Genomic DNA, 576,716 nt, shown 5'->3' on the forward strand with positions numbered 1-576,716 from the left:
TGTATTGTCAGAAACCTGATTTAGATTACATGCCTACAGGTGTATGATATTTACCCCTTATGAATTTCATTAAGGGTGGATGAGTGAATGGTTATGGTATTTGCTTTTAGCAATATTCCAGCAATATCACGGCGGGGAACACCAGAAATGGACTTCACACATTGTACCCATGTGGGGAATGGAATCCGGGTCTTCAGCGTGACGAGCGAACACTTTTAACCAATAACTAATAATTAAGAGGGTATGTACGAAGAGGAACCCTGCGTTATCTGACACCTTTTTGTGTTCTATGCACGTCGGTAGGTGTTGACATGGAACCACATTATGCAATCTAAACAATGTAAGAAGAGTACAGTAGACTACGGTTATAACGAACTCAAAGGGACCACTAATTTTAGTTCGCAATAACCGTAGTTCGTTATAGGCATATATACAGCATATATACAACAAACATCTGGGACTAAGAAATAAGTTCGTTATATCAGTCAGTTCGTTATAAGAGTGTTCGTTATAAACGTAGTCTACTGTATTTACATAATATGACACTTTCTCTGTAGATGTGTATCTTTTTAAAGATTAGTGTGTATACTACAACAACATCACACATCAATCCGCAGTAAAGACATGTTTAACGCCAGAAATTATAAATTAACTGCACATAGACTGAACGAGCTAAACCCAGACAAACGAAGCTCTTGTAACCGTCATCTTGACTGTATGTTTATCTATTTAGCCATTTTATATATCATCATTGTGCCACCGTTGGTAGGCTTGTTGAGACACATAAATGAATGTGAATCTGACAGTGAGATTAAACAGCCAGCTCACGACGCTGTCTTTCTGAAACACTGGGCTTAACATTGTCCACATATTCGAAACCGATCGCAGAGACGCAACCGACTTGTTGGCGACAAAGCAAAATCGTACACATCTACATGTTCATCGCTTTGGGGTTTTCGCCTACGTTAAACTCACGCTGTGACATAACTGTGATACGAAAACAGCGTTTAGCTCACTTACTCTCATTAAGTTGAGAAGGTCGCTTGTGAGATCATCAAAGTGACCCTTGTTGCTCTTCGTAAACATACACTGTTTTCACCGACAGGGTGGGGATACAGGTAGTTTTGTCGTCTCGGGCAGTGTACAGAACTGCCCTCCTTAGTCAATCTGTGATTCTTTGATCAGAGGTTTTCATCCCAGATCCTCCTAGAATCATTGGTTTGCCACCACCATACCTGTGCTCGTGGTTCTGCATGACTTGGGCCCTTCCTGCACATTAATTAAGCTGACACAATTGTTAAACTTAACTCCCTCACTTATCCACAATGTTGCATGTGTCCATGTGGTCACAAAGCAAGGTGTTCGTGATTTACATAATTCATTCCAGATCCTTCCTGGTGACAGTGCATCAGTAGTGTAGATGTTCCTCCATGATGATCATAGTTTTCGTGCATGTGTTCCTCATATCTCATTTTCCTACTCTGCTGTTCCCTAGATTACCTATGTGCATATCCATATTTGCTCACAGAGACTGTAGAGCTTTTGATATGACGAAAGCTCTCGTCGGAAACCATTTCGATTATTACTTACTCGCTGTTGAGAACGTTTTGGACAGACAAGAAAAGGACGTCTACGAAACTGGGATAAATCTCTCCGCCATCGACGTCATTGGCAAAAGTGTATTCAATGTGAAACGGGATAATGTTGAAAAACAAATAATTTTAATGTCTTCAGATCAAGTTTCTTTGTTTAAGGCTAACAATTTATCATTCAACCCTCGAGTAAACATTTTAGGAGTGATTCATTCCTTAATTTAATGAAAAGAAGATATTCATTTTGAGATGAAGTAAAATATTGCATAGAACTGATGTTCTCATTTATCATGTGCATTTGTGGAACTATTACTCAGTATTTTTGATAGTTTAGCATTATATGTTTTTAATGTTATTGTTATGTGTTTAATCATTACGGTAGATATGAACAAAATGGCTTTATAGTTTAAGGGAGGTAACTCCTTCGTGTATATCACTTTAATACCATTGGGACCAACTCATCAGGGCAGGTTGTATTCTATCATTAAGAGGCGCCATCTGGTGTCATGGGCGTTTGACTGTTAACAACCCTTCCGAGGTGAACATTGTCCATCCTTACCGTCCACTAATGTTGGAATTACCATGGCAATGGTAGTAGATAAAATGTTCCACGCAGTTTGTAACTTGTAATTACTTTACATTTAACTGTCGTAATGCATTGCTTCATATACATTTGATACAATTATGTACAACTTATGTGCCCTTCATTGACCCTTAAAGATACAAAGCCATTGTCACCTCAGATAAAAGATCAACCTCAATATTTCTTCACTCGCACATGAGAAGCGTTTAAGTAACTGCTGATGCCAGCCTTATTTCTTCATTGTAACCATCGGGGCGGTCGGGTAGCCTAGTGGTTAAAGCGTTCGCTCGCCACGCCGAAGACCCGGGTTCGATTCCGGGTGCAATGTGTGAAGCCCATTTCTGGTGTCCCCCGCCGTGATATTGCTGGAATATTGCTAAAAGCGGCGTAAAACAATATTCACTCACTCATTGTACCCATTACTAAGTCCTTACGTATCCACAGTGATCTACGCAATAAAATAACCAACCAGTAACGTATTTGTGTGCTTATATCAACGACAAAGAATAAAAGAAACAAGGCGGCCAGGAAGGTGGAAGGAAAACTATTATATGTTACATACTAACATTCAAAACATTAAAGCCAGAGAGGAATTAGGAATTTTAAACTATACATTTATATACCGCAGGTATCCAGGTATAGTATCTGCTCAAATGCGGTTTTATTTGTGCCCCGACCCGTGGATCCGTTTGATCCAAGTTATCATTCTCGACTCCGTGGGGAGTATACAACCCAAGCTGCCCAGGGGCGGTAGAAGGTTTTAACATCCACCTCACATATCGGGTACCCGTTCTTTGGTGGGTGAACAGAAGCACATTTGAACTGAGTCACTTGCTCAGGGTGACACCACACGTGTTTACACCATCTGGCCATCTACCATCGGACGAGTGGGTTCTTTTGAGTGCACAGGGTGTATGTACTGTACACTGAGGGTAGTGACAGCACTGTAAAGACCTGTAAACATTGTTGGTCCAAAGACTGAATTACAATCCGGTCACAAGCGGGATACGATCTCAGCACCTGGCGCTTGCTAGCATGGTACTTTTGACCGCTTGCCCACTCCGCTATTATCTTCCCAAAACAGATTCCTTTAGGCGTAAAAAGGCAAAACGTAATGAAAAGTGCAGAGGTGGATCACAAAAAGTCAGCGATGACGCCAGGAGTTGTATCGGTAGCTCATACCACTCACACAACGTGCAGTAAATGTTTGTTGCTTAGCTCGGCGCCCACAAATACACCTTCCATACTACTGCTGCCTGTAAAGGACCAGGGACACATAGCGCATGGCTGTTTATATTGAAACTGATATGTTAACTTTAAGATACTTCTGTGTTCAAGTGCAGAGATTCGGCTGGATGGCAGTCTTTCAACAAAAACGCCCAATATAAAATACGAAACTTAACTAACAGACACAAGATATTACATACCACCCATGGAAACTTCTAGAGTTTATTTTCTTCCGTCAACTTGTTACATAATGCTGCCAATATCATAGAGTATTCGCGGCTGTGAGGAGTACATTTGGATTTGGATTGGTCGGAATCTACCCTCCCTTCTTGGTTGGTTGTGGGAAATTGTGTATCACTTTACCACGGATATGAACATATTGTGCAGAGCTGAGGATGACAATATTACAAGAAGCGACGTTAATGATTGTATTCCAGGTGACAGTCGTAGACTTCAACCATGCCAATCATCACAGTGTCTCCCAGCGCTGGGAGTACAAAATATTAGACGTCAGCGGAAGACGATTTCCTTTTGTATTTGATGACCTTGTCTCGAATATTCAAAATTTGAAACTTTGATTATGACTTCATGCTATGTGGTGAGGTGAAATGGGGTTTAACGTCGCGTCCAAGATTATTGCACTTATATAGCGACGTGCATGCACGTGTATGTGTGTGTGTGGCTGCTTGTACTAGTCCGGACTGATGCCGATTTATAGTGCTAGCTCACTGAGATACCATGCCGCAGTTTAACATGAATACCCCACTCAGACACAGTATACTGACTCCGAGCCGACCAGTCCTTGTTTTAGCCCCTTAATGCCGAGCGCCAGACAGGGTAACAACAAGTACAATCTTTTAACGTCTTTTTGTATGACGCGGCCCGGGATCGAACCCTGGACCTTCCGCTCTCCGGGCGGACGCTCTACCACAAGACCACTCATGCTATGTGGTCACATGAGATCGGGTAGGTGATAAGTTCCAGTGTCCAATGTCGCTGCCTGTTCATAGTATATAAATTTCAACATATTATGAAACAAATAAGAAGTCATGGCAGCCTCTGCCAAGCCTTACAAGAGGGATCATTTCAATTTTCCAGTCGTAAATTTCTCCTTAACGTTTAGCAGTAGCACCAGCTCAAGGTAAAGGGTCTTAATTTTACAGTTGCTATTGTACCCCAGAGCATGTCCATTTGATTCAAATATCACGGAAAGACATTTTGCTTACAGGTAAGCCTTTAAATCAAGGTTACGTCATCAGAGTCCATGTTAATAATTGCGTCAAAACCGCTTCCATAATCATCCCAGACATTTTATGTCAGGCACTTAAAGGCACTTATTATATATGAGGATGAACGGGTGGTCAAGTAGTCAAAGGTGCCGCAATTCGATGTGCCTATGGCACGACAGAAACGTATGATGATGGGATCGAATCCCGGTTTGCCCTGATTATGTTTCCATGTTTGTCAGCAGCATATCCGTGCTTGTGGGCTTTACTAAAGTGGTAAACATCTGAGACCTACATCACCTCGGGCTTTCCTCCCACAATAAGCTGCCACGCCGTGATATAACTGGAATATTGTTCAAGGGGACGTTAAAACTCACTCACAGAAACACATTGGAACTTTGAGATCATCAGCATGCTGTTGAATGGTATTGTTGAGACGATACCACTCAGGAAGGAATCTCTCCACCTGGAACAGGCATCGCAGGACAAACTGGACCATTTCCCATCACCAAGAGTCCTCAGTTCACACCTTCTATTTGAAAACCTACCAAGGGAGATACTAGACAGGAAGACGAAAATTGTGTACCTTGTACGGGACCCGAGAGACGCCTTGTCATCCTGGTATACATGCATTAAGGAGATTAATCTTTCATATAACGAGTAATGGGATATGACGTTACTGGAGTGGTTAGAACTGAGTACCAGTGGTAAATGTGTTTGCATAACACAATAACACATTGTATACTCTAAAAAATAACCTGACCAGCTAGGGACCTTATGGTTGACAAATCACATTTTGACAATTCATTATATGTTAAAACTACGGTATCTTCGGAGGACTAGAATACAATTCACAAGCTCGAATTCATATTTTGTTACTGACCTACATTCCATCCAACATATGGACTCATTATCCGACTGATAACTGTTTTAGAAATAATTGCAGTTTTTGGACATAATGTCTGATGAATTGAAAGTAGACTTGTGTGCTGAAAGATGTTTTTAAATAATGGTTTTTTACATTACAAACTAACGAAAGAAAAAATAGATACTTTTGTTCAGTCCGCAAACATGGCGATCTTTTCTGGAGTAAGCTGACGTCAAACGTCTTTATGACGTCATAGCACACTTGTATCCTCGTATCCATAAGGCCCCTTTTCTCTCGGTGGGTCACATATACTCTACAAAATAGTGGATAATCGGAAATAACTTGAAATGTCAAAATTTGTGAGTCATTTTAGTTTCGAGTAAAAGTTGTTTAAAAATAATGTACGAATTGGGAACACATTACAACTGGTAGTGAAGTATGACAGTAGATGTTGTGACCGCCAACGACCCTGAAGGGCGATAAGGGCAATATGGGAAAATGAAAGTTGGCGTTTTAGGATCAGTAGTGCGTAATATCGCCACGATTTGTCAAACTGTCATTCACTCGACGAGGTATAGTGCGTATGAGTCTCCCAACGGCGCTTTGAGGGAGTCTGTCCCATTGATCTTGCAGCGCCTGGTCAAGTTCAACCAACGTGGTCGCTGGCCGATGTCGATGTCGTGGTCGCTGAGCACGGTGAGCACGGGCGTTGTCGTCCTGAAATACAACAGGTCGACCTACACGCCTTTCAAACGGGACAACAAAGGATGTCAGTATGTTGTCCCGATAGTACTATGCAGAGACTATTCCTTGCTATTAATATGGAGTTGGGTTCGCCCAGTCATAGTTATTCCATGCCACACCATAAATGATCCTCCGCCGAATCTGCCATGTGGTTAAAATTGGCTTGATGTTCATTTCGACATGGCCAGACACGACCACACCTATCTAGGAAGTACAAAGTGAGTCGGGACTCGGGCACTTTAATAGCGACGATTACCCCAGTTTCGAAGTGGCGTACATCGGTGACGTCTGTTGGCAATGTGACGATTTATAATGAGCGGTACAACAATTGTCCGTCGACCATGGATATGAGATGGATGTAGATGGTTTCTAATCGTCTGTCCAGTAACTCGTATTCCTGTTGCCTTTTGAAAGTGTGCATCAGTTTGATTCGCCGTTTGAGCTCGATTTCGTGGAGCCTGGTTTAGGATCAATAGATCCTGTACTCTTGTCGTTTATCCGGGACTCCCTGAAATGGTCGATCGTTAGTATTGTTGGTCTGTTGGTCCCTTTTCTATAGTCTATGAATCACAGACCGAAACATTGAACGTACTGCACGCTGTCATCTGCCAGTTTCCAGCATGCCAATCGAATGTACACGCTCCATTGTAAACGCCACATCGCTTGTTCATGCATAAACAATGACTTAAATCAAGTAAATCACAACTGTGTAATATGCAGAATCAATAAGATTTACAGAAATAATTGTCCACAGAGATTCATGCTTGAAAGTGTTAAAATTATGAATGACACCCACGCACGTGTATGACGCTACCGTGTGAGGCACATGCAAACTTATGGATGTGGTTTGGTGTTCAAGACGAAAGTTCTTGTGTAGGATGTTTGACGTCAACACTTATCTTTGTTCTAATAGTTGGTATTAATATTTATACTTCATGAGCCCTACTTTTTAAAGACTTTATATAAAAATATATTGTAATATAGTGTGACATTTAAAGGGCCAAATAGATGTTATGTTAGGCTTTGGGAGGCATTAGAGATCATCTCAACTCTGACAGTGCATGCATAATAATAAACCCCACAAATAGTAAAGGGCGCATACATAATTGATTATATATGGTAAAAATAGTACTTGACAGTACCTTTGTAACCATTTTGAACTGTGACTGATAAAAGAATTCCTGCACGTTTCACTATTCGTACTTAAAGATTTTCACAGAGGAGACGATGCTATATCTTTGGATCGGGGCCTGTAAAATGAATTAACGAAAGTTGTAATTATGGTATTTATTTACATTTTACTGCAGTGTCGTGTTTTTCCTGTTTAGTGGAATAGGCAGCTAGTTTGAGAATATCGCGAGCTGGGGCTCGCCAGGGATACCCCGATCATCGTGTACTCCTTGTGTTGTATGAAGAGCTGAGGCAGGTATGTTACAAGACCAAGCACACACACATGCACGACTCGGGTCATCTGTGATGGCAGTATTGATCACGATAAAATTTATGCGCATGAATTAAGAAATGTCCAGAAGACTTTATTATGATGCAGCAGTCGGAAATTGTTACTTACATTAATATTGTTACATTGAACTCATAAACTGTGCAGGTCATGCACTTCAGGTAGTTTTTAGGACTCAAACAGTTATACAGATAATGACTCATTTTTATGTTGGTAATAGATGTGTGTGTGTGGGGGGGGGGGGGGGGGGGGGGGGGGGGGGGGGGACAGAGGTATAATTAACATTTCCAATACATTCTGGACGGTTACGAGCATTAGGATATCAAGGATGCTATATTGTTATTAGGACTTATCATTGATAAACTGAACCAGGTTCATGAATCCATGTGATCTTGACCAGAAACTTTCCGAATGAAAGGATCAGAAGGATTTTAAATATCTATTGGCCGTTTGGTCCGACCCAAACTCTCGAAACAATGAGGTTACAATGAATTATGTATTGTGGCCCATCAATCCGACCAATCTGATTCATGGTGCTTCACTCTAAGCTGTCTGTGTGATATCAGCATTGCGTTCCTGAAGCAGTATCAAATAGTGATGACACCACGTGTTCGCGAAATTAATTTTAACGTCTGCCTGTTAATCCCCCATATTTGTCTGGGTTTTCTTAGCAATCATCGGGAACTGGAGGACGGTGTCCACTGTTACTCTGAGTGAATGGTTTGACGAGCTGTTTGAGGAAAATATGTTTGGTACTCTCACATTGAGGGAAAGATGTTTGGTACTCTCACATTGTGGAAAAGATGTTTGGTTCTCTCACAGCGGGACGTCATGAATCAATTTCCGTGAAAGGTCTTCTTGAATGACCACTATCACTATACTTCATAACGACACTACAAATACTTAATGTCTAACGTTCCCCTGAAGCCCATTTCTGGTGTCCCCCGCCGTGATATTGCTGGAATATTGCTAAAAGCGGCGTAAAACCATACTCACTCACTCACTCCCCTCCACGGGCCTGACTATGCCTATATTAGCCACAAATCCCTTTCCACAATCATGACAAATCTCTTCTTATAGTCGAGTCCGTTGAACGATTGCGACTATATAATGAGCATGTGTTGGCGACAAGGTTACACCGTAACGTGATATGTATATGAAACACGCATATGCCTGGTATGTGATAGCGTGACGTTAAGGTTCGATACACAGCCTGTAACAAAAGGTTAACACAAGAGGTAGACACACTCAGAGTTTGTGTGTTTGTTGTTTAACGCCATGCTAAACATCCTAGCTACATGAGGGCGGTCGGTAAATAATCGAGTCTGGAACCAGACCCAGTGATTGACATCATGAGCATCGATCCACGCAATTTGGATACGATAAGTATCGACCAAGTCAGCGAGCATGACCACCCGATCCCGTTAGTCGCCTCTTACGACAAGCAGAGTCGCCTGTTTCGGCACGAATGGGTTGCTGAAGACCTATTCTAACCCGGATCGTCATGATCCACTCAGAGTGGGGCAGATATGGTAACATACACAAACGCTTATAACGACTCTGCACTGAGTTGATATACGAATAGAGACAAAAACAGATGACACTTCAAATGAGGTGAGGTGAGGTGAAATTGGGTTTAACGTCGCGTCCAAGATTATTGCACTTATATAGCGACGTGCATGCACGTGTATGTGTGTGTGTGGCTGCTTGTACTAGTCCGGACTAATGCCGATTTATAGTGCTAGCTCACTGAGATACCATGCCGCAGTTTAACATGAATACCCCACTCAGACACAGTATACTGACTCCGAGCCGACCAGTCCTTGTTTTAGCCCCTATATGCCGAGCGCCAGACAGGGTAACAACAAGTACAATCTTTTAACGTCTTTTTGTATGACGCGGCCCGGGATCGAACTCCGGACCTTCCGCTCTCCGGGCGGACGCTCTACCACAAGACCACGGAGGCGGTCGACACTTCAAATGATTTTAATAGTCATTAGTTGATTTGATATTCAACAGCAACGGGGTAATTCGTGAGATAAATGAGATCAAACACAACGGGCGGTGGGGCCTGCTTCGATTCCTCCCACATGGGTAAATGTGTGAAGTCCTTTTCTAACTGCCATGTGCCCACCATGTTATTGCTGAAAGCGGCGTAAAACCACATTCACTCATTCTTTAAACAGCACTGAGTGTATACCGCGCCGCAGTATTGTCGGAATTTGCCCAAAACGGCATGGAACCAGTGGAGTGAGTCTTTGTAGTGATATCATATATTGTATAATCCTTTAAATGTGCACACTAATATAATGGATGACAAACAAATCTGTTATGATATATGTGTAATATTTTGAAAGTGAAACTGTATTTAAGGTTTATAAAAAGCAACAAAAAATAATTTTCTTTTGTATCCCGCCGATAAGCTGATAAAACAAACTGTTTTCTAAACAAGGACCGGTTGAAATTGAAATAAATCAAAGATGGGGAAAAAGGAACTGAATTGCTTTTTTCCCACCTACTGACAAGTGTTTCTTGTTAGGGGTCCGTAAAGAAAGTCACTTAAAATAAAAGAGCGGCCTGAGTACGAAAAATACATTCAAATATAAAATTTAGAAAAAACAAAAACACACACACACAAAACACACAGAATAATTGAGTGATCAAGAAATAATCTGCATGTAGTTACATGTGACACTACACCGTGGTAAAGCTAAAGTTCATGTATACAGGCCGACTGATTTTAAGGAGTAGGCCTCCAAAACAAACCGTCATTCAATTAAACCAGTTGGCAAACTGACTGAAGTACTCGTATACAGTTATGATACATAGTAAACATATGCACGTACAATAGTACATACCGCTCTTTCAAATACCTTATTCAACACACACAGAATCAATAATACAGAACGTTAAACTGTTCGCAGCGTGGGACGTTGGGGTTGCTAGTGGTTGAAACATTCGCTCGTCACGACGCACATTGGTACAATGGGGGCAATGTGTGAAGCTCATTTCTGGTGTCCCTTGCTGTGATATTACTGGAATGATGCTAAAGGCAAATACCATAATCACCCACCCTTTTTGACATTCATAAGGGGTACATATCATACACTTATAGCCATGTAATCTGAATCAGTTTGGTTTCAAGTTTCTGTGACATTTCTGGTGTCCCTTGCTGTGATATTGCTGGAATGTTGCTTAAAGCGGCGCAAAACCATATTGTCAGAAGCGGGTCGTTTAAAGCGCCGGAATGTGTAGAGTTTGGCGTGTTTGAGTTCGTCCCTTGGACGCTCAAGAAACCTATGGTCGTGGATTAGAATCCAGATTAGAATCCAGAATCCTGATTGATTCTAGGTTTGTCAGCACAATTCCTGTGCTCGTGGGTTTCACCAAAGTGGTAAATGTCTAAGACCTGCATTACTTCAGGCTTTCCATGATATAGCTGAAACGCTGTCAAAAGCGCGACAACTGGCTCGTCCGCTCTATCATAAATAGGACGAGTAACGACAGGATATCGCTGTGTCATGCACTACGTGTATACTGATACATATCGTGACTCACAACACAAGGAAGGCAAAAACCCGTTGTTGTTAGTCAGCTTTGAAAGTTATCAGATAACATCTAAACACCCCTTGATCAACGACGACATAGAGGATCATTCAGGGTACCACACACGAACCAGCAGAAGTGGCGGTTGCTATTCATTAATATGTTTTGCTTATGTAGTGCATATCTGTGTACCCATACGTTTTCTACATGCAAGTACATATTTGTTGCAGACAACATGAGGCTTATATCCAAATGGGTTAATGGTCATACCAATTGAACAAAACAATATATTCCTTTCACCTGCGTCTCGTTTCATGTTATTAAAGTGATCACTCCCACGTGAACATGGTGAGTTTTCACGCCGCTTTAAGCAATATTCCAGCAATGTCATGGGCAGGGGACATCAGGAATGGGCTAGACACAATGTACCATCAGAATCGAACCCGGACCTTCGACGTGACAAGCAAACACTTTTACCCCTACCGCACCTACCAAACTAACGAGGAGCAAACAAACCACAGTAATTCGAAGATCAAATTAAGTCACTGAGTGCAACACTACTAATATACAAAAATAAGTTGGCGAAATGGCCTCACTGGCAGCAATTAACACATGAGTAGCCAATACACAGCTGCATATGTTCCTTTTTAGTTCCATTAAAACACATGTAGCTGATTCGAGTCCCACTGTGTACGTAACTGACCATGGCCTCATGCACACTGGTAAGGGGTGGGTGGCTATCCTATTTTACAAGTGTTTAAAATTGCAAAACACATGCAACATTGACCTCCCATAGGAGTTTGACCCCTCTAAATTGGCACGGGGTCATCAGGTGCACATGAACACCAAAAACGAGACTGTCAACTTCAGACATCATTGCTTTCCAGTCGACGTGACCTTGTTTCTTATAATATTTTCAGTTAGTTATTGCAGCACCCCTCTAACAAGTACAAAGTTGAAAGAATGATTATACAAAATAATAACAAAGTTACAGTCCATCTTGCCACGTTTAAAGAACGATGTGCGATGAACTATTCCTGTATGTAATATTAAACCAGGTTACACCTCAACTCAAGCATGGCGATTTCCAACAAAGCTATAATCATAACACATTTCTGCAAAAAGCAGAGTCCATTGTACGATCCCGACTATATCACGAGCATGTGTTTATGAATCATTATCAAATATTAATGATACTAGGTATCCGGCTCAACCCCTGGTATCCAGCGCAAACACATGCAAAGGCAAGTCAAGTGTTCATCTGAACAGGTAAAATTCGGAAATAACATCGGACTTCACATTTCTCACTGATGTGTCAAGTTTGGGAATGTCCTCCACATGTTCACCATACAAATTTATGAAAGTTTTACTTAACTTTACTCATAAAACCAAATGTAAATCCTTTCCACACCCCTTCGTCTTAAGACATGACAATGCTCTTATGTAGAGAATAATGTCATTGGTGGCATCAACATCTATCAACTCTTCAAGGCAACAGTTGCCTTATATAATGTCCTGATATCTTGCAGCATCTTGTTCTATCTGTGTAGTAGTGGTGGTCTTTGGCAATATTACATATTGATGTCATACTGCTTGAGGAGTTTCACTAGGGCAGATTGGCTGTACAGTTGAGCTGTCTCCAATGGAGTTCGAGCATCCTCTCCCTTTATGTGGACGCCATACCGGGGTAATAAAGAACGTACAATGTCTTCACTTCCTCCTTGACAAGCAAGATGGAGCAGAGAGTTCTCTGAAGCATCAACCTGCTGATCAACGTTGGCTCCAAGATCTATGAGAACCTGAAACACTCTGTACTCTCCAGATGCTGCTGCTACCATTAATGGTGTCCACCCATGCTGACCTTTGTCCTCAAGTCCTGTGGACGTCAGGTTTAAGATTCCTTCAATGAGTTTATGACTCCCAAAACGGCAAGCAATATGCAGAATGGAATCACCATCTTTGTTCTTTCCAGTTGCATCAGCTTTTCTGTCGACAAGGTATTGGAATAAATCAGTGTTATTGTGTCTCACTGCGATCATCAAAGGGGTGCCTTGGTCACTCTCGGAATTGACATTAAACTGATGCGTGTCGATCAGATTCTTGACAATTGCCAGATTACCTCCCTTACAAGCAAGGTGTAGAAGGTTCATTCCATACTTGTCAACGTGGCTTTTATCTGGCTTCTGGAGCTCCATAAGTAAATAGAAGACGCCCTGATGACCGCCGTCTGCTGCGACCATCATTGGTGTCCAGTTGAAGTCTTCCTTAATGTTGATGTCGACATTGTATTCAGGCTTCAGTAAGACCCTTACTACTTTTTCATAGCCTCGAGTGCATGCCAGATGTAGCGCAGTCTGTGAAAACACCCCTCGTATGTTTGGATTGGCCCCGGATGACAGCAGCGCATCTACTATTTTGTGAAGGCCATTGTCAGCTGCTTGCATGAGAACTGTTCTGCCAACACAATAATCCAGATCAGTCTGATCCATTGCAGACTCTTTAAACTGTAACAGGATGAGACAAGCAGCTTCACTTTTGTCTGTGCAAACACAGAAAGCCAGACTCTCGTGTAGAATGTCTTCTTTTATGTTCGTGTTATTTAGAAGGTACTTGACACTATCTTCATTGTTTGATAAAGCGCACCAGTATAACAAATTTCCACCATGATATTTGTCATGGGCGCTCAAGCATTTTATATTCTTACGAATAATCTCCTTCAATAACTGCATCCTGGTATTCACCAAGAGCTTTGAACAGTCTCTTATTCGTTCATCATGAAAGGCTTGGATAATCTGGCCATGGTCATCTGGAACATAGATTACATACAGTTAGAGTGATTACCTATGTATGCGTGAGGCAGCGATGATAATGTACACTAGATCCGTTACATGTCAGGAATGCTTACTCCACTACAGTGACTGTGAGGGGTGAACATATTAAACCAAACACAAGTTCAATACAAAAGTGAGGTACACCAAGTCTCTTGTATCCTGATGCAGGAGTGGGTAGGTGAGTCGCTTGGTTTGCGGAGGCATGTACTGCTTTGAGCCATGATTAATGTATATCTGGGCATGCCATCTATTTGTGGAGGGAAAGATAGCGAAGATGTTTACAATATTTCTAAGACACATACAGTTTATACGTATAAGTTTTCTGATTTTATTTTTTATCTTTTTTTTGGCAAATTGAAAGATTTGTTGTGGACATGATAAGCAGTGATTGATATGCTTGGATAATAGAAAGCTAAGGAAGCAAGCAATTAATATACATTCCACCATGAATTTGGAAATTACTCGATTCTGATTAGAGACTGTTAAATCACAATAAACCCCCTCTGATTTAAACACCGCGGAAGCTTATATTAATAGAATAGTACTTTTTTTCAGTTATTGTCGGTTGGCGTATTTAAAAAAATTATACCTACAATAATGCAGAGTTACGGTTACTACAAAATTCTAAGGATGTGTGGCAATACATTTCGCGCAGGAAATACGATAGAAATCAACAAAGAGAATGTATTTTAAATTCTGGCAACAACAGAAAGCTTGGAATTTGGCGCTCTTCTATTTACGACTGTGTCACAATGAGCGAAATGACGTCATAATGGTGACGTTCGGTGTAGAACGAAATCTTTGCAAACTTGCTTAGTTTTCTTTAGGGGTGCCCACCTCATGATAGCTTTCCAAGTTGCCAAGCTTATCTGCTGTCAATGCTTGCCACATGTTCGAGGGACGTATTATGGCATAAACAAACTGCTTGAGCACATACAGCGCCATGTTTTGTATAAAGGCTGTTGTCGGTGAATCCGTAATTAACATCGACAACCCACTCAAAACACTGGACTCAACCCATGCCGCTTCACTCAAAATATTTGCTAACACCAAAGAGTTTGTGTTTTATTTAATCATGGAAGAATGGGGACAAACATATTGTGGTTTCAATGTAGAGCTAGGCTACCTGTAGATTTTACCGTGCTTTATTGAATTTGGAACCGAACGCGCAGGTGTCTTTGCTTGACATATTTATCTGATTGTGATGCTAAATAAACTTTTGCACGTGTTAATAAGGTAAGGTGGTGGTGAAATGGGGTTTAACGTCGCGTCCAAGATTATTGCACTTATATAGCGACGTGCGTGTACGTGTGTGTGTTTGTGTGGCTGCTTGTACTAGTTCGGACTGATGCCGATTTATAGTGCTAGCTCACTGAGATACCATGCTGCAGTTTAACATGAATACCCCACTCAGACACAGTATACTGACTCCGAGCCGACCAGTCCTTGTTTTAGCCCCTTAATGCCGAGCGCCAGACAGGGTAACAACAAGTACCATCTTTTAACGTCTTTTGGTATGACGCGGCCGGGGATCGAACCCCGGACCTTCCGACCACTAGACCACGGAGGCGGTCACGTGTTATTAAGCAACTAGTAGGTGACCATTCGGAAAAATTCCACTTCTGAAAACATACATGCAGTATTGGTCAACATATGTGGCATTATAAACGTATGGGGCTATGCCTTAACATTGTGTATCAATTGTACCTTTAGTAGTCCTAGTCTTCATGTCCACTATATTCAACGTGGGCTCCTTTGGCAGGACGTCTATTTGCAATGGCTCTTGAGGTGCTTGTTCACCTGAACTGCTTGCTTCAGTGAATGCTTTCTCTATTTCTTCACTTCTCTTTAAAGACTTGCAATTTCCGTCAGAGAAAAATATTCTGACATGGGCACGAACACTTCCTTTGCTGCAAAAGACAATAATGAGGACGTATGACAGTTAAATGGTGTATTTGAGTCTTTTAACGGTCATAGTTTTCCTTGCAGATTCGTCTCTTAAGTGGCTTATAGGTATAGTTGGTTAGTACTGTTTCAGTAACATGTACGTCGACGGTTGATACAATGCCTCAGTATATTGTTAAATTTTGTGTCACTAACGTGGCTATATCCCCCGCCCCTGTTGCAGAATTTATGACATAATTAAATCTAAACAAACCCTAACCTTTTTTAACCGAGGTGGAACTTGTCATGGAAATTGTAAAAAAAAGATGAGTTTGGAACCTAAGTCCATCTTGTTGCCATGGAAACGTAAAAAATAAAAATTTCAAAAATTTCTCAATCGCAAAAGGCACCAGTTCAGCATGTACCTGACAGACCTGCAAAGTTTGATGAAAAAATATTGAACGGTTTATGAGTTATGCTCCGGAAACGAAACGTTACGGACGGACGGAGCCCGTTTCTATATCCCCCGCCAACTTCGTTGGGCGGGGGATAATTAGATATCTTAATGATAGGAGTATTAAAATATTAAAAGGGTGTGCAATATATATAGAAGTAAATAGGGAGGCTCTAATTTTTCAAATTAATATCCCTCATAGCTACACGCAGATATCAAGAAACGAAGTACATGTAAGGCGACTGCATCAACAAGACGAGGAAGCCCGCAGTCAACTTCACCTTTGTTATGTCTTATTCATATAGAAATAAAAGCAACAAAATCCTTTCCATAATCATAAGAAACCCATATTGCAAGTCATGATCACTCATGGCCTGCAAAGCAAGTTAATAACCTTATACAATTGTCATATGTTAGAAGGGTTTGTTAAAAGCTGCTGCTTTGACTGCCTGTCAAGTGAATACACTCAAACATTGTGTCTTTATTATATCTTTACTTAACCGTGCGTAAACTGTACATTGACGTCAAACACAGAATGCAGCCACTCTATACAGTCATGTAATATAATAGGTTGTACACAAAAGAGAGGTGTCACCTGAAATACTCTATCCGGCATCCTTTGTATACTTTTCCTAGTTTGCTGTCACTGCGAAACACCTTCTCAATCTAAACAGAAGAATAAATAACTTGCAACAGACACACATCACTGAGGAACTGTCGGGAAGGGCACTTTATTCGATCCACTTTCATCAATTTCCACGAATATCTGGTATGACTAAACATTCTAAAGATATGGTTATCAGTCCAAAAAACAGCTTATCAAAATAGTTTAAACTTGATGCTTGACGGTTATAGGTGAATATGCTGAAATGTCAACTTACCTCTTTTGACAAAAGTGAAGTATACTGTTTGAAGTTCACGCTAAATCTGTCTAATAGGTCGGAGGTCCATTCTCTGGACTTCACCCAGAACACTGTGAGTTCGGGGTCAACTGAAAAGTAAGAATTACTCTGACAATGAAATACACGGGTTACACTGAATTTGAAATGTAACATTTACTCTGAATATGAAATGCAAGAGTTACACTGAATTGGAAATGAAAAAGATTACACTGACTGTAAAATGTAATAATGACATTAAATTTGAAATGTGAGTATCACACTGAATATAACATTTACAGCGGGTGACGTTTTTTGATTATTACACATTTCCATTTCTTTTACAGTTTATGACTGCTACATGGAAGTGAGCGAGTTGGTTCTAAAGCTTCTTTGAACACTATTTCAGCTATATCGCAGGATGTCAGTTTGATATGGGAACAACATTAATCCCGACGTGGTGTGCGTTTAAGACGTTTACCACTTTTGTGAATTCCACGAGCATGAAAGAATCTAAGATTCGATACCAGAAAAAGATTGTGAACAGCTAATATTGCGGGGCCTTTGATGACTGGAGCTCCCGTTTCCTCAATAATATGTTTTAAAGTATTGTTATTGGATTAAAAACTGGTTAAGGGCAGAGCGCTAAAAAACAAAGTTCTAGCAATATGCCAGTCACATACGGGCAGGGTACACCAAGACCTTAGGCTTACTAAGAAAGCGAAATTGACCCCACATCTTCCACGTGACGAACCAGCACGGTAACTGCTCGGCTATCCACACACACACATAAAACAGACATAATAGTTTCTGGCTTGTTATAAAAGACGATATCATGCAACTCGGCACCACAAACACAATGCGCGTATTTTGTCACCATGATAGTATAACAGAGGCATCTACAAGAGCAGCTTTGTTCAAAGGACAATATCATTGTAATGCATTTTCGCACCCGTAAATGTTATTTCGTAAAATAGATCAGCCAAATGTCCAAACAGAATTTGGGGCAGTGTGGTAGCCTAGTTGTTAAAGTGTTCGCTCATCACTTCGAAGGCCTGGTCCTCCACATAGGATCCTTTGAAGCCTATTTCTGGTGATCTCCACTCAGTGACTTAAACAAAATGAATTTGGTAGACACAACACTCCATATTTAGGTTAATACCGGATTGTGTTAATAATACGACTGTGTACTCCTACCTTGTAATGGATTGATCACCATGTGCCTCTCGAGGGTGTTAAACCTTGCCTCAAGAAGCCTTATATTCCTTTCAGAAATGTCCTCAGCTATCACCTGTCGAATGCCTTCTTTCAGTTGTACATCATGTATGTCTTCATTGTCGATTACTTGTGAGACAGCTGTTTGGGTGCTGTTGACAATAAATATCATAGATACAATTGGGAATGTGTCAATCATTCTTATAAACCTACTGGTTGTTTGTGTAACTCGATATGGAGTTTTTTGAAATTGTGGTAACACCTCGCATGAGGGCTTACACTCATTATAACATGTAAACAAATATAAAATCAAATGACAAATGTTTTCTTTATATTCCCGAGGATCGAACTCGCAACCTTCATATCTGTAGCCCAGTGAGTGTGAAGCAGCACTGCTTTTTAGAATGTCCTTTTCAAGATCCGTACGCCAGCAACAGGCTGAACAATGAATGAGCGTCAGTCAAAGCAAAACGTATTATAGTCTCATCCTACGAGACGCACGTGCATATTTCGTGCCATTGCGAGACGCACGTGCAGATTTCGCACCGTTGCGAAACCCACGTGCTGAGGTCACGGGTTATACATTTGAGAGTTTTTATTACAGTTATTTCATTAAAAACGTTGTCTATGAGATGAGTCGGTTTATAAGTTGGACAAACAATGTCTCCTCGAGACTACGGCCCCCTCGGGACGTTCCCGAATGTGAGGGTTTACAATCTCTAGTAATCGCTCGGAGACATGGTTTCTCCTGCACATAAAATATGTATACATGCAAGTAAATCTAAATCATACATACAGTACCTTTCAGTCTGCTCACAAGCCCTATTAACACAGAGCAGTGTTGGGTGAATCTTTTCCCACCGTCTGGCAATTTCAACAACAAGCAGCCTCCGGTCATTGTCATCAAGATCCGTAGTCACACATCCCTCTTTGTTTAAGTGACGATTCAGTTCATTGAAGTGCCTTCTTGGTAGAACCCAAAGCTCTTTCTCTGTCCGTTGGTCTGTGATTTTTCCCTGAAGAAACTGTCCGACGTCTAACTCCGTCACAGCCATACATGCAAGCGCTGCTCGTTGTACATGCAAGCATTTTCTCTCGCCCATGACCAGAGAATGTGGATTGCAAAATCTGGAACCATCTTTGATAATGTCCTTAATGGCATTCTGGAATGGTCGATCATTCTCGAGCGTATTAATGTCAAGGACGCCATCAATGATACTCACGTGTTCGTCTGTGAATAAACGAATTTTGTGGGTTACATTTTGAGTTAGCTGCAAGGCATAACGGCTGATTTGCTCATAAGAAACCGTGCTTGGCTTATGAACCAAACATAGGATTAAGGCTGGTCTTCCCACGGTGACTATAAACACATCCCACAAGATACCATCTGGGTGTGGACAGGAAGGTCTTTCGACGTCCATCATAGCTGCCAAGGATTTGCTGACCAAAACAATGCCATCTTTGGACACAGTTTCTATCCTTTTGTACAAACGTTGTTTGATGTAAGATGTGCTTGTTTCATCATGTGGAACAACCACGATGCAATCTGAAATTGAAACACGACAAGTTGTATTCATAACTAGGCATGGTAGTAGGAGTAAGGGCACCGGTTTATCAGCACCAAACACATCACTGTAACCAAATGTGAGTGAGTATGATTTTACGCCCTTTTTTAGCAATATTCCAGCAATATCACGGCGGGGGACACCAGAAATGGGCTTCACACATTGTACCCACCAAACCCATTAACTACGGACCCGTGAAGATCCGGGATAGAATAGGTCTTCAGCAACCAATGCTTGCCGTAAAAGGTGACTATGCTTGTCGTAAAGGCGACTAACGGGATCGGGTGGTCAGGTTCGCTGACTTGGTTGCTGCATGTCATTGATCCCAATTGCGTGGATCGATGCTCATGATATTAATCACTGGGTTGTCTGGTCCAGACTCGATTATTTACAGACCGCCGTCATACAGCTGGAATATTGCTGAGTGCGGCGTTAAACAACAAACCAACCAACCAACCATTAACTACGGCACGGGTGGCCATAATGAACTCACTGTTCAGAGTTGCGCCTTCCAGAAGAATATGATTGTGGGTTCGAGTCTCAGATTCGACCTGATTATGTTTCTAGGTTTGCTAGCACCATAACCGTGTAGGTTTTCCCTCTCATATCACGCTGACACTCGTTCAATACTTTAACGCCAGAGTACAATAGTCCCGCCATCTGGCAAAGCAGATTGCACTGGCGTAAAAAGCGAACCAGTGAATCCAGCCTCAGCATCTGCCACTCACACAATTTGCACAACACGTTGAGTGTTAATTGTTGCCTAATACAACATCTAGACAACAGCCACTCAACTATCAAATCTCAACTTCACTCACAACCTGATTCACTCATCCGGACATAAATTAGAAAAAAAACCTTAATAAACTAGGGAAGGGGATTGAATGTCAACTTCTTCATTATGAAGAACACAACGTTTCGGAGTATATGCTCACTCCTTCATCAAGTGAATTAATACCATGAAACAGGGAGCATATATGTGTACATGTAAGGACGACAAAATTAAAAAGATAACAAAAGGTAGAAACTAACAAGGGAAACCAACAGATGATAGGCGCTGATAGGTGATAAGCAATAGACAATGGAAGCCAACAGATGATAGGCGCTGATAGGTGATTAGCAATAGACAATGGAAGCCAACAGATGATAGGCGCTGATAGGTGATTAGCAATAGACAATGGAAGCCAAAAGATGATAGGTGCTGATAGGTGATTAGCAATAGACATTGCGTCATGGCATTCATTCACCTGATGAAGGAGTAAGCATGTACTTCGAAACGTCACGTTTCTTATAACAAAGAAGTTGACATCCATAAATTCACGTCCTGTATCACTTCTAAATGCCTTTCAAAGACCTTAATACATTTGTGCAATCAATAGATAATTCAGACAGCAAAAGTAAGGTAGGGCTGATTGAATCCATGGTTACACGCAATATTGATTACTGTTCCACTGTTGCTTTGCATTATGGATGATGCGTGTCATTAGTGAAAGTAAGAAGTGCTAATACTTGCATGACATGTATCAGCTGTATTTAAATATTGATCACTGATTGATTGTGGCTACATGCACAGTTCGACCCGTCCCGTGAAGATCCGGAATAGAATAGGTCTTCAGCAACCTATGCCTGCCGTAAAAGGTGACTATGCTTGTCGTGACAGGCGACTAACGGGATCGGGTGGTCAGGTTCGCTGACTTGGTTGATGCATGTCATCGTATCCCATCTGAGCGGATCCATGCTCATGATGTCAATCGCTGGATTGTCTGTCCAGACTCGATTATTTACAAGCCGCCGTGATATAGCTGGGATATTGCTGAGTGCAGCGCTAAACAGGAAATATACAAATAAAACAAAACTATGCATATTTCAGGGAAATAATCGTTATGTGTTGAACTCAAAAGAGTACCAAACCCGTCCTACCTTTCTGAATAAGTTCGTCTTCAAGTTCTTGAAACGCAAACCCAATCTGTTTCAGTTTTGGCGGGAAGGGAAAGGAGCTTGGTAAAACAGTCACCTCGTGTATCTCCCTAGCTAGAAATGAGGGAACAATGGAACTACATTGTACACGAACAGTTGGACGAACAACTACAGTAAACTACGTTTAATACGAACATGCTTATAACGAACTGACCGGTATAAGGAATTTGTTTTAAGTCCCGATCATTTGTTGTATAAATGCTGTATATAGGCTTATAACGAACTTCGGTTATTACGAACTTCAAGTTCGTTATAACCGTAGTTTAATGTACTTTGAACATATATATATATATATATATATATATATATATATATATATATATATATATATATTAGTTCGTAATAACCGTAGTGTGTTATAAGCATATATCGGTCAGTTCATTATAAGCGTGTTAATCATAAACGTGGTTTACTGTAGTTATGAAATAGTTTTTGTCACGTTATGTTTTGTCTTCTTTATGTTCCTTCCACATGTAAAGAAAAATTTTGCTACTTCTCTTAAACTGTATCTATATATGTAGTTCAACAACACGTAAACCAAAGATGCTTACCACGTCTCCGTCTCTGTATCCACACCAGGAGAAGGTAGGCCAGGAGCGGAAGAAGAAATCCAATCATCGTCCCAATTTTACTTTAACTGAAAATGAATTTAAAGAGGCGCTGCATTGACGAAGAACACAACAACAGTAGACAGACAAAGAGTCACATACACAGACACACTGACACTCAAACACAGATATACTCAGACACACTGACAGACAAAGAGGCACATACACAGACACACACATACAGATACACTCAGAGACACTGACATACAAAGAGTCACATACACAGACACACTGACACTCAAACACAGATATACTCAGAGACACTGACATACAAAGAGTCAATTACACAGACACACTGACACTCAAACACAGATATACTCAGAGACACTGACAGACAAAGAGGCACATACACAGACACACTGACACTCAAACACAGATATACTGAGAGACACTGACAGACAAAGAGGCACATACACAGACACACTGACACTCAAACACAGATATATTCAGAGACCCTGACAGACAAAGAGGCACATACACAGACACACTGACACTTAAACACAGATATACTCAGAGACACTGACAGACAAAGAGTCACATACACAGACACACTGACACTCAAACACAGATATACTCAGAGACACTGACATACAAAGAGTCAATTACACAGACACACTGACACTCAAACACAGATATACTCAGAGACACTGACATACAAAGAGTCAATTACACAGACACACTGACACTCAAACACAGATATATTTAGAGACCCTGACAGACAAAGAGGCACATACACAGACACACTGACACTCAAACACAGATATACTCAGAGACCCTGACAGACAAAGAGGCACATACACAGACACACTGACACTCAAACACAGATATACTCAGAGACCCTGACAGACAAAGAGGCACATACACAGACACACTGACACTCAAACACAGATATACTCAGAGACACTGACATACAAAGAGTCAATTACACAGACACACTGACACTCAAACACAGATATACTCAGAGACTCTGACAGACAAAGAGGCACATACACAGACACACTGACACTCAAACACAGATATACTCAGAGACACTGACATACAAAGAGTCAATTACACAGACACACTGACACTCAAACACAGATATACTCAGAGACCCTGACAGACAAAGAGGCACATACACAGACACACTGACACTCAAACACAGATACACTCAGAGACACTGACAGACAAAGAGGCACATACACAGACACACTGACACTTAAACACAGATATACTCAGAGACACTGACAGACAAAGAGGCACATACACAGACACACACATACAGATACACTCAGAGACACTGACATACAAAGAGGCACATACACAGACACACACATACAGATACAAACTTTTGCTGTCACAAAGTTTAATGTGGTTCAAGGAAGGGCAGCACACCTCATGTATCACTCCCAAATCCCATTCATGACGCGTGGGAGATAATTGCGTGACCTGTCACGCAGACACAGACAGAGAGATGGACACAGGCACACAGAGAGACACACTCAGAGACACTGACGGAAAAAGAGACACAAACACAGACACACACATGGAGAGACACACTCAGAGACACACTCAGAGACACACTCAGACACACTGACAGAAAAAGAGACACATACACAGTCACACTCGTTCAGATACACTCAGAGACACTGACAGACAAAGAGGCACATACAAAGACATACACGTTGTTAGACACACTCAGAGACACATTCCGACACACTAACAGAAAAAAGAGACAATTACACAGACACACACATACAGATACACTCAGAGACACTTAGACACACACTCAGACACACTGACAGAAAAAGAGACACATACACAGACACACACATTCCGATACACTCAGAGACACTGACAGACAAAGAGGCACATACACAGACACACACATACAGATACACTCAGATACACGCACAGACACACAGACACACACACTCTCATACACTGACAGAAAATAAGATGAATACACACACTCACAGACACACAGACACACAGACATGCACACACATTTCCAAATACAAACACACTAACTCAAACCTCATATGATCGAAGACTTTGAGGACATCGAAAAACGTAATCTTATCTGTACAATAAAGGTTTGTTGTTTTTCATTGATATAGATCGTGTTGAATGTCGCTTCACTGTATACACTCATATACATTCACCTCTATAATGATATTACGCAGCTTTGAAAATAAATGGAAAGTCCAATAAAGCAAATCTGTAGCAGTCTTTGTAAAATTCGACTGAGATATGTATAGTGACAAACAAATAAAGGGCTGAATCAAATCCGCTTCCGGAACGAGGTTCAACCGGACAATACCCACACTAGATGATATAATACAGGTTACATATACAGAAATATGAATCATACCGACATCCAGGTCGGATGTATGTACGTACATTTGACCACGGGGAATTACCCTCCATATCCAATGTGACCACTCTAACGCTACGGCATGTTGTGCTACACATTCAAACTGCCAGCAGTTTCAAATCACATTACTGTTTGCAGAGACTTCTCGGTTCAGTACATGAACACAATTGGGAAACCCGTGTTTAAAATTCAAAAGGGTGTGTAACGTAATGACTCACCCGAAGGAAAAAAGGTATGTCGTTATAACAATGAGAATCGGGTAACTACTTGAGTGAGCATGTATGTCAGTAAAAAAAGTAGTATTGCCTGGTAGAGATGTGACAGCATATAACCCTATCGAATACGTACATTAAACACTGTGTAACATGTAAACAGGATTGTAGCATTGGTATAAGCTACTCGAACAGGAGTGATGGAAGAAATTATGTCCTGACTGAAACAAAGTCACTATTGTGGTGACCATTCACAAGGATATAAACTATAGTACAGTAAACTACGTTTATTACGAACACGCTTATAACGAACTGACGGATATGACGAACTGTTTTTTTTGTCTTAGCCATTTGCTGTGTATATGCTGTATATATGCATATACCGAACAACGGTTATAGCGAACTCAAAGGGACCACTAATTTTAGTTCGTTATAACCGGAGTTTACTGTATATTTTTACCGTCCGTGTCTTTGTTTCGGGGGATAATCCAGGCTGGTTATTATCTTGCACTGACTGGTTTCAGGTGAACGAGATGATCCTTGATAGTGAGTCTCTCAGCATGAATGTGGAATACCTCCTTTGAATCTGTGTTGTACAAGCTTACAGTCTCTCAGCATGAATGTGGAATACCTCCTTTGAATCTGTGTTGTATAAGCTTACAGTCTCTCAGCATGAATGTGGAATACCTCCTTTGAATCTGTGTTGTACAAGCTTACAGTCTCTCAGCATGAATGTGGAATACCTCCTTTGAATCTGTGTTGTACAAGCTTACCGTCTCTGCATAAATTTGTCATACCACTCTTGAAATGGTATTCTTTCAACGCCAGTGTTTGTGAGTTCATATGCTTCTGGCCCATGTATGTCATAAAACGCACATCCACGGACTGGTCTCACTGCCACTTCAATGATGTACACATTCTGTTGTTCCTGCAAGGTGTGCAACGTACACTTAATTATCGGTGTGTCGTTGCTTTGGGGGCACAGTTTGATTGTGGTAATCTTATCATCGAGCTCCTTCTGGATAAGCGGCTTGCAGGCAGGCACGATGTCTATACCTGTCTTTTGAATGTCTTTAGAGACGTAGTGTGAGTAGGTCTTATCAGTTTCTTCGGTGCCAACAAAGTAGGACCCACCGTTTGGATTCTTGGACAATGAAGTAATGTACTCCCTTAACCGTAGACCTTCCCACATGTAAGTTACAAAACCATTGACATTCTCAAAATAAATATTTTTGAATTCACTCTTGACGTATTTACACTGAACAGACCGTCCCTCACCAGACAGAGCGTCTATTCCTTGTAAACATGCGGTGCCATCTTGTATGAATCGGTCTTCTTTCAATAGATGATACAATGTCAGAGGGGAGGGCTGGGTTATTTCGTGGTCTGTTGCCACTTTAGTCTTGAAATCCGACGTAGAGAGTTGTGACGATCCCCGTACCACAATGACGAGAAACTCATGCGATTGTGCTTCACCTTTTTGTAATAAATCACTCAGCCAAAGAAATGTAAATGTATCAATAAACAGGGAACCTTCATCCACGAGATCATTGAGAGGCTTATCAAACAGTTCATGGAAGTAGTGCAGGCTCCTGTCTGTGGGCGCAATGTCACCAATGTGGACAAACAATGCTCCACCACCAGAATTACGAAGAGCTGAAACCTTTTTGCAAAACTCACTCGTAATCTCACTTCTTCTACTTCTGAATTCGTTTTTATCTCTTTTAGGACAAGGCTTGCTGACCAACACGATGGGAATGTCAATGCTCAAACGAATCTTTTCCTTCAGGCTGGTTGATGAAGAGTACTTTTCACAAAGGTCACAGACTGCAAACAATCAGTGAGATTACATACTAGTATCATACGTGTCTATTAAGAGTGTGTGAGTGAGCGAGTGTTGTTTTACGCCGCTTTTAACAATATTCCAGTAATATCACGGCGGGGATGGGTGGGTGATTGGGGGGGGGGGGGGGGGGGGGGGGGGGCAGAAATGGGCTTCACAAAGTGTACCCATGTGGGTGATCAAACCTGGGTCTTCGGCGTGACGAACGAACGTTTTAACTACTAGGTTACCCCACCGCCCCTATTAAGAATTTGTTTCAAAAAATAATTCATTTTGATGGTACACGATAAGTAAAGGGTATCTTTTACCATGGATACTGTACATGTCCTTATACAACAATTATGAAACATGATATTAGCAAGTTATTATGTTACGTTTCGGGGCAATCATTCCTAATTTTATCTAAACTTCAATAAAAATAATTGGTCTTACCAGATGTCATCCTTGGGCCATTAACATTTCAAATTGATGAAGCATCTTCATCAGTCCTGCTCACAGTCGGCACCAACACCAGATGCAACCTGGAAATAAACGGTAAAGATGATTGTTGAACATACACGTCGCTCATCAACACGATATTAGCACCTGGTGTTCATATCACAGCGGGGCGGTCGGGTAGCCTAGTGGTTAAAGCGTTCGCTCGTCACGCCGAAGACCCGGGTTCGATTCCCGACATGGATACAATGTGTGAAGTCCATTTCTGGTGTCCCCTGCCGTGATTTTGCTGGAATATTGCTAAAAGCGGCGTAAAACCATACTCACTCACTCATATCACAGCATGTCTCCTTACAAAATATGCAATTTGTTTCATATCATAAACCTAAACATGTACAACTACAAATGCACCGTTGTACAACCTCCGCCAACTTGTGTCGCTACACCTACAGCATATGACGCCTACCTTTGCTGAAGGCCTCCAGGTAATGTTCACCGTTGATGTTAAATGAGAGTGTGTGTACATGCGTGTAACTGACCTACTTTGCCCATTGATTGTAACCCGAACTACACAACACTCAGAGCTTATGCACAGTGACGATCAATCCGAGTGAACATGACAAACAAGCATATGATTGATTAAGTTATGTCCTGTTGAGAGGCCCGCTTTGCTCGTTGTGATCGACAGCAAGCACTATCCTAGCTACGTCCTGCCACTCTGGAAATAATGAAGGGTGGATCGGGAAACAGTGGTAATGCACCGGGCATTTGTTACAGCTAATATTTTGCTGTCCAAATTTCAAGACACCCAGCTTAGAAACCCGAGACTATATTATTTCTTTTTTGGGTGTTCTAAAGTAAAGCCCTCAAGAGATACTATACAATCAGCTAGGTCACGAGCATTGATTTCAAATACGTAATACTTACTCTGGTCATTGTCTCCAGGGGATATCAGCGAGGTGAATTGTTGATATACTTCGAAAACCCACTGACTGACTGACTGACTGACTGACTGACTCACTCACTCACTCGATCACTCACTCACTCAACCAACCAACAAACCACTCACTCACTCACTCACTCACTCACTCTAATATTTTAAAGCTATTTGACAAAAATATTTTTAGATTGCAAATATAAGCGACAAACCCTTTCCTTATTCATAAGAAATATCTGAGTTGATTGTGGGATTCCGACTTGTGCTTCCGAATCCTAAGCATGTGCTTATGATTCACTGTCAAATAATGATGATATCAGGTGTTCGCGGTGATGCGTCAAACTTGGAAACGACCTCCACATGTCTACGATAATGGTTTTGGACTGTTGGAAATTTGAGGTCATCCCTCTTGTCATTCAGTGGTGTGGAGAGTGTTATGTTGCTATGAATCGTTGTGTATTGATCTAAACATGAAACGGTCCCACAGGTAGCCTTTATTTCTAGTTCAGGTGGGTAAATCAGTCGAAGGTAATTGACTATTTGATGGTTATTGAACGATATCGGATCATCAATATACCTGAAGCTTAAGTTAGACTTCTTGGCCAAATAACCCTTTAATATTACACTGCCCCTGCGATAGCATTGTCATGATCAAATCCTTAGGAATTACTACGTCCCATAAGTGTCCTACGTGTTGTGTGTATTACTATGTACTTTGCCTCACTATGTGCATTACTCCGTCATACATGTATGTGTTTATTACTACATCCTATGTGTACAACTACGTCCTTTGTGTGTCACTACGTCCTATGTCTATTAATAATCATATATCTACAACTACGCCCTTTGTGTATCACTACGTCCTACGTGTATTACTACGTCCTACGTGTACAACTACGTCCTATGTGTATCACTACGTCCTATGTGTATCACTACGTCCTGTGTGTATCACTATGTCCTATGTCTATTAATACATCATATGTGTACAACTACGCCCTATGTGTATCACTACGTCCTACGTGTATTACTACGTCCTGTGTACAACTACGTCCTGTGTGTATTACTACGTCCTACGTGTACAACTACGTCCTATGTGTATCACTACGTCCTGTGTGTATCACTATGTCCTATGTCTATTAATACATCATATGTGTACAACTACGCCCTATGTGTACAACTACGTCCTATGTATATCACTACGTCCTGTGTGTATCACTACATCCTATGTGTACTACTACGTCCTGTGTGTATCACTACGTCCTATGTGTATTTCTACGTCCTGTGTGTATCACTACATCCTATGTGTATCACTACGTCCTGTGTGTATCACTACATCCTATGTGTATTACTACGTCCTGTGTGTATCACTACGTCCTATGTCTATTAATACATCATATGTCTACAACTACGCCCTATGTGTATCACTACTTCCTACGTGTATTACTACGTCCTGTGTACAACTACGTCCTGTGTGTATTACTACGTCCTATGTGTATCACTACGTCCTATGTGTATTACTTCGTCCTATGTTTATCACTACGTCCTATGTGTATTACTACGTCCTATGTGTATCACTACGTCCTATGTGTATTAATACGTCCTATGTGTATCACTTCGTCCTATGTGTATTACTACGTCCTATGTGTACTACTACGTCCTATGTGTATTACTACGTCCTATGTGTATTACTACGTCCTATGTGTATCACTACGTCCTATATGTATTACTACGTCCTATGTGTATTACTGCGTCCTATGTGTACTACTACGTCCTATGTGTATTACTACGTCCTATATGTATTACTACGTTCTATGTGTATTACTACGTCCTATGTGTATTACAACGTTCTATGTGTATTACTACGTCCTATGTGTATTACTACGTCCTATGTGTATTACTACGTTCTATGTGTATTACTACGTCCTATGTGTATTACTACGTCCTATGTGTATTACTACGTCATGTGTGTACAACTACGTCCTATATGTATCACTACGTCCTATGGGTATTACTACGTCCTATGTGTATTACTACGTCCTATGTCAATTAATACATCATATGTCTACAACTACGCCCTATGTGTATCACTACGTCCTACGTGTATCACTACGTCCTGTGTGTATTACTACGTCCTGTGTACAACTACGTCCTATGTGTATCACTACGTCCTATGTGTATCACTACGTCCTGTGTGTATTACTACATGAACGTCATATATGTATCACTACGTCCTATGTGTATCACTACGTCCTATGTGTATCACTACGTCCTGTGTGTATTACTACATGAACGTCCTATATGAATAACTACGTCCTATGTGTATTACTACGTCCTATGTGTATCACTACGTCCTGTGTGTATTACTACGTCCTATGTGTATTACTACGTCCTATGTCAATAAATACATCATATGTCTACAACTACGCCCTATGTGTATCACTACGTCCTACGTGTATTACTACGTCCTGTGTACAACTACGTCCTATGTGTATCACTACGTCCTATGTGTATCACTACGTCCTATGTGTATCACTACGTCCTATGTGTATCACTACGTCCTACGTGTATTACTACGTCCTGTGTACAACTACGTCCTATGTGTATCACTACGTCCTATGTGTATCACTACGTCCTATGTGTATCACTACGTCCTACGTGTATTACTACGTCCTGTGTACAACTACGTCCTATGTGTATCACTACGTCCTATGTGTATCACTACGTCCTGTGTGTATCTCTACGTCCTATATCTATTAATACATCATATGTGTACAACTACGCCCTATGTGTACAACTAAGTCCTATCTGTTTCACTACGTCCTATGTGTATCACTACATCCTATGTGTACAACTACGTCATGTGTGTGTCACTACGTCATATGTCTATTAATACATCATATGTCTACAACTACGCCATATGTGTATCACTACGTCCTATGTGTATTACTACGTCCTATGTGTATCACTACATCCTACGTGTATTACTACGTCCTATGTGTACAACTACGTCCTATGTGTATTACTACGTCCTATGTGTATCACTACGTCCTGTGTGTATTACTATGTCCTATGTGTATTACTTCGTCCTACGTTTATCACTACGTCCTATGTGTATTACAACGTCCTGTGTACAACTACGTCCTATGTGTATTACTTCGTCCTATGTTTATCACTACGTCCTATGTGTATTACTACGTCATATGTGTATTACTACATCCTATGTGTATAACTATGTCCTATGTGTATTACTACATCCTATGTGTATTACTACGTCCTATGTGTATCACTACGTCCTATGTGTACAACTACGTCCTATGTGTATTACTACTTCATATGTGTATTACTACATCCTATGTGTATTACTACGTCCTATGTGTATAACTATGTCCTATATGTATTAGTACAACCTATGTGTATTACTACGTCCTATGTTTATCCCTACGTCCTATGTGTATTACTACGTCCTATGTGTATTATTACGTCCTATGTTTATCACTACGTCCTATGTGTATTACTACGTCCTATGTGTATTACTACGTCCTATGTGTATTACTACGTCCTATGTGTATCACTACGTCCTATGTGTATTACTACGTCCTATGTGTATCACTACGTCCTATGTGTACAACTACGTCCTATGTGTATTACTACGTCCTATGTGCATTACTACGTCCTATGTGTATTACTACGTCCTATGTGTATAACTACGTCCTATTTACTACGTCCTATGTGTATTACTACGTCCTATGTGTATAACTACGTCCTATGTGTATTACTACGTCCTATGTGTACAACTACGTCCTATGTGTATTACTACGTCCTATGTGTATTACTACGTCCTATGTGTATTACTACGTCCTATGTGTATTACTACGTCCTATGTGTATTACTACGTCCTATGTGTATTACTACGTCCTATGTGTATTACTACGTCCTATGTGTATCACTACGTCCTATGTGTATTACTACGTCCTATGTGTATTACTACATCCTATGTGTATTACTACGTCCTATGTTTATCACTACGTCCTATGTGTATTACTACATCCTATGTGTATTACTACGTCCTATGTTTATCACTACGTCCTATGTGTATTACTACGTCCTATGTTTATCACTACGTCCTATGTGTATTACTACGTCCTATGTGTACAACTACGTCCTATGTGTATTACTACGTCCTATGTGTATCACTACGTCCTATGTGTATCACTACGTCCTATGTGTATTACTACGTCCTATGTGTATTACTACGTCCTATGTGTATTACTACGTCCTACGTGTATTACTACGTCCTGTGTACAACTACGTCCTATGTGTATCACTACGTCCTATGTGTATCACTACGTCCTGTGTGTATCACTACGTCCTATATCTATTAATACATCATATGTGTACAACTACGCCCTATGTGTACAACTACGTCCTATCTGTTTCACTACGTCCTATGTGTATCACTACATCCTATGTGTACAACTACGTCATGTGTGTGTCACTACGTCATATGTCTATTAATACATCATATGTCTACAACTACGCCATATGTGTATCACTACGTCCTATGTGTATTACTACGTCCTATGTGTATCACTACATCCTACGTGTATTACTACGTCCTATGTGTACAACTACGTCCTATGTGTATTACTACGTCCTATGTGTATCACTACGTCCTGTGTGTATCACTATGTCCTATGTGTATTACTTCGTCCTACGTTTATCACTACGTCCTATGTGTATTACAACGTCCTGTGTACAACTACGTCCTATGTGTATTACTTCGTCCTATGTTTATCACTACGTCCTATGTGTATTACTACGTCATATGTGTATTACTACGTCCTATGTGTATAACTATGTCCTATGTGTATTACTACATCCTATGTGTATTACTACGTCCTATGTGTACAACTACGTCCTATGTGTATTACTACGTCCTATGTGTATTACTACGTCCTATGTGTATTACTACGTCCTATGTGTATAACTATGTCCTATATGTATTAGTACATCCTATGTGTATTACTACGTCCTATGTTTATCCCTAAGTCCTATGTGTATTACTACGTCCTATGTGTATTATTACGTCCTATGTTTATCACTACGTCCTATCTGTATTACTACGTCCTATGTGTATTACTACGTCCTATGTGTATTACTACGTCCTATGTGTATCACTACGTCCTATGTGTATTAATACGTCCTATGTGTATCACTACGTCCTATGTGTACAACTACGTCCTATGTGTATTACTACGTCCTATGTGCATTACTACGTCCTATGTGTATTACTACGTCCTATGTGTATAACTACGTCCTATTTACTACGTCCTATGTGTATTACTACGTCCTATGTGTATAACTATGTCCTATGTGTATTACTACGTCCTATGTGTACAACTACGTCCTATGTGTATTACTACGTCCTATGTGTATTACTACGTCCTATGTGTATTACTACGTCCTATGTGTATTACTACGTCCTATGTGTATTACTACGTCCTATGTGTATCACTACGTCCTATGTGTATTACTACGTCCTATGTGTATTACTACATCCTATGTGTATTACTACGTCCTATGTTTATCACTACGTCCTATGTGTATTACTACGTCCTATGTTTATCACTACGTCCTATGTGTATTACTACGTCCTATGTGTACAACTACGTCCTATGTGTATTACTACGTCCTATGTGTATCACTACGTCCTATGTGTATCACTACGTCCTATGTGTATTACTACGTCCTATGTGTATTACTACGTCCTATGTGTATTACTACGTCCTACGTGTATTACTACGTCCTGTGTACAACTACGTCCTATGTGTATCACTACGTCCTATGTGTATCACTACGTCCTGTGTGTATCACTACGTCCTATATCTATTAATACATCATATGTGTACAACTACGTCCTATGTGTACAACTACGTCCTATCTGTTTCACTACGTCCTATGTGTATCACTACATCCTATGTGTACAACTACGTCATGTGTGTGTCACTACGTCATATGTCTATTAATACATCATATGTCTACAACTACACCATATGTGTATCACTACGTCCTATGTGTATTACTACGTCCTATGTGCATTACTACGTCCTATGTGTATTACTACGTCCTATGTGTATAACTACGTCCTATTTACTACGTCCTATGTGTATTACTACGTCCTATGTGTATAACTATGTCCTATGTGTATTACTACGTCCTATGTGTACAACTACGTCCTATGTGTATTACTACGTCCTATGTGTATTACTACGTCCTATGTGTATTACTACGTCCTATGTGTATTACTACGTCCTATGTGTATCACTACGTCCTATGTGTATTACTACGTCCTATGTGTATTACTACATCCTATGTGTATTACTACGTCCTATGTTTATCACTACGTCCTATGTGTATTACTACGTCCTATGTTTATCACTACGTCCTATGTGTATTACTACGTCCTATGTGTACAACTACGTCCTATGTGTATTACTACGTCCTATGTGTATCACTACGTCCTATGTGTATCACTACGTCCTATGTGTATTACTACGTCCTATGTGTATTACTACGTCCTATGTGTATTACTACGTCCTACGTGTATTACTACGTCCTGTGTACAACTACGTCCTATGTGTATCACTACGTCCTATGTGTATCACTACGTCCTGTGTGTATCACTACGTCCTATATCTATTAATACATCATATGTGTACAACTACGTCCTATGTGTACAACTACGTCCTATCTGTTTCACTACGTCCTATGTGTATCACTACATCCTATGTGTACAACTACGTCATGTGTGTGTCACTACGTCATATGTCTATTAATACATCATATGTCTACAACTACACCATATGTGTATCACTACGTCCTATGTGTATTACTACGTCCTATGTGTATCACTACATCCTACGTGTATTACTACGTCCTATGTGTACAACTACGTCCTATGTGTATTACTACGTCCTATGTGTATCACTACGTCCTGTGTGTATCACTATGTCCTATGTGTATTACTTCGTCCTACGTTTATCATTACGTCCTATGTGTATTACAACGTCCTGTGTACAACAATGTCCTATGTGTATTACTTCGTCCTATGTTTATCACTACGTCCTATGTGTATTACTACGTCATATGTGTATTACTACGTCCTATGTGTATAACTATGTCCTATGTGTATTACTACATCCTATGTGTATTACTACGTCCTATGTGTATCACTACGTCCTATGTGTACAACTACGTCCTATGTGTATTACTACGTCCTATGTGTATTACTACGTCCTATGTGTATTACTACGTCCTATGTGTATAACTATGTCCTATATGTATTAGTACATCCTATGTGTATTACTACGTCCTATGTTTATCCCTAAGTCCTATGTGTATTACTACGTCCTATGTGTATTATTACGTCCTATGTTTATCACTACGTCCTATCTGTATTACTACGTCCTATGTGTATTACTACGTCCTATGTGTATTACTACGTCCTATGTGTATCACTACGTCCTATGTGTATTAATACGTCCTATGTGTATCACTACGTCCTATGTGTACAACTACGTCCTATGTGTATTACTACGTCCTATGTGCATTACTACGTCCTATGTGTATTACTACGTCCTATGTGTATAACTACGTCCTATTTACTACGTCCTATGTGTATTACTACGTCCTATGTGTATAACTATGTCCTATGTGTATTACTACGTCCTATGTGTACAACTACGTCCTATGTGTATTACTACGTCCTATGTGTATTACTACGTCCTATGTGTATTACTACGTCCTATGTGTATTACTACGTCCTATGTGTATTACTACGTCCTATGTGTATCACTACGTCCTATGTGTATTACTACGTCCTATGTGTATTACTACATCCTATGTGTATTACTACGTCCTATGTTTATCACTACGTCCTATGTGTATTACTACGTCCTATGTTTATCACTACGTCCTATGTGTATTACTACGTCCTATGTGTACAACTACGTCCTATGTGTATTACTACGTCCTATGTGTATCACTACGTCCTATGTGTATCACTACGTCCTATGTGTATTACTACGTCCTATGTGTATTACTACGTCCTATGTGTATTACTACGTCCTACGTGTATTACTACGTCCTGTGTACAACTACGTCCTATGTGTATCACTACGTCCTATGTGTATCACTACGTCCTGTGTGTATCACTACGTCCTATATCTATTAATACATCATATGTGTACAACTACGTCCTATGTGTACAACTACGTCCTATCTGTTTCACTACGTCCTATGTGTATCACTACATCCTATGTGTACAACTACGTCATGTGTGTGTCACTACGTCATATGTCTATTAATACATCATATGTCTACAACTACACCATATGTGTATCACTACGTCCTATGTGTATTACTACGTCCTATGTGCATTACTACGTCCTATGTGTATTACTACGTCCTATGTGTATAACTACGTCCTATTTACTACGTCCTATGTGTATTACTACGTCCTATGTGTATAACTATGTCCTATGTGTATTACTACGTCCTATGTGTACAACTACGTCCTATGTGTATTACTACGTCCTATGTGTATTACTACGTCCTATGTGTATTACTACGTCCTATGTGTATTACTACGTCCTATGTGTATTACTACGTCCTATGTGTATCACTACGTCCTATGTGTATTACTACGTCCTATGTGTATTACTACATCCTATGTGTATTACTACGTCCTATGTTTATCACTACGTCCTATGTGTATTACTACGTCCTATGTTTATCACTACGTCCTATGTGTATTACTACGTCCTATGTGTACAACTACGTCCTATGTGTATTACTACGTCCTATGTGTATCACTACGTCCTATGTGTATCACTACGTCCTATGTGTATAACTACGTCCTATGTGTATTACTACGTCCTATGTGTATTACTACGTCCTACGTGTATTACTACGTCCTGTGTACAACTACGTCCTATGTGTATCACTACGTCCTATGTGTATCACTACGTCCTGTGTGTATCACTACGTCCTATATCTATTAATACATCATATGTGTACAACTACGTCCTATGTGTACAACTACGTCCTATCTGTTTCACTACGTCCTATGTGTATCACTACATCCTATGTGTACAACTACGTCATGTGTGTGTCACTACGTCATATGTCTATTAATACATCATATGTCTACAACTACACCATATGTGTATCACTACGTCCTATGTGTATTACTACGTCCTATGTGTATCACTACATCCTACGTGTATTACTACGTCCTATGTGTACAACTACGTCCTATGTGTATTACTACGTCCTATGTGTATCACTACGTCCTGTGTGTATCACTATGTCCTATGTGTATTACTTCGTCCTACGTTTATCATTACGTCCTATGTGTATTACAACGTCCTGTGTACAACTACGTCCTATGTGTATTACTTCGTCCTATGTTTATCACTACGTCCTATGTGTATTACTACGTCATATGTGTATTACTACGTTCTATGTGTATAACTATGTCCTATGTGTATTACTACATCCTATGTGTATTACTACGTCCTATGTGTATCACTACGTCCTATGTGTACAACTACGTCCTATGTGTATTACTACGTCCTATGTGTATTACTACGTCCTATGTGTATTACTACGTCCTATGTGTATAACTATGTCCTATATGTATTAGTACATCCTATGTGTATTACTACGTCCTATGTTTATCCCTACGTCCTATGTGTATTACTACGTCCTATGTGTATTATTACGTCCTATGTTTATCACTACGTCCTATCTGTATTACTACGTCCTATGTGTATTACTACGTCCTATGTGTATTACTACGTCCTATGTGTATCACTACGTCCTATGTGTATTAATACGTCCTATGTGTATCACTACGTCCTATGTGTACAACTACGTCCTATGTGTATTACTACGTCCTATGTGCATTACTACGTCCTATGTGTATTACTACGTCCTATGTGTATAACTACGTCCTATTTACTACGTCCTATGTGTATTACTACGTCCTATGTGTATAACTATGTCCTATGTGTATTACTACGTCCTATGTGTACAACTACGTCCTATGTGTATTACTACGTCCTACGTGTATTACTACGTCCTATGTGTATTACTACGTCCTATGTGTATTACTACGTCCTATGTGTATTACTACGTCCTATGTGTATCACTACGTCCTATGTGTATTACTACGTCCTATGTGTATTACTACATCCTATGTGTATTACTACGTCCTATGTTTATCCCTACGTCCTATGTGTATTACTACGTCCTATGTTTATCACTACGTCCTATGTGTATTACTACGTCCTATGTGTACAACTACGTCCTATGTGTATTACTACGTCCTATGTGTATCACTACGTCCTATGTGTATCACTACGTCCTATGTGTATTACTACGTCCTATGTGTATTACTACGTCCTATGTGTATTACTACGTCCTATGTGTATTACTACGTCCTATGTGTATCACTACGTCCTATGTGTATTACTACGTCCTATGTGTATTACTACATCCTATGTGTATTACTACGTCCTATATGTATTACTACGTCCTATGTGTATTACTACGTCCTATGTGTATCACTACGTCCTATGTTTATCACTACGTCCTATGTGTATTACTACGTCCTATGTGTATCACTACGTCCTATGTGTATTACTACGTCCTATGTGTATCACTACGTCCTATGTTTATCACTACGTCCTATGTGTATTACTACGTCCTATGTGTATTACTACGTCCTATGTGTATTACTACGTCCTATGTGTATTACTACGTCCTATGTGTATCACTACGTCCTATGTGTATCACTACATCCTATGTATATCACTTCGTCCTATGTGTATCACTACGTCCTATGTTTATCACTACGTCCTATGTGTATTACTACGTCCTATGTGTATCACTACGTCCTATGTGTATTACTACGTCCTATGTTTATCCCTACGTCCTATGTGTATTACTACGTCCTATGTGTATCACTACGTCCTATGTGTATTACTACGTCCTATGTTTATCCCTACGTCCTATGTGTATTACTACGTCCTATGTTTATCACTACGTCCTATGTGTATTACTACGTCCTATGTGTATCACTACGTCCTATGTGTATTACTACGTCCTATGTTTATCCCTACGTCCTATGTGTATTACTACGTCCTATGTGTATCACTACGTCCTATGTGTATTACTACGTCCTATGTTTATCCCTACGTCCTATGTGTATTACTACGTCCTATGTGTATCACTACGTCCTATGTGTATTACTACATCCTATGTGTATTACTACGTCCTATGTTTATCCCTACGTCCTATGTGTATTACTACGTCCTATGTGTATCACTTCGTCCTATGTGTATCACTACGTCCTATGTGTATTACAACGTCCTGTGTGTATTACTACGTCCTATGTGTATCACTTCGTCCAATGTGTATCACTACGCCCTATGTGTATTACTACGTCCTATGTGTATCACTACGTCCTATGTGTATCACTACGTCCTATGTGTACAACTACGTCCTATGTGTATCACTACGTCCTATGTGTATCACTACGGCCTATGTGTACAACTACGTCCTATGTGTACAACTACGTTCTATATGTATCACTACGTCCTATGAATATTACTACGTCCTATGTGTATTACTACGTCCTATGTGTATCACTACGTCCTATGTGTATTACTACGTCCTATGTGTATTACTACGTCCTATGTGTATTACTACGTCCTATGTGTATCACTACGTCCTATGTGTATTACTGCGTCCTATGTATATTACTACATCCTATGTGTACAACTACGTCCTATGTGTATTACTGCGTCCTATGTGTATTACTGCGTCCTATGTATATCACTACATCCTATGTGTACAATTACCTCCTATGTGTATCACTACGTCCTATGTGTATTACTACGTCCTATGTTTATCCCTACGTCCTATGTGTATTACTACGTCCTATGTGTATCACTACGTCCTATGTGTATTACTACATCCTATGTGTATTACTACGTCCTATGTTTATCCCTACGTCCTATGTGTATTACTACGTCCTATGTGTATCACTACGTCCTATCTGTATTACTACGTCCTATGTTTATCCCTACGTCCTATGTGTATTACTACGTCCTATGTGTATTACTTCGTCCTATGTGTATCACTACGTCCTATGTGTATCACTTCGTCCTATGTGTATCACTACGTCCTATGTGTATTACAACGTCCTGTGTGTATTACTACGTCCTATGTGTATCACTTCGTCCAATGTGTATCACTACGCCCTATGTGTATTACTACGTCCTATGTGTATCACTACGTCCTATGTGTATCACTACGTCCTATGTGTACAACTACGTCCTATGTGTATCACTACGTCCTATGTGTATCACTACGGCCTATGTGTACAACTACGTCCTATGTGTACAACTACGTTCTATATGTATCACTACGTCCTATGAATATTACTACGTCCTATGTGTATTACTACGTCCTATGTGTATCACTACGTCCTATGTGTATTACTACGTCCTATGTGTATTACTACGTCCTATGTGTATTACTACGTCCTATGTGTATCACTACGTCCTATGTGTATTACTGCGTCCTATGTATATTACTACATCCTATGTGTACAACTACGTCCTATGTGTATTACTGCGTCCTATGTGTATTACTGCGTCCTATGTATATCACTACATCCTATGTGTACAATTACCTCCTATGTGTATTACTGCGTCCTATGTATATTACTACATACTATGTGTATCACTACGTCCTATGTGTATTACTGCGTCCTATGTGTATTACTGCGTCCTATGTGTATCACTACGTCCTATGTGTATAACTGCGTGCTATGTGTATTACTGCGTCCTATGTATATTACTACATCCTATGTGTACAACTCCGTCATATGTGTACAACTACGTCCTATGTGTATTACTGCGTCCTATGTGTATTACTGCGTCCTATGTGTACAACTACGTCCTATGTGTATTACTGCGTCCTATGTGTATTACTGCGTCCTATGTGTACTACTACATCCTATGTGTACAACTACCTCCTATGTGTATTACTGCGTCCTATGTATATTACTACATCCTATGTGTACAACTACGTCCTATGTGTACAACTACGTCGTATGTGTATTACTGCGTCCTATGTGTATTACTGCGTCGTATGTGTACTACTACGTCCTATGTTTATCACTACGTCATATGTGTATCACTACGTCCTATGTGTATCACTACGTCCTGTGGGTATCACTACCTCATATGTGTACAACTACCTCCTATGTGTATACTACGTCCTATGTGTATCACTACGTCCTATGTGTATCACTACATCCTATGTGTACAACTACCTCCTATGTGTATTACTGCGTCCTATGTATATTACTACATACTATGTGTATCACTTCGTCCTATGTGTATAACTACGTCCTATGTGTATTTCCTCGTCCTATGTGTATCACTACGTCCTATGTGTATTACTACGTCCTATGTGTATCACTTCGTCCTGTGTATTACTACGCCCTATGTGTATTACTACGTCCTATGTGTATCACTTCGTCCTATGTGTATCACTACGTCCTGTGTGTATTACAACGTCCTGTGTGTATTACTACGTCCTATGTGTATTACTACGTCCTATGTGTATTACTACGCCCTATGTGTATTACTACGTCCTATATGTATCACTACGTCCTATGTGTATCACTACGTCCTATGTGTATTACTACGTCCTGTGTGTATTACTACGTCCTATTTGTATCACTACGTCCTATGTGTATCACTTCGTCCTATGTGTATCACTACGTCCTATGTGTATCACTACGTCCTATGTGTATTACTACGTCCTATGTGTATTACTACGTCCTATGTGTATCACTACGTCCGATGTGTACAACTACGTCCTATGTGTATTACTACGTCCTATGTGTATTACTACGTCCTATGTGTATCACTTCGTCCTATGTGTATCACTACGTCCTATGTGTATTACTAAGTCCTATGTGTATCACTACGTCCTATGTGTATTACTACGCCCTATGTGTATCACTACGTCCTATGTGTATTACTACGTCCTATGTGTATCACTACGTCCTATGTGTATTACTACGTCCTATGTGTATCACTTCGTCCTATGTGTATTACTACGTCCTATGTGTATTACTACGTCCTATGTGTATTACTACGTCCTATGTGTATCACTACGTCCTATGTGTATCACTACGTCCTATGTGTATTACTACGTCCTACGTGTACTACTAAGTCCTATGTAGGAACATGTCTGCTCAGATTTGCAAGGAACTCTTGAACGACAACATCTTTGTTATCTCCTGGGTGGTTGTGGACGTCACGATAGGTGGTGATGATGTTGTGCGCAGTGTTCATTGTCGCCGGACAGTCCTTCCTGCAGCAACGCCAATGTATGGTGGTGTTTCTTCTGTTCTTAATTCGGAATCTGTGTCCGTTGAAAACTAAATTCATGGGGTAATTGCTGCCCATTAAACCACAGAATCCCTACAGAATCCCCACAGAACTGTCAGCCGAATTGCTTATGCTCTGTAGTAAGACGTTTTGAAGCATTTCAGCACAACCTGATTTATAAATCCATAATACATACATACTGTACTATGAACTCTGTAAGATGTCATATGGAGCAAACATGCTGATGAAACCGTTATTTTGTGTGATGAGTAAATGTGGTACAATAACATAAAATAACGTTTGACTTTTGAATTTCACCATCTAATCCAGTAAAGCATACACACATATTCGACCTCACTTGGAGCGAGGTAAGTTCATGAAATACATTTTCCACATAATTGACTTAACTCGATGCAAAATTGATGATGGCAACGGCGTTGTGCTTGTTTATTTCATGGACATTATTCTGGCTTAGAATGCAACTTCTACTATGTAACTTTATATATTCTCTGTATATTCTTGATGTTATACTTATAAGAACGGTTCCTTCACTGGATACACGTCAGTTGTATGTACGCCATGATTGCTAGTACTAAGTCGGTTACCTTCAGTGTGTCGTGATCTGCAAAAAGTCAAAATACTGATATGCAAGGTCAACGTCCTAAGAATGGCGTGTGTCACTCACTCACTCACTCACTCACTCACTCACTCACTCACTCACTCACTCACCCACCCACCCACCCACTCACTCACTCACTCACTCACTCACCCACCCACTCACTCACTCACTCACCCACCAACTCACTCACTCACTCACTCACTCACTCACTCACTCACTCACTCAGCTCTTTTCTGCAAATAAAGAATGTTTAACTCCTTATCGCTGTTATGGACACGTTGTGTAAGGGTGTGTTGAAAGTTAGCTTTAAATAGTTGCAATGGTATGCACACACACTTGTTATAAAATGACACACCTATGTACTTGTGGCTAGAGGTGATAATGTCACACGTGACAATATGTAGTTTCATTGGGTACTCATTCGCTAAGTGCCATATAATATTTTTCGCCAGACCTATAGTCTGGAAGTTAATTTAAGATACCGACGTTTACTACGTTATCTGAAAAACTATTGCACCTACTCCAGTCAAAGTTGGTATGAGATTATTAAACAGTCATACATAACTGGATATTACATTTAAAGACAATCGGTCCTTGAATAAATATATATGTCTATTTAGCTATCACTATATTTCATCAACTACCAGACGTGTTCGTCACTGGTGGAACGAGCATTCATTGTATCAGCCATCAGGGACATATGACACGGTTGAACCAATCAACTCAACTCGAAAGGTTGCACGGGAATCACGCACGCACGAATACGATGTTCGCGTTGGACGTCTCAAGCAGTTATTTAATCATATTTATCCAATTATTTTGGCATTCTTTTTCAGGTAAGTGTTATTGACTTGAATGTATCATTCCTTGCCACATTATTATATTTCATTCATCATGTTATTAGGTGTGATATATCAAACGTAATTATGCATTTAGACAAATCATTGCTCTATGGTTTCGGCCCAATAGTTTTTTCAGAAAGTGTACTTATCGTCGGTACCTTAAATTAACTTCGAGACTATATATGGCTTCACGTCACGCCAACGAACGTATTCTACAAACGTTATCGACTCTTATCATCGTCGCATCAGCAACAGAGCCCAAATGTTGAATTCAACAAAACGTTTGATACATGATAACAGTTTGTGTAAACTCTTCCTTACAGGAAAGTAATAATATTTAGGATATTTATAATATTTATAAACAGACATTATATTATCGTCTAAGCGACACAATTTATTTTATTGTCCAGTTTTATATCTAGTCAGACAGAAAACACGGCCACGCCTGTCAAACGTCATACGTATGCTCACGTGTACATTGCACACTTACGTGTTCTTGTTCTACTTCATGCATCCCAACATGTCTAGCCACGATGATGGGGCACGGGTGGCCCAATCGTCTAAGGCGCCGCGATTCGCTGTGCAGAGTTGCGTCCCTTGGGCACGCCAGAAACCTATGATTGTGGGTTCGAATCCCGGTTCACCCCGATTATGTTTCTAGGTTTGTCAGCACCATACCCGCGCTCGTGGGTTTCACCGAAGTGGTAAACGTCTGAGACCTGCATCACTTCCGGCTTTCCTCCCACATTAAGCTGACACGCCGTGATATAACTGGAATACTGTGAAAAGCGGCGTTAAACCCAACTCACTCACTCACTCACTAGCCACGATGAGCGTTACTCCAGTTAAGCGACGACGCCATACTTATGTGTCATATATCATTTGTACTGAATCAACAACGAAAGAAATGTTTGGGCCGACACATTATAACCTCCCTCCACTTTGTTGCAGTGAGTGAGTGAGTGAGTATGGTTGAATGCCGCTTTTAGCAATATTCCAGCAACATGACGGCCTTTACCACTGGGCTCCCCCACTGCCCTCTACTGTATTGCCAACATCTTTCTTAAACTTTTTTTCGTTACCTATAAAAAGCAGAATCTCTGCACTTCTTCACAGCATACGTAATTCAAAATTAACATCGTTTTCAGTAAATGCGCTATCGTATCACTCCATCGTCCAGCTGTTTATAGGACTACCGTTTGTTTGTTTATTGTTTTACGCCACACGCAGCAATATTCCATCTATTTGACCACGGTCTGTGAAAAAAATAATAATAAAATCAGACAATCCAGTGATTGTTATCCTGAGCATCGATCTACGCAATTTGGATACAATGACATGCATCAATCAAGTCAGCGAGCCTGACCATCCGATCCCGTTAGTCGCCTCTTGCGACAAGCAATGTAACCTGTTACAGCAAGCATGGGTTGCTGAAGACCTATCCTAACCCGGATCTTCACGGATCGTCAGGACTACAACACACACACACACACACACACACACACACACACACACACACACACACACACACACACACACACAGACACACACACAGACACACACACACACACACACACACACACACACACACACACACACACACACACACACACACACACACACACACACATCCTTATTTTAGAATACTGTATGAGTGACGGTGCTACCGGTAGGTATAGGGTCGTGCATGATTGCTCTTTTCGCGAACACATGATATAATTTTCATTAATCCTTCATGTGTATTCACCGCTATTTTACATCCACTGGCATCTGCTTCGTCGGGTTATCGAGGATGTTTTTTCTCTTGCGTTGACGTTAATGTTTACAAAATATCCCGTTTGAGCTGACGCCGTGTACGACAATGTTCCACTCGTAATGTAAGTGATTCATGTAGTTCAAACAAGTGTCGTTGATGGAAGGATTGCCATAGAACTGAGCTGAATTGGCTTTGTTAGGTTAACGTAAGCAGAACACGACACTGGACAGCCCCATACAAATAGTGTTCTAAATATGTTTGTATAAAATACATTCAAAATGAAAAAAGGGTTTTGTGTCAGTTCTACTTCAACTTCTGGTTTAACTGATAACACTCTCGTATTGCAGAAGTCCGTGTTGGCCACAAGGGTGTCGTGTCATGACCATGCGGTTAACTATTGCACTTTCCTTTCCACGTGTTTGTGTCGATGTGGGCAGGATATGCTAATCTTTTCGCTAACAGTTGTATCGTCACTATTTGATAGTGATTCATAAACTCATGATCATAATATAGTCGGAATCGTACAATGATTTTGCTTTTAGCAGAGATTTCTTTCGATTATGAAACTTGTTTTTTTAAGCTTTAATGAGACGTTGCAGTCAGTTTGAATCCGTTCGTTGGAATTTGGAACATCACAGGGTAACGGGTAAACAGTATGACGGTCGAAGCTTGGTCCTCACTCCCTGAAGGTTCATACTCAAATGAACTCCACAAAGTGAATGCCAATGTATATATTGTTATATCACCAGTGTATGCCTCGAAGGATGTATACACGATCATTTAGTACAGGTAACTTCACGTTATACTGACAACCAGACAACAACCCCGTTGTATCGCAAAAAAAACCAGTTCCTCTTCAAATGGAGAGGTCACATGTGTGTATGTTTGCTAATATTACTCTCCAATATCATCTTTTCTAGATTGGTTACAACAAATATATTAAAATATATCATTAAATGAGTAAGGTATGTTAAGAATTACCTCAGTAAGTCAGTATGTGACAATGCGCGATAACACATTTACATCAGGTGCAGGACGTCAAAATGACCGACATTATCAAAGTGACAGGATATTTCCGAAGTTGTTAACGAACCTTGGGAGGGGCACGGGTGGCCCTGTCGTCGAAGGCGCCGCGTTTCGCTGTGCAGAGTTGCGTCCCCTGGGCACGCCAGAAAGCTATGATTGTGGGTTCGAATCTTGATTCACCCCGATTATGTTTCTAGGTTTGTCGGCACCATACCCATGCTTTGGGTTTCACCGAAGTGGTAAATGTCTGAGACCTGCATCACTTCGGGCTTTCCTGCCACATAAGCTGACACGCCGTGATATAACTGGAATAATGTTAAAAGCGGCGTTAGACCAAACTCATGCAGTCTCTCAGAGTGTTCCCAATGTATGCAAAAACGTTGAGTTCAAGATTAATGGGTCTTTATTATCAGAAACAACGCTTATGTGTTTACTCGTGTTTGAGAATTCCCTGGAGTTGGCCAAGGAGTGTGAAAGTAGACCTTCGGTGTATACGTCATTTCAAAAATACCCTCTCGTGAAAAACTTATGGATGTCAAATGTCAAATGAAAGTACTTATTATTTATTTCTCCGGAACCGGAGACTGTATGGATGTGACATACTCATATCATGTTTTTTGGTTGTTACGAAAACACATGCATTTAAAGAGTTCGCGTCCTGCCGACTTTACCAATCATTTCTAAAACTTGATGGAAGTCGATTTATCATGAAACTTTGTGAAACTAAAGGGATGATCTATATCATGCCCTTGTCCCATTCATTTGATTCAGTATTTACATTGAACAACTACATGTATGAGTAGCAATAGATTTATTGTAATTTTACCTGTGAACAAAGAATTTGGAAAGATGGCTGGACCATTAATATTATCATTACTTGGAAATATCCTAATATGTTAAGAAGTGATTTAATATTACTGTTACCTGAACTCGATGAAATTAAGTCAGAGCGATAAACAAACTTTAAAGTGTGTGGATAAACTCTGACAATTTAATTGCAGTTATTAAAATATAAAACGTCTACGCTCTAGAATAACCAGTCTCGAGTATCCGACGAAACAGATTCCAGATTCGTCGTAAAGCTGCAATATTGCAGAGTGCCAGTTAAGCAGTCAACAAACAAAGCACATTGCACGTGGGTTCCAATTTTTGAAGAGCAATAGTCAATCCTCAATAATAGTAGTAAGTTGATGGTGTACAGAAATCTAAAAGCATCTTTTGGTTATGAACTATATCTCAATATTTTACCACGGGGTCTACGGAAATATGTAACAATGATTAGAATATCGAGTCACAAGTTTAAAATTGAAGTTGGACGATATTACAACATTATCAAAGCTCTTAGATACTGTGATTATTGTCAAGCAAGAAGTGTTAACGTACTTGAAGATGAGTATCATTTTCTATTGATGTGTCCCAAATATAAAGATAACAGAGTAAAATATAAATACATATTATTGGGAAAGGCCATCTGAATTAAATCTAGTTAGCCTGCTACAAACAAGTTGTACAACACAACTGTTATACAATTCTAAAATATATTAAGTCTTGTTTACAGTTAATATGAAATCGTGTCCTACCTGCATTGTGAATATATATTTTTTGTTGTATCTGCTTGACGAGGGGCAGAAGCCCAAGTCATTTCATGAATAAATATATGTTCTGTTTTGTTCTGTTCTGAAATCCAGAGTGATAAAGATATGTATGTGTTACTGGACATTGTTACAGTGGAGATATACGCATGTGCAACTTATCATGAAACGCGAGCACATGTTCAGGATGGACAAAGGGAAGCAACTCTTCATTTGCTATGATTCACCCGACATCGCATTGCTCCATTACAAAATAGAAATCTATGATAAATATTTTATTTTATTAACAAAATTCACAGAAATGAATCAAGATAACTACTGAAGTGGGTTGGTGCAAAGTGCCAATTTTTTGCTTTCGGTCCTAATTATGTCACTTCTGGGCAAAAGAAATAATTCCGAGTTTTTTTGCTGTTGAAAATTAAAAGGACTGTTCTTTAATTTAATTCTGTGTTTTTTCTCGTAAAAAACGTATGGAAGTCAAATGTCAAATAAAAGTGCTTATTTTGTATTTCTCCGTAATCGCAGAATGTATGGATGTGACATACTCATATATCAACCATCATGTGTTTAAGTTGTTACGAAAACACATGCATTTAGTTCGCGTCCTGGCGACTTTACTAATTATTTTTGAAACTTGATGGAAGTCGATTTATCATGAAACTTTGTGAAACTAAAGGGATGATCTATATCATGCCTTTGTCCTATTCATTTGGTTCAGTATTTACATTGAACAACTACATGTATGAGTAGCAATAGATTTATGTCAGAATTAACTTGAACTCAGTACCATTTTAATTTTACTTGTGAGCAAAGAATTTGGAAAGATGGCTGGACCATTAATATTATCATTACTTGGAAATATCCTAATATGTTAAGAAGTGATTTAATATTACTGTTACCTGAACTCGATGAAATTAAGCCAGAGCGATAAACAAACTATAAAGTGTGTGGATAAACTCTGACAATTTGATTGCAATTATTAAAATATACAACGTCTACGCCAGATATTAACAAGTCTCAAGTATCCGACGAAACAGATTCCATTCCAGGTAAACTAACTTTAAATATTATGTGGATAGATCACTACGAAAAACATGTCCAGTCACAAGTAGGTGTTTGCCCCCATTTGGGAGATTTATATACCGGATTTTTTGTGAAGGCAGGTTCAATGAACTTCATACAACCTGTGCGTTTCTCTTTTTTGAAGAGTGTATATCACAGATTTCTATTGTGCAATGGCGCAATGCGATGTAGGGTGAACCATAGCAAATGAAGAGTTGCTTCCCTTTGTCCATCCTGAACATGTGCTCGCGTTTTATGATGTTGGCCTGATATTCGACAAACGGTGCATCAAAACGCAGCCATTGTCGATTTGCAATGTCTTAAAAGGCATTGTTTTCACACTTATTCAAAAAATGTCATGGCGGAAAGCAGTAAAGCAAAATGCACGTGCAAGTTATGGTTACTCGTGGTAGTGGCTATAAAAAAACAAGCATAAGCCACTAATTTATCATTCAATTGTCAACTTTTAAGTTCGAAAATGTCGCGACTCCGCACATCAATCGCAGTCTTCTGTTTCACGCTACTTCAAAGTCCACCACAGCACCATTTGCCGCCTTTGTGACCGATACACACAGTTCAGTCCCACTACAGACCGTCCGAGAATCGGCCGACCACCACTGCACAGGATCGCTACGTTTGATTGTTCCACCTACGTCATCGCAATGCCACAGCTAAGGAGACTGCAGGACGCATCCCTGCTTTGAGGAGGAAATCGGACCAGACTGTCAGGAACCATCTTCGCGAGGCTGGAATCTGACCAATAGGACCAGTTATTGTCCCTGTTTTGCAATAGATACATCGACAGCGACGCTTGAGTTAGTGCCATACCATACAGCCTTTTTTGGCCCACATTGTGTACGTGAATTCGACAATTTCGATAGCCGCAGTATCATGGTGTGGGGGGCTATATCCTACACCACGAGATCTGACTTGGTTGCGGTTCAGGGAAATTTGACAGCAAATCGCTACATGAATCAAATTCTTCAACCTCACATTCATCCAATCATTGACCGCCAGAGGGTCCAATAGGCCAACGCGCCGCCGCACACAACTCGTGTCACGTTATACTACCTTCATAATGCCAACATCAACGCCTTGCCCTGGCCGTCGAGATCTCCAGATCTCAACCCAATCGAACACCTCTGGGATGAACTCGATCAATTTGTACGTCAACGTCAAAACACGCTGCAGACACTCTCACAACTGGCCAACACGTTGCAAGGACAGAATTCATACACTTATCCAGTCAGTGTCGAGGAGATGCAGAGCCGTAATTGCTGCCCGTGGCGGTAAGACGAGATACTGAGTTCAGCGTTCATGTTGGCCTTATGTGACATGACAATGAAGAGTTTTCGATGCCTTTGTACAACGACAACATGTGACTATCGAGCTCCAAATTTTAATATTTGTATCTACGATATTAAATTAAATATATCGATTAAACATCTACCTGTGCGTTTCTTTTATTGATCATGAAGAGTGTATATTTTATTTTATTAACAAAATTCACAGAAATGAATCAAGATAACTGCGGATTTCGGTTAGTGCAAAGTGCCAATTGTTTTCCTTTCGGTCCTAATTAAGTTACTTTTAAACTAATGGGCAAAAGGAATTATTCCGAGTTCTTTTTTAAGTCTTTGAAAATTAAATTCTGTGTAATTTAACATAACTCATGTCTCCAACAGTTTGTAAAATGTAATCTGTAGTTGGGTGATTTTGGGTAAAAAAATGGTTAAATGAAAAAGTGAAATTGAAACCATAAAACCCCATCCTTGAAACGTTGTAAATTTGGGCCCCAAAAAGCAGTCGATATTCAAAGATAAAATGTCTAAGATGCCCAACAGTAGTTGTGTATTATGTGATTGCTTTAAAAGTTTAAATCAATTTACTGACTAACGTGCTGACTCGGCACCAGTATAGTTTTATATTGGAAAAACTATCCAATCATCCACACCAAATGAAACTGTTAATAATAATAATGAAAATGATTATCTCACTACATCCTCTCCAATAATGACATCATCAACGTCAGCATATGTTGTTATATCTGTAATCAAACAATAGATACTCAATGTTTATAATCTACAGATGACATTTGTTGTCTCTCTGTCTGTGTCCAAATATTGTGTCATTAATATTTTGCATCTGCTCCTTTTTCAAGATAAAATGTGGCTTTTATTCTTCACCCTATGCAGCAAGGGTCTATGATAGTTATTGTATTGATATTATCTAAGGATGTCCTGTCCGACAGGTCACAGCAGCATCTGTAGATTCATTTTAAGAGTCTTTTGATGTGTATTGAACTGGTTTTAAGTAAAACATGGGAGAGAAAATATTCGTGGTGAAGGGGCAGCTTGTATTTCTGCAAATACATACAAACACATACATTTTCGCCAGCAAGAGGTGTAATGATTGTTCGCGCCTTCACGTACAATAAATGCAATAAAGCTGGTTTAAGTCAACGCGTGAAAGGCGTGAGACTGTTCCCACGATGAGCCTTAATGCACTCCAACATAACAGTACACAATAGACTGTCTTCGTATCGTATAGCCATGATGCCGGGTCATTGTATTCCAAACCTATTCACAAGCAGGTTTGACTTATTTCCAAAGTGTCCGGGTCAAGGATGCAGGTCAGCCATATTGTTGTCTGGTCACATCTGATCGACTGCCGGGTCATTACATCCGAATATGGGTATTGTGACATTTAGAAGAATTTCTGATAATGGTGGGAAAAGGGTAATATTTCCCTACGATAACATCCCTCCTTGATTGTTCAAAGTAAGCATTTTCCTTCATAGTAAGCCTGGGAATGCACATTGTCAGGGTAATGTCCCATGAACTGACGTAATTCATTTCTTTTTCCATTATCATTTTCATCAAATCCGTTGGAAAGTATATTAAGTATATATATTAAGTAAGTATATTAGGCCCTGTATTATCCCACGTTCAGTCTAATCCGACCAAAATGTCCTTTATATCCTTTAAATCCCCTTATACATGTATTATCATATAGTAATCAAACATTCTATCCGACACTGTTTTGAGTGGTCCGGCTCACTCAGTGAACACCGACCTAAACATAGTAAGAAAACTACAAATTTATGTGTTAAACAAAAGAAAACCTTTATAAACGTAATAGTGAAACAAATATGTCCAATACACCTTGTGCAGGTCCATAATAGTAAGCAGGTTAGATTTCTGCAGTTTCATGTCTCAAAAATAAGAGAGTCCCTTGGTTTCTTCTTTTGATATTGTATTAAGATAATTTAACAACGTTGTTTTCTGTACAATGTTTTCATGTCAGAGACTTGATGTTAGTCTGTAAACGTCCAAACTGTTTTGAGTGGTTCCGTTCACTCTGTGAACACCGACCTAAACACGTACAACTTTATGGATAATAACTTCTGGTTTATTGCCATTACATGTAGAGACGTTTCGATGTAGATTCTTACACCGTTATCGAGCTGGAACAATAAACTAGAAGTTTGCAAATAAGTAAGAACAACGTACAACTTTATGGAAAATAACTTCTGGTTTATTGCCATTACATGTAGCGACGTTTCGATGTAGATTCTTACACCGTTATCGAGCTGGAACAATAAACTAGAAGTTTGACTGGCATACTAGAAGTTTGCAAATAAGTAAGAACAACGTACAACTTTATGGAAAATGACGTCTGGTTTATTGCCATTACATGTAGAGACGTTTCGATGTAGATTCTTACACCGTTATCGAGCTGGAACAATAAACTAGAAGTTGGCAAATAAGTAAGAACAACGTACAACTTTATGGAAAATAACTTCTGGTTTATTGCCATTACATGTAGCGACGTTTCGATGTAGATTCTTACACCGTTATCGAGCTGGAGGTGAGGTGAAATTGGGTTTAACGTCGCGTCCAAGTTTATTGCACTTATATAGCGACGTGCATGCACGTGTGTGTGTGGCTGCTTGTACTTGTCCGGACTGATGCCGATTTTAGTGCTAGCCCACTGAGATACCATGCTGCAGTTTAACATGAATACCCCACTCAGACACAGTATACTGACTCCGAGCCGACCAGTCCTTGTTTTAGCCCCTTAATGCCGAGCGCCAGACAGGGTAACAACAAGTACCATCTTTTAACGTCTTTTGGTATGACGCGGCCGGGGATCGAACCCCGAACCTTCCGCTCTCCGGGCGGACGCTCTACCTCTAGACCACGGATGCGGTCTTATCGAGCTGGAACAATAAACTAGAAGTTGTTATCCATAAAATTGTACGTTTTCTAACTTAATGACCAACATATGCCTGTTTGACTGGCATACTAGAATTTGGCAAACAAGTAAGAACAACGTACAACTTTATGGAAAATAACTTTTGGTTTATTGCATAGCGATTTTTACATCGACACGTCGCTATATAAACCAGAAGTTGTTATACAGAAGGGTGTACGTTTTTCTAACTTCTGGAATGCCAATCTCACAGCAACATCAACACATGTCGTATTGCTTTTAGCGACATGTTTACTTGGAGTTTAGTACATGTATTTAGTATACAACCTTCATTCAACTCTAAACAAGGATTAACACAATAAAAAACCCAATTAACTTTACCATGTGCCGCGTAGCATAATAACAGGGAAGATCCGGGTTAGAAATGGTCTTCAACAACTCATGCTGGTCGTGCGAGACGGATAACGGGATTGGGTGGTCAGGGTCACTGACTTTGTTGTTGCATGTCATCGTATCCCAATTGCGTTGATCGATGCCAATGATGTCAATCACTGGATTATCTGCTCGATTATTTACAGACCACCACCACATAGATGGAATATTGCTGAGTGCGGTGTTAAAGAACAGACAAACAAACAAAACCTTTGTAAACGTCTTTGTCTGTCGCCAGAGTGCGACGTTAAACAAACAAACAAACAAACAAACAACGAACAAACTGAGTGCTTAATGTGGTTTGTTGCCTCTGGAACCTGGCCCCGTTCCACAAAGCGATCTTAGCGCTAAGACGATCGTAACTCCCATACTTTAACATAGACTTACGTCAGTCGTAGCGCTAAGATGGCTTTGTGGAACGGGCCCCTGGCCACCATATCTCCCTGTGGCCTGTCATACATATAGAGTGTCTAGCTTAGTGGTACCGGTGCCTTGTCGTATTGACCATTTGTTTATTGTCTTTATCCTTTGAGATTACATGGAACCACAATCTCTGTCAGTACTATTCAAGAACTATAACTAAAACATCTGGCTCTATCCATACGGGGAACCAATCCTGGGTATTTGGTGTGATGAGTGAACCTATCACACGCTACACATAACCGGGATTGTTTTACTGCTAAGATGTCATACTCTTTAGCCGAACACAGTACTCATTTATCATCCAAAACTGGCTCCCACAGGAGATATCGCTTCGATTAGATCAAGCGATATGTACACTGTAGATATCGCTGCAATGAAATGACATCACAATGCTTTGCAGACCATTGTGACGTCACTGGTTACCATGACGTCACAATCAAATGACATCACTAATGGCTCTGCTACTGAAGCTGTTAGCAGTACTTTTTACACTGAAGACACTTCTAATTACTGTCTACAAATTGAAAAAGTTGGAAGAATGATGTTGGATGATGAATAAAATCTCACCCTCGTGTCTTTTGATATCAAATATATCAACACTCGTTGATAAAAGTGGCAAAAATCCTCGGCAAGGCTCGGAATTTTTCCACTTTTATCAACGTTAACTCGTGTTGATATATTTGATATCAAAAGACACTCGGGTGAGATTCTCTATATCTATACGGGTTTATATACGGGTCTATACAACTCTCGTCCAAGACTGTCTGATATATAACAAGGCACAGAGATATACTTGTAGCACAACCTATATTCTGAAGTCTATAAAAATCGTAGGGGTATTCGTTGTCACCTGCGGAGATGTCCTTCTCAGGACACGAAGTGACGAGTAGAGTTACCTCCCTTACACCAGCCCACAAAAGCGTTTTTAGATGAATGCCATGCCAAGACAACCTCTTTGTGAATTATCACATCGAATAATATTTTGATATATGATTTCGCAATTGAAATGAGTTTAATATACTTCTGAAAAAAATGTTATTGACATTAAGTGGCACACTGAGGCAACTTTGAACAAATTAAAACAATAGTGTTATATTAACCTCCAAATATTTCGACTTACATTTCGATATGTAGTAGAAAAACCACGACTACATAAATAGTAAATAGTGGATCCCTAGCTACGACTACATCTTAATGTGGATTGTCATGGTGTTGTCATGTTTTGTCATGGTGTTTCCATGGTATTGTCATTGTGTTACCATGGTTTTGTCATGATTTTGTCATGGTGTTGCCATGGTGTTGTCATGATGTTGCCATTGTTTCGTTAATGTTTGGCATGGTGTTGTCATGGTTTTGTCATTGTTTTGTTAAGTTTTGTCATTGTTTTGCCATGGTGCTGTCATGGTGTTGCCATGTTTTTGTTAATTTGTGACCTTTTGTTTCCATGGTTTTGTCATGGTGTTGCCGTGGTTTTGTCATGGTGTTGCCGTGGTTTTGTCATGGTGTTGCCGTGGTTTTGTCATGGTGTTGCCATGGTTTTGTCATGGTGTTGCCATGGTATTATCGTGGTGTTGCCATGGTTTGTTATGTTTTTTCATGGTGTTGCCACGTTTTTGTCATGGCGTTGTCATGGTGTAGTCAAGGTGCTATCATGGTGTTGTCAGTGTGGCCGCGGTTAAGTGGCTGCCTTCACTTCTGTATAAACACCGAAATAGAACACCCGAAGAGTACATTAGAACTGAAAACCTGTTTCACAAATCTATACCACCAGTCACACACACACAGTCAGTCGGTGGGTTGGTCTAATGCCTTGACTACCCAGAGGCCTTGAACGTATCGGGTCAGCTACCACGCCTCATACCGGCCCCCCGTCCCGACCCACGTCCCTGAAACAGGTTATATGCGTCTGAGGGAAGAGAATTCTTCATTATTTAACGTCAGCAATTATTCTGTAATAGGCCGTGATGCGCACAGTTGTGAAACTGGTTAGATATCTACACCGGCCTAGACAACCCCCATTTTGGGGTGAACCGTGCCCTAAATAACTGGTGTTGTGGAACGAAGACCGCATTTATCCTGCCGGGGTGTTAACCCGGTGAAGTTACTGATACCGATGCTAAGTGATTTCTGGGAGCACTCAGCTGGTCATCTTTGTAGCCTGGGAGGTTTGACAGAGCATTAGACGTAGGCGTGGCGTGATCGCTTTGAGTGTGTTCTGCTGATAGAGCGGACATAGATCATGTTCAGCTTTAGTGGTATTTTCAGAAGCAGTACTTTAAATATTCATCGAGGCATATCGAGCCGGATTATTCACCGAGTTTTAATCATGTTTCGCTCTGATCTTCTCGTCATATCCTACCCGACATGTCTCCTTTTGCAGTGTTGCATTAGACGTTGTACACATCTCCCCTTGAGGCAGTGTTGCAGAAGACGTTGTACACATCTCCCCTTGTGGCAGTGTTGCAGAAGACGTTGTACACATCTCCCCTTTGTGACAGTTTTGCAGAAGACGTTGTACACATCTCCCCTTGTGACAGTGTTGCATTAGACGTTGAAGACATCTCCCCTTGTGACAGTGTTGCAGAAGACGTTGTACACATCTCCCCTTGTGGCAGTGTTGCAGAAGACGTTGTACACATCTCCCCTTTGTGACAGTTTTGCAGAAGACGTTGTACACATCTCCCCTTGTGACAGTGTTGCATTAGACGTTGAAGACATCTCCCCTTGTGACAGTGTTGCAGAAGACGTTGTACAAATCTCCCCTTGTGACAGTGTTGCAGAAGACTTTGTACATATCTCCCCTTGTGACAGTGTTGCAGAAGACGTTGTACACATCTCCCCTTGTGGCAGTGTTGCAGTAGACGTTGTGTTGTAGTAGACGTTGTACACAACTCCCCTTGTGACAGTGTTGCAGTAGACGTTGTGTTGCAGTAGACGTTGTACACATCCCCCCTTGTGACAGTGTTGCAGAAGACGTTGTACAAATCTCCCCTTGTGACAGTGTTGCAGAAGACTTTGTACACATTTCCCCTTGTGACAGTGTTGCAGAAGACGTTGTACACATCTCCCCTTGTGGCAGTGTTGCATTAGACGTTGTGTTGCAGTAAACGTTGTACACAACTCCCCTTGTGACAGTGTTGCAGTAGACGTTGTGTTGCAGAAGACGTTGTACACATCTCCCCTTGTGGCAGTGTTGCAGAAGACGTTGTACACATCTCCCCTTGTGGCAGTGTTGCAGAAGACGTTGTACACATCTCCCCTTGTGACAGTGTTGCAGAAGACGTTGTACACATCTCCCCTTGTGACAGTGTTGCAGAAGACGTTGTACACATCTCCCCTTGTGACAGTGTTGCAGAAGACGTTGTACACATCTCCCCTTGTGACAGTGTTGCAGAAGACGTTGTACACATCTCCCCTTGTGACAGTGTTGCAGAAGACGTTGTACACAACTCCCCTTGTGGCAGTGTTGCAGAAGACGTTGTACACATCTCCCCTTGTGACAGTGTTGCAGAAGACGTTGTACATATCCCCCCTTGTGACAGTGTTGCAGAAGACGTTGTGCCGTCTCCCCTTGTGGCAGTGTTGCAGAAGACGTTGTACACATCCCCCCTTGTGACAGTGTTGCAGAAGACGCTGTGCCGTCTCCCCTTGTGGCAGTGTTGCAGAAGACGTTGTACATATCTCCCCTTGTGACAGTGTTGCAGAAGACGTTGTACACATCCTCCCTTGTGACAGTGTTGCAGAAGACGTTGTGCCGTCTCCCCTTGTGACAGTGTTGCAGAAGACGTTGGACACATCTCCCCTTGTGGCAGTGTTGCAGAAGACGTTGTACACATCTCCCTTTGTGACAGTGTTGCAGAAGACGTTGTACACATCTCCCCTTGTGACAGTGTTGCAGAAGACGTTGTACACATCTCCCCTTGTGACAGTTAAAGACGATTACATGCAGCTGTTGTCACAAACATCACAATGAAAGCTATTGTGTCAGCCCCGAAACCTGCATTCATGCACCGCATTATCATGCTACAATACCCACCTTTAAACACTCACAGACGCACTAACGTAACCCCCAATAAAACTTAAAAGAGATGTGGAGGTTGGCCTCTGTTTTGCACCACTTACACACATATATCATCCTTATTTGAAATGTATTTCTCACCAAACATACATATCACAACCGGGTATACCTGCTGGAATTTGACCACCAACGCGCAAGGCACGTTAACGGGTAACATCCCCTTGCTCTGCATGCGCAACACACCACCATGGAGGATGTTCATATTAGAGGATAATGTTGTGGTCATGAAATTGTCTCTTACACATCACCCGTGTTAACATTGCAAAAAAAAATTATTTCCGTGACAAAGAGTCTGTTCAAGAATAAGTACGTGTTTTAGCCTACAAATTGTAACAAGTAATTCACATTCTTTATCGAGCCTCCCAGGCCCAGAACACAGCGGATAGTAAAGTGGATTCTGGTCATACTCTAAGGACCAAGTCACGTATTGCAGTCATAGAACGTATTAATGTTTGCAGGTTGTGTGATAGGTAAACATAGGTAAAGAAAACACTATAGGTAATATCAAAGCAGGTCTTTCAGTCAACGTTACAATTGCTCGCTGGCTATTTCGCTACACACAGGAATGCGCCCATAGCATCCACAGGCATTGTATTTCAAACAAATGCTGTAACATAACGCTACACTTAGATAAATGTGCCTCCCGCTTAATCTCACGCAGAAGGACTATACAATGTATGGCAATCATTGTGAACACTGTAACAATGCAAAGAAGACTATAATTTTGCGAATGCATAGTAATTTGATCCGCCTGCAAAGAGGAAGCTTCTCTGCAATGGAGTCTTGAAGTGGGTGATAGCGTGTAGGACTGAACCTATGTATTAAGCCTGACGAGCTAGAGATTGAACCACAGGCTTCTGGACCACCCGTGTAATGATATGACTTGATGGCTGTTATACGTGACTACATTGCATAATGATTGTCGTTTGTATCAGCGGAGAGCTTGTAATTGCGCGTTTACAAATCATTGCATTTTCATGGACTGAAAGGGGTACAAAACTGGGTGTAACTTTTCTAGGTTCGATTTCCCTCTATCAATAACGGATCACATGAAGGCATTGTCTCTACACACAAATCTCTTTTTAACTGCGTCTAAACGTGGACTCATTGTACTCCAGACCATGACGGATGTTCACGCCAAGGAATCCAGACCTCTACTCTACATGACTTCAACCGTTCTGAAATAGCGAGTAATGGCGCTATCTAACGCCATCGAGCTTCCTTCCACATAATGCTTCGACATAGTTGGTCTCTCAGCGTGGAAGCAGTTATTTAATATTGCAAAGTTCGGTTGCTTATCCCAGTAGTTTCGGCTCGTGTAGTGTTTAGATACAATTATAAAACACAGCGGGGTTAATATGTCCTTCAGAACGTGTTTCCCCATTATCATGTGTCACTCGGTATGTGGCAACTACAGCCAAAATAGGTCACGTTTATGTCCTTCGTGAAACCTTGACGTTGTCACGTCGTCGTTATTGAGGTCAACATCAACCAACATCATTTCCAACATCCCCAACATCTTTAGTATCTCTTCCTGGCTCACAAAGGTAAAGATTTTATCATCTCTTCTCCGTAATTACAATACCAGCATAGTGACGGTTGGTCAGTAGTTCATTACATATGTATAAGTGTCCGCCATTCTAATGTCGGGGCGGTCGGGTAGCCTTGTGGTTAAAGCCTTCGCTCGTCACGCCGAAGACCCGGGCTCGATTCCCGACATGGGTACAATGTGTGAAGCCCATTTCTTGTGTCCCCCGCCGTGATATTGCTGGGATATTGCTTAAAGCGGCGTAAAACCATACTCACTAACTCTACTACTACTACTACTACTACTACTACTACTACTACTTATAATAATAATAATAATAATAATAATAATAATAACTCACTCATTCATTCTTATGTAATTGACAGCATATGCACATGTTATCACTACTCACACAACACCAACATCTACCCCTGTCGTTGTCAACGACATCTACCCATGAGGTCACCGCCTGTCCCTGTCGTTGTCAGGCACAGCGACTTGACAGCGTGATTTGATGGCGTGACTTCGTACCCCGAGGCTCTAGATCGTTGCTCACATTATTAATCACTGGATTTTCTTGTCCAGATTCCATTGTTTACAAGACGTAGTCACATAGTTAAACAACACACACACACACACACACACACACACACACACACACACACACACACACACACACACACACACACACACACACACACACACACACACACACACACACACACACACACACACACACACACACACACATACACACACACACACACGCCTTTAAACAAATTCCTTAATTCTTATGCATTTCAAGTGTGTGACTGTTAGCCCGGTCTTAGGAGACCTTTATGTGTAAATGCCGACGGGGCCGTTTCACGGTTGAGCAGGTTTAAACAAACATGGCACTGTTCTTGTAAAAAACGTTAGCATCTGAAATGTCATATGAGTTCCATGTCAATGATTTCTAAGTTTTCTGAAGAGAGAGTCTGTCAAGTAACAAGCTATGTACGTGTAGAAATATGTAACCTGCGTAAATATCCATTCTCACAAATTAAAAACAACAAATACAGAAAATAAGTTGTATGAACAATGTCAATAACTAGTTGTAAATTCTGCATAGGTCCACGATCAACCGTCACACAGGCACCTGTTTGGAAGATATACAAATCATATCCAAATTTCACAATCTTTGTAGATTTAGATATTTTATGTTCCACAATCCTGAAAGTGACCCTAATGTTGCAGATGGCACATGTGCGACTTGCCCTGTCTCTATCTTGATACCCAAAGTTTTACATATTAATTTGATGTTTCACTTCGAAATAAAGGGTGCGCTCTGAGATGTCTACTGGATACGTTCGTTATATAGGGAGATTACAACAGGGCGCAAGAACCAGCTCTTCTGAAATTCATATAACGCTTCCGTTCTCTTCATGGGTATCGTGCGTTATATTTTAATTCCAGTGAGTGTACTTTATGGTTAATGCGCTTACGGTAGTTCGTGTTATAAAATGATTAAGGTAATATGTTGACATGGTGGCTAAAGGAACCATTTGTTCAGAAACGTGGAGTCACAAGGTCAATAAAAGCTGCTTCAACAAAGAGCCCTAAGCTACTGGTAGAGTATTTACCTTGTGTATCCGCTTTGACAAGAACTTATTTGACCGTATTGGGGTTACTTCATTAATAACTGCGCTTATCACGGTCTCAAGAGTTCCAGGAACAGCCTGGGGACCGTCATTAAGGTAGAACGAGGGTAACGAACGGTATGAAATTAATTTGTAAATATTACATTTCCAATATAGGACAAACATTTCAAAATGTGACCAAAACATGTTTGAAGCAATAACCTATTTTGACTTGTACCAAATGTTCTCGTGTTTTTTTCCGGCGAACAATTGGCTTGCCTTTGCATGTGTTTGTGACGGGTACCACCGGTGGGGCATGACACAGTCACATTTTCGGGAACACCTGGTGTCCTCACTGTTGATAATGAGGCATATGCTCATCATATAGTTGGAATTGTACAAACTGCATTAAGTACATATTTCTTATTAATATGAAATTCTTTTTTTCCTTTAAGTTTCCCATCATGATCCGTGAAGATCCGGGGTTGAATAGGTCTTCAGCAACCCATGATTGCCGTGAAAGGCGACTATGCTTCTCGTAAGTGGTGACTAACGGGATCGGATGGCCAGGCTCGCTGACTTGGTTGATGCATGTCATTGTATCCAAATAACGGGGATCGATGCTCATGATGTTAATCACCGGATTGTCTGGTCCAGACTGGATACTTTACAGACCGCCGTCATATAGCTGGAACATTGCTGAGTGCGACCTTAAACAACAAACAAACAAAATATACCCAACAAAATGCCTTGAACATATAAGAAACGTTTGTATAGATTATAAGCTCCCGCGTGTTTGTAATAACTATTTATTTATGACGGTTAACAGTTGATGGCATATTCTGTTGACGGCCGCCCCCTTACTTGTCACGAGTGCTGACCCGCTGTTCAAACAGTCGACTTAAAGAAGTGGTTTGTTTGTTTGTCCACCTACGCCATTTTCCAGATCACGTTCGGTTATGTCATTTTGAAGTACAAGGATAGTTTGAGTAAACCTTCCAACACTGCCGACGGACATATCAATGACAAGTCACACTTGATTTACATTCTATACAGTTAAGAGCCAAAAAATGTCGGTTTGTCGTCTCCAGTTCGTTTAACTAAAATAAAAATAGAAAAGGTTTGATTTCGGCTGAGGGCAATGACAATAACACGGTTCTCAACATCGTAATAGCCTTTATTTCAAAACCGGTTTTATGCGCATCAATACTTTATGAAATGTGAAATAATTATAGTATTTATTATTATTCTTTCAACATAGCTTTGTTTGGTACTATGTGGAAATAGAGGCATGAATCTTGCCAGACAGCTTATTGAAATATGGGTGCACACACCTCTCGGCGTATTAGGAGGACCATGCGACTATTGCTCAAATCGTGTTGTTTGACGAGGGTTTCAGCATTCAAAGCCCTAGTACAGCTATCAAAAGGTTTTATGGAAGACATGTCGGGGGACATTTCCCCTGTGACGGACAAGATCAGTGATCAAAATAATTCTCCATGTAATTCCCCATTTTGATTGGTACAACATGAACATTTACTTGCCTTTGCATGTGTTTGTGACAGCTGCCACCGGTGGGGCAGGATATGCTCACCTTTTGTCGAAAACCTGTGTCATCACTATTTGAAAGTGATTTAGAAACACATGCCAACAGTCCACTGGACTTTGTATATGATTATGAAAAATGGTTTTGTTTCTTTTTTGAAGTGACGCACTGACACCAACATCGTGTAGCATGTATAGCAAGGACGATGAAGATGTTCCTCCATTATCGTGCAGACAGAGAATACAGTGTACAGTTAGGTATTCGTGTGTTGGCTATAAAACGACTGTTTCAGGGAGTGTTCACTGTGGAAGGGGGTTCAATGAACATGACAGAACATTACAGAACATAAATTCCTCATCGTATACTGGGAATCATGACTGCAACATACATTGAATGAATGAGGGACTGAGTTAATATTTAACGCCACATCGGCAGTATTCGGCCGTATCGTGACGAGAAGTTATATATTAATGATACAAATAATTAGTCTAAATAAAAACAAAACTGTCAACGATGGGGTGTACAATAACAAGAATATCACAGATTCGATTTAAAACTAGTTGAGAATATTTAAAAGCAGTGAGCATTAGTGAACAACACAATATAAAAATGAATGAGAGACCGAGGATGGTGTTACTCCTCTTTTAGCGTTATTCCAGCAATACCACAGCTAGAGACACAATAAAGGATAGTGTGGATAATACTTTGTCACTCTGGATCTTTATGCATAGAGCCTAATATAGATGAAGCGGCTTCATAGGTCCTGATTTTCTAGCACTGGAGGGTAAATCCATGAAAGGGAACTGGCTATTTGACTAATATTTAACTATGAGATCATAGATATACCCGATGCTCAAGTTAAACTTTAATTAAATACACCCTTTAAATATCATCATGATACAAGACACATCATCGTTTGTGATAAGCATAACACTCCTACAGCGATGAACACCTATATTAGCTGGGGGCTTCCCACGTCCAAAAACGCCCATGGGCTTCAAGAATTTGTTCACATTGAAATACCTAGCTGCTGCATATTTTTGATGAATGACCCTGCTATTACATACATTCATATGAAAGTACATGATATGAAAGATCAAGTCTGAGATTTCGCACAAATTGCCCCTAGCATATGTCGTCTAAGTTTCGCTTGGCTGACGTCTTTATATTGAATTAAAACGAATCATTGCGATCTCCCCAGCAACTTAAACCGGTAAAGATGTGACACACAGTTTACTTCTTCTGTAAAATGTTTGCACCGCCTTCGGGAAAAGCGATCATTTGTCCTGATTATTCGTTTTATGAAGAGAAGAATAAAGCGACAAAACCCTTTCCATATCCCTTTCATTTCAAAACGTTTCATGGTAGACATGTGGAGGACCAAAACGTTTCATGGTAGACATGTGGAGGACCAAAACGTTTCATGGTAGACATGTGGAGGACCAAAACGTTTCATGGTAGACATGTGTTGGACCAAAACGTTTCATGGTAGACATGTGGAGGACCAAAACGTTTCATGGTAGACATATGTTGGACCAAAACGTTTCATGGTAGACATGTGGAGGACCAAAACGTTTCATGGTAGACATGTGGAGGACCAAAACGTTTCATGGTAGACATGTGGAGGACCAAAACGTTTCATGGTAGACATGTGGAGGACCAAAACGTTTCATGGTAGACATGTTGATGACCAAAACGTTTCATGGTAGACATGTGGAGGACCAAAACGTTTCATGGTAGACATGTGGATGACCAAAACGTTTCATGGTAGACATGTGGAGGACCAAAACGTTTCATGGTAGACATGTGGAGGACCAAAACGTTTCATGGTAGACATGTTGATGACCAAAACGTTTCATGGTAGACATGTGGAGGACCAAAACGTTTCATGGTAGACATGTGGATGACCAAAACGTTTCATGGTAGACATGTGGAGGACCAAAACGTTTTATGGTAGACATGTGGAGGACCAAAACGTTTCATGGTACACATGTGGAGGACCAAAACGTTTCATGGTACACATGTGGAGGACCAAAACGTTCATGGTAGACATGTGGAGGACCAAAACGTTTCATGGTACACATGTGGAAGACATCAAACATTTGACTGATCAGTGACCACAGTTATGTCCGATCAATTTCCTTTTTTGACTTGTACCATATCTCCCCGTGTTTTTGTGCGGTTGAACAATTAACTTGCCTTTGCATGTGTTTTTGACAGGTGTCCCGGTGGTGCATAGTGATTCATAAACACATGTTCATGGTTCAGTCTGAATCCAGCAGTGGACCCTGTTTTTAACAGAGATTTCTTGTCACTATGGCCATGTTTTTGTCGCTTGTATTATTCTGTTGCCAGACCCTTCAAACAGTTTATCGTACTTTTATCGGGGGTATACGTCTTGTAAAGCCCCTGCCAAAAAAGAAATATCTGTATCCCCTTGCATTGATTTCAGCGGCAGTAGCCTATTTATGACAATAATATATGTTTCTTGTCCTCTATCCCCTCCACCCATCTATTCATTTAGTGCTGCGTTCTAGCCATCTAGCAATCTAGCCATCTAGCTTGTAGGGTTATCAATGACTACAAGGTTGGGTAGCCTTGTGGTTAAAGCGTTGGCTCGTCACGTCGAAGGCCCGGGTTCGATTCCCAACATGGGTTCAATGTGTGAAGCACATTATCCGGTGTCCCCGCCGTGATATTGCTGTAATATTGCTAAAAGCGGCGTAACACCACAGTCACTCACTTACCAGCAAGACCCTGAGATTTGTACCAGTCATTAAGACAGCCATGGCAGATAGAGCATAATCTGCTGCCGCACTTGCTCTGTGAACACTATCCTCAGTGAGCTCAGACTAGTTTTCCAGGTCTCAGGTGCGGCCTAAAGAGAGTTAAAACAGTTTAAAACAGATTCTTCTTCTAAAGAGTTTCCCACTGTAATGATCTTTTCTATTTACTTGACACTTCATCAAGCGCCAGTGAGCAGTTTGGCGCCCTATAAACTGTATTATTCTTAGCGAAGAGGGGGCACGGGTGGCCCTGTCGTCTAAGACGCCGCGATTCGCAGAACAGAGTTGCGTCCCTTGGGCACGCCAGAAACCTATGATTGTCGGTTCGAATCCCGGTTCGCCCCAATTTTGTTTCTAGGTTTTTCAGCACCGTGCTCGTGGGTTTCACCGATGTGGTAAACGACTGAGACCTGCATTACTTCGGGCTTTCATCCAAATTAAGATGACACGCCATAATATAACTGGAATAATGTTAAAAACGGCGTTAAACCAAACTCACTCACTTACTCAGAGTGATAAATGGATCGAGCAACGTCATCATGTCACTTAAGATACTGTGTGTGATGGCATCCACTGACAATGTATTGGATATTATCATTACATCCGTTGCACATTCTACATTGTATTTTTACGGTTTAGAGTGGTGAGTGACTGGTCCTGAGCAGCAAACAGAAAAAAGCCCTCTGTTGCGCTTTTCAGGCCAGTCGACTTCACCCTAGCGATGAACATCTGCAGGGTTACGTTTCTTCTCACATAGCCCCGATGAACCGAAACACGATGCAGTGGTCTGTGCCGATTTGATATGATTTTTCGTTTGGTTGACACTCATCTCTGTCCCACGTCTGCAGAACAGAACCATCAATAGAATCAACATTATCAACACTCACATTGAGATTTTGTCCTACATTCTTGGCTCGTGACTGTGGAATGCTTTCATCGTGAGTCCTCACATGGTTCACAAGTGGATCATCACACAAATAAATGTGGGCAAGAGTGCACAATAAAATTCTGTCACGAAGAGCCTCCACGTTCATTATTAGCATTATTATTATGATGATTATTATTATGGTTATGATTATGATGATGATGATGACGATTATTATTATTATTAGTAGTAGTAGTAGTAGGGTGAGTGTGTATGGATTTACGCCGCTTTTAGCAATATTCCAGCAATATCACGGCGGGGGACACCAGAAATGGGCTTCACACATTGTACCCATGGCGGGAATCGAACCCGGTTCTTCGGCGTGACGAGCAAACGGTTTAACCACTAGGCTACCCGACCGCCCCAGTAGTAGTAGAAGTAGTAGTAGTAGTGGGAGAATGTGGAGACTTCCCAACACTGCTGCCTTCTGCATTACCATAATTGTCAGAGGGCTGTATTCCTGGTAGCAACCTCGGGTACTCTCCCAATGTCAGTCAACAGATTGTGAAGTAACAAACCTAAGGCACCGAGAACAATAGGGAGTCGGACAACTTGGTGCTTTGGGTGCAAGCGTGACATTTCGAAAGCTAGGTCCTAAAATTTGCCATGTTTGTCCTGAATCTTGTCAATAATATTAGCGTCAAAAGGGACAGAAAAGTCAGTGATAATATTATTATTGTCGTCGTCGTTGTTGTTGTTGTTGTTGATTCCGGTCACAACGATATGCGCGTATTGCGGGGCCACACAGGGCCAGTATCATCCTTCGCCCCGTCCGGGGGGCATTCCATGTACGTCTGATCGAATTCCGCCAACATGCAGCCTTGAACGATACCTCCCAACAACAGATTTCAGCGGGCTTTCATTCATGACGTTACAGGTGCTCAATCAATCTAAGTAGGGGGCCATCGCTTCATCATACTCCGTCTCATTATTGGATGTATGACCTGAAGCGCTTGTAGCTGAGAGATACGGCGTCTTGACCGTTTCAACTAGTGTAAACTGATCTCAGTTGATCTTCATTGGTGCATTATTGTTAGTATTGAATAAAGCAATCTGTAAGTAGTTATCTCTGTATGTTTGAGTATGTTTTATGAACCACGAATCTGACCATCGCTCAATTACTAACATGTTAGAATGGTGTAAGAGAGGATTGCTTCATGGCTGGAATATTGCCAATGGGATTTCAATTAATTTCAATCAGCTGCAAATCTGCAAATTAAATCAAAGTCGCTCACTTTTAATGCATTTGCTAGTGCCTTAATGGAATTGTTATGATGTTTATTTTTTATAAACCTTGAACATGCATATTTTCTGTAAGCCAAACGATCTGTTTTGGACACGGATTATACGCCGGATGAGCTGTCTGTGATGGGTACTGGTAACAAGCTTGAACATATATCTGTGATGGACATAGGTAACAAGCTTGAACATCTATCTGTGATGGACACAGGTAACAAGCTTGAACATATATCTGTGATGGACACAGGTAACAAGCTTGAACATATATCTGTGATGGACACAGGTAACAAGCTTGAACATATGTCTGAAATGGACACAGGAAACAAGCTTGAACATATATCTGTGATGGACATAGGTAATAACCTTGAACATCTATCTGTGATGGACATAGGTAATACGCTTGGACATCTATCTGTGATGGACATAGGTAACAAGCTTGAACATCTATCTGTGAAGGACATAGGTAATGAGCTTGAACATATATCTGTGATGGACACAGGTAATAAGCTTGAACATCTATCTGTGATGGACACAGGTAACAAGCTTGAACATATGTCTGAAATGGACACAGGAAACAAGCTTGAACATATATCTGTGATGGACATAGGTAATAACCTTGAACATCTATCTGTGATGGACATAGGTAATACGCTTGGACATCTATCTGTGATGGACATAGGTAACAAGCTTGAACATCTATCTGTTATGGACACAGGTCATAAGCTTGAACATCTATCTGTGATGGACATAGGTAATAAGCTTGAACATCTATCTGTGATGGACACAGGTAACAAGCTTGAACATATGTCTGAAATGGACACAGGAAACAAGCTTGAACATATATCTGTGATGGACATAGGTAATAAGCTTGAGCATCTATCTGTGATGGATACTTGTAACAAGCTTGAACATATATCTGTGATGGACACAGGTAACAAGCTTGAACATCTATCTGTGATGGACATAGGTAACAAGCTTGAACATATATCTGTGATGGACACAGGTAACAAGCTTGAACATATATCTGTGATGGACACAGGTAACAAGCTTGAACATCTATCTGTGATGGACACAGGTAACAAACTTGAACATCTATCTGTGATGGATACTGGTAACAAGCTTGAACATCTATCTGTGATGGACATAGGTAACAAGCTTGAACATATATCTGTGATGGACACAGGTAACAAGCTTGAACATTAATCTGTGATGGACACAGGTAACAAGCTTCAACATATATCTGTGATGGACACAGGTAAAAAGCTTAAACATCTATCTGTGATGGACACAGGCTCAAGCTTGAACATCTATCTGTGATGGATACTGGTAACAAGCTTGAACATCTATCTGTGATGGACATAGGTAACAAGCTTGAACATATATCTGTGATGGACACAGGTAACAAGCTTGAACATCTATCTGTGATGGATACTGGTAACAAGCTTGAACATATATCTGTGATGGATACTGGTAACAAGCTTGAACATATATCTGTGATGGACACAGGTAACAAACATGAACATCTATCTGTGATGGACACAGGTAACAAACTTGAACATCTATCTGTGATGGACACAGGTAACAAGCTTGAACATATATCTGTGATGGACACAGGTAACAAGCTTGAACATATATCTTTGATGGACACAGATGACAAGCTTGAACATATATCTGTGATGATAGTGTATCATGTACTGTACCAAGGGAAACGGTTAAAGCAACTGCCCATATTACTCAGTATTCACTGTAAGCAGATGATGCGCCCTCCAGTCTCGTTACAGCGAGCATGGTTATAATCAATACTTAAAATATGGCGAAAAGTACTCAAGCTTCTCTCAATAATTTATTCATCTCTAAAATTTGCATTCGAGGTTTTTTCTGACCACAACTACACAATAGAGAAAAACCCAATTACATTCCTGCCATGCCCTCAGTATTCGGATAACCGTTCCGATTTCAAACTACGCCATTAAAATAATTTCCTATTCATTACCTGAAGTATGGCGAGAGGCCAACTATACACACATGACCTGACCTTATACCTCAAGGATCTTTTTACTCAAGAACTTTAAGAAACCAACAGAGCGATACATCCCCGAACGCCGCAGAGAGAGACAATTCTAAGCTGTGCAACCTTACCCGTCGGTTTCTTGGAGAATACACTTACACAACACTGAAGGACAACGCCAAAAGGAAGAAGATAAATGCGTTGACTATTGTTTTGTTTACAGGGTCGATTGTTAACTTTTATTCTCAGATTAAATGGAGAATACCATTGTACCCTAATGATTTATTTGTAACAAATCCTTAGATTGTGTAGGGTGTCAGTGTTTAATGCTGGTTTGAGTCATCGAGGACCAGGACATGTTCCGTAGTACTCAACACGCATAACGCCCATGGTGTTTTACCTGTAAGAACAAAAACCTCAATACGGATCTAAAATCTTATTTTTTAAAACTTGTTCAGGCTGAACTAAATATGTGAAATGGTGTTTGGCGTGGCGTCACACAGCAACGCACATTGCTTGTACTATTCCGGACTAATGCCGATTCTATAGTGCTGTGCCAACTGAGATACCATGTCGCAGTTTAACGTGAATACCCAACTCAGACACAGTATACGGTCCTTGTTTAGCCTCCTTATGCCGAGGACCAGGCAGAGTAACAACAAGTACCATCTTTGAACGTCTTTTGGTATGATGCGACCAGGGATCGAACCACGGACCTTTCGTTCTCCGGGCCGACGCTCCGGAGACGGTGGAAATAAATATATACTCAAATAGGATACCTAGAATAATAAGGTGAATAAATTATACATACCACGTATATGTTTGGATGCTAGAGGTCTCAGTACTTAATGTCTGTCTGGAACTGAAATGGCTTTCGTAAGAAACCGACCATTTCTATTATATATATTTCGTTATTGTTTTAAACCGATATTTTACAAAAACTGCTTTCATCTTTAGATGATTGTTTTTTACCTCAAGGTGTTGAAAAATAATTCTTGTCCAATTCTAGATCAAATTATTTAAGGAATCAAAAAAAGCAAAAAAACCTGTTTAAAATTATTAGATATAAAAAAGTCAAGGAGCAACGACCACTTTTTGAAGATGGATCTTATGTGATAGGTATTACCTAATGTATGTAACTAAATGAGATCAAGACAAACCCTGTTTAGGCTTGCATTTCGTTAGAAGTTAAATACACCTTTCAAAATACCATTGGATGAGACATGACATTCTATACCCAACTCACTCACCCTACACAAACCTCAACGTTTGAACTCATGGCCAAGATGTGTGTCACTGGGCTAAATATAAAGTGCTCCGAAATCAACAAGATAAAAACCTGGTGCGAAGGAGGAGCAGCTTCTTCACCCACGGGGGTGGGGGTGAGGGTAGAGGTGGGGGGTAGGTGGGTGGGTGGGGCATGGGGGTTGGGGGGATTAAGGGCGTGACACACCCACTCACCGTGGCAGGTTTGGGTGTACATGCTAAAGTTCACGCAACTATTTTCTATGCCTCAGTGGGTCGCCTCGAGCGAGTGAGCTAACATCTTGTCAAACAAGTTAGGTTTAAATTACTTGTTTCAAGGTGAAGGCTTTCCTGGCCCTACCTACCCAACATGAAAAGTCACTTTATGGTGAATTGCATACCGGTTGAAAAAAAAGGAATATTTTGATAGATTAGTTTGATATACTCTGTGCAGGCTGTAGGCAATGTAAAACTCGAGTAGGGATGCAACGGCCAGGTTAGGCCTATCTGTAGGATGGGAGAATGTCTTCACTGTTGTATATTACCGCGTGAAGGTAACCAGTAAAGCGGAACCAAGACTTATTTTCATTATTCCGAACATCTAGTGGCGTCATATTAGTTACAGAATAGGTTTTCCGCTTCAAACAAATGCAATTTTCACAATTTTCTCTTTGAAATCATTCCATACTCGACACCACCAAGTTCAGTATTGTACAGGGCACATAGCAAAATAGATTGCGGAATAATGAATCATGGGGTCATCAAATACACGGGTACTTTATATCGCTATTCGTTCACCTCAACTACTGTTTCGTGTATCTGGAAGGATACAAATGTAATATTTGCATATTAATTTGAAGTCCCTGTCATTTTTGTGTGTGAAAATGTTTTCCCTTGCTCCAACTACTCCTTGCCTCCCTCCTCAACACAAAATCCTTAACTCCACCTGACGCAAAAAACCAAACCCCACCCCGCAGGCAAAATCCCGAAAGCCAACCACGCCACAAATTCCCAAATCCCACCTCACCACAAAATCCTAGACCCCACCTCACCACAAAATCCTAGACCCCACCTCACCACAAAATCCTAGACCCCACCTCACCACAAAATCTTAAATCCCACCTCACCACAATTCCCGTACCCCGCCTCACCACAAACTCCCAAACCCAGCCTCACCACAAAATCCTAAACCGCACCTCGCCACAAAATCCCCAAACCCACCTCACCACAAAATCTTAAACCCCACCTCGCCACAAACTCCCAAACCCCGCCGCACCACAAAATCCCAAACCCCGCCTCACCACAAAATACAACACTACACCACAACATTCCACACCCCAATTATACATACCCCACCCACCACGCAATCCCAGACCATATCCGTAACAACAGACGCATTCTGTACAAAGTTCGGAGGAACCTCTGCAGTGACAGTTCACACTGCATGGCCGCGAATCGACCTCAGCAGAACTTTTCAAGCAAATTTGCATCTGGTTTATTCGTATGTATTTATCAGGGTTACGTAGCAGATTCCACTGCATGTTTCTTTACACAGCGGGGGCTTTTGGAAGCTGTTACTGCCGACAATAGCAGAGCGCTCTCGTCAAACCCGTTTTCATTGTAAACCCTGAACAATGGTCGTCCCTGCTTATTGTAGTGTCTCCTGTGCAGGTCATGGCGGGCGGTGTCCCCTACCTCCTACTGCAGGTAGATGGGTTGACGTTATTGATCAGTATATTTTGCTTCTGGGGGTTTTGTTTTTCGTTTAACAAAAATATAAATTTAAAAAAATCAACCACATAACAAATGTCATACTTGGGATAACACTTTCTCAGTAAAGGTACAGATTCTTGTACTTTTTGGGTTGAGTCCCGTCCGGGATCCCAACCCACACCTCCAGGGTGAGGTACCTAATCGATATCACGCCAAGTCAGCGATCAAACCCACTCAGCCACCGAGGCTTTCACGAAAATGAATGTCCAACTGGTAGTCTGGCTCACGTCATTTGACTGCCAGTTGTCGGATTTTCATTTGGCATTTTGTGATCAAAATCACCCATGTTTGAATTTATAAGGATAAATGACGGGTACATCTCACGGTGATGAGTGCCGTTACAAAAATGATCAATGTCCCTGCTTGTTACAGTGAGTGCCGAAAAGAATTATACTATCCATCTTACAATAACCTGCATACCCTAAGTTGATATTTAAGTGGATACACAGACTACAAACTGATGCTCTGTATCCTTCATCCTTCTCAACATGAAACCCTCCTGACAGGTATCAGAACTTTCCGTCACCTCATGCACTGTTTCATGTATCTGGAAGGATACAAATGTAATATTTGCATATTAATTTGAAGTCCCTGTCATTTTTGTGTGTGAAAATGTTTTCCCTAGCTCCAACTACTCCTTGCCTCCCTCCTCAACACAAAATCCTTAACTCCACCTAACGCAAAAAAACAAACTCCACCTCGAAGGCAAAATCCCGAAAGCCAACCACGCCACAAACTCCCAAATCCCACCTCACCACAAAATCCTAGACCCAATCTCACTACAAAATCCCAAACCCCCCATACCACAAAATCCTAAACCCCAACTCGCCACAACCCCCCTAACCCCGCCTCACTGCAAAATCCCAAACCCCACCTCGACACAAAATCCCAAACCCCGCCTCACCACAAAATCTTAAACCCCACCTCACCACAAAATCTGAAACCCCACCTCACCACAAATTCCCAAACCCCGCCTCACCACAAACCCCCAAACCCCGCCTCACCACAAACCCCCAAACCCCGCCTAACCGCAAAATCCCAAACCCCGCCTCACCACAAAATCCCAAACTCCGCCTCACCACAAAATCCCAAACCCCACCTCACCACAAAATCCCAAACTCACATCGCCACAAAATACTACACTACACCACAACATTCCACACCCCAATTATACATACCCCACCCACCACGCCATGCCAGACCGTATCCGTTACAACGAACGCAGTCTGTACACAGTTAGGAATGACGTCTGCAGTGATAGTCTACACTGCATGGCCGCGAATCCGCCTCAACAGAACTTTTCAAGCCGATTTGCTTGAGTTATCAGAGTTATCAAAGTTATCAGAACTTTCGTGAAGAGTACTTCTCATATTTATATGCACGAGTAACATATATTAACATACATTAACACTTACACCATGAGGTATCATAAAGGTGGCCCAGTCATATAAGACGCCGCAGTTCGCAGTTGCGTCCCTTGGCTACGCCAGAAACCCGTGATCGTGAGTTTGAATCCCGGTTCGCCCCGATTATGTTTCTAGCTTTGTCAAACAATACCCGCGCTCGTGGGTTTCACCGAAGTGGTAAACGTCTGAGACCTGCATCACTTCGGGCTTTCCTCCCACATCAAGCTGACACCCATGATATAACTGGAATACTGTTAAAGCGGCGTTAGAAGCCAACTCTCTCACTAACCATACGGGGCGGTCGGGTAGCCTAGTGGTTAAAGCGTTAGCTCGTCACGCCGAAGACCCGGGTTCGATTCCCGACATGGGTACAATGTGTGAAGCCCATTTCTGGTGTCCCCCGCCGTGATATTGCTGGAATATTGCTAAAAGCGGCGTAAAACCTCACTCACTCACTCACTAACCATACTCTATATAATCTACAGCGAAAATGTACAAATCATTTAATGTATGATACCCTTCATAAAACGCATTTTGACCTGACAAAATATGTCGTTCTAGTAAATGACTTGTAGGTCACCTTTCCCGGTTATTATAACGTTGTTTGTTTACAGAAATAGGCTTGTGTAAATCGAGTAAATCGCTCACCAATATTTCCCCACTACTGTCAACAAGGCTGCTTTCCGTTTTCCTTTCACTGTATATTTGCGTTGGCTGGTTTTCTTTGAAATGGACGTGAGTGAAAGAGACTCTGAACGCAAATAGTCGTGTTTTATCAAGTATTATTACTTTCATGTAGGGCCTGACATTACATATGCGGACTGACGCCTGCCTCTTCAACAACGTTCACTGCGAATAACGGGTTGGAGGCGTGTGTATATATGCCGACAATAAAATACCCTCAAGTAAATGGTTTTTTTGCAGGCTTGTCTTGACAAACAGAGACGTGAATACGCAGCGCCCATGGTATATGTATTATTACTACTGGAGAAGCGCTTCCTCTTAGCCTTGTAGGTAAGTAGGGTTCGGGCTTCAAGCGAGTCTCTTTCAATTTTGTTAACAGTTGACATCTACTGAAAGTTTGCGGTGTGTAAACAATTTTCGACGTACAGTAATCAAAAGTTGAATGCAAATTCGTGACAGGTTGATGCTTTTGCAGAATGGAATTCAACGTACGTAACCAAATTTTTGGATTGACAACGTCTACACTTACACTTACTAAATAAAAAACGTCAACGCCAGAAAGTAACCAGTCTCGAATATCCCACGAAACCACGATTTCATTTGGGCGTAAAATACAAAATTGCGGTGAAAATGATATGAATGGATCACTGAAAATCAGTGATGACACCAGGTGTTCACGAAAAGGATAAATATGTCCTGCCCTACCCGAAGGACCGATCACACATAATTTGCATGAAAATGCATTTGCCGCCTGAGACCGTAAAAGAGTACCTTGCCATGCGACTAATGGGATCGGGTGGTCAGGCTCGCTGACTTGTTTGATGCATGTCATTGTATCCCAGTTTGCGAAGATCGATGCTCATGATGTCAATACTAGATTATCTGTCCAGATTTAGCAGTTTTAGTGTCTCTGTTTTAACATTTCTTTTGTAGCTGACTCAGCATAATTGATAAACGTGTCTATGTGTGGATAATACAGATCGAATGAAGATAAAGATCGATTATTACATACCTCGGCTTTACGAAAATAATTTACTTTTATTCACTATTGTATAATATTATGTTATCGTATATATTCTGCAGTGACAGAAATACCGTTAACCTAAGATCCATCTACCCATACATCTGTATAAACAAGACTCCGTGGTCAAGTGAATAGAGAGTCTGTAACTCGATCCGCAGGCCGCGTCATACCAAAAGACATCAGAACTGTACTTTCTAATCGGCGCTCGATATTAGGGGATAAAAAAAGGACTGCTCAGTTGGAAGTCAGTATTCTTTGAACGCACGCACGCACGCACGCTATAAAACTTGCATTTATCCGTACGAATACCAGCTTTCAAGGACACGTGCATTTACGTCCCTACATCAGATCAATAATCTAAACGCGACGTCTTTGTTTGTTTGTTTGTTTGTTTGTTTTTATTTGACCCTATTTCACTTCACACACACCTCTATCCAATCACACACAGTTCCTTGCTTTGTGATCATCAATCCATCAAATATCTTATTCGTTCGTAATAACGATACATACCAATGTGAAAAAGGCACTAAGAAGTGTTTTGTAAATACAGTAAACTACGGTTATAACGAACTCGAAGGGACCACTAATTTTAGTTCGTTATAACCGTATTTCGTTATTATAAGGGTAACGCTATTTTTCAGGGCATTATCATTTGCAGAAGCCCGAGGTCTTCCATTAACTGCCCGACGAAGGAGGGCAGTTGAAAAGACCGAGGGCTTCTGCAAATGATAATGCCCTGAAAAAGAGCGTTACCGTTATTATCACTAAAATGGATGGAATTTGTTATTAAGTAAAAAGAAACAACAACATCGGTTTTGAAACATTTACTGAAATCAACACGAATGTCACTGACCACATTTTACAAATATGGAAACGTCAAAGAACAAACCAGATGACGTCACTATAATACGTGACGTCATTTTCTCTACCCTATGACGTCACCTAACAACGGGCTTGATAATTGCCCGTCGTCAAGCAATATGAGGGCATTATCAAGTTACAGTGGCCCGCTCATTTCTGATAACGTGCGGGCGGTTTAATGATAATTCTATCCATTTTAGCTACAAAAGCATATATACAGCATTTATACAACAAATGTTCGGGGTTAAAAAATAAGTTCGTTATATCGGTCATTTCGTTATAATCGTTTTTGTTATAGACGTAGTTCACTGTAATGTTTACACGAAAGCACGAGTTCTATTGTCTCAATATTGTCGTAAGGGTAACGCTATTGTTCAGGACATTATCATTTGCAGAAGCCCGAGGTCTTCGATTAGCTGCCCGACGAAGGAGGTCAGTTGAAAAGCCCAAGGGCTTCTGCAAATGTCAATGCCCTGAAAAATAGCGTTACCGTTATTATAGCTAAAATGGATGGAATTTGTTATCAAATAAAAAGAAACATCAATATCGGTTTTGAAACATTTACTGCAATCAACACGAATGTCACTGACCCACTTTTACAAATATGGAAACGGCATAGAGCAAACCAGATGACGTCACGATTTAAGGTGACGTCACCTATCCCTATAGAATGACGTCACTTAACAACGGGCGTGATGATGGCCCGTCGTCAAGCAATATGACGGCATTATCAAATTACAGTGGCCCGCTCATTTTTGATAACATGCGGGCTGTTTAATGATAATTCTATGCATTTTAGCTATTATTATATAAGGTAAACATTCAACCCCCAAACCTTAGAAAAGTATCACAAAGTCGACCTTTAAATTGATGGTTGTAACTATAAAACAATGGAGACGGAAAGCCGAAGTGTTGGCGAAAACAAGCTGGAAATCAAAAGGGCGATGACAGTGACAGGATATGTCGGGATAGCTTCGCTGTCGTTGTCGCCAATTAACCAATAGACATCTTCAATGGGTTAGTATGTTCGGGCAGTTTTCTGATCAAACACGAGTTCATCGTCTGATACTGTTCTTAACCAATTCAAATGATCTATGAGGACATGTGACAAAAACAGGCCAGGCCCGAACACTTTAAAATGATACTTTAACATTAGGAGAGAAGAGCGCGGTTTGCAGCCGATCGAGTCGAACCCCGATCGTTCTAAGTTCTCCCCACTTAGTGACGAGCCTGGCCGATCTGATCCTGTCGCGCATTGATAGATGGACTGAGAATAAGTAAAACTAAGGTGAGTATAAAGCTGGTGTTGCGTTTCTTTATTATGCGAGTATAATGCTGATGGAAACAATTCGGAGTAAGCATCGGCAGACCAATCACTCCTTGACTGAGATGACCCGATGCTGACGTCAATGCGTTTAGGTAACTGTAGTTTTGACAAAATATATGTCGTTTTAGACGATGATATACATAACCTGTATGAATATAAGCAAAAAAAGCGACAAAACCATTTCTATATTCATAAGAAATATCTGCTAAAATCCCGACAGTACGACTCCGACTTCATGAGCATGTGTTTATGAATCACTGTCATTTTCACTATCGTCAAGTGTTGTCGTCACATTGTAGTTTATATATCATTGTAAATTCACATCTGGACTGAACCCTCGTCAACTACGGATAACTCGCATACAGCTCCAGTACTTCGAGTTAACGTAGTTTGTAGTCGACCGAGCAGCGCGGCATGTACTCAATGACATCAGACATCTATCAAAACGCAGCAATACGTGTATGGTCAGAACTTGAGGAACAGAGAGTCGTTTATATTGGCAGTGTACGGATCGCGACCAGACACCACAGCTTTGTTCCTACCGTCCACGAGAACCCAATAATTACATTAAAGCTACAAACAATCGGAGGGTATTCAATTGCAGAGCTATTGTGTCCCCACATATCCCCTTTTGTGTTATTCTAGCGGCTTCTACTCAATACCGGTTTTCTTCAGAAACCCCCATTCGGGCGTATTACCTATAGCGCCATAACCGACTGCGTGGAATTTCGGCTTTTGTTGCGACGGTCAATGCTATATAGAACAGGTTCTCGCTCTGCTCATAGTGCCACACTGATAAATGAAAGGTATGTGAACTATATATACATTAGCGGTGTTGCGCTTTATTAACGCCATGTATAACCGTACAGGTGTATTCATCAGAATAAACCGTGCTTGTGGCGGCGTATCGGTGAAGGCGGATCTATTTGTGTGTCCTTTATCTAAGTCTTGATGGTATTATTAATACCTGATCACCAAAAATAATTTGTCAACATGCAGATAATTTTATTTGTTTGTTTGTTTGTTGTTTAACGCCGCACTCTGCAATATTCCAGCTCTATGACGGCGGTCTGTAAATAATCGAGTCTGGACCAGACAATCCAGTGATTGACATCATCAGCATCGATCCATGAAATTGGGATCAATGACATGCATCAACAAAGTCAGCGAGCCTGACCATCCGATCCCGTAAGTCGCCTCTTACGACAAGCATAGTTGCCTTTTACGGCAAGCATGGGTTGCTGAAGGCCTATTCTACTCCGGATCTTTATGGGTCAGTTAATTAAAAAGTTAATGATTACAAGTTAGCGCTAGTTAAATCTTGACGTCGTGGGCACCGAATATTTATTACTAGTATTCTGAGACAAGCAGGGAGCTTATATAAAAAAATAAATTGATGAGGGTTCTGCTGCAGCAATAACAGTACATCGTTTTAAACAATATGTCTAGTTACTGGAGTTCGAGTTAACGAGGTTATACTGTATTACACAGAGATCTGATAATGCTCGTCCGGATTCACTCAAAATGCAAAAATACTTACAGTAAACTACGTTTATAACGAACACGCTTATAACGAACTGACACATATAACGAACTGGTTTTTTTTGTCCCGGACATTTGCTGTTTATAAGCTGTATATATGCCTATAACGAACTACGGTTATAACGATCTAGTAGTCCCTTTGAGTTCGTTATAACCGTAGTTTACTGTACTTATAACACACTTCTTGTAAAAGCGTGTCTGAACGCCATGAAGAATAAGCTTAAAAAACGTTACAAAATCTCAAAGGATTTGCCTTATCAGATGACATATGTTTCTGATTATACAGCCAGGCGATAGTAACGGCAATATCTGGCTTACAATGATTCTCACCAAGATATACAAGTGATAAGGCTACTTATCTCTGTTATCAAACATGTAGGGCACTACCCCTCTATAGTGCTGAACCTCTACACAACGGACAAGGATGATGTGACCATTCCATAAATGAACATTTATTATATTATCTTAAATGTATCTTAATAATCCCCTTCAACTTCATCGATAATAACCATCATTACATAGATAAATTGAGTAAAAATGACACGTATGGAGTCAGTGAATGCCGATAAGGACGCATAACGGTTTCGCTTCGGTGATGCTGATACTATTATTAGTTCGTTTAAAACAACCTGCGCTTGAATAGTCACCCCCCGGGTTAAATGAAACCTACTGAGGTTTAAGAGTTTCCTTGATAATTACAGAACACGTTTCGAATGTTGTTGGGATCTAGTCCCAGCTCACCCCCGTATAGTAATTCTACCTTGTACACCCCCAGGGGGTATATTCGGTTCCGGCTGAGTGGTCCGATTGTCCTTGGCAGGACTCCCTGGATGCTCACAGAAGCTTTTGACTCAGTGAATGGGAATTTGTATGTGTTTTTACGCGATGTTTTGAGTACAATGTATTGGCTTGCCTGAAGTTGATTTAGTCATCCTTTTGGATCCATGCATGTCAGCCTATCTGTCAGCGTTTACAGTCGATCAGCGCCGTACAAACCTTGGGATAGGGTTACCAAAGGAGTGAGTGAAATTGGATTTACCCCGCTTTTACCATTGTGCCAGCCATGTCATAGTGAAGGAAATCAATGAAGGAGTGGAATGGAACCTGGTCTTCAGCATGACGAGTTAATGTTTCATCAACCACGGTACCCACCCGGCTCCCTCCCGGCACCCACTCGCCAACCATCCGGCATCCTTTTGGCACTAACCAGGCACCCACCCGGCACCCACCCGACACCCACCCGGCACCCGACCGGCACCCAGCACCCGACCGGCATCCACCCGACACCCACCCGGCACCCAGCACCCGACCGGCACCCACCCGACACCCACCCGGCACCCATCCGTCATCCAACTGGCACCCACCCGGCACTCACCCGACACTCACCCGGCACCCACCCGGCATCCACCCGGCACCCACCCGACACCCGGCATCCATCCGTCATCCAACCGGCACCCACCCAGCACCCGACCGGCACCCACCCGACACCCACCCGGCACCCAGCACCCATCCGTCATCCAACCGGCACCCACCCGGCACTCACCCGACACTCACCCGGCACCCACCCGGCACTCACCCGGCACCCACCCGGCTCTCACCCGATACTCACCCGGCACCCACCCGGCACCCACCCGGCATCCCCACCCGGCATCCCCACCCGGCACCCGGCATCCACCCGTCATCCAACCGGCACCCACCCGGCACCAACCCGTCATCCACCCGGCACCCGAGACGCACCCGTCATCCACCCGGCACCCTGGACCCACCGGCTCCAAAGTGATTACAATTACATTGACTGTACAGCGTTAATTGTAGGTCGATTATCATGAATTGTTCCTACAAAGTCATCCAAGCTAATTTGACTCATATTACTCAACAGGCAGCCACATTAATATGATTCGAATTTGGTTTTGTGCGAGACGGGCAAAGATCCTTTTGCAGCATAAAACAACATCAAGATGCTCTTGTCGTTCTTGACAAGTAGTGCTCTCAGTGGTTAACAGAATGACCATGCGATGAAGCCGTATGTCTTTGCAACAATGCTAATAACCTGTCATCAAATACAGCTACTTTATCACTGACAATCATAAGCACTTGGAGAAATGGCGGCTTGGTAGTCAATGAATACAAGAACAATACCTATCATACATATTTATACAGTTTTTTATGTGCCAGGCCTCTATTACCCAAGAGGAACAGGAGGCCTTCGCGAGAGGGTCGATAGGTGAAGGTCACATGGGTCTCACCGGTAATTCACTGCAGTGGACAATGAAAGTTGTGAATGGGTCCACCCCCTACGGATCCATCATCAATTCCAGATCAGTAAAATGACCAATTGCCATCTCACAAAGCATGCGCATCCAGACAGGCCTTGACGGGCGCCAAGCAATAAATGATCGCGGGGAACACAACATTAATCCTGGATTTCCGCGTCCGAGCGGCCTATTAGAAGTGAAGTCCGGGGCTGCCTTACCTGATCATCGTTATCCTTAGATGATAGTAATGTCTCGATGCTGTCGTATTTTGAACTAATCGAAATGAGGGCATTATGATGATTTTGAATGGTGAATCTTATGATGCTGGATGAATTTCAACAATTTTCCGTCCAACTCCTGTGAGGGTGGTCGGTCGTGTTCTGTCTTGGGCATCGGGTCTGTTCAGGGACCGACCTTTTGTTGGGGGTTGAGGTGGGTGTGTGGGTGTGATAGAAAATTATCCTCGAAAAATAATTATGCTATAGGCTGTTGAATGAACAAGAAATTGTCTACCACAACAATTAGATTGCAAGGTGATTTTCTTAAACACGCATGTTTGGCAAATCTAAAAGTGTAATTTCTCGAATGTGGGACAATTGTCGTTGTACTACCCAATAAATTCAAATCTGCTCCTGTTATCCACAGAAAAGTCCGTACAAGAACAAGAGACGAATTTCAACATCTATCTTTAAAAAAAAGACTATAAACAGCCTGTCCGAGAGCAAGGCGCCCTATGAAGGGTGTGACCATAGCGGCTTACCGTAGGCGGCAAGATGTGGCGTGCGGGTGGGCTAGGTAACACCAGAGACGGGCCAATGGCGTAACACCATGTTTAGAAACGAATCAAGGTTTTTACCTCCGCTTCATAAATGACATAAAACGTAAGTAATTCTTGACCATGATCGGTATGGGGGCGGTTATGTCATGACGCAGGGGCGGTGTCACACAAGACAGATTACTGATTTGATTAATGTGAATGGACATTTGACTGGCCAGCGATATATTGACGAAATATTGCGTCCTGTTGTTGATCTATTCGCAGGACCTTTTGGCAGAGATTTTGAACTCAGAAATGGCAATGGCACGCCACATCTGCCAAGGTCGTCACCGACTTTTCCCGACGAGACATTGGACCGCTCCTCTAAGTCCTCTGACGTGTCCCCATTAGATCTAGAACATCTGTGGCATGTTCTCGAGCGAAGAGGGTTGCCAAGTCGTCCAAGGCGCCGCGATTCGCCGTGCAGAGTTGCGTCCTCTGGCCACGCCACAACCTTATGATTGTGGGTTCGAATCCCGGTTCACCCCGATTATGTTTCTAGCTTTGTCAGCACCATACCCGTGCTCGTGGTTTCACCGAAGTGGTAAACGTCTGAGACCTGCATCACTTCCGGCTTTCCTCCCACATTAAGCTGACACGCCGTGATATTACTGGAATACTGTTAAAAGCGGCGTTAAACCCAACTCACTCACTCACTCACTCTCGAGCGGAGGGTGTACGCCAGAGCCCCAGCACCGCCAACGTGCCCGATAGCGGGCAATACCAAGGGCGACAGGAAGGTGCCCAGCATGGTGGACACACCAGATAGTGATCCACCCGCCCGCAATGAATTTTACAGACATTTTTCGTCAATACACCTTCACTATCAATCATCAGCTCCCCTATTTCTTGTCGGTAGTATACACAGCATAAGCTATATAATCATAATGTGTCTCGACAAACAACTAGTAGAAATGTGATTATATGTCATTTTCCTTTGCTATTAAACCCAAGAAAGGGTTTGTCCCCGTTATTCTGATCGTTGACATGTCAACACGACCCGTAGCTCACAATAGCAGGAGACATAGAACGCCGAACAAACAGACAAACAATACATTGTCCTTCGCTGTTTTTATGGGATAGGCCGGGTCTTTACGTTGGTCACGTGACAGGGAATTGTAAAGGTATTCATACTCGCATCCCCATCATAGAGCAGGAACAGAATGAACAAATATGAAGTGACTTATTCAAGAACGAATCATAACGATGGTATGGGAACACCCGAACTTGCCCTTCTCCAGGCCGGCACACGTCATGGGTGAGTTCCAACGTCACAATAGACGTTGGAATGCAATCATTCGACGTTCAGCAAGTACGTCTTAAGTGATTTGCAGTGCCAGCAGCTTGAATGAGCAAGCAGTCGTACGCTAACTTGCATTGTATCCTAGGTGAGGTGAGGTGAAATGGGGTTTAACGTCGCGTCCAAGATTATTGAACTTATATAGCGACGCGCATGCACGTGTGTGTGCTTGTGTGGCTGCTTGTACTAGTCCCGACTGATGCCGATTTATAGTGCTAGTACACCGAGATACCATGCCGCAGTTTAACGTGAATACCCCACTCAGACACATTATAATTACTCCGAGCCGACCAGTCCTTGTTTTAGCCCCTTAATGCCGAGCGCCAGACAGGTAACAACAAGTACCATCTTTTAACGTCTTTTGGTATGACGCGGTCGGGGATCGAATCCCGGACCTTCCGCCCTCCGGGCGGACGTTCTACCACTAGACCACGGAGGCGGTCTTGTATCCTAGCAAATAAAGTAGTAGCGAGTTCGAGATGCTATGGATGCTGAAGCCTATGGAAGAGCATGGCCTCCGTTTGGTCATCAGGTAAAGACGGCTATCAGAACGTAACTGGAGCTGAAAATGAATTTCAGTGCACATGTAGACTCCTCAGGGAGCTGGGAATGAATTTCAGGGCACATATATACTCCCCGGGGAGATAGAAATGAATTTCAGGGCACATATATACTCCCCAGGGAGCTGAGAATGAATTTCAGCGCAGATATATACTCCCCAGGGAGATGAGAATGAATTATTTTGTAACACGTGAGAGGATAGTCTGTCTTGACACACTTCTACGACTTCAGATCTGGAAATGGTCTTTTCTCCACAGTTTGGCGATATGATGAAACCAGGACGTGTTTGAAGCTTCACGTATACACCTGCTTAGGTTTATGCCAGTAGATGATCTTTGTTTTCGTTGGAAGTCTGTGAAAATAATATTTTCCCTGAAAGGTTTCGAACTATCCGAGATTATTCATCGAACATTGATGTATGCTTTTGATGTGTGCAAGTATTTTGATTAAGATGTAAGGCGTGAATGAGTCAACCTTCCCATGTCCAAAAAGGCTTCATAATCCTGTAAAATGTCTTGATTTTTTTTGGCTCTTTCGATAGTAATATAAAACGCACGGGTTATTTGCAAAATAGTGTTGACAGGTTTCTTTCTTAATTTTCCTCAATCTATGCACACAAACTTTATTTGCTTAACAATCCCTCTACGGGTAAAATGCAGACACTTGTCCCCGCTAAGCGTGACGGGTTTGACTTGTGCCTACTTATGTGTTTGAAGTAGTGTGTGCAAAGACGAATTCGTGTTTTAAAACTCCGGCATGTAAACATGGTTTCAATGTCTGGAGCTGAGAGAGAAGGGCTCGCTTTGCCCCTGGACTTCGTCAAATGTGCATTCACTTTCTTTAGTTCAGAACGCTGGTTGAGGATAGCACCAGGAAGCTACGCCGTCAATGGCGCTTCACAGCATGATTTCTAACAGAACGTTCAAGACATCCAGCGAACAATCATCGTTTATGTTAGACCTGTGTCACCAGATTATTATTTTAATTAAATCCGCCCAACACCTCCACAGAAATCGTCGGTCCTCAAGATAAAGTTGCTTGACAACGGTATACGGATCTATACCGAAACGTCCCCTGTACATAAACAAAGAAGTTGTTATCCATAAATTGTATCTACTTTGTCATCCGCCTAGTTCTGCATAATACCTATCAATATGATTCGGTCCTAACGATGCTACTCTACATTACATCCTGCTTGAGAACATACTGACGAGAGAATATACTCCAATAATTGTTTTGAAGATGGTTTTCTGGTTTCACGGAACTGTCGTATGTATTCAGACCTGCGTTGTAACTTTATATGTTGTTTACCAATAAATACCATTGCACTCAACGTTTGCTTAGGCTCATTTTGTGATCATATGAGTGAGTGAGTGAGTAGGTATGGTTTTACGCCGCAGCAATATCACGGCGGGGGACACCAGACATTGGCTTTACACAATGTACCCATGTCGGGAATCGAACCCATGACAAGCGAACACTTTAACCACTAGGCTACCCGACCGCCCTTTTGATCATATCAAAAATCATCCCGTACACAATGAGTTGGTAAACTCGAGAAGATGAAAGAACCGAAAAATGCTGTCATTGGCATGATGTGCACGAGGTGCATGAAAGCATGTGTTCGGTGTATCGTGACAGAATCAGTGCACATCACAGAGCACAACATTTGCTACTAATTAAGGATTGCAAGAATTGAATGCACTTACGTCCCGTCAACGTCAAAGACGTCGTTTGACGACCGACGAATTAGGCAGATGCATTGGTATGTTTGAAACTGGGTCTATTCAGCGTCACGTTGCAAACGTCTTTGGTGTAGAACCAAAGTGTGATCATCGGGGCATGGAATCGATATCAGACGTTTGTATAAGCTACCCAGAGACATGCATGTGGTCGACAACAAAGCGGAAAAAAACAGGTTTCTCCTGATTGCAGCAAGACTTCATCACTTTGTGACTGCCATGACACTCAGAAATGACCTGCAGAACGCAAGTCGCGTTAACGTTTACTCAGACAGTGCGTAATCGTTTCCGTGAGGCTGATCTCCGGTCACAGAGAGCATTGCATTAGCATCCCACTGACCAGAAATCACAGGCAGGCTCGTTTGGAATTGGCTGAAGATCACGTCATTTGGACAGACCTGCACTGTACTTTTCACTGTTGAATCGAGATACTGCCAAGCCCGAGTGTAGCGTTAACAAGAAAAGATTTCATGATTCCAACGTAGCCGGACATGATCCATGTGGAAGGGGCTCAAACATGATTCAGGCGGGGATCAGTAGAGCTTGAAGAACCGATCACCATGTCCTACAGCGGGCGCGAGGACAGGTGTGCGCTCCAGGGATGACATTCTGGATGTGTATGTTAAATCGTATGCTGGTGCACGCTGACTGGACGTCATCCTCATGGACGATAACGCACGACCTGATCATGCAAGGGTAGTTGATGCCTACATAGAGCAGGAGACCATTGTCCACATGGAGTGGCCTGCACCAGTCATCAACCCTGTCGAACACATGTAGAACGAGCTGCAGATAGCCCTCTCACGACGCCCTGTCCTTTCGGCAACTCTACAGGAACACGGCAATGCTCTTACTGAAGAGTGGAACAATCTTCCCCCGGCAACCATCGAGACACTAATTGGGAGCATGAGACAACGGTGCCAGGCTGTGATCGGATAACGCTGATAACGGACGCGCTACTTAGAGAGTTGTTTAATTTACAAATGCATTTGTTTTAGTTATTTTTTAAAAAATTTCAATTTTAGTCAGATGCTCTCAATTTGACATGTGATCTGACTGATAATTGGTCACATGTTTTTGTTGGCATTGTATGACACATGTCAACGGATGTTTGTTCATTGGATGTCCTCAGGCATGGTGTCTTAGCCTTTGTCAACAAATGCACACAATTTGACGTATTACCTTTTAAAGTGGTGATACTTCACAAACTTTGAGTAGTATATTTTAATGACGAGCATGGTGTTTGTAAACTTTTATTTGTGTGCAGACATTTTATAAGTGCATTCATTGTTATACATAAGATTAGGGTTCATATGTGTCTGGCTGTCTGTCTGTCTTTATTCAAAACCTCGCTCACTCTTTCACAGACGCACTCAAAGGATCGCTCATTAAGAGATCCACGAACTCGACCAATGTCCCACTCACTTATTCGCTGGTTGATTGTGTCTTACTCGGTGTTATGGGTCGTTGCTCGTGCTATCAACCACTGGACTTCCTTGATAGAGATGTAACAGCGCAATAAACCAACATTCACAATAACACCCACCCAAAGCACTCACTCACTCACCAAAGCACTCACTCTCCATGACCAAATCACACACCCACCACCCACCAACCAGCTAAACAATGCAATTGGTGTCATCCCACGACAGTGTCTGATCCAGCGCTTTTCTTCATGTATTTGCTGGTGTAGTAATGTTTGTGTTGTATTGGACTCGTCTCAGCTTCCACAGCGTGTTGTAGTCATGGAGACGGACTAAATTGTATTTACAGTGAGCCAAAATATAAGGTATTGTACGTCTATCGGCATTTACCGTAGGCCTTCCGAACTGAATACACATAAACTGACAAACAAAAGAAACTTAACCATAGGTTTAAATCACTCTGGTTTAAAAACCATAAAAGACAGATGCATGAAGTAATTTGTATTGATAACATCAAAATCTCAACGAAATCAACATTGTAAATGACAGGCATACAGCCTCCGATATTGGCATGACAGTTGCCCGAATTGAGGTGGGGTAGCAAAGACAAGCGTTCAAAGGGCAAAGGGCACACACATCTAGAGACCCGTAAAGATCCGGGGTAGAATAGGTCTTCAGCAACCGTAAAAGGCGACTATGCTTGTCGTAAGAGGCGACTAACGGGATCGGGTGGTCAGGTAGAAAATCGAATCTGGACCAGGCAATCCAGTGATTAATATCATGAGCATCGATCCACGCAATTGGGATACGATGGCATGCATAAATCAAGTCAGCGAGCCTGACCACCCGATCCCGTTAGTCGCCTCTTACGACATGCATGTCTTGTGCACAGAACGCGTCTCATGGCGTAATCTATACGTACCGCTGAAATAGATAATAGGACTTCAGGTGTATTCGGAAAACCTAATGACCTGGTATCATTAGATAAGAATATACACTGTGCTGTCTGGTATGTTTACAGGCCGTCGTCGCAAGGCAGTACTGCTGTGAGGTGTTAGGTGTGAGGTGTGAGGTGTGATGTGTGATGTGTTAGGTGTGAGGTGTTAGGTGTGAGGTGTGAGGTGTTAGGTGTTAGGTGTGAGGTGTTAGGTGTTAGGTGTGAGGTGTTAGGTGTTAGGTGTGAGGTGTTAGGTGTTAGGTGTGAGGTGTTAGGTGTGAGGTGTGAGGTGTTAGGTGTTAGGTGTGAGGTGTTAGGTGTTAGGTGTGAGGTGTTAGGTGTGAGGTGTGAGGTGTGAGGTGTGATGTGTGAGGTGTGAGGTGTGAGGTGTGAGGTGTTAGGTGTTAGGTGTGAGGTGTTAGGTGTTAGGTGTGAGGTGTTAGGTGTTAGGTGTGAGGTGTTAGGTGTGGCGTATGAGGTGTTAGGTGTGAGGTGTTAGGTGTTAGGTGTTAGGTGTTAGGTGTGAGGTGTTAGGTGTTAGGTATGAGGTGTTAGGTGTGAGGTGTTAGATGTGAGGCGTGAGGTGTGAGGTGTGAGGTGTTAGGTGTGAGGTGTGAGGTGTGAGGTGTTAGGTGTTAGGTGTGAGGTGTGAGGTGTGAGGTGTTAGGTGTGAGGTGTGAGGTGTTAGGTGTGAGGTGTTAGGTATGAGGTGTTAGGTGTGAGGTGTGAGGTGTGAGGTGTGAGGTGTTAGGTGTGAGGTTTGAGGTGTGAGGTGTGAGGTGTTAGGTGTTAGGTGTTAGGTGTTAGGTGTGAGGTGTTAGCTGTGGCGTGTGAGGTGTTAGGTGTGAGGTGTTAGCTGTGGCGTGTGAGGTGTTAGGTGTGAGGTGTTAGCTGTGGCGTGTTAGGTGTTAGGTGTGAGGTGTTAAGTGTTAAGTGTTAGGTGTTAGGTGTGAGGTGTGAGGTGTTAGGTGTGAGGTGTTAGGTGTTAGGTGTTAGGTGTTAAGTGTGAGGTGTGAGGTGTTAGATGTGAGGTGTTAGGTGTTAGGTGTGAGGTGTTAGGTGTTAGGTGTTAGGTGTTAGGTGTGAGGTGTGAGGTGTAAGGTGTGAGGTTTGAGGTGTGAGGTGTTAGGTGTTAGGTATGAGGTGTTAGATGTGAGGTGTTAGGTGTGAGGTGTGAGGTGTGAGGTGTTAGGTGTGAGGTGTGAGGTGTGAGGTGTTAGGTGTGAGGTGTGAGGTGTGAGGTGTGAGGTGTGAGGTTTGAGGTGTGAGGTGTTAGGTATGAGGTGTTAGGTATGAGGTGTTAGATGTGAGGTGTTAGGTGTGAGGTGTGAGGTGATAGGTGTGAGGTGTGAGGTGTGAGGTGTGAGGTGTGAGGTGTGAGGTTTGAGGTGTGAGGTGTTAGGTATGAGGTGTTAGGTATGAGGTGTTAGATGTGAGGTGTTAGGTGTGAGGTGTGAGGTGATAGGTGTGAGGTGTGAGGTGTGAGGTTTGAGGTGTGAGGTGTTAGGTGTTAGGTATGAGGTGTTAGGTGTTAGGTGTGAGGTGTTAGGTGTGAGGTGTGAGGTGTTAGGTGTGAGGTGTTAGGTATGAGGTGTTAGGTGTTAGGTGTGAGGTGTTAGGTGTGAGGTGTGAGGTGTGAGGTGTTAGGTGTGAGGTGTGAGGTGTGAGGTGTTAGGTGTGAGGTGTGAGGTGTGACGTGTGACGTGTGAGGTGTGACGTGTGACGTGTGACGTGTGAGGTGTTAGGTGTGAGGTGTGAGGTGTTAGGTGTGAGGTGTGAGGTGTGAGGTGTGAGGTGTTAGGTGTCCAGATTAGATAGTGTTCAGCTACAGCTGCAAAACCAGATATATGTTTTCTATTTATAACTATGAGCCTGAATTCATTTAAGAAAAACTCCTTGTAACAACGTTATTTTGTGGCTTGCAATTTCTATTGTTTGTCAAATTTCTGAATTATAAAGAAATGATTTATTGTGATGTAATGAAGGACACTTCCCTCTCAAAAATAACGACGTCAAATATATGACGTCATCAAGTTGCGACCGCCTATTCGAATCTCCAGAAATGACGTCACGATAGAAGAATGTATATCTTGAAATATAAGATGGCTACACGATAAATCGCAAAGAACAATGAAGAACAAAGCGTGTCATGTCTAGAGATTTGAACATGCGCTCGCAACTTGATGACTTTGTAAATAGGACGACGTTATTTTTGAGAGAGAAGTGTCTATTGAGTTGATTCCAAAAGATGTAGCTAGGCAACACAGATAAAGCCAGTTGCCGAACGAACGCACCTAAAAGTCGGAGACATATGACAATCGGTATTGGGAGAAAAGGTGCAGATAATCGACGCGAAAATTGTGAGAATTCCAAACTTAACCCCCCTGTACATAAAATGTACTTGTCCGACATTGTCGAGGGCGGTTTGTATTCAGGGAGTCATCATTATTTACATACGGGTTAATGTTTTTAAAGCTTGTACAATTTATAGACATCCTTAAAAGGCTGTACCAAATGTTGATATCTCATATAAGAACGAAACAACACGTGGTCGTTGTTGATCGTATAATAAAACACTGCAGGGAGAATAAACCACTCAGTGTTTTATCGTACGATAAACAACTCCAACTTGTCGTTTATTTCTTAAATAAACCACGCTTCGTTCTTAATTGTACTTTGAGATTTATCGGGTAGCTATCTTATATCAGCTAATAGTGAGTGAGTGAGTATGGTTTTACGCCTCTCTTTGCAGTGTTCCAGCAATATTACAGCGGGGGACACCAGAAATGATCTTCACTCATTGTACCCATGTCTGGAATCGAACCCCGGTCTTCGGTGTGCCGAGCGAACGCTTTAACCACTAGGCTACCCGCCCGCCCAACTGAGTGAATGGTTTGGGTTTAACGTCGCTTTGAACAGTCTTTTCTGTTATACCACGATGTTGCAAGAAACATAATCAGGGCGAAACGGGATTCGAACACACAACCACAGGTATATTGCTCAGCTAATAGAAGCAACAAGGGAGTCGAGTAGACTGTTGTGCTGTTATCCTGACAACAGCATATCCTGTTTTCCTGACAACAGCATAAAGTATATGTTAAACCTATTGTATACCAGTGCCTGTCAGAAACTAATCATGCATAATGATAATAGGAATAACTTGTTATAATTGTTCCATAATCCTGCCCAGTGAAAACACCAGCTGCCTGCCTACAACTTGCATATTCGCCTGATTAGAGGGCGGTGTCTTTCAGAAACTATATGAAGCTATTATCCACATGGTTGGATTCTGAAAGTTGTAAGCTGCTACGTAATAATATATATTGCCGTTGCATAACTATTTGTATGTTTGTGACGTGTGTTATAACATCGTTTTTGTGCTGAACGCGAATGTGATGAACTGTATGGAGAAACGGGTGGACATGGTCAAATTGAGCGGAGATGCTTATATACTCACGCGAATACCATGCATGTGGTTCCTATATGAGAAATTACTCACATTCAAGAGATTCAACACTTTACTGCTAGTTTTATCATTAAGTGGTACACATTGGAAACATCTCTTCTTAACGTACATATTTCTCCATATGTTCCTATATGAGCAATTACTCATATTCAAGAGATTCAACACTTTACTGCTAGTTTTATCATTAAGTGGTACACATTGGAAACATCTCTTCTTAACGTTCATATTTCTCCATATGTTCCTATATGAGCAATTACTCATATTCAAGAGATTCAACACTTTACTGCTAGTTTTATCATTAAGTGGTACACATTGGAAACATCTCTTCTTAACGTTCATATTTATCCATATGTTCCTATATGAGCAATTACTCATATTCAAGAGATTCAACACTTTACTGCTAGTTTTATCATTAAGTGGTACACATTGGAAACATCTTTTCTTAACGTACATTTTTCTCCATATGTTCCTATATGAGAAATTACTCTTATTCAAGAGATTCAACACTTTACTGCTAGTTTTATCATTAAGTGGTACACATTGGAAACATCTCTTCTTAACGTACATATTTCTCCATATGTTCCTATATGAGCAATTACTCATATTCAAGAGATTCAACACTTTACTGCTAGTTTTATCATTAAGTGGTACACATTGGAAACATCTCTTCTTAACGTTCATATTTCTCCATATGTTCCTATATGAGCAATTACTAATATTCAAGAGATTCAACACTTTACTGCTAGTTTTATCATTAAGTGGTACACATTGGAAACATCTTTTCTTAACGTACATTTTTCTCCATATGTTCCTATATGAGAAATTACTCTTATTCAAGAGATTCAACACTTTACTGCTAGTTTTATCATTAAGTGGTACACATTGGAAACATCTCTTCTTAACGTACATACTTCTCTATATGTTCCTATGGTTCGGGTTTAATTTGACGGCGAGTATTACATATTCGGAATCGAACAATGGACTCCAATGATTATTCAAAGGGGTTTTATTGCTTTTATTCTTAAAGTGTCGTGATTTCTTTGTTTTTTGTTCAACGCTTCACTCAGCACTATTCCACATATATGGTCAGGCTGTGTAAATCGAGTTTGGACCAGACAATCCAGAGATTAACATGATGAACATCGATCTGCGAGACTGGGATACAGTACAATGCATTGTTATGATGGAGGCTGGGAGGGACAATGATGCACGTGTCCCTCATGGGCCAGGAGTTACACCATATTGATAAACGTGCATGACCTGCGTTACTATAGTTGCGCCAAATGCATCCATAATCACAAGAAATCTCTACTAATTACGATTCCGACTATATCGTAGCCATGCGTTTATGAAGCACTATTAAATAGTGATGATAACAGGCGTTCGCGAGAGAATCCAGCCCCACCGGTGGCACCGTCACAAACACATGCAAAGGCAAGAAAACTGTTCAATTGAAAAAACGGAAACATATAGTACAAGTCAAACCAAGGCATTGCCTCAGACATAATTTTGGTCAAAATAATGTGCGGAGCAGCGTTAAACCCAACGCAGTCTATAAGATCCTGACATACAGGCGTGTATGGGAAACGTACAGTATCTATTTTCGGAGGATGACGGTTACCACTATCATCTACTTGTATATCAAATGATACAGTTAACACATTCCACCAACCCACGTAGTTCACTTCTCCATGAAAGTAAATCCCCGTTTTCTGTGGTAGTTTCATGTTTAAGTCTTTTTCATCCGCACTGATAGAAATAGTTTGTAAAGTTTAACACAAAACCTACCACCATGAATTAACACAAAAACATAGCACTATGAATTAACACAAAAACATAGCACTTTGAATTAACACAAAAACATAGCACTTTGAATTAACACAAAAACATAGCACTTTGAATTAACACAAAAACATAGCACCATGAATTAACACAAAAACATAGCACCATGAATTAACACAAAAACATAGCACCATGAATTAACACAAAAACATAGCACTTTGAATAAACACAAAAACATAGCACCATGAATTCACACAAAAATATACCAACATGAATTAACACAAAAACATACAACCATGAATTAACACAAAAACAAAGCACCATGAATTAACACAAAAACATAGCACCATGAATTAACACCAAAAAAACATAGCACTATGAATTAACACAAAAAACATAGCACTATGAATTAACACAAAAAATATAGCACCATGAATTAACACAAAAACATAGCACCATGAATTAACACAAAAACATAGCACCATGAATTTACACAAAAACATAGCACCATGAATTAACACAAAAACATAGCACCATGAATTAACACAAATACATACCACCATGAATTAACACAAAAACATACCACCATGAATTAACACAAAACATACAACCATGAATTAACTCAAAAACAAACCAACAAGAATTAACATGATTCACAACCACCAAATGGATCTGGATAACTGAACTCTGAAACGAAAAACAATTAACTACCTCATTCAAGCTCTGTCGCTTCAGTTTGATTGCAAATTAAAGCTGTAACATGCTTTTCCGATATTCGTCTCGTCTCAATCTGGTCGGTCAGTTCAACCAGCCCTGGAGGTAAGGTGAAATGGGGTTTAATGTCGCGTCCAAGATTCTTTCACTTATATAGCGACGTGCATGCACGTGTACGTGTGTGTGTGTGGCTGCTTGTATTAGTCCGGACTGATGCCGATTTATAGTGCTAGCACACTGAGATACCATGCCGCAGTTTAACATGAATACCCCACTCAGACACAGTATACTGACTCCGAGCCGACCAGTCCTTGTTTTAGCCCCTTAATGCCGAGCGCCAGAAAGGTAACAACAAGTACCATCTTTTAACGTCTTTTGGTATGACGCGGCTGGGGATCGAACCCCGGGCCTTCTGCTCTCCGGGCGGACACTCTACCACTAGACCACGGAGGCGGTCCCAACCAGCACTGGAAGGACTCCATATGTAATCGCTACTCTTGCCCTTGGCTCTCACATCACACAACACGATGTGCCATGACACAGGTGTAAATGCTGAAAGTGCTTCAACTGTATTTTATGCTGAATATAAAACATTGTTTTTAATGTGAAGTTTACACGATACACATTTATAGAAAACAGCAAGCGGCTGGTCACGTGACCGCGAAACATGTTTAAACTTCTTCTTAGAGATACTATTTTTTCGTCGATCTAGCTGGTTTCGGTATGGTTGTGAGTGTAAGGTGAGGTGAAATTGGGTTAAACGTCGCGTCCAAGATTATTGCACTTACATAGCGACGTGCATGCACGTGTATGTGTGTGTGTGGCTGCTTGTACTAGTCCGGACTGATGCCGATTTATAGTGCTAGCTCACTGAGATACCATGCCGCAGTTTAACATGAATACCCCACTCAGACACAGTATACTGACTCCGAGCCGACCAGTCCTTGTTTTAGCCCCTTAATGCCGAGCGCCAGACAGGGTAACAACAAGTACAATCTTTTAACGTCTTTTTGTATGACGCGGCCCGGGATCGAACCCTGGACCTTCCGCTCTCCGGGCGGACGCTCTACCACAAGACCACGGAGGCGGTCGTTGTGAGTGTAAACATGAAGTCACACGTACCAAATTAATTACTGTACATCCTTGGGGGTATTGTGATAACTCAAACTCCGATGTTCATACGATTTGGTCCCTACTCTGTGAAGAGGGTTCCTACTCCAATGAAGTCATACAGATTGACTGATACCTAAAAATACAAAAGAACTGTGCTCTAAACCAGGCTTACATCAAGGCCCAAGAATACCATGATTGTAGTAACATTGCGCAACACGTCCTGACACGAGTATTGCCCAAGGTATTACGTAGGTTCCGGGAAAGATCGAGTAGGACCGAGTGGCCCTTCATGTGTGTAATTAAGCGCACTATTATTCTCACAATCTAGATGTAGCATGAACAATTATATAAACTTAGGACTAGGATGAATGTTTGGTCAAAACTTTTTGTGACAAAATATGAATATACTGTTCTGCAAAACTAATCGCATACAAAGAACGGCATTTACATGTAAGCCGAAAGATCCAGTAGCTTTATGATATCAGTGGACTGTAGGGGTTTATCAAACTAACCATACCCACCGAGAAGTACATGCAACATCGTTGAGACTACGTGAATAAAAGCGACAAAACACTTTCCATATCATAAGAGGTTATGTGAATAAAAGCAACAAAACCCTTACCATATCATAAGACGAAACGTGAATAATAGCGACTAAACCCTTTCCATATCATAAGTGGTTATGTGAATAATAGCGACTAAACCCTTTCCATATTATAAGAGGTTACATGAATAATAACGACTAAACCCTTACCATATCATACGAGTTTACGTAAATAATAGCGACTAAACCCTTACCATATCATAGGAGGTTATGTGAATAATAGCGACTAAACCCTTTCCATATTATAAGAGTTTACGTAAATAATAGCGACTAAACCCTTACCATATTATAAGAGGTTACATGAATAATAACGACTAAACCCTTACCATATCATAAGACGAAACGTGAATAATAGCGACTAAACCCTTTCCATATCATAAGTGGTTATGTGAATAATAGCGACTAAACCCTTTCCATATTATTAGAGGTTACATGAATAATAACGACTAAACCCTTACCATATCATAAGACGAAACGTGAATAATAGCGACTAAACCCTTACCATATCATACGAGTTTACGTAATAATAGCGACTATACCCTTACCATATCATAAGAGGTTATGTGAATAATAGCGACTAAACCCTTTCCATATTATAAGAGGTTACATGAATAATAACGACTAAACCCTTACCATATCATAAGAGGTTACGTAAATAATAGCGACTAAACCGTTACCATATCATAAGACGTTACGTGAATAATAACGACTAAACCCTTACCATATCATAAGACGTTACGTAAATAATAGCGACTAAAACCTTACCATATCACAAGACGTTACTTGAATAATAGCGACTAAACCCTTTCCATATCATAAGAGATTACGTAAATAATGGCGACTAAGCCCTTACCATATCATAAGAGATTATGTGAATAAAAGCAATAAAACCCTTACCATTATATCATAAGACGTTACGTGAATAATAGCGACTAAACCCTTACCATATCATAAGAGGTTACGTGAATAATAGCGACTAAACCCTTACCATATCATAAGACGTTACGTGAATAATAGCGACTAAACCCTTACCAAATCATAAGACGTTACGTGAATAATAGTGACTAAGCCCTTACCATATCATAAGAGGTTATGTGAATAAAAGCGACAAAACCCTTACCATTATATCATAAGACGAAACGTGAATAATAGCGACTAAACTCTTTCCATATCATAAGAGATTACGTAAATAATGCAACTAAGCCCTTACCATATCATAAGAGATTATGTAAATAAAAGCAACAAAACCCTTACCATATCATAAGACGTTACGTAAATAATAGCGACTAAACCCTTACCAAATCATAAGATGTTACGTGAATAATAGCGACTAAGCCCTTACCATATCATAAGAGGTTATGTGAATAAAAGCGACAAATCCCTTACCATATCATAAGAGGTTACGTGAATAATAGCGACTAAACCCTTTCCATTTTATAAGAGGTTACATGAATAATAACGACTAAACTCTTACCATATCATAAGAGGTTACGTAAATAAAAGCAACAAAACCCTTACCATTATATCATAAGACGTTACATGAATAATAGCGACTAAACCCTTACCATTTCATAAGAGGTTACGTGAGTTATAGCGACTAAACTCTTTCCATATCATAAGTGATTACGTAGTAATGGCGACTAAGCCCTTACCATATCATAAGACGTTACGTGAATAATAGCGACTAAACCCTTACCACATCATAAGAGATTACGTAAATAATGGCGACTAAGCCCTTACCATATCATAAGAGATTTTTTTTGGGGGGGGGAGACTAGAGGGGCAGGGTAACTCTTAAGGGAAGTGAAGGTTTTCTTGAGATGGCCAACTTGAGATGATCACTTTTCTAGAACACCTGGTGTCATCACTATTTGATAGTGATTCATAAACACCTGGTGTCATCACTATTTGATAGTGATTCATAAACACCTGGTGTCATCACTATTTGATAGTGATTCATAAACACCTGGTGTCATCACTATTTGATAGTGATTCATAAACACCTTGTGTCATCACTATTTGATAGTGATTCATAAACACCTTGTGTCATCACTATTTGATAGCGCTTCATAAACACCTGGTGTCATCACTATTTGATAGTGATTCATAAACACCTGGTGTCATCACTATTTAAGAGTGCTTCATAAACACCTGGCGTCATCACTATTTGATAGTGATTCATAAACACATGCTCACGATATAGTCGGAATCGCACAATCGACTCTGCTTGTGGCAGAGATTTCTTATGAATATGAAAACTTTTGTCGCTTTTACGAAACAACAAACAAAGTGTATCCCAATGGGTGAGAAAGAGTTCAATAGCCACACAACGATTCCACACAAGGGTATAATGTGCAAACCACATTCTTTGTGAAATATTTGCAGATGGGATTTTGAAATATCGAAGCAGTATTCTATATTGAAAGTGGGTGAGTAAGTGAGTTGGGTTTAACGCCGCTTTTAACAGTATTCCAGTTATATCACGGCGTGTCGGCTTAACGAGGGAGCAAAGCCCGAAGTGATGCAAATCTTAGACGTTTACCACTTCGGTGAAACCCACGAGCACGGGAATGGTGCTGACAGACCTAGAAACATAATCGGGGCGAACCGGGATTCGAACCCACAATCATAGGTTTCTGGCGTGCCCAAAGGACGCAACTCCGTTATTTAAAGTGAAATTCTATTACAATGTCTGTCCGGCAAGGTCACATGAGCATGCAAGATGGAGACGGTATATCTGTTTCATAAAGACATCATTATACAATAATGTGCACTGCTGTCAACACCCTAATTTACATCTGTGTATAGTATATATATACGTCTCTGAGAACATCTTTGATTTCAAATAAAATATATAAAACATCCGTACAAAAAGAGATGCTTTGCAGCGTCCAGCGAATGTACAAACAATTCCAAAACCTTATACAATGAGAGCTTATAGTGAACAGACAAGAGATGTACACACAAAGATGAACTTATCTCAATGTTCAAACTAGAAAGTTTTTCTTTGCACAAATCATATCACGCGAGTGATGCAGAGGTTTGGCACAGTTTTCCTGATCTTGTCAGCAGGAGGCTTCTATTATTTGAGAACGACAAATATGCATTCATATATTAAATAACCCGCCACCAGGTCATTACAAGCTGCGAGGGTGATATGATTAAAAGTACAAAACCCTTTCTATTTATTCAATAAGACATGCCTACTAGGCAGAGCCCGTTGTACAATTCCGACTATATCATGAGCATGTGTTTAGGTGAGTGAGTGAGTATGGTTTTACGCCGCTTTTAGCACTATTTCAGCAATATCACGGCGGGGGACACCAGAAATGGGCTTCACTCATTGTACCCAGCATGTGTTTAGGAATCACCAATAGTGTTGACACCTGGTGGTGATAGTGACGCTACCAGGTGTTCGTGCATAATTTCGTCTGTCGAACATACCCTGAAACAAATATATCCAATGAAGCCCATGCAAGTCTATGAAATTTGCGCAAGTCTAGAAGTCTGCAGTGCACGTGCATTTAAAAATGAAGTGAGTCTCTGGGGTCCTTTTGTCCTTTTTATAACTATAATTTAACATCTGATTTCCTCTGTAAATTATGTTCACCTCAGAGACTAGATGTTAGTCTATACATTGATGTACATGTATATTGTTTTTGACATGGTCCACACCAATATCACGACGTCTTAACATGTATCAGACATGAGTGACTGAGTATCGTTTTACGCCGCTTTTAGCAATATTCCATCAATATCACGGCGGGGACATCAGAAATGGGCTTCACACATTGTACGCATGACGGGATTCGAACCCGGGTATTCGGCGTGACAAGCGAACGCTTTAACCACAAGGCTACCCGACCGCCCCTTCAAACCTGAAATCGTAACATCGATACACAGGCGCATCAAAGTGAATCTTTCCCTTGCAATGGAATTATTCATCTCCATGTTATTATGCGTTTAAGTCAGGTTTACTGTGGCAGTTGCATGTTACGCGACGTTGGAATAATCTAGGAATATATTATTATCCCGTTCAATACTGCCTTCATTCGGAAATCGAAACAAAACATCCATCGTCACGCCGTAGACCCGGGTTCGAAGCCCCACGTGGGTACATTATGTGAGGCCCATTTCTGGTGTCCCCCGCCGTAACATTGCTGGAATATTGCTAAAAGCGTGGTGAAGCCATTTTCATTCATTCATATTATTGCATGTTCGCTAGGGTAGATGAGTTTGATTCCTCTGAAAACTCTTAACGTTTCTGGACTAATCACTGCTGGAACCTTAGAAACTTATAAATGCATACATATAAAGTTGGTTGGTTGGTTGGTTGGTTTGTTGTTTAACGCCGCACTCAGCAATATTCAGCTATATGACGGCGGTCTGTAAATAATCGAGTCTGGACCAGATCTAGACAATCCAGTGATTGATATCATGAGCATCGATCCACGCAATTGGGATCGATGACCGTGCATCAACCAAGTCAGCGAGCCTGACCACCCGATCCCGTTAGTCGCCTTTTACGACAAGCATAGTCGCCTTTTACGGCAAGCATGGGTTGCTGAAGACCTATTCTACCCCGGAATCTTTACGGATCCATACATGTACAAAACAAAACCCTTTCCATATCCACTAGAAATCTCGGCATAAAACTATTCCGACTATAGAATGAGCATGTGTTAATGAGTCAAATAGTAATGATACCAGGTATTCGCGAAAAGGTGAGCGTATCCTGCCCCACCGGTGGCACCCGTCACAAACACACGTAAAGGCAAGTCAATTGTTCACCTGAAGAAACATAGGAACATATGGTAAAAGTCAAAACAGGGAATTGCATCGGACATAATTTTTGTCACTGATGAGTCAAAGTTTGAAACACCAAAGGTTTCAGCTGCTGGAGTATTGCTCGACATGAAGGGGAAATTGACTTTTGGAAAGTTGAAGTCATCCCTCTTGTCATACAGCCTTGTGACGAGTGTTTTGTCACTCTGAATCGTTATGTATAGATCAAAGCACGGCCAAACATGTTACAGGTTGCATGTTTCCCGTTACTCACTAAAGGCAGAAGGCGAACACTATTCAACTAACTACATCTAACTTCTTTGAGTGGCATTTAGAAGTTGGAATGGTAACTAAGACAAAATTGTTATGGATGAGCAACTTCTTTATTACAATTGGGCGACGTTTCGGTGCTGATTCTAACACCGTTATCAAGCAAATGATAACGGTGTTAGAATCTGCACCGAAACGTCGCCCAATTGTAATAAATAAGGTTGCTCATCCATAACAATTTTGTCTTAGTAACTACATCTACGCAAATCCCGCAGTAGCCTGTGTATCCAACGTACAAATATATGTTTGTTAAACTCGTTCATTCCGTTGACACGTATGCTTTACCACTTCATATGTAATATATTTTGAGTCACAAGACAGACATATATCGATAAAAACAATTAATTAACATAAATATGTTTAAACAGCAACCTTATCTTTGTTGCTGGGGCACTAAACCATTAAATCTACAACCTAAAAGAGGATATCATATTGTACACAGTGCTAAAAAGAGGAATTTAGTTTTAAAAGAAAACTGGCGTCTAAAACATATATCTTACGGTAAACTCAACATTTTAATGCATTTGGGGTTGCTATCATTTAATATTTCAGCAAGTAAATCTCAAGTGGCTGTAACATCGATTCTTTATTAAATTACATCTGATTTCCTGATAAAAACTGGAATCTTAAAGAAAAATAATTTATGTCCCTCGCATTTGCACTTCAGTGACTGAAATGAATAGCTTCTATTCTCATTCATCTACCGGTCTAATCTATTTGAAAAATGTATTGTATTTCTGTAACAAAAGAGACGGATAGATTAGCGACAACCTTACGTCATGGCCTTTGGAAAGTTATGACTTCTAAACAGCTGATTACATTAACACCTTTTCTTTGAAAGGCTCTGTCGAACCGGTTCCCCGGGGGGCAGAGCCCGAGGGTAGGGTAAGAGGTGCCGGGGGTTGCTGATAATTATTGATTGTCTGCGGCTCAGTTGGTGCTACCATACATGTCTTTGTTTGTAAGCAGTGTAAAGTACATGTTCATGCCTAATGTTACTGTGTACTGAAGGGATCTTTGAAACCGGTTTTGGAGCTTAATCGGCATATTTACATTTCTCAATTAAGTTTATGTTGTCTATAATTCCACTAAAATTTAAACTTTAAACTTTAATGGAATGCCAAACAGTTCGATTGGTACAACTTTAAAAAATGCGTTATACTAGACAGTATATGCGAATTGACTTCATTATTACGTTCTATTTTTTTCATTCCGGCCATTTTCTGAATTTATGCTGTACATATGCTTTTAACAAAGTATCAAACTAAATTGATTGGTCCCTTTGAGTTCGTTATAACCGCAATGTACTGTATAACATAATATAGTTTGTTACGAGTCTTAAGAAGGCGATAAGGTAAACATGACTGGTTATATATATCACCATAATTGTTTTGGTACGTAATGGTATGTCCCCTTAGTATTTATTGCATGATCATATGACTTGTATACTGACCATAGTAAACAAAAACGCGCACACACGCACACTTTATATTCACAATATACATATATTTATTAGTATTATTTTTAATATCCATGAACTTTTATGAGTTAACAAAAATATATATGACCTACAATTTGTTTAAGCAAGAAGTTGAATAAAGTTCAAATGGTGGACAGATTGAGCGTGGACATTACAAATAAATATATTTATATCGAAAGGTAATTTACGGTTTAAACGATGTATAGTGATACTTTAGATCTTACACAATAACGTTCAAAGCAGCTCCCCTCATAAAACCTGTATTACGAGACACGTCATTCCAGCAAAAGTCAAAGAACACAAACGTGTAAACAATTTTCGGATAACGCCAATTAACAATTGATTTAATGAAAACAGAGACCTAATGTGGGTCGAAACTCCCACGGTAGAGCCCACGGGGTGTAGCCACCTCGCCCTGACCTATCAGAACACGAGGATGCAAGAATAAGCTATTCAGCTTTACTCGGGATGTTCCGGAAGGTTGAACTCATTGTTGTCAAAACTTGTTATACTTGTTTGCCAGCAAGTATAAGAGCGACCTGGGGTGTGCTGGGTTTGTGTGGTTCTTACAAGCCGGGTGCGCAAGGCTGAGGAGTACTTAGACACAGCAAGCATATCTAGGAGAAGGTTTCATTTCGGAGATAGCTGTCATTGAGGGTAAGTTTATCAACCCATATGCATTTGGAATATGTACAGGGCAACTATTTGATTCAACTGATGGTTACTATTACTTTCATACATTTCTTTAAAACGATTTCCTTTACTTATGTGAAATACCAAAGGAGTATGTTCCTGAAAGTACAACTTTATCATTAGTGTTTTTGTGAAAGAGGATTGTTCATATTTTCAAAAAATATTTACAACTCAATTCACGGTGCTTAGTATCATGCTCTACACAGCGGCAAATGTATCTCATTTTGAAGCATTTTTTTACATTGATTCGTAAGGAACATATTAAACAACATCGGCATTACAAACAACTAGATGTATTCTAGGACCTGATATATGGAAAACTCGTATTAAAATGTAAATATTATAGATCCTATTATGTTAGGCATTTGAAGAACATTATTACTCTCTGAATACACATTGCGAAAGTTTACTATGGTAAATGTTCAATGTATATGGCCTCTGTTTGACAAATACGTGGTTACAGGATTATAAAGAGTTAATATCACTACAGTTATTAGGCGATCATTACCCATCATTACTGCCGACAAAGACTGTATTCTGGAGCATGGTATCTAATATTTAATAATCATCTATTTGATTCTTAATCGAATCTTATACCAGCAAGTCGTGTTCTACAGAACGCTAAGACATAAGCCCACCTAATAACTGCATGGCAGTCAGATAAGCTATACCATTTATACCAGGCCACTCAAGAGAGCGCTCACAGGCGCGGCCAGGATATAAATATCTGCTTCTGAACATAGTCTTTTAAAACATACATGTGTTTTACAAATATCGTATACACCACCAAATTCAATGTTACACAACGGACGTAAACTGCTTCCAAATTATAGAAACGTCGGATCGAAAGCGTAATCGATATTAACAGTAATGTGTGTAGAGTGCTCATTTGGAAATGTCCTACGTGGTTGTTCCACGTAAACCATGAAACAAACTACATTTTTCTTTGCATTTATGACGCCGTAATATAACTGGAATAATGTTAAAACCGGCGTTAAACCCAACTGACACATTCTTTGCATTTATTAAGTAAATCAAGTGTGCATATGCGTAGTGTTTAATATTTTGTCTGTGTGGCGTCGCCATTGAGACAACGCCCTAGGGTGACGTCACGCTTCGGGTACTGCAATCAGGTCACATGATACCTATCGTATCAACCGGTGATATCAATCATGCGCCAGTGCCTTTGTAGTTACGGGTGTGACTTCATTTTAAGTTCAAACATCCATAGCAAATGTAAGGTATTCATGAACGCGAAATATGAGTAGCAAACTGACTGTGTTGTGTGTGGTGGAGTGTTTACACGCATTCATGACATATTTATGACTGCATGTATTTGAATCTTCCGTCACTGTTGTGATTGTTTTGTATGGTGCATGACATATATATCAGTGAAGATGCAGAAATATGCATTTATGAATAATGTTTGAATTTTGATCACGTACTCATATGTCAAGAAATTAAGGTTTTTCCGTATCTGTTTATCTGACGTATCAATTCCCCGTATCGAGATCAGATGCAGGTAGTTATTGATTAAAACACACGATATTTTATCGTTTTAGGTACGCAACGCTAATATCTTGCATGTAACGTTATATAAAATATATCACAAACCGACATGAAATATCATAGTTGTATTATTTACGTTAAATGAAGCTTGAAACATTTGTTTCTTATTGTTTAACGCCGCAGTGACATTCCAGCCATATGTCGACAGCCCGTACATAATAGAGTCTGGACCAGACAATCCAGTGATCGATTATGCGAGCAACGATCTATTCTCTTCACAGAAGTTCACTTTAATAAATGTCGAATACGAATGTCCAGTTATAATAATAACACAGATAAAAAAGCCGAAATAAAAATGGAACCGGGAACGTTTCATATGTGAAATAGTGTAAACAGCGATTTTCAAATGAAGGCCTGCTGGATAAGAACTAATAATAAACGTCTTATATTTTGGGGTCGATTTCTTTCCACGACGGAAAACTTGTCAAACCACTTTAGCGAATTCCACCGTAGGTATAGATTGTACTAGAGGCGTGCAATTTAAGCACTTAATGACCCATGGTATCTCTGCATTGTGCACACTCTACACGGGGCGGATCTGTCTCCTACTGAAGTCGCACTACCACGCCACGCAGGTGCGTCATTCTCAACAGCTCCCCACACCCGTCCGTGTCATTGAGAGACGAGTTACCCCTGCCCTTTCGTCCCTGGTTGAGAGCTATAGCCTTTCAGGTAGACGTCTAACTCAACCCCACAGATTCTCACATTCACATAACTTCTGATGGAAAGGAGGAAGGGTCCACCCACCCCACCCAGACAGAAATAAAACTGTCTATGTACATAGTTGGTGACTCGTAAACACATTCTTAAGATCGGATTCGTACACGGTACTCATCTCCGAGATCTGTTATGATATTGAAATGTGTTTTGTTGCTTCTATTTACGTGTGGCCTTGGCAATCGTTTTCTGTATTACAGTCATGGTGCTTTTTACTATTCCCTCTACAGGCGTACGTACAGACAACAGATTCACCTGGACAGTTCTCATTACTCTTAATCAGTGACAATGACACAATTAGGCAGTCTTGATTGACGACCATATTGCCGATAATAGGACAACATATAGACTTAAAGAATCAACCCAACCTAACCCACCTGTTCGCGTTGACGTCAATACCCCGCCCCCCCCCCCCCCCTCATAAAAAATGCATATACATATTAATACATGAATGGAAATAATATGTCACTGTTTCTAAGATTCACGTGTGCACATCGGAACACGATTTTCTCCGTCTCAATGTATTCTTCAGACAGAATGTAAATGTATATGTTTATATTTCAGCTTCTCGGTGTACTATTGTACCAAAGATAAACTTAAACATTCCAAGTTTACAAAATTCATATTTCCATCAAACGAAGGATGTTTTATTTGTGTGATAAAAGTTCTTATGGAACAACATTAGCAACGTTAACATATTCGCATAGCGTCTTAGGACTTCTTATAAGTGCATTATGTTATGAATGTTTACTGTGTCGTGGGTTCCAACAATGTCACTGAAAGTAGTCTTACGTGACATTTAAACTTCACATTCTGAAGAACTGGTATGTTTTCATACGAAACTCCTTCTTTCAGGTTTCGATTAACTAGAGATGATGATGGGCCACGCCACGCTGTGGGCAGTGGTGCTTGCTACCACGTGTCTCATAACTGCCACAGACAGCCAGCTGACAGGTTCGTAGACTTTGTTTGTTTGTTTGTTGTTTAACGCCGCACTCAGCACTATTCCAGCTATACGACGGCGGGCTGTAAATAAATGAGTCTGGACCAGGTAATCCTGTGATTGATATCATGAGCATCGTTCCGCAATTGGGATACGATGACATGCATCTACCAAGTCAGCGAGCCTGACCACGAGATCCCGTAAGTTGCCTCTTACGTCCAGCATGGGTTTTTGCTGAAGACAAAATCCGTAAACGTATATAGCTTACTCTAGGTTTGCAACCACATTAAGCCGACGCCCAATGATATTACATCATTATAATCTTTTCCAAAATATTGTCCATCTTGACCATGTGTAAGAATCAATTCCCAGTCCTGTTTATTGAAATAAATGTAATGGCAAACGTAACTTAATATAGCCCTTGTTTCTTTTCCAGGATGTGTGGGTGATGTCGTTTTAGTTGTGGACACGTCAGCAAGTGTTGGCGCCCAAAACTTCAACAACATGAAGAACGGCATTGAACTTTTCATCAACGACAGCTTCACAAACTATCCAAATGTTCGAGTTGGCTACGTCATGTATGGCACATCGGTAACACAGTCAGTAGGTCTCAATGGTCAAGCTAACCAGGCGAGTTTACTCAACCAACTACGCAGCGCCACATACCCTGTAAATGCTCAGGAGAACACACACCTTGGCATCAACCAGGCCGCAAGCATCCTGAACACCCAAGCTCGAAGTGGGTCACCAAAGATCATGATTGTCATAACAGACAGTCTCTCTGACAATCAGGCAGCCACCATCACTGCTGCCAACAATGCAAGGGCCGCAGGCATCACTATATATGTTATTGGAATAGAAGCCTCTGTGACCGGCAGTGCCAGTTTGCTTGATAATTTCCGCCAGGAGCTCCAACAGATTGCCTCAGCTCCAAGCATTGTAACCCGGATTTCTGACTACAGTCTTCTTACAAATTCGCTGGGAAACTTGCCAAACGCCATATGCGCAGGTGAATATTTTTACTTACGAAAGGGCATGATAGTATTGTGATATACTAATGAGGGTAAATTATTGTTTAGCTTATTTCACTGTCAAAAGAGTTGGACCTGAACACTTTAACAATCTCGAATGTTCTAATCTGAAAAAAACATTCAATCGAGCAAACACTATACACATGTTACTTTTGTTTCAGTTCAAATCATCAGCAACATGGTAAGCCAGACAGTGTTCACAAGTCAAACCATCATCCTCTCAGTGTCCTTGAATCAGAACGGCATCACCGGTGGAGTCTGGGCGAAAAATGGAGGGGCTCTCCCCAATGACGGCCGCATTTCTGTTTCCGTGGATAACCAGTTTCAGCGTCTAACAATTGTCAATGCCCAACAGAGCGACGCAGCAACATACTCTTTCGCCATTGCTGGACAGTCGAGGTCTGCAACTGTCAGTGTTACAGGTGAGACCCCACGCATGTGGGTGGAATCCTATCACACCGCCCAATTCATGACCATGGACATATCCTTTAAACAGTAAATTATTTACCCTAAGGAATGGCATAACTGTAGCTGTTCGATGAAACTCTTTACCAATCAAATCAAACATTCTGATAATGACTTTGGTTCTTTGGTTTTCTCAACTTCTTTCATACTGTTTCACTTTACAAACGAAGATGTTTCGTTTTGACTTCATTTAAGCCGTTATGTTTTCCCATTACATCTAGACGGTTCAGACGAGTCAATTGTGATTTGCTGTTTTAGCTGGAATCATCCAATGGACCGTACGTCAGACCAGGACTATTGGTAGTACTGTAACCCTTACGGTGAATTTATTAAACGGCAATTGTAACCAAGGAACATGGACACAGAATTTCGTTACATTTGCCCTCGGAGGAAGGAGAAGCTACAGCACAAGCAATAACTGCCGTACACACACCCTGACTATCACCAACGTCCAACTATCTGACCAGGGAACATACCGATTCACCTATAATACACAACAGGTTTCGTCTGAGCTCACTGTTTCAAGTAAGTGGTAACGGTTATTTAACATGATTTGATTAACTATGAACATCGACACGGTATTGGTATACATATTTACAGGGAAAGGAATGAGTAGAAAATATATGGAAGCGACACGTGCATATTGATGCTATCACAAGGCATGAACGTAATTATTCTGTCTGACTTTCATCAAAGTATCCAAGCAGCGAGTGTTTTTATTTTACGCCGCTTGTAGCAATATCACAGCCCAAAGCACGGCGAGGTGATCAAGGAAGAACTGCACACATCTTACCCTTAAAAGGAATCCAGCCAGGTTCCCAAGGATAACAAAAGCCGTGTCTTTCATTTCTTAGCTAAACCCCAAGCCCTCATGTTTTTTCTAAGACGATTACATGTCCTTACAGCGAGTTCTGCACCGGTCAATGGTGGATTCAACGAGTGGACAGCATGGAGCCAGCCCCAATGCAGTGTAACATGCGGCACTGGAGCTACAAAAACTGTCTTCAGATCTAGGACATGTGACAACCCTGAACCACTGAATGGTGGAGCTAACTGCACTGGTCAGTTCACAGAGTCAGCGCTGACCAACTGTGGCTTGGTTGGATGTCCAGGTAGGTCCACTGACATAATGTCAGCAAACCGAAGTGCAAGAAAACACTCTATACTCCAATAATAATAATAATAATCCACTTACATGGCGCTGCTCAAAACGCTTAGACATTATTACCCCGGTCAGTATATCAGTGTGCACTCAACAATTATTCTCAACTCGATGGGGAGTATACAACCCAAGCTGCCTGTGAGTGCTAGAGGGTTAACAACATATCATCTAATCCTGCCGGGTACCCATTCACTACCGGATGAACAAAGTCACTTGCCTGAGAATTGGCAGGAATTCGGTCTTTAGAACTAAGTGTCCCGGTCACATTTGGCACAAGTCTGGTCGGAAAAGGCCATGAATCGCCCCATATCGCTCTTATATAGGTGCTGTCAGCACATCGTAAAACTATCCCTTCCTAAAACTTCATCCATGGTCATGGTTACACAAGGGCAGATAACTATAAATCATCCTGACCTCTGCCGACAACCGCTGTTGAAATCTAGCCGCGGCAACCTCTCGATATTTTACTAGCACTTCAATCATTTTCTGCCCCCGATAATCACTACAACCATATTGACAACAATTGCTGCTACCGCATGACACTTTTTATGACAGAAAATTACAACATGCATTTAATTCAGTTTGCTTCTTTCGGCCCACACGAATCCGTAACAGTAACGTTAACGCAATTATCTTTGCTTGCAGTAAATGGTGGCGTGACGCAGTGGACAACTTGGAACTCGGCATCAGTGACGTGCCCTCAGACTTGTGGAACAACATCACAGAAAATTACAGAGAGGCGCCGTACTTGTACCAACCCTACACCTGTGAACGGAGGAACATTTTGTAGCGAGACGCTGCTGGAAACACGAACCGAGTCTTGCGGATTAACAAACGCCTGTCCAAGTAAGGAAGCAACCAATGTATACGAACCAGTGTTACTAAAGGAATTGCCTACGATTATAAATACATAAATGCAACGAAGTACCTGGAATGGCGGTGCCTTTTTAAATGCTGTCACCAAAGATATTCTAGGTCATGCTCGTGCTTGTTAGTATCTAGGTAGAGGACCCCGGTTACAATCTCTGTTGACCCTGATAACTATCTTGGGAGAATACCTCGGTTACAGTCTCTGTTGACTCTGATAACTATCTAGGTGGAATACCCCGGTTACAGTCTCTGTTGACTCTGATAACTATCTAGGTAGAATACCCTGGTTACAGTCTCTGTTGACTCTGATAACTATCTAGGTGGAATACCCTGGTTACAGTCTCTGTTGACTCTGATAACTATCTTCGTAGAATACCCCCGTTACAGTCCGGGCCAGTGGCTCTGGCGTCTTCATAGTACTGTCAAATAATACGTGCATTTGTGATGCGCTGTTTTCCCTCCAATATGTGGTTGCTCAAAGCACACCCCCGTCAATGGATTAGTGTGCACTTATTCTTAGCTCCACGGGGAGTATAAAGTGGTGCCAGAGAATTATCATACTATCTGCCCTTGCTTATATGGTTTTCGCACGAAGCGTGTTCACACGTGAACAAGCATTACACGAACGTCAGGTAATCTTTCACGTTTTCTTTACTATTTGAACTGATTTTATCAATCTATTATTGACATTTTTCAGCTGTTGTCAATGGCGGTGTGTCTGAGTGGGGCGTTTGGACCAACCCAACTTGTAGTGTGACCTGTGGCACCTCTGCCACCAAAGTGATCCAGAGGTTCAGGACCTGCACCAACCCACCTCCTTCACCTGGAGGTGCTAACTGTGTCGAAAACTTGGTGGAGAGTGCGGAGGTCAACTGTGCTTTGACTGGTTGTCCAGGTAAATCCTCCTCCTATAAACTCACCATGTTTAAATACATACTGTGTACATTTGAATAGTGTTGCACAGTTTCAATGTTCTTTAAATGAGTTAATTCTACCCCCATTGAAAGCTTTGTAACCAGCGAATGACTATGTGTCCATGTACATTGTGCAATGTTATTATGTTTGACATCTTATTTCAGTTAACGGAGGACTTTCCCAGTGGGGCGAATGGAACAGTGCCACAGCGCCTTGCCCGTTTACGTGTGGCTTTACCGCCACTAAAATAGTCAACAGATTCCGTCAGTGTAACAACCCCATCCCCGTCTTTGGTGGCCTGACTTGTCCGGAAAGCCTCATTGAGAGCAAGACCGTCACCTGTGGACTCCAAAACTGTGCAAGTAAGGAGACAGTCCCTGTTGTTGAAAACTAGAAAAATAAACATGCAGACATTTGTAAATGGAGAAATATGATAAATTGTATAATTAAACTTATAATCATAAATTTATTTCGTGTATTGTAACATGGTACTATTTTGTGTTTTGTACCTCCGTTTTAATAGAATCGTCACATCAAAAACTGAATATTGTTCATTAAGATGACACTATTTTGCACAAGGCACATTTACTTAAAGCTGTTTTGGTGTGTTGTAGCTGCAGTGAATGGTGGAGTTGGACAATGGGCATCATGGAACACAGCATCGGTGGCCTGCCCAGTCACTTGCGGGGTCTCTGCAGTGAAGACGATCACCAGAACAAGACAATGCAATAATCCTCCTCCAAGCAATGGTGGCAGACAATGTCTGGAGAATTTGTCTGAGAGCACTCAAGTAAACTGTGGCCTTATCGGGTGCCCAGGTAAATTGGTGATACTTGAAATCAACTTCTTAACAAAGTTATAGCATATATCATTGAATTGAAAGTGTATGTGAAATGGGGGAGACTGATGCTTAGGATAACCGTTGCCCTTTATACAGTTTTGAGAATAGCCATTTATTATTATTATTATTATTATTATTATTATTATTATCATCATCATTATCAGAATGTAAATATTAGAGGAATACAAATGCTGCGGCTCCACATCCTGCCTGTTGTTCCCGTGAGTGAGTGGGTTGGGTTTAAGGTTTTGAACAATACATCAGGAGTATGACAGTGTCAGCTTAATGTGGGATGAAATCTAAAAAGGTGCAAATCATATACTCAAATTTTGTAAAAACGACGGGCTCGCATTTTGATATATTGAAGGACACTAGTAATGGAAGGTATGATTTCGTATTGTTCATGATAATATTAATGCATCAAACTGATTCAAGTTAACAATCAATTTTGAAGGGTTGAGTAGTTTATTCATCCATAATTTACCGATGTATTTTTCAAACCCTATCATCTACGTTACTTCCAGTCGATGGCGGAGTCTCTCAGTGGGAGTCCTGGAATACCAACAGTGTGCAGTGCCCAGTTACATGTGGTGTGACTGCGACTAAGACTATTGAACGTATAAGACGGTGTAACAACCCTCCTCCCTCTAATGGTGGCGCATCCTGCACACAGGGCCTTGTACAGACGTCCACGGTATCCTGTAATACACCAGCATGTGCAGGTAAATAATTCAATAAATGTTTCCTATCTGAAGATAAGATAATACAGATAAGGTAGTGTGTAGTTTCATGGCTTTCAACTGAAGGATTTAAAATGTGTAGATCGTTGTTATGTTTTTTGGCTTATTTTTTGAATAGGAGAATCACATATTTTTTACACTTGAGATTAAGCTGGTCAGTTTGAGTGTCTATGTTTTTTATGTAATAACTGGCTGAATATCAGTCAATACTTGAGTACCCTCACAACACGTTGTCTATGTTGTTATTAGTTGTTGTAAACGGCGGAGTATCTCTGTGGGGAGCCTGGAGCGATACAGCCTGTTCTGTCACATGCGGAGAAGCTACTAAAGTCATCAGAAGAACAAGAACGTGTACTAATCCACTTCCATCAAACGGAGGACAGTTTTGTGTGGAAAATCTTTCTCAATCAGCACAAGTTTCCTGTGGTCTAGTCGGATGTCCAGGTACGTAGAACATTGCTCCCCACATGGGTTCTGTGGGTAAAGGCGTCCCCGCGTCCCCGCCCTGTTATTGCTGGAATATTGCTGTAAGCGCCGTAAAACAATACTCAGTGACTCCTACACAAGGTTTCACTTGATTTTTACTTGATTTGTATTATTACGCTTATTATTTGATAGTCAGCTCCACAAGTAATACTGAAAACAAGTTCTCATGTGTTTTCTTAATAATAAATAAATTCAATTTATTTCGTTTAGTGTTGTATGTTTAGTTCAGCCAAGATACTTCTTTATTCTAATCATCACCAAACACTTGTATTTACACGTGGAGATCAAAGACTTCAGGTTTGTGATAATGTCAAATGTAAAGATTTGTGTTGTGACAAAGAATGATAATGTGGATGTATTCTGATTTCAGTGAATGGAGGGGTAGGCCAGTGGGGTCAGTGGAGCTCGGCGACCTGCACCGTTTCGTGTGGGTCTACGGCCACCTACCAGGCTACAAGAACAAGGCCATGCAACAACCCCATCCCAGCAAATGGAGGAAGCTTTTGTACCCAACCTATTTCTGAAACCACCTTCCTATCATGTGGCCTTCCTGCTTGTCCAGGTAGGAATAATGGAAATCTACTTACTTTTGTCCATTTAGAATAGAAATGTGTGTATATATTCCCTTGCTGACACATATTGATGACGAAATAAATGTCCTGTTAATACAATGACAAAACTCACTATTCTGTCCCTTTGTCATGGACTGTGTGTATTGAAAGATGTGAATAGAATATGCTGATTAACGTCAAATAACACGAATATATGCGATGTACATGTCAACTGCTGGAAGGGATAAACGTAATCACAAGTTCAATTCGTTTTTTATGCTGCCTAGCGGGACTAGCCTGTATTGTGAACATACACAACAGCCTTTGTATTAGGTCATGACAAATGTGTTCAGTAATCAACAGTTGAATGAACGATGACATTGTGTTTTCAGTTGCTGTCGATGGAGGTGTATCGCAATGGAGCCAGTTTTCTAACCCAAGCTGTTCTGTGACATGTGGATCTACTGCTACCAAGTTTATAACCAGAAACAGACTGTGTAACAACCCACCACCCAGCAACGGGGGCAGAGATTGCTTAACAATAGGCCTCCCACTCACCCAAACTAATGAAGTTAACTGTGGACTCGTTGACTGTCCAGGTAAAACTTGCACCTACATAACATCCTTTTAAGATTCATCAATGCTGTGTTGATAGATGTCTCTTTTAACAGCTCTCAGATGGACGAAAATGAGTCCACTTGACATTCATCTCATAGATAATACCGATGGGCATATGTTCTGTGTGATACATTTGCTGTCTGTTTCAGTGGCTGGTGGTGTGTCTCAGTGGGGACAGTGGTCGATCCCTGCCTGTACCGTCACCTGTGGTGTGTCAGCTGTCAGAGTAATCACCAGAACCAGAACCTGTACCAACCCACCACCGAGCAATGGCGGAGCCTTCTGTACCGAGTCCTTAAGCAATACAGCATTGCGAAGTTGTGGCCTTGGAGCTTGTCCCGGTAAGATAGCATTTCTGTTATAATTGTGCTCAGCCATCTCTTTTTAAACGATGGAATGTGTGTTGCAGTTCTAGTTTGTTGTGTGTCTCTAACCCAATGTGAATGTGGTAGTGTTTAAACATTTGACTCCCAAACACACTGCTGATAATACGTGTCTTCTTCAACTGACTAACAATGGGGATAGTGAATACATTCTTTGTCATCCTCCGATTCTATCTTTCTTCAGTGCCAGTGAATGGAGGACTCTCTCAGTGGACACAGTGGAGTATTGTGCCTTGTACCCGAACATGCGGGTCATTCAACACACTGGCCACACGTGTACGGCAATGTAACAGTCCCGCTCCAAGTAATGGCGGAGCGGATTGTGTAGGAGACACATTCCAGACACAAACTAGGTCTTGTGGACTGCCAATTTGCCCAGGTCAGTTTCAGATTTACTTCATAGATAAGCTACAACACGCTGCATAACGTTCATACACTTGCTTTCTGGAACGTGGGTTGAAAAAGTTCTTAAAATACGATGTCGAATTGGTTCATATTGTTGTTGGATTACAATATATAAATTTTAAAGAGCCATGTAATTATATATGCTTAGAAAAGAATTATATACTATAACACAGTCGACAGTGGTATTAACGTTGGATTGTAGAACTATTTCCATACATATGGTTTTGTTTCAGTTGATGGTGGGTTGACCCAGTGGACTCAGTGGTCAGGTCTAACGTGTACAAGAACGTGTGGAGTTTCCGAAACTGGAACTGTAGTCAGAAGCAGGTCCTGCACCAACCCAGCCCCTCAGAATGGCGGAAACAACTGTACCGGATCAACGTTTGAAGCACAAAACAGGAATTGTGGATTTTCGGCGTGTCCAAGTAAGTCTGACATGTATACACACCTTCCAACACAGCATGGTATTCTGTTTCATGAATTTCCATGCACTGTACATGTGTCGCCATCATTTGTGATGTTTTGCTTTCTTTTTTTTCTAATACATCTTGCGATCAGCACTGATATATTCAAACAATAACAACCTGGGTACACGTGCACATATGTGCTGTTTTTTTTGTCTGTGCCTTATGTAATAGAGTTGATGATTAGACATATGGAAACACATAACAGCAAGATGGCAGAAATATGACGCTCATGTTGTCTGTGCAAAGCTTGTTTGTATTGCTAACATATCATGACCTACAACTCGCGAGCAGTCGATGGAGGTTTGGCCTTGTGGACACAAAGGGATGTTCCATCCAGCTCCAGAACCTGTGACTCAACAGCCACATTAGTTGCAACAACACCCACTCCATGTACAAATCTAAGTCCCCAGTTTGGTGGTAGAAATTGAGGTATTTCAGAGTGCACTTTGGAATTGTGGACTAGCGCTTTGCTCAAGAAATTATTTCACAACGATGTCTGCTGATTTACTAAACCGTATAATGATAACAAACTTACATTACCAAACCTGAACTTGATAATCTATCGATTGATTAAAATAACATAAGAATCGTCTTTTACTCATTTAAACAAATAGACGAACATGATCCTTTCAAAACGAGGATTATCTCTATGTATACAGCTGTCAGTACACGTGTGGTAGTATATCTACTTGGTGCCTTTATCTATTTTAAGTATTTCAATCAACCATGCAGGCATAACTTATCCATAAATATCTTGAGAAATAAAGATCATACTTGTGTTGTATGTTATGGAAGTATTGGGCGAATGTATGGGTAGATCATGTCTGCACCAACATCTCATGTAATTTCATTACGGCATAGATCATGATCTGAATGTAAATGAGTACTTTGTAGTTGTATGTGTATTATGGGTCATGCTGTTCATTCTTGGCTGTTCATTTCAGCTGTAACAACAAATGTGGCGTAAAGCAGTTCTCACTAATTTACTTAGATCCATGTCAAATAGTTTTGTATCATTTGAAAATATATGTTTCGTTCCTCAGTTTAACTGTTGAAATACGTTTGATGTTTGAAACAAGATAATTAAAAAGGAAATTCCCAAAACATACATCTACTCTCTAATCTACTCTCTGACAAAGGCCCTAAACATTGTTACTGTTTCTCCCAGTTAACGGAGGCTTGACACAGTGGACTCAATGGAACGTTCCAAATTGTCCACAAACCTGTGGTTCAACTGCAACCCTCACTGCAACAAGAACAAGATCATGTTCAAACCCTGTCCCTCAATTCGGTGGTAGAGACTGCACAGGTCTAGGGAACGTGTTCGAGAACCAAGTCAGGAGCTGTGGATTATCGGCCTGTCCAAGTAATTAATCTCTGCTTTATTTCAGATGAAAATAACAAACTATAACCATTGTCGTATTTTCAGACAGAAATGATTTGCTATTTGCTAATTGTTTAGTAAAAAACCCCATTATCCCCATTTCATTCAAGTAAACATATCAAGCCATATTTCATTTAGCAAATATTTCGTATTATTATGAAAATGGTTTTGCTGCTTTTATTTCAATAACTTCAATAGCGAAACAAAAATGATTTTAGAAATATAATGACGCCTCTAGGAGGAACATTTGGTAACATGAGCCTTTGATCCTCTTAACCAGCGGATGGCGGATTATCTTTCTGGACACAATGGAGCATCCCATCTTGCTCTGTCACCTGTGGAACGACAGCTTCCCGAGTTGTTACTCGAACAAGGAGCTGCACCAATCCTCCCCCTAGTGATGGGGGTAGAGACTGTACTGGTCTCGGAGCCACATTTGACAGCGAAACGAGAAACTGTGGTCTAAGCCCATGTCCAAGTAATTATAAACTTTCATTGTCTTGCTCATTCCTTAAAAAGTTCTACATAATGGATGTAGTTTACAGACATTAAAATATGTGGCACACAGATAAAGATCTAAACTTAGCTGTAAACACACTGTTACTTAAAGTACCCTGCAATTCACGTTCACAAAGCTTTATGTGTGCTATGTCTGTTGTTGCCATTAATATGTATTTGTATGTGTGTTGTAATGCAGATGTTCATTCTCTGGCGTGGAGGCTTTTCATGTAGACACATGACATCCTTGCCAAAGGGCATGGTGGTTTTGGTCATTGTAAGATTTGCTGACACTAACACTCAATTTTAATTTTGGTGCAGGTGAAACACGTCCGTGTGATCTTAAAACAATATATTAGTATTTGCACACACTTTCTTTGTTTAACAATGATAAAAACTATTACTGTTACTGAAGCCATTTTGGACAAGAGAATTACTTACTTACAATACTCTATCATTTTACTACTCTCTCACTTTATTGACCCGTGAAGATTCGGGGTAGAATATGTCTTCAGCAACCCATGCTTGCCGTAAAAGGCGACTATGCTTGTCGTAAGAAGCGACTATTGGGATCGGGTGGTCAGGCTCGCTGACTTTGCTGATGCATGTCATCGTATCCCAATTGCGTGGATCGATGCTCATGATATCAAACACTGGATTCCCTAGTCGATTATTTACAAACCGCCGTCATATAGCTAGAACATTGCCGAGTGCGGCGTTAAATGAGAAACAAAACACTCTCATTATATTTCTAACATTTTCACAAACAATTGTTTAATTGACAAACAGTTGACGGAGGATTGACTCAGTGGTCTCAATGGAACACTCCAAGTTGATGAGATAATTACAAAGTAAATGACCAAAACATGTACCTAGACGATGACCCTATTTCTAACATTTGCTCCAACAATTTTCTACCCAGTTAACGGAGGCTTGACACAGTGGTCTCAATGGAACGTTCCAAATTGTCCACGAACCTGTGGTTCAACTGCAACCCTCACTGCAACGAGAACACGATCATGTACAAATCCTGTCCCTCAGTCCGGTGGTAGAGATTGTACAGGTCTAGGGAACGTGTTCGAGAACCAAGTCAGGAACTGTGGATTATCGGCCTGTCCAAGTAATTAGCTTCTGCTGAAGAGCATCCTCAAAAGCAAACAGCAAATTATAACCATTGTTGTATTTTTCAGACAAAAATAATTTGTTATTGATATTGCATTTGTAAAGCATTTAAAGGAAAATCTCATTACATTTTAAGTGGCCATATTCTAAGTTACTTTGTGGTCGGGCTTGAACAACGGACTGCTTTAGCAGGGATTCCTTATGATTACGGAAATACGTTTTTGTTTATATTTCAATAACTTCGAATGGATTTCAAAAGCGAACCAAAAATGATTTTAGAAATATAATTTCATTAATACTTAACATATTCACGCAATGTGGAAATGATGACGCTTTTGGGAAGAACATTTATTAACATGAGCCTTGGATCTTCTTAAACAGCGGATGGCGGATTATCACTGTGGACACAATGGAGCGTACCATCTTGCTCTGTCACCTGTGGAACGACAGCTTCCCGAGTTGTTACTCGAACAAGGAGCTGCACCAACCCTCCCCCTAGTGATGGGGGTAGAGACTGTACTGGTCTCGGAGCCACATTTGACAGCGAAACGAGAAACTGTGGTCTAAGCCCATGTCCAAGTAATTATAAACTTCCATTGTCGTCTCATTCCTGCATTGACAAGCGGTGCATGCTACGTAATGCGTAAAGAAGTGTTTCCATTGCCATAGCGGCAAACACTGGAAGAAGTAATTCTGTTTGAAATCAAAACTGCACTTGACATAACCTGCATTTCACGTTCACTAAGCTTCATGTGTACCTTGTTTTATGATGCTATCGTTGTGTATTGTGTGTTTAGATGTGTTTTGTAACATATGTGTTCATTGTCACCACTCATGCACTCATTCTGTTCTGTGGGGATGTAATGTAGACAATATTTGCCAGATAAGTGAATGAATGTTCTTATCAACACAAAATTAATATATTCTTATACTGTCAAATCGCTTTATAGCTGAGGTAAATCCTACGAATGTTTTGAAAACTATTAGGTTCACAGATGCCCCAGTGTCACAATCGAAAACCTATTTGTTGAGAATTTTTATAAGAAAATTCCTCTGTCAAGGAAATGGATCATTTTACTAATGTCTTACTTTGTTTCTAATATTTGCACAAACAACCTTCTCACTCACGTACAGTTAACGGAGGATTGACACAGTGGGCTCAATGGAACGTTCCAAATTGTCCACAAACCTGTGGTTCAACTGCAACCCGCACTGTAACGAGAACACGATCATGTACAAACCCTGTCCCTCAGTTCGGTGGTAGAGACTGCACAGGTCTAGGGACCGTGTTCGAGAACCAAGTCAGGAACTGTGGATTGTCGTCCTGCCCAAGTAATTAGCTTCTGTTGAAACACCATTCCATTAGAAAATAACAAATACCAAAACAATCAGTTTCAGTAAACATACCTGAACTTAACTAAAATGAATTTCTTTCCATGATTATAACATTAAATTTAAAAATAAGATATCTGAATATTGTAAATATACAAAAATAACGTATGCATCAGTGACCACAAGTGATGAAATGCAGTACTCATGGTGTAAATCTAGTAAATAAGAAATGTGATCTCATTGTATAGCGGATGGCGGATTATCCCTGTGGACACAATGGAGCGTCCCATCTTGTTCTGTTACCTGTGGAGTGACTGCTACCCGTGTTGTTACTCGAACCAGGAGCTGCACCAACCCTCCCCCTAGTGATGGGGGTAGAGACTGTACTGGTCTCGGAGTCACATTTGACAGCGAAACGAGAAACTGCAATTTCAGTCCCTGTCCAAGTAATGGCTGCCATATATCTTATATTTTTACTCAGCTGTTTAATGCATGGTTTTATTTAGCAAGAAATAGTTATGCTTAGATATTACATAAACTGAATATTTTGTATATGGTGACATCATCTCACAGTAGTTCGTTCTGAATCCACAGACGATGGGAGCGTTTTGATCACAGTGGGGTATCCCATTCTGTTCATCTCTATACGGGAGAACAACATCTCGCACAACGATATTTCGATCAAGCAGTAACCCGCCTCCAACCAACGGAGGCAGGAACTGCACTTAGAACCTCGTGGACACCCACATCCGATACTGTGGACTAACTCCATGTCCATCTAACTTTGAACTATAACTAAGTGACAGCAAGTGATAGCAGAAAACCGACAGTACAGTCGGTGTGGTGCAGCACATAGATGGACAATTAGGCAATGCATACATGGGGTGGGTGCTTCATACAAGGGTTATATCAGGCACTGTAGCCGACGATACACCAGGATGGATCCTTCTCATGTATGAATGCTTCTACAGGCAATTAATGCTGTGTTTTTCACAGTTGTGTAATTGAGGTTGTTTGAATTAGGCATTCTGGCACATATCCACCGAAACAAATTGAGTGGAAAAATACTTTTCTCAATAACTAGTAACAATATTGTCATATTGTCGCTAAAATATAAGGATGTCTTGTCAAAAGGTGCTGCTGGTAAACATGCGTTTTCGCCAGAAGATAATGGGAAAAATGGGTCATAATTTGATAGACAAACTGATGATCTTTCCAAATATAACATACAGTAGAATATACATGTACGTAGTTTGTTTGTAGTTTGCTTTGATGCTTACAGAGTAGTTTGCATTGTGTAGTATCTACTGACTAACATGTTGTCCTTCACTGTCTGTTTGTGTTTGCAATGTTCTGACACCCTGTTGCACCCTATACTCACAGTCGATGGTGGCGTCACGCCATGGTCACAGTGGACGCTGTCAACGTGCTCTGCAACGTGTGGCGGGGACGCCAACCGTGTGGCGACACGTTTCCGCACCTGCACTGATCCTCGTCCCAGTGACGGTGGTAAAGACTGCACGGAAGTCCTGTCAGAAACAACGTCTAGAACGTGCGGATTTGGTCCATGTCCAAGTACTTAGTTACGCATGGGAATTAGACGTGAACATGTAGTGGACAATACCTTTGCCTAGACGTGCCTGAGACGTGTATTGCATGCAGTTCTCATTAACATTATTTTTACCCACAGATGCTGTCGTATTGAAAATATGTTTATGCATGGACCAGACACATGTATTTGCAGATGCTTATGTACATCATTTTATTATTTTTAAACATGTTTTATTGTCCAAAAAGACAAAGGGATTGGGAAGTGCAGCACTTATTACCGCCTTCTCCCTCCTTAGATCATTTCAGCGACCCATTCATATAATGTTCGTCGCCATTCAGCATTTGACCCAAGGAAACCTTTACGGCCACATTTGTCAAAGGAATTGATGTGAACATATACATCGTTGTACATTACAATAATGCATGCATTAATATTTGCATGGTATCCAATATTAACGCCCTACATGAAACGATGTTTTAAGATGATCTTAATAAAACTAACACTGTCTTTGTTTTCTAGAAACAAAAGTATACTTTGCTGTCTTAGATACTTATTATATTGCTATATGTGTGATCTAGTGTGACATGTAGCCTTAAAGTTAGCAACATATAAACAACATTGATAGATAGCTATAGAGAAAAAAACTATAATTTGTGTAATTTATAAAGTGATTGTATACTTAATATAATATGATATTTCACATTATGCCATTACAAAATGCAGTATAATATTAAATGCTACTCATTTTCAGTCTTACTATTACTTTTTAAGGACTGAAAAATATAACATTCCTGTATCGTAATATTTTGAGCAAATATGGTGAGGCGAGTGATCAGCTATCATAAAAACAATACTTTCTCCACCAGTGGAAATGACCATGATAACTCATGTTTATCGAAAACCTTTCATGAACTAGTTTTGTTTGTTTGGCTGTTGAGTATTGCAGGTAGTGGGTTGTTTATTAAGCTCTGGAAGCTTACAGTGCAGTTCCTGTTTATTATAGACGATTGTAGCAAGAACGCATGTGTTATACTAATCATGTGTCCTGAATGTTTCAGTTGATGGTGGAGTGACACAATGGGCACAGTGGAGCGACCCCGGCTGTTCTGTTACTTGTGGAACCTCTGCAACTAAGACATTGACAAGAACGAGAACTTGTACAAATCCTACTCCACAGTTCGGGGGAAGGGTTTGTACAGAGCTCCTTAGTGAAAACACCGTACGAAATTGTGGTCTTCAGTCCTGCGCAGGTAAGAGTCTTGTTATGTCTGTGTGCCTAAGTATGTGTATGTGTTTCTGCCTCCAGAGAAGGCCACCGGAATATGTGTTAATTGCAGGCTGGGATTATAGCATTGTTTTCTGAAACATTACTTAGGTAACACGCCTAGGTAAGAAACATGGTTGCCACCAAATATGTCTAGAAGGCTAGCTGATATGTGATAATATAGTATTGTGGAAGTTTAAGACCGGTAACATATATGTTTTACTCTGTAGTGAATGGTGGCATATCCCAGTGGACATCGTGGGTCGTGCCTCAGTGCTTCTTGACCTGTGGAACCACCATCACTGTAACCGCTACGAGACAACGATTCTGCAACAACCCACCACCACGTAACGGAGGCTTTAACTGCACAGAATCGCGTGTCGACAGCCAAGTACGCAGCTGCGGTCTTTCAACTTGTCCAAGTACGTATTGTTTGAGTGGATTAGCCCTGAAAAGATTATAAAAGACGAAGGGTTAGAATTAGTATTCACTAACCCATACTTGTCGTGAGAGGCGACGAACGGGGTCGAGCGGTCAGACTCGCTGACTTGGTCAATGCATGTCATCGTATCTCAGTTGCGTAGGTCGATGCTCATGATGTCAGCCACTACATTCTCTGGTCCACACAGACTTTATATAGCTGGAACATTGCTGAGAGCGGCGTTTGAAAATGAAACCCTCAAAACAAAAAAAACATTGATTTTATGAAGGGTCACCGAGCTTACTCTACAGACATAAGATGTGATGAACAGAGAAAGGTCATCTTACACTATTAATATATGTGTAGACATATGCATACATCGTATACCGAACATAAAAAGTTAGAGATCATGAATAATTTGGGGACATATTATTTTAGGTAATTGTGTTCTCTGCCTTACCTACAAATATATCCCCGAAATTTTCATGATCCCTAAGCAAGTTTGTTTAGTATTTACGTTGTACGTCGGATTTCAAGGAAATCAGAGTCATTGTATTTCCCGTCTGCACCCAGTTGGTTGTTTCTATGTGTTAACCCCCCTTTGTTCACATTACCTTCCTTTCTTTCATTCTTATTCATCATGATAACCTCCATGTCACAGATGATGGCGGAATCAGTCAATGGACACAGTGGTCACTGACACCTTGCGGCGTCACATGTGGAATCAACGTGCAGAGAACAGCCTCAAGACAAAGATTCTGTAACAACCCATTCCCTTCGTTTGGTGGTCGAAATTGTTCTGAGAGTCGTTTTCAGAGTGAAACCCGCAACTGTGGCTTGAACCCATGTCCTAGTATGTACCCCTTGTTTCTCCTAAAAGATCATATTTTCATCGTTATCATGTTGCAAAAGGTGTTCATTTTAAAGTGTAAACATTATCCTATAAATACAGTTTATCTAAATCGTGTTTAGGATCTGATCTTTTAAGGATTGATAGTGAATGTGTTTGTGTTTATTGGGGTATGAATCCAGAAACTGATGTGCAAACTGTAGGAATCAGCGTAGCGAATGCTTACGAAAGTTGGAATATGCGGGTTAATCAGAAATGAAACCCGACGGCATGAAATTTGTTTAATCAAGGCCTGCGGACAAAAAATAGGCGAGCGAGCCTTCCGTCTCAGAGGGTAGTTTGGACAATGAATATGCACGAATTTCGCTAAAGGTGCATGACGATACACGTAAGCCGAAAAAGGAATTTCCTCGACTGTAATATTGGGTAATATAAGTAGTCCGTCCGCTTCGGTGAGAGTGGCTTAATATTTTACGTTCATTGGAAAATGAATGCAATAACACGTCACCAATTCAGCTAATCAGGATGCAGGAATTACAATGAACACAACGAAAATTTAATTATTTAAGACATAAACATTGCCAGTGTTTGTTTGTAAAGGATAAAAGTAATCATTTGTTGATTCTTTGCAGTCGATGGTGGCGTTAGTCAATGGACGAGCTGGACTGTCCCGCCCTGTGGCGTGACGTGTGGCTCCGCTGCCACGACGACCATCACAAGAGTGCGATTCTGTAACAACCCATTCCCCCAAAACGGCGGCAGAAATTGTACCCAGTCTCGTACAGAATCTTTAGTCAGAAACTGCGGTCTTCCAACTTGTGCAGGTACTATTATACACACTTTTGTTTAAGGATACATTATTCCTTTATTGTTTGGGTATGAAAGGTCAGGTCCATTTGTATACCTAATGTATGTGTGTTGCCGTTAATCAGAGTATCAGCATTATGTCTGAGAGATAAGTTGAAAACACATTTGAGGTTCGATGTTTACGAAATCACTTACACATTCTACTCTGTTGTTTAAAGTCTCTCATTCTTGTTTCTATTATGTATGGTTATCAGTATTGTATATATTTTAAAAATATTCCGTATCTAGTTGATGGTGGTTTCAACCAATGGAGCCAGTGGAGCCTTGGAGTGTGTCCTGCTACTTGTGGAGCCGGTTTCACGCGAAGCGCCACACGAGTCAGATTCTGCAACAGCCCGACACCTAGCGACGGAGGACGAAACTGCACTGGAGCCTTTACAGAAACGACAACTCGCAGCTGTTTTCTCACGCCCTGTCCAAGTATGTTCTTGATTATCTCCCTTTCTTGATTCACGGAAGTATGAATACGTCATCCCCTTTGGAACCAAATTTTACTTAATTCTGTTTCAGAACCATCTTCTGTCAAACGCAAACTGGTTTTATTATCCTGATATTAAATTTGATATTTATTAAACGTGAGACCACAGTGATCACAGATAGATTCAATGTAGACATCTGTTGACACTATTTTTACATTTTAGTTGATGGAGGTCTCACCCAATGGAGTCAGTGGTCAGTTCCCACTTGCCCTTTTACATGCGGTGCAAGTATCACTCGCACAGCATCAAGAACAAGGAGCTGCACGAACCCTATACCACAGAATGGCGGTCGAAATTGCACCGGCAATCGATTTGAGACTGAAACCAGATCATGCAATCTCCCCTCCTGTCCAGGTGAGTGTGCATCACATGGCCTTGTGAATTATCGAAAGTTTTAACTTTAAAACGTCAACGCAATGGATTATCCACCGAAACAGATTCCACTGGTTAAAAGTCAAGATTCTATCAATGGAATCAAATCAGTGATAACACCCGGCATCCGTGACATGACGTCCTAAGGACTTGAAGACATTGTTTTTAGACCAGTAAAATGTTAAGACAAATGAGAGGTTCGTGGATATTATGTGGAACAAAACAATATCATTTGGTACATTTAAAGACAATTTATCTTTGGCAATGTATATCTCATATTACAATCAAGCAAAATGAATCGTGTTTTGTGCAGTTGATGGTGACGTGACGGAATGGATTCAATGGACGGGAGCAGCCTGTGTATTAACTTGTGGAACCTCGGCCACGCGTCAGGTTACCAGAACAAGGACATGCACGAACCCACGTCCAACTAATGGAGGTCAAGGATGTTCAGAGATTCTGTTCCAGAGCACAACTCGCAGTTGCGGTCATCCTGAGTGTCCAGGTAATGATTGGATGTTTGTTTTGTTTTTTTGTTTGTTAACGCCGCACTCAGCAATATTCCAGCTATATGACGGCGGGCTGTAAACAATCGAGTCTGGACCAGACAATCCAGTGATTGACATCATGAGCATCGATCCACGCAATTGGGATACGATGACATGCACGTTTTTACACCGCAATTTCAAAGAACTTTGACTTCTTGAACGAGTCTAGCGGTAATATCTGCAGCAGAAAACTTAACATTATATGACATGGAAAAGTGCCCCATCTCTATAAATGCAATATACTTTTTCATTTGTTTGTACGTTTTATAAATTTAATCTTACGTTCTTATCATATTACCTTTTCAGTTGACGGTGGCTTGTCCCAATGGACTCAGTGGAACGATCCTCCATGTGCCGTTACCTGTGGACCCTCTGCCTCCAAAGTCGTCAGTCGTACCCGTCTCTGCAATAGCCCAGTCCCTTCTAACGGAGGTCGCCCTTGTACAGGACTCCTAGTCGAGACCGAATCTAGAACATGTGGTCTTGGAAATTGCCCTGGTGCGTAGAAGAGAGATGCAAATACTTATATACTATCAAAGGGTCAAATGGTCTCGATGTGTCTGACATGCCACAAACAAAACACTCATTACATTGCTTTTCAACGACAGTGATAAAATAATGCCACTGATCCCCATGCAGCCATCACTTGTGGCCAGAGTTTCATTACAAACTGTATATTGAATATATCCGTGATGTGGTCTCCATGTCATCCCTTTTAACATAATTGTAACTCATGCATTGTGTTTGAGTGAGTGAGCTGAAACCTAGAAACATAATCGGAGCGAACCGGGATTCGAACCCACAATCATAGGTTTCTGGCGCCTTAGACGACTGGGCCACCCTTGCCCCCCATTGTGTTTGAGTCATGTGAACACACATAGTAAGAACAAGCGTGTGTAAAGACACATACCGATTTCAATTAATCAATATTTTTCTTTGATCGCAGTCAATGGTGGATTATCGTTGTGGACACAGTGGTCAGACCCTCCATGCCCTACCACGTGCGGTGCCAGTGCAAGGAAGACCGTCTCTAGAAGCAGAACCTGCACCAACCCTCGGCCTCAGTTCGGTGGCCAAGATTGTCCGGAACCGATCACGGAGACAACGACTCGACTCTGTGGGAACAGTGCTTGTCCAGGTGAGTTTGTTGATATTCCTGTGAAGACAGAAGCGACGACCATTTTCATAATAATCGTAAGAAATTAATTAATAAAACATATCCACTTGAAACGGAGTCCATTCTACGATTGTAACCTTGTCGTTAGCATGCGTTTGTGAATCACAATTAAATAGTGATAATACTGGGTGTTCACAAAAAGGTGAGCGTATTCTACCCTACGGTCGTAAACACATGCATGGGCACATCAATCAGTGCAAATCAAAATAGGAAATTGCATCAGACTAATGATCAAAACCTACATGCACGAAAAGAACAATTGGATTTATGATTTGTATGAACATAATTGATTACACTGGGCACATATTCGCTATCAAACAGACGTCTCTTATCATCACATTAATTCCCCAAAAGAAAATCGCGCTACATCTGTTTACAAATATACAGACACACCAATGAAACTGTAAACCACTTCCGTCTAAATCTCCAAACATGACAACAGTTTCTACTGCCCGTAAAAACACTTACACATACCAATGTGCATAGTTAGAAGAAAGTGTTACTTTGTGAGGTTTGTATGAACTAACGTGACTTCTTTTATGTAGTTGATGGTGGCCTTACTGCATGGACTGAATGGAGCAACCCGCCATGTTCCGTCACCTGTGGCACCGCCGCCACCAAACGGGTACAGAGAACCAGATCCTGTTCCAATCCAGCTCCCCGAAACAACGGAACGCAATGCGTTGGTGACCTCACTGAACAAGCCATCCGACCATGCAACTTGGGACAGTGCCCCGTTGTTATTTTAGGTGATTTTTTTATTACTTTTAAATTAATGCGGTAAACTATGGTTAAAACGAACTCAATTGGACCTCTTACTTTAGTTTGTTATAACCGTAGTTCGTTATAAGCATATATACAGCATAACTATAGCAAATAGTCGGGACAAAAAAATCAGTTCGTTATATCCATCAGTTCGTTATATGCGTGTTCGTTTTAAACGTACTTTACCGTACATTCAAACTGCATCTACTATTCGTATGACTCTTGTGTAGCCTAATACGGGTTGTCACAAACTGTGTCCAACTAGCTGAGAGAAAATGGTATGACTATAGACCCGTATTGTCAAATCAACATTGTCTTTGTTTCAGGGTTATGTCGCACTGCGCAGCAGATCAACGGCGTTGGCTACCGTTACCACCCCACAGACTGTGACAAGTACCTCCAATGCTACTACAACCCCAATGGCTACGTCGTCGGTGTATATCGGTCATGTCCTTTTGGATACTACTGGGACCAGAGGACTCTCAGATGTGACTTCCCCTGGAGAGTGAACTGCCCACTCGGTTAGTAGAATAGGATCATCCCTTTACTGTCCTTGAACTAATGGTATTATTATTATTATTATTATTATTATGATTATGATGATGATGATGATGATAGTGATTAATGATACAGCTTGTTTACGCTACATGAAATGAATGAATCACAAAAATATACAACTCATAGATCCGAAACAAGATATGTTTGTGTAACGCCACCCTTGGCCACATTCAGCGGCCTGCAATAATCGAATCTGAACCGGAAAGTCCAGTGACTGACATCATGGGATACGATGAACATGCTTCAATAAGGTCAGCGAACCTGACCGCCCGATCCCGTTAGTCGCTTCTTAACACCATCATGGGTTGCTGAAGACCAATTCTAACCCGGATCTTCACGGGGTTCCAAAGACAAGAAGAATTGTCACAAGTCAAGATTCAAACACTTTAGCTTGCATCTAAACCTGTCCACTAAATAAACTCCACTGTGTTCCAGAGAAGTGCAACGGGTCCTGCGTCGCCAACTACAACATGGAAGGAAGCTGTCGCGCCCACTGGGTTTGTGAGAAGGGTCTGTCAAGAGGAGATTGTTGTCCTATGGGATTCAGATACGTCGTCGGACAAGGATGCAGACCAGACTTCTATTGTAGGGATCTCTGCCCAACACCCTGTGCAAGCAGAGGTAAGAACAATGCGATCTTAAACGGGATACTTTTCAATGTAAGGTTGGTTCTTGTAATGTAAATACCGGTTAAGTATCATCATGTTGGTTGTAGTAATGTAAATATCGGTTATGTATCATAATGTTGGTTGTAGTAATGTAAATATCGGTTATGTATCATAATGTTGGTTGTAGTAATGTAAATATCGGTTAAGTATCATAATGTTGGTTGTAGTAATGTAAATATCGGTTAAGTATTATAATGTTGGTTGTAGTGATGTAAATATCGGTTATGTATCATAATGTTGGTTGTAGTGATGTTAATATCGGTTAAGTATCATAATGTTGGTTATATTAATGTTAGTATCGGTTTTTATAGTATTATAATGTTAGTGCGAGTTATGTAAGTATCGTTTATGGTATCTTAATGTTTGCGATAGTGATTATATGTCGGTTATAGTATTATACGGTTGTATTAATGTAGTAAAAATTGCCTGTATACTTATATCTGTTCATATGCGCCCAGCTTAGCAATTAACGTTTTAAATGTTGTGTTTAGATGTATGCGACAAGAGACCAGACTGGGGGAACAATCCCATGTCCTACAACATCTCCGTCGGTCTCCTTGGATGGATGCGAGCATCGTGCGTACAGGGAACATACTTCGATCTCATGGACTGTGGATGTGGTATCCCAATGAATGCTTGTAAGTAACTTTCTATAAACCTACCGGGTTAATCACACGAATATATCGCCTATCCTGTACATGTTTATCATACCGCATTTAAGTGTATATGGTTGATAAAGTTTGTATAAAATCAAATGAAGATATGCAATGCAAATGGATATCCATTATCGAAATATAGGAAAGAAACTTTTATCACGACCATGCAACGAAAGTAAAGTGTAATATTCGACTTCGCTTTCAGCTTGCACACCTGACTACAGTCTGGACTTCAACAACGATAATGCCTTGACCACTGCCCGGCAGTCATGGCTGACCACACAGGGCGTCAGCATCTTGAACGGTTATGGTCTGTTCGATGGTACCGGTCACATGTTCTTCAACATCTCCCAGAAGGCTCCTGCCGTGGATTGTCCATTGATTGTCCGCTTCCGGTTCAGTGAAAGTCAGACCGTTACCGGACGTCGCATTCTCGTGTCCACTAGTGATTGTTACAAGAGCAACACCCTGGTTATTGCTATTGACCAAAACTCTGTCATCTTTGAGATGACATCTGTCTATGGTCAACTTATCAACATGCCTGTGTCTCTCGCCGTAAGTAGTTGTTTGATTATGCTGAGAAGGCAGAAACCTGATCGATGTAAAGTTGATGACTTAAAAAAACGTCCCAACAAAACATTCCTCACGAATGCCATTAAATTTGAAATTGCAAAGTGTGGGATTTCAAAGGCTTGCCACTAAACTCCTAAACTAAAATGCGATTGTGTTGTCACCATATTTCTTATTTGTTAAAGTAGACATAATTTATGGATTTGTTCTAATTTGTTGCTTTTTAAAGAGGTCTGAATCCCAATTCACTCTCTGGTGGATCCATATGTTACACGTGTTGCCATTGGTTACAGGGTTTCAGCAACTTTGAGTGGAAGACTGTCACGATGGTGTATGATGGCAAGATGATTACTGGAGTTGTGGAGTCAGCAAACCTGAAATACATGCAGCAACAGTTTGGTAAGCAGGATAAGCAATCTCCACGTGTCCGGCACTCTTTGCCCTTTCTGTTAATCTTGGGCCAAATGATCTTACTCCCAATTGAGTAATATACTCAAGTGTCATTATTAGGGGTCAACGGCTTGACCGCCCTCCTCATCAATAAAAGTAGTATTTTCAACTTCAAAGATTATAGTTCGGCTACATCTGGATGGAACCAGTTTATACACACATTGACTGTTACTTGTCATCTATTACACGTGCACGGGCTAAACCACTGGTTGCGTTCAGGGGTGTTTTGGGTAACTTTTCAATCACATTCAATCTTGCACTTTTCGTTTTTAAGTTCTTGTCCATTTTTCGAGTTTTGTAAAAAAGGCTTATCAGTTTGACATAGGCATGAACAGCATGTTTTTTCAACTGTTAACCACATTGTCAACATACTCAGACCTATTGACGCTTGTTGGCATATGTTCATGTTTGACAGACCACATTCCCAGTTGACCCTTTAATAAGGACGCAGTGTATATGTCAATAATCGTTTTCCATGTGCATATGATGATCACAAAAGCAACATGCAGCAGACTATCCAGTTTGAAAACTCTATGTTATAATGACTGATTCAGTAACAAAACATGTCATTTTTTTAACAGCCCCAGAGATGAGTATCATGCAGTGTGGCATGAGATTCGGTTCGGACGGCAGTATGAGTGCAGCAGAGAGATTTATTGGAAATCTAGATTCGGTACGTAGTTCAATAATACTGATAATCTACAGGGCTATAAACTTCAAGCGTACAATGAAGTGCTACGAAGTGTTAACTAAATCTTGGGAGTGATTATAGAAGCGGGATCTCACGTGACGTAGATGTTGATATTGAGTTCTGCTTCCGTTGACAGTATGATTGCTTTGATAAAACCATGAAGCTGTTATCGATGTTTTTTTTGCGATAACATTATAAACATTCAGAATAAACTTATGAAAAATATCTATTCAGATATAATAATTTGGAAAGTTTTGAGGAATATAAATATGTTCAGTTGGGCACAGTAATGCTCATAAGATCATAGAATGATGACCTTTTTCAAACGTAAAGCATCATATCCAACAAAGTTAAATACATTTTCCAGTTAGAAAACAGTTAATGCTTTTGAACATGTAACCAGGTTAAAGCAACCTTTTGATGTTCAACGAAATAAAATGAAAATTCTTATTTGTTTCAGATGTCGGTATACCGCTGTAACCCTGGCAACCTGTTTTAAGAGTTCCGTGCAAACGAGCAATCGATATTCATTTCCATCCTTGTGTCAACAAAGTCTTTGAGGAAGACAATGACTTCAAAATGTTACCATTTCATTTGCTCAAAGTGTATATTTTCCAGAAATGATTGTACATTGTAATTATACATCAGAAACATACTTTTACCATGTTTAGATGTGATCAGTGGATACCATTAATGTACATTTGTAAAGCATTCGCGTGTAAATACGCGCCATGAGTTATGTGAGATATTTCTCTCGAGAAATCTATCAATCAATCAATGATTGTGAAAACAGTAGTTGTAGATAAAATTATAGATCGCGTCTGAAATAATACTCTTTCATGTTAACGAGGTTGTATATACACAAATTAAATGCTTATAACTCTATACGAGGCTTCAAACGCTATATGTGTTTTAAAGATCTCATATTTGAAGCAACGATTAAACGGCTCACTCACGAGTTCAAGACTCGTCGACTTATTGGGGAAGTCAAAATTATTTTTACTGCTGATTTTGAACTTCCTCTCGTAGCTCTTTCGCTTTTTTCGAGATTGAAGAGAAATGACTCTTTTGCTATTTGTTACAGCAAATGTACAATTTGCTGTGCGTGTCTTGATGATTGGGCCCGTGAATTATTCGATGTAAGACAAAGTTGCATTTATTCAACATTGCAATTTAAAAGATATTTTGTATACGTTACTAATGAGATGCACATATAATCAAAATATACATTATTTACAAAATGTTATGTTATATTCATAATGTTCAATAGATTCTATTTTACACACAGGATTGATAGACGTTATATAGCATCCAAACCTCGTTGAGCAGTATCGTGGTCATTCTGCGAATGTATGAAGCTATACGCAAAGAACGAAATAAATATATTTTTTCACTGTTTTAATAATTCCTTGTTGAAGTAATTATTTCATGACATGTGATCGCAGGTGACATTGAGCAGATCGTGACCATGCTTGTTAAATTTCATGAATGAATGATGAAGTGAAGACGACGTGTGGGCACAATGTACTTTTGGGTAAAAATATAGTGTGGTATGGTGATTACAAGCCATGGAAACCAATCTCTGAAAGTGCGAGTTTTGAACTAACGGCTGTTAGGCTTAGGACACGATCCTGCAGATATCTCTGCGTTCATTTGCATCCATTTTGCAATGGCGATGCAACTAAACGGATTTTGTGGCGATAAAAATCAAATAGATAAAGAACAGCAAAATATATTAATATTTACATCGGTTAGCTTACAATGTGGGAGTTGTAATTAAGCACTACCCAAATACATGGACTTTCACACATGTATTAGAAACGGAATTGAATCACTCAATTATTGTACTGCGAGCTAACTCTGAAGACAGGAATATACACATGTACACAACTCTATAGTTATATTAACATAGGTATAACAGTAGATACCCTCACAACATACATAGCTCTGTACACAAGCACACACATAACAGTAGATACACTTACACACATACATAGCTCTGTACATAAACACACACATAACAGTAGATACCCTTACACACATACATAGCTACACATGTAGCTGTACATAAGCACACACACACACACACACACACACATAACAGTAGATACCCCTACACACATACATAGCTCTGTACATAAACACACACGTAACAGTAGATACAATTACACACACACATAGCTCTGTACATAAACACACACATACCAGTAGATACCCTTACACACATACATAGCTCTGTCGATATACAGATGGAGATGTACCTAAACACACTCACATAACAGTAGATACACTTACACACATACACAGCTCTGTACATAAACACACACATAACAGTAGATACCCTTACACACATGCATAGCTCTGTAGATATACAGATGGAGATGTACATAAACACACACATAACAGTAGATACCCTTACACACATATAAAGCTCCACATATGTAGATCTACATAAGCACACACACACACATACACACACACACATACACACACACACACAAAACATTACAGTAGATAAAACTACATACACATACAGTGCTGTAGAATTGCACACACACACACATAAGCACATACACACACATAACAGCAACACACACGCACAAAACATAACAGTGGATACAACTAGACACACATACATAGCTCTAGATCTCTAGATACACATAAACACACATAAACACACACAGACACACTCATAACAGTAGATACCCTTACACACATACATAGCTCTGTAGATGTTCAGATGGAGATGTACATAAACACACACGTAACAGTAGATACCATTACACACATACATAGCTCTGTACATAAACACACACGTAACAGTAGATACCCTTACACACATACATAGCTCTGTAGATGTACAGATGGAGTTGTACCTAAACACACACACATAACTGTAGATACCCTTACACACATACGTAGCTCCACATATGTAGATCTACATAAGCACACACACACACATACACATACACACAAAACATTACAGTAGATAAAACTACATACACATACAATGCTGTAGAATTGCACACACACACATAAGCACATACACACACATAACAGCAACACACAGGCACAAAACATAACAGTAGATACAACTCGGACAGAAGGACTGTGCGCGAAAACGCAGCAGTAAAAACAGTGCGCCAAAACGCACCCAGACGATCATTCATTGGACATGAAAATGTTGTGTTTCACGTGCTAGAGGCACTTAACACGTTACGCGACACATATATCACAGTAAATGAAACTACACACACATACATAGCTCAAGACCTGTACATACACATAAACACACACACACACACACACACACACACACACACACACACACACATAACAGCAGATAAAACTGCATGCACATACAAAGCTCTTGATCTGTAGATACACATAAACACAAACACACACACACACACACACACACACACATAACAGTATATAAAACAACAAAAGCATGCAAAGCTCTAGATATACATATAACACACGTACATAACTGAATATAAACTTACATACATATGCATAGCTGTATACATGTAGACATACATAAAGACATATACATAATTGTAGATACTACTTACACATACATGTACATGTGCCCAGATCAAAAGATAGAAATAAACACACAAACATAACTGATTACACAACTACATAAACATACATAGCTTTAGACGTTTATATAGACATGCACATACATAGCTCTAAATTTCTTGATACACAAAACACACATACACAACCGTAGATAAAACTACATTCACTGTCACGTGTCGATTCCCAAATTGAAACAAGAGGTTAACCCTGAAATCTGCACGTAAAATAATTTAATGAGAAACCAACAAACAACCCACAAATGATATACTATCAACAATTATATTACGCGATTCACCAGGTTTACACATCAATGCAAATTACTGCACAACAATTACAATGGCAGTGTACAATGGAGTCTTTGTACAATACTCAACGGCAGTATCACATACAAAATAGGATGAACGTGGTGACAGCCAAAAGTTCTGTCATAATAATATTCACCCATCCGCAACAGGGGTAGAAGCTTCCGCAATAGGCCTTGACTTGGAATCAGGGGTGATAAGTGATCTTCACATAAAAGCTTTTGTTTAACAATACATTTCATGTATTATATCAATATGAACAAGTCTATCTGCATATACGGATACATATAATAACAAATGAACAAGTCTATCGACAGATACCAATACATATAACAATTGAAGCCGTCTATCGGCAAATACCAATACATATGATAACAATTGAAAAAGTCTATACCAATACAGACACCAATACATATGATAACAATTGAAGCCGTCTATCGGCAAATACCAATACATATGATAACAATTGAAAAAGTCTATACCAATACAGACACCAATACATATTATAACAAATGAACAAGTCTGTCGGCAAATACCAATACATATGATAACAATTGAAAAAGTCTATACCAATACAGACACCAATTCATATTATAACAAATGAACAAGTCTGTCGGCAGATACCAATACATATGATAACAATTGAAAAAGTCTATACCAATACAGACACCAATTCATATTATAACAAATGAACAAGTCTGTCGGCAGATACCAATACATATTATGACAATATGAACATGTCTATCGGCAGATACCAATACATATTTTAACAATATGAACATGTCTATCGGCAGATATCAATACATATTATGACAATATGAACATGTCTATCGGCAGATATCAATACATATAATAACAATATGAACATGTCTATCGGCAGATACCAATACATAGTATAACAATATGAACATGTCTATCGGCAGATACTATTTATAACAATATGAACAAGTCTATCGGCAGATACCAATACATATTATAACAATATGAACATGTCTTTCGGCAGATACCAATACATATTATAACAATTGAACACCAACAATTGACCGAGGTAGCCAGCACACAAACGGCAGTTGTGACACAGTAGAGGTAGCAAGCAGACCTACGGCAGATGTGACACAGTGGAGGTAGCAAGCAGACCTACGACAGGTGTAAGACAGTGGAGGTAGCAAGCAGACCGACGGCAGATGTGACACAGTAGGGGTAGCCAGCAGACCGACGCCAGTTGTAGGACAGTGGAGGTAGCCAGCACACAAACGGCAGTTGTGACACAGTAGAGGTAGCCAGCACACAAACGGCAGATGTGACACAGTAGAGGTAGCCAGCACACAAACGGCAGATGTGACACAGTAGGGGTAGCCAGCAGACCGACGCCAGTTGTAAGACAGTGGAGCTAGCCAGCACACAAACGGCAGTTGTGACACAGTAGAGGTAGCCAGCAGACCGACGCCAGTTGTAAGACAGTGGAGCTAGCCAGCACACAAACGGCAGTTATGACAGAGTGGAGCTAGCCAGCACACAAACGGTACTTGTGACACAGTAGAGGTAGCCAGCACACAAACGGCAGTTGTGACAAAGTAGGGGTAGCCAGCAGACCGACGGCAGATGTGACACAGAAGAGGTAGAAAGCAGACCGACGACAGTTGTCACACAGTAGAGGTAGCCAGCAGACCGACGCCAGTTGTAAGACAGTGGAGCTAGCCAGCACACAAACGGCAGTTATGACAGAGTGGAGCTAGCCAGCACACAAACGGTACTTGTGACACAGTAGAGGTAGCCAGCAGACCGACGGCAGATGTGACACAGAAGAGGTAGAAAGCAGATCGACGACAGTTGTCACACAGTAGAGGTAGCCAGCACACAAACGGTACTTGTGACACAGTAGAGGTAGCCAGCACACAAACGGCAGTTGTGACAAAGTAGGGGTAGCCAGCAGACCGACGGCAGATGTGACACAGTAGAGGTAGCCAGCACACAAACGGCAGTTGTCACACAGTAGAGGTAGCCAGCAGACCGACGCCAGTTGTAAGACAGTGGAGCTAGCCAGCACACAAACGGCAGTTATGACAGAGTAGAGGTAGCCAGCAGACCAACAACTGTTGTAAGACAGTGGAGGTAGCCAGCAGACCGACGGTAGTTGTGACACAGTAGAGGTAGCCAGCAGACCGACGCCAGTTATGACAGAGTAGAGGTAGCAAGCAGACCGACGGCAGTTTGGACACAGTAGAGGTAGCCAGCAGACCGACGCCAGTTATGACAGAGTAGAGGTAGCAAGCAGACCGACGACAGTTCTGACACATTAGAGGTAGCCAGCAGACCGACGGCAGTTTTGACACAGTAGAGGTAGCCAGCAGACCGACGGCAGTTCTGACACATTAGAGGTAGCCAGCAGACCGACGGCAGTTTTGACACAGTAGAGGTAGCCAACAGATCTACGACAATTGTGACCAATGGAGGTAGCCAGCAGACTGATTGTGACACGGTCGAAGGTGATTGTCACACAGAAGATTCATACAATACGAATAACAAATGTGACCAAATTAGAAACTGGCTCGACATGTCATTAATAAAACTCTGAGCAGGGGACCATGCAAGGACATCGACGAGTCAGCAGATAGTTTGATGATGCTACATTTGTTGTAGCTACTATTAAACAACAATAATCTGAGAGCAGCAAACGTACTGCGCAGGATGTCATCGGTCGACACGATGGGGACATGTCTAAAAACAGTCGTTAGTCAAAATGAGGATACTTTTATTTGCAAGTCCACGAATGCTACTGTTGTAAGTCAAAATGTTTCATTTGGCATGTATGCTCTGAATATTAACAAGGCCAGGGTGATTGCATTGCTTCCATACAAGGTTGAGAGGTTGTATTCACTCTCGATTTCAAATATATGTTCACTAAATCAAAGGCTACTGAAAAATCTCATGGGCTTCACAACTTCAAATAAAACAAGTATAGTTCTGAGATACGTGCCTATTGCATCGTTGGCTTTTAATGAAACTGAGAAGGGCCTAAATAATAAAGGGAGTAGACAATCCGAGTCAAATTGAGTTGTACACTGGCACAGCCAGATGGTCAGCTAATGTCCCAAATAGCCCCGTCCTGTCATGAAGGGAGTATTACAGCTGTATGCCTATCAAACAGCTGGGGACACTCATAGGGACGGTACTAAATATGTACAGTCTTCACTCTTTTCACACTTGTTAAACATTCTACCATGACATTGATGAATGCTTGATTCTGATTGGTTAAAAAGAGGTTTCCCTTTTGCTACGGAAACCCCTTTCAAATATATAAAGCCTTTCCACAAAAAACGTGCGTATGAATACATCGATAGCCTACATATCGATTCATAGAAAATGGCTGCCGATCGATCACCTCATATAAACTGTAAAACTAATCTATATTTCCTCCATACACGCTGGGTCTCTAATACCAGGCAGGGGCGAAATTAACAGACGGCATCTCATCAAATAGAGGAAAAACGGTAGTTTGATATCGGATGTGTTGGGCGTTGGCTAGGCCGCAACCCTGACTGCTTCGGTGATGATATTAAAAGATTTAACGAAGGCATATATTTTGCATACAAATGAAATGTTTATGACACTATTACAGAAATGTTCTATGTTGACCAGAATCGGAACAATTTAAGCTATTTCCACATTGAAACAACCGACAATGAAAGTAATATATAACATTATAAAAAGTGTTTGAAAAAAACTTTAGTCATCACAACCTGTTGTTTACAAACCTTTTTGTGATCGATATTGGTCGCTGTCTCCGTCAACCACCATCGTAAGGGTTTGGCATAAGAGGATTTGAAATTCCATCACTCAGAAAACACTTGTCCATTCGAAAATCCACGTAAACAATGTCCCTACATCATTGAAGTCAAACTTGATGAAATTCATTTCAGAACACGCACAATTGGGGAAAATCATACACGAACCACTATGTCTTGGCCACGAATGTCTCATTCCATTCACACGCTGGCTTTGGAATCCATGAAATCTTGAAACTGACAGGTCACACCATGCAGATTCTGAGATAGGCCCTACCTCGTGTAAAAAATGTCTGGCTCGTCTGCAGGCTAAAAAGCGGCTGTTCAGTCATACTCACTTCCATTGGTAATCATATTGTACCAGCAGGCTTGATTATTCCCAGTAAATCTACAAGTTAATGTTGAACCACACCTACATCAGGGTTGTCATCTTGCTAAAGGAGCAACGGAGAATGTAAACACAAGATTGTCAGCCATTGAACTACTCACGACTATGGTGTTTTTAATCTTGAAGTTAAGTAATAATTGTTACATATATAACTACCTGTGACTACTTTTAGGAATGTTCTAAGATTGCGGACCTGTGTGCCTGTGTTGTTACGCGTTGCAAGAGAGCGCCGTTTGCAAAGCGTTGTTGCCGTCTTGTAGCTTCAGCGCGAGGTTCCAAATTATATTAAAGAGGTATCTATTCTACAGTGGGACCACATCAAATTTCAAAACACAGTAGGTTTATCTCCTAAATGTCATCGAGGAAAACAGTAAAGCAAAGTGCACGTGCATGTTATGGCATTCGTAACTCGTGGTAGTGACTATAAAAAGGCAAGCATACGTCAATAATTTGTCATTCAGTTGTCAACATTTTTTCAAAATCGAATATGCCGAGACTCAGCGCTGCCGATCGGAATATCGCCCTTGGACGTGAATCGCAGTCTTCTGTTGCACGCCACATCAACGTCCACAAAAGCACCATTTGCCGCCTTTGTGACCGATAAACACTGTTCAATTCCACTGCAGACCGTCCGAGAACCGGCCGACAAAGAGTTGCCACCCATGCACAGGGTCGCTACATTCGACTGATTTGAGGAAGATATCGGACCAGACTGTCAGGAACCATCTTCCCGAGGCTGGAATCCGACCTAGAGGACCAGTTGTTCCCTGTTTTGCAACAGATCAATCGACAGCGACGCCATACCTTACAGCCTTGGAAACTGGAGACGAGTGTGGTTTAGCGATGAATTTCGTCGTGGAAATGAGCGTTTTGCCCCGCATTGTGAAGTCGACAATTTCGGTTGCAGTAGTGTCATGGTGTGGGGGGCATATCCTACACCACGAGATCTGACTTGGTTGTGGTTCCGGGAAATTTGACAGCGAATCGCTCAAGAATCAAATTCTTCAACATCACCTTCTTCCAATCATTGACCGCCAGAGGGAGCTGTTTCAACAGGACAACGCTCCACCGCACACAACTCGTGTCACGATAGACTACCTTCATAATGCCAACATCAACGCCTTGCCCTGGTCGTCGAGATCTCCAGATCTCAACCCAATCGAACACCTCTGGGATGAACTCGATCGACGTGTACATCAACGTCAGAACAAGCCGCAGACACTCCCACAACTGGCCAAAGCGTTACAAGCAGAATGGCGCAGAATTCCGCAGGACAGAATTCGTGCACTTATCCAGTAAGTTCCGAGGAGATGCATAACCGTGATTGCTGCCCGGGTCGGTCAGACGAGATACTGAGTTCGGCGCAACCTTGTGTCCTTATGTGACATGAAAATGAACAGTTTTCAATGCCTTTGTACAACGACAACATGTGACTATCGAGCTCAAAAATTTCATATTTGTATCTATGATATTAAATTATACATATCGACTTTATCAGGAACAATAAATTTACTAAAATTCTACCTGTGCGTTTCCTTTTTTGAAGAGTGTATTATTACCTTGGCAAACAGGTTGACGCCGAATACATTCACAATACCTAGATTTATCATTTAACTACAGCATTTATCCATGACATAAGCTTATGAAATAAAAACATGTATGTCATTCCCCAATGACATAAGTATGCAAATTAGATATGCAAGTTAGATAACCGGAAGTGGGACTTTTTTCGCCGGTGCACGTGAGTAGGTGTTTACAAACAACATGGATACCTTTGATGTTAGAGACAATGTTTTAATAGATCAAAGGGGAAGTGCTACAGTGATATCCGTGTCGACAAATGGATATTACAGGTTACAGGTTGATGGTACTTTTTTTTCTCAGCGAAGGAATATGCCATAAAGGAGTTAAGTGGTTGTTTATTTTGGTTTACACGGCTATGGAAAACATGTATCACAACGCACGATCTATACGTACGATTTCGACGAAGTTGCTGATGTTATTGTTAATGCAATTATTCCTTAATAGGGAAGCAAAAATGATAAAGAGAATTCATCACTCGTGTTTTTTAATATGGGAAATATCAACCTCGTCCCGTTAATCGGTATTTGCCTCGCCAAAGGCTCGGCAAATACCGATTAACGGGACGAGGTTGATATATCATGTTAAAAAACACGAGTGATGAATTCTCTTTATACACATCAAACGATTCCTTTTCGATGCTACAAGGTCAACATTCATATCCTCCCGGGTACCCACTCAATACTTGGTCCGACATATATCGAGTGAAACAAACGTATTTTACGGCCAGTGTTCCAGTGTGCGGCTGCTGTCGCTCCATGATCAAGTGGCAATTTTTATCCACCCCAGCGTTGTTAAGTTATATCTTGAATGCCCTGCGCTTGACCACATGCAACCAATTAGAGGATCGTATGCAGTGTACAAACGAATTCATATCACCAGTCACGCCCAGAGCACTGATTCACATCTGAGCTAGCTTGGGATCTCAGTACTACTTTTACTCATGTGCTGTCTACTGTGTCATCTATCGACGTATGTAATTAGCTCAGAGAAACATAAAATTGCTTCAGTTCAGTCAGCGAATTACTGTTGGTGACGATCCCGGTGACTGCGGACGTTCTCCAGCCAAACTTTCATCTTTTCCTTGTATTAAGGTAAGAGTAATTGAGACCTGCATCACTTCGGCTTTCCTCCCACATTAAGCTAACACGCCGTGATATAACTGGAATACTGTTACAAGCGGCGTTAAACCCAACTCACTCACTGTATATCGATGGCTCTAGTACATTTAATTGCTTCCAGTCCAGTTCAACTTAGTTCGTACAATCAGCATAAAATGACATTATTTTCTTATCCGGAAACCTACTTTTTTTTATATTGGATTGATTAAAACAATGAAATCGTCATCTTTATAATACAAGACTTTTTACCTCCATATGTGTTTACCTTTGATTTGCGGAAGACGATTCACCGTTCGGTCGTTTGTCCTTAAAATCGTTCATAGATTTCTTCGGTCGACTAAACTATTTTTCATCCAACATGGTTGTCCACAGAGTAAGTATATTATTTGAACAAGTATATAAAACTTACCAGTGATACAAAGTGAGGATATACTACTGTAATTATAAGAAAGTCAACCATTTTCAGCGCAGCTAATACAAAAAATGCCTATACAGTTAAAACCTTTGAACTATAGAACCACTAATTTATTATATCGCTGAAGACGACGCGACTTTATGGTCTTTGTAGGCCATAGTCGTATTTCGTAAGGGACTCCTCTCGATCCATTATTAATATAATAGTATTTAATCGCCCCAACTGAATGAACTCCAATTCAGACAGCACAGTCTTTGCTCGGGCCAAGTGTACCTTTTTTGCTGAGAATGTTTTTGACAGCATTGACTGGTCCTTGGACAAGAGAAATTATTTAGCTTCTATAGAATGACGTCGATGCATATCATACTTGTTGCAAACCGATAGAACGCGCACAAAACCTCTGTGTTGGAAAATAGTGAAAAACGTCAAACAGTGTTTACAGCATTTAGTAATTATGTCAATATCTGAGCAAAAACAAAAACTATTTTTGTGAAACAGATTTCACTACAAGATTTGTACAATTAGGAAACAAACCGAGGATAGAATTATGGATTTCATAGTCTTCTTGACTCTCTCAGTGACATATTTAGTGCAGGTGACAGCTTATCAAGTATTCAACCAGTTGCCATCCATTTGGCATCCATTTGGCATCAGGTGGCATCCAGTTGCCGTCCAGTTGTTCAAGTAGTTCATCCAGTTGTTGACCCACTTGCTCATCCAGTTGATGATCCAATAGTTCGCCGTCAAATACCATTATCACTTCGAGCTCTCACCCCAACACAAGCTGAAATACTGTTAAAAGCGATATTCGACCAATGTACTCACTTTATGTGTTGCTCTAGTTCTCTCCAAGTGCATACGATTTGCCCTCGGTTGGTAGCTCAGGGTGATAAAAAGACAAAAACACATGGTTGAAGACATAAAGACAGGAGTGTGCTGTACACAAATGGGACAAACGTGTTTTTTGTAAACATGTTGAAAGAATAAGGTATTTTGCATAAATGACGTTTGAAATAAAGGCATTGGAATGGTTTGTACTATAACAGTACCTCGGATTCCACCCCTTTATTCAAATGGCACAAGAACTATTTGATTTACATATCTTATATTAATAACATCACATTACCATATATAAAGGTCTTCAGATGTGTTTGTTGATTGTTGACTGATCAACTCGTACTTTCCGCCATGTAAATAATGACAATCCCATTACGTCACAATAGTACCAAGTCAGGTAATGTAGATAGTGATGCCTTACACTCAACATTTAAATTACCTTCCTTGATTTTATTGTAAAGTCATGGCGTCACAAAGGGCCTGAAGAGCCTCTGAAAGAGCAGAAGTAACAGATGATCAGTAAATGAATCTGCAACACTTCTGAAGAATTGTCTTCATTGTCTTATATTCAACCATGCCAGGTGGACATTTGTTTCAGGTCGATCAGGGTGCCGTTGTACAAAGCGATCTTAGCACTACGGTGATCCTTACTCCCATACCTTAACATCGGCTAAGACGGTCGTGAAGCTAAGGCTGTTTTGTATAACGGCACCCAGTACGGTTTGATTCCGTAATCCTGACCATCATATAAGTATTATTCAATATCAAAATGTTACAACATTTGTCATCCTAATTAATGTCTACAAAAAAATACCTGTCTGTAAACTGTTTAGAATGATCCATAATCCTTATTCCATTAAAGCCGGAGATTTAATCTAGGTGACAAAAAAACCGTTGTCAGACACTAGGCCACAATTAATGTTCATTGTTTATTGTCCACGGATAAAACATTCCAAAACGTTGTGATCTTGTGTTTTGAAAAGAAGCGGATTCATAATGGTCTGATATTCGGTCAATAAACGGAAAGTATATCATGATGATCTAGGTCAATATGTTATTATAACATTATCCATCTGTCATTTTTCCAAAATTATATCGACATTAGTACATGAATATATATCTGTGTGTTTGCAAGCAAAATATAATATTCCTTTCATGCGTTCGTCATTTTGTTATTTCATTGACCTGATTGACATCCCATTACTGATGAAGTGGCATTAAACACCACATCATGCACTGACTGACACAGACTGATGAGTTATAATTATTCTGGTATTTTCGCTGACTCATACACATCTTGCATCGTTTGATAGGCATTTCTAAGAAACTGTCGGATGACAAGATAGACTAAAAGTTTATCGATAACGACTTCGTTATTATATAGTAATAGCGACGTTTCGGAACAGATCAAGACCGTCCAACGGGACAAAGGCATAAGGATCTACACCGATCCCTCGCTATAACAGCATAATGATGACGTTTGTATCCATAAACCTTTCGTCTGTATTGTGATCTTGCATCATTTGTGTATGACTCTAAAGGTATTAGGGCGGTCGGGTAGCCTAGTGGTTAAAGCGTTCGCTCGTCACACCGAAGACCCGGGTTCGAATCCCGACATGGGTACAATGTGTGAAGCCCATTTCTGGTGTCCCCCGCCGTGATATTGCTGGAATATTGCTAAAAGCGGCGTAAAACCAAACTCACTCACTCACTCACTCACTAAAGGTATTAACCTTGAACACGTTATTGTTAGATGAACGCAGAAAAGAAGTCTTTATATAGAAACATTTAAGTCAATCGCATCCAAATATTTTATTTGCTGTCCCATGGTCTTTCAGTGCTTTACATATTTGAGTACTTTATACTAATGGCACGAAATGACAGGCTCTTTGAGACTAGCGTACCAGATAGCCTGAAGCTATATATTGTTCCCTTACAAAAGTAGTAGGGGGGTCACTGGCTACAGATCAGACGTTTACCACTTCGGTGAAACCCACGAGCACGGGTATGGTGCTGACACACCTAGAAACATGATGGGGGCGAACCGGGATTCGAACCCACAATCATAGTTACAACTTTTATTTGCCGCATTATACCCAAACCGGCACGTCATCCTACTCCAGAAAGAACACAATTTAATTTAGAATATGTTTTATCCATTATATGAAGTTTGTGAACAAATGTCGGTACATTCTCCATGTAAAAAGTCCGAATACACAGCCCGATATATATACATGTAGTTGAACATTAGGCCATATACTGCCTACATTTTATTTGTGTGTTTGTTGTTTAACGCCGCACTCAACAAAATGTAATCTATATGACGAATATAACAACAAACATTGAAAACATGGGCTTCCATCTACGCAGCTGGGATACGATGACATGCTTCAACCAAGTCAGCAAGCCTGATCACCCGGTCCCGTTTGTCACCTATTAGGACAAGCGTTTGTAGCTGAAGGCCAACGTTAACCTGGGTCCTTGCTGTTTCAGGTCTCAGGTTCCCTCGACAATGGTACTACGGGGGATATTGCCCTTGCTGTGTGTGCTGATACTTCATACAGATTTGTCACTGCAACAGCAAGGTAGGTAGCACGTAAAACGGTGGTCACGCATGTCACCTCGCCACCAAGACCTGGGGTGCTGTTAATTATTTAAATTAACCATTTTTATATCGTTTTTGGTATAGCACGGAGTGGCAGATTAATACTGCAGGACGTCGCTGTTTGACATGTTGTTACTGGGAGGTCTAGTGCGATGATCATCAGGATAAATAGGATCTTGGAACTCACGATCCGCAGATCTTGTCACGATTATACGATCGCGACTATTTGTTCATCCTTGTCGCCACTATTTTTAAACCCCTGTCGTCACAATCTGTTCACAACTGTGTCGACTAGTTGTTGTCCCCTGTCGCCACTATTTGTAAACCCCTGTCGCCACTACTTGTAAACCCCTGTCGCCACTATTTGTAAACCCCTGTCGCCACTATTTGTAAGCCCCTGTCGCCACTATGTGTAAACCCCTGTCGCCACTATTTGTAAACCCCTGTCGCCACTACTTGTAAACCTCTTTCGCCACTATTTGTAAGCCCCTGTCGCCACTATGTGTAAACCCCTGTCGCCACTATTTGTAAACCCCTGTCGCCACTATGTGTAAACCCCTGTCGCCACTATTTGTTGTCCCCTGTCGCCACTATTTGTAAACCTCTGTCGCCACTATTTGTAAGCCCCTGTCGCCACTATTTGTAAACCTCTGTCGCCACTATTTGTAAACCCCTGTCGCCACTATTTGTAAACCCCTGTCGCCACTATTTGTAAACCTTTGTCGCCACTATTTGTAAACCCCTGTCGCAACTATTTGTTGACCCTGTCGCAACGCCTTGTCCACCCCTCGCCACGCCTTGTCCACCACTGTCGCAACGATTTCTCCATCTCTTGACGCCATGACTTGTCCACCCCTGTCGCCTTAATCTTTCCACTGCTGACCTCACGTTTCGAGGAATGCCGAAATCCTACACACTATTTTCTGTTTTGGCTTCACCAATGTGGTAAATGTCTACGACCAATGCAGAGTGACCTTGGGTTTTTCTCCTTGCTGACATGCCGTGATTTACCAGGCAGATCCTTAAATATTCGGGGAGATTCCCGTTATACTTAATCTTAACACTGAAAAATAACTTGAAACTCTGGTTTCCAAATGAATAATATTAATAATACACCAGACAGATTGACTCATCAATTTACACAACAAATGTGTGCTTTTTATTATAGTTAAAGGGTGAAAGATTATATTACGAGACGAGACAATACCCACCACCCACCACCACTCTGCCATTATGGTACGTGGCCGGTGCCTAGCCGTATAACATTGCACATGGGATTTAAAGGCTGACTGTTGTCCAGTGTTTCAGACGGAGATTCAGAGCACGGTCGTGACCGGGGGTGCAACTGCATACTTCCAGGCTGTTGTGCTCCCCTCCGTTAGCGGGGTCGGCACATGGAATAAAGATGGCGTCCAGTTGACCAGTGTGGCCGGTAAAATTAACATCATTGTCTCTGGCGATTTCCGACAACTTTTCATCACCAACAGCCAAGCTTCTGACGCCGGCACCTACAGCTACACACTGGGCGGCAGAACGACGACAGCGCAGCTAAGCATCGCAGGTATTCAAAAGAATGTAGACTATATGTATGTATGTATATGCGTGTGTATGTTGGCATGTGCGTGCGTGCGTGAGTGCATGCATGCGTGCGTGCGTGCGTGTGTGTGTGTTCAAACCAATAGTCATTACTTCACACGTATGATTCGTTAATTTTTTGTCTGGCTACTTTTACTCGGATTAAAGGAGTTTTGCTCTATCTATGGTTCATTTATTTGGAATACGGTTTGCACAGTAAAAAAAAGGGGTGGGGCCGCCTCTGTGATCTGGTGGTAGAGCCTCCACCCTGAGAGCGAAAGGTCCGGGGTTCGATCCCCGGCCGCGTCTTACTAAGAGACGTTAAAAGAGCTACTTGTTGTTACCCTGTCTGGTGCTCCAGCGTAATATCTCACTGGGCAAACACTATAAATCGGAATCAGTCCGGAGTAGTACAAGTCAGCCACAAACACACACACATGTGCATGCATGTCGCTCTATAAGTGAAATGGGGCAGTCGGGTAGCCTAGTGGTTAAAGCGTTCGCTCATCACGCCGAAGACCCTGGTTCGATTCCCGACATGGGTACAATGTGTGAAGCCCATTTCTGGTGTCCCCCGCCGTGATATTGCTGGAATATTGCTAATAGCGGCGTAAAACCAAACTCACTCACTATAAGTGCAATAATCTTGGACGACACGTTAAACACAATTTCACCTCACCTCACCTCACCTGAAATGGGGTAACTACTAAATGGCACTGTGCCCGTACAGTTGGTTGGTGGCAACCAGTGTAGGGATATCTGCAAGTGACGTTCACGTAACTCATTACAGTGGGACATGGACCGTGAACATTAGAAAATACTATAATGTGTCGTGTTGTATTACTACTTGTTAGAACTAACCAAGGCAGTTGGGTCGTTCATTACAGAAAACCTGGCTATCCAAAGCGGGCTATCTGACAGCACCGTGAATGTCGGCGCTACGGTTACCCTACAGACCAACCTGTCTCACAGCGGTGTCAGCCTCGGAGCGTGGTATAAGAATGGTGCATTGATAGTGTTGAATTCCCGAATACAGGCGTCAGCGAGTGGTCAGTCGCACTCCCTGTCCATCTCCGACGTCCAGACAACGGACGCTGGTACATATGAATACAGAGTTCATGGACTGTCCACAAGTGCTACACTCGTCATTCGAGGTGTGTTTGCTGGTTTTATGTGGGGTGAGGTGTGGGGATGGGGTGTGTGTGTGGTGTGTGGGAAGGGGGGCGGGGGGGGGGGGGGGGGGGGGGGGTACACACGTTTTGCTGGTCAGGTAAATATAAGAGACGCTAAGGCCGATTGGCAGCCACGCAAGTTTGGTTCAATTCAGTAACAATTTACAAGTGTAGTAGTGGCAACATACATCATTTTATAGATTGTTTGACAAATACTTTCTTCTTTCATACGCATGGTAAATAAACAGACAGAGTGATTTTATTTACAAGATTCAATCAAGGTGCACACATTAAAATCAGGTGCACAACCACAATCAGTGCCAAGTGGAACAGAAGTCTATTTCATTAAATAGTTGCGGGGTGAGAGCGGTCGTGATCTCAATTCATTCAATCAGTTGAGTTACACATAGTGAAACGCCAGAAATATAACACATGGCTCGCTCGCTCGCACGCACGCACCCCAACCCACCCGCATCCACACACACACGTACGCAGGCACGTCCCCACCTCACCCCACCTCACCCCACATCTCATCAACACACAATACCACGCACGCACGCACGCACATACACGCACACGCACGCACGCACACACCCCTCCCCCTCACCCCACACCATACCACAACAACACGCACGCACACACGCACTCACGCACGTACACACACACACCTAGCCCCACACCACGTCACATCAACACACACGCACGCAGACGCACGCACGCACACACACATACAGAGAGTGCATGTTTCATCGTAGTTTTGTGTTTTGCAGATATATCTATAGTTGAGGGTCTTCCGAACTTGACGGCCCCGATGTCCCAGTCCGTAGTGTTCCAGGTGAGACTGAACGCGGCTGGCGTCACCAACGGTGTGTGGAGAAAAGGTCAGACCCAACTAGCAACATCCGGGCGGTACAGCACTGCTGTGGTCGGAGCCCTCCAGCAACTCCTTATATCCAACATCCAGTCCATAGACGCGGGGACATATACGTTTACAGTGAGCGGAAAGTCGACATCGGGAGACCTCGTTGTCACGCAAGGTATGAATGTACGATGCCATATTGTGAAGAGGATGATATTGCTTAGAGTGAGTGAGTGAGTGAGTGCGTGCGTGCGTGCGTGCGTGCGTGCGTGCGTGCGTGCGTGAGTGAGTGAGTGAGTGAGTGAGTGAGTGGTGAGTGAGTGCGTGAGTGCGTGAGTGAGTGAGTCACTTTAGTGTTGTGTAATTTCACCAATCTTTTGTACCACATGCAACATTAATTAAATGCTCTAATCCTCTGAATAGAGTTGTCGAAGTTTGAACAGTATCTCACTAATTATGTCACTGTGGTTGCGCCCGTGTGACAAATCAACGCGTTAGTATTTTCACTACTATACAGCCGAAAAACACATGCACAGGCAAGTCAATTGTTCACAGAAACATATCAGGGTCGCTGCTAGTGGAGTCGTTTTGAAATTTGCAAAACTCTGAAAAAATTTTGGAATATGTTTATATGTCAAATATGAAATTGTAGTCTTCACTACAAAAAATTCTCCCAAAATATTCATGATTTCTGAATTTTTTAACGTATTTACAGCGGTGTTTAGGACTAGCAAGGCTTCATGGTACGCCTTTCTACAGTTAAGAAAATTCCACATATAACGAACTTCACTACCAGCGACGGGATATGTTTCGGTGAACAATTGACTTCCCTTTGCATGTGTTTGTGACAGGTGCCATCGTTTGGGCAGGATCGCTCACTTTTCGCGTACACCTGCTATTATCACTATTTCATAGTGATTAATCAACACATGTTCATGATACAGTCGGAATCGACTGTCGAGAATATAGAGACTTTTAGAATATGGAAAGGGTTTTGACGCTTTTATTTGAGTGTAACTGGTTTGTTTATTTTCAGCACTAAACATCCAACTTACACTCCAAAATACGTCAGTATCGGTCGGGGCCACAATCCAACTCCAGGCGTACTTGTCGCAGAATAACATCAGTACCGGCACATGGTCCAAGAATGGTGTTGCACTCACCAGCGCTGGACGTACGCAGATAACCGTTGATGGTCATTTTCAGCGTCTGACCATTAGCAATGCCGAGTTGTCCGACGCGGCCCGGTATTCATACTCCGTCAGCGGACAGGAAACGTCGGCCTTTGTCAATATCATCAGCGGTGAGTTAAAAGATTCATCTTCATTGGAGCGCTTCGGCGATGAGAACAAATATAAGATGAAATGCTTAGGCAAATTTATGCTAATTTCGTTGCACTGATTCCAAACAATGTATGCTCAGAGCGCGTACACCAATTGTTTGATTCTGTGCTGTTTAACATCGCACTCAGCAATATTCCTTATATATGACGTCGGTCTGTAAATACTCGTGTCTGGAACAGACAATCCAGTGATTGCCATCATGCGTATCCATCTGCACATTTGGGATACGATGACATGCATCAAACCAAGTCAGCGACCTGTCCACCTTATTCCGTTAGTCGCCCTTTCGACCAGAATGGTTTGCTGGAGATTATTTTCTAACCGGATCTTCACAGACCGTGAACAAGAACTACTAGGCAATGAAACAGTGTGCATTCACTTAGAATTTGAATTTTCAACTTCCTGAGAAGTATACAATCTAGTCCTTTCGGCGCCAGACCGTTTCGAATTCACGTGTCAATAAAAGAAGATATAAAAAAAATCAAGAAATATGGTCACAACCAGTCTCAGTCTCATGCTACAAGTTTCGTTCTAGTCCTACCTGGTACCCATTCGCTGCTTGGCAAAAAGAGGAAAACTCTCGAACAACGTTATTTGCCGAATGAGACATGGCATATTGTATAATCTGTGTTTGTGCCGCAAATAGCGTATGATATATTATTCAAAAGAAATTATTCAAAAGTCCTTAACTTCTTTCGAGTAGTATATGTACCTTGTTACTGCAAGGACTGGTCGGTTCGGAGTCAGCATATTGTATCTGAATGTGGTGCTCATGTTATCTTATGGTATCTAAGTGGGCTAGCACTATAAAACAGACATTAGTCCGGGCCAGTACCATTCGTCACCACTCGCCCCTTTCCGTAACCTGGAAGAAGACTCGTCCCCGAATCGATGAATGTTATGTGCGAAAATACGACAAACCAATCAGAATGGGCATATGATTTTAAGTTCTTCGTCAAAGAATCCCTCAGAAATATTTTTTGATTTTACATATGCCTTGCATCTAAAATATACCCAAGACACAGTTAAATGTGTTCGATCATACTGTATTATTCCGCACGTCCCAATGTGCTTTAAATTGCATCTGATATCTATATTACACATGGGGAAATAATATGTGAACCATTTCGCAACGAGTTGACAATTGTTTTGGGTATGCCCGTTTGCGCTAAGACGGAACCCGGTCGCAAAAATGGCCACGAATGGGGCCAAAAATGGGGCACGAGTCGCTTTTCGGCTTGTCCCGGAATAACACGAGTTGGTCACGAATGGGACAGTACAAGCAGCCACACACACACATGCGCACGACTCTCTGCAGCGACACCATTTCATCTCATCCCTGCGTGTCTCGTCTTCATCTCGTCACATTCATTATATCATACATCTATACCTGGCATAATGTCAATCCTCAACACTGCCGTGCTCTACCGTGGTCTCGTGGTCAAGCGTCCGCTAGGGAGCGAAAGGTTCGGGGTTCGATCCCTGGCCGCGTCAAATCAAAACACGGTACTTGTTGTTACCCTGTCTGGTGCTCGGCATTCTATGCCTAAAACAAGTACTGGGTCGGAGTCAGAATACTGTGTCTGAGTGGGGTATTCATGTTAAGTTAAACCGCGGCATAGTCCGTACTAGTACAAACAGCCCCCAGGACGTCTGTATTTATTGGTAAAATTACAGGGCATTGATCTGAGGCGTGGACACGCAACTGAACGTAAACATGAAAGGTACGTTCCATCCAGTGATGCTCGAAAGAAGCACCTGCCCGTAGGCCTGTAGCAGCTGGATCTGGTGTCGGCCTGTAGATTTCAAGTTGTATGGGTCTGTTTTGCCTGTAGTAAATATACGTGTCAATCTATTTGTCATAATAAGTTGCAGTTTTGTAAACGAGGGCATGAAGAATTTAGACAGGGCCTGTATGTTCTAAATTGTTCGGGTCCTGATGACTGCCTGGCATTTATTTTAATTCAACCACCAGTCACCCAACTTCATCAGGTTTCGTTTTTACTTGACATGCGATTCGTGTTTTCGATGCAGGTTGAAACATTTAAATTTCATCCTCATGTCTCTCTGCTGTGATTCACTATATGTAGTTGTCTTAACATTTAAATCTAACCCTCGTATCTTCTATAGTTTTCTGTGTGTCGTTGCCTTAATATTTGTTATACAAAGGGAGCAAACCTTGACGGGTGTTGTAATATTCCAGTTCCGATAAATGGAGGATTTACCCAGTGGAGTCAGTGGACGAATCCGTCCTGTGGCATCACGTGTGGCACCGCCGGCAGTCTTAACCGGACACGTGCTAGAACCTGCACCAACCCAGCTCCCAGTAATGGCGGACAGGATTGCTCAGGAGACACAATCGAATTGCTCCTGAAGACGTGCGTCTTTGGCGCGTGTCCAGGTGAGGGTATGGTCCTCCATGCAAGTACAATATAGGTATAGATACTCATACATGTAGCTGACCTTGTATTTCGTGAAAATAGAAATGGATCGGTCATGCACTCGCAGTCTTTAACTAAAAGAAACAGTGGATGTAATAAGGTGCAATACACGTTTACTGAACATGTAGGACTTCTGTATTTATTGGTAAAATAACAGGACATTTTACTGACCCTTGGAAACGCAACTGAACGTAAGCATGAAAGGTACGTTGCATCCAGTGGTGCTCGAAAAAGCATCTGCCCGTAGGCCTGTAGCAGCTGGATCTGGTGTCGGCCTGTAGATTTCAAGTTGTATGGGTCTGTGTGGCCTGTAGTAAATTTAAGTGTCAATTTATTTGTCATAATAAGCTGCAGTTTTGTAAACGAGGGCATGAAGAATTTAGACAGGGCCTGTATGTCCTAAATTGTGTGGGTTCTGATGGCAGCCTGGCATTTATTTTAATTTCAACCGCCAGTCACTCAACTTCATCAGGTTTCGTTTTTACTTGAGATACGATTCGTGTTTTCAATTCAGTCCCAGTACCTCTTTTTTAATAATGTTTGTTTCCTAGTAAACGGTGGCTTCTCATTGTGGACTGAGTGGACGGATCCATCTTGCAACATCACTTGTGGAACAAGAACCGATGTAGAACGGAGACGAACCAGGAGCTGCAACAATCCTGCTCCAAGCAATGGCGGGCTGAACTGCACTGGACCTTTTCTTGGTGTTGTGCCGAAAACCTGTGCTTTCCCTGCTTGTGTTGGTAAGTGTTCAGCAGTAAGTGCACGTATCATTTAAAGAGTCTACTTCTCACGATTTGTTTGTTTGTTTGTTTGTTTGTTTGTTTGTTTTTTAACGCCCCACTCAGCAATATTTCAGCTGTATGACGGTGGTCTGTAAATAATCGAGTCTGTACCAGACAATCCAGAGATTGACACGATGAGCATCAATCCACACAATTGGGATGCGATGACATGCATCAACCAAGTCAGCGAGCCTGACCACCCGTTTCCGATGGTCGCCTCTTACGACAAGCATCGTCGCCTTTTAAGGCAAGACTGGGTTGCTGAAGACCTATTTCACCCGGCATCTTCACAGGCCACTGTTTCTGAGTATGGAAAACTGTCAGGAAATTCGATGTAAATAGAGATGACACAGAATCTGTGAAATGTTGTATCATGTGACATAGTTGTGGATGAAGTCTTTGATAAACATTTAGAAGGTGGGAGAACATGAATACATGACTCTTTAACTGCTTGTTTATTCTTTCTTTACAAAGAATAAAAAAGACGCTGTTATCCATAAAAAAAAGTGTACAACGGGTGCGACTTTCATACCTTATGTCACATTTGTTTTAGTTCCGATAAATGGAGGATTTACCCAGTGGAGCGAGTGGACGGATCCGTCCTGTGGCATCACGTGTGGCTCCACAGGCAGTCTTAACAGGACACGTACGAGAACCTGCACTAACCCAGTTCCCAGCAATGGCGGACAGGATTGTTCTGGAGATACAATTCAGTCGTTGCTGAAGACGTGCGTCTTTAGTGCATGTCCAGGTGCGATCATAATCATAACTGTTGTAAAACTACTTTTATAACGAACACGCTTATAACGAACGGACGGATATAACGTATTATATTTTGGTCCCGGGCATTTGCTGCATATATCCCGTATAAATGCTTATAATGAACTACGGTTATTACGAACTAAAATAAGTGGTCCCTTTGAGTTCGTTATAACCGTAGTTTACTGTACATAGAAAGTCAGGATCAAACTTTGTGTGAATGTGTATCTTCCGACATTCCCACACTAGCATATTTGTAAACTGACTACATCATGTATAAAATATGATATAATTGTGCAGCGGATTGGTATGTTTAAACCTCAGCAATTCAACTCATTGAATGTGACAGTTTAAGACCAATCATCATATTTTTACAAACTATGACAAAGTATGGACTCAATGAAACGTCAGGACAACAAACAAAGCAACGTAATTGAAGTGTCATGCTAAATGTCAAAAGAATACGGGGCCGGAGTCGGATGTTTTGACTTCACCATACAACCAGCCATGCATATCGTTAACTGATTATACGTGCAGTCGTGTTAAATGTATAGAACAACTATGTGTGGATTGTAATCATTATTGACACATCCATTCAACATCATATTGGTGCATTATATAATTGGACGCAATTGTGCACCAATCGTGCATGCCTTTTATAAAAAAGAATCGTCTCATCGGTGAGTTGGTTCATATTGTTGTCATACACTTTTAAGTGAGTACATATGTTCTTTACGGTGACCATGATATGAGTTGTAAAGAATTATATTCGGCCTTCACAATGTCAATAATCAGTTTTCGTATACAGTTTCGCTGTCGTGTATGCATATTGTTTAATGCCTTACGTAGCAGTATTGCAACTAGACTGTTCCATGTTGTGTTTGTTGTTTGTTTGTTGTTAAACACATCACTCAGCAATATTCCGGGTACATAACGACGGTCTGTAAATAATCGAGTCTGGACCAGACAATCCAGTGATTGATATCATGAGCATCGATCCACGTAACTGGGATACGATGACATGTATCGACCACGTCAGTGTGACTGACCACCCGATCCCGTTAGTTGCCTCTTACGAATAGCATAGTCGCCTGTTACGGCAAGCATTGGTTGCTGAAGACCTATTCCACCCCGGCGACTAACGGGATCGGGTGGTCAAGCTCGCTGACTTGGTTGATGCATGTCATCGATCCCCATTGGGTGGATCGATGTTCATGATGTCAATCACTGGATTGTCTGGTACAGGCTCGATTATTTACAGACCGCCGCCATATAGCTGGAATATTACGTGCGGCGTCAAACAAACAAACGTCAAGGTGATACAATCCCAGCCGTCTAAGGCGCACAACCGTCACTGAACGAGTCCTTCAAGCGTCCGGAGATCTTGGTCCGAATGCTAGATTCATTCTGAGTCTTGGTTTATTAGCACCATGCTCGTGGGTTTCAAGAAATTGTAAAAGACATGCATCATTCTGGCCCTTCCTTCCGCATCAAGCAGGCACCCTGTGATATAGCTGAAATACTGCAGAGGCGTTGAACCCAACTCACTCACTCACTCACATTATTGTTGTCTTTCCATTAGATCTCTGCACACCAGCCATCTACCGTTACGGCATTGGCTACAGGTACCATCCTACTGACTGCGACAAGTATGTACAGTGTTACAGGAATCCAAATGGCAAAGTTGTTGCCATCTACAGGAGGTGTCCTTTTGGGTTTTTCTGGAACCAGGTGACATTTCAATGTGACGACGCCTGGAAGGTTACATGCCCGGTTGGTAAGCGACTTAAAGCATGGCATATTTAAATGACGCCAGTCTGGGGTTTGTTTCACGTTTTCAAAAATACTACAAAATTCAGAAAATAAGAATTCTGGAAATAATTTTGAAATTGAATATTCAATGACGTTGCCCTTTATTTAGCTGCGCCATAAATATTCACTTTAACATCCAAAGAAAGCTACCAACACGTAGTGGTTTGAAAAGAGCATCAGTATTTTGTCTCTTTGTACCTTTGGCACATTTAAAAAAAGGATGGTCCAAAAAAAGACAAGCAGTTCAATGGCCTACATTGAAAATCCTTGTATGTGGAATATGTTACCTCATACAAGCAAGTACTGTACAATTGGATGCTTCCCCGCACGACGGTCGTTATATTCTCAAACAGAAACACCATCTTTCCACGTTTTGACAAAACAGAGTCTGTGATACTTTCCCAGACAATCATTACCGGTCCATTTTTTGAATAATTCTAAGAATGTCCATTAGACCCTTAGAAACATGTTGTTATACGTCCTCACTCAAATGCTGAATGTTGGTTAATTCCATCCCGAGTTGGGACCGCGAGCTTCTTACTGCAGCAATACGATCTGCTACTCCCCAGATAAATGCCGAGATAACTGCACGGCCAACTTCAACCTGCTGGGTAGCTGCCGAGCGTACTGGGAGTGTGACCGGAGGGGTGTGTCAGTTCCTAGGTGCTGTGCTATGGGCTTCAGCTACGTGGAACGTCAAGGCTGCAGACCAAACTTCTTCTGCCGGGATGTGTGTCCAACTGCATGTGCGGACAGAGGTTTGTGTAGTTGCTGTCTTATCAGTGAGTAATGATTTTACGTTACAATATTCCACCAACATTCCGGCTGCACATATTTTGGTCATGTGAAGACTCAAACGCGGGACTTTGGCTAGACGAGCGAATGCTGTAATCATCCAGCCATCCCATGTAGTATTCATATCAACACAAGGAGGTTATTTGAACCAACGTTAGCGTCAAAGTCGTTGCCCGTCAATTTGGTCTTGCGGAGCCCCGGGCGCGTTAAAAGTAGAGGTTAAAAGATGGTACCCTGCCTGACGCTTGGCGTAAAGGGAATAAAACAAGGTATCTTCGTCTCGAAGTCAGTACACTGTGTCTGAGCGGGGTAACCATGATAAATTGCGGGTTGGTGTCTACGTGAAAATCCCAAGAAACTCAGCATTAGTCCGGACTGGTATAGTACCAACAACCACACACGGCATGTTGAGGCTTTTAAGTGTATTTGTTAACAAGCTTTAATCCGATGTTACGGGTTTAAACTAACATGAGTAATAATACCATCATGAAAGGTGCGGTGTTTGCCAGAGCTAAATACAATAAAGGCCAAGGTGCTTATTTTCTTACCGCCTTATCAAAAGGGAAAAGGGAATTAAACATTAAACATACATTATCTATAACAATACATGCAGGCGTCCCTCAATCTTGACCTCCTTACACAGACACACACACACACACACACACACACACACACACACACACACACACACACACACACACACACACACACACACACACACACACACACACACACACACACATATATACTCACATACACGCACAAACACACACTTTAATAATAACTTGGGCGGGGTCGGGTAGCCTAGTGGTTAAAGCGTTCGCTCGTCACGCCGAAGACCCGGGTTCGATTCCCCACATGGGTACAATGTGTGAAGCCCATGTCTGGTGTCTCCCGCCGTGATATTGCTGGAATATTGCTAAAAGCGGCGTAAAACCATACTCACTCACTCATTAATAATGACTTTCAACCCCATTTCACCTCACTGCACAGAACTTGCACTCATAGGTAGAGACCATGGAAATTCTAATTCAAAAGCATCCTGGAGCAATATATACCGTCAACAGTGTTCCAGAACCGTTTTCCATACAAGTAGAGTGCCAAATCTCTAACGATCACATAATGAACGCATGTCTGACCTTCTGTCTCCTTCATCAGATGTCTGTGACAAGCGTCCTGACTGGAACACCAACACGACGACATACAACATGTTTACCGGCTCGCGGGGCTGGGCACCAACGACATGTGCTTCTGGAACCTTCTTCGACGTCACCGACTGCGGCTGCAGTGCAATGAACACGTGTACGACCATGTTTTTGTTACATATACTATCACGGTGATTGTTTTATTGTATACACATTGTGATGGTGTTGATGCTATATCGGGGATACTGGTGGCCCAGTCGTTTCAGGCGCCGCAATCCATTTTGCAGAATTGCGTCCCTTTGGACCTGCAATCATAGTTCCTATACGGTTCGCCCTGATTATGTTTCTAGGTTTGTTATAACTGGAATACTGTTCAAAGCTGCTTTAGTCCCGTGAAGATTCCGGGTTAGAACTGGTGTTCAGCAGCTAATGCGTGTCGTAAGAGGGGACAAACGGGATCGGGCGGTCAGGCTCGCTTACTTGGTTGATGTATGTCATAGATCGATGCGCATGATGTCAATCACTGGTTTGCTTGGTCCAGGTTCGATTATGTACAGAACGCCGTCATATATTGCTTTAATATTGCTGAGTGCGGCGTTAAACAACGAACAAACTAAAATCAAACGGCAACCCAACTCACTCTATACGCTATACTCTCTGCTAACTATAGGGAACTACTATTCCAAGTGACGGGGGCGGTCGGGTAGCCTAGTGGTTAAAGCGTTCGCTCGTCACGCCGAAGACCCGGGTTCGATTCCCGACATGGGTACAATGTGTGAAGCCCCTTTCTGGTGTCCCCCGCCGTGATATTGCTGGAATATTGCTAAAAGCGGCGTAAAACCATACTCACTCACTCACTCAGGATCAGCAGCTCTCAGAGTCAAATTGCTTTTTCGCCCTGTTTGTTATGTGTGTCTGCCCAATACGCCTGCTCGTCGGTTGGCTTTCCTGTGTTGTTTTGGCTTTCCAATCCATATTAATGCTGGCACGCCGTGATACATAAGTGAAATGCATTAAGATAAGCGTTAAAACAACCCTCAACCACCCTTAACTTAAAATAAGGGGAGTAAGTGTGTATGGTTTTATCATTATTCCAGCAATATCACGGCCGGGAACACCGGAAGTGGGCTTCACATATTGTACCCATATGGGGAATCGAACCCGGGCCTTCGGAGTGACGCTCGAACACTTTAACCACTTGGCTACACCACCGCCCCTAACACATGGTGGATGGGACATCCCATCGTTTCGTCCAATAATTGTTCACTTTGTTTACGATATTAATTAACATGTTTCATCTCAACAGCGTGTGCACCGTCATATACCGTCAGCTTCACTACCGGGCCTTCATTTACCTCTGCCCTTGAATCCTGGCTGAAACTGTCAAACGTTGACGTTTCCAACGGCTTTGCAAACTTCAACGGAAGTAGTCAGCTTGTGGGTAATATCTCCATGCCAACAGCTTCTGGACGTTGTCCTCTTATTATTCGGTTCCGGTACAGGGAATCGGCGCAAGGGACTGGACGCAGAGTGCTCGTCAGTACCAGAGACTGTAGAAGGGGCAATAGTTTGGTCATCGCTGTGGACAACGATACCATGATGTTTGAGCTGACGTCGTGGTATGGCTTAACGGTTAAACTACCCGTGTCCATGGTGGTATGTAAATACAATATATAAATTCATGTACAATCATATACAATAAGGTGTATAATTCGTATCACTTGATCATCATATGTGTCCAACCACGAGATAAGGAACATTATGGCTAAAAAATCACATTTTGACTTTTCATTTTATTTTAAAACTACAGTGTCTTCGGAACACAAAAATACAATTCAAAGCTTCAATTCATATTTATTACAGCGATACATGACATCACACATCTATCTTCACTGAAGTAAGTTGACGTCAAACAGCAAAATGGTTTCCCAGCACCAATAAGAACCTTTTCTTTTGGTGGGTCACATATGTTATCCACAGGCCTCAAGAGGAACATGGGTGGATGTACTCTCTATGTTTTTTATATGTTTCCGACGGCATAGCACAAACTAACATAGAGGGTACATAAACTCCCAATGTTCCCCGACTCCCAACAGTTATGCCTTTATTCACCTCGTTCATTGAAGGATGACAGTACACAAACTTAGAGTTATTCCCCCTTGATCTATTTCATTCGGGTAATGTTGTAATTATCCTGCGAATGGCGTCTTACATATTAAATTCGATATACAAAATTGCGGATGATTTGTTGCAAATGTAATGCCAACAGTTGGACAACTCGAGCTAGAAACAAAATTAATGAACCTATTATAACATGTTAGCAGAACAGAACAGATCAGGACTTTACTGCTCTCAGGCCGAGTGCATCGGCACATGAGGTACAATTTTACATTGCGATGGACAGAGAAAACTTATTATTGCTTTAGAAATTAATACCAAGATATTTATATTCATCTACAAAATCAAAATAAAAATTTTTCAGACTAAATTTTCTTCTTTTGACAAATTTAGCACCACCGAAAATAATCCGTGTCTACAGTTAGTTTCACTAATTTACAAGTTTCAAAACACTGATTTCTGTTGGTGTTTATGGGTTAGGGCCAAAAGAGCTGTGTCGTCGGCATACAGAAGTACAAATAGAACTAAAGCAATATCTACTAAACACTCATGTTTAGTTGACTCGATCTGCAACCCTGTCCAATCATGTTGCGTAAATATGATTCTATATCATACAAATAGAAGGAAAAAAGAACTGGCGATAATTTTCTCCTTGTCTAACTCCAACATTACAATCAAATACCTTAAAACTATTCACAAACACATATGATTTGATACCATCATACATTGATCTTATAATACGCAAGCAGTTTCCATTACTCCTCTGGGCTAATAATTTACACAATAAACCAATTCTCCATTGGTGGAATATTTATGTCTAAATCATGCTTATGCTTCTTAAAGAATGTTTCAATGTATCTTGGCCCACCATCAAGAAGCGTACATCATCACGCTACTATTATATTGCACAGATTAAAATAAAAAAATGCAACAAAAAGGGTTTGGGTGATCCTGGCACAGTCAGGCTGGTTAGGCTCAGGGCGCTTGCCCTCTCTACACGCAGCCCAGACAGCGAATGAGAACTCTTCCAGAACGCGAACCAACTTAAAACTAAAAAAGGGCTGGTACTCTCCCAATATCGGACAACAGTCCGGAAGGTACCGAACCTAAGCTCAAGGCACAGAGAACAATCGGGGGTCGGACAACTTGGTACTTGGGATGCAATCGAGACACTTCGAAAGCGAGGTCTGCATATTTGCCATGTTTGTCCTTAATCATGACAATCACATTAGTGTCAAAGGTACAGACAACTAAATGATAATAATGATTTCATTGGATTTATCAAGAAGGTCAAGATCAGATTTGATGGCCTGGATTGGTCTGAGGCTGAATACAGGCCTTTCCCAACGTCCATGACGCCCTCAACGTATTCTGAGTCGTACCATGGATTGGCTTCTGTGTCAAAAATTGATTGACAGTCATAAATTGATCGAGCCAATCCATCATGTCGCTTTGTGCCAAAGCTGGATATCCACTGACAATTAATTGCATCTACATTTTATATTTACATTCTGATGCAAAATCACATATTGACCGTTTCGAGTGGGAAGTGACTGGCCCTGAGCAGCAAACAGAAAGCCTTCTGTTTCACTTTTCAGGCCAGCCGACTTCATTTTAAGCGAAGGATTCAGCAGGGTTGCTGGTCCTCTCAATACACTGCACTTACTTGCGATGCAGTGGTCGTTCAGAGTCTGGGCCGATTTGATATGGCACGTCGCTTGTTTGACACTCATTACTGTACCGCCCAGCAGTACAGAACCATCAACAAAATGAACATTGATATTGAAATTATGACCAACATCTTTGGCATGAGTCTTGACATGCCTCACATGTTTCACAAGAGGACCTAGATTATCGTTAATATTATTATTATTATTATTGATAAGATAGTTGTAATAAGTTTAACTACCTCCAATTTGTGCAGGGGTTTACTCGTATCCAGTGGAAGACTGTCACCCTGTTGTACGGAGGTTATGACATGTTAGCTGTCGTGGAGAGCGATACCCTCGAATATGCCGCCAAAGTTCACGGTAAGATCATTGGAGTATACCATCCCGAAGTAATGTATTATCTGAGTGAATGAATGGTGGAATGAATGGTCAGGCCCCAAGTTGCGACTTTCGAATAAGCAATAATAATATGCCAGCATTTATAAGGAAAATATTTTCACCAGAAAGACATCGGTAACCAGTCAGATTTGAGGATGAATAAAATGTACATGGGCATGTTCAATGTTTATATTTCATGTTTTTGGTTTGTACCTTTATGTGTATTTATTGCACTGCATTCCTGCTGTATCAATGTCCGGTCACTTGGAAACCTAATGATGCCGGTCAGCAGGGATACAGCAACACTATCCCTGTGTCAAATATAAAACAGAGCCTGCTCCGCATGTTCGTGACACCATCTTACAAAAACGCATGTTCATAGTGTCATGTTACAGTAACGCATGTTCATGGTGGGATATTACAATAACACATGTTCATCGCCTTATGTTACAGTAACGCATGTTCATCGCCTCATGTTACAGTAACGCATGTTCATCGCCTCATGTTACAGTAACGCATGTTCATTGCCTTATGTGACAGTAACGCATGTTCATAATTTCATGTTGAAGTAACGCATGTTCATGGTGTCATGCTACAGTAACAGATGTTCATGTTTTCTTGTTGCAGTGATACATGTTCATTATTTCATATTACAGTAAAGCTTGTTCATGTGTCATGTTGTAGTAACGCTTGTTCATGGTGTCTTGTTACAGTAACGCATGTTCATCGTCTATTGTTGCAGTAACGGATATTCATGTTTCTTGTTACAGTAACGCATGTTCATGATGTCATGTTACAGTAACAGGTGTTCATGTTTTCTTGTTGCAGAAACACATGTTCATTATTTCATATTACAGTAAAGCTTGTTCATGTGTTATGTTGTAGTAACGCTTGTTCATGGTGTCGTGTTACAGAAACGCATGTTCATAATTTCATGTTGAAGTAACGCATTTTCATGGTGTCGTGCTACAGTAACGGATGTTCATGTTTTCTTGTTGCAGTAACACATGTGTCATGTTGTAGTAACGCATGTTCATGGTGTCATGTTACAGTAACGGATGTTCTTGTTTTCTTGTTACAGTAACGCATGTTCATGGTGTCATGTTACAGTAACGCACGTTCATCGTCTCATGTGACAATAACGCATGCTCATGGTGTTTTGTTACAGTAACGCACGTTCATCGTCTCATGTGACAATAACGCATGCTCATGGTGTTTTGTTACAGTAACGCACGTTCATCGTCTCATGTGACAATAACGCATGCTCATGGTGTTTTGTTACAGTAACGCACGTTCATCGTCTCATGTGACAATAACGCATGCTCATGGTGTTTTGTTACAGTAACGCACGTTCATCGTCTCATGTGACAATAACGCATGCTCATGGTGTTTTGTTACAGTAACGCACGTTCATCGTCTCATGTGACAATAACGCATGCTCATGGTGTTTTGTTACAGTAACGCATGTTCATCGTCTCATGTTACAGTAACGCACGTTCATCGTCTCATGTTACAGTAACGCATGTTCATGGTGGGTATTACAGTAACGCACGTTCATCGTCTCATGTGACAATAACGCATGTTCATGGTGTTTTGTTACAGTAACGCACGTTCATCGTCTCATGTTACAGTAACGCATGTTTATGGTGTTTTGTTACAGTAACGCACGTTCATCGTCTCATGTTACAGTAACGCACGTTCATCATCTCATGTTACAGTAACGCATGTTCATGGTGGGATATTACAGTAACGCACGTTCATCGTCTCATGTGACAATAACGCATGTTCATGGTGTTTTGTTACAGTAACGCACGTTCATCGTCTCATGTGACAATAACGCATGTTCATGGTGTTTTGTTACAGTAACGCACGTTCATCGTCTCATGTGACAATAACGCATGTTCATGGTGGGATATTACAGTAACGCACGTTCATCGTCTCATGTGACAATAACGCATGTTCATGGTGTTTTGTTACAGTAACGCACGTTCATCGTCTCATGTTACAGTAACGCATGTTCATGGTGGGATATTACAGTAACGCACGTTCATCGTCTCATGTGACAATAACGCATGTTCATGGTGTTTTGTTACAGTAACGCACGTTCATCGTCTCATGTTACAGTAACGCATGTTCATGGTGGGATATTACAGTAACGCACGTTCATCGTCTCATGTTACAGTAACGCATGCTCATGGTGGGATATTACAGTAATGCATGTTCATCGTCTTATGTGACAGTAACGCATGTTTATGGTGTTTTGTTACAGTAACGCTTGTTCATGGTGTCATGGGCGGTCGGGTAGCCTAGTGGTTAAAGCGTTGGCTCGTCACGCCGAAGACCCGGGTTCGATTCCCGACATGGGTACAATGTGTGAAGCCCATTTCTGGTGTCCCCCGCCGTGATATTGCTGGAATATTGCTAAAAGCGGCGTAAAACCATACTCACTCACTCACTCACTCATGGTGTCATATTACAGTAACGCATGTTCATCGTCTCATGTTACAGTAACGCATGTACATGGTTGATTTCGACATCCCTGTAGTCCTCGATACCATCTCACGACGACGACCATGTCAATGCCCGTCTTTGTTATTTCAGCCTCGGAGTCCACTATAATGGAATGTGGCCTGACGTTCGGTTCCGACAACTTCAACACTACAACCAACTTTGTTGGTCAACTTGATCAGGTATAAATAATAATCATATTGTATACTTTGGGCGTCTAAGGGAAAACAAGCCTTTAATTATAGGAATTTAATTGGGTGCTCAAGAGAATTGTCAAATACTGAATAGTGCAATGTTAATTCAAATGATTACATTCGTAAATCTTGTTGTATTGCCATGCCTTGAAGCACATACTGCAAGACGGAGACAGTACTCTAACACCAGTGATGTGTCCATGCTCAGAGAGAAATAATGTTTAAATTGTAGGCATATTAAGAAACAGAAGCATTCATTCCCAAACATGCATACGTATATTCATTTCACTGGATATACTCACCAGAGTGTTTCTTTTGCGTCCATTTTAAATGTTTATGAGAATAGAAAACAGGATTTCGCGTCCGTAAATTATAAGAATGCATCGTATTCCGACGATATCATCAGGATGTGTTTATGAATCACTATCAAATACTGATGACACCAGGTGTTCGCGAAAAGGACAACGATACGGGTATACCCTGTTAAATATTCGCTATGATGACCAACGGTGAAATAGTCGCGTGGTTACAGCGTTAGGTTGTAAAACCAAAAACCCATTTTCCATTCATTATACATCTATAACACGTGCATTGAGACCTTTGAGAGCCTTGAAAACCCTGGGTAGAATAGATCTTCGGCAACCCATGCATGTGGTAAAAGGCTACGATGCTTGTCGTAAGAGGCCACTAACGAGGGAATCGGGTGGTCAGGGTCGCATGTCATCCTATCCCAATTGCGTAGATCGATGCTCATGATGCCAATCACTGGGTTTTCTGGTCAAGACAGGATTATTAACAGACCGCCGTCATACAGCTGGAATATTAATAAGTGCGGCATTCACAAACAAACAAGCAAACGAGGATCTTTGAATAACTGAGTATTAGTCTGACGAGAGGATGATAACATGAGCACGATACGGTATTTAACTAGACTGATGTGAATTTTTATTTTAGTTGACGCTCTACAGATGCAACCCTGGCAATCTGTATTGACCATTGGAGTCTGATGGATGATGCTCAATGTACCTGAACCCCACCCCGGTCGTCAGCCCTACAGGACAGGCCCCTTTGTGATTACAATATACCAAATAACAAATAACCGTACGATTCAAGGTTGATTAACAGGGCACGTCAGCAATGTATGTTTAATACACGATACTCTACATACAATCAAATGTATTTTAATATAATTATGAATTAGAGCTATTTATGTACTATTTAACACCGCAGTCAACAATATTCCAGTCATATGAAAGCAGTCTGGAAAGAACCGAGTCTGGACCAGAGAATCCAGTGGTTGACATCATGAGCATCGATCTACGGAACTGAGATACGATGGCAGGCATCAATCAAGTCCCGGAGCCTGACCACCCGATCCCGTTAGTTGCCTCTTACGACAAGCATGGGTTGCTGAAGACCTATTCTAACCCGGATCTTAGTTTGCTGCATTAGAACATTGTATGAATTATGTTACCCATGGTAAAAATGTCAGTATTGTTCGAATATGTATGTATGTTCTAGAAGTGCACTGAGGACGGTCGCCACATGGCAATAGAAATGTAATGTATGCTATTGCCCAACAGGTCATGTTCTTCTTCACCATTCTAATCTTAATCTGCATTGCATTATTATTGAACAGTTAATTTATTTGAATAAAATATATCTGGATACGTGTATGTTCTCATTTTAATCAAATCTAATGACGGATGGGCTCTGTGAACATGTTACTCGTACAATACCCATGTTATTCGTACGAGTTGACAGCAGTTTTGATGAGAGTTGGACTGTCTACAATACCCATGTTAGACGTACGAGTTGACAGTAATATTGATGAGAGTTGGACTGTCTACAATACCCATGTTAGACGTACGAGTTGACAGCAATTTTGATGAGAGTTGGAATGTCTACAATACCAATGTTAGACGTACGAGTTGACTGTAATACTGATGAGAAGTAGACTGTCTGCAATAACCACGGTGTGAGTGAGTGACATTATTTTAATTATCTCGATGAACGATGACGTTAACACCAAACCGCTGAGCACGGGTGCCGATAAACCAAAATTGTAGGGCTAATCAGAGACTCGAACCAACATGACACTGCTGTGTCCTAGTAAACTGTGCCACCGTGCTCCTCTTCATTGTAACAGGTGAAAAGTCATTACTGCCGTTCTTATTGACAGATTCCTTTAAATCCGCCTGTTCGACGCTTAAGAGTAAAGAAATCATTTCACCATCAACGCTTTTTAAGGACTACACTCAGATGTTAAGTGACACTTAGAGCATTAGTATGTCAAGAGTTGTCTCCCTTATAATTATTAACAGCGTTCCTCTCACTGGATGAGCTTTGTACTGTCGTCATCTCACCAATGCACTTCCAGCTGCTGTATCCAACCCTCCTCGCATCCAACTAGCTACATACGCTACCTCCACTGAGCGAATCTGGACTGTCGGGTGTGTCCATCCTACCAATTTATGGGTACCAAAGAACCATCAGTGTCCGTGAAAATGTGTGGCATGTTTATCTCCCTTTGACCATAAGAACTATTCAAGCTCACGCGTTGCATCCACAAAGCGGTCGGGGCAGCTCGGCTACCTCTCGTAACTTTCTCACTATCATTGCAAGTCAATTGCTAAGATGCAGCAACGTTACCATTGAACTACCTCCCTTATCCCTACATGTTATCTGATGTACCGCGTACCACCTATCTCGCCTGATCTGACAGTCTCCTGGTGCATCTGCCAGGAGAGCGGAAGGTCGGTGGTTCGATGGCCGCCTCGTCATACCAAAAGACGTTAAGAGATGGTGCTTGTTGTTACCCTGAATAGTGCCCGGTATTAGGGGCTAAAACAAGGACTGTTCGGCTCGGGGTCAGTATACTGTGTCTGAGTGGGGTATTCATGTTAAACTGCGGCATGGTTTCTTAGTGGGCTAATACTAATAAACCAACAGGACAAGAACAGACAGGTACGAACCAATATAAACACGCGCGCGTGCATGCATGACACTATATAAGTGCAATAATTTTGAAAACGACTTTACACCCCATTTCCTCTCACTTACACCTCGCCTCGCCTCGCCTCGCCTCGCCTCGCCTCGCCACACCTCTCGACAGATCTCAACTCAGCATATTGTTCATTGACACGTCTCGGAAACGTCCACAGAAGTTAGGGACGTGCCCTCACGCCCTGTAGGTTGCAATAATAAAACCAGCACGCAGGTAACGCGGAGCAAACTGCGTTCTGAAAGGCTGCACAAACACTAAGAACACCTACATGGCCTCCTTGCACACCTCGCCTTGCTGCACACATACAGCTTTACAATGAAATGCGTGAAAAACGAGTCACTGAACGCCATGTCTTTCAAACATCATCCTATGTCGGTGTGTCAGTCTGAGTACGATATGAAGCGTGTGTGTAACCAGGGTAACTGACAGCATTATTTCCCAGCATTTCAACATGATAGCCTCGTTTTGACATCACCGCACAGACCTCCCCAGACAATGACGCTACCGCCTCCAAATGGTTGAACGCCCTGATACAACTGGAATAATGTTAAAAGCGGCGTTAAACCCAACTCACTCACTCCAAATGGTTGAACTAGTTCAACACAATTTGTCGCTGAACGTTCATCCGATCGTCTGTACACTCCCTGCCGACCTTTATTTGTGAACAAGAAATATCTACTCTCATATCGGAGAACATGACGCGTCACTTGCCAACGTCGAAATCACCTGGTCCACGTCAACGTTATCTTAATCACCCATACAGTGCCTGTCGACTGACCCTGTGTCCCAGTACCGTCCCTGCCGTTGATGAAAACATTTTATATTAGTTTCTATGTTTTCTTTTGGACATTAATATATAAAAAAATATTTCATTATAATAATTATCTAGCATTGGGTTACCCATCGCTAACCCAAACTTGTCTCCATTGCAGTTGTGGCCATACTCTGTGACCTTGACACCATTGACGTCGCAGCCGACGATGCAGGTCCGCCAAAATGACACCTCCAACTGGTCATCTAGCGTAAATACCTTCAGCACGTAAACGGTTCCTCACTGTCTGAGCTTCTACCCTTCACATCCTCGGTACTGCTGTAGTTGTAGAGGTCTTTTTACACTAGTTGACGTATACGTAGCCGTATGCTTCCGTCGTCTGTTCTATTATGATACGTGAACGACCGGATCTGGGAAGGTCACGTGTTGTCCCTCGATCAGATAGTGGTTTCCACAGTCGTGTAATGGTGCTTGGTGCTACGTGGAAAAATCTGGCTGCAACTGGAGATGATTCCGCAGTTTCCAGTCGGCCGATGGCGTTGTTGCGTTGGGCTTCTGTCAATCGTGTCATGTTTTCGCTGTTCACTTGTTGTGAGGTTGTGATGGCATGCAAATGGAAACCCAACGTGATATAGCCGAACAAGTGATGCTGCATGTGCATGTAATGTTGGTGTGTTTCGGGGCCAGGTTCTCGCGTGGTTGTGTTTGTGCGATTTTTCCATCTTTTCACCAAATTTCTGCAATACCTCAATCTTTCCACAAAAAAAAATTCAAATCCATGCAGAAATGACCAATTCATTTTTTGTATTAATTTTGCATGGATGTTGACAACACTCTGTCAAGTATTTACGATTTTACTACTTTTGCGTTTATTTATTTGGCAGAGTATATTTTTCCCTAATGATCATCTGCGGGCATCTGATCCACTGGACCACTGACGGTGTTACTACGGACTATTGTTGTTGTTATTTTGTTGTTTAACGCTGCACTCAGCATTATTACAGTTATAATGACGGCGGTCTGTGAATAGTCGAGTCTGGACCAGGCAATCCAGTGATTGACATCATCAGCATCTATCCACGCAAAAGGGATATGATGACATGCATCAACCAGGTAAGCGATTCCGTAAGTTGTCTCCAACGACAAGCATGGCTTGTTGAAAACCAATTCTAATCCGGATTTTCACGGGGGTAGACTAAAGCATGTAACAGCAGTGCGTGACACTATAACAGCAGTGCATGACATTATAACAGCAGTGCATGACATTATAACAGCAGTGCATGACATTATAACAGCAGTGCATGACATTATAACAGCAGTGCTTGACATTATAACAGCAGTGCATGACATTATAACAGCAGTGCATGACATTATAACAGCAGTGCATGACATTATAACAGCAGTGCATGACATTATAACAGCAGTGCATGAAATTATAACAGCAGTGCGTGACATTATAACAGCAGTGCATGACATTATAACAGCAGTGCTTGACATTATAACAGCAGTGCATGACATTATAACAGCAGTGCATGACATTATAACAGCATTGCATGACATTATAACAGCATTGCATGACATTATAACAGCAGTGCATGACATTATAACAGCAGTGCGTGAAATTATAACAGCAGTGCGTGACATTATAACAGCAGTGCATGACATTATAACAGCAGTGCATGACATTATAACAGCAGTGCATGACATTATAACAGCAGTGCATGACATTATAACAGCAGTGCATGACATTATAACAGCAGTGCATGACATTATAACAGCAGTGCATGACATTATAACAGCAGTGCATGACATTATAACAGCAGTGCATGACATTATAACAGCAGTGCATGACATTATAACAGCATTGCATGACATTATAACAGCAGTGCATGACATTATAACAGCAGTGCATGACATTATAACAGCAGTGCATGACATTATAACAGCAGTGCATGACATTATAACAGCAGTGCATGACATTATAACAGCATTGCATGACATTATAACAGCAGTGCATGACATTATAACAGCAGTGCATGAAATTATAACAGCAGTGCATGACATTATAACAGCAGTGCATGACATTATAACAGCAGTGCTTGACATTATAACAGCAGTGCATGACATTATAACAGCAGTGCATGACATTATAACAGCATTGCATGACATTATAACAGCATTGCATGACATTATAACAGCAGTGCATGACATTATAACAGCAGTGCATGAAATTATAACAGCAGTGCATGACATTATAACAGCAGTGCATGACATTATAACAGCAGTGCATGACATTATAACAGCAGTGCATGACATTATAACAGCAGTGCATGACATTATAACAGCAGTGCATGACATTATAACAGCATTGCATGACATTATAACAGCAGTGCATGACATTATAACAGCAGTGCATGACATTATAACAGCAGTGCATGACATTATAACAGCAGTGCATGACATTATAACAGCATTGCATGACATTATAACAGCAGTGCATGACATTATAACAGCAGTGCATGACATTATAACAGCAGTGCATGACATTATAACAGCAGTGCATGACATTATAACAGCAGTGCTTGACATGATAACAGCAGTGCATGACATTATAACAGCAGTGCTTGACATTATAACAGCAGTGCATGACATTATAACAGCAGTGCATGACATTATAACAGCAGTGCATGACATTATAACAGCAGTGCATGACATTATAACAGCAGTGCATGACATTATAACAGCAGTGCTTGACATGATAACAGCAGTGCATGACATTATAACAGCAGTGCTTGACATTATAACAGCAGTGCATGACATTATAACAGCAGTGCATGACATTATAACAGCAGTGCATGACATTATAACAGCAGTGCATGACATTATAACAGCAGTGCATGACATTATAACAGCAGTGCATGACATTATAACAGCAGTGCATGACATTATAACAGCAGTGCGTGACATTATAACAGCAGTGCATGACATTATAACAGCAGTGCGTGACATTATAACAGCAGTGCATGACATTATAACAGCAGTGCATGACATTATAACAGCAGTGCATGACATTATAACAGCAGTGCATGACATTATAACAGCAGTGCATGACATTATAACAGCAGTGCATGACATTATAACAGCAGTGCTTGACATTATAACAGCAGTGCGTGACATTATAACAGCATTGCATGACATTATAACAGCAGTGCGTGACATTATAACAGCAGTGCATGACATTATAACAGCAGTGCATGACATTATAACAGCAGTGCATGACATTATAACAGCAGTGCATGACATTATAACAGCAGTGCATGACATTATAACAGCAGTGCATGACATTATAACAGCAGTGCGTGACATTATAACAGCAGTGCATGACATTATAACAGCAGTGCTTGACATTATAACAGCAGTGCATGACATTATAACAGCAGTGCTTGACATTATAACAGCAGTGCATGACATTATAACAGCAGTGCTTGACATTATAACAGCAGTGCATGACATTATAACAGCAGTGCATGACATTATAACAGCAGTGCATGACATTATAACAGCAGTGCATGACATTATAACAGCAGTGCATGACATTATAACAGCAGTGCATGACATTATAACAGCAGTGCATGACATTATAACAGCAGTGCATGACATTATAACAGCAGTGCATGACATTATAACAATAGTGTAAGACATTAAAAAAATAAAAATAATAGGCCATATTTTTTCGCATATTTCCACACCAATCAGGGGCATGCCCAAAATGCTATTATTACCCCGGTCACTGGACTAGTGTGCACTCAAGAATAATTATACATAACAGTATTGCAGGACATTATCACAGCAGCGAATTAAAACATGTGGGCAGGTTCCACAATGCCCCGGTTGTCACATTGCCTAACACGCGAAGAAGGGCGTACATTAATTGTGTGAAACCAGAGACCAGAAAATAGATATATGGCCTCTGGTGAAACCGAGCACGGGAATGATGCTTGCACCAAAGATGACTACTGGGGCGAATCTTGAAGTCAAAACCCCGACCATCGAAGTGTGGCAAATATGCACAATGGCACATGAAGCTATGTTCATGTACCGCTGGACCGTGTAACGGCAAGCTGAGTTGCGATTGTGGCACTCGGCTACCCACAGTAGTGTCTCCTTACGGCCGGCATGAGGAACAATTGTTCTGTAGAAGAAACCCCATGTTGGTTATATAGGCTGAGATCCTTATCATGCAGCTTCTGGCCCAGCATCAGCCCAAGAGATGCGTCTGATCCAGCAACAAAAATCTGTTAGATATTCAGCTGACACTGAAGTCATACAAAGTTTCTCAAGTGACGGCTGCCAGAAAGTGGAATGAAACTCCAGCATACACGAAAGACATCAAAGCTCTGTCCTTATTTAAATCGCACCTCCTTCTTCTTCGTCTTCTTCTTCCTCCTCTTCCTCTTCATCTACCTCTTCCTCCTCGTCCTCTTCTTCTACCTCTTCCTCCTCGTCCTCTTCTTCTACCTCTTCCTCTTCGTCCTCTGCTTCTACCTCTTCCTCCTCGTCCTCTTCTTCTACCTCTTCCTCCTCGTCCTCTTCTTCTACCTCTTCCTCCTCCTCTTCTTCTTCTTCTTCTCATTATCAACCGTTCAAAAGAACAACTTACAGACGTACTTAACATGTACCTGGTCAAAGTACCAAATAGTTTGGCCTTGAGTCCAGCTTGTAGGTGAGGTGAAATTGGGTTTGACGTTGCGTCCAAGATTAGTGCACTTTTTAGCGACGTGCATGCACGTGTGTGTATGTGTGGCTGCTTGTACTAGTCCGGACTGATGCCGATTTATAGTGCTAGCTCACTGAGATACCATGCCGCAGTTTAACATGAATACCAAACTCAGACACAGTATACTGACTCCGAGCCGACCAGTCCTTGTTTTAGCCCCATAATGCCGCGCACCAGATAGGGTAACAACAAGTACCATCTTTTAACGTCTTTTGGTATGACGCGGCCGGGGATCGAACCCCGGACCTTCCGCTCTCCGGGCGGCCGCTCTACCACTAGACCACGGAGGCGGTCAAGTCTAATGATCTTTTCACGAACACCTGGTATCATCGCGATTTGATTCCAACATCTGAGTCGTTTGGACGACTCCGACTGTATCATGAGCATGTGGTTATAAATCACTATCAAATCATGATAGTACCAGGTGTTCGCGAACAGGTGAGCGTATCCTGCCCCACCGGTGGCACCCGTCACAAATACATGCAAAGGCAAGTCAAAAACAAATACAAAGTTTTATATTTCGGGGCGCTAATTGTTCAAAAAAAATTCTTTTTAATATTGGCGTATGTTTTCTACTTCCCTTCAACGACGACCTTAAAAAGTAGATAACGTCTTATGTTACCGGGGCAACCAAGCTGCCTGTCTCGGCGACATCTTTTTGTGCTGATGTTTGTTCTTTTGCTCCCCCACAAGTTGATGAATTATAATTCAAGGAGCTGCCTTGCTTTACCATATACCATGCTGTTTCCAGACTTAAAGCAGTCACAAATGGAATGCTTTTGTCCATGAGAGCAGCCCCCTAGAGGTATAGAAGAGTGTGAGTACAAACCTCATCAATATATCTGTCCACTTAACAACTTACTCGAAAATATCGTTACGCTCTACAGGTTTTGAAAAGCTAATACCAACGCGATATATGATAGCAAGGCCTTCAGATAGCAAGATGCCTCTGTCTTCTATAAGATTCTATTAACCAGGGGTGTGCCTGCCTAGCTCTGAAACGCATGATTGCCCCAAGAATGCTGAACCCTACATCAACCTATGATACTGAAAGGATATAATATATGGAAACCTTGAGATACATTCAGATGGTTATCAGCAATACTGGAGTATTAGTAGCAATGAACATGTCATAAACAGAAAGCCAGACTGTTTTATTTTCGTCACACCCCCGGTACAGATAAAAATACACATACAACGATATATAACTGAGCCATCCCTTACGGGATTATGAGTGAGTGAGTATGGTTTTACGCCGCTTTTAGCAATATTAGAGCAAAAGCACGGCGGGTGACACCAGAAATGGGCTTCACACATTGTACCCATGTCGGGAATCGAACCCAGGTCTTCGGCATGACAAGCAAACGCTTTAACTACTGGGCTACCCGACCGCCCCTACGGGATTATGAGAGACGTAATTATATAATATAATGTTTAGCATGAAATACAATACACAATGTCATTACCATACTGTCACAGGTTCCTGTTTTATCATAGATCGTCCGTTGTCGATAGAAATTGTAATAAGGCCAAAAGATGACATTAAATATTCTTAAAATTTTATGACTAATTGAAATGAGGCGAGCTTTTTGAAACTTGTCAAACGGGTACCATATAACCTTAGGGGGTATAAATAAATTACGTGGGCTGCCTTTACATGTACACCTTCGGGGATACCGGCACAGTCGTTAGAGTACAAAGGAAATTAGATAAGCATTCACGTCTATACAATCTTTACGCCAGGGCGCCGCGGGTTATGGAAAAGAATAGGTGCGGAACAATCGATGTATGTTACATAACAGGTGTTAAGTAGAAGAATCACTATTATTTGTCGAGCGTAATACTTGCTTCTACTATTTGCATTCAGGGCAAACTCCTGTGTTCAGATCAAATATAGCAAGTTAGGCTTAACTTTCAATAACAAAATATATGACTTGAAGGAGCACCTACATGTTGGTAATGAGTATTTAGGGCTGCGTTTATAATCTATATTTTGTTGACTATACAGAGAACACACGCCCATCTGGACAAACCGGTTGGCGTTGAGGTGGGGTGTTCTGTATAACCCTGCATTACGTTGGTAGTAATTTCGTGTGGTGTAGTGATGCGTGGCGGAAAACCTTTGCCATCCAAGGACGAATGCTCAGCTGTCTACATAACATACTTAATTAATCATGTGTTGGGTTTACAGACTTGTACCACCCGGAATAGACTTCAAGCACAAATGCACGATAACTTCGTATCTGAATGAACACTTTCAGGTTGATTAGGGGTGATTGTGTTGAGTGCTTGACATGAATGGAACTATTGAAGCATATATAAAAATATAATTTTTTTTAACAAGAAGGATAGCTTAAGACAACAATAATTTAGGTAAATAGAAAACACACGAGGGGGGTATTTAAGTTCAATATCTATGTACATATATATGTATGAAATATTTGTACTCGTAAGCTGTTAAGTTTAATGTCAATAAATAAGTGACAACCGTCACTGCTTAACTGGTAAGTGATGACACAAGGTATTCGGAAAAAGGGTAAGTATGTCCTGCCCCTCCCCCCCCCCCCCCCCCCCCCCCCGAACCACACCTACCCACACCCACACCCCCTTGTGCCAGCCGCTCACATAATCTGAATAAAAAAGTAAGAATTATAAATAATAGACGAAAGCACAATAGTATATCATTTCATAGGAAATACGAAGGATTCTACCATGTGTGCAATTGGGGTTGATGTTTGGAGGAGTGAGTGAAATAATAGTGTTTTACGCCGCAGTCGTTATAACCAACGGCGGCTTGTAAATAATCAAGAATGAACAAGCAAACCAATTCAATGACTGAAATATAAAACAACTTCAAAGAATATGTCTGTCTACTTATTCATTCCTTACTTGACTAAAAACTTTTATGTGGAGACTTAATATTCGTACATCGATGTTCGTTTGGTCGTTTTATATTTGATATTATAAAATGTCATGGATCTTTATCAAATACATGTATGCCTAATAAACACAGTACGAATAACTCTTATATTTAAAACAGCGGGGCTCGTTCCGTGACATTACTAACTCGGCCTCTCATACTCGGCAGTTCTAAAATAGTTCTATTGTAATGAACTGGTTTGTATACAAGGGTTCTCTAGCAGTGATGTGCGTTGTGTGTCTCCACAATGGCTGCCACGCTGTCAGAACCCGTCAAACCAGTTATCACAAGATCTGCGTTTCTTTAACCCACAGTATATCACGCAATTCAATATGACAATGAACAGGATATCTGAAGTATGATTTAAATATTGACTAACCAGTTCAAACCACGCAAGATGAAGCATTTTGACTCGTCAAACTTGTCCACATACTCCGGTGTCACGCCCGGATTTTTAACATTTTGCTAGTCTAAATTTGTAACCTTAGGATTTGTTTCATAAAACCCATTCGAGTGTGAATCCTGAATACTGTAATAGATTAGCTTTAGTATCTAAACACCTTAATTCTTCAGCTGTGCCTACAAGCCAAATGCCATTAGACCTAACTGTTTATTTAAAGCAAGGCGATTTAAGAGCAGGCCGGTCTGAAGAACGCTCCTGTCTCCCCGGGACGACATTGGCGCATTTGTAAGGCAATCGCGCGTTCACGAGGCCGTGAAGACTGGGGGCACACGTACCATATACCCGGACAACCTGTTGAGCCCGGCTTGTTTCTGTGTAGACGGGTGGATGCCTTGAGGGCTGTGTAGTGTGGGTGTGGTGTAGGTTTAGCAGGATAGGACAGGACTATCGACTCCATCAATTTCGAAGGGTAAGTTGCAAATTTATGTTTCAGATGTGTATCTGTATATCATTGACTTGTCATTTGACATTGCAGACATTGTTCGTAGTTGTACTTATGACAATGTTTTTGTTAGTTGAATTATATTTGAAGATATTTGTTTTGTTTTACTGAAATGAATGGCTCTGTTGTTATGTGTCAAATACTACACAGAAGGACGATATATTAGATACACCATCTTATAAACTCACGGTGGCCGTAAAAGTAGGGAAAGTTACAGATGTGTGTATATTTATTGGTATGTTAACTGTTCGTGGGTAACGTTGATTTTAGTAATTACGGGCGGTTTAAGCTTTGCAATTCCTGAAAGTGTCTGAGATCTTGAACCTCACTGACCCCTATCGATGGCGGATCATCTTTGAATAGTCTCCATTAACAAAGCGTCTGTTTTATGTTCTGAGTATTTCACAATACCTCAGGGCAGTTGCTGTGATTGTATTTGTATTTATCGTATATGATATTTATGATAATGTACAAAGTGTATGGACTTGACATACTTCAAACATTGGCGTTTAACATCCACACGCGTTGCTTGCATTAGGATGGTAACATATAAATATAAAAATACGTTGGTGCAGATAATATATAGCTAATAAGGATTAATATATTGATAACATAATAGTATTACTGTGTCGGTCTAAATTGTAGCTACTTCATATATTTTCTTGACCGGTAATAATTATATTACGTAATTTAGTGACAACGTTTTCGACTCCGACATGAGGTGACAATGTCATAGTTTAAGACACTGCTTGTTGTCATATATTCACAAAGACACATTCTTAAGGCTGTTTACCGAGTATGCAACCTGTCGATCGATTATTTCTGTCTATTATCAGATACTGATCCGCTTCGTGATCGATCTTTAGGACACAGGTTGATAGTCAATGACTTCTACCTGCACTGGTAGTTCATGCTTGGATGCACCGCATAGACAGTTCTCCCAGCATGACTGCAGATCCTGTTGTTTGTTGTGTAACACTGCACCCAGCAATATCCCAGCTGCATGACGGCGGTCTGTAAATAATCGAGTCTCGACCAGATAATCTTGTGATTGATATCGTGAGCATCGTTCCAGGCAATTGGGATCGATGACATGCATACCAAGTCAGCGAGCCTGACCACCCGATCTCGTTAGTAGGGAACACTGTATCAATATAAAACGTCATAGCCAGAGAATAACAGTCTCGATTATCCACCGAAACAGATTCAATTAGGTGTAAGGAAGAAAATAGCGAATATATGAATTGATTACTGAAAATGAGTGATGACACCAGTTGTTTGCAAAGAAGGGTTAGCATGCCCTACCCTACCGCTAGCACCAGCCACTTACACAATCTGTATAAAAAAAGTAAGTTTTGGCTTAAGTAAGCATTAAAACAATAGATGAAAGCACAATAGAATATAACATCATAGGAATTATGGAGGGATGTACCATGTATGCAATTAATAAACGCTCCGTGAAGATCCAGGTTAGAAAAGGTTTTCAGCAACCCATGCTTGCCGTAAACGGCGACTGTGCTTGTCATAAAAGGCGACTAACGGTATATGTTGGTCAGGTTCGCTGACTTGGATGCATGTTATCGTTGATATATTTGGGTGGATCGATACTCACGACATTAATCACTGGATTGTTTGGTCCAGACTCGAATATTTACTGACCGCGGTCATATAGCTGGAATATATCATGTCAGGTGATGCATGATTTTAGTATGGGGATGTTTTTATATGAGACAAGCTGTAATGAGTTGATTCCTATTAGATTGATTGTGATGATATTTATGTTTCCTTTTTTTGATGTTGTTGATTCAACCGTCAATTTACTCGATATTTGTAATGTTATTATTGTGGCATAAAACAACATATTTTTTGTGGGATAGAAATAGCAAAATTATGTTGGAGTTGTTGGTGTTAGTGAGTGAGTGAGTATGGTTTTACGCCGCTTTTAGCAATATTCCAGCGATATCACGGGGGGGGGGGGGGGGGGGGGGGGGGGGGGGGCACCAGAAATGGGCTTCACACATTGTCCCCATGCCGGGATTCGAGCCCGGGTCTTCGGCGTGACGAGCGAACGCTTTAACCACTAGGCTACCCGACCGCCCCCATTAGGAGTGGTTGTGGTTATATGGAGCTGAGTGTATTGGAGTATATCCTGCTGAGTCAACAATGAGATGAGAGGCGTGTTTTATGTCCCTCGCTTACAGTCAGGGTAGTGTTTACACAAACTGTTTATTTACACTTGATGAATGTTATGAACAAGACACTTTCTACCTTCAATGACACTGCGATTTCAGCAATGTGTATGGATATAAGCCATGTGGTAATGGTCGCTCTCGTATCTCGAACAAGAAGAAAAGACCCGTGAAGATCCAGGTTAGAATAGATCTTCAGCAACCCATGCTTGCTGTAAAAGGCGACTATGCTTGTCGTAAGAGACGACTAACGTGATCGGGAGGTCAGGCTCACTGCGTGGAACGATGCTGGATTGGCTGGTCCAAACTCGATTATTTACACCCGCCGTCATATAGCTGTAATATTGCTGAGTCGGACGTTAAACAACAAACAAACACGAAGAAAACGAGAACACCCATCCATTGCTTTCAGTCAGTAAAGATATTTTACGACCGCTTCGAAAAACACACACAGCGCACTCATGCATATTCACTATTCATATAGTTTGCGTGGGCGTCGATTCGGTATATCACAAAAAGTAACTTACGATGTCAAACATAAATATTCGCTTGATCATGTTTCCACGTTTGTCAGCACCATACCAGCTCTCGTGGGTTTCACCGAATTAGTTATAAGGTCGAAGGTCATTTTAGCTAGTTTCAGACCTTGATCTTACAGGACGTTTTACAACTACACCAACCCTTTTAGAATCAAAGTAAAGTAAAGTAAAGTAAAGTAAAGTAAAGTAAAGTAAAGTAAAGTAAAGTAAAGTAAAGTAAAGTAAAGTAAAGTAAAGTAAAGTAAAGTAAAGTAAAGTAAAAATAATAATAAACTGTTTTAAATTTGTTCATCAAAAAATTGTCGAAGATGAATTCCACTTTTTAATGTTATGTCCTTTATATGAAGATCTTAGAAGTATTTTACTTAGAGTTTTAAATCCGTTATTTGAAAATAGTAGCGTTGATGGCGCTTTCATTTATATTTTAAAATGTAAAGAAATTCAGCCTTTGTTAGCTTGTACACTTTTAAAGATGTTGAAACGTAAGCAATCATTTAGTTAGGCATTTAGCTAGACATGTACATTTTATTGTCAATGTATAATGTATATGTTTTATTGTGTCTCATAAGCCTAATGGCTGGATGTTACTTTTTAATATGCCAAAGAACATGTATATATCTCTCTTTTGTAACACGTGACACGTTAATAAAATAACTCTCTCGCTCTCTCTCTCTCTCTCTTTCTCTCTCTCTAAGGCTTGTGTTCCAACGTTATGCTAACACGCCGTCAAGTTAAGGAAATACTGCTCCTAGCGGCGTGTAACCAATCTCGCTCACTAACAACTCAGGAACGCGTGAACAAAAGGAGCCCAACATTCAACGTCGTTGTTTGGATGTTCATCTATCCGTATGCAAGGTCAGGGTCAAATGGAGGTGTAGTCACGTGACCGGTCAACCGTTCAACGAGCATAAACTTTCTTTAAATATATGTTCAGGCTGTTATGAAACAGTGGCGCCTGTCTACACATCTAACGTTAATGTTGACCGTGTTACGTATTTGCCCAACTAATAATTCCACGGCTTGTATGAACAGGTCATTGTAAAAACCATGTGATTGAATCTTTGCCATGTTCGAAGTATAATCCTGAACACAGACTACCTCAGTATAATTACACTCGTAGTTTTTGTAAGGCGATGTAGATCCCTGACTACATCTCAGCTCCCTTAAATCCCTTAATAACTAATATTATGCATTCCTGAATCGTGTGGTATATAGGACCGTCTCCATGGTCTAGTGGTAGAGCGTCCACCCGGATTTTAACATTATCAATACATCAGGAATAAGTATATATTGATGAGGTTTCGGCTGTGATATGTTTGAGTAGGGTACACACATCTATTATGAGTTTTAGTATTCATAGAATTTCGTTTTTTTGTATTCTTAATATTTAAATTTTCGTATATTGATATGATTTCATTTTTATCTTTGGCTGCTCTGTTAATAGGTGGGCTCTTACTTTATATTTCTCTTTTTGTGAACCTTAATTGAGAAGTAAACGAATTGCATAAAAATGCATCTTTTTCTTCAGATAAGCATCAAACGTTGTTTTAGTAAACTCCTACTCACTTGTTAATCCAAGGAATATAATCCTTTAATCCGACTGTCCGCTTATTAACCATAAACTCAAACAATCTGTCATTGACAATGTGTACAGGTGTAGTTCTTTACTCTTTTCTACATGAACAATGAGATGTTTTAATGTAATGAATATTGAACCGTGTTAACAGTCCATTTGTGACATAGTTTATTTACGATAATGATATCCAAAAACAGTCTGTAATTGACAATGTGATCAGAAGCAGTTCTTTATCTCTTTTACTGTGAGATAAAACTGTCAATTTCTGAAGTCTCATCGACTGTGAAATGTTTTAAACTTTTTAAAAATTAATGTCCTTAATGACATTGTGACATAGGGTGTGCCTAATCGAGTACAAAGAACCTGTAGGCATATTAAAGCGAAGGCAAAATGGCGTGTAGGCAAAATGAGAATAGCCCATATAGACAACACTTTTGATGAGCTTTTGCTTAAAGTGTGCGTTCATCTCGTGGGGATTCCGACATGGGTACAATGTGTGAAACCCATTTCTGGTGTCCCCCCGCCGTGATATTGCTGGAATATTGCTTAAGGCGGCGTAAAACCATACTCACTCATCACGTGGGAAAACGTTCTGTTTCCTGAATACCTGTGCAATCGATGAGAATCCAGTTTCGATAACGAGTTGCGTCACGGCGTAGACGTTACAATGCATCCTCATGCAAATTTAGCTGACATGTTCTCTGTAACCAATATACCATGACCTTAGACCCCTGCTGTACAGGTTCTCAATTAGTTGCTTATTATTACCAGGAAGAGGCGCAGAGAAGTATAATGCTTTCTGTAAACCCCACGGTGTGAGACTAATCCTAGTGTTGAAGACTACACAAAGGGAATCAGGATTCTATTACTCTCAAGGACAAAAGGCCTAAACCTATAATGAATGGGCGACTGCTCAGGCGATGCGCACATATATAGCACAGTGGTTTCCTGACCGGTTTTCCCGGTCCGAGTGATCTCTGACAACCGTGGCTTTGAATGAGAGGGCCGGGTTCTTGCACAATGGGAATTGAGGCATTAATTTTTTTTTTCTATGAACAGTATTGCATAATCGCAGGATGTAATTATACAGTCACATGATTGGCGAGTTTGGCGTAATCGTTGAGATTAAAAGAATTGCAATCGTTAGGGTGTGGTTAGGCAATGGTTGCTTATACATCATACTGGACTTGAACAGGGCTGATTTGACTGGGAACGTCATCATTGAAGGTTGGTTGTAAACACACGCTGGTGCTGCTCGTTCCGGGTACATTACGATGATTAATTTATGCTCAGCAATTTCTGTTTTGATCATACACTAGTATGTACACCTAAACATCTAGTATGGTAATAGCATCTAATTATGGTGGTATCATGCATAAGTTATACGCCTGTTATGTTGACTATGGTAATTGCATCGTATGATGGTTGTATCATGCATTAGTATGTACACCTGTAACCTGTTATGTTGACTATGGTAATTGCATCGTATGATGGTTGTATCATGCATTAGTATGTACACCTGTAACCTGTTATGTTGGCTATGGTAATTTCATCGTATGATGGTTGTATCATGCATTAGTATGTTCACCTGTAACCTGTTATGTTGGCTATGGTAATTTCATCGTGTGATGGTTGTATCATGCATTAGTATGTACACCTGTAACTTGTTATGTTGGCTATGGTAATTTCATCGTATGATGGTTGTATAATGCATCAGTATGTACACCTGTAACCTGTTATGTTGACGACGGTAATTAAAGCATATGATGTTTGCATCATGCATGAACATTTAGACCTGTCATGTGGATGAGGGCAAGTTTATTCTATGATGGTTGACTACGGTAAACATAACATATCATGTTTGCACCATACTAAAATATTAGACCGGTTATATTGACTAGAACAATCGTATCCTATGATGTTTGTATCATGGATAAATATTTACACATATTATGTTGACTACGGTTCATCGTATGACATTGGCATCATACATAAATATTTATACCGGTTATGGTGACAAGGACAATTTATCAGTATGTGCATCGGTTTTGTTGATTATGATAATTACGTAGTATGATGTTTGCATAATACACCTTTATGTGCATCAGTTATGTTGATTATGATAATTTCATAGTATGATGTTTGCATAATACACCTATATGTGCACAGGTTATGTTGATAACGATAATTTCAGTGGTATTTGCATAACACGCCAGTGTTTACGCCTGAAATGTTGACTACGATAACTGCATCTTATGTTTTTGTCAAAACGATATATTTACTCCAGTCACCAGTATATATGCTGGATCTGTTGGTCATAATATGCCTCGACATAGCCTTAACTTGAAGGGGCAAGTGATTTTACCGTGTATAGTTAATAAGATGTATGTCATATCATGCCGTCAGACTACAGGAACATTAATAACGATAATGTCATAACAAGTATATGAACCGGGGATATTGATTATGAGTCCATAGCATGACATTCATGAAATGAACAAGTAATAAGCTCATGTGTAATATACAATGAACTATACATCATGATCCAATATATATACCCAGAATTGTGTTCATGATTTTATCAACGTAAGATATCTACTTCACACACAAGTATATATATATATACCAAGTATTGTGTCTATGATTGTGTCAGAGTAAGATAGCTACTTGATATACACCAGTATATATACAGGATATTGTGTTCAGGATTTTATCAGAGTCAGATATTTGCTTAAAATACATCAGTTTATAAACATAATATTTTCATCATTAATAGCAAATACTGAATGGTATTATTATACAACAGCCATTTCACAGAAAGTATCAATGTTATAATTTATCTGAATTAATGCTATTTATGTCATGCATTGGGGGATCTAGATGAAGCTGTTACTGTAACGAAAAAAACTTTGAAATGCGCACTTGTTAACTGGATGTAATCTTGGGTGTTAGTTACCGATACGAGGTACATGGATGCCTTTGCAAAGTATATACACTTAACGTGTTGGTTGTGTCACCGGTAACGGTACATGGATGTAATTGATGCCTTTGCAAAGTATCTACACTTAACCCCGTTCACATGAGCCTCTATACATATGTGTGTATTTGTGCATACGTGAGTATACTTGTCATGTGAACGCGTTTACTCATGTGTGTATATATACACCAGGAGCAAATTAGCATCATGTCTTGAGCAGGTGCAAATGTCAATGTAAATTTGCACTGTGTGTATATGTTGCAATGTGACCGTTTATATCAACGTAACAAGATGATCTAATTAATATCAACAGATTCGTTTACCAACACCAAACAAATAAGTACAGTTGTCAGCTTTTATGTGTATATACAGAGTTGAGCGGACGGCATTTTCTTTTGGTTTCACAGAGTCAAAACTCTGTGTACAAATTAAAATGTTGCTTCACGCGAACATTTTCGGTGAAGTAACCCTCTTCTCATTCAACACTAATTTCATACTTTATTTACACACCTAAATGCTTTTCATGTGAACGCATAGTAAATTTACATATATGCACGTATGTATAGCTATACATAAAATTACTTACGTTGGTAAGTGTTGTGCACGTGAACGAGGTATTAGTGTGTTGGTAGTGTACCGATAACGGTACACGGATGTTATTGATGCCGTTGAAGTGAATCTAAACTTAGTGTGTTGGTAGTGTTTCAGGGTGCCGACTGACGATGTACCCAGGAATGTTGCTACCGTTGGTATGCGTGGTCCTCTGCTGTGTAACGCCATCACAGCAGCAAACGCAAGGTAACTAGGCAACAACGTGGTCAAATATCCATTTGTCTTTTCCGATATGCATGTATTTCGTAATCGACGTATTTGGACTTTTATATACATCATGTAGTGGCGACTTTCATTGGGTTGGTCAAATTTCAAGGTCCATAGAACAACTATTGGCTCCATGTATGGAATAGCCGCTGCTTCAACTCATTGTCTAGGGATACGAAATGTAAACGTCATGGAATGGCATTTACCATACAGAAAATATCAGTCAACTAACGTATCTATGTTCATCAGGTTTTCAGTTGGATCCTGCTGATTACAGCAGCAACACGGGAGGGTTTGCCTTCTTCCAGCTGATTGTAGCCGCTGGAGTCACAGGAGATGGTACCTGGTACAGAAACAACGTCGCACTGAGCCAGGACTCCATCAAGATATTCATAACAACCTCGGGTGACGTTAGACAAATCGTCATTCAGAGCATCGTGGCGGCAGACGCTGGCACCTACACATTCCGTGTAAATAACTTTGAGGTATCAGCTGTCCTCACTGTAGACGGTAAGATATACAGTTTACTGGGTAAAGGAGTATGTTTCACAACGTTCGCAGCACTATTCCACATTAACCATACAAGTGCGTGTACGTTTCGCTCATGTGACCGTGGATTCGATCCCGGGTCTTCGACTTGAAGAGCAAACGCGTGAGCGTTTTGGTTACACCAACGTGCCATAGATAATGTTGAAGGTATGAAATAACCCAGGCCGAATGTAAGATGCAAGTACGGGTTATTCCGTATCTTACATTTAAAATATAGGAGGTATGATAAGTTGAAGGTATGATATAACCCAGGCCGAATGTAAGCTGTAAGTGTGGGTTATTTCGTATCTTACATTTAAAATATAGGAGGCATGATAAGTTGAAGGTATGATAAAACCCAGGCCGAATGTAAGATGTAAGTGTGGGTTATTTCGTATCTTACATTTAAAATATAGGAGGCATGAAAAGTTGAAGGAATGAAATAACCCAGGCCGAATGTAAGATGTAAGTGTGGGTTATTTCGCATCATACATTTAAAATATAGGAGGTATGATAAGTTGAAGGTATGAAATAACCCAGCCCGAATGTAAGATGTAAGTGTGGGTTATTTCGTATCTTACATTTTAAAATATAGTAGGCATGATAAGTTGAAGGTATGATATAACCCAGGCCGAATGTAAGATGTAAGTGTGGGTTATTTCGCATCATACATTTAAAATATAGGAGGTATGATAAGTTGAAGGTATGAAATAACCCAGCCCGAATGTAAGATGTAAGTGTGGGTTATTTCGTATCTTACATTTTAAAATATAGTAGGCATGATAAGTTGAAGGTATGATATAACCCAGGCCGAATGTAAGATGTAAGTGTGGGTTATTTCGCATCTTACATTTAAAATATAGGAGGTATGATAAGTTGAAGGTATGAAATAACCCAGGCCGAATGTAAGATGTAAGTGTGGGTTATTCCGTATCTTACATTAAAACTATAGGAGGCACGTCTTGCAATTAATGGGACATGTTTTGATGTATTACATGCTTAATACATAATGCAGGATAATGTCTATCTCAGTAGGACTTAGGATGGGAATCATCTACCAAGATGGTTCCAAAATATCTAGTCTATGAATGCACAAATAAAAAATATTGAGAATATATCAGAGGACAGGGAACTTAAATTTAAGGTTGTATCAGTAGATATAAATATGTACAAGAACAGTGTTATTATTGCTATTGTCGACATGTAGACATTATCTCATATAGAAGGGTGCCATAGATGACAAAATGACTGTGCTAAATGTGCCCAAACATATGTCTTTACGCGTAAGGGCAAAACAGTAATGCAACTTATGTGGTCTTCTCGTAAAGGGTAATCATGTCATGCTGTCAGTAGCACCCGTGACCGACACAATTTGTGCAGAAAGTATATTTTTGTTGCCTACAACACGCACACATATGAAGTTGAGTGCAGTGAGTGAATTAACTAGAGATATACGACGAATTAATGACTGAATCACCCACTGAATCAATGTCGTAAGCCTCGAATTTGGGCATGCAGAATTCATCCACGATGGACAGATCACCCTTTTCCCGAGTTCCACGTAGATTATGCCATATGTTACTCACTGTCAGTCTGAGTCGGAAAACACGTATGAATCAATCCTACAGAGTAACTGTTGCTTGTTGTTCAGATAACGTATTGTTATCAACGAACAATGGATGGCATCATGTATTGTTCAGAAGAAATGAAACACTGGGCGTAAAATCGCATATTAACAGACCCCTGTAAAAGGCACATGTACGACTATCTATCTAATTTGATGGGAAATATTGTACTTTTACACAGCAGTCAACAACAAGGGCTTATAAGAATGATAAAAGGCATAGAGATCGTGCACGTGACTCACGCAATGTTCGGCTTCAGGGAATACAGGGGTTACACCTGCCATCCAAACTGGACTACAGAGCTTCAATGTAGCACCGGGAACAACAGTGACCTTTGAGACAACACTCTCCCAAGCAAATGTCAACAGCGGAACGTGGAGAAGGAATGGAGCGGGGCTAACAAGCTCTGCCAAGTATCAGATCACAGTGGTAGGACAAACGCAACGTTTGGTCATCACAAACGTCCAGTCCTCTGATGCGGGGCAATACACCTACCAGGTTGGCTCTCTGACAACAACGGGAACACTGACAGTACAGACAGGTAAGAATCGATCTATGTCATATTTCATTTCCTATGACAAGCAGCATTTACCAATTTGTCAAACACATAAACGTTTACTATTTATGTGTGTAGAGTAGTCATTTTGCGTTCAATCAAAATAACCATAGATGTGAAGGAAGCTAAACATGCAATATTACAAATGATCCACCAGGCTTTGTTTTGTTTCACTTTCTCACTTTATTCAAAATACGTAAAATTGACCAAAGGGAAAATTCTCATATGTTCTGATCATGCATGGAAATTTAATCATACTGAATGTTGTTAAGTAAACCAAAATGAACTTCAAGAATCTCAACAGTTCGTGTTGGTGGACCATTCCATTTACAATTTCACAGTACATCGGCTGCTAAGTTGATTGATGACAGCTAAGATGATTGATGACAATGCTAAGTAACATGTAACAGAGGGAGTAACACCCCTCTGAAACTAGTGGATACCATGGTGGGCCAGGAAATCTTAGAGTGTTGCACATATCTGACGTTTACCGTGTTGGTGAGAGCCATCAGCACGGATATGGTGCTGCACAGCAAGGACCATAATTTTCGAGAATGGAATTCCAACACAAGATAACTGGATACAGGGAGAGCAAAGTATGGTGTCCTTAAACAGTGGAGCTACATTTGCACCCAATTAACAAATAAGGATACTTCGACGAATACCACATCTGTAAATAAAATCAGTGATATTTTTCATCAACAGCGCTGAGCATACTTAACGGACTGCAGAGCTTCAATGTAGCACCGGGAACAACAGTGACCTTTGAGACAACACTCTCCCAAGCAAATGTCAACAGCGGAACGTGGAGAAGGAATGGAGCGGGGCTAACAAGCTCTGCCAAGTATCAGATCACAGTGGTAGGACAAACTCAACGTTTGGTCATCACAAACGTCCAGTCCTCTGATGTGGGGCAATACACCTACCAGGTTGGCTCTCTGACAACAACGGGAACACTGACAGTACAGACAGGTAAGAATCGATCCATATCATATTTCATTTCTTATGACAAGCAGCATTTACCAATTTGTCAAACACATTAACGTTGCTGCTATTGTGTGTAGATCAGTCGCTTGCGTTCATTCAAACTAACTGTCGATGTGAAGGAAACTAAACATACAGTATTACAAATGATCATTCAGGGTCTGTCTTATTTCACTTTCTCACATTATTCAACATAAGTAAAAGTGACCAAAGGGAAAATTCTCATATGTTCTGATCATGTCTTTGATCATGATGTGGTCAATGTACGAATTATTTCATTCTCGTGTTAATCTTGAAATCCAAAGAACAACAATACACTCACAAACAATAACATTCGATGTAACATATACTACACTTGGTAATGACTGTGAAAGCACAATTTCATCGGAAAGGTAAATGCAAAACTGTTGAGCTAGATCTACACAAATGTTGTATCAATCTTACTAAACGTCGAGATAACTATTGGGATCGATCCTTAATAGACGTTTAACCATTGCATGCTGGAAACTAGTTTTCTTTCATGTAATGATGATGATGGCGGTATCAAGTGTCAGTGATATTTGAACCCTTGTACACAGGGATCCATTGGACGTTATTTATACTTCCTCGCATGAAAGCATGGGAATTTAATCGTGCTGAATGTTGTCAAGTTAGCATGATTAAACGTCAAATCTCTTAGTTCGTATTGGTCCATTCCATTTACAATTTCACAGCACATGGGCTGCTAAGATGAGTGATGACAATGCTAAGTAACATATAACACAGGGAGTAACACCCCTCTGAAACCAGTGGATACCATGGTGGGCCAGGGAAGTCTAGAGTGTTGCATATATCAGACGTTTACCGTTTTGGTGAGAGCCATCAGCACGGATATGGTGCTGCACAGCAAGGACCATAATCATCGAGAATGGAATTCGAACCCAAGATAACTGGATACAGGCATAGCAAAGTATGGTGTCCTTAAACGATGGAGCTACATTTGCACCCAATTAACAAATAAGGATACATCGACGAATACCACATCTGTAAATATAAACCAGTGATATTTTTCATCAACAGCGCTGAGTATTCTTAACGGACTGCAGAGCTTCAATGTAGCACCGGGAACAACAGTGACCTTTGAGACATCCCTCTCCCAAGCAAATGTCAACAGCGGAACGTGGAGAAGAAATGGAGCGGTGCTGACCAGCTCTGCCAAGTATCAGATCACAGTGGTAGGACAAACGCAACGTTTGGTCATCACAAACGCCCAGTCCTCTGATGTGGGGCAATACACCTATCAGGTTGGCTCTCTGACAACAACGGGAACACTGACAGTACAAACAGGTAAGAATGGATCTGTGTCATATTCCATTTCCTATGACAAGCAGCATTCACCAATTTGTCAAACACATTAACGTTGCTGCTATTGTGTGTAGATCAGTCGCTTGCGTTCATTCAAACTAACTGTCGAAGTGAAGGAAACTAAACATACAGTGTTACAAATGATCATTCAGGCTCTGTCCTATTTCACTTTCTCACATTATTCAACATAAGTAAAAGTGACCAAAGGGAAAATTCTCACATGTTCTGATCATGTCTTTGATCATGATGTGGTCAATGTACGAATTGTTTCATTTTCGTGTTAATCTTGAAATCCAAAGAACGACAATACACTCACAAACAATAACATTCGATGTAACATATACTACACTTGGTAATGACTGTGAAAGCACAATTACATCGGAAAGGTAAATGCAAAACTGTTGAGCTAGATCTACACAAATTTTGTATCAATCTTACTAAATGTTGAGATATCTATTGGGATCGATCCTTAATAGACGTTTAACCATTGCATGCTGGAAACTAGTTTTCTTTCATGTAATGATGATGATGGCGGTATCAAGTGTCAGTGATATTTGAACCCTTGTACACAGGGATCCATTGGACGTTATTTATACTTCCTCGCATGAAAGCATGGACATTTAATCGTACTGAATGTTGTCAAGTAAGCATGATTAAACGTCAAGTCTCTTAGTTCGTATTGGTCCATTCCATTTACAATTTCACAGCACATGGGCTGCTAAGATGATTGATGACAATGCTAAGTAACATGTAACACAGGGAGTAACACCCCTCTGAAACCAGTGGATACCATGGTTGGCCAGGAAAGCCTAGAGTGTTGCATATATCAGACGTTTACCGTTTTGGTGAGAGCCATCAGCACGGATATGGTGCTGCACAGCAAGGACCATAATCATCGAGAATGGAATTCGAACCCAAGATAACTGGATACAGGCATAGCAAAGTATGGTGTCCTTAAACGATGGAGCTACATTTGCACCCAATTAACAAATAAGGATACATCGACGAATACCACATCTGTAAATATAAACCAGTGATATTTTTCATCAACAGCGCTGAGTATTCTTAACGGACTGCAGAGCTTCAATGTAGCACCGGGAACAACAGTGACCTTTGAGACATCCCTCTCCCAAGCAAATGTCAACAGCGGAACGTGGAGAAGAAATGGAGCGGTGCTGACCAGCTCTGCCAAGTATCAGATCACAGTGGTAGGACAAACGCAACGTTTGGTCATCACAAACGCCCAGTCCTCTGATGTGGGGCAATACACCTACCAGGTTGGCTCTCTGACAACAACGGGAACACTGACAGTACAAACAGGTAAGAATGGATCTGTGTCATATTCCATTTCCTATGACAAGCAGCATTCACCAATTTGTCAAACACATTAACGTTGCTGCTATTGTGTGTAGATCAGTCGCTTGCGTTCATTCAAACTAACTGTCGATGTGAAGGAAACTAAACATACAGTGTTACAAATGATCATTCAGGCTCTGTCTTATTTCACATTCTCACATTATTCAACATAAGTAAAAGTGACCAAAGGGAAAATTCTCATATGTTCTGATCATGTCTTTGATCATGATGTGGTCAATGTACGAATTGTTTCATTCTCTCGTTAATCTTGAAATCCAAAGAACAACAATCCACTCACAAACAATAACATTCGATGTAACATATACTACACTTGGTAATGACTGTGGAAGCACAATTTCATCGGAAAGGTAAATGCAAAACTGTTGAGCTAGATCTACACAAATTTTGTATCAATCTTACTAAATGTTGAGATATCTATTGGGATCGATCCTTAATAGACGTTTAACCATTGCATGCTGGAAACTAGTTTTCTTTCATGTAATGATGATGATGGCGGTATCAAGTGTCAGTGATATTTGAACCCTTGTACACAGGGATCCATTGGACGTTATTTATACTTCCTCGCATGAAAGCATGGAAATTTAATCGTACTGAATGTTGTCAAGTAAGCATGATTAAACGTCAAGTCTCTTAGTTCGTATTGGTCCATTCCATTTACAATTTCACAGCACATGGGCTGCTAAGATGATTGATGACAATGCTAAGTAACATGTAACACAGGGAGTAACACCCCTCTGAAACCAGTGGATACCATGGTTGGCCAGGAAAGCCTAGAGTGTTGCATATATCAGACGTTTACCGTTTTGGTGAGAGCCATCAGCACGGATATGGTGCTGCACAGCAAGGACCATAATCATCGAGAATGGAATTCGAACCCAAGATAACTGGATACAGGCATAGCAAAGTATGGTGTCCTTAAACGATGGAGCTACATTTGCACCCAATTAACAAATAAGGATACATCGACGAATACCACATCTGTAAATATAAACCAGTGATATTTTTCATCAACAGCGCTGAGTATTCTTAACGGACTGCAGAGCTTCAATGTAGCACCGGGAACAACAGTGACCTTTGAGACATCCCTCTCCCAAGCAAATGTCAACAGCGGAACGTGGAGAAGAAATGGAGCGGTGCTGACCAGCTCTGCCAAGTATCAGATCACAGTGGTAGGACAAACGCAACGTTTGGTCATCACAAACGCCCAGTCCTCTGATGTGGGGCAATACACCTACCAGGTTGGCTCTCTGACAACAACGGGAACACTGACAGTACAAACAGGTAAGAATGGATCTGTGTCATATTCCATTTCCTATGACAAGCAGCATTCACCAATTTGTCAAACACATTAACGTTGCTGCTATTGTGTGTAGATCAGTCGCTTGCGTTCATTCAAACTAACTGTCGATGTGAAGGAAACTAAACATACAGTGTTACAAATGATCATTCAGGCTCTGTCTTATTTCACATTCTCACATTATTCAACATAAGTAAAAGTGACCAAAGGGAAAATTCTCATATGTTCTGATCATGTCTTTGATCATGATGTGGTCAATGTACGAATTGTTTCATTCTCTCGTTAATCTTGAAATCCAAAGAACGACAATCCACTCACAAACAATAACATTCGATGTAACATATACTACACTTGGTAATGACTGTGGAAGCACAATTTCATCGGAAAGGTAAATGCAAAACTGGTGAGCTAGATCTACACAAATTTTGTATCAATCTTACTAAATGTTGAGATATCTATTGGGATCGATCCTTAATAGACGTTTAACCATTGCATGCTGGAAACTAGTTTTCTTTCCTGTAATGATGATGATGGCGGTATCAAGTGTCAGTGATATTTGAACCCTTGTACACAGGGATCCATTGGACGTTACATGTATTTATACTTCCTCGCATGAAAGCATGGACATTTAATCGTACTGAATGTTGTCAAGTAAGCATGATTAAACGTCAAGTTTCTTAGTTCGTATTGGTCCATTCCATTTACAATTTCACAGCACATGGGCTGCTAAGATGATTGATGACAATGCTAAGTAACATGTAACACAGGGAGTAACACCCCTCTGAAACCAGTGGATACCATGGTTGGCCAGGAAAGCCTAGAGTGTTGCATATATCAGACGTTTACCGTTTTGGTGAGAGCCATCAGCACGGATATGGTGCTGCACAGCAAGGACCATAATCATCGAGAATGGAATTCGAACCCAAGATAACTGGATACAGGCATAGCAAAGTATGGTGTCCTTAAACGATGGAGCTACATTTGCACCCAATTAACAAATAAGGATACATCGACGAATACCACATCTGTAAATATAAACCAGTGATATTTTTCATCAACAGCGCTGAGTATTCTTAACGGACTGCAGAGCTTCAATGTAGCACCGGGAACAACAGTGACCTTTGAGACATCCCTCTCCCAAGCAAATGTCAACAGCGGAACGTGGAGAAGAAATGGAGCGGTGCTGACCAGCTCTGCCAAGTATCAGATCACAGTGGTAGGACAAACGCAACGTTTGGTCATCACAAACGCCCAGTCCTCTGATGTGGGGCAATACACCTACCAGGTTGGCTCTCTGACAACAACGGGAACACTGACAGTACAAACAGGTAAGAATGGATCTGTGTCATATTCCATTTCCTATGACAAGCAGCATTCACCAATTTGTCAAACACATTAACGTTGCTGCTATTGTGTGTAGATCAGTCGCTTGCGTTCATTCAAACTAACTGTCGATGTGAAGGAAACTAAACATACAGTGTTACAAATGATCATTCAGGCTCTGTCTTATTTCACTTTCTCACATTATTCAACATAAGTAAAAGTGACCAAAGGGAAAATTCTCATATGTTCTGATCATGTCTTTGATCATGATGTGGTCAATGTACGAATTGTTTCATTCTCGTGTTAATCTTGAAATCCAAAGAACGACAATACACTCACAAACAATAACATTCGATGTAACATATACTACACTTGGTAATGACTGTGGAAGCACAATTTCATCGGAAAGGTAAATGCAAAACTGTTGAGCTAGATCTACACAAATTTTGTATCAATCTTACTAAATGTTGAGATATCTATTGGGATCGATCCTTAATAGACGTTTAACCATTGCATGCTGGAAACTAGTTTTCTTTCCTGTAATGATGATGATGGCGGTATCAAGTGTCAGTGATATTTGAACCCTTGTACACAGGGATCCATTGGACGTTATTTATACTTCCTCGCATGAAAGCATGGAAATTTAATCGTACTGAATGTTGTCAAGTAAGCATGATTAAACGTCAAGTCTCTTAGTTCGTATTGGTCCATTCCATTTACAATTTCGCAGCACATGGGCTGCTAAGATGATTGATGACAATGCTAAGTAACATGTAACACAGGGAGTAACACCCCTCTGAAACCAGTGGATACCATGGTTGGCCAGGAAAGCCTAGAGTGTTGCATATATCAGACGTTTACCGTTTTGGTGAGAGCCATCAGCACGGATATGGTGCTGCACAGCAAGGACCATAATCATCGAGAATGGAATTCGAACCCAAGATAACTGGATACAGGCATAGCAAAGTATGGTGTCCTTAAACGATGGAGCTACATTTGCACCCAATTAACAAATAAGGATACATCGACGAATACCACATCTGTAAATATAAACCAGTGATATTTTTCATCAACAGCGCTGAGTATTCTTAATGGACTGCAGAGCTTCAATGTAGCACCGGGAACAACAGTGACCTTTGAGACATCCCTCTCCCAAGCAAATGTCAACAGCGGAACGTGGAGAAGAAATGGAGCGGTGCTGACCAGTTCTGCCAAGTATCAGATCACAGTGGTAGGACAAACGCAACGTTTGGTCATCACAAACGCCCAGTCCTCTGATGTGGGGCAATACACCTACCAGGTTGGCTCTCTGACAACAACGGGAACACTGACAGTACAAACAGGTAAGAATGGATCTGTGTCATATTCCATTTCCTATGACAAGCAGCATTTACTCATTTGTCAAACACATTAACGTTTGCTAGTATTGTGTGTAGATCAGTCGCTTGCGTTCATTCAAACTAACTGTCGATGTGAAGGAAACTAAACATACAGTATTACAAATGATCATTCAGCCTCTGTCTTATTTCACTTTCTCACATTATTCAACATAAGTAAAAGTGACCAAAGGGAAAATTCTCATATGTTCTGATCATGTCTTTGATCATGATGTGGTCAGTGTACGAATTATTTCATTCTCGTGTTAATCTTGAAATCCAAAGAACGACAATACACTCACAAACAATAACATTCGATGTAACATATACTACACTTGGTAATGACTGTGAAAGCACAATTTCATCGGATAGGTAAATGCAAAACTGTTGAGCAAGATCTGCACAAATTTTGTATCAATTTTACTAAACGTCGAGATAACTATTGCGATCGATCCTTACTAGATGTGTAACCATTTCATGCTGAAAACTAGTTTTCTTTCCTGTAATGATGATGAAGACGGTATCAAGTGTCAGTGATATTTGAACCCTTGTACACAGGGATCCATTGGACGTTATTTATACTTCCAAGCATGAAAGCATGTGAATTTAATCATACTGATTGTTGTCAAGTAAGCCTTATTGATCTTCAAGTCTCTTAGTTCGTGTTGGACCATTCCATTTACAATTTCACAGTGCATGGGCTGCTAAGATGATTGATGACAATACTAAGAAAGATGTATCAGAGGGACTTACGTCCCTCTGCAACAATTGGATACCATGGTGGGCCAGGAAAGTCTAGAGTGTTGCATATATCAGACGTTTACCGTTTTGGTGAGAGCCATCAGCACGGATATGGTGCTGCACAGCAAGAACCTTAATCATCGAGAATGGAATTCGAAACCAAGATAACTGGACCCAGGCATAGCAAAGTATGGTGTCCTTAAACGATGGAGCTACATTTACACCCAATTAATAAATAAGTCTATATCGACGAATACCACATCTGTGAATATAAACCAGTGATATTTTTCATCAACAGCGCTGAGCATACTTAACGGACTGCAGAGCTTTAATGTAGCAACGGGAACAACAGTGACCTTTGATACATCCCTCTCCCAAGCAAATGTCAACAGCGGAACGTGGAGAAGGAATGGAGTGGTGCTAACCAGCTCTGCCAAGTATCAGATCACAGTGGTAGGACAAACTCAACGTTTGGTCATCACAAACGCCCAGTCCTCTGATGTGGGGCAATACACCTACCAGGTTGGCTCCCTGACAACAACGGGAACACTGACAGTACAAACAGGTAAGAACCGATCTATGTCATATCACATTTGTTTAAAACCAGCCTTAAGCAAATTGTCAAACACATTAATGTTTGCTACTTATGTGTGTAGACTAGTCGTCTTGCGTTCAATGAAAATAACTGTATTTGGGGAAGTAACTAAACATGCAATATTAAAGATGATCCATCAGGATTTATTTGGCTTTAAATTTCTCACATTATCCTTAAAAGATAAAAGTGACCAAAGGTAAAACTGTCATATGTTCTGACTATGTCTTGTGAGTGAGTGAGTATAGTTTTACGCCGCTTGTAGCACTATTCAAGCAATATCACGGCAGTGATCATGTTGTATTTGTCAAAAAGTGATCAATGTAAAAATTGTTTCATACTTATGTCAATCTTAAAATCTAAAGAACGACAATACACACAGAAACCTGAACATCTGATTTGAAGTATACTACTTTTTGGAATGACTGTGAAAACACAACAAATAAGAATCTATCGACCTCTAATACAGCTGTAACTTTAAACGAATGGTATTTCATCAGCAACGCTGAATATAATTAGAGGTCTTTAGTTAAAGAACATTTAACTGTTTCACTATTTCAATTAGTCTAAATTCTTTCAAGGGAGGTAACCATCATTTGAGCCTTTTTGATATCATGTGAGGCTTTTGTGAAGAGTTGACTATTGACGTCAAATTTGCACCATTGGTAAAACGAACTGTATGTGCGTGTGCCAACACACGATGAGACATTCCGGATTTACAAACCAAATGCACTGGGAGAATTTGGTATGCTTCGGAACGTACAGAATGAATTCAGAGCTTTCACGTGTAAAGTGACGATTATTATATTTCCTAAAGTCCATGTGTCATCCTTTACATGATAATTCCAACATATGGATTGCTTTAGATTATATTGATTTATTACGAACTGTGTTATCTGGAAAAGTCCGTTTGCTTCATTTATTAATGTTTACCTGATTTTAAAAAGAAATGTACTTGGGAAAATAATCCGGGTTTGGAGCGGTTGAACACTTTTAGATATGAAGTTTTATTTATCGAGTGACGTCACTGACTGTTTTAACTATATTGAACCGCTGTCACCACAGCCCCAGTTAATGGTGGATACTCCGAGTGGACACAGTGGAACGGCTCCCCCTGCAGTGTCACCTGTGGAACTGGACCGAGCGTTCCGCGGACAAGGACAAGAGAGTGCAACAACCCCGTCCCCATCAATGGCGGTCAGCAATGCACAGGGGAAAACTCAGAGATACAATTTCAACCCTGTACATTTGCCTTATGTGTTGGTAAGTAGGGCACTATTCTCAAATATGGCTATAATGATACATGAACTTAACATTTATACCATAACAAAATTGAAAATCATTTGTGTCGAGCCAATGTCATATAACTATTTTGAAAACGCTGAAATGCTCATGTTTATGCATCTGTCTTCTCTCTTTTTCAGATCCAGCCAATCGTGAGTACTTGAGTTACACCATTCACCAATTGTATTGAATGTCCTTTATCTACTGATAGACCAACGTGCCTTGTCATATATCACACTGTACCGCCTTTCTAACAGCAATGCATCCATGTTTGAACAGAGTGGCAGTGTGGCAGAGTTGCAAGCGCCTGTCAAGCATAAACTAACTTATATTGATTTGTTTGTTTGTTGTTTAACGCCGCACTCAGCAATATAAATTCCAACTATATGACGGCGGTCTGTAAATAATCGAGTCTGGACCAGACAATCCAGTGGTTGACATCATGAGTATCGATCCCCAAATTTGGACACGACAAGCATCAACCAATTGCTAGTCAGCGAGCCTGACCAACCAATCTCGTCAGTCGCCTCTTACGAAAATCATAGTCGGCTGAACGGCAAGCATGGGTTGTTGATCATGAAAACCTAATCTATCCCGGATCTTCATGGGTCTAACGTATGTTGAGGTTTTACGTATGTCTAATTATTAATTTCTTTACACGGTCACAGTACACTGTCACACGACAATGTATTGCATCTTCAAAGGACATAAAATAGTTGTGGGATATCTTCAGAAGATCTATGATTGCTTTTGTTATATATTCACAAATATATACACACTCGTTATATTTTCAACAGAACTGGAATAGTAACATATATGTGGTAGTTTGTGTTACATCTTAAGCATATCTATGATAAGTTATGCTATATAGTGGTAGAGCATCCGAACGCAGAGCGGAAGGTCCGGGGATTGATCGGCGGATGCGTCATACCAAAAGACGTTAAAAGATGGTACTTTTTGTTACCCTGCCTGGCGCTCGGCATTAGGGGCTAAAACAAGAACTGCTCTGAATGGGGTATTCATGTTAAACTGCGGCATGGTATCTCACTGGGCTAGCGCTATAAAATCGGCATTGCTATCCCAAGCAGCCACATACACATACACATACACATACACATACACATACACATACACATACACATACACACACATGCATGTAAGTCGCTTGATAAGTGCAATACTTTTGGACGCGGCGTAAAACCCTATTTCAGAACACCTCACCTCTTCGTCATATCTGTTACAGCTTCCGTTAGGTATTAAACAGGCCTGTGATAGTTTCTGTTAAATTTTCTACAGATCTGTGCAGGAACGCTCAGAACAGGAATGGCATCGGATATCGACGTCATCCTATGGACTGTGACAAGTACGTGCAGTGCTACTACAACCCCAACGGCAACATCATCGGTGTCTACAGAACCTGCCCCACCGGCTACTACTGGGACCAGACCAATCTCAAGTGTGACGAAAACTGGAAGGTCACGTGTCCTCTTGGTAAATGTCTTTTATCAACATCTTCAGAAGGTTCAAAATTTGTGTTTTAATTACATAAATTCGTTATAAAAAAACAGATATCATATTGACGTCAGTTCAAAAGAATGAAAAGCTACCCATTCCACAATCATCAAAAATCTCATCTAAAACCAGAGTCTATTGTACGATTCAGACTATATCATGAGCATGTATTTTGGAATCACTATCAAATAGTGATGATACCAGTTGTTCTTCCCCGTCACAAATACAGGCAAAGGCAAGTCAATTTTACACCTGAAAATTGCACCGGACATGATTTTGTCACTGATGCGTCAAATCTGAAATGTCCTCAACAGTTCTACCATCAAGATAATGCTAAATGTTGTGACACTGATCAAACAAATTTTGTAGGATCAATACAGTTTATACAGACACAATCGTCAAGGAGATATTCCGGAACACTAGAAGTCCCAGTTTTTGCATGAGAAATACTGTTAAATGCTATCTTTACAGAAACCAAATGCAAAAAAAGTAAACTACGGTTATAACGAACACGCTTATAACGAACTGACGGATATAACGAACTTACGTTTTGGTCCCGACTACTTGCTGTAGTCATGCAGTATATGTGCTTATAACGAACTACGGTTACAACGAACTAAAATTAGTAGTCCCTTTGAGTTCGTTATACCGTAGTTTACTGTATATTACCCGGTACATCGCTGCATCATTGACTAATCCCCTGCCTTACCTTTACTTGCACAGTCATCTAAGAGGGGGCACGGGTGGCCCAGTCGTCTAGGGCGCCGCGATTCGCTGTGCAGAGTTGCGTCCCTTGGACACGCCAGAAACCTATGATTGTGGGTTCGAATCCCGGTTCGCCCCGATTATGTTTCTAGGTTTGTCAGCACCATACCCGTGCTCGTGGGTTTCACCGAACTGGTAAACGTCTGAGACCTGCATCACTTCTGGCTTTCCTCCCACATTAAGCTGACACGCCGCGATATAACTGGAATACTGTTAAAAGCGGCGTTAATCCCAACTCATATTACTCACTCACTCAGTCATCTAAGTTGCCACAGTTCAGTGTGCAGAGCTACCCCACTTAGCAAGGCAGGCACCCTCGATCGCCAGTTGGATCCGATCACGTTTCTGTTTTTGTTAGCACCATGGTGCTCGTGGGTTTCACCGAGGTGATAACCATCTCAGATATTCATCGCTTCGGGGTTTGCTCCCACATCTTGTGAAACACGCGAATCCTCCAACAACAACCCCAGGGTACAACATTCCAGGCCTCAGTAAAGCTGACCGGTGGAGCAGGATACAGTTTCCTCATCGCGAACACCTTGTATCTTCACTATTTGATAGTAATTCATACATACATGCTCGTGATATAGTCGGAATTATACAATCCTCTCTGCTTTTGTGAGAGGTTTCTTATGAATATTGGACCGCCTCCGTGGTCTAGTGGTAGAGCGTCCGCCAGGAGAGCGGAAGGTCCAGGGTTCGATCCCGGGCCGCGTCATACAAAAAGACGTTAAAAGATTGTACTTGTTGTTACCCTGTCTGGCGCTCGGCATTAAGGGGCTAAAACAAGGACTGGTCGGCTCGGAGTCAGTATACTGTGTCTGAGTGGGGTATTCATGTTAAACTGATGCATGGTATCTCAGTGAGCTAGCACTATAAATCGGCATCAGTCCGGACTGGTACAAGCAGCCGCACACACACATACACGTGCATGCACGTCGCTATATAAGTGCAATAATCTTGGACGCGACGTTAAACCCAATTTCACCTCACCTCACCTTATGAATATTGAAATGGTGTTGTCGCTTTTATCTCACTATGAATATCCTAGAATTTGTACCATGTTTCTCTGGGGTGTCAACCAGTACTTGATGAATGTGTCTAATGTCCATCGCAACCAGTATGACGTTAAAGATGAGTGAGTGAGTTGGGTTTAACGCCGCTTTTAACAGTATTCCAGTTATATCGTGGCGTGTCAGCTTACTGTGGGAGGAAAGCCTGAAGTGATGCAGGTCTCGGACGTTTACCACATCGGTGAAACCCACGAGCACGTGTAAGGTGTTGACAAACCTAGAAACATAATCGGGGCGAACCGGGATTCGAACCCACAATCATAGGTTTCTGGCGTGCCCAAGGGACGCAACACTGCACAGCGAAACGCGGCGCCTCAGACCACTGGGCCACCCGTGCCTCCCGTTAAGATCCAGAACGCACTTGACTGTAGATGCATATATGTTTCAGAACGATGCACGGGCAAATGTAAACCTCACTACAAGATGGACGGCGGTTGCAGGTCCTACTGGGAGTGTTCCAGAGGAAGCTCAGTCGCCAAGTGTTGTAACCAAGGGTTCATGTACGTGCAGGATGAAGGATGCAGACCCAACTTCTTCTGTCGTGACACCTGCCCTTCGTCCTGTGGAGACTCTGGTAAGATAAAGGAAGAATGTCAGTGACTAAAGTTTTACACCATGTATTGCAATGTAGAAGCGACAACGATTGTACCAATGTGAATCAAACCATACCACTGCTAGCTCATCATCAAATGTGTAAACCTTTATGCACAGGCATGTTTTAAACCTAACGGAAGCTTTTACAAGCTTATGAAGAAGAGGTGGGCTGAATGTAAACCTTACGCACTGATCCCGTTAACGAGTAGTGGTAGTGGTTTATTTCAGTAAGTCAGGCCACAGGCCCATTTTATAATATATATTCAAGCATTCAAACATCTTGCGCCACAAGTTCATGTAGTAATATCAATACTAATCAGTACAAGGCTATCTGAGACCATATACATATGGTGGTAGAATTAATAGTTTATATAATGGACAACTGCTTGCTCCTCATTTTAAGAGCAAAGAATGTAAACTTGGCAAGATTATTGATTGTGAAAGCATTACTGGTGGTAAATAAAACTTTACACTTATGCTCTGATGGAGATGTATAATAATAACTTGGCAGAAAGTTCCTTCTAAGATCGTCATAAAACGGACAAACTACACACACATGGTATTCTGTTTCTACATTTTGAATGATACAAAATGGACAAAGTTGTTAACGAGTGAGTCAGGTGGAAAGTGTTCCATTTCGAAATGACAAATGACATGTTTGTATCCATGTGTTCCCTAATGTCATGTACATTCAAAACGTGCAGTGGTTTTAATTCATCATATTAAATTATTAATATACTAAGTTTATCTATACGTTTCGTCCATGTATCTTATTGTGGTGTGTCCCTTTGTTTACACAGACGTATGTGCTAAGGTCCCAAACTGGGACAACGATATCGCCACCTACAACGTCACTGTGGGTTTCCTCGGCGTGATGGCGACTTCATGTCGGTTCAGCTCCTACTTCGACGTCTCAGACTGCGGATGCAGCTTCCTCGACTCAGGTGCGTCTAGGATTGTGGTGGCGACAGATGATAATAAACGAAAGTTTAAACCTTATTTACTTCTAAGTGGATTAGTGGTATTCACACAAGGTTTAACTATTGGGTAACAAGATTTGGTCGCGCTCATGTTGCCCATGTGACGATCAATGCTAGGGTGACCAGCATACGACCAGGCGCTTGCTTCCACTTTAATTTCCACTATCAAAGAGAATAAAGGTTCCGCGTTGTACGTGTCTCTACACTGTATTACCGTTATATGGCAGCGTTGCAGCTTGGTGTGGCAAGTCCCAAGTTACAAACCCGCAAGCACCGGAATAGTGCTGACAGATCATGGATGTGGCAAATACTGGGATTCGAAATTTTCACGAACAGATCGCAACTCAGCATATCTTTGTTTCGGCGCATTGTACAGATAAGAATTGCACACGCATACCATTTATAATTTTCAGTTGCCTACTTTTAGGCTGGAGATGCCACAATTTGTGCCGTAGTTTTTTATAGTTGTGTCTATAAGCTATTATAACATACAAGTACTTGCTACGGAGCAGTTTGGTCAAATCGATTAAGGTTATTCTAATAACGTACAGTATAAGACGGACATCAAGTCTTTTCAACACCTCAGGTCTCCGTCCTACAGTACATGTGTGGTACAAATATGGTTGACATCCTATTAACATCAGTGAGAACCCACATAGACATTACTACTACAGTAGAAATAAGAATGTATTTTATGAGAGCTTGAATTAGTTGCATGACAAAACGTGCAACAAGTGAGCTTACATCCCTTGTTTGTTGTCATACATTTTCAATACAGATAAACTATTTACAAAACATATCGTAATAACAACGTTGTTTAAGTACATAATATAGTTTCACACAGCACGATTATATGCACACAAACATATTTATATGCCTTGGATATCATGCTCTTACACTAAACATCTCGTGTTTCAGGCTGTAGTCCTCAATATGACCTGACTTTCAATGATCAGGGAGTTCTGAATTTTGCCCGTGCAGCGTATCTGTCATACAGTAACGTCACTGTTGCCAACGGCATTGCCACCTTTAACGACAACAGCATGTTCTTTGCCAACATCTCCATCAGCAACATCAACACCACCCATCAAAACGTTGTCCGGTTTCGTTACCGGGAGTCTTCCTCATCCGGAGATCGTCGTGTTCTTGTCAGTGGTAGCAACTGCGGGAACAAGAACAGCCTCGTTATCGCCATTGATAATGAATACCTCACATTTGAGGTGATGTCCCGGTACGGCAACACTGTTAAGCTGCCAATTTCAACAGCGGTAAGTGGTTTGTCGTGCAATGTCATCAAATATCACGCTTTTAGAAAGAATGTCACATGCCAAGTCATAAGTTCCAGTACACGTTCAAACCATCGCTCAACATCAACTGAAAGTAAGAGTTGTACGAAAACAATATCGTACAACAGGATTTATTATGAAATAACTTACCACAAACATCGAGAACATATGTGTGACCAACAAGAAGAAGTTATAGAATACCAACAGAATACAAAACATTTAATTGCCAACATCAATGACAGCAAACAGCAATGTCGTATTTATTGTCAACAAAAGCATAAAAGATAAATAATACAGATATGACATATTATATACACAACAAATATGACATATTATATACAAAACAGATATGACATGATATATACAATACAGATATGACATGATATATACCATACAGATATGACATATTATATGCAATACAGATATGACATATTATATACAATACAAGTACAACATATTATAAACAATACAGATATTACATATTATATACAATACAGAGATAACATATTATAAACAATACAGATATAACATATTATATACAATACAGAGAGAAAACATATTTAAACAATACAAGTACAACATATTATAAACAATACAGATATAACATATTATATACAATACAGAGATAACATATTTAAACAATACAAGTACAACATAATATAAACAATACAGATATGACATATTATATACAATACAGAGATAACATATTATAAACAATACAGATATAACATATTATATACAATACAGAGATAACATATTTAAACAATACAAGTACAACATATTATAAACAATACAGATATAACATATTTAAACAATACAGATATAACATATTTAAACAATACAAGTACAACATATTATAAACAATACAGATATAACATATTATATACAATACAGACATAACATATTATATCATAATATATATCACAGTAGTGCACAGGTAGCATTAGATGTGATGGTTATTGGTGTCAGCCCATCACTGCGTAGGTCGCATTTAAAGATGTGATGGTTATTGGCCTCAACACAGTATCACATTCAAAGATGCTATTGTTCTCTTCAATGTAGTCAGTTTGTACAATCACAATCAAGAAAATGTCTCTGGTGGCTGTCTTCTTACTCCTGTCGTACGTTTCTTTACAGGGCATGTCGAGATATTCCTGGAAGAGAGTTACCATGATATACAGTGGCTATGACATAGTTGCTTCCATAGAATCTGAAAATATCAAATATACAGCCCGAGTGTATGGTAAGTCGGTGATTCGTTAATACACATCTACACGAATATCTGAATGAAAGCTTGAAAACCCTTTCCATATTCATAAGACCGTTGTCTAGTGGTAGAGCGTGCTCCAGGAAGGCGGAAGATGTCGGGATAGATCCCCCGACCACGTCATACCAAGAGACAGTACGAGATGATACTTGTTGTGACCCTGCATTCGGCATTAAGGGGCTAAAACAAGAACTGGTCGGCTCGGAGTTAGTATACTGTGTCTGTGTGACGTGTTCATGTTAAACTGCGGCATGATATCTTAGTTGGCTAGCACTTTAAAATCGGCATTAGTCCGGACTTTTACAAGCAGCCAAACACACATGCATGCACGTCGCTATACAAGTGAAATAGTCTTGGACGCGACGTTAAACCCATTGCACCTCACCTCCCTATTGATATGAAACTCTGCCAAAAGCAGAGGCGATTGTACGATTCCGATCATATCATGAGCATGTAGTGTGGCTTCGGCGTTTTGCCTATATGTATGTGGGTAAGGTAATAATATATTTAACAAATATCCATAACGAACACCCGGCGTTATCGCTGTAACTTGAAGGGAGTAGGATCTTAAAATGCCACTTCCAATTTGGTTCGACTTTTCTCTCTCCTGAGGCACTGTCCTCATTTCAGTACTCTAACTTCAAGTTGTATATTTGAACAATGTGCATCTTCTCGGGCAGGGAGTTAACTGACTGTGAAAGTCCAGTTTCCACACTTGCCGAACTTGGCTGTAAATTCTGGGCTCGATCATAGTGCAACCCGTGGCTTTTACGAGTTATGTCCCTTCTATATCCCTCCTATTTACCAATCAGATTCCACCTCTCATATCACTTGCAATTGCCTCAAACAAAATGACGGCGCCCAGTGAAGGCGATCTGATCTATAATCAATATAATCTTTACTGTAATAAAACGGGTCTTACTTCACGAAGTGCATCAAATCACGGGAACACCTTGTCTAAACATATGAAATGATTTGTAATATATATGTTGACGCTGCATTGACATAATTTTAGCCGAGTTTGGCAGAGTGGAAACTTGAATTTTATTGTCAGTTAACTCCTTTGCCTCGAGAAGATGAACAATGTAATAACTAGACATTCATCTCCGAAATATTCCGTTCTGTGCTGATCTGGATCTTGCACTCCACAGCATCCGATTCCAACATCATCGAGTGTGGACTGCGCTTTGGATATGATGGGTCCGGAACATCAGGAGCGAAATTCGTGGGAGAACTCGATGAGGTAACGTTCATTGCTAGATCAGCCTCATCGTATCGCTCTTGATAGATGGCGTTCGTTACAAAAAGTAAACTCATGTCCAAACGAAAGTATACCAAGAGTAAGACTATGACAGAAAAACAAAAGCATGTGGGAAGTCAATATGTAAATGATTCATTAGAGTTGTGCTTAAAACATAATGTGTAAAACTCCTCATGTTATTCAAACAAGAATCTTTACGACTGACTGAGACACAAAGACACGCGGGGTTCGAAAATGATAAGTCTCACAATATCACTGTCACCAAACTTGTGATCAACATGACTTTAAATCCTCTGAAAGCACATTCGTGTATGTCCACCCCGTGCATCAATGTACGCCTGGACACGACGACGCACCGCTGACGTCAAACGTCGGATGACGTTGGGCGAAACCCGCTGCCATTCGTCAAGAAGACATTGTACCAGTTCATGACGGTTGACTGAAGCCGCTGGTCGTCTTCTGATCTGTCGGTCAGGGTTATCCCATACATGTTAGATTGGCTTCATATTAGAACATGCTGGCCAGTGTAAAACGTGAACTGTGTTGTTCAGAACGTTCTGTGTGAGCCTTGACGTATTTCGGGTGCGTGGATCCTTGTTGCTCCATACCAAGGGCTTTCTCCCTCTGTATAGCGGCGATTAAATGTAGCATATGTTCATGGTGCGTTTTGTTGATGTGGTCATAACGTCACCAGTGTTTGCACATAACTTTTGCACGTGCTTATTGTCCTACGTGACCCAAAGTCGTTGTGGCAAAATGCAAATTTGTCAATTTTTTTAAATTTTCAAATTAGTGAAAACTTTTTTTAGCTGGTATACTTTCTTTTTGACATTAGTTTAATATTGCAGTGTTCGAAGGTCAGGTTCAGTAGAGAAGTTCTGTACAAGTATTACATGCTAATATGAACAGAATAATATCTAGTCAATGAAAAGATAGGACACAAATCTCAAAAATACTCGATACGTTTAGAATCGATAAGCTATATGTCATATTTCCTGTATTGGAAACACTTTCAAAACAGTCTTTGTTCACGATTAGTGCAAATAAAACTGTTTGAGTTCTTAAGAGAGGAGAACATTTTAATGGATGTGGTTAAACGAGTTATCTCCCTTATACTGTGTAATTGGGTAACATTTTGCAACTGTCAATACCATATATGTTTAGCTACGTTTATCTGTTTTCCTTTTCTAATTCAGTTTCTTATGTTTTCAGATTGCGGTTTATTCCTGTAATCCCGGAAATATTCTTTGAGATTTTTATAACAAACATGAGTTCGAAAATTCTAAATATCAAACACGATGACATATTTTTCAATTTCATAATTACATGTACAAATGCTGCAAAATGCAAAAGCACACCCATGTCAAGATTCGTGTATGAACAATGTTCGCTGCTGGTAGTATAGTAGAAAGCACATATTCAAATGTCGTTGATGAAGCATCCTTGGATGTCTCATTTACACATGACGTATCAGATTCATCTAGATATATTGTACATACACATGGACCTATTGTATATTAATGGCTGTTAACTTGTTCACTTACCGCTCATGTTTAAAAGTGTAAGCTAGTTTCTTTACGCAAAAATATTTTCTCATATACTTTTCTAAATATATGTATACATAAAAATAAAATATATTTTCAAAAGTTTGTTGAATGAGTTAAGTTCTTGCACACAAATGGATCACATATGATTCTTGTTTGCTGGTGATTTTGTATGTATGTATGTATGTATGTATGTGTGTGTGTGTGTGTGTGTGTGTGTGTGTGTGTGTGTGTGTGTGTGTGTGTGTGTGTGTGTGTGTGTGTGTGTGTGTTCGTACGTATGTATGTATGTGTGAACAAACAACTGATTTCTTCAGGTGTTTAAGCGTTAAATATTTAATAAGCATTAAGGCGTGCATAAAAGAGTTTTGGCAAGCACACATATCTTGACTCTGTTTTGTAAATATATATATTTAAAATTTAAAACATAACCCAACTCTGAATACTTTATCCGACGTGTAGCATCAGAGAGAAACGTGGAGAGAAGTAGTCAGCGTTGTGTTTTGCTCTCCATGTATTGGGTAGTACATCGAATTGCAAGTACCACTCCAACCCACTCACTCACTCGCCTAGTCTGAATCATTTCTCGTCTTGCTCTGAAGCCCTTGTTGGGTTTGTTGGGTTTTATTGCAGTTAACGCCACATTTAGCATTATTCAGCTATATGACTGTGGTCTCTAAATAATCGAGTCTGGATAAGAAAATCCAGTGATTGATACGATGAGCATCGACCTAGATACGATGACATGCAAGAACCAAGTCAGCGACCCTGACCACCCTATCCTGTTAACTGGACTCTTGAACAAGCAATGGTTGTTGGAGACCAATTCAAACACGGATCTACACGGGGCCACCATCGTTAGGAAAGGATTGGACCATTTGGCCAGGCAGCGCACTTTCATTTGTAGAAATCCATTGGCAGTCTACATCACTGATCGTGATGATCGGGTGGATCGGGTGGATCGGGTGGAGATTTCCTACTGATGTGCGGCGTCAGACAACAAACACATTTTTATGCTTATCCTTTTCGCAAACACCCGGTGTCTTCACGGATGTTCAGTGATCCATTCATCACTATTTTGCCTTTACCCTCAGTAGAAGTTTGGTTTCGGCAGACAGTCGAGACTGGTTATTCTCTGTCATTGACGTTTTATATTTGTATTGCATGCAAAATTGTGAATGATAAACACATCTACATGCAGCTTAAGCCACATGATTCCATATCATAATCAACTCTAATGTAGTAGGGACTTATCTGTTCTTGTAATAACTAGGAACGATATGTACACCAGCTCTAATGTGTTCTGGAAACTGTAAGTGTCTTTGTACAACTTGAAACAACATGAACCGTTTATGGGAACCTCATCATTCATTGTCCAGTGGCTTATCTCGAGTTTCACGTGTTTATGGAATCGTGAGTGTGTGAGTGAGTGAGTAAGTTTGGTTTAACCCCGCTTTCAACTGTATTCCAATTATATCACGGCATGTCAGCTTAATGTGAGAGGAAAAAGCCCGAAGTGATGCAGGTCTCAGACGTTTACCACTTCGGTGAAACCCATGAGCACGGGTAAGGGATTCGAACCCACAATCATAAGTTTCTGGCGTGCCCAAGGGACGCAACTCTGCACGGCGAATCACGGCGTCTTAAACGACTGGGCCACCCGTGCCCCCTGTGGGGACTCTATGTAAGCCGGAAGGTGTGTTTATTCATCTCAACTGAAGAAGGATAAGACAACCGCATATATTGCCTGCATATTGCCTCCAAAACCAATGGTGTTTGATGACAGCCAAATATTGAGTTCCAAAAGCAGAAATAGTGTTTGAAAACGTTCAGTGGAAAACTGTGGTAAACCAGCGCGTCCATAAGTTCATCAAGGTGTCACTATTTTGTGTACGTATGCTAGTTCAAAGTTTACAGCCATGTGAAAAGTCTCCCGCTCATAATTGTAGCGAAATGAGTAAATATATACATTGCAGACATCAGGTCATTGTTTGTTTGTACGTTTGTTGTTCAACTCCCGCATTCAGCAATATTCCAGCTGTATGTAAATAATCAAGTCTGGACCAGACAATCTAGTGATTGAGCATGGATCTATGCAATTGAGATACGATGACATGCATCAATTAAGTCAACGAGTCTGTACACCCGATCCCGTTAGTCGCCTCTTACGACAATTCTGACCAGTGAGTGAGTGAGTGAGTGAGTGAGTGAGTGAGTGAGTGAGTGAGTGAGTCAGTGAGTGAGTGAGTCAGTGAGTCAGTGAGTCAGTCAGTCAGTCAGTCAGTCAGTCAGTCAGTCAAACCCACGGGCACGGGGGCACTTGTGAACCGGCATTCGAACCCACATAGGTTTCTAGAATGCTCAAGGGACACAATTCAACCCTACACAGATAGTTGTGGCATGCAAGACCACTGGGCCACCCGTGTCCTGTATTATATGTTATGTTCAGAGATAGTGTGATTGTAAAAAAGCTGTGGTTGCGAATGATTTATCTTAAAAGATAAAAAATACATTGAACAATCGAGGATTGATCAATTCAAGGTAGGATTTGGTTTAAAATGTATCAATAACTATACAGAGAAATGTCAGCTGAATAAGGGAAGGTCCAAAGTAACGTAAATCATGACAGGCACCACTCGTTTTAAACGGCAACTGTTTCACTTTTTCCGAAATAGAATTTAATATAGTTTCGTAAAGACGGACTTCAATTAAAATAAAATTATAAAAAATGGTCCACTGATCACAGATGTTTGGGGTATTTCTTAAATATTTTAGTAAATAGTCCGTTAGTACCATGAGTATGGATCTGCCAGACCTTGCATCATTATAATAAGAAGAACTGCGACAACTTCCGTGACCCATAGACAGGAATGGCGCATGCATTTGTATTGATATTTATTGACTATATTCCCTTCGCTGGTGGTCCGTACTCCTTGTGTAAGTATGGACTACCCGATATTTTTTGTCCCCAGAAAAAATTGGGGAAGGGAAAATATAGTACGTTCCCCCTGAAATAAAAGCGACAAAACCCTTTCCATATTCATAAAAACATTCTGCCATAAGGAGAGTCGATTGTACTATTCCGACAATATTGTGAGCATGTGTTATTGTGATCACAATATAATCATGAACAGTTATGGTACCATAAGACATGATTGTCATCCGACAGACAGACAGACAGACAGTCTATATCATTGATCGTGGTCATCGGGTGGATCGGGTGGAGATTTCTTACTGATGTGCGGCGTCAGGCAACAAACACGTTTTTTTATGCTTATCCTTTTCGCGAACACCTGGTGTCATCACGGATGTTTAGTGATCCATTCATATACATTGCACCGCTATTTGCCTTTACCCTCAATAGAATTTTGGTTTCGGCAGACAGTCGTGACTGGTTATTCTCTGTCATTGACTTTTTATATTTGTATTGCATGCAAAATTTGTGAATGATAAACACATCTACACGCAGCTTAAGCCACATGATTCCATATAATAATCTGCTCTAATGTAGTAGAGGCTTATCTGTTCTTGTAATAACTAGGAACGATATGTACACCAGCTCTAATGTGTTCTGGAAACTGTGAGTGCTATGTACAACTTGAAACACCATAAACCGACAGACAGACAGAGAGACAGACAGACAGGAGAGACAGACAGACAGACAAAAAGTCTGGCTGTCTGTCTGTCATCCGTTGATCAGGCTCCGTAACTGTTTGTCACTGTACCCGATGGCGCTGATCTCAACAAAATCAGATCGTTTAGTTCTCGCTACCGCTAAACAAAGATCTGAGGACATACCATTATTTGACCGGCCAGTGGAATGACCAATCAGAAGGCAGCTTTGTCGTGCTTTACGGCACGGATTTCAAACGCTTCGCAACATATTTTGACAAATTCTCGATTACTAATTGAAACCTGAACAAAAGAACATTCTGGAATGGCAAATAGATGGTCTAGATTGTAAAGAGTCGGTCGTTAAGCCCGTAACTATCGTCCGGAATACCCCGTGTTAAAGTTTTCGAGGTTGTATGATTAGAAAACACATCCCGACTGTCACTTTTATGATCTGGTAGGCGACGCTCTGATTGGTCGGATGAAAAGTCGTTCTGACGTAACCCCTAATGTGCTGTCTTCAGATCTCTGTTTAGCGGTAGCGAGAACTAAGGTCTGATTTTAATGAGATTGCGATGGGGCGGATCGTTCGTCATGCAGTGTCCAAGTCACGACTTGATCAGTGATGTGGGTGTAACAGTGCTGACTCGGGCGTTGAACATAGACGACCTGCATGTCCCTGCGTGTGTTGCCACAAATTTAAATAAAGGTCGATTTCAGACATATCCGATGCAACTGTGGTCATTCCATTAATTTGTTGATTCAGATATTATTTCATACCTTTATGGGAAATAATATTTAATTCTCCTTATTACTCCAGAGTATAATAATTCCTGTCAATAAGTTAGAAAGTTTTATCTGCGTTGAGCTAATGCTTTGTCAGTACCTGGTTGTCTTGATCAGTAAATGGTCCGTACTCTGCCCTATATCAATGCCTTTAAGAGTTATTGGGTAGGGGAGGTTGCACAGTTCAAGCGCGCTTGACAAAACGAGCGTGAAACATGTAACATTAAATCTCGCTTAACACATACCGTATTGTGTATACTGTATTGGTGAAATATCTGATACGCAGAATGGGGATTAAGGAATTATCGATTTCGTGACCAGCAACATGTTCGTGTGCGCTGCTTGGCTTGCTTTGTACATGTGGTTTTTTGTCGCAACAACTGTGTACGCTGTACACACGAAGTACACTAGGTCCTGTATTGTTTGGTTTCTTGTTACCATATCCGCTTGATTAAAATCGTGACGTCCATACAAACTCCACTGTAGGCGCACGTATAGGCTGTGTTGAAGCTGTGTTGAAGCTGAATTAAAGCTGAATTGAATGTGTATTTTCATCATTTAGAGAATGAATTACTTTATGATGAAAGTCACGACAGTAAGAGGAACGTCCGATGTACATCTGTGGTATGGCTAATACATGCAACGTGGGGTACGTTACGTTACGCTGTGTTATGTTGCGTTACGTTACGTTTTTTTATGTTGCGTTACGTTGTGTTTACGTTGCGTTGCGTCGTATGACGTTGTTTTCTATTGCACTAATTACGTTGCGTTGTATTTTGTTGTACTGCTTTACGTTGTGTTGTGTCGTGTCGTGTCGAGGTCGTATCGTGTTGCGTTGCGTATGTAAAGTTACGTAACGTTATGTTATGTCGTATAATCATAAAGAGGGGATTCAGATGCTAGTACATATTTCTTCAGCGTTTTCCGTCGCAGCAGCAGAATGCCTGCAGTTGTACGCACCCGAACTATGATTCATTTCGTGTTAAGTTTCAACAAAGTCAGTATGTTGCTCATTTATATCAGTACATCGTTCAGTTACATCAGTATGTTGCTCATTTATATCAGTACATCGTTTATTTACATCAGTACATCTTTCATGTACTTCAGTATGTCATTCATTTACATCAGTATGTCATTCATTAACATCAGTACATCCTTCATTTACATTAGTACATAATTCATTTACATCAGTACATCGTTCATTTACATTAGTACATCGTTCATTTACATCAGTACATCATTCATTTACATTAGTACATCGTTCATTTACATCAGTACATCATTCATTTACATTAGTACATTGTTCATTTACATCAGTACATCATTCATTTACATTAGTACATCGTTCATTTACATCAGTACGTAATTCATTTGCATTAGTACATCATTCATTTACGTCAGTACATCGTTCATTTACATCAGTATGTCATTCATTTATATCAGTACATAATTCATTTACATAAGTACATCTTTCATTTACATCAGTATGTCATTCATTTACATCAGTACATCGTTCCTTTACATAAGTACATCATTCATTTACATCAGTACATCATTATTTTACACCTGTACATCGTTCATTTACATCAGTACATCTTTCATGTACTTCAGTATGTCATTCATTTACATCAGTATGTCATTCATTTACATCAGTACATCATTCATTTACATCAGTACATCGTTCATTTACATCCGTCCATCATTATTTTACATCTGTACATCGTTCATTTACATCAGTACATCATTCACTTACATCAGTATATCATTCATGTGCATCAGATTATCATTCATTTACATCAGTAAATCATTTACGTGCATTAGTATATCATTCACGTAGACCAGTAAAATATTTCTAGTACAACAATATGTCGTTCATTAAGTTGAGCATAGCATTCATGACATTAGTACATCATTCCTGTACATTGCATATATATATTCTTTCACTAAAGTACATCATTCATTTACATCAGAATGTCATTCATTTACATTGATAAATAATTAAGGTGCATCAGATTATAATTAATTTACGTCACTAAATCATTTATTTACATCAATACATTGTACGTCATTCATATATATCGCTATGTTATGTATTTACAAAAGGACAGCATTAATTTAAATCATGAGTATGCCAGTCATTAACATCAATTCATCAGTACTTTACGTCATTTTAGCATTCATGTACATTCATATACGGTAGCATGTGCCAGTACAGCCGTTGAAATATGCAGCTACTCGCCGACTCGTCTCGCATCAAAACACGGGGCTGTGTACTCGGGGGCAGATGACCACAGAGTACGCTGATCACTGTGTCGGATTAACGAGACTGATTAATGAATGATTTCAGCATTTCGTTGCAAATTAGGTGTGTCGGAGTCGGAGTGCGAGACTGTCGGATTAACCGGTCTAAATAGCACTGATTTAAACGGTTCCCATCATTAGTATCAGAGAAAGCCGATTGTCGGATTAACGAGTGTCGGATTAACGAGACTTGACTGTACAACATTAAGTTGCATCAGGTCATCATGGTGGAACAATTCCTGTATACTCAACTGAAAAAGTAACTTAGCTTCTTATAAAGTTGTGAAAATGTTATGTTATTAAAACTCCAAACAAAATATTTGATCATTTGTCTAATCAATGCTTCATCACAACAAATGCATTGAGAAAACCGTATCTGGTAAAGATGGGTGGTGTAACTCAGTTAACAATGTCAATATCGGATTTGCGTTGATACAGACAAGGTGGCGGCGGCGTATTGAAGACACCAGCTTGTTTCAAACAGCATTGGGGATGTTGTTTTAAATGGCAACCAAAGATTGGTTCAACTGAGCTACCTTTACCGGCCGGTTCTGGTCCTGTCTTAGGCGTTGTTCCATCTCATCCCATACATGTTCTGTGGAGGAGAAGCCTGGAGGAACAACCGGCCAACAATGTTATTTTGCCTCAACAAGTCTGTTACAGGACGCTCAACATTGAGTCTCTTTTATGTTTGAAGACCACCAGAGCTGTCCAGATGAATCCTGCTCTCATCTGTGAACAGTATACTGTCCCAGTCCTGTCCTCCAAACCTCAGATACTGTCCGCACCAAGCTTTAAGTTAGCCGTGACTGATGCTGACGAGGAACAACATGAAGGTTACACGCCATGATATAACAGATATACTGTAAAAAGCGGCGTTAAACCAAACTAAATCACTCAAACCATCATTTAAGTAATCATCTGACCAATTCATCATCCGGGCCTAAAGAATCGGCCAATAAATATGTGTGTGGTGTGTGTGTGGACCCTCCGACCACATCTCTCTGTCTCTCTCTCTCTCTCTCTCTCTCTCTCTCTCTCTCTCTCTCTATCTATCTCTCTCTCTCTCTCTCTCTCTCACTCTCTCTCTTTCTGTGGTGGGGAGGGGCTGCTTGTGTTTGTCGCCCTCGACATTAAGGGGACAAAGCAAGGACTGACTGCTTCGCAGTGCAAGTGGAATCGTCTATAGTCAATTCTTACAATTACAGCTAATTCTGTCACGATGTATCCCCGATTGTCCATTACACCATGCATTGGTTACACAGCACTGACTGAATACATGTCATGGAAGTCACGTACGATGTCGTGTTGCCACTTTATATTTGAACGGCACTGACCCATAACCGCCTTTTCTATGGTTAAAAGTCTAGCTCGTGACTCCATACATCAATGTATTTAGAGTGAGGTATCTAGTATAGGCCTGTGTTCAATACATACACTATACACTCTCCTTTAGCTTAATACAAATCGTGAGCAGAGCACACACGGGACAGACCCGGGATTTTCCAAACGTGTAAACTGGTAGTCAAGGCGTGAGACTTCAAAACGCACTTGGTCGTCACGATGATATTGTGCCTCAATAGATCAACCCCGCCATGATATGAATCGGCACACTCTATTGAAACGATAAATTTTTTTTGTAAAAAGTACACACGTATATGAATAATTGATACATTAATACACCAACGAGTGCCAAAGGAATTCACGCATCTGACACTCCTTTGTATTCAAGCTCATCGAATACACTGTTGAACCTCCACAGCGTTGAATGGGACATATCTCAGTTGTCCGAGTATTAGTTCATATCTAAATTTGAATGGCGGTTGTGTGACTGTCCCACAACTTATAAAGCCTACCCAAGCCAGGGACCTGTCAGTCTCGACAAGAAGAGCGAGTGGGGAGGAGACACTCTTTATCGTCTTGCATAAACGTAAGATATATATATATATATGTTGTACTTTACGTCTTATCAGTCTTAAGCAAGCCTATGTTGACAATACCTGTGTAACTATGCATCTGACACACTATCAGTTATTACCTTTAGACTTTCTTTATAGTCCCTGCATGTCCACATGTGTACGTGTTTGTCCTTTCAACACTGAAGACATTCGTAGTTAAGATTTTTTTATTTATGAATTATTTGTTTCTATGTCTATACACGTGTATCTATTTCATCTTAAGGTTTGAATTTCAACGATTTATATAGGGGTGGTCGGGTAACCTATACCATAGTGGTTAAAGCCTTGTCAACAGAAGAACCGGGTCCGACTCCTGACATGTACGATTCCCGACGCCGTCTCATCATGATCTAGCTAGTACAGCAGGCACTTTATAAGCAGGCTGTATAATGGAGGTACTAGGACTGATTAGGCTGATTAGGCCTAATGAAAAATACGAACATTTCTGGCATATCAGTGTACATGAAAAATCTTTATTTTCAAGCTGACATCATTTTCATTACAGTTCGTTCGAGATGCTTTGTTCGAGACGGGAATGGCTCCTTGTTGGGGTGCTGGTGGTGGCGTTCCGACAGACTATCACTCAAGGTATGATCATGATTAGCATGTAAACGTTAAATTTGTTTTCGTTTTCTTCATCTTTATCTTCATCTTCATTTCTGCATTTTATTCAGAATAACTATTTATAAATAATTATTTTCCAAACTTCTTCCTTCTTGTATAATCACCTTTGCAGCTCAGGCCTAGTGGCTATATAAATCTCAGAAGTAATCTGAATGAATAAGAACTAGATGAGCATCTACAGCTTTATGTTTACCACACTTTTAAGAAGAATGAACAACAAACACTTCTGGACACACTGCTTGTAGTGGAGAGGACACCGACAGTCACTGGTTCACATTTGATAGGAATATGTAATTGTTTAGATAAGATGTTGTTCTATAATTTGGTTTTCCTGCTCTTTGTAATAACAACTCGATTCGTACCTTTAAGCACAGTAAGGCTAACTTGTGATACATAGAGCACATAAGGTGGTTGCACCAGTGAAACGTAGATATATTCGGCGTCTATTAAGTACGTATAAGCAATGGTACATCGTACAGCATCGTAAACAATAATATTCATGGTACTGATGAGGCCAAAGACCTATGGTACATTGTCTGTTGCGTGTTACAAATTCATACAGTTTCTTAGTTTCATAGCGTGATAAATGAACGTTGAAACAATTTCTCATAGTTTCTGTACAAGCACATGTCATTAATTAACATAATTTGTTACCATGTTAATTGTGGTAGAAATAGTTATTTAGATAGTTTGCTCTTAAATCATTATGCACTGGACATGCACATAAAAAGTGATATTCATCTTCAATATAATCACGGGCTTTCCTCCTACATTAAGCTGACACCCCGCGATATAACTGGAATACTGTTAAAAACGGCGTTAAACCCAACTCACTCACTCACTCAATATAATCAGTTTTACTATTCTTACAAAGAATATTTTCTCTTGCAATACCTCCACATCTGCCTGTTTCAATACATAGATCACGTGAGCCACAACGAAATGGAGATAGATCTGTTCTAAACTTTTGTAAATTTACACACTAAAGATAAGGTTCTAGTATAATAGTAGTCTTAAATGTAGTGTAGTAATTTGCTTTTCTAGAACTGGACAAGGAGCCATGCCATGTTGGGATGTACATATCATTTAAGGTCTGTGTCAATCAGCTGTCATGGTAGTATTCCATCGTCCATGTACAAAAACTGCTATACCCAATGTATGCATAGAGTTACCGTAGTCCTACTGAAAAGTCCGCCGTGGCTACTTTTGTTTGCAGATATACAACAGCTAGTGGATAATCCAAGCATCAACGCGGGCTCTGATGTTTCTCTGCAAGTAACTGCTTCGACAGCCGATCTGGCAGCAGGAACATGGTATCTTTTGGCTTCACCGAACCCGGTGCGTCAGTTGCCAAACAACGATAGAACCAGATACTCCGTGACCGGTCAGTTCCACCGACTCACTATCAGCAATGTGGTGGCGTCAGATGAAGGGCGGTACTACTACGTATATGGACAAGGACTAGTCACTCAAGGGGTGGTTACAGTTGCAACCCAAGGTAAAGGATGTTTTTATACATTGCATCTAGAGTTTACAACTTTTGAAGCATCAGTATTTGCTATTGCGAAATAAACCCAAAAGCCGATTAGAATAAAAAGAAATCGGAATAGCCTATAATGAGTGAGTTAGTATGGTTTTACGCCGCTTTTAGCAATATTCCAGCATTTCACGGCGGGGGAGACCAGAAATGGGCTTCACACATTGTACCCATGTCGGGAATCGAAACCGGGTCAACCGACTACCCGACCGCCCTGTTGTAATAGAGAACATTGGCCAAAATGATGTAGAACATTATGATAATTTGAGATGGAGATATTGGATATCTCTTGGTCATATGAGATGCATGCATGTCTTGTTGACAAAATGTCTACGGAATTTCGTGATGTTGAGCTTAACCTACAATTTGTGCGGAGTCGAGGTTTTAAACTGAAAAGGTGATTTTCATAATTTCATTTTTACTTGATATATTTGACCCCTTGTAAAAGCATAAAAGGTTTGGGCTTGATTTTGAGTAACTATGACGTTTTATAGATCATCGTTTTCAAATTATAAAATGGTTAAAACATTTGGATAGATTTGAAAAACATTGTTAAACATTACGTCAGTGTATTTGCACATGTGCTCCTATTAACTAGTCCTATGTGGGCGAAGTATGCATTGATATAAGCAATTCACAAATACACCGGTACGCAGCGAAACATAATCACCGACACAAATCATACCTTTATACATACTACACGATAAATAAGGAGGATATGTTATAAATATAGAGTTGAATGGATAATCGAAATGGAAATTCTAGTTTCACTTCAGTTGCAAAATATTATTTGGTTTGATCCCAAATCATTCCCTCTACACTTGGCCATATTGTTTATACTTGAAAGATGGCAGTGATGGCCGTGAGACATACTTGAGAGTTTCCCCTAGAGAGTTACTTCCCCACTCAGATGTATCAAATGTTGAGTATGTTTATTAATGAAACAGGGGAAGTAAACAAAGTAAATTTTTATTCAAAATTTGGAAATTTGGGTCGAAAAACAAAACAAAAATGTTATCTGTATTCTAAATGGCAAATGTCAATTTCAGCTGCAGTGTCGATCACAGGCAGCTTGATAGACGTGACAGCCCTCGAAGGCAGTAACTCTTCCATGACAACGACTGTCAGTACTGAGGGTGTCACGAATGGCGTATGGAAGCGAGGAACAACTGTCCTGACCAATGCTGCCGGCTACACAATTACTACTTCCGGTTTCACTCAGACACTGGTCATCCAGAACGTTCAAACAACTCAAGCAGGCACATACAGCTACACAGTTGGCGGGGCTTCAACACAGGCCACGCTCACAGTTGTCGGTAAGGACATGCTCTGACTGAAGTAATTTTATTAAATGTTATGTTACATCTAACGCTTATTGTAAAGCAATATTTTAGAATTCAAATCCTCTTTAAATGTCTGTGCTCTTTTCCTAGAGTTATTGTTAGCTTTGTAGCTTACATTGGTCTAATCAATGACACAGTTCAACTTCTAAAATATAATTCGCTTACCGTTGATTTTCTATTCTTACAAAACAAGAACATGTACTGACGTCTGTCAGAGAGATTCTGAGTTTATTTATTACATCATTATTGGTCGCATTCCCCGAATAAGCTTCACCAAGGAGTTGCAATCTTTGACAAGATGTAAGATGACAGGGTTGGGTCCCAGGACAGGTGGCCAGCCACCATACATTGTATTACCTCCCTTTGGCTGCGCATGCATCACTGGAAACGATGTAACTATTGAAACAGTGAACAAGAGTAATTTGACTTTCATTGTAGAATATCTACCCGAAATGGGAACTGACATTATCAGAACCGGAAGTTCATCTATCTTTGTTACAAAGTAAGCTGTGAGCAAGGGACGTTTTGGTTTGATCATATGCTTTCAGAAACAGGAAGTGACGTTACTAATACCTGGAATCTTAGCACACTTGTTACGTGACCCACTGTTGACCATTTTTGTAAACCAACGCACTTTTACTGAGATGACTGAACTCCGTACAAGTGCTTTTATTTTAAAGTGGTGCATGTATTCCACAACAAACATGTACGTATTGTACGTTTTCGAATATATTTACAGATCCAGTTGGATTCGATGTCCTCTCGCTTAACAGTATTTGGTCTATTGACACATAGTTATCATTTCTTCTGTTGTTATATTATTAATTGACAGGGAATCTAATAGAGGTTGAAGTGTGATTGTACTATTCTTTGTTGTAGGGCGACTTGGGAACGTTACGGGAAGCGTCGGGAGTGACGTGAGTTTCCCTGTGAACGTGTTTCCGGGCAACGCAGGAGGATCATGGTCCAGGAACAATGTGCAGATCGCTGACAGTTCCAAGTACCAAATCACACAGAGCAGTAATGGACAGTCACGACGTCTTCTTGTACGCAACGTCCAGACTGCCGACGCTGGGGCGTACGTGTACAGCGTGAACGGACAACAATCATCTGGGTTCTTAACAGTGGGAGGTACGTGTACAGTGTGAATGGACAACAATCAACAGGGTACTTAACAGTTGGAGGTACGTGAACCGTGTGAATGGACAACAATCAACGGGGTACTTAACAGTGGGAGGTACGTGTACCGTGTGAATGGACAACAATCAACGGGGTACTTAACAGTGGGAGGTACGTGTACCGTGTGAATGGACAACAATCAACGGGGAACTTAACAGTGGGAGGTACGTGAACCGTGTGAATGGACAACAATCATCTGGGTATTTAACAGTGGGAGGTACGTGAACCGTGTGAATGGACAACAATCAACAGGGTACCTAACAGTGGGAGGTACGTGTACAGTGTGAATGACAACAATCATCTGGGTATTTAACAGTGGGAGGTACGTGAACCGTGTGAATGGACAACAATCAACAGGGTACCTAACAGTGGGAGGTACGTGTACAGTGTGAATGACAACAATCAATAGGGTACTTAACAGTGGGAGGTACGTGTACCGTGTGCATGGACAACAATCCATAGGGTATTTAACAGTGGGAGGCACGTGAACCGTGTGAATGGACAACAATCAACGGGGTACTTAACAGTGGGAGGTACGTGTACAGTGTGAATGGACAAGAATCATCTGGGTACTTAACAGTGGAAGGTACGTGTACCGTGTGCATGGACAACAATCAACAGAGTACTTAACAGTGGGAGGTACGTGTACCGTGTACATGGACAACAATCCATAGGGTATTTAACAGTGAGAGGTACGTGTACAGTGTGAATGGACAACAATCATCTGGGTACTTAACAGTGGGAGGTACGTGTACAGTGTGAATGGACAACAAACAACAGGGTACTTAACAGTGGGAGGTACGTGTACCGTGTGAATGGACAACAATCAACGGGGAACTTAACAGTGGGAGGTACGTGTACCGTGTGAATGGACAACAATCAACAGGGTACTTAACAGTGGGAGGTACGTGCACAGTGTGAATGGACAACAATCAACAGGGTACTTAACATTGGGAGGTACGTGTAAAGTGTGAATGACAACAATCAATAGGGTACTTAACATTGGGAGGTACGTGTACCGTGTGAATGGACAACAATCAACAGGGTACTTAACAGTGGGAGGTACGTGAACCGTGTGAATGGACAACAATCAACAGGGTACTTAACATTGGGAGGTGCGTGGTGTTGTTGATTGGACGAAACAAGAAATTGGTAGTCGACTGTATTCTAATTTTTATTTCTAACACCCAGCTGCCTTTTCGCCTTGGACGGCCTGGATCAACTCCTCCTGTGTGGTCACGTGTGGAACTGCTGTAACGAGACTCACGTCCAGAACAAGAACGTGTCTGGCCGGTAGCGGGCAATGCAACGGTGCAACGTTCGAAAGCCGGCTTATCAACTGCCAACTTAACCCATGTCCTAGTAAGTTTTAGGGTAGCTGTTACTAAGTGAATAAATGCTTCCCTTCAATTTCTGTAGTAGCATTAACGTTGTGCTGACGTCTGAATGTTGAATCCTGAGAACATGATGCAACTCCAAAATACGGACGCATATAAGCATTTTGCAATATAGTGAGTGAGTTAGTGAATCTGGTTTTACGTCGCTTTTAGCCATTGTCCAGCAATATCACGACAGGGGACACCATTCATGGGCTTCACACATTGTACCCATGTCGGGAATCGAGCCCGTGTCTTGGGGCGTGACGAGCGAACGCTTTAACCACTAGGCTACCCGATCGCTTCTTGTGAAATATAAAACTTTGAAAGATATTGATGCCGTCCAGAAGAAATGAGTGAGTGAGTATAGTTTTACGCCGCCGCTTTTAGCAATATTCCAGAAATATCACGGCGGGGGACACCAAAAATGGGCTTCCCACATTGTACCCATGTCGGGAATCAAACCCGGGTCTTCGGCGTGACGAATGAACGCTATATTAACCACTAGGCTACCCGATCGCTCCTTGTGAAATATAAAACTTTGAATGTATCGTCATGCACAGGACATTTAGCGACTTTCATGCATATTCGTTGTGGAAACTACCCTTTGAAACCGAAGGCCGAGAATGAATGAAACAGCAAACATGCAAGCTCGCTCGCCTTTTTTTCCCGCTCGCCTTGATTCAACTTTCATGTCTTCCGGTTTCATTTCTAACTAGCATATCTCCAACTGTGTTTTCCCGTACTCATGGACGTAATGTTTGAATCTGGCGGTAACTGACCATGTTATTTGACACAGCCGCTTTCTCCCGGCCATATATCTTCCAGTCCGATACAGCCTGGCGTTTGCAGTTTTTTTCGCCTCTTGCCTTAATTGACATGTCCTATGAACATTGTTTTGATCATACTCTCTGTTGATTGGCTACTGACTGTGTAGGCGTGTCAAGTTATGTGCATACATTAAACGATCACCTGATTCATGTCACGCCACAGTATGTATTCCTACACCGGGAATGTTTATCAATCTCGTCATTTTTGTCTGTTTTGATATATACAACTGTTTTTGTTTAAACTATTGAAGATAAAACATGTTTTACGTTGTCGAATTTAAATATAAGCATTGACTGTGTTTTGTTTTCGGTTCATTGAGGTATGAATCGAAAAACCAATGTGCAAACTTTTGTCAGAATCCACTTCATACAGATTGCACATCGGTTTTTCGAGTCATACCTCAATGAACCGAAAACAAAACACAGTCAAACCTTAATTGCAATATTACCACACGTTGAAATGTTGCATTCGATTTAGATCACGTAGCATGAAACGTTTCATGTTGTCTGTAAATATTGTTTTAAAATACGGTATTTCAAGTCTGGAAGAGGTTGCAATGCAAGTTTAATCACCTTTTGTAAGCTTGATTAATTTTGTGTTCTGGGATGGACACAAAATGGATAGTCTCGGTTTTTAATCCATAGATGCGCGGTTGTCAGTCAGCTTGTCAAACGGTCAGTGCAACACTGTGCTGACATCTCGGTTCAAAGTGAACCAAATTGTACAACATTCAACTTGATTTGATTGTCTTGCCATTTGTTTCAAAACGCGATAAGTGCTACCAAGCCATCGGTGAAAGCGTTGAACTTTTGCAGAACAACAATGATATGGGAACGTGTTCAGTCGAGTATTTCATGGTTGGTCATTCATTGTTTACGGGAATCAGGAACGTTCGGCTTTTAAACTTACCTCAAACCATATTAACATTTACGACTATTATCCGTCAATAGTATCATACAGATAACTGTACAGTGGGGAAAGATAAATCTTTCTGACCCCTCCGTCAGAATTGATAAATTGACTGTCTGATACTTAAATATTTACGTGTATGTGAAATGGGTATCCAATGAAATCATTTATATCATTGAATTTTCTGTCCCCTTTGACACTAATGTGATTGACAAGATTGAGGAAAAACATGGCAAATATGCAGACCTCGCTTTCGAAAAGTCACACTTGCATCCCAAGTACCAAGTTGTCCGACACCCTATTGTTCTCGGTGCCTTAGGTTTGGTACCTCCCAATCTGTTGACTGACATTGGGAGAGTACCCGGGATTGCTACCAAGACTACAGCCCTTCTGATAATCTGGGTAATGCAGAAGGCTGCAGTGTTAGGGAGTCTTCACGTTCTCCGAAATGTTCTGGGTGGGTTTGAGTAGGCAGCTCTTCCTGGGAGAAGTCCCATTCGCTGTCTGGGCTGCGTGTAGAGGGGGCAAGAGCCCTGGGCTGATGATGAGCCTATCCAGTCTGACTCTGCCAGGACCACCCAAACCCTCTTTGCTGTATTTTATATTTTTTATTTACTACTACTACTACTACTACTACTACTACTACCACTGTTGTGTACTACTGCTACTACTACTACTACTACTTCTACTGCTACTACTACTACTACTACTACTACTTCTACTACCACTGTTGTGTACCACTGCTACCACTACTTCTACTACTACTATCACTGTTGTGTACTACTTCTACTACTACTACTACTACTACTACTACTACTACTACTACTTCCACCACCACTGTTGTGTACTACTACTACTACTAATACTACTACTACTACTACTACTACTACTACTACTACTACTACCACTGTTGTGTACTACTGCTACTACAACTACTACTATTACTACTACTACTACTACTACCACTGTTGTGTACTATTGCTACTACTACTATTACTACTACTACTACCACTGTTGTGTACTACTACTACTACTACTACTACTACTACTACTACTACTACTACTACCACTGTTGTGTACTATTGCTACTACTACTATTACTACTACTACTACCACTGTTGTGTACTATTACTACTACTACTACTACTACTACTACCACCACTATTGTGTACTACTGCTACTACTACTACTACTACTACCACTGTTGTGTACTACTACTACTTCTACTAATCATAATCATAATCATAATCATAATAAATCAATGTAACAATAACATATCGCACTTCTCTACATATTCATGTAACATGACAGAAATACGGGTACTATGTCACATAAAACAAAATTGATGGATGATGATGATGATGTTTAACAAAATACTGTTCCTTCAATTGTGTTTTTTGCTCCGCAGTTAATGGCGGTGTCTCGTTTTGGGGATCGTGGAGTCAACCAACATGTACACAGATTTGTGGCGTCGGAGCAACTGGTCCATCTATACGTACACGAACATGCTCCAACCCCTCCCCTGCAAACGGTGGCTCATTTTGTAGCTCCCCACTCAGCGAAACATCGATGAGGCCATGTAACATACCCGCATGTCCAGGTGAGACAGGTGAAATAGTTGCCATTAACAATCTTAACACTTTCTGGGTGGCACGGGTGGCCCAGTCGTCTAAGACGCTGCGACTTGATAAGCAGAGTTGCGTCCCTTGGGCACGCCAGAAACCTATGATTGTGGGTTCGAATCCCAATTCGCCCCAATTATGTTTCTAGGTTGTCAGCACCATACCCATGCTCGTGGGTTTCGGCGAAGTGGTAAACGTCTGAGACATGCATCACTTCGGGCTTTCCTCCAACATTAAGCTGACACGTCGCGATATGACTTGAATACTGTTAAAAGCGGCGTTAAACCCAACTCATTCACTCACTTAACACTTTCTTAACACAGGAGGCAAAAGTCCAGTGTTAAGGTGAAAGGTTGTAACCATTCATTAGAGTTCTGAGCCACGTCTTCATCAGGACATTGACATCTTGTAGACGTCACATATTGTTTTCATATAAATTCCTTTAAAGACCATCACCTTTAGAGTCATCCAATGTAGTAGGTATATAAGGTAAACAACATTGAAACAATGTGAATCATGAGTCACTCTTCTTTGAAAAATCAGGCTTAAAGGTCTTGGGTTCATATTTGAAAGATATATTTTTCTAACATTAACCTGGCCCGACTTACTAAAACTAAAATATTTTAAAAAGCGGTGTTAAACACAATCCGTATCACTGTAATATTATTGAACATATATATATTTAAAGTTTTTTCTTATGTATGCGTTTCCAAAATGGAAGTGGGCCTCAGAAGTGGAAAACTTAAAAGTGTCAATGTGCCAATAATAATATTTCTAACTGCTATTAAATTACATTCATTGGATGTTTCCAGTGCTTCCTAACAAATCCGAACAATAAAGTATTGTGACTTTGGGATAAGAAAGTGATACATGACGTCATATCATTATCTAAATGTATGGTTTCTGAAGGAGACGGCAACTGGGGTGAGTGGACACAGTGGAGTGGTCCCTCCTGTCCTGCCTCCTGTGGTCCTACGGCCAGACACAACGCTGTAAGAGTCAGGACCTGTAATAATCCAGCCCCCAGCAATGGCGGTGCTCCCTGTTCTGGTGAAAGCGTTGAGCGTGGAGACCGAGCATGCGGACCGGCTTCCTGTGGTATGTACACGCCACTAGCAGTAGTAATTGTGATGTTTGGTAGTTTAGTTGTAGCAGCAGCAACAGTAACAGCACCAGCACTAGTGATAGTAGTAGTAGTAGTAGTAGCAGTAGTACACAACAGTGGTAGTAGTAGTAGTAGCAGTAGTACACAATAGTGGTAGTAGCAGTCGTACACAATAGTGGTAGTAGTAGTAGTACTAATAGTAGTAGTAGCAGTAGTAGTAGTAGTAGCAGTAGTACACAACAGTGGTAGTAGCAGTCGTACACAATAGTAGTAGTAGCAGTAGTAGTACACAATAGTGGTAGTAGTAGTAGCAGAAGTACACAGCAGCGGTAGTAGTAGTAGTAATAGCAGTAGTACACAACAGTGGTAGTAGTAGTAGTAGTACACACTATTGACAGTAGTAGCAGTAGTACACAATAGTGGTAGTAGTAGTAGCAGAAGTACACAATAGTGGTAGTAGTAGTAGTAGTAGTAGCAGCAGAAGTACACAACAGCGGTAGTAGTAGTAGTAATAGCAGTAGTACACAACAGTGGTAGTAGTAGTAGTAGTAGTAGTAGCAGAAGTACACAACAGCGGTAGTAGTAGTAGTAATAGCAGTAGTACACAACAGTGGTAGTAGAAGTAGTAGCAGAAGTACACAATAGTGGTAGTAGTAGTAGTAGTACACACTATTGACAGTAGTAGCAGTAGTACACAATAGTGGTAGTAGTAGTAGCAGAAGTACACAATAGTGGTAGTAGTAGTAGTAGTAGTAGCAGCAGAAGTACACAACAGCGGTAGTAGTAGTAGTAATAGCAGTAGTACACAACAGTGGTAGTAGTAGTAGTAGTAGCAGTAGTACACAATAGTGGTAGTAGTAGTAGCAGAAGTACACAATAGTGGTAGTAGTAGTAGTAGTAGTAGCAGCAGAAGTACACAACAGCGGTAGTAGTAGTAGTAATAGCAGTAGTACACAACAGTGGTAGTAGAAGTAGTAGCAGAAGTACACAATAGTGGTAGTAGTAGTAGTAGTACACACTATTGACAGTAGTAGCAGTAGTACACAATAGTGGTAGTAGTAGTAGCAGAAGTACACAATAGTGGTAGTAGTAGTAGTAGTAGTAGCAGCAGAAGTACACAACAGCGGTAGTAGTAGTAGTAATAGCAGTAGTACACAACAGTGGTAGTAGTAGTAGTAGCAGAAGTACACAATAGTGGTAGTAGTAGTAGTAGTAGTAGCAGTAGCAGTAGCAGTAGTACACAATAGTGGTAGTAGTAATAATAGCAGTAGTAGTAGTAGTAGCAGTAGTAGTACACAACAGTGGTAGTAGTAGTAGCAGTAGAAGTAGCAGAAGTAGTAACGTCAGAAGCACCAGCAGCAAAGCAGTTGTAATAGTAGTGGATGCAGTACTAGTAGCAGCAGTCGTAGTAGTAGTAGTAGTAGTAGTAGTAGTAGTAGTAGTAGTAGTAGTAGTAGTAGTAGTAGCAGCAGTAGTAGAACAAGTAGCAACAGTAGCAGTAGCAGTAGGATCAGTAGAAGCACCAGAAAAAGCAGTAGTAATAGTTCTGGGACGCATAAAACCCCATGTACCGAATTTTAACGAATTTATCTTACTGACATGTTTAAATGTGACTTTGTAAAATAATTCAAATAAATTTCAAATTGATAGAGAGCAGCTGCTCGATTGAGCTGAGGATAGCTTGCGCTATGTCACGTGACATCCTTTGGTTCGGAAAAGCGTGCTGCTTTTTTGCATTGAAGCCGGGTATAAAGGATTTATTCTGTCTCTCAGAAATGCACGTGCAGCATGTAGTGCTCTTGAGCGGTATAATAGATTAATTCCCCCGCTGATAAATTTATTACCCTACAAGGCGGGTTACATTGTATTTTATCAAGATTACGTTAACCAATCAGATCTCATCATTCTGACATGGATGTATGATAATAGTGATTGTAGTAGTGAGTGTGAGTGAGTGAGTATTGTTGAACGCTGCGTTTAGCAATACCCATTGCAATATTCCAGCAAGCAATATCACGACAGGGGACACTAGAATTGGGCTCCACACAGTGTACCCATGTCGGAAATCGAATCCGGGTTTTCGGCGTGACCGGCGAACGCTTTAACCACTAGGCTACTCCACCGCGCTAGTTGCAGTAGTAGTGATAGGAGTTTTAGTAGTAGCTGAAGTCGTGCTATTGCATTAGGTAGTTGTTGATGTAGTAGTAGTACAACTGTTTCAGCTTAGCATAGGAGGAAAGTCAATGGTAACGGTCATAACTATAGACGTGTAGGTTTTCGTGTTAACAGGGGCGGTCGGGTAGCCTTGTGGTTAAAGCGTTCGCTCGTCACGCCGAAGACCGGGTTCGATTCCCAACATGGGTACAATGTGTGAAGCCCATTTCTGGTGTCCCCCGGCGTGATATTGCTGGAATATTTGCTAAAAGCGGCGTAAAACCATACTCACTCACTCACTCGTGTTTACAAACCATTCTCTGGGGGAAATCCGGGGTTCGAACCCAGCATTAACAGATCTGTACAAAAATGCAACATCCGTTCTGTTTATCCAATGCAAATCCATTCACTGTTTCTTCGTATTTAACCCATTTGAATTCTGGGTCAAAAAGGGACTGCAGTCGCTGCTATCTTATATTACCTTGTGTATCGTCGGCCGTATTGGCCAGTGAGATATTTATATATCGGGAATATCGTAAGGCCTGAACAACATTATTCACAAACGTTTTTTTCCGTTTTAGCATAGGCACGTCATTACTCATATATTTTAAAATCAGAATAATTAAAGTTCACAAATGTTTGGATTCTATCACATGCTGAGAGTATAAAAACCGTTTTGTGTGGAAATTTGTCAACTCCGAACATCGCGTACATCACAGGAACAATAACGTGATCACAAACGGTTAACCATTTGCGATGGTTTAACCAATCGCTTTTTCCGATTTTGTTATATTGGTAGTCGACTGTATTATAATTTTTATTTCTAACACCCAGCTGCCTTTTCGCCTTGGACGGCTTGGACCAACACCTCCTGTGCGGTCACGTGTGGAACTGCTGTGACGAGACTCACGTCCAGAACAAGAACGTGTGTAGCCGGTAGCGGGCAATGCAACGGTGCAACGTTCGAAAGCCGGCTTATCAACTGCCAACTTAACCCATGTCCTAGTAAGTTTTAGGGTAGCTGTTACTAAGTGAATAAATGCTTCCCTTCAATTTCTGTAGTAGCATTAACGTTGTGGGGACGTCTGAATGTTGAATCCTGAGAACATGGTGCAACTCCAAAATACGGACGCATATACGCATTTTGAAATATAGTGAGTGAGTTAGTGAGTCTGGTTTAACGCCGCTTTTAGCAATTTTCCAGCAATATCACGACAGGGGACACTAGAAATGGGCTTCACTCATTGTACCCAGTGTTTGCAATATTACCACACGTTGAAATGTTGCATTCGATTTAGATCACGTAGCATGAAACGTTTCAGGTAAATATTGTTTTACAGTACGGTATTTCAAGGCTGGAAGAGGTTGCAATGCAAGTTTAATCACCTTTTGTAAGCTTGATCAGTTTTTTTGTTCTGGAATGGACACAAAATGGATAGTCTCAGTTTTTTATCCTCATGATGCGCGGTTGTCAGTCTGCATGTCAACCGGTCAGTGCAATACTGTGCTGACGTCTTCGGGTTCAAAGTCAACAATATTCCATAACATTCTACTTGATTTGATTGTCTTGCCACTAGTTTCTAAATTCACCAAATCAAAACGCTATAAGTGCTACCAAGCCATCGGTGAAAGCTTGAACTTTTGCAGAACGACAATGATACAGGAACGTGTTCAGTCGAGTATTTCATGGTTGGTCATTCATTGTTTACGGGAATCAGGAAATTTCTGCTTTTAATTTTATCTCAAACCATTTTAACATTTACGACTATCATCCGTCAATAGTATCATACACATAATTTTTCAGTGGGGAAAGAATGGATTAATTGGCTGTCTGATAGTAAAATATTTACTTGCATGTGAAATGGGGACATAATCAAGTTCAATTGCACACAAAGCAGTCTAACTATAGGATATTACTGTACCTACGTAAAGACAGTGCTTCAATTGCACACAAATCGGTCTAGCTATAGGATATTACTGTACCTACGTAAAGACAGTGCTTCAATTGCACACAAATCGTTCTAACTATAGGATATTACTGTACCTACATAAAGACAGTGCTTCAATTGCACACAAATCGGTCTAACTATAGGATATTACTGTACCTACGTAAAGACAGTGCTTTCAATTGCACACAAATCGGTCTAGCTATAGGATATTACTGTACCTACATAAAGACAGTGCTTCAATACCACACACATCAGTCCAGCTATAGGATATTACTGTACTTATATGAAGACAGTGCTTCAATATCACACAAATCAGGCTAGGAAAGTGACGAAACCGAGTCAACTTTATTCGAACCTTATTGCCTAAATTATATTTCACGTCCCGTTTTCAGGAGAGACATTGTTCTCCACATTCTCCTCTTTACATATTTTTGACACGTGTTGATTACCTTCTTAATCATTTATAGACCCAAGAGTCCTTCTGACATACGATTCCACTTCCGAATGTGATTATGGTTGTACCCTTTGTACCCAGCAACACTGACGTCAAGCAATACCTGGAATCAAAGACACGCCGTGATGTAACTGCAAAATTGTCCAAACATGCCTTAAACACAAAAACCCCATATACTAGCATGAATCTATACTTTCCTATTTGATTTCCAGTCAATGGAGGATTTAGCATGTGGGGGTTTTGGCAGACATCCGCCTGTCCTGCCACCTGTGGTACATCCGCTACTAAGCTGAGAACCAGAAGCAGACTCTGCAGCAATCCTGCCCCACAGTTTGGTGGTAGAAACTGTACAGGGCCATTTGCAGAGACTCAGCAAGTTAACTGCAACCTGACTGCTTGTCAAAGTAAGTTTAGACAGATTGTAAGAACACAGATTGTGGCGGATTAACTGTGGTCTGACGAGTATTATAACATTCAAGGCCTTTGTAAAACTTTAAAAAGCTTTATGTAACTCATGTACGTGTGGAGGTCATTCAGGATTTGGCGCATCAGTGACCAAGGCGATGTCCGATGCAATTCCTTATTTCTACTTCAACCATTTGTTCCCGGGTTTGTTCAGGTGAACACTTGCCTTTGCATGTGTTTGTTATTGTTGCTATCGATGAGGTAGGATACTTTCACCTTTTCGCGAACAGCCGATATCCCCACTGATATCTGATAGTGATTCAAGATACTTGTTTAAGATTTCGGATTCAAATACAAATGGTCTCTGCTTTATGATTTTATGATTATGGAAATGGTTTTGCTGTTCCTATGCAATAAGCAGTTTATGCATCAGAGACTTGCAACGCAATCAAGTTACACAAGGGAGCCGATATGAATTTATCAAAATCAGCTAGATATACTATATTTATGTGGCATAGCCATACTTCATAGATTGTAGGAATGGCAGAATAACCATTCAAATGTTTAGAATTAATAATTGTTGCATAACCGTTATAAATAGTATAAATGAATATCCGTGCTGGAGAGCTTGAAGAATATAATAGCCATACCAGATGGAATGTAAAATAAAACGATCGATATATTACGAAAACACACTAAATGTTTCTCATATATTCAGCCTAACAGATAAAACTGTCTAGTGGTTTATGACAGGCAAACTCTAACTGTAAAATTAATTATTTTGAAATCTACATTTTATGTGTTTAAATATATATATTTCATTGTGCCTTTATCCATCCCTTTATCACTATGTGGTGATACTTTGTAATATGTGCTCGCTGATTCGATTGCTTTAAGGTGTTGCAACGTTGGAAAGCAATCCACAGACTTACATAGGGGCGACTATCAGTCTGCAAGTGTCAGTGCCAGGACAACCAGCACAGGCTCTGGGAAATTGGTACAAACAATCTGAAGGAGTCTTCAACGTCGTGACTGCCACTGCGAGGACCGTGCTCTCTGTTGACGGGAACATCCATCAGCTCACCCTCATTAATGTCACAGCAGAAGATGCTGGGACTTATTTCTACTTTGTAGCAGGAACCAACACACAAGGCGACCTTACCATTATGTTTCCAGGTAACGTCATTACAGTACCAGTTCAGATTTAAAGAGTATATGATATCATAATTGTTTCTGGACTATGAAAGCAGAGTGTGGGGCGATGTATGACGACAGGGTATATGGTTAAATCAAGTCCACGAAGCGTTTGTATCTGTTGTTGTGTATATGTGTACATGTATATCGCAATGGTAGTCGTGGTGCTCGAATGCTTTGATGACGTGAGCTGTTGTTGATTCGCCTTTGAATTGTGAATCCTCGATTCCGATTGGTTCCTCAAGGGTATAAAGTCACACCAGCATACCCCTGCGTCAAATCACTGCATCACTGCAAAGGTGGACTTACTACCCTCTCTTCTTCAACGCACTCAATAGGGAATTGTGCTCATAGGGTTGTTCCCTTCAATCATAGCACCACATTGTGAAAAGAAATACGCTGAAAAATGATTTTCATATTCTACAGAGAGAACTTAGAAATTTGCACGTCTCAATCAGGGTCTGTGACATCCTGTTTGATGCATAACATTTCTACATTTCTACATTTCTACGATGTGATACGTAGGACTGATGTGCACTTTTCTATCAACGTGAAAACATCTCAATTGTCTTTAACTTTTCTAAGGACATTTCACTCCTACGAGTAGGTGTTCCTGAATATACCTCCATGGCATCTATGAAACTGAAACCTGAAGAGTCCTCTCTCAATGTAGCGTCACATACCATAACATTCAAATCATAACACGTGCAATGTGTCTCTTACCTTCTTGGTCATCAAATCACAGCACGTATACAAGCTATCATCCACTATCTCCTTGTTAATCCTTGTTATCCTAAAATAGCGACAGTTGGTCCTGTTTATTTTGGGTGATCTTGGGTGGGATAAAATAAAATGTCAGTCACATTCACGGAGTATTGATTTTATTGTAGTCCACGGTGGAATATCTCAGTGGGGTCCATGGAACAACCCTTCATGTCCAGTTACATGTGGACAAGGATTTCGCTCCCTTTCCCGAAACAGGACATGCACACAGCCAGTTCCACAGTTTGGAGGACGAACTTGTTCCGAGACAAAAGAAGATACCATGCGAATTACGTGTTCTTTGGCGAACTGTCCAAGTAGGAACAATACTATTTGGTTTATTAATTAGACGAGTGTGTAACTGATATAAACTCTTTTTCTTGGGTGCTTTAAAGTGCACTGATATCTGTTTTTTTACTTAAGTTTTAAGCCGACACTTAACAAATTCAAATTTTGAAATGTAAATTCAACCTTGAAGTTGATTTATCGTTCACGTACATTTAGAATTTCATTCCCAAATATAAACCGATATATCTCAGTTTGGGGGTGGGGTGGGTTTACACCAAATGTTTTCAATACTACACATCCTACTCAAGATTGAGGTTTCCTGTGAACATATTTAAAAGATAGATCATGCACACTGACCTATATAAGCTAATCAAAATATCAACATTATCACTATTAATATTGATTCACGGGTACAAAGGATTTGATATGGTTAGTTCTGCCCTGTATAATTAGGAGTCCACCAAGATAAACCTGTTTATATAAAAGTACATCGATTCTGGAAACATGGAACTTAATGTTGAAAGGGGTTTAAAGCACAAAGGGCCGCCTCCGTGGTCTTGTGGTAGAGCGTCCGCCCGGAGAGCGGAAGGTCCAGGGTTCGATCCCGGGCCGCGTCATACAAAAAGACGTTAAAAGATTGTACTTGTTGTTACCCTGTCTGGCGCTCGGCATTAAGGGGCTAAAACAAGGACTGGTCGGCTCGGAGTCAGTATACTGTGTCTGAGTGGGGTATTCATGTTAAACTGCGGCATGGTATCTCAGTGAGCTAGCACTATAAATCGGCATCAGTCCGGACTAGTACAAGCAGCCACACAAACACACACACGTACATGCACGTCGCTATATAAGTGCAATAATCTTGGACGCCATTTCACCTCACCTCACCTAAAGCACAAAGTGATGTCTTTTTCTTATATGATACACATATAGTAACGAGGTTATTTTGAGGATAACCATTTTATAAACGCAAATGTTTTCACAAGATGGTGACTGGTCATTAACATATATAGATTGTATAACAAATAATGATAAATACTTGTCACAAATGTTTCTTATGATCGATAAAATGTTGTTTTTGCCGCACTATTCCAACCATATTGCTAAAACAACTAGAACCTATTGATAACATAGCCAACATGAACGAGGACATTGTCCGCCAGTTTATACATCCGATCCTTGCTTGGGTTTTACAAGCATGGGGTACGGGGTGCCACCGGTTGGGCAGGATACGCTCACCTTTTCAAGAACACCTGGTATCATTCTGATTTGATAGTGATTCAAAAACACATGCGCATGATATAGTCGGAATTGTACAATCGACTCTGCTTTATGCAGATATTTCTACTGGATATGGAAATGGTCTGTCGCTTTATTTATATCTGCCTTCATGGGCGACAAGTGTCCCACAGGCAATTAAGTACTTTTAAATCATTGTGACGTATTTTGATAAGAATAAGAGGCGAACACAAGAACAAAGGATTCTCTTTTCAATAAATGATCAGTTCACATCATTTCATGTTTAGACTGTCCAATTGTCGGATGACTTGACATGGGTGAGTGAGTTTGGTTAAACGGCGCTTTCAACAGTATTCCAGTTATATGACGGCGTGTCAGCTTAATGTGGGAGGAAAGCCCAGGCCTCAGATTACCGATTTGGTAAAAATGACGCCCACAACGATAGGTTTCTGGCGTACCCAAGGGACGCAACTCTTCACAGCGAATCGAGGCGCCTCAGTCGACTGGGCCACCTGTGCCCTCTGACTTGACATGATCTGAATAAGTGTGGAATTAGGAATTTGGATTGCTTTAGATTCCGACGTTTTATTATACACTGTAGTGTTATAATAACCTATATTTAGGATGATAGCAGTAGTAGTGGTAATAATAATAGAATTACGAACAGATCGACCAATATTTAAACATTCATATCCTGTAGACCATATGAGCCAAAGTTACAATGTCGACGTTTTTGTCGGGTTGCAGTTGACGGTGGCTATAGTCCATGGAATCAGTGGAGCAACCCTCCATGTTCCGGGTCATGTGGGAATTTATCTAAAGTCGTCTCAAGAGTAAGGACGTGTTCAAGTCCCTCTCCTCAGTTTGGTGGAAGACAATGTGTTGGATCACCGACTCAGACGTCAACAAGGAGCTGTAACCTTGCCGCATGCACAGGTAAGATGGCGTTACAGTTGCAAAGGTGAACGCTCTCGAAACAGGTCGAAATTATTTTGTATCAAGCATAAGGAGAGGATTACTGGGTAAAAGAGATGTGCACCTGTTTTCAACCAAATATACGAAACGTTGGCATACTTCTAATCAGAAGACAAATATGCAACTGTGAGACGTTAGGGAATAAGGCAAAGACTTCAGTTCAGTTCCAAATGTGCGACTGCTATAATTATATTGGATTTCTAAGAATGATGATTCATTTTATTTCGAAACAGAAGTAAAGGAATTCTCTGTTTGAGTGAAACCATTGTTTCACCAATGAGAATTATTGTTCTTTCCTTGGCAATATGTTAAAAGTGTCCTTTTTACATCAGCTCCTTAAGGTTGAAACATGAAATAAAGAGGCGAATGTGTTCGGTTTAACGCCGCTATATACCATACAATGGGATATTCTGTTTCATTAAGGTCACATTTCTGTTGACTCGGGTATTTAGATAAAAATCAGAATAACTTAATTTGTGCTTCTAAAACATTACATTGTTCTTGTTACAGGATGCCCTGAAGCAACCATCTATTTCGTGGTTGACCAATCAGAGAGTGTCGGTACTGCAAATTTCCAACTCCTCAAGGCGGCATTGAACAGTTTTGTTTCCAGTATTATTTCTAGAAACAACAACATCAGAGTTGGTGTCATAGGTTTCAGCAGTAATGTGACTTCTTCCATCGGGGCTACCAGCGATATTAGCTTACTTCAAGCCGCCATTAATTTTACACTGACGCCACCCAACGGTGGAACAAACACTCATCTGGGCATTCGGAGGGCTACCCAGAACTTAAATCAAGACACGTCTAATTATCCTAAGGTGATGGTTGTAATAACTGACGGCCTGTCTAATTTACCTAACGAAACTCGTGTCGCTGCTGCTGAAGCGAGGAACTCCGGGATTACGGTGTTCGCCGTTGGTGTCCTTGCCTTCAACATCCCATCGATTCGGCAACGTTTTCAAGCGGAACTACTGTCTATCGCCTCGTCGAATGCTACAGCAATCGAAATTGCAAACTTTAATGTTTTGACCAACTCCTTAAACAACATAAGCCAAATCTTGTGTCGGGGAACTGGTAAGTACATTGGGTTAATTCTCTTTTGTAACATTCAAATCACGTTCGATGACTGTTATTTCATATACAATACTGATAGTTTGGATGTTGATAACAATATTATCACATTGATGTTATTTTTTATCTTAGATCTTTTTTAATAATTCTATTATTCTAATTGGTATTAATTTAGAAAAAAATAGTGATGATATTAATCTCAAATGTTACCAGGACTACACGTGATTTCATATAAGAACCCCCCATATTATACAACACAACAGACCCGTGAAGATCCGGGGTGGAATAGGTCTTCAGCAACACATACTCGACGTGAAAGGCGACTATGCTTGTCGTAAAAGGCGACTAACGGGATCGGGTATTCAGGCACGCTGACTTGCGTGGATCGATGCTCGTGATGTCCAGCACTGGATTGTCTGGTCCAGACTCGAATATTTACAGACCGCCGTCATATAGCTGGAATATTGCTGAGTGCGGCGTTAAACGACAAACAAACAAACAAACAAACAAACACTCCAACAATCATGTATAAAGAGAAATCTGAGAGGGCAATATTTTGTTGCAGTCAATGGTAACTGGGGAAGCTGGGGACCATGGTCAGTCACCCGGTGCTCGGGGACCTGTGGAACGAGCATCGTGGGAACATCCAACAGAACGAGAACATGCACCAACCCAGCACCATCGTTAAATGGAAACAGTTGTGTTGGAAGCAGCATGGAGGTGACAGGACGGAACTGTGGCTTCAATCCTTGCCCAAGTAAGTAATTAAAAACACGCATGCTGAAGCATTGAAATGATTCATATCTGCGATGACAATGCAGCCTTAATCTCAATAGTTGAAATCGACATAACTCAAGACTTCCCATTATGTCAAATTTTGATAACAATATACTAATTTTGTTTAAGAGACATGGATCATGGACATTCGCAATGTGCAGATAATCGAGCAATCGTTGTGTCAACTGTAACGGCCGTACGCATAATGGAAATTGTTGTTACTTACGAGAAACGTTTGAAATTTTACTTTAAGCCTCCAAATATTGGTCACAAGTGTTAATATATGCCCGGCTTGATGTAGTATTATGTTGTTTGTTTGCTTGTTTGTTTGGGTTTCTTGTTTGTTGTTTAACGCCGCACTCACCAATATTCCAGCTATATGACTGCGGTCTGTATATAATCGAGTCTTGACCAGACAATCAAGTGATTGACACCATGAGCATTGATCCACGCAATTGGGATATGATGACATGCATCAACCAAGTCAAGCGAGCCTGACCGCCTTTTCCCGTTAGTCGCCTCTTACGACAAGCATAGTCGCCTTTTACGGCAAGCGTGGGTTGCTGATGACCTATTCTACCCCGGATGTTCATGGGTCTATTGTGTTGTAGTTAATGGAGGCTGGTCATTGTGGACTCAGTGGTCGACCCCCCAGTGTGCCGCGTTGTGTGGATCAGGTGTCATGGCTACAGTAATCCGACAGAGAGCATGTACAAATCCAATGCCATCGTTTGGTGGCAACGCATGCCAAGGAAGCTTCCAGGAGACTGAACTGAAGACATGCGGGCTCTCTCCTTGCGATGGTATGTAAACATATAAACGGTCCTTCCACTCAGAGGTCAGGAATGTATACACTAACACCCCTATATGAATGTATCGACCTTTTCACATATGACATATATTAACTGTTAGTTCTGAATAGCATATTTTTGTCCCGTGAGTACCATACATAGGTAATATATCATAATATTTATATCCCAATTAAAATAATATTTAGGCCACAAAAGGCCTAGATGACATTACCTTAATAATTGCTATATTTTTATCACTGCGTCTTAGTACTTTGTATTAAAGAACAGTATGATAATAATTTTGATAAAAGAAGAGTTTAATGTCAAGGAAATGACGATGCATCACCATACGATCATTTTAAAGTAACAGTAAACGGAATATTATGCTGAATGATCATCTGCATATGCGAGTAATGCCTGGACCCGCTTAATAATCTCACCGGCGCGTTGTGGTATGATTTACCCTTTTTGCGAACACCTGGTGTCATCACTGAATTTCAGTGATCCCTTTGATAATTTCCACCGCTATTACGAACATAGAATCTATTTCGGTTGATGATCCAGACTGATAATTAAATGGCGTTGGCGTTTTAGCTTCAATATGTGTTATACTATGTATAAAATCATGTTACAGGCGAGGTTAATGGCGTCTTCGGCCAATGGAATGCATGGACCGTATCCCCCTGCTCGGCTACTTGTGGGAGAAACGTGACCCGGATGTTGTCCCGGCAACGTCTGTGCAACAACCCCGCTCCTGCCAACGGTGGGAGCGACTGCATTGGACCGAGGAACGACACCAGTAACCAGCTCTGCTCAGTGCCCGAATGTCAAGGTATTTTCAGCAAACCGCCCACCTACCTATATGTTATGATTGTATTCACGCAGTCGCGGTAGTGTATGGGAGCGGTGATGATGCTGACACTGCAGGCAACATATATAATTAAATTTTTATTATTATATAATTTGCCTTAAAAGGTGACTATGCTTGTCGTAAAAGGCGACTAACGGGATCGGGTTGTCAGGCTCGCTGACTTGGTTGATGCATGTCATCGCTCCCAATTGCATGGATGGATGCTCATGATATCAATCACAGGATTGTCTGGTCCAGACTCGATTATTTACAGACCGCCGTCATATAGCTGGAATATTGCTGAGTGCGGTGTTAAACAACAAACAAACCAAACCAAACCAAACAAGATGATTTAATCATGGAACCTGAATATTCAGTGACAGCCCTCTGTGACGACGTGAAGAAACAGTACGGAGTTGGCTACCGCTATCACCCCACAGACTGTGACAAGTACATCCAGTGCTACGACAACCCTAGAGGAATCGCCATCGGCGTCTACAGAAGCTGCCCCTTCGGCTACTACTGGAACCAAGACACCTTTAGATGTACGGAGTCGTGGAAGGTGGATTGTCCTCTAGGTAAAGCGAATGTCCTATTTCATTTTATCAATGTAGGCGGTGGGGCACCTGCTGGTTAAAGCGTACGCTCGTCTAGACGATAACCGGGTTCGATTCCTAACATGGGTACAAAGTGTGAAGCGTTGATTCTTTCATTGGTACACGACACTGAGTCGGGTTGACATGTGAAATATAGATAGATGACTGTGATCTGTTGTTTATAGATGTCTAAATATGGAAAGAGTTTGCATAGTGAAAAGTATAGAATCCTAGATGAGACATGGTCGCAATGTCACTCTTATAAAAACAAGCAGAAAGTGTCAAAATTAACCAAAGCGCGACAATGCAACATTTTACCCATTTGTCGCATAGTCGCTTGTCGCGCTTTGAGAAATATTTATTTGTTTTACTCAAAGTTCGACAGTGTCCTTTCTAGGATTCCATAGAAAGGGCATACCCTATGTAATCCAAACTTCAGATTTCTGTAAATATATCGTTGCGTTCCTCCCGTCAGAGGAATCGACATTTTAAAGGGTTTCTCTCGAATGTGTGCCACCCATTCCTATGCCTGCTGTGGTTTCAGAGCGATGCAAAGGGTCGTGCGGAGCGAGCTACAAGATGACGGGAAGTTGCAGGTCCTACTGGAAGTGTGATGACGGAAAGTCCGTGGCCAGGTGTTGTCCCAGGGGATTCAGCTTCTCCCCAGGGGATGGGTGTTATTTCAACTTTTACTGTGACGATGAGTGCCCCTCTCCCTACGTTTCCAGAGGTAAATAAAACAAAGCATGTGTTACTGCAGCGACAAAGGGTCAATCGTGTGTGTTGACGATTCAAAAGAGACATGGTGACTATGCTTGTCGTAACAGGCGGACAAAAGTCAGGCTCGCTGGCTTGGTTGATGCATGTCATCGGTCCAAATTGCGTGGATCGATGCTCATGATATTAATCAGTGGATTGTCTGGTCCAGACTCGATTATTTACAGACCGTCGTCATATAGCTGGAATATTGCTGAGTGCGGCGTAAAACATCAAACCAACCAACCAATCATAAGAGACAAGTTATTATATACTGAACCGAAAAGAAACGTCACCATGCAAAGATATATGATAAACCTTATCTAAACCTTGTCTAAACACTGTAAACATACTTTGAGACATATTAAGAAGATCAAGCTTGTCAAAACTGATCATCAAGGTTGGAATTAAAGTGTCAAATGTTCTTAAAGTGAAACACAACACTTGTCTCTGAGAAAATGGCATCAAAAGTCAGTATCTCGTGTGTCCGCCATGTACATTGATGACTGCCGTGCAACGTCGATACATGGAATGGATGAGGCGGTTGATGAAGGTCATAGGCACTTGAGCCCACACTCTGAGGAACGCCTGACGCAGTTTAGCTGCAGTTGTCGACCTTGGTCGGATGTCATTCCCCCGTCATTGAATCTTGTCCCACGGGTGCTCAGTGGGATTTAAATCGGGCTGAGGGCAGGCCACTGCATTATTCTGATGCCATTCTGCTGGAGGAAGTTTCTTGTTGCTCACGCAGTGTGTGCACGGGCGTTATCTTGCTGAAACTCGTGGTTGTGGCGACATGCCATATGAGGTATGGCATGTGGTCTCAAGACTTGGTCTATGTACCGAGCTGCTGTGATACCATTGCCTCTCCCTGGGCCGATTTTCTGAAGACCACAGGGCCGACCTTCTGTGCAAGACCAACCCACGAGTATCTCGCAACAACACAGGCATCCGAGCAACATTCCCCACGGCGTCGCCAGACTCTCTCTCTGCAATCTGCTGATTACTTACTGTAACGGCTCTCGTCTGAGAAGAGGACTCCTCTCCACTGCTCGTGGCGCCAATGCTGGTGCTGTGATGCCCACTGAAGATGGTCACGGCGATGACGTGGGGTCAAAATGGGTCCTCGGTGTGACCTGTGACAATGGAGGTGTCTGCTCGTCAATCGTCGACGCACGGTGTCCACACTAATGTGTCGCTGGTGTGTCCCCATGGTCTGTTGAGCAGTTTCCTCAGTAGTAACAAAGCGATCTTGAAGAGGCTGTCGCACAATCTGACGATCCTGGCGTCGGGTGGTGACCCTTGATCTTCCACTACGTGGTCAGTCATCTGTAGTGTTGGTGTTCTGGTGCCGTTGATGGAGCCCGTATATGGTCCTTACGAGGACTTGAAATGCATTGGCTGTTTGCAGAGGCGGTCCTGAACGAACAAAGTATAACGGTTAGGCTGTACAGCTTAGTTTAACTTTACGAGGTATTTCTCCTCCTAAGATTATACAGTTTGTATATACGTCACAGTTAATCATCATCATTACATTATTCGTTTTTTAGATAGACTTGTATAGTGTACAATGTGAATATATTTTCTACTTCTTTATATTCTGTCCCAGATGTATGTGACAAACATCCTAACTGGGGCAACACCAACTCCTACAACATCTCATTGGGGGACTTGGGGTGGAGGTCGATGTCCTGCCCTGAAAACAGTTTCTTCAACATTCTTGATTGCGGATGTACACAAGTCACTCCAGGTGAGGACCAGTCACTTCTATAAAGTCAATATGATGTAGATAGAACCAGAAGAGGGTTTGCTTTCCTAGAGAAACCACATGTGCATTTCTCAGTACGAGAACGTCTTAGCTGATTTCTATCCTACTTTCACCCCTTCCTGCTGACAGCAACCAATACTCTTATTTTTGTAACCTAAAATTGTAAATATGGTTATTTCGAAATGCCTACCGACAATGACCAATAAAAAATACTTTGATATATATATCGTCGTTTTAGTCAGAGGTAGTTATTGTGATTTGAAACTTATGATTCAACAATTAAACATTCAAGCAGGGATTTTACTTGTCACGATGAGATTATTGCAGATTGCCTAAAGATAAGCCATACCCACAGGGCCAGTTTGAAAATTGTGCATTGTCAAATGCCAGAGAAATTTGCCAACTCTGATTATAGTGTATGCTGATAATAGTATATTGTGTCATATTATCCAGTATCGTTGACAATAGAACATGTCTTAAGGTAACATGGGTTATAAATTCAAAACATTAAACAAGTCATCTTTAACCTCACGTGGAGCCAACATCTCCTACATTCCCCAACTGGTTCTCTGGCTGAATGTAATATTTATTCCGTTGATGACTTTTGGAATGGATATTTTACCTGCATTGTCGCAAACCTAACGTATTGTGCTTTTGTGCCTCAATTATTTTCATGAGCTTACAGACATTACCGCTTTCGTATCAGGGTTGACAATTGCACCCGTTTTAAGAAACAATAGTAACTATCATCATTAGTTACAACACACATCTTTAAGACATTTTTCTTTGCATTGACAGCGATATGGTAAAACTTCCTTGCTTAGGACGCTATAGATACTGGTGATATCGTTTAAAAAGATAGATGATTAATGTATTTGAAAGACATTTAGAAGTTTGAAGATCATTAAGACATGCGCCTTGTTATGGATAACATCTTTTTTTGTTCATAACTTTTCGATGTAGCCCTGAGACACCGATAAAAAAACATTAGAGGAGTTAAGGAAGAGAATTTAAGGATGTTTTATCATCAGAAACACAACTTTTCGGAGAAGGTTAATCCTTCATCAGGATTGGCTTCCATTCGTCCATAACTATCAGCGCTAATTACTGTACAGTGTTGGCTCCCATTGTCTATTGCTAATCGCCCATCAGCTTCCCTTGTTAAGTTTCCACCTTTTGTTATCATATTACTCTCGTTGTTCTTATGTGTACATATATATGCCCACTGCCTCATATCATTCTTTCACCTGATGAAGGAGTAAGCATATACTCCGAAACGTTGTGTTCCTGATGATAGAGCAGTTGAGACCCAGAAATTCTCTTCCCTATGTGTATCTCTTCTAAATGTCTTTCAAAGACTTGATTAGAGGAACTGTTGGATTTGCAGCTTTATGTCTTTGGTAGGAACTAAACTTTTGTCCATTCCGTTTTTTAATTTTCGAATCAGCATCAGAATACACGTAATGAGATATAGTCGTGACCAGCATTAAATAACTCCAAAATATCCAGTTATTTTTTGCAGTGTTTACAAAACATGTGGATAATGAACTTCACAAAGGTAGAACATATTCTGTTTTAATTGATGATGTAAGGGTTACATTGCATGTAACCAGTTGACAGAGGTATTGAATAACCCAGTCGTGAAAGTGTTAGCTCGTTTCACAGAAGAACGGGTTCGATTCCTCCCATGGGTAAAATGCGTGAAAACCTTTTTCAATGTCCCCAGGCGCGACAGTAGTGTAACATTGCGAAAAGAGCAATACAGTGGTCCTAAATATCTAAATCAACTACTGCAATTAATATTGGTGTCCCCCTCCGTGATATTGCTAAAAGCGGCGTAAAACAGTACTCACTCACTCACTCACTCACTCACTCACTCAATCACTCACTCACTCACTCACTCACTCACTCACTCGGCTTATGTCTTATAGGCATTGACATGTATTTGATTCATAAAAGACAATGACAATGAATATAATTAATATTGTCTACTGTAACCACTTGTCATTTACCATCATTATTCAGCGACATGTGCAGCCAGGTACGACTTCGTGGCCGGGACACGCCCTTCATGGGTTCAATTGGAGCAAGTCAACAACCGGGTGGGGGCTCTGTCGCTCACCAACAAGAGCAAAGTGCATCTTGACATCAAGATGACAGTCGCCGACAGCCCCATCGTGTTCACCTTCACGTACAGGGAGACTGTCGTGTCCAACAAAAGCCGTGTGTTGGCGAGCAGCAAGGACAGGCTGGTGGTGTCCACTGAACCAAAGGGCGTCCTCTTCACCATGACCTCATGGTATGGAGAGGTTACCAGACTGATGCTGTCCACGGATGTAAGTATCAACATATATGATCGTTTAGGTTCTATGTTCACGTGAATGTAATATACCCTAGTACTCCTTTGGCTGCTGTTAGTATGAAATGTTCAGAGTGAGTGAAATTGGTTTCAGTCTGCTGTGAACAGTTATCGCCATTTCAGCTGCATATGGGACGAAATAGGGCGTTGTAAATAATTATGTCTGCACGGTGTAATAATGCCACCGCAAATAACACTTAGAGTGAGCTCAATAGCAAGCACAATTACACTTAATAGCATGCTAAAGTACACTTTATAGCATGCTAAAGTACACTTAATAGCAAGCTAAATTACACTTAATAGCAAGCAAAATTACACTTAATAGCAAGCTAAAGACATTGAGATGGAAGCTAAAGTGCTAAAGCTAACTTGAACCAAATAGCAAGCTTAAGTACACTCAATAGCAAGAATTTCAATTGATAATTTCCAATTTGGTTTTACTTCTTTTCGGACGATGAGCACTGGGACATTGTTAATGTACGATTTACGGACGAGTTCTCCAGCCAGTGCCAGTGCCTTCCTGATAAACGAATATCTAGATGAGTAATTATCTTTCTCCATAGCTATGGTCATGATCTTCTGTTGCCAGGGAATGCCTCTAAACCAGTGGAAGACAGTGAGTGTGATGTACACGTGCAAGTACCTGGTTGGCACTGTCTCGAACAACAACGTCAAGTACATGGACAGAGTGCTCGGTGAGGGTTCTCTGTACTTGACCCCATAGTGAATGCAAGCTCAACATATGCGTCATATATTTCGTATGAATTATTATTAGAACTCGACCGAGGAAAAGCCCAATGATGCATGTGTTGGATTTAAAACAGGTTTATTATGACTACAATGATGAAGGCAGATGGTCAAAATGGACAGGTGATGAAACACATAAGAACAGGTTCTTACTATGATACGTTTAGAGGAAACCCTGAATATACTTTTATGGACCACTGTTTTAATTGGATTAAAATAAGTTCTTGTCACTAGATTGGGTCACTATGAAGATATTTACATGTAAATTGTTTCCCTTCAGTAAAAGATACTAACATCTTGTCGGACGGACTGACGATTGGGTCAGATGCTTCACGTGTCCCAGGCATGCCATTCGTTGGGGATGTAGGCAGGGTAAGTAGCCTCTAGTGTGGCATTTGTATGACAGGTCCAGTGATTTGGTTGTGGGGTACGAACCCCGACTTCGTGGATCGTATGCTCACAACATCAATGTCTGGATATCTGGTCGATTACTTATACAAGCCACCGTCACACTCACACACACACTTACACATACACACATTCATACACACTCACACACACACACACGCACACACACACACTCATGCACACTCTCACACAAACTCTCACACACTCACACACTCACACACACACTAACACATACACACACTCATACACACACACTAACACTAACACACACACACACACACACACACACACACACACACACACACACACACACACACACACATCATAACACATGTTCGACACATTGCCTTCCTAACTAAGACGACACAAGTGACTTCGGGTCCCTGAGTTGTTGCAGGATGCGATGATCGTTAAGTAGAACCACAATAGTATTACCCATGATCGTGGATTTAACTAGCTTACAATAAAGTTCACTTTTCTTCCCACATTACCTCGACACACCGTAATCTGTCTGACATACTGTTCAACCAAACATACTCGCCCAGAAAGACCATAACAAAGCTTTGATTGGATTCAATACGATTCCACAATAAAATAACGTAAAGCGGTTAACATGGAAATGACTAGGTTATACCGGAAGTGTGTCAATCTGTTTCAGGTATCCGTCTACAAGTGCGACCCTGGCATCCTGGTCTGAAGATGAGGCTATCATCATCCTCCACATCAGCTGATCTCAGTCATTGTTCTATTTTTTTCTTTAGATGATGCACAGTGCTAGCACTGGACGATGTATTGCCTGGATGTTTCTTGCCTTGTTTTGTACCACTTTGTAACGTATTTGTTATGCGTATTACACAGAATTGTATTCATGTATGAAAGGAGATTCGATCACTGCATGAAATTTGAAGCAAACTTTGTGCATCTGACTACACCAGTGATAATAATCATGATGACAATACTAATACATTGTAAAGCGCTAGATCTACAAGGAAGTATGTTCAAAAGACAAGTGTGTCTTCATTTTGTAATCTCAGCTCCCTAGGAAGAAGTCCATTAATATACTATTCCATGAACATCATCCATTCAGCTGCGTCACCCTTTATTAAAAACGTTTTGCGTCAATTTGTATTTTGTCAGGCAGTATAGTTAGGAACAGCAGCCTTGCTATTCATTCATATAGTGTACCTGTGTGAGAGGTATACTTCTTTTGTACTTCCTCTTTAAATCAATTAATTTTGTTAGACTAGTTATGAGATTTCATTTTACATGCGCATGCTTCAAGTCAGTCGTCTGACGCCGCACCATCTGGACAAGTCAAAGTTTATTAAATAAACTGCATGGATCGACAAAACATAATGAAATATCACTTTCTGCTGGAACTGTAATCCTGCCTATTCGACACACCGGCTTTCAGACGAAGATAAGACATGCATGATCAATCGAACGTTTCGCTTTTATCTATTATTTGGTTATTGTTGTTTTGTTGTTTAACGCCGCACTCAGCAATATTCCAGCTATATGACGGTGTTCTGTAAATCTATTAAAGAACTTGGTTACCTCAATGACTGACCCGACAGTGCTGACATTTTTATAAGTGACACCTTCCTCCATTTTTGTATTCTTACATAGCTCTACTACAGCTCGTGTTCGTCATGTCACTATTTTATAGAATGCTAACGACAGTTTCACTGCCTAATCTCAGGAATTGTCTTGCAGGTAAATCTGAGCAGGAATATGAATCACGTTTCAGTAATAAATATTTCTTTCCATCTGCATCTTGTTCCGGTTACCTTCAGTTCCTCAGAGCTTTGTGAGCTCAATATGAAATCTAATACTCATATGTCCTCCATAGTGGAGTGGATATGGTGTCTGTCCTGTGAGCGGAAGGTTGGTAGTTCGATCCCCTGCCCGCTTCACGCCAACATGTATTTACAGTGAGTGAGTGAGTGAGTGAGGTTTTACGCCGCTTTTAGCAATATTCCAGCAATATCACGGCGGGGGACACCAGAAATGGGCTTCACACATTGTACCCATGTCGGGAATCGAACCCGGGTCTTCGGCGTGACGAGCTAACGCTTTAACCACTAGGCTACTCGACCGCCCCACATGTATTTACAAATGGTACTTGTTGGTGCCATGCTTGACGCTCGGCATTAAGAGTAAACCTTTTCCATAAATAATCTCTGACTCCGACTATAGCATAAGCATGTGTTTATGAGTGAGTGAGTATGGTTTTATGTCGCTTTTAGCCATATTCCAGCAATATCATGGCGGATGGCACCATAAATGGTCTTCACACATCCTAACCATGTGGGGAATCGAACCTGGTTCTTCGCCGAGAAGAGCGAATGCTTTCACCACCAGACTACCCCAGTGCCTCTTATGAATCATTATCACATAGTGATGATACCAGTTGTTCTTTGTAAATCTGGATATCATTTACACTAGTATACCATCAGTGCTTTGTGTTTACCACAAATTTAAAACGATCTACATGCATCTCACATTTCATGTTCAAAGCCTACAGAAATTAGAAACTGCACATACTTATTGTATGTTGTGTCAAACACCCAGGTACGCACGACCATGCTGATCCAAAGTAATATCTTTTCTCAGAGCACAGTCTTCTTCTATTCTACATTGCTGTGCCAAATGCGAGGATCCTATGCTTGTTTGGTTTGAAAGGCTGTTAATGTCCCTTTTCATATATCCAATAATGTTGTACACTGAATCAATGATGTAAAGTGGTCTTCTTCAGTAAAGTGAATGTGTATGTGGCTGCTTGTAGAAGTCCGGACTAATGCCGAGTTTATAGTGCTTGCCCACTGAGACACCATGCCACAATTCAGCATGAGTACTGTCATAACTGCGTTTTGGGCTTAACACTACCAAACGTTTTGCCGTTTCATCTCATCACGGTCAATGAAAGCCATGACTACAACTCGTCTGGTCTTGACGTGAGTGAGTGAGTTGGGTTTAAAGCCGCTTTTAACAGTATTCCAGTGACATCGACGCGTTTCAGCTTAACATGGGAGGAAGGGCCGAAGTGATGAAGGTCTCAGACCTTTAACACTTCTGTGAAACCCAAGAACATTGGCATGTGTTTGTAATATGTCAAATATATCGTTTGTAACCAAATGTAACTAAAAAAACAGTGACTATGACTGTTCAGCGTTCTGACAAATTGGAGACCAAAATCTCTGAACACAATAGGGAAATAAACAAAATCTTCTGACTAATTGTTCCTCACCGGCTCATCCAGTAACTTGGCAGTTACAAGAGATGCCTTCACTCGTCACGCCGAAGACCCGGGTTCGATTCCCGACATGGGTACAATGTGTGAAGCCCATTTCTGGTGTCCCCAGCCGTGATATTGCTGGAATATTGCTAAAAGCGGCGTAAAACCATACTCATTCACTCACTACAAGAGATGCCAGTAACGTTTTGTGCTTTCACTAAAGTCATACCTTTCCCTCTTCACGAACACTTCGTATCATCAGTATTGCATTGTGGTCATAAACACATGCTCATTATAGTAGGGATCGTTCATTGGGCAGTATATTTCTTATGATTGGAAAGGGTTTCGTCTCTTTGATTAATATACGATCCTCACATGCATGGTATAGTCATCATAGGTCAAGGTACGTATAGGATGATGTCATTCCAAAGATTTGGTAATGGTTGAATAATGATTTCGAGTTCAGAAGTAATATAAGAGTATTTGTTCCCGAAGTGAAAATGTTCCTTTGTACTTTTTTTCTCTTGGTGAATTATTCCCATGGAACAGTTTTAACTGGGAAATAGTTTTCATTGGGGACCGGGGAATTCTGTTCCCTACTGTTCCCTATGTGTTTAAAGTACAGTGTAAATTTCACATTGAAAATGTTCCCTAACCCTAATCCTATCCCTGATTTATAAATGTAATCATCTGGACCTTGAATATGCAAGTTGAATTCTTTGACATTTCCAAATTTGACGCATCAGTGACGAACATGATGTCCTATGAAATTCCCTTTTTTGACTTGTACCATATGTTCCCGTGTTTTTTAGGGATGAACAATTGACTTGCCTTTGTATGTGTTTGTGATGGGTGCCACATGTGCAGTTAATTCGCTCACCTTTTCGCGAACACCTGGTGTCATCACTATTTGATAGTGGTTCATAAGCACATGCTCATGATGTAGTCGGAATCGTACAATGAACTCCACTTTAGGAAGATATTTCAATCGAAGATAGAAAGAGTTTTGTTGCTTTAACTTATTTGAATCACTGAAACTTTATTGTAAATGTGTTGGTGATATATATATTTCTGTGTATTGATAATTTACTGAATACATGTAGATGGTAAATTGAGGTTTACTTATTGTGCTCCTTTAGGTGTAAAACAAGTATGCTTACTTCTTAGGTGTAAGCAATTGTTTTTCTGTTGCGGTGGTAGTTTTGACCCTGTAATGAGATTACACATATCGTCCATCGTCACATCTCCTTAATTCAGTCGTTCCCATAGAAAGTACAGTGGACACACTACTGGCAAAACATGCACTGGGTAATGAAAGTTCTTTTTGCCGCGTCCACTTGTAAAAGGGGCGGTCGGGTAGCCTAGTGGTTAAAGCGTTCGCTCGTCACGCCGAAGACCCGGGTTCGATTCCCGACATGGGTACAATGTGTGAAGCCCGTTTCTGGTGTTCCCCGCCATGATATTGCTGGAATATTGCTAAAAGCGGTAGACAAAGGTAGATGAATCAGTCACACATTCGGCAATATTCTAGCTGCACCTTGGCGACAGAGGTTTCTGACTGGTGTTTGACAAATGCCTGATGCGTGCCATATGCGTTTGTCCGATCACCATTGGATTGTATCGAGATTGGGTGACTCTAACATTCAGGCCATAGGCGGATCCAGAGGATCCAGAGGATTCAGAGGAGGGATCCAGAAGGGCCCCAGGGGGTCGGGACACACACACCCCTCCCCTATATTTTGATATTATGGACCCCTCCCTTTTACAATCCTGGATTCACCCTTGCAGGCGTTTCTTGTAGGAAATATTAAATGATGATGAAAACTCCATGCTGAAAATCTCCACAAGGTACAACAAGTTATCAGACATTTATAAGTGATAATAACGGAAACCAAGCGACTGATCACTTAATTCTCATACATGGTAGTATGCCATACTGTGTGGGTCATTTTCGCATTGACGTTATCTCTTATCACTTTTTTATTCTTTGGAAAATTTTCTATTCTTCACGTTTTAACATTTCAATATTTCAATTGTTTACCAAACAAATTCACTACTGTCCTGAACAATATTCGAGAAAGAAATTATCTCATTCGCTGCGGTCGGCGAGACTCTACTTCCACCTATTACTGTATTGCTGTCATGGGTCAAATCACAGAGTCACACCCCGTTAAAGATCACACTTCAACCACCCTTCCACTACTTTAGACACCGCCAGCTAACGCGCCTCTATACTCAATGCAGATCGTGACACTGGAATCTCACAGGTCAGCGCTCAGCCGGATCCTTTCTTGCACAGCCGTTGATCGTTTAACCGAACCTTGGGAATAGATTCGTGTGTTATTGTTAACAGCTCCACGAATATCAAAATACGGATTATTCGTCATACATAACAATCGGGACATGTTTAGGAGTTACTCGTAGGTTCGTGATAGCCATACCAGGAAGATATTGCTGGGCTGAAAGGAAAACGTGATCTGGGCTCCCTTGTAATCTCTATTAACACAGATTTGTCATCTCAGAAGTCTTAGGTACTCTCTGGTACTTTTAGTTATTAGCATAATTTAGAATTAGAGGTGTACTTTATAACATCGTTAACTGTAATAACTAGGATTATCGTTCAAGACGATGTTTGTTTGTCATTCATATGGTGTCTGAGGTCTAGACATACAATTATAACCACTACTTGCCTTTTACGCCAAGTGGAATCTGTTTCGGTGAGTTATAGAAACTGATTAATCTCTGGCTATGATGTTTTATATTTACCGCATTCTCGAAATAATAAATAATGTTTCGATTGTCCTAAAGAATTCGGTTTTACACTGCATTTGACGTTACGATTGCTGTATGGGCGACCCAGCCAACTGAGTGGAGTTGCGTCCCTTCCTCTTCATGAGTTCTTCCCTTCCTTTTCATGAGTTCTTCCCTTCCTTTTCATGAGTTTTTCCCTTCCTCTTCAAGAGTTCTTCCCTTCCTCTTCATGAGTTCTTCCCTTCCTCTTCATGAGTTCTTCCCTTCCTCTTCATGAGTTTTTCCCTTCCTTTTCATGAGTTCTTCCCTTCCTTTTCATGAGTTCTTCCCTTCCTCTTCATGAGTTCTTCCCTTCCTCTTCAATGTTTCTTCCCTTCCTCTTCATGAGTTCTTCCCTTCCTCTCCAAGAGTTCTTCCCTTCCTCTTCAATGTTTCTTCCCTTCCTCTTCAGGAGTTCTTCCCTTCCTCTTCAGGAGTTCTTCCCTTCCTCTTCAGGAGTTCTTCCCTTCCTCTTCATGAGTTTTTCCCTTCCCTTCCCTTCCTCGTAAAAGGCGACTATGCTTGTCGTAAAAGGCGACTATGCCTTTCGTAAAAGGCGACCATGCTTGCCTTAAAAAGCGACTATGTTTGCCGTAAAAGGCGACTATGCTTGTTGTATAAGGCGACGATGCTTGTCGTAAAAGGCGACTATGCTTGCCGTAAAAAGCGACTATGCTTGTCGTAAAAGACGACTATGCTTGTCGTAAAAAGCGGCTATGCTTGTCGTAAGAGGCGACGAACGGGATCCGGTGGTCAGGTTCGCTGACTGGGTTGAGGCATGTCATCGTATCCCAATTGCGATGTACAAATAAACCATGTTAAGATAATGATAACATGAACAATTGACATCTGTTACGTCACGAATGTCAGGACCACAGTTGCTAGCGTTTCAGGTTCGTATCTCGCCGAGGTTTTGAAAGTGTTGTGTTGCCCCTGTATGTCTCATAGTATTTTTATCATACAACGAATGGAAGCTGAAAATGAAAGAATATCTGATTACTAAGTCAGATTCCGTACTTTTTAAAGTTACCCCCATGCTTCTATAGCCCCATTAAATGCTAAAACACAATTCTAAACATGTTTAGACCTTAAACACGTTTAGCGGTTAAACACATTTCTAAATATGTTTAGACCTTAAACACTTTTAGCTGTTAACAACAATCATAAACTTTAGGTTTGTAGTTTGGAGATAAATACATTTTGTAAAGGTTTATGAAGAATTGAACGCGACCTATCGGTGTGACGGGCGAACGCCTTAACCACCAGACTACCCAACCGTTCCTGCTTTTACTGCCTGTTCACATGAGAATATCATTCAAACGAAGAAAGCAGGACATCACTAGCGCCGGTCATAAAGACTCATCACGTCGGTGAAACCCATAATATATACGTGTATATATGCGAACGACATTTTATTCATGATTTGAGCGTCCAATTAAAATGAAAATATATTCTGAACCATTCATACGTGTACTTCCCGTTATTTATATTATCATAATTATATAGTAATATATGTGTTCTTGTATTAGAAGTTTCAGTGTCATATATTCGTATGTGAGTGAGTTGGGTTTAAAGCCGCTTTGAACAATATTCCGCTTATATCACGGCGTGTCAGCTTGATGTGGGAGGAAAATCCGAAGTGATGCATGTCTAAGACGTTGACCACGAGCACGGGTATGGTGCTGACAAATCTAGAAAGATAATCGGAGCGAACCGAAATTCGAACCCACGATCATAGGTTTCTGGTGTGCCCAAGGGACGCAACTCTACACAGCGAATTGCGGCGTTTAGACGACTGGGCCACGCGTACCCCAATTGTTATGTGCATTTAAGAAAAGTCTTAAAGCAAAAATGAATATTTGGCAAACAAATTAAAATTATCCGTGTCGATTTATTCATGTTTACAAACCTGACAGTGATCTGTTTGGGACGGTGGGCATGGCAACCCGCTTAAGTACTGAGACACTGAAGAGTTTATGTGTATGAACATCAATCTTATTATATGGAGATTACATTAGCTGCCGATCCGTCAACAGTGGGTCACAAGTCAAGCTCCTGAATACCAATAGTAATATTCAAAGAAAATCGTGTCTCGAATGCGTAAATAATCTTTTCATTCCTGTCCTTTTCTCGTCGTGACAAATCTGGATTGAGGCCATCGGGACACCTCTCACGATTTGCAATATCTAAAGTCAGTTAGGTTGATAGTCGCTTTTACTTATACATAAGAGTGAGGACGAGATATGTATAACGTTGTTTACAGAATATCTACATTCTGATATTGACCAAAAGAAAGTTAACATTATAGATATAACATAATTAGATTGTTTCAAAACAAGAAAATACAGCTACCCAGATGATGCTTAGATATTAATACAGATGCAAAAGATATTATATCGGTGTGTCCGAAACACCTTTACGTAATCCTCCACAATCCAGCACAAGGCAACACTTTCCAGCACAAGCCAACACAAGCCAACACAATCTGACACAAGCCAACACAATTCAACACAATCCAGCACATGCCAACACAATCCAGCACAAGCCAACACAATTCAACACAATCCAGCACATGCCAACACAATCCAACACATGCCAACACAATCTGACACAAGCCAACACAATTCAGCACAATTCAACACAATCCAGCACATGCCAACACAATCCAACACATGCCAACACAATCTGACACAAGCCAACACAATTCAGCACAAGCCAACACAATCCGGCACCAGCCAACACAATCCAACACATGCCAACACAATCTGACACAAGTCAACACAATTCAGCACAAGGCAACAAAATCCGGCACCAGCCAACACAATCCAACACATGGCAACACAATCTGACACAAGCCAACACAATTCAGCACAAGGCAACAAAATCCGGCACCAGCCAACACAATCCAACACATGCCAACACAATCTGACACAAGCCAACACAATTCCGCACAAGGCAACACAATCCGGCACAAGCAAACACAATCCAACACATGCCAACACAATCTGACACAAGCCAACACAATTCAGCACAAGCCAACACAATCCGGAACCAGCCAACACAATCCAACACATGCCAACACAATCTCACACAAGCCAACACAATTCAGCACAAGGCAACACAATCCAGCACATGCAAACACAATCCAGCACAAGCAAACACAATCCGGCACAAGCCAACACAATCGAGCACAAGCCAACACAATCTGACACAAGCCAACACAATTCAGCACAAGCCAACACAATCCAGCACATGCAAACACAATCCATCACAAGCAAACACAATCCGGCACAAGCCAACACAATCCAGCACAAGCCAACACAATCCGGCCCAAGTCAACCCAACCCAGCACAAGCCAACACAATCCAGCATTACCCAAAGTATGAAAAAAACATTCGTTAAATGTGTTTGAATTTTGGGCCGAGTATTTAATATTCGTGGTGGTAGTGGTGGTCGTCACAATTTTGTCGAAAGGAAGCCAGAATATTAACTTGTGAAATCCTTGAAGGATGTATAAATCGGTAAATGTCTGAGGTGAGGTGCAATTTGGTTTTTCGTCGCGTTCGAGATTATCTCACATATATAGCGATGAACGCAAAATAACCATAGATTTGAATTCTATGCTCTCGATATGCCCTTTATGAACAAAAGTACGACGCAGATCCAACTCTGAACGCAAAATGATCGGTACCAGAATTTTATGAAACGAGTGAAAAGTTCTGGGTCCACTTGCACAAAGCGATCTTAGCGCTAAGACTACCGTAAGCCTATGTTAAAGTATGGGAGTTACAATCATCTTAGCGCTAAGATCGCTTTGTGCAAGTGGACCCTGGTATCTGACGAGCCAAAGCCCTCTACGCATCTCCTATATGGACCAATCAGATTCCACCCCTCGCGTTTTGCTTCAAACAAAATGGCGGCACCCGGTCAGGACGATCTGATCGATAATCAAGATCTATTTTGGGATAAAACGAGTCGAACATCGCGAAATGCATCAAATCACGCGAGCACCTTGATTAAAAACATGAATAGGTAGGTGCACATCTTTGCAAAATCCTGCAATCGACCGAAATCTGCACAACAGTTTACGAGCCGGATTTCGAATTCGGTGCGCGATTTTGATTGGACTATGCATAGACTTGTTTGTCCAATCAAAATGTAACTCCATAATACCAGCCTAGTTCGGCAAGGGTGGAAACTGGATTTTTATAGTCAGTTAACTCTTTACCCTCGGGAAGATGAACAAACCAGACAATCAGCGATGAACCAGAGAATCACGTGACACGAGAGTACTATTACTGATTTTGTTGAAACTAATAAAAACGGTATGTTAATTTTGAATTACGTCTGCTGTGTACAAGTGCAGAGATTGTCTCCTAATCAGAACGCGAGGTAGAAAGCATCAATACCCGCAGTACATATCCGACAATAAACTCTGAAAAAAACCGCCACAGAATAATATGTCTCGCTTACCTGCCGAAACATATTCCGTAAAGGGCATACCTGTGACAATTATATGAATGGACCACTGATCTTTTATTTATTTGAGTGTGTCCCGATGTGCAAGTATGTATATATAAGCGATAGGCCAAATGCTTTGCTTATTCATAACACATCTATTAAACCTTTTCCAGATCCCAGGACCTTGTGGCCAAGAATATCATTTTGAATCGACGAAACTGAATCTCAATTGAGGTAACCTCTCTTTTGTTATTCATGAGGTTTCCTAGAGCTTTTGTAGATATGTATATAATGACCAGGTAAAGTACAACTGACTAGCCGTGTATTGGCGGTTGCATAAAACGCTCCCGAGTGAACGACGGTGTACGGCCACATTCAGTCCACGAGGCTGTATTGGTGAGAAGGCTTTCCCTGTCTTGACTGTACCTACAAGTAAGTAGCACATATTTCCTTCGTTGTCTTGTGTTATGTTTCTATTGTCAGTTCACATATCTGTAACAGTTGAATCATGAGAATCATTTGATAATTGTTATATTTGTTTGTCATTATTTTTGTTTTGTTTGTTTGGTTTGTTGTTTAACGCCGCACACAGCAATATTCCAGCTATATGACGGCGGTCTGTAAATAATCGAGTCTGGACCAGACAATCCAGAGATTGACATCATGAGCATAGATCCGCGCAATTGGGATCGATGACATGCATCAACCAAGTCAGCGAGCCTGACCACCCGATCCCGTTATTCGCCTTTTACGACAAGCATAGTCGCCTTTTAAAGCAAGCATGGGTTGCTGAAGACCTATTCTACCCCGGGATCTTCACGGGGCGTTTGTCATTATTACACTAATGTCGATAAATTTAGATAATCGCGGTTGTTTTTGCTGCTGTGTATGGTGCTGGTAGTATTTGGTGCGTTTGATATTTCTATTGATATCTAACATAAATTGATAAGTCTAGGTACGCTGCTCACATGTCAAAATGAATAGAAGATTTATTTGTTTACTGTTTAACGCTGCCGCCTGTATAGTTTCGAGTCTGGACCAGTCAATCCGGTGATGTGTTATATAACATTTGTATTCCAGAAACCATGTTTCCAGAACGCTGTGGATTTATTTGCGGTCTGCTTCTGATGCTGTTTGGTACTTCTCTCCAGCAAGGTAAAGACTCGGGACATATATTACTCAAACACAATAACAATAATTGTTGGTTCCTTAACATGTTGTGTGTTCGTTTTTTGTTGTTTAACGCCGCACTGAGCAATATTACAGCTATATGACGGCGGTCTGTAAATAATCGAGTCTGGACAAGACAATCCAGTGATTGACACCATGAGCATCGATCCACGTAATTGGGATACGATGACATGCATCGATCACGTCAGCGAGCCAAACCACCCGATTCCCTTAGTCGCCTCTTACGACAAACATAGTCGCCTTTCACGGCAAGCATGGTTGATGAAGATCTATTCTACCCCGGATCTTCACGGATATCTTCTGAAATGACAGCGAATGATCAAAGCACCGACAGTTTGTGTTTTGTAAAATAGATACCTCCCATTCTAAAAAATAGTTCAAGGAGTTGATATCTTTAAACTTTGATTGCCGTCAGACAGGTCGGATTTAGCTGGGCATGAGTTCGTATCTCAGATTCGTCCCGATTATATTGTTTAAACTGCTATAACCGAACTTTAAATTATCTATCTACATTAACAAAGTCACATGTTGCAGACCCTATTCAACCGCTGGAAGGCAGCCCGGAGACGTATGTCGGTGCCACAGTAACGCTCCAAGTGCCCATGGCCGCGGGCGTCGCCCAAGGATTCTGGTACAAGAATGGAGTTCCCGTCACAGGGATGGCAAGATACTCGGTGTCCATTTCCGGCGTCATGCACCAACTGACCATCACTGGCGCTGTGTCGGACGATGCTGCTTCCTATATTTATTTTAACACATTTGTAAACCCTGCAATAGTCAAATCGGGCTTCCTCACGGTACATGAACCAGGTACGATATTTTGTAACACCAAGGGAACATAAAAAATTATTTTTTATTTTGTCAATTGCTATTCAAGTATACTACGGTTATAACGAACTCAAAGGGACCACTAATTTTAGTTCGATATAGCCGTAATACGTTATATTTACAGGTGAGGTGAGGTGAAATGGGGTTTAACGTCGCGTCCAAGATTATTGCACTTATATAGCGACGTGCATGTACGTGCGTGTGTTTGTGTGACTGCTTGTACTAGTCCGGACTGATGGCGATTTATAGGGCTAGCTCACTGACATGCCATGCCGCAGTTTAACATGAATACCCCACTCAGACACAGTATACTGACTCCGAGCCGACCAGTCCTTGTTTTAGCCCCTTAATGCCGAGCGCCAGACAGGGTAACAACAAGTACCACCTTTTAACGTCTTTTGGTATGACGCGGTCGGGGATAGAACCCCGGACCTTCCGCTCTCCGGGCAGACGCTCTACCATTAGACCACGGAGGCGGTCGTTATATTTACAGCATTACTTCAGCAAATAGTCGGGACAAAAAAGTAAGTTCGTTATATCCGTCAGTTCGTTATAAGCATGATCGTTATAAACGTAGTTTATTGTAGTTAAAATCATCCCAGGCAATATTAAGTTTTCATAATAATCAGTATTATCTGAATGATGAACAGTAAAATGAATCTTCCTTTGTTAGTGTAAGTCAACAAATTCTTGTAATGCCAAGCTTTTAGTTTAGTGTTGTAAACATAGGTAACATAATATTCATTGGCAGAAAAGAAGGGTAACTATTGAATAGTCTATGTTTTTTGTTCCCTTGTTGATAATTATTCCTCTAAACTAAAATTTTGTCAGTTTCGGCTGCATATCTGAATTATAATTGTAGCATACAGGACACTAGCTATATTATATTATAAAGGACTTGTACAATAGCTCAGTTTACAGTGCCGAAGAGGGTTTCATGACGCCAGGTAATAGATAGCACAAAGTATCTTATTAATAAGGGATATTTCTTGTCGGTTTGTAAAATGTCTTTTGTTTAAATACTATTTTCAATCAGTCCAAAATAAGTGAGTGAGTGAGTATGGTTTTACGCCGCTTTTAGCAATATTCCAGCAATATCACGGCGGGGGACACCAGAAATGGACTTCACACATTGTACCCATGTCGGGAATCGAACCCGGGTCTTCGGCGTAAGGAGCGAACGCTTTAAAAAACTAGGCTATCCGACCGCCCCAGTCTACAATAAGGAACAAGGCTTGTGATAATGTGTATCAGTATCGTTTCGTCCATGTTTCGACCGCCTCCGTGGTCTAGTGGTAGAGCGTCCGCCCGGAGAGCGGAAGGCCCAGGGTTCGATCCCGGGCCGCGTCATACAAAAAGACGTTAACAGATTGTACTTGTTGTTACCCTGTCTGGCGCTCGGCATTAAGGGGCTAAAACAAGGACTGGTCGGCTCGGAGTATACTGGTTCTGAGTGGGGTATTCATGTTAAACTGCGGCATGGTATCTCAGTGACCTAGCACTATAAATCGGCATCAGTCCGGACTAGTACAAGCAGCCACACACACACATACACGTGCATGCACGTCGCTATATAAGTGCAATAATCTTGGACGCGACGTTAAACCCAATTTCACCTCACCTCGTCCATGTTTCCGTGATAGAATACGAATAGGAATGCCCCTGAGTAACTAGCGTTCTTGTTGCAGTTAATGGGGGTCTCTCTGAATGGAACTCCTGGAACAATCCAAGCTGCTCCGTCACCTGCGGGGACGGCACGATAACGTTAACACGTTCCCGCCTTTGCAACAACCCTGCGCCTCGATACGGCGGACAGATCTGCCAAGATCCACTGACCGAGACAGTTTCACGGGTCTGCGTGCGGGGTCCCTGTCCAAGTAAGATATACAACCTCCTCCCCATACCACGAAGTCGACCGGAATCAGTTCGTTACAATATTTGGTTTTTGAACCCCGACCTTCCGCTCCCCAGGCAAACAATCTATCTAGACCACGGTAAAAGGTCAGCTGATGATAGGAGATTCGGAGACACATTTATCATCTCACTAGGGTAGAACAATAATATCGGTATTAGTCTCGACAAGTAGTAATAGCCTCACACTCGTGCATGCACTTCGCTATATAAGTGTAATAATCTTGAAAGCATCGTTTATGAGGCTAAAGTGACATAGTCTTGAAGGATTATGTGAGAGTTAACTTTTGTTGTTCAGTATACGTTAAGGTGAGTGAGTGAGTGAGTTTGGTTTAACGCCGCTTTTAACGGTATTCCAGTTATATCACGGCGTGTCAGCTTAATGTGGGAGGAAAGCCTGAAGTGATGCAGGTCTCGGACGTTTACCACTTCGGTGAAACCCACGAGCACAGGTATGGTGCTGACAAACCTAGAAACATAATCGGGGCGAACCGGGATTCGAACCCACAATCATAGGTTTCTGGGGTGTCCAGGGGACGCAACTCTGCACAGCGAATCGCGGCGCCTTAGACGACTGGGCCACCCGTGCCCCCTAAAAGTTAACGAGGTTTCGCTGTATTGTTTAATCCGGTTCCTGGTAAGATTATAATATTGTCGCGTTAAACAGGCATGTTTTCGTGTCGCAGTTAACGGAGGGTTCAGCGAGTGGAGCCAGTGGAACCTAGCCCAGTGCAGTCAAACATGTGGTTCTAACATCATGACAACCGCCACGAGGGCACGGGCCTGTGACAGCCCCATCCCCCAGAATAATGGCGCCCCCTGTACCGGGGACACCCAGGAGGAGAAACAGACCCTGTGTGAAATAAACCCTTGTCCAGGTATTCTCTAAAATCTACTGAAACACAAACTGTTACATTATCATCGTCAGTACTTCAAGGGTTTGTACAGACAACATCTCCCAATCAACCGTGAATACACATGATTACATAGTAAAGCAATAGAGGGGCCGTGTATGACTAACGGAAGTCAAATAAGCCCTATTCCGTGGGTTTTGCGTGACTCTACCATTGCCTGACATTGAAGCAATGTGTGAGGCTGTAGCACGTGCTGCATGAGGAATAGTGCCGTTTGTGCGATGTACACTGAGCGTTCTTTTGTCTGAGTACTTCTCTCAGGTTGGAAACAGGCAGTGATATGATTGTATGAATTCACGGGTGATGGACGGACTTCGTGTTTACCTGAAGAACTGACGATGGGCATAAGGTGCAAACAATAATATGTACTAATATGTTTCAGTGACATGATTGTATGTATTTGCGTGTGATGGAGGAAATCTGTGTATACCCGTGAAGTACTAGCGATATATGGGCATAATGTGAGTGAGTGAGTGAGTTGTGTTTAACGCCGCTTTTAACAGTATTCCAGTCATATCGCGGCGTGTCAGCTTAATGTGGGAGGAAAGCCCGAGGTGATGCAGGTCTTTGACGTTTACCACTTCGGTGAAACCCACGAGCACGGGTATGGTGCTGACAAAGAAAAATAATTGGGGAGAACCGGGATTCGAACCCACAGCCATAGGTTTCTGGCGTGCCCAAGGAACACAACTCTGCACAGCTAAATGCGGTGTCTTTGACGACTGGGCCCCCCATGCCCCCGATGGGAATAATGTACAAACATAACAAAGTCCCTTCCACAACACAGTGAATCCTTGTCAAGTCTGCAAAAGACTTTTAAAACGTTCACTTCAGTAACCTCTAGTAACTCTATGATGTTTTATCAGAAGGTTTCTGGTCAGTGTTACATTACATCAATCCTCATGGGTGATAAACTGACAATGGACCCTAAAGAGATCTGCAATGCTATGGCTGACCATATGCGGTAAGACGATCAACGATCCCATGATCACGATGTACACGACCTACTCACCTCCAGCAAAGAGTCCGAAGCCTTGTGCAATTCCCTGAAAGACAGACCGCCTCCGTGGTCTAGAGGTAGAGCGTCCGCCCGGAGAGCGGAAGGTCCGGGGTTCGATCCCCGACCGCGTCATACCAAAAGACGTTAAAAGATGGTACTTGTTGGTACCCTGTCTGGCGCTCGGCATTAAGGGGCTAAAACAAGGACTGGTCGGCTCGGAGTCAGTATACTGTGTCTGAGTGGGGTATTCATGTTAAACTGCGGCATGGTATCTCAGTGAGCTAGCACTATAAATCGGCATGATCAGTCCGGACTAGTACAAGCAGCCACACAAACACACACACGTACATGCACGTCGCTATATAAGTGCAACAATCTTGGACGCGACGTTAAACCCCATTTCACCTCACCTCACACCCCTGGGAGACAAGGCTGCAGGACTTCATGGCTTGTATTACGAACATTTGAAGTATGGCGGGTTCTACATGTACCAATCAGAGTTGTTCAACCGAATCTTGACCACTGGATATATTATAAAGTAATGTTACTTATGAAATGGTACTATGCAGAAGAGTTCCAGCATTTAGTAACTGCAAATACTTTCCGGATCCACACCAATGCGGAGTTCAGAAAGGCCTTTCATCTCTCCATGCTTCCTTGATACTCCAAGAAACAGTTCAACACTACTAAGAGGGGAAACACACAGAAGGTGGTTTTCCTAGACAGCAGCAAATCATTTGGTGCCAGTTGCATTCTAGAAACCCACAGAACGATTTACAGACCGCCGTCATATAGCTGCAATATTGCTGAGTGCGGCGTTAAACAACAAACCAACCAACCAACCAACCTACCGCAACATGGAGGGTAGGAACACTTACTCTGAATGGAAACACTGATTGGCCAACAACACCCAGTCTCATCGATTCAACCTTGAGAGAGGTGTTAAACAAAGCGATGTGCTCTCTGCCAAACTGCATTTGGTCTCCTCGATAATTTGCCAACTATAAATAAATACTCTACGGTTCACCTTTTCCCCATCCAAGAGCTGAGTGATGCCATTCCTTGCATCAAGAGATGTCCCATGTCACATACAATTACATAGAAAGGAGTAGCCAGTGGTGAAGAATACAAAACATGCAGGCGTTGAGCTGAATTCAAACTTCAATTCTGGGAGAGAACCATAAGTGTTTGCCCAAAAATGAAATCCTCAACGATGATGCTTATTAAATCTGGCTGTCACTCTAAAGGTCGCAATTCACTCAGAAGCGCAAATCTGATTCGTTCTGTCAGCTTTCCGAGGGCGCTCGCGCTTGTAGTAATGTAGTGCCTCTTCACATTGATGGGTGGAACCCAATAATAACATGTCAATTAGTTTGCTCTTACAGACTCTGTCTGAATAACTGCTGGGAAAAGGAAGGTATAAACTTGCAAATTGGATTTGACCAAACGCTTACAAGCGTTATATAAATGTGACTAGACTGAATACGGTCTCCAAAACACTTCAAACGCAAGTCCCAAAACACAACTATGATACCCGTATCAAATACATGTACATCTCCATCGAAAAACCATTTCTTGTTTGTTTCATTTTAGCCACTGTCAAACTTTTTCTTTTGCCCAGCAGTTTACTTCATACATGTATAACTTATTCTTCACACCTGATATAATAAATATTTGGTAGTGATTCATAAGCACACGCTAATGGTAGAGTTGGAAACGTAGAATGGACAACTTGACCAAGGGGACTCTTGACCAAGGCACATTGTCCGATAATATTTGTTGCGAAACCAGTATGTATGATTTAACTATGCCTATAGCCATTGCAACTTTGATGACAGGTTCGGGGATTTGCAACGATGTTGTGAGGAGGTCGGAAGTCGGCTACCGTTACCATCCCACTGACTGTGACAAGTACATTATGTGCTTCTACAACCCCAGTGGTAACGTCCTCGGTGTCTACAGAAGCTGTCCCTTTGGCTACTACTGGAACCAAGTTACCTTCAGATGTGTTGTATCCTGGAAGGTTTCCTGTCCTCTGGGTAATGTATAGGCCAATGTTACCACTGTAGTTGTAAAGTATATCCTGTATAGTTCATGGATTATTAACATGTGTTATTATCGGGGTAAATGATGTGTAATCACTAATTTTTAGTAGTCCATTTATATCATTTTCTAAGCTAGTTAGCCCTTTATGCCAGGTGGAATCTGTTTCTGCTGATATCCGACAGAAAATCTAGGCTGGTTATCCTCTTGCATTGACGTTTTATTTTTACTTGAACTGTGTTGATGTTTCAGTTGGTGGACTGAAGTCACTGAGTTTCATCATAAGCTCATCCACGAAAGATATATATGAAACCGAGACATAAAAAACTCTTACTCTTTAATAATGGGTTTATGTTTTATTTGTCATTTCTGTAGGTTAATATACGTGACAAAACTCCTTCCATGGTCATAAGAAATCTTTGCTAGACGCAGAGTCCACTATAAAGCTTTTAAACGGTTTTATGGTTTCATGTCGAGGGTTTCAGCCATTTCCAAATTTGAAGCAACAGTGACCAACATGTTGATGCAAGCTCCTTTCTTGACTTGTACCACATGTTTCATATAATCATGGAAACGTTTTGTCCCTTATGTATGCACACCCAGAAGAAGGATTAGAAACCCAGAGGGATAACAATTGATCAGCATACCTCTGATTCATTTTCAGAGAAGTGCACAGGTGCGTGTAAGGCAAATTACAAGATGGAGGGAAGTTGCAGGTCATACTGGAAGTGTGGCCAGAACAGGACTGAGGCCAGATGTTGTCCCAAGGGGTTCAGTTTCACTGCAGATGAAGGCTGTCGTGCTAACTTCTACTGTGAGGATGTGTGTCCAACTCCCTACATTGCTCGAGGTAAGGCGTGGTACAAATGGGGAAGAACAGTTATCAATGTACGACTACGGATACATTGTTAGACAATATGAACAGAAAATACTCTTCTTTATAGAATAAACATGTTTGTTTGTTTTTTTGTTGTTTAACGCCGCATATGCTATACAGCTATATGACGGCGGTCTGTAAAATAATCGAGTCTGGACCAGACAATCCAGTGATTGACAGCATGAGCATCGATCCACGTAATTGGGATGGATGACATGTATCAACCAAGTCAGCGAGCCTGACCACCCGATCCCGTTATTCGCCTTTTACGACAAGCATAGTCGCCTTTTACGGCAAGTATGGGGTGCTGAAGACCTATTCTACCCCGGAATCTTCAAGGGTTTCCTCGTCAAGTAGTCCTGTTAAGTCTTCCAAAGGCATTTAGAAGTGTTACACATAAAGAAGAGAATTTATGGATGTCAACTTCTTTATTGTGAGGAACACAACGTTTGGGAGTATATGCCTACTCCTTAATCATTCACCTGATGAAGGAATAAGCATATACTCCCAAACTCCGAAGTTGGGGTCCATAAATTAGTCCTACATTGGACAAAATATTGACATGTTGTAGTGTTTGCTTGTATGGCTGCAAATGTTCTTTCATACAGTCACAACACCCACTGTACACAGAGGCATCAGTAGAAGCATTACCAACACCAGTTTTCATTATATTGCATTTTAGCATCTTAGAAAAAAAATTCACTTGTGAGGCCGCGATGTGAAGAAATATTGGCATTGTCCGTTAGAAGCGGACATTGTTTATTTACAAAAACATTTAACGTCATTCATTATGTTATGTTATTCAGTAAGTCATTACCCAATTGGTCGTTTGGAAGATCAAATGGTTTATATATACTTGACTATTTTAGCGCACGTTTTCGGGAACATTGACATTTGAGTACGATTTTTACAGAGGTATGTGATAAGCGGCAGAGTTGGAACAATGCGACAGAATATAACTTCTTCGTCGGCAACCTTGGATGGCAACAGGCCACGTGTGCATCGAGAACAGCATTCGACCTTCTGGATTGCGGTTGTGTTGAGACAGCTCAAGGTACACAATTCCACCCTGTTCTCAGTACCATACTGTCATAGTGATAGTCTCAACACTAAAATCTGCTGTTTGGTTTTGGCTTATGTCTTCGTATGTAAAGAGAATTAAAAATATCAGAAAGAGCAATCCTATGCCTGATATGTACGTACACTGAGGGTGAAAAAAAATAGGATATTCATGAAATGTGTATTAACAGTGATAAAATCAAATACACCCATTTTCTTCATTTTGTCAATCTCAAAGGTATGGCCATGTATAGCACGCTCTGTGCCGTGAATCAGGTATTTGTCTTTGTCATAATGAGACTTTTCGATCATGTTTGTTCCCATTGCAATATTTAGTCTTCATGTATGATTGGTCCAACCACGCATATTTCAGACACCTGCGTTGCAAGTAATGAAGAAAGCTTCACTTCAACAGCAATACCCTCTTGGTTGAATGTGAGCAACGTTGTCGTATCTGGTAGCATGGCTCGCTTCCTCCAGAACAGTCTCATGAATCTCGACGTCAAGGTAAAATCGACCGAGTGTCCTGTTCTGAAGCTGACATTCCGGGAATCAGCAGCTGTTACTGGACGTCGAGTTCTTGCAAGCAGCAGTGATTGTAAAGAAGGCAACACCTTACTCGTCGTAGCTGATGATGCCGGCATACAGTTTGAAACAGTGTCGTGGTACGGACACGTCTCCAGGATGTTCATGTCAACACAGGTAAGGCACAACTGAATAATAACTGGCTTCCATTCCGTAAACGCGCCCGTATCCACTTACATATCGTCTACCAGCTCCATACACAATAACGACTCTTTCCTCTCAAGATGAAACGTCATGATATAACTTAAAATAATGTTCAAAACCACTTTGAAGCCGAAGGACACAGGAGGTAAGGGGCAGCTTTGTCCCACTGGCAAGTCAAATTTTACATTTGCAAAAAAACTTGTAATGAATATTATGACGCATGTTCAATTAGTGATAAGTAGCCTCTTTTCGTGTCTTACACTTTGCTAGTCTTCGCTTTCTGGTCCAAGTACACACGAATGGCTTGAATGAGCGATAAGACCTATGTTTCCAAATTCAGGAGATATTCTATTTTGAGCATGAGCGTGACCAAGATGATTTCATTACGTTATGTTTGTACTCTCCTTATCTACAGCTCCTAGGATAATCGAATTTGCTTTTGTTCAAGTTTTCAAACCTGCTTCCTTCCAAACTTTAAACATCAGCCTTTGCGATACATTTTAACGTTACCAAATGCATTTAGTGTTGGTTGTTATAAATCCAAAACATGCCTGTGTCTTAACCAGCAACATCTAGTTCTAATTCATACGATCATACTTTCTTTGAGTGTTGCTATTGTTTTAGATTATGCAGATCCTATGTGCCATAAAGGGCCATTGTCACACCACTCTCACTACTGTAGTAATATATCAAAACGTGTTTTCCCGATTAGGGCATTCCTAGAAGCCAGCTGAAGACAGTGAGTGTGCTGTATAAAGACAACTATCTGATCGGTGTGATTGAGAGCGACAACGTCAAATACATTTCACAGTTGCATGGGAAGTCCAGTCATTGGATATATCTTGGTTTTATATCAATTTCAGATATTATGAACGGCCACCCGTAGAGCAGTACATGCTGACTCTGGTGTCATCAGACCCGTGAAGATTCCGGGGTAGAATAGGTCTTCAGCAACCCATGCTTGTCGTAAAAGGTGACTATGCTTGTCGTAAAAGGCGACTAAGGGATCGGGTGGTCAGGCTCGCTGACTTGGTTGATGCATGTCATCGATCCCAATTGCGCGGATCGATGCTCATGATGTCAATTACTGGATTGTTTGGTCCAGACTCGATTATTTACAGACCACCGTCATATAGCTGGAATATTGCTGAGTGCGGCGTTAAACAAGAAACAAACAAACAAACAAACACTAAGTTTCAGTGATCCATTCATATAATTTTCCTCACTATTTTGCCTTTCATTAGTAATGGAATCCGTTTCGGAAGATAATCGAGACTTAAAATTCTCTGGGGTTGGCGTTTTGGATTTATATTTCTGTTGAAATATACGTATGCATGCTTTGTTGTAGGCTTTTAAAATTCCCATTCCTCCGATATAATTTGGGATTTCAAAATTATTCATTTCCCACTTTTCAGCCCCTGACGTGAGCATCATGGCGTGTGGTCTCACTATAGGATCTGATGGGACCTCGAGTACAGCCTTTGTTGGCGACGTAGACATGGTAGGTAGATAGACCCGTTCATAGATAATGTATTAGATTAAAACAAGCTATTCCTAACTTCTTAGACACTGAAGACGTTCATATTTACTGTCGATATAATGATGGTATATTTATGGGCATTGTACATGTTGGCATGGTAGGTTCATAGATACTGTAGGTATATTGATGGTATATATATATATATATATATATATATATATATATATATATATATATATATGTATATATATACCATGCCCACCTCTGCTGTAGATGTAAAGATAGATGCTTGGAAAGAGCATGAAATAAACATCTTATCGACACTTTGAATGATCAGTAATTCCCAAAATTCCCGCATTATTGGATTTGATTGAATATCGTGGGACATTAAATTGTCACTCAGCAAACAAAATCGCAAAATCAGAAAGATTGAATTTTTGGCTTGGAACCTTTAGTTCCAGTGGGGAGACAATAATGCCTCAATGTATAGGTCCAAATTCATTGTTATATGCATTAGTATATACATTTCAGCTATTAGCTCTTTGTAGAATACTATCGTGTTTCTTCACAAAATGTATTGCCATACATCCTTTGCATATTGTAATAACCATGACTTTGCATTTTGTAACCTGTAACTCTACAAATAAAAAAAATTATTTTAAAATGCCTACAGACAATGACTGAAAAAGAGGTACTCTTCTATAGATATTAGCATCTGGGAGATGCTGGTAGTAGTTTTGATATTGTCGGAATTGTTAAATGGACTCTTTCAGAATTTCTTCATAATACGGAGAGTGTTTTGTCACACTGATTTAATTTTATACCATACACTATCTATCCGTTTTTTTAAGGATGTTTCACACGTATTACATATTAATTCTTTATTGCAGGTGTCGATATACAAATGTGTTCCTGGAAACCTCATCTGAAGCAGCTGAAACCACCATATGAGATTGATGCAGAGGATGCTACCATCGACTATAACTACCTTCAATACAACCTTTTTTCGATTTGTCCACAACACATATGGAATTTAAGGACAGCTAAGTAGTAAGACGGCAGTGTCAAGGTGTCTCATCTGGAGTTCAAATGGCTGAATCAAGCCGATATCTTCCTCTTTGTATCAGTTCTTAACGGAGGGTTTACCGAAGTGGTAAATATCACCGAACTGGATCTCCTGAGGACTTTCCTCCTGTATTAAAACGACACAATGTAATTGGACTGAACTACTAAAAAACATTAATTAAAACACAACTGATAAATCAGTAAATGAGAGCGTAATATGGAATTAATTTACAATTTTGTACATACTGTAAATGTATCTGGTGTACATGTTGAGTGTATTTGTCGAGATAACATTAAAAAAATATTCAAAGAATTCGTCGTTTGTCATTTTAGGTTCACTGTATTATTGTAACAAGAACAAACTCCGCCTCACCCAAAATACTAGTTAGCAAAGACCTGTTACCATTACTGTTATTTTTTAGCGCTTCGTGAGTTAAGGTTCTTTGTCGATTCCATCTTTTACTTGTTTCAAGGACTTCTGACATGCATACCTCTTGTAAGATGGTAGTGTTTCAACTGGGAGAGACAACTATCTTTTCAACTTGGAGAAAATATGGGTTGATTTATTTTTTCAAACTACTTCAATATTTTAGCCAGATGACTGGCATTTAGGGAACCATTTTAATTGTCGACTGTTCTTGACTGGTACTCGATTGTTTCGAATTAGATATTATTAGGTGTCGATTCTCAAATTGAAACAATATGTTAACCCAGAAATCTGTGCGTTAAGAACCCAGTGTGAAACCAACAAACAACCAGCAAGCGGTTTACAATCAATAAATGTATTACAAAAATTAACAAGGTTTACACATATACACGGTATTACACAATACAAATTACTGCGTTGCACATTAGAGTCGTAGTACAATATTCAATGGAAATAAATAATATGATAGCAGTGGTCAGTATCAATACACAAAAATAGTGGTGAAAGCGAAAGTCAGTGATATTAATGTATATTCACCCGGCGGCGACAGTGGTCAAGCTTCCCAGATGGGCTAGGCAGGGAATCAGGGATAATGAGCGATCCTCACATGAAAGCTGGTACCGAAGCGATTAAATGAGTGCGAGATCCGTTAGCACGCTATTGTCCCCTTATTTACAACCTACGCAGCCACTGGAATGTTCCACACAGTGCCCTCCCCAATCCATCGGGACTAGAACATAAAAGTCATTCCCATAACATACTATCACCGTCCGCGGTATACCGGACCGGAAGTTTACACAAGCATCTAAATATAGTAATTTCCTGACGACTGGTCACTGTCCAAATACAATGCAATGAGCGTCTACCGAATCTCAACCAAAAACAATGTAACACAGTTACAATCACTGTTAAACAATAAAATGCACTGCCATATAACAATATCGGTAAGTACATGGTTAAAGACGTTAAAGCGTTTTGAGGTACATGTACCATCAAGCATGCCCTTCCTTGGGGCTCAATGAGCGTCATACAGCTCTTGCTGTAAAGTTGTTTGATCATTCAATGCATCAGCAAAGCTTTTAATTGTCTTTATTTTCGACATGTGAAGAAAATGTCCAAATGGGACGCACCAGGGACGAAAATGTTATCCACTTGTACCATATGTTACCGTGGCATTTTTAGATGCACTATTGACTGACCACTGCATGACATTGTGCTTGTGACGGGTGTCTGTTGTGGAAGAGGACACGCTCGCCTTTTCACGAACACCGTGTGTCTTCATTATTTGATTTGAGAAATAAACGACGAGTGGGAGTTGCTTATCGTACAATAAAAGACTGCAGGGAAAATAAACCATAAGGGGCACAGCCGCGAGGGGTTTATTCTCCCTGCAGTCTTTTATTGTACGATAAACAACAACCACGAGTTGTTTATTTCTTATATGAGATATCAACATTATGTACAGCCAAGATTGACATCAATCACTCATATATAAGTTTAATCTTCCATATGCATTTAATCATGTACATGAGAAAACTGTTCACCAATTATCATCAAATAACAGTTGGACACTAATTGAACAGAGTTCACCCTCAGAAGGGGGTTCACTTTAATAACACAGACTATACCAAGCGATCAAGCGATTTGTGTCTCTTAATCCCCTACTATCCACCATAACAGCATTTGGAGTGAGGGCATAGTGAGGTTAAACCACCCTCACCTGTTCAAACTTACGACCCAGTCGTCACTATGAACTCTCCTCTCATATTACTGTTTCAAAGCGGGGTTCATCTCCACTCAAACACACGGCAATTGAAAGACTCAATTAAGTAGGCTGTGCTCACGGTTAGTTGAGGGGTGGGGCTGGGAGGAGCGCACGGTGGCCAACAAGTTGTCTAAAGCGCCGCACTTCCCTGTGCAGCGTTGCGTTCCTTGAACACACCAGAAACAAGTGCTCGAATTCCTGTTCCAGATTTGTGAGCACCATGCCCGTTACCCGTGCTTGTTACACCTGGGACCTGCCTCACTACGGGATTTCCTCACACAGCAGGCTGACACGCCGTGATAAATACTGTAAAAAGCGATGTTAAACCCAACTCACTCACTCACGGTTAATGCTCCCGTGACGATGAGAAAGTTGTACGTTAATGATCATCTTTAATCCCTTGGGCATTGATAGAAGGCAATATGTTGATCCACTTTGGTTCTCCTCATCTCTTTATTGGCAAGTCTTTGTATATACAGTAAACTACGGTTATAACGAACACGCTTATAACAAACTGACGGATATAACGAACTTACTTTTTGGCCCCGACTACTTGCTGTAGTCATGCTATATATGTACTTATAACGAACTACGGTTTTAACGAACTAAAATTAGTAGTCTCCTTGAGTTCGTTATAACCGTAGTTTACTGTAAATAGATTTTAAAACCCGGGAAATGCTTCCACACCTTTATGTTTTCTTTACAGTGATTGAATATAGTTTAACGCCGCTTTTATCAAAACTCCAGCAATATCACGGTGGGGGACACCAGAAATGAGCTTCACACATTGTACCCATGTCGGGAATCGAATCCGGGTCTTCGGCGTGCAAGCGAACGTTTTAACCACTAGGATACCCGACCGCCCCTTTTCTTTCCAGAATTAAGATAAGATCACAGATTTAATAAAGGCTTTTTTTACTGTGTGTTTGTCAGATCGTGACTTTTGTCAGCATTCAGTTGACCGTCGTTTGACACGGATGTGGGACGCTTACAAAGTGATCCTGTTACGTCTTATCTTATTCTTCTGCTGTCGTTACTCGGCTAACGAAACTGAAGACCAGCCACCCCTCTTGCGTAATAAAGAATACATAATTCCTTTCAGCACAGTGTCACACCCACACACCCACGTTTTTGTTATTATTCTGCATCACTTAACGCTTGATCGGTTGGTGACAAAACCGTCTCTAGACGAGTATCTTTACTTAATATAATCACCAGAAATCTGTTACCCGTGAAGATTCCGGGGTAGAATAGGTCTTCAGCAACCCTTACATACCGTAAAAGGCGACTATGCTTGTCGTAAAAGGCGACTAACGGGATCGGGTGGTCAGGCTCTCTGACTTGGTTGATGCATGGCATCCATCCCAATTGCGTGGGTCGATGCTCATAATGTCAATCACTGGATTGTCTGGTCCAGACTCGATTATTTTACAGACCGCCGTCATATAGCTGGAATATAGCTGAGTTTGGCGTTAAACAACAAATAAAAAATCAACAACAAAAAATCTACTCTTTATGGAATTCATTGTTACCGTATTCAATGTGTACGAATCTGGCAGCACAGTCGATAAACGTGCAGCACTTTCAACAGTTATGGATAGAGAGTGGGATGAGTGCGAGGTCTGTCTTTCGTTGTCAGCCGTTGCGAGGTCAGTCGTTGCCGTAGTTAACACGGTAAAAGAGAGAGAGAGAAGGTCAGTCTTTGCCGTAGTTAACACGGTAAAAGAGAGAGAGAGAAGGTCAGTCGTTGCCGTAGTTAACACGGTAAAAGAGAGAGAGAAGGTCAGTCGTTGCCGTAGTTAACACGGTAAAAGAGAGAGAGAGAAGGTCAGTCGTTGCCGTAGTTAACACGGTAAAAGAGAGAGAGAGAAGGTCAGTCGTTGCCGTAGTTAACACGGTAAAAGAGAGAGAGATAAGGTCAGTCTTTGCCGTAGTTAACACGGTAAAAGAGAGAGAGATTAGGTCAGTCGTTGCCGTAGTTAACACGGTAAAAGAGAGAGAGAGAAGGTCAGTCTTCTTTAGCAGATTGTCCCGACGTTCATGTTTGACGTGTCACTCGACGACGTGACTCAAGGATTAACAGTCTGACTATTCATCGGTCGCCGACACGCCGGCGTAAGCAATATACTACATACACAGATTCCCATGGTATTGTGTTTGCTATGTAGTAAAAGGGATATTCCCCTCTCCGGCGCAAGTGTACATATTCATTTGCTGAACTATATGATCCTTCTTTGTCAGAACCGGTCAAGGCTTTATGAAGATGGCGTTCTTGGCATGAGGGGTTCATTATGGCGATAGCCATAAATTGGGAAATCCCAGCAAGCTAAGATCTGCGTAGAAACCCATTACCTTCTAGGGCAGACGGGGCGCTATTGTGTTGGTGAACTTTCGAACCAGTGCAAAAATCCACAGAAATGGTCTGAGTATGTCGACGTGTTTCATTATGATTCATGTCAAATCAGTAGTGATCCCCACGGCCATGTCAGCCTTTATCGATACCATTTCATAACATATCTCTCACAGTCTAAATATTCCTCTTACGATCACGATTCCATTGTAGAAAGAATATTACTCACGGTAGCGAAAGTATTGACACTTTCTGTGTTTGGAGATGGACATTGGTGCTTAGGTATATAGTTTGTTTACCGACTCAGTGAATCCATTCATGTTAATCACTTCAGGGCTCGTATGTTTGCCTAGTCCTGCCCATAAACTGTTATTTATGTGTGGGACATTGTACATAATATTCATATTCTATGTAATATTCAGACTGTCGGTTTTCGTATAATTTATGCACATACCACAGTCGAAGGAAATCGTATGAAGTAAACCCTCCAGAAAGGTTTTGAGGAGATGTGAAGATAATCTTGTTTTCGGCTGACATTTGATATTTAAGTAAATATATAAAGTCAACGCTTTAGATTAATTATATTAAGGAAAATGGCGGTAAAAACTATATGAAAGGATTACGGAAAATCAGTGATGACACCAGTTCGCTAAAGGGTAGGGATGTCCTGCTCTACCGGTAGCACCGCCACTGTCACAGTTTGCATAAACAGGAACCATTTGTTTGTTTGTGTTTTTTGTTTGTTTAAATTGGCAATCAATTGGATGGTAGATGTTTAGCCTTATTACTATACATCCACAGACCTATATTCTACACAAATCTACACCCCCCACCCCCCCCCCCCCCCACCCCCCCACCCCCCACCCCACCCCCGGGGGTATCCGTCACAAACACATGCAAAGGCAAGTCAACTGTTTACCTCATAAAACCCGATCACACATGTAACAAATCAAAATGCAGAATTGCATCTGACATTTATCAAGCTAAACTGAGGCTTTGAGTGTTGTAACCCTTATCAAATATCTTTGAGCAAGAGTCATATGACACTCTTTCAATTCATGGTAGAACAAGCGTGCTAGATTGTATTTTAAAAGTTGTGAATTGTAGACACCAAGGGCTTGAGCTGCAGGACTATTGCTCGGCATGATGGAAAAGTTGACTATTGGGAGGTCTCCCCACTTCATATTTTAGTCATTATGGATCTTTACACGTACATTATTGTGAAACAGATGAGGCGGTTTTCACTGGTTTGAATAATGTCTAGTTTCCGTGAATTAGTGGGATGGAAAGACATGTCTTTCCGTTTGTAAATACAGAAATGGTAATAAGTTGTTCCGTGGCGTACCCGAGCTCGCAAGTTTCATCAATTTGGGTAACGTTTACTGCCAGGGCACCGTTGCACAAAGCGACCTTAGGGCTACGCCTATCGTAAGTCTATGTTAAAGTATAGTAAACTACGGTTATGACGAACACACTTATAACGAAATGACCGATATAACGAACTTATTTTTAGTCCCGGCCACTTGTATGTATGTTGCATATATGCTTATAACGAACTACGGTTATAACGAACTAAAATTAGTGGTCCCTTTGAGTTCGTTATAACCGTAGTTTACTGTATGTGAGTTACGATCGTGTTAGTGCTAAGATCGCATTGTGCAACGGGACCCAGGCTTTTCAATATGCCTTCGGACTCCTCCCACATGGAGTTGACACGTCATGATATACTGGAACGCGGCGTAAAACACACCTCACTCACATACGTACATAGAGAATCTATATACGTAACTGTCGTGGAGGTGACAACGCAACAGGATGAAGCATACATGAAGCGTGTGATCCGGGTATCATTTTGTGCTTATACAAAACCACCAAGACTGTTCGTCAACCGCTTTATGACAAACACCATTCGCATTTGCCAGTCAAGCGTTCATTGTGTATCCTTTACGCGTGTGCAGGAAGGCAAATTCGTGCTTGCCGAGCTGTATACAATATATATTTAAACCATGCCCCGATTCTTTTCAACCCATTCTAGTCCGCAGAATACAAAGATGAAAGGGTGCGATATGTATTCAATTTGATCTGGAAGTCAATGGGCTACGTACCACAATGTATGAAGTTTGCCAGTTGCTCTTAAACTGAGAACAGGGCGCCGTACGTGTGTCTTATACTTGACATGTGTGGTTTAGCTGTGTGGTATAGCTGTGTACTTGGAACATAGTTCGTAAACATACCGGAATCTAGACAGATGGATCTCTCTGGATTTATATTTCGGATTGTGTTCCCGTGTTTGATTGCTGCCTCCTGTGGGGAGAAACAAGGTATGTGGTATACGCTAGTGCTGCTGCCTCCTATATTTAGAAACAAGGTATGTGGTATATGCTAGTGCTGCGGCCTCTTATGTTGAGAAACAAGGTATGTGGTATACGGTAGTGCTGCTGCCTCCTATGTTGAGAAACAAGGTATGTGGTATACGATATTGGTGCTACCTCCTACAGAAGAAACAAGGTATGTGGTATACGCTAGTGCTATTAACCCCTTCGGAAGAAACAAAGTATGTGGTATACGCTAGTGCTGCTGCCTCCTATGGGGAGAAACAAGGTATGCAGTATACGCTAGTGCTGCTGCCTCCTATGTTAAGAAACAATATATGTCATATTGGGGATATGTGTCATAATGGGGCAACAGTCGGGGTTTATTTTTTGTCTCTACAAATGTTTGAATTAATTGTTATGCAGCCTTTATCTATTCTAGGGAACTCTAATGACTGCTGAATAATCTTGTTGTCAAGAGCAGTTTTGACGGGAAACCCGTTCTACCCGTTTTCCAAAAGGACAGACAATAATAGACAGGTCTCCACTGCGACCTTTACTTGTAGCCACGCTTGAAGTGCTCGTGGAAGGCTAGTAAACATTATTGTATGAAGTATTAGTCCAATTTAACCAATATGCTCAGAAATGGCAAAACATACATCTCATAAACTAACGAAGCAGTTGAAACATACTACCTGTTAATTAGTAATCATCTATTTCTTGTAAACAAATATTTATAATCTCCCTCTCAGTTTGAGAAGACGACATATCCTACACAACCTGCCTGTCCTCACCTATGAAAACTATAACTTGTGTTAATACTGTCATATATATATACATGTTAATACCTACACTTGTAACAGTATACATGAAATGGAATAATAAAAAAATAAAAAAAGTATTTAAAGTCTATCTACATTTCACAAAATGGAGTCAGCCATGTTTTTCATATGGTTCAAGATACAGAGTTATAAAATGATATACGAATCATAGATGTGTATTGATGAGAACCTGTTCCATTGTTGACGTCACACAGACGTCGTTGACAGAATGACGTAATAGTAGCTGATGACGTCCCAAGTGTTGTCCTGTTGATAATTTTAGGTTACTCGAAACTATTGTCAGCAGAGAAGAAAATACATATATCTTCTCTACAGCTGATCCCAAATTGTGATTAATAAAGCAATTACTGCAATCGTATGTGTATGCTGAGGCTTTTGACAAACATTTGTTAGAATTCACGTATTTCCCTCACACACACACACACACACACACACACACACACACACACACACACACACACACACACACACACACACACACTCTCTCTCTCTCTCTCTCTCTCTCTCTCACACACACACACACACTCATAGATATACACACTCATACACACTCACACACACTCTCACACACACTCACACACACACTAACACATACACACATTCATACACACTCACACACACACTCATGCACACTCTCACCCTCACACACATCTCACACACACTCATACACGCACACACACTAACACATACACACACTAATACACACACATAAACATACGCACTAACACATACACACTCTCACACACTCACACATACACTCATATACATTCATACACACTTACACACACACTCATACACACTCACACACACACTAACACATACACCCACTAACACGTACACACACCCATACTTACACACATACACACACACGTACACGTCGCTAAATAAGTACTTGAACCTTGGAAGAGACGTTTAATCTCATTTCTCAACACCTCTATCTCACATTTCCCTTTCTGCATGTATAAGATTGAGTGAATTAATATTTATCGTCACACCGGCCTCATTTCAACCTTATCGGGACAGCATGTATCAGAGCACAGTACAGTTCATACACTTTCGTACAAGACACCATAGCGATCTCTCAATTGATGATTATGCGTCACGTTAAACGTGTACGAATATCTTCAAACAAATAGACAATAACAGTCTGCCTATATAATTGAGGCAAGCCAGGTCACGTACATCCAGGTGCGTTTTTAATTATACTTCTTAAATAATTACCTGTTTCGTTCCTGCATTCAGTATGTCATTTAGTGCTTAAACGTATTCCCATACTGACATGTTTTTCATCAACATATTTATAGATCTTTATAGAGACGAGGTTTGTAAAAATACGTATCTTGGTTTCAGTTACCCGACATCTGCGACAGAAGAGACAGGTATACAAGTCTGGCTTGGTTGTTATGTTACAATAGTTACCTCCTCTGCTACCCGGTCCCAGTTCGCCCCGATTATGTTTCTAGGTTTGTCAGCACCATACCCGTGCTCGTGGGTTTCACCGAAGTGGTAAACGTCTGAGACCTGCATCACTTTCCTCCCACATTAAGCTGACACGCCGTGATATAACTGGAATAATGTTAAAAGCGGCGTTAAACCCAACTCACTCACTCACTCACTCTGTTACCCGGATCTGTGCTTTGTGCACAGCGGCTTTCACGTCTATAAACGCCAAAAAATATGGAAATCAAATCTTAAATGAGCTCCACCTCATTGTGCCTATCTAGTCATTCTCAACAGGACTGCCGTCACATGACTGAAATATTGCAAAAATAATAAGCAAACAAACATTCTCACCTGTATTTTTGATTGATCACAATTACTTTTTTCACTTTAATCAATATGAATGTGTATTTTTCGTGATGTTCACGATTCGTGGTTATCATATTATTGAAAACTCAAACAGACTATAGGCAGTCTTATTTCAAAAACTCTAATTGCAATTGTTGTATCGGTACCTTTTACCTGGAAATTAGTGATTTCTGATGTTCCGAAGCATTCTTCGCGAACGATGTTTCATAAATGACTAATTAATCATTTTATCCTTTTAGACATGTAGTGCACTTTTCACTGCCATCGACGCTGGTCACACCATGTGTCTTACCGACAACGCTGATGTTACTGCTGTTACGTTGACGGAGCAAGCCAAACTGGAAATTCTCAACAAACATAACTTTTACCGAGGAGACACGTCCGATGCGACAAACATGCAATATGTTGTAAGTAGACCCAGTAACTGAATAGTTTAAGACTAACAGCCCCCCCCCCCCCCCCCCCCCCCCCCCCACCACCGTCGCCCACTCAATTATTGTGAACGCATGGTATTGATATTTTTATGTCCTTGTACACGGTCATTGTGCGTCGTCTATTCATGGTGGGACATATGAAGCTCCTGTCATCTGATCTTCTTTGTAGACGACCCGGATCTCGCTGTGCTTGTTGTAGGAATAGTTGTTCCTTTCAGTTCGGTGACCGTTAGGGTTGTTTTTAATCATCTATGACCAAGACACCCGTTGGGATTTTCTGGGTGGAGTTGGTTGCCAATACCTCATGTTTGTCGTAAGAGACGAATACAATGGTGATGGGGTGGTGAGGCTCGGTGACAGAGTTGACTGTGTCTCATCGTACAATGGGTGGTGTGGTGAGACTCTGTGACAGGGTTGACTGTGTCTCATCGTACAATGGTGTGGCGTGGTGAGGTTCTGTGACAGGGTTGACTGTGTCTCATCGTACAATGGGTTGTGTGGTGAGGCTCTGTCATAAAGTTGACTGTGTCTCATCGTATAATGGGGTGGTGTGGTGAGGTTCTGTGACAGGGTTGACTGTGTCTCATCGTACAATGGGGTGGTGTGGTGAGGTTCTGTGACAGGGTTGACTGTGTCTCATCGTACAATGGTGTGGTGTGGTGAGGCTCTGTGATAGAGTTGACTGTGTCTCATCGTACAATGGGGTGGTGTAGGGAGGCTCCGTGACAGGTGTAACTGTGTCTCATCGTACAATGGGGTGGTGGTTTGGTTCTGTGACAGGGTTTACTGAGTCTCATCATACAATGGGGTGGTGTGGTGAGGTTCTGTGACAGGGTTGACTGTGTCTCATCGTACAATAGTGTGGTGTGGTTTGGGTTCTGTGACAGGGTTGACTGTGTTTCATCGTACACTGGGGTGGTGTGGTGAGGCTCTGTGACAGGGTTGACTGTGTTTCATCGTACAATGGGTGGTGTGGTGAGGCTCTGTGACAGGGTTGACTGTGTTTCATCGTACAATGGGTGGTGTGGTGAGGCTCTGCGACAGGGTTGACTGTGTCTCATCGTACAATGGGGTGGGGTGGTGAGGCTCTGCGACTTGGTTGATTGTGTCTTACATTATTTGTACGACATTATTTATAATCCGTCTTGACATAGCTGGAATTTTCCTGACCACATAGTGAATAACACCTTAACACCTTCTTCAATTATACTCGGCCACCATAACATGGTTGCGATTGTGCAATATTGGCGAAACCAAATAGCTCGCTTAATATTCTGTCGGGGCGGTCGGGTTGCCTAGTGATTAAAGCATTCGGTAGTCACGCCGAAGACAATGTGTGAAGCCCATTTCTGGTGTCCCCCGCCGTGATATTGCTTGCCATATTGCTAAATGCGGCGTAAAACCGTACCAACTCACTCATTAATATTTTGTCTCTATGACAGACAACAAATATTCCAGCGATAAATACCTGCAAAAGAGGAAGTTGGAATCCATAAATCAGCGATGTCTTAATTGATATTCAATCAAGACTTAGCTGTATTGGTCGTGATTGTTTTAGCTGAGGTAAGGGGCAAAACAAGTATACCGCGATTTTTTTATGTATTTTAAATTAGAAGAACTCTTGTTAAATATGATAGTTTTTTAAGCCATTACTCGTGTCTGCAACAGTTTGTGAAAAGTAATCTGTGGCTGGGTAATTTTCTGAAAAATTAATTGGTTCAATGAAGACTGGGGTAAGAACTGATTTTCCAACCATATAGCTCTACCACGTCGTAAATGTTGTGCATTTGTGCCTCAAAAAAGGAAATATATTGATTTTCAAAGATAAGATGTCACGTAAGATTCCCATCAGCAATTGATAATAATGTATTTTTTTTCATTTTTGAAAGTAATAAATCATATTTTAAAATTATTTGTAGAAGTATTTTTTGGAATGCTGACTAAGCGTCAGTACAGTTCGTTTATTGGATATAATATCGCTAACTTAAGATATTACAGTTCAAAAATCAAAACATCTGATGAAATAGTTACATATTCTAGCTAGTTTACTGTCTGCTTATGTGCTGTTCGAATTAAATGAGTCATCAAAAGACTCGACTTTTGTGTCGTTTCAAAGGGCTGTCCAGCGCTGGATTAAGTTTTTGTCCATAACGTGACCTATCGTCCACCTATTAATAAAAATGGATCATGTATCAGCATCTTTGTAGAATCACAATCTCACAATGCCATTTGTATGTTTATCTTCACTGCGAACATGTGTATATTCGTTGTTTGTTTAGGCAACAAACAAACATTTACTTATCTATGTCAACAGTGATAATGGAGGGTGCTACGTGCGCATGCGCACCCTATTTGCAAACACCTGGTGTCATCACTGATTTCCAGTGATCTATTCATAAAGTTTTCACCGCTAATTTGCCTGTTACGCCCAACAGTATCTCTTTCGCAGATAATCCCGACTGATTAATCCCTCCCATAAGGCGATCGAATTAAGTGAATTCAAACTTCAGTTAACTACGGTTATAACGAACTCAAAGGGACTACTTATTTTAGTTCCTTATAACCGTAGTTCGTTATAAGCATATATGAAGCATAACTACAGCAAATAGTCGGGACCAAAAAAGTAAGTTCGTTATAGCCGTCAGTTCGTTATAAGCGTGTTCGTTATAACCGTAGTTTAATGTAACACTATGTTCTCTGTATTCATCTGCAGGTATGGGACGACGATGTTGCTGAAGTTGCTGCTAAATGGGCACGGCAATGCTCGCTCAGCCACGAAAGTACAGAACTACTGAGAAGGGTACCAAGTAGGTTCCTCTCCTTCTCTCAAGAGTTAATATACCACTCAAAATACGTTAATGACCAGCCGATCCTTTCATATTACTGAGGTTAATCTGTCATGGCTGATTCTTACATAATTCTATAGTTAATCTGTCCAGGCATGACAGACTAACTATATTAATATGAAAGGGAAAATGAAAAAATCAGTTTCCTTGGTGTATTTTAATATAATTTGTAAATAGGGCAAATGATTATCAAATGACCATCGGTTGTGTGCTGTTGCCACGAACATCAATTGTCTATGTACTGAAAGAGTGGATACGAAATCAAAACAGATGTTCGAGAGTCATGCACAGAAAGTAGCATGATGAAACTAGAATAGTAAGTTGCATGATGAAACTAGAATAGTAAGTTGCATGATGGAACTAGAATAGAAAGTTGCATGATGAAATAGAATAGTTAGTTGCGTGATGAACTAGAATAGAAAGTAGCGTGATAAAAATAGAATAGTAAGCTGCGAGATGAAAATAGAATAGTAAGCTGCGTGATGAAACTAGAATGATAAGTTGTGTAATGAAACTAGAATAGTAAGTTGCATGATGAAACTCGAAAAGAAAGTTGCGTATTGAAATTAGAATATTAAGTTGCTTGACAAAACTAGAATTATAAGCTTGGTAATGAAACTAGAATAGTAAGTTTCATGATGAAACTAGAATAGTATGTTGCATTCCAATATGATGTCAGTAAGCTCGCTGCATACGATGACACTTCCATGATAGGTTGCGTATGTGTTTGTGTTCATAGGGCTTCCAGGTATTCCAATTGGACAGAACATTGCCTTTGGACAGGACAGCTTCTTGACGGCTATAGCAGCCTGGTATGATGAAATCGAGTTTTTCCAGTTTGGCATCGGTTCTGTAAATGGCGAGGAAGTTCGCCACTATACACAGGTAAGACACACAGGTACTTGTGGAACACCACTACAGTGATACAGTGATGTATTTGTTGTTAATCATCCAATCCTTATAACTTGTTGATCTCATATTCAAAGACTTCGACCGTTTGTATACGCAACTCTACAGTATTCAATTTATCTGCTATGCAGGGGGTTCTAATGAAAGCATAGCGTCTATATTCTTATTCATGGAATGCAAATAGGATAAACTAATCAAAGTGTCAGTGTGTTTCACCGATAATCATCACTTGTGGTGACTAATGTAAGAGGACCAGCAACTAGATGTATTGAATTAGCAGGTGCATCGCTTGTGGTAATATGTGACTATGTGGTGTCTCCTTCGGCAAGTGACTTTGTTCATAATATGCTTCTCTATACCCAGCAGTGAATTGGTACCCGGTAGGATGAGATTGTACTGTGACTGTTAACCTTCTAGCACCTCACAGGCAGCTTGGGTTGTATACTCCCCAGGGAGATGAAATAAATTGCGAGCGCACACTGATCCATTGACCGGGGCCGTACTATCAAACAGCGCAAGTGTGCAGCACTTGTTGGATATTAGGCGCTTTACAAATCAATGATGATGATGATGATGTTGATGATGATGATGATTATTATTATTATTAGCTTTATGTGTTATTGTATTACAGATGACTATTGATGCCCTGGCTAGAATTGGGTGCGGTCAAGCATTGTGTGAAATCTCTGGACATCGGGCAAATTACTATGTTTGCAACTATGTTAGATCGTAAGTTCCATAATAATTTGAAAATTTAAATACAACAATCAGTAATTTTTTCAAATCGTGAATAATGACCAGTTACAAAATAATGAAAGATAAGAATAAAATATTTCATATTGTACATATCGTGATTGTAATCTTAGAGAACCGGCACTAGTGATATACCGCGAGAACCTTGTCATCTAGGGTATAAGGTTATGCAGCAAATGAATATTGTTTTAGCAATAACCACCCAATAAGAGGACACAGGGCAAAGGTTTAAAACATAGTATTCATCTTAGGATTTGAACTCGTGTTATAGATGTTACTGTTTAACCATTGGTTACAAATATGCCTCCAAATTAATAGTTATGCTGACATCAATAAAATAAACTTTAATGTTATATTTTGCTCCCTTCATTTCAACTAGAGATCTTGTCCCTGCATACTGTTACAACTATGTCCCTAGAGTGTGATAGGAGTGATATTAGATTATACTGGGCAAAAACAATAATGCTGTAAATGTAATCATTTCTTTAGTCAAAGAAATTATTTATTGATGTTGAAGAGAAGAATTTATTCCAAGCATAGAACGCATTAAACGAGAAATTATTCGATATTATGACACTACAAAATGTATTCAGAGCGCTAAAGAAAGTTTTGTTTCACGATTTGCCTACGCTGCATTTTTTTATTTTAAAATAGAGATGTTTAAACTGTTAATGTCCTCTTACCTTTAGACTGGTATAATAGAAACTGTCATTTAACCATTGAATAACCACTATGCAGAATAATTAATATATTTTTTTGCCTTAGGTAGTAATTATATGTACATTGAAATTACTATATATATGATATGTAGAATGTGGCAGTTGGATGACTGTCATCCAGTAATATTCCTACTTTGCAATATGTGAATTTGAAAATATGACAAAAATATCAATAAAGACCTTTTTCATAATCATTTTCGGGGACAAAGAGGTACCACACCATCCCCTCCCTCAGAAAAATTGAAAGGCCATGGACTTACGGTGTCCCACATCGTATTTGACATAATTATTTCAGACAGAGAAGTACGGAGGTAAGCAAGCCGTGGTGCAAAGTTAGTGATGCGACAACTACCTGTAGCATCGGCTGCTTAAAACGATCAACTGAGGGGCTCTGCGGTGAGTTTAGTTATAGTTATGATAATAATAACAACAATAATACTAACAGCCATAACACTGAAGACAATCAATATCTACTGGATTGCATACATTCATTCTTTATCCCATGACTAAAGTATTAAACTATTAGTCAAAAAGTTAGGAATAATCAGCTTTATAATCGGCAGAAATAGAGATTTTTTATTACATTAGCCAGCTGAAGAATAGATATGTATGTCCTAAATACTGTATGCAAAAGGCGCAAAACGCACAATGTGGTAAACGGAAATATCCATCGCTCTATGAACTATATATCATATGTACTGTTTGTATTTTCTTGGAAGATTGTGTCGAACATTAGGGATATATCGTATCAAGTATCGTCTGACAAAAAGTTGAATCGTCCACAAAATGTGTATGTTGTCTATCGTCAAGAGGCCAAACAGTAAACTGCTGATGTCTGATAGCTTTGACAAGAAGTAGGGTAGAAGACAAGTGATGTTGCCTGGTATAATTACCAATAGTCTGGTATTGTCATGGAGACCAGTAGCACAAGTAATATTGTCTGGTGTCTGTTGATATGATCCCAGTAGAACACAAGTGATGTTGCCTGGTCTCTGTTAATATTATCCCGGTAGAACACAAGTGATATTGTCTGGTGTCTGTTGATATGATCCCAGTAGAACACACGTGTTATTTTCTGATGTTTGTTGATATTATCCCAGTAGAACACAAATGATGTTGTCTGGTGTCTTTTGATATTATCCCGGTAGAACACAATTAATATTGTCTGGTGTTTGTTGATATTATCCCGGTAGAACACAAGTGATGTTGCCTGGTGTTTGTTGATATTATCCCAGTAGAACACAAGTGATGTTGCCTGGTATCTGTTGACATTATCCCGGTAGAACACAATTAATATTGTCTGGTGTTTGTTGATATTATCCAAATAATTCACATTTAATATTGTCAAGTGTCTGTTAATATTATGCCAGTAGAACACAAGTGATACTGTCTGGTATGTATTGACATGAAGACGTGTAGAACACAGTTGATATTGCCTGTACTGTCTGATGTCTGTTGACATTATCCCAGTAGAACACAATAGATGTTGTCTGGTGTATGTTGCCATTATCCCGGTAGAACACAATTAATACTGTCTGATGTTTGTTGATATTATCCAAGTAATTCACAATTAATATTGTCAAGTGTCTGTTTATATTATCCCAGTAGAACACAAGTGATACTCTCTGGTATGTATTGACATGAAGACGTGTAGAACACAGTTGATATTGCCTGTACTGTCTGATGTCTGTTGACATTATCCCAGTAGTTGTCTGCTGATTAGACGTCGAGGACACTACTGATAGTGTCTGTCTTGTCATTCAGATTGCGGGGGGAGAGTCTGCCTCAACTCCGGAACATTGAAACTTGCCACATGTACATGCGAATGTATTAGTGGTTTCTCCGGCCCAAACTGTGAAACATGTGAGTATTGTCTCCCCATAGTATGAGCCATTGTTGAAGTATTACAGGTCTTGTCAGAAGCCATTGGTCGTGTATCGCATGATTACAAGTCGTTAAGTTATATTTAGAAATAACTAAATCTAAAATTGTTTTTAGATTCTCTTCAAACAAGTTGTATCATCTATTTTTCAGTCCAGTGTCCAGCAGGTGACGAATTCTTTTGTAGCGGTACCACAAACTGTCGATTCGACAACTATAAGAGCGGCTGCCCCTACACATGCGGCAGCTGCCCATCAAGTGAGTGTATAATTGTCGTAGACGACCCCCCTGAACTATCTCTAGACCCGCCTTTGAGTCTTACACTTCACGTGTGACGTGTATTGCTGGATATGTGATAATATCGTCGTTTGTAATATGTTTAGCTCTCTTCCCATGTGAAAGGCATGGGTGGCCCTGTTATGTAAGGCGTCGCATTTCGATGTGTATAGTTGCGTCCCTGACGTGCCAAAAACTTATGATCGTGTGTTCGAATCCCATATTTTACCTAATTATGTTTATAGCTTTCATAGCATCATGCTCGTAGGTGTCCCCGAGGTGATAAATGTATAAGACTGACATCACTTCAGGCGTTCGTCTCACATAAAGCTTGCACACTTTGATATAATGGAAATGTTATTCAAAGAGACGTTTCGCCCAACTCACTCAAACTCTCATTTGTATTTTAGCCTGCACCAAGGTGTGTCAAAATGGTGGGAACGTCAACTCCTTGCCGTGTCTGTGCAATTGTCCTACTGGCTACAGTGGCGACCTCTGCCAGAGTAAGTATGGATTAGCAGCACTATACTGTTTCATGTTTAAATGTAGGCATACGTAGATGTATACAGTTTCATGTTCTATTTGTAGGCAGCACTACACCTTTACTTGTTTTAAGTGTAGGCATTAAAGGGTTATGGAACGCTGGAACCATGGACAGGGTTTTGTCTCTCTTATAAAGTGTAGGCACAAACATTTCTATTCAGTTTCATATTGTATTTGTAGGTACCATCTGCAGTTTACCATTACATTTGCATTTCTTTATAGAATGTTCATTTTACCGTAACATTTTACACTTCTGAGCATAACCACAATTACTTTATGTTATGAAGTGTTGTCTGTTTATACATATTTGTATTTTGGGAAAGAAATCATTCTTAGACTTGAAAGTGTCACGATACTTATCAAGCACGAAGACGGCTGGCAAATATATCTCTCCAGCATAACAGTTTGCCGTTGGAAGCTCATACTCCACATTATTTCGCCCTGATGACCTGTTCAAAAAGAATATTTCTTTCTATTTGATTTATTTTTTATTGTAGAAACTGATAATGACATTATAAAACCCTGAATCTTTTTTGTTCTGTTGCAGACACCCCGGGAGGTAAGTATACACAGGGTGTTGACGGTTGTGGGCGGGAATTGGGTTTAATGACGCTTCGAACATGTGGGCGGAAAGCTCGACGTTGTGTGGACGTCGGTGCTCGGAAACAAAGAATAATAATCAGGGGGAATCCTGGATCCAGTCCTTCACGCCAGGACGCACATTGTAGAAACAAACACAACACGGCTACCCGTTCCCTATATCGGACGTAAAAGCCCTAAAAATTATATAAAAATAACTATATTGTTAACAAATGGTTACATTACGATATGTCTTTACACAATCTCTTGTAAAAATACAATTTTTTGGGGGGAAATAAAAGGTTTTATATATTTATAATCTAACCCTCGATATTGCTCTCTGAAAGTAGTATAAATGATGTTTTTCTAGTTTTTGTCTTTACAGCTATTTTTCATCGATGAATCAAAGAATAACGTCCATCCTTTTTTCCGTGTTAGGTTGCACCAAATCGTGTCAAAATGGCGGCACTCTCAACTCTAATGCTTGCCAGTGCGGATGTCCTTCGGGCTATGGGGGCGACCTCTGTGAAAGTAAGCTTTGTGTTTGTTTGTTGTTGTAAGACATTATTAATATTCTCCAATAATAAATGAATAATTACCGTTATCACCAGTCTACCTTAGTGTTATCAAACCTAATCCAGGATATTATACTTTCCAATATACCAAAGCGTGAAGGACACTGATAATGTAATGCCGTGAAGACTTTTTTGCCGCCAATCTACCTTGCCAGATAAATTAATTGATCAAATGTCTTGTCAACAATTTGAAAAGAAGATAAGATCATTGTGTTTTTAACTTCCTCTGCATTTAGTTTTGTTAAACAAGTTTTTATCATTAATATTTCGGTTGTAGTTTGCACAAAGTCATGTCAAAATGGCGGCGGTCTGAACACTGCTACCTGCCAGTGCGCATGTCCAGCAGGATATGGGGGCGACCTCTGTGAAAGTAAGCTTCGTCTTATTCCTTTGGCTTTGTGGAAAACCTTTACATGCTTGAAGGATGATACATTATGGAAACTGTCTTTTAATAACACTGATTATCATACCTCCATGTCAGATTGATGAGATCTGATTGGTTCACGTGATCTTGATAAAATACGATGTATCCCGCCTTGGAGGGAAATACTTTTCTCAGCGGGAGAGTAAATCCCTTATACCCCGCCACGAAGAAAACAGAATGCATGTGGATTTCTAAGCGGGAGAATAAATCCCTTATACCCCGCGTTAGAGCAAAAAGCCGCACGCTTTTTCGAGTCAATGATAGTCACGCGACAGAGCACAAGTTGACCTCAGCTGTAATCAAGCAGCTGTTTTCTATCAAATTTGAAGAATTTGTTTTAATTATTTTACTATGTCATAATAAAACATGTCGGTAAGATATATTCGTTGTAGCAGGATCACTCGGGGTACGTCGGGTTTTATGCGGCCCGCGTTAGGATTTATACCGTTTCCTGTGGCTCGTATAAAACCTAACGCAGGACGCATATATATAAAACCCCATGTACCTACAGTGATCCATTTAGTGAATGAATGAGTATGGTTTTACGCCGCTTTTAGCAATATTCCAGCAATATCACGGCGGGGGACACCAGAAATGGGCTTCACACATTGTACCCATGTCGGAAATCGAACCTGGGTCTTCGGCGTGACGAGCGAACGCTTTAACCACTCGGCTACCCGACCGCCCCTCCACAGTGATCCAGCGTCAATTTCTATTGAAACAGTTTGCTTGAACAACAATCATCATGCCCACTCACTTGATCCTGATAATCTGTAAACTCATAGGTTTATTGTGTGGCGGTCGGGTAGCCTAGTGGTTAAAGCGTTCGCTCGTCACGCCGACGACCCGGTACGATTCCCGACATGGGTACAATGTGTGAAGCCCATTTCCGGTGTCCCTCGCCGTGATATTGCTGGAATATTGCTAAAAGCGGCGTAAAACCATACTCACTCACTCATAGGTTTAGTGAGTGAGTGAGTTTCAACGCCACTTTGAACAATATTTCAGTTACATGAGCTTTTATTTTTTTATACCGAACTTTTATCATTAATATTTCTGTCGTAGCTTGTACAAAGTCATGTCAAAATGGCGGCGGTCTGAACTCAGTTACCTGCACGTGTTCCTGTCCATCAGGCTTTGGAGGCGACTTCTGTGAAAGTAAGATTTCTTTAATTCCTGTATCTTGGTGAGTCAATGTTTACGTTCTCGAATGGTCTAAGAAGACAGGCACACTACGCTGCAAATAACTGTTTAGATTGGAAAAGCTTCAGAGACCACAGCATGTTTATGACGTAAATTATTTGTTCAGAACTGTGTTGATATGTTATGGGTGTGAAATGAATCCTTTAATGGGTTTAGATCCCAAACGTGTTCACGCAAACAATCCTAAGAACGTTGAGGTGGTGAGGTGAAAAGGGGTTCAACGTCGCGTCTACGATTATTGCACTTACATAGCGACGTGCATGTGTGTGTGGCTGCTTGTAGCAGTCCGGACTAATGCCGATGTTATAATGCTAGCCCACTGAGATACCATGACAGTTTAACATGAAGACCCCACACAGACACAGTATACTGACTTATTCTAACACGGTTGTTCGCAAACGCTATACTCACATGTAAAATGTCATCTACAAGATTTAACTCCTGTGTTGCTCTGTGGTAATGTAAAAATATATTATAGCTAAAATGGATAGAATTATCATTAAACAGAATGTTATGAAAAATGAGCGGGCCACTGTAACTTGATAATACCCTCATATTGCTTGACGACGGGCAATTATCACGCCTGCTGTTAGCCGACGTCATATTGATGTTCAATAGTGACGTCATCTGGTTTGTTCTATGACGTTGCCATATTTGTAAAAGTGGGTCAGTGACATTCGTTGTGTGTTGATTGCAGTTAATGTTTCAAAGCCGATAGTTTTTTTTGATAACCAATTGTACCCATTTTAGCTATAATACCGGTAACGCTATTTTTCAGGGCATTATCATTTGCAGAAGCCCTCGGCCTTTTCAACCGCCGTCCTTCGTCGGGCAGTCAATGGAAAACCTCGGGCTTCTGCAAATGATAATGCCCTGAAAAATAGCGTTACCCTTATAATAATAATGCAATATCCTACTTGCCTGCTGTTAAGAATATGTTCATGCCCACTTATCTATATGTATGTGTTTGCAGCCTGTAACAGGATATGCCTAAATAATGGTGCCCTGAATGCTGGCTCCTGTCGATGTAGCTGCCCCATCGGAACTGGGGGAGACCGATGCCAGGGTAAGATTATTCGGGAACTTAGAGAGCGATCTTCTGTGGGTGGCTGGGACTTATGTTTGAGTTGTTTTGTTTATTTTCCAGTCAGAGGTATAGAGCATGCATGTTTTACTCTAAAAGGGGAGCCAAAGAATTGGGGGACGAGGTGGGGTGGGGTGGTGGGAGTGGGGTCACAAGAATTCTTTCTTGAACATCCATGCCCAGTGCAGGATCTGTATTAATACGACCTGGGGATACCATTTTTTTCACAATTTTCGGAATAACAGTAATACTACTTTTTTTTACAAAAAACCCCAAGGCACACCAAGAATATCCAGAGACTGGACCCTTACGAATGGTCAGGCAGTAAAAGATAATATTGTAAGCCTGGTCGAATATGGTAATGCACCACGTGTCGTTATCAAAATTTTGCAAAGAACGGTTTGTCTCTCACGACGGTTTATTTCTATTTTAAGACAAAAAAGGGATTAAATGGGATTCGATGCCGGGAGTATCCTGGGCCTTAGAGCAACAACTGCCCTTAGTCTATGCTAAATGGTGGGAGCAAAGATCGTCTTAGAGATAAGATCCCTTTATAGAACCAGACCGTGGTGGTGAAACAGTTGGTTTTTTTTTTCACATTCTACTAATCAGGCAGTTATCTCGGACCATCATTCATGTCTCCATCAAATTCCAGATTGATGTCATATCATTCTAGAGTGATGTCATAACATTCCAGAGTGACGTCATACCATTACAGAGTGATGTCATAACATTCCAGAGTGACGTCATAACATTACAGAGTGATGTCATAACATTCCAGAGTGACGTCATAACATTACAGAGTGACGTCATAACATTCTAGAGTGATGTCATAACATTCCAGAGTGACGTCTTTACATCACAGAGTGATGTCATAACATTCCAGAGTGACGTCATAACATTACAGAGTGACGTCATAACATTCTAGAGTGATGTCATAACATTTTAGAGTGACGTCTTAACATTACAGAGTGATGTCATAACATTCCAGAGTGACGTCATAACATTACAGAGTGACGTCATAACATTCCAGAGTGACGTCATAGCATTACAGATTGATGCCAAAGCATTCCACAATGACATTTCAGAGTGACTTCATGTCTCACAGTTGTGAGAGTTCACAGTGCTTCAGAAAATGACGGATACCTTTTACATGTTACAATGTCAATACACGCCGTCGGTTCCAAATGAAATGTCCGGTCATCGATTACGAAATAAAACTCGCAAATCTGACAATACATAAAGGTCATCTCCCAAATGACATCTACGTTGGATTTATCAATACATTGCTGAATATGTCCTTTCAAACAGTTTACCTTTGACAAACAATGAAGGCAGATAACTACATGCATTGGCCAAAATCAGCAATACGGAGATTAATATTAATAAAATATCCTTTTCAGAAAAAAACAACATGAATACATATTTTGATTGAAGAATACAAGGAAAAGAAGTTCATATTCACTTGACCAGGGACATTTCTGGAATACCAAAGTGTTGTTGAGCAGTTGTGTTTTTTGTATAGCTGTAGGTGTTCCTGCAGTGTCTTGAAAGTAATGATGCCAGATCTGGACTGACGGGTTTCAGTGTATAAGAGAGGTTGACGTTTGTTGCAGATGTGGATGGTAACTGGGGACAGTGGGGAGGATGGAACACAGCATCCACTGCCTGTCCCGTCACGTGCGGAACCTCTGCCACTAAGGTCGTCAACCGTTACCGATCTTGTAACAGTCCCATTCCTCTGAACAACGGCCGGACCTGTGTGGGAAGTGATACGGATTCGCGTAATTATAACTGTCAGCTACAACAATGTCCACAAAGTGAGTATTGAGTTTGCGGTGGAAATGTGGACTCCTTTTGCTTACTGTCAGCTCTTTCGTTCCAATCCATCGTTGCTGAAAATGTGGATGCTGCTGAAAATTTGGACAAGGTTACCTGGTGATGAAACACTAGCTGTACATGCAACAGCAGCAAAACTCGGCTCCATTGTGAGAAACGAGGTGCTGGGTGCTGGGTGTTGATGCTGTGTGCTGGGTGTTGATGCTGAGTGCTTGATTCTTGGTGCTGGGTACTTGCTGCTGGGTGCTGGGTCCTGGGTTTTGGCGCTGATAGTTGGGTGTTGGTACTTGGTGCCTGGTGCGTGACGCTGGGTGTTGGTACTTGGTGCCCGGTGCGTGACGCTGGGCGTTGGTACTTGGTGCCTGGTGCGTGACGCTGGGTGTTGGTACTTGGTGCCTGGTGCGTGGCGCTGGGTGTTGGTACTTGGTGCCTGGTGCGTGACGCTGGGTGTTGGTACTTGGTGCCTGGTGCGTGACGCTGGGTGTTGGTACTTGGTGCCTGGTGCGTGACGCTGGGTGTTGGTACTTGGTGCCTGGTGCGTGACGCTGGGTGTTGGTACTTGGTGCCTGGTGCGTGACGCTGGGTGCTGGGTCCTGGGTTTTGGCGCTGATAGTTGGGTGTTGTTACTTGGTGCCTGGTGCGTGACGCTGGGTGTTGGTACTTGGTGCCTGGTGCGTGACGCTGGGCGTTGGTACTTGGTGCCTGGTGCGTGACGCTTGGTGTTGTTACTTGGTGCTTGGTGCGTGACGCTGGGTGTTGGTACTTGGTGCTTGGTGCGTGACGCTGGGTGTCGGTACTTGGTGCCTGGTGCGTGACGCTGGGCGTTGGTACTTGGTGCCTGGTGCGTGACGCTGGGTGTTGGTACTTGGTGCCTGGTGCGTGACGCTGGGTGTTGGTACTTGGTGTCTTGTGCGTGACGCTGGGTGTTGGTACTTGGTGCCTGGTGCGTGACGCTGGGTGTCGGTACTTGGTGCCTGGTGCGTGACGCTGGTTGTTGGTACTTGGTGCTGGGTGCTGGGTTTTGGTGCTGAATGTTTGATGTTTGTGATGGGTGCTAGATACTTGATGCTGGGTGCTAGTACTGGATGCTGAGTACTGGGTGCTGAGTACTGGCGCTCGGTCCGCGGAGTTTACATCTAAGGAGATATAAATTCTAAGCAGTCGTAATATGTTTAACCGATATATTCACCATTATCTGTTCGCTCGTACATTTTATACATACAAGATGTTTCCTTGTATATAAGAAGTTACGGTTAGCAAAAATGAATCTCTTAAAATACGCTTACGCATGCAGTCTTCAGCCATGTTACCGTACTCCACAAAACCTGTTGCCATTCATAGTTATGCCCTAACAGAATAATTAACATAAGGTTTATTTCAATTCTAGCGTGTACAAAGTTCTGTCAAAATGGCGGCATTCTGAACGCTCCCTCCTGCGTGTGTGTGTGCCAGACAGGTTACGGGGGCGACTTTTGTCAAGGTAAGACTTGTAGTATTAACGCATTTCGCAAAATATGAAAAGAGTAGGTCTACGGTATAATAAGGTCCACGGCAGGCCATCAAGGAAGACACAACTAATCACTGTGACATGAAACATGCCAAATACAGTGAGACTTTGGTAACTAGCTCTGACCCTGGTAGTCAATACGCTCGGTCGATAGCATTGATACATTACTGTGTTCCTTGCTAGTATGAACCATTTCGTCCAAAAAACGGGGTACCATTGTTTTATATGCATGGACGCATCCTTCTAAGTACCAGATTTACTGGAAACTCATTGTAACATTGTTAACTGTTATATAAATACGAGGACCTGGTTGCCAAGTGGCATTAAGTCATCATAATGATATGTGCAAAGTTGCTTCCCTTTGGCGTGCCAAGATCCGCTGACCGTTTGGGTTGTCAAAACCATAACCGTGAATGTTTGCTTCACTTCAGGATTTCTACCGACATTATAAGCTGCATCATCGTAACTCCACTGAAATAATGTGCAAAGCGACGTTCATCTAGTCACTCTCAGTGAAAATAATTAAATATTTTCTTGTTTTAGACAGGAATGGAAACTGGGGGATGTGGGGAGGCTGGGACACAGCGTCCAGTATCTGCCCAGTGAGCTGTGGAGTAGATGCGACTAAGGTCGTGTACAGGTACAGGCAGTGTGATAATCCGTTCCCTCAAAACGCTGGTCAGTCTTGCCCGGGCTTGTCAAGGGAATCCAGAAATGACAACTGTGGACTCAGCCAATGTCCACCAGGTTAGAATTTGTAATCATCATCATCATCATCATCATCATCATCATCATCATCGTCGTCGTCGTCGTCATCATCATCATCATCATCATCATCTACATCATCATCACCACCACCATCATCATCACCATCATCACCATCATCATCATCATCATCATCATCTACATAATCATCATCATTATTATTATCATTATTATTATTGTTGTTGTTGTTGTTATTATTATTATTATTATTATTATTATTATTATTATTATTATTATTATTATGACGTACGAGTAGTGTATATAAAAATATCACAACAAGCCTCAACGTGGCGAGTGTCTTTGTCTATAACACTTTTGGTCTTCCAAACCTAATGCTCAAATTTCATGTCATTAAATCATTTTAAGAACCCAAGGAATCCTTAATCTATATATGTATTTAACTCACCTTGTTTCACTCATACAGTTTTGTAATCAATATTTGATCATATATTGTTTTGTTATAGCTTGTACGAAGAACTGTCAAAATGGCGGCGGTCTGAACGTTATCTCCTGCCAGTGTGTCTGTCCAGCAGGATATGGAGGAGACACTTGTCAAGGTACTGCACTGTCCATCACTAGCTTTCATTCCACATCTTTCTAAAACCCATGAAGATCCGGGGTAGAATCCATGCTTGCCGAAAAGGTGAATATGTTTGTCGTAAGAGGCGACTAACGGGAACGGGTTGTAAGGCTCGCTGACTTGGTTGATGCAAGTCATCGTATCCCAATTGAGTAGATCGACTGCCTGGTCTAGACTCAGTTAGCTGGAATATAACTGGATTATTGCTACGTGTGACGTTAGAGAAAAAAACAAACAAACAAACAAAACAAATTTCTAAATCTAAATTGGAATTACTCTCGAACAACAATTATATACTATTTTTTATGAACAAGACACGTTTTATTGACTATCCAATTGTCACACAAAAGCAATCAATGTTAATAAAAACTCTAAATGAAAGTGTCTTCTTTTGTTGTAGATATATGCATTTTCCTATTAACATTTACCAATGACAACTAATGAAAGTGGTCATTTAAAGGTGTAAAATCATCTGACATATTGACTAATTCAAAGTAATTTCTTTCATTGGATTTCCTACAAGAAAGAAGGTGTTTGATTGTAAAACAGAAAAATGTTCAAATTTTCTTAGAATTGATAAAGTCTTATGAAACCCATAAGTTCTATAATGTCGTTGTTCAAGTTCAGAGGTGGTGAGGTGAAATGGGGTTTAACGTCGCGTCCAAGATTATTGCACTTATATAGCGACGTGCATGCACGTGTGTGTGTGTGGCTGCTTGTACTAGTCAGGACTGATGCCGATTTATAGTGCTAGCACACTGAGATACCATGCCGCAGTTTAAGGTGAATACCCCACTCAGACACAGTATACTGACTCCGAGCCGACCAGTCCTTGTCTTATCCCCTTAATGCCGAGCGCCAGACAGGGCAACAACAAGTTCCATCTTTTAACGTCTTTTGGTATGACGCGGTCGGGGATCGAACCCCGGACCTTCCGCTCTCCGGGCGGACGTCCTACCATTAGACCACGGAGGCGGTCTCAAGCTCAGACTAGTAGTGATGTTATGTGTAATGTCCCACGCCGTCAGGATACGATGCCTCTCAAATCACCAAGCCTGTTCACCCCATCAACTAAGTCGTCTCGTACGACTGTCAAATGTTGCTTAGGACCATTTCTTACCAGTACTCCCAACTGAAGTGTTGGGGTATGTCACTGAGACGATGTAGTTGCCCTGGTTGTAATTGGATAAGATTGAGATGATTACTGAATATGTCTATACTTCAGTTCCTGAAGGTCAGAGGCGCTGTTCGTATTTCAGATTGAGATGGTCAGTGGTTCTGAGTGTTTTCCCGACCGAGATGGTCAATGGTCTATATTTCAGATCGAGATGGTCAATGGTTATGTCTGTATTTCAGATCGAGATGGTGAATGGTTCTGTCTATATTTCAGATCGAGATGGTCAATGGTTATGTCTGTATTTCAGATTGAGATGGTGAATGGTTATGTCTGTATTTCAGATCGAGATTGTTCAATGGTTGTGTCTGTATTTCAGATCGAGATGGTCAGTGGTGTTGTCTGTATTTCAGATCGAGATGGTCAGTGATTGTGTCTGTATTTCAGATCGAGATGGTCAGTGATTGTGTCTGTATTTCAGATCGAGATTTGTCAATGGTTGTGTCTGTATTTCAGATCGAGATGGTCAGTGGTGTTGTCTGTATTTCAGATCGAGATGGTCAGTGATTGTGTCTGTATTTCAGATTGAGATGGTGAATGATTCTGTCTGTATTTCAGATCGAGGTGGTGAATGATTCTGTCTGTATTTTAGATCGAGAAGGTCAGTGATTCTGACTGTATTTCAGATCGAGATGGTCAGTGATTCTGCCTGTATTTCAGATCGAGATGGTGAATGGTTATGTCTGTATTTCAGATCGAGATGGTCAGTGATTGTGTCTGTATTTCAGATCGAGATGGTCAGTGATTGTGTCTGTATTTCAGATCGAGATGGTGAATGGTTATGTCTGTATTTCAGATCGAGATGGTGAATGGTTCTGTCTGTATTTCAGATCGAGATGGTGAATGGTTATGTCTGTATTTCAGATCGAGATGGTCAGTGATTGTGTCTGTATTTCAGCTCGAGATGGTCAATGTTTATATCTGAATTTCAGATCGAGATCGTCAACCGTTATGTCTGTATTTCAGATCGAGATGGTCAGTGATTGTGTCTATATTTCAGATCGAGATGGTGAATGGTTCTGTCTATATTTCCGATCGAGATGGTGAATGATTCTGTCCGTATTTCAGATCGAGATGGTGAATGATTCTGTCTGTATTTCAGATCGAGATGGTGAATGGTTATGTCTGTATTTCAGATCGAGATGGTCAGTGATTCTGTCTGTATTTCAGATCGAGATGTTCAGTGGTTTTGTCTGTATTTCAGATCGAGATGGTCAGTGGTTTTGTCTGTATTTCAGATCGAGATGTTCAGTGGTTTTGTCTGTATTTCAGATCGAGATGGTCAGTGGTGTTGTCTGTATTTCAGATTGAGATGGTGAATGATTCTGTCTGTATTTCAGATCGAGGTGGTGAATGATTCAGTCTGTATTTTAGATCGAGAAGGTCAGTGATTCTGACTGTATTTCAGATCGAGATGGTCAGTGATTCTGTCTGTATTTCAGATCGAGATGTTCAGTGGTTTTGTCTGTATTTCAGATCGAGATGTTCAGTGGTTTTGTCGGTATTTCAGATCGAGATGTTCAGTGGTTTTGTCTGTATTTCAGATCGAGATGTTCAGTGGTTGTGTCTGTATTTCAGATCGAGATGTTCAGTTGTTTTGTCTGTATTTCAGATCGAGATGGTCAGTGGTGTTGTCTGTATTTCAGATTGAGATGGTGAATGATTCTGTCTGTATTTCAGATCGAGATGGTGAATGATTCAGTCTGTATTTCAGATCGAGATGGTCAATGGTTATGTCTGTATTTCAGATCGAGATGGTCAATGGGGTGTCTGGGGAGGGTGGAACACTGCTTCAACGATCTGTCCGGTGTCATGTGGCACTACAGCCACGAAGGTGGTGTTCAGGTTAAGGAACTGTGACAGTCCTTCCACGCTGTTCAATGGCCAGTTTTGCCAGGGAGACAGCAGGCAGTCCAGGGAAGACACCTGTGGACTGACTAACGAATGTCCTGCGAAAGGTAAACGTGTTGTCTCTCTTAGAACTAAACAACGATTACTAATTTGAAGCCTACAAGTAATGTCTCCCTCTACTTATATTCCTTTTCAAGGACACACAACTAAGTGACTTCAACACCACAGTTATCTTTTTTATAAAGTATTAAGCATTCAACAGCCATTCCGAGGCATACATTCCACATCCAGGGCCTTAAAGCTAAAATATAAATCTTGCCCAGCCCATTTCCTATGAAGAGAGTTACACACACAAACAGCAGGTCTCAACCTAATGATACTCAAAAATATGCGGGCACATTCAGTCTACGTAGTGATTACCAATCAACAGGACTGCATTTTGAAGATCATGGTTACTGGGTAGATGTAGACATAAAAACCATCAAAATCTTATACAATATTATCCAATCACAGCTGCTATATACCTCACTGCACACTCCTTCTAATTGCGTGTGGTGGGACCTGTATCAAGGCACGGCCCGACTTATGGAAGGGCGATATATTATTAGTAATGGTGACTTTAGTTGCCGTATACGGTGTCATATTAGGTTTGCAGAAAAATATTGGACGAGGCGTGAGCTTTATGACTCACGTGTAGTTCCTGTGGTATGTGTCTCCTTAGGGTAGTGACTTCTAAATAAGCCTCTGTTCACCCAGCAGTGAATGGGTACCCGGTAGAATGAAATGGTTATGTGACCTTCCATCACTCACTCACTCACTCACTCACTCACTCACTCACTCACTCACTCACTCACTCACAAGGAAAAACGAAATGCTTGGATCGGAGCATTCAGTTCGAGAAAACCGAAAATTAGACTTCAAAAAGTTTGTCTAATGCTTTTAGACTGTTCGTTTGCCATGCTAAACCTACTGGTTTTGTCAACATTTAATGTACTTTTATCCATTTACAAGCCAAGGAGCTCTCTTTGTACTCTTGTAACAAACCTACCTGACACGTACAGTGATAAATTGTTGAATAACTACTCAAACACATTCACTCCTATTTAGGACATATACTGGGCGGTGATCTCTATGTAGACCTGCGTTACGCTCTGCGATAAATTCAATGTTTATTTTTGTCCACAAGCTGGTCTTGCCATCAATGAGAGTTCAGTTCTTTTTACACCGTCGCGCTTTGCCAGTTTGACAGATTGAAAGCATTAGCGCATTAAAATACAGACAAATTCATTTCATCAATGGCTTCCCACGCCCGGCTTGACCTGAGCACTTTTTTCAAAAGGTAGTATCCTTTGTTCAGCCAGGTAAGAAATCACCCCGCTGATGACACCATAATATATACCTCGTTAAATTACCTACTTTGTATATACCTGCATGGGGTTTCAACATGGACTTGTGCAGGTACACACGTACGGGAAATATCTTCACTAGTATTAGCATGTTAAAGCTCTTTTAAACCACTATGTATATTATATTGTCTGAAAGAACCTTAAACACCTGATTCATTGCACATGTTTACATCGAAAAATGTCTATAATCACCATACCTTATGACTTTAAGAAGCGTTGCATGTACAGAAGCGCCCCTTTGTCTCAAAATCGGATGTGTCGATTCCTCGGTTGTGTCGAACTCATAGTCTGGTCCCGAGAAAATCTTACTATATTTACCACTATAATTACCCGGATGTGTCGATTTCCTGGTTGTCTCGAAGACTTCAAAGTAAGTTACAACTTACCTTGATGAGACAATTTATCGTCTTTGTATAAATTGCATGTAGATGTATAAACGTAGATGTAATATGCTTCTTCTTATATTTCTTGTTATATATAAATGGTATTTACAAGCATCCACGATGTTACTTTTGCATTTGTCATCTGATGGCTAGGTAGTAATGTCGACCGGATGTGTCGAACTCTGGTTAAGTCGAACAATGTATCTGGTTCCTAGCATTTCGAGACAACGGGGTTCGACTGTATATATATATATATATATATATATATGTATGTGTGTGTGAATATTACCGGTTTAAATATGGATACAACTGCACAAGTGATCGGCATGATTTCGATCATTCGATTAAGTTTAATATGGTGATACACATTACAACACGAATACGGATATCTCGAAAAGTCGTCATAATGCATTCCTGACCTCGAGGAGTAACTCAAACTGTTATTCAGTTACGAAGTTCGCATATCACGAACTGATTATCCCGAGGTGTTCGTATAACGGAGGTTGGCTTTAGGTATGTAGGTTTGTGTATATAGGTGTTGCTATGTTACGCATCCAGATTACATCGACTACCCTATATTGCGATGGGAACAAACTGACTATTAACACCCAGGCTATTCTTCAGATGCAAATGAACAAAGGCTCGACTACAGAGACACAATCAGTATGTCGTGGAGCGATTTAAAGGGGTCACTCTGTATACATTATCGTGTATTTTCTCAAGTGAAAAAATAGCGCGAATGGAGTCATTTTGTACTCAGGGAAGAAGAGACGGGAGCGACATATCGGTAAGCATCTTCAGTCACACCAATGTCGTTGTTTCAATCAGATTATTATTCATTGAGGATAGTTTATTTTCATGTCAATTAACATGTTTGGCTCATCGAGTGAGCTTCAATGCTTATATGTTCATGAGATTACCTGTTGTTTGACAAAGAAAAGACAAAACTAATATTTCTAACGGAGTTCATGAATGATCCAATACTGAAAACTAAAGTGTTAAGGAGGTAGTTTCGGCTTAAAATGTTATTTCTCTCGATTAAAATATTAATTATATATTTAGTGATATATGTAACATTTCATCACTAAATAGATAATGAAATTGTTTACTTTGAACTTGGTTTAATTTATGGCACAAAACGTTTAACGTCTACTTTGTTTACATATGGTTGTTGTTTAATCCAGAATGAGAAAGCAAGTACAGTTTGCATTTTCTGAATGAATTCATGATCATTCATTTTCCAGCAATGACATTGAGGACAGAGCCTGTTGTCTGTTTTGTTGTGATGACACTGGTCCTACTGCATCTTTCAATACAAGGTAAGCATACTTTACTGTTAAGTCTTTGATTGGCATTTAGAATTGATACATTAAGGAAGAGAATTATGGATGTCAACTTCTAAACATTTATCATGAGAAACACAAGGCACAACGTTTCGGAGTATATACTTATTCTTTCATGGGGTAAATAAATGCTGTGAAGCAGATAGCATATATATGAACCTGTAAGTACAACAAAGGTAACAAGATCAAAAAGGTGGAAACTTAACAAGGGAAGTCAACAGTTAATTGGCTCTAAAAGGTGATTCGCAACGGACAAATGAAAGCCCACACTTAACAGTTAATTAGTGCTGACAGGTGATAGCGATGGACAACGAGGTGTGGGAGTGGTAGTGGTAGTGGTAGTGGTAGTTGGGTTTTGTTGTGTGGGTATATAGGTCGTCTGTAAGAGCCATCTATGGTTTCCGGAATTACCTCCCCTTCAACTGTGAGATGATCGCTCACTTATCCGACACTTTGAATTGTTTGATAGGCATTACATAGAAGTTGACGGAAAACAAGGTAGACACAATCTTATGGATAACAACTTCTTTAATACTGTTAAAAGCGACGTTTCGGTATAGATCCTTTTACCGTTGTCTTGCTTGACAACGGTATAAGGATCTATACCGAAACGTCGCTTTTTACAGTATTAAAGAAGTTGTCCATCAAATTGTGTCTACCTTGTTATCCGACACTTGTGACAATCACATTTTCTTCTATCATTTTTACATCACATTACCTTGCGAAATCTACAAAGTGTAGTTATGAATGATAGCATATTCTCTAGCTATTTTATTATTCATATTCATGATTTTTGTCCAATTATCAACCGTCATGACAAAATAGCTTCTTATTATAAAAGCAAACATCATACCTCCAAGTCGGAATGATGAGATCTGATTTGTCCACGTGAACTTGATTAAATACTGTGTATCTCGCCTTGGAGGGTAATAAATTTCTCAGCAGGGGAATACATCCCTTATACCCGCCCCGCGCAAATCAGGCTGCACGTGGTTTTCTGATGGCAGAATAAATCCCTTTTACCCCGCTTCAAAGCAAAGAAGGGGACACAGGTGGCCCAGTCATCTAAGGCGCCGCCATTCGCTGTGCAGAAGTGCGTCCCTTGGGCACGCCAGAAACCTATGATTGTGGGTTCGAATCCCGGTTCGCCCCGATTATGTTTCTAGGTTTGTCAGCACCATAACCGTGCTCGTGGATTTCACCGAAGTGGTAAACGTCTGAGACCTGCATCACTTTGGGCTTTCCTCCCACATTAAGCTGACACGCCGTGATATACCTGGAATACTGTTAAAAGCGGCGTTAAACCCATCTCACTCACTCACAGCAAAGAGCCGCACTCTTTTTCCGAGTCAATGGAATTCACCTGAAATAGCGCAAGGTCACCTAGGCTTAATCGAACAGCTGTTTTCTCTTAATTTTGAATTTGTTTGAATTATTTCACAATGTCATATTAAATCATGTCAGTAAGATAAATTGGTTGCAGCTCGTCAGGCTCGTGATTTTAAACCTTATAAGTTTAGCATAAAACCCCATGTACCCCAAATGATCCTTCTACAACTTATACTGTATCGACAATTACAATCAATATAGCAATATTCTGATAAACTCTTATTTTCTTTGTAGATGACTCTTCACCGTATACTGTATATTATGTCGTTGATGGATCACATAGTGTCAAAACGGACAATTTCCGTCTGATCCAAGAGACTCTGAAACTAATTGTAGAAGAAACCTTTACCAGGAACAATGGCACCCGGGTCGGTATTGTGGTATTCGGCAGTGTTGTAACTGATGTTATTCAAGCTTCATCCAACTCCAGCTCCCTACTCAGACAAATAGACGGGGTGGACTATCCTGGCGGGGGGTCGTCTACTGATGTAGGGATACAGAGAGCGCTGACATTGCTGCTGGAAGAGCCATCATCAAACTCTCAGGCCATGGTGGTCATCACCGACGGTGTCTCTAATTACCCACAAGACACCCTGGCGGCTGCGTCAAGCTCGAAATCAGCTGGGGTGTTCATTCTGGCTGTTGGGATAGATGTATATGTCAAACAGTTCAAGTCAATTTATCGAAGATACCGGAGTGAACTTCAAGGTATTGCTAGTTCGAACGAGTCAGTGATTCAGATGGCGAACTTTGAGGAACTGTCTGGACATGCTTCGGACATTGTCACGGCATTGCACAGGTCAGCCCTCACTAAGGAGACAGGTAATGTATTTATGTCAATGGCGAAAAAGAACGAACGTGTTATTTTTTTAATTCAATGTTTTATACGTAACGTTTTTTAATGTGCAATGAAATTGTGTGTGACTTTGTTTAACACTTGTAAGCACCTTTTTACTGTGCTCCATATATACTATTAGTGATGTATTGTTTAGTTTCTCACATGTTACATGTTTGTTTGCGATGTTTAAAAGAACATTATTCACGATAAAAGTGTTGTGTAATTTTAGCAACGTAAATATGTTATCAATGTGTTTTTGTACCTAAACCAAGTACATGTGGTCAATTGTTTGATGGGCATTACTCAGTTTCGGTATAGATCCTTATACCGCTATCAAGCAAGGCTGAATAATGATGATGATGATGAAGATGATGATGATGATGATGAGGAGGAGGAGGAGGAGGAGGAGGAAGCCAATAAGACAGGAAGCCAATTAAACAGGATTAAGTATACACAGGTTGGATGAGGTGTTTAACCTACTCACGTAATCTATGCAATTGTTTTTACTGTTAATCCTCCACCTACTACTACTAGTATATATATTCTGTATTTGCCTTGCATATGGGCGCGACATACCTATATGTCGGAAAGAATACGTTAAAACCCAAACTAAGTAAGTACGTTGCTTGACAACGGTATAAGGATCTATACCGAAACATCGCCTTTACAGTAAATAAAGAAGTTGTTATTCATAAATTGTTTCTACTTTGTCAAGTGATATGATGTTAGCAAACGTGCAATGAGTTTGTTATAGTAAAGCAAGCATTAAGTTCGACATTTATATTATGTTTTGGAAAGCATTTCAAGATAGGACACTTACTGATCCAATGTGTATTTATTAGAAGCCGAAAACTATTCATCAAACATAACTTCGCCACGCCTTGTTTTGGGACTTCCAATGTCATATAATGAAGACCTGCTGAGGACGAGTTTTATTTCGTTTAATATGTCATTATCTATGTTGAGTCAACTCCGAAGGAATTATTTAAACCGTCCTCTCCCGGTTGCAAAACGACCATATTTCATACACGTTTTCATTTCTGTTAAGCTGCAGGGTCCCTGCACTTTTACACAACAGCCACAGTTTAAAATTTACATATCGTGTTCATAAGCTGCAACAAAAAATACACTATCGTGTCGCAAGATTTTCTGCTTGATCGATCACTTGATTGTCTGGTTTGTTTACAAGCCGCCGTCGCATGACAGGAGTACTGCTGTGCGGCGTCAGGCTATACATACTTATTGCATGCAAGTTGTGTGAATGGCGGGTGCTACCGGTAGGCCACATCATGCCTACTCTTTTGCGACCACCTGGTGTACATGCCGTCACTGATATTCAGTGGTCCATTTAATTTTCACAACTATTTGCCCTTTACGCTAAATTGTAATCTGTTTCGGCGGACAATCTGGACTGATTATTCTCTGTCATTGATAATTTATGCTAACTTATGTACAGCTGAAGTGGCTGATAACACACATATATTTAATATTAAATTGCTTTAATGTCGACAGCGTTAGCGTGTTTCGGTAAGCCAATATTTGTGCACGCATATCTTCTGTGAACGAATACTAAATCTCCTGTTAAGGTATATGAGTTCTCCTGTGAAGGAATATTAGATCTCATAAGAAGGAATATTAGATTTCCTGTGGAATATTAGATCTCCTGTGAACGAATATTAGTTTTCATGTGAAGGAATACTAGATCTTCTGTGAACGAATATTAGATATCCCGTGAAAGAATATTAGATCTCCTAGGAAGGAATATTATATCTCAGGTGAACGAATATTTAGTCTCCTATGAACAAATATTAGATCTCCTGTGAACGAATATTAGATCTCACGTGAACGAATATTTAGTCTCCTAGGAACAAATATTAGATCTTTTGTGAACGAATATTAGATCTCATGTAAACGAATATTTAGTCTCCTATGAACAAATATTAGATCTCCTGTGAACGAATATCAGATCTCCTGTGAAGGTATATTAGATCTCGTGTGAACGAATACTAGATTTCCTGTGAAGGAATATTAGATCTCGTGTGAACGAATATTAGATCTCATGTGAAGGAATATTAGATCTCCTGTGAAGGAATATTAGATCTCGTGTGAAGGAATATTAGATCTTCTGTGAACGAATACTAGATCCCCTGTGAAGGAATATTAGATCTCCTGTTACACGTTGGTGAAAATCAAATTGCAAATTACTTTGAATGTTCATATCACAAACCCCTTTACTCTATCCCTAGGCTTTGTGTACTGGGTGAGTATGTCATAGTTTCTCTGTGTTTCAGTGATCATCCTCAGCCCTCCAGGGGATTTTACCGTACTCGTGGGTAACTCTGGCATCTTCCAGGCCACCCTCAGTCGCGCTGATGCTTCCAACATCATGTGGCGGACCCGAGACATGGACCTGTCAAGTGACACCAGATATGTGAAGAGCGTCAACGGTGCTGATCGCAGGTTGACCATCCCCAACGTACAGCATTCAGACGCTGGTGACTACAGTGTCGTCGTTGACGGGGATGTACGCCAGGCCACCCTCACTGTTGTGTGTATGTAGATTGATACGCTGACCCGCTACATATGCCTTTATCGCTGTTCTATTATGAAAGATATACTGGACCTATTCGCCACTACAGCTTCTTTTAGGGTACGATCGAATAACAGGACGCTCCAAACAGCCGTTTATTCAGATTACACTTGATTGATTCAAGCGGTGAAATAATGTACTCTTTTCGTGATAGGAGATTGGAATGTTGACGTCACTTCCGGGACCGACCATTTGATATTCGGGATGGGGTGAGGGGTGATGGGGCTGGGATTTTCTCGCAAAAAATAAACTGTCCAAGAAAATTCTTGAGAAAAAATAAATTATGGTTCAGACTGTTGAAGAAAAGAAATTGACTGAAACAAAAATTACATTCTTCTTAAAAGGCTCGTGGTTTTAATTAAAAAGATATATGGTTTTGCAGCCGCAACTGAATAAATATCTCATCTCCAGGCGAAATCTCAGCCAAACCAGGCTCACACCCCTCCACCCCCTACCCCACCTCCCCCGAATTTCAAATAGTCGGTTCCTTATAGTGTCGGTCAATGGAAAATAACATCGAGCATAATTCCGTTATTGATTGAATACACATGAAGATTATAGAATTTCACTCCCTCACTTCGTCATTTTGTTCCAGCTCCTCTGAACAGCATCACAGCCACATTGGGAACTGATGCGGTCTTCCAGACCCGCGTGTCTCCTGTAGGGTCCCCCACCGGTGTCTGGTCCAGGAATGGTGTGCCGCTGACTGCAGGATCAAAGTACAGTTTAGTACAAGCCGGTGACATACGGCAGTTGCTCATCCGAAATGCACAGGAGGCTGACGAAGGAAGTTACACTTACACCGTCAAAAACCTCCCTACAAATGGGTACTTGACAGTATCAGGTAGGCGAGTGGCTGGACCACAATTCCTTGTTTATTTCATGTCAAGTGCGGAACCACTATACACAAAAGGGAGGGGACCTAAATATGAATATCCTGTACCAGATAATTTTACTGCCAACAGTATCCTACATTTGCTTTTCATAAAGAGGCATATCATGTTTCATGTCTCTCTGTGGAAACTTTTACACTTTGTCCATCAAGATCGTCATTTTGAAATAGTATGTCAACGAAAGAGTCTGAAGAAGTTAAACAGTTGGGTTTAACGTTTGAGTATACTAGTCGACAGAATGTAAGGACCACCCAATTCTTTCATGTATCTAGAATAAATCTGTCATGGCATGATGATTCCTAATGACTTCCTCGTGATTCCTGACGACATTATTACTATTCCTAATGACCTCCTCGTGATTCCTGATGACATTATTACTATTCCTAATGTCTTCCTCGTGATTCTTGGTGACATTATCATTCCTAATGACCTCCACGTGATTCCTGATGACATTATTACTATTCCTAATGACTTCCTCGTGATTCCTGATGACATTATTACTATTCCTAATGACCTCCACGTGATTCCTGATGACATAATTATCATTCCTAATGACTTCCTCATGATTCCTGATAACATTATTACTATTCCTAATGACTTCCTCGTGATTCCTGATGACATTATTACTATTCCTAATGACTTCCTCGTGATTCTTGATGACATTATTACTATTCCTAATGACCTCCTCGTGATTCCTGATGACATTATTACTATTCCTAATGATCTCCACGTGATTCCTGATGACATTATTACTATTCCTAATGACCTCCTCGTGATTCCTGATGACATTATTACTATTCCTAATGACCTCCTCGTGATTCCTGATGACATTATTACTATTCCTAATGACTTCCTCGTGATCCCTGATGACATTATTACTATTCCTAATGACCTCCACGTGATTCCTGATGACATAATTATCATTCCTAATGACCTCCTCGTGATTCTTGATGACATTATTATTATTCCTAATGACTTCCTCATGATTCCTAATGATATCACAATTATTCTTAATGCCGTGATTTCTAATGACATTCTGATGATTCCTAATGACATTCTGATGATTCCTATTGACACCCCGATAAGTCCTAACAACATCTTATTACAGGTGGTATTGTGAATGGTGGGTTTTCGGAATGGGCAACCTGGAATCCGGCTGCTGTGGTCTGTCCTGTGACCTGCGGGCGAGAGGCAACGAAACCCATCAGTCGCATCAGGACATGTTCCAACCCCCCACCCTCTAATGGCGGACAGGACTGCCAAGGCACCAGGGTGGAGAGCAAGGCAGTCAGCTGTCAGTTACAGAACAACTGCCCAAGTAAGTCATGATCAGAATCAACTCATTCGATACTTGCATTTATAGTGAGAAAGTGAGTATGGTTTTACGCCGCTTTTAGCAATATTCCAGCAATATCACGGCGGGGGACACCAGAAATGGGCTTCACACATTGTACCCATGTCGGGAATCGAACCCGGGTCTTCAGCGTGACGAGCGAACGTTTAACCACTGGGCTACCCGACCTCCCCCGCATTTATAGTGAGTGAGTGAGTGAGTATGGTTTTACTCCGCTTTTAGCAAAAATATTTAAATATCTCAGCAATATCACAGCGGACTTGCATTTGTAACTTAAAAACTTCCAGTGACGTCATCCCATGGGATTTAATATCCCGGGGATACTATTAATACAACTTCCGTTTAGATTGTAACAATATTGATGTTTCTCGCTAGGAATTTAGTTTGCATTTAAACACACCGTAGTGCAATGTAAAATCAAATGAAACAAGTTTTCTTTATGTTCGCGAGGATCGAACACGCAACCTTCGTATCTGTAGCCAAGTGAGTGTACCACAAGGTACAGAAGTGCTTGTAAATCACATCTGATTTTGTCGAAAAAAATAAATTATGTCCGGAAATTCTGGAAAAAAATAGTTATGCTTCAGACTGTTGAAAAGAAATGCTACATAATTTACATTGTGTTTATCATTAAGAAAAGAATCTGGTTTGTAACTGTTACTGGGAAAATATCCATTCTCGATACCAAACCCCCTCCTCATCCTATATGCCTGCGTCTCTTACATGAACAGGGCCGGTAGGGTAGCCTAGTGGTCACGCCAAATGACCGGGTTTGATTCTCCACATGGGCACAATGTGTAAAGCACATTTCTGGTGTCCCATAAAAAGTCGTTTATTTCTTATATGAGATATCAACATTATGTACAGCCTCCTTGAGGATGAGGATGAAAAGCTTTGAAATATTTACCCGTATAGAAATAAAGATGACTCTCTCAACAGAATCCGACCTCGGCAATGTCGGACAAGTCCATTTTACGAACAAGTGGGTTAAGTGTGGTGTTTCCCACATATTCTCACAACCCTCATGTCGATTACCTGTACCTTTTCTCCCAATGCCGATTCTCATATCTCCCCGCTTTTGAATGCGATCGTTCGGCAATTATGTTTATTTGCGTTGTCAAACTGCATCAATGGGAAACAATTCACTAAACACCCCCCTCTCAAAAATAACGTCGTCCACTATACGACGTCATCAAGCGAATCTTCAGAAATTGAGGTCTTATATTTACACATAAGGCACAAACTGAATAGAACGCAGAAGTGATATTTGGCAAAGTGGCACAATGGATTGACAATTATGGTGATCATTGTTCAAGTTTTTCCAGTGCTAAGTGTGGTGAGGTGAGGTGAAATGGGGTTTAACGTCGCGTCCAAGATTATTGCACTTATATAGCGACGTGCATGTACGTGTGTGTGTTTGTGTGGCTGCTTGTACTAGTCCGGACTAATGCCGATTTATAGTGCTTGCTCACTGAGATACCATGCCGCAGTTTAACATGAATACCCCACTCAGACACAGTATATTGACTCCGAGCCGACCAGTCCTTGTTTTAGCCCTTTAATGCCGAGTGTCAGACAGGGTAACAACAAGTACCCTCTTTTTACGTCTTTTGGTATGACGCGGCCGGGGATCGAACCCCGGACCTTCCGCTCTCCGGGCGGATGCTCTACCACTAGACACGGAGGCGGTGTGCTGAGTGTGGTATTAAACAACAAACAAACGTTTGATTAATAAACATGTATGAGTCGAGACTGACTCGGAGCCCACAAGGAAGCTGATACCTTTTCAATCTCAAATTATTGAGAACCCCGTGGAGGGCTGGATGGCTGGTTTCCGTACATCAGGGCATAAGTGCCCCGTACCCTTTGCGCACCAGAAACCTATGACCATTGGATCAATCCTTGATTCGCCCTGGTTTCAAGACTTCACGGCACCATACTCGTGATTGTGGGTTTCACCAAAGTCTCAGACCTGTATCGCTTAGGGCATTCATCCCACTGGCTGGAACGCCGTCATATATCTGGAACACTGTTTCCGGCGGCGTTAAACCAAACTGGCGTCTTTTGAGGAGCAAGAATACTTGTTTGAATATCGCGCTGTGTCTGATGTTTGCAGTTGATGGTAACTGGTCCGGTTGGAGTGAATGGCAGGAAACCTGCCTGTCAACATGTGGCTTAGGTGTAAGAGGAATCAGGACAAGGTCAAGGGCATGTAATAATCCTCCCTCTAGCAATGGCGGCAGATTGTGTTATGGAGAGAATTTTCAAACAGAGCGAACAATATGCAATGTGTCGCCGTGTCCAGGTAAGTACATACACTACATGCGACTACATGTTAATATATAGCAAACCGTTATGTATACGGTCGAATCACGTTGTGTCGAGCTTGGATGTGAATTCCCGGATGTTTCGAACTTATTTGGGAGTCCCAAATATCCAAATTAAGTATAAAATGCCAACAAGCAGGTCTTCTTAATGTCAATGAATAGGCCATTTCTTTACGAATATCTGATATAGCAACCCAAACTTGGAATGCAGAGATTACACATCCTTTGAAGGTATCACACTGATGTAGAGGTTTGCACATAGAACTGGCGGAAAACTTTAAGGATTGTATTTGGAGAGGTGCATTTGACATTACTTTTGCAGCGTTCAAGCCTTTGGTTTGTGTATTTCGCCACTTTTGAGATACAATCAAGCAGGCACTTTCTACCAAGATTTCAAAGAGTGTAATACGACTCTTGCTCAGAAGTTGTTTGATCAAGGTTACAACATTCAAGGCATCAGAAAGCTTTCAAAAAGTTTTATGGTAGACATGTGGAGGACATTTCCAAATTTGACGCATCAGTGTCAAAAAGAATGCTATTCCCTATTTTGACTTGTACTATATATGTTCCCGTGTGTTTTCGGGTGAACAATTGACTTGCCGTTGCATGTGTTTGTGACGGGTGCCGTCGGTGGGGCAGGATACGCTCACCTTTTCGCGAACACCTGGTACTATCACGATTTGATAGTAATTTATAAACACATGCTCATGATATAGTGGGAATGGTACAATCGACTCTGCTTTGTGCAGAGATTTCTTTTGGATATGGAAAGGGTTTGGTCGCTTTATAATAACGTTATATAACGACATTAACATTGATGTTTATTTAACTATACAAATCGAAGGTCAAATGACTTATTGTTAACCCAGTTCCTACATCTACACATCACACTCATCACTGTTGTTTGTGTCAACAACAGCTGCTTGCTGAGTGTTGTTTTGTTGGGTATTGATTCAGACAAACCATGACGCTGAGGGCCAAGTCTGTCACTATTGGTTAATTCGGTGATGCTTTCAGTGGACGGGGGGATCGGTCCATGGGGACAATGGGTGACCTCAGAATGCTCAAGTACGTGTGGACGCTCCATCACAAGGCGAAGGACGAGATCCAGGCAATGTAACTTGCCACCACCTCAAAACGGCGGGAAGCAATGTAGTGACACTCTGACGGAAGTGGAGGAAATAGCCTGTTCCGTGCCGCTGTGCTCGGGTATGTATTATGGATGACATGACATGACATGACAGATGAGGTGAGGTGAGGTGAGGTGAGGTGAGGTGAGGTGAGGTGAGGTGAGGTGAGGTGAGGTGAGGTGAGGTGAGGTGAGGTGAGGTGAGGTGAGGTGAGGTGAGGTGAGATCAGATCAGATCAGATCAGATCAGATCAGATCAGATCAGATCAGATCAGATCAGATCAGATCAGATCAGATCAGATCAGATCAGATCAGATATATTTAATTATAGTGTCACATATTGTACAAACAAAAATATAACCTGTTATTTAAGCAACAAAATGTACAATATCCACTCGTTAAAGGATTAGGAGACAGTTTTTAAAACTTGATTAAAACCTATAAATAATATTAAAACCAAGCAAACATTTGAATGTAGCTGTATAGTAAAGTACATGCATTTTCTACATTCATAAGATACGTACTTGGTATTTTAAAGTACTAAGGTGGATGCCTCAAGCACCAGTAAAGGTATTATCAGCGAGAGTAACTGATAGAAACGTCAGTAAATGGTCTTGCTGCATAATGTAAGTTAACTTGTGGCTATTTGAATAAATACAAAATGCATGGTTAAATTCCTTTGCTTTTTCTAGTACAGTAGAACAAGGACATAACGAACACGGGTAGAGCAAACTAGTGGATACAACGCTTAAAACGCTGATAGAATAAACATCACAGAAAATGAGAAAGTGGGTTTCATCTTCCAACACTTTAACAGTCCTTCTTCTAATATAAATTACGGGAAATCTGCCACATGAAGTATTATTACTATAGCTCGTTAATGGTCTGGAGAACGAAGCGCCGCTAAACCGAGCAGAGTTGCGTCCCTTAGAAACATATGATGGTAGGTTCGACAGCCATGGTTATGCTTCTGGTGAGCGGGGTTATGGTTCAAGGTTTGTCAGCGCCACCATACACAGGAACACTTGTCTTGCCTTTGCATGTGTTTGTGATGGTGCCACCGGCGGGGCAGGATACGCTCACCTGGTTTCATCACTATTGGTGATTCATAAACACATGTTCATGGTATAGTAGGAATCGTCTGTACAATTGATTCTGCTTTTAGCAGAGATTTCTTAAAAACATGAAAAGGGTTTTGTCGCTTTTATTTCACCAATGTGGTAAAGACGTGCATCATTTTGGATCCCCTAGACCGTCCACACGACCCCCTTCCCCGTCATTAAGCTGACATACCTCGACACACCTGAGATACTGTTCATCGCCAGGTTCAAACCAAACTCACTCACGCCCTCACTCACTCTAATGATAAACGGGTGGGGCGGGGTAGCCTAGTTGCTAAAGCGTTCGCTCGTCACGCCGATGGCCTGAGTTCGATTCCTCACTTGAGTACAATTTGTCAAACCCATTTCCGGTGTCCTCTCCCGAGATATTGCTGGAAAATTCTAAAAACGACGTATAACCACACTCACTCACTCACTCACTGACATGATGGTAAACGGGATCTGAAGAAACATAAGTCACCATGCCTATGGCTATATGGTTGGTTGGTTTGTTTGTTGTTTAACGCCGCACTCAGCAATATTCCAGCTATATTACGGCGGTCCGTAAATAATCGAGTCTGGACCAGACAATCCAGTGATTAATATCATGAGCATCGAGCCACGCAATTGGGATCGATGACATGCATCAACCAAGGCAGCGAGCCTCACCACCCGATCCCGTTAGTCGCCTTTTACGACAAGCATAGTCGCTATATAGAAACACTGAACATGTTGCATGGTATGAAATTGTGAAATAATGTTATTGATTCAAAGATGTATATCCGCAGATTTTTCAATTTTTTCCAAATGAACTATTAACTATCTTGATAATATTATGCAATTAACTTATCTACAAACTATCAATCTGATTTATGCCTGAAACGTTACAATCATAACAGTCAACGTAAGCATTCGCATTTATCCATATAACAAGGTACTAGTATCTGATTCCATCGTTCTGAGAAATCACCGTTTGTGTTCCCATTTCCATATGTCTGTGATGCTCTGATGTTTTTAATGTGTCCTTCTAATGGTCATCGGGGGCACGGGTGGCTCAGTCGTCTAAGGCGCCGCGATTCGCTGTGCAGAGTTGCGCCCCTGGACACGCCAGAAACCTATGATTGTGGGTTCGAATCCCGGTTCACCCCGATAATGTTTCTAGGTTTGTCAGCACCATACCCGTGCTCGTGGATTTCACCGAAGTGGTAAACGTCCGAGACCTGCATCACTTCGGGCTTTCCTCCCACATTAAGCTGACACGCCGTGATATAACTGGAATAATGTTAAAAGCGGCGTTAAACCCAACTCACTCACTCACTCACTCACTCTAATGGTCATCCCATATCACTTCCGAGACTACTCAGACCATGTTTACCAAACCAAAACAAGACATTTGTCAAAATAAAAGGCTAACAAAGTCAGCGATCTGACCCACTCAGTCGCCGAGGCTTCCACAAAAATGAAATGCTGGTAATCCAGATCACGTTCTTTGTGTACCCTCATTTTATGGAAGCTTCAGTGGCTGTGTGGGTCAGATCGCCGACTTTGTGTGCTGGGGATTAGGTACCTAACTCTATGGGTTAGAATCCCGGATTAGAATCTGCACTTTACTTAGAAAGTGTTATCCCAAATATATTTGTTACATTTGACCACTTTCTAAATGGCATTGTGTATCCAAAGTGAAAGGCTGACTTCTTTATTATAAATGGCATTAGTCCAGACATGTACATGCTGTCGGATGGTCATAGACAGTTCACAGAGCAGATAATTAAACCAACATACACACACACACAAAATAATTCATTTGATAACTTAAAAAAGAGCGCCAAACGTTCTGGTACTCATTTTAAAAAAAGAAGGAAATATTTTTTTTTGATTGGGTGATCAAAATAAATGTTCCGTCTCGAAAACTGTGACTGACTATTAATGTAACTTTTACTTATTAATATGAATATAAACTACCATGTCATAAGTGCCGTCTTAGAACCTCGTACCAAGGACGTTATGCAAACCAATACAGATTTCTCATTGTGCTTCTCCAGGTCTCCAGTTCATGAACGACTTAATCAACCAGACGATAGAAACTGGATATTTGGGAACCTTCCAAGTAAATCTTTCTGAAGCTGGTATAACAAGGGGCACGTGGTACAAAGATAATGTCCCGCTAGCCAACTCGGAGAAGATCCAGATCACAACAAGGGACACTGTCCAGACGTTGGTCGTTGTGAATGGTCAGCTGGTGGACTCTGGCCTGTACAGCTACAGAATGGACGGGATGACCACTGAAGCCTATCTCACAGTTTTACCTATAGGTGAGATTGTATCTTTCAGAAAATGTGTGCTTCTTCTTTAGCAAATTTGACCCGTGAAGACCCCGATAGAAAGTGGGTCTTCAGCAACCATGCTTGCCGCAAGAGGCGACTATGCTTGTCGTAAGCATGGTTAGAGGCAACTAACGGGATCGGGTGGTCAGGCTCGCTGACTTGGTTGATGCATGTCATCGTATCCCAGTTGCGTAGATCTATGTTCATGATCTTAATCACTGGATTGTGTGGTCCAGACTCGATTATTTTCAGACCGCCGTCATATGGCTGGAATTTGCTTCGTGCGGCGTTAAACAACAAACAAAACTTTATCCAAACCCCGGAAAGTCGGTGGTTCAATCCCCAGGCCGCGTTAATAGATGGTACTTGTTACCCTGCCTGGCGCTCTGCATTAGGGGTTAAAGCAAAAAAAATGCTGGCTCGATGTCGGTATTCTGTGCCTGTGAGATATCCATGTTAAACCGCGGCATGGTATCTCAGTGGGTTAGCACCATTAAATCTGCAAAAGTCTGGACAAGTACAAGCAGCCACACATGCTTGTGAATCTACGTCGCTATATCCGCGAAAAAATCTTGAATGCGAAGTTAAACCTCATTTCACCTCACCTTATCCAAACTCATTAGAAAATTGTATTGGAAAATATAATGATATTATATTAGTAATATTAAAAAAATATATAATAAGTTGCCCAGACTGTTTTGCACTTTTTCTTTCGGCAGCTCGTAATAGCATAGTGGTTAAAGCGTTTAAAATCCATTCTTGCTATTTGATGGTGCCGCAACATTGTTGTGATATTGCCGCAACATTATTATAATATTGCCAGAACAGTATGATGTTGCCGGACAGTTATTTGTGAAATTGACGAAACACTATTTGTGATAAAGCCGGAACGTTATTGTGAAATTGACGAAACATTATTGTAATTTTGCCGCAACATTATTGTGAAATTGCTGCAACCGTATTTGTGACATTGCCGGAACATTATTGTGATATTGCCGGAACAGTATTTGTGATATTGCCGGAACAGTACTGTGATATTGCTGGAACATTATTGTGATGTCAGATTTTACAACTTAATTTATTTTATTTTTGCAGCATGCCCGGCGGACGTCGTGGTTCTGCTTGATGGATCACGATTTGTTATAACGCAAGCTAACTTCAACACAATCAAAGAATTGCTGAAACAACAAATTAGCGCTGCCTTGCAACAGCTGGGAACGGTTAGATTCGGAATGGTTGTGTATGGGACCAACGTTTCAGCCGTCATTCCTCTCAGCTCAAACTATGCTTCTTTACGGGTACAAATGGATTCCATTCCTCAACCAGGAGGCGCCACGTATGTCAATCTAGGCCTGGATCAGGCGCGCACTCTTCTAACGGTAGATCGGTTGTCAGTTCCTAAACACATTGTGGCCATCCTGGGATCTACGACAAGCTCTCCCTCAGAGACAGTGTCAGCCGGAGAGGCAGCGCGTCAAGCAGGAATCAAGGTGAAAGCCCTTGGCATCATTGGGTTCTATAAGACAGTGTCCTTCCTCTACAGCAGATTTAAAGCTGATCTTGGTGCCGTCGCCACCGATGCATCCAGTGTGGTTGAATACGACGACATGATTGCGTTTAGTAATGGCTTCGACCTTATGAATGGAATATGTAACATTACAGGTAAGAATATTTGCTTGGTCCTTGACGTAAAACTTCACATTTGCATTACTTACTTTGCATTACGATACTCCACCCGTGAACACCCGGGGTAGAATTGGTCTTCACCAGCCAATGCTTGCCGTAAAAGGCGACTATGCTTGTCGTAAGAGGCGATTAACGGGATCGGGTGGTCAGGCTCTCTGACTCGGTTGAATCATCGCATCCCAGTTGCGTGGATTGATACTGACGATGTCAATCACTTGATAGCCTGGTCCATACTCGAATATTTACAAACCGCCGTCACATAGCTGGAAAATTGCTGAGTGCGGTGTTTAACAACGAACAAGTAAAACATTACGATACTCGGTACCCGTCAAGGCCAGGGTTAAGATTGGTCTTCAGCAACCCATGTATGTCGTGAGAGGCGGCGAACGGAATCGGTGGTCAGGCTCGCTGACTTCGTTTATGCATGTCATCGTATCCAAATGCGTAGTTCCAAATGTAAATCACTGAATCTACTTTATTTTAATAGAGCGCCATATATCATCCATGCTGAAGCAACAGCCTAATAAGGATCAGAACCTTTGATGCCAATATATTGAAAGATTAACAGAACAAACACGTTTAAACATGTTTGAACAGGTTTAGTAGTTAAACAGGTTTACATACATTACATGTCATTTGACATTAAGTCAAATATGCATAGAATGCATAATATTGATTGACATTAGATGTGCAAATCAGATTCAAAGGCAATAGCATAACATGTATGCAACCGGGTCTTACAACGAACTTGGTCAGGGTCTACACATCAAATGAGCTGACGTCTTACAGCCTATTACACCACCCAAAAGCAACATCCTAATAATTATAATCTAACACGTTTAAGCATCAAGTTTTTGAAAGGCATTTAGAAGTGATACTCCTGATGAAGGAGTAAGTATACACTCAGAAACGTTGAGTTCCTCATAATAAACAAGTTGACATCCATAAATTCTCTTCCTTACGTTTAAACATGTTTAGAAGTTATTCATGTTTGAACATATTTAGAACTTTAACACGTTTACACATGTTTAAAGTGAACACATATTTAGAATTTTAACATGTTCAGAATTCAAATACGTTTAAATAAAATGTATATCATTATGCATTCTGATAAATGTGGATAAATATTTATTAATATAATATAAGATGTATAATATATATTGTAATTGGATGTGCAAATCAGATTCACGGGCACTTGCATAACACGTATGCCACCAGGACTTACAACGAACTTGGTACAATATTAACATAAAAACGTACACCTTAACCACACTCGATTTATAGGGACTAGGAAATGGCCACTTATGACGACAACAGTCTCCGTAGCGCACGGGTAGAAACATGAAGGACTAAGATCAATAGTTCCCTGGTTCGTATTGCGCCCAGGTTTGAAAATCTATATGTTCGTAAATGTGTTCTTGCTTTGTGACGAATAGTATTTCTCTCATTCAAGAAGCTGATAATGAAAGTATATCTGATTACTATGTTAGACCCATAATTTTGTTTACTTCTCCCCTCCTGGCACAAGTCTATTTAAACAGCTAAAATAGCTTTTATGCCACACAGATATACAAAGAGACACACCTATGTATCCCCATGTAACATTTATAAAGACATAGAAATTAAAGCTCCCTTTTTTAAATCACGTACAGAGTGAGATGTGTTTAGATCCTAAACAAAAACTATTGTCCAATAGTTTGGCAAGTTTAGGTCCTAACATGTTAATGATGATTTTTAACAGTTAAACGTGTTTTGGGTAATGTACAAACATTTTTACAGTGTAGCCAAAGATATTCGTTGGCGGCAACGTCTTCACGGCTATTTATGACAACGGAAAGGACGATATGGGGCGAGTTTGGCCGAAGGCAAAAGACCGACTTCCATGCCACACAGGAAGTGTAATACAATGTCTGTTGCAGTGGATGGTGGTTGGTCGCCATGGATGTCCTGGACCCTTGGTGCCTGCCAGGAAACATGTGGCTTGAATGTCGTGAGAGTTGCTTCCAGAAGGCGGGCATGTACGTCACCCACACCTCAGAACAATGGCCGTGCCTGTGATGGAGCCTCGGAGGAGACAGAATCTAGGACCTGCACACTATCCAGATGCCCAAGTAAGGGAAATATAGATATCATCGGGTACATTATAACGTCTTTCTGGATGAATTAAATATTGTTTGTCACTTATTCATATACCAAATTATGTCTTCCCAAAAAAGGCCTATGACATGTTGTGTCTCTTTGATTCCCAAGACTTGGGCGTTGGTTAAGAGGCGAGTAACGGGATCGGGTGGTCATGCTCGCTGACTTGGTTGATGCATGTCATCGTATCCCAATTGTGTAGATCGATGCTCATGATGTCGACCATTGGATTGTCTTGTCCAGACTCGATTATTTACCGACCGCCTTCATATAGCTAGAATATTGCTGAGTGCGGCGTTAAACAACAAACAAACCAAACCTCATAATATAACTTTCCACCGGAGTTTTGACGCCAGATTCTTGCAAAGTGTTTCAGAAAGGTAATTTGTACTGTCTCTGCTTCCAGTCGACGGGGGCTTCTCCGAGTGGGGCCAGTGGTCAGCTGCAGTGTGCACGGAAACCTGCGGGGCACTTGTGGACGGGGTGACGAGACGGAACCGGACTTGTACAAGACCATCCCCACAGTTTGGTGGACGAGTCTGTGCAGGGACGTATGAAGAATTTTCAACAGGGAGATGTAGTTTGCCTAATTGTCCAGGTAAACAACCAACATACGTGGCGGCTTTAGTTCCATTTAATTAATAGCAGTTTCTGTTTCCAGTTACCTTACTTTTATAAGTGGTCTAAAATACACTGCCGGGCAAAAGCAAGTATAAGCTTAACAGTTGGATTTGACCAATAAATTACAAACGTTATCTAAACGTTCCTAACTTGAAAACACTCGTCGAAAGACAATGCAAACTTCAGATGCGAAACAACGATGAGGCCCGTATAAAATACATCACCATCGAAGAACCATTTTTTGATTGTTTCATTTTTAGCCGCCATCATACATAGGTGTATCCTTTCTTTTGCCCGTCAGTTTACCTTCATAACAAGGCGACCATCGCCCAATCGAGTCCAACGTGAAAATACAGGGATTTGTTATTCAATCTGCGTGTGCCATGTTTGTAGAATGTAGAGCTGGGTTATTTAACGCCTCTTCAAACAGAAGTTCTCCTACATCGCGGTATGTCAACATAATGTTGTGGGAGAGCTCACAGTGTAAGTGAGTGAGTTGGTTTAACACCGCTGTGAACAGTATTCCAGTTTTATCACAGTGTCAGCCTAAAGTGGGAGGAAAGTCCGGAGTGACCTTCACCACTTCGGGGAAACCCACGAGCATGGGTAGGGTGTTGCCAAACCTAAAAACATTATTAGGGTGAGCCGGGATTCGAGCCCACAGTGATAGGTTTGTGGCGTACTAAGGCGTGCCATTTTACACAGCGAATTGCGGCGCCAAAAACGACTGGGTCACAAGTGCCCCCGCGTCCATTATGACATAGTTCGGATGTTGTTTGTTTGTTTGTTTGTTGTTTAACGCCGAACTCACCAATATTCAAAGCTATATGCCGGCGGTCTATAAATAATCGAGGCTGGAGCAGACAATCCAGTGATTGATATCATGAGCATCGATCCGCGCAATTGGGATACGATGACATGCATCAACCAAGTCAGCGAGCCTGACCACCCGATCCCGTTAATCGCCTCTCACGACAAGCATAATCGCCTTTTACAGCAAGCATGGTTTTTGAAGACCTATTCTATCCCGGATCGTCACGGGTTTGTTTAGTATTTATATCAAGGTAGCAATGTATATGGGTTGGTGCGTGTATATGGGTTGTTCCGTGTATACTAATCACGTTGTCACGTGCAGTGGACGGTGGATATGGAGAATGGAGCGAATGGACTGCTGTGGACTGCGCCGTCACGTGCGGAACTAACGTGACCAGGACGCTGCAGAAAACCCGGCAGTGTGACAGTCCCGTCCCGCAGTTCGGCGGTGCACCCTGCAGCGGCTTCAGCCTACAGGAACAATCAGAGCTGTGCAACATCCCGGCGTGTGAAGGTAGTTGTTTATGTCCTGCAGTGTATATTAAAGTGCGTGAGTAAGTGAGTATGATTTTACGCCGCTTTTAGCAATATTCCAGCAATATCACGGTGGGGGACACCAGACATGGGCTTCACACATTGTACCCTTGTGGGGAATCGGATCCGGGGCTTCGGCTTGATGAACGAACGCTTTAACCACTAGGCTACCCCCACCGCCCCGTGTATACTATACTTGGATAGATCGAATGGTCATTTGGATATGGTACATTAAGAAGTTGGTAATCATAAGGGCTTAAAATATCACAATAGACTGATAATGCAAGGATTAGAAGTCAAAACAAATATACACACACATTAACATTCGTTTTCTTATAATCCCATCATTTTCAGTTGGGTGATGAAATTTAGCATCAAAATATGTCGAATTTGTTAATAATAAAATATAATAATGTAAATAAAACAATAATTGTAAAATGACTGAAATGTTTAGGCTTTTTGTAATTGCCTAAGTCATTTTACACATTGACTGTAACATATATAGATGATAGATTGCGCGATGTGTTATGGCGTGTGCATCGCATAACAGAGAATATGCCACTTCTACTTCAAATATTCAAAAACAGATCACCACAAAGCGATATTCATACACTGAATATCTTAAACGCAAATTGACGTGTTCTTGATAAGGAAAGACACATTTCACCAGCACGTCATTTAATGAAGTTACATTGGTCATTACAGGTGGTTTTCAACAACTGCAAAACAACGTCACGACTACTGTGGGATCTACGGTAACCCTGGAGGTGACGTTCTCGGGGGCCCAGCAGCAGGGGAAGTGGTACAAACAGAGCGTCCTCGTGCCAGACAGTGATAGAACCAGGTACTCCGTGTCGGGCCTTCGTCACAGACTCACCATCACCGGTGCTAACACAGCGGACGAGGGGATGTACATCTATGTCCACGGAAGAGGGAATTCAGTAGGATATCTTAAAGTTCTGGCAACTGTTGGTAAGAAGGAATTATTTGGTAGACAAATAGCTGATCGCTCCTGGGGAGGGGCGGTGGGGTAGCCTAGCTAGTGGGTAAAGCGTTCGCTCGTCGCGCTGAAGACCTTGGTTCGATTCTCTTCAGGAGTGCAATGCATGATACACATTTTCGGTGTCCCCTCCATTATATTACTGGAATATTGGTAAAGGCGGCGTAAAACCGTACTCACTCACTTCTGGGGATCTCCTGGTACCCTCATTGTTTGCGTTAGGAAATTGTGCTCTCATGTTTAACTTAGTTAAAATTCAGTTTTGCAATTGGTTACATTTTTATAATGATTAAGTAGGGAGTTATGACATTTAATCAGTATTGAAGCAATGTGACCACCGGAGCCAGAAATTGGCTTCTAACATTTACAATGTTTAAAATCAAACCCGGGCGTGACGAGCCACCGCTCACAACCTAAAGGCCAGCCTGCCGATCATATTGTCGAGAGGTAATGGGGGTACTTGTTACGTGGGTTTAAGTTCTGATGTCCCAAGTCTTGCCCTTCACGCTTGATGTCTCGGCTTCATTATTGTATTGTCTTCTTTCTGATATCAGTCAAGATCTCTCACAACATTTCAAATTCAGCAGCATGCATCATCAGAAGATGGTCCTGATGTCACACCTGACAACGCAACTCACTGCCCATCAAAGAAACGTCAAACTGCTTTGTCTACCCCATAGATGTCTACATGGTACCAGTCATGCCCGACCCGTGACGATCCGGGGTAGAATAGGTCTTCAGCAACCCATGCTTGTCGTAAAAGGCGACTATGCTTGTCGTAAGAGGCGACTAACGGGATCGGGTGGTCAGGCTCGCTGACTTGGTTGATGCATGGCATCGATCCCAATTGCGTGGATCGATGCTCATGATGTGAATCATTGGATTGTCTGGTCCAGACTCGATTTTTTACAGACCGCCGTCATATAGCTGGAATATTGCTGAGTGTGGCGTGAAACAACAAACAAACAAACCTGTCGTCCCAATCTCTCTTCTCTTCTCACGTCTCATATTTCTGCACGTGATCTCCGTGAAACCAAAATCTCTTGACAGTCCCTCCCTACAAGCGGTAGGGCAGGACATGCTTACCCTTTTCGCGAACATCTGGTATCATCACTGGTTTTCAATGATCCATACATATAAGTTTCACCTTTAACGCCAGTGGAATCTGTGTCGGATAATCGAGGCTGGTTATTCTGTGGCGTTGATATTTTAGAATTTATAACCCGTGGTGTTTTTACGATTATTTCCAGTTCATGGTGGCTTCTCGTCGTGGAGTGCCTGGGCTGCCCCTTCGTGCTCTCGGACATGTGGCGTGTCTGCCGAGAAGGTTGCGACAAGGACCAGGACATGCACAAACCCGCCGCCAGCGAATGGAGGGTCAGTGTGTAACGGGTCGCTGACCGACACAAGGACTGAAAGCTGTGGATTACAACCTTGCTCAAGTAAGTTGGACCCTTAAATACACATTAAAAAGGCATCTAAACTACCGGGCAAAAGAAAATATACACCCATGTTTGATGGTGGCTGGAATGAAACAATCGAGAAAAAAATACAAGACACTTTTTTGTGGATAGAAACTTTTTTTCATTCTTTGTACGTTTCAAAGCTACCTCTTGCTCCTTCAACGGGTGAATGAAACGTACAAAGAATAAAAGAAATTGTTTTCCATAAAAAAGTATTGTGTATTTATGTTCTCCCAACTTCTAATGCCTATCAAAGAAATTCAAGAAATGGTCCTACGATGGTGCTGTATTTGATATTATTTTCATAGTTAAGACCTTAAGTTTTCAGCGTTTCGGTGACTCTTTTCAGCCTTGTAACCTTTTGATAAAAGTTTGTAATTTGTGGTCATGACCAATCAGTACACACGTTTGCACATTGAAGTTGCGTGTACCACCGTGGGATATTCTGTGCCGACGAACCTGATTGTTCAGAAGAACATTAAACGAACCACCAGTCATACTTGTATAGTGTCTTGCCACTGGATGGGTACTTAACACTTAAATCACTGAATTTGAATAATGCTGTTATTCCAACCAGAAGTTTCGTTAAAGGCTTTGGAAGGTTAAAATTGTGTTAAGCAATCCTTCATCATTGACGTCATTTTGGACGTCTCAGTTGTATACAACACCATACTACGATCTCGCCATTGCTTACCTTAAAGGGGCAGTCAGGTAGCCTAGTGGTTAAAGCGTTCGCTCGTCACGCCGAAGACCCGGGTTCGATTCCCGACATGGGTACAATGTGTGAAGCCCATTTCTGCTGTCCCCCGCCGTGATATTGCTGGAATATTGCTAAACTCACTCGCTTACCTTAAAGCTTATGCAAGATTACATTTGTGTCTGCATCATAGGGATTTTATGAAACTTGTACCAGATGTTTGTTTTACTTTGGTTGCGCCCGGAAAATAGAAGCGTATTGATACAAGTTTCGTAAAATCAGTATTTAACGCAAACTCGTGTCTTCTCTCGTGTGTCACAGGGGACCGACCCTTTGATATTCTGGTATTGCTGCAGCGTCTGGACCAGATTTTTTTTATTGTTTAAAAGTATGAGCCTGATTTTTTTCAAGAAAAAACATGCAACAATGTATGTTTTGTGGCAGGGATTTTGTACCAGGATTAGATATTATTTAGCTAAAGCTACCAAACCAGATTTTTTTTATTATATTTAGAACTATGAGCCTGATTTAAAAAAGAAGAAAACCAACTTGTAACAATGTAAGTTTTGTGGTATTCGATTTCTTTTTTTTTGTCAACAGCTTTGAAGCATGATTATATTCTTCAAGATATTTCGGAAAAAAATTGTTTTTTCGATAAAATCCACAATATCAAATGGTCGGTTCCAAAGTAATGAGTGGAGGTTAACTTTATGCAAGTATTATATCGCCTATTGTATATAATCATCATACATGTTTTAATGTTTTAAAACTATTGCACATGTAACGTGTAACACGTAAATAACTCTCACTTTCTGTGTGTGTGCGCGGGTGTGCGGGTGTGCGGGTGTGCGGGTGTGAAATTATTATCAAATATACAAATATACATGCACGTGTATACGGAATACACACGTAGTTCTGACACCTGCCTTTTCTCCCAGCAACCGGCTTGTGTGACAGTGTGCAGAGAAGGAACGACGTGGGATACCGCTACCATCCCACTGACTGTGACAAATTCATCCAGTGTTTCTACAACCCTAATGGCAGCGTCATCGCCGTCTTCAGAAGATGCCCCTTTGGTTTCTACTGGAACCAAGTCACATTCCGATGTGCCGAGTCATGGAAGGTCACCTGTCCAATCGGTATGACTAAATATATCTAACTCCTGCCGTGCACCCTCACTATACAATGTTCTCCCCGCCCATCTCTATATGTGCAGCGAACGTTTGTAAACTTTGGTCGTGGGTTCGAATCCCAGTTCGCCCCGCTAAAATTTCTAGGTTTGTCAGCACCCGCACAATACCAACGTTATATACAGTAAACTACGGTTAAAACGAACTCAAAGGGACGGCCAATTTTAGTTCCTTTTAACCGTAGTTCGTTATAAGCATATATACAACAAATAAGGAACCAAAAAATAGATTCGTTATATCCGTCAGGTCGTTATAAGCGTTGTCGTTATAACCGTAGTTAACTGTATATGCCAGTGCTCATTGTAAATGTTCCGTTTCGGCGTTAAGCTATTCACCCACACACTCTATGAAATGTTCTTTCATTAGTCGTCTAAGGCGCCGCAATTAGCTGTGCAGAGTTGCGTCCCTTGAACAAACCAGAAGCAAGATACCTATGATCGTGGGTTCGAATCTCGATTCTCTCCGATCATGTTTCTAGGTTTGTCAGCACCATACCCGTGCTCGTGGGTTTCACTGAAGTGGTAAACGTCTGAGACCTGCATCACTTCGGGCTTTCCTCCCACATTAAGCTGACACGCCGTGATATAACTGGAATACTGTTAAAAGCGGCGTTAAAACCGAATTCAGTCACTCACTCACTCACAGTAGAACATGGCACACAGAATATTTCAGAGTGTCATACTACGACCTGTATCACGTGATGATTACATACATCCTATTCCAGGGTAGAATAGGTCTCTAGCAACTCATGCTTGCCGTAAAAGGTGACTATGCTTGTCGTAAAAGGCGACTAACGGGATCGGGTGGTAAGGCTCGCTGACTTGGTTGATGCATGTCATCGATCCCAATTGCGTGGATGGATGTTCATGATATCAATCACTGGATTGTCTGGTCCAGACTTGATTATTTATACAGACAGTCGTCATATAGCTGGAATATTGCTGAGTGTGGCGTTTAACAACAAACCAACCAACCAACCAACATACATCCTGATACAGCGAAAATGTATTAATTTGACATCCTTAACTCGACTTGTTATTTGAGCAAACTTTATGGTGCAGACAGGATGTGCAGTCGATGGTGTCAGAGCTTTGATGTCTAAATCTGCAAACCATCGATAATATCAATGTCATAAACAGACTGGACCGCCTCCGTGGTCCTGTGGTAGAGCGTCCGCCCGGAGAGCGGAAGGTCCGGGGTTCGATGCCCGACCGCGTCATACCAAAAGACGTTAAAAGATGGTACTTGTTGTTACCCTGTCTGGCGCTCGGCATTAACGGGCTAAAACAAGGACTGGTCGGCTCGGAGTCAGTATACTGTGTCTGAGTGGGGTATTCATGTTAAACTGCGGCATGGTATCTCAGTGTGCTAGCACTATAAATCGGCATCAGTCCGGACTAGTACAAGCAGCCACACAAACACATACTCGTACATGCACGTCGCTATATAAGTGCAATAATTTTGGACGCGACGTTAAACCCAATTTCACCTCACCTCACCCATAAACAGACTGCTGGGCAAAAGAATATATACGCCCATTTTGATGATGGCTAAAAAGGAAACAAACAAAAATGGTTATTCGATGGTGATGTAGTTGACACAGGTATCATAGATGAGTTTTTGACCTTAAGTTGACAGTGTTTCGGCAGTTTGTTTCAGCCTATTAGTGTTTTGACTTTTTGGTCAAATCCAATTTTCATTTTATTGCCCGACACCTAAATTGTAACATGCATTGACATGATTTGAAGTCAGTTATATGAAAGCCTAATGCCTAATGTCTTGTTATTTCAATTATTTGTTTATTTCTCGTAATTTCGATTATTTTCTCGTTATTTCAAATAACGACAAAATAATCGAAGTAACGAGAAAAAACTCTATGCAACGAGAAAATAATCGACATAATAAGAAAATAATCGAAATAACGAGAAAAAAACTCGAAGCAACGAGAAAATAATCGATATAATGAGAAAATGACCGAAATAACGAGAAAATAAAAAAGCAAAGCAACAATAATAAAATCGTTATTTCGAGAAAATATTTGAAGTGACGAGCAAATAATCGAAGCAACGTGAAAAAAATCGAAATTTCAAGAAATTATTTGAAATGCTATATAATATTTGTCTATTTAAAAATAAATTATTGCCATCGACGTGGCACCATAAGGCTATCGGCGGTATGGTCATCTTATCTTACTATCCATTTCCAAGAGAAGTGCAGCAGCCCGTGTGTGGCCAGCTACAAGATGGAGGGAAGCTGCAGGTCCTACTGGGTGTGTGATGGCAATACGTCAGAGCCCCGCTGCTGCCCCGACGGATTCGGTTTCTCCCCAGGCCACGGGTGTCGCCCCAACTTCTACTGCGATGACATATGCCCCACCCCCTATATACCTAGAGGTGAGATCAATAGATTTGGTTTTTTTTCTTTTCGTTGTTTAATGTCGCACTCAGCAATATTCCAGGTGTCGCGGAAGTCTGTAAATAGTCGAAACTGGACAAGAGAGATTGACAGCATGAGCATCGATCTACGCAATTGGGGTGCGATGATATGCATCAGACCGCCTCTGTGGTCTAGTGGTAGAGCGTCCGCCCGGTCCTGGGTTCGATCCCCGGCCGCGTCTGACCAAAAGACGTTAGACGATGGTAGTTGTTACCCTGTCTGTCCCTCGGCATTAAGGGGCTAAAACAAGGACTGGTCGGCTCGGAGTCAGTATATTGTGTGTAAGTGGGGTATTTATGTTAAACTGCGGCATGGTATCTCAGTGGGCTGACACTCTCTGCATCTGAAGCTAGTTATTGTATTATTTACACTCAAGATACTGTTTATTACTGTTTACAAACTGAAAAATATGGAACTTCAAGAATGAATTGGTTGTTAAATAGAATTTCACCCCGTGTCTTTTGATATTCAAATTCAAATTTAAATCTCCTCGGTAGCCTCGGTTAACTTTTATACGGTCGGGTTGATATATTTGATATAAGCAAACATGGGGTGAGAATCTCTTTATCTTCAACTTTGATATCAATGTCACGTGCACATATTCCCAGACTGCACGTGCAAGATAAAACACGCCTCCGAGGTTTTCGTTGCAAAAGTAAACACGAGGGTGAAGGAACAGCCCGCGGACCCAAGCCTCAAATGCTGTTTCCGACCACGAGTGTGTTTACATTTTCAACCCAAACCGAGGAAAAGTGTTTTATCCAACTTATGAACTGTCTAGATGCAAAAAACTAACAGAAAGAATTAAAAAGACATCAGTATATCTTATAGTGAAACAATAGCGCTGTCGCGGTATAAAACGAATTTGATTCAGTGGGCGAGAAAAAGTCCACGTGCAGCATGCAGACAACTGAGGGCAGTCACGTGTAAGATTTAACACCCTTTCATCACTTAGCCTTGGTGTTTACATTTTATTGCAAACCCCAGAGACAGTGTTTTCTGTGGGTTATAAGCCGAACGAAAAGTGAATCAACATTTGTCAATAGATTCCAACACACTTACCGTGGACCTTAGGAAACGGACGTAAAATATCCCTTGTTGACGTACATAAAATGAAGAGGTGAGGTGAGGTGAAATTGGGTTTAACGTCGCGTCTATGATTATTGCACTTATATAGCGACGTGCATGCACGTGTGTGTGTGTGGCTGCTTGTACTAGTTCGGACTGATGCCGATTTATAGTGCTAGCCCACTGAGATACCATGCTGCAGTTTAACATGAATACCCCACTCTGACACAGTATACTGACTCCGAGCCGGCCAGTCCTTCTTTTAGCCCCTTAATGCCGAGCGCCAGACAACGCCAGGGTGACAACAAGTACCATCTTTTAACGTCTTTAGGTATGACGCGGCTGGGGATCGAACCCCGGAACCTCCGCTCTCTGGGCGGACGCTCTACCATTAGACCACGGAGGCGGTCCGCCACAGCAGGTTCTACGAAGATATACAATGACCAAATGACAAGGGATGAGGTTACTGGAGGTTAATGAACAGAATACCAGAATATAACGAATAGGCGGTGCCTACGTGTATACATGCGAGACGAATACACTCAGTAATAAATATAATAGAATCCTCCAACGCTATTTTCTGTTGCAGATAATTGTGACAAGCGACCCGACTGGAGCGGTGTTTCCACGGCATACCACTTCCACGCTGGGTCATTCGGCTGGCAGGCAACGTCGTGTGCAACGGGAACTGACTTCGACCTCCTCGACTGTGGTTGCAATGACCAATCAAATGGTATACACAGTTTTGTTTGTTTGTTTGCACAGTTTTGTTTGTTTGTTTACACCCGTGAAGATTCCGGGGTAGAATAGGCATTCAGCAACCCATGCTTGTCGTAACAGGCGACTAACGGGATCGGGTGGTCAGACTCGCTGACTTGGTTGAAGCATGTCATCGTTCCCAATTGCGTGGATCGATGCTCATGATATTAATCACTGTATTGTCTGGTCCAGACTCTATTATTTACAGACCGCCGTCATATAGCGGAATATTGCTGAGTGCGGCGTTAAACATCAAACCAAATGTTTGTTTGTTTGTGTTTAACTCCGCACTCAGCAATATTCCTGCTTAAATATGACGGCGGTATGTAAATACTCGAGTATGGACCAGACAATCCAGTGATTGACATCATGAGCATCGATCCACACAATTGGGATACGATGACATGCATCAGCGAAAGAGCTGGAACGGGTAACTCGGGTACCCGGGTCGGGTGGGTACTGAGTAGGACCCGGGTACCCTCAAAACTACCCGGACCTGTGGTTAGTCACGTGATATATTGTTTAATGACAAAAATTATCTGGAACTCTATGGTTACACTACAAGTCACTAATGTTCGCTTTCTGACTATGCACCCATTCCTTCTGATTTTTCATGTGGTTGACTTAATTCAGCTTCAGTGTATGAATGACCCGATTGTTTCATACATGTATCTAAATACTCTCTCTCTCCTGAGACCTACAGTGGGTACCCGGGTAGGGTCGGGTAATAGGGGGATGGGTACCCGGGTAGTAAATTTGGACTCGTCCCAGCCCTAATCAGCGAGCCTGACTACCCGATCCCGTTAGTTGCCCCTTACGACAAGTATAGCCGCCTGTTATGGCATTCATGGGTTGCTTAAGACCTATTCTGACCTGGATTATCACGGGCTGTATACACAGTAACACATCGGTGATACGGAATGGGGACTTGTGAATTTATTTTAAAACGGATTGGTGGAAAGCGGGGGTGTTTGAAAACGGTCGGAGGTCGTGAGCGGGTACTGGGAGCGGGGAACTTGTGCAGGTGGGGGTGGTGAGCGGGGAACTGGAGGCAGGTGGGGAATTGGGGTTCGGGTGGGGAGGAGAAAACTCGGAGCGGGTAGGGATGAGTAACAGTTGGAGTTTGTTTGGAAAAGTTCGGGTTGTCAGCGGGGTACAGGTCGCGGGTGGGGAAGGTGAGTGGGTTGGGTGGTCAGTGGATGGTGATGGGGAGCTGGGTACTAGAAGGCAGCGGGAACTGTGAGGGGGTGGGGGAAGGGTAGTGGTGAACATGGAGCGGGTTGGGGAGGGTAGTGGGGAACACGGGGCGGGTGGGGGAGGGAAGTGGGAAACTAAGATCGGGTGGGGCAGAGTAGTGGGGAACTGGAAGCGGGTGGGGTCGAGTAGTGGGGAACACGGAGCGGGGGGGGGAGGGTATTTGGAAACTGGAAGTGGGTGGGGCAGGGTAGTGGACATGGGAGCGGGTGGGGGAGGGTAGTGGGAAACTGGGAGCGGGTGGGGGAGGGTAGTGGGAAACTGGGAGCGGGTGGGGGAGGGTAGTGGACATTGGAGCGGGTGGGGCAGGGTAGTGGACATGGGAGCGGGTGGGGGAGCGTAGTGGGAAACTGGAAGCGGGTGGGGCAGGGTAGTGGACATTAGAGCGGGTGGGGAGGGTAGTGGGAAACTGGAAGCGGGTGGGGGAGGGTAGTGGACATGGGAGCGGGTGGGGGAGGGTAGTGGGAAACTGGGAGCGGGTGGGGGAGGGTAGTGGACATGGGAGCGGGTGGGGGAGGGTAGTGGGAAACTGGGAGCGGGTGGGGGAGGGTAGTGGACATGGGAGCGGGTGGGGGAGGGTAGTGGGAAACTGGGAGCGGGTGGGGCAGGGTAGTGGACATGGGAGCGGGTGGGGCAGGGTAGTGGACATGGGAGCGGGTGGGGGAGGGTAGTGGGAAACTGGGAGCGGGTGGGGCAGGGTAGTGGACATGGGAGCGGGTGGGGCAGGGTAGTGGACATGGGAGCGGGTGGGGGAGGGTAGTGGGAAACTGGGAGCGGGTGGGGCAGGGTAGTGGACATGGGAGCGGGTGGGGCAGGGTAGTGGACATGGGAGCGGGTGGGGCAGGGTAGTGGACATGGGAGCGGGTGGGGGAGGGTAGTGGGAAACTGGGAGCGGGTGGGGCAGGGTAGTGGACATGGGAGCGGGTGGGGCAGGGTAGTGGACATGGGAGCGGGTGGGGCAGGGTAGTGGACATGGGAGCGGGTGGGGGAGCGGGCAACATGGAGCCGGTAGGGGCGGGGAACTTGGAACAGATCGGGAGTAGTAAGAAGAGAAGAATAAAGTTGGCAACGGGGAGTGGGCGATCAAGCAGCACGGTCTAGTTGGGATCGGGAACAGGATGCGATGGGATTGTGAGTGTGAGTGTGGTTGAGTGACTTTCCATGACTGACTAGAAAGTCACGCAAAGAAACACCTCATAATTTCATTTTCAAATCATCTTGCAGAAACCAGTAGTCCTAGTCATGCGCTTGACTTTGCCTCTGATACCTCCCCAACCTGGCTGACCGCCACCAACGTCAGCATCAACACCGGCATGGCCAACCTCGACGCAAGCAGCAGCGTCTACCTCGACTTGAAGATGACAACCTCCACGCCAGTCACAGTCCGGTTCCGCTTCAGGGAAGCCGCTGCCCCGTCAGGGAGTAGGGTACTGATCCGAAGCAGCAACTGCAGACGAGGCAACAGTTTGCTCCTTACCGTCGACGACGATGGTGTACATTTTAACATATGGTCGTGGTATGGGGACATTACCAGGATGACCATTTTTACTCAGGTATGCTGATCATTTTACTTTTTCACCTTATGGCGTGTACGTATATACAAGGGTATGTTGTCCGTGGACCACCTCCGTGGTCTAGTTGTAGAGCGTCCGCCCGGAGAGTGGAAGGTCCGGGGTACGATCCCCGTCTGCGTCATACCAAAAAACGTTAAAAGATGGTACTTGATGTTACCCTGTCTGGCGCTCGGCATTAAGGGGCTAAAACAAGGACTGGTCGGCTCGGAGTCAGTATACTGTGTCTGAGTGGGGTATTCATGTTAAACTGCGGCATGGTATCTCAGGGGACTAGCAGTATAAAATCGACATCAGTCCGGACTAGTACAAACAGCCACACACACACGTACATGCACGTCGGTGCAATAAACTTGGACGCGACGTGAAACCCTATCTCACCTCACCTCACCTCACCTCACCTCACCTCACCTCACGTTGTCCGTGACCGATTCAATCAGTTGGCACCACTGGCGTTCCGTACATGTAGGAGGATTTTGTCCGAATACCTCGATTGGCCTTATTGCTGTCCAATTTACTTTACCGCAAAAAAAACATCTTGTGTATAATTCGTATTGTGTTATAAGAGACGATATACTACCAATTGTAAACATCTACATTTTTTGTATGGATAACGTAACAAATCGTAACGTAACAAATTTCGCTCCCGTAAGTCATCTCGGCAAACATTTGGAAGAATCAATGTTTGAAATTGTCACGCACACAATGAAAACACGAATACACGATACAACCTTGTGGTTGTCGTGACCAATTATCTGATGTCTTTTCCCCCAAACTATTTACGCCTAATTTTTATTACGTTTGAAAAAAGAAGTTTTTTTCAAAAGCATCTGTCACGCTGTATGGCTTGAATCGTCAAGAACACTTTCCAAAATCATAAATAAATATCATAAATATTTAGGCAGAGTCCGATTCCTACAATACCAGAAGCATGTGTTTCATGAACCGCTATCAATTAGTCATACTGGTCGCGAAAGTGTAAGCAAACACATGCAAAGGCAAGTCAATTGTTTACCCTACAGAACACGGGAACATATGGCACAATTTAAAATAGGGAATGGCATCGGACATCATTTTTGTCACTGATGCGTCAAATTTGGAAATGTACTCATGTCTACAACAAAAGGTCTTTGAAAGCCTTTCTAAGGCCTTTGTAAAAAGTCGTTCCACGCTCTTGGAAAACTTCATTGAAATAGCATCCTCGATTCTACGTGAAGAAGTTGTGAAATTTAGACACCAAAGGCTGCAGTTGCTGATATGATGCCTAACTATTGGAAAGCTGATGGAATTTTGTAATATCGTGTGATATCACTACCCCAATATTGCTCCCGCCTAGGTGAGGTGAGGTAAAATGGGGTTTAACGTCGCGTCCAAGATTATTGCACTTATATAGCGACGTGCATGTACGTGTGTGTGTTTGTGTGGCTGCTTGTACTAGTCCGGACTGATGCCGATTTATAGTGCTAGCTCACTGAGATACCATGCCGCAGTTTAACATGATCATGAATACCCCACTCAGACACAGTATACTGACTCCGAGCCGACCAGTCCTTGTTTTAGCCCCTTATTGCCGAGCGCCAGACAGGGTAACAACAAGTACCATCTTTTAACGTCTTTTGGTATGACGCGGTCGGGGATCGACTCTCGGACCTTCCACCCTCCGGGCGGACGCTCTACCACTAGGCCACGGAGGCGGTCTCCAGCTCTGGGTAGGTAGCAGAACAAAGCGTGTGGAATCGCGCGGTGAGTTTGTATTCTTGAGGCTGTGTTTCTGCCATCTTTGTGTTTCTTCTCCAGGGCATGTCACGGTCGGAGTGGACGACTGTCAGCATCATGTACGATGGGCGAGAGCTGATGGGTGCGGTTGCCTCTGGCGCCAATGTCTATATATCCAAGATATTTGGTAAGACAAGAAGTGAGAGGATGGGGGTTACTTAGAAAAGTATCATGTTTGTTTTGTTTGATCCGGGTAGACAAAAGGTCTTCACCAATCCATGATTGCCGTAAAAGGCGACTAACGGGATCGGGTGGTCATCGTATCCCAATCTATGCCCATGATGTCATTCACTGCATTGTCTGGTTCAGATTCGATTATTTACAGACCGCCGTCATAAAGCTGGAATAATACTGAGTGCGGTGTTTATCAACAAAACAAATTAACCAAACGTAAGACGTCTCGCACGGCATCCGTAGTGTGGAGCATATGGCCCCTTGCAATTCCAAGATTTGCTTTTAATATAATTTTAATATCCAGATAGTCTCTATTTTATCTTGCAATGCTCAAAACTCTTCCACTATAGTCGTCGGTACACAATCATCGACATGTAAACATATGGTCATGATGCAAATATTATTTTATTCCCCAAAGCTTCTGACGCTTACATCCTTGAGTGTGGCCTGCATTTTGGTACAGACGAGTCGTCAACAACAGCATCGGCGTTTATCGGTTCCTTAGATTATGTAAGTTTACTTTGAGTATGGTTGTGAGAATTACCTTCACAGCTGCTATATACAGGGGTCACTTGGGCATGGGGGCCCAGTCGTCTGAGGCATCCCAATTTGCTGTGCAGAGTTGCGCCCCTTGGACATGCCAGCAACCTATGGTCGTGGTAAAGAATGCAGGTTCGCAATTTGCATGTTTTTTGGTTTGTCAGCACCATATCCGTGCTCGTGGGTTTCGCCGAAGTATAAAACGTCTGAGACTTGCATCAATTTAGGTTTTCCTGCCACATTAAGCTGACACGCCGGGAAATACTGTTACAAGCAGCGTTAGACCAAACACACTCCCTGATGTAGACGAACTGCCGGAAGAATAAACGTAAATGGGAACAGAAATTACATACCCGAGTTTGATTGTGGCTAAAAAGGAAAGCAACAAGACATGGCTATTCGCTGGTGATGAGTGTTCGTGGATATCATGGTTGGGCTTTGGACATTACGTTGTGTTTCGGAGACGTTTTGATCACGGGATCAGGAAGTTTAGCCGAACGTACATGTGCATAGTGTTTGTTCATTAAGCGGTCAATGCACGTAAAAAGTATACTGTCAATGACAAATTAATTTGATTTTCTATTATTGAGACTTTAAGGGCTTCAAGTCTTGACGACTAAAAAAAAATGTCTTATTGTGATTGCTTTAGTTTCACTCACACACACACACACACACACACACACACACACACACACACACACACACACACAATGAGTGGGAGGGAGTGCGTGTATATTAACGCCTTCTCACAGGGAACATGGAACGCAAGCCGTAGACGTTTATTATTTTGCCGAAACCAAAGATGACGTGTATGGTGCTGACTGACCCAGGATAATAATCGGGCCGAATTTGGGAATGACCAGCGAATCCTGATATTGCTAAGGGACGCAACTCTACACAACGTCATCCCGGAGAATCAACAATTATCTGACGAGCAGATTCCATAAGGCTGTTACGGCAAGATAAGGATCCAATTTACATCAATCGATCACAAAAAAACAATAATGACACAAGAGGTGTAAAGGGTAAGCGTGCAGCACCGCCACAATATTTGCGTCCAAAGGTATGAGTTTGTCTGTTGCCTGGTGCCACACAAAAGTAGTTCTGCCGTGCCATGGCATCCTGGAAACAAACCAATGACGTAATGGACCCAAAACCTCCTTTGACAGTGCCTTTACTGTTTTTTAAACAAGATATGTAAATTTGGAATAACGTCTGTCGTGTGCAAGTGCATGTCCTCCTCTACTGGTAGCACCCACTACTCACAATTTCGACAAAACTAAGTGTCTAAAAAAAAAAAGTTGAGTTAACCAGCTCCTTTGCTTTGCGTTTCAGTTACACGTGTTCCGCAGTAACCCTGGGTCCTTCTACTGAAACAACCACAGTCAGAGGGAAGAGGAACCCTAACCTTTGCTGCAGATTGCTGGGAGATGGCATTAAGATGATTTATTCCTTCACATCCTTGCTATGTCTATAGGAAGTTAATATATTTTGATGAAAGCAATGGTATCCTCCTGTCCTTCCATTTGTATGAAAATAACGCAACATAGCAACACGAACCGTGACGGTGCAAATTCCATGACACCACACTCCTTGCCAGTTTCTGGGATCAGCGTCCGTCTCATCATCTTTCTACAGCGGGATGAAATGGACCCCGACGTCAACCCGTTATGGGTGACGAATCAGTCACTTTAATATCGGTGTATATTTTTTTAATATATCGTTTTCACTATGTCCATAATTCTTTTTTAAATATGTATTTTTATGTTCCAATAACACGTACATGATATATTATGTCACATATTTTGTTTACACTATAATTCCGAGTGAATTTACATTTGGTAAATACTTACCTTTGTACCATGCATTTTTTGTGATTACCTCATCTGCACTGTAGCTGTACTGAGAATATCTGTATATTATGTACATTGAGTAAAGAATAAAGCATGATGTAGATAACCTGATCGCAAATATTTCATAATTCTTTGTATCATACTTCCTCATATTGCTAATATTGAAATTCTCAATTTCTAATTGTTATTGCTAGATATCCTTTCGAGAAACAATTTGACAATTCAGTTATAGAATCGGTCTTAAGCAACCCATGTTTGAGGCAAAAGGTGACTGAAGAGGCGGTCATGATCAGGCTCGTTGAATTGGGTCATGCATGTCATCATACGCCGATTGCGCAGAACGATCCGAATGATGTCAATCACTGGATTGTCTGGCCAGACCCGACTATTTACAGGCCGCCGTCTGCAATATACCTGAGTGCGGCGTTAAACAAAAATAATAACATGAATAAAAAATAATGTGGTCTCTGTTTAGATTTGACCCCCCTTTTAGCAACATTCCAGCAACATCTAGCAACATTCTAGCAACATCTAGCCGGGACCACGATTGGCTTTAGGCATTGTACACATGTAAAAGTGACCACTCTAACGATCTACATGCGCCACATTTGCAGACACAAATAAGCAAAATATCACCTGACGAGTGTGACTATTTATACCACGTGTACATGCAATTTGTTTACCAGGTCTTTGAAAGGCATTTAGAAGTGATTCACATAAGGAAAAGAATAAATGGATGTCAACTTCTTTATTATGAGGAATATGATGAAGGAATAAACATATACCCCGAAACGTTGTGTTCCTCAAAATAAAGAAGTTGTCAACATATTCTCTTCTTTAATTTGTTTACCGGTGACAGAGCCACGACTAGTAACGCATCAAGGCCTTAACTTTCATGACAACGAGTAACGACAAGATCGTAAATAAACATACATCATTATTGATTACAATGTACTCATCATGCGTATTTATAATGAACAATGGCCACGCACTGGTAGATGTTCATGGAACGATACCCAGTTAACGCACCAGTGGGTATTCAAATATATATGCAGGCGTATGTTTGTGGTCACAATACCATCTCATCTTCACGGGTACCAAATCACTACTCAGAGACCGAATTCAAACAAAAAACGCCTCTTGCGAAAAGAGCTACCACGTGTTTTATGACCTGTGTCAGGCTATCGACTGAAATACATTTCTTCTCCTCACATCACCTGTGATTGATATTCTCCTCAATGGCTGTGTAAATGATTAATCACCTTGGCCGCCTTACATGAATATCGATTAAACTCACACAGGGGAATACAGACTTGAATATGCATGAACAGTCCATGCAATGTCCTGGTAATGGCTGCCGAGTTGGAAGAAGGGTCGTCAGATTATATGTTGAATCGAAAATGCAACCGAATCCGTTTCGTTCAGATTCCCTGTTTTGAACATAAAGTAAGATTGTAAACAACCCAATTCTATCCATATAGTTCATAGGGCGTTTAATGTCTATTGAATTTAGAAACTAGATCTGCCACAACTTGAACCAAAGGTAGTCATCTATCTTGTCCAAGGTCTCTGCATGATCTTCACTACACACCAGAACACTGTCGTGAAACAACAGCCAACCCACAGATATCAGGACGTTCATTCAACACTCAGGGCGAACACAACTGCCTGCAGCACAAAGCCTGTGTTAAAGGGGCAGATTTCCACCCCAGGGGTGCAGGTCAGGATGAGGTGAAGGCAGTGGGATGTAAGGAGACAAATACAAGCGACAAAACCCTTTCCACAGCCACAAGAAATCTTCCGAGTGCATCATGGGAATGTGTTTCTGAAACCTTATCAAATAGTGATGATACCAGGCGTTCGCGAAAGGGTGATACACATTTAATGTTGGTATATATATACGGGTATGGTACACACACACACACACACACACACACACACACACACACACACATATATATATATATATATATAGAGAGAGAGAGAGAGAGAGAGAATGTGTATTTGTTTATATATATATATATATATCTGGCTGTCCATCCATTCATTCATTCATTCATCACTCTCTCTATGTATAGATGTACACATATATAAATATATATATATATATATATATATATATATATATATATATATATATATATATGTGAGTGTTTGTTTATATATATATATATATATCTGATGATAATGAGATGAGAGCGAGATAGAGATAGCTTATTGACCCTATATATTGTCACGCTATTTACGTTTAAAACATTAAAACATTAGGTGGGTTATATACAATTGGCGATAGTATACAAGTATAAAAGTAACGCCCAGTCACATAGGGCTTATGCGACAGAAGAGATTATACCACTGGCTACATGCTTTAACCCCCTTATTTTACCATAAACATTGCGTGCTAGGTACCCATTCTTCCCCGATGTCCCCCGGGGTTTAATGATCTTGGAATTGTTGTCATTTCGTGATGGAGTTCGCGAACCCTGACACGACTCGAGCTGCGCAGCGAGAAAATGAAACCAGTTGAACATGTCGGCCTGCCACACTGCATGATGATTGAAGCGAGGCTCTGTCCCACATACCCGTTTAACCACCCGGTATATTGATTCTATTGCTGTTTTGATTGTGGAAAATATACATAGGCATACAAGAGAGTCGGGAAACGCATACAATACCCAGTGCGGTTATACAACGCTATTCAGTTTAACGGTAGCTGACTACGTATTTCGTGACGCACTGCATAGTGGACTGGGTGTGACGGAATGCCGGCTTGTTGAGACCTAACCGCTACTGAAACAACGCCTTGGAAGGCACAGGTGATACGTATACAATCCATGCTTAGAGGCTTCACCTTCAACATCAGAGGTAAGACTTTTGTCGTCAACGTAATGCGGTAATACTATTTCTATGTCTTAAATATTACGGATGTTCGTTTTTGACAAATCTGTTTCAACAGACATGTTTCTTGTCACCCACTCTTGTTGACTGGTTCAAGGTTTATTAGTAATTTTATAAGATAAAACATGAATTACGTTGATAAATATGTCAGATGTTTGAGTAGCACTCGTTTCGTTACAGATGACGTCCCCACAGCAATACCTAATTGTGGCAGGATTTTGTCTACTTATCAGCCTACAAGTCACTTATCAACAAAATGGTAATATTTATTTTAAAATGTACACTTTACAATGACAATTTACATACATATTTTGTAGGTTTTTGTTCGAAAAAACATGAATGAGTAATAGTGAGTGTGCGAGTTGTGTTTCACGCCCCTATGAAAATTAGTTCTATTATATCACGGCGTGACATATTGATATAGGAGGAAAGCCTAGAGAGGCGTTTACAACCAACGTGAAACCGACTAGCACAGGTATGGTGCTGACAAACTATTACAACTGGGAAAACATTGATTCCACTCAATCTTACACGTTTCTAGCACGATTATGAGAAGGCATAGTGATCAGGTGAATGTTCTGGAATCTGACAATACCCCGTTGTTCCTCCGCAATCCTCTGTAGGTCAGCTGTAAATAACATTGAATCTGAACGCGCCCTATACCCGCCGAACAACTTGGGACATTGACAATAAAACGTAACACTTCAAAGGGGTATTCACGCATATATCCCTTTGACGGGAAAATGGTACGGAATGTCATTGACAACCGACAATCCCGGGTCGGTGTTGACAACGGCCCCCTTCCCAAACGGGTGTGGGTATTGTTCCCCGTCGGAAATGACAGCGAACAGACCCGATTGACAGCCTCAAGGAGACACTGACGGTTGCATTCACCTCGTGCTTCCCGCTGTGCCGATTGTTGACGCATTAACGTTACGCATAGGCTGCACTTAAGTATTCCATAATATGAGTCATGTGGGAAATATTAGGAACAGGTTTACTGTGCCTTAGAGCCTAAAGGAGTTATCTTTTAACTGATAATAATTTAATGACATTCCGCGCACAGCCTTTTATGTTTACATAATGTCGAAACGCCCTTCGCTTTAATACAGAACTGATTCTTGTAAGTATAGGACGCGGAAGAAGTTACTTACAATAACGTCTTTGAAATAAACAGGTTTAGTCCTCCCTTGCATGAATGAACTTTAACTGAGCCTGTGCTATAAACATAGCTATCAAGATTTCTAGACGGCTATACCTGATGATAATACTCACCTGTCTGAAACATTATTTATTGTCGGAATTGAAGATGTCTGAAACATTATTTATTGTGGGAATTGAAGATGTGTGCTATCTATGCTGAGTCAACGACAAAGATGTGTTTGAAGCGTGACTTTAAAACTTCGCCCTACTGAGTTGCAAAACGAAGATATTTCTTAGTGTTTTTCGGTACTTATTAGCGGCAGAATCTCTGCACTTGTTGTACACAGAAGACGTAATTCAAAATTTACAGACCGTTTTTATTTGTTTTAACAAAATTAGAAATGGTTATCTCATGTCACTGGATTTTCTCGTTCATCTATCACTTGATTGTCTGGTTTACATGCTGACGTCGCATGGCAGGGGTACTGCTATGCTGCGTTAGGCATGAATACGTTTTTATACAAATTGTATGAATGGCGGGTGCTACCTGTAGAGCAGGACATGCTTACCCTTTTCGCGAACGCCTTGTGTCATCACTGTGTTTCAGTGGTCATTCATATAATTTTCACAGCTATTTGCCCTTTACGCCAAGAGGAATCAGTGTCGGCAGAAAGACTAGGCTGGCTATTCTCTTGCATTGACAGTCAATATTCGTATGTCAGCATTGCGCCTTTTTTCTAAAAATGCCATATCGCTATCTATCGTCACAAGCGGGGCGTTATAACGAGGTTATGCAGATTACTTGTCTATAAATACCGGGAATAAGAAAGTGTTCACCGATGTTTGATGGAGGCTGAACATGAAAGAAACAAGACATGGTTATTGATGATGGTGATGTAAATTCATGCGGGTATCATATGCAATATTACATGCGTCATCTCAATGAGTATCGCACAACAGGTGACGTGCGCATGCATGACGTCAGGAAGTAACATGTTCGCAGGACACTGTAGTGGGCAGAGTAAAGTGTGGATTTTAAAGTGTATGCTTTCTGTTAAGCGGCAGTTAATATTCATGCAATAATTATACGTTTAACAGAAGGATGGATATAACTCCTTTTTGTACCTCTCTCACTCACCTACCTACCCACTCACTCACTCATCCCCTACCCTTACACTCACTCACTCACTCACTCACCTACCTACTCACTCACTCACTCATCCCCTACCCTTACACTCACTCACTCACTCATCCCCTACCCTTACACTCACTCACTCACCCATCCACCAACTCACTCACTCACTCACTCACTAACTCACTCACTCACCTACCCTCCCATTCACTCACTCACTCACTCACCTACCCTCCCATTCACTCACTCACAGAAAATCAACGTAACCAAAAACATGATATATCCAGCCGTACATTAAAGGCTACAATAGAATCTTCATCCTAAATGAACAAATAGTCGTAGCTTTGTGTAACAATTCCCTTCAACACAAATTCCCAAATGCCACACGATACCGGAACAAACCAACGTCACCTCGAACGCCTTCAAGTTTTCCCTTTACAGGTTACTTACTTTTATTAAATAAATATACGAATAAACTATGAGTGAATTATGTATATTATTCAAACGTCCTGAAACGTTCTTCATCAAATTGTGTATCTCAGTGTTTCAGCAATCCTTGACAGATACCAACGTTGAGCCAGGAAGTTTCGGTAACCTTGTACTTCGAGTCAGCCCCGAGATAACAGATGCGGGACAATGGTTTAAGGACGGAGTAGAACTGTTTGATATACCCGGCAAACTGCAAATTGCGGTTTCTGGTCAATTACGTCAACTGGTCATCTTTAGCATTCGTGTGTCTGATACTGGGCGATACAGCTTCAGCCTTCGGGGGCAGACCACTTCAGCCTTCTTAACAGTGGGAGGTAGGTGATGTAGCAATGCTACATAGATACAATAAGTCGAATTGATTTCTGCATAAAAACACCAAAATAAAGCATTATGGTTTTTCTTATTAAATATACAAGATATTTGCGACAGGGAAACAAACTAGAGTTATAATCTTTTTACCGTATAGTGAGTGAGTGAGTTTGGTTTAACGCCGCTTTTAACAGTATTCCAGTTGTATCGCGGCGTGTCAGCTTAATGTGGGAGGAAAGCCAGAAGTGATGCAGGTCTCAGACATTAACCACTTCGGTGAAACCCACGAGCACGGGTATGGTGCTGACAAACCTAGAAACATAATCGGGGCGAACCGGGATTCGAACCCACAATCATAGGTTTCTAGTGTAGTCAAGGGACGCAACTCTGCACAGCGAGTCGCGGCGCCTTAGACGACTGGGCCACCCGTGCCCCCTCTTTATCGTATAATGTCATACTAAAAATAGTCAATGTTCAATGAAGTAAATTTATAATCCGCGTTTGAATGCAATATTTGAGGGGACTGTATCCACATGTGTCTACATAATCGTATACACATTGGACAAAAGCTTTCTAAACTTAAAAGTCACCTTATTGAACAATTGGTAATTGTAAGGTAATTTTAGCACATTGACATTTTATTTATTGAACTTGAAAGTATTTAATGCAAGGTGATCTCATTTGCATATATATCGAATCTGAAAGTTTTTCACATTAGTTTATCGATAACACTTCCATTATATGATGATTAGATGGATGTTGATCTGTCGTGATGAGGAGGCGTGCTCTATGCGTCCCGGTACTGTGTGTTTTTAAATCTACATTTTGAATGCGTGCCTTGTGCAGCATGTAAACACTGTGCCTGTTTAAATTATTTTTATTAGTATTATAAGTATTATTATGTGCAAATTAAAATGAAAAATGTAGCAAGAGGGTTTGGGTGATCCTGGCACAGTCAGGCTGGTTAGGCTCATCATCAGCTCAGGACCCTTTCCCCCTCTACACGCAGCCCAGACAGCGAATGGGACTTCTCCCAGGTAGCGCTGCCTAGTCAAACCCACCCAGAACCTTTCGGAGAATGTGCAGACACCCAAACACTGCAGCCTTCTACAATACCCAGATTGTCAGAAGGGCTGTATTCCTTGCAGCGAACCCGGGTACTCTCGCAATGATTGGGAGGTACCAAACCAAACAATGGGTAGTCGGACATTTCGAAAGCGAGGCCTGCATATTTGCCATGTTTTGTCTGTTTCCTGTCAATCGCATTAGTGTCAAAAGGGACAGAAAATTCAATAACATAAATGATTGCATTATATTTATCAAAAAGGACAAGATCTGGTTTGTCTGAGGCTGTATGCGGACCTATTCCAAAGAAATATTACTATCATTATTAAAAAGCTTGATTTCGAAATTCGAATTTTCAGAACAAAACGTTTTAAAGATTTTCTTGAAGAACCAATTGGTCAGAACATATAAACTATAGGGCTGAAGAAGGTAGACGTCCATGCTTGATCGTTGCTGACAATGAAACAAACAAGAAATGGTTATTCGATGGTGATGTATTTGATACTTTGGATATTTTGAGCGCCATGTGTGCGCGGGCTTGCTCTGCTTAAATAGACGTGGATTTACTATGTTATTCGGGAAGAAGCATATATTAATAGCATTATGATGTTCCTCATCGATATCGTGTGAAGCAATAACGTTTGACTGATTTCAGATGTTGTAGCCGGAGTGTGGGGGGAGTGGACACAGTGGAGTGGTCCCCCCTGCCCTGCCACGTGTGGTCCTACAGCCACGCACGCCGCAAGCAGAAGCAGATCCTGCTCATTTGCAAATTCCTGTGCTGGAGAAGGGAGTCAGAGCGGAATGAGATCGTGTGCACCAGCATGTGGTATGAATTGTTGTTTTTTGTATGTTATATAAACTCCCCGTTAGCTACATTGAGACCGATTTTTTAAACAATTTATTAATTCAATTTAATTAAACTTTCTCACCGAAGGTGTATGGCTACATGCATATACCTAGTGCGTGAAAATATACAATATTACTATTCACTCAGTTTAAAGATGAAACACGGGATACTGAGATGAGGTGAAAAGGGGATTAACGTCGCGTACATAATATGTGTGTGTGCGTGTGCGTGTGTGTGTGTGTGTGTGTGTGTGTGTGTGAGAGAGAGAGAGAGAGAGAGAGAGAGAGAGAGAGAGAGAGAGATGGTGTGACTGCTTGTACCCACTGAGATACCATGCCGCAGTTTAACATGAATACGCCACTCAGACACAGTATACTGACTCCGAGCCGACCAGTCCTTGTTTTAGCCCCTCAATGCCGAGCGCCAGACAGGGTAAAACAAATAACATCATTTAACGTCTTTTGGTATGACGCGGTCGGGGATCGAAGCTGGGACCTTCCGCTCTCCGGGCGAACGCTCTTCCACTAGACCACGGAGGCGGTCGAAAAATACTGAAATAGAGTAGGAAGTTATATATCACTGAAAATAATGTTGCCATAAGATATGAGGTGAGGTGAGGTGAAATTGGGTTTAACGTCGCGTCCAAGATTATTGCATTTTTATAGCGACGTGCATGCACGTGTGTGTGGCTGCTTGTACTAGTCAGGACTGATGCCGATTTATAGTGCTAGTTCACTGAGATACCATGCCGCAGTTTAACATGAATACCCCACTCAGACACAGTGTACTGACTCCGAGCCGATGACACGGCCGGGGAACCATAAGATATGAAGCATTGTCTACGAATACACATCTGTATAATTTTATTCTGTATTGGTAGCTTTCCAAACCATAGAAGAACTGAAGTGGTTTGTGCTATATTATGTTTGTTTGTTGTTCAACGCCGTTCTCGGCAATATTCCAGCTATATGGCGACTGTCTGTAAATAATCGAGTCTTGACGCAATCTTCAGCTAAATATTAAGTTGGAAATAATACTGCATGGAGTATATGACAGTAAACAATGTGAATTACTTGGACGTTCTGGATAACAAATTTTGTGCTAAACTACAATGTTAACATATACCCATCTTCACGAGGCAAGGGAATTAAGTGTCAATAAAAGTCAAGTTTCAACCCTACCCAAACTAGGCTAGAATTCCGTGGTTCGATCGCAGCGCCACCTGTGGCAATTATGTCCCTTCTACGTCCCTCCTATTGACCAATCATATTCCACCTATCATATAACTTGCATTTGCTTAAAAAAAATGGCGGCGCCTCGTCAAGGCTATCTGATCGAGAACAAGGATCTATGTTGTAATAAAACGGGTCTTACCTCGCGAAATACCACACATTACATGAGCGACTTGATTACACACATGAACAGATTTGGAAAATATGTGTAGATGCCCAGGTGACGATACAAATGCTTTCCAAATCCTGCAATCGACCCACATCTGCACGGCAGTTTACAACCGGGCGTCGATTTCGTTACGCGATTTTGATTGGACTACGCATAGACTCGTTAGTCCAGCCAACACATAATTCCAGCCTTGTTCGGCAAGAGTGGAAACTGGACTGGGGAGGATGACATATAGCCTCACCCTACACGTCAAAACAAAACCAAATCAACATCTTGAAAATATGTCTTCATGACTGTCTTTGCACAAAATATGAATATGACAAAAAAGTAACTAGCTTTCATCAAAATGAAATAACATGATGACGGAAGTAATTATAGTTTAGAAGAAAATAGGTCAAGTTCACATCGGCAAGGTCAAACAATAAAGCAAGGGAAGACGACATTACAGAAATAGTCAATCGTCTCTCCAATATTCATTCATTGCATCAAGTCAAAACAATTTATGAATGAAAACAATTTTTTTTTTAAAAAGTAAAAAAATGTTTGGTCCACGACTGAATGCACTGATCACGTGTTAAATTTGTCAGCAGAACAAAGACAGACAATAAATATCTCTATTCCAATTTTACATTTGCACTCATACTTGACATTGTAATGAAGTACAATGTGCATTGAACTCAAACCTTGAGATGAGTGACAGCCGTTCGTTTAAAGGCAATAGCTTATCAATCACAGACATAGTCTTTCCAATTAGATTTTGTGATTTTCCTGGTGGCTTGTAATGGAAATGTGTGTATAAGTCCATGGTTAGACATATTTTCACATTTTACATATAACATAGTGGTAGAGCCTCCGTCCGGAGAGCGGAGGGTCCGGGGTTCGATCCCCGACCGCGTCATACCAAAAGACGTTAAAAGATGGTACTTGTTGTTGCCCTGTCTGGCGCTCGGCATTAAGGGGCTAAACAAGGACTGGTCGGCTCTGAGACAGTATAATGTGTCTGAGTGGGGCACGTTAAAACTGCGGCATGGTATCTCAGTGGGATAGCACTATAAATCGGCATCAGTCCGGTCTAGTACAAGCAGACACACACACACACGTGCATGCACGTCGCTATATAAGTGCAATAATCTTGGACGCTACGTTAAACCCCATTTCACCTCACCTCACCTCACCAAAACAGAATGCACGAACTGATCACGTGTTACGTTTGTCAGCAGAACAAAGACAGACAATCAATATCTCTATTTCAATTTTACATTTGCACTCACACTTGACATTGAAGTGAAGTACAATGTGCATGCAACTCCAACACTGAGATGAGTGACAACCGTTCGTTTAAGGGCAACAGCTTATCAATCACAGAAATAGTCTTTCCAATATTACATTTTGTGATTTTCCTAGTGGCTTATATGGAAATGCGTGTATAAGTCCATGGTTAGACATATTTTCACATTTTACATTTAACATATAGACCGCCTCCCTGGTCTAGTGGTAGAGCGTCCGCCCGGAGAGCGGAAGGTCCGGGGTTCGATCGGGGTACTTGTTGTTACCCTGTCTGACGCTCGGCATTAAGGGGCTAAAACAAGGACTGGTCGGCTCGGAGTCAGTATACTGTGTCTGAGTGGGGTATTCATGTTAAACTGCGGCATGGTATCTCAGTGAACTAGCACCATAAATCGGCATCAGTCGGTAGTTGGTAGCATTGTGTCAATGAAAGTCTTAAGTCTACCTGTTCAGACAGAGCTAAACAAGCAGTGAAGTGGAAATACCATTTTTATATTTTTGGAAATATATATGTAATGTATCCAACTATGTTTTCAAAGGCGTTCATTAAAATTGGCAATTAAAATAACAGGAGCGAAACGTTTGTTACGCCCTTGGCACCCAACCGCTGTGTATCTAGAATACTGGAGCATGTATACATTCGTTACAACCGCTGTGTATCTAGAATACTGGAGCATGTATACATTCATTACAACCGCTGTGTATCTAGAATACTGGAGCATGTATACATTCATTACAACCGCTGTGTATCTAGAATACTGGAGCATGTATACATTCATTACAACCGCTGTGTATCTAGAATACTGGAGCATGTATACATTCATTACAACCGCTGTGTGTCTAGAATACTGGAGCATGTATACATTCATTACAACCGCTGTGTATCTAGAATACTGGAGCATGTATACATTCATTACAACCGCTGTGTATCTAGAATACTGGAGCATGTATACATTCATTACAACCGCTGTGTATCTAGAATACTAGAGCATGTATACATTCATTACAACCGCTGTGTATCTAGAATACTGGAGCATGTATACATTCATTACAACCGCTGTGTATCTAGAATACTGGAGCATGTATACATTCATTACAACCGCTGTGTATCTAGAATACTGGAGCATGTATACATTCATTACAACCGCTGTGTGTCTAGAATACTGGAGCATGTATACATTCATTACAACCGCTGTGTGTCTAGAATACTGGAGCATGTATACATTCATTACAACCGCTGTGTATCTAGAATACTGGAGCATGTATACATTCATTACAACCGCTGTGTATCTAGAATACTGGAGCATGTATACATTCATTACAACCGCTGTGTGTCTAGAATACTGGAGCATGTATACATTCATTACAACCGCTGTGTATCTAGAATACTGGAGCATGTATACATTCATTACAACCGCTGTGTATCTAGAATACTGAAGCATGTATACATTCATTACAACCGCTGTGTATCTAGAATACTGGAGCATGTATACATTCATTACAACCGCTGTGTATCTAGAATACTGGAGCATGTATACATTCATTACAACCGCTGTGTATCTAGAATACTGGAGCATGTATACATTCATTACAACCGCTGTGTGTCTAGAATACTGGAGCATGTATACATTCATTACAACCGCCGTGTATCTAGAATACTGGAGCATGTAAACATTCATTACAACCGCTGTGTCTAGAATACTGGAGCATGTATACATTCATTACAACCGCTGTGTATCTAGAATACTGGAGCATGTATACATTCATTACAACCGCTGTGTATCTAGAATACTGGAGCATGTATACATTCATTACAACCGCTGTGTATCTAGAATACTGGAGCATGTATACATTCATTACAACCGCTGTGTATCTAGAATACTGAAGCATGTATACATTCATTACAACCGCTGTGTATCTAGAATACTGGAGCATGTATACATTCATTACAACCGCTGTGTATCTAGAATACTGGAGCATGTATACATTCATTACAACCGCTGTGTGTCTAGAATACTGGAGCATGCATACATTCATTACAACCGCTGTGTATCTAGAATACTGGAGCATGTAAACATTCATTACAACCGCTGTGTGTCTAGAATACTGGAGCATGTATACATTCATTACAACCGCTGTGTATCTAGAATACTGGAGCATGTATACATTCATTACAACCGCTGTGTATCTAGAATACTGGAGCATGTATACATTCATTACAACCGCTGTGTATCTAGAATACTGGAGCATGTATACATTCATTACAACCGTTGTGTGTCTAGAATACTGGAGCATGTATACATTCAAGCCTACGCATATTTTAGGTGCAGTAAACGGGAACTGGGGTGAGTGGACACAGTGGAGTGGTCCCTCCTGTTCTGCTACGTGTGGGCCTACAGCCAGACGCACCCTCTCCAGATCCAGGACCTGCAATAACCCAGCTCCAAGGGATGGCGGCGCCCCCTGTTCTGGAGAAACTACTCAAAGTCAAAACTTAGAGTGTGGGCCGGCTACGTGTGGTATGTACACATAATTCCTGGTGTAGTAGTAGTAGTAGTAGTAGTAGTAGTAGTAGTAGTAATAGTTGCAGAAGGAGTGGTAGTAGAAGTTGTAGTCGTAGTAGTAGCTAGAGCAGCAGTAGGAATAGAAGCAGATGTAGAACTTGTAGTAGTTGTAGTTGTTGATGCAATAGTAGTAGTAGCAGTAGCAGTGGTAGTAGTAGCAGCAGTAGTAGTAGTTCTGTTTGCTTGTTGCCTAACACCATCATCAGCAATATTCCAGCTATATGACAGCGGTCTGTAAATAATCGAGTCTGGACCAGACAATCCAGTGATTGATATAATGCGCATAGATCCACGCAATTTTGATACGCTGACCTGCATCAACCAAGTCAGCGAGCCTGACCACTAGATCCCGTTAGTTGCCTCTCACGACAAGAATAGTCGCATCTCATGACAAGCATGGGTTGCTGAAGACCAATTCTAACTCGGATCTCCACGGGTCAGTAGTAGTAGTAGAAGTAGTAGTAGTAGTAGTAGTAGTATGAAGATTTGCCCCTGAATCAATGAGTAAAAATCATAAAACATATTTATTATCAGTACAGGTGTAAATGAATCACATGCATTCTAAATTAAACCTTTTTTACAGCGCCAAGCATCTTCAGGGTGGGTCTCTCAGGCGAGAGTCGAGCTGTTGGTGAGCAGGTGCTATTCCAGGTGGAGTTTATTCAGTCAACTGCTACAAGTGTTATAGGCACATGGAGAAAGAATGATGTGGTCATTGTAAATGGTGGCAACTATATCATCGCGTCCGCTGGCAGTAGTCAGTACCTGTATATAACAAATCTACAAGTCTCGGACTCTGGGCGGTATTCCTACACGTATGATGGAGAGACGACCGCAGCCCAGTTGACAGTTGGCTCAGGTATGTCCAGTGAAGCACAGAACTGATTGCTTTGATTACAGCATGATGACCATCCATCTATAGGTTTGCTTGTTTGGTTTGTTGTTTAACGCCGAACTCAGCAATATTCCAGCTATGTGGCGGTGGTCTGTAAATAATCGAGTCTGGACCAGACAATCCAGTGATTAATATCATGAGCATCGATCCGCGCAATTGGGATCGATGACATGCATCAACCAAGTCAGCGAGCCTGACCACCCGATTCCGTTGGTCGCCTATCGACATACAGGGACTAGCCGTCATTTGTCTGGAGGAAGTTTGCAGTTTGAGTCAAAACCATGTCAAAACCTTGTCGGTTAAATTATGTGAGTCATGAATTTAAAAAAAGAGACTGATTTCATCAATTTGCAGATAATGTAGAACAGTGTCACCTGTAGCTTTGATGGCGCTAAATTGAATGCACAAACGTTAGGTTTGAAATGCAGTGCTGTCCTGGCAGAGGATGGAAAGTGCTTTGATTGGAGCTATGACAGCATATTGGATCCAGTATGGTCTTCTCTGTACTCGGAACAGTTTTGTACCATGATATACTCGTTTATATACCTACACGTGAGTCCTGAGAAGACAGCGCTGATGTTCGAACTCGTTAAGTTTCTTAGATATCATGAGAGAGTGTTCACACTGTACTGTAAACCTATAGAAAGTGTGTTCTGTGTTATGATTGGCTAATTTGGGTCACATGACCAAATGTCAAAGGGTGAAAATATGATTTGTATTCCCTGAAGCAAGCGACCTAATCACTGTGTAGGAATACATAATAACTCAGCATCTTTTGCATACTAATTAACATGGTATTAACATACTAATTAAACAATAGGTTTACAATATCGATAAATACTAAGTGTGTGTCTATTTCCGGGATTTTGGAAATTTTCATTCGACCCCCTCAAGCTAACGGTTTCGGGTCTCGAGATGAATTTCCAAGATGCAAGTACTCGATAAAATCCCGGAAATAGACACACACATAGTATTTATCTTCTAAATGTGTCGTCTCATATATGCATGTGTATTTCATCTGAACGAAGTTTTATGCTGAGGGTTACACATATGGAAACACATGTTTGAAGCAATGGAATCGGTAGTCGGTAATTCTCCCAGGCACTTTCTACGTTTCCCGAAACAGTTGTGAGACATATGTGATGCCGAAATTCTAATGAACTCATGGTTCAATGGCTAACGTGGTGTGTCCACTGAGTCCAGTGCAGCGAAACATATTTCAATTCTTTTCCTGACAAAACATGTTAATTACACCCGATACAAAATAGATGAAAAATTCATGTCGCTATACTAAATGCCACGTTTTTACAAAGTTATATAAAATTATAATAACATATATATATATATTTACATACATACTAACTACGCCATTATTCTGGGAAGGGATGACAGTTGCACATCAATAATTCAGAACAGTGATGGTTTAACAACATCAGTGTCAACCCTCGTCGGTTTGATGGATGCAATTGAGAGATAACTACCCTCAGCTTGTGGGCAGTTTTCGAGCACTGTATATATTATTTAGGGATCAGTGACGATATATCTCCAAGTACTCTATGCATTTATTATAACAAAAACATGAACACGTGTGTTTCCAGGCCCTATTAACGGCAACTGGGGTGCATGGGGACAGTGGAGTGGTCCCCCCTGTCCTGCCACGTGTGGTCCTACAGCCAGGCACACCGCCAGCAGAATCAGATCCTGTAATAACCCAGCTCCCAGCAATGGTGGAGCTACCTGCTCAGGTGATAGCAGTCAAAGTGGAGAGCAACAATGTGGGCCAGCTGTCTGTGGTATGTACACAAAAAGTTTGTGTTTTTTGTTCGTTGACTTTCCTTAACAATATGCGAGATAGATTTGACAGTGGTGGAGGTTATCACCGCTTTACAGCATATTATTGATGCTAATTGTAGATATTACTATTTTGAGAAAACAGCCAGCGCGGGTATGATGCTAAGAAACCAGGATTCATTATTTAATTGGAACCAACGACCACAACATTATGGCATTCTTAAGGGATACAACGCGGTGGTGGTATCATTGTTATTAGTAGTGCCAGAAGTTGACACATAAATATAAAGTCAACAGTTGAAGACAAAGACAACTACTTACAGTCAGCATTGCTATTCACATATGTCCTGCATGAATACTGACAGCTTAATCAATGGTAATATCACAATAAACATTATCAAAAGTCTCCTGTAATTCATTCAAAGCAATCATTAAAAATATTTCAGGTTTGATATCTGAGTGTTATTTTTCTCCTTGGTTGTTAATGAAGAATTGTAATTGGTGGATGGAAAGTCCTTCATTTTATTGAAGCCAATTTGGAACTGGACAAGGACAATGGTTAATCCTGCTTTATCACATATTGTGCCTATTCTTTGTTTACATAGAATTAATAAAGCAGGCAAATATACTTATATAACGGTAACTATCTTCTCATAATAAAATAAAATTAATTTCCTACAGATCTATATTCAGCTGTAATATACTTAATGAAAATCCTTTGCAACCGAACATGTACATGAACCTTAACGGGTTACCTCCCGTTGCACGCGCGTCTTTTGATGTTAATGTGGCAGTTCAGGTAGATAATACATAATGAATAAAACAAAAGCGTTTTATTACGGAAGAGAAGTTATAGACGTCAACCTCTTTATGAGAAACACAACGTTTCGGAGTATGTACTCCTTTTATCAGCGAATGAGTAAGTATATGCTTCGAAACGTTGTGTTCTCTTCCACGGGTGGCCCAGACGCCTAAGGCGCCGCGATTTGCTGTGCAGAGTTGCGTCCCTTGGGCACGCCAGAAACCTATGATTGTGGGTTCGAATCCCGGTTCGCCCCGATTATGTTTCTAGGTTTGTCAGCACCATACCCGTGCTCGTGGGTTTCACCGAAGTGGTAAACGTCCGAGACCTGCATCACTTTGGGCTTTCTTCCCACATTAAGCTGACACGACGTGGTCTAACTTGAATACTGTTAAAAGCGGCGTTAAACCAACTCACTCACTCACTCACTCACTCTCCCTATTGTGGTTCACTTCTAAATGCCATGTAAAGACCAGAAGCGTTTTATTGTCTTATCTCCTGAATTTAGTTATCATACATTTGTACATGTCAAATGTCAACACAATCAGGCATATGTTATCGCATAGTATCCCCTTTGTACATATCATGTGCAAGGTACGCATCAACATTCACTCAGCACTTCTTATTATGTAGTTTCCACATGGAACAACTGGGGCCAGTGGATCGATTCCGCTTGTCCTGCAACATGTGGTGTTGGTGTGACACAGACTGCCACTCGAAGCAGGACCTGCAACCAACAGGCAGGTCAACCGTTCTGTTCTGGTTCAAGCACAGACTCTGAGGTTAGGGTGTGCAGCCTTCCCCTATGCCCAGGTGAGGAACATGCGATGTATATCTACTCAATGACGGAATGTATAACCTTGCTCCAGAATAATCACAAGAATAGTTCTTGTATATGTGACACATTTGAAATCCTTTCAAAGATTTATGACTATTTACATGATTACGAGTAATGTTCACTGATGTCGTTGATGGTATCACATATGCCACACAATGTTTACAATGGATTCGAATTGTGTACTTTTTTTGGCAATAATTTAATCTGTGGGGACTTTGTAATTAAGAACGTGCTGACGCATGCAATACCAGCTCTTTAAATACAGCCACATGAAAACAGTAGCTTACCTACAGTTAAATTAACGCTTTCAGTAAACGGGAACTGGGGTGGATGGTCACAGTGGAGTGGTCCCCCTTGTTCTTCTACATGTGGTCCTACAGCCAGACGTACACTCAGCAGAACCAGGTTTTGTAATAACCCAGCTCCCAGCAATGGTGGAGCTAACTGTCTAGGACAAGCCACTGAGACTAATGACTTATCGTGTGGACCGTCAATTTGTGGTATGTACTTCAAAATTGAGTTGTTTCAATGAAAACTCTTTTCCATAAAACAGGTTCTCTATGCTTTGAGTGCCCCGATGAAATATACAAACATTTTAAGAGATTTAATGATGATGGGCTAATTTATTGTTTATTGTGATGATCATGTTTTGATCTAAATAAATACAAATGATACATTTTCACTCGTGTCTGCGCCATTGATGAACATATTGATTTTGTCAGGTCAGTCGATGAGATAAACATGATATTAGCAAACTATCGTTTATTCATCTCAAATAAATAAAAACTGTATTAATGATTGATTTTCTCTTTCAAATCATTCGAACATGAATTTACAAGACACTTTGTGAGATTCCAGTTGTGTATACAGTAATATATAATGATTGTAATCTCCGTTCAAATGAAATGTTCATGCAAACAAAATGCTTAGTGATGTCTTTATAACGGGCTATATTTAATTGAAATAAATAAACGTTTTTATTGAACTTGAGTTGGATAAGACATCTGTTCTTATTATTGTGTCGGTAACTCTATCTTTTGCAGGCTGTGATCAGGTGGTGAATACAATTTAAGAAGACTTTATTTTGAGAATATTATTTCTGTCATATATCATGAAGGTTGTCATTTTTCTTTTTCAAATATCAGCTCTACCTGGCCACGCGATGAGAAAAGCATATGTTTTTACAATACTACCCTCATAGCCTCTATCGAAATCCTGTTATATACAAAGCTTTCATGACTCGACAATCCTATTGTGTAACAGAAACTGTGACTTCCACTTGGAATAACTGGGGCCAGTGGATCGATTCCAGTTGTCCTGCAACATGTGGTGTTGGTGTGACACAGACTGCCACTCGAAGCAGGACCTGCAACCAGCCGTCAGGTCAACCTTTCTGTTCTGGTTCTAGCACAGACTCCGAGGTTAGGACGTGCAGCCTGTCCCTGTGCCCAGGTGAGGAACATGCGATGTATATGTGAATAACACTTCTTTCATAGTCAACTGTGAAACTGAAACTTGAATTTCTAATATCTGACTGTTACACTCTCATAAAAAGGGTGCGTTTCGGTGAAAAGTACAAGTAATATTGACATGTTACTTTAATACAGCCACATGGAAAACTGTCTTATTAACGCTTTCAGTAAACGGGAACTGGGGCGTGTGGTCACAGTGGAGTGGTCCCCCTTGTTCTGCTACATGCGGTCCTACAGCCAGACGTACCCTCAGCAGAACCAGGTTTTGTAATAACCCAGCTCCCAGCAATGGTGGAGCTACGTGTCCAGGTCAAGCCACTGAGACTAATGACTTATCGTGTGGACCGTCAATTTGTGGTATGTACTTCAAAACTGAGTTTAAATGAAAACTCATTTCCATAAACTCTTTTCACTCTGATGAAAATATTTATGTGGCAGGTCAGTCGATGAGATAAACATGTTATTGGACAAGAAAAACAAACTATTTTATATTCATCTCAAATGAATAAACTATATTTCAATTGAGTCAGATAACATGCCTTCCAGGAACTCATCTTTACCCTCTTTGTGAAAGGGTCATCTTCCTTTGCCTACTCTCTTCTTTTGGTAAGAAAGTCTCTGTAACTATATAGCCTCGGGCTAAGATCAGGCGAACAACACATTAAATGTAGAAAACCCTGCTTGTTTTTGTCAATTGCATTTTGTATCGTATCTGGAGAACTGACATTTTTACAATTCAAATATCAGCTCTGTCTCGTCACGCAATGAAATCACCTGTTGTTTTCAAGATAGTAACCAAATGTCCTGTATGTAAATCATATAATCAGACTCAAAGTATGTGTAAATACTGCATCTATATTCACAATCATATTATTAAAACAGTACAATCAACATGGAATAACTGGAGCCAATGGATCGATTCCGCTTGTCCCGCAACATGTGGTGTTGGTGTGACACAGACTGCCACTCGAAGCAGGACCTGCAACCAGCAGGCAGGTCAACCGTTCTGTTCTGGTTCTAGCACAGACTCTGAGGTCAGGGCGTGCAGCCTGTCTCTGTGTCCAGGTGAGGAACATGTGCCATGTATATCTACTCAATAATATATAGTATAAAATCGGAGCCAGTTTACTTGTTTCAGTGCTATAATCAACTTGGAGGATTGCGAATTAAACGTTACAGATGTTTCATCACTGGTCACATCTCTTTCATTGCCAACTGTGAAGCTACAGCTTCAATGTCCGTCTAAATAGCATACTCATACGTCTCATTTTAACAGACTATAAGAGAAATATGCTTAGGTGAAATTGCATCTCCTGTTATTCTATATATGTGAGGGGCGGTCGGGTAGCCTGGTGGTTTAAGCGTTCGCTCGTCACGCCGAAGATCCGGGTTCGATTCCCGAAATGGGTACAATGTGTGAAGCCCATTTCTGGTGTCCCCTGCCGTGATATTGCTGGAATATTGCTAAAAGCGGCGTAAAACCATACTCACTCACTCACTCTATATATTTGAACAGCAACGTGTAAACCGTAGCTTACCTACAGTTTAATGAACGCTTTCAGTAAACGGGAACTGGGCTCAGTGGTCACAGTGGAGTGGTCCCTCCTGTTCTGTCACGTGCGGTCCCACAGCCAGACGCACCATCACCAGAAGCAGGTCCTGTAGTAACCCACCTCCCAGCAATGGTGGAGCTAGCTGTCCAGGTCAAGCCGAAGTAACTGATGCCATATCGTGTGGACCGTCAACTTGTGGTGTGTACTCCTAAAATCAATGATATCATTGTATACTCTTACATTATATTTTGTTCTTGTAGCATGGCTCTATTTTCCAAATTCCTTATAAATTATGTATCGCATACGTTTTCTGTTTTCAATCATTAGAATATGAATATAAAGTTACTGTATGAGGATGCGGTTGTATAAAGGGTAATGTATAAAGACTGGTATTATACCCCCGTTTACGAAGTAAATCGGGGGTATATAGCGTTCCGTCTGTCCGTCCTTCCGTCCGAGCTTTTGTACGGCCCATAACTTTTTAACCATGCACCCTAGCTTAACCAAACTTGCTACACACATTTACCACAATGAGTACTTGTGCCTTTTGCTAGTTTGAAGATTCTGAATTTTATCATTTTTGCCGTTTTCATGGAAACATTAGAAACTTAAACTTTTAGGGTGGGTGTTTTGTACGGCCAATATCTTTCTAACCATGCACCCTAGCTTCACCAAACGTGCTACACCCATTTACCACAATGAGTACTTGTGTCTTTTGCTAGTTTGAAGATTCTGAATTTTTTAATTTTTGCCGTTTCCATGGACACATTAAGAAACATTTTATGTTGTGCTAAGCATTGATTATCCCACACTAGATTGAAATATATTTGCAAAAACATGTGTTCATTTCAAACATAATGCATCCTCACGGGGTTACAAAGGAAAAAGGGCAGTTCCTCTGACTTAAAGCAACAGGTATATTTCATTAATTAACAAACTATTTAGTATTTGTTGTTGACCAGCGGGGATAACGGGGGTATGTGAGCTTTGCTCACTTCTTTCTTGTTTCTATTCCAATGACATGATTATAGCTAAATGATTGTCGAGGGGCCTGTTAATGAAGGGCAATATTTACAAATAGCCTTTCTGTTTCATTGCTTTTGATAAGACGGCATGGGAGCGCCTCTTTTTCTGTTGCTGAAAGTGTCACATCTCCCTGCTTTCTTATCTTCTGTTGTTAAAGTGTGTGTGACCATATCCTCTCAGGCTAAGATCAGGGGATGAGGACAATATAAGATCATTGGAGTTTCTTTTGTGAATTACATTTCTGTAATATATCTTAAACTGACCAAATTGTCATTCTTTATTTCCAGTATGAACTCTATAAAGTCAAACGATGAGATAATCATGGGTTTGACAATACTATCAATGTAGCCTTTATCGAAATCATGTTTCGCTGAGATGATGACGAGAATATACAAAGTTTTCATTGACAATCTTATCATGTAACAGAAACTGTGACTTCCACATGGAATAACTGGGGCCAATGGTTCGATCCCGGCTGTTCTGCAACATGTGGTGTTGGTGTGACACGGACTGCCACTCGAAGCAGGACCTGCAACCAGCAGGCAGGTCAACCCTTCTGTTCTGGTTCCAGCACAGACTCTGAGGTTAGGGTGTGCAGCCTTCCCCTGTGCCCAGGTGAGGAACATGCGATGTATATCTACTCAATTGGACATACAATAAATCAAAACACAACAAACATATTAATAGAATATATATGATTTGTCATTATATCGATAGAGGTACTGAAATATCCATTAATAGCGAGTGTTAGTGTAATTGGTAAGTTTAACACAGAGACAGAAACATGGAAGTCATCATAAAGTGCATCTGTGTATGTCATACCCTGCCCAAATACATGAGAATTTATTCAAAGAATTATCACTACCTTCCAGATTAAAAATATGTTCTTCTGATGCCTCAGGGAGGTGGTATTGCACAGACCACATATGTCACATAATGTATTCATTGGATTCAGAAATAAAATTAAATCAACACTTATCGGGAAAGGTTACTTTTTGTGCAATATTTTAGTCAATGAGAGGTTTGGAATTAACTTTTTTTGTCAACTGTGTAACTTCAAGTTTTGTTTCTTTAACATCTCACCCGTGAAGATCCTGACCGGGTAGAAAAACCTATCCTTGACGTAAAAGGCAACTATGCTTGTCTTAATAGGAGACTAACAGGAAAGGGTGGTCAAGCTAGCTGACTTGGTTGAGGCATGTCATCGTATCCCAATTGCGTGATGTCAATCACTGGATTGTCTGGTCGAGACTCGATTATTTACAGACCGTTGTCATGTAGACGGACTGTAGCTGGCAAACAAACTAAAATTTTACATCTACTACACCCTATTAGAATCTTATAGAAAGGGTAAAGGCACTTCAGAGAAAGTACACATGCTATTTATATGTATATTTGATACAGCAACACGTAAATGTTGGCTTACCTGTGGTTTTCTTATTGGTTTCAGTTAACGGGAACTGGGGTCAATGGTCACAGTGGACTGATCCCTCCTGTCCTGCTACGTGTGGACCTTCAGCCAGACGCACCATCTCCAGAACCAGGTCCTGTAACAACCCAGCTCCCAGCAATGGTGGAGTATTCTGTGCTGGTCTAGCCAGAGAAACACAAGACTTATCGTGTGGACCGTCAGTTTGTGGTATGTAAACTGTTATATTTCAAATATGATATCTGTCTAGTCACGCGATGTGATCATCATTTGTTTACATAATAGCAGCCTGACAGTATTATCATCGGATCATATGTTTTCGGACATCATTTATTTTAGGGCGGCCATGCTTATCGCGAGTACTCCTGCAATAGCGAGGGTTGCGGTGTCACACAGACATTGTAAATACTCAGATAATGGCTTGATTTCAAATAAAGCAGTCTTTTTAAAGTTATGTTTTACGGTTGTCCTTGTGATTAGCGAGCAAAAACTATGAATGTTTCTTAAGCATCCGAAAACCCATAACACGAGATAGTGTAAATCCTGTTGCCCATTCTAGGCCTAAAACTATATAAAGCCTGCATATACATTCACTCAACCATGTCATTTTTAAAACAGTACAATCAACATGGAATAACTGGGGCCAGTGGATCGATTCTGATTGCCCCGCAACATGTGGTGTTGGTGTGACACAGACTGCCACTCGAAGCAGGACCTGCAACCAGCAGGCAGGTCAACCGTTCTGTTCTGGTTCTAGCACAGACTCCGAGGTTAGGGCGTGCAGCCTGTCCCTGTGCCCAGGTAAGGAACACGTCTTAGATAATAGCATATCATCATATGGATTCGTCGGATCTCAAAAGGGAAGTCAATAGTGAAAAATCAGGGACAGTTATTTTTTTCAATAATTGAATATAAATAAATAAAATGTTTCGGAATGTACAATGATGTTTGAAACACCAATAACAACTGCAAAGCTACAGCTTCAATATCAATGAATTGTTTACGACGACACGTTGTTTGAATAGAACACAAAAGAAAAAGTGTTCGCTGAAAAAATATATATGCTGTTGATGCATCTTATTGCAACAACATGTGAACCTTTGCCTATCTATGGTTTAATGATTGGCTACAGTAAACGAGAACTGTAAAGGTACACGTACAATTGACATGAATCTTCAATGCAGCAACATGTAAACCTTGGTTTACCTGTTGTTTTATTATTGGTTTCAGTAAACGGGAACTGGGCTCAGTGGTCACAGTGGAGTGGTCCCTCCTGTTCTGTCACGTGCGGTCCCACAGCCAGACGTACCATCACTAGAAGCAGGTTCTGTAGTGATCCACCTCCCAGCAATGGTGGAGCTACCTGTCCAGGTCAAGCCGAAGTAACTGATGCCATATCGTGTGGACCGTCAACTTGTGGTGTGTATTCCAAAATGTGCATCCCTGTGTTCTCTCAGGTTTGGTTTGGGTCTTGTAGAAGGGTTGTATTTTCTTCATACTATAATAAACAAACTCTATCAATAATTAGTTTCCTGGTTGAAATCATTAGATATGAATTTACAAGACAGTAAAATGAATCGGGTTGTGTATTGGGTCTGGTATAAAGATTGGAAACTCAAACGATTTAATCATGAATAAACACATTTTGATAATGAATAAACACATTTTTTGAGAGATTTGTTTAGTATAGATAAGGAATTTCTACTACAAACCTAACTTTGTCTTCATAAGAAAAGCATGTGTTTTGACAATAATATCCAAACGGCTTGTAAGGAAAGCGTTTTGCCCTATAAGGACCATGACAACGTACAATTGTATTGTGTAACAGAAACCGTGACTTCCACGTGGAATAACTGGGGCCAATGGATCGATCCCGGTTGTTCTGCATCATGCGGTGCTGATTTGACACGAACTGCCAGTCGAAGTAGGACCTGCAACCAGCAGGCAGGTCAACCCTTCTGTTCTGGTTCTAGCACAGACTCCGAGGTTAGGGTGTGCAGCCTGCCTCTCTGCCCAGGTGAGGAACATGCGCTGTATGTCTACTGTATGACAAAATATATAACCTTGCTTTAGAATAAAACTTAGACAGGGACATTTAACTTAACAAACACATAAGAAGGCAAACCATCTGTCGTTCGGTAGAAAGCTATGCTGAATTATACATTTCATTGCAACTTCATTGCAAGTTTATGAATGACGAGAATCTCGTCAGAATCAAGAATGTCAATCATCGAATGCAACTGAATTTATGTCAATGCTGGCACATACACATTTGAAATCCATACAGAGATTCATCACTACTGACATGAGTAATGATATGTTCCCTGACGTTTTCACACATACCACATATGTCACACAATGTATTCACTGAAGTCAAAAGTTAAGCGAACAAAGACATATCAGGAAAGTAAAGTAAGACGAGTTCTATGGATGAACAACTTCTTTATTACAATTGGTGCGACGTTTCGGTGTAGATCCTAAGACCTTTATCAAGCAAGTGATATCATCACTTGCTTGATAAAGGTGTTAGGATCTACACCGAAACGTCGCACCAATTGTAATAAAGAAGTTGTTCATCCATAGAACTCGTCTTACTTTATCACTCCAACTTCTAAATGCCACTCAAAGAAGTAATATGAGGAAAGGTTTACATTTATGAAAATAATATACTCATTGAGGGGATTCGGAATTAAATCTTGCTTGTTCCTGCAACACCAGGAACAACTCTATTAAATAACAGAATAGATAACCTAGAAGAATACAAAAATCGTATATAATGTACATAACAAACAATATAGAATCTAAATGATGTGCCTTTATGTGAATAGATTCAAAAGTGAAGTATACGAACAATTATCATGAAAGGTTTGCTTTTTTGGCAATATGATAATCAATAAGGGGGCATAGTGAGTGAGTGAGTGAGCAAGTTTGGTTTAACGCTCCTTTTAAAAGTATTCCAGTTATATCGCGGCGTGTCAGCTTAATGTGGGAAGAAAGCCTGAAGTGATGCTTCGGTGAAACCCACGATCACGGGAATAGTGCTGACAAACCTAGAAACATAATCGGGGCGAACCGGGATTCGACCCCACAATCATAGGTTTCTGCCGTCCCCAAGGGACGCAACTCTGCACAGCCAATTGCGGCGCCTTAGGGGGTGAGGGTGGGGTGGGGTGTGTGTATGTGTTATGACATCAGTATTAACACCAGTAACATAACTTTCATTGTGTAAGTACAACCTTTACTGAACCAACAACAACCTATTTGAATCGTATGTGGGGAAGGGCACTTCAGTAATAACATTATATGTACAATTGATATGTATACTTAATACAGCAACATGTTCATCTTGGCTTACCTGTGGTTTTATTATTGGTTTCAGTTAACGGGAACTGGGGTCAGTGGTCACAGTGGAGTGATCCCTCCTGTCCTGCTACGTGTGGACCTTCAGCCAGACGCACCATCTCCAGAACCAGGTCCTGTAACAACCCAGCTCCCAGCAATGGTGGAGTATTCTGTGCTGGTCTAGCCAGAGAAACACAAGACTTATCGTGTGGACCGTCAGTTTGTGGTATGTAAACTGTTTTGTGTTCTGGGGTTTTATGTTCCTATTTACACGGCACTGTTGGTGACGCTTGTGGCACATACGCTAATGTTTATAGTTTAACATGAATGCGATCTGTTATAATTAATCATTCTGATTATGTAGTGACATCTTTACTTTAAAAAGTCGAAAAAACTTTTCCATGACAACAAGAAATCTCTGCTAAAAGCAGAGCCCATTGTACGATTCCGACTGTATCGTAAGCATGTGTTCATGAATCACTATCAAATAGTGATGATACCAGGTTTGGCGAACGGTGATCGTATCCTGACACACGGTGACACCCGTCATAAACACATGCAAATGCAGGTCAAGTGATAACCTGAAAAAAAGCCAATTTAAAGAATTTCATCGGCCATCGTATGTGTTACTGAAGCGTCAATATTTATTTTTTTACGCTTTACTAAGACGTTGAATCTTGAATTTTGTTTGAACATTTTTGAAAATCAGATGGAATTAATTGAGAAGGCAAACAGGTTTCATTGACAGTATAACTTGTGTTGCTGATGAAATACTATTCACATTTACAGTGTCTCGCAAAAGTATACATGGACATGTTGGTGTAGATCTTAGCATAAACTTCATCAGTCGTAAATTGTACAACATCACTTGTCCGAATTCGTTCTTGCTTGTTCCATTAGGTCTGCATATAAAGGCTGAAATTCGAGGCTAACAACAGAATATTTGTAAATATGTTGAGACAGTATTACTAGTGGTTATTAGCAGGTGGAACTTATATATGCATGTACATATTAAATCATAGCTGATCCTGTCATAGATCATCACTGCTTCCATTCCAAGACTGGCACTCGTGGATGATCTCTATGTACATGTATTCATTCCATTCAAAGGTTAACCAAATGTATTCCCGACTGGATTTCCTTTTCTGAAAATATGCTAGTATATGAAGTCGATGAGTATGGGGTGTGAGGTCAATTTAGGCGAATAATTGACTTGCCTGAGCGTGTGTTTGTTACAAGTGCATACAGTCAGGTAGGGTACGCATACCTTTTCATGACCTGGTAACATCACTTTTTGATAAATTAATGATTTAGAAACACATGTTTATGATTTTGTCGGAATCGTACAATGAGTTCAGCTGCTTGCGGATACTGCTTGCTGGCATGTGTTTTTGTCGATTTCCACTCATGTTGTGTTTATGTTTCAGCAAATATAACAATCGATGGCGGCTACAGTCAGTGGACTATGTGGAGCGCTGGTCAGTGTTCAGTGCGTTGTGGAGATGGGCTGAAGACAGACACACGGACGCGCTCGTGCACTGAACCTACTCCACAGAACGGAGGTCTGCCATGTGCAGGACCAGCTACAGAGATTCGAACAGCACCATGCACAGTGACCTGTGAAGGTGAGTAAAGCTAGGTAAATAGTCGGGTATAGTGACGTGTATAGGTGGGTAAATAGACGGGTATAGTGACAGGTACAGGTAGGTAAATAGACGGGTATAGTGACGTGTATATCTAGGTAAATAGACGGGTATAGTGACGTGTATTGGTAGGTAAATAGACGGGTATAGTGGCAGGTACAGGTAGGTAAATAGACGGGTATAGTGACGTGTATATCTAGGTAAATAGACGGGTATAGTGACGTGTATTGGTAGGTAAATAGACGGGTATAGTGGCAGGTACAGGTAGGTAAATAGACGGGTATAGTGACGCGTATATCTAGGTAAATAGACGGGTATAGTGACGTGTATTGGTAGGTAAATAGACGGGTATAGTGATAGGCACAGGTAGGTAAATAGACGGGTATAGTGACGTGTATTGGTAGGTAAATAGACGGGTATTGTGACATCACAGGCCGGTAAATAGACGGGGACAGTGATATGTAAACATAGGTAAATAGACGGGTATGGTAATTTATTATAAATAATATTTCTTGAAAAAGGGGCATTGGGCTGTAATGTCGGTTCGTACGTAAATTATTAGAAAGGCTACGTCAATTCCCAATGTACATCTACAGAGAAGTTTCCTTAACTGAAATCCCTAAGGCCAGTCAATGATACAAAGAATCTTCTGTAGTTTGAGATAAAGTGAATGTCTATGTTCGACCTTATTATCGATAACGGTCTTTAACGTTAAAGTTACGTCTTCAGCGCATACTCCCAAGGGAGTTGAGAATGATAACTGGAATGTAAACGAATCTTTGGTATAGGAACAAATAAAATAATAAAGACCAGGTTAGTCCAATATCTTCTTTGTATCAGTTTCAGTTATTATTTTATTATATATTACATGTACACCGAGTGAACATTTACCTCATCTGTGTGTGTGTGTGTATATATATATAAGAGTTTTGACAAGCACGAATATCTGGACTCTGTTTTTGCTATATATATATATATACACACACAAAGATGTCCAGTTAAAGGATTAAGGGTTAACTGTCACTCTGTGTTGTGAACCCCACGTGACTGAATGTTGTTCTCAGAATCTGCGTGGAGCACCTGGATCGGCCCCAGCTGCCCGTCTACTTGTGGCCGTCACGTGACCATCACCCAGGAACGTTCCAGAACATGCAGGGTGCTCAACCCGAGTGGCAGCGATAGCACATGCGGAGTCTCGCTCCGAGAGACACGGAACTTTACCTGTGTCGACATTTTATGCCCAGGTAATCATTTCGTATTGATTGATTGTTATTTCTACGCATTCAGCAATCCTTCACTATCCATACCGACATTCATATACACGTCATTTTCATCCATCCATATTCACTTTGTCAGCTTCAACCCTCCGTGCTGGGGCGGCGGGGTAGCCTAGTGGTTAAAGTGTTCGGTCGTCACGCCGAAGATCCGGGTTCGATTCCCCTCATGGGTACATTGTGGGAAGCCTATTTCTGGTGTCCCCCGCCGTGATATTGCTGGAATATTGCTAAAAGCGGCGTAAAACAATCACTCCATCCGCGCTCACATCATCCACATTCATTTATGTCCCCTTCCTCATCCAATACACATCTCAAGGCATTCCTTTCCCACATCAGCATCGAAATCCATCCATTCCACTTTCGCATCATCAACCGGGTTAGAATTGATCTTCAGCAACCAATACTTGTCGTAAGAGGCGACTAACGGGATCAGATGGTCAGACAAGATGACCTGGTTGATGCATGTCACCGTATCCTAATTGCGTAGATCGAGGCTTATGATGTTAATCGATGGATTGTCAGGTCCAAACTCGATTATTTACAGACCGTCATGTGTCTGTCTTGTAGTGTGCAGTGTTAAACAACAACAACAAAACAAAGCAAACCACTCTGCCGCAACGATCTGCTTTCTTTTTCGGCATCCACATCTTAATCGTATTCATCTTAAGTGTATTCATCGTAATTGCATTCATCATAAGTGTATTCATCGTAATTGCATTCATCATAAGTGTATTCATCGAAATTGCATTCATCTTAACTGTATTCATCGTAATTGCATTCATCATAAGTGTATTCATCGTAATTGCATTCATCACATGTGTATTCATCGTAATTGCATTCATCATAAGTGTATTCATCGTAATTGTATTCATCTTAAGTGTATTCATCGTAATTGCATTCATCTAAAGTGTATTCATCGTAATTGCATTCATCATAAGTGTATTCATCGAAATTGCATTCATCTTAACTGTATTCATCGTAATTGCATTCATCATAAGTGTATTCATCGTAATTGCATTCATCACATGTGTATTCATCGTAATTGCATTCATCATAAGTTAATTCATCGTAATTGCTTTCATCATAAAAGTATTCATCGTAATTGTATTCATCTAAAGTGTATTCATCGTAATTGTATTTATCTTAAGTGTATTCAACGTAATTGTATTCATCTTAATTGTATTCATCGTAATTGCATTCATCACAAGTGTATTCATCGAAATTGCATTCATCTTAACTGTATTCATCGTAATTGCATTCATCATAAGTGTATTCATCGTAATTGCATTCATCACATGTGTATTCATCGTAATTGCATTCATCATAAGTGTATTCATCGTAATTGCATTCATCACATGTGTATTCATCGTAATTGCATTCATCATAAGTTTATTCATCGTAATTGCTTTCATCATAAAAGTATTCATCGTAATTGTATTCATCTAAAGTGTATTCATCGTAATTGCATTCATCACATGTGTATTCATCGTAATTGCATTCATCATAAGTTTATTCATCGTAATTGCTTTCATCATAAAAGTATTCATCGTAATTGTATTCATCTAAAGTGTATTCATCGTAATTGTATTTATCTTAATTGTATTCAACGTAATTGCATTCATCTTAATTGTATTCATCGTAATTGCATTCATCATAAGTGTATTCATCGTAATTGCATTCATCATAAGTGTATTCGTCGTAATTGCATTCATCACATGTGTATTCATCGTAATTGCATTCATCATTAGTGTATTCATCGTAATTGCATTCATCACATGTGTATTCGTCGCAATTGCATTCATCACATGTGTATTCATCATAATTGTATTCATCATAAGTGTATTCATCATAATTGTATTCATCATTAGTGTATTCATCTTAAGTGTTTTCATCATATACCTGATCAACAGTTGATGGCGGCTTTTCTCCGTGGGGCGTGTGGGTGACGTACAACGTCTGCACGGGAACGTGTGAACGTGAGCTGCAGACACTCATCCGGACCCGTAGCTGCAACAACCCGACCCCCGCCTTCAACGGGAGGATCTGCCAGGGCGACACTCTCGAGCAAAAGCAGGACTTTTGTGTTGTGCCTGTTAATTGTACAGGTAGGAACCCATTATGTTCATAATTTTTGTTGTCCATATGCACCACGAATATTTTGTTTTCAAGTTCGTAAGAAATGCTTACTGTTATATTAATTCTTTCTTTGACCGGGGCGGTAGGGTAGCCTTGTGGTTAAAGCGTTCGCTCGTCAAGCCGAAGACCCGGGTTCGATTCCCGACATGGGTACAATGCGTGAAGCCCATTTCTGGTGTCCCCCGCCGTGATATTGCCGGAATATTGCTAAAAGCGGCGTAAAAACATACTCACTCACTCACTCTTTGACCGCTTTCGTGGTCTAGTGGTTGTGTCCGGCCAGCAGAAGGTCGGCGGTTCCATACCCGGCGGCGACTGACCAAAGACGTAAAAAGATGGTTCTTGTTGTTTCCCTGCCTGGCGCTCGGCATTAAGGGGGTAAAACAAGGACTGGTCGCCTCAGAGTCAGTTTACTGTGTCTGAGTGGGGTATTCTCAGTGTGCTAGCACTATACAACCAACTGCTTAGAACAAGCAGCCACACACATGTGCACGTACACCGCTATTGGTGCAATAATTTTGAACGCGACGTTAAACCCCATTTCACCTCAACTCACTTCTTTCTTACTTTATTCTGATATTTATTCTAAAGACAATTAAGTGGAGCGAGTGATTATGAGTGAGTGAGTTAGGTATAACGTCGCTTTGAACAGTATTCCAGTTATATCACGGTGTGTCAGCTTAATGTGGGAGGAAATCCCACGAGCACAGGTGCTGATAAACCTAAAAATCTACTTAAGCCGAACTGGGATTCTAACACGATCTTACGTATCCAAGGGATGCAACTCTGCACAGCGAAGTGCGGTGCCTCAGACGACTGGGCCACCCGTTCCCCGTTACCATTATAAAAACATGTACAGGAGAGGTTCGCCATTCCCAATGTGAAGTATCAGTTACATTTGAAAGTGAATGAGTGAGTGAGTTGGGTTGAAAGCCGCTTTTAACAGTATTCTAGTTATATCACAGCCTGTCAGCTTAATGTGGGAGGAAAGCCCGAAGTGATGCAGGTCTCAGACGTTTACAACTTCGGTGAAACCCACGAGCACGGGTATGGTGCTGACAAACCTAGAAACATAATCGGGGCGAATCGGGATTCGAACCCACAATCATAGGTTTCTGGCGTGCCCATGGGACGCAACTCTGCACAGCGAGTGGGGGTATGTTATGACCTGAATGACCTTTTGCTCTTCGACCTTGCAGCGCGTAAACTACCCTTCAACCCTCAGCTGTCACATGTAGCGATGTGTCACTACAAGAGCACAAGAATAAACGAATGTTCAGTGAAATATGCATACGCGACTAAAGATATACATAGGTTCCGCCGTCGAACTCACAGTACGGTCACTCAATAGGGATATGGGTCAATTGTGAGGTGACTAGAAAATAACGTCACATCAACCACCATCCCGTCATATCCATTCAGCCTGGCCAGACGACTTGTATCGGAATGTGACTGACCAATCACAGAGCTAGATATGGCTGCCAGTAATAATACAGTTTAATGAACCTTTTCGTTTCTTGAAATTTAGAAATGGGTTTATTTAATTTAAATAAATATATATTATACTTATATAATATATTTTTTGCATTCTAAAATCCTTCCAAATATATTTTGTGAACATGATAATCAAGGCAATCAATATCCAGTAGGTCTTCATCAGTGTAATTATGTCCTAGAGACTGCCACAATGTCAAACGACATTTGCATTTTTTATACAGGGTCGGCTGTGAACGGGAACTGGGGTGCGTGGACATCGTGGGGTGGACCCTCCTGTCCTGCAACGTGTGGCCCTACAGCCAGACACACCGTCACCAGAGCCAGGTCCTGTAATAATCCACCTCCCAGTAGTGCTGGCGCCACTTGTCCTGGTGACAACAGTGAGATGCAAATCCGAGACTGTGGGGCAGCGTCTTTGTGTGGTATGTTAACAGTTAAAGTAGCAGTAGCAGTAATAACAGTAGTAGTAGTTGTAGTAGTAGTAGTAGTTGTTGTTGTTGTTGTAGCGGTATTACGAACAGCCGTAGTAGCTGTTATGGTGGTAGTAGTAGTAGGAGGAGAAGTAGTAGCAGTAGCAGTAGCAGTAGTGACAGTAGTAGTTGTAGTAGCTGTAGTGGTAGTAGTAGCAGTAGCAGTAGCAGTAGCAGTAGTGACAGTAGTAGTTGTAGTAGCTGTAGTGGTAGTAGTAGCAGTAGCAGTAGTGGTAATTGTAATGGTAATGGTAGTAGTAGTGGTAGAAGTATCAGTAGTATCAGTAGCGGTGGTAGTAGTACTAGTCGTAGCAGTAGAAGTAGCAGTCGTAGTAGAAGTAGTGGTAGTAGCAGCAACAGTGGTAGTAGTAATAGTAGTAGCAGCAGCAGTAGTAGTAGTAGTAGAAGCAGCAGCAACAGTATTAGTAGTAGAAGTAGCAGCAGCAGCAGTAGTAGTAGTAGTAGTAGCAGCAGCAACAGTAGTAGTAGTAGTAGTAGTAGTAGTATTAGTAGTAGTAGTAGTAATATGATATTTAAAGTAATTAATCAATATGACATTGAAATAAAATAATGGTTTGGTTTGTTGGTGTCAGATGTGAATGTGAAGTTTATTTGCAGACAAATATACATTTAGCAGACAATAGTTGATGTCAGCTTGGTGAAGTCACTCTGTGGTACATTAGTTTCTTTTCGTACAGCAAGTATGTTTACATTGTACCTACTCTCAAACATGTGTTTTATTCTCCTCAACAATCTGCTTCCATTTCAGAAACAGCCGTTTCTTGGAGCGACTGGGGGCAATGGGTCGATCCAGGGTGTGGTGTCACGTGCGGTGTAGGGGTCAAGCGGACGTCCGCTAGAACCAGGACCTGCGACCAGAAGCCAGGTCAACCTACCTGCCCTGGAAACAACACTCAGAGTGAAGTGAAGGCCTGTGACCTTCCTGTTTGTCAAGGTCAGTATTACGCCATAGTTTTCTGGTAAACGTAAGCGTTAGATATGAGTAAATGTGTGAGCGGGTGGGTGTTTGGGTGAGTGAGTGAGTGAGTTACCGAGTTATGAATCACTATTATGGTACAAGTCAAAATAAGGATTTGCTTCGGACATAATTTTTGTCACTGATTTGGAAATGTCTTCAACGTGTCTAGCATAAAACTTTTGAAAGCTTAACAGCGGCACTGAATGTTGTTACCTTGATCAAACAACTTTTGAGCAAGAGTCGAAAGACGCTCTTTGAAATCTTCGTAGAAACAATCCTCCGAGACATTGACAACAGATGCTTATTGATGTATGAGTATCTTCGGAGGTCAGGGTAAAGACATATGTTCTAGAGACAACATCTTTGCGCAGGAATAAGATAAATGACAACTTGTGTTCCGCAGTTGTGTCTTTGATTCCAGGTGTAATCTACAGCTACTGGGGTGAGTGGACACAGTGGAGTAGCCCCCTTTGTTCTGCCTCGTGCGGCCCTGCAGCCAGACACACCGTCATCAGAACCAGGTTCTGTACAGAAGGTACGGACTGCCCTGGGGAAGGGAGACAATCTGAGAACAGATCCTGCGGAAACGAGTGCCCCACAACAGGTAAGAGTGAGTGAGTGAGTGAGTATGGTTTTACGCCGCTTTTAGCAAGATTCCAGCATAATCACGGCGGGGCACACCAGAAATGGGCTTCACATATTGTACCCATGTGGGGAATCGAAACCGCGTCTTCGGCGTGACGACCGAACGCTTTAACCACTAGGCCACCCCACCGACCCCAACGGAATAGATCGCCTGGAACTCGCTAACAATGTCACTCGTGGGCAGATAACGGATGGTTGATGGTTGCATATATGCATCATGGTTTACCAACGGGTCACTATGGCTGCCCGGACTCTACTGCTAGAGCGGATATCACATCCTTAAGCCACATGGGGTACTAAGAATGTACTTCACTCAATGTATACTTCGCCCGAGTTCTAGCGGAAGGAATTAGTATCAGTAGCTTCCTTTCTATCAGAAATAATTGTATCATTATCAGAAACGGAAAGTAGACTAATTTCTATGGCACTGTTACACAAGAAGAAATAATTATATGTTGTTCATTTTTTATTATGAGTATGTCTTAAATTCAATGCTGTGTTCTTAAAACAAAATTGATTAAGCATTTCATTGCATTTAACAAGCGCAATATTGCACATATGTACAAAATGAATTTAGTTTGCTTTTTAATAGTAAAAGATTAGGAACACTTGGAACATTATCCAAATTTTGTAAAATCACAATGCTGCTATTTAACCCTATCAATGTCTCATAACTGAAGATCCGGGGTAGAATAGGTCTTCAACAACCCATGCTTGCCATAAAAGGCGACTATGCTTGTCGTAAAAGGCGACTAACGGGATCGGGTGGTCAGGCTCGCTGACTTGGTTGATGCATGTCATCGATCCCAATTGCGTGGATCGATTCTCATGGTGTCAATCACTGGATTGTCTGGTCCAGACTCGATTATTTACAGACCGCCGTCATATAGCTGGGATATTGCTGAGTGAGGCGTTAAACAACAACCAACCAACCAGCATAACTGAACCCTTTACAGTATCTTTATTTATTGAAGCCACTGCTCGGTATATAGTGATGTATATGTTGATGTATCAATGCTGTACCTCTAATCCCGCTGATAGCGGCCTGGGTGGAATAAAGTTCATTTTAGTTCAATTCAGACAGTACTAAAACAAATGTTCCTCTTCAGGTGCAGCTACTCAGACTGGAACGATTCTACTGGCGCTGGTCGGGACTGTGGTCAGCCTGTGTCTGATGTAACATCTGCGTCAAGTTGTGGCAAATGAACAAGAGGAACAAGACAAAGGGGACACGTGCCCCTCTGATCCTTCAAATAATAACAACAGAACGAGTTCCTAATCAGCATGTTGATCTCAATGATATTATTTACCGTATCGACTTTGTTCACAAAGTGTAGGTACCTTTGCATCGTGGCTCGAATATAGTGCCAAACATTTGATATTCGGGTGAAGATAAGGGTTGGGGGCGTCATGGGCTGCGCATTACACCTTGGTGTATCCTTCCAACCATTAAAGACGTTCCACAAACATTAACACATATAACGCATGAACAATAAATGGACAACCTGCACGGAAAAATAGTGATACTTTAGTTAACAGAATCTGTACATTTTAACTGCAGCTTTATATAAACATTCATTGTACATATAACAGAGGCTCGTCCATGCCGTGTCACATCTGATGTATATTCATCGCGAGAAGTTTTAAGTGTTTAAATTCAGACAATATGTTATTCTACAACAACTTTTTATAAGGTCGTGACGTTCACTAGCCTGCTCACGCCATCAGGTCTCGTCCAGGATCCGGAGACCAGGATCCGGTGATCGGTCTCCGTCTAGACGTGTTGATCAGTGTTGGGGGTGACTTTGCGACCCGCTCTGTGTATGTTAGGGAGACGTTGGCAGCAGGATTGACGTACATGAGACCATAGGTTTTAGCAGACATGTCGTGTAACCAGTGTCAGCTTTAAAAGATGGGTATGGTCCATATCAATTCATCTTTATCAACTTCAACTGTTCATTTCGAAGTAGCTATTATCCATCAAATAACCTTTGTGTTACTTCAAATATGCAAGAGGTGTAAACATCAACGTTTGCTTCCAATTTTCGTGACGTGACAAACACCATCGTCCCTCTTTTCACCAAAGTGTAAGTGACGCCAGCGAGCTGCCTGAAGTTAGTTTCCCTGTGGGGTGATCATGGACTGGTATTCCCGGGAAGAATTAACATGCAAGCGGTACTGCACCACTCGCCCCATTCCGTTATATTCATGAATGATACGAAAGTCTACAATGTTTATACACACCCTTGAAGGTCAGCGTTAGAATAGGTCTTCCGCAACTATGCTTGTCGTAAGAGGCCACAAACGAGACCGGGTGGTCAGGCTCGCTGACGTGATTGATGCATGTCGTCGATCCCAATTGCGGAGATCGATGTTCATGACGTCAATCACATGGATTGTTTGGTCCAGACTCGAATATTTACAGAATGCCGCCATGTTGCTGGAATATTACTGAGAGTGACGTTAAACAAAAACAAACAAACTTACCTCATGAAATAGGGATTATTCCGCCGTTTACTGCCAGTAACATGGCGGTCATTTGAAACATAAGACGTTATCTCACGCTTTTTTAAATAAAACATCAAACTTATTAAAATGACGAGCCTTTATGCTTTATCACCATGGCATTAGACCTCGGAAATATGGCGAAAGAGGTTCCAGTATATTCTTAAGAGACAATATTAATTTTCACAATAGGGAAATTTGACGCTATTGCGATAAACATAGCATTAGTTCATTCACAAGACATTTTCACTCTTGTGAATGTGGTCATTATATTTTATATCACTGCATACTAATACTCCATCAAGGTATGAGTGAGTGAGTGAGTGAGTGAGTTTGGTGCAAAGCCAATTTTAACAGTATTCTAGTTATATCACGGCTGGTGAGCTTAAAGTGGGAGCAAAGCCCAACGTGATACTGGTCTCAGTCGTTTACCAACCTTGCACAGCCTTAGACGACAAAAACCAGCGGGCTCCCTAAGGGTATGACAACATTAGAATAGCTGCAGCAATAGTTAGTTAGTATGAGGCAGTAGCAGAAAATGCTGAAAGCTTATATATGTACGTATATGTAGTAGCATTTACTTTTTATAATACTTCGTCGGTACACTAAATCAATATTTATCTACCTGGTGCTTTTGTGTGTGTGTGTGTGTGTGTGTGTGTGTGCGTGCGTGCGTGCGTGAGTGCGTGCGTTCGTGGGTGCGTGCGTGCGGGGATGTGTGAAAGAACATATACATATTTGTATCAATATCAATGTGTGAATAAACTATTTTGCTGATTATATACACATGGATCGTGCCATAATACTCTTGATTATATATCGATATTTTCAATATTCATTTCTTTCATTACCCGCAGCATATGCTTCATATGAATAGATACATATATACTATCAAGTCATCAGTATTCTGATTGTCGCTCCTTCTCTACTGATGAGGACGTTTGTTTCCTGGCCCCCCTTACTCTGTTGTGTATCATTGTTTCATACTCTTTTAATAAAGAACATGTGTGTACATACTGCTTGGTTTTTTATTTCAACCCATATACCTATCACCAATCTTTACAAAACAGAAGTTTGTTTTCTGATGACGATTTATTCTGCATGTGCGTGCGTGTGCGTGTGCGTGTGCGTGTGTGGGTGTGTTTATTATTGTCATCGGCAACGTTACACCTTATGGCGGCGGCCTGTAAATATACGAGCCTGGACCATATAATCCAGTGATTGATGTCATCAGCAAGGATCGCCGCCGTCATGGTGCCAACAAACGTCACTGCTTCACTACGACCTGACCGCCCGATCACCTTACTACCAGCGAAGGTTGGTTGGTTGGTTTGTTGTTTAACGCCGCACTCACCAACATTCCAGCTATATGCCAGCGGTCTGTAAATAATCGAGTCTGGACCAGACAATCTAGTGATTAATATCATGAGCATCGATCCACGCAATTGGGATCGATGACATGCATCAACCAAGTCAGCGAGCCTGACCACCCGATCCCGTTAGTCGCCTTTTACGACAAGCATAGTCACCTTTTACGGCAAGCATGGGTTGCTGAAGACCTATTCTACCCCGGAATCTTCACGGGTCACCAGCGAAGGTTGCTGTGGTCCATCCTAACCCTGAGTCCCCGCGGGAAGATTTATTCATTGGAATCAAAGCAACAACTGATTGATGTATCAGTGCCTTACTCCGAGTTATGCATGGACATCCCCCTGGTCGACATGTCTGAATGATAAATAACAGACACAGTGAATACTGTTATAAGGTAAACAGTGTAACAAATTCAACCTTTAAAATGATGGTCACCGTCGAGATCGCTTTAAAGATACAGCTACAGAAATTCTTGGATTCGATAGAGGGAATCGATAGAGAAATGACATTTCTATTTCTGTTTGATTGCTTCGATGCTGTCTTCGCCATTTAATCAATAGAGATGCATAACCTGTCACGTAGGTTCCATAATGTTCCATTATGACACAAACATTTCCTGTGCAGGAAAATACGGTCATGCGAAAGTTATCGATCCACAGTTTATCATCAAATGATCGTTTGACGACATCGTTCCACCAGTGTTGAGAACGTTCTCTCTTCCACAGTTCTCTTTCCTGGCATAATCCTAAGACTAATCCCATACTAAGAAAGTATGGAAAGTCTCTCTTTCGCCTCTGGTTGACTATCTTCGACAGTGACATGGCCTCAAATGATAAAAGTCCACAATTTATTTATGAAATGATGTTTACTTCTGCATTGCATAAACTTCATGTGAACGCAATGTAAGTATACTTTTGCTTACATAAGTAACTATACTCCATGAGTAAATTTGCTTACATGAGTAAATTTTGTCCATGTGAATGGGGCTTTAGAGACCCCCTCTGGACAAGGCCAGTTGTAGAGTCATGGATGACATTGCCCATGACGACACGGAACGCCAATACGCTTAGGTCACTGATGTAGGGTACTTAACGCCCCAAAATGCAGTTATGTCGTCAAATTTCCACTTGCATCACACATACGACCAGGAGGTACAATGAATTTAGTGCAATATTTTGCTTGTGTACTTGACTGTTTTTTAAAGCAGCACTCAGCATTATTCCAGCTATATGACGGCGGTCTGTAAATACTCGAGTCCGGACCAGACAATCCGGTGAGTAATATCATGAGCACCGATCCACGCAATTGGGATAAATGACATGCATCGACCAAGTCAGCGATTCTGACCACCCGATCCTGTAAGTCGCCTCTAACGACAAGCATGGGTTGCTGATGACCTATTTCCACCCGGTTCTTCACGGGTATGCTACAATATTAACATGAAAATGTAGAAATAAACCATGCTACGATATAATTCATTTTCTCGTTAATGGGGTACTTCATGGTAAGCTTCATACATTGTAAAACAATGTGTTTAGAGTGAAAACGCATGCAGGACATATTTAGATCTAAACATGTTTAGGAATGTGTTTAAATCCTAAACGATCTTCTATCTACACACGTTAAGATTATAGGAATGTTGTAGCGCTGTGAGACGATAGCTCTTTCATATGTTTAGACCCTCAACGTGTTTGGATAGAATTAAGTTTCCAACTTTCCGAATCAAAATATGAATCTTTTGTTAATAGAATATCCTCTGGATTCACTTCCGATCAACGTGTTTGGATAGAACTAAGTTTACAACTTTCCGGATCAAAATATGAATCTTTTGTTAATAGAATATCCTCTGGATTCACTTCCGATCAACGTGTTTGGATAGAACTAAGTTTACAACTTTCCGGATCAAAATATGAATCTTTTGTTAATAGAATATCCTCTGGATTCACTTCCGATCAACGTGTTTGGAGAGAATTAAGTTTACAACTTTCCGGATCAAAATATGAATCTTTTGTTAATAGAATATCCTCTGGATTCACTTCAGATGCGCACGTAAAATACCTCTGCCTGTTTCCGCCCGGGCTTCACTTGCCAACACACGTGCGATGTTCGTCACAAGTGTCCTTGTGCGACAACGCCATATAAATCATTTCTATATCTTAATTTGATAATTTGTTCTTTGGTGTCAAAATAGAAAGTGAAATTACGATTTTTGTATATTTAAACAAGGTACTGTGGGGTTGTATGTTTGACGGTTTTATATTTTGTGTGTGTTTTGTTTGTTTGTTTCTTTCTTTGTTGTTTAATGCCGCACTCAGCAATATTCCAGCTAAATGACGGCGGTCTGTACATAATCGAGTCTGGACCAGACAATCCAGTGATTGATATCATGCACATCGATTTATGCAATTTGGATACGATGACATGCATCAACAAAGTCTATTTGTTCCTTTCATTAGAATTTATCGCGTTTTCTTTAGAAATTAATAGCCTACATACCATACATATTAATATTCCAATCATAAATATCAGTTATTATTTTGTTAAGTGGGTTCATTGTGAAATATGCTTCCTAACTGGTAGAACATTTTCATATATTTGAATAATTAAATAGACTAGTATTTCTTCGTTCAACACTGAACATAAACTGTGTGAAACAAGAAATGTTTTTTATGTAATTGAAAATTGAAAGAACTGTTGAATTTGGTTATGTTTATTTAACCATCACCCATTCCTGTAACAGTTTGTAAAAGGTTATCTGTGGCTGGGTGATTTTGTGTGGATTTTGACCAAATTTATTGATTTTCAAAGATAAGATGTCTAAGATACCCATCAGCAGTTGTGTATAATGCGATTTTTGCATTTTCAAACTTTAAAACCAAATTATATTTAACAAAAGAAAACGATGCAGAAGTATTCTTTGAATGCTACTAAGTGCCAATACAGTTAATGTTTTGGGCGTATCGCTAACTTAAGATATTTTCAATTGCAAATCAAACATGTGATAAAATCAAGTGAGAGTTGTCGTTTTTAGGTTTGCTGGGATATAGCTGAAAAATTGATTGTGCATGCGAATAAAAGCCTGTAGTATCTTTGAATGAAAGTCGGAAACAAAGATTTGATGACACATCAAATGCTACATGTCATGCACTGTAAATGTTTGATGTGTCAAAAACATCCATATTATGTACTCGTCACAACAATACACATGCTTCACCTATAATCAGGACAACATGTTGGGATTGTGCTTTTGGTAGGTGAGCTTATCATCATGATGAGATTGTTCTTATAGCACTGGGTCTGTGGCGTTTCAAGGATGATTGCGTGTCATCACGCCTCAATGGCGTGGGGCATTGCTCGTTATATCAATCACTGGTTTGTCTGGTCCAAGTCGCCATCAACCATGTGTCAGTAGCTGGACTATTGCTAAGTGTGGCGTTATACAACAAGAAAGCCAATATGGTTATGTGAATCTTCCTCTCAACTTTGGCATGAAAATATTCTAAATGAATACATTGTTGAAAGTAAAATTATGTATCATGCCTATACATACTGGAAACGTAGTTCTGCTTCCAATGTGTGAACTTGAGATCAGCTTGAAAAACTACACCCATCAATTTCACGTGAAGATCTGTCAGCCTATTTCATGCCCAATCTCATTAAAATCAGATTTGTTTAGCGGCAGCGAAAACTTAGATCTGATTTTAATTAGATTGATGTCATGCCCAATGTATGAACGTCCAAACAACAACTTGACAAGGGGCGACACTGAACCTAATCGACCCGTGAAGATTCCGTGGTAGAATAGGTCTTCAGCAACCCATGCTTGCCGTAAAAGGGGACTATGCTTGTCGTAAAAGGCGACTAACGGGATCGGGTGGTCAGACTCGCTGACTTGGTTGATGCATGTCATCGATCCCAATTGCGTGGAGACCCGTGAAGATTCCGGGGTAGAATAGGTCTTGAGCAACCCATGCTTGCCGTAAAAGGCGACTATATATGCTTGTCGTAAAAGGAGACTAACGGGATCGGGTGGTCAGCCTCGCTGACTTGGTTGATGCATGTCATCGATCCCACTTGCGCGGATTGATGCTCATGATATTAATCACTGGATTGTCTGGTCCAGACTCGAATATTTACAGACCGCCGTCATATAGCTGGTATATTGCTGAGTGCTGCGTTAAACAACAGACCAACCAACCAAACCAACCTGAACCGTAATCAGAAGACCACTGGGTATGATGGCCTTAATCTTCACCTTTCTGATAGTAACGATCTGAGGAAAAAACAATAACTTTCAACACGTGAAATTGAGGGTACAATGGCTATTTCGTAAATATTGAATGTGCCTATGTATTTAGGTTTACATTTGTCTACTGTTAATTGTTGTACACGCGTCATACAACATGTAGGCCCTACCTTAGAATACTGAATACTGATCGCGTTCTTTAAATTTGGCCTTTTTCATATTATTTCGATTTCACAATCACTATTTTATTTGCAAAATCACGAACGAATTGCTGTTCACCAGGGCATATCGCGTGAGAAAATTTACCTTCGGTATAGAAAATATCCCAGAGGCCCATTTTGAGAAACGCTATTTTGAAACATAAACAATAGTTACATATGGACATTTTGAAACACAATCATAGACATTTTGAAACAAAACCTTTTTCTTTTTGTGTTTGTTAAATTAGTGCATGACATGAGCGGTATTAGGTCAATAATATGAATCTCACATAAACATCATTGGTTAGGCGAATGATCGTTCACTCATATCGAAAAACGGAACACCAGCCGAGTCTGCCCAGTCTTTCGTCCACAGGGAGCATTTATACCCGACACCGTTAACAGGAAGTTACACTTTCAGTGTACACCGTTTTCAATATGGCGGTCTCCGCGGGAGTGATGAACACAGACGCAACAAAGGACTAGTTTTGTGGTGTTATGAATGCAATTTCTCATTTTTATGAAACACATCATAAAGTGACATCTCTTTGTGTCCATGGCTTGCCCCAAGGACCAAATGTCAACGAAATAAATCATGGTTAGCAACTATTTTCGATAATTTTATCGATGTCATTTCAACTCAAGTCGTAAACCGACTGTCAGTCGAGAAAGGTGTATGTACCGTTAAAGTACTGGCGGCATGCTAAGGCAGAATGTCACAGTTGACAACCTAAAGTTCACCGTTCACGTTTATTAGCTTTCAGTGTCTTCTTAAGGATATCTATTTGTTGCTGCTTATGCTGTGTGTATTCAAACAGGAGTTTTTAATTCTACATGTCGCCGTAGAAGGCTAATAAGCTCTCGAAGTTGTTTAATCGATTTTGCATTCAATACGTTTTGTTTCATTACCTACATAGTACACAGTTCATATTTCCAAGAATTAGAGTAGGTCCCTAGTACATGTTGAGTTTGCACCTTACCTGATGAAGGAGTAAGTATTTACTCCGAAAAGTTGTCTTCCTCATAATAAAGAAGTTGACATCCATAAATTCTCTTCCTTATATGGCAACAGTTAATGGGTCTGTGAAATCTGTAACAGGAATTTTAATTAAGTCAAGAAACACTTGAATAACACATGGATCCTGTCAAATAATATTTTTTTTCCCTACAGTCTTATTTTGCAAACTCATCATGATCCATCCCACAGTAAACTACCCCAAGCTAGATTACCCGTTGTTGGTTACCTGGGTACTAGGGCTGAAACGAAACACTGATGCATTGCAGTATTAAATCTGTGCATAAGACAAACACAAACAAAATAATTCTATATCATTTTACAACTCGTGTTTAATATTTGTACGTGACAAAATCAACCAAATGTTTCTGAAATATAGCTGACTGTATAAAATGAGCTGTTAATTAACCCCTATATTCATTCTTACACATTTTTACACAAATACAATAGTTATTTATCTTTTTCTTCATTTTTCAGTAATATTTAGTATTGAAGGCAAACACACACCCTAACGAGTATTGACTTACCTTCAACATCTTTTTCATCTATTCTATCTTTTCTTCCAGTTCCGTATCGCTGCCTTGAATGAGAGTGACAGTGGAGATGAGAACACCACACTCTCCCAACATGCGGCCACCACGAGAGAGGCCAAGGTCTGTACATGGAAGTATATCATGTTTCTTTGATAAACGGAGAATTCTACTATGAATTTGGAAATTACTCTACACTGCTTGGTCAGTCAGAGGTTCTTGATCCCCCTCTGAATCAATGCTCATGATGTCAATCACTGGATTGTCTTGTCTAGATTCGATTATTTACAGGCCGCGGTTATATAGCTGGAATATTGCTGAGTGTGGCATTTAACAACAAACAAACAAACTAATGGTGATTTGCAGTGTAGAACGAAAAGCTTTGGATAGCATGCTTAGTTTTCTTAAGGGGTGCCCACCTCATGTTATCTTACAAAGTTGCACTCAACCCATGCAGCTTCTGCATGTTTGGTTCAAAATTCAATTTCGCATGGTTAAATCTGGAAGTAACCTATCTTGGCTCTATATTGAAAACACTGTATGTTAACTTTTAAATGACAGTGTTTAAATTCCATATCTCATGATGAGGTAATGAGTTATTTTGAAGCTGAAAAGTTACAATTTAGGAAATGGGTGAGTCTTGTGCTGTCTGTGCTGAAGACATCTGAGTCAGCCAGTTCGAACGTGGCGCTAAGCATAATTATCAGTCGAGTTTCGTGTTATCAAATGGGCTATTATTAGCTCAGCTTACTAGACTTCAGATTTGTGACTAAAGTCCAAGACTGATTGTTTCAGAACTTTTGTATGAAGGCTGAACGTGATGTACACAGGTTTGATTTCAGCATTAATGCTACAGGGGTCCAGATAAGATGTGAACTTACATAAAATATGCAAAATAAATTACCCAGTTATATATTTTTGCTTACGTACAAATATGCATGAAGAATTTAAAGTACCCAATAGTATAATTACCCAATATATCCTTGCATCCTGTGTACCTGTATGTCTTTATAGATCTTTATTTACTTATTGAATTCAGGCATCACACATACATGAACTCTACTGAAGTGAATAATGCATACAAAAGGTGATATGTGTCACTTATTGCATCTTTTGGAGGCAAGGGTTTTAAGTGACTATATAGTCCAGTTTCCACCCTTGCTGAACTAGGCTGAAATTTCCAGGCTGATCGTAGCGCCACTAATGGCTGTTATGAGTTATGTCCCTTGTATGTTCCTCCTATTGACCAATCAGATTCCATCTCTCGTATAACTTGCATTTGCTTCAACCAAAATGGCGCGCCCAGTCAGGATGATCTGTATTGTAATAAAACGTGTCTTACCCGTGAATTGTGTTAAATTATGTGCGCAACTTGATTAAAAACATAAAAGAATTTGAAAAATATCTGTCTAAACCCAGCTGGTGGTACACATGCTTTGCAAATCCTGCAGTCGACCGAAATCTGCACGTTGAAATCCATGTTGTTTACGAACTGGATGTCTAGTTCGTCACCCGAGTTTGATTGGACTATGTATAGACTCATTAGTCCAGACAAAATGTAACTCCATAATTGCAGCCTAGTTTGGCAAGGGTGGAAACTGGACTTTTACAGTCAGTTAACTCCCTTGCCTCGGGAAGATGCCTTTTTGTTAATTTGACATATATATATCTTGAAAATATATCTACCTATGCAACATTTTACATCCTCAGGCACAAACAGATACAAATAAAAAGTCATTTGAAACAGCATTTCAAGCAGAATTATTTTTAAAAATGTTTCTGCATAGTGTAAAACCAATATACTGGGTCCAAGAGGAGGAAGAAATATAATCAATACCCAGACAAAGCAGTCAATACCCAATGTGAATGATAGCTTGTTGGTAAATACTCATAGCCTCAAAACATTGTCTGGAGCCCTGGTCAACATTCACTGTTCTATCTGTGTGACTGCAGGAAGCTGAAGCCTTCAGCCTGTACAGCCGGGCCCTCAGTCTGCAGCGGGAGGGAGACGTCACTGGGGCCAAACAGACATTTCAGGATCTTGTCTCTCATGATTTCCTGATTGAGGTAGGTCAAGTATGATGGTAGCCTGTAAATCAGTCTCAGACGAACCTCTAATTGAACTCTAGTTGCTCCCCTTGTTGAACACCTGGTTGAACACCTAGTTCAACACCAGGTTTTCACCCCAAGTTGAACAGCTAGTTACACCCCCAGTTGAACACCTTGTTGCTCCCTAGTTGAACACCTTGTTGCTCCCTAGTTGAACACCTAGATGAACACTTTGTTGCACCACAAGTTGAACACCTAGTTGCACCACTAGATGAACACCTAGATGCTCTCTAGTTGAACACCTGGATGAACACATTGTTGCACCACTAGTTGAACACCTTGTTGCTCCCTAGTTGAACACCTGGATGAACACTTTGTTGCACCACAAGTTGAACACCTAGTTGCACCACAAGTTGAACACCTAGTTGCACCACTAGTTGAAAACCTTGTTGCTCTCTAGTTGAACACCTGGATGAACACTTTGTTGCACCACAAGTTGAACACCTAGTTGCACCACTAGATGAACACCTAGTTGCTCTCTAGTTGAACACCTGGATGAACACATTGTTGCACCACAAGTTGAACACCTAGTTGCACCACTAGTTGAACACCTTGTTGCTCCCTAGTTGAACACCTGGATGAACACTTTGTTGCACCACAAGTTGAACACCTAGTTGCACCACTAGTTGAACACCTTGTTGCTCCCTAGTTGAACACCTGGATGAACACTTTGTTGCACCACAAGTTGAACACCTAGTTGCACCACAAGTTGAACACCTAGTTGCACCACTAGTTGAACACCTTGTTGCTCTCTAGTTGAACACCTGGATGAACACTTTGTTGCACCACAAGTTGAACACCTAGTTGCACCACTAGATGAACACCTTGTTGCTCTCTAGTTGAACACCTGGATGAACACATTGTTGCACCACAAGTTGAACACCTAGTTGCACCACTAGTTGAACACCTTGTTGCTCTCTAGTTGAACACCTGGATGAACACTTTGTTGCACCACAAGTTGAACACCTAGTTGCACCACAAGTTGAACACCTAGTTGCACCACTAGTTGAACACCTAGTTGAATCTCTAATTGAACACCTTGTTGCTCTCTAGTTGAACACCTGGATGAACACTTTGTTGCACCACTAGTTGAACACCTAGTTGAATCTCTAAGTGAACACCTTGTTGCTCTCTAGTTGAACACCTGGATGAACACATTGTTGCACCACAAGTTGAACACCTAGTTGAATCTCTAATTGAACACCTTGTTGCACCACAAGTTGAACACCTAGTTGCACCACTTGTTGAACACCTAGTTGAATCTCTAATTGAACACCTTGTTGCTCTCTAGTTGAACACCTGGATGAACACATTGTTGCCCCACAAGTTGAACACCTAGTTGCACCACAGGATGAACACCTAACATGCGTAGTTGCACCACAGGATGAACACCTGGTTGAATCTCTACTTGAACACCTGGTTGAATCCTAGCTGAACCCCAGATTACTCAGGGATCATGATCCCTAGTTTGTCTGTCAAATCCAATGCTTTTGTTGTTCTCTAAAGTGATAACGTCTATGACCTGCCTCACTTTGGGCTTTCCTCCCTATATAAGACAACATGCTGTGATATAACTGAAATACTGCTCCAAGTGGTGTAAATCCTGACTGACTGACTGACCCATGCATGGATGCTGTGCCCAGGCTGCCCGCATCGTGGAGGAGGAGCAGGACAACGTGGTTCACCCCGGCCTCCAGCTGCTGTACTCCATACACAAGAACCTGGCCGCCATCGCTGCAGACAGGGGAGACCTCCAAACTGCCATGAAGTCTTACCTTGAGGTAAAATACATTTTATTATGCCCCGTCTCGGAGAGACCTCAAAGCTGCCATGAAGTCTTACCTTGAGGTAAAATACATTTTGTTATGCCCTGCAACGAAGTGGAAGGGGGATATAGGAATGGGTGCTGTCTGTCCGTCCATCCATCCATCCATCTCGTTTAGTTTCTGTTACTCAAAAACAGTTAGAGATATCTTAACCAAACTTGGCACACAGGTATGTCTAGTGGTGACTGGTGCCTTTTGATAGTTTGGGAATTTTGAAAAAAATATTTTTCGAGTTTCCATGGCAATGACTTTGACTAAGACTGAAAATGGCGGTAGTACACAACCGGGTATGTATTTCATGCTTGTTTCATTATGTTCTTGAAAAGATTAGATCTTTTCATTGCCACCGAATTGTTTGCAATTTCTTTTCATCAGTGGTACCACACAACATTTGATCCATACTGCTATTCGTAGACACATACTGTGTTGATGAGTTGTTGGGGTGGGGTAGCCTAGTGGTTAACAAGGCACTCACCAAAGTCCCAGGTTTGATTCCTCACATGGCTACAGTGTGTGAGGCACACTTTGGTGTCCTTCACCACCATGATATTGCTGGAATATTATTGCTGAAAAGGGAAGTAAAACCATACTCACTCACTCATACATCTATGGGGGTAGAATAGGTCTTCAGCAACCCATGCTTGTCGTAAAAGGTGACTATGCTTGTCGTAAAAGGCGACTAACGGGATCGGGTGGTCAGGCTTGCTGACTTGGTTGATGCATGTCATCGATCCCAATTGCGTGGGTCGATGCTCATGATATTAATCACTGGATTGTCTGGTCCAGACTCGATTATTTACAGACCGCTGGAATATTGCTGAGTGCGGCGCTAAACAACAAACCAACCAACCAACCATACATCTATGCCTGCAAAGTCAATCTTCACAAGGGATAAAACTTATTATGTATTTGTTAATGAATTGTGTATTTATCTGAGTTTTTTATACAAAACTCAACTGAAATAACATGTTGGACACTGGGCCCCGTTCTACAATGTGATCTTAGTGCTAAGATGATTGTAAGGTTGTAGCGCTAAGATCGCTTTGTAGAACGGGGCCTTGGACTTTTAATGCCTAGTTTCAAATACTAATCAAGTACACGCAGTATACATTTCAAGGTTGTGTTTTCAGGCAGTCAAGATCGACTCCAGTGAGGTGACAGTGTGGTACAAGATCGGCACTATCGGCCTGAAGATACATGACTATTCGCTCTCTAGGCTTGCTTTTGAACAGGTACATTAATAAAATATACTACAGGGTAAACCCAGGATTCAAAATCAAAATGGGGGGCACGGGTCGCCCAGTCATCATAGAGACTCCCAACGACTGCATTTGGGTCTCGTTGTAAAGCGTCCGTCTCGGAGAGACTTATTTGGTTTGGTGCCATTGTACCCGGACGTCATAGATCACAATATCAGTCACTGGATTGTCTGGCCCAGACTCGATTTTTTTACCATCCGCCATTGTATAGCTGGAATATTGCTGAGTGTAGAATAAAGCAATAAAACTTCAGTTCATGCATGTTGGCATGGAAACCACATCTTTGTTGACGTGACCATTACCATTTGTGATGTCTTTAAATGAAAACAGATTTTTTAAGAGTGACATGTAGTCGTAAAGTAAAATATTTGTTGTGTCTATTTCAGGGCCTGCAGTGCAATCCCAACCACTGGCCTTGTTTAGATCACGTCATCCCAGTGTCCTATGCCTTGAATGATTACTGGCGTAAGTGTTCACCTCGTACCATCTGTACCTACTGTAGTGTCCATTCTATCGTGTGGAATTGACACATCGGATTATATAATGATCTGATGATACAAGAATTATTCCCTGAGAGAAGCATGGTTTTCAATTGGAAAGCATCTCATATAAATACCTCTGCACTCTGTGGGGTATTTTATGACATTCTTTGACATGCTTCGAGTGGCAGTGTTGCAACGTTACAAAGAAATTGCTGTCATAATGTCATTCCACACTCATATTATAGCACAGGGAATGAAATAACACTGTAAGGAGCTTTGTTATGATTGGCTTACGCATGTTGGAAAATAAACAACATGGTTGTGGCAAGTGTTTTCAGATGCAGTTGACTTTCAAAGTTTGAAAAAGATGGTGAATCTTGAGACTGGAAATCCATGGCTGACTCTCCCATTCATTAATTTGGAGACCAGCAAACCAAGGTTCATGTGACACAACGACCGATGACAGTCACAGGATAATTATAAACACTTCCAATGGTCTTCTATTTCTGTTCATTGTAAAAGAATTGAATTTTCCTTGTGTTCATTGAAATGATATGAAAAACCAATGTGCAAACTTTTGTAAGAATCCGCTACGTGGATTAATACTGTTTGCACATCGTTTTTTTTATTCTTACCTCAATGAACTGAAAAAACTACACAGTCAATCCTCAAGTACGAGTGAATTTACACGTAAAATATTTCTTAAGTTATTATTCATGGATGGCAAGTTGGACGTTATTTTGACTTGAACTGTTTCCATGATGGTGATGATGATGATGATGATGATGATGTAGATGATGATGATGATGATGATGCAAGCAAGTTGGTCATTATTTGGACTTGAACTGTTTCCATGATGATGATGATGCAAGCAAGTAGGTCGTTATTTGGACTTGAAATGTTTCCTTGATGATGATGATGATGATGATGATGATGGTCGTTATTTGGACTTGAACTGTTTCCATGATGATGATGATGTTGGTGACGTTTCAGGGTGCCTGTACTACATTGCCAAGGCTCTAGAGAAGGACTGCCACTATGAGAAGGGGATAGCCTTGAGAGAGGAGATGTTCCGAGAGCAGCCATCCCTCAGGCAGGACTCCAAGGACATGTTTGTCTACTGGTGAGCTCTCAGATTCACAACATAGGACAAGTCCAATCGAATAATTATCTTACTTCTCTTCCCATGGTGACCAACTTGTTTTTACTTTTTTTTCATTTCTGAAATGAGTTAACAGGTCAGGCAGTGTTCGAAATAATTTTAAAACCCAACAAGACAGTCAGGCAGGTGACCCATAAGAGTTGCCTGCCCATCTTCAAAGTTTGTTTTTACCTCTTGTAGATTCTCAAGTAATTGTTTGCATTATTTCAACTGAATCAAGACATGATTTGTTTCTTAGCTTTTGCTATTTTTCAATAATCATTATGCCTGAATGCAGTAGTCTTAAAATTATCTGCCAGATAGTCGGGCAGGTGGAGGATAATTTCATGCAGCCCGACAGAAAAGTTACCAGCCACAGGCAGGCGGGAAGGCAGTGTGTTGCATAACCCACCAGCCATGATGGATTAACAATTGTCATAGGAAAAGATACAATGTTCTTGAACTCTTTTGAGTATTATATATAGTTGTGTGATTTTCCCCACAGTGATCCCATCATCTTCACCATGAAGCTGGACAAGGCAGATGCTGAGGAGGTACAGAGAACACATTTGTTATTATTGAGTGAGTGAGTTGGATTTCACGCCGCTTTGAACAGTATTCCAGTTGTATAGCGGCATGACAGCTTAGTGTTGGAGGAAAGTTCTGGTCTCAGACTTTTACCACTTTGGTGAAACTTAACAGGTGTGTTGACAGACCTAGAACCATAATTGGGGTTAGCAGGGATTCAAACCCACAATAACAGGTTTCTGCTATGCCTAAGGGACACAACTCTGCACAGCGAATTGCGGTGTCTTAGAAGACTGGGAAACTCGTGCTCCTTTGTCATTTCAATACCATGTCCTCAATACCATGACTGACTAGGCTCGTGTGGTTTCGATGTGTCACTTGGCTGATTGTTTTTAGTCAAGCCCTGACAGGTGTAGTCATTGTTCATGCTATCAGTCACTGGTTTGCCTGGTGTAATCTCAATTATATTTTACACTTATCCTTTCTCACACCAAGCATTTCTTCTTTCGATCCTGTGTGGAAACGCCCTAGAACAAAGTTTCCAGCTTCAGAAAACATTACACCCAAACACATCCCAACATCACCATGGTCACTACCCAAACAAATGAGTCACGCACTGTAATCGACCTTACACAGTGCAAGGTGATCACCTGACATATCATTCTCTTTCTTAGAGGAGGTGGTCCAGTAGCCTAGTGGTTACAGCGTTCGCTCGTCACGCTGATTACCTGGGTTCGATTCCTGACATGGGTACAATGTGTGAAGCCCATTTCTGGTGTCACCCGTTGTGATATTGCTGGAATATTGCTATAAGCGGGGTAAAAACATACTCACCCACTCACACTCTTAGAGCAGACAGGCAAGGGTAACTGTGATGCAGGTGATTGTGTGAGATAGGATAAGTATATAAATATGCAACTTAAAGTAAAATGTTCAATTATTCAAAAAAGTATTTCATGTAAGTGGAATAGAGATGACTGTGGCATAAAACAATATTCACCCAGTCACTCACCCTCAAACTAGGAAACAGCTTTGGTAATGAGTGATGTGATGCTGTTTCAATTGAATCTATCCTACATCCTCTTGATGAAGATGTACATCAAAAGTAAAGGGTCATCTTTTTGATCTTGAGATGAGTGCCCAGCTTCTACATCTTCTACTCACGGTCACTTTCAGTACGTGGAAGAAGCTCTGGCCATGCGAAGAAAGAACCGAGAACTTGCCAAGAAACCTCCGCCCCCTGTCATCAAGTTTCCTGAGAAGATTGAATCCAACACGTAATGATATTAACAACATACACAGTTCTTAAGACTGAGTTGAATACATACTAAGAGATCCGGACACTTATTAGTCCAAAGTTGATTTGTTTCTGTTAGGGTCTGAATGTGAATGTGGTCATTCTTATATACATGTATATGATCATTCTTGTTTGATGCTGTTTGCTGATAACAATTGAGAGGTGTTGCTGCTGAAGTAATATGTATTCATATGTTTTATTTGCTGTCAGATATCTCTTATTACTAAAACATTAAAAGGGGAATATGTTGCAGTTAGATTTTGATTATTAACAGTCGATTTCAGTATTTTACTACCTAGCCACCCGTGAAAATCCGGGTTAGAATAGGTCTTCGGCAACCCATGGCTGCCATAAGAGACTATGCTTGTTGTAAGATGCGACTAACGGGATTGGGTGGTCAGACATGCTGACTTGGTTGATGCATGCTATTGTGTACTAGTTGCGTGATGTCAATCACTGGATTGTCTGGTCCAGACTCGATTAATTACAGACCACCGTCATATAGCTGGAATCTTGCTTAGTGCGGTGTTAAACAACAAACAAACAAACAAACAAACAAACAAACAAACAAACATCCTAGCCAAGAGATGCTGTAATTTACTAAAGGAAGAAACTGTCAGTTAGCGTGTATGGGTGGTGATGTTGTGTTTGCCTGTATGACAGATGGAAGTCAGTGGGGGAGGCACTGATTGCGCTCTATAACCACGCCACCCGAGCTGACCCTCCCATGGTGAGTAGCAAGGCCCCTTGTTTATTACAGCTTATATACCAATTAATCATCAAAATAAGTCCCGTTAATCCAACAGTGTTGCACATGATTTTGTCAGATTAATGAGTATGTTGGATAAACGAAATTAAGCATTATCATGTTCATTATCAATTGAACTACTGAGATAGATGACGATGAAGTACATTGTAATAAGATCATTAAGAACGAAGTCGCCATTTTGCTACGTTGTTTATTCCTTCTTTCATTTCATTCATTGACAATAACACTGCAAATGTACAGATAATATTGCACATTTTATGAAAGTAGATTAGATTATTACACTCTCTTTGTGGCCCATCTAATCTATCTGGTAGCAAATTGCAGCCATTGGCTGACTCGTCTCACATCAAAACAGGGGGCTGTGTACACAGTCAGATGACCACAGAGTCAGCTGAATATTGTCAGATTAACATGATTGATTTATGAGTCATTTCAGCAATCAGGTGTGTGGAAGCCCGAGTGCAAGGCTGTTGGATTAACGAAGTCTAAGTAGCATAGATTTATTCGGTTTACCATCATTAGTGTCAGATAAAGCTGATTTTAGCTGAGTAACAGGGTTTCTTATTGTTTTGTTTATGATTAAACAGTTACTAGAGGTCAAAATTTAGACCGGAACCCATTTTCCTGCAGATGTTAAGTTTATTAACCAATCAAAAGCCATCTTTTCTATCACTGTGAAACATGTCCAAATTAGTCAACACTCACTCGGCATTTTCAGCTTGACATTCGATCTGTCTTCCAAGCAACAGGGGAGGTAACTCTGATCATCCTTTCGTTTCCAGAGCCTCTCTATGCCGGTCGACATGTCGGAGTACAAGGAGCAAGCTGGGGGAGATCAAGAGAAGGACACCAGCACTGAGAGTAGATCTGTTAACAAGGACACTGTTCAGATGCCAGAAACAGCTAATGACAAAGAGACAGTAGCAAGCATGGATGTTGATGGACCTTTTGATGTGGTTGATGGTGACATTAGGCCTCCTCCAGACAAAAAGAAGGATGACCATGAGAAAGAACCAGATGTTAAACCAGATACACAAGCTCCAACTGAAGTTCTTTCCGATGATGTTAAAGTTGAACTATCAGCCATGGATACTACCGAGTTGGCAGCCCTGGCTATGGAAACTGTGGACACACCTGTTAAAGTTCCACCTGTTAAGGTTCCATCTGTAGAGGTTGAGATGAAGGTTGAGATGAAGGAGGAGGTAAAGGAGGAGGTGAAGGCGGTGTTGGCAGAGGCCATGGATGATGATGCTGGTGATGTGTATGCCATTTCGACTGGTCTTGATGCTTCACCAAGTCAGCCTCACAGCCAACAGGCTGGTGAAGTGTCAGAGAGAACAGACACTGTGGTACGTTGTGCTGTGCCAGTTTCGGAGGCTATTGTTGTAACTGTGACGAACCAGAGTCTGAGGTCAGTGCCGGGGTCTCAGTCACTTTTAGTAACATCCCCTCTTAGAGCTACAACAGCAACTTTGTCCAGTTCACCAGTGTCTTCAGTTTCAAGTTCAACAGTTCAAGCGTCAAAGTCGCCTATTTCCACAGTTCCAGGATCAATAGTTTCTGTTTTGAAGTCTCCAACATCCATGGTAACAGCATCAACAGTTCAAGCGTCAAAGTCGCCTGTTTCCACAGTTCCAGGATCAATAGTTCCAGTTTTGAAGTCTCCAACATCCATGGTAACAGCATCAACTGTTCCAGTGTCAAAGTCGCCTATTTCCACAGTTCCAGGATCAATAGTTCCAGTTTTGAAGTCTCCAACATCCATGGTAACAGCATCAACAGTTCAAGCGTCAAAGTCGCCTATTTCCACAGTTCCAGGATCAATAGTTCCAGTTTTGAAGTCTCCAACATCCATGGTAACAGCATCAACTGTTCCAGTGTCAAAGTCACCTGTTTCCACAGTTCCAGGATCAATAGTTCAAGGTTCCAAGTCTCCTATTTCTACAGTTTCAGGATCAGCCGTCCCAATGTCAAAATCACCTATTTCCACAATGTCAGGATCAATAGTTCCAGGTTCCAAGTCGCCTATATCTGCATCAGATGCTGCTAAGACCCCGATAATGCGAGGTATGCTGGGGCATCCTCATGTTGCACCCCACACGGATGACCCCCACAGTCACCCCACCAAGCCACATCCAGCATCAGCAGCTCAGTTGTTCAGCACCCCCAAGAGCAGCCTCCTGCTCACCACCGCCATTCCTTCTGAACTTGGAATTCATGTTCCTAATCCCATGATGAGGTCACCTCCTCTGACGTCTGGACTTCTCAGTCCTGTGCAGTTGGTGGCCTCCCCGAGATCCCACTCCGCTCCTGTGACTCCAGACATCCTGACACGCAACCCCTTCCCAAGGTCTCCACCATCCAGACCCCTGGAAGCCACCGCATCTAAATCTCAGTCTCTGCTTACACTAGCCTTGACCCAGCCCCCAGCAGCACCTCATGCGTATAATTACCCACTGATGCTAGCAGGTGGTGATGCTCCTCCAACTGAGATACCTGTTCAGATTTCCCCGACATCCAAAACCCTCTTGTCGCCTGTCCATGTGTCGTACCCATTACAAACCTCAACATACGCTTCAAAGATGAAACAGACATCTCCCATCCAAACCGTTCCACTACAGAGTACAATCTCAAGGCATCTGTCCACAGTCCAAGCCATCCCTCTCCAGGCAGCGTCCTCTGGGGCCCACTCCACACTCAGCCCGGAGGACAACCAGATGATAGCCCAGCAGGCCGCGGCCCACACCCTCATCGCCCTGGCCCAGATGCCCACTCAGCTGTCTCCCCAGAGGCTGACTGCTGCAGGTGGGAACCTTGCCACAAACACACTGGCCAGCTTCATGGCAGGAGGATTGATGAAGCAGTCATCGGAGTCGGTTGTGTCAACCCCGCCGTTTCCTCTACCTGCTGAAGGTAGGTACTCTGTGTCTCTCCACTCGTTTCCTCTACCTGCTGAAGGTAGGTACTCTGTGTCACCCCACTCGTTTCCTCGACCTGCAGAGGGTAGGCTGTCAGGGGTGGTCGGGTAGCCTAGTGGTTAAAGCGTTTGCTCGTCATGCCGAAGACCCGGGTTCGATTCCCGACATGGGTACAATGTGTGAAACCCATTTCTGGTGTCCCCCGCTGTGATATTGCTGGAATATTGCTCAAAGCTGCATAAAATCAAACTCATCATTATAAGCTGACATGACACAATGACCCTCCCTTAGACTGTGGTAATCTCTACTTGAATGCTATGACTTGTGCATAGACTATATTCGTCATGGTCCCTGTATCAGTCAGGTCATAGCCATTTAGAAGTTGGAAGAAGATGAAGTCATCAAACTATCAGTGACATCTTCTCTATCATTCATTCCCCTAATAAATGGGAAAGCAGCAGCCCTAAAACGTTGTTACAATAGTGAAAAACGTGTTAGCCATGAAATCTTTAATATCATCAGTATTTGTATGTTCTGGATTAAAGACTGGAATTTTTGTAAGGAACGTTTCTTGAGCATGTAGAGTGACTGCATTTGTTGACATTTTGGCAATGAACTGTATAACCAGTTGAGCCACAGTGTTTGCACCTTCCCGAAACATGGGCGTTACTGACAATAAAAGTCCAGTTTCCACCGTTGCCGAACTAGGCCGGAAATCTGGAGTTACGTTTTGGCTGGGCTTATGAGTCTATGCATAGTCCGATCAAAATCGCGGAATGAACTAGACATTCGGTTCGTAAACAAAAAAAGATGGATTTCAAAGTGCAGATGCTGGTTGACTGCATGATTTGCAAAGCATGTGTATCGTCAAATGGGCATCAACAGATATTTTGCAAATCTTTTCATCTTTTTAATCAAGATGCTCTAGTGATTTGATGCACTTCTCGGGGTAGACCAATTTTATCACAATATAGATCTTGATTAGCGATCAGATCGTCTTGACTGTGCACAGCCATTTAGTTTGAAGCAAATGCAAGTGATATGAGAGATGGAATCTGATAGGTCAATCGGAGGGACACAACCCTTAATAGCCCCTTGTGGCGTTACGATTGAGTCTGAAAATTCCAGCCTTTTTCGGCAAAGTGGAAACTGGATTTTTTTAGGCAGTTATCTCCTTGTCTCGGGACGATGCAGTGTCTGTGGCTGTGGTGTTTGTGACCGTAATATTTTCCTAATAAGCGAACTGTTGGATTATTGCTTGACATGCCTGACTGGTTCCACTCCTTCAACACTCCACTCTGTTCCCCAGTAGCTCTACAGGACCACCCCAACCCTGTGTCCCGGGACTTGGGGCGGAGTCAGCCAGGGGGACGGCGGGGCACGAAGAGGAAGAGAGTCAGCATACCGATTGAGGATGCCGGGATGAAGAGACGATCTGCAAGGGTGAGAGAATGAATCGAGATTCTTGTTATGAGGAATTAACAAGTGACTAGATTCGGGTCACAAGGTGGTATGTGGTCCAGTCTACAGGGCACTAGTCAGGTGAAGTAAGCAATGTTGGTCGTAGAGAGTAGTTGGATGAGTGGCCGAATTTGTCAGCTTAACCCCTGAGAATTTTGGAGCACTCTAATGTATGACATGTGTATCTGATTGTTTATTATTATTTGCTGAAATACCTTAGTCATGTGTGTCTTGGAATCCTAACGTTTGTTTATAATGAATGCACTGTCCGTCTCAAGCGAACAATCCACAAAATCAAAAGAGACTAGTTTTCTTCTGTCCATGCCTCTAGAAAATTTTCCTCATTACGATTAATGCTAAAACATTTCAGCAGAATCTATTTTTGGGTGGCCAAGTCATCTAAACGCCGCAATTCGATGTGCAAAGTTGCATCCTTTCGGCACGCCAGAAACCTATGATTGTGGGTTCGAACCCCGGTTCGCCCCGATTATGTTTCTAGGTTTGTCAGCACCATACCCGTGCTCGTGGGTTTCACCGAAGTGGTAGCATCTGAGACCTGCATCACTTCGGGCTTTCCTCCTACATTAAGCTGACATGCCGTGATATAACTGGAATACCGTATTTTCTTGAGAATAGTGTGCACCCATGTAAAATGTGCACCCCCCTCTAGGGGATTCAATATTTTGGAAAAAAAAGAAATTTGAATATTATGTGCAGTAAAAAATTACACCGTACCCCTTCAGTGAAGTCCGGCAAACGAACAGGTGATGAGAAACTCTTTCAGTACAAATTCGAAATTTGAGATAAAAAATCACCAGACATGTATTTTTTGTTCAGCTAGGCATTGTTTTATATATACAGGGATTAAGATTACCTTGTGTATTTTCTCGTAAACTAAGCCGGACACAGCAATCAGCTGTACACACATTTTCTTGGAATCTACCGGTGATTCGGTCAAGACACACCCAATGATATAACTTTACAGTATTTTAATGCAAGTATCGGCAAAAGTTGTATCTGAAACTATTTTTTTATCAGGAATAATATATTCCAATATCTTTTTAATTTAGATGCAGCTTTTACTAAACATATTTAAAATAATAATAACCCTAAGTGAAGCAGCTGATCGCTATATTGCCGGGTATTATTTTTTACATGGAACCAGTCTGACCAGTCACCTTCAAGGCTCCCGTGCACGTGATCGCGTGATCGCAAGAATTACGTGTTGTGTTTTTTGGAAAAATAGTGTGCACTTTACTCAAGAAAATATGGTACTGTTCAAAGCGGCGTTAAACCCAACTCACTCACCCTCTCACTTTCCCCCAGGTTCGCAACACGTCGCGGAAGAAGCAGGAGGACAGCATCAACATGCAGGAGCTGCTGTACAAGTTCCTGCCATCCTCCCTCCTGTGAGTCCCGTCTCACCTGTAATGGGGGGGCACGGGTGGCCCAGTCGTCTAAGGCACCGCGATTCGCTGTGCAGAGTTGCGTCCCTTGGGCAAGCCAGAAACCTATGATTGTGGGTTCGAATCCCGGTTCGCCCCGATTATGTTTCTAGGTTTGTCAGCACCATACCCGTGCTCGTGGGTTTCACCGAAGTGGCAAACGTCCGAGACCTGCATCACTTCGGGCTTTCCTCCCACATTAAGCTGACACGCCGTGATATAACTGAAATACTGTTAAAAGCGGCGTAAAACCCAACTCACTCACTCACTCACCTGTAATGGGATGTCCTCAGACTTCTGTGTGTAGGGGTAGCAGGCCCTTAGATCTGGTTTTGATAAGAATGTGGATTTATGTTTACTCGCATTGCTCCCTTTTAATTAATAATTCATAAATTGCATCTCATATGTATTCACACATGAACTTTCATGTTGTCCATCGTTAACCTGTCAGTGGTGTGTCCTTCATGTCCTATCATTTTCGTGCCATGCCAGGAGGACCCTAGATTGGTTTTGAGGTAGAACCATACTGATACTCTTTGATAGGCAGAGGAAAGGAATTTCAGGTTAAAAAGTTCCTTTATAATACACCATGTGCTTCACACTCCGTCGCAGTGGTGACTCAGCATAACACCACTGCCACAGGCTAATTTGCATATCACGTGACCGGACTTTTCTCTTGTTTGTAAACAAACGCGCTTTTTCAGAAATCAGTATAGAACGGACTAATGCAAGCATTTGGGGGCGCTTTACATATTGTTTTGCATAACTATATAGATATGCTACTACAACTGCAACAGTGAGTTGCATGACAATATATATTTATGCATCAAAGTGACCGTGTCGCTAGCTCTCCGTTGGGCTTCGATGACAGCACGTGGAGCCGTACAACCAATGTAAACATAGGATAACTACGCAAAAACAAGTAGATTTTTACGTATTTGCATACTTTCTCAATGAAAGTTAACCATTCTTTGACATTTGTTTATGAAAATGTGTAGACTTGTCAAACATGAAACGGATGAAAAGCATATGCAATATCTTGAATGGACTGTGAAAGATGTGACGAATCGTCACATGGCGCTGGCCTGTGGCAGAGGTACTATGCTAGCTGGCTGCCGGCCGCATGGAACTCTGGGTAGGAGAGTGCATGTGCTTGGCATGGAGGCCATGTTGACAAGGGGAGATCACTCCAGGTAGCTTGTTACAAGGATACGGTCTGACAACAACTGATTATAGTGGTTAACAGGTAATGAACCTCCAGTGAACAAAGTACTTTAAAAACCGTTGCCTGTAAGCATCAGTCACCACTGTATTCCTCGGCCATAATAAAATCAAGATTCTGCGGTGAATATTAGTAAATTCTGCAACCAAATTCGGATAATTCTGCACACAATTCTGCAAACTTTAAAACTTAGTTTTCGTGAATTTAGTAGTTTTGCATCTGTTTGACTTGCGACATGCATTTTTGTGATAAACTGATCCATGGCTAGAACTGCTTTTTGAAGTGAATCTGGAAATTTCCTTTGTAAGCATACAGACAGTAAGCAATAATACAAAAGTCAAATTCACTTTAAAACGAAATAAATATCCATTTACACATTTAAAACTAGCTTTAGACTCACATGTTAAAATTTTGATGGATTCTGCTGCAGATAAATGCAAAATTGTGGACAAAATGTGATTTTCTGCAAAATATTCCGGAATTGGGGAATACTGAAGCATTCATAATGAAAGAACTATTCTGCCTTGAGATCACTGGCAGTAGAAACATGCTTGTAGCTGCTTGTGACCTGTTCTACGCCCCAAGGACCTAAGAGATCCTACTCTGATGAGATATGTTGATGTTTCCAGGCAGGTCAGTGATGACGAGGATGACTTGACGATGGAGGAAACTGACTGCAGTGTCACCGCCATGGACAGTCCAAGCAGTAGAGGTATTCACATATACAGATGCCCTTAGAAGTCTCGTAAATAGATCAGGGTTATCTAGGATTTCAAACTAAGTGCCTATGGCAGGCAAATTGAGAATTTTTTTTTAAAATTTCAAAATTTGGAATTATCCTTATCCTGACTCATACTGTTGCTTATCTCAACTTATTTCCAAAAGCTAGTAGAAACTTCCTGAACTGTGTTCCCGGAGAACAGAAAAAACAGCTCTCCCGAATGCTCTAAAGCCTCTTCCTCTATACTGGTCCTGTATCACTGAAATACAAGCCTCCTCTTAAAGGAGCATAACACGAAATGTTCAATTTAGGGATTTTTGTTGACATTTGGGGACAAATATCGGGCTTGATAATTCCTGTATACACGGATACCCAGTGAAAATGATGAGCCAGGTTTCAGATGAGCTAAGAGCATATGGCCAGAATTATATGGTCATTTGTTTTATTCAGATATGAAGAATAAAAATGAAAAATATGATCAAAATTAATTGTATTTGAAATGGTGAATGTTGGTTTTCAATTTATCTGTCTCAGAGCTTTTTAGCATGGTCAGGACCCGGTTGTATCAAAGCCTCATTAACTAATGGCTACATTAAACCCTAATGATACATTAAATGCTTAATGCACCATTAGTTAATGGCATCATTAAAATCGGTTGTATCAAACGTTTATTAGCATATCATTATCTAATGATGCCTTAATGTAAGTGTCTTCATTAACCTGTCATTAAATTCGGTGTTTCCCCTAAATATTTCCCACAATTCCTTGACGTAAACACGTACGCGTTACTTCCGGTCGTCTGTCAAACACGGTCTTTCCTTGTGCGTCCTAAGCGTTCAAACAATATGTTCGCGGCCATGTTTGTTTTTAATGACACGCTAATGATGCCCCAGAACCTTCATTAAGTTAATGACGCGTTAATGACACCACGACGTCATTAAAACGTTAGTACAACTGGATTTAATGATACATTAGTTAATGAAGGTTTAATGACATGTTAATGCATCATTAAAGTTTGATACAACCGGGTCCAGATCATCAAGGAGATAGACATCCTGTGTTTTCCATTTAGAGCTGGGCTACTTGTAAATTTAGCTATGCTAGATTATATTTTGGACTGAACACAGAGCGTAAGTGAGGTTTAAATGTTTAATTATCATGTCACTATAAGGACCTCTTATCGCTCAATGTGTTTGTTTGTTTGTTGTTTAACGCCGCACTCAGCAATATTCCAGCTATATGACGGCGGTCTGTAAATAATCGAGTCTGGACCAGACAATCCATTGACATAATGAGCATCGATCCACACTATTGGGATATGATGCCATGCATCAACCAAGTCAGCGAGCCTGACCTACCAAGCCTGTTAGTCGACTCTTGCGACAAGCATAGTCGCCTTTTAAGGCAAGCATGGGTTGCTGAAGACCTATTCTATCCCAGATCTTCAATGTGAGGCAAAAGATATGATGTCAGAGTCAGCTTTAGAAAAGAGCAAATTTCAAGCTCTCTATCTATTTCCATCCTGTTTTCTGCATAAAATGTATTGCCACATACACTTTTGAATGTTGTAGTTAGTACAAATCTGCATTTCATGTAATATGATTGTACATATAATTATTTTAAAATGCCTACCTACAATGTCTGATGACATACTTTTCTATTAACATTATCTTCCGTGGTAGTCAAATCAGCTGTTTCAATTAGAGGTGGTGATTGTGATTTTATACCTCAGATTTACCAATCCCAATGGTGTATTTCCCAAATTCATGTCAGAATGATGCTTTGATGCAGGAGCAGCGAGACGCCCCTCCGAGGGTGCGCCGCTGGAGTCGACGGAGGAGAGGGAGGTGAAGGCGTTCATCCAGAGAGGCATCAGCAACTACGGCATCATCGACCTCCTGTTCCGCTACCTCACTACCCTCACTGACAAACACACCATGAAGTGGTAGGTGCAGTGACAATTCCATTAAGGGTTTCTCTATACTGTGTTCCCGGCCGCGTCATACCAAAAGACGTTAAAAGATGGCACTTGTTGTTACCCTGTCTGGCATCGGCATTAAGGGGCTAAAACAAGGACTGGTCGGCTCGGAGTCAGTATACTGTGTCTGAGTGGGGTATCCATGTTAAACTGCGGCATGGTATCTCAGTGAGCTAGCACTATAAATTGGCATCAGTCCGGACTAGTACAAGCAACAACAAACACACACACACACATGTGCATGCACGTCGCTATATAAGTGCAATAATCTTGGACGCGACGTTAAACCCAGTTTCACCTCACCTCACCTTCTTTATACTGTGCATCTTCCCGAGGCAAGGGTGTTAACTGACTATAAATGTCCAGTTTCCACCATGCCGAACTAGGCTGGAATTCCGGAGTTACATTTTGGTTAGACTTATGAGCCTATGCATAGTCCAGTCAATATCGTGTAACAAACTAGACATCCTGTTTGTAAACAACATTGATTTCAGCATGCAGATTTCAGTCGACTGCCGGGTTTGCAAAGGATGTGCACCACGAACTGGGCGTCGACAGATATTTTGCAAATCTTTCCTGTTTTTAATCAAGGTGCTCAAGTGATTTAATGCACTTCATGGGGTCAGGTCTATTACAGCATGTTAACTTGAAGGAAAGTCTGTGATGTTTACAACTTTGGTGAACACAGCTACACTGAACAAAACAAGTTATATGCTGTACACATTTAGAGACACTATAAATATACCACAAATATCAGACTAGTATGTAACCAAGTAAACAGTTGTGTACCATCAACCTGGGAAACAACATGGGAAAGGGCCTCCCTACATAAACAAGCACACAAACTCCTATTGCCACCATGACCATAACACAATATGCGCAGTAAAGCAGTGTGCATATAAGGGAAGTAACTGTGTGTTATATTGGATCGCATTGTTTTAAAGTATTAGGATTTTTTTAAAAATGGAAATAAAAACAAAACGTGCGGCAGACTTTATGATGATGCGGGCGGTGCCTGAGAACCAAGACTATTATCACTTTTAGCCTGATCCCCGACTTTTAGGAAAGAGGTCACGCTGTATGAGTGTGGACACTGGTAACTTATCAACATGTTTTTCAACATAGTAGCTACTATTTCTTCATTGCAGATAATCTTAAAGTGTTGATGAAGAAGCAGAGATTATGACAATTGTATGTGCATCCTATGTATTTTATGAAACTTGGGTCAGAATACTTGTGATACAAGCATTTGTTTCAGATAAGATTCTGTATGCATTCAGGTTGTAAAGCATAAACATAATCAGGGCGAACTAGGATTCAAACCCACAATCATAGGTGTCTGGAGTGCCCAAGAGATGCAACTCTGCACAGCGGAGTGACATAGAAGGGACACTGGTGGCACTACAATCTAGCCCAGTAACTTCAGCCTAGGAAACTGGACTTTTATAGTCAGTAACTCCCTTGCCTAGGGAAGATGTCAGGTTGTGAAGCACTCCTTATGTCTGTCTCTGGTGCCTAGGGAAGATGTCAGGTTTTGAAGCACTCCTTAAGTCTGTCTCTGGTGCCTAGGGAAGATGTCAGGTTTTGAAGCACTCCTTATGTCTGTCTCTGGTGCCTAGGGAAGATGTCAGGTTGTGAAGCACTCCTTATGTCTGTCTCTGGTGCCTAGAGAAGATGTCAGGTTTTGAAGCACTCCTTATGTCTGTCTCTGGTGCCTCGGGAAGATATCAGGTTGTGAAGCACTCCTTATGTCTGTCTCTGGTGCCAAGGGAAGATGTCAGGTTGTGAAGCACTCCTTATGTCTGTCTCTGGTGCCTAGGGAAGATGTCAGGTTGTGAAGCACTCCTTATGTCTGTCTCTGGTGCCTAGGGAAGATGTCAGGTTGTGAAGCACTCCTTATGTCTGTCTCTGGTGCCTAGGGAAGATGTCAGGTTGTGAAGCACTCCTTATGTGTGTCTCTGGTGCTGTGTTTTACTGTTGGTTCACTCTGTGTTGCAGGCCTGAGGGTTTAGGGGAGGTCTTTGTGCAGGTGTACGACAAGCTCCGCCAACATCTTACGTTTCCTTGTGTGTTTGGGTGAGTCCACTCTTCAGATGGCATTGTTAGGGAGGAGACCCGTGAAGATCTGGGGTAGAATAGGTCTTCAGCAACCCATGCATGCTTTAAGAGGTGACTATGCTTGTCGTAAGAGGCGACTAACGGGATCGGGTGGTCAGGCTCGCTGACATGGTTGATGCATGTCATCCATCCCAATTGAGTGGATCAATGAGTATGATATGAATCACTGGATTATCTGATCCAAAGATGTTTTTAAACCCAGAAGCATAGGTAATGTACTGGTACACAAGGGGAGACAACTGTGCACTCTCAACAATTACTGCCTCATCACCACCACCCCTATCCACGCCCCCACCCTACCCCCACCCCCAACCTACCCCCACCCCCACCCTACCCCCACCCCCACCCTATTCCCACCCTACCCCATGAACATGCATAAATTGGATGAAACTATTTGTGATATCAATGAGTATTGAGATGATTGAGGCGAGCCTCTGCTTGTGTTTCCAGGAGTGCGGAAGATGTGGATAATGAGGACATCTGTGAGTACGGACGAGTGAGTAACATGATGTTATCCCAGGAGAAGTAATCAGTTCACTTTGGAAGTTTTATGTTCTAGTGCCAAAGGACTGATAGTGAAAAGTGAAACGAACATAAAATATTATAATTTGAGATCTTGTTTTGTTTCTGATGAGTCTATTTAGTAATTTAACTTGTGAGAGAAATTCAGAGTAGTCCAATAGGCATCTTCTGAGCTCCAGATAAGCTGCGTATCTGCATAAAATACGCATCAGAAATGCAGAAATACGCAGTAAAATAAAATCCAAGCGTATCAAATACGCAACCAACATTACAGATACGCTACAAAAATAAAACTAATGCGTATCATCAAAATATTGTGAAGTAACCCTGCGTATTGATTAGCAAATCAGCAACTTATTTTGAAATTATAAACCGGCATTCCGTCAACCTTGCCAAACTTCACGATGACAGTTACATTATGATCATTTGCCATCACACTTTCTTGTGGAAGTATCGTGGTATTTTTGAGTCCTATAAAGCTCTGGAACCCACACGACACCAGTTTGCAGGGACTAGATGAATAGTGTTTTTAAATATTAAACTTTAATACCCACAAGTGTAAAAACTAGTGGGTAACAGAAATTTGAATACCCAGATAGAATTACTGATACCCAATGATTTTAAAATGCATGGGTAAAATACCCACAACTCCAAAAGCTTATCTGGAGCTCTGATCCTCCATATCTCCATGGCTTGAATTTATGTAAATTTACACTCCCCCTGGGTCCATCCCATGGTTCTCGCGATCTCAAATTACCCACCTTTGACTTTCATTTGTCTATTTGATTTGTTATGCTACTCTATCAAATGGACCAATCAGAATGCGAGTTACTAACCATCCTCATTGTTTGGTTATCGATATCAACAACATGGCGACCCATCCTGTCAATTATGAAAGAGCTTATGAGAAATTCAACATTGAAAAAAGGACTGACACACAATAAAAAACCCACCACGGGAATGGACCCATGGGTTAGTGTAGGTTTACTGCAATGCTGACCTGGAGATACGGAGGCTGGCCAATAGGCAAGTGTCATCCCCATTATTTACTTTCATGTAATATTTGTGTTTTACCTGACAATTCTTTTAATTAAGTGAAGTTAATTAATTAAGAAATGGTAATGTTATTTCACAGTAGTCTGATCTGTAATCTATTTCTTGTACAGAAGTACAGCACAAGGCAATTCTATCAAAAACATTATTTTGTATGGGTTTTATGTTTTCAGCAGTAAACATGGATTATTTGCTGTCAGTATTTACTGTCACTGTGATGTAGTGTTACAGGGACATAGTTCTCCATCTCCCGTATCATGCTGCATGAAACTGTGTACATACTCCTTGTCTATATGGTGTGACAGGACTGACAACTGATGTTTGTAGATTTGTCTGCTGTGGGCTGAGCTGAAGTTGGACCACTGGCTGTCGATACACTCCAAGCCTTCTGGCACCTCTCCAAGAGGGTGGGTACCCGATACAGCCTCATATTGTGTTACTTTGAAGTGCTCTGTCATGAAGCATCCCACATCAGAATTCATTATCTGTCATGTATCAAATCATTTACTTCAAGATATAGGACATTTGTTCTCTTGACAACGCATCTTCGATATGCTAAATAACTGCAGCAACATATTATTCTGTGAATAATTAACAAACAAAGGCAGACTAATATTGAGAAGAAATATTAATAAGTTATATTTATATATCCGGGGGCATGGGTGGCCCAGTCATCTAAGGCGCTGCGATTCGCTGTGCAGAGTTGCGTCCCTTGGGCGCGCCAGAAACGATTATGTTTCTAGGTTTGTCAGCACCATACCCGTGCTCGTGGGTTTCACCGAAGTGGTAAACGTCTGAGACCTGCATCACTTCGGGCTTTCCTCCCACATTAAGCTGATACGCCACGATATAACTGGAATAATGTTAAAAGCGGTGTTAAATCCAACTCACTCACTCACTCATTATTTATATATCCTCAGTAGAGTGAGGTTTTAGCTGAAATTTGATCACTTGTTTGTGTCAACAGCAGCTTTTATTTTGCCCTGTGGTGTTAATAAATTCTAATAATCAAATATATGAATTATTAATTACCATCTCATAGGGGGATACAGTCAATATTAGGGGAACCAGCAACTATGGAGGAATTCTACCGAGAAGACTTGTGGTATATCACCACCCTGGCAGGCAGCAGGTGTAGGATGGGGGAGGTGTGGATGGAGTACGCTGCTAGAGGTGAGTGTTTGGAGGAACCTATGCCAGTGTTAAGCCAAAAATCTGCTGCTGATGAAATTTAGAGTTGATTTTGATAAAATTTTAAACTTGTGATTCTTTTATTTGGGAATATTGGATATTGTGTCTCAGTGGTCACCATGTTGCTTTTCAGTGTACTGGCTGAAGGCCAGGTTCTCCATGATTCAGAATGACAAAGACGAAGCTGACTTCTGCTTTGACAAGGTAAATTATAGCAAAACACTGTATGTTTAGTTGAGCTTAATATAATTTGGATTCTCAATTATCCGACTGTCTGACTCAACCACTCCCTGACTCTTTTTCTCACTCACTCTTGTCATACTAAATAGTACTCACCTGCACACATGGAGAAGTAAGGGACAGTGCTGTAAGATCTGATTCAGTTCTCCTCTGTCATGATGTAAGATCTGATTCAGCTCTCCTCTGTCATGATGTAAGATCTGATTCAGCTCTCCTCTATCATGATGTATGATCTAATTCAGCTCTCCTCTGTCATGATGTATGATCTGATTTGACTCTCCTCTGTCATGATGTATGATCTGATTCAGCTCTCCTGTGTCATGATGTAAGATCTGATTCAGTTCTTCTCTGTCATGATGTAAGATCTGATTCAGTTCTTCTCTGTCATGATGTATGATCTGATTCAGCTCTTCACTGTCATGATGTATGATCTGATTCAGTTCTCCTCTGTCATGATGTATGATCTGATTCAGCTCTCCTCTGTCATGGTGTATGATCTGATTCAGCTCTCCTCTGTCATGATGTATGATCTGATTCAGCTCTCCTCTGTCATGATGTATGATCTGATTCAGCTCTCCTCTGTCATGGTGTATGATCTGATTCAGCTCTCCTCTGTCATGATGTATGATCTGATTCAGCGGTCCTCTGTCATGATGTATGATCTGATTCAGCTCTCCTCTGTCATGGTGTATGATCTGATTCAGCTCTCCTCTGTCATAATGTGTGATCTGATTCAGTTCTTCTCTGTCATGATGTAAGATCTGATTCAGCTCTCCTCTGTCATAATGTATGATCTGATTCAGCTCTCCTCTGTCATAATGTGTGATCTGATTCAGTTCTTCTCTGTCATAATGTATGATCTGATTCAGTTTTCCTCTATCATGGTGTATGATCTGATTCAGTTCTCCTCTATCATGGTGTATGATCTGATTCAGCTCTCCTCTGTCATAATGTATGATCTGATTCAGTTTTCCTCTATCATGATGTATGATCTGATTCAGCTCTCCAGTGTCATGGTGTATGATCTGATTCAGTTCTCCTCTATCATGGTGTATGATCTGATTCAGCTCTCCTCTGTCTTGATGTATGATCTGATTCAGTTCTCCTCTATCATGGTGTATGATCTGATTCAGCTCTCCTCTGTCATGGTGTATGATCTGATTCAGCTCTCCTCTGTCATGGTGTATGATCTGATTCAGCTCTCCTCTGTCTTGATGTATGATCTGATTCAGCTGTCCTCTGTCATGATGTATGATCTGATTCAGCTCTCCTCTGTCATGATGTGTGATCTGATCAGTTCTTCTCTGTCATTATGTAAGATCTGATTCAGTTCTCCGCTGTCATAATGTAAGATCTGATTCAGTTCTCCTCTGTCATAATGTATGATCTGATTCAGTTCTTCTCTGTCATTATGTAAGATCTGATTCAGTTCTCCGCTGTCATAATGTAAGATCTGATTCAGTTCTTCTCTGTCATAATGTAAGATCTGATTCAGCTCTCCTCTGTCATAATGTAAGATCTGATTCAGCTCTCCTCTGTCATAATGTATGATCTGATTCAGCTGTCCTCTGTCATGATGTATGATCTGATTCAGCTCTCCTCTGTCATGATGTAAGATCTGATTCAGTTCTTCTCTGTCATGATGTATGATCTGATTCAGTTCTCCTCTGTCTTGATGTATGATCTGATTCAGCTCTCCTCTATCATAATGTAAGATCCGATTCAGCTCTCCTCTGTCATGATGTAAGATCTGATTCAGCTCTCCTCTGTTCTGATGTAAGATCTGATTCAGCTCTCCTCTGTCCTGATGTAAGATCTGATTCAGCTCTCCTCTGTCATGCTGTAAGATCCAATTCAGCTCTCCTCTGTCATGATGTATTATCCGATTCAGCTCTCCTCTGTCATGATGTATGATCCGATTCAGCTCTCCTCTGTCATGCTGTAAGATCTGATTCAGCTCTCCTCTGTCCTGATGTAAGATCTGATTCAGCTCTCCTCTGTCATGCTGTAAGATCCGATTCAGCTCTCCTCTGTCATAATGTGTGATCTGATTCAGTTCTTCTCTGTCATAATGTAAGATCTGATTCAGTTCTCCTCTGTCAAAATGTTAGATCTGATTCAGTTCTTCTCTGTCATAATGTAAGATCTGATTCAGCTCTCCTCTGTCATAATGTAAGATCTGATTCAGTTCTTCTCTGTCATGCTGTAAGATCTGATTCAGCTCTCCTCTGTCATGATGTAAGATCTGATTCAGCTCTCCTCTGTCATGATGTACGATCTGATTCAGCTCTTCTCTGTCATGATTTGTGATCTGATTCAGCTCTCCTCTGTCATGATGTATGATCTGATTCAGCTCTCCTCTGTCATGATGTAAGATCTGATTCAGCTCTCCTCTGTCATGATGTACGATCTGATTCAGCTCTCCTCTGTCCTGATGTATGATCTGATTCAGCTCTCCTCTGTCATGATGTAAGATCTGATTCAGCTCTCCTCTGTCATGATGTATGATCTGATTCAGCTCTCCTCTGTCATAATATAAGATCTGATTCAGCTCTCCTCTGTCATGATTTGTGATCTGATTCAGCTCTCCTCTGTCATGATGTATGATCTGATTCAGCTCTCCTCTGTCATGATGTATGATCTGATTCAGCTCTCCTCTGTCATGATGTAAGATCTGATTCAGTTCTCCTCTGTCATGATGTATGATCTGATTCAGCTCTCCTCTGTCATAATATAAGATCTGATTCAGTTCTTCTCTGTCATGATGTAAGATCTGATTCAGTTCTCCGCTGTCATAATGTAAGATCTGATTCAGTTCTTCTCTGTCATGGTGTATGATCTGATTCATCTCTCCTCTGTCATAATGTGTGATCTGATTCAGCTCTCCTCTTTCATGATGTGTGATCTGATTCAGCTCTCCTCTGTCATGATGTATGATCTGATTCAGCTCTCCTGTGTCATGATGTATGATCTGATTCAGCTCTCCTCTATCATAATGTATGATCTGATTCAGCTCTCCTGTGTCATGATGTATGATCTGATTCAGCTCTCCTCTGTCATGATGTACGATCTGATTCAGCTCTCCTCTGTCACGATGTATGATCTGATTCAGTTGTCCTCTGTCATGATGTATGATCTGATTCAGCTCTCCTGTGTCATGATGTATAATGTAAGATCTGATTCAGCTCTCCTCTGTCACGATGTATGATCTGATTCAGCTCTCCTCTGTCATGATGTGTGATCTGATTCAGCTCTCCTCTGTCATGATGTATGATCTGATTCAGCTCTCCTGTGTCATGATGTACGATCTGATTCAGTTCTCTCTCACGATGTATGATCTGATTCAGTTCTTCTCTCTCACGATGTATGATCTGATTCAGCTCTCCTCTGTCCTGATGTGTGATCTGATTCAGCGGTCCTGTGTCATGATGTACGATCTGATTCAGTTCTCTCTCACGATGTATGATCTGATTCAGTTCTTCTCTCTCACGATGTATGATCTGATTCAGTTCTCCTCTGTCATGATGTACGATCTGATTCAGTTCTTCTCTCTCACGATGTATGATCTGATTCAGTTCTTCTCTCTCACGATGTATGATCTGATTCAGTTCTCTCTCACGATGTATGATCTGATTCAGTTCTTCTCTCTCACGATGTATGATCTGATTCAACTCTCCTCTGTCATGATGTATGATCTGATTCAGCTCTCCTCTGTCATGATGTATGATGTACGATCTGATTCAGCTCTCCTCTGTCATGATGTATGATCTGATTCAGCTCTCCTATGTGATGGTGTATGATCTGATTCAGCTCTCCTATGTGATGGACTGTGCCAAGGAGGAGAAGGACATCACATCCTTCAAGCTACAGAACTGTAAGGTGGATGACATAATATCAAAAGGTATTTTTTTCTTTGGTTATAAACACACTGATTATATCAAAATACTGCCAGCAGGTTTACAGCATGATTCAATAGGATGTTGTAAAAGAACCCGAGAAATGGCCAGGTAGACTAATCTGTCCCCCTTCTGTAGACCAGACTGACTAATCTGTCCCCCTTCTGTAGACCAGACTGACTAATCTGTCCCCCTTCTGTAGACCAGACTGACTAATCTGTCCCCCTTCTGTAGACCAGACTGACTAATCTGTCCCCCTTCTGTAGACCAGACTGACTAATCTGTGCCCCTTCTGTAGACCAGACTGACTAATCTGTCCCCCTTCTGTAGACCAGACTGACTAATCTGTCCCCCTTCTGTAGACCAGACTGACTAATCTGTCCCCCTTCTGTAGACCAGACTGACTAATCTGTCCCCCTTCTGTAGACCAGACTGACTAATCTGTCCCCCTTCTGTAGACCAGACTGACTAATCTGTCCCCCTTCTGTAGACCAGACTGACTAATCTGTCCCCCTTCTGTAGACCAGACTGACTGATCTGTCCCCCTTCTGTAGACCAGACTGACTAATCTGTCCCCCTTCTGTAGATCAGACTGACTGATCTGTCCCCCTTCTGTAGACCAGACTGACTGATCTGTCCCCCTTCTGTAGACCAGACTGACTAATCTGTCCCCCTTCTGTAGACCAGACTGACTAATCTGTCCCCCTTCTGTAGACCAGACTGACTAATCTGTCCCCCTTCTGTAGACCAGACTGACTAATCTGTCCCCCTTCTGTAGACGAGACTGACTTATCTGTCCCCCTTCTGTAGACCAGACTGACTAATCTGTCCCCCTTCTGTAGACCAGACTGACTAATCTGTCCCCCTTCTGTAGACCAGACTGACTAATCTGTCCCCCTTCTGTAGACCAGGTAGACTAATCTGTCCCCCTTCTGTAGACCAGACTGACTAATCTGTCCCCCTTCTGTAGACCAGACTGACTAATCTGTCCCCCTTCTGTAGACCAGACTGACTAATCTGTCCCCCTTCTGTAGACCAGACTGACTAATCTGTCCCCCTTCTGTAGACCAGACTGACTAATCTTTCCCCCTTCTGTAGACCAGGTAGACTAATCTGTCCCCCTTCTGTAGACCAGACTGACTAATCTGTCCCCCTTCTGTAGACCAGACTGACTAATCTGTCCCCCTTCTGTAGACCAGACTGACTAATCTGTCCCCCTTCTGTAGACCAGACTGACTAATCTGTCCCCCTTCTGTAGACCAGGTAGACTAATCTGTCCCCCTTCTGTAGACCAGACTGACTAATCTGTCCCCCTTCTGTAGACCAGACTGACTAATCTGTCCCCCTTCTGTAGACCAGACTGACTAATCTTTCCCCCTTCTGTAGACCAGGTAGACTAATCTGTCCCCCTTCTGTAGACCAGACTGACTAATCTGTCCCCCTTCTGTAGACCAGGTAGACTAATCTGTCCCCCTTCTGTAGACCAGACTGACTAATCTTTCCCCCTTCTGTAGACCAGGTAGACTAATCTGTCCCCCTTCTGTAGACCAGACTGACTAATCTGTCCCCCTTCTGTAGACCAGACTGACTAATCTGTCCCCCTTCTGTAGACCAGACTGACTAATCTGTCCCCCTTCTGTAGACCAGACTGACTAATCTGTCCCCCTTCTGTAGACCAGACTGACTAATCTGTCCCCCTTCTGTAGACCAGACTGACTAATCTGTCCCCCTTCTGTAGACCAGACTGACTAATCTGTCCCCCTTCTGTAGACCAGACTGACTAATCTGTCCCCCTTCTGTAGACCAGACTGACTAATCTGTCCCCCTTCTGTAGACCAGACTGACTAATCTGTCCCCCTTCTGTAGACCAGACTGACTAATCTGTCCCCCTTCTGTAGACCAGACTGACTAATCTGTCCCCCTTCTGTAGACCAGACTGACTAATCTGTCCCCCTTCTGTAGACCAGACTGACTAATCCGTCCCCCTTCTGTAGACCAGACTGACTAATCCGTCCCCCTTCTGTAGACCAGACTGACTAATCTGTCCCCCTTCTGTAGACCAGACTGACTAATCTGTCCCCCTTCTGTAGACCAGACTGACTAATCTGTCCCCCTTCTGTAGACCAGACTGACTAATCTGTCCCCCTTCTGTAGACCAGACTGACTAATCTGTCCCCCTTCTGTAGACCAGGCAGACTAATCTGTCCCCCTTCTGTAGACCAGACTGACTAATCTGTCCCCCTTCTGTAGACCAGGCGGACTAATCTGTCCCCCTTCTGTAGACCAGGTAGACTAATCTGTCCCCCTTCTGTAGACCAGGTAGACTAATCTGTCCCCCTTCTGTAGACCAGACGGACTAATCTGTCCCCCTTCTGTAGACCAGGTAGACTAATCTGTCCCCCTTCTGTAGACCAGGTAGACTAATCTGTCCCCCTTCTGTAGACCAGACTGACTAATCTGTCCCCCTTCTGTAGACCAGACTGACTAATCTGTCCCCCTTCTGTAGACCAGGTAGACTAATCTGTCCCCCTTCTGTAGACCAGACTGACTAATCTTTCCCCCTTCTGTAGACCAGGTAGACTAATCTGTCCCCCTTCTGTAGACCAGACTGACTAATCTGTCCCCCTTCTGTAGACCAGACTGACTAATCTGTCCCCCTTCTGTAGACCAGACTGACTAATCTGTCCCCCTTCTGTAGACCAGACTGACTAATCTGTCCCCCTTCTGTAGACCAGACTGACTAATCTGTCCCCCTTCTGTAGACCAGACTGACTAATCTGTCCCCCTTCTGTAGACCAGACTGACTAATCTGTCCCCCTTCTGTAGACCAGACTGACTAATCTGTCCCCCTTCTGTAGACCAGACTGACTAATCTGTCCCCCTTCTGTAGACCAGACTGACTAATCTGTCCCCCTTCTGTAGACCAGACTGACTAATCTGTCCCCCTTCTGTAGACCAGACTGACTAATCTGTCCCCCTTCTGTAGACCAGACTGACTAATCCGTCCCCCTTCTGTAGACCAGACTGACTAATCTGTCCCCCTTCTGTAGACCAGACTGACTAATCTGTCCCCCTTCTGTAGACCAGACTGACTAATCTGTCCCCCTTCTGTAGACCAGACTGACTAATCTGTCCCCCTTCTGTAGACCAGACTGACTAATCTGTCCCCCTTCTGTAGACCAGGCAGACTAATCTGTCCCCCTTCTGTAGACCAGACTGACTAATCTGTCCCCCTTCTGTAGACCAGGCGGACTAATCTGTCCCCCTTCTGTAGACCAGGTAGACTAATCTGTCCCCCTTCTGTAGACCAGGTAGACTAATCTGTCCCCCTTCTGTAGACCAGACGGACTAATCTGTCCCCCTTCTGTAGACCAGGTAGACTAATCTGTCCCCCTTCTGTAGACCAGGTAGACTAATCTGTCCCCCTTCTGTAGACCAGACTGACTAATCTGTCCCCCTTCTGTAGACCAGACTGACTAATCTGTCCCCCTTCTGTAGACCAGGTAGACTAATCTGTCCCCCTTCTGTAGACCAGACTGACTAATCTGTCCCCCTTCTGTAGACCAGACTGACTAATCTGTCCCCCTTCTGTAGACCAGACTGACTAATCTGTCCCCCTTCTGTAGACCAGACTGACTAATCTGTCCCCCTTCTGTAGACCAGACTGACTTATCTGTCCCCCTTCTGTAGACCAGGTAGACTAATCTGTCCCCCTTCTGTAGACCAGGTAGACAAACAGCAGGAGTCCCTCCAGCGCAGCCAGTCCCTGGAGGAGACCCAGAAGCTGTACGAGGCAGGGAGCTACGATAAGGTGGTTGAGTTCCTGCTCCAGACCTTCTCTCAACCCCGCACAGCCAAGAAGGTGAGATATACCTCCACCTTCTCTCAACCCCACACAGTCAAATGTTAGCTATATCACCACCTTCTCTCAACCCTGCACAGCCAACAAGGTGAGCTATGTCTCTACCTTCTCTTAACCTGCACAGCCAACAAGGTGAGCTATATCACACCTTCTCTCAACCCTGCACAGCCAACAAGGTGAGCTATGTCTCTACCTTCTCTTAACCCTGCACAGCCAACAAGGTGAGCTATATCACACCTTCTCTCAACCCTGCACAGCCAACAAGGTGAGCTATGTCTCTACCTTCTCTTAACCCTGCACAGCCAACAATTTGAGCTATATCCCCACGTTCTCTCAACCCCACACAGCCAGCAAGGTGAGCTATATCCCCACATTCTCTCAACCCCACACAGCCAAGAAAGTGAGCTATATCGCCATCTTCTCTCAACTCCACACAGCCAACAAGGCGAGCTATATCGCAACCTTCTCTCAACCCCACACAGCCAACAAGGTGAGCTATATTGCCACCTTCTCAACCCAAATTTTTTTTATAAAACCCAGTGGACTTGATGTCCCCTGCATTGAAAGTGTTGGAATATCGGCAGCATGAAACCTGTATCTCTGACCCTGATGTTGATGATGACTGTTGCAGATATCGGAGGCAGGCAGCTCTCTCCCCGAGCGGCACCGTCAGCTGATGCTGCTCCAGGACTCGCTCTTCAAGCTCAAGGACTACAAGGTTGGTATTGAATGTCAAGGGTCTTATACTCCTAATTCACATCCTAAAGCATGCTCACACCAGCTGCATTAATTGCCCAGCCGATGGATCAGTGTGCACTGAAGTTTTCAGAAATGCCTCTTGCAGTAGGGTATTCAAGGGTACCTGGCATAGGAGATCTAGCTTAACCTAGCTTAGACATCTTTTAGGGTCCCTTTGTGTAGGTACCTTGTATTGGTCCCTGGAAATGAGTAGCTGTTTGTTGACCTCATAAAGGGACCTTGTGTTATGTTGTGAAGGGGACCTCACACAGGGACCTTGTGTTATGTTCTAAAGGGGACCTCATAAAGGGACCTTGTGTTATGTTGTGGAGGGGACCTCACACAGGGACCTTGTGTCATGTTGTGGAGGGGACCTCACACAGGGACCTTGTGTTATGTTCTAAAGGGGACCTCATAAAGGGACCTTGTGTTATGTTGTGGAGGGGACCTCACACAGGGACCTTGTGTCATGTTGTGGAGGGGACCTCACACAGGGACCTTGTGTCATGTTGTGGAGGGGACCTCACATAGGGCCCTTGTGTTATGTTGTGAAGGGGACCTCACACAGGGACCTTGTGTCATGTTGTGGAGGGGACCTCACATAGGGACCTTCTGTTATGTTCTAAAGGGGACCTCATAAAGGGACCTTGTGTCATGTTGTGGAGGGGTCCTCACATAGGGACCTTCTGTTATGTTCTAAAGGGGACCTCACACAGGGACCTTATGTTGTTGTTTTTGAAGGGGACCTCCTATTTGGAGATTGTGTCATGTTGTGAAGGGGACATCATATAGGACCTTGTGTGATGTTGTAAAGCTGATCTCATTTAGGGACCTTGTGTTATGTTGTAAAGCAGATCTCACACAGGGAGCTTGTGTCATGTTGTGAAGGGGACATCATATAGGGACCTTGTGTTATGTTGTAAAGGGACCTCACACATGGACCTTGTGTCATGTTGTAAAGGGACCTCACACAGGGACCTTGTGTCATGTTGTAAAGGGACCTCACACAGGGACCTTGTGTCATTTTGTATGGTGGCCCATATAGGTGGACCTTGTTTTATGTGGTACAAGGGACCTCATATGGGGAATTAGTGGCAATTTGTATTGTGGACCTAATACAGAGACATTATTAGGGACTTTTTATAGGGACCTTTTGTAGGGGACTTTATATAGGGACCTTTTGTAGGGGACTTTATATAGGGACCATGTGTAGGGGACTTTATATAGGGACCAAGTGTAGGGGACTTTATATAGGGACCACGTGTAGGGGACTTCATATAGGGACCATGTGTGGGGGACTTTATATAGGGACCATGTGTAGGGGACTTTATATAGGGACAACGTGTAGGGGACTTTATATAGGTACCATTTGTAATGGGGCTTTATATAGGGACCATGTGTAAGGGACTTTATATAGGGACCACGTGAAGGGGACTTTATATAGGGACCATGTGTAGGGGACTTTATATAGGGACCATGTGTAGGGGACTTTATATAGGGACAATGTGTAAGGGACTTTATATAGGGACCATGTGTAGGGGACTTTATATAGGGACCCCATGTAGGGGACTTTATATAGGGACCCCATGTAGGGGACTTTATATAGGGACCACATGTAGGAAACTTTATATAGGGACCACGTGTGGGGGACTTTATATAGGCACCATGTGAAGGGGACTTTATATAGGCACCATGTGTAGGGGACTTTATAAAGGGACCATGTGTAGGGGACTTTATATAGGGACCATGTGTAGGGGACTTTATATAGGAACCATGTGTAGGGACCATGTGTAGGGGACTTTATATAGGGACCATGTGTAGGGGACTTTATATAGGGACCACGTGTAGGGGACTTTATATAGGGACCACGTGTAGGGGACTTCATATAGGGACCATGTGTAGGGGACTTTATGTAGGGACCACGTGTAGGGGACTTCATATAGAGACCATGTGTAGGGGACTTTATATAGGGACCACGTGTAGGGGACTTTATATAGGGACCACGTGTAGGGGACTTTATAAAGGGACCATGTGTAGGGGACTTTATATAGGGACCACGTGTAGGGGACTTTATAAAGGGACCATGTGAAGGGGATTTTATATAGGGACCACGTGTAGGGGACTATATATAGGGACCACGTGTAGGGGACTTCATATAGGGACCATGTGTAAGGGACTTTATATATGTAAATCTTTCCAGAAATGTCTGCTGTGGGGTGAAGTGTCCTTCAATGAAGCTCTCCAGTGTTACCGCAGGGCGTCGGGGCAGTCAAGGGATGAATGGCTCACTACCATCAGACAGATCTTTGACCACATCAACAAGTGAGAAGCCACATATTTTAATCATTTTCAGTTTCCAAGAATGGAAATATTTGCTGTCTGAAGACATGTTCTTGAAGTGTTTGTAATGTTCAACTAAATGTTTGTCATACTTTGTGACATATCCTTGAATAGAATTTAGATGAAGGAATTGTCGTTTTAGCTTGCCGCCATAACTCGGTAAGAGCTGCTGTGAACATGGTGAAATAACTGAAATTCTGTGGGGAGTGGCATCAGTTGTCTGTCACTGACTCACTTGCTCCTCCTCTTAACACACAGAGTCCTGGACATGGATGAGAGCATACTAAAGAGCCTCCCATCCAGCAACACCGTCCGCCACACTCAGAACCTCATCCGCATGATCGAGCTGACGATGGACTCTTCGGACACTTCCCCCGAGGTGCCAAACACGGTCGTGTTGTCATGGATACTGTTATCAAGACTCATCAAAAGGTAGGAATTCACGAATATGAAGTCATTTAAATCAGAACAGTTTCTTGCAAACCTAGGCTTAAAAAATGTGCAGCGTAAGTAAACATTCAAACATTTTACATAGACAAACTGTGGCCAAGGTTTTACCAGGCGCCAGGTATCTCATCCTGGACTTGTACAATTTGATATTGGGCACAAGTAGTTTACATTGTAAGTCCCGTGGAATGCAAAAAGGTCTGTTTAAAGCATAAACAATGATCAAAATCGATTGTGTGGTACAGGTAAAAGTAAGTTCTGTTCTCATAAGAAATACGCTTAAGGTTCAGGGTGTCGGTGGTTCATTTGCTTCAATCTATCATCTATACGTGAAGCTTGCTTTGGGTGGCCAGCTGGGGCCTCTATGTTCATGCCTGGATTCCAAACTGTGATGACTGTAATGTATGGCCCCAAGTAAAACCCTGTGTGGCCCCAAGTAAAACCCTGTGTGGCCCCGAGTAAAACCCTGTATGGCCCCGAGTAAAACCCTGTATGGCCCCAAGTAAAACCCTGTATGGCAATAAAGACCCTTATGACATTGAGACTTCGTTAAGTTCAATCAATCAAGTTCACTGATGCAGGCTTCCGGCAAGATACCAACAACATTTGTTCATCAGACACATGCGCCTGGAGAGCAGGCAACGGCAGTTGCTCTTTTATGTGCGCTTCATATTTCAAGTATTTTACAGTCTCTTCGTGCACTTATTATAACATTGACATTCTATAGTTGTGTGTATAATTATACATGTACAGTTTGTGTGTATAATTATACATGTACAGTTTGTGTGTATAATTATACATGTAAAGTTTGTGTGTATGATTATACATGTACAGTTTGGTATATAATTATACATGTACAGTTTCTGTATAATTATACATGTACAGTTTGGTATATAATTATACATGTACAGTTTCTGTATAATTATACATGTACAGTTTCTGTATAATTATACATGTACAGTTTCTGTATAATGATACATGTACAGTTTGGTTTATAATTATACATGTACAGGTTCTGTATAATTATACATGTACAGTTTCTGTATAATTATACATGTACAGTTTGTGTGTATAATTATACATGTACAGTTTGGTATATAATTATACATGTACAATTTCTGTATAATTATACATGTACAGTTTGTGTGTATAATTATACATGTACAGTTTGGTATATAATCAAACATGTACAGTTTCTGTATAATTATACATTTACAGTTTGGTATATAATTATACATGTACAGTTTGTGTGTATAATTATACATGTACAGTTTGTGTGTATAATTATACATGTACAGTTTGGTATATAATCAAACATGTACAGTTTCTGTATAATTATACATTTACAGTTTGGTATATATTTATACATGTACAGTTTCTGTATAATGATACATGTACAGTTTGTTATGTAATTATACATGTAAAGTTTCCGTATAATTATACATGTACAGTTTCTGTATAATTATACATGTGCAGTTTCTGTATAATTATACATGTACAGTTTCTGTATAATTATACATGTACAGTTTCTGTATAATGATACATGTACAGTTTGTTATGTAATTATACATGTAAAGTTTCTGTATAATTATACATGTACAGTTTCTGTATAATTATACATGTACAGTTTCTGTATAATTACACATGTACAGTTTGGTATATAATCGTACATGTACAGTTTCTGTATAATTATACATGTACAGTTTCATATATATTATACATGTACAGTTTCTGTATAATTATACATGTACAGTTTGGTATATATTTATACATGTAAAGTTTCTGTATAATGATACATGTACAGTTTGTTATGTAACTATACATGTAAAGTTTCTGTATAATTATACATGTCAAGTTTCTGTACTATTATACATGTACAGTTTGTAATATAATTAAACATGTACAGTTTGTATATACAATTATACATGTCGTGTGTGTGTATAATTATAATGTACAGTTTATATGTATAATTATATATGTACAGTTTGTACATCCCTGGCTGCAGCAACACTATCATGTCAAGTGTCCAGCATCCCCACTGCTTCCTGCATTGTCACCCCAGTAACCAAGGTCACTTCTTCCTTACTACAACATTGATTTATGTGCCAGTCAGTCACTGCTCAGATGTAGCTAGAGCTTGACCAACCTGTCTGTATGTATGTCTGCAGTGAGGAGGCCAAGTTGAGGTCCATGCTGGCGCCAGGGGAGGAGGGGACCAACATGGACGGCGCCATCAGCAGCTCCCTCATGCTGCTCAACGTCGCACACGAGTATCTTGGGAGGTAAGTCAACAATTTAGGATATAGACAGATACTGATTTATATTTGGCTATTGACCTGTGCCACTTTCTAGTGAATAATGTTATAATCCACTCTTTTTTATTACATAATTGGGTCGGTCGGGTAGCCTACTGGTTAAAGCGTTCGCTCATCACGCCGAGGACCCGGGTTCGATTCCCGACATGGGTACAATGTGTGAAGCTGTTTTCTGGTGTCCCCCGCCGTGATATTGCTGGAATATTGCTAAAAGCGGCGTAAAACCTCATTCACTCACTCACTATTTCATAATTATGCTCATAGATTTGCTTTTTGTCTTGTCAATATTTCTCAGAATAATTCTGCTGTTGAAATGCAGTGAGTCATTGTGACAATTAATGTACTGGAAATTATTATGGTTTACAGTTTGGACAATTGATATGCAGATAAATGTGTTGGGTCCATAGATATAGTTTGCTTGATTGTTTCAAATGTGGTTAATCCTTAACTACAGACAAGGGTCTTACTTCAGTCTTTCCTGACACATTAACCTCACAAAAAGTCGTGTAACTGAAATATTGTTCAAAGCAACACCCGTGAAGATCCAGGGAAGTATAGGTCTTCAGCAACACATGCTTGCCGTAAAAGGCGACTAAACTTGTCGTAGGAGGCGACTAACGGGATCGGGTGGTCAGGCTCTGTGACTTGGTTGATGCATGTCATCGTATTGTTCATGGATCGATGCTCATGGTGTCAATCACTGGTTTGTTTGGTCCCTACTCGACTGTTTACAGACCGCCGTCACATAGCCGGAATATTGCTGAGTGTGGCATTAAACAACAAACTAACAAACAATTCAAAGCAAAATTTAACTGAACTCACTCACTTGTATATTCTCTTAAGGAAGAAACCAGTCAAAAATAAAAAAAATAAAAAAATAAATGAAAATTTTGAGGGTTAGCATAGGATGAAAACACTGCTGTGCTACTTCAGACACTCGTGGTGCACCAAGTCGGATGGTGCTCTGCTGCTGTACTTCCTCAATGAGCTGGAGCAGGAGATGAAGAAGCCCCACTTCATCAGGGAGGGGCTGGACATGGCCCTGGAGCAGTGCATCTTCTGTCTGTACGGACACCCACACAAGCGGGGCAAGGCCAAGCACCTGCAGGACCATAACGCTCCACCGGTCAGTCACCCTGCCTCACAATCAAACTCAAGGAACAAAACCCATGTATAAGTGTTCCTGTATTCATGTCTTCCTGGTTTACAGATACATTGACTCAGATTTAGAATATAAGGATTTTGAGTTGTCTTTTTTCTTCCAAGTTTGCTAACTTACTTCAGTAATGAAATAACATAAGTAGATCAGAAGGGAAGGGGAGTATGCCTAAGACGTGACCTGGGCCCACTTGCACAAAGCGATCTTAGCTCTACGACTATTGTAAGCCTGTGTAAGTATGGGAGTTACGATCATCTTAGCGCTAAGATCGCTTTGTGCAAGTGGGTCCTGGTTTCCAGAAAAAATATCTATTAACAAAGGCTTTAAGCATTGGAACTGACTTTTTGATTTCAGCTTTGTTGTGTCTTTCAATGTTTTGGTACAGTCAGCTCTATGAATAAGTCTACTCCGTCTTCCTCGTACTCCAGCCTCTTAATGCCATGTCAATGTCTTATGATATTATGTTTTGTGCCACATATACCAAAAATATTTGTCGTTTGTTTGTTCATTCTTGTTGAAGAAAAACATTTTATTAAATACACCAAGAACTATTTAATTACCCAATGAATGTTGCTTGTCTTTCAGATATCTTTTGTCTGGGAAAAGGCCGGGATAGTGTTTGACTACTTCAAACCCTCCACCTTCCCTGAGTACGACAGCTACAAAGCCAACACAGTGTCAGCTGAGGTAATCACTTCAGTCACAATGTTATTGCCCTCTTCTGATAGGAACAACAGGGACTTAGGTATTTTAGGAGTCCTGGGACTCAAAGCTTTGAATTGTCTTGGTCCCAGTTTGAAATAGGGGGTCCCATGCAACAAAATGAGGGTCCCAGAGAAATGTTAAAAATTTGATACAGCACTCTACAAGAAATGACATAAAATTGCCTATGTTCAGAGGCTGCTAGTAAAAAAAAAGATCTGGAGTTGGTCAGTTGAAAGGAAAGAATCTCTGTTGTATTTTTCAATGTACATAAATAAGTGGTACCAAATAATGAAATAGCATTCCTTCCTAGACATGCAGACACATTTTCTGCATCCCACTGGTTGCACTCTGATTAATATTGAAGTTTGGCATGGTCGCTATCCTGGGACATGGAAACATGGAAGGTATATAAAACGAATAGCCTTGTTCTTGGGTACAAAAGCACAGGGCGACTGACCATATTTATTCTTGTATGTAGAAAATAATATCTGCATGTACGATCAATGTTAATCAATGTTAAACACTTTAGCTCCCAATATATAGTGCCATAACAACTCATGAAGGTGATCCGTCATACCTGCAGGACTCGGATGTGCCAAGGGGCTAACCAATGTTCTGTATTTCAGTTTGAGAATCTCCTCCGCCGGCTGTTTGCTCTGGTTCCAAGTGATGTCGGTGCAGGTGAGAAAACATATTAAAACACATCTGTGACGTCATTCTATTGTTTGAATGCTCCATTATTTTTCAGGTATGGAGAGTTGTTTGTCAACCATACGTTATCTTGAACCAACAGTTGAATTAATTTCCACTTGGAACAGACGGAACTATTTTTTTACATTTATTGACAAGTGAATAATTTCATTTTTTTCCTGAAAACATGTGTCGCCAGGGGTGTTCAAACCTGCATGGTTTGATTTGGGAGCGTGTAATTGTCAACCTCAGCTACAGTGGCACATGAAGGTATGGTGTGAAATTAACTATTAAATATTTTTGCATAATGCAAATTATGCAAATTTAAAATTCAAAGTTGATAGAAAACAGCTTTTTGATTGAGCTGAGGTTAACTTGTGCTGTCACATGACTTTTTATAGACTCGGGGGGAAAAAGTGCGGCTTTTTGCATCGAAGCGGGGTGTAAGGGATTTATTCTGCCTCTCGAAAATCCACGTGCAGCCAGATTTTGTCATGGCGGGGTATAAGGGATTTATTCACCCTCTTATAAATTTATTTCCCTCCAAGGCGGGATTCATAGTTTTTTTATCAAGATCACTCAAACCAATCAGATCTCATCATTCTGACATGGAGGTATGATATATTATGATGAAGAGATTACTACTTTTGTGTGTTCCTGCATAGTAGTAAGTACAAGGGGGGTTCTGGACCACACTGTTGTGGACCTGGTCCAGGCCCTGAAAATGCTTCCACATAGTTTTTACGTTTTTTGTCAATTATGGCAAAAGCATGATAAGACAAAAGATAATTACATTTCACCCTTGAAGTTAGGTACGTCACCACATCCTGGATGACATCACATGACCTGGTCAGTCTCGGGTCATCATAGCTGTGAAAGGTCACCCCATTGTACATATGTTAGGGACAATAAATATGTGTTGTCCTTGAGCAAGGCTTGCTAAAGACAATTTTGGTTCCGAACTGTGATATTTTCAGTTCATCAACACTTTTGGCTAATAATCTCTGGTTATTATGTTTGCACATTTAGATATATAAAAGGTGGGTCTTTAACATGTAACACAGTGAATACAGGAAGTCAAAATATTGATGTTGACAAAAGCAGTGGTTATGTTTGTTGACCCATTTCAGTTGCTGAAGTAAAAGTTTGTTTGTTTGTTGTTTAATGCCCCCCTCAGCAATATTCCAGATATATGACTGCAGTCTGTAAATAACCAATCAGACAATCTAGATCAGACAATCTCGTGATTGTCACCATGAGCAGCGATCTATACTGTTATATATGATAACATGCATTTACCAGGTCAGCTAAGCTAAGCACCCGATCCAATTTGTTGCCTCTTACGACAAGTCATGGGTTGCTGAAGACCATTTTTGACCTGGATCTTCACAGGGGATGAAATATAATTAATAGCATATGATGAGGTGAACTACAGTACCATGGCACTGTGTGGCAGCATCTTTTCATGCCTAGACAATGATGCTGTGATGGATGAAGAATTGATTCTTCTGGACTTTCTATTCAGATACACGTTGTACAAATATTAAACTTTTATACAGCCAAACATCACGAGACAGTTCAGAACTACATCGAAGGGAACACCAACACCGCCCCATCCTCACAGACAGACAGGTGAGTCATACAGGCTCTAATTATTCTCAGTTGGGCGAGACTTTCCAAATTCAGTGATAAAATCATTTTACTTGCAATTTTGTAATTTCCATTTATAAATTATTGCCGTTTTTCATTTTACATTTTCTAAAAAATTTCGCGAAAAGAAATCCAAGCCTAAGTGAGATGTGTTTGACACTGCTTTCAACGGTATTTCATATCTTTGCATGGCAGAAATGGAAATTCCATTCTGTCGCGATTTAACATTCTGGTGAAACTGAAAATGATGATGAAAATGTTGTGACAGCTTACAATAAAGATACTCTGTGTTGACAGCCTAATGGTAATGTGTTCCCTGTTCTCCAGCTCCATCTTGAAGGGTCTGTATTACCTCCTGGGCGACTACTACTTCAAGAATAAGGAAACACCGTAAGTAGACACTCAGCATCAGTTCTCAACACCTCACATGACAACCGTTTTGTTACAACTGCATACAAAAAGCTAATCAAGTGATTGTTTGCTGAACCCCTGTCTTTTTAGTTCTTACTCAACCTGTCGAGGGGAATTTACAGTACGACATGTCGCCATCTTGTTTCAGGAAGGCCTTTATGTTCTACATGTATGACATGTCGCCATCTTGTTTCAAGCAGGCCATCAAGTTCTCCAAGTATGACATGTCACCATCTTGTTTCAGGAAGGCTATCAAGTTCTACATGTATGACATGTCGCCATCTTGTTTCAGGAAGGTCTTTATATTCTACATGTATGACATGTCTCCATCTTGTTTCAGGAAGGCCATCAAGTTCTACATGTAGGATATGTCATCATCTTGTTTCAGAAGGCCATCAAGCTCTCCAAGTATGACATGTTGCCATTTTGTTTCAGGAAGGCTATCAAGTTCTACATGTACGATCTCGGCAGCAACCCCACCAGACTAGACTCGTGGGCAGGGTTGGCACTGGCGCGGATGAGCCAGCTGGAACAGAAGCTCAGCTCGGTAAGGGAAGATTTCTTGTCATAAATCCTAATGATAACTATTTTCACTGTAAACTTTAACCAGGATCAAGCCTTGTTTTGAAGTTGGGTCACTTTACTTTTGGAGTGTCTCGCTGCATTCAATATCGATTGTGGTAATACAACTGGAATAGTATTCAAAGCTGCATTAAACCCAACTCACTCACTTACTCTCAATATCGATCACTGGATTGTTTGGTCCAGACCCGATTATCTAAAGCCTGCTGTCATATAGCTGGAATATTGCTGAGTGTGGCATTAAACTACAAACACAATTTTGGAGTCCTAAAATTGAAACACAAACTCATTATTGATGTGGTCATTACACTCTTCGTCAGAGGAATTAATTCTTTCAAAAATTCTTCACCGAGAATGTCAATTTTTACCCACAAACAATGGAAATCCATTAAAAAACAAGGTTGAAAGGCAGGGTTTTACATTGACCTACAAAACCATGGGTCCAGAGGACCATGAGGACCCCCGGGTTACTAATTTCAAGGGTCCTTCCAGTAAATACGAGGTTCCTGTAAAGTAATGAAATGGCCTCGTGTACCGTATTGTAAGATTTAATAATTACTTTAATTACAGGAACTTTAAATTTTTGTCAAGGTTTTGGTACACCTGTACTTGATGGCCCATGTAATCTAGCAACTCATTTCAGATGGAGCTGCGCATGGACATCTCTATACACAAGAAGTCTATAGCAGCTCTGCGGTGTTTCCGCCGCGCGGTGGAGATTGACGAGACACAGAGGAACCTGTGGATAGAGTACGGCTCCCTGGCCTACCAGCTCCACTCACATGCTTCCAGGCAACTCAAGATGGTAGGTGATCCAGGTCCTCTTAGGGGATTTCTCAAAGATTTGTTTGTTTGTTGCTTCTACACTCAAGCTATGTGACATCCTGCATGTTGTCAAGTCTGGATCAGACAATATCAGTGATTGGCCACAATGTAATGTCCCATGCTGTCTGGTTCTGATGTCACAAGAGTGACTTGTTCCCCCTGTAGGATGGTGGGGAATTTTGTCTTCTATCTCTGTATCCCCACAGAGAGACTGGTTCACCTGTAGGATGGTGGGGAATTCTGACTAATATATCTGTATCCCCACAGAGAGACTGGTTCACCTGTAGGATGGCGGGGAATATGGATGACTCTGTGTTATATCTCTGTATCCCCACAGAGAGACTGGTTCACCTGTAGGATGGTGGGGAATATGGATGACTCTGACTTATATCTCTGTATCCCCACAGAGAGACTGGTTCACCTGTAGGATGGCGGGGAATATGGATGACTCTGACTTATATCTCTGTATCCCCACAGAGAGACTGGTTCCCCCTATAGGATGGCGGGGAATAGGGATGACTCTGACTTATATCTCTGTATCCCCACAGAGAGACTGGTTCCCCCTGTAGGATGGCGGGGAATATGGATGACTCTGTCTTATATCTCTGTATCCCCACAGAGAGACTGGTTCCCCCTGTAGGATGGAGGGGAATATGGATGACTCTGACATATCTCTGTATCCCCACAGAGAGACTGGTTCCCCCTGTAGGATGGAGGGGAATATGGATGACTCTGACATATCTCTGTATCCCCACAGAGAGACTGGTTCCCCCTGTAGGATGGAGGGGAATATGGATGACTCTGACATATCTCTGTATCCCCACAGAGAGACTGGTTCCCCCTGTAGGATGGCAGGGAATATGGATGACTCTGTCTTATATCTCTGTATCCCCACAGAGAGACTGGTTCCCCCTGTACGAGGAGCTGCTGGGGATTGTGACGGACACAAAGCAGGAGATGCTGCAGATCGCCCAGAACTGTTACTGGAAAGCCAGCGAGTGTGAGGCTGATGGCAGCGAGGAGGAGTGGCTGCACCACTACATGATAGGCAAGGTGAAGGAGAAGAAGAGGTGTCACCCTAAAGAATACCTGGAGCACTACAGACAGGTGAGTTGTACTTGGAGCACTACAGCTATACTTGGAACCGAGTTAACTTGTTATGACCTTTCAGTCACTGCAGATGATAATTTCCAGTGTTTTGTTTACTGTTCATACAGTGAATGTATTGGGTAGGTGTTACACATGTGTAGCAGTGTATTCAGGGTATTAAAACATTCACTGGGACCTCTCCCTATTCCAGGCAGCAATCTACCTCCACGAAGATGAGGCCTTCTATCCCAAGAAGATCACATACGCCAACAGCCCACCCAAACTGGCTCTGGAAGCACTCGAGGTAACAGATTCTCAACTCCCACATACTCCATTGTTGTATTAGGAGCCAACTGTGTTTACAGTGTGTGACCTGGCTGATAAGGTGTCATAGTTTCACAACAACATTCACAGATACTTGTGCTATCAATTGGTTGGCAACGTCTATAGCACAGACATGTTGCCTCTTGAACTAGAGGAGTCACGTTTCACATGTAACTTGTACAACTACACATGTAGATTGTGTATTTCCAATTCTTCTACAAGTGGAGCAGACCCATGAAGATCTGGGGAATAGGTCTTCAGCAACCCATGCTTGCCGTAAAAGGCGACTATGCTTGTCATAAAAGGCGACTATGCTTGTCGTAAAAGGTGACTATGCTTGTCGTAAAAGGCGACTATGCTTGCCGTAAAAGGCGACTATGCTTGTCGTAAAAGGCGACTATGCTTGTCGTAAAAGGCGACTATGCTTGCCGTAAAAGGCGACTATGCTTGTCGTAAAAGGCGACAAGTGGGATCAGGTTTTCAGGCTCGCTGACTTGGTTGATGCATGTCATCGTTTCCCAATTGCGTGGATCGATGCTCATGATATCAATAACTGGATTATAAGTTCAAAGTTGATTTGTTTTTGTTAGGGTCTGAATGTGAATATGATCATTCTTGTTTGCTGCTAATTACTCTAATTACTGAAACATTTATAAGGGGTGTATGTTCCATTGATTATCAACAGTAGACTTCAATATATTACATCCTAGCCACTTGTGAAGATCTGGGTTGGAATAGGACTTCGGCAACCCTTGCTTGCCGTAAGAAGAGATTATGCTTGTCGTAAGTCGCGATTGGGTTGTCAGGCTCGCTGACTTGGTTGATGCATGGCATCATGTCCCAATTGCGTGGATCAGTGTTCATGATATCAATAACTGGATTGTCTGGTCCAGACTCGATTATTTACAGACCGCTGTCATTTAGCTGGAGTGTGGCTTAAACATTAAAATGACAAACAAACACATACTAATGGAGCGTAGATGATGTTTTAAATGATGTGTTAATACAAAAGGTCGGCAGAGAACAGTTGATGTTAAGATGGTGTTTTCAGGTGTTCTACCTATAAAACATTGCTGATGTTAAAATGGATGTTATGATGATGTTACAGTGTTCCACCTAAAGAACATTGATGATGTTAAATGGGTGTTTTCAGTTCTACCTACAGAGCATAAATTATTGTTAAGATGATGTTTCAGGAGTTCTACCTATAGAGCATACGTAATGTCATGATGATGTTTCAGGTGTTCTACCTATGGAGCATACGTAATGTCATGATGATGTTTTAGGTGTTCTACCTATGGAGCATATGTAATGTCAAGATGATGTTTCAGGTGTTTTACCTATGGAGCATACATAATGTCATGATGATGTTTTAGGTGTTCTACCTATAGAGCATACGTAATGTCAAGATGATGTTTCAGGAGCTCTTCCTATAGAGCATACGTAATGTCAAGATGATGTTTCAGGAGCTCTACCTTTAGAGCATACGTAATGTCAAGATGATGTTTCAGGTGTTCTACCTATAGAGCATACGTAATGTTAATATTATGTTTCAGGTGCTCTACCTATAGAGCATACGTAATGTCATGATGATGTTTCAGGTGTTCTACCTATGGAGCATACGTAATGTCATGATGATGTTTCAGGTGTTCTACCTATAGAGCATACGTAATGTTAAGATTATGTTTCAGGTGCTCTACCTATAGAGCATACATAATGTCAAGATGATGTTTTAGGTGCTCTACCTATAGAGCATACGTAATGTCAAGATGATGATTCAGGTGCTCTACCTATAGAGCATACGTAATGTCAAGATTATGTTTCAGGTGTTCTATCTATAGAGCATACGTAATGTCAAGATGATGTTTCAGGTGTTCTACCTATAGAGCATACGTAATGTCAAGATGATGTTTCAAGTGTTCTACCTATAGAGCATACATAATGTCGAGATGATGTTTCAGGTCTTCTACCTATAGAGCATACGTAATGTCAAGATTATGTTTCAGGTGTTCTATCTATAGAGCATACGTAATGTCGAGATTATGCTACAGGTCTTCTACCTATAGAGCATACGTAATGTCAAGATGATGTTTCAGGTGTTCTACCGCCTGCACGTGGCCATCCTGAAGCAGCTGCTGAAGAAGGACGGGATGGTGGACTACGAGCTGTTCCAGCACTACCTCACTGAGGCTGCCGAGAGTCCATTTGCAAAGGGCAAGGAGAAGAGGCATGAAAGGTGAGCTTTGTGCCTGTCTCAACGGTTTGTCAGGTTCTGAAGATTGGAATTTTTGCAATGTTCCTGTCCCAGATTTCCCTGATTATGTTTCGGGTTTGTCAGCACGATACCCATGCTTGTGACTTTAACCAAAGTGGTAAACGCCTGCATCACCTGGGGTTTCCAACCAGATGTGATTATAGCTGAAATGTTGCTCACTTGGGTATATCATTCATTCAATCAGTGTTAATAACTCTGTGTAATGAGGTACATGTTTAATGCAGACGAGAGTCCCACTCTAACTCCATGGACGAGAGCTCCTCCTCCAACCTCACCCCCCCAGCCTACAGCCAGCTGAAGGCCCGCCCTGTGTATCACATGACCCCCCAGGACCACACCTACTCCAAGCAGAAGAGCTCAGTGGACGGGTCGGACACGTCATGTGATGTGGTCAAGGAAGGTCAGGGCAGCGACAGCTCCCACTCCAAACCTGCAGCCGTGGCTGCTAAGGAGGGGCAGAAGTCGGAGGATAAATCTGGAAAATCGGAAAAAGAAGCTGAAAGCAAACCTGAAGCCATGGAGGTGTCGAAAGATGGAGATTTGCTAAAGATCCAGAGACACGTGAGTACAGGTTTTGTGCCCAAAGATGGGGATGTTACAGCAGGAGGTGCTGAACAGAAGAGTGTGGGTAAGGAATTGAAATCAATTCCCGAAGAAAAACGACAGAAAAGTGATTCACAGGACATCAAAGCCGATAGTGCTAAGTCTGAAAGTGATAAAGTGATGCCAGATGGTGATAAAGTGATGCCTGGTGATGATAAAGTGATGCCTGGTGATGATAAAGTGATGCCTGGTGATGATAAAGTGATGCCTGGTGATGATAAAGTGACATCTGGTGATGATAAAGTGACATCTGGTGATGATAAAGTGACAGCTGACAAAGGCAAGGATGCTTCTGACCCAAGTGAAACGAAACAGAAAGACAAGGACGAGTTGAATGATAGTGTGTTGGTGTTAGATCCCGCCACTGGCCTGATGGTGCCTATGCTAGAGGATGACATGGAGGTTGATGACGTGCTAGGATCTGTAGTCAGTGACAAGAGTAAAGCCAAGACTGTGGAGGATCTTGTGAAGGACCCCAAACCTGCTGCAAGTACTCCAGTCTTAGGGAAAGCCCCTCCTGTCCATGACATAGATGTTATTGAGATTAGTGATGATGAATCTTCAAATCCTGCTAAATCTACAGTATCCTTGTCCCTTAAGAAGCCATCTGACTCTTGTAAAGATTCTGAAACTAAAGTTGGACCTGAAGCCAAAAAAGAGCTTTTTGGAAAGGTTAAGGAGAATAGCACTAGTTCTAAGGACTCTCCGAAACGTGAAACCACAAAGACTGAGAAGTCTAAACCAGATGATGAATCGCTTCATGATGAATCATCACGGTTGTCTGATAACTCGGATGAGTCGGACTCATATCAGCAGGACTCCCTGGACACAGAGATCCTCCACACGGAGCTGATTGACAAGTGTGTAGATGCACTTCATCTGTGTGTGCAGCGCTTCCCCACTCACTACAAGTCTCTGTACAGACTGGCTCACGTGTACATGACATCGCCATACCACAAGGTAAGACAGAAAACTTATGCCATCATTATAACAGAACACCTGCATGCAGATACGAGTAAGAATTGGTCTTCACGCTTGTGCTTGTCAAGTAAAAACAGAATTGAGTGGTCAGTCTTGCTGACTTGGTTGATGCATGTATTCGTATCACAATGACGTAGATTGATGTTCATGATGTCAATCACTGGGTTATCTGGTCCACTCCAATATTTACAGACCGTTGTTATATAGCTGTCATATTGCTGAGTGCAGCGTTAAACAACAAACAGACAATATAACAGAACATTTATGTTTGCTTGTTGCTAATTAGTTATTAGTATATATAGTTGTACCCGAAAAGAATTCTGTCTGCAAAGAGTTTCATAACAATATATTTGGTTCTGAATTTCATTTGCCATGGTATCTGTTAGATAGGGTTTGTAAAGGTTTGAAAATATTTTGATTTAATTGGTTCATCTTGAAAAAGCAAAAGATTGATGCCTTTGAACTTTTCAAACTACCGTAAATACAGTGAAATCTTTAAAACTCACACACTATTATATCGTTTCTTGACAGCACCCTTATTGATGACATTGTCAAAGATCAGCACTTTTGCACAACAGACCTTGATTTTATGAGGTTTAAAGTACTGAATGGAATGTGTTGAACCATGTCTCTTTCTGCCACATTGAGACCGACCATAGACAATGAGTTCTTCTGAGTTCTTGGGTCAGACGGTGATTTTAACATTTTGAGATTACCATGATTGCAAGTGTTGTGATGTTCTTCAGTAGGCAGTGTCAGATACTGATTGTAGCATATGTATGTTACAAAATATTTAGTTGTTGATAGGGCTGTGTATTGACCTAGATTTTGTATTGCAATATATTGCCATACTTTAACCTGTATTGTGATGCATATTGCAATATATTGCCAATTTTCATTTTCATGAGTTAATCAGAGTTATACACTGTATTAATGTCAGATACCATCAAGCTTCTTCCAAGCGTGTGACACCTTTGTTATGCTCTCAGTATAAAGAGCTTTGCAGACAGGCTATCGCTGTGAGGAGATTGACATGTGTACATACTAATTGATAAAAAGATCGTCAGAGGCTAGTTGTAGGAGAAAGATACTATTTTCCATCTCGATTAGGAACACATAAATATAATATTTGCCTCGATATATTGCTACATTTACAAAGGTATCGCAATACGTATTGCTGAAGATTTGCATCACAATATACCGGTAATACCTCACACACTTAGTTGTTGATCCTGTAATAATCAAACTTTGTCCTTAGGGCAGAAAACATTTTGAAAATGACTTTGTGTAGTGCAAATTCCCTCAGACAAGAGAGTGTGAAATTTTGAAATGTGAAAATCTTTATCTTTATCTTTGATGATCTATTTAGTCATCTTGTCAACAAGGGGGATAGGGTTTTGAGGATGTTCATTCATCCTCTTTGCTATGTAATTGTAAGGAACACCAAGACAGGTACTCACATTCTTCTTGAAACATGAAATATGTATCCATCATTGTTCCAGAACCTGGAGTATGCCAGGGACTTGTTGCTAGGCAACAACAACTGGCAGAACCTGTCTCACATGCCCGGGCCAGGTCTGTTTGCAGAGAGACGGACAGCCAACTTCTTCCAGGTACAGTCTTTCAGTAATACCATGGTGTATCAACAAGTCAGAGGAAAGCCCTTTTCCTGTTGAAACACATGTCATGGTACTACAAGACTCAAGAATCTTTATAAGCATGCATCTGTCATTCAAACCCAAGACCGGGTTGATTGTGGAACCATTGCTTTACACAGCTGGGCACCCATGTAATATAGTGATGGATGTTTTGAAAGAAGAGGTCATTACATAACAACACAGAAGTAATAACATTTTTTCAGGAAAGATTTCCATCCATACACCTGCATCAATTTTTCCTTGGGTCAGGGCAACCCTAAGCCTGCATACATGACTTTTTTATACTTCTAGACCTAACCCTCACGCTAACCCTCACCCTACATACATGAACTTTTTATACTTCTAGCACTAACCCTCACCCTACATACATGAACTTTTTATACTTCTAGCACTAACCCTCACCCTACATACATGAACTTTTTATACTTCTAGCACTAACCCTCACCCTATCCCTCACCCTACATACATGAACTTTTTATACTTCTAGCACTAACCCTCACCCTACATACATGAACTTTTTATACTTCTAGCACTAACCCTCACCCTAACCCTCACCCTACATACATGAACTTTTTATTCTTCTAGCACTAACCCTCACTCTACACACATGAACTTTTTATACTTCTAGCACTAACCCTCACCCTACATACATGAACTTTTTATACTTCTAGCACTAACCCTCACCCTACATACATGAACTTTTTATTCTTCTAGCACTAACCCTCACCCTACATACATGAACTTTTTATTCTTCTAGCACTAACCCTCACCCTACATACATGAACTTTTTATACTTCTAGCACTAACCCTCACCCTACATACATGAACTTTTTATACTTCTAGCACTAACTGTCACCCTACATACATGAACTTTTTATACTTCTAGCACTAACCCTCACCCGAACCCTCACTCTACACACATGAACTTTTTATACTTCTAGCACTAACCCTCACCCTACATACATGAACTTTTTATACTTCTAGCACTAACCCTCACCCTAACCCTCACCCTACATACATGAACTTTTTATACTTCTAGCACTAACCCTCACCCTACATACATGAACTTTTTATACTTCTAGCACTAACCATCACCCTATCCCTCACCCTACATACATGAACTTTTTATACTTCTAGCACTAACCCTAACCCTAACCCTCACCCTACATACATGAACTTTTTATACTTCTAGCACTAACCCTCACCCTACATACATGAACTTTTTATACTTCTAGCACTAACCCTCACCCTACACACATGAACTTTTTATACTTCTAGCACTAACCCTCACCCTACATACATGAACTTTTTATACTTCTAGCACTAACCCTCACCCTAACCCTCACCCTACACACATGAACTTTTTATACTTCTAGCACTAACCCTCACCCTACATACATGAACTTTTTATACTTCTAGCCCTAACCCAAACCCAAACCCTCACTCTACACACATGAACTTTTTATACTTCTAGCACTCACCCTCACTCTACACACATGAACTTTTTATACTTCTAGCACTAACCCTCACCCTACATACATGAACTTTTTATACTTCTAGCACTAACCCTCACCCTACATACATGAACTTTTTATTCTTCTAGCACTAACCCTCACCCTACATACATGAACTTTTTATTCTTCTAGCACTAACCCTCACCCTACATACATGAACTTTTTATACTTCTAGCACTAACCCTCACCCTACATACATGAACTTTTTATACTTCTAGCACTAACTGTCACCCTACATACATGAACTTTTTATACTTCTAGCACTAACCCTCACCCGAACCCTCACTCTACACACATGAACTTTTTATACTTCTAGCACTAACCCTCACCCTACATACATGAACTTTTTATACTTCTAGCACTAACCCTCACCCTAACCCTCACCCTACATACATGAACTTTTTATACTTCTAGCACTAACCCTCACCCTACATACATGAACTTTTTATACTTCTAGCACTAACCATCACCCTATCCCTCACCCTACATACATGAACTTTTTATACTTCTAGCACTAACCCTAACCCTAACCCTCACCCTACATACATGAACTTTTTATACTTCTAGCACTAACCCTCACCCTACATACATGAACTTTTTATACTTCTAGCACTAACCCTCACCCTACACACATGAACTTTTTATACTTCTAGCACTAACCCTCACCCTACATACATGAACTTTTTATACTTCTAGCACTAACCCTCACCCTAACCCTCACCCTAACCCTCACCCTACACACATGAACTTTTTATACTTCTAGCACTAACCCTCACCCTACATACATGAACTTTTTATACTTCTAGCCCTAACCCAAACCCAAACCCAAACCCTCACTCTACACACATGAACTTTTTATACTTCTAGCACTCACCCTCACCCTACACACATGAACTTTTTATACTTCTAGCACTAACCCTCACCCTAACCCTCACCCTACACACATGAACTTTTTATACTTCTAGCCCTAACCCAAACCCAAACCCTCACTCTACACACATGAACTTTTTATACTTCTAGCACTAACCCTCACCCTACACACATGAACTTTTTATACTTCTTGCCCTAACCCTAACCAAACATACATGATTTTTTTATACTTCTGTGGGTTATGAGTTTTTAATTATTTCAAGGCAGGAGTTACTCCGGTAAGTTTTACCATTGTTACCTCCTGTTGCTTTAGGACTGCCACTGATTAACACTGTATCTTGCTCCAGGGTATATGGAAGATCCCCATTGAAGAGATAGATAGATCAGGGAGCTTCGCATCTCACATCCACCGTAGTGTGCGTCTGTTGCTGGACATCCTCACAGAACAAAAGGACATCATGATGCTGTACCACATCCACATCCAGCTGAACCGATCTCTGGACACTGGCAAGTGAGTGGACAATGTTTTTTGTTTATTGCAGTTGAAATTAACTTAAGCTCTTGACAATCTGTATTCAAGTTTTCAATTGGATAAGGGAAAATGAAATTTCACAAGCTCTTGCTCACATACAACTAGTTTTTTTAAATAAGCGAGAAGAATTTTAGATTTTCAGTAGTTATGTCTTATAGGTATTATATGTTGACCCATGTGTGTATCTGGTCAGCACTAAAAACTCCCATGAAAATCTGGGTAGGATTGGCCTTCAGCAAACCATGTTTATTATAAGAGGCGATTAACGGGATCAGTTTGTCATACTCGCTGACTTGGTTGATGCTTTAGTCAGTGCCATGCATGTTTTAGGAAATATCTCCGAGATCAGGAGAGGAACTGCTTTGCCAAGTCGTCCTTCAAGGCAATCCAAGAGGCCGTCACAGAGGAACTGAAGCATTGGGACCGGAAGAAGCCCCGAGACAAGCAGCTGGACTACCTGATGACTGTGTACAGAGTGTGGCATCACTCATCCCACAAGCTGAATGCTTTTGTGGATGGCTGTACAGACCTGTTTGTCAAGGTGTACAAACTTGTACAAAAGGATTATGTGAGTGTAGCAGGATTGTGCCTTAGGTTGGTGTGGTGGGTTAATTGATAAGGTTCCAGTCTGCCATTGGAGGTGTGTGTTGGTCATTCTCGGGACTGGCACTGTGTATTCATCTTTGATCACTACATATGCTTGATTTGGGTAATCAAATAGAATGCAAGCTCAGCAATATGCACATGTATTAAGCACTCTTTTTTATGGTTACATGTGAAAATGATCAAATGAATATGTAGTTGCTCAAATTGTTTATTTTTGAGGATAGTCTGAAGTCTTAGTAAGAGGAAACATGCAACATCTCTACTTGCAGATTGACAGCAGCCAGCCCATCCTGGAACAAGCAACCAAATTCTGTCAGCAAAGATCAGCCATGAACAGACCCTCATCTCAGGTAGTTAACAGTTGATTAGGTGATAGAGTTGCTCTAGATTCCATGGCACATTGGGGAGCTTTGATCAGTGGGTCAAACAGATTACTCACATTTGCTTGTGATGTCTCTACATTAGTGCTTATGGGTATGTACCAGTGAAAGACTTATCTAGAATGAAGAATGTAAGTTGACTTTGGTAAGTCTTTTCTGTCTCTATTTAAAAATATTGTATATTTCAATTTGGAACTTTATAGTAAAGTCACAAAGATCTCAGACAAATCACAAGACTCTGTGCAGAGTTGTTTCCCCTGGATGTGCCAGGATCAACAGATCTTTAGTTTGTCAGCGCCATACCCCTGCATATGTGTTGGCCAAGAGGGGTACAATTCACGACCTGGGCTGATACAATGTAATATTGATGAAATACTGTTCAAAGTTGTGATAAACCCAACTCACTCACTCTTTCAGTCATCGGATGCGAACAAGTCGGCAAACCTGAGCACAGCAGGATTCCTCTCACCTCCCACAAATAAGGCCCCTTCTCAGACGTCTGACCACAGCTCACCCGGGGATCCAGCCTTCCTCTCCCCAAAACATACAGGACCTTTCTCACCTTCACCTAAAAAGAACATTCAGTCTCCCTTCTCATCACCCACTGGTCCATCTAAGCTGCCCATCCAATCAGATTTAACCAAAATTCAAACCAGCCAATCAGATGGCAGCAAGGTATCTACAAGCCAATCAGATGCCAGTTCGACTGGAACTACTAGCCAATCAGAAGGAGATGATGCACTGGTGTTTCCGTCGCCAGGGAAACTGACTTCAGCGGTACAGGTACACCTTCCGCATGGTCACTATTAGTGATGGTGTATATATCTCTGTGTGGAGGCATGGTGCATATTTCTGTACTGATTTTGTCCACAGCTTAGCAAGCAAGTTGTTGCACTTTCTGATGACAAATAAATATTTTTGGAAGGCGCTTTTTGTGCAGAGCATTGTTGTCTTTGTTTATTTTCATCTCTGTTCATTCGTTACGCATTTGAATGCTGACTGACTACCATGTACATGCAGTAGATTTATTTGACAATTCGTAGCTCGTTATTTAAAATCTTTTACTTGTGCTGCTAACTGTAATGTATTTAACATGGCTGCTTTATGAGGCATGTGCATTGAGTTAGTGTGTTACTCTACACAACAGATGAGAATGATGCTGAGCATTCCTGTTACGTCCCAAGGATGGCTTACCTGCAAAATTGTTTGTAGTTATTACGTTTTCTCTCATACACAATATCAAAATTAGGTTAGCTCATAAGTGAGGTAGCCAAAAGTCGGCCACCTTTTCTCTGCCACAAAACTTTTCAAATTGCCTTAGTTTCAATGTTATAACATGAAGTAAACATGATATGTGCTTCCAACTACAAACAAGAGGAAAGAAACACAGGGGCGTTGGGGTATGCCAAAGGTCTTGGTTCACATGGGAATAATGTTTGAAGCCCGTTCCTGGTGTCGCTCAGTGGGATTTTGGTGATATATTGCTAAAAACCTTGTAAAACCATACTCATTCACTCCCTCTTTTTCATCACGCTCCTGTGTACACATGACTTGGTAATGTGTGCTCCTATGCTTTTTGACTGTGCTTACTATTGATTGTTAGCAAGTATGCAACAGGGATGTATTTGATAAACAATATCTTAAAAATAATCAGCGTCACAGGTTCATTCATGCACAAAATACAAGACGATCATGTGATAGTTTCATGTATGCAGTTGAATTAGTATAGTAGTAGTTATAGGAGGCGAATAGATTGGGTGATCAGGCTCGAACACTTGCTTGATTGTGTGTCCTCATACCCCGATCGTTTCTCACAATTTCAATCACAGGATGTCTCCTAAAGACTTGATTATTTGCACACCGCAATGTTATAGCTGGAATATTGCTGATTACGGAGTATATTAATTTTTTGTGTGCGTGCAGGTAACAGTATAAGGAATAAACAGATATCGACTTTTACTCATTAACTACAATATGTATTTGTTCTAGTTGTGTCTGAGATTAGACAAGGTCATCTGAAGTAAAATGCTCAGTGTAGTAGTTGGAACATTTGATCCCAGATGCTTGATATGTGAGGTTCCATCTTAATGTTCTTTATCAACTACATCCCTGTTCTGTGTATCTGTAGTTCACTTGTTACTTAGCACCAAACCAATGATCTCAAAACATATTTGCAAAACAAAATTGAAATTGAAGTCCAGTTTTCAGAATATTATTTTTCATATTGAAAAAGATGTAAATGAATACTGAGGAATAAAAGAAAAACTCAAGAAGTTACAGGAAATCTGTTATTGATTTGGTGTCTCTTGTTGAAGAAGTCGCAAATGTATGGAAGAAAATCATGATTAAATCCTTCCAAACTGTATGCTGTGTTGTCTCCTCTCTCTATGTCATCTGGCAGAACTGTGTTGTGTAAGATGAAGAAGAAATGAGTCGCTGGGATGACAGGATTTACCGAGGCCACTGCACAAAATGTCCATGGTGCTACACTTTTTATGCTTATAATTGGAGTTATGTAAGCTTTTGTATTTTGGATGTGAGCTTGTTTTAGAATGTATTATCGCACCATTGCATCTCAAAACATAGATTGAATTGACTGGATGAAATTACTACTTTATGTATAGTTGCTCAGTGTGATTCCCCTTCCTTCAGATCAGTTCACGGGGCGGTCGGGTAGCCTAGTGGTTAAAGCGTTCGCTCGTCACGCCGAAGACCCGGGTTCGATTCCCGACATGGGTACAATGTGTGAAGCCCATTTCTGGTGTCCCCTGCTGTGATATTGCTGGAATATTGCTAAAAGCGGCGTTAAACCATACTCACTCAGATCAGTTCACACTGGTTGTGTGGATACATGTTGATCATGGGACATTATGCTGATGCCTCAATATAACTGAGAGACAGGTGAATTGAGGTGCCAGAAGCCAGATTACCTACATGTGACACAATTTTGGAAGTTGGTGATGGTAAGATTGAGATTGTAGGGTTGTTGATGTTTAGACAATACTTTTATATATTTGGTCCCTACACTAAGTGTAGTACATCTGTTTTGTTGTAAATGATAATACACATGGCAAAAGAAAGGGATTGTGCAGCAATGTACCAGAAGATAGTGATGTGTTGTGATGATCTGGTTGCATCACAATAACGACAGACTAGAAAGTGTAGTATACGAGGTGCTGCTACATTGTAAACAGACATATTGTTACTATTGTCAATCTGTTTCCCCTAGTTCTTCATCAGTTTAAAGTGCTATTTCATTGTATACATGATGAACCAGCATGACTGTTACTTGTCGACACAGTTATGTTTTAAAATAGCTTAATTTTAAAAGCTTATTCAAATTCTTGACTTCAGTCCAAGCTGTTGGCCGTGGAGACCTGCCTTCCTCCACTCGGCATGTTCAGCGGAGGTTGTGTTGATCCCTACAGGTATCCCTATCCTCCGAGTCCATCGCCTACAATGCAGGACATCATCCATCCACTGTTCCACCGACCCTACAACATACCCTCATTCCTACATACAGCTGGACCTCTAGTAAACCAGGACACTCCTCTGGATCATAACCTGGGTTTCCACTATAACATATCTGATCAAGGACGTGCTAACCGAGAGCCAGTGAACTTGACTAGACCAAGGAAACCAGTACCCTCAGCCACTTCAAAGCCACCAATAGCATCGTCTATGAATTTGAAAACTATTGCTGATGGTATGAAAATGAAACTGAAAACGGCACTTTTAGCAAGCCCTCGACTGTTAAATCCTAAATCTGCAACTGTAACAGGTGTAAAGCAATTAAATCTAAATGCTACTCCTGGGAAAGTTGATACAGCTACTGAAAAGGACATTTACCCAAAGACTTTGGAGACCCCTAGAGGCATCCAGGGAACATCCAGTGATTCAAGCATGTTCTTGAGTAATACATGCATAAAGAGTTTGCTATTCGGAGAATCAGAGGAAATTCAAAATCCGTTAATTCCATCAGTGTTCGAAGAGGATGTCCAGAAACCTGTGAAAAGTGTCTCATGTGAACAACCAGTTAAGAAAAAGCAGAAACTGGTTTCCCTTTTGAACCAAAAACTTCATGACACAGACACTGATGTTAGCAAACAGATTTTGAAAATAGAACCATTGTCAACAGAAAGGAATGTTTTTACAGATGCCACATCATCGAAAGATTCTGACAATGGAGGAAAAGCAGGGTTCTTTCAGAAGAGTCACACGATGACAACTGAGTTGTCATCTGCCAGCACAGCCTTGATTTCTCAATACAAACAAAAAGAACCAACAGATGAAGACGATATGTATGTCCACATGTTGAAAGAAGCACCAGTTATAACAACAGGCGTTGAATCGCCCGAACCACACGTGGCATCGCCAACTTCTGAGCCAAAAAATACGTCGGACAATGTGGCACAGGTCAGTCACTTATCCACGGTGCCGCAGTTTGAAGCTGTTGATTTAGAGACCATGATTCCAACTCTGCAAATACGTGCGCCACGATCTGACAACACCCAAATTGCAGAGGCAAAGAAATTATCCGAGGTAGGAAACGCACCTTTTGTAACACAAGAAGGTGATGCAACTGAGACTCGGGTTTATGTCTCAAAGGTCAGTGAACGAGTCTCCTTGACCAGAAGTTTAAGTTTTGATGGCGTCGCTTACCGAGGTGAATCTGCTCGTCCAGTTGTTGATACAGTTTGGTGCAGAGATGTAGAAACAGTTGATCCAACTTCTCAACCGGGAACTAATGCAGACAGAAGCTGTTATTGCAAAATTACTTCAACTGGTGGTAAGGTGCCAACAGAGGCTGATGAGATTACATGTGGAAGAGATAAGTGTAGTTCTGAAGATGATGGAAATAAAGGTCTCGAAAGTCAAACTACACAAGGAAACATGGGTGACAATCAAACAAGGGGCCATAGTGTATCCACTGGCCATTGTGGTATAGCTTCAGATCTCTCATTTGGTGATTCAAGCATCCCGATGGAAGACATCGTGCCATCTGTAACGTCTGGACAACTGTCGTTTGGAGCATACGACCCTAACTTGTACGAGTTTCTGTCTGATGATGACACTGACGAACATGCTCTGACAATCGACATGGATGGATAGAAACACACGATCATGATTGCCAGTATTGCACAGGGCTGAATTTGGGTTAGGACCTGCTTGCTTTTAGGGGCTGTTCTTGAAAGGAATATAAAGGCAGTCTTGATGCAAGTTCCGTTGGTGCACAGTAGCTGGCATACTTGCGATCTCAGAAGAATTGCGCTTCTAACTCTGCCTTGGTACCTGAAACAAATACCATTTCTTCTGGGTGGTGTATTACAAGAATATGTCAGCAAGATGTTAGCCTTCAGTAATAAAATTAGCGTAAACCATAAAATATGTGAAACTGTTCTCGACAAGGATTATTGATACCCTGCAAGAAACAATGTCAAAATATTTGGATCAACTTCCCAAACAGGTTCCTGTCTTTACCTCATGAAGAATTTGTATATGGGTCAATGTCCCGTGTATCACCATAATTTATAATATGGATGGGTTTTTTCCAAATGTGAATAGTGGCATAAAAACAGTGTTAAGCGGAGGTCAATTATCACCTGCGTATTTCGGAGGGAAGAGTCATGTTTTATTTCGTTTTCAATGGAGACATGCTGATGTTTCTCATCAGACAAGGAATCGTCTTTAGTACAGGTGTATATTTGATGAATTATTTCTTACACTGTGGCTATTTTAATCATGAACTTTATAAAGGAATGTTGTCAGATATTTTAGACACATAATACGTATTTTCGTATGATGCCACAGAATTGTTTCAACTCATATTTCTTGTTGCGTCAACATTCACGACAAGAAACGAAAAGAAAACTTACAAATAGGATGTTATTGATGCTATAATACGTTACACGAAAAGTATATAACAGGTAAACTATTAATGTCCTTTTAGCAAACCATTTCTATAAGGTTAAGTTTATACACAGGTATGTGTAGTAAATGTTACTGGTAGAAATTCATTCATATCATTCGAACATGATATTCGAATATCTCGAACACAAATTCGTGTAATAAGTAAAAGTTAAAACAAAACTAACAACATACATATATACTTTATAACTTATTGGATTGTGAACAATTGTCTTGTCTTTGCATGTTTTTGTGATGGTGACACCGGTGGGGCAGGATATTGTTTCACACCTGGTATCATTTGGTCGTGATTCATAATAATAATAAAAGCGGCAAAACCTATTCCACAGCTGCAGGAAATCTCTGCCAGTCGATTGTACGATTTCGAGTGTAAATGAGGATGTGTTTGTGAATCAATATCAAATAGTGTTGATGCAAGGTGTTCGCGAAATGGTGGGCGTATCCTGCCCCGCCGAAGGCACCCTTAACAAACACATGCAGGGTGAAGTCAATTCTTCACCCGGAAAAAACAACACGGGAACAAGTCAAAAAAAGGAATTCTATCGGACATTATAAACAGATGGTTATGGTTTAGTCGTTATCGCACAATGGACTCTTATGATTATGAAAATATTTTGTTGCATGTATTTATTAGATTCTGTTTTGTAAAGACGTATATACTTATTATAAAATATTCGTACAAGTTGCGTAGAGGTCAGTGTAAGTACAATGTACAGTGTATTTTATAAAATGTGAGAGGTTGGCCTTCGCTTGTAAAGAAATGCTTGTGTTCATGACATGTAAACGTGTGTATTGGTGCCTCTTATCATACCCATCTATGTGCAATCTATTGTGGAAATAGTACATTCCCGTTTGATGGTTGTAGGTAATAGGTATTCTTTTACACAATTGCTTTATGGAAAGAAATAATATCCGACACAATGTGCTTAAAAGGAAACGAAAATCGCCACCTTATTCTGGAAATGTTACATTTGACGCTATTGTGCGGAGTAACTCTATTTATTACTCTATGACATAAAAAACAACACATTTTATTTGTTATATATGGCAAAGAACAATACAAAGATACAAGTCAGTGAAATGAGGGTGATGGGTACCCAACACTTAAGTTGCAGAACACGAGTATTCTCGGGGTGAGCATGTGTTCACGAATCGCTATCACATAGTGATGATATCAGGTATCACCCTGTGGCACCCGCCACAAAAACAGGCAAAGACACGTCAATTGTTTTCCACAAAAATACAGGAACATAAAGACAAAATAAGGATTAACATCAGACATTATAAACACATGGTAATGGTTTAGTTGGTATCGCACAATGGACTCTTATGATTATGGAATTGTTTTTTGTTGGATATATTTGTTTGATACTGTTTTGAAATGACGTATAAACTTATTATAAAATATGCGTAAAAGTTGCGTAGATGTCGTTGTAAGTACATGTACAGTGTGCTTTATGAAATTTGAGAGATCCTTCGCTTGTAAAGAAATGCTTGTGTTCATTACATGTAAACGTGTGTATGGGTATTATCATACCCATCTATGTGCAGTCTATTGTGGAAAAATTGCATCCCTGTTCGATGCAAATTCTCTAAGGTGAGAAATAATACCGAAAATAATATACATAAAAGGAAACGAAAGTCGCCATCTGATTGTGGAAATGTCACATTTGACATTATTGTGCGCAGAAAACCTATTTATTGCCATTGGAAATGAAAGATGTGTGAACACATTTCGTTTGTTAAATTATAGGGCCAGGAAGTATAGAAAATCGGTAAAATGAGGGTGAAGTGCACCCAATACTAAAGTTGCAGAACACAAGTCCGCTCGGGGAGACGATCAGTACGGCGTGAGTCGTCTCACCAAGTGCCCTCTACTCGCCAACAGAAGGCTTGGTGAAGAAGTGGCCATTCCCTGATCAGTGCTGCTTTCACCCCCGCGTGTTCAGTGTCAAAGTTCATTTCCGATATTTAAAACCTTTGTTGATTTAACACTGGTGTCGTGAGAAGTTCTCCAAAAAGATTCGGGAAATTCCGGACAATCTGATGGAAAACTCTTATATTTGAAAATTCACTCACTAACTAGAAAACTTTCAAAATACAAACAAGACAGTTCTATACATTTATTTACCATAGTTACGTTTAAGCTGAAATATATTTAATTACACAATGACGAGCTGGCTGTCGTTGACCTCTCTGAGTTGCAATCTTCGAACTGATTGAGGTTGACGACTCCTTCACGAGTTTTTTGTGACGAGACAAATATGTTTTTTTAATTCTACTTTTTGTCAGTATTTACACTAGATTACCATTCTATTTCATCTGTTAGGAAAACAAAACATTTAGCAGATATTGCATACCACATTTTACTTATGCAAATACATTCAAACATACCTGTTACTTTACATATCATTTGGTCATTAGCGTGAGCTTGATAAAGTGTTGTGACTATCAGGGTATTTCTTGTGCAAAGTTGGTTGTTTGGCTTGTTGTTTAACGCCGCACTCCGCAATATTTCAGCTATATGACGGCGGTCTGTAAATAATCGAGTCTGGACGAGATAAACCAGTGATTAATATCATGAGCATCGATCCACGTAGTTGGGATCGATGACATGCATCAACCAAGTCAGCGAGCCTGACAACCCGATCCCGTTAGTCGCCTTTTACGACAAGCATAGTCACTTTTTACGGCAAGCATGGGTTGCTGAAGACCTATTCTACCCTGGAATCTTCACGGGTTTGTGCAAAGTAGAAATACTCCGTGTTTTTCGCGTTGGAACTGAGGAAAGAATATTTGAAAAGTGCATCCTCAACCACCACCCTCAGTTATTTTCCGAATCTAGGATATTTGAATTTGCGTAACCTGTTACTATGACTGGCTACCCTTTTCTGTAGATTAATCACATTTCGTTCGTTTATGTCAACTATTGAACATGGCGATTTTCTTTTGCCTTTCATTATATTATCACATTGATTACAAAATTCTAAAGTGTGTTCATACATAATGTTTATAGGATACGTCTATCATTTGTATGAATTTATCGTTAATGAAATTTTATTATTTACTTTTTGAAATGTTTTGTTTCTTCAGGGCACGCAGTGCTGATCATGTGTAGGTATATTGCAATTACATGAATAGCTTATATATGCAGGCAACTACAATGTGAAATACACATGTACATGCTTATGTGTGTTATCAACATATCCTCCGTTTGTAAATGTTGTTGTCCATCAGTAGTGTTTGCCTGTATTTGCCTAAACACAATAAAAAACGACACATTTTGTTATACTGTGTAGGTCTGCCCGAAGAGCGGAAGGTCGTGGATTCGATCTCCGGCCGCGTTATACCAAAACCCGTTAAAGGATGGTACTTGCTGTTACCCTGACTGGAGCTCCGCATTAAGGGGCTCAAACAAGGACTGTTCAGCTCGGAGTCGGTATACTGTGTCTGAGTGGGTTGTTCATTTTAAACTGTGGCATTGTTTATTCGTGGGCTAGCATATAAACTCGGAATTAGTTCGGACTAGTACAAGCATACACAACACAACACAACACACACACACACACAAATGCATGCCCGTCGCTATATATGTGCAATAATTTTGAACGCAACGTTAAACTCCATTTCACCTCACCTTATACTATGTATGTAACATAATTGTGTTGTTTATAAATTCATCAAAGCTAATAAAAACGTTTATTGCACATTATTGTCTTTGAACCATACATATGTCAATGCATGGTTATAGGAATATTATCCTTGGTGGGAAGAGATCGCGTGAAGGATGCCTCCTGTTCATAAGCATTTCATCACAGGTTATATCACAGCAACGACTGCTCTCAACCGAAAGTGACTTTGCTGTACTCCTCACTCTTAGAACATCATTGCCCCCTTTGGTTACGTACAGTATACTATGGACTGCCTAGATAACAGTGTCGGTGTTATTACCACGTCTCTTAAGACAGTGTATTCGTACCTAACGGATAGATAGACTCCAACCAGTGATTGATTAGAGTTAGAGTGAGTGGGTATGGTTTTACGCCGCTTTTAACAATATTCCAGCAATATCACGACGGGGGACACCAGAAATGAGCTTCACACATTATACCCACGTCGGGAATCGAACCTGGGTCTTCGGCGTGACGAGCGAAAGCTTTAACCTCTAGGCGACCCGACCGCCCCTACTGCCTCGGAGCAATAGTGGACGTGATGGATCTGATTTATCTGTCCTTGGATCTGGTTTACACTTTGTCTGCCAAGCAACAACACTCGCTACATATAAGTGTTTGCTGCGAAAAATAAGATCCTGTACAATTGAACTCGAATATTGAATGAGTGCTCAAGATACTCTTTCGGAAACTATGAAGATGATTACATAGGTAAATGTAATAGCCATCGAGGCGATAAGCCGCAGGGGATTGTTTCAAGTAGGCGGACACTGATAATAACCAGAAAAACAAACGTTTTTACGAAAAGCTGCAGGGGAACGCCAGTATCGTACATAGTTCCTTTTTCCAAAATCAACTAGTTTGTCAAGAATTCACAGTATGTTATGAAATCTTACAGAAGCACAGCACAAGAATGGAATTTTCTCTACCGGAAACGTTGCTAATTGTCAAAATGTAATGATAAAAATAGCGTGGCGTTCTTGTAGATCCCACTATTGATCACCAGTCATACAGAAACTGTTGGTAAAACAGTTTCTTTTAATGGCTATTCAAATGACTAAATGAGCAGGGATTTCTAATACAACATAATGACATCAACATAATCCATATTATTATCGATCCCAGGTATATTCTGTTTTAAACATATTCACCCTAAAAAAACTAGACATTCCTATGTTATGTCAAAGTCAGTTTTCTTATTATATTTTCAAGTGATGTTAACATAGTAACATGTCTGGTACCTTGTACGCTCCTTATCTGTAATTCATATCAGCCACTTAATCCCATCACTGCATACCTGGGTACCCAACATAGGTGCACACAGTCCAGAATACTTAAACATTTACCTTTTGACGCAATTCAGGTTTTTATACACCGAAAGCAGTGTATATGTGATCACGTAACAGCATGTAATAAACCTAAAGAAAACCCTTATGTAGGTGTCAGATGTGCGTTCCTGTCAACAACGCAACACAGCATTTAACTTGGTTGTTGGTGGGAAAGGAAAAGTACGTGTGGTAGTGCAGGGGTTACATGTTTGTTGCGAGGTGTTCGAGAACCATTTCAACAGTGTATCATGAGTTACAGCTTTCTTAAAGAAAACCTACTGTACCGAAGAAGCAGTTTGCTTTCTGAAACCAGACACATTGAGGTGATAATGTTTCGTGGATATATAGGGCCTTTGAATTAGTCTTTAAGTTTCTTGTATGACGTTTAACAATTTAAATATACTAGACATGTGTCTTTGGACGGCAACACAATTAGGTTCAACTAAGCAGAATCCTATTCAACGACACAGATTGTAAAATATAAAACTCTTAATACATTATCCGTACAGAGTGACATGGATATGTTGTATCTGAAATCTCCTCAGCCATTTTAAGGAATATTTTCTTAATTATTTGCTTACTCCCTTACACTTCTGCTCAACACATATCTAACTGAGATGTAGACACCAAATCCTGAGCCAAGTATATACTTGGAGACACGTTGTGATGATGAAAGTGGATTCCCATTGGACACAATTCATTACAGCAATGATAACAAAGTTGTGCAATCGTGCCTGATTTGATTGAACAAGTGATTCATTTGTTTGTCCTCTGTTTAGCGATCGCTCATGTTCCGAATATTCGTTCTTTTCCAGCAGTGACCGTCAGTTGAGGTCAGTTTCAAAACTTGAGAAACACGTTTCAGAATTAGTTTATTGTTTTCTGAAAAAAGGTTTTTGTTCGTGATAACATAACCGTGCTTATTTGTGTGTTTGTCCGTTTTCGTAAATATAACAAAGATAAGTAACTTGCAGATCATTTACGTTTTTGTCTGAGCCTTTGTGATAAGTGGTAAGAACACGAAAACCCATTAAGATCTGAAATCACCGTGTGTGGTAAAGTTTAAAGTAGGAACAAGCCATAAGAGTATGGGAGTATGCTTCAAACATGTCCCCGGCAACAGACTACACCGTGGCAACACACGCTATAAAGGTCCACGTCCCCCATGTTGACAGCGTGTATCACGGCGGAGTCTGGCCAGGCAACAACCAGGTGCATACAGGATGTGGACGTTGGCGGTCTTTTCTCTGCTACTGTGTAAGTTGCATTTATCAGTCGTTGTTTTAATATACACGAATGCCAGTTAACTACCCAGGCACCAAAATAATACACAGTAGGAAAGTGAGACTCATATTATATTTATTCAATTCGCGAAGAGTTTTGTATGAAATTTCCATTTTGTATAATTTTCATTAATTTACATTTATGTGGTACTGTATATTTGTTAAAATTATCATCTACACCAGGCCTAACATGAAACCAGGTTAATATGGGACTTCCTCCTCGTATATTCATTATTTGAATGAATATCAAAACTAAATCATTTTAAGAAACCAACCACTACTAATATGGATGGACCCTAATGTTTCTAGACAGATTTGGTTTTTTTCTCAGGCGTCTTCACGGGAGGTCATGTAGCTGCTGAAGCTTGTGGTACATGTACCGAAACCTACAACTCTGCTACGTCATCCGCAGATTCAGATGAGAACTGTGCGTAAGTAGTATAATCAACTTTCGTATTGTCATTATTGGATACCATGAATACAATGAGTCATATATTATCACTTCTCTCTACTGCCAACATACATGTATGTTGTATCCATGGATGTTACAGGTTAAAGTAACGCTACATACAAATATGTGACAGCTTTAAAAATTCCAAACATTTTAAGGTTGTCGAAATAGGACAAATGTTTTATGAAAAGCGTATGTTTCAGACACCTGAAAGTGTACTTGGATTGTCTCGAGACTGCAGCAGGAACATCTGCTGGATGTGACTTGGCAACAACTCAAGCCACGAAAATCAGTGACGCTGTTTGTGGTAAGCACTTGTGTAGTAGCGTTCGTCGTAATTTGGTTTATAAACGTCTTGATTTGCTCAATATAATAATCAAAAATCGCGAATATGAAGCAGACATTATTACATTGGTTTTAAAGTATCTGTGGATATGCTCTCCTTCAAATGCGCATTCCCTATTTGAATATGACTACTTGTCTCGTCCATCTGTCAATAATATACGTTGTACAACATCCCTCTGTTTTGCTTTTGTTGTATGAATAGGAATCACTGTGATTAAATGCGAACGAGAAACTCGCTCTTGTTTTCTGGTTTAGTTTCAGTATCTAACAGAAATATCCGATACCTGTTTCCTTCAATGTTTTTCATCTCGCACAACTCGAAATTCAGTTTATATTCTGCACAGGAGAACGTCTGTGCCTTTTTAAGTTTAAATTACCTCCAGTATATCAGATCTGAATCATATCTGTATGAATGTACTCTAACTGTGTCGTGTTGTATCTTAATTTTATGACAAAAATTCAGTTCGGCCATTTTGGACATGAATGAAACAGAAGGATTCCGTAAATGTCCCTGTTCTGATTTTAGACCCAGCTTTGCAGTCGCCTTGTACATGCCAACAGACATTCTGGGCAAGCGATCTATCCGGGAACAACGCATGCGGGTAAATTTCAAAGTTTTCTTATACTCCTCAACAATGTAAGATTAACATAATACATGTAGTGACATATGTTTGCATATAGAAACATTATCGTCTCCATACATTCACACCTCATGTCAGCGGACCGCCTCCGTGGTCTAGTGGTAAAGCGTCTGCCCGGAGAGCGGAAGGTCCGGGATTCGATGCCCGGCCGCGTTATTAATAATAAAGCACGCTGACATTATGTGTTTTAGGCCGCTTGGGACCTACATCCAATGTCTCACTGACGCAGGAGAGAAAGAAACATGCAAGGCTGGAACCAAAGCCTCTGCTATCGTAGACAAGCCCAAGGGGAGACTTGCAGCTCTTACATGTAGTAAGTATCAGGCTGTTGGATAATGTCGAATGTCCATCTGGTACATTTAATTCAATTATATTCACACAATTATATTTGCAGTTAATAAAATGCTATACGACAAGCAGCAAAAATACTGACAATTATTTTCTTATTTAAATCAATATAACATTAGTATTGAAAGATACTTTGTTTCGGTTGAGCCTCTGTTCGCTTGATCTCTTCACCAACAAGACGAAACATTCATGTTGGCATTCTAAGAGAGATCACATTTTGATGTTTTTACAGTTTGATCAACACCGAAGTCAAATTTCCCTCTATACGTGTGTGCCAGTGGCATATAGACTTTTTTTGCTAAACGAATATTTTTTTCTTGATCATCGTATATATGAATAAAACCTACAATTCCTACTAAGAGTAGTGAATTATATATGTCAGCATTTATCATGAACATTCGAACATCTGTGTAATCTGATATGGTTTTGATATGTTCCTTCACGGAAGTCTTTAATTGACATTTACACCCTCTACTGACTTTATATGCCCGTACTTAGAGGCCTGTAGTCATTAAAAGCGAAGGAAAGATTGCGCGTTCTTTATAAGTCTTGAATAGACTTCACAAAGTGCAATTCCCATAAAACCCATAATGCAGTACTCGACACACTGCTAGGACACAAAACAAGTCTAATCAATGAATTAAACTCACAAGAAAATTTGAATACACTTATTATCAAGGTGCAGAGCAGTAGATGGACAATTAGAGATTAAGACGGAGTTAATGGTCTTGCTGTCACGATAGTCAGTTTAAGATTTGGGGAATGAAGGTTGTTCGTCCAAACAGGATACATGTATTCGATATTATACATGGCTTTGATTATTTTTTATATAAGAAATGTACTAATTAAGTTGTTACCTGTTCATATTCATGTATCAATGACAAAAGATATCCGTGAAGTAACATGCAAATATTGTCATATGATATGACGATTTATTTTCCTACCTTTGAAATCAAATAAATATCAGTAGATTTGTGATAGTGCATATACAATTCATATGCTTATTAGACTATCCATATGCATATGTTGGTGAATCACTGTCAAATTGTACTTAGCATGGCCTACCTCACCGGTGGTTCCTGTCACAAACACATGCAAAGGCAGGTAAATTGTTAACCGGAACAAACACGGGACACATGGTAAAAGTCAACTGGGGACATAAGTTTGAGTCGCTTTCACTAGTATCTATAGTTTCTAGTTCCAGTGGTTAAATCAATGGAAGGTAATGGGCTATTTGACCAATGTTGAACTGTATCAGATCATCGATATACCTAAAGCTTAAGTTAAACTTCTTGGCAACATACAAATGAGTGTAATATATTTAATATTCTCTGTTGTGCAGATGCTGCAGTTTCCACCCTGAGGATGTACACTGCGACCACTGTTGTTCTCCCCTTCGTCCTGATGGTGTTTCTTCCTTAACTCACAACGAATCACAATATATACTTTTAAAATGTAGTTGTATTTGAGTTTTTGTATCTGGTCTGCATTAAAACGTCACAGTAAAGGACATTCTGAATGAATATTAATCTTAACATTGATAAGTTCGGTGTTATACGATGTGTAGATTTTCATTTTCATTTGAATGAACTAAAGATGCTACAAACTGACTAAGGGGGCAAAACGACTCGTATTCAACTTAATTAGGCCCACCTGATGACGTTTTCTGATGACGTGGTTCTCCCCAAAAAGGCCACCGACACATAGAAAATGCCATCAACCCCTTAGACACTTTGATAGCAGAATAAAGGCTTAGTGTAGTGATGATTTCCTTGAAATATGAAATAAGCGTCTTACACGAATGTACTAATTCACCAGAAAATATTTTGGAATAAATTGCTCTACTGGCTTAGATTGCTTTATGTTATCAGCACTGCATCTATGAGGAAGAGTGAGTGAGTATGGTTTTACGCTGCTCCAGCAATATTACGGCGGGGGACACCAGCAATGGTCTCCACACATTGTACCCATATCGGGAATCGAACCTGGGTCTTCGGTGTGACGAGCGAACGCTTTAACCACTAGGCTACCCGACCGCCCCCTATGAAAAAGATCACATACGTCATCAAATGCACTACAACGCACGAATATGACTGAAAGAGCCTTTATCGCTTCGTTGAAAATACCCAAGCATGCACTCAGGCAAATTCACGCACACACGAACACACAGTGTATGGTAAGTTATTGCTGACAGGTGCTCTTGTTGGGTAGTCATCTGTACTATTCACAAGCAGCGTGGCCACATGATACCTGTTGTAAACTATTGCTGCAAGGAGGAACTGTCGACTTCACCTTCCTACAAATATTTACTGCTTTGGTGAAACCCAGGACCATGAGTATGGAGCTTATATCAATGGACTACAATGGGGGCGAATCTATGGTTCAAACAGCACATCTGGTTTGAACAGTTCCTGCAAGAAGTAAAATACATACGACCAAACATTCACAGCAATCAGGAAAACTTGAATCTTTTTGTCGTTACTAATATTCATGCGATGTGTCAGCCGCTTTGATTTGGTTCAGTTATCATGACAAGAATCTTTAAAACATCGGCTTGTGATAAAAGAAATCATAGTGAGATTGTGCATCTTATACTTTTTCATACCGCTATCGTCACAAACAAACGTCAGTTGTTAATCTGAAAAAAGCATGCCGACAGATAGTGAAAATAATGTATTGCATCAAACATCTGTTGGTCTCACATGCGTCAAACTCGTATATGTCCTTCATTACTGAACGATATCAGATTCTCTTCTTTGAATTTTACCAATCATGAATCGAGCAGACGCATATGCATAAAGAAATAGACCAGCAAGGAGAAGAGCGCAATTGGTGCCCAATGGGATGCCTACTTCTTTCCTAAATGTCCTATCCCCAAATTCTCATTGTCATCCATGAGAAAGTCCTTCATTGCATATATTTTTTCTCAGGAAACTTCCCATGGCATAATGGCATTTTTTATGTTTTTAACCTTTGAAGAAAGGTCACCACGTTTAGTAACCAATGAAGTTTTCCCTTAATTTTGTCGTGCCGGATAGTGGTGTCAAAGGGGAAAAATCAATAGTTTTGACAGAATTGGACTTTGACTTCTCTCACATACTTTCTGTGAATATGAAGAAAGTCCTTCCTTGATGCTATTAGGGATTATGGTTGGCAGAGACAGGGATTTGCTGGAACTCACCAATATATATTTCTTTGTATGGTTTTGTATGGAGCTTTGGAATCCAGTACAAAGGATGAATGGATAAATATGTCTTCACGATTAGAAGCGAAGTCAAACGTTGATTGAACTGATGAATGGTTTTAGCATATTTCTTTCGCAATTAACATAGTTTGGATTACTAGCAGGATTGCTTATTCATTGATCATTTGTTGTTGGACGGGATGCCTTCTACAGCCTCAAAACGGATGCAAAGTACATCTGTAATTCTATTCTAATGCCATCCTTTCCCTACTGATCTAAAGACAACCCTTAGGATTTTAGAGAACTCGTGCTTTATGAAGTGCAAGTATGGAACATAAACTTCCTTAATGTTTTAGAAAACTTCCTTTTGGTTGAGAGCCATATCTGTCCATGACATCACAGATTGATATTCAGAGTCCGCCATCGCCATCTCTGTTCTATTAGTAACATCCATCATCTCACCTACACATAAAGTTTTCACACCTCCTCACGAACCAACTTTAATCTATCGGGTGCGAAATTAAGATGAACGTACTGAATCGCGTGTCAACATGATGTGAAAGCTATCCGAGAGTATGACCATCGCATAAAGTTTTCATACCTCCTTACTATCCGACACTTACTTAAGTCAATCGGGTGGACGGCTTGACCACCTAAATATATCCCTTCTGGTGAACAGGTTCACCGCTAATCATCTCGTACCTGACTGTGGACTTGCAAGGGATTCTTAGCATAAATCAGTACATCTGAAAGATCCTATCTGATGGTATATCTCAAAGAAATTGGTCTGTGTAAAAAGTCGTGAAAAACTGTATTCATACATATTTGTATTTGATACTAAGCAAGAGAGGATATTTGAGATCGATGTTATTCTTATGTGAAGTAGCTATCTAACCTTAAACTTGCATACAGCATGAAAAGTCCCATTTTGCTTTTGAAGGCTTATCGTATTTATCAACGTATTCACAAGCCAAATGTCCAACAGTATTCAGTTAGTAATATTGTGACTTTGGTTTTTGTTTGGAATGTCTTATTATTTTTAAAAGTCTTGCTTTTCTTGCATAAGTATATAACGCAATTTATTTTGGGAAGAGCATGTATTTAGCATTATAATAATCAGCACATTACTTGCGTCATGCCACTGACGGAGCTTTGTTTACCGCATACACATAATTACCAATCAGTCGAAACGTACCAAAGTCAAGTATACACCAGATATAAGATATCATTCACAAGAACGAACAAATATGAGTTTATACTTTTGTTACGTCAAAGTTTTAAAATTGACAATTATTATCAAAAGTGAAATATATTCCCGAACATGCATATTGACATTGGGTGTATTTTGCTATGGAGCATTTGTGCCATTGAAAGTGTGGTGAATTTAAATGTTGATTTCAAGTACCACGTCAGGGAGAAAGAAAAGATTCACTCTCCATGCAAGATGGTCGGAAAGATAGTATGTTGCACAGGCGACATGAAGGACGCCATGCGCAGGTTGCTTTCCATGGATTACTGTTACACTGAGTAATCCGTTCGTGTCGTGACTACTTCGATTCAAAAGTAACTTAGTTAAGAATTTACTGCATCGCTTAGTGTGAGCGGGGCAAAGTGTAAAAAGTGGGAACGGACGTCTTCTGAATACAGAACAATTTATGGTTCTGAACAGTTGTGACACATGGCAAATCAAACACTTGGTAAGAATAAAGTGTTTTATTCTTTACAGCAGAGCTCAACTTTTAGTGCCACCCTTTTCACGTTTGTGCCATGGATACTTTGGACATGCGCGGTCATAATTGTACAGCTAGTGACTGGGAATATCTTTGTAGGGGGGTGATTTTTTTACAATTTGATGGCGTGTCCACACATGCTTTTGAGATACTTAAACTTGGCATTGCCCCAGACAGTAAGTAAGTTGTCTGATATATTTAAGATCATATGTTTCACAATTGTTTCACATGTGACGTTGCTTCAAAACACAATTTCGAAATAAAGCTCCATTTCCATTGCTTTATACACACAAATACCGAGGGATATTGCGTTTATTTTATTAATATGTTGTCATATTGTGCCAATTTAATACCAATTGTTCTCTAACAATGTTCCAAAATCTCACAGACAAATGTTTTGAGACACTGTTTGTATGTTTGTTGTTTAATGCCACAGTCAGCAGTTTTGTTTGAGATAATGAACCAGATATCGTTGTTTTGATGATAAGCATGTTTGAATGACGTCTTACACCGTCGGGGTACGACGACATGCAATCTTCCACGTCTTCGAGCCAGACTATACAATGCAATTTAGTCGCTTAATTCGTATTCTAATGCTTTATGCTGTGATGTACATAAACAAGAAAATATGTCGTTTACACAATATAAAAATAAAATCATCAATTACTTTCCTCACTGCGTTTTATTGTCTATGTATATAGTTGGTATTGGTATTGGAATTTGAGGTATTGCCGGTCTTGATTAGAATTTACATATATATTACATGTGCAAAGTTTTAACGAGGCTTCTGAAGAAACAATACATGACCTCCAGACCATTAGACTGTTGTTTCCTCAAACTCGATTAAGGCCCACACAGACGGCATTGTATTTGCAAAGTTTTAACATATGACTAGGGATTCTGAATTGAAAGCTTGACGCCTATAATTTAACAACCATACAAGTGACCCAAAGAGAGCATTTCTTTATTTTTTTGTTTATCTATTTATTCCTTTTTCCCATCATATTTTATATTTCAATATCATACATTGAGTGTGCATGGATTTATTGTGACATTATTGGCATGTTTGTAGCATAGACAGATCAGACATCATAGTTATAGAGTTTCTAAATAATACATGTAGAGAAGACCAGAAGGCATGGAACATGCATATTTACAATATCGAATATGCAATACATTTCGTAATTTCATAATATCGAATTATTTCTTTTTGAAAAAGTAAAGAGATTGGATTAACTTTTTTTCTATTAAATGTGTACAGCATAGATTTTGTTACCATAATTACTGCATTGAGTGAATTGTTATTCTTCTCTTTAAATCCAAACAGTATGTGTTCATTACTAAAATTAATTCTGCCTTATGTATAGTTTCCAAGCCAATCGGAAAGTTCCATCTATATATCAGCAGCATAGTGACAATTACATAATAAGTGAAGTGAGCATCTTCCCATACTTGATTAACACTCTCGTACTTTAATAAATTATCCTTTCACAAATGAAAACATATTTAGGACATAGTTTGTCAACTATGGCAACACGTGTATTGTCTGTAGTATCGATCACTGCGGGGTTAGTGAGCAAACTGTTGATTTAGACATGTGTTCCGCTATGATAAGCAAATCACGTTTTTCGAAATTGTGTAGGACGACATCTACTGCTCAAGGAACACTTACATCTAAAGAGTTACAAAATATTTACTTGGGTATGACCAGAATAACGTCTCAATTTAAAATGTTTACTTCAATAAACTTAAATATGGGCGTCAGGCTACTTTAGTTAGATAAAGATTTTATTATTCTATTCTTCCAACTATCACTTTAACACGATTAAATCACTTCAGCGTACCTCTCAAGCGCTACGTGAGGGTCATACGACTGATCACCCTCTCGTAAGTTCGCTTGTTGCTCAGCAAAATATAAAGGACCCAAAACATTTTGTGGCGCCTCCAACAGCAATAAATTGTTGTTACGTTATGTAATCTATTCGAGTTGTTTTTTCCACTCGGCGTGTCTCCTTCAGTTCGGATGTATCTGAGTTCCGAATTGCACTGTCTATATACACGTGCTGTGAGCAGGGCAAAATGTAAAAGGTGCAAACAAACGTCATGTTAGTGCAGGGCAATTTATCATTGTGTGCCACAGTTGTGACGCACAGTCAAACAAAACACCAGGTGGGGATAAGGGTTGAGCCTATGCTTGTTAGATACGGTGGATATGTTTAAATTTATGATGGCCATGTGCAAGGTGGACAAACAATACGTTTAAAGAACAGACATACTTGTATTGAGCCATTGAACAAGACATGTCTGTACATGGTTGTATGATACCGGGAGTTGTTAAAGGAGATATAACCCACACTGTGAGTAGTTTACTCTCTTAGTTTAACTATTCTTTAAGTTCCCTGCAACAGTGTGCATGTATGCTAACCAGGAACGTCAACACCAGATAATAATCAGTCGTGATTGTCTGTCGAAATCGATTCCATAAGGCGTGACAGGCAAAATATTGTTGAAAAGTGTCATTGATGACACTTGGTCTTCGCGAACAGTTACACGATTAGTGATAGAGAATTCGACTGATTGATTTGTGATATTTCATATTGCTTATTGATTCGTACTTAGTTCAGGATGGTTGAACTTGAACACTTCACATGCATCTAGCCATTTATATACGCTTCGTGGCGTTCTAATTACATACATTAATTATAGTTGGTTGTCAGTCTCTCGAACACTGTGCATAAATTTCACAACTTTCGCCAACAGTGAAACTTATGAATTTAAGTGAAATGCGTTAATCAATGCTTTTTACTGACGTAGTTGTCTTAAAGCCCCAGCACTGTTATCACAAGCTTTCTTTAAATGCTTCACATATTACAAACAAACCTAAATACTACTAACGCCACATTTATGTGAAACTGTTGTAAATGATTTCTATTTATGCCACTGTGTAAAGTGTCTTGCACAATATATTCACCCTTACCACTTCACCTTTCATTTGGACAGTAAGATTAAATAATAAAGAGATGGAAATGCATATCTTAGAAAAAGTTAGAATTTCTTATAGACAAGCAGATAACCTTAAGGACAAAATAAATCATTTTACTATTAAATGTAAAACCGTGTGGTATATATCGACTACCCCCCCCAACACACACACACACACACACACACACACACACACACACACACACACACACACACACACACACACACACACACACACACACACACACACACACACACACACACGACCTCATGGTAGTATCTCGATGGAGGACAACTCTCATTGTTCTACCCCATATAAATCCTAAAACTAGTGCAGTGTTGGATTTACAGGCTTTGGGATAATCGTGGACCGTTTATTTGAAGAGCACCTCCTCAATGGCTGCTAGGATGAATGCTTGATTTCGTAAAAAGGTTGCACGCTGTACAAATCTATGTGTTGATATAACGTTTGTTGATGACTGCCATGCTTTGAATACCATGTAAACAGTTTTAAGATTTGAAGAACGATTTCTTCTTGCAAACATCATGTCTTTTGATCTTAATAAAACTAACCTAGCAAACACAAAATAATAATCTTTATGTAAGGTCAATATTTAGTTTTATTACATTTATTACAAACCATCATATCACACATGATCCCACCAAGCACTGTGAAGTGTCCTGGGAGTTAGAATTTCTGTTGTATTCATCTACTTAGAAATACTGAACCAAGTCAGTAATCTTCAAGCAGGGAAAATGTTGCATTAACAATAGAACTATAAAATTGACATTATTCCGACCAACATACACACATGCATGCACGTTGCTAAATAAGTGCAATAATCTTGGACTCAACGTCAAACCCGATTTCATCTCACCCAATTATCACAGGGACAATTTAACACGTCAATCCTAAATTGGTGATAATGAGGACAGTTAGTCACTCACATGTTTCACTCAAGTGTTTACCACAACGTGTGAGCTGAATACTTGAGGCAACCCAAAAGTGATGCAGGTTTAAGAAATCTCATTTTTGTTTGATTATAAGTATGATGCATCTTCTGTCAAACCCACCACCAACACATCCTAGCTAACTCAACCTTGCAAATCAAGTAACTGACTGTCCACAATGTTTCTAAATCTGAACAATGATTGTACTATTACAGAACAGTGTTGAAAATACACAGAAGTTAGATTCACCTTATGTAAGAAAAACAGACCATATATGCACTACTATATACAGAAGTACCAAATCTCCGACTGTATCAAAAGCATGTGTATCCTTCCCTATCGGTGGCACCCATCACAAACTCGTGCAAAGGCAAGTCAATCCTTCACCTGAAGAACACGGGAACATAGTAGGGAATTGAATAGGACATGATGTTTTGTTGCCGATTCGTCATATTTCGATACGCCCTACACATGTCTACCATTTGAAAGATTTATGCACTTATACTAGTCCGGATTATTGCCGATTTTAAAGTGCTAACCAACTGAGATTCCATGTCGCATGTTCAATGTCTTTTGGTATGACGAAACCGGGGGTCGAACCCCGAGGATTCAACTCTTTAGGTAGATGCTCTACCGCTAGACCACGGAGGCGGTCTGTTATCTATGAGGAAGTACAGCACTTTATGTTTTGTTTTCTCAGTAAACTTCTCATAACATTTGCTTTCATTTTCGACAAATTGTCTTGAACAAATGCATTAATTAAGAGGCACATGTAAATCACTGCCCCCTAATTACTAACAATAAAAAAATACCGAATATCACACAGACACAGAACAAAGTGCCTCAATTATAATATGCATTCTAGTTTGCTTCATTTTCTCAAATACAGTCAATACTATAAATATATGCAATAGTAGTATTTTAACTCTTGTCAAACAGACTTCTTCCTTTGTGTATTTGGAGGCGGTCGGGTAGCCTAGTGGTTAAAGCGTTCGCTCGTCACGCTGAAGACCCGGGTTCGATTCCCGACATGGGTACAATGTGTGGAGCCCATTTCTGGTGTCCCCCGCCGTGATATTGCTGAAATATTGCTAAAAGCGTCGTAAAACCATATTCACTCACTCACACACTTAGTGTACTTGCGATTTATTACTGAGTACAGCAGGATTATATACTGAACCGCAAAAGAAACGTCACTATTTGTCCAAACACTGTAAACATACTTTGAGATATATTAAAAAATGACACTTGGCAAAATCATCAAGGTTGAAAGTAAAGTGTCAAATTTTCTTAAAGTGAAACATAATACTAGTCTCTGAGAAAATGGCATCACAAGTCAGTATCTCGTGTGTCCGCCATGTGCATTGATGACCGTCGTGCAACGTCGACACATGGAATGGATGAGGCGGTTGATGAAAGTATAGGCACTTGAACCCACACTCTGAGAAACGCCTGACCCAGTTCAGCTGCAGTTGACGGCCTTGGTCGGACGTCATTCAGCCGTCTTTGAATCTCGTCCCACAGGTGTTCAATGGGATTTAAATCGGGACTGAGGGCAGGCCACTGCATGGTTCTGCTGCCATTCTGACTGAGGAAGTCTTTTGTTGCTCACGCAGTGTGGGCACGGGGCGTTTTCATGCTGAATCTCGTGGTTGCGGCGACGTGCCAAATGAGGTATGGCGTGTGGTCTCAAGACTTGATCAATGTACTGAGCTTCTGTGACATCATTGCCTCTCCCTGGACCGATGTTCTGGAAGACCACAGGGCCGATCCTCTGTGCAAGACCAATTCCACCCCACGCCATGATTTCTCTGCCATCTGCTGTTGAGATACAGTAACGGCTCTCGTCTGAGAAGAGGACTCTTCTCCTCTGCTGGTGGCGCCAATGCTTGTGTTGTGTGGTCCAATGAAGATGGTCCTGGCGATGACAAGGCGACAGAATGGGTCCTCGGTGTGGCCTGTGAGTGTAGTGGTGTCTGCTCGTCGATCGTCGACGCACGGTGTCCACACTAATGTGTTGCTGGCGTGTCGAGCAGTTTCCGCAGCAGTAACAAAGCGATTTTGAAGATGCTGTCGCACATTCTGACGATCCTGACCCTTGGTCTTCCACTATGTGGTCGGTCATCTGTAGTGTTGGTGGTCTGGTACCGTTGCTGGAGCCTGCATATGGTCCCTATGTGGACTTGAAATGCATTGGCTACTTCCCGCGCAGTTTGTTCAGCTTCCAATCGTCCAAAGGCTTGGTGTCGCTGTTTTCTTGTCAGTCTTGGCATGTGGTAGCAATTCAATATTGAATGAATGTTATCCGATCTGGGTGGATTTTTATAGCGCAAGAAATGGGGGAACGCATGTGCATTTCAATTTGCATGGAACTCACGTGCCTGGTTTGCCGTGATGCGTTTGGGCGATCGGTTTTATTGTCATTTGCTTTGTTTTATTAGCATCAAATTTTATTTTTCCGGACAAGGTAATGTTAAATTTTATAAACCTTGACAAAAAATTCCCAGATGTTTAAGTGACAACTTTTCATGCAATGCTTGTTGGGGTGATGTTTCTTTTGCGGTTCAGTATATTTGGGTATGCTTAGATCCATGCACTAACTTTACAAACATAGCTCTTGTTGTTATCTTTTTTTCTGGCTAATGTAACAGTGTACGTAGCACATGTCAACATATTTAGCATGATCAGTGTCAGTAGCTCTCAAGTATAGAAATATTGATATACTTCACTCAACTTCTGTGTGACCATTTGCTATTTTGGGTATTAATGTATTGTTTTCCTCACGGGATAATAGTACCATTGCGATTTATGCCAGTAAAACTTATATTCTCGCTCAAATTCGAATTTAGTAAGGCATAATCAAGGTAAGCTCATGGTATGGTTTTCGTCCGTGGTCCATCTGAACATTTCAATATTATTTTCACATAACTTGCCCTACAAACCACAAGTAAACGTTTCATTGATCTAATGTTATGTGAATTTCAAGTCTGGCTGGTGAACATGCACTGAATCACCACACAGTTGGTTGTGCAATGCATTTATATGAATCTGGGTGTCCGCCAGTATTGTGATGTCATGAGTAGGCAGATTTATGGACATTTGGATTGTGGAAAACACATATCACTCGTACGTTTCGTAGCACAGTGCACACATGTGACGAACACAGACCGGTCGCTATGGCATCGTCCCTATATAAAAGATGATCGTAATAGGATCTATACCTGTCGGGGTCTGAGAGAGGACTGAACAGCTGCTGTTTTCAACCATGAAAGGTTTTAAACAAACAGTGTTGTTCTTGGGTAAGTGACTCTTCTAGTATGTATAGACCGTCATGTGACTTTTTAAAATTTTGTTTTATTTTCAGTTTGATGCGTTTGGGAAAATGGTGTACACATGTTGTATACTAGATGGAACAAACTTGAAATGAAAGATGAACTATATTGGGAAGTATAAGTATTGTCTATTCAGTTTATTGTATTATGTGACATGTAGCCTTTGATCTAAGCTTCAAATTAGGGCAATCATGTAAACATAAAAAATAAAATCTAAAATGTAATTATCTTGTGGGCATGCCTGGAGAGAGAAGGTTGCCAGTTTCTCATGTTTGTCAAGGTCATCTAAAGAGGTAGGTCAGGCTTAGAAACTTTGTTGTTTGTATGTCATCGTGCCCGTATAGATCGTTTCCCATGCTGTTAGGAACGCTTTTGACAGGTTCAGACTGGACAAATAATGTCATAACTGACAATAAAAAGTAACGACATAATACTAGTTCCTCTCATGAATGAAAACATTTTTCTCTTTTAGGCATTGTCGCCACCATGTACGGAAGACTCTGTATGGCTGACTGCACTACAGATCCTACATGCAGCGGACATGGAACCTGTGAAACAGAAAAGACGTGCACCTGTGACACTGGTTACATTGGTGACTTGTGTGAACATGGTAAGCCACATTTAATATTATGAACGTTTAGAACGAAAATGAAACCTGGAAACATCTTTTTAAGGCCAGCGCTGGGAATTTAAAGTAAACTGTTAACATCGCTTTGAAAGTCGCTTAAAAAGTAAAGCAGAAACTCATTTTCTAGTTTGTTTATTTTTTGTTGACACATGTTTGACCTTTTCGCGAGCATACTATTTGATAGTGATTCATAAACAAATGAACTCGATATTGTTTAATTCGTACAATGGACTCTGCCTAAGCATTAACGTCTTATGATAATGGAAATATTGTTTTTTTACTTTCATTAGCACATGTAAATTGTAAATGCTTCAAAAAGATTAAGCCCAAGTTTTCACAACTAACACTTATTCCAGGACAATAGTATTACAAACATGATTAAATAGATAGAATATCACAAAAAGAATAAATAGATATCACAAAATAAATAGACAGCATATTTATGACAATAACTCAATCATTTTTTTAGTTCTTAAAATATATACAACTTCATAATTTAATATAAGTTCATTTACTTGTAATGTTTAAAAGTGAAGATCTGTGTGATTCAAATATAAATAAGCAAGACGATTGAGGAAAGTCTAATGAAACATGTTTTCACATGTGTACAAAATTATCACTTAAATGTCACTGCACAGGCCACATCTGACTATCTTAACAGATAAGCATTACGTGTGTTCAGATTTGCCGGTTTTATGGAGTTTTCGATGCTCAGAAATGTTATTTGAAACCAACGGCGGAAGTGTTTCTTAATGGAGTAGTTTATGCCTTGAAATTTATGTGGACCCGAGAGTTTCAGCCGGAAGTTTCGAAATGTAAAATGTCCGGGCATCATATATTAAATAAACCTGAAAATCTGAAAACACATGATGTGAAGTACATCCTAAAACACAAAATAGATGTCATTTTCTGAAGCACTCTCTATTCTGTAAGTGAACTCACAGTTGTGAGACAGACAGTATGTCTCCCCAGAAAGACAGACGTGCGGTTATATCGTCGGGTCATAGGTTTTCGGACATCATACGTTTTCGGACTCGCGCTATATCAAGGGGCTTGGCGTCACACAGACATTGTAATTACTCAGATGGTGACCTGTTTTAAGATACACAGTCGTCTTTTTTAAGTGAGTGAGATGTTTTACAGTTGTTCTTGTGATTAACGAGAAAAATTACAAATGTTCCTTAAGCATCTGAAAACCCATAACACGGTGACGTGTTAAACTTATGCTTAAATTATTTACACTAAATAAACGTTTGTAAGTAAACAGTGATAACCAATTCAACATTTAGTCAATAGAACAAACACATTGTCCGACTATTGATTCAGACGTATTGAGGAATTGGAGAATTTCTTAAGTAAGGTGCTACATGTACATTGACACCACACTCGTAGTGATTTCAGGTAGTAACATAGGTACCCAGTTACCTTCACTTGCAGTAAAAAGCGACTAACGGGATCTGGCGGAGAGGCTTTGTGACTTGGTTGATACATATGTGTATAGCATCCCAATTGCGTAGATCAATGCTCATGATGTCAATCACAAGAAGACAGGCATCAGGAAGCCTAATTAAAAAATGTAGAAGTATGATAATGATATATTTCACAAAACAAGCAAAAGTTCAGGTAATATCTTCTTTTGGTCAATGACTGTCATCCTGTTTCATAATATAAATGCTCTAATTATATATATTTTAGAAGACCTATAACCTTTCTGGTAGCATTCAAATATCTTTTCTGAGGGTTTTGTCATTGTTACTGTATACAACTTTCCCATACTTCAGATGCACAATCCAAAAGCGATTATATTCGGTGTTTATATTTTTAGCATAAATCTGACATTGCTGATATTGGACAAATAAATTGAGATCAAATCCTGTGGCATTCAATCATGTTTGATACTGTACGAAATTTATAGTTCTGTATTTCCATTCATTATTCGCTCTGTAAAATATAACAGAAGCTTTATATGATACACATAGTTCAAGTACACTGAATCAAAAGTTACTGTTTCTCACAGTATGCCTTGATGAAATCAAACAAAACTAATATGTATGAAATAATGTTTGAGAAAAGTATGTGTTATGACAAATTGATATTCGGGTGCCAAAACTTGTCTGACATCGGTTACAGCATTCAAGGCCTTAGTAAGGCTTTCGAAACGTTTTATGGAAGATATTTGGAGAATGTCTCCAAGGTTGACGTATCAGTGACCGAAATGAAGTCCAGTGCAATTCCTTATTTTCACAAGTGCCACTGGTGAGGTAGGACACGCCCACTTTTTGTTCATTATTTGATAGTGATTCATTACCACATGCTTATAATATAGTCGGAATCGTACATTTAACTGAACTTCCTGTAAATATTCGAGTCTTGAACAATTAGATAACATGACGCAGTTAAGCATGTATATCCTGCCCAGACACTGAATTCGAGCCGACTAGTCCTTGTTTTATCCACATTAATGACTGGCAGAGTAACAAGTACCATCTTTTAAATCGTTTGGTATGGCGCGCTAGGGTACGAAGCCACATCTCTACTGCTCTCCTGATAGACACTCTATCTACAACAACACGGAGGTAGTGTATGCTTATAGCAATAAATTTACTTGTCAAACTAACAAGACAACCAAGTGACATAAAATATCTACAACAAATAGAAATCTTTGCACAAAGTACGACTGTATGATTCCGATCATGCCATGAGCATGTGTCTATGAATCACTGTGATGATACCAGGTCGTCGCGAAATGGTGAGCGTATCCTGTCCCATCGGTGGCACCCGTCACAAAAACATGCAAAGTCAATTGTACACATGAATAAACACGGAACATATGGTATAAATCAAAATAAGGAATTTGATCGGACATCATTTTTGTCCCTGATGCGTCAAATTTGGAAATGTCCTCCACATGTCTACCATAAAACTTAATGAAAGCTTTACTGAGGGTTTGAATGTTCTTCTGAGCAAGAGTCGTTTTACCCTTTGTGACATCTTGGTAGAAAGAGCATGCTCGGTTGTACCTCCAAAGTTGTGAAATGTACACATTAAAGGCAGGAGTTGCTGCAACACTGTTCGACATAAAGGGATAATTGACTATAAAAAAGTCAAAGTAATCCCTCTTGTCATACAGTCTTGGAGAGTGTTTTGTCACTCTGAAACTTTATGCATAGAAAAAAGACATTTTGGAAATCGGTGCATGTGGGCGTCATGGCGTCAGACCTAACATGTTCATAAGAGTCAAGAAATGAAAACGTAAGAAATAACAAAAGGACAGCTTACATTGATGTGTGATTAACTTATTACAGACCATAATATATTTCAGATGACCCTTGCCTCCCTGATCCATGTAATGGCAAAGGAACATGTGAACCTGATACATCGAACCCGCCCAAGGATACCTGTAATTGTGAAGCAGGCTATGGAGGAGATAAATGTGACCTCGGTAATACAACTTTATTTCATGTTTGTTTTGTCGCACTGCATACCACAAGAAATCCTTAATTGTGGGCATTAACACAGTGTAAAAATCTATTTCTGTGTGTGTTCCAAATGTAGAAATATTCTCTGAAAATGCTGAGTGAAAACCATGTACCTCAATATGCTGTGCCACACAATGTGTGGGTGTTTTAGGTGGTACGCCGAACTCAGTGCTGGTCTACGAATAAATGCAGCCACATAAACGTCCCCCTCCAATTATTGTAGCGAAATGTATAGTATAAACACCTTAAACGTATAATGTCACTATATACGAAAAACATTTCACCTTAAACTAAGAACTAACAATGCATATATTTCCCATTTATTTAAGACCTCATGGAATTTCACGTCAAAATGAGTTTTCACATCTCCGTTGCTACTGGGTGTTACCGGTAGAGCAGGACCCAGATCACCAGATTCGGTTCTTTACAGGCCGACGTCGTGTGGCATGTTTGTTTGTTTGTTGTTGAACGCCTCACTCAGGAATGTAATATCCACCTACATATCCTGAAAAAAGCCGAGTCTGTACAGACTTTTATAGGATAGATATTATAGGTGCAATGATCTTTCTGTCGGGGCACAATGACGTTAGTTGGATCGTGTGGTTGCAATGTTGTGCATCAAGGCTGAGATCATTGAATGGATCAACCACTGGTTTGTCTGGTTCATACTCAAGTTGCTAAGACAACAGTCATTTTGCTGTGATGTAGCTGTCAAATACTCACTTCAACTTTAAATGCATTACATGTTACAGATCCCCAATGCGACGCTGCCACGGATTGTCTTAATGGTGGAACCTGCGACAAAAATGGTGATCAGTATCTTTGCAACTGCGTCCCTGGTCATGGAGGAGACACATGCAATCTAGGTACGTTTATATGACCCATGACTATGTCAGCCATAGATTCTACTGGACAAATTAAGTTGTTGTTTATGTGGATGGGCTCTCATGCAAGGCATCTCAATGTTGTGTTCAGTGTCTGAAATTCCTTGCATGTGTTGAATTACCTGGCTACAGACAATATTTCTCCTTATGTTACTATTTACGTACATGAGGAATAAATCTGCAAAATCACTGTATATGTCCGATAGAATACCTGGTGCAGTTGAACAATCCTTTAGAACAGCATACTAGAGACATGTTGAAATATCTTAAAGTTAATACTATTGTATTTATAAAACAGTTATGTTGTTTACATGTTGTAAATAAGGACATTGATACACTACTGCCTAAAAGTTCATTCCCCTAACACGCGTTGAGAACCACAGTGATCAAAAGTGTTGTCTTTAGAAATGTCTTCAGCAAATGACAATAATTACTGCAAAACAACAACTTACAAAATCCCACACATATGCTGCTTTCATAGACATTCCAACCTTTAAAACCATTTATCTCATTACCACTTAAAGAACGAGGTATGAGAAAGGCTCTTCTTAACCCACTGGATCCGCATAATCGAAGAAATCATCAAAACGTTAAGAAACTGTCATGACAGTCAACAGATATGTACCTGTGAATCAGAACTTGATCATTCCTGTTTGCAGTTATGACATCACTTAATGCATTTTGAAGGCTAATCTGCCCTGAAAGGAAGATTTTAGGGGTTGTCAGTGACATGTTTTTAATGTTGATTGTCACGCTGATTGTCTTCTGAAAAGTAGATAACGACAGTACAAACAGGAGCAAATCATTTTGGGTTATAGAATTGCTCATTGTTAGATTTCACTTGAAGTTTCACTTATTTATCCACTTCTTGAATAGTTGAACATGCAGGAAGTAAAAAAAGTTCAGGTGTGAAAAAGATCATGTTATTTCCATACCACTATTACACAGTTTTCTCTAACGTATTACACATTTATATTTCATACTCAGGTTGCTAAGACAACAGTCAATTTGCTGCGATGTAGCTGTCACTTCAACTTCAACTTTAAATGCATTACATGTTACAGCTCCCCAATGCGACGCTGCCACGGATTGTCTTAATGGTGGAACCTGCGACAAAAGTAGTGATCAGTATCTTTGCAAATGCGCCCCTGGTTATGGAGGAGACACATGCAATCTAGGTACGTTCCTATGACCCTTGACCATGTCAACCATAGATTCTTAGTGGACAAATTATGTTGCTCTCATGCAAGACAATCTGAAAATGTGTACAGTATGGAAGAGAATATATGGATGTCAACTTCTTTATTCTGAGGAACAGAACGTTTCGGAGTATATGCTTACTCCATCATCAGGTGAATATGCAGTGGCAGTCTCGACGCATGCATTTCAGTCCTACTAACAACATTGCTTTCCTTGTTCGTGGAGCGCGGATAGAGCATAAAAACTTAAAATACAAAAATGAAAGCACATAAACGGAAAGAACGTATAAACGTTCCGCTGCACCCTCCACACAACCCTTCTTGGATCCGCACATGTTCACGTTCATGTGTGCATACTAGAAAATGGCGCTGGTGAATCATGGCTTACACCCAAAACATTAGGTCATTTCAGAGTCGACAATATTCATTTGTCTCTCCATAAGAAATGAGACTCAGTTCCTTCCATTAAATGGTTTGTTTGGTTTGTTGTTTAACGTCGCACTCAGCAATATTCAAGCAATATGACGGCGGTCTGTAAATAATCGAGTCTGGACCAGACAATCCAGTGATTGATATCATATCAACCAAGTCAGCGAGCCTTATCACTCGATCCCGTTAATCGCCTCTTACGACAAGCCTTTCATTAAACAAAGTACAGCTGACCTAAATGTATTCGTTATAATTTGATAACCCTTCTCTTCCTCTCTTATTTTCATATTTCAAGCTCCAAAGTGCACAGTTTTGATTCCCTGTGAAAACGGCGGCACCTGTAAGGCTGACACCACCGGACAGGATATCTGTTTCTGTGCTCCAGGCTTTGGAGGGGACCTGTGTGCTGATGGTAAACTATTTCCATGATCACATCTCACAATTCAATGAATTGAATGCTTGAATAATCTATGCTGATACAATTAAGCTTCTCTTATGCTTTTGCATTAGGATCATGATTAATGGACGTCCATCGAAAACACTTATGTGATGTTAATAGTAAACATTATAAAAAGGTCTAAAATATTTTTTTTTAAATCATTCACGCCACAGCCAACTCATCAGCCATCACAGCGTGACTTTTCTTATTTCAAGTTTTGGCAATTATAGGTCTAAGGGTTACATTTAAATATACATGAAATATTAGTTGGTATGAACCAGTTTCCGATCAAACGTTTATGTTGTCGCAGAACAAAACACGTCAATTTGTTGTGCCAACACAAAGAGCCCAGTTGTTAGTGGTTTAAGATTAATGTCCTGAACATTTTCTAACTCACAGTTTTGCAAACAATGGATAAGTTATCAGTTTTGGAAACATATTTAACATTTTCACATCAATGGAATATCAATGTGTTGGGTTTTTAAAATAATGATATGGGAATTTGTCCAAGAAGTTTAAATTAAGCTTCGGGTATTTCGATGATCTGATGTGGTTCAATGCTTGTCAAATAGCTAATTCCCTTTTCCTATGTGAACTAGAACTAAAAAGGTCCAGTGAAACCGCCTCATCTGTTTGACATTTAAATATTTTTAGGTTAGCCATGTCGAGGACAAATTTGTGAAAATATTTCGTCTGATGCAATTCAGTATTTTGACTTGAACGAAAAGTTGCCTATGCATGTGTTTGACGGGTGCCACCGTTTGGGCAAGATACGCTCACCTTTTAACAACTCTAATCGATAGTAATTCACAAACTCATTCGTACGATACAGTCAAAATCCTACAACAGACTTCGCTTTCAATAGCGACTTAATGTTATGGAAATGACTTTGCCGATTTTCTGTATTATGTAATATTATGATTGTGCAACGGATTATTTCGCTTCTATTTGAAGAAAAACTACTCACACTTCACAACATAAGGAAATTACGACCAATTCATCGTCTTCGATTATTGTTTTCCAGGATCACTGACCATTAAATAATGGAAAACGAACAGATGATAAATGTAACATCAATGTACTGTATTTCAGCTTCTGGTGCTGCTAAGGTATCGGTGCACCTCCTGCTTCTCATGGGTGTGGCTGCCCTTGCAACGTTGAACCTCAACTGAATACACCCGGACCGGAATACGACGTCTAGTAGATACATATTGCGTTTGATGTTGTGATCAATAACCACATATACACATATTTAATAGGAGGGGCTGGGACATATTCGACAAATATTTTGCGTTTGTTTGCCCAAAAATTGTCAATAATTGTTAATTTGTTTGACAACATACCAATATATGGTTCATGTTTTTTAACCTCATAATCTTTTGTAAACATCCTTATTCTGCATGTCAATGATTCCTTACAAATTGAATATTATTACCTCACTGTAGCTAAGAAGATAAAATTCCTTGATAGTTTTCGGCCACTGATGATATGTTACTGATGACGTGGAACTCTCCCCCAGTGACCACCGACACAGAGTAAATGTTATCTACTTCTTATCTACAGTGACAGTGAACGATTGTTACCTACCCACCCAAAGTGTTTTGTCCCATTATCGTGTATAGTCTGATGCATCGTGTTTAAACCATATGAATAAAACAGGAAGGCAAGAGATTTCACGTGTTACCTTGTGTATTTGGCGGAGAGTTTCGACATAACGATAACGTGATAACTTTACATAAAAATAGTCCCATCAGAAATACTGAAGCCAGACAGTGATAAGAACAAGTTATGGAGTGAAAAAGAATGATATCAATATATCAAAGTCACACATAAGGATAATGCCAAACATATGTAGCACAGCAACAAAACTTACAAATGTCACCAGAAACCAAACCCAGCTCACTTACAGGGTTTTTCGACGAGACTTGCAACAGGATTTGCTCGTCACTTAGTTATTGGTTTTTGTGCACAACTATAATTTACAAAAAGCTCAGTGGATGAGTTGATAATTGATTATTATAGCACCTGCCGAAGGGAATGCGGATTAATATCAGTCAACAGCAGTCTACGTTTTTCGAATATTGCTGAGTTAACGAAGTTAAATTTATCATATGTAAAAATGTTAAATTTATCATATGTAAAAATGTAAAGTAATTTCATCCCATTTGCAGAATCTTCAATAATCTCTGTTGATATTAGCATTACACCAGATATTTTAGACAACTGATTATGTATTTAAACACATGGTTTCAGGACATTGGCTTCCTGGATAAGGGGAAGTAATCCTGTAGCAGATCTAATGGAGCGCTCGTACAATAACCATGGCTGGAATTTCAGTATCCGTCGGTACATTGCCCAAAACGTGGGGGGTAGAAGGTATCATCAAGACATATCTTTTGATCTCTATGGTGTTGCCATAGGAAACGGCGATAGGACCTAATGGTTTCTAATGGTTGATGTGATGATATGGTGGTCCACTCAGTCGTTAAAGAGGTCGGGTGTCACTTTCGAAGTTTGCATTTTGCAGCCAACGTCACTAATATCGGGTAAAACCACCTCTGTTGGCCATACATGCACGAATTGTCGAGGCATGCTTCTGTGTGAATGAGTTTAAATATAACACCACATCAGCAATATTTCAATAATATCGTGACGACAGAAAGTTGTACATTAAGAGCAAAGATATTTAGACTGTCTATCAACAAAGGACAATAAAATAACAAGTTTACACAGATTAATATTTAAAGCTATTATGGGAACTATAAACAGATATCACAATACAGAACAGTACATTATCAAACGGGCTATAGATCGCCAGCAACCAAAGCTGGACAACCATACTGGGGACCACGGGGATACTTGTGCTATTCTACGATTAAAAACGTAGTGGAAATAAACGTACTTTGAATAAAGTGGGCTTACATTTCCTCTCAGTGGGACTATAATTTTACAGCACTTCAACCTCCTTTGATGATAAAACCACTTACATTCTCAGTTACAAATAGAACACTACTAATACTATAAAATGTTAATTATGTACACACATTCAAAATTTCCTTTTAAAAACTTATCATTAAATGAGACGGAACATTATTCAAAAGATCCATTATTGATGCTGCTCCGAAATATTTATCCCTTGTTATGGCAAAATCAATACAGTCAAGCATGACATGCTTGACTGTGATTCTTTCATCACAAGGGATGCAGAACTAAGGATCCTCACTTTTCAATAAATATTCATGTATATGTCTCGAATGGCCAAAACAAAATCGTCGTATAATAACCTCTTCAAATCTGGACTGACAATTCAAGTAAATGTAACCGATAGTTGGTTTAATTGCATGTCATTTATTTACACCTACTTTGGGGCCCCGCTTTATTGCATTAGATATCGGAAGAAACATTTCATGACAGGCTTAATATAACTATATAAGATCAAAAGTGGTGTCACAGATTTGCTGAGTGCTTATTTAGTTGCAGCATCACCAATTGTGTTACCAATGATTCCAACTTGGCTGGGTAACCAACAAAAGACGATGTCGTATAAGCAAGTAACAAGTTCGTTATGTAATTCAACAATTTCAATTAAATGTGGATGTATACAGGACATGTTATTAATAGCCTGGATGCACGAAAAAGAATCGGAAAATATTATAAACTGCGTATATTTTGACTGTTAAGTGATATATTTTAGAGCAGCTAAAATGGCATTTGCTTCTGCTGTGAAAATGGAACAGTTATTAGGTTCCGGATGATAAAGTCCTGGATCCAATGACAGTGGTGTTAGCAACTGCGTCACCATCCTTGGATCCATCTGTAAATATAAATTTGTAACTATCGTAAGTGTTTCTTAATCTATTATATTCTTCTTGATAAATACTTTCATTTGTTTGAGATTTCTTTAGCTTATAAGTAAATGTTAGGCCCACCACTGGCCTTTTTAATACTGAGACAAAGCTGAGTAGGGTCTAGGGTCAAGATTGATATTAGCAGCACAAATACAAGATGGTATTTTTTTCAAAGTGGTGTAAAAAGAGATGATTGTTTTGGTGTAGAGTTCTTTATAGAGACGGCTCATCAGCATCCACACACAGACTATATATCGGCTGAGTTCTGAAGGTCACAAGGCAAAGCATTATGATCAGGCCTTGGTGATGAATAGAATCTAACAATTCTAAATTGCGTTTACAAGCCCCACCATTAATGATGGAGCCGTAATCGTGTTTAAAGCAGAGAAGGAGGAGGTTTTTCTGCTCCCCTCCCCACTTTCAATAGGCCCAAGCCTTATTCTTTAAGTATTTAATGTGGGACAGGAAGATCAAATGATGATCGAAAATTATACCTAAGAATTTGGCTTCTTTTACAGCTATAATAGGGGTGTTATCTAAAATTAATTCTGGTTGTTTGTCAGGTTAATGTTTTCTGCAAAAGAGAATACAGTTTGTTTTAGATTTTGAACATTTCTGAATTTTATGTAAACATTGCTGCAGTTGCCCTTAAATAATATGCATTTTTTTGCCACGACGGGAAATATTAAGGCCATCCACAAAACGTGATCCATCAATTAAATCATTTAAAACGTTTGATAAAATATTGATGCTTAATAATGTGACAGACTAAATACTGCCTTGTGGGACGTCCTGATCCTGATTATGATGACCAGACAGGGTAGAACCCACGCTGACTTGAAATGGTCAGTTAAAGGTTTGATATAAATTGATGCAAACGGCCTCGCAATCCAAGGGTCACGTCAATCTGTAATAATAATATGCTTCCATGTAGTGTCATAGTTTTTCACAAAAAAAAAGATAGACACTGCAAGATGTTTATTTCTAATGGCATTCTCAACTAAAGTAAATGGTCAATGGAACTGCAACATTTTCGAAAACCACATGGAATATTGGTTAGTAAATAAAGCGAAACTTTCCATATCTATTAGAAATATCTGCATAAAGCAGAGTCGATTGTCCGATTCCGACTATCAAGAGCATGTGTCTACGACTCGCTATCAAAAAACAGATCATCGATATACCTGCAGCTTAAGTTGAACTTCTTGGCCAGATTACCTTGTTTTGATTTTTCCAATCCGAACAGAAATTCCGATTAAACACAAAGGAACAGATTCGCTACAATGAGAGCACAATTGGTGCCCATGGGGATGCAAACTTCTTGCCTAAATGTCTTACCCCTAAATTTTACGTCGATGTTATCAATGAGGAAGTTCCGCATTTCAATTTTTGTTTTCGCAGTAAACTTCAGATGGCATTTGCTTTCATTTTTCACAAATTGTCCTTAACCTCTGAGTATAGATACGTAACTGTATCTGTGTTCACCACGTTTTGTAACAAAAGTCCCACGGATCAAGGAATGAAGAATTTCCTGAAGTTAAGTACAAAGTTGAAAAATCAAATGTTTTGACAGAATGGAACTTGTTTTTTTTCTGAGATTGCAAAACATCAAGCAAATCCTGTGAATTTTTGAGAATCAACATGGTATTAATTCCACTTGTGTCAAATACTTCCTGTGAATATAAAGAAAGTCATTTCTTAAGTAATAAGGATTATGGTTCATCTTTGAGATAGGGACTAAGTTGTACTTTTGCTTGACCCAGCAATATATCTCTCTTTGTACAGATTTTTATAGAGGTTTGGAATCCAGTACAAAAGAGGAATGTAACATAGCTGTTCAGAAAAAAAGGATCAGTGTACAAAAACTTCGGTCACAAATGCCTAATAAGATTGCTAGACTCAGGAAATATCCTAATTTCTATGTTTCTCAAAGCAGGGATGTATTCGATGACAATTAGTTGTTATCTTGTGCTGGACAGGCTAATTACTGGCCAACTCTGAAATACACAGATAGGATACCCTATGATGTATCGCTGACCAAGCAAGAGCACGTGGTGTAAACATGTGGTCATTACATGGTAGATAGATAGACTGGATTTAAATATCCCCTACGCAGCAAGAATACTGCTGACATACACTACTGCCTAAAAGTTCATTCCCCTAACACGCGTTGAGAACGCGTGTAACACGCATATGACACTGGTGTGCAACGGGTGTGCAGCGCGTGTGCAACCCGTTGAGCACGCGTGAGTCACTCGTTGCACATGCGTGTGCCATGCGTGTAACACGGGACCGGGTTTCAGTTGAAGTTGGAAAATATATGAAATGAATAGTGAGATAAATCAAAACAGTGAGATGTGAATCTTGAGTTAACGAGCCGCCAGTGACCTATGTTCACCAGACCATGAACACAAGGTCGGCCCGTCTTAATTAGTGTTCCGTTGTATGACTTTTATGGCATGAACCATTCCAGAAGGGTCCAGTCTAGCCATTGTGGCTACCCGACAGTAAAACAGTAGTGAGTTTAGAAGCGAGATTATTGCTAGGGGAATCCCCGAGTTAACACGATTGTCGCGGGTTGGTAAATGCTCGCCATTAGTGAAGTGATTGTTTGTGGATTGCGGACATATTCGTTTTAAGTTTTGCCCACGTTAGTCATTGAGGTTGACTATAAATATAATGTTTATCGTTCGCCAAATTCATGCTTTAGATAGAACAATTATGATAGAACAGTCATCACTACTTATGTCTTATTATTTCATGTAGGAATATGTCCCATTTTCCAACACCCCACTTTCTGTTTGGTATTTTGTAAGAATTATTAAGAGAATGTTTAGTGTGGGACTTAACATTTATCACTAATTCTAAGAGGATATTGGAAATGAATATGAACAGCCATGTTGTCTCACTGTTGATAGAATTTTAGATCTTCACAATGACCGGGTGTGACCATGTAGATAGAATCTCGTTAAGCTTTGTGATTTTTACATTTGCCCATTGACCATGGTGAGGATTGCTGGGGATACCAAAGGTGACAGTTTGCTATTAGAGGAAATTGGTTGTGAGTACTTATACCATTTGGATAGGATACCTTTAGGATTTAAATCCTTTCTTTCTCTGTGGGTAATCCTTTCACGTTGATGGAAGGAAGTCACTCAACCAGGTCATGACAATGGTTATGCGCAAGGCTCGGAATCAAGAAGGGATCACTAGAGGTGTTGATGGAGGCTGGACATGCAGCATACAGCATTTCCAGTGTAGGCTGGCACCTCGTCTTTGTTTCACTCGGTATGTAAAACCTTGACCATTCACAGGTGCATTTGTCTATTTACAATGAAGTTGTTTGGCGTTCCCAGTATTTATATACTATCTCACTGATTACTTGTTAACTGGTGACTGCAAGTGCCTTACTTATTTAAGTTTCAGTGAACTGAGTTTATTCACATGTTAGCTTTCAAAGGTTGTGATGGATACTTATAAAATCCTCAGTTGAGTTTACTCACTAACTACTGTGAGCGATTTTGGTATGACGTCTGTGCTTGTATAAACACAGTAACTGCTAAAAGCGGCGTAAAACCATGCTCACTCACAGTAACTGTTAATCCTCTGCATTGTGCTGGCAAATTGGGGATAAACCTGTGACGATCAAACTTAGTTAGAATCCTTGTTTATCTGTGACATCTTCCAACTGGTGACATTTTAGTAAACTTGAAAAGTGATGACGAATTTTAATATTCATATTATTATAGTTTTTCAAATTGTAAATAAAACTTTGATAAAATTGTGCTACACTCATTGGAAACATGTATTGTCTGTGGGTATATGTCACGTCACATCAGCATTTTTTTCAGTTATATTGCGGCGAAATAATTGCCAGCTTTTGGGACTAAATGTAACATGGCCGCTTTTATATTTCTTATACAGGTGCTTGACTGCCTCAGTAGTGCATGATCAATTAGAATTTTTATTGTGTAAACAAATCAGTCAAGATTGCAACAATAGATGAATAAGTTGATAAATCTGGACCGCAGTTACAACTTAAGACATAGAGACAGGCAGTCAATATATAACAAACGTTATGGTCCTGTTAAGACGATTGAAAGTTAGAATGTTGGAGTAAATGACCCTATATTATTGTAGGGTCAATCGCTTTTGACATGTTTAAACTCACTTATGGCATGTATCATAAATCTGTTATATGTTTCTACTGTTAGAATGTGTCCTGATCACCATCCAAAAACACCATTCATTGCTTGCTTGTAACAACCACCTGTGTTAACATAACACGCACATATCATCAAAGAAAAACCGCTGGTCGGCGTAACGCGAATAATTTATTTCTGAAAGTCGGCGTAACGCGAATAACCGAATTGGTACCTTGATATTCAACAAGAAATAATCTTGTTTATTTCCAGGCCATCCTGATCATCGTTTACTCCTACTTCATGCATGGTTAGAGGCAAGATCAGGGTTGTCTGTTTCGCTTTGAACCACCATCCCCACCCTGTCGGTAGGGGTTATCTAATCGGTGAGCACATAACTGTGTCCAGTCTACCGCGGGGTTTGATGCGGTGTCAGTGTCGAATGGTTTTGTGATAGTTGTACAAATATGCGTTGTATATCGTATATCTTTGTTACTAACTATCCTCTTATTTACTAAAAGAAAACGGATATTACCAATAGAAAGTGAGCCAACTGGAAGATCCACTGTCTGCTACATTCCTTATATAGGCTAAACGGTCCTGTTTGTGTGTACGAGACGTAACATCCGAAGACTAATAAAGTCAATTTTAAGACAGTACAGACTATGGAGCCGAAAGGTAATATGTCCAGAACACATCTGCTGTGTATAAGAGGATGTCTATGACCTGAAATGTTATAACGTTAGATCGCGAGGGCGAAACATTAATGTAGATACACGAGAGTTGGGACACTGGCTGTGTAACACCAAGACACGCGGTTTGAAATCAGTCACTGACATAAGAGATAATGTTAATATAACACACAATTTTGCTTTCATATGAAGCATTATGAGAACTGGGGCGCCAATATGCAAGTATTACACGCATTCACACACGGAAGAAATTTATAGTTGATATTGTATATTTTTCAATCAATCTGAACACATGAATATCAAAATAACAAATAAACAAGTCCATGGAAAATGCTTTGTTGCACTTTAATGTTTTTTTGCTTTCACTTAGACATTCATAACAGTAAGAGAAGGTTTGGGATTCTTCTTGAAAGTACTAAAATAACAACTGTTGTTTACTGAACAGAGAGTTTTTATGATACAAACATTGACAATAAATTTCTTCTCTCATTTTCAAATGTAGTTCACTTCAAATTTCTTCTCTTTTTCTAAACTGTTAAGAAAAAATGTTAACACGACCCGAAGGTAATGAGCCTGTTGAATGTTACCCTGTGAGATCTGTCAAATCCTTCACGGATATTACGCTATCTACAGGTTCAGCCATTTCCAATTTCCTCCACTAGTTATTGGAAACGTTCAGGAAAATATTTCCTTTCTCCCTTAATCCCATCTTTCATGCATGTAAAACACATACTTAGTGAGAGCCTTTGAATTTTATCATTTAACACACACACATTTATGTACAGTTTGGCAGATTATAATAATATGAATATAAAAAGTCATCACCACTTCCCAAGTTCACTACAATGTCACCAGTAGGATGTTGTTGCAAATAAACACGGATTATAACCAAGTCTGATCTTTTTTTACCATGGAATGCATGAACTGGTTGAGTGACTTCTTTCCATCAGAATTACACACAGAGAAAGAAAGGGCTGAAGATATCTTGTATAGATGGTAAGTTTTCACTACCAAATTTATCTAATAATAAAATGTTCCATTTGACATCACTAAGCACCAATACTCAGCAGGATCATTTTGGCAATTGTAAAAATAACCTCTAATGTGAAAACCCCCAGTGATTGTTAAGATACCAATTCCTATCTGTAGTCAGACAACATGACAGTCTATATTCATTTCCATTATCCTCCAGTAAATAGTGGGTAATGCCAGAATAACACCCTCTGAAATGTTACCTCTAGTCCCCCACCAAACCTCTTATTAACTTTTACCATAAACAAACAAAAAGTGGGGTGTGGGGAAATGTCCAGTATTGAATATCAAGAGAACTATTTTTCATAACGAAATACGAAATACTCTTATGGACCTTCTATTATAAGAAATACATCTTCTTGAAGACCTTTTAATTTCAACGGTTATATGCTACTTATGTTTAAATGTATCTAATTTTACCGTTAAAAAGGTGTTGAAATAGGTTAATGTGTCTAACGTATTCATTATATCTTCACACGCACCGCTTGTTGCATTAACATTCATTCATAAGTCCCAAGCACGAGAATCTGATGGCACACAAGTTCAGTAGCGTGTATGGCCACCATGTGCGTTGACAAGTGCCACACAACGCCTCCGCATAGACCTTGTGATGCTTGTGAACACATGATTGGGAAGACGACGCCATTGTTGCTGCAAAATGGTGCCAAGATCTTGCAAATTCTGTGGTTGGTTCTGGAGAGTGCGCAGACTTCTGCCAAGAGCATCCCAGACGTGTTCGATGGGATTGAGGTCGGGAGGCCTTGACGGCCAGTCCATGACGTTGACTCCCGCATTCTGAAGGAAATTCCTTGTCAAAATTGCTGTGTGGGGTTCCGGCATTGTCGTGTTGGAAGATCAAACCGGATCCATGTGCTGTCATAAAAGGTTGGTTGGTTGGTTGGTTGGTTTGTTGTTTAACGCCGCAATCAGCAATATTCCAGCTATATGAGGGCGGTCTGTAAATAATCGATTCGGGACCAGACAATCCAGTGATTAATGTCATGAGCATCGATCCACGCAATTTGGATCGATGACATGCATCAACCAAGTCAGCGAGCCTGACCACCCGATCCCGTTAGTCGCCTTTTAAGACAAGCATAGTCACCTTTTACGGCAAGCATGGGTTGCTGATGACCTATTTTACCCCGGAATGTTCACGGGTTTGCCATAAAAGGCAGACGTTCTGGTGCCAGTACCTGGTCGCGGTAAGCAGCAGCATTGATGTTGCCACGGATGACAAGAAGCCTGGAACGTGCATTGCCACAGAAAGCACCAAACACCATGACACTTCCGCCTCGAAATCTGTCAGCTTCCTGCAGACAACACTGGACGTAACGTTCATGACGTCGCCTCCACACCCTCGCCCTACCAACAGCAAACCGAAGATTAAATCGGGATTCTCCACTGAAGACGACTTGATTCCAATTCCTCTGAGTCCATCGTAAGTGTCGATGTGCCCTCAATTGACGTTGACGTCTGTGTAATTGAGTCAGAATCGGCCCGCTGTATGGCCGTTGTGCTTGAAGGTGAGCACTTCTCAGACGGTTTCGAACAGTTTGCGCACTCAGTCTTCTCCCTAAACAGTTCATATCTGGTTGATGTAGCCGTCAAAAATCGGCTACGGAGGTGACGTTAGACAATCTGACGATCCTCTGCATGTGACGTCACACGTGGTCGACCTGGCCGAGGGCGATCAGCGGTGGTACCCGTTTGCTGTAGACGCGTCTGTAAATCATAAACAGTCCGTCGACTACAACCCATCGTCCTTGCGACTTCAGCTACGGACGTTCTCGTCTGCAACATGCCGATGGCACGTTCACGTTTCACATTTGAAAGGCGTGGCATGACATATGGCCGTAAAGACTTTAGTTTTCTTGTGTTTTTCTTTTTTTATTAATGACTGCTAACAAGTATGGCTGAAAACACGTGCGGTATTATGGCCACGTGACCAGTTGCACGTGAAAAAACACTTTTGCCACCATAGTGCTGTGCACATGATATTGATTCACCTGCACAAAAACGGGTGTTATCTGAAGACAATACGTGGCCATTACTGTTTAAATACACAATAAGGGCCCACAATGATAACTGGTCAAAATGTTAAAATTTTAGGATTGTGAAGTTTTTAATTTGGCTCAGTATATGTAAAGGCATGCTTCTTCCCTTTGTTTAGTCAGCAGCTGTCATCCTGGCTATGAATGAGGAACACAGGCTTTAGGGTTACATATGAATCTTGTTATCATTGTATTTCAATGCGATTTGAATATTATTATTTACTATCGTACTAACTTCATGTTTTAAATGAGACGTTTTATATTTATATGTCACCACAAATTACAATTATTGCTTGTAAGCTCGACACAATTGACAAATACTCTAAAAGATATGACTAGTAAACCATTAATGTACGTTGAAAATGCCAAAATCATGTATCCAGGACCAAGTAGAAGATATATGGACAGCAGCGCCGGGAATTTATTCAACAGGCCCGTGAAAACAACACTGCTTTAGCTCAATGTTTAGCACTCCTGGCGGCCATTATGCCATCTTACACACAACCTTGCGCTCACGTCTACAGGTCTCTTCCCGTGGTACGGTAATTAGTAGAACCCTCTCCCTCAAGTGTATCCTCCTTGATATAACCTACTCTCATTAATTAAATGCTGCCCTTTCACTCAGAGATAGATTTAATGAGATAAAAAGTGATAACAACAAACTGTGGAAGGAAATCAAGAAAATAATATGTTGCAGGAAAACAAACAGTATCAGTTCTTGGGGATGGTTTTCATATTTCCATAATCTATTAAATTCTCCACATTCGAAGTCATCTATTGAAGATTTAGTAAAATCAGACATATCACAGCATGACAATGATGTATGTGAGGCTTGTGAACGTGGATCGCCTGAAGACGTAAACAGAGAGATATCAAGTGATGAAGTGAAGACAGCCATTATAAACATGAAATCAAATAAAGCACCAGGATGTGATGGGACCTCTTCTGAACTATTTCTGAATTCTTTGGATATTATTGTTCCTATATGTGTGCATCTGTTTAACGAGATAATGAAATCAGGTGTTTATCCGGAATCATGGTGCAGAGCAGTTATATGTCCGCTGTATAAAGATGGAGATACGAACAGTGTGAATAATTAGAGAGGCATTTCTTTATTACCCGTTTTTGGGAAAATATTCACAAAAATTATCAACGAACGCCTGCAGCTATAGTGTGATGACAATAATATATTATATGAAAACCAGTTTGGTTTTAGAAAAGGACGCTCAACAGTCGACAGTATTTTCACATTGTATGGAATGATACAGAAATACCTATCAAAATCAACCGGTGGAAGATTTTATTGTCTCTTCATTGACTTCAGTAAAGCGTTTCACTGTGTTCACCATAACTTGCTTTGGCATCGGCTTATGAAATATGGTATCCATGGAAACGTTCTAAAAATTATACGAGATATGTATTCGAAACTAAAAGCTTGTGTGAGAACTGATAAAGGTTTAACTGAATATTTTAACTGTTTTATTGGAACACGACAAGGATGCATGATCAGCCCGACACTCTTTTGCCTGTTTATAAATGAATTGGTCAACGAACTAAATCAATCTGACTGTCGTGGAATGTTCATCTCAGAAGAAGCACCAAATATTTGTTCTTTATAATACGCCGATGATGTTGCCAACACTGCCGATACCACTGGAAGATTGCAACAACAGATAAACTGTATAAGTGAATTTTGTAAAAAAAATGGGGACTGTCTCTAAATATGAACAAATCAAAGATAATCGTTTTTAGAAATGGAGGACGTTTAAGGAACTATGAAAATTGGACTTACAGAGAAGAAAAGATAGAGACTGTTTCATCTTATAAATATTTGGGACTATTTTTCACTGCTAAATTGCTATGGACAAAAGCAACGGCAACACTTGCACAACAAGCAGGAAAAGTATGTAATTATATCTATAAAATAAACTATCTATGTGGAGGATTACCAATCACTACTGCAATCAAGATATTCGAATCCATGGTTTTACCAATATTAACATATGGCTCTGAAGTTTGGGGGTTCCAATACTACCAAACTATAAAGATGGTACAGACTAAATATAACAAACGGATTCTGAACCTACCAAATAATGCGAGCAATGACGCTGTTCTTGGTGAAACTGGAAGAAAACGATTATATGTGTATTATATTAGTAAATGTATTAAATATTGGACAAAATTAATCTCTATGAACACTGATCGTCTACCGAAGCAAACGTATTTAATGATGTACAAATTAGATGAAGCTGGCCGTATATCATGGGCAACATATATAAAAAACATTCTTTTCAAGTATAGATTTGGCTACGCCTGGATAATTCAAGATGTTGGAAATCCGCAAATATTCATTTCACAATTCAAACAACGTTTCGTGGACTGTGGTCAACAACGTTGGACTGAAAACCTATCTCAAAAATCAAAACTTAAAACATATTTAACTTTCAAATCGGTATTAACAATCGAAATGTACCTTCAGGAAGTAAACAAGAAGATCTATAAAGAAACCCTAACACGATTCCGATGCAGCTGCCATAAACTTATGATCGAAACTGGACGTGTCATACCAATATAGAAGAAAACAAAAGATTTTGCCCACAATGTCAAAAATTGGACTTCAACTACATTGAAAATAAATATAATTTCCTTCTTATTTGAACTTCATATTCAACATTACGTTTTCATTTTATTGATACATATTTTCACACTAATCCATCATATGAAAAATTTGTAAATCTTATGTCTTCTAAATGTAAATACACTATTACACAACTTGCTAAATATATCTACCACGCTTTTAGATTACGCGAGTCACTCACAATTCACTGATTTATTATTTATATATTATATTAATTTCATGTATTTATGCATACACTTTATTGATATCATGTATGTTCAATGGGCCTATGGCCTGAAACTTGGAGGAAATAAACTCTAGAGAACGTCCCGGTTCAGCTAGACATGTATCCTACTTTGGACAAAAGTTTGTTCTCCCTCTAATGAGTGTATCACGCGTTGCACACGGGTATCACACGCGTGGCGGACGGGTTCGAGTGACCAACGGGGTGCACACGGGTTGCGTAACGCGTTGCCCATGCGTGTAAGGGGAAAGAACTTCAAGGCAGTAGTGTAGCTATACATAATGATACATGCACACCCAGGAAGTCGGTTTACAACGTAGTTATATATAGTAATAAATGCACACCCAGAATGTCAGTATACAACGAAGCTATAAATAGTGAAATATGCACACCTAAGATGTCAGTATACAACGTAGATATATATAGTGACACAGGTACACCCAGGATGTTAGTATACAACGTAGCTATCTATAGTGACACATGCACACCTAGGTTGTTAGTAAACAACGTATCTCTACATAGTGACACATGTGCACACAGGATGTCAGTATTCAACGTAGCAATATCTAGTGACACATGTACACACAGGATATTAATATACAACGTAGCTATATATAGTGACACATGTACACCCAGGATGTCAGTATGCAACGTAGCTATAGATAGTGACAAACGTACACACATGATGTCGGTATCCAACGTAGCTATACATAGTGACACATGTACACCCAGGATGTCTGTATACAACGATGCTACATATAGTGACAAATATACACCCAGGATGTCAGTATACAACGTACCTATATATAGTGACACATGTACACCCAGGATGTCAGTATACAACGTAGCTATATATAGTGACACATGTACACCCAGGATATCAGTGTACAACGTAGCTATATATAGTAACACATGTGCACCCAAGGTGTCAGTAGACAACGTAGCTATATTTAGTGACACATGTACACACAGGATGTCAGTATGCAACGTAGCTTTTATAGTGACACACATTCACCCAGGTTGTCAGTATACAACGAAGCTATATATAGTGACACATGTACACACATGATGTCAGTATGCAACGTAGCTATACATAGTGCCACATGTACACCCAGGATGTTTGTATACAACGTAGCTATATATAGTGACACATATACACCCAGGATGTCAGTATACAACGTAGCTATATAAAGTGACACATGTACACACAGGATGTCAGTATGCAACGTAGCTATATAAAGTGACACGTGCACCCAGGATGTCAGTATACAACGTAGCTATATAAAGTGACACATGTACACACAGGATGTCAGTATGCAACGTAGCTTTACACAGTGACACATGTACCCAGGATGTCAGTATACAACGTAGATATATATATATTGGTTCAAATACATAGGGGATTTCAGTATACAAGGTAGCTATATTTAGTGGTACATGTACGTTTGTATACACAGGATGTCAGTATACAACAAAGCTGTATATAGTGACACATGTTCACACAAGATGTCAGTATACAACGTAGTTATACATAGTGACACTTGTACACCCAGGATGTCAGAATAGATGGAATATATATATAGTGATGCATGTGCACCCAAGATGTCAGTATACAACGTAGTTATATGTAGTGACACATGTACACACAGGATATCAGTATGCAATGTAGATATAAATAGTGAAATATATACAGCCATGATGTCAGTATTGAACGAAACTATATATAGTGAGAAATATACACACAGGATGTCAGTATACAACGAAACTATATACAGTGACACATGTACACCCTGGATGTCAGTATACAACGTAGCTATATAGCGGGGTACATGTATACATAGGATGTCAGTATGTAATGTAGCTAATAATATATAGTGACACATGTACACACAGGATGTCAGTGTACAGCGTGGCTATATATAGTGACACATGTACACAAAGGATGTCAGTATACGACGTCGCTATATATTGTGGTATATGTACACACAGGATGTCAGTATACATCGTAGATATATATAGTGATACATGTACATCCAGGATGTCATTATACACTGTAGTTATAAATAGTGACACATGTGCACACAGGATGTGAATATGCAACGTAGGTTTATATAGTGAGACATGTACACACAGGATGTCAGTATATAACACAGCTATACATAGTGACACATGTACACCTACGATGTCAGTAAGAACGTAGCTGCATGTAGTGGTATATGTATATGTATGTGGAGCCAGAATGTCAGTATAAATCGTAGATATATATAGTGATAAATGTACACCCATGATGTAATTATACAACGTAGCTATATATAGTGACACATGTAGACCCAGGATGTCATTATACAACATAGCTATATATAGTGACACATGTACACCCAGAAAGTCAGTATACAACGTAGCTAGATATAGTGACACATGTAGACCCAGGATGTCATTATACACGAGGCTAGACATCGTGAGACATTAAGACCCATGATGTCAGTATACAAAGTAGCTATATATAGTGACACATGTAGACCCAGGATGTCATTATAGAACATAGCTATATATAGTGACATATGTACATCCAGGATGTCAGTATACAACGTAGCTATATATAGTGACACATGTAGACCCAGGATGTCATTATACAACATAGCTATATATAGTGACACATGTAGACCCAGGATGTCATTATACAACATAGCTATACATAGTGACAGATGTAGAGCCCGGATGTCATTATACAACGTAGCTATATATAGTGACACATGTACACACAGGATGTCAGTTTACAACGTAGCTATAAATAGTGATACATGTAGACCCAGGATGTCATTAAACAACTTAGCTGTATATAGTGTTACAAATATACAGGGAAATTCAGCATACAACGCAGCTATATGTAGTGGTAGATGTACATATGTATACACAGGATGTCAGTATACATCGTAGATATATATAGTGATAAATATACACCCATGCTGTAATTATACAACATAGTTATGTATAGTGACACATGTACACCAAAGATGTCAGTATACAACGTAGATATCCATAGTGACACATGTACAGCCAGGATGTCAGTATACAACGTTGTTATACATAGTGACACATGTACACAAAGGATGTCAGTATATAACGTAGCTACATATAGTGACACATTTACACCCAGGATGTCAATATACAGTGCAGCTATATAAAGTGACACATATACACACAGGATGTCAGTATGCAACGTAGCTATATATAGTGACACATGTAGACCCAGGATGTCATTATACAACTTAGCTGTATTAAGTGGTACAAATATACAGGAAAATTCAGTATAGAACGTAGCTATATAAAGTGACACATGTACACACATGATGTCAGTATAGAACCTTGTTATACATAGTGACACATGTACACCCAGGATGTCAGTATACAACGTAGCTATCTATAGTGACACATGTAGACCCAGGATGTTATTATACAACTTAGCTATATATATTGACACATGTACACACAGGATGTCAGTATACAACAGAGTTATACATAGTGACACATGTACACACAGGATGTCAGTATACAACGTAGCTACATAAAGTGACACCTGCACAACAAGGATGGTAGTATATAATGTAGCTGTTTATAGTGTCACATGTGCACCCAGGATGTCATTATACAATGTAGCTATATATAGTGACGCATGCACACCCAGGATGTTATTTTACAACGTAGCTATACATAGTGACACATGCACACCCAGGATGGGAGTACAGAACTTAGCTATATATAGTGACACATGTACACCTAGGATTATATATAGTGGTACATGTACACCGAGAATGATAGTATATAATGTAGCTATATGTAGTGAAAGGTGTACACCCTGGGTGTCAGTATACAAGGTAGCTATATATAGTGGTACATGAACACCCAGGATGTCAGTTTGCAAAGTAGCTATATATAGTGACACATGTACACCTAGGATTATATATAGTGATACATGTACACCCAGAATGATAGTATACAACGTAGCTATATATAGTGACACATGCACACCCAGGATGTTAGTATACAACGTAGCTATATGTTGTGGTACATGTACACCCAGAATGATAGTATATAATTTAGCTATATGTAGTGAAAGGTGTACACCCTGGGTGTCAGTATACAACGTAGCTATATATAGTGGTACATGAACACCCAGGATGTCAGTTTGCAAAGTAGCTATATATAGTGACACATGTACACCCAGGATGTCAGTATACAACGTAGCTATATATAGTGACACATGTACACCCTGGATGTCAGTATGCAACGTAGCTATATATAGTGACACATGTACACCCAGGATGTCAGTATACAACGTAGCTATATATAGTGACACATGTACACCCAGGATGTCAGTATACATCATAGCTATGTAAAGTGTTACATGTACATCCAGGATATCAGTATACAACGGAGCTTTATACGGTGACACATGTACACCCAGGATGTCAGTATACAACGTAGCTATATATAGTGACACATGTAAACCCTGGATGCCAGTATGCATCGTAGCTATATAAAGTGCTACATGTGCACAGCCCGGTTGTCAACACAGAACATTATGTTTCAGACAATGTGTATAATTAATCAGCGTGTCAATGGACAATGAACAGATTTGTCACTTAATTTGTAAAATGACTAAAATATTTAGACATTTTAGAAATTGCCTAAATGAATCAGATTTAACACATTGAGTGCAACATGTATATTGGTACGTATTCACATTGGGTGTTAGTGTAGATCATAGCAGTATGCGCATGCGCCTGAATAGCATGTCGCTGAAAAGAATGCTCCGTCACTATCGCGTTAATTATGAGATGATGTTGTGCAAAACTAATGTAATGTGACCTTGAAGCAACCCGGAATGGGTATATGCGAGTGAATCATGAACATTATTGAGCGTTTTGCTCAAAATCAAGTGTCCAAAATGTAAACAAATGTGAAGGCGAATTTACACAAGTATTGTCACTGCTGACTGACCCAGCGTCCAAGCAATCAACAAACAATGGGCAGCCCGAGCAGGGTCATTGAAGCACTGACCAGTTCTCACGGCAAGGAAGCTGGCCCACGATATCCAAAGTGTGGAGGATACACGCATTGACATTTTCAAAGCAATACACAGACGGCTTGGACAACGTGATGGAATTTATTTTGAAAATGAACTGTTTGAAACATACACTGATGATAAAGAAAACGGAACGAAGAGAGGAAGAGTAGACAAGAGTAGTCGACGTGATTCCCCAAAATGGACGTCCACCAAAACGTGTTCACAGAGAGCATTCCAGGAAGTCGGTGATTTAGAAATGTGCGTCTGGTGTATATTGCCTATATGACTTTTTTACAAACACAACCCCCTCCCACATACTGGAAAAAAACAAGCACTCAGTAATTGCAAGCCCGACCCCCGCCCGACCCACATGGAGACAGTTCAATGGACAAACAACGAGGTAAAGATTTTTCTACCCTTATCTATACCACGTCCAATGTTCATTCTTTAAAAATCTGTTGTCCAGAAACTCTAAGCATTGTGGCCGGTTTTACACAGTTGATCGTGTTGTTTCCGCGGAGACATCCTAAGGTGTGAAAAGCGCAGCAATATGCTGTCGAAAAACCACGTGGTGACCAATTTTCCTTTGCACAAGAGTGATATTTTTGGCAGTCAAGACATATAACTCAACCGATGTCTAATATTATTCAATGTTTAGCGTCATGTAAACATTTGTCCCATGAACCAGCGCGTGTTCCTTCACTCAAAAATCATTTCTTTGTTTTGAAGAAACACAACCGTGTAAATACAAATATCACCAAACGTAAGTTATGCTTTTATTAAATATAATATAATAGACACTGTGATTTCACAAAAAAATACATGTTGTAAAACAACCGTGTGATAAAACTTGCGCCCTTGTCAACACCTACCGTTGGATATTTATGATCAGTCAGATGTGGTGATTGGTAAAAACAATGAGGGTAGGGGTGGGATACTTGTGTTAGGAGGGTCACCTCACCTGTTAGTGACAGCTTGGTGTGTCACTTGTAACAGGACAGGCTTTGGGCACATTTAGACACCTAATATTTTCATGACTTTGCGTTGTGATTCCTTTATCAAGGAGATATTGATTCCGAAAATACTAAAGAATGTGTCCACGTTCCCTCCGTCTGTCCTTTACGACCTCAGTTCGTTGGATGTAGGGAGGTGATTCACGACAAAATATAATCAAGTTTCAACAGTTTATTACAGAAAATAAAAAAACACACAACAAAATATAAAACAACAATTACAAATTAGTCAATACTATTCCTAACTAAAATTTACATTATTAAGCCAAAAATCCTACTTACTTAAGAATAAAAATTGTTCGACCTCCGAACAGGTAATTTGGTGTGGTCTCCCTCACCTGTAGTGATCTTCCCGATCATGCCAGTCAATGAGAGCATACTTACTTACTTACTTACTTACTTTGGAGATTTAACGTGCGCTTTCCGACTGATGCGTATTTCACACACGGGCCCGGCCAGGCCATTTAATGTGTTTCCGAAAGGGGCGAAAGTGGTGTGTGCAACCCAAGAGGGGGCTTTAGGGGCTGCTTATATAGAATTTGGGAATTTTTGAGATTTGGAATAGATGCCGATGGGGTTGGGGAGGAGAACTTAGGGAGCTAGGTATGATGGATGTTTGTTTGTTTATATGATTTTGATTTGGTAGATTATTGTGTTTTAAGATGCGTTTTATTAGTTCCGTTTTGATTAAGAATACGCCTAAGGCCTTGAAGTTTTCTAGTTTATTTTGTGGGTTTAGTATTGCTTCTAGAGTGAGAGCCTTGTTTAGATTGAGGGTGGTTTGTAATGCGGTTCGATGTGTAAGGTAGTGTGTGCAGTAGATGAGTGCGTGTTCTGGGGTTTCTAGTTGTTTGCAGTGTGGGCAGTTACCTGTAGTGTTTTTTTTTATTTTATAGGTGGTTATTTAGGTTGGTGTCCTGTTTGGAGTTTAGTGATTACTCTGTCGATATTTTTTGATGGATGGAGAATTTTTGTTTTTTGTTAGTGGTTTGCTGAGTACTTTTTTGATTTGGCTATTTGAGTTTAGATATAGGTTATGCCATTTTTTGGCGATTTTTTGCTTGTTTACGCTTCTAATTTCTGATTTTGAGATGGGTAAGTTTAAGCTTATTTCTGGGATTTTGAGGGATAGTTTAGCTGCCTTATCGGCGTTTTCATTACCGTATATTCCTACGTGGGCCGGTATCCACAAGAAGGCTATTTGTTTGCCTGCCTTAGTTAGGTCGTTGGAGCTTTTAAGTATTTGATTTATTAATTTAGGTCGGTTTTTGGTATTTTTGTTTTGGAGGGCTGCAGTCCACTTAGGGAGTCGGTAAGCATTAGGAATTCTTTTGTGGTGTTTGGATTCTTGATTATGGAGGGCTGAGGCCATGCCCATTAGTTCTGCCGTGAATATTGATTGGTTGTTTGGGAGTCGGAGTCGGAGAGAGCATTCGCGCTAATCACTTATATACTCGTAACCTCTCGGTCAACACGTCTAAACGGTGCAGCCACTGGCTAATCCAGTCTGTCACCAACCAATCGGGGCGCTCTTACCATGCGACCCACGACTGATTACACTAAATCGGCATGCAGCCGACAAACGCACGTGCCCGCACGTGGGGCAAGATCTGAAACGTGCTGTCCCAAAGCGAACTACATATCGGTAAGGAGCTATTAACCACGTAAATGCTACCATATATCCTACATAATCAGAGGAAATGTCAATATTTCTACACCAGAATAAGGGTAGGGAGTTCGGACATTACCGCCACACCAGATGCACTTTACAACACGCAATGTAACATGTCTGCAGTTTCTAAATACGATGTCTCTACAAATATTGAATGTTTACTGATAAAAGAAGCTGTCATATTACGATTTCGCGACAGAAACCCTGTAAATTCATTTACAAGTAATTGCTGCAGGTTGTCAACATTCATTGTTACTGACTAGTATATCACATAGATGTTTCTTTGACGATATTCATCTTTAATCACGTGCTTCCAAAAGCTTTACATTCTCAAGTTCGACTACTTCAAACGTGTAAACCTAATTAAATTTCATTAAATATTTTTTTGAAATGAAATGGCATAGTTTTCGTATTTACAGCTGTTACTTCCGTGTGTTTACCGATTGGCATACAACGCTTACAAAATACCATAGCGAAACAGATGGTCATGTGCGCCTACTGATTATTTATTAACAAAGTATGTACGTAATTAAAGTTTTAATGCCAGAGTACTTTATACGTAATTTAAAGTCTTAATGCTGGAGACAAAAAGGTCTTGCCGTGACCGCGTGAACAGAAAGCAATGAACTATTACTTTGTGAACTCTATGACATAATCTCTGGTGTTCTCACGAGTAGTGTCGGATATGGTCTACACATTTCACTCACTACCCCGAACATAACTCGGTGTCCGTGTGTTGCATAACATTGGACTGAGATGAGTTGACTGTCAAGCCAGTATTCCTTTTTTAAACATCAAGATACTACTTTGTATACACCGGTCTAATGCTCATTTAATTGTAAAGTACTCTTTGTTAGCCATTTAGAAGTTGTAGGAACATGGGGACATAAAACGGTTATGGATAGCAACTTTAATGTTTGTAGCGATGTTTCAGGGTTACTCTATCATGCGAATACAGAGTAAGATTATTGAGTAACATTGTTTATCACACATCACACATCACGCATCACATATTACATTTCATGCATACTACCCGTCATCTATCGCATGACACACATGACATGACACATAAGGCATATCATATGTATCCACGAGGATAGACAAATATCAAATATCACATGAAACATATAACATAAGGGCTGATGGAGTAGCCTTGTGGTTAAAGCGTTCGCTCGACACGCTTCAGACCCGGGTTCGTTTTCCAACATGGAAACAATGTATGAAGCCTATTTCTGGTGTCCCCCGCCGTGATATTGCTGGAATAATGCTAAAAGATGCGTAAAACTATACTCACTCACTATAACATATTACATAACATTCAATGTATGCCATGAGATTCCGGGGTAGAATAGGTCTTCAGCAACCCATGCTTGCCGTAAAAGGCGACTATGCTTGTCGTAAAAGGAGACTAACGGGATCGGGTGGTCAGGCTTGCTGACTTGGTTGATGCATGTCATCGATCCCAACTGCGTGGATCGATGTTCATGATGTCAATCACTGGATTGTCTGGTCCAGACTCGATTATTTACAGACCGCCGTCATATAGCTGGCATATTGCTGATTGCGGCGTAAAACAACAAACCAACCAACCAATGTATGCCATGACATATTTCGCGTGACACAGCACATGATACATCACACAAATCACATTTCACATGATACGACACACGACACATGAGAGGTATAAATCACCTAGGACATGACACATGACAAAACAGGAATGACACTACACACATCATATGCCACATGACAAATACCGGACGCCACATATTACGAAAAACCTTTCGGGGCTCATATCACAGAATACATGACACATATCACAGGTAAAATGATACATATCATAAACATATCGCATATCACATGAAACAAGCGCATCACGCATAAAAAGTTAATCACATATCACATAACACATTACAGAACACATATCACAGGATACATGATATATATAGCACATTACTTTATACATGACGCACGATACAGGACACATATAAATGAACTCATGACAAACGTCACATGAAACATATCTCCTGATATATATCGCATGACACAGGACACATTGCAGATAACATCGCATTACACATATCTCATCTCGCATATAAAATGACAAATGTTATATGAAATGAAATATAGCACATATGATATGACGCATATGGCACGCATACATGACATATATGGCACATCACAAATATCAATTGATCACATCACATATTACAACAAAAAACATTGCATGCTACAGATCACAGGATACATGACACTTATGGCACATGGCACATCACACATATACAATTACTCACATAACACAAAAAATACATGACACATATCACAGAATACATGACAGATATGGCACATGCCACATCACACATATACAATGACTCATATGACATATCACAAACAACATTGCATGACAGATCACATGATGCATGACATATATAACACATCACATAAATACAGTTACACAGATTACATGTCACAAAAAAACACATTACATGACATATATCACAGGATACATGACACATATGGCATATCACACATATACAATTACTCCTATCATATATCACAAGCAACATTCCATGACACAGATCACTGGGCCCAACGTTAGATAACGCCTGTTTTATTCATCAATACCTCCCTGGCAGCCAGAAATGTTTGTACCAATCTGGTTAAAATAAGGTAATAAGCCCTACTTTCTGCAAGCTGAATTCACTTTGAACTCTAGCCGTGAAATAATTGAAATGAAAAGAAATATTCAAAGTTAAAAACATGTAAAGAATCATATCTTTTTCCGAAAATATGGATATCAAAATCAAACTTTGCACCAACGTTGGACTAACTCAGGATCGCCGATCAAAATAACGTTGGCCCAATGTTGATAGCCAACGTTGGCCCAACGTTGGCCCAACGTTAGATAACGCCTGTTTTATTCCTTAATACCTCCCAGGCACCCTGAAATGTTTGTACCAATCTAGTTAACACATCAGGTAACAAGCACTTCATTCTGCAAGATGAATTCACTTTGAACTCTAACCATGAAAGTGTTGAAATAAAAAGAAATATTCGAAGTTAAAAACATGTAAAGAATCATATTTTTCTCCGAAAATAATCATAATCAAACATTGCACCAACGTTGGCCGAACGTAGAACCGCCGATCAAAATAACGTTGGTCCAACGTTGAAAGCCAACGTTGGCCCAACGTTAGATAACGCCTGTCTTATTTCTCAATACCGCCCAGTCAGCCTGAAATGTTTGTACCAAACTAGTTAAGACATCAGGTAACAAGCACTTCATTCTGCAAGATGAATTTACTTTGAAGTCTGACCATGGAAGAGTTGAAATAAAAAGAAATATTCGAAGTTAAAAACATGTAAAGAATCATATTTTTCTCCGAAAATAATCATAATCAAACATTGCACCAACGTTGGCCGAACGTAGAACCGCCGATCAAAATAACGTTGGACCAACGTTGAAAGCCAACGTTGGCCCAACGTTAGATAACGCCTGTCTTATTTCTCAATACCGCCCAGTCAGCCTGAAATGTTTGTACCAAACTAGTTAAGACATCAGGTAACAAGCACTTCATTCTGCAAGATGAATTTACTTTGAACTCTGACCATGGAAGAGTTGAAATAAAAAGAAATATTCGAAGTTAAAAACATGTAAAGAATCATATTTGTTCCGAAAATATACGTATCATAATCAAACTTTGCACCAACGTTGGCCCAGCGTAGGACCGCCGATCAAAATAACGTTGGCCCAACGTTGATAGCTAACGTTGGCCCAACGTTAGATAACGCCCGTTTTATTTCTCAGTACCGCCCAGTTTGCCTGAAATGTTTGTACCAATCAAGTTAAGACATCAGGTAGCAAGCACTACATTCTGCAAGATGAATTCATTTTGAACTCTGACCATGAAAGAGTTGAAATAAAAAGAAATATTCGAAATTAAAAACATGTAAAGAATCATATTTTATTCAGAAAATATACATATCAAAATCAAACATTGCACCAACATTGGCCCAACGTAGGATCGCCGATCAAAAATAACGTTGGCCCAACGTTGATAGCCAACGTTGGTCCACCGTAAGATTACGCCTATTTTATTCCTAAATTCCTCCAAAGCAGCCTGAAATGTTTGAACCAATCTAGTTAACACATCAGGTAACAAGCATTTAATTATGCAAACTGAATTCACTTTGAACTCTAACCATGAAAGAGTTGAAATAAAAAGAAATATTCGAAGTTAAAAACATGTAAAAAAAATCATATTTATTTCCGAAAATAAACATATCAAAATTAAACTTTGCATCAACGTTGGCCCAACGTAGGACCGCCGATCAAAATAACGTTGGCCCAACGTTGATAGCCAACGTTGGCCCAACGTTGGCCCAACGTTGGCCCAACGTTAGATTGCGCCTGTTTTATTTCTCAATACCGCCCAGTCAGCTTGAAATGTTTGTACCAATCTATTTGAGACATGATGTAACAAGCACTACATTCTGCAAGCTGAATTCACTTTGAACTCTATCCGTGAAAGAGTTGAAATAAAAAGAAATATTCGAAGTGAAAAACATGTGAAGAATCATATTATTTCCAAACATATACACATCATAATCAAACTTTGCACTGCACTCACAGAAAAAAATGACTTTGGAAGGAAGGACAGACGGATATCCTTGGTATGACTTTATAAACCCGCCTTTAAGATTGGGGGTATAATTAAAACATCTAATTTTCTATTATTGAAGATGCAGGGCAAATCACACATTAATCACATCACATATCGCAAAAACACCATTATATGACACAGATCACAGGATACATACCACATATGTCACATGGCACATCACGCATGTACAAATAATCACATCACATATCACCCAACAAAAACATTACATAACACAGATCACTGGATACATGACACATATGGTGCATGGCACATGACACATTATACATATAAAATTAATCACATCGCATAAAGAAAAGCAACAACATTCCATGACACATATCACGGGATACATGACACATATATCACATGGCACATCACGCATATACAAATCATGACATTACATATCACCAAAAAAACATTACATGACACAGATCAATGGATACATGACACATATGGTACATGGCACATGACACATCACACATATAAAATTAATCACATCGCATAAAAAAACAATATTCCATGACACATATCACAGGATACATGACACATAGGACTCGGATGTTGGGCCGCCGGTCAAAACAACGTTGGCCCAACGTTAGATTACGCCTGTTTTATTCCTCAATACCTCCCAGGCAGCCTGAAATGTTTGTACCAATCTGGTTAAATATCAGGTAACAAGCACTACATTCTGCAAGCAGAATTCACTCTGTACTCTATCCATGAAAGAGTATGTCAATGAAACGCGCTGGCAGGGTACCTCCGCATACAGAGTTTCAAATACGGCCAAGGCAAAATTCAAAATGTTTTTAATTACATGCACAATTTCGTGATACAATATTTACTTTCCAAAACAATTTTCAAGACTATGCACAAATTGTTCACAAATGTTTCAACACTATTAAAATATATATGATTTTCCCACGAGTTTGCAAATTAAAAACCATCAGACAATAAGCCCGGCACAAATTGAAACATTTAATTTTCCTTGGCCTTACCCCACACATTCAGCATTGAGAGCAACACTGAGACAGATAAAATAGTCCATGCATCGGATGTCCTATGATCCGTTGCCTTGATCCATTTAAAATATGATGACAGCAACAAAATGACAATAGAATTCTGGTTTAGGTGACCTTTATTTATTTGTTATATGACAAGTCAGAACTTGGGCTGACTGGTTGAGGAGCCTTTTGAGTCCTCAAATGACGCATCAGACGAACTGATCACATGGTCACTTCTTTTGCCTTGGTAACTGAGTAAAACAATGACACATATATAATAAAGTTACAAGGTAAGGGACATACTTTTTACATAAAAATAGTTGCCTTCCCCCAAATAATAATTTGATGTCTGAAAAAAATCTCAGCAGTGCTACCACAACCCGTCCAAGTCATTAAACTGTTGAAAACTGCTTAAACTGGGAAGGTGGCATGGACAGAAATATCATGATGCTCTTGGATCATACATAGGCAGAAAAACTGTAAGCACCGAAATGAACAAGGGTAACCTCGACTCATTCAGTTTTCAAAGTTCAAACCATGAAAAAGCATAAGTTTACTCAGAAAATACACTTATCAAAATCAAACTTTGCACTGCACTTCTCCTATCTGTATAGAAACTACTCCAAATTGGAAAATAATCCATATATTTGTTTTCAAGTTATAGGTCACATAAATGTTGAGGAAATAATTCCAAGTTCAAAACATGAAACAAATAATATTTGTTCCGAAAATACACATATCAAAATCAACATTTGCACTGCACCTCTTCTATTAGTAGAGAAAGTGTTTCTCACATTTGGAAAGAATTCATGAAGCAGCTCTTAAGTGAAAGGAAGCACAAACATAGAATAAAAAAACCCAAAATCTTCTATGTTCAAAATATGCAAAAAATTCATATTGTTTCATAAAATAAACATATCCAACTCAACCTTTGCACTACATCTCTCCAATTAATATCTCAAGTTAGAGGTCGCACAATGTTGAATTAAAAGAAAAAAACATTCAAAGTTCAAACCATGTAAAAAATCATATTGTTTCATAAAATATACATATCAAAATCCAGATTTGCAATACACACTGCTATTTGTATAAAAAGTGTTCCTTCAATTTGGAAAGAATCCATGAAGTAGTTCTTTAGTAAAAGGTCGCCGATGTTGAATTAAAAAAAAACATTCTCTGTTCAAAACATGTATAAAATCATATTGTTTCATAAAAAATACATCAAAATCAACCTTTCCACTGCACTCACACAAAAAATGTCTTTGGAAGGACGGACAGAGGGATATCCTTGGTATGGCTTTATCAACCCGCCCTTTTAGATTGGGGTATCATTAAATAAGAAACATCTAATTTTATATTAATAAAGATGTTTGTACATCTTTTTGCAGGGCACATCACACATTAACACTTAATCACATCACATATCGCAGAAAATCATTACATAACACAGATCAAAGGGTACATGCCACATATGGCACATGGCACATCTAAAATATACAATTAATCATATATCGCAAAAAATAATTACATGACACAGATCACAGGATGCATGACACATATGGCACATTGCAGAACATAAATGTACAATTAATCACATATCACGAAAAAAACATTTCATGACACATATGGCACATGGCACATCACACATCACACATATGTAATTAATCACTTCGCATATAAAAAACAAAACATAACATGACACAGATCACAGGATACATGACACATATGGCACATGGCACATCATGCATATACAAATAATCACATCACATAAACATTACATGACACAGATCACTGGATACATGGCACATATGGTACATGGCACACCACACATATAAAATTAATCACATTGGATATAAAAAAAAGACATTCCATGATACAGATTACAGGATACATGACACATATGGCACATGACACATAATGCATATACAAATAATCACATTACATAACACAAAAGACATTCCATGACACAGATCACAGGATACATGACACATATGGAACATGGCACACCTCGCATATACAAATAATCACATCACATATCACACAAAAAGCATTACATGACACAGATCACAGGATACATGACACATATGTCACAGGGCACATAACGCATATACAAATAATCACATCACATATCACACAAAAATCATTACATGACACAGATCACAGGATACATGAAACATATGGAACATGGCACATCACACATCACAAATATGCAATTAATCACATCAAAAATCACAAAAGATATTACACGACACAGATCACAGGGTACATGATACATCCCAGAAAGAAGTCAGACGTTGTGTCGTCGGTCAAAACAACGTTGTCCCAACGTTGATAGACAACGTTGACCCAACGTTAGATTACCCCTGTTTTATTCATCAATGGCTCCCAGGCAGCTTGAAATATTTGTACCAATCTGGTTAAAATATCAGGTAACAAGCAGTAAATTCTGCATGCTGAATTTACTCTGAACTGTATCCATGAAAGAGTATGTCAATGAAATGTGCTGTACCTCGGCATACAGAGTTTCAAATACGGCCAAGACAAAATTCAAAATGTTTTTAATTACATGCACAATTTCGTGATATAATATTTACTTTCCAAAACAATTTTCAAGACTATGCGCAAATTGTTCACAAATGTTTCAACACTATTAAAAGATATATGATTTCCCCCCGAGTTTGCAAATTAAAAACCATCAGACAATAAGCCCGCCAAAAATTGAAACTTTTAATTTTTCTTGGCCTTACCCCATACATTCAGCATTGAGAGCAACACTGAGACAGGCAAAATAGTCCATGCATAGGAAGTCCTATGATTCATTGCCTTGATCCCTTACAAATATGATGACAGCAACAACATGACAATAGAATTCTGGTTTAGGTGACCTTTATTTATTTGTTAAATGACAAGTCAGAATTTGTTTTCAATTTATAGGTCACACAAATGTTGAAGAAAATAATTCCAAGTTCAAAACATGAAACAAATAATATTTATTCCGAAAATACACATATCAAAATCAACATTTGCACTGCACCTCTTCTATTAGTAGAGAAAGTGTTTCTCACATTTGGAAAGAATCCATGAAGCAGCTCTTAAGTGAAAGGTAGCACAAACATAGAATAAAAAACCCCAAAACCTTCTATGTTCAAAATATGCAAAAAATTCATATTGTTTCATAAAATAAACATATCCAACTCAACCTTTCCACTACATCTCTCCAATTAATATCTCAAGTTAGCGGTCGCACCATGTTGAATTAAAACAAAAAAACATTCAAAGTTCAAAACATGTAAAAAATCATATTGTTTCGTAAAATATACATATCAAAATCCGCCCTTGGCACTACACCACTGCATATCACAAAAAACATTACATGACACAGATCACTGGACACATGACACATATGGTACATGGCAAATCAAACATCACACATATAAAATTAATCGCATTGCATATATAAAAAAACATTCTATGACACATATCACAGGATACATGACACATATGGTACATGGCACATCACAAATATGCAATTAATCACATCATATATCACAAAAAATAGTACACGACACAGAGCACAGGGTACATGACTCATCCCAGAAAGAAGTCAGACGATGTGCCGTCGGTCAAAACAACGTTGGCCCAACGTTGATAGACAACGTTGGTCCAACACTAGTTTACGCCTTTCTATTCCTCAATATCTCCCAGGCAGCTTGAAATGTTTGTACCAATCTTATTAAAATATCAGGTAACAAGCAGTAAATTCTGCATGCTGAATTCACTCTGAACTCTATCCATGAAAGAGCATGTCAGTGTCTGGCAGGATACCTCGGCATACATAGTTTCAAAAACGGCCAAGACAAAATTCAAAATGTTTTTGATTGCGTGCACAATATCATGATATAATATTTAATGTTCCAAACAATTTTCAGGACTATGTGCAAATTGTTCACAAGTGTTTCAACACTATTAAAAGATATATGACTTTCCCACGAGTTTGCAAATTATTAACCATCAGACAATAAGCCCAGCACATACTGAAACATTTAATTTTTCTTGGCCTAACCCCACAAAATCCCACAAATGGGAAGGTGGCATGGACAGAAATATCATGATGCTCTTGGATCATACATAGGTAGAAAATCGTTTGAGCACCGAAATGAACAAGGGTAACCTCGACTCATTCAGTTTTAAAAAGTTCAAACCATGAAAAAGCATAATTTTCTCAGAAAATACACTTATCAAAATCAAACTTTGCACTGCACTTCTCCTATCTGTATAGAAACTACTCCAAATTGGAAAATAATCCATGTATTTGTTTTCAAGTTATAGGTCACACAAATGTTGAAGAAAATAGTTCCAAGTTCAAAACATGAAACAAATATTATTTATTCCGAAAATACACATATCAAAATCAACATTTGCACTGCACCTCTTCTATTAGTAGAGAAAGTGTTTCTCACATTTGGAAAGAATCCATGAAGCAGCTCTTAAGTGAAAGGGTCCACAAACATAGAATAAAAAAAACCCAAACCTTTTATGTTCAAAATATGCAAAAAAATCATATTGTTTCATAAAATAAACATATCCAACTCAACCTTTGCACTACATCTCCCCAATTAATATCTCAAGTAAGAGGTCGCACAATGTTGAATTAAAAGAAAAAAACATTCTCTGTTCAAAACATGTAAAAAATCATATTGTTTGATAAAATATACATATCACAAGCCACGTTTGCACTACACTTCTCCTATTTGTATAAAAAGTGTTCCTTCAATTTAGAAAGTTTCCATGGAGTAGTTCTTAAGTTAAAGGTCGCACAATGTTGAATTAGAAAAACAACATTCTCAGTTCAAAACATGTATAAAATCATATTGTTTGATAAAATATACATATCAAAATCCACCTTTGCACTACACCACTGCTATTTGTATAAAAAGGGTTCCTTCAATTTGGAAAGAATCCATGGAGAGGTTCTTAAGTTAAAGGTCGCACAATGTTGAATTAGAAAAAAAACATTCTCTGTTCAAAACATGTAAAAAATCATATTGTTTGATAAAATATACATATCAAAATCCACCTTTGTACTACACCACTGCTATTTGTATAAAAGTGTTCCTTCAATTTGGAAAGAATCCGTGGAGTAGTTCTTAAGTTAAAGGTCGCACAATGTTGAATTAGAAAAACAACATTTTCTGTTCAAAACATGTATAAAATCATATTGTTTGATAAAATATACATATCAAAATCAACCTTTCCACTGCACTCACACAAAAAAATGTCTTTGGAAGGACGGACTGAGGGATATCCTTGGTATGGCTTTATCAACCCTCCCTTTTAGAGTGGGGTATCATTAAATAAGAAACATCTAATTTTATATTAATAAAGATGTGTGTACATCTTATAACAGGGCACATTACACATTAACACTTAATCACATCACATATCGCAAAAAATCACTACATTACACAGATCAAAGGGTACATGCCACATATGGCACATGGCACATGGCACATTACAAATATATAATTAATCATATATCGCAAAACAAATTACATGACCCAGATCACAACATGCATGACACATATGGCACATGGCACATGACACATCATAAATGTATAATTAATCACATATCACGAACAAAACATTTCATGACACATATGGCACATGGCACATCACACATCACACATACGCATTTCATCACTTCGCATTTAAAAAAACCAAACATAACATGACACAGATCACAGGATACATGACACATATGACACATGGCACATCATGCATAAACAAATAATCACATATCACAAAAAACATTACATGACACAGATCACTGGACACATGACACATATGGTACAATGGCACATCAAACATCACAAATATAAAATTAATCGCATTGCATATATAAAAAACATTCTATGACACATATCACAGGATAAATGACACATATGGTACATGGCACATCACAAATATGCAATTAATCACATCATATATCACAAAAAATAGTACACGACACAGAGCACAGGGTACATGACTCATCCCAGAAAGAAGTCAGACGATGTGCCGTCGGTCAAAACAACGTTGGCCCAACGTTGATAGACAACGTTGGTCCAACACTAGTTTACGCCTTTCTATTCCTCAATATCTCCCAGGCAGCTTGAAATGTTTGTACCAATCTTATTAAAATATCAGGTAACAAGCAGTAAATTCTGCATGCTGAATTCACTCTGAACTCTATCCATGAAAGAGCATGTCAGTGTCTGGCAGGATACCTCGGCATACATAGTTTCAAATACGGCCAAGACAAAATTCAAAATGTTTTTGATTGCGTGCACAATTTCATGATATAATATTTAATTTTCCAAACAATTTTCAAGATTATGTGCAAATTGTTCACAAGTGTTTCAACACTATTAAAAGATATATGACTTTCCCACGAGTTTGCAAATTAAAAAACCCTCACACAATAAGCCCAGCACATACTGAAACATTTAATTTTTCTTGGCCTAACCCCACACAATCCCACAAATGGGAAGGTTGCATTGACAGAAATATCATGATGCTCTTGGATCAAACATAGGCAGAAAAACTTTGAGCACCGAAATGAACAAGGGTAACCTCGACTCATTCAGTTTAAAAAAGTTCAAACCATGAAAAAGCATAATTTTCTCAAAAAATACACTTATCAAAATCAAATTTTGCACTGCACTTCTCCTATCTGTATAGAAACTACTCCAAATTGGAAAAAAATCCATGTATTTGTTTTCAAGTTAAAGGTCACACAAATGTTGAAGAAAATAGTTCCAAGTTCAAAACATGAAACAAATATTATTTATTCCGAAAATACACATGTCAAAATCAACATTTGCACTGCACCTCTTCTATTAGTAGAGAAAGTGTTTCTCACATTTGGAAAGAATCCATGAAGCAGCTCTTAAGTGAAAGGGTCCACAAACATAGAATAAAAAACCCCAAACCTTTTACGTTCAAAATATGCAAAAAAATCATATTGTTTCATAAAATAAACATATCCAACTCAACCTTTGCACTACATCTCTCCAATTAATATCTCAAGTAAGAGGTCGCACAATGTTGAATTAAAAGAAAAAAACATTCAAAGTTCAAAACATGTAAAAAATCATATTGTTTGATAAAATATACATATCACAAGCCACCTTTGCACTACACTTCTCCTATTTGTATAAAAAGTGTTCCTTCAATTTAGAAAGTTTCCATTGAGTAGTTCTTAAGTTAAAGGTCGCACAATGTTGAATTAGAAAAACAACATTCTCAGTTCAAAACATGTATAAAATCATATTGTTTGATAAAATATGCATATCAAAATCCACCTTTGCACTACACCACTGCTATTTGTATAAAAAGTGTTCCTTCAATTTGGAAAGAATCCATTGAGTAGTTCTTAAGTTAAAGGTCGCACAATGTTGAATTAGAAAAAAAACATTCTCTGTTCAAAACATGTATAAAATCATATTGTTTGATAAAATATACATATCAAAATCAACCTTTCCACTGCACTCACACAAAAAAATGTCTTTGGAAGGACGGACTGAGGGATATCCTTGGTATGGCTTTATCAACCCTCCCTTTTAGAGTGGGGTATCATTAAATAAGAAACATCTAATTTTATATTAATAAAGATGTTTGTACATCTTATAACAGGGCACATCACACATTAACACTTAATCACATCACATATCGCAAAAAATCATTACATTACACAGATCAAAGGGTACATGCCACATATGGCACATGGCACATGGCACATTACAAATATACAATTAATCATATATCGCAAAACAAATTACATGACCCAGATCACAAGATGAATGACACATATGGCACATGGCACATGACACATCATAAATGTATAATTAATCACATATCACGAACAAAACCTTTCATGACACATATGGCACATGGCACATCACACATCACACATATGCTTTTCATCACTTCGCATTTAAAAAAACCAAACATAACATGACACAGATCACATGATACATGACACATATGACACATGGCACATCATGCATATACAAATAATCACATATCACAAAAAAACATTACATGACACAGATCACTGGACACATGACACATATGGTACAATGGCACATCAAACATCACACATATAAAATTAATCGCATTGCATATATAAAAAACATTCTATGACACATATCACAGGATACATGACACATATGGTACATGGCACATCACAAATATGCAATTAATCACATCATATATCACAAAAAATAGTACACGACACAGAGCACAGGGTACATGACTCATCCCAGAAAGAAGTCAGACGATGTGCCGTCGGTCAAAACAACGTTGGCCCAACGTTGATAGACAACGTTGGTCCAACACTAGTTTACGCCTTTCTATTCCTCAATATCTCCCAGGCAGCTTGAAATGTTTGTACCAATCTTATTAAAATATCAGGTAACAAGCAGTAAATTCTGCATGCTGAATTCACTCTGAACTCTATCCATGAAAGAGCATGTCAGTGTCTGGCAGGATACCTCGGCATACATAGTTTCAAAAACGGCCAAGACAAAATTCAAAATGTTTTTGATTGCGTGCACAATATCATGATATAATATTTAATGTTCCAAACAATTTTCAGGACTATGTGCAAATTGTTCACAAGTGTTTCAACACTATTAAAAGATATATGACTTTCCCACGAGTTTGCAAATTATTAAACCATCAGACAATAAGCCCAGCACATACTGAAACATTTAATTTTTCTTGGCCTAACCCCACACAATCCCACAAATGGGAAGGTGGCATGGACAGAAATATCATGATGCTCTTGGATCATACATAGGTAGAAAATCGTTTGAGCACCGAAATGAACAAGGGTAACCTCGACTCATTCAGTTTTAAAAAGTTCAAACCATGAAAAAGCATAATTTTCTCAGAAAATACACTTATCAAAATCAAACTTTGCACTGCACTTCTCCTATCTGTATAGAAACTACTCCAAATTGGAAAAAAATCCATGTATTTGTTTTCAAGTTTAAGGTCACACAAATGTTGAAGAAAATAGTTCCAAGTTCAAAACATGAAACAAATATTATTTATTCCGAAAATACACATGTCAAAATCAACATTTGCACTGCACCTCTTCTATTAGTAGAGAAAGTGTTTCTCACATTTGGAAAGAATCCATGAAGCAGCTCTTAAGTGAAAGGGTCCACAAACATAGAATAAAAAAACCCAAACATTTTATGTTCAAAATATGCAAAAAAGTCATACTGTTTCATAAAATAAACATATCCAACTCAACCTTTGCACTACATCTCTCCAATTAATATCTCAAGTAAGAGGTCGCACAATGTTGAATTAAAAGAAAAAAACATTCAAAGTTCAAAACATGTAAAAAATCATATTGTTTCATAAAATATACATATCACAAGCCACCTTTGCACTACACTTCTCCTATTTGTATAAAAAGTGTTCCTTCAATTTAAAAAGTTTCCATTGAGTAGTTCTTAAGTTAAAGGTCGCACAATGTTGAATAAGAAAAACAACATTCTCAGTTCAAAACATGTATAAAATCATATTGTTTCATAAAATATACATATCAAAATCCACCTTTGCACTACACCACTGCTATTTGTATAAAAAGTGTTCCTTCAATTTGGAAAGAATCCATGGAGTAGTTCTTAAGTTAAAGGTCGCACAATGTTGAATTAGAAAAAAAACATTCTCTGTTCAAAACATGTATAAAATCATATTGTTTGATAAAATATACATATCAAAATCAACCTTTCCACTGCACTCACACAAAAAAATGTCTTTGGAAGGACGGACTGAGGGATATCCTTGGTATGGCTTTATCAACCCTCCCTTTTAGAGTGGGGTATCATTAAATAAGAAACATCTAATTTTATATTAATAAAGATGTTTGTACATCTTATAACAGGGCACATCACACATTAACACTTAATCACATCACATATCGCAAAAAATCATTACATTACACAGATCAAAGGGTACATGCCACATATGGCACATGGCACATGGCACATTACAAATATACAATTAATCATATATCGCAAAACAAATTACATGACCCAGATCACAAGATGAATGACACATATGGCACATGGCACATGGCACATCATAAATGTATACTTAATCACATATCACGAACAAAACATTTCATGACACATATGGCACATGGCACATCACACATCACACATATGCTTTTCATCACTTCGCATTTAAAAAAACCAAACATAACATGACACAGATCACAGGATACATGACACATATGACACATGGCACATCATGCATATACAAATAATCACATATCACAAAAAAACATTACATGACACAGATCACTGGACACATGACACATATGGTACAATGGCACATCAAACATCACACATATAAAATTAATCGCATTGCATATATAAAAAACATTCTATGACACATATCACAGGATACATGACACATATGGTACATGGCACATCACAAATATGCAATTAATCACATCATATATCACAAAAAATAGTACACGACACAGAGCACAGGGTACATGACTCATCCCAGAAAGAAGTCAGACGATGTGCCGTCGGTCAAAACAACGTTGGCCCAACGTTGATAGACAACGTTGGTCCAACACTAGTTTACGCCTTTCTATTCCTCAATATCTCCCAGGCAGCTTGAAATGTTTGTACCAATCTTATTAAAATATCAGGTAACAAGCAGTAAATTCTGCATGCTGAATTCACTCTGAACTCTATCCATGAAAGAGCGTGTCAGTGTCTGGCAGGATACCTCGGCATACATAGTTTCAAAAACGGCCAAGACAAAATTCAAAATGTTTTTGATTGCGTGCACAATATCATGATATAATATTTAATGTTCCAAACAATTTTCAGGACTATGTGCAAATTGTTCACAAGTGTTTCAACACTATTAAAAGATATATGACTTTCCCACGAGTTTGCAAATTATTAAACCATCAGACAATAAGCCCAGCACATACTGAAACATTTAATTTTTCTTGGCCTAACCCAACACAATCCCACAAACGGGAAGGTGGCATTGACAGAAATATCATGATGCTCTTGGATCATACATAGGTAGAAAATCTTTTGAGCACCGAAATGAACAAGGGTAACCTCGACTCATTCAGTTTAAAAAAGTTCAAACCATGAAAAAGCATAATTTTCTCAGAAAATACACTTATCAAAATCAAATTTTGCACTGCACTTCTCCTATCTGTATAGAAACTACTCCAAATTGGAAAATAATCCATGTATTTGTTTTCAAGTTATAGGTCACACAAATGTTGAAGAAAATAGTTCCAAGTTCAAAACATGAAACAAATATTATTTATTCCGAAAATACACATATCAAAATCAACATTTGCACTGCACCTCTTCTATTAGTAGAGAAAGTGTTTCTCACATTTGGAAAGAATCCATGAAGCAGCTCTTAAGTGAAAGGGTCCACAAACATAGAATAAAAAACCCCAAACCTTTTATGTTCAAAATATGCAAAAGATTCATACTGTTTCATAAAATAAACATATCCAACTCAACCTTTGCACTACATCTCCCCAATTAATATCTCAAGTAAGAGGTCGCACAATGTTGAATTAAAAGAAAAAAACATTCAAAGTTCAAAACATGTAAAAAATCATATTGTTTGATAAAATATACATATCACAAGCCACGTTTGCACTACACTTCTCCTATTTGTATAAAAAGTGTTCCTTCAATTTAGAAAGTTTCCATGGAGTAGTTCTTAAGTTAAAGGTCGCACAATGTTGAATTAGAAAAACAACATTCTCAGTTCAAAACATGTATAAAATCATATTGTTTGATAAAATATACATATCAAAATCCACCTTTGCACTACACCACTGCTATTTGTATAAAAAGTGTTCCTTCAATTTGGAAAGAATCCATGGAGTAGTTCTTAAGTTAAAGGTCGCACAATGTTGAATTAGAAAAACAACATTCTCTGTTCAAAACATGTAAAAAATCATATTGTTTGATAAAATATACATATCAAAATCCACCTTTGTACTACACCACTGCTATTTGTATAAAAGTGTTCCTTCAATTTGGAAAGAATCCGTGGAGTAGTTCTTAAGTTAAAGGTCGCACAATGTTGAATTAGAAAAAAAAAATTCTCTGTTCAAAACATGTATAAAATCATATTGTTTGATAAAATATACATATCAAAATCAACCTTTCCACTGCACTCACACAAAAAAATGTCTTTGGAAGGACGGACTGAGGGATATCCTTGGTATGGCTTTATCAACCCTCCCTTTTAGAGTGGGGTATCATTAAATAAGAAACATCTAATTTTATATTAATAAAGATGTTTGTTCATCTTATAACAGGGCACATCACACATTAACACTTAATCACATCACAAATCGCAAAAAATCATTACATTACACAGATCAAAGGGTACATGCCACATATGGCACATGGCACATGGCACATTACAAATATACAATTAATCATATATCGCAAAACAAATTACATGACCCAGATCACAACATGCATGACACATATGGCACATGGCACATGGCACATCATAAATGTATAATTAATCACATATCACGAATAAAACATTTCATGACACATATGGCATATGGCACATCACACATCACACATACGCATTTCATCACTTCGCATTTAAAAAAACAAAACATAACATGACACAGATCACAGGATACATGACACATATGACACATGGCACATCATGCATATACAAATAATCACATATCACAAAAAACATTACATGACACAGATCACTGGACACATGACACATATGGTACAATGGCACATCAAACATCACACATATAAAATTAATCGCATTGCATATATAAAAAACATTCTATGACACATATCACAGGATACATGACACATATAGTACATGGCACATCACAAATATGCAATTAATCACATCATATATCACAAAAAATAGTACACGACACAGAGCACAGGGTACATGACTCATCCCAGAAAGAAGTCAGACGATGTGCCGTCGGTCAAAACAACGTTGGCCCAACGTTGATAGACAACGTTGGTCCAACACTAGTTTACGCCTTTCTATTCCTCAATATCTCCCAGGCAGCTTGAAATGTTTGTACCAATCTTATTAAAATATCAGGTAACAAGCAGTAAATCCTGCATGCTGAATTCACTCTGAACTCTATCCATGAAAGAGCATGTCAGTGTCTGGCAGGGTACCTCGGCATACATAGTTTCAAATAAGGCCAAGACAAAATTCAAAATGTTTTTGATTGCGTGCACAATATCATGATATAATATTTAATGTTCCAAACAATTTTCAGGACTATGTGCAAATTGTTCACAAGTGTTTCAACACTATTAAAAGATATATGACTTTCCCACGAGTTTGCAAATTATAAAACCATCAGACAATAAGCCCAGCACATACTGAAACATTTAATTTTTCTTGGCCTAACCCAACACAATCCCACAAACGGGAAGGTGGCATTGACAGAAATATCATGATGCTCTTGGATCATACATAGGTAGAAAATCTTTTGAGCACCGAAATGAACAAGGGTAACCTCGACTCATTCAGTTTAAAAAAGTTCAAACCATGAAAAAGCATAATTTTCTCAGAAAATACACTTATGAAAATCAAACTTTGCACTGCACTTCTCCTATCTGTATAGAAACTACTCCAAATTGGAAAATAATCCATGTATTTGTTTTCAAGTTATAGGTCACACAAATGTTGAAGAAAATAGTTCCAAGTTCAAAACATGAAACAAATATTATTTATTCCGAAAATACACATATCAAAATCAACATTTGCACTGCACCTCTTCTATTAGTAGAGAAAGTGTTTCTCACATTTGGAAAGAATCCATGAAGCAGCTCTTAAGTGAAAGGGTCCACAAACATAGAATAAAAAAACCCAAACCTTTTATGTTCAAAATATGCAAAAAAGTCATACTGTTTCATAAAATAAACATATCCAACTCAACCTTTGCACTACATCTCCCCAATTAATATCTCAAGTAAGAGGTCGCACAATGTTGAATTAAAAGAAAAAAACATTCAAAGTTCAAAACATGTAAAAAATCATATTGTTTGATAAAATATACATATCACAAGCCACGTTTGCACTACACCACTGCTATTTGTATAAAAAGTGTTCCTTCAATTTAGAAAGTTTCCATGGAGTAGTTCTTAAGTTAAAGGTCGCACAATTTTGAATTAGAAAAAAAAATTCTCTGTTCAAAACATGTATAAAATCATATTGTTTGATAAAATATACATATCAAAATCCACCTTTGCACTACACCACTGCTATTTGTATAAAAAGTGTTCCTTCAATTTGGAAAGAATCCATGGAGTAGTTCTTAAGGTGAAGGTCGCACAATGTTGAATTAGAAAAAAAACATTCTCTGTTCAAAACATGTAAAAAATCATATTGTTTCATAAAATATACATATCAAAATCCACCTTTGCACTACACCACTGCTATTTGTATAAAAGTGTTCCTTCAATTTGGAAAGAATCCATGGAGTAGTTCTTAAGTTAAAGGTCGCACAATGTTGAATTAGAAAAAAAACATTCTCTGTTCAAAACATGTATAAAATCATATTGTTTGATAAAATATACATATCAAAATCAACCTTTCCACTGCACTCACACAAAAAAATGTCTTTGGAAGGACGGACTGAGGGATATCCTTGGTATGGCTTTATCAACCCTCCCTTTTAGAGTTGGGTATCATTAAATAAGAAACATCTAATTTTATATTAATAAAGATGTTTGTACATCTTATAACAGGGCACATCACACATTAACACTTAATCACATCACATATCGCAAAAAATCATTACATTACACAGATCAAAGGGTACATGCCACATATGGCACATGGCACATGGCACATTACAAATATACAATTAATCATATATCGCAAAACAAATTACATGACCCAGATCACAACATGCATGACACATATGGCACATGGCACATGGCACATCATAAATGTATAATTTATCACATATCACGAACAAAACATTTCATGACACATATGGCACATCACACATCACACATCACACATACGCATTTCATCACTTCGCATTTAAAAAAACAAAACATAACATGACACAGATCACATGACACATATGACACATGGCACATCATGCATATACAAATAATCACATATCATAAAAAACATTACATGACACAGATCACTGGACACATGACACATATGGTACAATGGCACATCAAACATCACACATATAAAATTAATCGCATTGCATATATAAAAAACATTCTATGACACATATCACAGGATACATGACACATATGGTACATGGCACATCACAAATATGCAATTAATCACATCATATATCACAAAAAATAGTACACGACACAGAGCACAGGGTACATGACTCATCCCAGAAAGAAGTCAGACGATGTGCCGTCGGTCAAAACAACGTTGGCCCAACGTTGATAGACAACGTTGGTCCAACACTAGTTTACGCCTTTCTATTCCTCAATATCTCCCAGGCAGCTTGAAATGTTTGTACCAATCTTATTAAAATATCAGGTAACAAGCAGTAAATTCTGCATGCTGAATTCACTCTGAACTCTATCCATGAAAGAGCATGTCAGTGTCTGGCAGGATACCTCGGCATACATAGTTTCAAAAACGGCCAAGACAAAATTCAAAATGTTTTTGATTGCGTGCACAATATCATGATATAATATTTAATGTTCCAAACAATTTTCAGGACTATGTGCAAATTGTTCACAAGTGTTTCAACACTATTAAAAGATATATGACTTTCCCACGAGTTTGCAAATTATTAAACCATCAGACAATAAGCCCAGCACATACTGAAACATTTAATTTTTCTTGGCCTAACCCCACACAATCCCACAAATGGGAAGGTGGCATGGACAGAAATATCATGATGCTCTTGGATCATACATAGGTAGAAAATCTTTTGAGCACCGAAATGAACAAGGGTAACCTCGACTCATTCAGTTTTAAAAAGTTCAAACCATGAAAAAGCATAATTTTCTCAGAAAATACACTTATCAAAATCAAACTTTGCACTGCACTTCTCCTATCTGTATAGAAACTACTCCAAATTGGAAAAAAATCCATGTATTTGTTTTCAAGTTTAAGGTCACACAAATGTTGAAGAAAATAGTTCCAAGTTCAAAACATGAAACAAATATTATTTATTCCGAAAATACACATGTCAAAATCAACATTTGCACTGCACCTCTTCTATTAGTAGAGAAAGTGTTTCTCACATTTGGAAAGAATCCATGAAGCAGCTCTTAAGTGAAAGGGTCCACAAACATAGAATAAAAAAACCCAAACATTTTATGTTCAAAATATGCAAAAAAGTCATACTGTTTCATAAAATAAACATATCCAACTCAACCTTTGCACTACATCTCTCCAATTAATATCTCAAGTAAGAGGTCGCACAATGTTGAATTAAAAGAAAAAAACATTCAAAGTTCAAAACATGTAAAAAATCATATTGTTTCATAAAATATACATATCACAAGCCACGTTTGCACTACACTTCTCCTATTTGTATAAAAAGTGTTCCTTCAATTTAAAAAGTTTCCATTGAGTAGTTCTTAAGTTAAAGGTCGCACAATGTTGAATAAGAAAAACAACATTCTCAGTTCAAAACATGTATAAAATCATATTGTTTCATAAAATATACATATCAAAATCCACCTTTGCACTACACCACTGCTATTTGTATAAAAAGTGTTCCTTCAATTTGGAAAGAATCCATGGAGTAGTTCTTAAGTTAAAGGTCGCACAATGTTGAATTAGAAAAAAAACATTCTCTGTTCAAAACATGTATAAAATCATATTGTTTGATAAAATATACATATCAAAATCAACCTTTCCACTGCACTCACACAAAAAAATGTCTTTGGAAGGACGGACTGAGGGATATCCTTGGTATGGCTTTATCAACCCTCCCTTTTAGAGTGGGGTATCATTAAATAAGAAACATCTAATTTTATATTAATAAAGATGTTTGTACATCTTATAACAGGGCACATCACACATTAACACTTAATCACATCACATATCGCAAAAAATCATTACATTACACAGATCAAAGGGTACATGCCACATATGGCACATGGCACATGGCACATTACAAATATACAATTAATCATATATCGCAAAACAAATTACATGACCCAGATCACAAGATGAATGACACATATGGCACATGGCACATGGCACATCATAAATGTATACTTAATCACATATCACGAACAAAACATTTCATGACACATATGGCACATGGCACATCACACATCACACATATGCTTTTCATCACTTCGCATTTAAAAAAACCAAACATAACATGACACAGATCACAGGATACATGACACATATGACACATGGCACATCATGCATATACAAATAATCACATATCACAAAAAAACATTACATGACACAGATCACTGGACACATGACACATATGGTACAATGGCACATCAAACATCACACATATAAAATTAATCGCATTGCATATATAAAAAACATTCTATGACACATATCACAGGATACATGACACATATGGTACATGGCACATCACAAATATGCAATTAATCACATCATATATCACAAAAAATAGTACACGACACAGAGCACAGGGTACATGACTCATCCCAGAAAGAAGTCAGACGATGTGCCGTCGGTCAAAACAACGTTGGCCCAACGTTGATAGACAACGTTGGTCCAACACTAGTTTACGCCTTTCTATTCCTCAATATCTCCCAGGCAGCTTGAAATGTTTGTACCAATCTTATTAAAATATCAGGTAACAAGCAGTAAATTCTGCATGCTGAATTCACTCTGAACTCTATCCATGAAAGAGCATGTCAGTGTCTGGCAGGATACCTCGGCATACATAGTTTCAAAAACGGCCAAGACAAAATTCAAAATGTTTTTGATTGCGTGCACAATATCATGATATAATATTTAATGTTCCAAACAATTTTCAGGACTATGTGCAAATTGTTCACAAGTGTTTCAACACTATTAAAAGATATATGACTTTCCCACGAGTTTGCAAATTATTAAACCATCAGACAATAAGCCCAGCACATACTGAAACATTTAATTTTTCTTGGCCTAACCCAACACAATCCCACAAACGGGAAGGTGGCATTGACAGAAATATCATGATGCTCTTGGATCATACATAGGTAGAAAATCTTTTGAGCACCGAAATGAACAAGGGTAACCTCGACTCATTCAGTTTAAAAAAGTTCAAACCATGAAAAAGCATAATTTTCTCAGAAAATACACTTATCAAAATCAAATTTTGCACTGCACTTCTCCTATCTGTATAGAAACTACTCCAAATTGGAAAATAATCCATGTATTTGTTTTCAAGTTATAGGTCACACAAATGTTGAAGAAAATAGTTCCAAGTTCAAAACATGAAACAAATATTATTTATTCCGAAAATACACATATCAAAATCAACATTTGCACTGCACCTCTTCTATTAGTAGAGAAAGTGTTTCTCACATTTGGAAAGAATCCATGAAGCAGCTCTTAAGTGAAAGGGTCCACAAACATAGAATAAAAAACCCCAAACCTTTTATGTTCAAAATATGCAAAAGATTCATACTGTTTCATAAAATAAACATATCCAACTCAACCTTTGCACTACATCTCCCCAATTAATATCTCAAGTAAGAGGTCGCACAATGTTGAATTAAAAGAAAAAAACATTCAAAGTTCAAAACATGTAAAAAATCATATTGTTTGATAAAATATACATATCACAAGCCACGTTTGCACTACACTTCTCCTATTTGTATAAAAAGTGTTCCTTCAATTTAGAAAGTTTCCATGGAGTAGTTCTTAAGTTAAAGGTCGCACAATGTTGAATTAGAAAAACAACATTCTCAGTTCAAAACATGTATAAAATCATATTGTTTGATAAAATATACATATCAAAATCAACCTTTGCACTACACCACTGCTATTTGTATAAAAAGTGTTCCTTCAATTTGGAAAGAATCCATGGAGTAGTTCTTAAGTTAAAGGTCGCACAATGTTGAATTAGAAAAACAACATTCTCTGTTCAAAACATGTAAAAAATCATATTGTTTGATAAAATATACATATCAAAATCCACCTTTGTACTACACCACTGCTATTTGTATAAAAGTGTTCCTTCAATTTGGAAAGAATCCGTGGAGTAGTTCTTAAGTTAAAGGTCGCACAATGTTGAATTAGAAAAACAACATTCTCTGTTCAAAACATGTAAAAAATCATATTGTTTGATAAAATATACATATCAAAATCAACCTTTCCACTGCACTCACACAAAAAAATGTCTTTGGAAGGACGGACTGAGGGATATCCTTGGTATGGCTTTATCAACCCTCCCTTTTAGAGTGGGGTATCATTAAATAAGAAACATCTAATTTTATATTAATAAAGATGTTTGTTCATCTTATAACAGGGCACATCACACATTAACACTTAATCACATCACAAATCGCAAAAAATCATTACATTACACAGATCAAAGGGTACATGCCACATATGGCACATGGCACATGGCACATTACAAATATACAATTAATCATATATCGCAAAACAAATTACATGACCCAGATCACAACATGCATGACACATATGGCACATGGCACATGGCACATCATAAATGTATAATTAATCACATATCACGAATAAAACATTTCATGACACATATGGCATATGGCACATCACACATCACACATACGCATTTCATCACTTCGCATTTAAAAAAACAAAACATAACATGACACAGATCACAGGATACATGACACATATGACACATGGCACATCATGCATATACAAATAATCACATATCACAAAAAACATTACATGACACAGATCACTGGACACATGACACATATGGTACAATGGCACATCAAACATCACACATATAAAATTAATCGCATTGCATATATAAAAAACATTCTATGACACATATCACAGGATACATGACACATATAGTACATGGCACATCACAAATATGCAATTAATCACATCATATATCACAAAAAATAGTACACGACACAGAGCACAGGGTACATGACTCATCCCAGAAAGAAGTCAGACGATGTGCCGTCGGTCAAAACAACGTTGGCCCAACGTTGATAGACAACGTTGGTCCAACACTAGTTTACGCCTTTCTATTCCTCAATATCTCCCAGGCAGCTTGAAATGTTTGTACCAATCTTATTAAAATATCAGGTAACAAGCAGTAAATCCTGCATGCTGAATTCACTCTGAACTCTATCCATGAAAGAGCATGTCAGTGTCTGGCAGGGTACCTCGGCATACATAGTTTCAAATAAGGCCAAGACAAAATTCAAAATGTTTTTGATTGCGTGCACAATATCATGATATAATATTTAATGTTCCAAACAATTTTCAGGACTATGTGCAAATTGTTCACAAGTGTTTCAACACTATTAAAAGATATATGACTTTCCCACGAGTTTGCAAATTATAAAACCATCAGACAATAAGCCCAGCACATACTGAAACATTTAATTTTTCTTGGCCTAACCCAACACAATCCCACAAACGGGAAGGTGGCATTGACAGAAATATCATGATGCTCTTGGATCATACATAGGTAGAAAATCTTTTGAGCACCGAAATGAACAAGGGTAACCTCGACTCATTCAGTTTAAAAAAGTTCAAACCATGAAAAAGCATAATTTTCTCAGAAAATACACTTATGAAAATCAAACTTTGCACTGCACTTCTCCTATCTGTATAGAAACTACTCCAAATTGGAAAATAATCCATGTATTTGTTTTCAAGTTATAGGTCACACAAATGTTGAAGAAAATAGTTCCAAGTTCAAAACATGAAACAAATATTATTTATTCCGAAAATACACATATCAAAATCAACATTTGCACTGCACCTCTTCTATTAGTAGAGAAAGTGTTTCTCACATTTGGAAAGAATCCATGAAGCAGCTCTTAAGTGAAAGGGTCCACAAACATAGAATAAAAAACCCCAAACCTTTTATGTTCAAAATATGCAAAAAAGTCATACTGTTTCATAAAATAAACATATCCAACTCAACCTTTGCACTACATCTCCCCAATTAATATCTCAAGTAAGAGGTCGCACAATGTTGAATTAAAAGAAAAAAACATTCAAAGTTCAAAACATGTAAAAAATCATATTGTTTGATAAAATATACATATCACAAGCCACCTTTGCACTACACCACTGCTATTTGTATAAAAAGTGTTCCTTCAATTTAGAAAGTTTCCATTGAGTAGTTCTTAAGTTAAAGGTCGCACAATTTTGAATTAGAAAAAAAATTTCTCTGTTCAAAACATGTATAAAATCATATTGTTTGATAAAATATACATATCAAAATCCACCTTTGCACTACACCACTGCTATTTGTATAAAAAGTGTTCATTCAATTTGGAAAGAATCCATGGAGCAGTTCTTAAGTTAAAGGTCGCACAATGTTGAATTAGAAAAAAACATTCTCTGTTCAAAACATGTAAAAAATCATATTGTTTGATAAAATATACATATCAAAACCCACCTTTGCACTACACCACTGCTATTTGTATAAAAGTGTTCCTTCAATTTGGAAAGAATCCATGGAGTAGTTCTTAAGTTAAAGGTCGCACAATGTTGAATTAGAAAAAAAACATTCTCTGTTCAAAACATGTATAAAATCATATTGTTTGATAAAATATACATATCAAAATCAACCTTTCCACTGCACTCACACACAAAAATGTCTTTGGAAGGACGGACAGAGGGATATCCTTGGTATGGCTTTATCAACCCTCCCTTTTAGAGTGGGGTATCATTAAATAAGAAACATCTAATTTTATATTAATAAAGATGATTGTACATCTTATAACAGGGCACATCACACATTAACACTTAATCACATCACATATCGCAAAAAATCATTACATTACACAGATCAAAGGGTACATGCCACATATCGCACATGGCACATGGCACATTACAAATATACAATTAATCATATATCGCAAAACAAATTACATGACCCAGATCACAACATGCATGACACATATGGCACATGGCACATGGCACATCATAAATGTATAATTAATCACATATCACGAACAAAACATTTCATGACACATATGGCACATCACACATCACACATCACACATACGCATTTCATCACTTCGCATTTAAAAAAACAAAACATAACATGACACAGATCACATGATACATGACACATATGACACATGGCACATCATGCATATACAAATAATCACATATCATAAAAAACATTACATGACACAGATCACTGGACACATGACACATATGGTACAATGGCACATCAAACATCACACATATAAAATTAATCGCATTGCATATATAAAAAACATTCTATGACACATATCACAGGATACATGACACATATGGTACATGGCACATCACAAATATGCAATTAATCACATCATATATCACAAAAAATAGTACACGACACAGAGCACAGGGTACATGACTCATCCCAGAAAGAAGTCAGACGATGTGCCGTCGGTCAAAACAACGTTGGTCCAACACTAGTTTACGCCTTTCTATTCCTCAATATCTCCCAGGCAGCTTGAAATGTTTGTACCAATCTTATTAAAATATCAGGTAACAAGCAGTAAATCCTGCATGCTGAATTCACTCTGAACTCTATCCATGAAAGAGCATGTCAGTGTCTGGCAAGGTACCTCGGCATACATAGTTTCAAATAAGGCCAAGACAAAATTCAAAATGTTTTTGATTGCGTGCACAATTTCATGATATAATATTTAATTTTCCAAACAATTTTCAGGACTATGTGCAAATTGTTCACAAGTGTTTCAACACTATTAAAAAATATATGACTTTCCCACAAGTTTGCAAATTATTAAACCATCAGACAATAAGCCCAGCACATACTGAAACATTTAATTTTTCTTGGCCTAACCCCACACAATCCCACAAATGGGGAGGTGGCATGGACAGAAATATCATGATGCTCTTGGATCATACATAGGCAGAAAATCTTTGAGCACCGAAATGAACAAGGGTAACCTCGACTCATTCAGTTTAAAAAAGTTCAATCCATGAAAAAGCATAATTTTCTCAGAAAATACACTTATCAAAATCAAACTTTGCACTGCACTTCTCCTACCTGAATAGAAACTACTCCAAATTGGAAAATAATCCATGTATTTGTTTTCAAGTTATAGGTCACACAAATGTTGAAGAAAATAATTCCAAGTTCAAAACATGAAACAAATAATATTTATTCCGAAAATACACATATCAAAATCAACATTTGCACTGCACCTCTTCTATTAGTAGAGAACGTGTTTCTCACATTTGGAAAGAATCCATGAAGCAGCTCTTAAGTGAAAGGTAGCACAAACATAGAATAAAAAAACCCAAAACCTTCTATGTTCAAAATATGCAAAAGATTCATATTGTTTCATAAAATAAACATATCCAACTCAACCTTTGCACTACATCTCTCCAATTAATATCTCAAGTTAGAGGTTGCACAATGTTAAATTAAAAGAAAAAAACATTCAAAGTTCAAAACATGTATAAAATCATATTGTTTGATAAAATATACATATCAAAATCAACCTTTGCACTACACCACTGCTATTTGTATAAAAAGTGTTCATTCAATTTGGAAAGAATCCATTGAGTAGTTCTTAAGTTAAAGGTCGCACCATGTTGAATTAGAAAAAAAACATTCTCTGTTCAAAACATGTAAAAAATCATATTGTTTCATAAAATATACATATCAAAATCCACCTTTGCACTACACCACTGCTATTTGTATAAAAGTGTTCCTTCAATTTGGAAAGAATCCGTGGAGTAGTTCTTAAGTTAAAGGTCGCACAATGTTGAATTAGAAAAAAAAAAATTCTCTGTTCAAAACATGTATAAAATCATATTGTTTGATAAAATATACATATCAAAATCAACCTTTCCACTGCACTCACACAAAAAAATGTCTTTGGAAGGACGGACAGAGGGATATCCTTGGTATGGCTTTATCAACCCTCCCTTTTAGAGTGGGGTATCATTAAATAAGAAACATCTAATTTTATATTAATAAAGATGTTTGTACATCTTATAACAGGGCACATCACACATTAACACTTAATCACATCACATATCGCAAAAAATCATTACATTACACAGATCAAAGGGTACATGCCACATATGGCACATGGCACATGGCACATTACAAATATACAATTAATCATATATCGCAAAACAAATTACATGACCCAGATCACAACATGCATGACACATATGGCACATGGCACATGGCACATCATAAATGTATAATTAATCACATATCACGAACAAAACATTTCATGACACATATGGCACATCACACATCACACATCACACATACGCATTTCATCACTTCGCATTTAAAAAAACAAAACATAACATGACACAGATCACATGATACATGACACATATGACACATGGCACATCATGCATATACAAATAATCACATATCATAAAAAACATTACATGACACAGATCACTGGACACATGACACATATGGTACAATGGCACATCAAACATCACACATATAAAATTAATCGCATTGCATATATAAAAAACATTCTATGACACATATCACAGGATACATGACACATATGGTACATGGCACATCACAAATATGCAATTAATCACATCATATATCACAAAAAATAGTACACGACACAGAGCACAGGGTACATGACTCATCCCAGAAAGAAGTCAGACGATGTGCCGTCGGTCAAAACAACGTTGGTCCAACACTAGTTTACGCCTTTCTATTCCTCAATATCTCCCAGGCAGCTTGAAATGTTTGTACCAATCTTATTAAAATATCAGGTAACAAGCAGTAAATCCTGCATGCTGAATTCACTCTGAACTCTATCCATGAAAGAGCATGTCAGTGTCTGGCAGGGTACCTCGGCATACATAGTTTCAAAAACGGCCAAGACAAAATTCAAAATGTTTTTGATTGCGTGCACAATTTCATGATATAATATTTAATTTTCCAAACAATTTTCAGGACTATGTGCAAATTGTTCACAAGTGTTTCAACACTATTAAAAAATATATGACTTTCCCACGAGTTTGCAAATTATTAAACCATCAGACAATAAGCCCAGCACATACTGAAACATTTAATTTTTCTTGGCCTAACCCCACACAATCCCACAAATGGGGAGGTGGCATGGACAGAAATATCATGATGCTCTTGGATCATACATAGGCAGAAAATCTTTGAGCACCGAAATGAACAAGGGTAACCTCGACTCATTCAGTTTAAAAAAGTTCAATCCATGAAAAAGCATAATTTTCTCAGAAAATACACTTATCAAAATCAAACTTTGCACTGCACTTCTCCTACCTGAATAGAAACTACTCCAAATTGGAAAATAATCCATGTATTTGTTTTCAAGTTATAGGTCACACAAATGTTGAAGAAAATAATTCCAAGTTCAAAACTTGAAACAAATAATATTTATTCCGAAAATACACATATCAAAATCAACATTTGCACTGCACCTCTTCTATTAGTAGAGAACGTGTTTCTCACATTTGGAAAGAATCCATGAAGCAGCTCTTAAGTAAAAGGTAGCACAAACATAGAATAAAAAAAACCAAAACCTTCTATGTTCAAAATATGCAAAAGATTCATATTGTTTCATAAAATAAACATATCCAACTCAACCTTTGCACTACATCTCTCCAATTAATATCTCAAGTTAGAGGTTGCACAATGTTAAATTAAAAGAAAAAAACATTCAAAGTTCAAAACATGTAAAAAACCATATTGTTTAAAAAAATATACATATCACAAGCCACCTTTGCACTACACCACTGCTATTTGTATAAAAAGTGTTCCTTCAATTTAGAAAGTTTCCATGGAGTAGTTCTTAAGTTAAAGGTCGCACAATGTTGAATTAGAAAAAAAACATTCTCTGTTCAAAACATGTATAAAATCATATTGTTTGATAAAATATACATATCAAAATCAACCTTTGCACTACACCACTGCTATTTGTATAAAAAGTGTTCCTTCAATTTGGAAAGAATCCATGGAGCAGTTCTTAAGTTAAAGGTCGCACAATGTTGAATTAGAAAAAAAACATTCTCTGTTCAAAACATGTAAAAAATCATATTGTTTGATAAAATATACATATCAAAACCCACCTTTGCACTACACCACTGCTATTTGTATAAAAGTGTTCCTTCAATTTGGAAAGAATCCATGGAGTAGTTCTTAAGTTAAAGGTCGCACAATGTTGAATTAGAAAAAAACCATTCTCTGTTCAAAACATGTATAAAATCATATTGTTTGATAAAATATACATATGAAAATCCACCTTTGCACTACACCACTGCTATTTGTATAAAAAGTGTTCCTTCAATTTGGAAAGAATCCATGGAGCAGTTCTTAAGTTAAAGGTCGCACAATGTTGAATTAGAAAAAAAAAATTCTCTGTTGAAAACATGTAAAAAATCATATTGTTTGATAAAATATACATATGAAAATCCACCTTTGCACTACACCACTGCTATTTGTATAAAAGTGTTCCTTCAATTTGGAAAGAATCCATGGAGTAGTTCTTAAGTTAAAGGTCGCACAATGTTGAATTAGAAAAAAAACATTCTCTGTTCAAAACATGTATAAAATCATATTGTTTGATAAAATAGACATATCAAAATCAACCTTTCCACTGCACTCACACACAAAAATGTCTTTGGAAGGACGGACAGAGGGATATCCTTGGTATGGCTTTATCAACCCTCCCTTTTAGAGTGGGGTATCATTAAATAAGAAACATCTAATTTTATATTAATAGAGATGTTTGTACATCTTATAACAGGGCACATCACACATTAACACTTAATCACATCACATATCGCAAAAAATCATTACATTACACAGATCAAAGGGTACATGCCACATATCGCACATGGCACATGGCACATTACAAATATACAATTAATCATATATCGCAAAACAAATTACATGACCCAGATCACAACATGCATGACACATATGGCACATGGCACATGGCACATCATAAATGTATAATTAATCACATATCACGAACAAAACATTTCATGACACATATCGCACATGGCACATCACACATACGCATTTCATCACTTCGCATTTAAAAAAACAAAACATAACATGACACAGATCACATGACACATGGCACATCATGCATATACAAATAATCACATATCACAAAAAACATTACATGACACAGATCACTGGACACATGACACATATGGTACAATGGCACATCAAACGTCACACATATAAAATTAATCGCATTGCATATATAAAAAACATTCTATGACACATATCACAGGATACATGACACATATGGTACATGGCACATCACAAATATGCAATTAATCACATCATATATCACAAAAAATAGTACACGACACAGAGCACAGGGTACATGACTCATCCCAGAAAGAAGTCAGACGATGTGCCGTCGGTCAAAACAACGTTGGCCCAACGTTGATAGACAACGTTGGTCCAACACTAGTTTACGCCTTTCTATTCCTCAATATCTCCCAGGCAGCTTGAAATGTTTGTACCAATCTTATTAAAATATCAGGTAACAAGCAGTAAATCCTGCATGCTGAATTCACTCTGAACTCTATCCATGAAAGAGCATGTCAGTGTCTGGCAGGGTACCTTGGCATACATAGTTTCAAATAAGGCCAAGACAAAATTCAAAATGTTTTTGATTGCGTGCACAATTTCATGATATAATATTTAATTTTCCAAACAATTTTCAGGACTATGTGCAAATTGTTCACAAGTGTTTCAACACTATTAAAAAATATATGACTTTCCCACAAGTTTGCAAATTATTAAACCATCAGACAATAAGCCCAGCACATACTGAAACATTTAATTTTTCTTGGCCTAACCCCACACAATCCCACAAATGGGGAGGTGGCATGGACAGAAATATCATGATGCTCTTGGATCATACATAGGCAGAAAATCTTTGAGCACCGAAATGAACAAGGGTAACCTCGACTCATTCAGTTTAAAAAAGTTCAATCCATGAAAAAGCATAATTTTCTCAGAAAATACACTTATCAAAATCAAACTTTGCACTGCACTTCTCCTACCTGAATAGAAACTACTCCAAATTGGAAAATAATCCATGTATTTGTTTTCAAGTTATAGGTCACACAAATGTTGAAGAAAATAATTCCAAGTTCAAAACATGAAACAAATAATATTTATTCCGAAAATACACATATGAAAATCAACATTTGCACTGCACCCCTCCATTAGTAGAGAAAGTGTTTCTCACATTTGGAAAGAATCCATGAAGCAGCTCTTAAGTGAAAGGTAGCACAAACATAGAATAAAAAAACCCAAAACCTTCTATGTTCAAAATATGCAAAAGATTCATATTGTTTCATAAAATAAACATATCCAACTCAACCTTTGCACTACATCTCTCCAATTAATATCTCAAGTTAGAGGTCGCACAATTTTAAATTAAAAGAAAAAAACATTCAAAGTTCAAAACATGTAAAAAATCATATTGTTTAAAAAAATATACATATCACAAGCCACCTTTGCACTACACCACTGCTATTTGTATAAAAGTGTTCCTTCAATTTGGAAAGTTTCCATTGAGTAGTTCTTAAGTTAAAGGTCGCACAATGTTGAATTAGAAAAAAAACATTCTCTGTTCAAAACATGTATAAAATCATATTGTTTGATAAAATATACATATCAAAATCCACCTTTGCACTACACCACTGCTATTTGTATAAAAAGTGTTCCTTCAATTTGGAAAGAATCCATGGAGCAGTTCTTAAGTTAAAGGTCGCACAATGTTGAATTAGAAAAAAAACATTCTCTGTTCAAAACATGTAAAAAATCATATTGTTTGATAAAATATACATATCAAAACCCACCTTTGCACTACACCACTGCTATTTGTATAAAAAGTGTTCCTTCAATTTGGAAAGAATCCATTGAGTAGTTCTTAAGTTAAAGGTCGCACAATGTTGAATTAGAAAAAAAGCATTCTCTGTTCAAAACATGTAAAAAATCATAATGTTTCATAAAATATACATATCAAAATCCACCTTTGCACTACACCACTGCTATTTGTATAAAAGTGTTCCTTCAATTTGGAAAGAATCCATGGAGTAGTTCTTAAGTTAAAGGTCGCACAATGTTGAATTAGAAAAAAAACATTCTCTGTTCAAAACATGTATAAAATCATATTGTTTGATAAAATAGACATATCAAAATCAACCTTTCCACTGCACTCACACAAAAAAATGTCTTTGGAAGGACGGACAGAGGGATATCCTTGGTATGGCTTTATCAACCCTCCCTTTTAGAGTGGGGTATCATTAAATAAGAAACATCTAATTTTATATTAATAGAGATGTTTGTACATCTTATAACAGGGCACATCACACATTAACACTTAATCACATCACATATCGCAAAAAATCATTACATTACACAGATCAAAGGGTACATGCCACATATGGCACATGGCACATGGCACATTACAAATATACAATTAATCATATATCGCAAAACAAATTACATGACCCAGATCACAACATGCATGACACATATGGCACATGGCACATGGCACATCATAAATGTATAATTAATCACATATCACGAACAAAACATTTCATGACACATATGGCACATCACACATCACACATCACACATACGCAATTCATCACTTCGCATTTAAAAAAACAAAACATAACATGACACAGATCACATGATACATAACACATATGACACATGGCACATCATGCATATACAAATAATCACATATCATAAAAAACATTTCATGACACAGATCACTGGACACATGACACATATGGTACAATGGCACATCAAACATCACACATATAATATTAATAGCATTGCATATATAAAAAAACATTCTATGACACATATCACAGGATACATGACACATATGGTACATGGCACATCACAAATATGCAATTAATCACATCATATATCACAAAAAATAGTACACAACACAGAGCACAGGGTTCATGACTCATCCCAGAAAGAAGTCAGACGATGTGCCGTCGGTCAAAACAACGTTCGCCCAACGTTGATAGACAAAATTGGTCCAACACTAGTTTACGCCTTTCTATTCCTCAATATCTCCCAGGCAGCTTGAAATGTTTGTACCAATCTTATTAAAATATCAGGTAACAAGCAGTAAATCCTGCATGCTGAATTCACTCTGAACTCTATCCATGAAAGAGCATGTCAGTGTCTGGCAGGGTACCTCGGCATACATAGTTTCAAATAAGGCCAAGACAAAATTCAAAATTTTTTGATTGCTTGCACAATTTCATGATATAATATTTAATTTTCCAAACAATTTTAGGGACTATGTGCAAATTGTTCACAAGTGTTTCAACACTATTAAAAAATATATGACTTTCCCACGAGTTTGCAAATTATTAAACCATCAGACAATAAGCCCAGCACATACTGAAACATTTAATTTTTCTTGGCCTAACCCCACACAATCCCACAAATGGGGAGGTGGCATGGACAGAAATATCATGATGCTCTTGGATCATACATAGGCAGAAAATCTTTGAGCACCGAAATGAACAAGGGTAACCTCGACTCATTCAGTTTAAAAAAGTTCAATCCATGAAAAAGCATAATCTTCTCAGAAAATTCACTTATCAAAATCAAACTTTGCACTGCACTTCTCCTACCTGAATAGAAACTACTCCAAATTTGAAAATAATCCATGTATTTGTTTTCAAGTTATAGGTCACACAAATGTTGAAGAAAATAATTCCAAGTTCAAAACATGAAACAAATAATATTTATTCCGAAAATACACATATCAAAATCAACATTTGCACTGCACCTCTTCTATTAGTAGGGAACGTGTTTCTCACATTTGGAAAGAATCCATGAAGCAGCTCTTAAGTGAAAGGTAGCACAAACATAGAATAAAAAAACCCAAAACCTTCTATGTTCACAATATGCAAAAGATTCATATTGTTTCATAAAATAAACATATCCAACTCAACCTTTGCACTACATCTCTCCAATTAATATCTCAAGTTAGAGGTCGCACAATGTTAAATTAAAAGAAAAAAACATTCAAAGTTCAAAACATGTAAAAAATTATATTGTTTAAAAAAATATACATATCACAAGCCACCTTTGCACTACACCACTGCTATTTGTATAAAAAGTGTTCCTTCAATTTAGAAAGTTTCCATGGAGTAGTTCTTAAGTTAAAGGTCGCACAATGTTAAAATTAGAAAAAAAACATTCTCTGTTCAAAACATGTATAAAATCATATTGTTTGATAAAATATACATATCAAAATCAACCTTTGCACTACACCACTGCTATTTGTATAAAAAGTGTTCCTTCAATTTGGAAAGAATCCATGGAGCAGTTCTTAAGTTAAAGGTCGCACAATGTTGAATTAGAAAAAAAACATTCTCTGTTCAAAACATGTAAAAAATCATATTGTTTGATAAAATATACATATCAAAACCCACCTTTGCACTACACCACTGCTATTTGTATAAAAGTGTTCCTTCAATTTGGAAAGAATCCATGGGGTAGTTCTTAAGTTAAAGGTCGCACAATGTTGAATTAGAAAAAAAACATTCTCTGTTCAAAACATGTATAAAATCATATTGTTTGATAAAATATACATATCAAAATCAACCTTTCCACTGCACTCACACACAATATGTCTTTGGAAGGACGGACAGAGGGATATCCTTGGTATGGCTTTATCAACCCTCCCTTTTAGAGTGGGGTATCATTAAATAAGAAACATCTAAGTTTATATTAATAAAGATGTTTGTACATCTTATAACAGGGCACATCACACATTAACACTTAATCACATCACATATCGCAAAAAATCATTAGATAACACAGATCAAAGGGTACATGCCACATATGGCACATGGCACATTACAAATATACAATTAATCATACATCGGAAAAAAATGACATGACAGAGATCACAAGATGCATGACACATATGGCACATGGCACATCATAAATGTATAATTAATCACATATCACGAACAAAACATTTCATGACACATATTAATTATTAAACCATCAGAAAATAAGCCCAGCACATATTGAAACATTTAATTATTCTTGGCCTAACCCCACACAATCCCACAAATGGGGAGGTGGCATGGACAGAAATATCATGATGCTCTTGGATCATACATAGGCAGAAAATCTTTGAACACCGAAATGAACAAGGGTAACCTCGACTCATTCAGTTTAAAAAAGTTCAAACCATGAAAAGCATAATTTTCTCAGAAAATACACTTATCAAAATCAAACTTTGCACTGCACTTCTCCTACCTGAATAGAAACTACTCCAAATTGGAAAATAATCAATGTATTTGTTTCAAGTTATAGGTCACACAAATGTTGAAGAAAATAATTCCAAGTTCAAAACATGAAACAAATAATATTTATTCCGAAAATACACATATCAAAATCAACATTTGCACTGCACCTCTTCTATTAGTAGAGAACGTGTTTCTCACATTTGGAAAGAATTCATGAAGCAGCTCTTAAGTGAAAGGTAGCACAAACATAGAATAAAAAAACCCAAATCGTCTATGTTCAAAATATGCAAAAAATTCATATTGTTTCATAAAATAAACATATCCAACTCAACCTTTCCACTACATCTCTCCAATTAATATCTCAAGTTAGAGGTCGGACAATGTTGAATTAAAAGAAAAAAACATTCAAAGTTCAAAACATGTAAAAAATCATATTGATAAAAAAAATATACATATCACAAGCCACCTTTGCACTACAACTCTCCCATTGGTATAAAAAGTGTTCCTTCAATTTGGAAAGATTCCATTGAGTAGTTCTTAAGTTAAAGATCGCCGATGTTGAATTGAAAACACAAACATTTTCTGTTAAAAACATGTATAAAATCATATTGTTTCATAAAATATACATATCAAAGTCAACCTTTCCACTGCACTCACACAAAAAATGTCTTTGAAAGGACGGACTGAGGGATATCCTTGGTATGGCTTTATCAACCCGCCCTTTTAGATTGTGGTATCATTAAATAAGAAACATCTAATTTCATATTAAAAGAGATGTTTGTACACCTTATAACAGGGCACATCACACATTAACACTTAATCACATCACATATCGCAAAAAATCATTACATAACACAGATCAAAGGGTACATGCCACATATGGCACATGGCAAATTAGAAATATACAACTAATCATATATCGCAAAACAAAATACATGACCCAGATCACAAGATGAATGACACATATGGCACATGGCACATCATAAATGTACAATTAATCACATATGACGAAAAAAACAATTCATGACACATATGGCACATGGCACATCACACATATGCAATTAATCACTTCGCATATAAAAAACAAAACATAACATGACACAGATCACAGGATACATGACACATATGACACATGGCACATGATGCATATACAAATAATCACATCACATATCACAAAAACATTACATGACACAGATCACTGGATGCATGACACATATGGTACATGGCACACCACACATATAAAATTAATCACATTGTATATAAAAAAAAGAAGACATTCCATGACACAGATCACAGGAATCATGACACATATGGAACATGGCACACCTCGCATATAGAAATAATCACATCACATATCACAAAAAAGCATTACATGACACAGATCACTGGACACATGACACATATGTCACAGGGCACATCACGCATATACAAATAATCACATTCTGCATGCTGAATTTACTCTGAACTGTATCCATGAAAGAGTATGTCAATGAAATGTGCTGTACCTCGGCATACAGAGTTTCAAATACGGCCAAGAAAAAATTCAAAATGTTTTAATTACATGCACAATTTCATGATATAATATTTACTTTCCAAAACAATTTTCAAGACTATGCGCAAATTGTTCACAAATGTTTCAACACTATTAAATGATATATGGTTTTCCCACGAGTTTGCAAATTAAAAACAATCAAACAATAAGCCCATCACAAATTGAAACTTTTAATTATCCTTGGCCTTACCCCATACATTCAGCATTGAGAGCAACACTGAGACAGGCAAAATAGTCCATGCATAGGAAGTCCTATGATTCATTGCCTTGATCCCTTACAAATATGATGACAGCAACAACATGACAATAGAATTCTGGTTTAGGTGACCTTTATTTATTTGTTAGATGACAAGTCAGAACTTGGGCTGAGTGGTTGAGGAGCCTTTTGAGTCCTCAAATGAAGCATCAGACGAACTGATCACAGGGATGATCTTCAACCTTATCCATGGTCACTCCGTTTGCCTTGGTAACTGAGTAAAACAATGACACAAATATAATAAAATTACAAGGTGAGGGACATATTTTTGACATAAAAATAGTTGCCTTCCCCCAAATAATAATTTGATGTCTGAAAAGTCTCAGCAGGGGTACCTCAACCCGTCCAAGTCATTAAACTGTTCAAAACTGCTAAAACTGGGAAGGTGGCATGGACAGTAATACCATGATGCTCTTGGATCATACATTGGCAGAAAAGCTTTTAATACTAAAATGAACAAGAGTAACCCCGACCCATTCAGTTTTCAAAGTTCAAAACATTCTATGTTCAAAACATGTACAAAATCATATTGTTTCATAAAATACACATATCAAAAAGAACCTTTGCACTACACCACTCTATTTGTATAGAAAGAGTTCCTCACATTTGGAAAGAATCAACAAACACATTCTCACTTCAAAACATGTAAAAAATCATATTGTTTCATAAAATACACATATCAAAAAGAACCTTTGCACTACACCACTCTATTTGTATAGAAAGAGTTTCTCACATTTGGAAAGAATCCACGAAGTAGTTCTTAAGTTAAAGGTCACACAATGTTGAATTAAAACAACAAACACATTCTCACTTCAAAACATGTACAAAATCATATTGTTTGATAAAATACACATATCAAAAACAACCTTTGCACTACACCACTCTATTTGTATAGAAAGAGTTCCTCACATTTGGAAAGAATCCACGAAGTAGTTCTTAAGTTAAAGGTCACACAATGTTGAATTAAAACAACAAACACATTCTCACTTCAAAACATGTAAAAAATCATATTGTTTCATAAAATACACATATCATAAGCAACATTTGCACTGCATCTCTCCAATTATTATAAAAAAGTGTTCCTTAAATTTGAAGAGAACCCATGTAGGAGTTCACACGTTAAAGGTCGCACAATGTTGAATTAACAAAACCATTCAAAACTTTTTTATTAGAAGAGAATGTGTTTCTTACACTTGGAAAGAATCCATGTTGCAGCTCTCAATTAAAAGGTAGCAGAAACTCGGAATAAAACAAAAAATATTCTTGTTTTAAACTATGAAAGGAAACCTACAGGCGATATATCTCCTTTTCACTAGCCCATCACTCCTCGAAATCCAGTTGAAATGTAGTGATTTTGTACCCATAATTTCTGTTGATTGTATACCCGGAATACGTTTGCATTAGTTTCAAAGATATACGAAACTTTTAGTATTATACTTGTTAATTTACAATCATTTTCCTATCAAAACATTATAATCAACTAAGGTTTAATCATTTTCACTGTCCTATCAGAACCAAACACTCAGTTTGAGTTTTGCCAATTGGATTGTCCTCACTCAAGGATTACAGTCAATCATAATCATAGAGTCATATCATGAAATTAATGATATGTTTTTTTACATGTTCTTCTCTCATTTACTATTGTTTGCAATATACATGTAAAAAGAAATATAATTATACAAGAGTACAAAATCACGTAGCATTTTGGGTAGAAAATATTTTTACGGTACATCACAAACATCACGTGTATCTGAGAGGGGCTGTAGGATAGCATTGTCACGCCGAAGACCCGGGGTAGATTCCCGACATGGGTACAATGTGTAAAGCCAATTTCTGGTGTTCTCCACCGTGATATTGCTTTAATATTGAATAAAGCGGCGTAAAACCATACTCACTCACCCACCCATCCGTTCTGAGAACGGGAGATTGTCAGAAATAGGTTTGTAAAGACATTCTAAATTGTCCTTCTTGCAATGATAGACCAATAACACCATTATTTGGCTACAATTATGTCACATCAATATGTTATGTATCTCTCCCCGCCGCCCTGTTTCAGAAAATAATTCGAAAATCATCGAGCGTAAAAACCATGACTTTTTCCGATTTCGGCTTCAAAACTTAGATTTCGATATGTACGATGCTGTATGTGCATCCGATTTCAGCAAGGAGTCATAAAATTGAAAATAGTTTCATTATTTTACATAATCTGCATTATGTTGCTATTAAACCGTTTGTTACTATGTAAATAAGTTCAGATTATAAATAAACTCATTATAGTTTTCATACTTAGAAAGCTACAGGCAGAAAAAAGTTTCAAGAGGATAACTCGAGGCATTGATTGCCAAGAATATATTTAGTGGCACTTCTCTGGCACGAAGACACATTGGAGGCAGAAGAATTCTAAGAGGACATTTAGAAGCATTGATTGCCAAGAGCATACCAAGTGACATTTCACTGTCACGAAGACACCCTGGAAGCAGAAACGTATCAAGAGGACAAGTCGAGGCGTTAATTGCTTAGAAAAAATTCGGTGGTAATTCACTTTCACGAAAACAAACTGAAGGCAGAAGTGTGCTAAGAGTACATTTAGAGGCATTGATTGCTGAAAAGATATTCAGTGACACTTTACTGTCAAGAAGACACCCTGGAGGCAGAAGCGTCCCATTAATACTGTCACGAAGACACCCTGGATACAGAAGAACTCCATGAGGATATCTCGAGGCATTGATTGCTAAGAATATATTCAGTGGTAATTCACTTTCACGAAGACACCCTGGAGGCAGGACAGGGCCAATAAGTCATCTATGAGTTATGATTGCTAAGAAGATTTTCAGTGAAAATTCACTTCCACGACGATGTCCTGCAGCTCATGAAGCAATTATTTCTAAGAGATATTCAGTGTCACTTCACTGTCACGACGACACGAATGAGGCTGAAAGGTGCCTTGATTTCTTCTGGAAACATTGATGTCCAAGAGGATAGTCTGTAACAAATCACAGAAGAGACACAGACGAGTTGCAAGGAGACGTCTGGAGGCAATGTTTGCCAAGAAGCTGTTCAGTGGCAATTGACTGTCACGAAGAAACACTGGAAGCATTAGAATGCCAACAAAACTGCTGGGGGCAGAACATGACCAAGAAGACCTCTATAGGAATATGTCTGCCATAAGACATCCTTGAGGCAAAAGGCATCACAAGGAGACTCTCCAGGACCAGGTGGTTTCCCACCTCCCATGGTCACTGGGACCCAAATAAGACCTCTGGAGACCTCGATCTAAGGGTCGGGTATGCTTCTGAGGCACGTTAGGTTCAGAGACTTACACTCCACTAACCTACACTAACCCGCACTAACAACCTGCACATAGGCGCATTACTTTATAGAAAGACACTTCCAAATTCTTTAGATTTAGGTTCAAAATCGGGGATTGTTTGGTTGTCAGAGGCAGTGTCAGCCTCTTTGTATCCGCCTGAAGCATGCCTGACCACTGGATAACGACGGTCACACACTGGAGGCAAAAGGGGGTCAAGAAGATTTATGAATGCAGTGATGCTGCTAAAAAGACATTCAAAGGAAACTGACTGTCACGAAGGCACTATGAAGGTAGAAGTGCACATTTCGAGGCATTGATTGCCAAGAAATATTAAGTGGCACTCTGGCACGAAGACACCCTGGAGGGTAAACAGTGACATGAAGCATCTTGTGGCAATGAATGCCAAGAAGATTTTCAGTGACACATAACAGTCACGAAGACTCCCTGGAGGCCGAAGAATTCCATGAGGACATCTCGAGGCAATGATTGCCAAGAATATATTGAGAGGCATTTCTCTTTCACGAAGACTCCCTTAAGGCAAAAGAGTTCCAAGGGGACACTTCGAGGCATTGATTGCTAAGAATATATTCAGTGACACTTCACTATCCGAAGACGCCCTAGAGGCAGAAGAGTTCCATTAGGATTTTCACGAAGACATCCTGAAGGCAGAAGATTTCTTAGAGAACATTTCGAGGCATTGACTGCTAAGAAGATATCATGACCCTTCAGTGTCACGACGACACCCTGGAAGCAGAAACGTTTCAAGAGGGCATTTCGAGGAATTGATTGCTAAGAATATATTCAATAACATTTCACTGTCACGAAGACACCCTTGGGTGAAAGATTTCAAGAGGACATTTCGAGACATTGATTGCCAGGAATATTTCAAGTGACATTTCACTGTCTCGAAGACACCCTGGAGGCGGAAGAAATTAAAGTGCACATTTCAGATAATTGATTGAGAGGACTGAATTTAGTGGCACTTGTCTGTCATGAAGACACCCTGGAGGCAGAGGATTTCTGAAAAAAAACCATCCCAAGGCATTTATTGCCGAGAATATATCAAGTGACACTTTGCTGTCACGAATACAACCCGGTGAAAGGGAAGTTCCAAGAGGACATTTCGAGGAATTGGTTGCGAAGAATGTATTAAGTGACACTTCACTGTCACAAAGACTTTCTGGAGAAAGAAAAGATCAAAGTGCTCATTTCGAGGAATTGATTGCCAAGAATGTATTAAGTCGTACTTCTCCTTCACGAAGACACCCTGGAGGCAGAAGATTTGTGCCGTCGGTCAAAACAACGTTGGCCCAACGTTAGATTACGTCTGTTTTATTCATCAATACATCCCAGGCAGCTTGAAATGTTTGTACCAATCTGGTTCAAATATTAGGTAACAAGCAGTAAATTCTGGAAGCTGAATTCCTTCTGAACTCTATTCGAGGAAGAGCATGTTAATAAAATGCACTATCTTCTGGCAGGGTACCTCGGCATACATAGTTTCAAATACGACCAAGACAACATTCAAAATGTTTTTAATTACGTGCACAATTTCGTGATACAATATTAACTTTCCAAAACAACTTTCAAGACTATGTGCAAATTGTTCACAAATGTTTCCACACTATTAAAAGATATATGATTTTCCCACGAGTTTGCAAATTAAAAACCATCAGACAATAAGCCCGGCACAAATTGAAACAATTAATTTTCCTTAGCCTTACCCCATACATTCAGCATTGAGAGCAACACTGAGACAGGCAAAACAGTCCATGCATAGGATGTTCTATGATCCGTTGCCTTGATCCATTCACAAATATGATGACAGCAACAAAATGAAGTCAGAACTTGGGCTGAGTGGTTGAGGAGCCTTTTGAGTCCTCAAATGACGCAACAGACGAACTGATCATATGGTCACTTCTTTTGCCTGGGTAACTGAGTAAAACAATGAGACAAATATAATAAAATTACAAGGTAAGGGATATATCTTTTACATAAAAATAGTTGCCTTCCCCCAAATAATAATTTGATGTCTGAAAAAAATCTCAGCAGTGCCACTTCCACCCGTCCAAGTCATTAAACTGTTCAAAACTGCTAAAACTGGGAATGTGGCATGGACAGAAATATCATGATGCTCTTGGATCATACATAGGCAGAAAAACTTTGAGCACCGAAATGAACAAGGGTAACCTCGACTCATTCAGTTTTCAAAGTTCAAACCATGAAAAAGCATAATTTTCTCAGAAAATACACTTATCAAAATCAAACTTTGCACTGCACTTCTCCTATCTAAATAGAAACTGCTCCAAATTGGAAAATTATCCATGTATTTGTTTTCAAGTTATAGGTCACACAAATGTTGAAGAAAATAATTCCAAGTTCAAAACATGAAACAAATAATATTTATTCCGAAAATACACATATCAAAATCAACATTTGCACTGCACCTCTTCTATTAGTAGAGAAAGTGTGTCTCACATTTGGAAAGAATCCATGAAGCAGCTCTTAAGAGAAAGGTAGCACAAAGATAGAATAAAAAACCCCAAAACCTTCTATGTTCAAAATATGCAAAAAATTCATATTGTTTCATAAAATAAACATATCCAACTCAACCTTTGCACTACATCTCTCCAATTAATATCTGAAGTTAGAGGTCGCACAATGTTGAATTAAAAGAAAAAAAACATTCAAAGTTCAAAACATGTAAAAAATCATATTGTTTAAAAAAATATACATATCACAAGCCACCTTTGCACTACACCACTGCTATTTGTAAAAAAAGTGTTCCTTCAATTTGGAAAGAATCCATGGAGTAGTTCTTAAGTTAAAGGTCGCACAATGTTGAATTAGAAAAACAACATTCTCTGTTCAAAACATGTATAAAATCATATTGTTTCATAAAATATACATATCACAAGCCACCTTTGCACTACACCACTGCTATTTGTATAAACAGTGTTTCTTCAATTTGGAAAGAATCCATGTAGTAGTTCTTAAGTTAAAGGTCGCACAATGTTGAATTATAAAAAAACCCTCTCTGTTCAAAACATGTATAAAATCATATTGTTTGATAAAATATACATATCAAAATCAACCTTTCCACTGCACTCACACAAAAAATGTCTTTGGAAGAACGGACAGAGGGATATCCTTGGTATGGCTTTATCAACCCGCCCTTTTAGATTGGGATATCATTAAATAAGAAACATCTAATTTTATATTAATAAAGATGTTTGTACATCTTATTGCAGGGCACATCACACATTAACACTAAATCACATCACATATCACAAAAAATCATTACATAACACAGATCAAAGGGTACATGCCACATATGGCAAATGGCACATGGCACATTACAAATATACAATTAATCATACATCGAAAAAAAATTTACATGACACAGATCACAAGATGCATGACACATATGGCACATGGCACATCATCAATATATAATTAATCAAATATCACGAACAAAACATTTCATGACACATATGGCACATGGCACATCACACAACACAAATATGCAATTAATCACTTCGCATATAAAAACAAAACATAACATGAAACAAGATCACATGATACATGACACATATGACACATGGCACATCATGCATATACAAATAATCACATCACATATCAAAAAAAACATTACATGACACAGATCACTGGACACATGACACATATGGTACATGGCACATCAAACATCACACATATAAAATTAATCGCATTGCATATATAAAAAAACATTCTATGACACATTTCACAGGATACATGACACGTATGGTACATGGCACATCACACATCACAAATATACAATTAATCACATCATATATCACAAGAAATAGTACACGACACAGATCAGAGGGTACATGACTCCTCCCAGAAAGAAGTCAGACGATGTGCCGTTGGTCAAAACAACGTTGGCCCAACGTTGATAGACAACGTTGGTACAACACTAGATTACGCTCTTTTATTCCTCAATACCTCCCAGGCAGCTTGAAATGTTTGTACCAATCTTATTAAAATATCAGGTAACAAGCAGTAAATTCTGCATGCTGAACTCACTCTGAAATCTATCCATGAAAGAGCATGTCAGTATCTGGCAGGGTACCTCGGCATACATAGTTTCAAATACGGCCAAGACAAAATTCAAAATGTTTTTGATTGCGTGCACAATTTCATGATATAATATTTAATTTTCCAAACAATTTTCAAGACTATGTGCAAATTGTTCACAAGTGTTTCAACACTATTAAAAGATACATGACTTTCCCACGAGTTTGCAAATTATTAAACCATCAGACAATAAGCCCAGCACATATTGAAACATTTAATTTTTCTTGGCCTAACCCCACACAATCCCACAAATGGGAAGGTGGCATGGACAGTAATATCATGATGCTCTTGGATCATACATAGGCAGAAAAACTTTGAGCACCGAAATGAACAAGGGTAACCTCGACTCATTCAGTTTAAAAAAGTTCAAACCATGAAAAAGCATAATTTTCTCAGAAAATACACTTATCAAAATCAAACTTTGCACTGCACTTCTCCTATCTGTATAGAAACTACTCCAAATTGGAAAATAATCCATGTATTTGTTTTCAAGTTATAGGTCACACAAATGTTGAAGAAAATAATTCCAAGTTCAAAACATGAAACAAATAATATTTATTCCGAAAATACACATATGAAAATCAACATTTGCACTGCACCCCTCCATTAGTAGAGAAAGTGTTTCTCACATTTGGAAAGAATCCATGAAGCAGCTCTTAAGTGAAAGGTAGCACAAACATAGAATAAAAAAATCCAAAACCTTCTATATTCAAAATATGCCAAAAAATCATATTGTTTCATAAAATAAACATATCCAACTCAACCTTTGCACTACATCTCTCCAATTAATATCTCAAGTTAGAGGTCGCATAGTGTTGAATTAAAAGAAAAAAACATTCAAAGTTCAAACCATGTAAAAAATCATATTGTTTAAAAAAATATACATGTCACAAACCACCTTTGCACTACACTTCTCCTATTTGTATAAAAAGTGTTCCTTCAATTTGGAAAGAATCCATGGAGTAGTTCTTAAGTTAAAGGTCGCACAATGTTGAATTAGAAAAAAAAAAATTCTCTGTTCAAAACGTGTATAAAATCATATTGTTTCATAAAATATACATATCAAAGTCAACCTTTCCACTGCACTCACACAAAAAATGTCTTTGGAAGAACGGACAGAGGGATATCCTTGGTATGGCTTTATCAACCCGCCCTTTTAGATTGGGGTATCATTAAATAAGAAACATCTAATTTCATATTAATAAAGATGTTTGTACATCTTATTGCAGGGCACATCACACATAAACACTAAATCACATCACATATCGCAAAAAAACATTACATAACACAGATCTAAGGGTACATTCCACATATGGCACATGGCACATTACACATATACAATTCATCATATATCGCAAAAAAAATTACATGACACAGATCACAAGATGCATGACACATATGGCACATCATAAATGTATAATTAATCACATATCACGAACAAAACATTTCATGACACATATGGCACATGGCACATCACACAACACAAATATGCGATTCATCACTTCGCATATAAAAAACAAAACATAGCATGAAACAGATCACATGATACATGACACATATGACACTTGGCTCATCATGCATATACAAATTATCACATCACATATCACCAAAAAAATTACATGACACATATCACAGGATACATGACACATATGGTACATGGTACATCACACATCACAAATATGCAGTTAATCACATCATATATCACAAAAAATAGTACACGGCATAGATCAGAGGGTACATGACTCCTCCCAGAAAGAAGTCAGACGATGTGCCGTCGGTCAAAACAACGTTGGCCCAATGTTGATAGACAACGGTGGTCCAACACTAGATTACGCCTTTTTATTCCTCAATACGTCCCTGGCAGCTTGAAATGTTTGTACCAATCTTATTAAAATATCAAGTAACAAGCAGTACATTCTGCATGCTGAATTCACTCTGAACTCTATCCATGAAAGAGCATGTCAGTGTCTGGCAGGGTACCTCGGCATACATAGTTTCAAATAAGGCCAAGACAAAATTCAAAATGTTTTTGATTGCGTGCACAATTTCATGATATAATATTTAATTTTCCAAACAATTTTCAAGACTATGTGCAAATTGTTCACAAGTGTTTCAACACTATTAAAAGATATATGACTTTCCCACGAGTTTGCAAATTAAAAAACCATCAGACAATAAGCCCAGCACATATTGAAATATTTAATTTTTCTTGGCCTAACCCCACACAATCCCACAAATGGGAAGGTGGCATGGACAGAAATATCACGATGCTCTTGGATCATACACAGGCAGAAAAACTTTGAGCACCGAAATGAACAAGGGTAACCTCGACTCATTCAGTTTAAAAAGGTTCAAACCATGAAAAGCATAATTTTTTCAGAAAATACACTTATCAAAATCAAACTTTGCACTGCACTTCTCCTATCTGTATAGAAACTACTCCAAATTGGAAAAAAATCCATGTATTGGTTTTCAAGTTATAGGTCACACAAATGTTGAAGAAAATAATTCCAAGTTCAAAACATGAAACAAATAATATTTATTCCGAAAATACACATATGAAAATCAACATTTGCACTGCACCCCTCCATTAGTAGAGAAAGTGTTTCTCACATTTGGAAAGAATCCATGAAGCAGCTCTTAAGTGAAAGGTAGCACAAACATAGAATAAAAAAATCCAAAACCTTCTATATTCAAAATATGCCAAAAAATCATATTGTTTCATAAAATAAACATATCCAACTCAACCTTTGCACTACATCTCTCCAATTAATATCTCAAGTTAGAGGTCGCATAGTGTTGAATTAAAAGAAAAAAACATTCAAAGTTCAAACCATGTAAAAAATCATATTGTTTAAAAAAATATACATGTCACAAACCACCTTTGCACTACACTTCTCCTATTTGTATAAAAAGTGTTCCTTCAATTTGGAAAGAATCCATGGAGTAGTTCTTAAGTTAAAGGTCGCACAATGTTGAATTAGAAAAAAAAAAATTCTCTGTTCAAAACGTGTATAAAATCATATTGTTTCATAAAATATACATATCAAAGTCAACCTTTCCACTGCACTCACACAAAAAATGTCTTTGGAAGAACGGACAGAGGGATATCCTTGGTATGGCTTTATCAACCCGCCCTTTTAGATTGGGGTATCATTAAATAAGAAACATCTAATTTCATATTAATAAAGATGTTTGTACATCTTATTGCAGGGCACATCACACATAAACACTTAATCACATCACATATCGCAAAAAAACATTACATAACACAGATCTAAGGGTACATTCCACATATGGCACATGGCACATTACACATATACAATTCATCATATATCGCAAAAAAAATTACATGACACAGATCACAAGATGCATGACACATATGGCACATCATAAATGTATAATTAATCACATATCACGAACAAAACATTTCATGACACATATGGCACATGGCACATCACACAACACAAATATGCAATTCATCACTTCGCATATAAAAAACAAAAACATAGCATGACAGATCACATGATACATGACACATATGACACTTGGCTCATCATGCATATACAAATTATCACATCACATATCACCAAAAAAATTACATGACACATATCACAGGATACATGACACATATGGTACATGGTACATCACACATCACAAATATGCAGTTAATCACATCATATATCACAAAAAATAGTACACGGCATAGATCAGAGGGTACATGACTCCTCCCAGAAAGAAGTCAGACGATGTGCCGTCGGTCAAAACAACGTTGGCCCAATGTTGATAGACAACGTTGGTCCAACACTAGATTACGCCTTTTTATTCCTCAATACGTCCCTGGCAGCTTGAAATGTTTGTACCAATCTTATTAAAATATCAAGTAACAAGCACTACATTCTGCATGCTGAATTCACTCTGAACTCTATCCATGAAAGAGCATATCAGTGTCTGGCAGGGTACCTCGGCATACATAGTTTCAAATACGGCCAAGACAAAATTCAAAATGTTTTTGATTGCGTGCACAATTTCATGATATAATATTTAATTTTCCAAACAATTTTCAAGACTATGTGCAAATTGTTCACAAGTGTTTCAACACTACTAAAAAGGATATATGACTTTCCCACGAGTTTGCAAATTAAAAAACCATCAGACAATAAGCCCAGCACATATTGAAATATTTAATTTGTCTTGGCCTAACCCCACACAATCCCACAAATGGGAAGGTGGCATGGACAGAAATATCATGATGCTCTTGGATCATACATAGGCAGAAAAACTTTGAGCACCGAAATGAACAAGGGTAACCTCGACTCATTCAGTTTAAAAAAGTTCAAACCATGAAAAAGCATAATTTTCTCAGAAAATACACTTATCAAAATCAAACTTTGCACTGCACTTCTCCTATCTGTATAGAAACTACTCCAAATTGGAAAATAATCCATGTATTTGTTTTCAAGTTATAGGTCACACAAATGTTGAAGAAAATAATTCCAAGTTCAAAACATGAAACAAATAATATTTATTCCGAAAATACACATATGAAAATCAACATTTGCACTGCACCCCCCCATTAGTAGAGAAAGTGTTTCTCACATTTGGAAAGAATCCATGAAGCAGCTCTTAAGTGAAAGGTAGCACAAACATAGAATAAAAAATTCCAAAACCTTCTATATTCAAAATATGCCAAAAAATCATATTGTTTCATAAAATAAACATATCCAACTCAACCTTTGCACTACATCTCTCCAATTAATATCTCAAGTTAGAGGTCGCATAGTGTTGAATTAAAAGAAAAAAACATTCAAAGTTCAAACCATGTAAAAAATCATATTGTTTAAAAAAATATACATGTCACAAACCACCTTTGCACTACACTTCTCCTATTTGTATAAAAAGTGTTCCTTCAATTTGGAAAGAATCCATGGAGTAGTTCTTAAGTTAAAGGTCGCACAATGTTGAATTAGAAAAAAAAAAATTCTCTGTTCAAAACGTGTATAAAATCATATTGTTTCATAAAATATACATATCAAAGTCAACCTTTCCACTGCACTCACACAAAAAATGTCTTTGGAAGAACGGACAGAGGGATATCCTTGGTATGGCTTTATCAACCCGCCCTTTTAGATTGGGGTATCATTAAATAAGAAACATCTAATTTCATATTAATAAAGATGTTTGTACATCTTATTGCAGGGCACATCACACATAAACACTTAATCACATCACATATCGCAAAAAAACATTACATAACACAGATGTAAGGGTACATTCCACATATGGCACATGGCACATTACACATATACAATTCATCATATATCGCAAAAAAAATTACATGACACAGATCACAAGATGCATGACACATATGGCACATCATAAATGTATAATTAATCACATATCACGAACAAAACATTTCATGACACATATGGCACATGGCACATCACACAACACAAATATGCAATTCATCACTTTGCATATAAAAAACAAAACATAGCATGACACAGATCACATGATACATGACACATATGACACTTGGCTCATCATGCATATACAAATTATCACATCACATATCACCAAAAAAATTACATGACACATATCACAGGATACATGACACATATGGTACATGGTACATCACACATCACAAATATGCAATTAATCACATCATATATCACAAAAAATAGTACACGGTATAGATCAGATGGTACATGACTCCTCCCAGAAAGAAGTCAGACGATGTGCCGTCGGTCAAAACAACGTTGGCCCAATGTTGATAGACAACGTTGGTCCAACACTAGATTACGCCTTTTTATTCCTCAATACGTCCCTGGCAGCTTGAAATGTTTGTACCAATCTTATTAAAATATCAAGTAACAAGCACTACATTCTGCATGCTGAATTCACTCTGAACTCTATCCATGAAAGAGCATGTCAGTGTCTGGCAGGGTACCTCGGCATACATAGTTTCAAATACGGCCAAGACAAAATTCAAAATGTTTTTGATTGCGTGCACAATTTCATGATATAATATTTAATTTTCCAAACAATTTTCAAGACTATGTGCAAATTGTTCACAAGTATTTCAACACTACTAAAAAGGATATATGACTTTCCCACGAGTTTGCAAATTAAAAAACCATCAGACAATAAGCCCAGCACATATTGAAATATTTAATTTTTCTTGGCCTAACCCCACACAATCCCACAAATGGGAAGGTGGCATGGACAGAAATATCATGATGCTCTTGGATCATACACAGGCAGAAAAACTTTGAGCACCGAAATGAACAAGGGTAACCTCGACTCATTCAGTTTAAAAAAGTTCAAACCATGAAAAAGCATAATTTTCTCAGAAAATACACTTATCAAAATCAAACTTTGCACTGCACTTCTCCTATCTGTATAGAAACTACTCCAAATTGGAAAATAATCCATGTATTTGTTTTCAAGTTATAGGTCACACAAATGTTGAAGAAAATAATTCCAAGTTCAAAACATGAAACAAATAATATTTATTCCGAAAATACACATATCAAAATCAACATTTGCACTGCACCCCCCCATTAGTAGAGAAAGTGTTTCTCACATTTGGAAAGAATCCATGAAGCAGCTCTTAAGTGAAAGGTAGCACAAACATAGAATAAAAAAAACCCAAACCTTCTATATTCAAAATATACAAAAGATTCATATTGTTTCATAAAATAAACATATCCAACTCAACCTTTGCACTACATCTCTCCAATTAATATCTGAAGTTAGAGGTCGCACAATGTTGAATTAAAAGAAAAAAAACATTCAAAGTTCAAAACATGTAAAAAATCATATTGTTTAAAAAAATATACATATCACAAGCCACCTTTGCACTACACCACTGCTATTTGTATAAAAAGTATTCCTTCAATTTGGAAAGATTCCATGGAGTAGTTCTTAAGTTAAATGTCGCATAGTGTTGAATTAGACAACCCCAAACATTCTCTGTTCAAAACATGTAAAAAAATCATATTGTTTGATAAAATATACATATCAAAATCCACCTTTGCACTACACCACTGCTATTTGTATAAAAAGTGTTCCTTCAATTTGGAAAGAATCCATGGAGAGGTTCTTAAGTTAAAGGTCGCACAATGATGAATTAGAAAAAAAAAAAAAATCTCTGTTCAAAACATGTATAAAATCATATTGTTTCATAAAATATACATAACAAAATCAACCTTTCCACTGCACTCACACACAAAATGTCTTTGGAAGGACGGACAGAGGGATATCCTTGGTATGGCTTTATCAACCCGCCCTTTTAGATTGGGGTATCATTAAATAAGAAACATCTAATTTTATATTAATAAAGATGTTTGTACATCTTATTGCAGGGCACATCATACATAAACACTTAATCACGTCACATATCGCAAAAAAATCATTACATAACACAGATCAAAGGGTACATGACACATATGGCACATGGCACATTACAAATATACAATTAATCATAAATCGACCAAAAAAATTACATAACACAAATTACAAGATGCATGACACATATGGCACATGGCATATCATAAATGTATAATTCATTACATATCACGAACAAAACACATTTCATGACACATATGGCACATGGCACATCACACATATGCAATTAATCACTTCGCATGTAAAAAAACAAAATATAACATGACACAGATCACATGATACATGACATATATGACACATGGCACATCATGCATATACAAATAAACACATCACACATCACAAAAAAACATTACATGACACAGATCACTTGACACATGACACATATGGTACATGGCACATCAAACATTACACATCACACATTTAACCTTAATCGCATTGCATATATATATAACAAAAACATTCTATGACACATATCACAGGATACATGACACATATCGTACATGGCACATCACACATCACAAATATACAATTAATCAGATCATATATCACAAAAAATAGTACACGACACAGATCAGAGGGTACATGACTCATCCCAGAAAGAAGTCAGACGATGTGCCGTTGGTCAAAACAACGTTGGCCCAATGTTGATAGACAACGTTGGTCCAACACTAGATTACGCCTTTTTATTCCTCAATACCTCCCAGGCAGCTTGAAATGTTTGTACCAATCTTATTAAAATATCAGGTAACAAGCAGTAAATTCTGCATGCTGAATTCACTCTGAACTCTATCCATGAAAGAGCATGTCAGTGTCTGGCAGGGTACCTCGGCATACATAGTTTCAAATACGGCCAAGACAAAATTCAAAATGTTTTTGATTGCGTGCACAATTTCATGATATAATATTTAATTTTCCAAACAATTTTCAAGACTATGTGCAAATTGTTCACAAGTGTTTCAACACTATTAAAAGATATATGACTTTCCCACGAGTTTGCAAATTAGAAAACCATCAGACAATAAGCCCAGCACATATTGAAATATTTAATTTTTCTTGGCCTAACCCCACACAATCCCACAAATGGGAAGGTGGCATGGACAGAAATATCACGATGCTCTTGGATCATACACAGGCAGAAAAACTTTGAGCACCGAAATGAACAAGGGTAACCTCGACTCATTCAGTTTAAAAGGTTCAAACCATGAAAAGCATAATTTTTTCAGAAAATACACTTATCAAAATCAAACTTTGCACTGCACTTCTCCTATCTGTATAGAAACTACTCCAAATTGGAAAAAAATCCATGTATTGGTTTTCAAGTTATAGGTCACACAAATGTTGAAGAAAATAATTCCAAGTTCAAAACATGAAACAAATAATATTTATTCCGAAAATACACATATCAAAATCAACATTTGCACTGCACCCCTCCATTAGTAGAGAAAGTGTTTCTCACATTTGGAAAGAATCCATGAAGCAGCTCTTAAGTGAAAGGTAGCACAAACATAGAATAAAAAAATCCAAAACCTTCTATATTCAAAATATGCCAAAAAATCATATTGTTTCATAAAATAAACATATCCAACTCAACCTTTGCACTACATCTCTCCAATTAATATCTCAAGTTAGAGGTCGCATAGTGTTGAATTAAAAGAAAAAAACATTCAAAGTTCAAACCATGTAAAAAATCATATTGTTTAAAAAAATATACATATCACAAGCCACCTTTGCACTACACTTCTCCTATTTGTATAAAAAGTGTTCCTTCAATTTGAAAAGGATCCATGGAGTAGTTCTTAAGTTAAAGGTCGCACAATGTTGAATTAGCAAAAAAAAAATCTCTGTTCAAAACGTGTATAAAATCATATTGTTTCATAAAATATACATATCAAAGTCAACCTTTCCACTGCACTCACACAAAAAATGTCTTTGGAAGAACGGACAGAGGGATATCCTTGGTATGGCTTTATCAACCCGCCCTTTTAGATTGGGGTATCATTAAATAAGAAACATCTAATTTCATATTAATAAAGATGTTTGTACATCTTATTGCAGGGCACATCACACATTAACACTTAATCACATCACATATCGCAAAAAAACATTACATAACACAGATCAAAGGGTACATGCCACATATGGCACATGGCACATTACACATATACAATTAATCATATATCGCAAAAAAAATTACATGACACAGACCACAAGATGCATGACACATATGGCACATCATAAATGTATAATTAATCACATATCACGAACAAAACATTTCATGACACATATGGCACATGGCACATCACACAACACAAATATGCAATTCATCACTTCGCATATAAAAAACAAAACATAACATGACACAGATCACATGATACATGACACATATGACACTTGGCTCATCATGCATATACAAATTATCACATCACATATCCCCAAAAAAATTACATGACACATATCACAGGATACATGACACATATGGTACATGGCACATCACACATCACAAATATGCAGTTAATCACATCATATATTACAAAAAATAGTACACGGTATAGATCAGAGGGTACATGACTCCTCCCAGAAAGAAGTCAGACGATGTGCCGTCGGTCAAAACAACGTTGGCCCAATGTTGATAGACAACGTTAGTCCAACACTAGATTACGCCTTTTTATTCCTCAATACCTCCCAGGCAGCTTGAAATGTTTGTACCAATCTTATTAAAATATCAGGTAACAAGCAGTACATTCTGCATGCTGAATTCACTCTGAACTCTATCCATCAAAGAGCATGTCAGTGTCTGGCAGGGTACCTCGGCATACATAGTTTCAAATACGGCCAAGACAAAATTCAAAATGTTTTTGATTGCGTGCACAATTTCGTGATATAATATTTAATTTTCCAAACAATTTTCAAGACTATGCGCAAATTGTTCACAAGTGTTTCAACACTATTAAAAGATATATGACTTTCCCACGAGTTTGCAAATTAAAAAACCATCAGACAATAAGCCCAGCACATATTGAAATATTTTATTTTTCCTGGCCTAACCCCACACAATCCCACAAATGGGAAGGTGGCATGGGCAGAAATATCATGATGCTCTTGGATCATACATAGGCAGAAAAACTTTGAGCACCGAAATGAACAAAGGGTAACCTCGACTCATTCAGTTTAAAAAAGTTCAAACCATGAAAAAGCATAATTTTCTCAGAAAATACACTTATCAAAATCAAACTTTGCACTGCACTTCTCCTATCTGTATAGAAACTACTCCAAATTGGAAAATAATCCATGTATATGTTTTCAAGTTATAGGTCACACAAATGTTGAAGAAAATAATTCCAAGTTCAAAACATGAAACAAATAATATTTATTCCGAAAATACACATATGAAAATCAACATTTGCACTGCACCCCTCCATTAGTAGAGAAAGTGTTTCTCACATTTGGAAAGAATCCATGAAGCAGCTCTTAAGTGAAAGGTAGCACAAACATAGAATAAAAAAACCCAAAACCTTCTATATTCAAAATATGCCAAAAAATCATATTGTTTCATAAAATAAACATATCCAACTCAACCTTTGCACTACATCTCTCCAATTAATATCTCAAGTTAGAGGTCGCATAGTGTTGAATTAAAAGAAAAAAACATTCAAAGTTCAAACCATGTAAAAAATCATATTGTTTAAAAAAATATACATATCACAAGCCACCTTTGCACTACACTTCTCCTATTTGTATAAAAAGTGTTCCTTCAATTTGAAAAGGATCCATGGAGTAGTTCTTAAGTTAAAGGTCGCACAATGTTGAATTAGCAAAAAAAAAATCTCTGTTCAAAACGTGTATAAAATCATATTGTTTCATAAAATATACATATCAAAGTCAACCTTTCCACTGCACTCACACAAAAAATGTCTTTGGAAGAACGGACAGAGGGATATCCTTGGTATGGCTTTATCAACCCGCCCTTTTAGATTGGGGTATCATTAAATAAGAAACATCTAATTTCATATTAATAAAGATGTTTGTACATCTTATTGCAGGGCACATCACACATTAACACTTAATCACATCACATATCGCAAAAAAACATTACATAACACAGATCAAAGGGTACATGCCACATATGGCACATGGCACATTACACATATACAATTAATCATATATCGCAAAAAAAATTACATGACACAGACCACAAGATGCATGACACATATGGCACATCATAAATGTATAATTAATCACATATCACGAACAAAACATTTCATGACACATATGGCACATGGCACATCACACAACACAAATATGCAATTCATCACTTCGCATATAAAAAACAAAACATAACATGACACAGATCACATGATACATGACACATATGACACTTGGCTCATCATGCATATACAAATTATCACATCACATATCCCCAAAAAAATTACATGACACATATCACAGGATACATGACACATATGGTACATGGCACATCACACATCACAAATATGCAGTTAATCACATCATATATTACAAAAAATAGTACACGGTATAGATCAGAGGGTACATGACTCCTCCCAGAAAGAAGTCAGACGATGTGCCGTCGGTCAAAACAACGTTGGCCCAATGTTGATAGACAACGTTAGTCCAACACTAGATTACGCCTTTTTATTCCTCAATACCTCCCAGGCAGCTTGAAATGTTTGTACCAATCTTATTAAAATATCAGGTAACAAGCAGTACATTCTGCATGCTGAATTCACTCTGAACTCTATCCATCAAAGAGCATGTCAGTGTCTGGCAGGGTACCTCGGCATACATAGTTTCAAATACGGCCAAGACAAAATTCAAAATGTTTTTGATTGCGTGCACAATTTCGTGATATAATATTTAATTTTCCAAACAATTTTCAAGACTATGCGCAAATTGTTCACAAGTGTTTCAACACTATTAAAAGATATATGACTTTCCCACGAGTTTGCAAATTAAAAAACCATCAGACAATAAGCCCAGCACATATTGAAATATTTTATTTTTCCTGGCCTAACCCCACACAATCCCACAAATGGGAAGGTGGCATGGGCAGAAATATCATGATGCTCTTGGATCATACATAGGCAGAAAAACTTTGAGCACCGAAATGAACAAAGGGTAACCTCGACTCATTCAGTTTAAAAAAGTTCAAACCATGAAAAAGCATAATTTTCTCAGAAAATACACTTATCAAAATCAAACTTTGCACTGCACTTCTCCTATCTGTATAGAAACTACTCCAAATTGGAAAATAATCCATGTATATGTTTTCAAGTTATAGGTCACACAAATGTTGAAGAAAATAATTCCAAGTTCAAAACATGAAACAAATAATATTTATTCCGAAAATACACATATGAAAATCAACATTTGCACTGCACCCCTCCATTAGTAGAGAAAGTGTTTCTCACATTTGGAAAGAATCCATGAAGCAGCTCTTAAGTGAAAGGTAGCACAAACATAGAATAAAAAAACCCAAAACCTTCTATATTCAAAATATGCCAAAAAATCATATTGTTTCATAAAATAAACATATCCAACTCAACCTTTGCACTACATCTCTCCAATTAATATCTCAAGTTAGAGGTCGCATAGTGTTGAATTAAAAGAAAAAAAACATTCAAAGTTCAAACCATGTAAAAAATCATATTGTTTAAAATAATATACATATCACAAGCCACCTTTGCACTACACTTCTCCTATTTGTATAAAAAGTGTTCCTTCAATTTGGAAAGAATCCATGGAGTAGTTCTTAAGTTAAAGGTCGCACAATGTTGAAATAGAAAAAAAATAAATTCTCTGTTCAAAACGTGTATAAAATCATATTGTTTCATAAAATATACATATCAAAGTCAACCTTTCCACTGCACTCACACAAAAAATGTCTTTGGAAGAACGGACAGAGGGATATCCTTGGTATGGCTTTATCAACCCGCCCTTTTAGATTGGGGTATCATTAAATAAGAAACATCTAATTTCATATTAATAAAGATGTTTGTACATCTTATTGCAGGGCACATCACACATTAACACTTAATCACATCACATATCGCAAAAAAACATTACATAACACAGATCAAAGGGTACATGCCACATATGGCACTCGGCACATTACACATATACAATTAATCATATATCGCAAAAAAAATTACATGACACAGATCACAAGATGCATGACACATATGGCACATCATAAATGTATAATAAATCACATATCACGAACAAAACATTTCATGACACATATGGCACATGGCACATCACACAACACAAATATGCAATTCATCACTTCGCATATAAAAAACAAAACATAACATGACACAGATCACATGATACATGACACATATGACACTTGGCTCATCATGCATATACAAATTATCACATCACATATCCCCAAAAAAATTACATGACACATATCACAGGATACATGACACATATGGTACATGGTACATCACACATCACAAATATGCAATTAATCACATCATATATCACAAAAAATAGTACACGGCATAGATCAGAGGGTACATGACTCCTCCCAGAAAGAAGGCAGACGATGTGCCGTCGGTCAAAACAACGTTGGCCCAATGTTGATAGACAACGTTGGTCCAACACTAGATTACGCCTTTTTATTCCTCAATACCTCCCTGGCAGCTTGAAATGTTTGTACCAATCTTATTAAAATATCAGGTAACAAGCAGTACATTCTGCATGCTGAATTCACTCTGAACTCTATCCATGAAAGAGCATGTCAGTGTCTGGCAGGGTACCTCGGCATACATAGTTTCAAATACGGCCAAGACAAAATTCAAAATGTTTTTGATTGCATGCACAATTTCGTGATATAATATTTAATTTTCCAAACAATTTTCAAGACTATGCGCAAATTGTTCACAAGTGTTTCAACACTATTAAAAGATATATGACTTTCCCACGAGTTTGCAAATTAAAAAACCATCAGACAATAAGCCCAGCACATATTGAAATATTTTATTTTTCTTGGCCTAACCCCACACAATCCCACAAATGGGAAGGTGGCATGGACAGAAATATCATGATGCTCTTGGATCATACATAGGCAGAAAAACTTTGAGCACCGAAATGAACAAGGGTAACCTCGACTCATTCAGTTTAAAACAGTTCAAGCCATGAAAAAGCATAATTTTCTCAGAAAATACACTTATCAAAATCAAACTTTGCACTGCACTTCTCCTATCTGTATAGAAACTACTCCAAATTGGAAAATAATCCATGTATATGTTTTCAAGTTATAGGTCACACAAATGTTGAAGAAAATAATTCCAAGTTCAAAACATGAAACAAATAATATTTATTCCGAAAATACACATATCAAAATCAACATTTGCACTGCACCCCTCCATTAGTAGAGAAAGTGTTTCTCACATTTGGAAAGAATCCATGAAGCAGCTCTTAAGTGAAAGGTAGCCCAAACATAGAATAAAAAACCCCAAAACCTTCTTTATTCAAAATATGCCAAAAAATCATATTGTTTCATAAAATAAACATATCCAACTCAACCTTTGCACTACATCTCTCCAATTAATATCTCAAGTTAGAGGTCGCACAATGTTGAATTAAAAGAAAAAAAACATTCAAAGTTCAAACCATGTAAAAAATCATATTGTTTAAAATAATATACATATCACAAGCCACCTTTGCACTACACTTCTCCTATTTGTATAAAAAGTGTTCCTTCAATTTGGAAAGAATCCATGGAGTAGTTCTTAAGTTAAAGGTCGCACAATGTTGAAATAGAAAAAAAATAAATTCTCTGTTCAAAACGTGTATAAAATCATATTGTTTCATAAAATATACATATCAAAATCAACCTTTCCACTGCACTCACACAAAAAATGTCTTTGGAAGAACGGACAGAGGGATATCCTTGGTATGGCTTTATCAACCCGCCCTTTTAGATATGGGTATCATTAAATAAGAAACATCTAATTTCATATTAATAAAGATGTTTGTACATCTTATTGCAGGGCACATCACACATTAACACTTAATCACATCACATATCGCAAAAAAAACATTACATAACACAGATCAAAGGGTACATGCCACATATGGCACATGGCACATTACACATATACAATTAATCATATATCGCAAAAAAATTACATGACACAGATCACAAGATGCATGACACATATGGCACATCATAAATGTATAATTAATCACATATCACGAACAAAGCATTTCATGACACATATGGCACATGGCACATGGCACACCACACAACACAAATATGCAATTCATCACTTCGCATATAAAAAGCAAAACATAACATGACACAGATCACATGATACATGACACATATGACACTTGGCTCATCATGCATATACAAATTATCACATCACATATCACCAAAAAAATTACATGACACATATCACAGGATAAAAGACACATATGGTACATGGTACATCACACATCACAAATATGCAATTAATCACATCATATATCACAAAAAATAGTACACGGCATAGATCAGAGGGTACATGACTCCTCCCAGAAAGAAGTCAGACGATGTGCCGTCCGTCAAAACAACGTTGGCCCAATGTTGATAGACAACGTTGGTCCAACACTAGATTACGCCTTTTTATTCCTCAATACCTCCCTGGCAGCTTGAAATGTTTGTACCAATCTTATTAAAATATCAGGTAACAAGCAGTACATTCTGCATGCTGAATTCACTCTGAACTCTATCCATGAAAGAGCATGTCAGTGTCTGGCAGGGTACCTCGGCATACATAGTTTCAAATACGGCCAAGACAAAATTCAATATGTTTTTGATTGCGTGCACAATTTCGTGATATAATATTTAATTTTCCAAACAATTTTCAAGACTATGCGCAAATTGTTCACAAGTGTTTCAACACTATTAAAAGATATATGACTTTCCCACGAGTTTGCAAATTAAAAAACCATCAGACAATAAGCCCAGCACATATTGAAATATTTTATTTTTCCTGGCCTAACCCCACACAATCCCACAAATGGGAAGGTGGCATGGACAGAAATATCATGATGCTCTTGGATCATACATAGGCAGAAAAACTTTGAGCACCGAAATGAACAAGGGTAACCTCGACTCATTCAGTTTAAAAAAGTTCAAGCCATGAAAAAGCATAATTTTCTCAGAAAATACACTTATCAAAATCAAACTTTGCACTGCACTTCTCCTATCTGTATAGAAACTACTCCAAATTGGAAAATAATCCATGTATATGTTTTAGAGTTATAGGTCACACAAATGTTGAAGAAAATAATTCCAAGTTCAAAACATGAAACAAATAATATTTATTCCGAAAATACACATATTAAAAATCAACATTTGCACTGGATATCACAGGATAAAAGACACATATGGTACATGGTACATCACACATCACAAATATGCAGTTAATCACTTCGCATATAAAAAACAAAACATAACATGACACAGATCAAATGATACATGACACATATGACACTTGCCTCATCATGCATATACAAATTATCACATCACATATCATAAAAAAACATTACATGACACAGATCACTGGACACATGACACATATAGTACATGGCACATCAAACATCACACATCAAATTAATCGCATTGCATATATAAAAAACATTCTATGACACATATCACAGGATACATGACACATATGGTACATGGTACATCACACATCACAAATATGCAGTTAATCACATCATATATCACAAAAAATAGTACACGACATAGATCAGAGGGTACATGACTCCTCCCAGAAAGAAGTCAGACGATGTGCCGTCGGTCAAAACAACGTTGGCCCAATGTTGATAGACAACGTTGGTCCAACACTAGATTACGTCTTTTTATTCCTCAATACGTCCCTGGCAGCTTGAAATGTTTGTACCAATCTTATTAAAATATCAGGTAACAAGCAGGGCACATCACACATTAACACTTAATCACATCACATATCGCAAAAAATCTTTAGATAACACAGATCAAAGGGTACATGCCACTTATGGCACATGGCACATCATAAATGTACAATTAATCATATATCGCAAAAAAAAATTACATGACACAGATCACAAGATGCATGGCACGTATGGCACATGGCACATCATAAATGTACAATTAATCACATATCACGAAAAAAACATTTCATGACACATATGGCACATGGCACATCACACATCACATATATGCAATTAATCACTTCGCATATAAAAAACAAAACATAACATGACACAGATCACAGGATACATGACACATATGGCACATGGCATAGCATGCATATACAAATAATCACATCACATATCAGAAAAACATTCCATGAGACAGATCACAGGATACATGACACATTTGGAACATGGCACACCTCGCATATATAAATAATCACATCATATATCACCAAAAAAAGCATTACATGACACAGATCACTGGATACATGACACATATGTCACAGGGCACATCACGCATATACAAATAATCACATCATATATCACCAAAAAAATCATTACATGAGACATATGGAACATGGCACATCACACATAACAAATATGCAATTAATCACATCAAAAATCACAAAAGATATTACGCGACACAGATCAGAGGGTACATGACACATCCCAGAAAGAAGTCAGACGTTGTGTCGTCGGTCAAAACAGCGTTGTCCTAACGTTGATAGACAACATTGACCCCGCGTTAGATTACCCCTGTTTTATTCCTCAATGGCTCCCAGGCAGCTTTAAATATTTGTACCAATCTGGTTAAAATATCAGGTAACAAGCAGTAAATTCTGCATGCTGAATTTACTCTGAACTGTATCCATAAGCATGTCAATGAAATTTGCTGTACCTCGGCATACATAGTTTCAAATACGGCCAAGACAAAATTCAAAATGTTTTTAATTACATGCACAATTTCGTTGCATTGAGAGCAACACTGAGACAGGCAAAATAGTCCATGCATAGGATGTCCTATGATTCATTGCCTTGATCCCTTACAAATATGATGACAGCAACAAAATGACAATAGAATTCTGGTTTAGGTGACCTTTATTTATTTGTTAAATGACAAGTCACAACTTGGGCTGAGTGGTTGAGGAGCCTTTTGAGTCCTGAAATGAAGCATCAGATCAACTGATCACAGGGATGATCTTCAACCTTATCCATGGTCACTCCTTTTGCCTTGGTAACTGAGTAAAACAATGACACAAATATAATAAAATTACAAGGTAAGGGACATATTTTTGACATAAAAATAGTTGCCTTCCCCCAAATAATAATTTGATGTCTGAAAAAAGTCTCAGCAGTGGTACCTCCACCCCTCCAAGTCATTAAACTGTTCAAAACTGCTAAAACTGGGAAGGTGGCATGGATAGTAATATCATCATGCTCTTGGATCATACATTGGCAGAAAAGCTTTTAATACTAAAATGAACAAGGGTAACCTCGACCCATTCAGTTTTCAAAGTTCAAAACATTCTATGTTCAAAACATGTACACAATCATATTGTTTCATAGAATACACATATCAAAAACAACCTTTGCACTACACCACTCTATTTGTATAGAAAGTGTTCCTCACATTTGGAAAGAATCAACAAACACATTCTCACTTCAAAACATGTAAAAAATCATATTGTTTCATAAAATACACATATCAAAAACAACCTTTGCACTACAACACTCTATTTGTATAGAAAGAGTTCCTCACATTTGGAAAGAATCCACGAAGTAGTTCTTAAGTTAAAGGTCGCAAAATGTTGAATTAAAACAACAAACACATTCTCACTTCAAAACATGTAAAAAATCATATTGTTTCATAAAATACACATATCAAAAACAACCTTTGCACTACTCCACTCTATTTGTATAGAAAGAGTTCCTCACATTTGGAAAGAATCCACGAAGTAGTTCTTAAGTTAAAGGTCGCAAAATGTTGAATTAAAACAACAAACACATTCTCACTTCAAAACATGTAAAAAATCATAGTTTCATAAAATACACATATCAAAAGCAACATTTGCACTGCATCTGTCCAATTATTATAAAAAAGTGTTCCTTAAATTTGAAGAGAACCCATGTAGCAGATCACACGTTAAAGGTCGCACAATGTTGAATTAAAAAAAACATTCAACTTTTTTATTAGAATAGAATGTGTTTCTTACACTTGGAAAGAATCCATGTTGCAGCTCTCAATTAAAAAGTAGCACAAACATGGAATAAAAAAAAACACATTCTTGTTTTAAAATGTGAAAAGGAAACCTACAGGCGATATATATCCTTTTTACTATCCCATCACTCCACGAAATCCAGTTGAAATGTAATGATTTTGTACCCATAATTTCTGTTGATTGTATACCCAGAATAAGATTGCATTAGTTTCAAAAATATACGTTAATATTAGTATTATACTTGTTAATTTACAATCATTTTCCTATCAAAACATTACAATCAACTAAGCTATAATCAATTCCACTGTCCTATCAGAACCAAACACCCAGTTTGAGTTTTGCCATTTGATTGCCCTCACTCAAGGATCACAGTCAGTCATAATCATAGAGTCATATCATGAAATTAATGATATGTTTTTTTACATGTTCTTCTCTCATTTACTATTGTTTGCAATATACATGTAAAAAGAAATATAATTATGTAGATCGATAGTTATATATTCATGAGTACAAAATCACGTAGCATTTTGGGTAGAAAATATTTTTACGGTACATCACAAACATCACGTGTATCTTGTTTCATCCGTTCTGAGAGGGGCTGTCGGATAGCATAGTGGTTAAAGCGTTCGCTTGTCACGCCGAAGACCCGGGGTAGATTCCCGACATGGGTACAATGTGTGAAGCCAATTTCTGGTGTTCTCCACCGTGATATTGCTTTAATATTGAATAAAGCGGCGTAAAACCATACTCACTCACCCACCCATCCGTTCTGAGAACGGGAGATTCTCAGAAAAAGTTTGTAGAGACATTCTAAATTGTCCTTCTTGCAATGATAGACTAGTCTGTCTTACAGACCCTGATACAAATATATATCAAATACAGCCCATGCAAGTCTATAATGTTTGGCAAGTCTAGATCACTGCAGTATCAGGGTCTGTACAAATCTGCTGAATTCACAAGCGAGCACAGAGCTTGTAATTATCAATAAATCTCTAGCTGTCATTAGTGTTTAGTATTAGGATGTGGCGAACCTCGTCCCCCACTCCCCAAGACCCCATACTGAGACAAGACCTCCCGCTCCCGCTCCGGCCCTGCCAACTCTCTCTGGCCAGACAACATGTGGGATTATATTGGAGACTTAGTGACATATATAAATTCTAGTTTCTTAACTTGTTTCATTGTTACCCTGGTGTGGAGAGAGGAGGATTTCTAAAGGTTTCACATTGCTGTGTAAGAATAATTGCCATTCTTCTTTTCTGCTTGTAAGAATGAATAGGAACATGGATGAGCTTATTGCTTCATCACTGATGAAACCAAACAGAGCATAAGTCCAAATCAAAAGACAGTCATTGAAGGTATTTAAATGGTAAAGATGTGTTGTTTAGCTCTCCAACCGGGAGAGGAAAATCGTTGACATTTGAACTTTCTCCCTATTTATACAAGGCAGTAGAAAATACAAGCCATGCTACTGTCATTGTTGTGTCACTCTTGATAGCACTTATGAAGAAACAAACTGAGAAATGTGTGTCATTAGGACTCATACTGTGTACCTGAATAATGTCGCACAGAAGGCAACACTGACGAATGATGACAGTTTGGTATCTACCATAGAGAAATTGACTGTCGATGACATAAGGGATGGATGAGGTCAAGTTGTTTAGCCATGGGAATCACACTAAATGCTGTCCCTAAGCTGGTACCCAAGCTTGCTCTCAAAATAGATTTCTGGACATTTGATACTTACTGCCCTCTAAACTGACCCCATGCTTCCACTGGGAGGGTTGTGTGTTTGGGGAGAGGTGGTGGGGGCAATAAAATTTCCTGTCACACACACTTTCAATGGCACGCCAGTGATGGGTGATAGGATCATTTACACGTGTCGTAAAATTCCAAGAAATTATAGCTCTGCAGATTTGTTTAGTCTCTGAAAATGAAGAGAGTCACTGGGCTCCTTTTTATTATATTTTTATTAAGATAACTAAACAACTGTTTTTTTATGTACGATATGTTCATTTCAGAGACTAGATTTTAGTCTAATGATAGACCAATACCAGCATTATTTGGCTACAATAATGTCACATCAATATGTTATGTATCTCTCCCCGCCGCCCTGTTTCAGAAAATAATTCGAAAATCATCGAGCGTAGAATCCATGACTTTTTCCGATTTCGGCTTCAAAACTTAGATTTCGATATGTACGATGCTGTATGTGCATCCGATTTCAGCAAGGAGTCATAAAATTAAAAATAGTTTCATTATTTTACATAATCTACATTATGTTGCTATTAAACCGTTTTGTTACTATGTAAATAAGTTCAGATTATAAATGAACTCATTATGGTTTTGATACTTAGAATGCTACAGGCAGAAAACAGTTTCAAGAGGATAACTCGAGGCATTGATTGCCAAGAATATATTTAGTGGCACTTCTCTGGCACGAAGACACATTGGAGGCAGAAGAATTCTAAGAGGACATTTAGAAGCATTGTTTGCCAAGAGTATACCAAGTGACACTTCACTGTCACGAAGACACCCTGGAAGCAGAAACGTTTCAAGAGGACATGTCGAGGCGTTAATTGCTTAGAAAAATTTCGCTGGTAATTTCCTTTCACGAAAACAAACTGAAGGCAGAAGAGTGCTAAGAGGACATTTAGAGGCATTGATTGCTGAAAAGATATTCAGTGACACTTTACTGTCACGAAGACACCCTGGAGGCAGAAGCGTTCCATTAATACTGTCACGAAGACACCCTGGATACAGAAGAATTCCATGAGGATATCTCGAGGCATTGATTGCTAAGAATATATTCAGTGGTAATTCACTTTCACGAAGACACCCTGGAGGCAGGACAGGGCCAATAAGTCATCTTTGAGTTATGATTGCTAAGAAGATTTTCATTGAAAATTCAATTCTACGACGATGTCCTGCAGCTCATGAAGCAATTATTTCTAAAAGATATTCGGTTACAATTCACTGTCAAGACAACATCATAGAACTCTTCAACCAATGATTGCCAAGAGATATTCAGTGTCACTTCACTGTCACGACGACACGAATGAGGCTGAAAGGTGCCTTGATTTCTTCTGGAAACATTAATGTCCAAGAGGATAGTCTGTAACAAATCACAGAAGAGACACAGACGAGTTGCAAGGAGACGTCTGGAGGCAATGTTTGCCAAGAAGCTGTTCAGTGGCAATTGACTGTCACGAAGAAACACTGGAAGCATTAGAATGCCAACAAGACTGCTGGGGGCAGAAAATGACCAAGAAGACCTCTATAGGAATATGTCTGCCAATAAGACATCCTTGAGGCAAAAGGCATCACAAGGAGGCTCTCCAGGACCAGGTGGTTTCCCACCTCCCATGGTCACTGGGACCCAAATAAGACCTCTGGAGACCTCGATCTAAGGGTCGGGTATGCTTCTGAGGCACGTTAGGTTCAGAGACTTAACACTGCACTAACCTGCACTAACCCGCACTAACAACCTGCACATAGGCGCATTACTTTTCAATGACACTTCCAAATTCTTTAGATTTAGGTTCAAAATCGGGGATTGTTTGGTTGTCAGAGGCAGTGTCAGCCTCTTTGTATCCGCCTGAAGCATGCCTGACCACTGGATAACGACCGTCACACACTGGAGGCAAAAGGGGGTCAAGAAGATTTATGAATGCAGTGATGCTGCTAAAAAGACATTCAAAGGAAACTGACTGTCACGAAGGCACTATGGAGGTAGAAGTGCACATTTCGAGGCATTGATTGCCAAGAATTATTAAGTGGCACTCTGGCACGAAGAAACCCTGGAGGGAACACAATGACATGAAGCATCTTGAGGCAATGAATGCCAAGAAGATTTTCAGTGACACATCACAGTCACGAAGGCTCCCTGGAGGCCGAAGAATTCCATGAGGACATCTCGGGGCAATGATTGCCAAGAATATATTGAGAGGCATTTCTCTGTCATGAAGACTCCCTGAAGGCAAAAGAGTTCCAAGAGGACATTTCGAGGCATTGATTGCTAAGAATATATTCAATGACACTTCACTATCCGAAGACACCCTAGAGGCAGAAGAGTTCCATTAGGATTGTCACGCAGACATCCTGAAGGCAGAATATTTCTTAGAGAACACTTCGAGGCATTGACTGCTAAGAAGATATCATGACACTTCAGTGTCACGAAGACACCCTGGAAGCAGAAACGTTTCAAGAGGGCATTTCGAGGCATTGATTGCTAAGAATATATTCAATAACATTTCACTGTCACGAAGACACCCTTGGGTGAAAGATTTCAAGAGGACATTTCGAGACATTGATTGCCAGGAATATTTCAAGTGACATTTCTCTGTCTCGAAGACACCCTGGAGGCAGAAGAAATGAAAGTGCACATTTCAAGTCATTGATTGAGAAGACTGAATTTAGTGGCACTTCTCTGTCACGAAGACACCCTGGAGGCAGAGGATTTCTGAAAAAAAACATCCCAAGGCATTTATTGCCGAGAATATATCAAGTGACACTTTGCTGTCACGAATACAACCCGGAGAAAGGGAAGTTCCAAGAGGACATTTCGAGGAATTGGTTGTGAAGAATGTATTAAGTGACACTTCACTGTCACAAAGACTTTCTTGAGGAAGAAAAGATCAAAGTGCTCATTTCGAGGAATTGATTGCCAAGAATGTATTAAGTCGTACATCTCCTTCACGAAGACACCCTGGAGGCAGAAGATTTGTGCCGTCGGTCAAAACAACGTTGGCCCAATGTTAGGTTACGTCTGTTTTATTCATCAATACATCCCAGGCAGCTTGATATGTTTGTACCAATCTGGTTAAAATATCAGGTAACAAGCAGTAAACTCTAGAAGCTGAATTCACTCTGAACTCTATCCGAGGAAGAGCATGTTAATGAAATGCACTGTCTTCTGGCAGGGTACCTCGGCATACATAGTTTCAAATACGACCAAGACAACATTCAAAATGTTTTTAATTACGTGCACAATTTCGTGATACAATATTTACTTTCCAAAACAACTTTCAAGACTATGTGCAAATTGTTCACAAATGTTTCAACACTATTAAAAGATATATGATTTTCCCACGAGTTTGCAAATTAAAAACCATCAGACAATAAGCCAGGCACAAATTGAAACAATTAATTTTCCTTAGCCTTACCCCATACATTCAGCATTGAGAGCAACACTGAGACAGGCAAAATAGTCCATGCATCGGATGTTCTATGATCCGTTGCCTTGATCCATTCACAAATATGATGACAGCAACAAAATGAAGTCAGAACTTGGGCTGAGTGGTTGAGGAGCCTTTTGAGTCCTCAAATGACGCAACAGACGAACTGATCACATGGTCACTTCTTTTGCCTTGGTAACTGAGTAAAACAATGAGACAAATATAATAAAATTACAAGGTAAGGGATATATCTTTTACATAAAAATAGTTGCCTTCCCCCAAATAATAATTTGATGTCTGAAAAAAATCTCAGCAGTGCTACTTCCACCCGTCCAAGTCATTAAACTGTTCAAAACTGCTAAAACTGGGAATGTGGCATGGACAGAAATATCATGATGCTCTTGGATCATACATAGGCAGAAAAACTTTGAGCACCGAAATGAACAAGGGTTACCTCGACTCATTCAGTTTTCAAAGTTCAAACCATGAAAAAGCATAATTTTCTCAGAAAATACACTTATCAAAATCAAACTTTGCACTGCACTTCTCCTATCTGTATAGAAACTACTCCAAATTAGAAAATAATCCATGTATTTGTTTTCAAGTTATAGGTCACACAAATGTTGAAGAAAATAATTCCAAGTTCAAAACATGAAACAAATAATATTTATTCCGAAAATACACATTTCAAAATCAACATTTGCACTGCACCTCTTCTATTAGTAGAGAAAGTGTTTCTCACATTTGGAAAGAATCCATGAAGCAGCTCTTAAGTGAAAGGAAGCACAAACATAGAATAAAAAAACCCAAAACCTTCTATGTTCAAAATATGCAAAAAATTCATATTGTTTCATAAAATAAACATATCCAACTCAACCTTTGCACTACATCTCTCCAATTAATATCTCAAGTTAGAGGTCGCACAATGTTGAATTAAAAGAAAAAAAACATTCAAAGTTCAAAACATGTAAAAAATCATATTGTTTAAAAAAATGTACATATCAAAATCAACCTTTCCACTGCACTCACACAAAAAATGTCTTTGGAAGGACGGACAGAGGGATATCCTTGGTATGGCTTTATCAACCCGCCCTTTTAGATTGGGATATCATTAAATAAGAAACATCTAATTTTATATTAATAAAGATGTTTGTACATCTTATTGCAGGGCACATCACACATTAACACTTAATCACATCACATATCGCAAAAAATCATTACATAACACAGATCAAAGGGTACATGCCACATATGGCACATGGCACATTACAAATATGCAATTAATCATACATCGCAAAAACATTTACATGACACAGATCACAAGATGCATGACACATATGGCACATGGCACATCATAAATGTATAATTAATCACATATCACGAACAAAACATTTCATGACACATATGGCACATGGCACATCACACAACACAAATATGCAATACATCACTTCGCATATAAAAAAACAAAACATAACATGACACAGATCACATGATACATGACACATATGACACATGGCACATCATGCATATACAAATAATCACATCACATATCACAAAAAACATTACATGACACAGATCACTGGACACATGACACATATGGTACATGGCACATCAAACATCACACATATAAAATTAATCGCATTGCATATATAAAAAACATTCTATGACACATTTCACAGGATACATGACACATATGGTACATGGCACATCACACATCACAAATATACAATCAATCACATCATATATCACAAAAATAGTACACGACACAGATCAGAGGGTACATGACTCATCCAAGAAAGAAGTCAGACGATGTGCCGTTGTTCAAAACAACGTTGGCCCAACGTTGATGGCCCAAGAAAAAATACCCATATATACAAAATTTACAATTTTGTATATTTGGTATTTCCAAAATATACAATTTTGTATAGTTGGTATTTCCAAAACTATACAATTTTGTATATATGGTTAGATTGGTTACCACTGCTTCATTCGATTTCTTCACCTCTTATAGAAGGTTTCACATAATATGTGGTTGCAAAGTTTACTAATGATACCGAACAGTATTATTATTGCATGTGACAATAATGCTTTAATACTATTTTCATTATGACAACTATATGATGTTATGAAATAATTTGTATTTCGTTATGTTTTACATTAGAAATAGAACATTTGTACAGATCTTAATAACAGTTTGATCAATATAAAATGCGTACGCCAGCTGTTTATGATCTATACATACAAGTAGTTGAAAGTAGTTTTAAACATTGATGTTTATCGTTCCAAAGCTGTTCTCCAGCTCAGTTCATCTTTGTTTACGAGAACGTTTTTAATATGGGCAATTTTCTTCTTTCGGGACATTGGAGCAGTCATAATATTCATAACATCATAAATATTAAGATTACAGGCAATTTTAACAACTTTAGTACTCCATGAACTTTTACATAGTAACCATTTTCTTCATCAAAGCGTTACAAGTACTGTTATTAAATCTTGGGGTAGTCTAAAAACATTAGCATGTAATGTAACAAACGGGGAGGAGAGACCCATGTCTCCATTAGTGGCTACACTGGAGGTACCGTTACTAACACCAAAAAATAATTTACAGGCTCTATTTTGGATTAGATTAACGTTTTATCCTCATATACCAGAGCCATAGAACATTACCGGCTCAACAAGACTTCCATACAGTTTCATAAAAAACATCATAAGACATACACCCAACAGAATAAAACAAAGACAAAGCATGGCTGACAGAATTGTACAACTCTTTCACAGTTTCACATATCTCGATGCTCGTCAACCCGTAGTCCCAGAAAACGATATGATTCTACATAGACCAGTGTTTGCCCAGCGTAGAGGAATGAAACCCATGATCTCGGTTGTGATTTCTAAAATGAATTACGTTTGTCTTATTCATATTCACTGACAGTTGCCAACGTGTTGACCATTCATGCAGTACATTAAGCATGGATTGTAATGAACATTCATTGGGGGCAGTTAATGCAATATCGGCAGCATACATTAAAATGGAGAGCATAGTCTCATCAACACGTACGCCACAATTGAGATTGTTAATAGCCAGGTCGTTAACATACACAGAAAATATAGCTGGGGATAATTTACAGCCTTGCTTTACACCATGTTTAACAGTAAAACGTACTGTAAGAAATTCTCCTACACGTGCAGTACAATTGACATCGACATACAATCGACTGGATAGCATTCAATATCTTTTCTCGAACTCCAATATTCCTCAGCTTCGCTATAAACGGTGTCGAAGTTTTTTTTTACATCAACAAATGTAACAAAGGTTGATTGTTTTGTTTTTTTCTATACTGAACTAAAGACGTTTAAACCTATAAATGATCAATACAGTCTCATTTGGATCTAAAATCATTTTGCTTATCAGCTATGATATTGTCCTTTTCAAGCCACTCAGTCTTTAATTGAGTACATAAGCATATACTTGTTAGGAATAGATGTTACAATGATACCAAAGGGTTTCTAAAATCCTTCATACCGCTCTTAGGAATAGGATGGATATATCGCTGTTCCTCATAGCTGGTACAGTTCCATTTACAAAGCAATAGTTAATAATTCTGTACAACAAATCAACTGAACTTACATTTTTTTAACACTTCTGCAGGAATATCATCCACACCTGTAGCCTTTCCATTCTTAAGTCTAAAGACTAAAGACTAATGGGATGTCTGGGAGTGAACCTTACATGTTTATCATTTATCCCATCCATTTCTTGATCTAGCTACTCCGAATTGAGCCATAATTCATTCACCACAGTCCTAAGGGGAAATTCAAACATATCCACCTATAATTCACGACTACTGCAATCTTGTCAAATAACATGTGCTTGACATCAGGTCGATTTTATTGATATCTTGTAATGGCTGTTGGAATATTATCTATGCATTATCCTGTCTAAAAATCTAGATATATTTACAATATCATGTATGCATTTTTGAATCATTGTATTCCGGAGTGGTCTTCATATAAACTTCTTGACCCATCCGCTTCATGTACATTTTCAGAAAAACAGAACATAACATGGGTATACCGTTCGAATTGAGCCTCGCTCAATTTCCCTGTGCGCTGTGATTTTTTATTTATCTTTTTAAATGAAAATTTTACAGGGACTAGCAGTGCTACCACAATACTTGTGTTAATTAATATTGATAACATTGAATGTTAAACCATTTTTACAATTTTAGCGATAATGAAAACTGAGTAGAGATAAGATATATTGATGAACAACGTCTTTATTACAGTAAGGAGCGACGCTTAGGTGTATGTTGTAACACCATTATCAAGCAAGTGATGTTGTTCATCCACAGATCTTATCCTCTCTCAATACTCCAACTTCTAAATTCCTCGCAAAGAAGATAATGATACTTGTTTTGAATCTTGCCATCGTACAAAATATTCTTCGCACAGTATTCAAGAAACAATGTAATATTAATATCATATTACGCCATCAATATATGTTATGCAATATTTGAGAGGTTGGTCGCCTGTCGGGACGGTGTGAGATGCTAAAACTGTTCTTGTATAGTCTAGTATTCTTTGGCTAGTGACAGCTACCACTGTTTATTCCCATTCAAGTTGCTAACGGTGTTTCATCTAAACAGTATTATGGGAACGGAAATTAAAACATTACTTCATTCGTTATGCTACCATTTTTGAATATATGTCCATGAGATTAATCTGTTCATTTTCCCGTATTTTTATTACGGAACTTATAGCTTTGTGTGGCATAAACGATCAAATAGTAAGATGACTACAATTAAAGGGCATTAATAACGAGAGGCTGTTCACATATATGTACATCATATATGTATCACGCGAATCATTTCTGATTTTACTCGACGTAAGAGCTAGAAACGTTACCTACTTCCGGCGCAGCGGTTCAAGATGTTGGCGCTATCTAGATTGGGTCCCTGACACATGCAGCTCTATTTGATGGGTGTATTGTACTTAATAAGCTGAACTTTTATAAATCTATTTTTTGCAAATATATACTAGTCACTCCAACTAATCATTGTTACTAAAATATATAGGATTGTTGTCGATAACGTGTCCATTCGTATGTCTGTTTTACGTCTGTTCTACTAATTATTGACACTAAGAAACTCGTACAATTTTTTAAATCGTTACTAAACGTGTTGTACTTGTCTACATCTTAATTGAAAAGTGGGAGAAAAGTTGCTTACTGTATTTTGCCGCCTTTGATGGTTCTGATGATCAAGATGACAACGTCAAAATCGTAGTATTCAGGAGTCGATGAGGATTCAGGAGTTTTTGAATTGATGCAGAATCAAGGTTCATGCTTCCTTACTTACTTACTTACTTTGGAGATTTAACGTGCGCTTTCCGACTGATGCGTATTTCGCTCACGGGCCCGGCCAGGCCATTTAATGTGTTTCCGAAAGGGGCGAAAGTGGTCTGTGTAACCCAAGAGGGGGGTTTTAGGGGTTGCTTATATAGAATTTGGGAATTTTGAGATTTGGAATAGATGCCGATGGGATTGGGGAGGAGAACTAAGGGAGCTGGGTATGGTGGATGTTTGTTTGTTTATGTGATTTTGATTTGGTAGGTTATTGTGTTTTTAGATGCGTTTTATTAGTTCCGTTTTTATTAAGAATACGCCTAAGGCCTTGAAGTTTTCTAGTTTATTTTGTGGGTTTAGTATTGCTTCTAGAGTTAGAGCCTTGTTTAGATTGAGGGTGGTTTGTACTGCGGTTCGATGTGTTAGGTAGTGTGTGCAGTGGATGAGTGCGTGTTCTGGGGTTTATGGTTGTTTGCAGTGTGGGCAGTTACCTGTAGTGTGTTTTTTAAATTTTTTTAGGTGGTTATTTAGGTTTGTGTGTCCTGTTTGGAGTTTAGTGATTACTCTGTCGATTTTTTTGGATGGATGGAGAATTTTTGGTTTGGTTAGTGGTTTGCTGAGCACTTTTTAGATTTGGCTATTTGAGTTTAGATATAGGTTATACCATTTTTTTGTGATTTTTTGCTTGTTTACACTTTTAATTTCTGATTTTGAGATGGGTAAGTTTAAGCTTATTTCTGGGATTTTGAGGGATAGTTTAGCTGCTTTATCGGCGTTTTCATTACCGTATATTCCTACGTGGGCAGGTATCCACAAGAAGGTTATTTGTTTGCCTGCCTTAGTTAGGTCGTTGGAGCTTTTAAGTATTTGATTTATTAATTTAGGTCGGTTTTTGGTATTTTTGTTTTGGAGGGCTTGCAGTCCACTTAGGGAGTCGGTAAGTATTAGGATATTTTTGTGTTTTTTTTATTCTTGATTATGGAGGGCTGAGGCCATGCCCATTAGTTCTGCCATGAATATTGATTGGTTGTTTGGGAGTCGGAAGGATTGTGTGGTTTTAGTTGGTTGTGTGGTATGGACTCCGAAACCTGTGTGTTTGGAGGCCGGATCTGAGGATCCGTCCGTGTAAATGTGACACCAATTTGGCCAATTTGGCCAGAGAGTTGCTTAGGGTGTTGTATATGGCGCAGCCGTAGTCTAGTTTTGATCTAATTAGTGATATGTAGAGAGAGAGGAGGGTATCTTTGGATGCTCCCCAGTTAGAGCCAGTTAGGCATCTTAGGGTGTTTAGGTCTTCACTGCATTTAGTTGTTAGGTTTTGGATGTGAGCATCCCAGGTGAGATGTTCATCGAAAATAAGTCCTTAGAATTTGGTTTGTTTTTGAAATTTGATTGTTTGATTGTTTAGCTGGAGGATTGGGGAGGCGGGTTTCATGTTTTTATGTTTGAATACTATTCCTGTTGTTTTTTCTGAGTTAAGGGAGAAGCCCCTCATCCCTTCCGACCCGTTGGGGGTTATTATAGGCCTAATAGGCCTAAAAGTGCACCACGTGATTTATGTCCAGGCCCCCGTGACATGCAGTTGTCATGTGACATGTAATTAACTAATTGAATTGCAAAAACAATTCCGACAGCAAATAACCGCATCCACAACAACAATGCGTGGATGCAAAGAAAGAAACCATTTTAAACCCCTTTCTGTATATTTGTATTTGTATTCCTTTCTGAAACTATCATTCTACAAACAGTTGTGTTCACCGCCCATTGTGATACTTCTACTTAAGAATATAAAAAAGGATGTTTATTTAGTCATTTGACATGCGTTCATTGTAAACAAAGATTATTGTGAAAGGATTACTAAGTTTCTCATCCAGTATAATGCAATTCCTCGATTAGCATAATTAGAACAGAGTTTGTAATAAGTTATATCCTGACTCCAGTTAACCAAGGCAGCTACATCAGTTGTGATTTATGAATTTGTGGAATCTTAATAAATGAACGACCGCCTGTCGCAAAAATGCATTCGAACATTGAACACGCACAGTCGCAGATTTTCCTTTCGTACATTTGAGGGTGAACGTGAACGAAGCCGTGCAAGATACTTTACAGCGATTTGTCTTCAGAACACATATTGAGCTCAGTTAAGTTTATTAATGATGATATTTTCATTCATTCATAGATATGGCGATCATGAGCGCTGACACTATATGTATTCGCAATAGAATATTTGGAAGACTAGACACAATATGACAACATCAAATCAAAGAATTTGTTAAATGCAACAGATTTAAGGCATTGTAATTGTACATTATTATAAAATACATGAGTGTCGCTACGTCTCATGTCAAATACATCAATGAATTATTTATAAAAAAAAAAAATTTAATATTACTATGACTTTATAGCTAAAATTATGGAGTCTTGCATGTCGAGCCAACAAACTATAGTACATATTATTCACCTTGGAATTTCTGTTTACTGTGCTTGCGGTGGGGTCCACCCAATTCCCAAAATGGACAGTTCCAAATACTACTGCGTAAAATATTAATGCCGATTTGGAGAAAATTACCAAATGAATGAATGCAAGTAAAACTTAATCCCGGGAAAAAGAAAACTGTTCAATATCACGTCAAAGTGTGCCCAAGTGCAAAACCTAATCTTAAAATAAAAGGACTTTGGTATTAATATTTCAGTCAGATTCTGATATTGGCGAGTTAAAGAGGTAAGCCCTATGATTAATTGTCTTAAATACCTTTCTGGTGTCCACCGCCGTGAACCATACTCACTCACTCAGATAAATAACCCCT

The 576,716-nt window shown here is 40.1% G+C and overlaps 10 protein-coding genes across 41 annotated transcripts; 9 read left to right on the forward strand and 1 right to left on the reverse strand.

Annotated features, from left to right (window-relative positions):
* Positions 1-9,669: 9,669 nt before the first annotated feature.
* LOC124146889 lies at positions 9,670-28,054 on the reverse strand. Of its 3 annotated transcripts, none has more exons than XM_046517411.2 (11): positions 27,970-28,054; positions 27,501-27,589; positions 25,686-27,052; positions 22,601-22,686; positions 21,993-22,103; positions 19,309-20,053; positions 18,490-18,659; positions 17,296-17,405; positions 17,010-17,080; positions 15,784-15,986; positions 9,670-14,051 (listed from the first exon to the last, which is right to left on the reverse strand). In XM_046517411.2, exons 4-11 carry the CDS (start codon positions 22,665-22,667, stop codon positions 12,817-12,819), a joined length of 2,712 nt encoding a protein of 903 aa, XP_046373367.2. In that variant the 5' UTR covers positions 22,668-22,686; positions 25,686-27,052; positions 27,501-27,589; positions 27,970-28,054; the 3' UTR covers positions 9,670-12,816. The 3 variants fall into 3 exon arrangements, with proteins under 3 accessions (XP_046373367.2, XP_046373370.2, XP_046373371.2); XM_046517414.2 differs by lacking the exon at positions 27,970-28,054 and adding an exon at positions 27,926-27,950; XM_046517415.2 differs by lacking the exons at positions 25,686-27,052; positions 27,501-27,589; positions 27,970-28,054 and adding an exon at positions 25,040-25,174.
* A 76,236-nt stretch (positions 28,055-104,290) lies between these two features.
* Positions 104,291-134,270, forward strand: LOC124146890 (SCO-spondin-like). Of its 13 annotated transcripts, XM_046517416.2 has the most exons (41): positions 104,291-104,442; positions 107,620-107,718; positions 108,144-108,716; positions 108,900-109,160; positions 109,462-109,728; positions 110,109-110,315; positions 111,011-111,211; positions 111,933-112,130; positions 112,315-112,512; positions 112,765-112,968; positions 113,516-113,713; positions 113,981-114,175; positions 114,588-114,779; positions 115,161-115,367; positions 115,536-115,727; positions 115,954-116,148; positions 116,408-116,599; positions 117,810-118,007; positions 118,306-118,503; positions 119,446-119,643; positions 120,027-120,224; positions 120,780-120,977; positions 121,226-121,423; positions 122,361-122,552; positions 123,588-123,779; positions 124,024-124,215; positions 124,876-125,067; positions 125,697-125,888; positions 126,160-126,351; positions 126,573-126,764; positions 127,096-127,287; positions 127,637-127,828; positions 128,277-128,468; positions 129,053-129,256; positions 129,599-129,793; positions 130,266-130,451; positions 130,990-131,136; positions 131,360-131,709; positions 132,018-132,123; positions 132,756-132,847; positions 133,326-134,270. In XM_046517416.2, the coding sequence occupies exons 2-41, from the start codon at positions 107,637-107,639 to the stop codon at positions 133,362-133,364; spliced, it is 7,989 nt and encodes a 2,662-aa protein (XP_046373372.2). In that variant the 5' UTR covers positions 104,291-104,442; positions 107,620-107,636; the 3' UTR covers positions 133,365-134,270. The 13 variants fall into 13 exon arrangements, with proteins under 13 accessions (XP_046373372.2, XP_046373373.2, XP_046373374.2 ...); XM_046517417.2 differs by lacking the exon at positions 122,361-122,552; XM_046517418.2 differs by lacking the exon at positions 120,780-120,977.
* Positions 134,271-143,455: 9,185 nt separating this feature from the next.
* On the forward strand, positions 143,456-168,708 carry LOC124146892 (hemicentin-1-like). Of its 3 annotated transcripts, XM_046517430.2 has the most exons (16): positions 143,456-143,600; positions 147,373-147,464; positions 148,785-149,045; positions 149,947-150,213; positions 151,002-151,268; positions 152,127-152,393; positions 154,637-154,834; positions 155,426-155,617; positions 156,213-156,410; positions 158,001-158,195; positions 158,800-158,988; positions 160,184-160,327; positions 161,477-161,826; positions 164,213-164,318; positions 166,938-167,026; positions 167,993-168,708. In XM_046517430.2, exons 2-16 carry the CDS (start codon positions 147,392-147,394, stop codon positions 168,029-168,031), a joined length of 2,835 nt encoding a protein of 944 aa, XP_046373386.2. In that variant the 5' UTR covers positions 143,456-143,600; positions 147,373-147,391; the 3' UTR covers positions 168,032-168,708. The 3 variants fall into 3 exon arrangements, with proteins under 3 accessions (XP_046373386.2, XP_046373387.2, XP_046373388.2); XM_046517431.2 differs by lacking the exon at positions 154,637-154,834; XM_046517432.2 differs by lacking the exon at positions 149,947-150,213.
* A 10,319-nt stretch (positions 168,709-179,027) lies between these two features.
* Positions 179,028-210,933, forward strand: LOC124146896 (obscurin-like). Of its 2 annotated transcripts, XM_048386707.1 has the most exons (20): positions 179,028-179,386; positions 187,401-187,498; positions 187,769-188,029; positions 189,932-190,213; positions 190,934-191,200; positions 192,272-192,538; positions 193,610-193,876; positions 194,948-195,214; positions 196,292-196,558; positions 197,630-197,896; positions 198,969-199,235; positions 200,328-200,525; positions 200,687-200,698; positions 201,843-202,037; positions 204,285-204,470; positions 205,291-205,434; positions 206,389-206,738; positions 207,894-207,999; positions 209,175-209,266; positions 210,497-210,933. In XM_048386707.1, the coding sequence occupies exons 2-20, from the start codon at positions 187,423-187,425 to the stop codon at positions 210,533-210,535; spliced, it is 3,810 nt and encodes a 1,269-aa protein (XP_048242664.1). In that variant the 5' UTR covers positions 179,028-179,386; positions 187,401-187,422; the 3' UTR covers positions 210,536-210,933. The 2 variants fall into 2 exon arrangements, with proteins under 2 accessions (XP_048242664.1, XP_048242665.1); XM_048386708.1 differs by lacking the exon at positions 190,934-191,200 and having other exon boundaries at positions 179,029-179,386.
* Positions 210,934-219,350: 8,417 nt separating this feature from the next.
* Positions 219,351-273,424, forward strand: LOC124146893. Its single transcript, XM_046517433.2, has 36 exons — positions 219,351-219,457; positions 219,991-220,073; positions 221,326-221,607; positions 222,696-222,962; positions 223,869-224,120; positions 225,360-225,530; positions 228,693-228,884; positions 229,816-230,004; positions 233,000-233,170; positions 234,781-234,972; positions 235,871-236,149; positions 237,058-237,246; positions 239,201-239,389; positions 239,939-240,505; positions 241,068-241,259; positions 241,891-242,082; positions 242,705-242,902; positions 243,298-243,498; positions 244,061-244,246; positions 245,882-246,022; positions 248,066-248,376; positions 248,989-249,094; positions 249,427-249,518; positions 250,213-250,237; positions 260,362-260,475; positions 261,124-261,198; positions 261,769-262,044; positions 263,751-263,939; positions 264,660-264,851; positions 267,726-267,926; positions 268,595-268,780; positions 269,721-269,861; positions 270,240-270,568; positions 271,308-271,413; positions 272,011-272,096; positions 272,966-273,424. Exons 2-36 carry the CDS (start codon positions 220,001-220,003, stop codon positions 273,002-273,004), a joined length of 6,591 nt encoding a protein of 2,196 aa, XP_046373389.2. The 5' UTR covers positions 219,351-219,457; positions 219,991-220,000; the 3' UTR covers positions 273,005-273,424.
* Positions 273,425-279,701: 6,277 nt separating this feature from the next.
* On the forward strand, positions 279,702-341,348 carry LOC124146845. Of its 3 annotated transcripts, XM_048386701.1 has the most exons (40): positions 279,702-279,977; positions 280,258-280,283; positions 282,187-282,215; positions 282,885-283,052; positions 285,793-285,886; positions 286,665-286,810; positions 287,466-287,563; positions 288,602-288,702; positions 290,071-290,169; positions 290,341-290,445; positions 290,874-290,966; positions 291,554-291,565; positions 292,024-292,116; positions 292,438-292,530; positions 293,650-293,742; positions 294,761-294,853; positions 296,488-296,691; positions 298,098-298,190; positions 298,761-298,964; positions 299,447-299,539; positions 302,485-302,694; positions 310,238-310,498; positions 311,132-311,380; positions 312,538-312,747; positions 314,900-315,088; positions 316,128-316,319; positions 319,382-319,651; positions 320,759-321,325; positions 323,269-323,460; positions 323,895-324,086; positions 325,245-325,436; positions 326,162-326,428; positions 327,707-327,898; positions 329,555-329,755; positions 332,014-332,199; positions 333,900-334,043; positions 336,548-336,876; positions 338,692-338,797; positions 339,263-339,354; positions 340,720-341,348. In XM_048386701.1, exons 1-40 carry the CDS (start codon positions 279,931-279,933, stop codon positions 340,756-340,758), a joined length of 6,264 nt encoding a protein of 2,087 aa, XP_048242658.1. In that variant the 5' UTR covers positions 279,702-279,930; the 3' UTR covers positions 340,759-341,348. The 3 variants fall into 3 exon arrangements, with proteins under 3 accessions (XP_048242658.1, XP_048242657.1, XP_048242659.1); XM_048386700.1 differs by lacking the exon at positions 280,258-280,283 and having other exon boundaries at positions 279,702-280,003; XM_048386702.1 differs by lacking the exons at positions 280,258-280,283; positions 292,438-292,530 and having other exon boundaries at positions 279,702-280,003.
* A 2,409-nt stretch (positions 341,349-343,757) lies between these two features.
* LOC124146895 (SCO-spondin-like) lies at positions 343,758-379,687 on the forward strand. Of its 11 annotated transcripts, XM_046517438.2 has the most exons (26): positions 343,758-344,102; positions 344,316-344,394; positions 346,953-347,213; positions 348,929-349,102; positions 354,136-354,330; positions 354,959-355,234; positions 356,869-357,063; positions 358,497-358,676; positions 359,013-359,201; positions 359,965-360,153; positions 360,342-360,530; positions 361,056-361,238; positions 361,736-361,924; positions 363,179-363,367; positions 364,203-364,391; positions 364,800-364,982; positions 365,412-365,600; positions 366,010-366,198; positions 367,561-367,749; positions 368,951-369,148; positions 370,231-370,410; positions 372,354-372,548; positions 374,298-374,498; positions 375,316-375,501; positions 375,947-376,129; positions 377,280-379,687. In XM_046517438.2, the coding sequence occupies exons 2-26, from the start codon at positions 344,316-344,318 to the stop codon at positions 377,348-377,350; spliced, it is 4,641 nt and encodes a 1,546-aa protein (XP_046373394.2). In that variant the 5' UTR covers positions 343,758-344,102; the 3' UTR covers positions 377,351-379,687. The 11 variants fall into 11 exon arrangements, with proteins under 11 accessions (XP_046373394.2, XP_046373396.2, XP_048242660.1 ...); XM_046517440.2 differs by lacking the exons at positions 364,203-364,391; positions 364,800-364,982; XM_048386703.1 differs by lacking the exons at positions 361,056-361,238; positions 361,736-361,924.
* A 5,219-nt stretch (positions 379,688-384,906) lies between these two features.
* On the forward strand, positions 384,907-443,132 carry LOC124146846 (calcineurin-binding protein cabin-1-like). The gene is made up of 42 exons (XM_048386697.1): positions 384,907-385,090; positions 386,074-386,160; positions 387,991-388,104; positions 389,790-389,927; positions 391,103-391,204; positions 391,618-391,696; positions 392,707-392,836; positions 393,360-393,408; positions 394,559-394,659; positions 395,343-395,409; positions 396,231-398,361; positions 399,676-399,809; positions 401,154-401,236; positions 403,124-403,206; positions 405,007-405,160; positions 407,192-407,269; positions 407,762-407,807; positions 409,214-409,293; positions 409,929-410,059; positions 410,211-410,281; positions 414,128-414,218; positions 417,936-418,075; positions 418,707-418,793; positions 421,014-421,135; positions 421,412-421,585; positions 423,769-423,882; positions 424,849-425,041; positions 425,660-425,761; positions 426,406-426,460; positions 428,029-428,101; positions 428,447-428,509; positions 428,966-429,077; positions 429,756-429,917; positions 430,835-431,044; positions 431,238-431,330; positions 433,447-433,586; positions 433,850-435,188; positions 436,712-436,822; positions 439,599-439,762; positions 440,114-440,351; positions 440,659-440,739; positions 441,187-443,132. The coding sequence occupies exons 1-42, from the start codon at positions 385,088-385,090 to the stop codon at positions 441,577-441,579; spliced, it is 8,118 nt and encodes a 2,705-aa protein (XP_048242654.1). The 5' UTR covers positions 384,907-385,087; the 3' UTR covers positions 441,580-443,132.
* A 9,752-nt stretch (positions 443,133-452,884) lies between these two features.
* On the forward strand, positions 452,885-456,549 carry LOC124146856. The gene is made up of 6 exons (XM_046517343.2): positions 452,885-452,953; positions 453,311-453,410; positions 453,634-453,737; positions 454,302-454,377; positions 454,608-454,729; positions 456,107-456,549. The coding sequence occupies exons 1-6, from the start codon at positions 452,920-452,922 to the stop codon at positions 456,184-456,186; spliced, it is 516 nt and encodes a 171-aa protein (XP_046373299.2). The 5' UTR covers positions 452,885-452,919; the 3' UTR covers positions 456,187-456,549.
* A 10,231-nt stretch (positions 456,550-466,780) lies between these two features.
* Positions 466,781-475,672, forward strand: LOC124146847 (delta-like protein 1). Of its 3 annotated transcripts, XM_048386716.1 has the most exons (7): positions 466,783-466,910; positions 467,416-467,553; positions 470,894-471,013; positions 471,803-471,916; positions 472,999-473,112; positions 473,858-473,974; positions 475,094-475,672. In XM_048386716.1, exons 1-7 carry the CDS (start codon positions 466,877-466,879, stop codon positions 475,171-475,173), a joined length of 717 nt encoding a protein of 238 aa, XP_048242673.1. In that variant the 5' UTR covers positions 466,783-466,876; the 3' UTR covers positions 475,174-475,672. The 3 variants fall into 3 exon arrangements, with proteins under 3 accessions (XP_048242675.1, XP_048242673.1, XP_048242674.1); XM_048386718.1 differs by lacking the exon at positions 473,858-473,974 and having other exon boundaries at positions 466,781-466,910; XM_048386717.1 differs by lacking the exon at positions 471,803-471,916.
* Positions 475,673-576,716: the final 101,044 nt, after the last annotated feature.

Source organism: Haliotis rufescens, unplaced genomic scaffold, assembly GCF_023055435.1.
Source record: "Haliotis rufescens isolate VD_foot unplaced genomic scaffold, xgHalRufe1.0.p SCAF_6, whole genome shotgun sequence".
NCBI classification, from domain to species: domain Eukaryota; kingdom Metazoa; phylum Mollusca; class Gastropoda; order Lepetellida; family Haliotidae; genus Haliotis; species Haliotis rufescens.

Bases quoted from the DNA above. Each gene is read 5' to 3' on its own strand.
- LOC124146889 (XM_046517411.2), bottom strand. From the start codon at position 22,667: ATGATTGGATTTCTTCTTCCGCTCCTGGCCTACCTTCTCCTGGTGTGG. The intron at 17,406-18,489 runs GTAGGAGTACAC...CTTACTTTTCAG, and splicing joins GGTGATCAATCCATTACAAG to TTGACCCCGAACTCACAGTG. The intron at 15,987-17,009 runs GTGACACCTCTC...TGTCTTTTGCAG, and splicing joins TGCCGGATAGAGTATTTCAG to CAAAGGAAGTGTTCGTGCCC.
- LOC124146890 (XM_046517416.2), top strand. From the start codon at position 107,637: ATGATGATGGGCCACGCCACGCTGTGGGCAGTGGTGCTTGCTACCACG. The intron at 112,513-112,764 runs GTAAGGAGACAG...GGTGTGTTGTAG, and splicing joins TGGACTCCAAAACTGTGCAA to CTGCAGTGAATGGTGGAGTT. The intron at 116,600-117,809 runs GTAAGTCTGACA...TGTTTCTCCCAG, and splicing joins TGGATTTTCGGCGTGTCCAA to TTAACGGAGGCTTGACACAG.
- LOC124146892 (XM_046517430.2), top strand. From the start codon at position 147,392: ATGGTACTACGGGGGATATTGCCCTTGCTGTGTGTGCTGATACTTCAT. The intron at 150,214-151,001 runs GTGTGTTTGCTG...TGTGTTTTGCAG, and splicing joins TGCTACACTCGTCATTCGAG to ATATATCTATAGTTGAGGGT. The intron at 151,269-152,126 runs GTATGAATGTAC...GTTTATTTTCAG, and splicing joins AGACCTCGTTGTCACGCAAG to CACTAAACATCCAACTTACA.
- LOC124146896 (XM_048386707.1), top strand. From the start codon at position 187,423: ATGTACCCAGGAATGTTGCTACCGTTGGTATGCGTGGTCCTCTGCTGT. The intron at 188,030-189,931 runs GTAAGATATACA...GTTCGGCTTCAG, and splicing joins AGCTGTCCTCACTGTAGACG to GGAATACAGGGGTTACACCT. The intron at 192,539-193,609 runs GTAAGAATGGAT...TTTCATCAACAG, and splicing joins AACACTGACAGTACAAACAG to CGCTGAGTATTCTTAACGGA.
- LOC124146893 (XM_046517433.2), top strand. From the start codon at position 220,001: ATGCTTTGTTCGAGACGGGAATGGCTCCTTGTTGGGGTGCTGGTGGTG. The intron at 230,005-232,999 runs GTATGTACACGC...TCTAACACCCAG, and splicing joins ATGCGGACCGGCTTCCTGTG to CTGCCTTTTCGCCTTGGACG. The intron at 249,095-249,426 runs GTGAGGGTTCTC...GTTTCCCTTCAG, and splicing joins GTACATGGACAGAGTGCTCG to TAAAAGATACTAACATCTTG.
- LOC124146845 (XM_048386700.1), top strand. From the start codon at position 279,931: ATGGATCTCTCTGGATTTATATTTCGGATTGTGTTCCCGTGTTTGATT. The intron at 315,089-316,127 runs GTAAGTACATAC...TGATGCTTTCAG, and splicing joins CAATGTGTCGCCGTGTCCAG to TGGACGGGGGGATCGGTCCA. The intron at 316,320-319,381 runs GTATGTATTATG...GTGCTTCTCCAG, and splicing joins TTCCGTGCCGCTGTGCTCGG to GTCTCCAGTTCATGAACGAC.
- LOC124146895 (XM_046517438.2), top strand. From the start codon at position 344,316: ATGACGTCCCCACAGCAATACCTAATTGTGGCAGGATTTTGTCTACTT. The intron at 349,103-354,135 runs GTATGAATTGTT...CGCATATTTTAG, and splicing joins ATCGTGTGCACCAGCATGTG to GTGCAGTAAACGGGAACTGG. The intron at 364,983-365,411 runs GTAAGGAACACG...TATTGGTTTCAG, and splicing joins CAGCCTGTCCCTGTGCCCAG to TAAACGGGAACTGGGCTCAG.
- LOC124146846 (XM_048386697.1), top strand. The intron at 395,410-396,230 runs GTGAGTAGCAAG...TTTCGTTTCCAG, and splicing joins CCCGAGCTGACCCTCCCATG to AGCCTCTCTATGCCGGTCGA. The intron at 435,189-436,711 runs GTAAGACAGAAA...TCATTGTTCCAG, and splicing joins TGACATCGCCATACCACAAG to AACCTGGAGTATGCCAGGGA.
- LOC124146856 (XM_046517343.2), top strand. From the start codon at position 452,920: ATGTGGACGTTGGCGGTCTTTTCTCTGCTACTGT. The intron at 453,411-453,633 runs GTAAGTAGTATA...CGTATGTTTCAG, and splicing joins GATTCAGATGAGAACTGTGC to ACACCTGAAAGTGTACTTGG. The intron at 454,378-454,607 runs GTAAATTTCAAA...TATGTGTTTTAG, and splicing joins TCCGGGAACAACGCATGCGG to GCCGCTTGGGACCTACATCC.
- LOC124146847 (XM_048386716.1), top strand. From the start codon at position 466,877: ATGAAAGGTTTTAAACAAACAGTGTTGTTCTTGG. The intron at 466,911-467,415 runs GTAAGTGACTCT...TTTCTCTTTTAG, and splicing joins ACAAACAGTGTTGTTCTTGG to GCATTGTCGCCACCATGTAC. The intron at 471,014-471,802 runs GTAATACAACTT...TACATGTTACAG, and splicing joins AGGAGATAAATGTGACCTCG to ATCCCCAATGCGACGCTGCC.